General features: G+C 44.4%; 12 protein-coding genes and 2 long non-coding RNA genes across 33 annotated transcripts in view; 7 read left to right on the forward strand and 7 right to left on the reverse strand.

Annotated features, from left to right (window-relative positions):
- LOC105286243 overlaps positions 1-4,902 on the reverse strand; it is a 7,105-nt gene extending 2,203 nt beyond the window's left edge. For 2 of the 4 annotated variants that reach the window (XM_026969673.1, XM_026969674.1), the window contains exons 1-2: positions 4,341-4,902; positions 1-4,194 (exon numbers count right to left, since the gene is read on the reverse strand). The exon at positions 1-4,194 is cut by the window's left edge and continues 2,203 nt beyond it. In XM_026969673.1, the coding sequence (XP_026825474.1) occupies positions 2,628-3,485 (858 nt within the window). In that variant the 5' untranslated portion in view covers positions 3,486-4,194; positions 4,341-4,902 and the 3' untranslated portion in view covers positions 1-2,627. Of the gene's footprint in view, positions 4,282-4,323 lie in introns of those variants that run through there. The other 2 variants (XM_026969672.1, XM_026969675.1) reach the window with 2 other exon arrangements.
- A 12,222-nt stretch (positions 4,903-17,124) lies between these two features.
- Positions 17,125-17,690, forward strand: LOC105286921. Its single transcript, XR_895342.3, has 2 exons — positions 17,125-17,252; positions 17,340-17,690. It is a non-coding gene; the product is annotated as an uncharacterized LOC105286921 (long non-coding RNA).
- A 7,613-nt stretch (positions 17,691-25,303) lies between these two features.
- LOC105287460 lies at positions 25,304-28,393 on the forward strand. 3 transcript variants are annotated; one of them, XM_011353007.2, is made up of 6 exons: positions 25,304-26,103; positions 26,173-26,285; positions 26,384-26,938; positions 27,066-27,131; positions 27,201-27,293; positions 27,506-28,393. In XM_011353007.2, exons 1-6 carry the CDS (start codon positions 25,917-25,919, stop codon positions 27,545-27,547), a joined length of 1,056 nt encoding a protein of 351 aa, XP_011351309.1. In that variant the 5' UTR covers positions 25,304-25,916; the 3' UTR covers positions 27,548-28,393. The 3 variants fall into 3 exon arrangements, with proteins under 3 accessions (XP_011351309.1, XP_011351310.1, XP_011351308.1); XM_011353008.2 differs by having other exon boundaries at positions 26,176-26,285; XM_011353006.2 differs by having other exon boundaries at positions 25,304-26,285.
- A 133-nt stretch (positions 28,394-28,526) lies between these two features.
- LOC105283082 lies at positions 28,527-30,259 on the forward strand. Of its 2 annotated transcripts, XR_003406564.1 has the most exons (6): positions 28,527-28,870; positions 28,944-29,507; positions 29,578-29,643; positions 29,718-29,810; positions 29,876-30,067; positions 30,178-30,259. XR_003406564.1 is itself a non-coding variant. In XM_011345544.2 (5 exons), exons 1-5 carry the CDS (start codon positions 28,550-28,552, stop codon positions 29,915-29,917), a joined length of 1,086 nt encoding a protein of 361 aa, XP_011343846.1. In that variant the 5' UTR covers positions 28,527-28,549; the 3' UTR covers positions 29,918-30,129. The 2 variants fall into 2 exon arrangements, 1 of the variants encoding a protein (XP_011343846.1); XM_011345544.2 differs by lacking the exon at positions 30,178-30,259 and having other exon boundaries at positions 29,876-30,129.
- Positions 30,208-35,776, reverse strand: LOC105283074. Its single transcript, XM_026969910.1, has 6 exons — positions 34,771-35,776; positions 34,314-34,532; positions 33,475-33,657; positions 32,790-33,002; positions 32,011-32,231; positions 30,208-31,851 (listed from the first exon to the last, which is right to left on the reverse strand). The coding sequence occupies exons 1-6, from the start codon at positions 34,831-34,833 to the stop codon at positions 30,297-30,299; spliced, it is 2,454 nt and encodes an 817-aa protein (XP_026825711.1). The 5' UTR covers positions 34,834-35,776; the 3' UTR covers positions 30,208-30,296.
- Positions 35,777-35,868: 92 nt separating this feature from the next.
- On the reverse strand, positions 35,869-37,677 carry LOC105283075 (elongator complex protein 4). The gene is made up of 5 exons (XM_011345535.3): positions 37,300-37,677; positions 37,140-37,175; positions 36,426-37,054; positions 36,151-36,363; positions 35,869-36,063 (listed from the first exon to the last, which is right to left on the reverse strand). Exons 1-5 carry the CDS (start codon positions 37,412-37,414, stop codon positions 35,950-35,952), a joined length of 1,107 nt encoding a protein of 368 aa, XP_011343837.1. The 5' UTR covers positions 37,415-37,677; the 3' UTR covers positions 35,869-35,949.
- Positions 37,678-37,848: 171 nt separating this feature from the next.
- Positions 37,849-176,531, forward strand: LOC105283081 (neurogenic protein mastermind). Of its 3 annotated transcripts, none has more exons than XM_026969909.1 (7): positions 37,849-40,931; positions 134,828-136,609; positions 164,697-165,047; positions 167,104-167,284; positions 168,134-168,436; positions 168,812-169,066; positions 169,465-176,531. In XM_026969909.1, exons 1-7 carry the CDS (start codon positions 40,431-40,433, stop codon positions 169,707-169,709), a joined length of 3,618 nt encoding a protein of 1,205 aa, XP_026825710.1. In that variant the 5' UTR covers positions 37,849-40,430; the 3' UTR covers positions 169,710-176,531. The 3 variants fall into 3 exon arrangements, with proteins under 3 accessions (XP_026825710.1, XP_011343843.2, XP_011343844.2); XM_011345541.2 differs by lacking the exon at positions 37,849-40,931 and adding an exon at positions 108,316-117,039 and having other exon boundaries at positions 169,465-174,557; XM_011345542.2 differs by lacking the exon at positions 37,849-40,931 and adding an exon at positions 108,316-117,039 and having other exon boundaries at positions 134,831-136,609; positions 169,465-174,557.
- Positions 51,172-79,489, reverse strand: LOC105283077. 8 transcript variants are annotated; one of them, XM_020032892.2, is made up of 5 exons: positions 78,574-79,485; positions 78,176-78,327; positions 58,914-58,990; positions 56,159-56,255; positions 51,172-55,537 (listed from the first exon to the last, which is right to left on the reverse strand). In XM_020032892.2, exons 2-5 carry the CDS (start codon positions 78,195-78,197, stop codon positions 55,320-55,322), a joined length of 414 nt encoding a protein of 137 aa, XP_019888451.2. In that variant the 5' UTR covers positions 78,198-78,327; positions 78,574-79,485; the 3' UTR covers positions 51,172-55,319. The 8 variants fall into 8 exon arrangements, 1 of the variants encoding a protein (XP_019888451.2); XR_894632.3 differs by lacking the exons at positions 78,176-78,327; positions 78,574-79,485 and adding an exon at positions 63,781-78,163 and having other exon boundaries at positions 51,172-56,255; XR_003406568.1 differs by lacking the exons at positions 78,176-78,327; positions 78,574-79,485 and adding an exon at positions 63,781-78,157 and having other exon boundaries at positions 56,072-58,990.
- On the reverse strand, positions 99,789-107,029 carry LOC105283080. The gene is made up of 2 exons (XR_003406570.1): positions 106,037-107,029; positions 99,789-104,152 (listed from the first exon to the last, which is right to left on the reverse strand). It is a non-coding gene; the product is annotated as an uncharacterized LOC105283080 (long non-coding RNA).
- Positions 176,532-176,995: 464 nt separating the features above from the next.
- LOC105283073 lies at positions 176,996-178,420 on the forward strand. The gene is made up of 2 exons (XM_011345531.3): positions 176,996-177,738; positions 177,809-178,420. The coding sequence occupies exons 1-2, from the start codon at positions 177,349-177,351 to the stop codon at positions 178,106-178,108; spliced, it is 690 nt and encodes a 229-aa protein (XP_011343833.2). The 5' UTR covers positions 176,996-177,348; the 3' UTR covers positions 178,109-178,420.
- A 3,164-nt stretch (positions 178,421-181,584) lies between these two features.
- Positions 181,585-184,447, forward strand: LOC105283071 (transposable element P transposase). The gene is given in 5 exon segments (XM_026969578.1): positions 181,585-181,654; positions 181,851-181,989; positions 182,155-182,368; positions 182,534-182,833; positions 182,836-184,447. Coding segments are annotated over 5 exon segments (1,287 nt in total). The 3' UTR covers positions 183,400-184,447.
- On the reverse strand, positions 183,862-190,218 carry LOC113561915. Of its 5 annotated transcripts, none has more exons than XM_026969538.1 (8): positions 190,032-190,218; positions 186,690-186,846; positions 186,530-186,610; positions 186,219-186,389; positions 186,071-186,112; positions 185,687-185,907; positions 184,540-184,714; positions 183,862-184,447 (listed from the first exon to the last, which is right to left on the reverse strand). In XM_026969538.1, the coding sequence occupies exons 5-8, from the start codon at positions 186,093-186,095 to the stop codon at positions 184,371-184,373; spliced, it is 498 nt and encodes a 165-aa protein (XP_026825339.1). In that variant the 5' UTR covers positions 186,096-186,112; positions 186,219-186,389; positions 186,530-186,610; positions 186,690-186,846; positions 190,032-190,218; the 3' UTR covers positions 183,862-184,370. The 5 variants fall into 5 exon arrangements, with proteins under 5 accessions (XP_026825339.1, XP_026825338.1, XP_026825336.1 ...); XM_026969537.1 differs by having other exon boundaries at positions 186,690-186,967; XM_026969535.1 differs by having other exon boundaries at positions 186,690-187,041.
- A 9,784-nt stretch (positions 190,219-200,002) lies between these two features.
- On the forward strand, positions 200,003-203,328 carry LOC105279316 (heat shock protein 75 kDa, mitochondrial). Its single transcript, XM_011338990.3, has 13 exons — positions 200,003-200,144; positions 200,294-200,389; positions 200,476-200,558; positions 200,628-200,855; positions 200,948-201,108; positions 201,182-201,291; positions 201,371-201,444; positions 201,543-201,889; positions 201,963-202,110; positions 202,187-202,314; positions 202,388-202,575; positions 202,686-202,984; positions 203,072-203,328. Exons 1-13 carry the CDS (start codon positions 200,030-200,032, stop codon positions 203,171-203,173), a joined length of 2,079 nt encoding a protein of 692 aa, XP_011337292.1. The 5' UTR covers positions 200,003-200,029; the 3' UTR covers positions 203,174-203,328.
- A 554-nt stretch (positions 203,329-203,882) lies between these two features.
- On the reverse strand, positions 203,883-471,440 carry LOC105279317 (fat-like cadherin-related tumor suppressor homolog). The gene is made up of 25 exons (XM_026969956.1): positions 470,973-471,440; positions 378,905-379,885; positions 375,863-378,570; positions 245,066-245,172; positions 244,633-244,837; positions 238,634-238,695; positions 227,050-227,205; positions 223,784-223,894; positions 221,653-221,805; positions 221,188-221,401; positions 219,350-220,910; positions 218,663-219,233; positions 218,374-218,545; positions 218,054-218,278; positions 217,107-217,130; positions 214,945-215,181; positions 213,749-214,801; positions 213,000-213,643; positions 211,521-212,918; positions 211,294-211,431; positions 208,509-211,214; positions 207,838-208,171; positions 207,373-207,513; positions 206,828-206,974; positions 203,883-206,674 (listed from the first exon to the last, which is right to left on the reverse strand). The coding sequence occupies exons 2-25, from the start codon at positions 379,747-379,749 to the stop codon at positions 206,118-206,120; spliced, it is 14,469 nt and encodes a 4,822-aa protein (XP_026825757.1). The 5' UTR covers positions 379,750-379,885; positions 470,973-471,440; the 3' UTR covers positions 203,883-206,117.
- Positions 471,441-487,587: the final 16,147 nt, after the last annotated feature.

Here is a 487,587-nt window from a genome sequence, read left to right on the forward strand (position 1 = left end):
ATATTTTGTGCATATACGACGATATCGTCCGCAAATTGCACAACCCGAACAAAATTAGCAACTTTAACCGTTAACTTATTAGTATACAGCGCATATAAAATGGCACTTAGCACCGCACCCTAAGGTAACCCTTTATGTACGTATCGTACTTCTGTCTCTGAGTTATTTATCACAAAAGTTGTTGTTCGACTATCTAACCATCTGTCAATGAAATGATAAATGCCTGTTGGACACTCTTCAGCCTTCAGTTTCTCGGCCAAAATATCAAAAACCACATTATCGTATGCAGACGACACATCTCAAAAAGCTGCAAGAGAATATTCACCGACCAGAGTGGCACTTCTTACATTCGATACAACCTTGGCTAGATTTTCCATACATGTCTCCCACGTCGAAAACCATTCTGCATAGGATCAAGTTTATTATAATTCTCCAGCCACCAAATTAATCTCTCATTGACCATTCATTCCATGAGCTTTCCTACACAAGAAGACAAGGCAATAGGACGAACTTTATCTTTCCCTACTTTATCGATGAAGATAACTTGGTATTTCCTCCAATTGTTCGGAAAGAAACCACTGGAGCATACACTATTAAATATCCCAAACAGCACCAAGTCGACTGTTAGTTGACTATCAGTCGGCAAAAGAAGTCTAAAGTCGACTTCAAAAAGTCGAAGTCAGGCTGAATGTCAACTTATAGTCAGCTAATAGTCAACAAATGACTCGACTATAGTCATCTATCAGTCAGCCAAAAGTGGACTTATAAGTTGACTTTATGGCAATTAGAAGTCGACTTTCGAAAATAGTCGACGTTAGGTCGACTTTCAGTCTATAATTAAAGTCGACAATAAACCATCCAACAAATAGTTGACTAAATGTCGACTTAAAAAGTTGACTGAAAAATGTCGACTATCAGCCGGCAAACAGTCATTTGTGCTGTGTGGGATATCTAACATAATGTTTTTTCCTGATGGCAGAAGCTTTTTCAGCATGGTATAATCCACGCCATCCAGACCAGGAGCCGAATCCCTTCGTATCATTTGAAGTGCCCTATCCAATTCTTCCATACCAAACAAGTTATCCATATCTTCGTAATGACGACAACCTTGATAGTAACATCGCTTCTTGTCTTCAGCAACCCACGGCGGAGCTAACGTTTCTATTGTTTTTCTTATTTCCATAATTCTATCCTTGTGCTGCCATTTGTTCCAATTAATTTTTGCTTGAACCCTTTTGAATACCCTCATTGTATTCCAAACGTATGACATATCAGTGTACCTATTGATGCTATTACAAAATCGATCGAAATCTTCCTTCTTCTTACTTTTAATGGTTCTTCGGGCGATTGCTCGGACTCTTTTAAACTCAATGAAATCTTCCATTCTCTGTGAACGTTTCCATATTTTTAATTTTGCTTTTCTGTCTTGTACAACCGCTGCACACTATGCATCCCACCATCGTACTGGCTGCCTCATTTTATGACGAGATATTTTACGACATCCAGATGTTTGTACATCGCTGTTGTTATCCTTGCCAGTTGCAATCCGAGCTGCCTTTCGAATACAATCTATAAAAGCCTATCGTTATACCTATCGTTTAAGGCACTAACATTAAAATCATTCCGCACCTCTCTTAATGATTTAATGTTCTTTTCCACTTCGTTATAGTAACAAGATCAATCCGTATTCCTATTTGTAACTCTATTGGTTAATTTTCTGTAAGGTTCCACCTCTATATCAAATAAAATTTCTATAGGATAATGATCCAATCCCCACGTGTCTGAAAGCTGATTGTAATCCAGTAAACCTGCTAAATCATTGTTGGCAAAAACCAAATCAATGTTTGAAGCGACCTGATTATAATAATTCAGTTGAGATTTAGTATCACTATTTAAGACAATGTAACCCTCATCATACATAGCCGTAAATAATTTCTCTCCATTCTTATCTGTTTTATCGCAATTCCACGTAGTGTGATGATCGTTGAAATCCCCAAGAATAATTGTATCCTCTTCCGCATCACTAAAATCAAGCAATTCATCCCATGTCAATATTTTTTCGCGTCCGTAAGACTTTCTATACACCGCGATCAAGTTAAACACTCTCGTGGTGTTTACTATCCTGATACCGATAACATCAAAATTATCAGAGTGTATCTTTAAGTCCTTAATTATTTCAAATTCAATATCATGTTTTACCAAAATAGCCACAATACCTATATTGTTTAAATTGTTGGACTTGTACGTTTTATACCCGGGGAAATACATAATACTATCACTACCGACCTTAATTTCAGTTATAACTACTATATCATAAGGGGATATAGTATGCAACAATTCCGCTTTCTTACTCCTAATGCCACTAGTATTCCACAACAAAATGTTCGTCATTACTTAAATATGAAATATGATGTTTTATCAATCGCTTTCTTTCCCCCTGAAGTCACTCCTTATACCAGCCGTCAAATTTTTTATCCGAGTTAATTCTTCCTCGCTTTTACGCATTTTCCTTCTTCTTTCTTCCTCCCTGTAATCTTCATCCCTGTCAAACACTGTTTCCTCCTCTCCACGATAGCCTACAGGCACACTATATTTTAACATAAGTTTCGACAGATCATGCTTGAGAATCACTCCCTGCTTGTATCTTTCAAAGACGAGATAATGTTTTCAATATCCATAACCCAATTATATCCTTCATGAGATTCAACATAATTCTCTCTTCTTTCCGTGTTATAATTTTTATCCGAAGTATTACTAATATCATTTTGTTGTAAAAGTAAGCCAAACCTGTCTTTGGAGATCTCCTCTTCCCGACCGTTAAATCTTTTATTGTAACCTAAAAACTCCTGTCTTCTTTTTTCTACGCTGTCTCTTTCTTTCCTATGTCGTACATTTTCTCTTTCATTTATTGTATTCCTCCGGTCGAATCTGTTATTGTAGTTTACTATCCGAGTTTTACGTACCGAATCAGACTTTTCCTCCTGTATACTCCGCTTATTTCTCTTGGATAGACCTAATACCGGCCAGGCATTAAGATTCGTATATCTATCATATCGCATGCTTGACTCGTCGTGTTTACCACCAAACACTAGCTTTTCAGCATCTATAAAAGAAATGTTATTATGAGCCATAATAACCTTCAATTCCTTGTTCTTCTGGAAAACTGGACAACTTCTATCCGTGGATTTATGTTCTCCTCCGCAATCGATACAATTTAATCGATCGTTACAAACTCCATGAGCTTTATTTCCACAAATTATGCATTTAACGGCCCTCTTGCAGTGAGCCTTAATGCGCCCAAACATAAAACAGTTATAGCACTGAACCACCGGTTCCACGTATGGCCTCACACGCAACATAATATGTAAATTCTCAAAAATAGTGATCTTATCCTTTAGAGTAGTACCTCTAATGGTAACAATAAAGTTATCAGTAAATTGTGATGTGTACTTATTTGTTTGCTTGTCCCAGATCCTCCTCTTCATCCTTTCGATTTTAATAATATCGTCCTTGTCCTTGTCCACTATGCTTTTCCATAGTTCCGGAATATCGTAAGGCCAATCGGCGATTACACCCTTGCAGATAACATTCTCTTATCTATAATTCCAACAAGCCATTTATCATCCAATAAATTTACCTTAACTAAACACTCTTTCGCCTCTTTTACTTTGTTAAATGTGAGAAGTGCTAAATTAAACTTTAACATTTCCACATTGCTAGGAACGACATGATTCTTACTACACCATGACAATATTTTATTCGAAGCCGCATGTTCTGACGATATTTTAAGTTTAATTTTTACGTTACCTTCCTTTTGTTTATCTGCTGAATATCTATATATGCTGAATAGCCCATACAACCTATCTAACGTTTGCGCATCAACGTCCAGAACGTTCCTCAAGGTCCCGTCAATAACAACATAACAGTCTGTTGTTGATCTATCTCTGATCCTATCGCTATTTGTCGCCATGTTATCATTAGCTAACAACTCCGCACCATTATGTCCCCTTATCTCGCTAACTAACGCTTGACTCATCTCTAACATAACATTGCCGTCCAGTTCTGTATCCGCCACTTCCATGTCCTCTTCCCGGGACCCATGTGATTTTTTGTGTTCTTCCTGAGCCCTCGAAATCGTCGTCTTCTTCTGGACCATCTCTTCGCTCCTCAAACTTCCTGAATCTCCGGACTTATCTGTACCCAGCAAACACAAAGTAACAATAATATACATGTTAGTTATAATTTCCCACTCAACAATGTAATTGTTACATAACACGTATGTTATGTTGTATTTATATTAATGAGTGGGAAATTATAACTAACATGTATATTACTGTTACTTTGTGTTTGCTGGGTAACTCCCTTCATCCTCGATGTTCTGTACTTCTGAACATTTCTTCCTGTTCCTCACATCTGACATATCGCTTTGTCCTTTACCTCTTCCTCCGTCAACTCTTCCTACTTTTTTCTCGTACGGGTAAATCTGTCCCCCCGTCCGATCGAGGGAACCGCGGACATTTCTAATCAATCTCTCAAAAAGACAATGAGAAATGCTCTAAATATAGTCCTCTTTGCACCAACTCTCACTCTCTTTTTCTAAATACACCGCCTCTGCACAACCTGTACCGAACAACGCTCTCTAGCTCCGATCCGTCTCGCACAACGGTCCGAACCGGACCAGAAAATTGTGTTTATAAAGTTGAGGTTATGTTGTCCCGATAGGGTCAATCAGTGAACGTGATTATGCTCTGTACACGGAAGCACTTCTATATCACCGATGTCGCCTGGTTTCTTAGAGCAGAGAGAGACCAGTTTATATTATATCAAAATAAATGTGATGAAATTGCCGATAGGGTCAAAATAACCTCAACTTTATAAACACAATTTTCTGACTTCCGATTGCGACCTGGGGGTCTATTACGTATCTCTTCACGGAGTGAAAATGTGAAAAATGAGCAAATTTACTAGAATATTTATAATTTGATTGGTCAACATCTAGTGAATTTGCTCACTTTTCGCATTTTCACTCCGTGAAGAGATACGTAATAGACCCCCTGAGCAGTGTGAGCATAGACGTATAATATATAGACCGCGCGGTCCTATGTCTCCCGCAGTTAGAGCGCGTCACAGAATAGAAAGAGAAAGCCTCTGTACGATCACCATTCTGTCTTCTTCTAACGACGCGTAGTGGGAGAGACGCCCTCCCTTCAAGTGGGGAAACAGCATAGAGAACTGTCGAGAAGGGATCCCCACTCTGCATTGTTAGACAAAGACAGAATGGTGATCCAAAGCATGCTAACTCTTTTCAATCTGTGACGCCTTTCCAAGTCGAATGAGCGGTCTATATATTATACGTCTATGGGTGTGAGTGTGGCGGAGTGAGTGAGAACGAGTTTTCTCAGGTTGGATAGCTTCCAGGGGTGCTTTAATCGGCTCTTTTTAGGGACTCAGGTGGTTGGAGACGAGAAAAAGAAGGAGAAAAGAGTGAGTGGTAGGATAGGTACAGATGCGGAAGCAGGTAGGTGGATTGGATCGGTAGATAGGTTAGGGAAGGGGAGGATAAGGAAAAGGAAGGATTTCGGGAGGGGAAAAGGGTTAGGAGGGTTACTCAAGGGAATTTCAGAAGAGGTTGGAGGGAGCGGCGGTCCCGGAGGAGGTGTTTGAGAGGTTTTTCCTCCGGGAATCGGTCGCGATGAGGGGGATCGGGAGAGGATTGGGAGGGGGAAATGACGCGAAAGGTACGGGAAAGAACAAAACGGAATCGGTTAGGAAAGGGGACTCGGGTAAAAACACAAAGAGCGATGGTTTAGATAAGGCGAAAAACGGCATTCCCTCAGATAGAGACAAGAAAAAGAATGGCGCTAGGGCGACAGAGAGCTCAAATGCGATGATAGATATCATTAAGCGGGACAGAGCAGGACAAAAGTCGAGGAGAGCGCTGGAAAGAGAGTTTGTTAAAACAGGGAAAGGTTTGGTGTGAGGAAAGCAAGAGTAGTAGGACTAAAGGAACAGGTAAGATGTACAAAACGTTTTTACCGACAGAGTCAGAAGGAGAGGTTTGTTTAGTGGCAATATTAAAAGTGGGAAGTTTTACTAGTACTAAGAACAGCAATGCGGTTAGAATCGTGGCAGAGTTCAGGAAGGACAGTATTAAGCCGTTAAGAATAGTTAGTAAGGCATTCAAGTTGTGGTATAGCAGCGTCAATAATATTTCATATCCACGCTGTAGTTTCGTATCACGTACATTTATTGTGTATCAATACAGCAACTGTCTTTTTCTCGGTCAGTTGAGATCGTATTCTTCGTGGTAATTATAGAGCTTAGGGGCCTTCGCCCTGTATCACCTGCGGACTGGTGTGCGACAACGCCTGGAGCCTTGACTCTGGATAACGACTTATTCGGACACGTACTCTCAACATGTACTCCTTAAAGGCTCAAGATGAACTGAACTGTTCCTTGGAAATCTGTTTATTGACGATTCCTTGGTGATGCTAACAACCGTTCGAGACTGTCGAATTCGAGTATGTCTTTTGTTCTACAAATAACGAGAGAATACGAGAGAGTGACCGATCGAATGGGCAATGGAGAATGAAATTTATACGTGTGCGTACGTGAGCGTGTATGTGTCCGAATAGACCAGTCCAGCTGTCATGCATGACGAAAATCGCTTTATGTATGCACGCATCTACGCGACACAAGTCGTCGGAAGTTTGGTTTCAAAATGCCAGTCAAGCTAACTTAATACTTAAGTCCCAGATGGAGAGTAAAGGGGAAGGTAGAAACGTGCAATATTTGGTAAGGGATAAAACGGCAAGGCGCAAAGGAGTTATACGTGATTGGAATTTGTCGCTACGTGAACTGGTTGAGGCAATTGACGAGGGTCTCAGGTTGGTCAAAGTGGAAAGAATGGTATCAAGGAAGGGTGTGCCTTTACAATTACGCAATGTGATAGTTACAATAGAGGGGGAGAGTATCCCTGAAAGGGTTAGTATTTACGAGGGATTATCAAGACTGATTTTGCGGCCATACATAGAGGAGGTGTTACAATTGTTATAAGTTTGGTCATTATAAGGGTGAGTGTAGAAATAGGAAGATTTGTACTGTGTGTGGTGAAGGTTATCATGGCGAATGTACAAAGGCTTTTAGATGTGTAAATTGTGGAGGGAACCATAGAGCGACGGCAAGAATATGTCGGGTTTATACGGAGAACTGTGCTATTAAGAAGGTGAAGGCGGAAAAGAATATAACGGGAGAAGAGGCCAGAAGAGAAGTACAAGGATCCAGAAGTGAGGGTGTTTATCGGATAATAGACAAGGTAAATGATAACGAAGGAACTTATGCAGATAGAGTTGGGATTAGAGTTACAGGAATAGTTGTACCCGGTGACGACAGAGAGGAAAGGAGATGCAGGTATTGTAATGGCGGCTGGAAGGAGAACCGTGAAGAAAGGAAAGGAAGTGACAGCAGGGAGAAGGAGATAAGTAGGCAAGTATACCCTTCGGTCATTCGAGAAGAAGGGTCAAGGGTTACATTAAGGGAAGAGGAGACAGAATGGGAAAGATTTTTGACGATGTTTGCAAATAAAAGGATGAAAACTAAAATTTTGACATTTTTGCAAGAGGAAATGGCAAAGGAAGAGGCATTTAGGGAGAATAAAAGGAAACAAGCGTTAAAAGAGAAGCAAGAATGGAAGATTGGACTTCGTGCAGAGAATAGGAAGAGGAAGGAAAGAGGAGACTTAGGGGAATCGACAGAAAAAAGGACAGCTATGGAAACGGAAGACGGTGAAATTGAGGAGCCGATGTTCATGGATGATTCAGACAGTTCTATGGATGCTTGAGACTAAGGTTTTAATATGGAATGCAAGAGGGTGGAAGAGTAAGGATAAAGAGTATGAGACGAAGTACAGACTATTAGATTATGATATATGTATTGTTGGTAATTGTGAGTCATTAATGAAGCAAAACTAGAGACATTCATTATGTTATTGTGTGAACGCGCCTATAATCTAATGTGGTTTCCTTTCTATATGTTGTTCTGCTAATCTATGCGTGATTTTGAATAAAGTCAAGTCACTCTCTCTGCGAGAACCTTCTAATAAGAACCACGTGTGTAATATTGAATCCTGTCTCTAAGAGGACCTATATCCCATCATGTATTATTACGGAAACTAGGGGTTAGGGATAATATTAACCTAGCAGGTTTTAATATAGTTAGGCAGGATCGAGCAGTAGGAGTTAGGGACACAAAAGCAGGGGGGGTGATGATCTTAATAAAACATAACATAGAATTTAAGTCGTTAAGTTTAAATTATAACAAGAGTAAAATGGAATGTGTCGGGATTGATGTGAGTTTAGGAAATAAAACAGTGTCGATTATTGGCGTTTATAAGAGGCCAGAAGGAAATGTTAGCAGGGAAGAATGGAGTAGATTCGTGCAGAGAAGAGGAAAGAATGAAGAGATTATTTTGGCAGGCGATTTTAACTCTCATAACAGGAGTTGGAATTCTGAGGTAACTGACAGAAACGGTGAACAATTGTGGGAAGGAATGGAGGAAAATGATCTTTATTTGGTGAATGGCGATACGCAAACCAGGATAGGCGAGGTGAACCGGAGGTCGAATAATTTAGATTTAATGTTTGAGACGGAGCATATTTGGAGAGAAGTGGATTACGATCAAATTGACGATAGTTGAGGATCGGATCATCACCCGGTGGAATTCGTGATTCATAAGGAAGCTAGAGGAGAGTATCGAAAAAAAACAAATTGGATTAGTTCTAAGAGGACAGACTGGAAAGCGTATGAAGAGTTACTAGGGAAATGGTGCAAAGAAATGGATGATGATGACTGGAGGTCTAGGAATTTGGAGGAGAGGTATGAACTTTTAACGGCAAAAATGAAAGAAGCTGGAAGTAAATATGTAAAGAAAGGGAAAGAGGAAGAGAAGAAAGCGGACAGGAACAGAGGGAGTAGAATAGGAAGGAAAAAAAGAAGACAGGTAGAATGGTGGGACGAAGAATGTGCGCGAGTAGTTAGAGAACGAAAATCGAAATTAAGGATATATAAAAAGGAAAAGAACTTAACGAATTGGGTGGAATATAAGAGATACAAAACTCTTGCAGTGAAAACCATTAATAAAAAGAAAAGGGAGAACTTTATCCGATTTGTAGAATCTATTAATAGATGGACAAATATGTCGTATGTTTGGCAAAAAATGAGAATTTTACGGAATAGAAAGAGTAGAGTTGAGTGGAATAAATGGCAAACGAAGAATAGAAGAGAGGTTATTCTCCAAGAAATAGAAAAGTTGACGGTTCCTTGGTGTCAGAGTGATAGGATCAGCGTGGAATATAATGATATACATATGCGGAGCCGTTACGACAGTCTTAGGCGCCCCTACGCTCACGGAATTCACTTGCGCCCTAGCACAAAACTGCAAACGAAAATAACAAATTCCTGCTTTTAGCGCTACCCAGAACCACGACGAGGACGTAGCAGGATAATAGTTCCGTTTTTTTTACTTTCTCATATTTTTATATTTTTTTATATTTTTAAATTTTTATATATTTTTAAAATTTTTAAATTTTCATTTTATTTTTATATTTATTATCAAGGATTAATAGAAGATATTTCATACATTTTTGTTTTAATATAATAAAAAATATAATTTAAAAGTTATGTTTTCTGGACATAGCTTTTGCAAATGTTTCTATAACATCCTTATAATCGAGGTCATTGGCCACTTCTTTTTCAATTGATATCATTGCTAAATCAGATAACCGTGTCTGCGTCATTGTACTTCTCAGATAATTTTTGATCAATTTTAATTTTGAAAAAGTTGCCTCACTAGTTGCCACAGATATTGGCATGGTCAATAATATCCGAAATGCTATTATTAAATTGGGAAATATTTCCAAAAAGCCATTTTGAGCTAATTTATTTAAAATCTCAATAGGGGATTGCAAAGTGTTTTGCTGCATATCTGAAAATGTTGTTTTATATAGATTTATTTCTTCAAACAGTTCAATAGCATTTATGTCAGAACAATTTGTGTTTTTGTTATAAAGCTTTGATTCTAAAGTTTTACATTGATTTAAAGTAATATCGGAAGTACTGATATCATACAGAAATTTGAAAGCGTGACTATAAGAGTTAAGCTAATCGAATCGTTCTTCTAGAGAATTTAGAGCTACATCAATAATATAATTAAAAAATTCTACTTTAAATTTCTGTCTGGCATCTGTTATCGGCTTAAACCTTGTATCACTGCGTACGTGTGTGCCCCGCGAAAAAACATTTTGCGCTTTCCAAATTTTGCGCCCTTCCAAATCTTGCGCCCTACGCTGGAGCGTACCTGCGTACTGCCTTGTAACGGCCCCGATTATACATGATTTTAATGAAAGTTTCAAAATAGAAGAAATGGAGAGAGTTTTACGGATGAGCAAGGACAAGTCGTCACCAGGTATGGACGGAATCGATTATAAAATGTTGAAAAGGTTGCCAATGGAAATGAAGTGGAATGTATTGGATATATTTGATGAAGTTTGGGGGTCTGGCAAGATAATTGAGTGTTGGAGAGATTATCAAGTTTTTTTTATTGACAAACCAGGAAAAGAAAAGGTACGACCTATCTCTATGGCGTCATGCGTGGAAAAAAATGGAACGAATGATTTGTGAAAGGTTGAATTGATGGGCGGAGAATTCAAATAAGTTGGATAGAAGCCAAAACGGATTCAGAAAGGGAAGATCGTGTATGGAGAACTTGGTGCAAATCGTTTCTGACATAAAAAGTGGTGTTACGTCCAAAGCTCCGTGAGCTCGAAGGAAGGGCGCAACAGGACGCCTCCTCTCGTATCTTGTGGCGGTCAGGCCCCAAAACACGAGTCGGACTGACCACTTGCTCTGGCTTAAAGGTCAACGACCACGGAGGTCGATTTTACCGTAGGCCCTGGAACGGTCTGTCCGTTGGTCCCTTTTTAGGTCAGGGTAACTGAATCCCTTTTACCTGGGATAGGACCCGTACGATCTGGGAAGGTGGAGACGAATAGAGGGAATTAAAATGAATAATATATCGGTGACTAGTTTAATTAATAAACATTTTATTCTAAAGAAAACAAAGTATGTCTAAAACATATTTGGTTGAAAGAAATTTAAAGTGTATGTGTTGTTTTGTGTCTATAAAATGTGTAAATTGAAAATGTAGTTTACTCGGAAATTATAATTAATTACAAATTGAAAACTAAACATAAGCGGAAATTAAACGCTTTACTTCCTAGATCAATTTTCCAAACTGAGTCTATTTCAAACAACATAAAAACTAAAGGAGAACAACTTAACCAATAAAATGATATATAAATGAAAATTACGGTGACTGATCTATTTCTAAAATCTATTTCTATATTAACATTAATCATTACTTAAAAAATACCGGCGAAGGAGAGAGGCGGGGAACAGGATGGGATATAGGTGTCCTCTGACAATCATAGGGATCCCGACGTTTGGGTTGGTGTGCCGAAGAGCGGCATTGAGAGAGGGAATAGGAAAGAAGTCTGGGTCTATCACAATGGCATTAGGTGGTAGAGGGTGAGTGACTGGAGGGAAAATGTGGAGGAATCGCTCTCCTAGAGTCACCAGTGAACGCTGGATGAACTCTTCGACTATGTCGTTATCTCTGACGGGCGACGGAGAACGAGGAGGAGAAGAAGGAGAATTTGCAAAATTCTCCAAATCGCCAGGTTGCACAGGCGAATAGCGTAGGGAGGAGGGAGCTGGAGAAATAGACGGAGAGTAACGGGGAGAGCTAGGAGGTGACACTTGAATGGATGCTCGCGAAGGGGATTCGGACATAGAGAAATAACACGAAGGGGGTGTAAGAGAAGAAGGAGGCGGAGATAAGGAGAGAGAGACGCTTGAAGGAGTTGAAGGACGCAAAGAGGAGCGCGAAGAAGAAACGGAGGGTGCGGAAGAAGAGACGCTTGAAAAGACAGAGAACGGGGAAGGTGTTCGGAGTAGGGGTTCCAGTATCTGAACGGAAGAATCAGGGGATGCCCGATGCGAGGTGGAAGATACTGTTTGGACGAAAAGGGCAGGGGAAGGAGGCCGAAAAGAATCTAATACTATGACTGATGAACTGGTCGAACACGCTGAGGGGGGCCGCGGATCGATCTCGGTCGCGATCTTTTTACGCGGTGGCTCCGTCGTTGGATGGCCCCCAGGAAACGAAGCTTGGTCGCTGCTAGATGATCCCGCAGAGGGAGACGGATTGCGTGATCGTTTGCCGGAAAACACTTAAAGGGGGATACCGGATGAGTCCAGGAGAAATGTATAGAAAAGGGGTAGAAGAGAGCTGAAGGAGAAATGTGAATGAAAATTGTCCATGAACAAACAAAAGGAAGAGAAGACAAAGAGTAAAGAAAAAAGGAGTGACAGCTAAAGGAAAACGCTCACTTGTTTGCAGGTGCATGCTGAAACTTGAAAAAATCCGTTTGTGCCAATGAACTGCCGTCGGGTGGATGGTGTAGCGCACGTCGAGTTGGTTGGGTGATATGTAACTCGCGCACCAAAGTTAGTGTTCACGGCCCGGCACTTGACTTCACAAAACTATTGAAGAAAAATTGTGTCGTTCGCGAAGGCTGACAAGGTACGTTCGTGGTCACGGACAGAATGAAAAAGCTGCCCTCCGGAATGGTCATCACCTTTTATACGATAGGGATGACGTGGAAAAGAGGTAGCTTTTCCGGGAACTGCGTTTTCAGGAAACCACCTTTCGAGGGCCGTTAGTTAATTTAATTGTAAATATGATTGGTTGGTCTATGAGGCGATAAACCGTCCACGGATGGTTTCTTTTTAAGCCGGAAGTACCGGTACGTGTGTGGCCGGACTCGCGGTTCCTGTGAGGTATCTACCCGGGGAATGATCCGGCACAGCTGTATCATTTTCTCTTCCAGGAAGAGTGATACACCGCGAGCCTACAGTCACGCGCGACCGAATTTGTTGCTTGTTTTTTATAAATTGATCAGTAAGACCAAAGGGTTCGATATCCGGATCTAATATCGCGTCTGCCCGGACACGTGCGTCACAACCCGCGGTTCTTGTGAAGGTATTTCCTCGGATCCGACACAGCTGTATCACCGTTTCTTCTAATCCCTCACTGGGGCCCTATTGATCGCACGCGACCGGCTTGACGCGTCGCCTCATTGACCGACAATTAAAAAATATCGCTAATTTCCTTGGAAACAAGGAACTGTGCAGTCTCTGGACATAACAGTGGTTTTTATAAAGGAAAGACTACGTGGGCTGCATTCTTGGATGTAACAGCAGCATATGACAACGTGCTGTACGACGTGTTAATGAAAAAATTACAAGATGCTGAGTGCCCGAAGAGGAATTATTAATTTTATAGGCGATTGGTTGTATTACAGAAAAGTGACGTTCGTGATCGGTCAAGATGAACAAAGGAATTTAGTAGTTAACAAAGGGTTACCTCAAGGAGCAGTATTGTCACCACTGTTATATGCGCTGTATACAGCGGAGATTATGAAAGATTTACCCGACGAGGTAGATAGAGCTCAATTTGCGGACGATATCGGGATCTATGTGAACAAAAGTAGCTTAGCAGGGAATAAAAGACTGAGTGTAACATATGTTGTAAAGATATTATAAACAGGAAGTCATCCTAAGCCAAAAAGCGAGGATTAAATAAATAATAATAGTAATAATAATAAATAAATAAATAAATAAATAAATAAATTGCTATATCTGCTGTATTTGAACATGACAACTAACAATGTATGCATGCACGAGGAGAGAGAGAGAATGCGTACATACATTCTCTGTTTCTATCGCAGTCACATTAAAGTAAACGTCCTAGTAATTGAACAATGATTGAATAATTAATAATATATTTGTGTTTATTAAGATGCTTATCAATAAATGAGACAAAATTATATATTTAAAAGGATATCTGACATTTCTTTTTATGGAAGTAAATTATACAAAGATATAATCCCACACAGCACACTTTATCCTGAGGATATCCCAAATTGTCGCAGATTTACTAATACAATCCCAGGGATATCCAAGTAAGTAGCATCTAGGATATCCCAAAAGGATATCCTTACGATATCCTACTGAAATCTTCGTATCGCGTGATATCGACAGGATATTTGCAGGACATCCGCATGTCAGGATATCATCACGTACAAAAGTCTAAAGGACGTCGTAGGGATGTCCACAGGATATAAAATGTCCTTTAGACATCCCTTCGATGTCTCTCGGATATCATTTTGCAATGAATTATATATTATATATAAAGGAATTAACTCTAAAAATAAAAAAATTATTCGAAAGTTTTTCGAAAATATTGTATATTAATTATTTAATCCTTCACCTGTGAAAGATGTATTATATACTGTGACCTAAGAAGTAGTCTTTTATTTACTAGAAAGGATACGCACATGGAGAAAATTTGCACTTAGAGAGTACTACAACTCAAAAATTAAAAGAAAGTTGAGAATGTCATAGATATCAAGTAAACGCGTAGCGCGAGACCGCACCGTGAATTTACGCAAGTCGGCGAGCTGCGAGTACCCGAAATTATCAGATCTCAATAACGGGTGAATTGATCAAGTTCTAAGTAGGCTCAATCGATAGCTTGGGTATGATTTGCATAAGAAAGATGGTCTTATTTTTTCGCTATGTGCCCTACGAGCGGAGATATTGCGACGCAAAGTCCAAAGAAACGTCGTCGTCAACGTCGATGTTGTACAGTTGCACTTTCTGCTGCGAGAGAGCGTTAGCGATATATCTAGACTTTTGTAGGTTATAGATCGAGTGAGCGAACGAGGGATTGACAGTCAGCGAGAGAGTGATCGAGTACAGGAGTGAATTATTTAAATGAGTAAGAGTGAATAAGTATGTGATGTGCGTACATACGTGGTGTGTGTGTGTGTGTGTGTGTGTGTGTGTATAATTGAATGATAACAATATTATACAATTCGCAGCAAGGTTAAGTTACAGGTGAGCTTTAATCAATCATTAATTAATCATTTTCATTGTGCAGTAATGGTACGATAACGTATTTATCATTTCCACATGGTATTTTAAAAAATTTCGTTTTACTTTAGACAATAGCCACATTCTAGTTTGCGATAACGCTGATTCCGATTTCTGAAACGACATACGTGTCTAGTAAACTACACTCACTCCCAAAAAAAGCAGTACACTAAAATTTAGGGAAAAATTTACCAACCTTCAAATGATCATAACTTGGTAAATAATGAAGATAAAAATATGTTCAAAAATGCAAAATGAAGCTTCAAGTATCCACTTTAAGAATATTTGAATGGCAATTATGGTCGGTCATTTGATTCAAAATGGCGGATGACAAAATGAGAGGATGCAAAAGTGATAACCGAAAGTCCGAGTTTGTGACGGTGCATGGCGTGAATTAGATATCGCAGCCTAATGGGACCAAATGCAAATGAAAATATAGAGTGTTATCTTTAAAATGCTTTTTACCGAGCTCGATGCGATCATTTTTCGCTGAGTTGTGCAACTTTAAAAAAGAAAACACTCTGTTAAGTAAATTTGGAGTATCTCAACAAAAAATGATCGCATCGAGCTTTGTAAAAAAGCGTTTTAAAGATAAAACTCTATACTTTTATATGCATTTAGTCCCATTGGGCTGCAATACCTATTTTACACCATGTGCCATCGCAAACTCGAATCTTCATTTATCAATTTCGCATGCTCTCCCTTTCCGCCATTTTAAAAAACTCGTCGTGCACAATTTCGATTTAAATTGCGAAAAGTAGGGTTTCAAAGCTTTAAAACCGTTTTTGAAATTTTGTGCTAGGATAGTTAGGTACCGAGATATTCAATTTCGAATTTGCAATATCGTCGATTCAGCAAGGCCTAAGGAATTAGAAAACCCTGCGGTTCGTTTAGTTCTTTTATAATTCCAACTGCTGCGTTCATTATTCTTTATACTCCAAATCCTTCTTATGTGGTATGTGCGTGTGTGGGTGTAGGTGTATGTAGGTGTGTGTAGGTGTGTGTGTGTGTGTGTGTGTGCGCGTGTGTGCGCGTGTGTGTGTGCGTGCGTGTGTGTGTATGTGTATCACAAGGATGAGGACCCCGTGGTTCGTCAGTTCCACAGTAATTTAAGACTCCAAACCCTCCTTGTGGGGTGTGTGCGTGTGTGTGCGCACGCGCACACACTAACACACACACATACACACACCTACATACACCTACACCCACACACGCACATACCACATAAGAAGGATTTGGAGTATAAAGAATAATGAACGCAGCAGTTGGAATTATAAAAGAACTAAACGAACCGCAGGGTTTTCTAATTCCTTAGGCCTTGCTGAATCGACGATATTGCAAATTCGAAATTGAATATCTCGGTACCTAACTATCCTAGCACAAAATTTCAAAAACGGTTTTAAAGCTTTGAAACCCTACTTTTCGCAATTTAAATCGAAATTGTGCACGACGAGTTTTTTAAAATGGCGGAAAGGGAGAGCATGCGAAATTGATAAATGAAGATTCGAGTTTGCGATGGCACATGGTGTAAAATAGGTATTGCAGCCCAATGGAACTAAATGCATATAAAAGTATAGAGTTTTATCTTTAAAACGCTTTTTTACAAAGCTCGATGCGATCATTTTTTGTTGAGATACTCCAAATTTACTTAACAGAGTGTTTTCTTTTTTAAAGTTGCACAACTCAGCGAAAAATGATCGCATCGAGCTCGGTAAAAAGCATTTTAAAGATAACACTCTATATTTTCATTTGCATTTGGTCCCATTAGGCTGCGATATCTAATTCACGCCATGCACCGTCACAAACTCGGACTTTCGGTTATCACTTTTGCATCCTCTCATTTTGTCATCCGCCATTTTGAATCAAATGACCGACCATAATTGCCATTCAAATATTCTTAAAGTGGATACTTGAAGCTTCATTTTGCATTTTTGAACATATTTTTATCTTCATTATTTACCAAGTTATGATCATTTGAAGGTTGGTAAATTTTTCCCTAAATTTTAGTGTACTGCTTTTTTTGGGAGTGAGTGTAGATGTGCAAGGAATATTGTAAAAATATGTTTTTCGTACAAATTTCTTTCTTATTATCACAAAATCATTCAACTGCACATGTCGTACTATTTGTTGAACAATTATAACACTACCATCTTCTAAACTGCAACAATTATTATCACCATTTCGCAAAATTGTAGAGTGTAAGTTTAACATATAATTGAAAAAGATATACATCATCCAGTTTTTTTCAGTAAAGTATAAAACAATGATATTATTTTATTTTTCAGCAATTATAATATAGTTGCATAATGATGCAACACTACTGGGAATAAAAAAGTGTATTATAGACTGACTAAGACATGTCAAAGAAAGATACATAAGACATTCGAACAATGACAATGAGGAAGCAGCAAAACTATAAACAATATTACTTTTCGTATTATTTCGTATTTTATTACTTTTCGTATTATGTTTATGTTTCGTGTCATATCGAAGGTATGTGTTTAAAGCTTTTTCTTTGTGCTGCAAGAACTTACAAGAAGTTTTTATTTACTTTTAACACTTAGAAATTTGTGAGAATTTTAAGAGGTACTGTTAAGAGTTATGTTTATAAAGTTTATAAAGTTTCCTTTTATAAATGAAAATTTATGTTATTGTAAACTTTGTTTTTTTAAAGAGATTTGTTACTATTATATAAGATTAATATATACTTCTACAGCCAATTTTTACATTGAAAGACTGATTATATAAATAAACGTTTATTCTGCAATGTAAACTTCTTTCATATATCATCATCCCCTTCTTTATTTTATGAAATGTCAGAAATGTATTATTATGTAGCATTCCATATCGTAGATATATGTAGATATCCCAGATAGCACAGAGAGTTAAAAAAATTCACTTGTATGTCACAAATTGTGAGTTCATTTTCAGATGCAAAAAGAATTCTTTTACGCTCCATAACATTTTTTCTATTCTTTTTGCTTCTGAAAATGAACTTAGCATTTATGACATACAAATGAATTCTTTTTGAACTCTGTGCTATGTGGAATATCTATACATACGATATTGAATGCTACATCTCATACAGCAAAACAAAAGTCCGAAGGACGTCGAAGGGATATCCACAGGATATAAAATGTCCTTTAGACATCCCTTCGATGTCTCTCGGACTTTTGTGCTGTATGGGATATCTCATAATATCACTCGGACATCCTCTGGATGTCGTCTGCGATATCTGTAGGATATCCCCTAGGCAGATTTTAGGCGGACACTTGTGCATATTTTGTACATCCCACGGATAACTGACATCATCTTGGGATATCTTATGGCTATTGCGATATCCCAAAATGATATCTATGGGATATCTCTCAGATAAAGTGTGCTGTGTGGGATTTGACTGTAAATCGCCGAAAAAAATTATTCATTTTGAATATTACACGGACAGTCACATTTTTATTTAATTTCTTACCATCTTGAGTAAAATATAGTAGATGATGTAGATGTAGATATACATGCAATTTTTAATATTATTATGTATTCATTTATTGGGTCTGTCTTATTCGGTAATTAGGGCATAACTTGTTTCTCAGTTTAATTATTGGTACAAATGACATTATTTAATATTTCATTAAAATTATAATCTACATTTATTAATTACAGATACAGATTGAATATTATTGGCTGTCCCAATCTTTTACCATGGCAGATGGATTACCGACTGCAACTCTGGTTAACTTAACATAATGTAGATGGCAGTTGCTTGGATGGTATGTACAAGCAACGGCATAAATGCCTTCCTTCGGTTATGAGTAACGGTCGGTAACGGCAGATGACACGACTGTGATGTGGACGGAGGCGGCGCGGCGCACACAGGCGAATTCTTACAAATTCAAAACCTAAAATATAAAATTAAAGTGTTTTCGAAATCTAGTTTAATAAATAATGTATTGACTATCAAAGAATCATTTGCAGTTATGAACAAAAATTAACCATTGTTTATAAAAAATGCCATTTTTAATCTGACGAGTTCATATTTTTGCAAAAATTAAAAACTAAGTTATTGTTTGTATTTTAATAACATTAAGAACTTATCGATCAAAATGATAAGAACGTGCTAATAACATAAGCATCGCCAGCGTAAACATAGTATGTATACATACTAATATATTTTTATGTATATATACTATATATTGTTAAAGCTAAATAATAAATAATAATAATATAAAATTTATTAAGAATATTTTTCAATATATCTATTTAATATATATAAGATATATATATATATATATATATATATATATATTTAATATATGATATATGGAAAGTTATTCAAGAAATATGTTTGAGACTGTTTCGACGTTATTAAATCTTTGGTGGCCCTGAAAAGGACCGATTTTTTCTGGTGAAGAGGTCGATAGTGAATAGTCCGTCAGTCAGTAATCAGTCCAGTATCCGTCACGATCGATAACTTGATTGAGTCGATTAGGAATTGAATCAATCAAATTTGCGAGGAAGTCGGGTTGAAACTGAAGTTCTTCCCAGACTTCTTTCGCATGGGCGGCTAACGCTGCTGTCGTCCTCTCCCTTCTTGGTTCCCATCGTTGAACCATTTGTGCCCAAACATTTTCGATCAAATTTAGATCTGGCAAACGAGCAGGCCATTGGATCAAATGAATCTCCGGATGATTCCGAAACCATGCTTGTGTTTCCCGTGATGAATGGACACTAGAATTATCCTTCACTAATCAAATAACTGGCATGTCTTCTGCGGGGTAGATTTCACGTACTGACGGAAGAAATACTTCTTCCAGTATGCGAATGTACTGCGCAGAGTTCATGCGTGTGGGAATGTCCACCAGCTCTCCGATTGTAGTGCCAGAAATCCAGCCCCACATTGCACAGGAAATCCTTCCACTTCTGTGGATAGGCACAACATGATTAGGATTCGACCGTTGATCACGTAATCGCCATACGTGAGGTTGACAGTCGGTACACGATACAAAGACCTTTTCATCGGTCCAGATCGTGGCCTCCCATTTTTCACGGCTTGTCCCCAAGCTGTCCAAAGCAAACGCGACACGTTGCTCCCGATGTTCAGGAGTCAACGAAATTTTGTGAGCTGGACGATAGCAGTGAAGTCCGGCTTCGTTTAGTCGTCGTCTTGCAGTCCTGTCCGATATGTCGACGTCCGCAGTCTGGATGTTTTCTGCAACTGTGCCAAAAGGCCGTTGTTGCATTGAAGCGACGAGATTTTCGTCTTCATCCCGTGTCGTCCGTCGTGATCGGCGATTATGCTTGCGATGATCATGCAATGCATGATCACCGCCTTCAGCATACCGCTGTATCCACGTGCGCACTGTCTTTGTGGAGCATGGAATATCAGCAGTAATATCTGCTACTGATCTTCCAGCTTGCCACTGTCCCACTATGCGACCTCTCACCTCGGGGTACAAATTTTTAAACACGACTTAACGCGCATCTGCAATAAGTCACAAGATAAAACGCATCGCCTCCCGCGAGTTGTATTTATATGATTTGCGGGAAGCGCTGCGGCTCATTTTCAGATTGTGCATTGTTTTTCCGTGAAATCGTAACATTGGACTCGCTAATTAATCGCCAATAGGAATTGAAGAATTTGTTATATGCATTTCATTGGTTCGCATCGACACACCCCGTTGGGTATATAAACGATGCGCGAGTCCAGTGATGTTATAAACAAAACGTCGTCGTCGAGAGAAGACGGAACTCTCCCTGCTTATTTCTTCTTTTCGAGGCTGCGTAAAGGTTGTTCTACATTAGTCGCAAGCGATTGACCACATGCACATTAATCGCAAGTCGCACGAGTCTTATCCCAGCAAACACAAAGTAACAGGTAATATACATGTTAGTTATAATTTCCCACTCATTAATATAAATACAACATAACATACGTGTTATGTAACAATTACATTGTTGAGTGGGAAATTATAACTAACATGTATATTACCTGTTACTTTGTGTTTGCTGGGATTATATCATATAGTTGCCATGATAACAAAGTTCGACGCTCAGGTTATTGCAAATCGCAAAGACGCAAATGTCAAATTTGACCAAACTTTGCGACTGCTGCTTGCGAGCAGTTTACGATCGGAAGTAGTGCAGCTTACGTTCATGCGATTGCTTGCTTGCGTCTAATGTAGAACGACCTTTACTCGCAAACAATGAGGCTGTCATCACTGTATGCGACTAACTCGCATTATCTGCAGTAATATATATTATTTTTCAAGGCCAAAAATCGGTCCTTTTCAGGGCCACCAAAGATTTAATAACGTCGAAACAGTCTCAAACATATTTCTTGAATAACTTTCCATATATCATATATTAAATATATATATATATATATATATATATATATATCTTATATATATTAAATAGATATATTGAAAAATATTCTTAATAAATTTTATATTATTATTATTTATTATTTAGCTTTAACAATATATAGTATATATACATAAAAATATATTAGTATGTATACATACTATGTTTACGCTGGCGATGCTTATGTTATTAGCACGTTCTTATCATTTTGATCGATAAGTTCTTAATGTTATTAAAATACAAACAATAACTTAGTTTTTAATTTTTGCAAAAATATGAACTCGTCAGATTAAAAATGGCATTTTTTATAAACAATGGTTAATTTTTGTTCATAACTGCAAATGATTCTTTGATAGTCAATACATTATTTATTAAACTAGATTTCGAAAACACTTTAATTTTATATTTTAGGTTTTGAATTTGTAAGAATTCGCCTGTGTGCGCCGCGCCGCCTCCGTCCACATCACAGTCGTGTCATCTGCCGTTACCGACCGTTACTCATAACCGAAGGAAGGCATTTATGCCGTTGCTTGTACATACCATCCAAGCAACTGCCATCTACATTATGTTAAGTTAACCAGAGTTGCAGTCGGTAATCCATCTGCCATGGAAAAGGTTGGAACAGCTATTATAAATATTCGTCACCCTGTATGTCTATGAAGATAACGCAGCGATTTATCGGCTGTGTATGTATCAACGGCTTAACGTTTTTTCCGAAAGACGGAGCCCAGCTTTCCATGGCTACTAGAGACCCTATAATAAGAGTCTTGCCATAAGGCGATCTGGGCAAAATCCTGCGAGAGAGAGGGATACATTGGGTGCTTTCCAATTGCTTACACATCTTAACACAAAAGCATTTTCTTGGCTATATATTATCTTGTAAGATTTTTTGGATAATATATAGCCAATAAAATGCTTTTGTGTTAAGATGTGTAAGCAATTGGAAAGCACCCAATGTATCCCTCTCTCTCGCAGGATTTTGCCCAGATCGCCTTATGGCAAGACTCTTATTATAGGATCTCTACATGACTACCATCTCACCGTAGTGACGTCCACCAATCCGCGATCAAAGCCAATATGCTAGCCAATAGGCATGCGTCTCGAGCCACCAATTAGCACTGAGAAGAACTTGAAAATTCGCACAGTTATTCAGTTACGAAAAAAAAGAAACGGGTACGTGGCAATAAACGCTCGCGATTTCAAATCAACAGTATTATTTAGTAGCTAGTAGTGATATTACATTGTTAATTAATAAAGTAGGATATTCCGAATCGAGTGTGATTTTTTTAAGCCGCTACAATACTTGAATCTGCTCCCCCAGATAGCACAATGGATTCCTAACGTATTCCAGAAGTTTTCTTTTTTTTTGAATTGTAATTCCTTAAGAATACATAGGAGTATACTTTAAGAATGTATCAGGAAGTTACATGCACCATAATTGGACTTCCTGACAACTTCTTAGAGTATTCATTTCGAAGTACTCCTCATCAACAGATGTATACTTTATGAATTCAAAAGGAACAATGTTTGAGAACAGAGAAAGAACTTAAAAATATGTACTAAAAACAATGATTACGTTTACACATCACCTTTAATCAGGTCTAATAACATCCGTACTTCTACAGCCACTTTGAAGAATGAAATGGCTGTATTTGGCCAGCTTTAGAACTACGAATGTATTAAACCTGATTAAAAGAGACGTGTAAACGTGTACAACAACATATAATTTCACTAATGTTGTATATAATAATTACGTCTATTTTTTGCCATCTCGATAATTCATTGAATGGTTTTACTCGACGTTTCATTTTTGCAAACTAAAGTTTCAATGCAAATAATGTAAAACGTTAGATTAAATAGGTTAGAAGTAGCAGAAATTTGTATAAATATATTTAATTACGTCCAATCATATATACTTATAATTTATAACTGTGGATTTAGTTTCTTGTTGCGAATATCTCGTCAATATATGACAAATAATGCACACACGTAAATATAACGTAACACTTCACTACGACTCCGCGGATGCCGTATCATTATAATCAGAATTACTTCTACGATTTTCAACTACACGTTTTCAAAATCATGTAATTCTCCTAACAGCACATGTAGATACTGAGAATGTTCGGAGAATATCACAAAAGTATGTTGCGAATATTCTCAGAACATTCGAGATACGTACCACGATATACTGAGTACATGCTGAGAAAGCTCCTATGTCCCACATATTCTGGTTCGTAGTATATACTGCGAATATCTTTCAGTATATTGATAGAACGTTTCCAGTATCCCGAGTGGAAATTTAACCTAGTCGGTAGCCGCAGTCACTAGCTAGCTGATACGTGTTTTATATTATATATTTTATATATTATTTATATTGTAGCCCCCGTCTAGTAAACGTAGCTAGTACTGAGCCATTTAGAAGTCCTAGCCACTAGACAAATATATTTGTCTAGTAATGAGCTAGCCTGGGCTAGATTAAAAATATATATAAAAAAACTAATTTTTACCTATTTATCAATTAATATATTCTTACTATATTTACTCCTGAGCTTTGCTATTTGATAACATATGTATACTATATACATTTTGTTAATTAAAATTTCCACTTACCTCACACGGGATTTGAACCTGCATCGTTGAGCTCCACAGTCCTCGTTCTAGTCCACTACGCTATCGAGTATATTTAATAAGTGCATTTTAAATTCTGCTCTTAATATGTTAAAGAACACTTATGTACGAACTTAAAACTTCAAAAATATACATACAAATAAAATATTCTTAAACTTCATTTTATGTCTAATAAAATATCTATCTATAATCTAATAAAATATTTAGAAAAGAACTAATAAAATATTTAGAAAAGAACTAAAGATTACCTCTAAATTCGTCGATAATTCTTAGAGAACCAACCAAAAACCATGCGATATCAGGCGACAGTCAAGAAAACCGGTACCGGCAATATTGGAAATGACGTAAAATGCGCTACTATCTGCATAAATCGAAGTATATTCTAAGAATATATGGAGAATATACGAAACATAATAATATACTGTAAAAGATATTAAAAGTATATTCTGAGAATATACGAGAATATACGAAAAATAATATACTGTAAAAGATATTATTAGTATATTGTGAGAATATATAAGAAATAATATACTATAAGAGATATTGTAGGGATGTTCTCAGTATATTATGTTCAGTACGTACATTCACAGTATGTGTATAGAATATTCGAATGATATCATGTGCTGTTAGGGTCTCCATTTAGGATATTCCTCACGAATTTTTAGAGTATTCGCGTACTGAATCGTGAAGTATTTATTATCATGAACTTATAATGAATACTTATGTATACTTCTAGATGAATTTGATTGTGAGCAATTCTTAAAGAATTCTCCAGATATTCATCTCTCTATTTCTGTAGGTACTCTTTAAAATGAATTCATTATGAACTTCTATTCACCTTTGTGCTATCTGGGCCGTTATTCGATGTACAGAGAGGGCGCAGCTTATTATTAGAATAAAACATGTTCCAAATTTGTTGCTCTCGAAATATCCAAGTTAGAATTTGTTGCTTGCAATACCAGTTTAATCAATAGCAGAAAACACTCAGCGTGCAAGAATACAGGAGGAATCTATAAGGTTTAAAGGATATGTTCCTAGTTTAAATTTCGTCCTGGAACATTTTCCGAATTTGTTACTCTCGAAAGATCCAAGTTTGGAATTTGCAGTAGATTCTGCCAGCAGATTGCGACAAAAAAAGCGAGCAAATCAATCTGTAGTACGTTCCATTTAAATATCTTCCCAGCAAACACAAAGTAACAGTAATATACATGTTAGTTATAATTTCTCACTCATTAATATAAATACAACATAACATACGTGTTATGTAACAATTACATTGTTGAGTGGGAAATTATAACTAACATGTATATTACTGTTACTTTGTGTTTGCTGGGTTGAAATGATAAGTTTTGCTCGGTTTCTACCGTCAGTCTGTCATTATATATTCTGCTATAAAAATCTGTTGCATTTCTGTTAGCTAGCTCCTGACAGCCTCTATAGCAGATACTACGTAAAAATCTACTCTTTTCAGATTTGGCTATCTAGGAATAAATAAAAAAAATCCATATACACTTTCCAAGCAAATCAACATCGCATACGTACGCGCAGGCGTGTGTGTATATATTAGTGTATGTACAATGCGACTGAGAGTATACGTATTGTACGTACGCCTGGCAAGTGCGCGCGCACGACATCAGGATGCCATAAATATAATCAGCGCGCATGTAGAGTGAAGAAATGGAAGTGGATAGTCCTGAATTAACTGCGATAGAGTGAACAGAGAAAGCGCTCGATCGTAGAAATATTTGAAAAAAAGATTTAACATGTAAAAAGAAAAAAAAAGAAAAAATTCTCATAATTAATGAATATGAGATATTAAGATATCATATTAATATTAGCATATTAATATTTCGTCGAGAACATTGACACAAATGAAAGTTTTATTCTCAGGAAGTGCTCGCGCGTTAAAATTTCGCTGGTCGACATGCTGCTCCGATTCTCGTGATAGACGATGCGTGGAACGCGTCAAGTCGTTTTTATTATTCTTTAAATTGTGCGGGATGTTCGCCAATGAAATTAACAAAGACCGTTTGAAACGTTGCTCCCGACTTTTCTATGGTATTTGCATCTTCTGGATAAGTGTCTACTTTCTGTACGTGTGCTTCCTGTTTTATAATTATCTGACAGTAGATTCTATCACGACAAGGTTGACGGTGGACTTCTTGAAACACTTGATAGGATATATAAGTCTTAGCGTTAACGTCATAGCCGCTTACACTTCGCAGAATCATTTTGGCAAGGTAAAGAAACTGAAAGGTTGATACATTGAGTGAGTAAATTGAGCATCAACATTTTCGTTTCTCATTCTGAACGTTTTTCTTCGATATCCTTCTCGTAGTTCTTCGACCGGCTGGACAGCTATGATTACGAGGTCGCACGAATGAATGAGCAAAGGAGAGACAATTTATGGATACCTTGGAGCGCTGCGTTCTTCATGACGATTATCGTTCTGCTGCTTCTCAACGTGATGGTGAGCGAAACGTCAGTAGGCATTCTCTTCTACGTCGTACTCTCAGACATTTCTACAATGATCATGCACATATATGGCACCCTGGAAAAGTTTCTTATATTGTATTTGATGCTGGAACGCTTCAAACATATTAATAACAAGATCGCGTCAAACGTGACGTGGGACGAGAAGGAACGCGGATCGCGAACCATTACCGTCCCACGTTTGAAAATGCTGTACTCGATGCTTTACGACGCTCAGCAGGCTTTCAATGATATCTACAAGAATTCTCTATTGATATGGTTCGCATCCCTCATGATACACGTTCTCGCAAACATACGCGTCTTCCGGGAGGAAAGGCCGTTGATAGGTTGCGCATTCGTTGGTCCCTCGATTATGCAATTGCTAATTCTGTGCGCGATTTGTCACTACACAGCGGGAGAGGTACGGAATATATGTGAATATATATTCTTTTGTCCGTGAATAACATTTACAATTTTCTTTTTAACCTTAATTTTATTTTATTCGTAACATTCACTCTTTTTCATTAATCTACAACTTTATATCGCAGGCAAACAGAATTCCATGTGTCTTGAGCGAGTACATGAGTTCCCTCGCTAATTCAGGAGAGACGATGGTAATTGTGACCGTCTCGTTCCTCGCAAGAGTCATTCCTCGCTAACTTTAATCTATTTTCTTCTTTCAGACTAAAATTGATATCTTAACTTATTTCCTGCATAATCGTGTGTCTTTCGAAGCGGCTGGATTTTTTACAATTAATTTACCTTTGTTTCATTCGGTAAGTAAGTTAATAATATTCCATTTTATTTAGATTAATGTATGTATGACAGCGCGGAAAATAATTATAAAAATCAGACGAACGAAATGTAACGACTCGTAAACGCTAGAAGGTTAAAATAATAATCGAGACAATATGCATTTTATATTAATAGTTTTAAATTAAAAAAACAATTCATTGCAGTTCTATCATTTCTTATATTTTACTTTCAGATTATTGCGGCAATAACCACTTATTTTATGATATTAATATAATATTATTTCATTAAAATACTTGTTTTGCACACAAGTTTTCTTACACGTGTAAGATTGTTTTGATAAGTAAAATTGGTAAATATACCGATTAGGGGAGCCAACCCCGATGACCTTGACCTTGACATATGTTGTCAAGGTCACCCTCCTGAGTGACCTTCAAGAGGTTTTAGCCGTCACTCGTTGTTCGTTAAAAAGTTATTAACAAAAGAAGTTCAGTAGTTTTGTATGGATTTCCGACTTTTCACACGAAGTAAGGACTTGAATTTGATATATATTACAAAGGTCACTCCCGAGAATAGTTAAAGTTATAGAATAGTTAAAGAAACTATTCTATATATTAACGATTCACTGCTTTAAATGATTTTTCCTCTTGAAGGTCACTCAGAAGGGTGACCTTGACAACATATGTCAAGGTCAAGGTCATCGGGGCTGGCTCCCCTAATCGGTATATTTACCGAAAAATTATTTGACAAATCTGTAACTCAGTTACCGATTAATTGTTCACGCACATTCCATATAAGCGTACGTTCGTGCGACGAATTACAGCTCTCTATCGACTTTTCGACGTTGATGTGACGATTGCGTGAACTGATATGGAACAGAATCGTGATACGTAGCTACGTAACTTTAGCTACGTAAATGTTGCTGGCTTTTTTATTAATTGACATGTCGTAAATGGATTTATAATGTCACGATTCGACGATCATCATTAGCGTGATTATATCAATGCTCTCTGACAATACTGATCTCCATCTACTGTCGCGTTGATTGCATCGAGAGAGTCCGTTGTACGTTAGTCATACGTTGTATCTGCGTTACAGAAATACAATCTAACGTAACATAAAAGAAAAAGAGACTATAAAAACGCCAAGTCAATTATTTGTATCCACGTAAAACTCAATCGTGTAGTATGTCGGCAATTGTTAGAGCGAAGCACACGAATCAGTTGACTTCAAAATATCAGGAAAGATTGGTCTGTTCAAAATATTGGCGTTTGTAATCATGAAAAAGACGACAACGAGGACGCCTTTCCAGAATCTAAGATTCTTGATATTTCTCAACAAAGTGTTGGCTCTGATTTCGTGTAGACTGATGAACGGCCGCTTTAAACGAAGCAACGCCTGGAGTCATTATTATTGTGCATTATGGTTTTTGCTTCATTGTGCATACTCGAGCGTATACTACTACACGTCGTGCACCGCTCTGCCTACTAAAAAAGCTGAGAAGGGTTTCGTACTTTCCATCGTGCGGTTTAGTGCGTACTTTGTCTCGCTGCTGCCTTATCATGCTGTGGCAATCTTGTACGAGCAAGATTTCATTAAGGTAAACAGTACGAATAAATAATAATGCGGATCGAAATAATCAATCGCTGTGTCGTGTTCCGTGATCGTTGTAGTTGTCTGATAAACTCGAGACGTACGACGATAAGGCGACGGAATTGGGACATCCAAGAAAGGACCATCACGTATTTATATGGCTGTATTTCTTGTACACGTTCACCACGATAAGCATAAAAGCGTATTATGCCATAAGCGGCAGCCTCGAGGGTGGAACGAGCGCAATAGTCGTCACGTTGTTCGAGTTCGTCGTTCCCATTGTCATTGGCACTTACAGCGTTTTCTTAACCGGCATATTTCTCGACCTGATACGTCAACGTTTCCGTCATCTGAATGAAGCCATAGTCCCTCGTGTCTCGCAGTTACCAATCACGGGACTACGGGGCGTGATCACGCTCTATGATGTGCGTTATTTGCATAGCGTGCTCCTCGATAGCGCGAAATTGATAGACATGCTCTATGGGATAGGCACTTTGATCGTGTTTGGATCCATACTGTTGGAATTCGTCTCCGTCATATACATGTTCATAACAGGAGTACAGGACAACGCGATGGTAACGATGATGGATTTGCTCTTTCAAGTCATCTACCTATTTGCAATGTATCACTTCACAACCTATGAGGTAAAGACAGCAATGTGTGTTTGCAAAAGTTTGGATTAATATCGAGATAATATATACGTTATTATTCTAGGCGAATCGCGTTGAAGAAGGTGTAGCAAGGTATGGTTTGTCTTTCCAGAACGCGAAATCTCGCTTGGTAAGTTTTCGATTTAATATGCAAGATTGTACGTTAAAATGAGCAGATTATTTAACAAAAGCTATTAATATCAGGACAAAATTGAGATGATGCTGTACTTTTATCATAAGAGATTCTCTTTCACGGCCGCGGAATTCTTCATACTGGATTTAACGATACTTGTTTCGGTAAGCTGAATTTTCTCTTCTCCATCACTACTAACATACAGTTCTATAAATCCTCATTGTTTCAGATTGCTTCCACAGTAGCGACATACATGACTTTAATAATATAAAATTTGCAAGGAGCTGAAAAACTTGTAGAGAAAAAAATAAGTTTGTAAAGAAAACTCTTTATGATCGGAGTATGAATCAAAATTTCATCAAAGATCATGCAAAATGGTACTTTAATGAGGACAGCAAGGATTTTATTCATTATAAACCTTGTAATATAAAGATTCAAATATGAATAACGTACATTATATATATATATATATATATATATATATATATATTTACACAATAGCTCACACGCTTAATTAATTCATTCTTACAGAGATGTACGAGAGAAGTAAAATTATATATATATATTTAACGAATAAGATAATAAAATATCAAAACGTATTAACACCGAGAGCAGTGAATACATCGATACTTCTTTACAATTTGTCCGTTTTACCACATCATATCTGTTTCTGGATTGGTGCGCGCCAGAGGGTTCAAACATAAGCTCTTCAAGACTCGCACAGCTTCATCCCCATCGTCCTTCGCGTACAGAGTCGTCCGTTTCGCGCTTTCTCCTTTAAGCGATCTCCTGCTGAGGGTATCCATCAGTGATCTCGTTCTAATCCCGGAATACCTCTTGGATCTGGCTGTCTTCTTAAAGGAGTTTTTCGAAGACAGTGATCCCACTTTCGTTGCGGTAAACGATGAGCGACGGAAGTGCTTTCTTCTGGACCTCCCGTTAATAGTATCCAGATGCGTCACAGATTTCACGGTCGATCTTCTGTCATTCCGGTCCTTCGAATTAATCGTCGCGTGATCCATTGGACGTGGTGGTTTTCTTTTCGGCTGAGTCCGACGTCGCACGTTCGGGACTACACGAGGACTCCTGTATACAGGTCCTACGGTCTCCACGACTCCGTGGCTGATCCGCAGAGGTTCGAGAAGCTCGTGGTCGTGCCAAGATGCCACAACGGGTAAGCCACAGGCGTTGTGCATACCTACCAACGGTACTCCGATGCTGCGGTGTCCCTTCAAGCCCTCAAAAGCTGATCGATATCTAATGACTGGGCTGGAATCGCGCAAGCTACGTCGGACGTTCTGCTCGTACGCTGAGATTTTTTGACCGACGTGTCCTTCTGTTAATTGCAGCGCATCCGTTTCCTTCGCTTTTGCTTCTTCGCCCCTTGTATCAGCCATCGTCGTTATCGTCCCTGCGGAACCTCCTCGTGAGGATTTCCGCATGCCTCTCGATCCCCTTCCAAAATCGCTCGTGTTGCACCTCTTGCGTGAACTCTTGCGAAAATATTCATCTATGACAGAACCGTCTTGCGACTTCTGATCCTCCATCTGATTAAAATATCGATCGTCCTCGGCGGTTTTGTTTGAATCGATATTGGCACAACAACGGTCGTGCTGACCGTTGCAGAAACGGCAAAGCGATCTTTTGTCAGTGGTTTCCAGTTGCATCGTAGTCTGCGACGCGGTATGGTAGTGCGAGCTATTGATTATAGGTGTTCTCTTCTTTGACGGCACGTAAATGCTCTTTTCAGGCTCGGAAACCAGAGACTCGAATTGCGACTGCGGTGCGGCCGATCGTCTCAATGTGCCAATATTGTGGGCGATCGATGCCTGATAGTCCTTAATGGGGATGCTTCTGACAGTCCCGCCGCCTTGGGGTCTTCTAATTTTGACTAGCTTCGCGTCGTTGCTATTTTTACTGCTGTTACCATTCGCGATTCTCGACGGCGGCGCATTTTGCGTGGTTCTTTTGGAAAGGTCCTGCGGATGACCGTCCATCGCAACGTCAACCGCACGTTCCTCGTACCCTCGTCGAAGGTCGTTTTGTGATAAATTCTCGGGATATTTCGGAGGATTTCGCCATTCCTCGATTATGCTCTTTCCGCTCGGTATTAACACGCCATATTTAGTATCATTACATACGATTTCCTGCATATTCGCGTTCTTTATATCGATTGCTGTCTGTCCTTCACTGCCCTCCAGCCATCTTCATGATTTGGCGCCGAATGTCGTTCCGGTCGTGTGCATTCTGTTCTCGATATCGATACCTGTAATTCAAGCAAATTAATTCAAGCTGACATCTAATAATTTTTAAACTCGGTATACGTAGTAAGGCTGACGAGAAAAAGCAGCTTGGTCTTGAAACAAAGATAATTCCTTACTGAAATCGTGATCGCTTTCGAATGGGCTCAAAGTTTGCGTAGAGGTAAACGTTGACGTTTGTGATTTGTTTTTCCTCTTTCCTCGGGAACAGGCGAGAAATATGCTGAGAAGCGCGACAACTTCGACAAACATGACAGCCAATACAATGATGAGCAAGATTAGCGCTTGATCCTGCGTCCATTTCTCGATATGCTCGAGACAGCCCTGAATACGAAAAAGATAATAGATTACAGAGCACACGTAATAGTTGGTATTACTAAAAAAAAAACAACGAAGCACCATTTGACTAAAATTCGCAATGTGTAATAGTAAAACGTCGCTATCATTACTACCCGCATTTGAATAAATTCATGTAGAGTATGCTGGCTTTATCGTGGACTTTCCGACAAAGCGCGAAAAATCAACAGAATACCGTAGCAGCGAATCGATACTTTTCTAAATTGAAATAACACGATGCATTTCTCGGTAATGTTTGACGCAAAGTTGCATTATGATTGTGCAAAAAGTGAACGCTCTTGATTACAATGAAATTTACGATGCAGTTTTAAATGGACTGTCACATTTGCAGCGGGAACAGTATCCTCGTGCGAATCGTGTATTGACGGTATGTCAATATTTCTATACATAGGCGCGTTTGTGCTGGCTTTTACATTTGTCTCTGTAGATTTCGACATTTGTTTTCGTGCAAGCGAATCTGAAAAAAGTTTCGCGCGTCTGCACGCTGCGACAAAGAGAGTAATAACTTCCTCCCGTGACGCCTACCTCTGTGTGTCGGGCATACTGATGTTCAGCAGGGTTGAGAGCTTGGCAAAGAGTAAGATTGGCCGGTATAGGGTTGAGAAAGGAGTCTGTCTCATTGGTGTTATTCAGGGTGCAACAACTGAAAGGCACTACCAATTCTCTTCGGCCGACTTCCTGCAGCCGCCACCACGACGTGCCATAATTGCTGCTTCCGTTGATGCCGCAACAGGCAAACTGAAATGGAAAACAACGTTTTACTACAGATGTATGTAAATTGTTGTGAATGTTTCGGATTCGGCGCGCCGCGTTTTTTCGGAATAGCGAGTCGCGCGACGTCCTGCGAGACTTGGATTAATCTAAATCAAATTATTAAATCACGATTGAGCGAATTCCGAAGCCTCGTCTAGGATTGCTCCAGACGCCTGATTGCCCAGATCGACCGATCACGCGATTTGGACGTAATATCCATGTATATAAATATATATAAATATATTTAGTATAATAAATCGTAAAAAGGAGAGCGTTTTTACCACTTGCATAAAAGAAGAAGATTTAATAATAATATCACATTATTACACCAGATCTTCTCTCTCTTTCCAACGTTTCAGATTCTTTTAATATGATAAAAAAAAACAAATTCAATTTCAGCTAGAGTATATTTCTCAGAAAATATCTTTCTATTCATCGAATAAAAGATCAATTTTACCGTTGTCTGGGCAAGGTCCAAAGCTGCTGTAAATTGTTCGCGTCCTGGAACGGCGTAGCTGCGTTGTAAAGCTCGTATTAGACGTGCTGGTCTCACATCGATCCCCAATACATGAGGCCAGAAAACGGCGATAATGCACACGGTGCATTCACCAAGTAGCAATAGGATTATCGTCACGAGATACTGTAAAGTGTGAAATTAAAAGATTCTGGTAGGTCTATAATGCGACATTTGGCAATCAATTGCGCAAGTGACGTCAACAATTACGAAAGAATTATTTATGCTGCGTTAAGTATTAATTTAATTTCCTCTAGAGAAAGATAACATTGCGCGCTATTTATTCCCTCAAGTCAACGCACGCGTTCGCTCGAGCGACCACAAGCGGATAATTAGTGTTTTTACGTGGCGCTCGAACGCGCTCTCATTTTATTTACGCGCACGTCTGCATATGAGCAGATCCGTTTCCGGGCAACGACGCGTGACCGAGCGCAAAGTAGGAAATCTCTAATTTTGAATAGGCTCGACGAGCAACTACGTTGTAATGGAAATAAGTGGAACAGGTTCCGATTGATCGATCCATCCGAAATTCGTATGTCGGTATGCCACTGGTACAACAAACAAAAGCTTGAATTTTAACGAACAATTGCTTTTACACGAAAGCAAACATTATGACATACTTTACCGAATTACATTATTAGAATCGTTGGTAAAAACAAATGGCAAACCATTATGTAGAATGTGAAAAACGCACGATGCGTTTCTCGTAAAGAGATTATGGAAAGTGATTCAATACAAAACAAGCTGTTATTTGAATTTAAATTATTGCACGTGACACTTACCGAGATCGTAATGCTGCGATTAAAGAGGCAAGCTGCCCAACAACCGAGGAGTCCGGTGATGGCAATGAGGAATCCTAGTGCAACTATGGCAAAGGCCAGATAATAAAATAATGGCTGATCGGGATGAATGTCGCCGGATCCTAACAGACGTGACAACAAAATTCGTTCATTGTCAGCTAATAATAATCCTCCCAATGACATCAACACAAAGCCTGACATCTGAAAGAGAAACGCGACGATTTGTCTCATGGATTTTTATTGATTTGCAAAAAAGTGCAAAAGAAAAGATGGAAATAATGATCCGTTATGTGTTGTAGTGTATGTATTTAGCATAATGTTCTATACATATATCTATATTCTTAAATGCCGTTGTTAATATTTAATCGAGAAGAATTTGAAATAAATTTTAATCATTTTATCAAAATGTTTGGAATAAACTGAACAATTAATAACTCACCAGAAAAATTATATTCGAGCAACAAACAAAAGCGCGCGATACAGCCAGTCGTCTAGTTTCCATCGTTACGTTCGGCGTGGCCGTTTTAACTAACGATTGCAGTTGAAAAATGATCTTTAGTCATGTAAAATTTCGACAATTACACTGAACGCACCACATAATAATTTACCGTAATAATTTAATTTAACGATTATGTCATCTGACAATTCGTCATGCGTTGGCACTTGATTTTCGAGGCGGTCCCGATCGCGTATGTTCGCTGACTGAAAATCCCCTGTGCGTGGTGGATGAACTCCACGGTGCCGTATGGGGTCCATAGGCGCGCTTGCGTGCCCTCATGCGCGACCGGCTGAACGGAACCGGAAGGAAGTAGAAAGGTGTGGATAAAAAAAAGCAGAAGGGGGAATGAAAAGTTTAAACGCGAGTATTTGCATCGCCGTTCGGTTCGCGTACAATTTCACTCGGTGAAGGTTCACTTGACGCAGACAGAGAGAGAGAGAGAGACGGAGAAATTTTCAATGCCACGTAATCATCCATTTTCGATGCAACTCATTTATTTCATTTATATCGCATTATGTTACGTTATTTCTTATGATTGAAAATATTAACAGTATTGAAATTCACTTATGCATGTTATGTTATTAATTAAAAGTAGTAAGTTTGCGAACCCACGCTAGCCTTTTTACAAAAGGATATATTTTTTCGGGGGGTTTTAGGTTTAATTTATATCGCCGATATTAATTACATAATAATTAGTCGTCACTTTAAAGATTATATAGTCGCGTATGAATCTTTAATAAAAGATTGTGCATTTCTATCACGAATAAAGGTGGAGCCCATGTATCGTGTAACAAGGCAAAAAAAGATATTTTATGCGCATTATTGTAAGTGTGCACGAAGCCTATCTCCTCTTGTCTACATTAATTCAGCCGCCACACCATGCACTTCCCGTTAAATGGGATAGGCACGACCTACGTATACGTACAAAAAATCTGGATACTACTTGTCTATACAACACACAATGTATGTCCTGCAAAAGAAGGGGAATATTCAAAATAATGATAATAAGAGGCATATAAATAAAAATTAGCATGAAATATCTGTCGGGGTGAATCTTTTAATGAAGAAATATATTTTTATTAAATCCAACCTTATATACAAAATGTATTACATATAAATTTAGAAGTCCAATAGATTATTGTGAGATCCACTCGTGCATCCACTGATGGATTCAGTTGTTTCATCTTGCTCTCGTTGAGCCGTATCATTAAACTCGGGTTGCAAATGCAGAATCTAACAACAAATAATCAATATAAAAAAATTTACGTCAACTTTACCGTGAAACTTGACGGAACAAAACGGTAATCTTGATCTTCTCACCTCTATAACGAACTTTTTACGACGCAATTTAAAAACTAGATCTCTGTGCACCGGACAATGGGGCGCCAAACTACTTAGTGCAGGCAATTTCTTCATTTGCAAAACACCATGATAATCTTTAAACAGTGGATCGGTCTCCTCCGGAAAATCCGCAAAGGATTTTAATCGAATTGCTATGTCCGACATGTGTTCGAGTCTCTCGATAACGGTGCTCTGGAATATACGTATCATAAAGCTGATAAAGATGACAGAAATAAATTCTTGAAACTACTTACATGCTCAAAATTGTAGAATGGAACCGTTGTCACGCCAACTGCGTACGAATTTCTCAAGAGTGTTCTGAAACAATAAAAGAATTTGACCAAGTCGTCATTCGACGAGCGATCCCGATCGGAGAGCCACAATCTCGATCCCAGGGAGTGGAGAGCAATCCGCAAAATATTTCTTTCCCTCGGTGTTTCAGAGAGGAAATACTGTCCCTCGTGCAAGGTACGTTGAATGGTACGCAGTAAATCGTAGTAAGCCTTATTTGTGAACATGTGATTCTGGTCTGGCCAATAACATGCGTGCCAATGTTTTATATTCGCAGTTTTTATCAGATCTTCCTGCATCGTGCTAGAGAGATCGTAATAATGGCCAAACCCCCTGGTTTGACCTCCCTCGGGAGATGAGTCCACCATTTTCATGTTCTGATATCGCCAAGCAATTTTCATCTCTTTATCCGTTTTATCCTCTGGCCTTTTATCAGACTCGGCATCATCATTCGTGACTGCTGGCAGTTCCGATACAAGTTGTGCAGTTTCAACGTCGTTCGATGCAACCAGTAGTGGCTGAGATGTAACGATTCCTTCTGCCATAAAGTATTTTAATATGATTTTGGCATGGACATCAAATCTGTCCTCCTCTGTAAATATGTCAGTAAATGTTTTATTATTCATGCGTGTAATCTTTCTATGAAATTTTAATTAAACATGCTTACTAATACATACCAATCAATAATATGGAACCGATAGGTAAACCACCCCCTGTAAAACGAACAAGACACATGAAAAACCTAATTATCACTTCTCCCTTTTCTTCCTCTTATGCCTCTTATTGTGGCTTGTTTTCCTTCTGATACACTTCTAAAAATTCTAGATGCATACGTACCTATTACATTGTCTAGAGATGGTAGTCCTGACGAGATAAGCAATTGTGCATTTCTTAAGGAAGGCTTCGCACCTCGTATTGTCGGTAATTTAGTTTTAACTCTTGCTGTAGCCATTTTTCATGCGAAAACTCAAATCAAATCTTTATTGTCAAGCTAAATGATTTCTTATTTTCTTTTTTTTCCACAGAGTTCAGAATAGTATTCAATTCAATTTCCAAAATACTCCACACAACATTTCTAGTCTCTTTGATTGATCATGTATGATTCTAGGTTAGAACTAGAGAGAGAGAGAGAGAGAGGGCTCTCTCTTTTCTATAATATCATATTTCTATTATAATAATCGTTCTATGAGAAAACCTTAGAAAACATCGCCGTGTCTCCATGCTCGTCAACCATTGTGAAAAAAAGGAAAAAAAATAGTTTGAACCTTCACAGATGGCAGCACGATGAAAGAAATCGATTAGCGTACTACGCGTGACTTCTCAGCTCTCCGCGAGAGTACGCTCGCGTGGCGGCGGCAGCAATTATGGTTCACCATTTGAACGATACATGCACCCGCCTCTACCTACGTACGAGCGGTTCTGTTAATGGTATCGCGAGTTCGCCGAGAGCTGTTCGGAACGGCGATTGTACGCGCTCTCGTTTATCATCCAGCTTATCGCGTGTGAACATTCACGTGACGGACATCGAGCGAGAGCGAGAAAAGAGAATTCGGTTGTGACGACGACGCGTCCGCGTCGCAGCAACGACGAAGCGGACAGTGCGCGCGCGCGTGCGTATGTACGGAGCATGCAGAAAGTGGGGTTATGTAATTGTCCGGTACGATCGGTCGCGTCACGCGTTCGATGACACGTGATTTATCGTGGCGGTCGCGCGGTTTCGGACGAATGTGCAGCGTCAAAACGATCACGCATGACGGACGATGAATGCGCGAGCGTGTGCAGTGAACGCATCGTGCAAAGAACGGGTTTCGCGCGAATTGACCGACGGATCTCGCTCGATCATTTCCGCGCGCGAATAGCGTCGCGAGAACGACCGTAACGGACAGAGATACATTCCGCGCGACTAAAGGCCATTCCAAGTGGTCTCGACATCGAGACGTTCTAGTGGAATAACTATTTGGAAACGCTCGATTTTGAAGCGGCGAATGCGCGCCGTCCGTTTATCGTCCGTCTGACAGGACAGACACGCGTGTTACATGAAAAAAAGAGGAAGACAAGAAAGAGGAAGAGACACATCGGTGAATAATATCAGAATAATAACGAAGAAAAAGAGAGAAGGAGAATCGTGTAGAATGTGCGAGCGCAGAGATCGGACTCGTTTCTGGCGCGCGCTTTAGACTCCAAGTCCGCCGCTTGTAGCGAGTGCGTGCGGGAGGAACTCGCCCGAGCGCTGGAACTACGTTTCTTCATCCCTCTCCCTTTCTGCTACCGTCCCGCCTCCCTCCTTGCCCCCTGTGTTTCGTTACATTCTCTCTTGGTGTTGTTCCCGTTCTCTCTCCCTCGCTCCTCCAAGCGCGCACGCCTGCATCTTCTCTCCCTTCTCTCTCTCTATGTATATTCTCTTTCTCTACAATGTGTTTCCCTCTTATTCTGCCTACCGGCACGGAGATCCTCCCTCTTCCGCACACCGGTGCCGTTTGACGACCTCTCGCTCTCTTTTCTTCTTCTCTTTCTCCGGACAAGCGGCAGCACGCTGCCCTCGCTCAACTACCTGTTGTGACGTCCAATGCGCTCGACGCATCGAGCAAATCCGCCGTAAATATCTAGCGTCGTGCCGGCATTTAGTGCTCAGTGCGTCTTCTTCGGCCGACGACGGTTATCGGACACGGACGGAGAACGTTCGATACGTGTCGCGTGCGTGTGTCGAAAACGTTTTCACGGAACGGCACACTACCTGCATTCAGTAACGGTGAAGGAGGTTTCAATCGTGAAGCCGCGAAAGGCTCGTGTCGCAGACACCGTGGCCCCCACCACGTCGAGAGCAACGCGTGGAAGCGGAGTGGCAGAGAAAGAGGGAGCGCGAGAGTGAAGAGGAAGACGGTGCACGCGTCTACGAGACCGAGAGAGAAGGAACGAACGAGAGAAAGGACTCGAGCGGCGGGCTGTTATCGTCAAGTTAGTCGCGCGCGGCGAACCTTCCGTCCCACCGTCGTCGAATCTTCGTCGCGCGCGCGTTGTCGAGAGTGACAGTCGCGAACTCGTGACCCGAAACGCGGCCGATATCTCGAGCAGCGAGCTCTGGCACGGCGTTGTTACCGGGACTCGAGGTGATACCAGCACAACGTCTTGTGCGAAAGACACGCGGATAAAAATCCGAGCGAGGTAATCTCGCTAATTCGAACTTTGAATCGTCGCGGCTTGATGCTCGAGTGTGAACCTAACTGATCAAGATGTACGCGCGCGAGAATAACAATCGTCGCATCCTCTCGTGATATGTGAGGAAGAAGTAGAGTTCGGTTGAGCAAGCGGCCCGGCAAGTCGTCGACGACGCGCGCATTATCGGATCGCGCGTCACGTGGATCACAGACAAAAGGCGGAACGCGCCGCCACCGCGTTCATTGACGAACCGCGTCGACGCCGCGCACCGGTGGTATCGCGCGCGCTCCGTTCGCATCGAGTAACTTTACGTTACGTGTGTGTAAATCCCGCTGTCCATCTCTGTTGGCCGTTAACGGTCAACGTGCGACCAGCATGCGATCGCGTAATCGCGTCATCTGAAATTCTCCGGACAAGTGTTCAAGCGATCGAGTGAGAAGAAGGACAATCGAGTGACATTCTTAAGATAAGTGCGTAGGAGTTGAAAGAAACAGTGACGTTCATCTTGACCGCGGTCAAAAACACCGATTTCTCCCCGAGCCACCACCACTACTCCCCCCCTCCCCCTTGGTGGGGGTCCCGCGAGCACGTTAGACGCAGCCAGATGCTAACCTGCCGGAAGTCAGGCGCTATCATCGTCACGCCAACGGGGTGGACGCGGAGGATGTACGGCACGCAGACGGCGGCAAGGTCGGTGGTGGACGACGTTGTGGCCGTGTGGCGTGCATCATCGCGCGCTATCATCATCAACCGTGTGAGTGTCGCCCATTGAGTGAGAACTGGCTTATCCTGCGGTGGATTTAGGGGGCTGTATGGAGGCCGGGGGGCTCCTGCCCCGTCAGCCCCCGCAAGGCCCCCCCGGCGTCGGCCCCGGCACGATCTCCGTGTGCACGGGCCCGGGCCCGAACGGGCACGCCGGTAACGTCCTCGGCCAATCCGCGGCCGCGATACACGAACTGAACGCGACTCAGCTAGGCATAGCCGGCCAGCAGCAGCAGCTGCACCTGCAGCATCAACATCAACAACAACAACAACAACAGCAGCAAATGGGCCAGGCACCCGGTATGGGTGAGGTGCTCGCCCCGAAGAGGCAGGCGGTCGTCGACCGTTTGCGTCGTAGAATCGAGAACTATCGACGCAGGCAGACCGACTGCATCCCCAGGTTCGACCAGAGCTTCAATGGACTGTGCGAACAAAATATACAGGACACTCTAGTGCTGAAGCAGCGCTTTCTCGAGAGCAAGGCGAAGCGACAGGCCAAGAAGACGGACAAGAAGCAGAGCGATCCGGTGGGCCTTCCCAACGTTCACATGGTGAGTCCTTGACTGTTTTGTTTTTTAGGCACGTTTGGCGTGCTTGGTGCACGATATAGGTGTGCCTATACCGCTGTGGGAATTCAAACTTGTTACAATGTCGACAGGGATTCTCCTTCCTTCCCTCCTTCCTTCCTTCCTTCCCTCCTTCTCTCTTTCCCTCCTTCCTTCCCGCTGGGTTTCACTTGGTAAAATAAAAGTGCGCACAAATGACTCTTCTCGTGTTTTATGGTGAACGAAAGGTTGACCAACATGTGCCATTTTTCCAAATTTATAAGTTTGGTCTTAAAAATAAAATTTAATTTTTATAGGAAAATACTCGTATTCATTTATTCATTCAGGTGGCGGTATAACTAAAGTGAAAAGAAAGAAACTTGCTAATGCTTGGTTGAAAATCCGATAAAAGAAGCTCGAGAATTTTGTTATCTTTCCATTAATTAACTGCAGCTCGTCGTTGGAGCGAATCGATGAATTTAACGTGCCGCTGCAATCGAGGCGGAACAGGTGGACGCGGGATTTGTTAAGGTCGTAGGTCGTGCCCGCGCATAGTTGCCCGTAGGCGTTCGATTCGAGACGTCCCTGCGTTAACCTTGGCTTTACGTCAATGCAGGGGCGTTCTTACGATCCTCTCCGCGCGTCATTGTCGTCAACGCTCCGCGCAAAATGTTCGCGTAGGACTCTTTGCATGTCGTGCGCGAGTATTGTTGCCAGGAAACGAGTCGAATAATTTCATTGCGATCAACTAGCACATTTCGAATTAAAATTGCACGCGAAGGATCAAAATATGTAGATTGATATAAAGATATGAGTATAGCACATTTCTTTTTATTATATTTTCTACAAAACATACTATAATATATGGCAAAGATTATTACATATTTTCGAGTAACATTACATATCTATACATATAAAATCCCTATTCTGTCTGTCGTTGAATTGATCGGGTACTTCCTGACATGCTAGAAACACCAAATTTCGCATGGTGATAGGGGTTCACCCCCAGGTAATGAGAAAATTCTTGAAATCTTTAATTTCAACAATGATAACGCCTGGCGTTGACAGGCGTTTCCCTAGTCAAAAATATTGGTCAAAAGTTTTGTCAAAAAGTTCGATTCCGAAAAATTTTTCCAATCAATTTACGTGTAATACAGGCAATAATGTTGATAACATCCATTGACATTGTGTCATAGATAATAATGTCGAATCGTAGACAACGGTGATGATTGCTTGGTCAGTGAGTAATTTGTTTCTAGTGAATGCGATAAAGTAAAATTTGACGGAAAAATCCAACTTTTTGGCTGACCCAATAGATGGAAAACTCGCACGTGGTTCGCGTGATACTTGCTGATTTCTCACGACACGTTGCAGTTCATTGAATTAATCGGAAATCGTCTTAAGGCCTAACTTGCGATAATTTGTTGTAAGCGATCGACAAGCCGAGTGTGACGGAACGTCACGTTTTGTTTGCCGTAACGATTACGTTGTCGACACACGAGAGAGAGAGAGCGTGCGATATTAAGTAATACGTAGACGTGAATATCACCGGGGTGCACTTTATAAATGTCGCGTGCGGCGTAAAGATGAACGATAACAACTTCCACGCAGAACGGATGACGTTGGGTCATCGGTGTGTCGTATGTGTAACGTGACGTGTACACGGTCGTCCTACGAATCCCCGTCAGCCGTAAAGGTGATAGGTAACGCACTCGCGTCACACGAAACTGTTACCAAGTTGATATAATTAACTCGTACGAAACGTCCCGCGGTGTGAGGTATATAATATGAAAGAGGGATCTCGGCAACGTCTTATCAATGAACCTGATGCGGAAGTTCAAAACGTAGTAGTAGCCTGCGGAGTACCGTACGTTGCATGCTCGTTTCTTACGGTTATATTAATGAAGGGATTAATAAAAACTTGACGTAACGGAGATATATCGGCTTTTTGGGGTTGCGTGTGAGAGGCGATATCTTCTTTCTTTCTTTTTTTTTTCTTTTGCTGAGTAAGAAATCCAAAGATATTGCACTTTTATCTCTCACCGTACTCTTACCTGGCATCCCAGGCTTTTACGTCTCACCCCTCAACGTTACCAGGCATAACTTTCGTTTTTTCAATTACAAATGCGTTTTCCTCCTCCTTATTGATTTCGTACTGTAATTCTTTTTAATTGAATTAGAGTAAGAATATTTAAGAGAACTTGATCGACCACCAAGTCATTTCGTCGTTCGAACTCGAAACGAAACGAAACGAAGTTGGTTTGGTGGTTGTGCCGCGCCATTCTGATGCTTCGGTCTCGCGATATCGCTCCGATTGATAGTGCGTTATCACACGGCGAACGCGACGTGTATACGAGACGAAGAACGCGAACGGGAGACCGTACGAAACGGGAGAGAATCAATGGGGAAACAGTATCGGATGTGATGTAACAGGATCACCTGATAATCGCAAATGATCTCACCTCCTCGCGGACCAAGGTGCTGCTTTTCTTTCTCCTCTCGTTCCGCCGAGTTAGTTCGCGCACGTGTCCAGGTCGCGATGCGTGCCTCTGCGTTCTGTTCATTCATAATCGCAGCGTAACACCGTCAATGCGTGAACAATGGAACGGCGGATTGCCCGCGATTGCGGGGGAAAGCTATGAGAATCGCGATTTCCGCCGAAAAGACTAAACCGCGATGAACCAGATCCTGAACGCGAGCCGCTCCTTTCGACACTCCCGCTCGACTCGTGTGCCCCCGATTTATCTGTCGAGTTGGAGAACAATCATTCTGTAGAAACGTAGGGTCGATATCTGTTAGCTTCGTACATCGTGAAAGTCTGTGCATTTTTTCTGTGGTACTCACTATAAATTGATTGATGTAAGGAAATGCTTTTTATTAAAAAGTCCTAATCTTTTTTCTTTAATTAACATAATAGAAAAGAGATAGCGCAGTTTCTACAAGCAAGGACATTGCGGATGTGTCATTGTAAGTAAACCATCAAAACAACGTGCATTCTCGATGAAGAAATTTATCAGTTCCGCCTAGATCATTGTTCAATGTACGATATTTCAGAAAAAGTTGTCCTTTTCCAGAACTCGTTTTCTATTTGGGCTCTGTTATTTTCATGAGGTTACAAGAATTTCACCTATCTTATAAATAATACATTGTACTTATCAAAACTCAGAAAACAACCGAGCTTTTACCTGACTTAATAGATGACAAATTTATTCAAGTTGTAAAGTTTGTCTTACTATTTCATGTCGTTTTGTAATATGAAAATGATTACGCTGTTATTTCATGCTCGAGTAATGAGATCGGTTCTTGATTGCGCGTTCACGAGTAGTCGTTTAGCTGCGAATCGTTCTTATTCAAAAGTCAGCCTGCACCTCGTATGACACGTGTCAGACGGGATTGTGGCTGGCGACGCGAAGGATGCTTCCACTCAGGCTAGGATCATGCCAGCGGTTCTCAAATTGGCGATCGCAACGGGAACAGTCGGTCGGTGCGATGCACAGGCACAAGAGAAACTCGAGGTTATTTGTTCGCGTTCATTCTTATCCGACGCTACCTCGGGAGTGACTCACTTGCGAGCGGCGAACGAGACCGGCAAGATCAGTCGCAGTGATGCTCAACTCGAATAGCGAGGCAGTTGTTGTTTTGATCGAGCAACTCGTGTCTAGAAGGTGCTCAACTGACAGCTGATAGTTCCTTGATGCATTTCATTGTAAGGCGTCACTCTATACAATTAACGTTAAAATATTGTTATATGATACGATCAGTTTTCATACTTTTGATCACTTCAGCTGGTATCATTGTATCGTTCTGTAAAATCAATTTTATTCTGATACTTAAAACTTTAAATGCCGAGCTAAGTTTTTATATATATCTTCAATAGTATATGTCATGATTATGTTAAATATTTGATAACTACCGATAATGAAGAAAACAATTTCCCAATGGTTTTTGGATTTAATTTTTGGATATCAAACAAAAATCGAGGTTTTAAAGAATGTTTCGTAATTTTAGTGAAGGATTTTTTTTTAACAAAGCAATTATGATACAAAACGTTGTATTATATTACGCGAGAGTACCGATGTGAACCTGGCACCCGACTTTAACGAAATGAAAATTCTCGATATATTTTGTTTGTACCTGTTTGTACCATCCTTCGTTTCGTTTGTACCTCAACAGTTTAAAAAATATAAGGGATCAAAAAATAGCCGACTAAAAGATATTCGAATTTTAATGCCATTCGAAAGAGAGATTCGTTTGTACCTTCAGGTATCACCTTTTAAATCGTTTGTATCTCAAAGGAACCGGAAGTACAGCAGTTTCAAAATTCCCCAAAGTGTTATTATATACGTAACTTTGTTATTTGTAGAGATATCTGAAAACGGCCAATGGCATTCGAAAGAGCATCGTTTGTACTCGTTTGTACCTCTTTTCAAATCGTAATTGTACCTTAAAGGAACCGGAAGTACAAACTTTTAAAAATTTGAAAAAATACGTCCACGAGGTATCTTCGTCAATTTTTGAGATATCTCTTCTGGTTGCTTTGAGGTATAAACGATGCTCTTTCGAATGCCGTTGGCCGTTTTCAAATATCTCTACAAATAACAAAGTTACGTAATAATACTTTAGGGAATTTTGAAACTGCTGTACTTCCGGTTCCTTTGAGGTACAACCAATTTAAAAGGTGATACCTGAAGGTACAAACGAATCTCTCTTTCGAATGGCATTATTGAAATTCGAATATCTTTTAGTTGGGTGCTGGCTATTTTTTGACCTCTTATATTTTTTAAACTGTTGAGGCAAACGAAACGAAGGATAGTACAAACCATAGAGATATAAGAATAGAGTGCGTGAGCGAGTTGAAAAAGCGATATAACAATAGAAAGAGAAAGCTGCAAAAAGGCCCCTTCTGTCTTTGTCTTTGCGCATGTGCAGATATGGGAAGACTGTGTGCGCGACTGAGAAGGACAGAGGGGCCTACATGCAGCGTTCCTTTTCTATTCCTATATCGTAACCGCTTACGCGTTAGCATATGACTCGCGCACTCTATTCTTATATCTCTATGGTACAAACAGGTACAAACGAGGTACAAACAAAATATGATCGAGAATTTTCATTTCGTTAAAGTCGGGTGCCAGGTTCACACCGGTCGCGAGAGTTGGTTGCAAGTTTTACCGACCAAACGGATAAGTAATTCGTCAGAAAGAGAATTTTTATTTTGGCTAGTCGATGCACGCGCGCGCTTATCCCTTTCCTATCAAGAATGTTTCCCTTCAAGCCGATTGGCAGAACTCAACATTCGTTTCAACATGGTCATTATGCTGGTCCGACAACTCTCATTACGATCCATTAGTCGGACGCCCACCGACAATTTAGGACACCGTACAGGCCTGAGGTACTAGGCATCCCAGTTATACTCATCTCCGTGGTGTCGGTTCAGAATCCGATTTGCCGGATGATATTTCTCCGTTTTGCTCGGATCTGGTGTGACCGCTAAAAGCTAGGCGGACCTAGCCTTTTACACGTAGGTTGGTCTCAAGGATATTTCGCGTCCGGCTCTTAATTTTCCGCGCCGAAGGACACGGGTCCTCTAACCATAATTTCAAGCCACGGCTTTCTTTATTAGCAGATCGATTTATTCCATCCGTAAAATTAATTTTTACGGATCCTCAGGAAAATATGCCGAATTGATTCAGTTGGTCTATAATAGAAAATCCAGATACATCAGGGATATCCATATCCCTTCGCACGCGACTAGATGAATAAGAACCAGAGTACACAGTTACAAGAAGACGAGAAAACTAGGACGTGGGTACAGTTTAATTCAAAAGTACAAAAGTACTGGTCGTTAGAAAGCAAAACTGAATAACTGGATGCCGATACATGCGCGACAGCTCTATGATTTTTTTTTAGTTAACGAAACGCTGTCAGATTCTCGCTGCGGCCGATGAACGCGGCCATGAAACGAAAGGGAAAGATGACGCCGCGAGGGCAAGGGAAAAAAGAAGGAGGTCAGTCAGACTTTTGTCCCACCTACACGAGCGCGTGCGGCCGCGATCGCGAACGCGCCTCCGCCAAATCGGTGTGTGCCGCTCAACCTTGGACGACAAGTTGACGGGACACAATCGACGACAAAAGAAAGAGCCACAAGAGACGCTACGTTTCTCTACATGTGCGATTTGCGTCGTGCATCCGCAAAGCGCGGGAGCACTGCCGATTGACCGGATCGTGCGCACATCAGCGGTTCTCATCTCTCGTCACTTGTGATGACGATGACGAACGAAATTTTGATGGAATGCCATTCATAACCGTGAATTGATAACGATCGAGTGCTTTCACAACAATCACTTGTTCGTCGTTGTAGCTCAACGTTAGGTTCATTAGGTGTAGCATGCAAGTTCAACACGAGAGTTTCAAAGCAAAACTTACGATTCAAAATAATATCTTAGCAGCACGCTGTGTAGATTTGCAATTTAAATTAAAAAAAGGTGTATTATCAATCAGGCAGAAAGATACGAGTGATCGAGCCGCTTGTGATTAGTATACACAAGAATACGCCGAGTACACTTGACCCACATGAGATTAATCTGGTACGTAACGAATATCACGCATCTGACAAATTAAAAGGAATATTTCGAATGATTGGGAGGATTGTTTGCTGGTGTCGCAACAGCTTTATATAGATTTATAAGTCAGTACGTTAAGTTACGAATAATTTCTGCATAATTTACGAATAACTGTCTTGGATTGTCACCCATTACGTAATGGCTCTCGAATACCGCAGAAAAATCGCATGGACTAGTTTTCATGCAACGAGTAAGTTTTGTTGATAGGGGTGATAACAGCTTCGCCTCGATAAAACTACATCGCCATCAGCGATTCGCTGAAGCGTTATCTTTGTGAAATGCAGATTGCCTTGTGTTCGATTCGCAGAATTTCAAGGCTACATCGGCCAACGCGATGTTTGCGCGATAATCGGATATTGTATATGCGTGCGAGCTCGCGAATAGCGTTCAAGGAAGCGCTTCCAGAAGATACAAATTACCATTACCAGAAGACACAAAAGTTCGCCTTGTCGACGAGACGTTGAGAAAACACAAATTATCGCACATCGGTAGATAAAATCCTGCAAGTGGCCGTTTTTGGAATGCTGTCTGTGTTATCAGTGTTATTATGTCTATTATCGCGCCTTTGAAAATTCTCGGCACGAGAGAACGTGCACGGCGAAATCGTACGAACCTCTTGAGAAGCATGTAATTACACTCTACGAGTTGTAGTTCGGCAGCAGCTGCTTTAAGCGCGATAATGACGCTACCATTACCAGAATATCGCGACATTTTATTATCGCTACTTTGAATTCAATTAAATCGCTGGGCTACCAATCCTTCATTCGTTTCGCAGTTTCCAAGTTTGCGTTAAAACGTCGCGAGATAATACGGCATCGAATGCCACATCATCGTTAATTCCCGAGTAGTCGCACGTTATCGCGCGTCCAGGCGAGAGAGACAACGTTCTCGTCGTGATAATTAATGTGAAATATCACTTTGTAACTTAACGTAGTCAGTCGTTCTGTATGCTGCATCGGAGAATATACAAAATATTTTACACGTAATTTTATCTGAATTATCTAATACTTTCACACCGAATTAAGCGCCGATGAAAGCAACTGTCACGTCGAGCGAGACACTTTCGTGGTTTTCTCTTTTTCTCTTGATCGCTTTAACGAAGATAGAAACGCCCCGGTGCATCCCGCGGGATTCGGGAAATGCCGATAGGATGTTACGCGATGAGATATGTAACGGACCCTTCTCGGAACGCCGAGGGCTGGAATTTCGTGGCCGTGTTCCGACCACCCAAGCAGTTCCGCCGAACATGCCGAGCGCGGAACGAGTCGAACGCGATCTTGCCCTGGCTTGATTATGTTTACGAGCAAATCGCGAGCACGGTTGTAATCACATTTACCGCGCAGCCGGTGAATCGCGAGAGCTTTCGTGAGGCGTGCACGTCGGCTATCTGCATCGTTGGCGGAGGCAGTAAAACGAGGGATGATCATCCTTCTCACGTTAAGTCACTCCGTGGATTTACCCAAACACGTCCAGAGACGTTGCACGTAGATCTGCAATCGACATGAGAATTAGAACTCAATCATCTTACGCAAAATTCGCGGTACAATTTCGTCGTTTCGAGATCGAGAAAGAATCGTAACGATGACTTCCATAAGACGAGATTCGAACGAGATCATGAAGTGTCCGGACACGAAGTCTTCCACCGAGATCTTCCTCCAGAACTCTGACCGGAGCGCAAAGACGATGCACAAAAGCCTCGAAATGCATCCGCCGTTCCGAGAATCGTTCGTCTCGTGGGTCATTGGCGAGATCTCGAAAACGAGCGCTTGTACAGTGCGTGCGTTCGTGCATGCGTGGGTTCGGGCCTCTCATTTGTACGTGTGCGAGAGCGTTCGTCTCGGCGATCGTCGCGAGCGAACGGGTTCCTCTCTCTCTCTTTCTCTCTGCTGCTGCGGCTCTGGGTGGCCCTCTCCGGCACATAATAAACATGGGAGCAAACCTCCGCCTGGCGTGGACCTGGTCCCTAAAAATCTTTGCGTCTCTCTCTCTTTACGGGCGCGATGCGCGAAACACGGGCCAGACACGCGTCGATCTGGCGGCACGTTCGAGGCGTCGCGTCGACCGGTCGAACCCATAATAGCCGCCGAGACGTTTGCCTCCTTACGGCTGCACTCCGACAAGACGGAGGGTGTTACATTCCGTACGTATGACGCATACTGCCGAATGGCTTCGGGCGATCCCTTTCCTGCGGCCTTGAATCTTTCCAGAGATCCCGAGATGCTTCCGAGCGTATGTTCGTCGTGTGATCGGCTCTCCCTCGATTTTTGGCCGCTCGGCCTTTAACGATAATATTCTATAATAAGCTTTTTAACTATTCAGCACGAGTAAGGTAATATGCGCGTAGTTCACGATACGTCATAGAAAGATGCGGACACGGGTCGTTTATGATGCATCATTTTGTTGCGACGTTGCTCGTAGTATCGTTGCAGTGCTGGCTCAAGATCGATTCGCCTCATCTACTACCAGGAAAGCATCCGGTACTATAAAGCGCGTCACATTATAAAAATTATATATAGACTGCTGTTTTTATACGAGTCAATCTCGCGTACGAGATACGAACGCAAGTTTTACGAGCTTTAAACGCGGTGTCCATCCGACCCTGTGTGCATTCCAGCGGGTATCTCGTCTCAGCTCTCTGTTCTCTCGCGGACACATGGCTCGCTCTCGAGAGCGGGCGTAATGAGCGACAGGTTTAATCTGGCCAGTCACGTACAAGTTAGATGGCCCGCGTGCGCCCGTGAATACGGTATCTGTGCAGCGCGAAAAGGGACACCGGCTTGCCTCAAAACGCGAATGGGAGATAGCAGACGATCGGTTTGCTCGATCGCCTCTTCCACTTTGATTTAACGTAACGTAAACTCATTGATTTAACCGTATCCGCTGTGGCGATCAAGGAAACACAGGTGTTTGTGTCGTTTATGCACGGTAGTCGAAGCTCTGGACAGGAAAAAAAACGTGCTCGCTTGAGATGCATCCGAAGGCGGCGTGAACGCGCGAGTCTACTCTCCCGAGATCGTACACACGGAAAATAAATGTCCCGCAATAAAAGGACCGCTACGCTGCCGCCGACGTGTAGCGATTTACCGCGCCAGGTGCGGCCGTCGTGGTGTTCTATTGCGCGACTTTCATTACCCGCGTGTCTAGCGCGACGATGCGCGTTTTAATAGCGAAAAAGTGCGAAATCCATCGCGCATCGAGATGACGAAACGTTATGCGCGCGGGATGAAGTTACGGATACGCCAGCGATAATGCAGTCGCCGACCGCGCACTGCCGCACGCACATACGCGTATTAACTCTAATTAGAAATCCTCGACTCGATAATCGTACACTGAAAAAAAAATTTTGTTTAACGATCTAAACACATTTAGTTGTTTGAAGATTTAGTTAATGCAACAACTTTCTAATCAACCGAACTTAACTGTAGTCTATTTAACAAACTGTTCAATGTTAGTTGAAAAAAATGGTTCAACCATTTCATTTAGTTGACGGGACTATCATCATTTGGTTACCTTTAAGAAAAATCAGTTACCAACATCGTTATATTTATTTCGACAGTCTCACGAAGTTAACTAAATGCGTTTATATCAGACATACAAATATTTCATTGTTTTAAATGGGAGAATTTGTTTGAATGGACTGTGTCTTTATTATATGAGATAATGACGTTTTCATAAATTACATATATTCAAGACAACCAAATGTTTTGTTAAGTAAGTATACATTCTGCATTGTATAGAAAAATTCTTAGGTAAGACTGACCCAATCAATTATTACTTGAAGTTTATGATAAGCTTAAATATTTACTTACTTTAACTGAATGTACATTTTGAAAGGTAATATATTTCAGACAATACAACTTAATTGTTTGTTGGAAAATAAGGTTGTTAATATTTTGAGTTAACAAAATTTGGGACTGGTAATGTTAAACGTATTAACAACGTTAAATCAACATTTATTTAGTTAAAGTGAACTACTCAACTTTCCAAAAGTACTAAGTAATTCTGACCATATATAGTGTTTATTTAATTCTAACTCATCTTTAAAATAAAACCAAATTTGTTTGGTTTAACATTGTAATATTCAGTTCTTTGAGAATATATATAGTTAAAGGCTTGAGATCTAATTTACATAGACATAGTTAACTGCCCAGTCAGCATCGACCGATAGATGGCCAGGCCAGGCGTGACGTTCTCGCAAGAAACATTGCGTTATCACCTTACAAATAACCATCCGGAAAACCGTGCACGCGAAAATAATATAAAGTCAATAATAATATAAAGTCGTGGTCGAAACGTTGTGCTTCACTATACATGTGTGTAACCAACTTGGTCGTAATAAATTAAAGACTATATAAAATATAAAGTCATTCGAATCAAATATTTGGTTACCGTATTTTAATAGCTAATTATTCCAAAAAAATGTTAATTCCAATTAACTAAATATTTTTTCTTGTTACCTTTCATTTGATCATAGGAAGTAAACTTTGATATCATGAAATGCCTAAATGGTTAATCGAATAAATTCGTTAGCTTTCGACAATACTTTTTATGTTACATGAATAAATGACTTTTCTGAAGAAACAAATATTTTGTCGAACTAAGACGTCTTCACACTTAATATAACTCGTGAATGGTTTGGACTAGCAAGAACGATAGTTCATTCAATTTAATTTATTACAAAATAAACAAAATATTTCACTTCATTAAAAGGATATTGTGTTGTGTTAAATAAACATAAAGTTCGTCCTACTCTACGTTTTGTCACTCTGACTATATCCTTGGTTAAATGAAAAAATATAACGTTCGCGGTAATATTGATTTATATAGGTTTCAACTATAATGAAGTCGAACGAAAAAACTACATCCTTATTTTAAACATAGATTTTGTTGTTCTTTCATTATTTTTTGTTTGACACACACATCTTTTTGTTATCTCAATTAATGCTATTTTATGAGTCATCAAAACATCAAAACAACAATTTCTCTTCAATTAAATATACTGTAGAATTAAATAAATATTTTGTCTGCAATAACTAAATTTGGTTGGACCAAATTTAAAAATATCGTAACCATTAAACAAAATATTTAGTTCTTATTACATTGACATTTATTTGAACGTATCCGACCGCAGCATTTTGTTAAGTCAAATAATTTTTTTTTTCGTTGAACAATTTTTTTTTTTTTTTTTTTTCCCAGTGTAAAACCGGCGGCAAGCAAAAATTGCATTTGAGCTAACATGCCGCCTGCTGCAGATATTTCTTTAGATATTTAGGTTCGATGACGAACCTGAAACAAAGCTTCGATGCTGAAACGGTTCTAGGAGCTCGAGACTCGATTAGAATTTTATCGAGCTGAAGAGTATCTCGGATTTCGAGGACTAGTCGTGGTAGTCGACGCATACATACATCAAAGAAAAATCGCCTTCAATGAATATTAAATGAGGAAACGCACAAGATGTATATAGGGCACTTTTACACGTGTTCTAATGCGATCTAGTTTGGGGGAAAATGGCCGTTGACCGTACGGTTTCAACCCGCAGTTTAGAAGCCATTGGTTGGGATTTCTCGACATAACAACGCGCGAAGGGAAAAAATAGAATTCACGTGTGTAGATAATGCAGCCTAAAATTCGAATGGCCCAGCGTGAGTCCTTTGTTACTTCGGGCTCGAGTTGGATTCTCCTGATGGAATCGAAAAGTGGTAGAAAGAGTATCGCTATTATATTGTACGGGATACCATCGGAATAATAATGCAATTGTCTAGATCTTGAATCTCTCTCTCTCTCTCTCTCTCTCTCTCTCTCTCTCTCTCATCTTCTCTCTTCCATCGCAGTCACGGATCTTATGTGCAACACTTGTGGAAAAAGATGGGATAGAAAAAAGAATCTCCTCACATACACATGTAATCTCTTTTGAGACTGAATTTATGCACGACTTCGATGCAGTTTGTGCGAAATGTTTCGTAAGTTGATTAGGCAATTATAATAATTGCTATTTCGTAACGTTATTCTGAAAACACAAGGAAACCTAAAGGAAGGAAAGGAGATTTCAAATTTAATTATCAATTAACAAAGTTTTTTCCTTAAATGAAATTGGACACAAATTAAAGCAATTTACTTACCGAATCATTACAGACAGTAGGATCATCGCATTCATCAATTTGTTGTTTCCAAATTCACATACATAATTACAAAGTGCGATGAAACGATTCGGTAATATTAACATATGTGTGTCTGCGTAAAGTTTATTAACCGTCATGAAATTTTAAACGTATCGCTGGTCGAGTTAGACGATCGTACATACGAGGTGAAAATGATCGTCGATCCATGCGCGAATCATGCTCACGTTTACGCTGAGCATTTATCGACAATATTAATAATTTCGCATGCAGATCGAGAAACAGTCATGCACCACGGATTACAAAACTATCGTTTGAATGATAAATAAGAGACTCCCTGTTTCGCTCTACTCTTACATGACTAACACTTTAGAAAATAATTCAGGTATTAATATCGGTTCGTGACACTTCCGTTATAGAACAATCAATTTGTACATATACTAATCTTGTCCGAAAGAAAAACTGATAACTCACTCCCCAACGACTCATTACAGTTTTAAGATAACATGACATGCATATTTCATGTATATCTGGATTTTAAGAATCTGGCACCTGTCTCCTGTTTCTAAATAATCAGGTCACGATCATTCATCAGTGACAACTGTTTTTCCATTTTTGCCACAAGAAGAGAAAAAATCGGGATCGGGCAATGCGTAAAAGTACATATGATAATTCGTTGCGATCTTTAGTTATATTTATTCGCATATATGCATACACACCCTCCTTTTGTCAAGTGGAATCAAACCAGGTTACTCGGCGTAAAATTACAACTCTTATTACTTTGGCACGAAAATGGTTGATAGTTTAATGAATAACCCTTCGGTTTCGTCGTAATATAATCACGGTGCCCGCAGTTTCCTTCCTTTTTTTAAATAATCGACGACTTTGGTAAAAACGGATGTTGTGCAACGTGCGTTGCACATCCGTCGTCTTCAGCGATTCCCCCGCGCTTTTGCGTGACTCGCACGAGAAACTTTCTCCGCTCTTTGTGGACGAGCGGTATAACAAAGATCCGTGCAAAAGGTGCGCCTACGTGCACTGGCTTTATTCAAATATTAATATTTAAGCGTATAATTGTAAAGATACATCTTTAAATAACTATGCAATAACCAAATAATATCGTGAAAGATATATACATTTCGAAAAATGTCCCTCGTGCGTGCATCGTCATTCTACTCGGCTTCCTGGCGCCGAATTCTCTCGCGACGACTAGACGCGTATAGAAGTCGCGTAAACGCATCCGAGCCAGATGCGACTCGTACGTGTCGTCGGATGGTTTACCAATTGCTACAAAATCGCGCGTGGAGATGTGGAACGTGCGAAGGAGGGGAGGTTGCAGAAGAGAGATTCACTGAGGATACGCGTGCGCGTGTGTGGGTGCGTGCGGATGCGTACGTGCGCGGTACATTTCACGCAATGCACTCTCCTGTGCATTTCTCCGTTTCTCTCTGTTGCGTGAGAACATATGGGCTCTCTCTCTCTCTCTCTCTCTCTCTCTCTCTCTCTCTCTCTCTCTCTCTCTCTCTCTCTCTTTTCCTCCCTCCCCTTCTCCCTCGTCTCGAATACACGAATACACGAATATACGCACGTTGCGTACATGTGCCTCTCTCTCTCTCACTCAACGCATTTCCTTCTCTCTTGCTCCTTTTCTTTCTCTTTTATCCTTGTTTTTCCTCGCTCGCGTGCGCGCGCGTGGAAGCGGTGCCACCCGTCCGTCGAGCGCCGCGCTGTTGCCGTCTCGTCGTCTCTTTTCTTCTCGGCGAAGTACCTCGTGTCAGAGCTCCAGCTGAGTGTTCTGCAGCGGTTTTCAACTGCATCTTACGGTAATGCAGGCGGAAGATGAGTTGAATCATGTTCCTGGTGATTTTCGAACAAGCTGTAGATAAAATAATGAATACATTTACTTTTCTTGATTAATCCTCGAAATTGTAAGTGTAATGGTATTTGGATCTGTTTGTTCCGCGCTCTGTTGTGTAGGATAACAGAGGAGCTAGTACACACACCAAAAAAATCAATTAATATAATAATGAGGATAATACCACGATAAAGTAAACGTCTGTTGGCATTTGATTAGGAAATTGTAATTCTTCGGTTTGACTTTGGTGTCAAAGTTCAACTTGTCAAAAACTCTCATTAACTAAGCATTAACTTGACTGCAACATATAATGCTACCCATTATCACATGTCTGATTCATCGATGTGACGTTATATATGGCAATTCGTCGTTTTTTAAGTCAATGGCCGTTTCAGGAATGGCGGATGTTATTAGACGTAAGATTTACTCGATTTACATGTTACGTTGTTTTGCGTTAATGAGACTATCAGAGAATTTCCATATGATCTCCTTCTCTGAACTAATTTCGTGTGTCCGAGTAGTTGTCCATACTTGATTATAAACTCGCAATTCTACCTTCGGTTCACTCGCGAATCATCTGTCCAGCGTGCGTAGAATCGAGATCGATGAAATTATTTCATTAAGTGCCGTCACTTTTCTTACATTGCTGTTTCTCTGCTATATGAACGATTTCGTCAACTTCGTTACTCGACATCTTGCATGATCCATTCACTGATTGCCCAAGTCTGCTCGATTGTCTCTGGAAATCCGTGAGAAAAATGCAGAATAAGACATAAGTCATTGACTAAGAACCGTCTCTCTCGCGATCTTATCTGCGCTTTTTGGCGTTTCTCTTATGCAGTACTCCTAAAGGATACTTTGGCCGTTTGCGATACATTTTAAGACGTATTTCCAAGAATTATTTGTTGGATATGCGTTATATTATATAATATGATGTGATTATGCAACATAACGATAATTTTTCAATTATGATACGCGCCGAATTGAGTCTACTGTTCGATAAATCGCGTATGTCACAGCAACAACGAAAATGATCATTGACCCAGTCCTCGATTTTTACGTGCCTGCTCGCGACGTCGTTTCCTGCGATAGGCGGTCTTAAAGTTGGCAAAACGAGGTTAAACCACCATACAAAAGCCACGCTCATAACCATATGGTGTCTGTGGCAGTGTTTTATGCCCAGGTAGGGTTGGACAGCTTCGTACACGATTCACATGGTAGCAAATGCCGCAGCTTGATTTCGTAGTATCCTGCCGCTGGATAAGGCAGCGTACGAGGGGATGATAGAAGAAAGAAAGCGAGGGTTCACCGTACTGAGGGTGCTGGTTTGGCAGTGATCCTCAAATCGTTGTTTGCTCACTAGCAAATATTGGAAGCAGATATATATCCACATTTCGTCATCAAGAAAGATATCTTATACATTATTAAATAAAATGTCCAATTAATAAAGATCAGTGTAAATTATTCGCGTGAATATACGGCTTTACGATATAGATTTTAATGTTCACGGCAATTGAATATGTAATTGCAACAAACAAAAGGAAAAAGAGAATGAAAAAGAAGTAAGTTGAATAAACACCGGGATATACGTCGCGACGCATTACGAGACGATAAAAATCTGATTCGTTATGTAAAACGTTCCTTGCGCAATTACGAAACCCGTCTATCGATTACGCGAACGCGCCTAATGCATCTGGCACATATTGCTGGGTGACATAAAAGCTTGGCAGTTTCAATTTATGCGCGACCACTCGACATCATATCACAGTGTGGTAATACGCCGAATGCTCAAGATAATTTGTCCGCAAGGTAACTCGAACTCCTGTTACGCTAGACAATTGCGAAAAAATACATTTTGAGAAAAATAAAAATTGATTTCTTCTTTTTTTATCGGCTTCTGCTTTTAAAGTCCGATATTGACGTGTCGTATTAACCATTTTGCAGTTTGTCAAACGACGCTGGCTCTCAAGCGTCATTTAATCAACAACTCGTAAAAGGCCTCAGAGCGCGCATCGCTAGACACTTTTCCGATGCAATGGCGGTTAAAGGGTTAAGCGGTTATCGTATCGTTAGGCACTCTCGAGAGCCCGGAGAGCCGAGCTTGACCCGCCAAGTGTCCCCAACACAACCAGGCAGGTATTTATTGATTCAATGATAGCAGCGCGCCTATAGTTACAGTGTGATGTAACTTTAGGATAGAGTAGAGGGTCGGGGCTGTGTTGCCACTGTGCTAGGAAGAGGGTTGGTTAGGAAGGTTGTGTTGACACTCACACACACACACGCTCTCTCTCTCTCTCTCTCTCTCTCTCTCTCTCTCTCTCTCTCTCTCTCTCTCTCTCTGCTGTAGCAACAAACTGAAGAGAAAGCACCAATGATACATATACGTACATCAAACATTTGTATATTTTTGTTGTGGCAGTGCGTGAGATCGCAAAGTGGCCATTTAGAATTGGGACAACTGAGATTATCACTCTCAATCGTAAACTGTCAATTCTTTCATTGATGAAATGTTTAATCTACATATAAATTGCCAGATATTTTTCATAAAACAGTCGAATTCACCAAGATCCTGCAATATACATGTTAGTGCACGCCTTGTTGATTTCGCTTTGATGTGAAATGGCGAATCGTATTATCCGTTTTATCCATTTGGATAAAGACTACAGAAATTTTGTTTAAAAGCCTGTGTCAAGCGCGAGCTACAGAAATATTGAAACGAGTAACGCGATAGCACATCCTCCCGTGTATCTTTGTGATTTTATCGTGTTACGTAATTCGCACTGTATCGTGTACATGTTATAAATCGTTAAACAAACCGCTCGCGGGCATCCTACTTTAGCAGTCGTTGTACGAACGCTGCTAAATCGTACTCATCGCACGTTCATTCGTGTCATATTGAGACGGAAGCAGCACGAGAACGAAATAATCTTAGCCATTAGAAACGTTTGATAGACGAGGCACATATATTTCATACGAGTGACACATATATTTCATGCCGCCTGTCATATGCGTTTGTTGCTTGCTCATTCGTTTAACTCACGGGAGAATAGCTTGTTAATAAAAAAAAGTCATTATGTAACCGTCGTCTTACGGCTTTGAAATCTATTAGAAAATCGGCTTAATATTATTACATGTAATTATCTTCCATGAATATGTTGTAATTATGCTAAAGTAAGAAGCATCATTCACCATTAAATGAGCGTTATATGTATAATATTATATAATTAAACGTGTCTCTGCAAAACTGCTGAAAGCTCGTCTATCTTGGATATTAAACAAGGTTGGAACACACGATGAAATTCATGGTAGCGTAACCGCGTGTGCTATTGATCCTAAGCATGTTGCAGCTAAACAATATATCAGATTATGGATTAATCATCGATAACGAGTATAGTACCGAAATACTTATCAAGTGTAGTTTGTCGCCTGTTATATAATCCATCGCGCATGATGTTATACATCGGGAATAGGAATCTGGAAACAAGAAACGAAATATTTAAATATTTCATCATGTTTCGAAACGCAAAAAACAAAACCGACGCTTTTCTTTCCGAATGTTAACTTTTAAGCTTTATCTGTTTTTTTTTCTAATGTATTGTTGATTGAAGGAGAAGCAGGAACCGCTCGCGAAATAGAGAAGGCTTGCGGTCTTGCGACGCGTCCGTATCGCCGAGGGAAAATTAGATTTGCCTGTTTAATTTCGTTCTCCAAGCGTGCGTAACTCCGGCACCAAATTGACTTCAGTGCGGTTTATCCGCCGGGATAGATCTCCGAATTCGTGGTTTCTTTGGACAGTAGTGTCACTGAATCAACGCGAGCTTCTCTACGCGATATTCTGATGTGCCAATGCACTAGTAGCTACTGAAACCGACATAATTTAGGCAGATTTAGATTTAAATTTCGAATTTTGATGCCGCAGTTTCCAACGTAGAAAACTGAACGCGCTGAGTTTACGTGGAACATCTCGATTAAGTGTTTATAATTTTGCCTGTTCGCGTAAATCGCGAATATATTGCGACCGGAGTTAAAAAAACATCAAATCACGTGGATCGACTACGTGCGTTGTTTGCTTCAACAAAGAACGGTTGGAAAGTGAAAATATTGAACGGGTTGAGTGTCTGAATACCTCGCGTGCCCTCTTATCCCCTTTAGTGTTTCCACTCTTCCAATTAATTGAAATCAGTCTATAGTGTTAGGGAGATAATATTCAGGTAAATCGAGCTTAATCGACCATCGACGTGCAGCTATGACTATATTTCACGGAAATGGAGCTTCAAATCGCGAATATCTATCGCATAAGCATCGAGACGTATAATATAAATGCATGTTACGTGCATGTGTCAGCTGTATATACACTTCATTGATATCATTTATGCACTTTATTCAGATGAATTTAGTTGAATTACACAGATGAATTTAGGTGAATATATTACACAAAATAGAGAAAGGAAGAGAGGCAGAAAGTTATTACATATGTTATATCTAAATAATTATTGAATTAGCAAGTAATTATTGATTTCATAGCGATACGTACGAGATACTGTGTGACTTGTACTGTAAACGTGTAGCTATCAAAACAAATTCACGCTACTTACGTCACGTAAGTGGGAGATTGTAGTGAAGGATATTGGTGATCGTGGGTTGTCGCGTGGTGGAAAGGGAACGAAGTGAGGACCAGAGAGGGGAAGAAGAAGACCCATGACACGAGGAGTGCGAAGGGATGCTATAGCGGGGTAGGTCGCTCGATACTGACCGCCCCATACATCTACGGATTTTACACACACACACACACACCTTTTTTCTCCTATTGCTTTTACGATTCATTTTCTACCTTCTGAATATTATGATGTCAGTTTCAATATTTTCTTGTCTAGTCTATTTCTATATCGCGTAAAGACGCAAACGTGCGTTGCCGTCAAATTTCAAGTAGTACTAATTATACTATTAAGTCACGCTTACGTCTCTAATGAGGGGAAGGAGGCAACAAACATGTTATTTATATCTCTGTTTTATTTTTCTGTTTCAGGTGAGTTATACTAAGAGATCTCAATATACTTTTGAATTCTGATCGCCAACGTAATATAAGTAACGAACGAGACTGTCACTGCTGATGCATTTAGGTAATTATTTATATACATGTGTAATAATATTTGTCTTGGAATTACACTAAAAAAGTGCTACAATGCTTTTGTTACAATCCAATGATTTGATAATTTGGCAAAGTATTTTTCAATTAATTAAATTTCTTAGTTTTAATTAATTGTTTATTTATTAATATTCTTGATGAACGAGTTTCTTGGCGTTCCACACAGTAAACGACAAAATTTATTATGACAGCATAAAATATGTTGTGTCAGCAAATTTTTGTTTCCGCGTTCGCGAGATGTTAATTATTTTAATATTTTATGAATATTGATTTTAAGTATGATTCGTATAAAACTATGCATAGCTAATAGCAACATGAATGTAGAAAATTAGATTTACCGACTCGTGTTTCTCGCTTTAGCGAGCAAATAGAAAACATTTATACAACATTGCAATTACGAGAAAGAGAGGCAGGATATAAAAACTGATTACACTGCGCGATTAAATAACACGTAAACATACAAAAACATATAAAAACGGAGATTACTAGTTAGATAATATATAGGAAATAATGCATACATTAAATAAGAGTATCAGAGATTTTCCTCGTACATGGAACTATGTAGTTCTACACAAAAAAGAAGCGACAGTCGTAAAAGAATGCGTGGTTCGATAACCAACTTTCAAAAACTTGAAAATTTTAACGTGATCCGTTTGTAGTCCATTATATCGGGATAACAAGTATAACTAGTAGAAGCAGTAAGAAGGGATAAGTGGACTTTTACACAATATGGAACTAAATGGACCTTTACGAGAGATGATCCGCGACAAGTTCGGTTGACAACCACTGGCAAGCAAGAGGCAGCTGAGCGGACAAAGAGCGAACGGTTATTGCAGGACGACAGTGCAGACTCGAAGCCGGCAAGCCGGGCCTCTTCCCCTTCTCCCTATGCTGCTTCACGTTCCGCAAGCTTTCTCTCTTTGTTCCGCCCCTGCCATGTATCCCTTGCATTTAAAACCTATGAACTACCTGCATCTACACTTCCTGACACTCGTCGTATTGGTAAAACTTTCTGGAATTTCGAGATTGAGCTCTGATTCTTTTGGTCATTGTCTTCTAACGTAAATAGAAGACTTGTAAGAATAGCGTGTCTCCCTAATCCGTAGCGAATTTATGGCATCACTTGTATTAAAGAATTGATATATTTTACTTTATTATGAACATATTATAATATTAATTATTAGGTGTATGCAAAAACTTTAGCCATTTTTTGTACTTTTTCGCTTTTTAGCTGCATATACATTATATACAATACAATGCAGTTATCAACAAATTTGGCCTCGTTTTTTTTACGATTTTCTGCCATCTCTCAGATAAATTTCTTTGTGAAAAAAGGTGTTTCGCCACATCTCGAAAGTACTATCTAGTTAATAGTACTGCTTCGATTGGGATAATTGGTAATCCGAAGGCGCCAAGTTGGGTGACACGCCGCGTGCGGAAAAACTTTCCAGCCCAGGGGATCGATTATGTAATTGCGAGTGAAACTGTTTACTTTTTATTTTCCACTTTATCTATTTCGTGTGAACTTTTTCAGTATTCACGATTACGTATCTCGGTTCGTGGGAAGTATAATCACTAAGGGGAGTGTCTTCCTCATCGTTTTCTTAAAAAACTATGCAATATTGTATATATTGAATACTTGCGAAAATACGTGAAACTTTTCATTTTCCTAGAGAAAAAGTTACGTGATCGCTGCCCAGGTCCAAAATGGTTTGCTAAATACGTAAAGTATGTGTAGCTTTTCATTGTTCATCGCGTTCACTATTATTGTCGAACGTTATATTTATCATTCAATCATGACATATGACGTTTTAGAAATTTCGATGCCAAAAACTCTCTCTTTAAAAACGTAAAAAATCGAGAATTTCAAGTTTGGATAATAATACCAGAGCGCTGAAAAAAAAGATTAAACCTTTTGCATACGCCTAATAATTCTTAATACAAAGTTTTGCGTCTCAATGTTGCTAAAAACGTCGCACGGATTTTTCAGTCAATCCAATAGTTCTTAAATCGATCAATTATTTGCATGTTATCACATTATGTTTAAAGTTTCAAGGCCTTTTAGGTTAGGTATAGACTTGGAACTTTAAATTTCGAAACTATAACTTTAGGATGTCTATATGTTGTACCGAAACTTGTTCAAGCCTGTTATTTCCACTTTTGTATTGTTCATTCAGCAGATGAACTTTGGGCATCCGTTGATTTGTAATGGGAAACACTCGTTACAGGAAACGACTCAATAGACATAAAAAATCCAGAATGTTGCTAGGGATGTCTAGAAATTTGGCAGAGACAGTGCCACACCAAATACATAAGTCACTATAATCGGTCGTCGAATCCGTGTCGACGATAGTTTTGCTGAGAGGTGTACCTAAAGTGTAAAACAAACAAAGTTCGGATGTGTTGTTTCTGATGGTGAAGCATGTATCATTCTCATCGTGACCGTGTGACCCATCGTGACTGTCTAGCGAACTATTTTTCTAAATAAGGTGAAAGTGTCGGTTATCCAAATGTGGTGGGATACGAGCGTCAATTTCTCCGAGAAATCGTGAGCGACGTTACGAAGAGATTACTTTAGCCCCTGGTCGTTATCAGCGGGGATCGAACTGTGTGCCTGGCTTTCTCGCACAATGCGACACTTGGTCAGAAAGGTGAAGTTAATTCCTATCTTCTCTAATCGCGAAATTCATTAAAGTCAACTACAGACTGGTTTAAAATAACATTATTGAAAAGCGAAATTTTATGTCGGAATAGTGTCAATGATAGAGTAATGAAAAAATCTGTCAGATGATCTGTATTTTGCGAACGTTTACCGCAAAGTGAGAAAAGCAAGTAATGAGGGTAACTGAGCACAATTTCAAATTTCATGTCGCTATCATCCATCGCCTCATTAAAGATTCATATTGTTTTCTCTCTCTCTCTCTCTCTATTTCTTTTTCATCCGATCCTTCCTGTTCCTTTCTTCTTACAACAAAGTACAGTCCTTTCGTTTAATTCAGGGTCGATTGATGAAAACGCAATCCAAGACGAGCTCAAATTAGGTATCCATCGATATTTCTCCTCCTCCGTTTAGCATTTCTGTAGTTTTTGTCTTCATCGTAAACGCCCTTAAACGTACCTTCTCCCGTTCACTCTCGTTTCCATCTTTTCGCCTTTTTGTCCATGGACCACAAAATCATCCCAGTGTACGCAGGGACGTTGAAATTTAGCGAAGGATCGATCTTGGCACATGTCTCCGCAAATTTTACTCGTTCTTCGACTTGATTTTTCTGTAAAGCATCGCTTTTCCGTGGAACGGCGTTTCGTAAAATGGTCGGATGGTTCATAAAATGAAGCGTACTTACAGATATTCATGCAGCACACACAACATACGTATACATTTATACACGTTCCAGCGAGCTGGTCGACGTCAACCGCATTCCGCTGTTCGCGACGAGCGATACCCGAGCGAGCGCGTCGGAGTAGGTGCGCTAACCTGAGAGAGAAACACTTTGCTTTACTTGGACTCGTGCACAGAACCCGCCTCGGGGTGATTCCAGTCGCTGGGTACACGAGAGATAGTACGCACCCGACGGTGAACGCAGATAAGCGAGGCGCATTAAACTCACAGTGGTCCGTAATAATAGATTGCGCCCGGCCCCGGCGATGGCGAGCCGAGCTGCTCCTAGAGCCTCCGCATGTGCTCGTGCCGCATAGAATGCACTTTTGACTATCGTAACTAGCGCGCGAAACCTCGCGATGCGAATTTGAGTCTCGAACAGAAACCGAAATGCGAGAGTCGATCAGACTCTATTGGCCGGGAACGAGTATTCCAACGTCGAATTGTACGTTACAATTTGTAACTTGGAAGGTAACTCGTTTGCCTCTTTATTTCGCCTCTTTATCCGGTGAAATGGTGAAAAACAATCGTGAATCTGATATTTATTTGATATTTATTTTACAAAGTTTAGTAAATCTGCTGTTGTTTAGAACATCATCATATTTCGAAGAATTTTGCGGGGAGATTACTGTTGAACCCGCGGGAACGCGGAACAAACTGTACCGTCCTACGTCGAGCATTGCACAGTTAAGTCCGTCAGTTCTCTCGAGAACAGACAGGTATCAGGAACTGTCGGACAACAGGTTCTCGCGGCCGCGTGCACGAGCGGCACATAATGAATGCAGATACTCTCGGCCCGGTGATAACGAGAGGCATTGAATTAAATAAAGGTCCGACGGTTTTTTGCGACCGGCGCAAGGAGGGGTGACGGAGGGAGCGCGCACGCGCGCGTATGCGCCGGTACGACCTCTCGTAGCGAAGAAACTCGACTTTTTCGCCAATTACCGTGACAGTGACACAGTTCGGGCAAACGAGTTTTCCAGGTTGCTTTAATCGAGAGGGAACGCTTGCCGTGCGGCTGCGTTCAATCAGTTCCCCACTTGTTACCCCTCGCGATCGCGCGGCAAGCGCGCGTGCGGTGCATCGTGATTCCGCGTTCTTACGCGGGCTCTGGACGTATCGCTGCATCGCGATGGTGTCAATCATTCTAGTAAAATCATTCTAGTATTCGAGTAAAAGGTGCCACAAACGTTTATTTGTACGATTAAGATTTGAGGAAGCGCGAAAGAAAATTGTTATTACCTTCCTCGTTGTTTCAGGACCGCGACAGATGGGACGCGAGATGACACGTGATTTCATCCCTTTAATTGTTCACGATTCTATTGATGAAAGGACGACTTGATTTGATTCGTCCTTTCGCACGAGCCATTGATTTAGAATTTCTATCCAACTATTATCTATTAATGATCTTGTTCTGGCTTTTCTCGCTTAACTGTTATCGTTATTAATGCAATTAGATTGGACATACTGGGCGTTGCGCGCGAGCAACAATTAACCCAAATTATTTTAAATTATATTGATTGAATTACACGGGACCGATCGCGGGCAAAACTCTTTAGTTTAATTGTGCGTGTTATGTCTCGAAGTCAAAGGTTTGCTTTGGTGCGTCCAAAGCGAGGAGCATCCTCGAGCTCGCTCCGTCTTGGTAATGCCGACTGATTTGACGACACGATGAACGTGTCGAACGTGTCGATGCAACGGCGACATCACGATCACGGGCTTATCATTTTTCCTGCTGAATTGCTTTGTCGCCACCATCATCGTCATCGTCGTCTTCATCGTCTTCATCGTGACGCGTACGTACCGCGCGTGCGGCGTTGCGACATTAATTAGCCGAGCGGAGCGAAGACAACTGGTCGGCAAGGTCGCACCGCTTGCTCGCCCGTTGGTGCTCTGGACCCTCTTCGACGACAGCTGACAGCCGACGTGCGCGATCCGGGTAGTATACGCCTCTTGGTATTAATCGCACTACGAACGTTTCCTGCGTACAGCGGTGCTCAAATCGTCACGGCGGTGATGATGACGACGACGACGACGGATTGCACGTCTGGTCAATGCGACGTTCAAACACCCGGTGTAACCTCATGTAGGATAAGGAACGTTACGGACGCATCCGCGAAGACGGTTTTCATCGGTCACTCGCTCGCGATTGGTATATCAACTTTTCTACTTGCGTTTCCGTTTCACAGTATAGGATTACGTAATTAATCGGGATTAGCATAAAGTTGTTAATTATTTTCATAAAGGAATTGTGAAAGAAATTGAATTCTGCGTTAAATTTTACACGTTGAATTACAAATCTTGTTGTACTTGTGTCAAAATGAAGAACGCGGCTTTGCCGTGTAACGGCATGCTCTTGGGAAAAATCGCCAAGGTATCGAGCTCAATATACGTAGACGTAGGAGATTAGAAACTGACATTTTCTACTCTGCGGAGTGTGTAACAGGTAATTAACTCTCGCACCAAGTGTTCGCGAGGAGGGAAATCCACGATGCGATCGGAGAGAGGGAAAGAGAGCGACGCGGAGGGAGATAGAGGAAAAGAGAGACAGAAAGACAGAGAGAGAACGGAACATTATTAAGTGAATTACACGTTGAGCAGGTAACACTGTATCCTATCGCAAGCGAGTTCGCGCATCCCGATGTACGGCTACGCGTACCGCGCGTAACGCGAAACTACTATTATCCCAAAAAAGGGATTCTTCTGTTTCAAGAGCCTGCAAAAGAGCTACGGCTGCGTTCGCACTTGCCGACCAAGGACTCGGAGCTTATCGAGAGTACTGGTGCCGGCAGAACGAATTCGTGCTTTCGACATGTTTCTCAAAATTGTTTCTCGCATATTTGTCTACGAAGACAAATGACGTACTGTCGAAAGCGAAGCAAGAGGAAAAGCGAATTTCTTTGAACGTGTGTTCCACGTGTTCCAAGACAATGCACAAGAATCTCAAGAATTTCCTTAAGACTTGTTACGCTTTCTCTTAAAATGACAAATAGAGCTATTAGGAAGACATTGATAAAGAAAAATGAAAGATGGGATGTGTATAATGAACGTAAGCTCTCGATGGAGAAGATTTCAAGTGCGATCAATGAAAAAACTGGGTCAGGAGGAGGTGCCGAAAGTTCCTGCCAAACCTGTTATGCAATTCACGCATTAAAATATCAAATATGTTTTATTCATGTCGCTCACCAGGTTGCGATCAAAGTTATATAAAGCCCGAAGTTGAAGGCTACGGAAGGAGGAATATCACATTATACAATATTTTTAAGATGTATGCATATGTATGTGTGTGAGCATATAGATCGTATCTCTTTTACTTGGACTAATTTTTGTATAAGATGCAGATATAAAAATCAAAGAAAAAACGAAATCATGCAATGTTAATCGCCGTTGATAGATACAAAAATGCGGAGGCTCGCCACGAATGCTTTTAGCGTCCGATACGGTACCAAGCTACGGGTTCGAATCGTATCCCTGACGTTCTTCCTGCTTGAAAGGGGCACGCAGGATTTGCTATGCGCGGGAAGGGTCGATGGCGCGCGCGTTGCGCCCAAGATGGAACGGAAGGGGAGAGACCGACGCGACGCAAGGGATGAGAGTCGGCGGGCCGACCGACCAGGAGAAAGATACGAAACAGCTGTGCCAGTTCTATAGAGACAAGTCTTAGTATACCGACCCATACGGACACGCCATGTAATACCGTGCCAGAGTTATGCACCCTTCATGAGCAGGGGCGCTCATCCCGCCGTGTACACATCGAATGAGTTGTCACCGTTGTTGTTTCGGTGCATTAATCGGCATTCAGTGGCGATATACACGGTGAAGACCTCGATCACGTTCCGCAAAATCGCGAAACTCGTGAAAACAGGAATACATAAAGAGATTAATGTTACGTGAGAAGTAACGTGTAACACCATGCTATTAATACGCTGAAGTAGTTTAGTAATCATCTTTATGTCTAAGATAGAACTCAATATCCGTGAATATTCGGAGAAAGTATGTAGAGTCTTTGGCCGCGCCTTTCTATCCGTCATTTCTGAAATATAATTGGTATTTTCTTGAAATATATAATTGGCTTTCCGCGAGATACACAACAACGCACGCGATAGCGATCGAACGATAGTCACGAACGGCGCATTCCCGTCTCTCCTTTGCATCAAACTGTTACTCCCAAACTGTTAATGCTCCCAACACGAGCGCTTTTTTCCGTGGGTGCGTTTGGATCGAGAGTTACATCGTCGCGATTTCTTTAAAGTTCTTTGGACTAACTTTCGCGGTGACTATCGCCGTTCTAATATTAACTCGACTGAATAATACCGTAGTTTAACCGCCCGTGCAAGAACGGTTACTATGAAGGAGTGCGAAAGAGGAACGAGGAATAACGAGTGCTGTTGCGCCATATAGTGCGTCGCTCTCTATTTCGGGAACGATAGCATCGGTGGGAAAGCATCGAACTTTGAACCTTGCTCTCGATGATAAATACGTTGCACGTGGCAACGTTCCGTGGCGATTGTACTTCGTCGCGGAAATCGGTGTTTCCAAGTTTTCGTACCTTTCACATAAAAAACAAATAGCTAAAGAATTGGAACGTGTGTTAATAATTATTTACCGTTAGTTAGACGAACGGCCGCGGAAATGGAGCGAAACCTACTCATCCATTTATTCGAGATTTCTCTGCGTGTATTCGCGTGCAATCGATCTTCAGTTCCATTCCTTACTTTCGCATTCTTGTGTCTTGTATTTCCTTTCCATGTGTAGCATAGAAGACGACTACTTGGTCGTGTTACGAGGACAAAGAGTTCCGTGAACGATCGGAGCGATAGAGTCCCGATAAATACCATCTTCTGCCTTGGTATTCCCGCGTCTTATCGGGTGTGGCCGATAACTAGGATTCGAGCACTCCTTTCTATCCTCTCGGTGGCATTAACCTTGCCGATCCTCTCGTGCGTCCCGTCGCTCTGCGGATATCTGCGTGGCCGCGAGTTAACACTGGCAGGTACTCGGCAATCGCCGCGATAATGGCTGAAGTTCTACGCGACCGTTAGGTATGGCGAGTTGGGTTCCTACCCAAGGATATGCGCGTACGGTGCAAGTACTCCGTACTACGCTCTCGCAGAGAAATGGTGTAGCAGTTCTTCCGCGGCGTGATTTTCACAAACAAAATATTGTAGATGACGTAGAAACTTAACGATAAGGTTGGATTCTGAGTACGGAATGATATTCTCCGGTGCAAATACCGTTACCAGTATTCGAAACAAAATTTGTCTAGCAGGTACCTTTCTGTGAATCTCTTCAAAAGAAGAGTCGTAAACTGTGGAAATTTTGGCACGTATACCTACGACCGACCCTTCGTGTTTTGGCAGATTTGAAGTTCTGCAACCAATTTCATTTTCTCACATGTGCCCAATAGCTCTCGAAACGTAAAATTTGTCCAATGTATTTTTAAATGTCCCATAATCAGGACTCGAATATATTCGTGTATTCGTCCTTTGAATTATTTCACCAATTCTTGCCTTTGCAATATAATGGGTATATAAACCTACATAGAGCGGGTCATAAGCTCTGACATTAATATTTTTGTATATAGCCATAGTATTGTTGCTACGTAGTCATTTCTGTTTGAATTATGTTCCTATGACTTTTGTCCAAGTATACGAATAATTTAAATTGTCAATGGTGATCTGATCCCAAATACGTTACTGCTTTGCGACACGTGTTTTTCAACAGCAATTGTACAGCAGTTTTTGAAATAAAAACAAGTAAAATTAAATTACATCACACTTTCTCTCCTTCTCTCTCCCTCTCGTAACCATCTGCCGGTTTCTAACTATTCTATGCTACGCATTCGAGGGTCATGGAGGTACAGGGGGGAAAAAATTGTTGAACATTTCCTAGTCAATTGTCAGTGGCGACGAGGATGCGGATAGATTCGCTGTTGTCAATGTGGCTCATTGGTCTTAGCTGGTAGAGATGCTGCAGAGTATGGCGCGTCACAGGTTGTTGATCCTTTCTTCTCGCTTCTCCTTCTCTCCTTCATCTCGTCCTCTCTTCCACGTTAGGACGCGTCCTCCTCTCTGGTTCCATAACCCGTCCGCAGGGTGTGCGCGGCTTTACAAGATTATTACTCACGGATGACAGGTAAAAGGCACGATCTGGCCCGAGCACTGAGACCGAGTGGGTGTGGTGGCTTCTCTCGATCATGCACGTACGTGCACGGAGACGATTTTATTTCGCAACCGCTGTCGCTGATCGCGAAAGAAATGGTCCATCCTGCTGCTATGCGCGCATCGTCACGATCTCTCGCTGTCGAGACTGACACAGCGATCACGTTCAAAGATCACGGTGTTGCTTACGGTGTTGTTAAGATAGTGTACATGTTGTCTTGAAGAACCTTGATTAATTTTAAGGTGTGTTGCAGTCGAAAAAGATATTAGCTTTTGTTATATTGACATATATTAGTTGTGCAAATTAGTTCGGTGCTTTCTTTTTAACAAATTTGTTTTTTCTTCTTTTTTCGAGAGGAGATTTTCCAGCTGCCCGACAGATGGAGAAAGTATTAGAAACTGATGCCAGATATTGCGAAGATTGACATGTTTATTATTTCTTTGTAATAAAGGCTCAATTCCTTAAAAAACAAGAAAGCACCAAATTAATTTGTGCACCTAATAGATAATGGTATTCCTCTACCATATCAGCCATAAGCATATGAGAATATGTTGTAGACCTAGTGCAATCGTCTCTTTTTCGGAAACGTGGTAATCTCACAAGGCGATACGTTTCGTGTAGAGATGCGATTACTCGCACTCGTCGTGATCGGTTCACGAGTATCATCCTCGGAATCAACGGCAAAATCACAGCGACCGGTCGAAGCGCCAAGGTCGTGGACTTTGAAGGTTGAAGAGAAACTGGAAGGTGAGGAACTCACGGGGAATGGCGTGAGAGGAAAGGAATAACCCGACGAAAGAAAGAGATAGTAGCTGAGAGTGCCTCTCTTGCTTGGAATGGATGATAATTGCGCCTTGCACTTCGTCCATTCTATATGACCGATCCCGAATATTTAACAAACATGGCCTTCTCATCTCTGACTTGAAGGGGTGCGAAACTACGTTCTTTCGCTTCCTAACCGCGCGAGCGTCAAGTTTCTCGAATGCATACTCGTCCACCGTGTAATAGCACGGACCCGATCATTGAGGACCAGTCGATAAATACGTTCCTTACCGCGTTTTGTCCTCACGATGCCGCCACGAATCCCATCGCGACGACGTTGCCGAGCGCGAAAATCGCGTGTAACTTTAACAACCTTTTATTTAACCGTGAGGCACATATCGACTAAATACGACTCTTGACGCACTCAACGTCCTTGCATTTATATAGTCAGGCTCTAAACAATTCACGAAGAATTATACATTATTCCGGAATTAAACATTGTGGATAAAAATTCGATCTCGGATTCTCTAAAGTAGACTTTCTAAAGTGGACTCTATAGCGTATGATTAAATAGTAAAGATCGCAGCTTTGCAAGGCATTGTTCTCCTTTATTGATATATCGATTCAAATATTGAATGAGACTAGGTTAGAGATTATAGGACATTCTCTCTCTCTCTCTCTCTCTCTCTCTCTCTCTCTCTCTCTCTCTCTCTCTCCCCCCCCCCTCTGTTATCTCTATGAGTAATATACTACAAGTATCTGTCGGTGAAGGCGATGGAGTTTCAACGGATTACCCACGCAAGCAGTTACTATGGCAAAACTATACGCGATAATGTTTGAAAAACAAATAACACGACGGCAAAGGAAAACTACCACGGATAATCGCATGCAAGAGAAAGAGTTTTCCTATTTTGATATCTAAGTTTAACAAGATAATAATGCACGTTGGGTAGGTGTGTGTGTGTGTGTGTGCGTGCGTGCGTGCGTGCGTGCGCGTGTGTGTGTGTGCGCGCGCGCGCGTGTGTGTGTGTGTGTGTTGGGTTGACCGGGAAACTCGCGCCGATGCTTCTAACAAAACTTGTATTAATTTTTAATACAAAGTTGTGAATTTGACTTTCGCTAAAGGAATCTCGGCACGAACTTTCCGTGTATTATATGTACTTATATGTGCTTTCCTCCACTCCTCTCTTTTCGTCTTCCCCTGTTAACTATGCTGTCATTCTTTTGTTACTGTTGCCATTACTGTTTGCAAGTATACGTGTATCTTTCAAATCTTATCTTAGCATACATATCTTATTAATATTATTTTTTTTCGCATCGCGCATCGCGCCAGCTCGAAAAAAAACGGAATAATACGTTAAATGAAAAATTAAAGAAACATTCCAATTAACCGAGAAACGCGCGCATAACGTGCCGAACATAAGGATGGCTCTGACATAAAGCTGTCAGTGGCGCCCGCGACCAAGAGTAGGAATAATGATAATGGTAATCCGTGGCAAGGCGAGAGAGTAAGTGCGGCAACCTCTGGTCCCCATCCCTCGCGCGCCGATCGCTCCCGCCACTCGTACGACTCTCCCACCCTCGCAAGCGTTGTTCCCTCGCGTCGTGATTTTCTCCTGACCCCCCTTGAGCTGAATCACTATTGCCTCCCCCACCATGGATTCGGTCAGCATGATGCCGCGCGCACGATTCAACCTGTTTTCCTCCCCACCGCGCGTGCCCCACGACAGAACACTTCCGCCCCTCTTGTTGCTTCTCGGTATCCCCACTCGAACCCAGTTTCCGGACCCCTCCGTTCCGGAATATGGCTCGCGCATGCGTCTGCCGCGTGCGTGCGTGCATGCGTGCCCGCGAGCGAGCGCACCCGTGTGCGCGCGTGTTCGTGTAACAATAATAAGAAGAGAGCAACTCTATGAGGAACCAACGGCCTCCGACCCGTTCACCCTATGCTAGGTGGAGCCGGCCTGATACTGTACCCTCGACGACTCTCAACCTGCAGCGTACTGCAGCTGCCTCGAAATGATGCAAGCGCGAGGCGTTATATTATGTTAGTTGCGCTGGATTAATACACGTTTCTCTTTCGATAATAATATCGCAATTGTTTCGGCAAAAGTATTATATTTTTCCAACATGTCACATTGTTGTGACGTGTCTGGCGCATCATTCTTTTTTCTACTATTTAAAATGCACTTTTCAATAAGCAGTAATATAGGAGCAGTAATACAGCATGTAGTACGTCAGTAATATTTAAAATTACTTTATTGATAAGTACATGCGAAAACATGACAATTGCTTAAAAGTCATGCAAGTCTTGACGAACGAAATATTTGTACTACGTATTAGAGTGCTGCATTAACGAAGAATGGCAAAGATTTTGAAACACTTTTCAAAACAGAGATTTATAAGTATTTCTTCAACATTTTTGTTAACATTTCTAAACAAATTAAGTGGACTTGTTAGGCCATTTGAAGATCATATCCATATAACTGGTTTATACAGATCTTATCGTACGTTGGTGTGAACGATTGTACGACGTTTCTGTTATCGAGGTCAATCACGCTTCCTCTTCCCAGGGCAAATCTTGGCGAGAAATTCCGACCCCAAGTAATCTCAAGCTGAAAACACTTCTTCTTGAGGTTGAGCTCCACTGCGGGTGTGACCGTGAACGAAGAGGCAGGAAAGCAAGACAGCGTTGTGGAGCAGTATCTCTGTCCTCGCCCTCCACCTCCTCTCACGTGGAACGATGTGTCTCCCTTCTCTCAGTTAATCCCCACCCCCGATGAGGCAAAGTGGACACTCGTCGAAGCGGCGGTCGTGGTGGTGGGAGCTCGGATCGGGTGAGGGAAGTTGGGGGCCACGATAGCGTTGTCGCGCGCGCACGACGGAGGAGAAGGCGAGGGTATAGTGAGGTAGGATGAGGTAGGGTTAGGCTGGTTTAGGTTTAGGTTAGAGACGTGTCCTCCCAAGAGGGGGAGCACGGAACTCGTTCGTGGCCAATGCAAGGGGGAAGGGCAACAGGGTTGGTGGAGTAACCGGAGGGGGACGGGGGAGGGCAGGTCACTCCGGAGATCGCCGAGAGATGACACCACCGCGCCCACACGATGCAATATAGCGGCGGTTGCGCTCTCCTGCAGGTGTAACGTACCGCGCGCTGCATGCCGCTACCGCACCCGTCTGTTTTCCTCCCTCGCTGGTTGGTCTTCTCGCGACTTGTCTCCCTCCGGCCCCTTCCTTTCCGTTGCTCCTTCTCTTTCGCTCTTCGTGTGCTCGCCAATGTTCCTCCTGCATTCCGCTACGAGTACGCTACCTCGGTTACCGAGCTGCGCTCACTAGAGATCTTGCGCGCGGCCTTCTGCTCGTGCACTAGGAGCGTACGGAATACGGTCCTAACGATTATGCGGTATCGTCCTGCTGCCGCTACGGTTGCTTCTCTCGCCAACAGCGCAAAGCCGTCCTCCATTCCTCCAACGTTGTCGTTTCTCCACCTTTCCTCGCTCGACCGATCGTCTCTCCTCGTCCTCTCTCTCTTGCGCGTATTAGCTTACAGCTAGCCGATTGCCGCCACCGACTGCACGCGAATCTGTCGCGTCGTGGCAAGTAGACGCCGCATTCATAATCGCGGATTGCAATTTGCAATGAGGTTTTCGATGGCTACGTAATATTAATAAGATCAGTTTTCTATATTGATGTATGAACGTACCGTGTACCCTAGAGAGGTCATCTCTACGCATTTGTACAATCTTTTATCCGAGGCTTATCAAACTCTTTTATCTTGACCAGTCGACCTGCTTCTTAAGTTAACTTGTTTCGTTCGCAATTTGCATGAGATGATGCGCATCCGCATTTTCGGTATCATCGAAACTGCATTTGTGCTTTTATCCGCAATTACCTCACTCCTCGTTTCTACAAACAATGTACGCGTCTCCGTTCTATGGTTAATTCCACGGGTATTACTATGCGGACAAAATGGAGAACACATACACACTCGGTCCGTCGAAGCCAAAGGCCAAGGCGCTGAGAATTTTTTAACATTTAAATCGCGCCGCGCGCGACACACGGAGTACTACATGTATAAATATTACGATTTTTTATCTACATCTCTGCTCTACCTCTCCACGCTATTACCATATTCACGTGACCTCTCTCCGCAAGCCCCCCCCCCTCTCCTTTTGAGTGTAGGAAGATGTAAGTTTCGTGGATAAACAGTACTTATCGCAGAAAAATCTTATTTTCTTGCCGTGAATATGAATCTCCTTAAGGACGTTCATCGGCTAATCGATTTTCTATATATTTGCTTGAAACTTGGACCATATACTATTAATAGTGTTATTTATATACCTGCTCAGTTGTAAGAACCGTGCCCGTACCAAAGTCGAGATATTCAATGTCAAAGTTACGAATTTTAACACGTAAGGTATAGGCGAAGCGTGTTCTAGAGAGATATTTTAATTTCTTACGGCAGAAATTGTTTATGTATTTTGTTAAAAAGTTAATATATGATTCATGACGATGTTAGGAATGACATATTACAAGATGGAGATATGTAGCGGTATCCTTTATGCGTAATTATAATTCAACGTTCTTGATCTGACGGTATTTCGAAGCGTGTCGTTATGTGGAAGGAGAGCCGCCATGGAAAAGTGGCATCACTGTAGCGCAACGACACAAGAGTTGAAGAGAGAGAGTCTCAGTGTGTGTTGACATACACGTTGATGTTGAGCACGTGGTTTTCTCTGTTGTGTATGTATTTGCGTCAACAAAAAAGCAGCGTTGCCGGATCTCCGCTTCTCCCAAAGCATGGTAGTATACGTGTATACGTATAAAACGCAGAGCTGCATTAATTGTATTAGTGTGTAGAGTCTACGCTAAAAGTCATGAAGTAGGCAGAGGGTCACGCTGTACGCGAAAAGAGAGCCGAACGTGAGCAAAACTTTTGGCTACGATTACAACCGATGAACGTCCTTAAAGATCTTCATTCCGTGCGGCGAATTTACGTTTACGCTCGAAACAGAATTCATCATGAATAATTCTCATGACGTTATCCTTTTCCAAAAGTTACTTGATTCACTGATATCATCTATTAGGATATTACTGATATCATCGAAATAAGCGGGAAATAGTGCGAAATAGTATCGCGCGCTCGGAGATACGCTTGTCACGCAAAAACGCAACTTTTTCGGAACTCGGGTCCTCGTATGCATGATTGACGCGTCGACGTCGACCGTTTCCGGAGGGAACCCTCGCGCCGGTGGATTTCCAATATCGGACAAGGCCCTATCGCACGCGCGGCGTACAGTATCGGCCATTGGTTACCGGCTTCGCAGTCGCCCACCTCTCGCGGCTTGATATTACGGCGTGTAGCACGTTAGCATATACAAACACGCACGGGGTCGAGAAACTGACGGCGGCAGCGGTATAAACTGGCGCAGAGTGAACGCGCGCGGGAATGAGCGGAGAGAAACGAGCCGCAGTGTCGCGAAATTAGGAGGGAACGCACTGCAGCCGCGCTGCTTGAATTTCTCGCCCTCCCGGCGGTTGCGAAATCATATCCAGATTGATACGAACGATACGAACGATCTCCCGTCACTCCCAAGTCTTAGCAATAGATTGTCCGCCGGTGAATACGAACAAGTCGAGACGGCGTGCGTACAACGAGCAACGTTAAGTTGTAATGAGAAGAAAAAGCTGAATGCATAGTAGGAAGATAAGATCGTGCCGTGAAGGGATAGATGGAGCATTTTCGCGACGACCCCGCGTATCGATCCTCGTTCCGTAACCTCGGCAAAGTTTCATTTCACTCTCCGCGCCCAGTTCCGCGCTCCGCGCTGGGGGGAGAGCGAAACATTTTCCGGCGGAAGATGACGTCGAAAGATTTCGATTCACCGCGTGGGCGGTGAATCGGGAATTCGACGGCGGCAGACTCCCGGGGATATTGTGCGCCGGGCGAAATTAAACCGGATTTCACGGGGGATTAAATGGTATTTGACGGGCCGCGAGGACGCGCGCGCGATCCCTCTGTATTTTGAGTTTGGGCGTGAATGTGACAGTCGGTTTATACGATTTTCGGATTGATGGGCTCGTCGCGCGGAATGCCAGGAAATTACGAAAATAATTATTATCCGCGCGGGGGGGGGGGGGCTCAACGCTGCCGCGTCCCGGCGTCGTGCGACGCACACGCGTACGCACGCGTTCGGTTAACGACGGGGTGGAGGATGAAGTGGGAACGGGCACGTCGATCGCGGATATTAACCGAGTGTGGAATCATCGTCCCTTGTACCACGGCCACGCGTCGCTTGCGCGATTCGGTAAAATCAAAATCTTGTCGGTCTGCCTCGATGAAAATGCTCATAATTGAGATTCACCGCTTGTCCACGCATCGATGATGGTATTTTTGAGCGAAACCATGCGGATTTTTGACATTTGAAAAATTGTAAAAGCGGGAAGGCATCTTGTGAAAAAAGACAGTACTTTGAATAAATCTTCCAATTTCGATGACGTTCCGCCGTGAAATCCGCGAGCTCTTCGATCGGTGAACGCTACTCACGGAATCCTTTCGTCGCTGGAGATGTGATCGCGTCCAGCCACGCACCGATAAATACTACGACGAGCGAAATCCCGATTGGTAGCTTGGCCATAGAGGCAGGTACGCGTACACAGTGCACCAATGGAGACGCATACGGGTATCCGGGGTACGCGTACAACGATACGGCGGAGAGAGCAACAATATCGCGGCGCCGCTGCCGTGCTCCGCCGTGGGCAATGCATCAGCCTCGGCTGACCAATCCCGATAATTTACGATTATCGATCCGGCCGTGGTGCTCAAATTTGCTAATTACGCAATAATTATACAGGGGCCGGCGTTAGATTCCCGACTGCCGCTCTGGCGCTCCGGGAAAACTATCGACCGCTGCGGAGTGGTATCGCGCCGTTTCGGACGGGCCAATAATAAGCCCCCGCTATGCGTGTCAATAGTTCATAGCTCCGTTGGACCGCGTATATATTGACCTGGTCCGCGACCGTTCTAGCGAGACGATCGGCCGCATCCGGCGTGCCTATAATATTGCGACACGAGTCCTGTGTGTGTGCCGCGCGCGCAGAGAGTGCGCGTTCTCGGTGCAATGGAATACCCGAGTAGAGAGGGAGAAAGAGAGAGAGAGAGAGGAAGAGAGAGACAGAGGAAGAAAGAGAGAGAAAGAGAGACTATACCAACCGAATCTTGGCGTAAGGTACATTATATACGCTCTCGGGAGTCTAGGCGGGTAATAACCTTGTTATGACAGCGTGGCTCTTCTCGACCTGTACGGATACGTTCTCGTCGACGGCGATGTGCTCATACGAGATTCTTCTGACGGGAAATGAGGTCTATATTGTTCAAGAGGCAAAATGTCGATGTAGAAAGTTTGATCGATATGAAAAATAATGCGTGTATTATACGGTTACATTTCAGTATAAAACCGGTAGTTTTATCTTTCTTAATGTTTTATTAAATCCATCGTATAATTAAGCATTTTTACCAGTTACGGCAAATGAGCAAGAATGAACGCCAATTTGTAAGCTCCGTCGCACGAGTGCTTTTGTTTTTTTTGTTTTTTTTTAATCACAAGTTACCTAAAGTCTCTTTGCAATGGCAACACGTGTCTCTGCTTGCTCGAGTTTGTCACGCTGCGAGGACTGCGTCGCACGTAGCTGTATGGTGTATGCAACGGGCACACCCCATGGAACAAACGTGTGCCCTCCGTCGGTCGTCTAGCGCCGCCACTCTTGTTGCGGACACGACGCGACGCGACGTGGTGTCTCGACGCACAGAGAAACCGACCTGCACGATGAACGGAGCAAAGACGAGGAGGAGGTGGCTGGCGAAGAGGTGAACTAACAGGATCGCAACAAGTGACCGCCTCGCCCTCTTTCTATTATTTGCTCTCCCTCTCGCGTTCTCTAGCGGATGCCCTCTGTCGTTCCCTCTGCCGCCGTCCACCTCGACTATCTGACTCACTCTCCCTCCTTCTTTCTTTCGCTGCTTCGTATTCTCCGTCTGGTGTCTCTCTTTTTCTCTTTTCCTCTCCGACCCTCGGTCCGATTCTCGCGCATATATTTCCGTCTCGCTTCGATCGTGCTGTAAGTCGGACGGCTTGTTTGTCCGACGAGCAGCTAAAAGGTCGGTTCGACCGTCAACAGTACCGATGCATCTCGAGTAGCTCGAGTAGAATTATACGCTTTCGACATTCCGCAGGAACGCGTCGGGCCATCCCAAGATCCTGCTTAAAACGACTCGAGTTAAATAACTCTTGTCTCTCGCGAATCTACAGATTGTCTATAATTAGAATATGAATAATAATCCGTTTCAGAGCTGCGTCTTCTAGCATCATCATGCGATTCAGTTATCGATCAGTGTCTGTGATTGTCGTGTGATGGTCCTTAAATGGATCTCCGTGATGATGATATGGCGATTTAAGGCAGGAGCACAGACTTTTGCATAAGCGCATAAACAGATGCATAAGGAATTTGATTGGTTCATTTCCTTATGCACATGCTTATAGACCAATCAAATTCCTTATGCATCTTTTTATGCGCTTATGCAAAAGTCTGTGCTCCTGCCTTTATTTTGGACACGCGTGTGAGTCGCGGAACGTAGCGTAGTAGTGTCGCAAACACAGGTAGAGCGGCCTCCTCCGTAGTCGCGGATCTCACAAATATTGGGCAATTTCGGTGAAACAAACTCACGTATGTGTACATACAATATACATATCTATATACGTGCACGTATGCATGCATGAAGACACACGATCAAACGACGACGGCAACGGTGGCGGCGACGAGCCGTTGCGTAACGGTGTCACGTAATAACGACGAATCGACCTTCTCTCGTAGTCGGTAATCACCCGCCTTCTCTTGCTTTCCTATCTCGCGAAGAGAGCTCCCAGTGAGCAATTACGTTGTAGAAAGCACGATCGCGTCTGAGACACAATGATGCAGCAGTAGAAGCTGCTGCCACGAAGTAGATACGTTTTAATTCAAAGCAGATGCAGGGACGATCCTGGGCAAATGATCCATCCGCTAATCTACCTTGATACAAGACTTGAGCGAGTGATAATTAACACCAATTCTTTAAAGCTTTCTTAACGTATGTAAGATGTACTCCATGTACGCATTAAGAGGGTTGCGCTAATTGCGTGACCTATAAATAGGACGATGATAGAATCTGCAAGGATAATCTTTGTTAAGGGCAGTATCGAGCAATCTCTACATGGAAAGCGCGGATATTAATAGCGAATGTGCCACCAGTGGTTATTAATAACAAACGTATCACAGCCAGATATTAATAACGGGCGCGTCGTACAAAGCGGATTAAAACGCAGCAAGGCCGCGTTTGCGTAACGTGGAATGTTTCAATGTTACAATTGTACAGAATATAGGGAGCACTGTATAGATCCTTGAACTACGTGTTTCGAGAACGTTACGTAATGTACACTGATCGATGGAAGGAAATGTAACGTCTTCTTATGTTAGAAACGAAAAATCTTGCAGGATATCTAGGTACTTGCTAACAGCATTCAAAAATCTCGACACATCTCTCGTCATTTCCATAGTAACTAAGAGTAATAACTACTGTATTATTCTCAGCAATTGCGCAAATTTCCTCAAAAATAGTACACTATAAGATAGGGTATATTTCACAAATATCTCAAGATAGAAGAAAATTCTCGTGAGTTCTCACAGGACTGTAATTTCGTGCTAGAATGCAACGCGCAAAAGCATTCTACAGTTTCCCAAGCGATCGTATAGTCCAACGTGCATTGGATCGTTGCGTGCAAAGTGTCACGTTTGGAGAGTGTGAATTTCTCTCTGTCAAGTGGCGAACGGGATGTCATTGGGACTTCCTCTCTTATCGCGCGGTTTACTTGAAACGATACCGACAATCGAAGCTGGAAAACCCGTGGTAAGTAGATACACGTTCGCGATACGGTTCTTGTCTAGGACAGTACCGGCATTTCCTCTTTCCAAGTGCCGCCCCGCGACAACGCGCAGCACTCTCGGGCGAGGACGGGCTCGTAGTAGGAAAAGGCTGTCAGGTAAATCGGCGCGGGGACTGTACTCTATCCGCGGCGAAAGGATACGCGGAAAGATAGCGGTGTTCTCCGATATAGTCGATCGGCACGTACGCGATCTTTTTCTCCTCTCTCTCTCTCTCTCTCCCCTCTCTCTCTCGTCAAGTTTCTTTTTCTACCTTGCGCTCCTCGCCCCTCTCTTTCTCCGCCTGCCGCGAGAATGAACCTACGAGTTTATAGGTGACGAACCGATGTTGTTCACTGCAGGTGAGAGAGCCGAAAGAGAGACGATACGACAGGTAGCGAGAGGGATGGTGGAAAAGTGGACGGCGGGGTGGCGAGTTGGTGGGGTTCGCGGCGCCGGAGAGGGGCCCACGCGAGTTTCAGGGTGGAGGGGAGGGAGGGGGGCGCTAGGAGAAGGTTGCGCGTCTCTCCGTTGGGATGGTAGGGACATTGCGCACGAGCTAGGAGGGGCAGTCGGGAACGTATAAATGCGTGCGTAATACCGTCAAAACGTATGTACTCCGCGTGTGCGTGTAGCTACGCGCACGCACACAGCTGATGAGTGAACGAGCGAAGGAACGTGCGAGTGAGCGAGTCAGCTTCCTGTATCACGAGTCGCGCGGTGTTTCGTGCATATTGATATTTTCGGTATGACGCGCGCACTCCATCGGCGCGCTCGAGCACAAATATACGATTATTGTATTTAATGTAAAGCGTGTATGCCGTTGGGTTTTCAGACAGCGTCTTCCCGCGATCTTTTAACATCAGTATCTTTAACCGCTAAATTCTCGTTTTTCGATATGTTTAACTATCGAAAAGGAATACCAAATTATTTTCTCCAACAAAATATTTTAATAGTTTGAATAAAAGTGTCTGCCACCAAAGCAACTAAATCACTGACGATCAACGTTTTGCCGGTAGTACATTTCGGTAGAGTAAATCTCCCAATATTACGAAAATGTTTGTACGCGCCCCAACGGGGAAATGTTACGTTGACTTCTGCACGTACTACAGACTGAGAATTATCATTCTGTTTATTTCGTGATCGCACGTTCGAAAAAAAAATAGCCAATGTATGAATTTAACGCAAATATCAAGCGACGGAATATCTGGTGCGTGAAATGTAGCACGAAAATCGAGCGGCGCGCGACACGCTTTAAATTGCGCATCACTTAACAGGCTGCACATTTCGCGTTTTACCCGGCAAAAATAGCATCGAGATTAAAAACGAAAAACAAAAAAGAGAAAGAGAGAGAAGTCCACATCGACGCATACGCTGCTGGAAAAGCAAATTAGGATCGCGCTTTACGGTATCCGGTCGTTCAGTCGACGTTCGCTCGGCGAGCACGCGGATTTCCGCGTGACTTCGTCGCGCCGTTCCAGCGTTGAATTAATTTTCGTACAAAGAATAGAGCTTAATTATAGTTCGGTAGGCGGATATTGGGAGCGTGCCCGATAACGCTGTTTCGCTGGCATCGGATGGGACTAGTAGTGGGAGAATGTACGCTTTGCCAATTTTGCAAACTGTCACTTTCATATCGTCTATTATAACACCGTGCCGTGATAACGCGCATTGTCCCCTTGCCCCCGGAATATAATAATGAATGATCGTACTATTAATTGCGCCATTTATCCGCCGTTTTTTCTCTTTGCGAGACAGAGACACAGTGGAAAGGACCAAAGGAAAAAGCAGCCAAAAAATGGCTCTTTGATTTTAGTTACCATTGTTATTTTTATTTGACACAGTGGTAAATACATTGACGCTTATAATTCTGCAGTGGGTACGGCATGAGTAGGACAAGCTTCATCCAGACAGAAATGAAGGCCGCGAAAAGCAAGTTTTACCGATTATTTTCTGGCCTATCTTCATCACCACTCGTGGCAATTTTTTTTGTTTCTCCCTCTCTCTCCCTCTCTCTCTCTCTCTCTCTCTCTCTCTCTCTCTCTCTCTCGGACCCCAGAGGAATCGAGATCGAGTTACCCGGGTTTCGCTTCTCGTTCTGCATAGTGCGCACTGCAACGGTGGCTCTATAATGTCGTATAGCACCGACGACCAGACCTGTCCAGACGCGTTAAAGCTGGAATTAAAAATGTCCACATAAAGTGTGCCAATTGAGACGTGGGACGTACACCCGAAGACACAGTGCACCACGTCACACTGTGTCTTTAGGTGCGATTACCACCGATGAAAAATCTTTGTGTCCTCGTGGATTGCGATCATCTCATGTCTGACGTTGGATGAGAGGCCGATGAATCGCACGAGATCAAAGCGAATGTGAATACACGCACAAGTCTCGAGGACGAATTGACGATCTCGCGATGGCGGCCTTGATCGCACGATTAACAGTAGGCACATGATGGTTCGCACATACGTCGATCTTTTCACTTAACGTTAAAATGTTGTCGCAAGTCCCGACAGTTGTTTTCTGTGTGATCGATAAATCCTCGAGCTTGTCGAGCTCGTGTACATCGTGCCTGAGAGAATCAATGTTGATGTAACTCTCAATGGGCGAAACGCGTGGACCTACGTCACTTTTAACGATGATGAATTGTCACATTGTTACTGATTTTTTTAATATCTAGAATAGCGCTGCAAAAAGATTTACAGTTGCACATATGTTCATTATTTAACGTAATGTAACTGTGTAACGTTGTATTTGCTTCGGATTGATAAGACGCAAAAGAGAAACAGCTCTGAGTAAAAGATTTTTTATAAACTGTTGCGAAATTGAGATTATTCGGGATTACTGATCACAGTATTGTATCAGACAATGCGACTTCTTTTTCGTGGGTACAGGTGATGCGGCGACAAGACCGCGAAGGGATGTTGCGTCATCCCATTCCCGCCTTCTCTTCTTCCACAAGCTATCTGGGTCACGAATTTCTTGTCTATTCGCGTACGCGCGCGCCATCATCATCCTGCTGCATCCTACAGATATTTCATGAGGGTACGGTGAGTAGACGGTAGTAGATGGCCTGTTATTTTTCCCAGCCAACACAGCTTGTTATCTTCGTTCGCCGAAAATGCTACGAAACTCTCCGATTACCGGACAATTTATAACCGTGTCAGTTAAAGATTGTAACGAAATGTTAGCGACGATCAACCGTCCATTAGCTTCTGACCAATATCGATCGCGATAAACGTATTTCACATAACTTGCGAGTAAAATTTTCCCCGAGTTTCAGCGATGTAGTTGACGCAACTTCCACGCGGTGCTTCCAGCTCAAGTCGAGCTTGTCTGTGCACGTCCTAGCGAAGCTACCCGCGAATATTCCCGAGTGCCTGCGCAATGGTGCACGTTTTATGGCAGGTCGTAAGCCACTACATCACCTACGAAATATTAGACTTGACGGATGCATTTTCATAATGTGATCTTCACGGCAGTGCCATCGCTGAAGATGCACCATCGAGTGGATATTTTATGGAGTCACTTATGGTTTTTCAGCGCCGTGTGTGTATATTGCAAACACTCTCCTGATCATCCCCATATACAAAAAGGTAAAGCGTTTTGCCAAAGTAGTTCTGCCATTTTTAATTTTCGTGAAATCGATCGACTCTATGTCTGTGGGGAGACCTTCTTGGACTTGCAGCTTAATGTCCTCGGCGACTCAGCAGAGAAGATCGACAATTTCAACAATAGTAAATATGATTTATCCGAAACGCATACCACGAAGGTGAGCTGCGTATAAACTGCTCATAAACTACGGCGCGATCCCCGGCCAGCTGCACTCTGTAATCTGATAATGCAGGTGCTACGAGTCGAGACGACGCACAGTGGAGTATTTGTATGAAAAAGTTGATCAAAAGTCAATTTCTTCAAAATTATTCTTGGTCTATATGAATGACTGTCGGAGACAGTTAAATACCTACGAAACTGAAAGCCGATATTCTTATATAGGTTTATAATTTTGAAAGTAGTATTCAGTAATGTAATTCTTTGCACTCTCAATGTCAAACTCAAAAGATTTAGTTGTACTTCAGGGTCCGTCCCTGTAATGTTTTTTGAATGAAATGAAAGAGTAATCTAACCGGATATAATATCAAAAAAAATTAGCCGCAGAAAACCGCAGATTGTGTTACCCCTTTGAGGCATAGTGGTACGTATACGTACCACCTATTTATTCTCACATTTTCATGAAATATTTCATATAAATAAACCCCCGTATATAAATTACTGTTAACGTCGCGCGTCACCGTTGATTTTTTCGCAATGAAGAAATCCGTGCCTTTTTTTTTCCTGCGCATAGTGCCGCCATAAAATTTTAACGTGGCCAAGGCGGGCTGAAAATGTCCAAAAACCGATTCGCACCGATTCTATTCGTTACTACCACCTTTATCATTCCATCCCCGTGAGTTCTCCGGAAGTTGTTTGCAGCCAAGGGCACCATTGAAACTCCGAGGTCAGGGTTCAAGCCAACAGAACGTTGCATGGGCCCACCTGCCGGGTGCACCTTAATTGCATCATTAGAACTTCTCGTTAGTACCGGCAAGCCGTCCGCGCGATTTAACGTTTTAACGAGCGACGCAGTTTACGATGACGATTTCACGAGACGATCATCCGTTCCTTCTCCGATCGTCCGACTGATGCCCGCGGAGCGTGCGGTATCATCCAGGCCTTTAACGATTCAGTCGCACGATACTTTGATACTCGGCCTCGAGCGTAATCGCAAGGATCGGTGGTTCGTATAGTGCGATATGTAGCGAGCTTGTTTCCCGTTTTGATACGCTGTACGTTTTTCCGAAAATAATCGATATTAACCCTTAGCTGGCACATGGGGTCCTGAGAGACCCCAGCCTAGTTCGACTGTAAATTTCAATATTTGAACGTACGTAAACTTGAAATACTTCTTAAATAAACAGCTTAAATTGAAAAAAAAAACATAATCACTTTTATTCAAATATCACCAATGCAACCTTCAGAATAAATACCTTTTTTTAAACCGAAAAAATCAAACTATTTTTTTTATAATAGTGTTATGACTCCAGAGTATGTCATTAAAATTTTAGCTCTTAATATGAAAAATTGAAAAAATAACAAAGTTTTGAATGAAAACTGACATTTTTCACGTTTTTTCGACAAAATCCATTTTTTTGTATACTTAACCTTCAATTTTTTTAAAATTTACTTAGGATCTTCTATAAGAATACTTTAGGAGTATCTCCTAATTTTTGAAAGTAATTATATATTTATTTACAATAGTTACAAATGAATGTACTGCTGGAGTTCTACAGGACCCCAATGTGCCATCTATGTGATTTGGCTGCAGTGTGCCAGCTAAGGGTTAATATTTATCTATATTTATATACGTGTACATCTCTCAAGGAGTTTACGTTATTTCAACGGAAGTTGTTTGTATTATGTTATTTTTTTATTATATATTCATATAAAGATGATTTGCACCATGTTTCGAAGCCATTTTCAGACAAGAGTAGAATAAAGCATTCTCTGCAAATCTGCAATTTTGATACGCACGGAAAAGTGGCGCGGCAAGGACATTGAAAATAAAAATATTAAAGCTCGCCCAATTCCGATGCCGAATCGTTACGGAGCTCTGCTGTTTGCCTCACCGGGGCTCACTGTAGTCCCTCTTTCAATTTTCATTATCAAAGTTTGTTTTCGGATTTGATCTGTTGTCTAGTCAGAAGCACGTACCTACATTCGCAGGTTTTATTGTCCGTCCCAGAATTATTCCCTTTTCGTTGCCGAACATTCCGCATTCAATCGAAATTGGAATGCGAGCTTTTTCGCAAGGTTTGCGTTAAATATCGCAAGTTGTTGAAAAATGTAAAACTTACCTTCCGCTTTTGACAAATATGGTTCTGTATATTTAAGAAGAAATGTTTAAAACTAATTTCAAGGGGATTACTTGTGCATTTTATCTCTTATTGTGACTTTTCACGTTCATCATGTCCAAAATTGTTGTGTCAACCTTCTTGAGATTCCAGACCAAGATTTAATTATTACTTGAAAAAAAGACGGATGTAGAGCGGTATAAACGATCTCTCCTGTTACATCACGTCGCGCTATTTTCCGCAGGACCTTCAATTTTCAATGTAGGACACCGAAAGAGCCGCCGCCGCGGTATGTGCCCCGGCTTATATAGATCTCACCTATATGTATCTGCCATGGCTGCAGGCGCGACGCCAAGTTGAGAAGAGTGGAAGCTACGCTTATGTACATCCATTGCGTAGCGAGGTAAATGGATAGTTCCCTCATGTACGTAGGCTCCTACATAGTTGCAGATCGATATATACGTGGTATATGCATCTCTGCCTTCTAACCTACCTACCTTTCGCGAGGTCGTCGATATATAGAGCGAAAATCGTCTCGTCGAGCAAGAAAAGCTGGGAGCCAAAGTCGCTCGGAGGTTCCGCGAGCGTTGCTCGAACGGATTTCGTGAAGAGCGTATAACATCGTCTATTAACGTAGCAAATTTACGAGAATTGCCTATTTGGGCACTCGTCACCGAAATCCGAAATCTGTTCCTAACTGAAGTCTTTGCGCGGATTATTAATCGCGTTTGCTGCGCGTAATGTCCTCGCGCGCGCGTGCGGGTATCCGTCGCTCCTAATTGTGATAAATCCCGATTCGAATTCAAATCGAACGCCCTTGGCTAAATTATCGACTTTCAAGCAGATTTTGTGTACCGGGAGAGGATGCGTGCGTGCGTGCGTGCGTTCGTTCGTTCGTCCGTCCGTTCGTGCCTGCACCTCGGCCCAAAGTGCGAATTCTGTGCACATATCACCTGCAATTAGGCGAGTCGTCGCCGCATCACGCGCACCATCATACCGCAGCATCCAACTCTGTGTTTCAGCGGCGTGCGCTGCTTAGCCCGCTCGGCCGATGGCAATTTCGGGCTTTGTCATGGTAATTTCTCGCTTGACGCAAAATAACACGACGACGATGACGAGGAGAACGACAGTTAGTGGGGGCACGGCCGATTCAATTTCTTCGGAGAGAGACCTCCTGGATTTCTGAAAAGGTCGATAAAAGAATCATGTTGCTCCGCGCGAGGCGATCTCCGCTCACGTGTTACTCCAGTTTGGTCTTCTTATCCGAAACGCCGCAATTTTAGATCGCAATTTACGACCGCTACAAGACTCTCGTCGCGGAATTGACGCAATTAAACGCGCGCATCTGGCACAACGGAAATTTCCGCCGGGTAACCAAATTTGATCAACAGAATGGGACGCGTTCCTCCATGTCGAAACCTTCTACTGACCGAGGAATCAGCGGTGCGCCGGAACAATTTTTCAGCTCGAATTCGGCCTTAAATTGCATTTGCGTCATCGCGCGTCGAAATCCGCGCGGCGGCTCATGGTTCGGCCAACGTTCGATCGACGCTCTCCCGGACGGTATCGAGCGAAATGCAAAATAGTACCATCGCCGGTAGCACCTCGCCCGCGTACCACGTGAGAGAGTGATAGCGAGACCGGGTGCCACCTTTTTCTGCCGCGCGCGCGATGCTTGGTACGTGTACATACGTATCGTACCGCATACTACGTGTACGCATACGTGTATGTACATACGTATCGTACTACACACGCGGACTTGCTTCGCCTCGCGATAACACCTGGCGCGAAAATGTATTCGACGCGTTGGCTGTCGACGTCGTCGAAGCCTCGGCTCGATCGGATCGATAGACGCTACTAGGGAACGGCGCCGGAGAGAGAGCCGGAGTGGCTGCTGGCCTCTCCTGCATCCGCACCGGGGTCGCCTAGAAACTGCCTCTGCGATTCCACCTCTACAAGAGCGTCTCGTACACATGTGTACGTACACGCGCTTACACGTGTACGCTCATGCACACGTGCCGCTGGCGCGCATGGCAAAAGGGCAAAACAAAATTTATCCTCCGCACTCACGGTGGAACGCTCGAATTCGCTAGATTTTCTTCCGTGCATGCGCGAGTCCCATCTAATGCGCCTTTACGTGCCCTTCAGAATGCGAAATTTTTAAGCCCTCTACAATGTTTTCTTCGAACGTGTTTATTCCTCGAATAAACGTATGACAGTTGGAAACGAAGTCGATACGTCGAACGATTGCCGTGTCGTAATACTAGATTTCGGTAACCAGTCTAGTAATTAGTCGAGAACTATTCGTCAATCGATGATCTACCGCGAGAGCATAATCGTCGTTGGCGGTTCCACGTCTACTTACCGTGTTTCACAAAGGCGCGCAACCACGATTTGGAAACCCGAGAGGAGGTGCTGGTTCACTGTCCGTGCCGGTTCGGTAATGTAACCATTTAATCGATGCTAAGTAAGTGGGTAGAGCCTTCGAAGAAGGAAGCTGACGAAACTCATGGAAATGAGAGGCTTACCTACTTTTGGAGCAAACAATACGGTCGTCTCGCTGCCGCGTACCGGTCGCAACCAGATCCCGAAAAAATAAGGCCACCACCCTTGCTGTTCACTCTTTTGTATACTCGGCCTTTCGAACATGTACATTACGGTGAAAGTGATTAATTGGCGTTTTTGTGAAATCATCGCTGGTTCTACAGAACGGCTGAAGCAGAATAGAATGTAGCGAACTGTAATGTAATGAAAATTTGAAATTAAGTACATTCGTCGGTGATTTTGTAGAAACGTTTGCGATGAGAGTGGACGATTATGTAAAATTATTGATACGTCATTTTTGGTTGTCACAAGTTTAGTTCAGTAGTAAGACAAAAGACGCGGAAAGCTCGTACTTTTCTCAAAACTCACGCAAAAGATGCGCTGAATCGCTTTCGTAAATCGCTCAAGGATTCGACAATAAGGAGCTTCCTTTTTTTCGCAACAGCGCACTTTCAACGATCGCGCGTACCGCGCCATTTACGCCAGATCTACGTCTCGCGCTTCTAAAGAGTGGTGTAACCCGGCGAGTCGGATTGCACGAAACGCCCGGTTCGCCTTTTACGTTACGTTAACGGTGAACGGTAGACGAGCCCGCGCGGATCGCGTTGCAATGGTGCTACGGGATCTCGAAGAGCAGCCGCGGTTGCAACGGTGACACGTAGCGAGACCCGCGCGGTACCACCACGCCACGCCGGGATCAAAAGGTGCGTACAACGGCACACGCCTCTCACTATTGCGAAAGCTGCAGCGTCACGTGTTGAAGCTGTTACTCTGCGAGCGCGACGCACAGGCGGTGGCGCGAGTAAAAAAGAGTCGTTCCTCAACAAGCCACCGTGCTGTCCGTATCTGCTTGAAGGAAAGTCGCGATTAATAGAACAATTGCCGGTTTCGTTGCTTCGTTGCATGTTTACTGCACTTTCATCCTCTCACCTCTCGATGCGGGTTAATGATACACATCCATCCCGAGCTCTTTCGGAACAGCGGCAACTTTTTCGCGTTAAGTCATCAAAATGTAACATACATACATTTTAGTGATAAAAATATCGCGGTGAAAATGGGTCTCTTCCAATGCGCGTCGTATCGCTTTTCTGACGTCGACGTTACGATCGGTATAATCTTTCTAGAGGTGAACATGGCTTTCGCTAATAACTGACTCGTTACTGAGAATGGCACACGAGTAGCTCCAAGTAGAGAGAAGAGAGCGACTTTCCATGGTCTCGTCCTCGGTCGTGCATCGTCAACGATCTTTCACTTCCGCTGCTGCTGGGAAGAAAGCGACTATAGGTATCTGTTAACACGTCCGTTTCCGAAGTGTGTAGAGAGCAAATGACAGAGTTCATTAACGACATCATGTCATCATCGGATAGGAGACCCATAATCTGCTGCTGTACTCTTCAACAAAGCTGCTTTCTGATGAATAACTTGTGCAGATTTTGCGAAAAAAATACAACTATCATTTTCAAATAATAATGATTACACAGAAAGTTTTAAAAGATCTCGAGTTATAAACAGTCTCATACAACTGGCCATTGTGTCTTTTTGAGGATTGCGCATCTAAGGATCATTAATGAACAATCGATATATAATAGGATCATGGAGCCAGGAGCAACGATATGCCAGCCGACGTGACCCAAAAGTGAAACGTCGAGTTCGACGATCTCGCGAAGGAGGAGATTTCGATTGTCGAACGGCGCGGCATGGTGTCCCTTTCTCCGCCGCGCGATTTCCGTTCGTCGCTCGATGCAACCGCGGCCTTTCATTTCGTCTTCCTCCTTCGTCGGCGGTCCCCCTCGAAGGCTTTCCGTCCGCGTCGATCAGCCTGGAGAACGGTCGCGTGTCTGCCTTCACAACGACGCCGCAATCGCAGGGACCAACGTACTGATAAACGCAGCTTTCCAGCTCTCAAAGCGCGCGCGAAAGTCGTGCCGATATTGGAACATGTATGTACGGCACGTTTATAGTACTAACGGATAAAAGAGATCGGTGGCACACGCGGGCGCTTTCGTTCGAAGCTACGCCGAGACGGATGTGACGGATTACTTACGGAGGCGTCGCTGACTAGTCGTCGAGGAATTTCAGATTGAGGCCTTTGCTCGCGATGAAAGCACGTGTCGGCTTCCAACTAGCCAAGAGCGATTTGTACTTAAGAGTTTAGACAATGATACGATAACGAGTATCTCTTCGATCATGACACGATGAGATAGAATCCAAAGACTAGAATATTAATTTTATTAATGAAGTTTTTAAGGAACTCGAAGTCAATACCTGCTTTGGGAAGATTTTAGAAACGTTTATTACAGTCTTTTAAGATCTTGCATCGAATTAGATGATTCCTTTGCGGTTATAACAAAGTGACATTAAACTGCGACACGAGATTCTTCAGCGAGAAGGAGAAAGACTGGTCTAAATTATTTCGAGTTCACGAACTCGGCTTTTCAACGGCGGGCGGTCGGTCCACACCCCTCGTGCCCGGAATTCCGCCTGGAATTCGTCGTTCGTTCGCCCCGGAGAAAGTGAGACGCCCGTTCGCCATGAGACGAAATAAGTGAAAGATGCCGACGACAATGACAATGGGTAGTCGGTACCACTTCGTACCAGACGTGCTTCTTAAAGAGGAAGAACACCGGGATAAATACGGACATTGATACGGAGTGCGGAGAACGTTACAGACGCAACATCATTGTCGGACGTCACGCGTAGGTCCACGTGAAAGTCTTCGGCTCGTAGCTTTCGGCTTGATGCTCATCGCTGGAAATTCGATATATCGAGTGTGGTATAACAGCGGGCATATTTTTAACTCGGGACCGATAAGTCGCTCGATAAAGCGAGGAGTATCGCAGTGCACGCGTTTCACTTACACACACACGCACGCACGCACACACATATATATATATATATATATATATTGCAATGTATAATTTCGCGAGCGAGTTTATGCGATTTTTCGGGGAAGCCAATTTAAGATTGGCATTAAGCGCTCGAAATTCGCATCTGAACAGATCGCAGATGGAGCAATTACTTAAATTCTATGCAGATGTAAACGCGCGATGTCCGCTAATGGAGGAACGAGCGCATTCGCGTAATTTATAAAAAAATCGGGTTTACGTAAACGTTGGTGAGGAAAGGTTATAATCCTCAGTGCACTCCTCTATGCACTCCTTGCGTATCATGACTCGCATAAGACTAGGTTGAGACAGATCGATCGATTGCCGGCATCTAAAATATTCACAGGGGCATCAAAGTGTACACCGCCGCGCGTGTCATGGCAATCTTATCGTTACACTACAAACTCGCGCGAAGCAACCTTACACGATTTTCGAGCCTGCACACTTTAGGACTTTCAAACTCAACGATGAGTGATGATTCCGACTGCTTATTGGTACAGCTTGCATAAATAAAGCGTGTTGCTCATCGAATAGATGCTCGTTTCATAATGGACATTGCGGAACCGGATTTGAGAAAGCTTTGTATCACTTTGCACATTCTCGAATCAATGAGGCTTCTCTTGCGCAGCTTACTTGTTTGCCGATCTTATGTCGTGACTTTTGCACAATGTACAAGCCCGCATCGGGCGCACGTTGTACGCGATGTACGCACGGGGAAATTATGCATGGCGTGTCACGATTGATTTGATAAATGCAACCGGCGTTATCGACTATTACGCTGACCGTTAAGTCGCGTTTACGCTTGGGCGCGCACACGACGAGCACGCGACGTCAACGCGAAGAGGAACGCGAGCTGCGACGTGTACCGAGCTCTTTAGCTGTCAATCGCGTAACTTGAACGTGCTTGCATTTCAGAGTAGAAGACAGAGTAGATGAATCGCCGTACCGTAGTAAATAACTAGGCCGACTCTCAAATAATAAAACAACAGGTTTATTGAGAAATACAATAATATCACACGCGATCGGATTCGTAACAAGGTATTGGCCGCTCTCAGAAAAATATCCCGATCAATAATAATCCATCTGAAATGCGTCCCAAACGGATCGTCATGTTCCCTCATGTTGCCATGACGTTCGCCCTTTCTGTTGTTCTACTACAATTCTTAAATTCCTCAATGAATCTCATATGTCGATCTTTCTTCGGAGAAAATTTAAAGAAGAGAAGCATTCCTTTGTCACGACTTTTAATACTTTACATCTTTCAAATTATAAAAAAAATCACAAAAAACATTCAAACACTTTGGCAAACCGGTATCTCCGTTTTCCTATGCAAAAAAGGTAGTTGCAGCATATGCCAACAAGATTCACTTCGTGCGTGCTTAAACGTGAAGACGCGACTTTAGTTTAGTTGACGAGCTGCTGAGATTACACCGCGGCTTATGCAATAATGACCGGAGAGCCAGGACGCTGATCGAGTTGCCGAGCATAATCGCAACTATCGAGCACAGCAACGGTCGCCGGCATAAATCACTGAATCTGATCACCATTCATGAGAAAAGTGCTAGGTGCGTCTGACGTTTGGTGTCAACATAGGGCGATACGGGTCGCGACTCGCTTTACTCGTCCATTACATCGAGATCGTCGTTGCAACCGCGATAAAAGACTGGCTTGTATAACGTGTGCTTACGAGCGCGTGTTCTATGCATTAGCGAATTCGTATCGATACTCGGCATACGGTTGTCAGCTGTATTGCGTTCGCAATCGCATGACCAATTGTCACCTGCGAAACAACAGCTTGTTTCTCGATAACAAAATAACCATGTATACGAATCTTGCGTTCGTTAGTGCCGTATCGCTTTGGCAGAAATTTATGTAAAATTGTAGAGTATAGTTGAGAATTATTCTTATGAAAGCAGATTGATATAGAGACAGGTAAGCAATGACGGTAAGCGATGGCACATGTCGACAAATTAAAAGTATTTTGAATTTCGGAGCAGTCGGCATTAGCGTTCCGAAGTGAGAAGTTGATATATAACGTTAAATATCTCCATGTGGTTTTTCTTGAACCTGATTTGGACACACGTAATTGTTGTACCCTCTGGCAGGATATTTTGTTAGCGAAATATCTTACAGCTTATTGACGGCGCATCTCGATAAGCCACGCAACAACGACTATTAAAGTTAAGTCAATTTTTGCGGCAATAATCACCGGCTCCATCCGTATAAGGATTGATAATTATCGAATTATTAAATCGTGAACAACTAGCGCCCACGTGTGTCCGAGCGTAATGAGACGTTCGTCCCACGCAGACACCCGTAATATTCCGTGAACGATCGCCATAAATTTATTTTGCGCAGTGCAAATGATATCTTGCAATGTCGAGATTACACGTAACGGCGGCGCTGCTGTTGCTTGTAGAAAGGAGCAGATATTTGTCAATGTGTTGCTTATTGTCGCGCTCGATGGCAAACGAATATGATCTCGAATACGAGATCGGATTCTGATATATCCGACATATATTGTTAATTTAACCGGATAACGATCATCGCCATGAATCATTGCTCTCTTTGTTATATTTTGTGTGCGCATGACTAAAGTCCGCATGACGGAATTGTATCTAATCTGACTTTACGCGCCACGCGCAATTATTAGTTGGGGAAACGAATATCTCGCGCGTAATTGTACGAAAAGTACAAGAGAGAGAGCCAACTGCACGTAGTGCAATGTCAAGACTACTCGGGAGAGTAAACACTCCAAGTTTTGCGAAATCCTTCCTGCCTGCATCTCCGGGAAACGATTATTGGCTGATGTGCTGTGATACTCTGTATGCTCGTCACGCGCTGAAAGGGAAAGTAGCGCTTATTTTCGGATAATTATTTCCGGTCTGTTCCTCAAAAAGTTTGCAAAAGTCGGCGGATGATCCTAATAAGAGGTGCCTAACGCTCTGTAACGCCCTGTATTTTCTCCGTCCTTACGTTTCGCGAGGAGTCAGATTGGGAAGAACAGAGTAGTACTAAGAAACAGATTTAAACGTCGACGTAGAGAGATGGCTGTCGATATTTTCAAATAGTCCCACTATCTTGAACGTACGTGCCTCAATCGTTATAACGATAATTATTGTCGGTGATGATATGTCTGTTGTCGCCTTAGCACATGCTGATAAATTCACAAAGGCTGTAAGAACATTTGTATAGAACTCTATAGTCCTTCCAATACAACTCGTCGGGATATTCCCATGTTTAACGTTTAAACCAAATCTTTCAACGTAATCCCGGTAACAGCGCATACAATGGAGCATTGCATTTGAATATTCACGACACGGGCGTCGTTTACCGTTTCCAAGACGTCGTAACAAAAGCCGAAGTCGATGACAGTTATTGTACGCGCGGATCCGGATGGTGAATCATATTTTCGGGCCTTTCTTTCGACCCATTTGTCTCTTGCGGTACGATGACGCGTGCCCAGTATAAGGTTGACCGCGATTTCTCTTTGATTAACATCGAAAATACGTCGAAAAAAATACAATGCGCTCGTCTGTGCTTGTACGTACACGTGCTTGCGATATTGGGGTGTATTGTCGTGATGACTTCTAGCCGGATTCAATTACAGTCACCGAGACTAATGATCTCGTAACGCGTGCACTGGCTATTAAGGGCTGATGTCTTCGCAATTTTGCAAATGATAGTCTTACAGATTTCGCAAAATGGCAACTGGCGGTTTAATGCTAAGAAAATTCTTGTTCATCCGTTCATACGTTTCTTGTTTCATATTTTTCACGTATTTTTTCGGCACTGTGTGAAATGAAAATAATTAAGACACGCTTTTGCGGTCAGATTAAATCAACGATCACCGTTGTTTTATTATTTTGATCGGAGTAGGTGATGATGACCTCTCCGAAACGCCAGAGATTCTGTTAAGTGTGGAACTCGAAATCTTAGATGAAATGATCTCAGAGTCAGATAATGCTTATAAACTCCAGTATTTTTTATTCGTCTGCTTGCGATAGTACATTGGGCAGAGAAAGCATGAGAGGAAGAGAGCCATCATGGGATATGCAGTAGTACGTTAGCTTGTTACGCATAATTGGGCAACTGTACGGAGACACGTGGAGTAGTGCCCCGCGAACGCGTACTCTCGGTTACGACGAAGCTCGTTCACGCAAAAATACGACGGGCGTTCGGGAGGCTACGGTAATAACCGCGGTAATATACAGCTCCGGTTACAAGGCAGGAGTACCGGTGATTTGTGTGTGGAAGCCTTTTCGCGGCGCGTTGTCGCGGATGATCCATGGTATCGACAGTGTGTACAGTGTACGGCACGGGTTGATACACGCTCTCGCGTGATTTATGAGAGGGCCGCTCGCGCTGCAATTCGCGCATCGCGTGGTGTTTTCATCGTTGACGTTTTTTCATGATCGGTGGTTCGTCAGGGTCCATCTTCCGATGGATGGATATATCCCGCGATGGATAAGTGAACCTCGTAATTACCCCCACGTAACGATATCGCCTAGCTGGACTTACGTATCTGAAGAGGAAGGATTCATTTGCAGGGTGCACCTCACGTCACTCTCACCGTTCCTTTCACTTGCTTGATGAATTTTGATTCGATCTTTTCTCGACGAAGACGTCGGGGAATTCATCGATTACCGTCGCCGCTTACTTTCCCCAATAGATGCGAGATATGGATTAGTGCCTTGCTATTATATATACCTTTTTTCCACACGTCAATTCCGTTATATCATTTTCCGAAGAACTGAAATCAATGTTATAGCCTGTATAATATTCTGATTTTCCTCATTTCGCGTGTAGCTAGTCGACCACCGATTTTGCGACTATCAACGCCGCATTTTAGCGCAATGTCTTCGCATCCCGAAGCAATCGCAGAATCGTGAAGTGTGCGATAGGTGGCGAAAGCTAGGTCTGATGATACGATCTCTCATCAGCAACGCAAAGCTAACAAAGCTGGCTTCAAACCCCCAGTAGTCGATAGCGCGCCGCGTCGAGAGCGCGCCGGCCCTCACCGCTCCTTTGCCAACCCGGCGATTCCGCTTTTACTTCTATCAAAGCGAGAGCAGTTCGGGGCGCGTCGCGCTTTGAACCATCTCGGTTTCAGTCTGATATACCCGGCAAGATCGCTTTGCATTGATGGAACTTGTGCGTAATGGACGTTTCGCGTGCATGCCAACGCGCAGCGCGAATATTTGCTGATAGGCGGCGCGATTGTTTCCTTAACGCTCTAGCCGCACGTCGAGACGAATCTTACTTCTGTTTCTACGTTTCTCCGTAAAGGATGGTTTTGCCTTATTCACAATCGTATATCGATAGCTCCTCTTCCCTGGTGCGACTAGCGTCGTTTTTTGTTAATTATGTAACATTTTCGCACGTCGTGTAAATTATTCGAGTAGCGAGTGGCACGCAAATTCAATTCGATCATCTCTCTGTCTCGTCGGGATAGGCGTTCTGGTGCTCTTCTTTGGTCTCCATTTCGCTCTCGGTTTATCGCCGATTCCGCGATTCTTTAATAACGGCAGCCGTGATTTATCGACAGGGCCATATCAAGCACGAGGGAAAAAGAGAGCGGAGGAGACAGATAGTGTCCGGTGTGGCTTCAGACTCTCCACAGGCAGGTGGACCTGTCCGAAATAGGTATATGTACGTATATGTATACAGGGTGCACCGAACTATCGATTCGTCGCATTTTTTGGGCCCCTCTTTGCACATTCGCCAGTTCCGCGTGTGTCCTTTTTTTCATTTATATCGCCGGCCATCCGACGAAATCTGCCGCGTCCTGGACGTCCATTTCGTTGCCGAGAGGGAATTCAAAATGCCGAGAGGATACATCCAAAATTGTAGAATTGCGTAAAAATGTAGAAATAAATTCCTCAACTGCAAATTCCTTTATAGCGAATCTGAATCTCCTCGCAGATTTTTAATGTCGCAATTGAGACTCGGGCACAAAATAGCTTCACTTCTATATATTGTGTATTCGTTAGACGACGGTGATTGGAAGTGGATCGAGGGAGAAAAGGGAAAAGGATATGCGGGGAAAACTCCGTGTGCCGTGCGCGAGGTACTTTAAGGAATACGAAGGAATTCCTTTCCTCCTTCACCCGGAAACCGGTCGAGACCGGCGCGGGCTTCTTGTATCGGCGATCTTCGTGAGGAATTCTCGTTTGTCAGCCGTCAGCCAGGTACTCGGTTGACCGTGACGATCGCATGATGCACCCACGAAGGTAACGACCCATTGGAAATCCAAGCTAGCCTACGTAGCTCGCCACGGACGAGCTTATCTGTCCCTATTAATCCACCTTGCTCTTACGCGGTGATAGTAATCGCGCTGTGCGTTACCGTTATTCGCGATTTATACCGCCGATCGCGTCTAAATTTATCATCGAAGATCTCTGTCATCCTCCTTCGCCACGTCTTGTTCTCAGGCCATTTGCGTGCGCGCGTTACATCCTCGCTTTCGCGAGACGATTTCCTTATTACGTTGCACGATTAATACTGCGGCGTCAGAAAGCACTTGCGAAATGAATAGCGGTCAATCTATTATTTAGAAGATTCAGTAGTACCAGAACGATAGCACGGTGCAGCATCGTGGGGAGTCGTTCATTTTAATACAGCGTATTAGTAGGTAGTCGTGGGAGGAGACCGTTCGTGCAGAAAAGAATTGTTGCTTTATCATGATAATCAAATATACATCTGACGAATACAAATTATCTTTAGCAAGCCGCTATTAATCGACAGACTCGAGATACATGAGCAATTGTTGTTCTGAAAATCGCCATATACGCGTATTCACGTACGTAAGATCAAGCGTAGATGGAATAGTTTACTGTCGTTCTTTGAAATCGATACGACAAAGATCGACTGCGACAGAATTAAAATGATACATTAATTTTAAGCTGTCTCGAAAATCATATAGCCTACATTGGAGAAAATGAGGAATTGCGAGGAAAAAGGGCGAACAACGCCAGACACCAGGTGATGCGAACGGTGCACACTCGGCTGTAACCACTTGCGCGCTGGATGCAACGCACGGTGCAAATAAGCACGCTAATATCCGTGGCGTAAAGCACGCATCCGCAGTGCTTCAAGCGGGAACAGGTTGCACTCGGTCCGAGGTGACGCGCGGTATATACATACATGCAGTGTCGTGCCACGAAGGTGCATATTTTCGCGCGGATTCCACCAGTAGTTGTCGACGATGGTGGTAGGGTAATAAGAGACGGCTTAGCCGACAGATTACATCCTCGTACCGCGCTCTACGCGTAATAGCGCGGCTCCTTTTCCCAGCCAGGCCCTGAGACGTCGGTGGCGCTCCCTTCGCTCGTTGTCCGTGGCTCTGGAGGAACATCGGCTTTCTTGTCGCGGATTACCTCGTACAATCGCTCGTTGACCCAGAGCCTTTTTCGTGATTGTTGCAGTTCGCAATGCAATTTGTTGTGTTAGAATGATCAGAAAACTAGCTAGCTCTTTCTCACGACTTTTAGTCTATTGGTTTAATTTGCTAACAAGTGTAACGAAGAGAAACATGGTTCATTCATCAATAGGCATCATGAATGTAATTTATTTACTGTTTTTAAGATACAGAATTGCATAATATAAAAAATATTTTGGAACATCTGGAGAGAAATCTCTCTGGTTACCGCGTCATCATGAGAGTAGACCACTGTCACGACCAGAAAATGTGCAGAAAATGAGATAAGTGGGAAACGTGGCCGCGTAACCCCTGACTGCGCCGCGTTTAATACGCGCGAACGATTTTGCAATTGTAAAATAGCTCCGGTGCTGAGAGAAAAAATTACGGGTTACAATCCGTGTGTGTGTTGTCTTATTACAAATTCCAATTACAGTGTTACGAGTGCGAGATGAACTATCCTTATTAACAGTCGGAATTCATGAAATCGTGATTCATACCAGGATCGATCATAAAGCAATCGCATCGTTTGTATCGCGGATGCGTCAGGCGGATCGCACTCGCTCGTTCGCTAGCATGTACAACTGGGGGAAAGGCGTGTTTGTATTCCCGGCGAATAACCATGCCAGGATTGCCCAAGGCAGTCCTCTCGTAACAGTTGCAAAAATTTCAAAACGCACTCGTTCCCTCATTTCGTTTCTTCCTGTTGTTTCCACGTTGTCTCCTCTTTGTCACTTCAATTCTCTCTCGTACTCTCTCGTTATTCTCTTGCGTATCTCCGTTGTATGCGATAACCGATTAAACGGTAATTCTTTTAAACTTACTGGACGACAGCAACTAAATTGCTCATCGTCCTACGCTAATGACATTAATATTAAAACAATATTTTGCATCGGACCCGTCATCACGATTAATTTTCATTTCGAAGACCTTGTTTACGTTGGGACCAACATATCCACTATTCAAACAGATTTTGCTAAATGTTTAACAGTATTATTAATTAATATTTACCAAAGTTTTCGAAAGACAAGTATCAATTGTTCGAAGGTCTCCAAACACTTCTGTTCATACGGACAGAGACCATGCACGCGCGCTTTCTTATTATGAAACGCGACTGCGTCGTTGGGGAGAGAAGTCGGCAGAAAGCGAGTATGTGTACGTGTATGTGTGCAGTATGTAGCTTTAATGTGTATCACCGTGATATATGCGGGTGTACATGCATAATAAATGCGCTCGCGCATTGCGCGGTCGCTGTGCAGTCACTGCAACATCACGTGATCGTTACACGCGGCTCTCTCGCGCGTGCATCGAACAGCGAGCGTCTGTCCTCTCCTGTCTTCTTCTCCTACCTCCTCGCTTCACGGATGACACCGGACGACGGACAATGGTTGAGTAGCAGTCCAATACGCGATTGGTATACGCGATAGTACTCAGTGCCGCGTTTCTTCTCAACTCAACGAATTCTGAGTCGATTTCTCTTAAGCAGAAATTTTATTCGCCTTCCCTCTCGGACGAAGATTCCGATAAAGATCTAATAAATAGCAATTTTCAAGCTAAACCTGCAAGAGATTTTATAGTTTTGAAAAGAACGTTCATTTACACGTTTGCGGATTGACGAATAATAGCTCGATGTGATCGATTGTAGATCGATATCGTTGCTCTCGCATAAGGTAACCGACTTGAGGATACCAGATAAGTAGCGGCACACCGATCGGTACGAATCAAGGGTCGAAAAGATTGGATCGGCGATAGCGCGTGTTCAACATGCCGCGAGACACGTGCATCGCGCTGCATGCATCGTCATACACGCGCTGCCGTCAGGCGTACTGCACGTGCAGAGTGCGTTTCATGAATTTTTGCTGGCCGATACTTTTTACGCGCGATGGATCTTCCAAAAATTTGCATTCTAGCAGTAAAAGATTCATCATTAATTGCTTGGAAATTAACGAATACTTTATCGGTCCGACAATTTTATAGCAATTGTTGGCACATTTTTCTCTACATACTTCTCGGATAAGATAAGCATATGGTGAATTATTTAACAGACATGTTAAATGAAAGGAATCGCCGGAGGTTGTTTATCGGCAACATGAGAATTATATTTTAATGACATCATTGATATTGCGCGATTTACGCGACCGGAGATTACTACGAGCGAGAGAGTCGTACCAAGTTGATGACTCGATAAATTCTCTACCATCGAATGGAATCGAAAGTGGGACGGCATAATCCTACCCGAAATCCATTCGTGGCAAGATTCATTCTTCAACCCTCTTGGCACAACAATGGCCGCTGCCGGTTCCGTTCCAAATATGATCCACTCCACTCTGCCGATCATCTCGGTTATCTGACCGTGAAGAAGTCTTCTTTCTCATCCTAAACGAGAGCGATTAATGATCATGCTATGATGCACGAGGATGCATTCAGTAATTTCTTCATGAAGAACCATCAGTGTCGGATAGACGCACATCCAAGGGAAGCTGCTTGTGTTATCACGTACCTTCTCGAATTGTCGCACGATTTTACCGTGTCGCTTCATCCATACCGCGCCGAAGCGTATCTTCAATTAAAGACGGCCGCTACTCAGTCGAAGTCAATTTACCTGAGTGCCGAGTCCGAGGGTAAGGAGGCGGTGTCGAAATCGTGCTGTATCAACACTAGAGCCGGTTGCCAACAGCCCGCGGCCGAAATCCACCGCGTGCCGATCTCTCTCTATCTCTCTCTTTCTCTATCTCTCTCTCTCCCCCCTCTCTCTCTTTCGTTCGCGCTCTCTCGCTCTCTCGCTCTGGTCGGGTAGCCCTGGGTTGCGGGTTCTTACGCCACTGGGATCGATATCCCGGGAGGCCAAACAGTAAACAGCCGGTTGGTCAGGACGGAGTCGGTGGTGGGGCTGCATAACATGGTGGTACTCTCTCTTCCACCCGCTTGTGCCACTCGGCACACCACCCACGCCACCGCCAACGAGCAGGAGCGCGCGAGGGTATGAAAGAAGGACACTACCACCGGCGGCACGGAATGACGACAACGACGATGACGACGGAAGGAGGGTAACCTTTCTGCAAAGTAGTCGCGACACTCTGAGATTAACGGACAAACGGACGAATGCGCGCCGATGGCGCCGCGAAAGGGGGGTAAGCGTCGTGCGTGATGTCCCAGTTTAACTTGAACAACGCATCATCACTTTAAGAATACCGCTTTGTTTGCGTCTTGTTGTTGATTCGTTTAGAAGAAAAATAGGCTGAATGTGTTGTTTGAAAAGAAATTAAATGATAAAATAGCGTGTGTAAATACGCTTATCGATGGACGTATATTGCAAGATAAATAAATTTTCGATGAGCTTTCTCTCGATAACTTGTTACCAGTTATAGTCTGCATCCTCAATTATATTGAGCCCTGGAACATTAAAGCTAGGTATTTCTTACGATAATTTTAGCAGTATCTTCCTATGTGTGGTACAGTACCAAGTCGGGATAACGGAAACGCAAGTTCGTAAAACGCCTGGCGAAACTCTCGGGCAGCAATGTATGTATCGCTAGACGCTCGCGGCAAGGAAAGTAGGAAAGAAAGTATTAATCGTCGCTGTACGATCGCACCATGAAATTTGCGCGCGAATGAAAGGCGACTAATTTACAGTGCAGTCGTCTCGGCATGTTAGTCTAATTTAATGTAGAAATTTGCGGCCTTTTTCACATTTGGCACCGGAGTAGAAATAGAGAAGGAAAGCCTTGATATCAACGATACTTCCATATATTATACAATATTTCCAAAAGAGTTTTAGTCATGATGATAAAGTGAAAAGTTCTTACTGAAAAACCCAAATTAGAGCAGTCAGGGCTATGAAATGAGTTAGGAAAACGCGTTTTCCGTTAGGAAAAACATCCGGCACTGGCTTAAGAATTTTCTTGCGAAGAAGATAGACGCGGCAACGCGTGAAAGTTCCCCTGTGTAAAATGTACGATTTCTTTTCCCTCCGCTTGGCAAGAAACGAATCTCGCGCGAGAGGTTGACGAAGGGTTGTAGAGACTTGGAATATCCAGAGTACATCAGCGCAGGTCGTCGAGGGACGGTCAACGCTTGCAGAAAAATCGGCCCTGCAGCTTGACGATGACACGCGGTATCTAAGCGTCTGAAGAATTGACTCGCATATTTATTATATATTACGTTGTACAAGCATCCTGTGCAAACGACTTTTACATTTAGGGCTGATTATGCGGCCACCTAAGCATTTACGACGGAGGATACCCGACGAAACAATGTCGTTTTACGTCGTAATGGCACGACCACGAGATGGTGTAAATCTGCAGAACGACGTGTAGACGCTTTTCCATGCTTTTCATGGCGCACTAAAAGCGACGAGATTTACGTTCTTAATAGCCGTTGTCGATTCTGCCGCTACGTTGATACCGCAAGCGGTTACGCCATTGGCTGCATAAAGGGGAAACGCAGCACCTCGCAGCGGCCAGTGGTGCTCAGCACGCCTCGTCTGTTTGGCATCCTGAAAAGTTAAATGAATCTCGCAGTCATCGCATTCGTTGGACTTTCGAGGGGTCTGTCAGCGGTTAGAGAGGACTGAGTAAAAAGGCGTGAAATAGGGAATGTTGCCGCTTGCGAATCGGCCAGTTACACGCCGTTTCCGCGGGTATAGCTATGTAGAACGAATTTCTAATTTGCCTCGTTTTGCCGCGTCGATTTTGCGTGTAAACCATGCAGAAAAGTGCATTGCTAAGTAGACCGTACGCTGCGATCGACGTCAGTACCGTCAGTCCGATCGTCGATGTCGTTACCTTCCGGCCCGGTTGCATCAATGCAACTAACGTCCACAGCGAAATGCTGGCGAAATGCTCGGGCCAGTCCGAAAGTCAAATACGAAGATCGAAATTTCTAACATTCAAATGCATCGAGGACAGTCGCGGAAAAATATTTCTTCTCTCCACCCTTCATCTTTGGAAAATATCTTATTCTCGTTTGCATTTAATTGCAATGTACCGCGTATCGCGCGTTCAAGTATAGAACGTTTGACAAGCGGGTCAAACTACTTCTTCTCTCTCGGCTGTGTCAGATTTTAATCTACGAAATTTACAAATTACACCGAAGACTACGTCGAGTTCATCTTACGAGATGAACTCCGTGAGCCACTGATGTCAGTAGATTATACGATTATCATTTCAGTAATATTCTTTCCCGCGCTTTTTCTCATTCTCTCTTTCTGTCATAAGTTTTTATTACGTCTGTTCCACATTTTTCGTCGTTCTCCTTTACATCGTTTCGGAACGTCACTCCCTTGCTCCTCTCTGCGTCCTTTTTTTCAGTCACCAGCCTTTCTCTTCCTCTGTTTCCCTTTCCCTCCTCTCCCTCGCTCGCTCTCTGTTACATTCGTCTCTTTCCCTCTCCTCCCTCTCTCTCTCCGGCTCCGCACCTCTTCGCTTAATAATACACACCAGCGAGAGAGCCACCCGCTACTACAACGACACACCGGCGGCACCGACAGTATGGCACACCACTTTATTGATCTTCTTTCCCCGCTTTCACAGGTTTCAACCCGAATTTTCCACCGCTTTATGCAAGCGTTGCCCGCCCCGCTCGTTTGCGCACCCCTGCACCCGGATTCATCCCCTTCGCCGATAAATCGAACCGGCCTCCGGGCTATCCGAGAAGATCTCGTCGTCAATGGGAGTGAGATACCCCGTCGATCTCTCGATACCTTGCGGCGTTTCGATTCCGCTTTGCGGGCTAATTCGATTTCGTTACTGCTACTGCGCTACAAACCGCTCCTCTCCGCTGGTAGTACCGGTTTAAAACGTTTCGGGATCTCTGCCCACGATGCAAAAGTCTCTGCCCTCGCCTCGTTGCGAGTGCCGAGTGATCGACGCGCAAATACAGAGTAATACGTAGTACGCGATTACGTAGTAATACGAATTATGTGTAATTCGTATTATGTGATTAACGTTCTCTTAAATTTTCAACAAGGCGATCGATTTCAGTCCGTTTTATTGAGTTTGATTTTACCGGCGCGAGAGAACATACGTGCATGCCTCATCGTCGAGAGCCGCTCTTGTGACTCTCCGTGGGAGCGATCCGTGTTTTGCCCCGCAAAGCGGGCAGTTTTTACGGCGCAAAGGACCGCGTAACGCCCGCGCCGCGCGTTCCTGCTTAGAAAAGAGAAGTGAGCGTGAGTTGTAAAAGCGACTTATCGTACTCTCCCGAGAAAGAGAAAAGAGAAAGAACGAGGCACAAAGGGGTTCGCGCGGAGAAAGGAACGAACGCGCGCCAACGCGGGACAGAGAGACCGGGAGAGCGAGATATAATCGCGGTCTGGTTTCAGGGATCACGGATGGCGTTCGCCAACCGTCAAGGGTAAACACTGTTGCTCGTCTCGAACCTCTCGGCCTCCTCTTCCGTCTCCACTGTAACCACCGTCCGCTTGGCCTTCTTGCTTTCTTCGTCTTCGTCTTGGTCTTGGTCTTCGTCTTCTTTCGCCTCCTTAACAGCTCCCTACTTTTAACCACTCGAGGCAATGATTCACAATCGTGCTCTCCTCCGACGCGCGTCTCAGACCCGAGTTGCAACAACCAGAGAGAGGAGGAGTAGGAGGAGAACATATCGATCGTAATACATTCCTCTATTTGGCAGCCGCACGCGGCTTGTTCATTCTGTTCCCGCTGGAAACGAGTGAACCCTGAAACAGTAGGATGACGATAATCGGGATAACGAATTAGGTATATTCAAATAATTGACACGTACTTTGCTACTTGCTCGGACGAGAAATTACATTTTCTATCAAACGTAACGACGAATTTTTTTTAATTGCGTCACGGAACAACGCATCTAGAAATATTTATACAGCAAGTAAGCGCGTTCGTTGCGACGCCCAAGGCATCACTTGCATCGTTGTAAATTATGTCGTCAGCACAAGACTAGCAATGCAATGAGACATAATGAATATATCTTATGAGATTTTCATCGATAATGTGGCCGTTTTCCTTAATACGGTCGTAAAAAACAAGTTATTACCAGACGTCAATCGTACGAACATTATCACGAATGATAATGCGCTGCGAGATAATGAGTGAACGGGAGACAATGACGAGCGAAATCGTTTCATACGGATTATAGCCGTGACATACTGGGAAAACAGTGGTTAGCTTCTTGTGACACGTGTACATCCGACTTGCGTATATCGCATATCGATAACGCAATCTATGACGTTGCATTACGCGCAAAAGAGCACAGGACATTTGACGCGTGGGGCATTTCAATGAACATGCGCCCGCCACTCGAAATTGAACGTTTACCTTTTTAATCTTCTCGCTTATTCGATTAAGCAAGGAAAGTTGTTTTTTTATCGTGTTACAATTTTTCATGAAATTCATGAGATATATACTAACCATACTAGTTATATAAAACTATATGCATACTTTACTTGGATTTGATTAATAATTTATTATTAAGCGTTACGTTCTTTTTCTATTTCAGGTATGCCACAAGTCACAGGATATGCGTCCGCTAGATGAACGTCTACCAGTTTGTTTACTTATATTACTTATACACCTATGTCAATATTAATTTAAGCAGAAATTCACATAAATGTGGATCAAATTCACAATACTTATCTAGATATAGGCGTTTTTACAAACCAGGAAATTGAATTGTAATATTGATAATAATCAGTGTTTTAAATCATTTATATTATAATCCATTATAATCTCAGATGATAACACCAGCCAAGTGCTAGTTAATTAGAAATTAATAAGGGAGTTAATAGGGAGAGATCAGTATAAAAATTAGTAACTCCTCAGCAGCAAATACTGATAAAGTTCTCAAATTTAAAGATGTACTTCTTATTTTAAACGTCGTTTCCTCACGGCCTTCGTTTGCGCGCTCCGTCCTCTGGTCACCAACGCGACTCTTTGTTTGCCAGAGGAATTTGCTGACGACAGGTTTTGCTGGAATCGCGCGATTACGGCGCGCATGCCTCGAGATAAATCAGAGATCAACATTACAAGACGAGAGGTATCCAGATGAGATGGAAATGACGAACGTCATGTTCGTGCAACTTGATGTTGTCCTAGCTATCTCGTCCTCGCAATTCTCTTATCATCTATTTTCATTCAATTGAACATTCAAAGTCAGTGATGAAAATTCACCATTTCTGATTGTCCATTGTTGCTCGAAAGTAGATCGACAAAAGAAATCAATTTGTTAATATCACGAATTTTAATTCTATATTTTTTCGCACGATACGAATGGAAGAATTTCTGATTACATATATTTATATATACACATTAGATGTGTAAATTAATTGCTTTTTGTTTTTTAAATTGAGTCTTTATTTACTTTCTTTTTTTTTGAGAGGAAATTCGTCAACTGCCCAATAGATACAGAAAAGTATTAGAAAATGATGAAATGAATATTTTGAAGATTTACATGTTTATTATATACTAGCTGGCGCTTGTTCCTCGCGCGCTTCGCGCGCTCGGTATATTTGGAAAATATAAAGCATAAAGAACGTATTTTTTTGCGACGCGCACATTTTTAGAAGTTGCAAGACGATTGCACATAGTCTATGTTACTCAGGAAGATCTAAGCTATCCACCAGTGAAAGAATTTTTCAAATCGGTTTAGTAGTTTCTGAGATTACCCCGAACAATGGAACAAACTTTACCTCTTTATTATATTAGTATGATTTATTTTTTTTATAATAAAAGGTGATTTTTCTTTAAAAAAGCACTGAAATAATTTGCACACCTTAGAACGATCTTTTTACAACAATTTGGAATGATGCAGCACGAGTATCTCGAGTCGCTCAAAGCAAGCGAGATAATTAACTCCTGAAAACGAATAATAGATCATTTGCATGGACCGATATTTGACAGTCTTGGAAGATTATTCCACGACAAGAAGGCACATAACATGCGCGTATCTTGGTAACATTCTTGGATGTGTGCGTTATGATCTGTCGTGCGCACTACGCGACGTTATGCATGCAAAATTGGAATTGTTTCCTGCGATTAAATTACATGAGGCGCCGTAACAGTTTAACCCGTGATTTCTTAAACGTCACGTACGGTGATCACGTCGCGGCGACTTGACGCGATTATCTTCGCGTTGTAAACGATATTTCTTCGAGGCAATCGAACGGTTCACATTTCGATTAAATGAAATGTGAGATAAACGTATAGCCTTGTAACACTAAAGATCATCTAATTTGGAGTTTTATCTGTTTGACAGAAAATTCCCCCCTTCCTCTTTCTCGACGTTCTCGCGACTGCGAAGATTTCTGTACGCGACTAAAGCACGGTTGCGGGTGCGACCGAGTCGTTGAAGTGACGAGTATATGCCGTCGGTCCGTGCGACAGTATCAGTCGGCAGATTGAGACACTGACAGAGCGCAAGCGCGACTGCACTTTCGCCCCATTTTCACCCCGTGGGGGATGAACATCGCGCCGACGAGATCGAGCCGCGAGACCGCGGAAGAAAGGAAACGCGAGACAACGGCGTCACTTTCTTCTATCCTCTTGTCGGTGTTTCTTCCCTGTTTCCCACGAAACTGCGAAATCTCCGACGCACCTGTTTAGTTATCATTTTATGTTTCCGTTGTTTCATCTATCTCTCCTTTTTCGTGGACGACATGACGACGCGTCGACGAATTTTCTCTTGAGTTTCTTTTCTTTTTTCAAAGGCTCTATTCATCACCGAAGCATTATGAACGCAATTCCATCTGTTTATATAATTAGGAACTGACGATCGATCGTTTTATTACTCTGACGAAATTTTGTATGGAATGAGACGTTGGTGTCGTCGGTCGAATCTGTTTCATCGAATCGCTGATTATGTATGGAACAAATCCAGGAATCTGGCAATGCGACAAACAGAGCGGAAAGACGAGCGAAAGAAATCATGAGAAGAAGGCAGAACGAAAAGGAAAAAGGCGAATGGAATGATCTCACAAATCAGCGAGAAACGGCATCGACATCTCGATCACCCGCCTTCGTCCCTTCTCTCGTTTGCGACTTGTTCCTTCTTTTTGTCTTCTCTCGGGTATTCTTTCCGTTACATGCACGTACAAGCTAACCGGAAACAGGACGGAAAATATCGCGCGTAAAAAATGAGAGAACTGCGAGTAACAGTGCCTCTCGCTATCTTCGCCGCCTCGCTCGTCGCTACCGACAGTTTCGTTGGTTTCGTTGGTTCCAACAGAAGAGGAGGCACTCCGATCCGAAAAATATGCTCGATGGAGCATACACCAGCCGGAAGTAACGCACGAAGCTTGGTCCGCTATGAAAATTGCATTTGTGTCCCGCGGACGTTTTATCCCTCGGTCTGCGACCGAGGCAAAAATCCGCGCCGAACTTTCGATAACGGGCTGACAGATCCAACAGGGAGAGAGAGAGTGTGTGTACTCGTCGCGTTGGACAGGAAGGAACGTGATCCAATCAGGTTTTTGACGTTTCCATTGACTTTACGTACACAGACTCGGGAGCGAAGCTACCGCTAGCTGTTCCATTGCGCAGCGGCGATGTTATTCTACCCCCCACGTTGTACCACATGTAACAGATTAAATTATATTAAAAATGGAGCGAAAGTTTCTGTATTTTGTTTTATTCGCATTGAATAATTTATTCCGTCCGCGTTTAATCTTACAACGCTGTTTTTCACAATTTTGATGTCATATCGCACGTAAACATCCGTCAATTGTCTTTCGCGCATTTTTGTTAACGGCGAGGAACATACTTCCTCGCATGCCATATTTTTCTCGGGCTTTACCGGGAGCACAGCGCGGCGCACATTTTTACTTATCTTTATTACGGCTACGAATCGGCTTCGTATTTTTACAGTTGGCCTTCAAGTCGTTCGCGGCTCGTATATCTGTAACGTAAACGTCGATAGCCGGAGCCAGCGGCGTCATCGTAAACGTTTACAATCGACCTTCGATCGTATACCCTGGCTCGTTTACTTCGCGGCCGCTGTTCGGCACGTACGCGCGGGATGCCTCGAGGAGGAAAACAGTCGACGGAGTAGCAACGAAGATAATCGGTTGCCGCTTTGTATCTCGCGATGCAACGAAGAGGCTGCACGAGGACTCCGCTTCCTTTCTCTCCCTCTTCTCCAAGCGCATTCGCCTCCATCGCCTGAGGATTCAACGAAAGCCGATGTGATGTCATTTCTTATCTCGAGAGATCATCTTACGTTAACAGAGTTACATTACGTGGTCGTTACGTTTGTTCACGTATACGTTGACACGATTTTCGGTGCTACGTCGTTCTCCCGCTGGACAAACGACGCTCCTGTTACGTGGATCCGCATCAGCTCATTTCGAAAGTAACCGCAACCTCGGTTTCGAAATGTCACGAATCTTTTAATCGGTCGCAGTTGTAAACTGCGCTGCCGCACTTTAATGATAATAAGATTTCGTTTGCAAATACACTTAGAAAAGTAAACGTATAAAAGGAACTCAAATAGGATTCTCGAATTCTCAATACCAGCTGAATGAAAAGGAGAGAACGTTCAACGGCGTAGGTAGCGTCATTTATTGTGAGAGATCGCCTTTATGGCGCCACGTTAGACTTTTAATTAAAAGCCTCGGCGTCCTGCGCTGTCCCGGTATTATCGTCACGTTCCTGTGGGTCGTTTGCGTGCCATCCACCAATTTTACTTCTCATTTACAGAATGTACCGGGCGTCCGCGATCGCGAGTAACATCTGCATCGCAATTAGCCGCCCGTCATTCAGTGGACTTTTCCATTCTGCGTGGTGTGCGTCTCGCCATCTAATTATCTATCGACAAATAATCGCCTTCCTATCGATTACATTAGCATCAAAGATTCGCGGTTAATTGCGCGTATTGCACGATCAAAAGTTCCGCATGTATATGTATATACGTGTGGATTAAGCACGAAGAAACGCCTGACCAAAATTTTATCGGTCGATTTTTCGCCTTGAAGTCTGATTGCTCCTTGGATCATTGCAATCGTATTCTCATGCAATGAAACGTTATAGTGCGCACTCGACGCACTCGACATACGTGCGCCGATCATATCGAATTGGATGAGAACCACTGGGATGGATTTGTAGTAACTGCAAGCGGAGCGATACAGATGCGTCGTCGTCGTCGCGTTCGCTCGGCCGCTCGCTTGCGCCCCAGCGCGCCCGCTTCCGCGCCTGATCCTCATTGAATCTCGACGCAACTGCGAAGCACCGTGATGACGCAACGACGGCCAAGTGGAGGAGGAGAAGGAGATCGTGCAAGTATACGAGCGACGTGTCGCGCGATTGCGCCTGTGTGAAAAGCTCCGTACGGGAGACCTTTAAGTCGCTCTTGCGACTGTGCCGCTTTCCGCGAATTGTTTCGTTTTCTTCAACTCGATTGCTTTAAGAATGCATTTGAAGATAATTTCGCGTTAGGAACTGATCGGGCGTATTTCTTCGAAATAATTACATCATAATATCATTGTGATAATATTGAATTAGCGTAGTTGTTTGATATTATCCTAATGAAAAATCCAAATGCGATAGAAAGGAATAGATGTAACAACGATCTCTGCGCTCGCACACTTATCTCTAAACACCTACCGAAAAAAAGCCGTTATCTCGTGGTACCGCAAGAAAATTATTGCAATTAGAAGCACGCCTGAGCGATGCGAGGAATTACGCTGTAACGATAATTCGCGCGATTAAAACGGCGTTCTGCTGTGTACGGCATCATACACCGACTATGTTTCGCAGCGTGTACTATCGGAGCGATATACACCGGTCGTACGCAGTTACGGTACACCCACAGTAGTTAGAGCGAGGAGCGGGTTGGAGGGACAGGGAGAAGGAACTAAGGTTCGTTCTAGAAGCCGCAGAGTCGGGTGGCATCGGGCGGCGTACGCGGCGTCGGTGGCGACGGCGAAACGACGGTGGAGGAGCGGCCTCTCGGGCACCGAGTCGAAGCGAGTCAGGCACGGTGCAGAGTCGCGATCGCATCACCAAAGAATAGTGCTTTGCCGGGTCGGAGAGGACGAGAAAGAAAGAGAGAGAGAGAGAGAGAGGGCGGAATAAAGCGAAGCCGACCGAACGTGGCCGACGCGCCGCCGCCGCGCGTGCCTCTCGACGAGAGGGACCAAGCCTCCCGGCGGTCGCGACGCACGTAGTCAGTGGCTGACGACTACTCGGAGCGTCAGGTTCTCCATATTGGGGGGACGTCGTCGCTTCGCGTCTCCTGGCGAGCCACGTGCGCAGCGTGACAGCTCGTCGTCGTTGTGTTGTCGTCGTCGTCGACGTCATTGTTGTTGTTATTGTTGTTGTTGTTGGTATCGTCGTCAGTGCGGCGACAACACGAGCGGGAAAACATTCTCGGCGCGGCGAGAGACGCGATTCGTCCCGCTGTAACAACTGTAGCTCGACGGGTTCGCGCGTGCTTCTTACAAGATCGATCTCCCGTGTCTCAATCGATGATCACCCGCGTCAAGCGGAAGAGGTAGTTGTGAGATGCAGCGTGATAAGCGATACATCGATTAGCGACTGTCGATTTTAACGGCTCACAATGGATGCTCGAGAACGCGTTGAGACACACACACATCCAGTAAAGCGATGAATAGAATGGTCATAATGAACTGAATTGGAGCACTACATGAAATTAGACTCCCGAAACTCTAATGATACACAAATGGTTATGGTCAAAAAAATGAAACAACGCATCAGCTTTTTAAATGTTATTAAGTACAAATAAAAGCGAGACATTTTTTGTGCGATTAGATCCACAGACGTATTAAAATATATAATATTATCAATTTATCGCAGTAACTTTGGTTACATATTCTGACCGCTTATCATGAAACGAGTCTTTCGTTAGCAACTCTTATCGGACTAGGAGAGAACAAGCTGATTGTACAGCGTAAATATTACGAATACAGAAATCTCCCGATCATAGAAATCGATTTATCATGCAAACGAATTATGATGCACTATAGCCGAGATAGCACCGCTGTGACTCGCGTGATGTGCTCGGTTGGCATACCGCTATAAGCTTCGAAGATGATGTTCGCACGACCATACAGTCTCAAGTAACGAAAGTGAAACTTTAAAGTAGCAAGAATGCAACGCAGACGCAAGTTACACACGTGAAAAAAGAAAGAAGAGAAAAAGAAAGAAAACAAGACAAAAGGGGTAGAAAAGGGAGGAAAAAGGCACTTTTGGATATACGGAAGGACGGAAAAACGCAGCGATCGAACAACGAAACGAAGACGAAAGACAAGCAAAACAAAAGATAAAGAGGAAAGAAGAAAGAGAAGCCGAGAGACGAGAAAGGAAAGAGTAACGGCGGATCGAGGGAAGAGAGCGGAAACGCGCAGAGGGAGAGATAGAGATTTCTGGGCACGCGCACTCCACCTGCTAGCGTGTAGTGGCACGCGCCATACTCACCTCACCTCCTCCCTGCCACCCTCGTCGTCACTCACGCTGCTGCTACCGCCGCCACCGCTTCCACCTCAGTACTCTCCCATCCACCCTCCCAATCCGTCCTCTCTGTCTCGCGCGCGCCCTCCCGGCCCTACCGTAGCGGCCGTCGCTTCTCTTGCCCTCCCCTCCCGCGAAAATCCCCTCCCGTGTTCCTCTCTCACGCGTGCCGCGGCCACGAAGAGACCGGGACGCGCGGGAGTCAATCGCTCGCGGTCTTCGACAGGACGAGCACCCAAGGTTCTTGCGAGCCTTTCGTCCTTTCGGTGTAATTTCTCATTGAATCAAATTTGAATCAAGTTTTATCTTCTCCCTCTTTCCCTCGAAGTTTCCCTCGGGCGTACGTGCTTATCGCGCCGGCGATTTCAGCGAATGGACATTCACCTTTTTTTTCCTCGCGTTAAACTTTCACATCCTTGCCGGGTAGTTGGACAAAATGTGACACCTCGCACGTACACGTCATTGACCGAGAATCAGAAAAAGAGGACAGAAAAACTATTACGAGATCAATCACGTGAACAACGACGTTAACAATCTCGATCCCTTGCGCCGGCTTTCATGCCGTGATCAGACGCGGGATGAACGAGTGCGTGAGTGTCTTGGCGGATCCGTTGATTCTGTCGTTCGTAGTGCCGGCGTTTCGTTTTGTTTAAAGCGACGCAGCGAATATCCGCTCGCGCTCGTTGGCGTCCGAAGGGTGGTAGGACCGCACAGCGACGCCGAACGACGAGAGTCGTCAGCCAATGTTCGCGTATGAAAGAATCCGGTTGCCTGCCCCCGTCTCATCCTCCTGCTGTGCGTCTGCTGCGAGGGGGGTGGCGCGCGCGATTCCGGTACTGTAAGCCGAGTGAGCAAAGGGGCAACGGAGAAGACGACGACGACGAGGACGAGGACGACGACGTTACGACGTTATAACGAGGAGACGCCGTACAGCTGGGACGTGCGACGAGGACAGGCACGAGGAAGCAAGGAACGAGAGAACGATCGACGAGGAAGACGACGTTTTAGAGGACGAGCGGCAGGAAGGAAGAGGCGTGCAAGAAGAAGGCAGGAAATGGAAAAGAGCGGAGCGCGATAGAAGGGGAAGCGACGCGTGCTTAACGCGTCGTTGTGCCTTCCATCGCGAGACGAGAATAGTCCTCGCGAGAGCAGGAAGGCGCGAATACGCACAGCCGGCGGAATATCGACGAGCAAAAACGTCGACGGTGGGAATACAATTCGGCGAGAGCGACGATATAACAGTTTCCGTTTTCGTGCGGCACGCGTAAGCGGACGGTGGCTGAAATCGCGCAAATCCTCCCGGCTTGAACGTGCCGCGCAGCTCGTTGGCGAGTGCATTCCTTCGCTCGTTCGATACCAGCAGTGACAGCGGTGTGGCTTTCCCCACCCCAGCGAGCAGCCCGAGCGAGTCGAGATCGCGCGAGTGATCAGCTGTTCGCTCGTCGGAGCGTGCGAGTCGCGTCGCGCCGACTACCACGGCGACGACGGTCGTCGCGTGAGAAGTCCACGCGGGACGACGTATTTCGGTGACGTCGCGGCGCGTATTCCGCGTCGGCGTTCGGAAAACCACCTGTTGACGATTTACGGGGGGAAAATCGAAGCGCGCGTGGTCGCCGTCCGCGATTTCGTAGTGCGTGCTTGTCTGTTCTCGCGCACGTCGGTCATCGAGGGATCGACTGCGGACGGAAGTGTCTCGTGCATCGTTCGCGTCATGTGCGATACGACGCAATAGCGCATGAGTACTGATAAGAGAAACGCGTCTCGTTGATTTCTCCAATTAAGCAAACAGAGATTATAACTTTAGACTATGTTCGCAAAGTGTGAATCTGTCGCGGAAAACCCTTTGTGACTGTCTTTCCTTCTCTCTCTCTCTCTCTCTCTCTCTCTCTCTCTGTCTCTGTCTCCCCTCTCCCCCTCCTCTCTCTCGCGAAAAGGCCGCGAAACTACGTCGCACGCTGTCGAGACGCCGTAAACAGCCGCATTGCTTCGACTGCGTTTTTCGCGGTCGATGCGCGTTATCAGCGATACGTATCTGTCGCTGTCTGGTTCGCCGCCGACTGTGAGAATCCGGTGAGTTCAGAGGTCAGGTAATAGCGGCCGATACCGCGACAGCGTGTGAAACCACGTCTAAACAAGTGTCACGCTCTCTCGTAAGGGAAAGAGGATCGGTAACTCGAACGACTCGAGCCGGGTGCAACGAGAAGGAATCTCTCAAACTGTGCGAAAGACAGACGCGCGACGACATCGATACGCTGGTGCGTCGACGGTGATGATAGCTAGTCAAATTGTTAGAAGGGCATTATATTTCACGAACGATCGATACCACGGAGATCGGCACGTACCGAGAACGTGAACAAAGTATACAAAGGGATTGAGTGACGTTTAGGACAACGGCGGAAGCACGAACGAATTAAGCGAAGACTCTTGAATGCAGTTTGTCGCGCTTTTTCCGGTTCGAGTGGCGTTTAACTGTCATTCGATGCCATCGAGGTAACGGTATAATCGAATCAAACGCGCGATCGCGTTCGAAGCGGACAAGTGTGTCGGGCACGTTCGTTGAACGTACGTTGTCATTCGCTAATGATCGAACGACATTGAGTCTTTAATAACTATTCACGGTTCGTGATTACTCGGGAGCGTTAACGACATCGGCGGATTAGAGGACAATCCGGCAAAGGAGCAAGCAACCAGGAAGGAACAGTATTACGGGACAAAGTGATATAAAAAATGACACTTAAGTTTTATTAATATTTACGTGGTGAGAAAGTTACTTGGACGAGCGTTTCGAAGACAGTTTATTGCATTTATATAACGCATAGAAGAAAAAACCTGGAAGGGCATGGTGGGCCCCCCTCAGCCGGGGCCTCAGGCCCGGGTGGCCTCTCTATGAAATGATATCTTCCTTCTGTCACGTCGTTTGTGCCACATTAGACTACCTGGAATGATGGTACGTATATGTTTTCGTTTCTTCTGAAAATATTGAGACTGCTTGATCGGTGCGAGGTTTCATTTCCTTGATACGATGATCGCGCCAGGTCACGCTCGTACCAATAGGAGAATCAAAGGAGTCATATTTAAGTTGTCTTGTGATAGAGGAAGCGTTTACAACAGAAGGTGCGCGATATACTTGGCGTTCTTCGTTTCCCGCGCCCCTTCCATTCTCCTCTCGGCCACCTGAGGTAACCGGAAACTGCTGACCGTCGTAACTGTGTTACACACCGTGGCAGACCTGCGCGTCTGTTTGTATTAAAATCGCACCTCTTGTCTCTCGGAGCATAACACACAGGTGCATCCGTACCGTAAGTTTGCGTTGCGATATACCACTGCTCCCTCGAGCTGAATGGCTGAGCAGAGAGGAGAGGAGACGAGACGAGCGTTTTGCCCGTCGCCGGGACTTTGAAACCGCATCGTGGCATTCTTGGCTTCTCGAATGGCGTTCTGTTTTCGTGTACGCGTTGCACTCGATTGCTCTCGTCGCGTCTCTCGCTTCTTTAATCGATCTGTAATAGCGATTGGGAATGAAGGATACAATTTTCGTACAGCCTGACAATGATTTCGAGCTAAGAATAAATGAAATGAAAATGAAAAGAAATATGGTAACTAACAATTATCGGAGCTTACGTGCCTGTAAAACGGAACCGCGAACGGGCCGCGCGAAGGCCGGATGTTTGAGAACGCGGTATCGTAAATTCGATAATATCGCTGCGGACGAGCAGCCGCGAGGTTCTCCTCGCGCAGCGCGCTCGAGCGACGAGCTAATTTTGTCGTCCGGTTAAAGTCTCGCGCACGATCGTCCGCCCGAGCGCATCTTTCGCTCGCGGGAACTCGCCCGCAGGAGGGAGGGGATGACTGCATGCGCGCACGTAGGACAATAGATTGACCGTCGTGTGTCTAACGGCATCCTGACGGTCGAGCGACCGATAATAGGGGCACGTCCATCGCGCCGCGCGGCCCGCGGACATTCCGCGCGCGTTCTACCTGTCCCTGATGCACCGGTTCCGTTGCACTAATGACCGGTTCGCGATCCGGGGCGTCAGTCGGCGAAATCGGCCAGTCATACACGGCGGCCGTGCTGTACCGTTCCGGTACTCTCCGGTATTTTCCAGAGTCTACGACCGCGACCGTTGTCGCTTCCTCGACGCTTCGCTCGTCGATCGGGCAATCTTTCGATCAACAAGCGCCGCGACTGCCGTTAGAAAATTTAAATTATAATAAAATCTTTTGAGTATAAGGTAACGCGAAAACTCGCGATGCATTCCGCTATCCTCCGCGTTTCATCGACGAATCAAAATTAGTCTAGCGATATTAACGTAACTGTGCTATGCTTTCAGCACGGTTTACAATGCGAGTTCTAGTTCATAACTGTTATCTGTACAAAGTTAGCTTTCTTAGTAGTACCCAATGTATACTGCAGTGTTCGCCGAGAGAACTTTGATTCCTGTTATACCTCAAGTACTATACGTAATTCAGTGAAATTAAGCTCGCGCGTTAAAGCAGCATTAATTTTCGGGAACGGTCGTGCACAATAGCATCATCATGATTATTCACGTGTTTACATATTATGCAAATTGATGAAAATTATTATATTTTGAGGATCTTAGAAATTTATCGGTTTTAAGATTTAGATAAATGCGTGTCTCTCTCTCACGTATTTACGATATGTCTTGCAAATAAATGATTTTCCGCGATGGAATTTCGAATCGAAATTTGCTAAGCATGCGTCAAATCCCGATTTCTGGCGTGTCATAACAGAGGATTAAACCTCGCATGGACGGACGAACGAGCAGACGGGCGGGCGGGCGGGGGCAGACGGGCTCATGGCTATGCGTCGGAATTATTTATATCACTTGATTACGCGCCGGGCGCGCACTGCGAAGCCGAGACGCGCCGAAGCGACCTGCGGAAACGAACGAGCCGGCGGCAATGCAACGGAGCGAGCCGCGATGCGGAGGAGGCCTTCTCTTCCTCTGTCAGGGCGTTTCATGCCACGCGGATCGCGCACTATTGACGATCGATGCTGCAGAACCCAGCATGCATATGTACGTACGTACGTGTACGTGCTTGGCCGTTATCGGCGACGTCAGAAGCGCGATAACGAGGACGACAATCGCATCCAACGTACTGGTATTGAGGAAAGTCGGTACATATTGCGTCCTCCGTCCCCCCCCCCCTCCCTCTCTTTCGCTCTCTGTCTGTCTGTGTCTCTGTCGCTCTTTCAGTAACAATCGAGTATTTGACGCGAAATTTCGGGTTGTCCTTGTGCTCATTTTTTTAACATAGCCGAAAACAAGAGGCATCGAGGCATCGATATCTCGCTACCGTACCGATCAGCGAAAGTGATGCACGCATTCGTGCGTACAAGGAAGATTATTTTGTAAGTTCAAGTTATTGTATTATATTTCGTAGCAAGATTAAGTTTTGGCATTAAATTTTGTAAGATATTAATGATATCTTGATTAAAAAATGGCGAATCGATAGTCGTTTGCAGCAGATTCGTTGCCTTACAGCGAAAATAGAGCGTGTGTTGCTAAACAAGCGATAGATTCGCCAATTCGTTGTGATAAATTTACTTCGGTCACGCGTGGGCGCTCGTCGAAATCGCATCCCTAGATCGCTATGCTATCTGTATTATTACGTTGAGACAGTTTCTTAGTGCAGAATCTCGCAGAGGGGAATAGGGAAAGCGATTCACCAAGGAAGATGATACATCTACTAATTTACTAATTGTCATCTTTTTCCTGATTATAGCAGTCAATTGTGCAATTGATTTTAGGTGGTACAAGGTCGGCCGATTTACGTCAACTTCCATGATACCGCGATGCATGCTTTTCAAAAAAGTGCGCACGTCTCGAAACTCTCGATTTGGACCACGAGAATACTCGCTCGATGACCTTGGATGGGTTATTAGGGTACGCTTTAAACGGGAATCCGACGTCTCTCGCTCTCTGCGGTTCTGTCGATAGTCTCTCTTGTGTGTGCGTGTGTTTGTGTGTGTCCGTAAAAGATATATTTAGCGTGTGCATCGTGGCAACGAAGACGGTCGATGCAGCGACGAGAAAAACAGAAAGAGAGGAAGAGAGAGAAAACGAGCGCGGAGATGGCGGTGGAGTGCCGGAGGGAGAGAACCGTCCGAAATAATCGTGATTCGTGACTCGCGCGCATTAAACACCGTTTCGTACTGCGCGGATGCGCAACGGTGGACGCGCGTCGCGACGCGCACGCGGCTGCAGATATGTTCGCGCCACTGTCATTCAGAGCTCTCTTTTTCCCTCTTTCGTGTACTCTCTCACGCGCACTCTCTCTCTCTCTCTCTCTCTCTGTTTCATCCTCTTCTCTCCTCTTGTTTGCCTACGTTAGCTCTTATTCGCATTCCTTCTCATCTTGATTCCTCTACACTTTTATGTCAATTTCTTTTACTTTCTGTTTTTGGTACTTTTGTTATTGCATTATTTTTACGAATCTTGTGTTAGTTCTTACAGAATATCATGAAAGATGATATAGACATTCAGTCTATCAGATTATCTGTGCTGTCAACGTTGCTAATATTTGCTATATCTAGCAGAGCTGCATAATGATCAGCAGACTATTGATCTGGAACTTGTATATTAATCTTAACTTTTTTAGATATTATAAAATTTATAAATTATTTCTTGGTTTAATAGAATCGACGTACAGAGATTGGATGTTTCATGATTCTCATCAAGAAAAATAATAGAAAAGAAGCCAGTATAGGCCGGTGCGAGCAATTCCGCTACGCGACGCGCCCGAGCATGGTTTACGACGTGATAAACCGCTGCGTTTCTCAACTAATTTCCAGCGTGACGAAAAGTCGTTCCGGCCATGAATTCTCGCGCGCCCATGTCCAGAAATACCGAACGCCCGCAAGCGTGCGCACGCGCGCGCACGCAAGAGAGAGAGAATTTCTGGTTTCAGTTTTCTGGACTTTGGCCATAGCGCTTGCCACTCGCTCTCGTCCGGTAACGGAGAGAAAGGAAGAGAACGGAGAGAAAAATTTCAAAGGAAGAAGCGAGAAAGGAGAAGGTGGCGCGTCTCCTTGACGGATTTTGCGATAGCTTCCACTTTCACGAGAGATCAGCCGAATTCATTATTGGTGTGGTGTTCTTCTCTCGTGCATCATCGCCACCGCTTATTTATGGTGAGCGCCTCGGAATTATCGCTCCTCAGAAACGGTACGCGTGTCGTCATGGAGATTATTTGATTTTAATTTAATTACAATTATGTAAAAGAATTTTAATCGTTTGCATTTTGACTTTCGATAATTAAAATTGTTAAATATGCAGTGATTGCGATTATCTTACGCAAACGGTTCCCACAGATTGAGACATGGATACTTTTACGCGGTGGTCGATCTGAGCAGATGACCGGAACACCGCCGGGTTCGATATCTCGGTATGCGCGCAAGGCAGCTAAAACAGCAGCTCGTCTTTAAATCAAATCGAGAACAGCCGCGACGTGGTGCGCATAGCCGCGGCGCGGCTGTGTTGTGAAAGCGCGAAGTCGTAAAGACACATTATTGGCTCTCTTTCTCTTCTCATGCCATTCCGTCTCCTTTTCTTCTCTCCCTCTGGTAAACCCCATAGGTGACGAGGGATGCGATAGAAACGGGTTGCGAGGGTGCGGGCTTGCGAGTGCCGAGGTGGAAGAGGAGGCAGAGAAGCCAGTGGTGGTGGTGGTGGTGATGGAGGAAGAGGAGGAGAAGGTGGTGGACGAGAAACTCGTTCTCATGGCGAGGGGCTCGGCAGGCAGGTTTGCCTTTCCTTCTCGCCAGGACTTGGGCACTGTGAGAAGGAGAAAGGGAGGGAGCGAAAGAGGGTTATACGGCTGAGAGCAAGGGGTAGTGCGAAAGAGAGAGAGGGAGAGAGAGAGAGAGAGACTCAGACCAAGTCAGACAGAGAGAGAGCGGGAAGAGGGTCGTCGAGCTTACGGAGGGTAGAGGACGCGTAAAACCTCCAGCCGCAGATCGATAGGAAGGTCGGAGGTGTGTCGTGTCTGTTAGACTTTGGCCTGAACTCCCGCGCGTTCGACTACGTACGTACACCGAGAACTTGCCGCGCGAGTCTCTGCACGTATCGCCCCCGTTGCCGGTTGTCGCCGGTCTACCTCGCGCGATGCCACTCGACACGGCAAGAGAGAAGCTGATCGAGTTTGCGAATTCGCGGCTCGTTTATCGGCCTCTCGGACGCGCCGCGTATCTGGCGAGTCTCCAAGCGCGCTGACGGTCGCGATTGGCCACCTCCTCTCGTTCAATGATCTTCCAGTGTTGAGACTTTTTCAGACGAGAATCTCTCAATCTGACTCCGAAAAACGAAAGACTACGACAAAACCTGGAAAATTTCACGGTTTTACGTTTGATCCTAAGCTGAACAGCTCTTGGAAAGATACCGCGGTATATGCTTCAGCAGGATTGCTGGAAATCACGTCATCACCACCGAAGCATCTGAGATTTTTGATGATTCAACTATCAAATAAAATCGTTTACGTCAACGTAAGGCAATAGTAATTACGGCTACACGTGTAGCGCTGTCTGGTCGAGTTATATCTTTAGTACGGCTTCCGTAATACTTAATCGATAATACCGTATCGCGCCAGTTATACTCCAGGAATAGTTACTTTGTGTTTCTTTCCCAACTGTCCCGACCGCGACTTGAGTGACGTTACCTGCATTCCGCAATAACAAATCGAGCGAGGAAAGACTAAAGTTATTCGCTCGGGAAATAGCCATTTTCGATTCGTGATTTATTAGGTTCTGCGTTTAACGACTTGCATCGACTTTCCTCAAAATAACGTTCGTGCAACTGACGGTTCAACGCGTGTTCTTGGAATGTTCCGCGTTTACGTATTGATTATTTTCTGTGCTCGACGTTGCAAGCTCCGATTCAATCGTTATCTCCGATCAAGGATCGCGCTCTCGTGTGATCTCGCGAGCTCGCAGCTCCACGCATTACAAATGGCGATACGGCGGATTCGTAACGAGCCGTATCGGGAATGATGCCGTAACGGAGCGGCTGTAAATCATCCGTCGCCGTCTCGTACTCTTTCGCAATTAAATCGCGACTCGCGCGCGCTCATTTCGAACGAAGGGAAACGTATCACCGGCGAGGGCGGCTGTAAATCACGAGGAGTTAATAAAGCTCGGTGTGGTGTCCCGGGAGAGGGAGGACAGGCACCTTCCTCGGTGAAGAAATTCGACGTTGAAACTGGGGCGGAATCATGAATTATCGTACGCGTGATGGATTAAACCAGCGTTGTTTTCGCGTGTTATTTCGAATTGCGCGCAACGGCACGTTCCGGAAACAACTCGCGCGATTTGAATGAAGCTCCGGGCGTATTCGTGTATCGCGCTCCACGCTGCAAATTGTACAAGACTCGTACATAGTAACTTAATTGGAATTACGTTGCACGAATACGTATGAATTTTGTATAAATCAGGGAAATCTCAGTTATACGTTGAAATCTCATTTCGTACCAGTGTGCTGGCACCCATTATCTCGTGCCACGATGTTACATATCGCGTACCCCAGTATACTCCAGCGTTATGTCGTTGACATTATCGCATCGATACGTGATGGGGATGAACGCGGCGAGACGCGGCGGTCAAAGCAGGTCCGCGCGCATCGATCGGAGAGAATCGAGAGCTTTTCACGGTGTGACGGAGACTTAACGGCAACTCTCACACCGGAAGTTGCTCCTCCTCGCGGATAAAGTTCACCGAGATCTAATCGACGGCGATTCCGTCTTCGTTCGAACCGTTGCATCTCCCTTTCTTTCTTTATTCTACGCATTCGCGAGTCAATTTTCATGCAAACCGACTCTCGAGAAGTTGACGCGTCAATGTAAACGTTTTCTCGATGCGAGGAGAGAAGAGTGAGAGGAGAACCGCGGAGGACGAAGGAGGTCGAAAGGATCGATATCTCGCGGCAACGCGTCCCAAAAGTCGATGCCCTATACTTGCTGTAACCCTTCGCTCGTGTTTGAGCGTCGGTGACGGATTGTACGGGGTGTCGCGGGCAAATATAACTAAAATAAGATTTACTTGGCATTATATTTCGGAAATTAGTAAGCAAAAATGTTACGCGTCTGCTTCTTCCAGACAATTTGCCTAAACGATCTCTTTTACGAATCATATTATTTAGTTGTTACAGTTATTTTATAAAGCGCAATTGCTTTCGGTTCCCTTGCGCGTACGAACAATTTCGTGGGAGATGCTCATCGCCGACACTGTTTTTAATCAAGCGTTTCTACTGCGCCGCGAGATAGGAAGTATGAATAAAGGATCACTCCGCGAATAATTAAAGCGCCCTTCTTCCCTCGCGCAGGTGTATGCCCGTAAAACGAATCAAACGCCTCGACGTAAAGTTTTAACGCCGAAAGGAAACGTATGTTAGCGTATTGTCGATAAAACGAACGTCACAAATGGCAGAGATCGCGGACGGCGATCGAACGTTGCTTATGCAATAATACATCTAATAACATATATATATATATATATATATATATATATATATATATATAATACATATAATAATAATACACATAATAACATACATGTGCAGTAACATACTTGAAATAGTTCGCTCTTATTTTACAAAATATTATAATTATTTTCTACAAAAGCTCGATAGATATTGTTAATCCGTCAATTGATATCTCGATTTTAATATGAAATTCGTATTTACGTGTGATCCCTTGGTTGTGCACTGGCAAAGATCTCGTATTACGATATTAAAATGTACTGTATGAATAATAAAATATACAGATATGCCAGTATATAAATGTTTTAAAAAATTTTTCTGCGACGCGAAGAAATACGTCACCCGTTGCCTGCTGAGAAGAAAGAACATGATACATATATATACTCTTCCATTAATAATTAAAATCTCTACATCAATCTACTTGCATCAAACAGACGGGAATCATCTACTTGATTTTGTATAAAACTTGGCGTGCCGTCGATCGAGTAATTTGAAATCTTGATCGCAGCTTCTAATTGCAAGCATCGTGCGTATTACAGACTTTCTGGGGAATCGTCGCGGAAACCTAAGTCGACGGGTATCACACTGTTTGTTCAATAATCAATCCGACGCGCTCGACGAAGGGCCAGGCGAGTTGCACCACCGGGATACTGAAATATTTTGCACGAGAGCTTTCGTGAGGTACGGGGTGGCGGCGGCGACGGTCGCGGTGGTAGTAGTGGGTAGTGGCGATGGTAGTAGTAGCGGCTACGGCAGCCCTGCATGTCGGTGTTCCGAGCTTGCAAGTTCCAGAATTTATCGCCACGGTGAAAAGCGCCGCGCACCACAGCCTCGAGTAGCGGTTGCAGCTCCCGATCGATCTGCTTCGTTCTTCCTCTCGCGTACCCTGCTCTCCTTCTTGGCGATCCATCGAAAAATCGCAACGTGCGCTGCTGCAGTCGAGAAAACTAATCTAATTAACTGGGGAACGAGTCCTGTCAACTTTATCGTCGTATTAATTAATCGAGGAAGGAAGGAGAGCAACCATAGTTTTGCTTAGAAATTATTTTTTTATATACAATTAATGTTGATATTTCAATGAAACGAAGTGGTCTCAAGCGAGCTATTTCTCGAGCGAGAAGTTATTTAACGAATCGGCCGTGCGGACACGTTGCGAGTACGTACGAGCTTTGTTTCTTCATCGGCGAAATCGTCGTTGTGTCGGGTGCGACGTATCGAGCAATTTTGCGAGGGAGCCGACGGGTTATTATTGCCGTGAATAGACTGCAGTACGATGTCTGAGACGCTCGGATAAGCGAACGGCGGCAGGATATATCCGCGGAGCGCTTGATGCCGTAATGTGCACGCAATTGGCAACGCACCACGCGATTTACACGTAAAAACTTGTCGCGTGCGTGTGGCCGCACATTGCAAGTGGACGCCTCCCACGCGCGTGCTGAATAATTTCGCGAAATTTCACCGACGTTACTGTATGCATCATTACATGTTGCCGCATGTGGAGGGAATCTATTGGGAATAAATGATTTTTTCATATAGTGGAAACGATAAAATTTGTATTTTATATCTTATTCGTTTCTTTTTTTTCTTTGAATAAGAGTCGTTTTGTTGTCTTGATATCAAGATTTTTCTTCTGCGTTCGGCTAAGATCAACGTTTATCGACGCGATCGACGCGGAAACTATATCGTAGATCAGACGAAGCGCATGTACATATAATATTTTGACGATATTACTTATATACTACGCCTGTGTCTTTGCAAGTAAATCTGAAAGAAAAACTCTCGTAAGCGAAGTCTGTTGATTGACTTTCATTCGGATGACTGCACTATATCCGCACGCTATCCGAAGCTGTCGTTTTCATTATCGACTTTACATCTAAATTGTGATAAAGTTTGCTTGTCACTTACGCCAAGCTCGGAATTAACCGTTTCGCACAAACGCAGTATAGGAAAAACGGGATAACATATCAAAAAGGATAGCATAGACAACGTAGATACGCGTGACGAAGAGAGACAAGCGCGTGACAGCGCAATAAATAAGCAATTACAGACAAGTACGACGACAAGATTGCGTAACGTTTTCTTCTCTCTCTCTCTCTCTCCCTCCCCCCCCGCTTTTCAACTTCCTAGTCGATGTGCGTCCTTCTCTTGCGTTCTTGGCAAAGGTGATACGCGCATTGATAATGTAATCAGCTAATGTAGAAAATGCGAATTGTAGAAAATGTCATGCGAAAGAAGTTCAACCTCTCTGTCGCGTTGTATTATGCGCCAGATAATATGATATGTCCAAGTGCAAAAAGCCATATTTTATCTTTTTTTTTTATACAGTATTGTCAATGAATCGATCTTTCAAATTAATTATAAACGTTGTCGCGATCGATGAATGAGACGATTAAATTTTTTAAATATAAAATTCGCCAGAGGCGCACACGCGCGTCTTGCTCACTCGTGGAGAGAAACCTCGAATGTGACATGTGTCATCGAGACACCAATCGCGATAAGATCGAGCTGACCTGAACAACGGTTTCGCGTATCGTGTTTATAGCACTTACGCGCGTTACGATCACGTGATTCCGGTGTGCGTCTGGCTCGGAGATTTGTAATTATAATTACGCGAATTTACATGTCAAGGGACGTCAATGGGTTCGTGCGCACCGTGTATTACTGCGAGTGTCGCGTATCACGTTCGCTCGCTTTGCACCTTAACAAATCTGTTCGTAATATTGGTGTGTCGTGAATCGAAACATCAGATTTTCGTTATAGTTTATTCTTTATGCAGGAAAATGGATGAATTTCTATATTTTTTCTATATTTTCTTCATTTAACAATTTTTAATATCTCTGCCTTTTTTCCGTGTTCTCAGTTTATACAAAATGTCCCAGGAGGAAAGGTTCTAGTTATATTTCTGGCGACGGTCGTTTCAAGCAAAAGTATTCATGAAAAAAAGTGAGAAATAAAATAAAAATATATTATTTTCTGCAGGTCGTAAATATCCTAAAGTGCACAAGGCCAAGCCGCAGATAATAAATTCGATATGATCGGAAACGAAATTTATATCTATAGAATGTAAATACGCAGCTTGTCTACGACGAGACTTACTCAAGATGTGAATATTCGCGAGTAAAACAAGATTTACGACGAGTTCACAGACTGGTGTTTAAATGGGAGTTTACTGTATGTAGGGCACTGTTTAAAGCATCGAAATGATCTTCGTATCGCGGCGATCATAGAGATGGGAAATTTTGGTGTGCCTGTTCGCTTCGTCTGAATGTGCACAGGACGTAAATTATCTTGGAAATCGTTCGGAATATGACACACGTTCATAGAACATTTTTGCTTAAAATGCCCGATAGCAGCTTTCAAAATATTAATCTTTTCTCCTAGGACACCCTATATACTCGTAGATGTAATGTTTCTATATCCAAAATGGTCGTGGTATTATTAGACAAAGAGTAGAGACGATGATCGATAACAGCGACGTCAATGCTTCGATTAATTGGCGTGTTTCCATAACAAGTTCTCTTTTTCTCTCTTTTGCGCCTACGTGATGTTCGATCGGTTGGAGAACAATGACACTGCTCGACTCTGATGAATTTATCCCCGAGAAAGCGAAGTTTTCGATGAGCGCTCGGACTTTATCGTCCACGTTTGCGAGCGTCATCCAACTCGTCTGAAAGTAAGTAGCATGCGCACTCGCGTCAAGTCTAAATATGGCTTTGCGTGAATCAGTGACGCCCTTACGCGATTCTTAACCGAGCTTATTTCGATATCGCGAGGAAAATCGCGGATTTACGAACACCTTACGTGATTTTCTCAGCCCGGAAAATTCCGTGCTTTGTAGGGCACGGTGAGCGAACTTCTCGCTTCTCAAGGAAAGAAGCTAACCAAAAAAAAAAAAGGAATTAGGTCAAGAAGTTTCCTTCGACGATTCTCTCTTGTTCCGTCCGCGCGACGGCCTGCGGTTCCCGGATAAAGAAGACGGACCGCTCTCTCACCCTCGACGTCGCTTCTTGGCATTTTGTCGGGTTCTTTTCGGGTCTTGTCGGGTCCAATTCGTTGAATCTGCCTTGCGCGTATTCATCCCATTGTTCCCGAATTTATTTCGACATGTACTTATTTCTGTGTGGCTCGAGATTGCTTTGCCTCGCTGCGGCGTAATTATCAGCGTAAGAATGAATAATGAAAGCACTTAAAAAACACTGTCGCCAAGATGAATGCAAGCTTAGGGTCAGGTGCGGGCGCGGCGTTCCAAGCGATCGCAAAGCTCCAACGACTGCAAAAATAACGGTGGCCGCGAAAGGCACGGCGTCACGCTACCGGTACTCTCCGAGGACTTTCGTAATGGAGTCGTATCAATAATACAGAACCGTAATAACTTCGGCGGATCGAGGAAAGAGGGGCTGCCACACCCTATTAACCGCACTGTTTCCACCGCAATTACATAGCACGCCTGTTCCTACGGTACGTCCCTGGATTAACGCGATACTCACGGAAGCCGGGCGAGTACGCGATACTCGCCGTCGGGCTTCGATCGTAACCGCTCTCCGTAATAACCGTCACGGATCTCTTTTTCTCTTTTTTTTCCGTAATGCGATATGTACGATACTTGGACTCGACCATCCTGATCTAAAAATGCGCACAGATATGGAATCTCGCTGCGCGAGCTCGTAGGCCGAGCGATCTCCCATAATTTCAACGCTAATTACGAACGGAGGCGGATTGCGATGCGGTATAACGCGGTGCGTGTATAACACGGATGATAATTGCGTTGAGCTGTACGGAACCTCCCAGAGACTTAGCAGCGAGGCACGGATTCCTTGACCATTCTTTGGTCTCGATCTTGACGGTGCCTAGGTGAGCGGATGTAAAGCGGTATTTCGTTACGGAGTTATTAACATAGGCGTGGTCCTATCCTAACTATACGACGAGCAACGTATGAAAATCAGAATCATACACTTCGTAACGTTACATGTCGTCGTTTGTATAAATGTGTGGTGATTGTCGTCGCCATCGTCATCACTGGTAGCGCGATAAATCGATCGCTCGCAAAGCAGAGCAAGGCGGATAGTTTGATTCGTAGAAACTGGGAAGAATACTATTACTACCGACTAGTATTCCCGTCGTGTAACGTTGAAGCGTTGCTCGCGTTGTGTAATTCCTCGTTGCACGTAATTGTAACACGGCGCGCACCTCTTTACTGCGTTCTACGCGCCCTGTCTATAGATACTTGTTGGAGTAGGTCGTGTCGTTTCGATAATCTTGCTCACAGCCCGAGGGATCGACGTCTCAGCACCAGGTTAAAGAATGTAGCAAATTCTTCGCGAGAGGGATTGCACGTTCGATCCCCTCGTCCAAGTTTTACGTAGCGTCGTTTCTGTAGAATTGAACGAAATGTCCGAGAAAAAGCAATATTCCTTCTCGTTTAATTTATCCCTCGCTTGTAACTTGTATCCGCGTCAACGCAAATACTTTTTAAGCGGTTTAAACGTGCGACTCCGCAATCTGCATTAGTACGTCTGATTATTGAAATGCAAACGACTGTGGTGGCACGAGCGAGCACTCGTGTTGGTAAAGTGGCGCCTGGCGCCATGGTCATCGGTTTGAAAACGTTGATTCTTCAAAAAACAGCCGTGACAGAGTCGCGACGTGTGTGCAACGGTCTACGGCAACAACGATTATTCAAGAGGTTGAAGCGTGCAACGGAGACCAATTCTTCTTTTGAAAGCCGATGCGTCGTATCGCGCGTAGCAAACCGGTAGCGGCGCATTTACATTTGCACGGATGAATATCGTAATTGCATCTGTAATCGTGCGTGCTTCTCCATTCTGTTCTGCCCCCTCCCTCTTTCTCTCTTCTGCCGCGTTGGTCGTGCATTCATGGCGAAAAAAATCGTCTCGCATCGACGCTAAAATACCGTGCACCATTATACCGCGAGTCATTTTTTCCGTTCCGCGCCGCGGCGCAGCGCCGGTTTTCGGCCCGAAATTAAATCATTTCGCGTTGTCGCGACGCAGGCGGCTTCCCCACGCGCCGCTGATTAACGATGGGCACGAACGGGTGCGCGCGAGAGCCATCGGCCGCCGCCGAAATTTGTCATAAACATGCGTTACGGTGCGCGGCCGTAACGCAAATTCGGGAAACCAATCGCGGAATTACGATCGCCACGTGTCGCGCCTCTGCCGCCGCCTCTACTGGAGCGGAAATTCAACTGTGCATTTTTTATGACGGAAGAGAGTATATTCTCATCGATTGTGCGGAAGCGAGGATGCGATCACGAGGAAAAGAGAGAATGTGTGAAAGATGGTGGAGCGAGAAAGTCACTGTAAATTCCTGATCGAAATGCTCGCAGGCAACGAGCGGGTGGAAGCGATACGCGATCGTAATTTCGTGCGAGAGGTGTGCGGAGGGGCAATCTGAATAAATTCCGTGCGATAGCTTATCCTGGAAACGGCGATTACGTAAACGTGTCGTTGCACAAGAAGCGGTAAGTGCCTATCAGTAGATTACGATTCCCGGCCAGTAGAGCTGCGTGTCGCATGATCGGTGGAACCTTTTCGAACGGAGTGCGAATGAAACGAGGCAGCGACAATGATTTCGAATTTCTGTTCGTACTCGTAAGTGCTACCAAATATTTCCGTCATGATCTCCCTCTTTGCCATCGTTTCGAAATAATCTCACGGATCAGGAAGGTGCGTTTCGAGCGTAAAAAGCGTGCGGCCGTGTGTGTTTATCATGAAACGCCGTCATCCTCGTCGGCTGATATTTAGGTCGTGTTAGCATTCGCGCGACGCGGCTGGCGGGAGCGTTGTTAACGAAATGTAACGCTCAATAGACCGGTGTATCCGTCCACGTATGTACACGCACGCGAACTGCGCTCGACACCACGTCAAGGTTAGTGACACTCTTCTTATCTCGAGGCACTGCTATCGTATCGAGGTGCCAAGAATCTTACAAGCCGCCCGATTTGTCACCTCCGACGACGACGTCTCCGTCGCGAAAAACAGGAAATTGAAACAGGAAATGATGGCCGTCTGAGATAGGTGTTTAGCTACGAATACTATACATATTGGATATCCAGCTGGAATTGAAAACAACATTGTAAAAGAAATTAAAATTTCTTAAAACAAACAAACAATTGTTCAAGATTTCTCGCCGTGTAGTAATTGATATAATATCCTAATCAGATATGTCAACTATCAGCTATTGTACCTCAACTTGTACGTGTCTCCTCGTCGAATCGCACAATCGTGCAGCCAATAGTGTAAAGTGATTTACTTGTCTAGCTATTAAAAAGGGAGACGAAAACGCATTCGTAGAGATATCGCGGAATACAATGACACGATAATGCGTGACACGAATTCAGGATGTCAATTCCAGACGCCTGACTCATTCGCGACTTAATTGTGGCGCAACGTACCACCTATTACGTACGGATCAAGTGGCGGACGTTACAAGGGGCCCTGGCGTCTTCCGCTTTAGAGCGTTAAATGTCGGTTTCACGAATTGAGAGCTGGCTCTTGCGCGCAATCCAACCACGTTCGTTTTCGCTGTAAACAATTGTGCGACTGGTAACGAGACGTTCATCTATCTCCAAAGAAAGTATTCGAGAAATACGAGCATACGTACTAGTATTTGAGAGGCATTCGCAAACCAACTTTCATTGGGAATTGACGGGGAAACGGTGCACGGGCAAGAGTTAATGAGGTACCCGAAGCTGCCCTTTCGGAGTCGTTCGCAGCCGCATTCCCACGATATTACGCGAGTACGGTGCGAGATATCCCGCATGTGTGATGGCGCACGAGTACAGTAGCACTTTAATAGAGCTGCGGAGATTCGTACGTACTTGTACGAATTTGGAGCTGTACGATCGAATCGGTGGCCGAGCACCTATATCAATGTCGAAAAGAAAATCGTAATATTTGTAATCGAAACATTATTGTTATTTGCGATAAATTCCGTTGACCGATTGAAGCAAGTCCAGGCTTCGCATCGCGCGCGTACACGGATAATACTGGCCCTGTAATTTATCTTGACTCAAATAAGATACATTTAAGTTCTCGAGATAAGACGTGTGATTGCACTCCACACTCGATAAGAGGACAGTACAATCGATTGCAATTTCGTGTTTTCAAAAACATTGGTTTTATCATTAGTGTTAGCGTGGCACTTGGACGTTGGATGCCGTTTTATTCTGTTAAATGTAAATTTTGACTGGCGTTCAGCATCAGGAGAGTGGTCCCACATTTTCGCGCGACTGAAAATAGCGCAACGCGGCGAAAGTAATTAGTTCGACGAAATGGGAACGCAGTTTGAGGTATCCTTTTTTTTATACGAGGCCAAAGCTGCGGCGGAGTGTTGCATGAAAGAAGGAGGAGGGGGAGGAGGAGGAATGGGAGGCTTGAGGGGATGGGTGAAGTGCAATATTGACGCGAACGAGGGGGCTCGGGCATGCCGTTATCTGCCAACCCCCGACACATACTTTTCGTCCTGTGAAATTGCTTCACGAAAGCGCTGCGAGAGCTTTTCCCGAGCTTTTTCCGGACGTTTCGCGTCCGTTTCGACTTGCGAGCGTGCAATTTACATCGCGTCCCCTTGTTCTCAATATAACGTTATTGTACTGATCGGACAATTGTAATCTGAGTAAAGAATCCATGTTCTGTTTCGTATGTCCGTGCGATATTAGCATCGAAATTGAGCTCAAAGGAAAACAAATGTTAAAAGTTGTTTCCTCTAGATCGAGAAACGTTGTAAGGTCTGGAAATATTTTTTCTAACTATATGACTCGAGAATCACAATAAATACGCGATTGATATAATACCGTATCGATGTATATCTGCTTAATGTTACAACGGATTAGTTGATCATCACGCCTCATCATGATCATTAGAAACGGTTTGCGGTGCAGGAACAGGGAGTTGACTTCCTTTTATGTCTACTGTAATGCGTCTGAATTCGTGGAACGTGAAAGGGGAGGACAGATTGTGCCGGTTGCCGGATACCGAAGAAACGTCATCCACCTTTACGACAACGATGAGCATGCTGGTCCTGCGATTGGCGGGAGGATGTTGCGGGTAGAGATAGCTGACGGAATATCGTATTACATCTGCGGAAGACGCGAGATTATTCGAGCACGAGAGGCCGGGAGGGTATGGGATGGCGAGCAGCAGAGAGAAAGGCGTCGAGCGCCCGATTCTCTATTAGAGGGTAATGTGTATTATCGATTTTGGGATGAAACGGGAGGTTATCCCAGTTCAAATCATGACAAATGTATAGATATACATCGACGCGTGCAATCGCACGTTCGTGTGCGCGTGGGCTGAAGTGCTTCTCGCCTCCGACCACACCCCAGTAGAGAAAACTTTTTCCAATTTCTTCCCGTTTCTTTCTTGCCTTTTCGTTTCTCTCGTGAGCATCCCCGGTACAGTGAATTTGTTTGACCGATCGAAAACAAAGCCGCCGACTTCGAGATTCTGTAGAAATCCCCGGTACCGAGGAGGATAGAGTTCAGACGCGCAACGCTTAAGCGGATTCGCAGAGTTCATGACGCGCAACACTTGAGCGGATTCGCATCTGGAATTTAATGATAATTACTTCGAGTCTTCTGTGTACACAGAATATATATATAAAATTTCGACAAAAGGAAAGGAGAAGAAATATATATGATAACATAGAAAAGACTGTATACGATCGCGATGAAAAATTTTGTATTTATCGCATCACATAGATTCAGGTGAATTTAAGTAGATCTTTTGAGATGGTACACTATTCACTCGTTTCTGAGATTTACGAGCCGCAACGTTCCGGGTCGGATACTCGACGAAACAAAACGGCCCTCCGCGGACGACCGATGGCAATCCGTACAAAGACAGCGGCTGAAAAAGCATCGCGAGTATTGACAGGCATGGTGAGAAACTGCCCAGGTTAATCGCGGAAAAAGCCGTGGAATCGAGCTCGGCGACACCGGCAACGAGTTAAATACCTCGCGTCGAGTCGATTGTCGAGCAGTAGCTTTTTAAACACTCCGATTCATCAATTATGATTGCCATTCGATCAACGTTATGATCAATCGTTAAGCTGAAGGCGCGCGATGAAAATCAAACTAGTGATAATTTAGGAATGTAAAACTAAAATGAGAATATATATCATTTTTGCTGGCACATTAATGAAGTAAGTTGCACATTTCCTGCGAGGTCTCGGACAAAACCACTGATAATTCACAGTCTCCTCTTCTTTTTGTCGTTTCAGCAGCAGAAATTTCTCAAGAGGACGGCCGAGGAGTTGGAGCCAGCCGGTAGTGCTAGTAACGATGGTGGATTCGGTGAACCGCCAGTCAAGCTGCAATGTACGCAGCCGCAGCATCAGCACCAGCAAGGTCCGGGTGGCGGTGCTGGTGGCGGACCCCATCACGGTCACGGTCAGCATCAACCAGGGAATGGCGCAAATTCAACGGGTCCCACGACGGGCGGTGGTGCTGGTGGTGCCGCCGGCGCTGGAAACGAAGGTCTGACCAAGTTCCAAGTGGAGATTGTCCAGCAATTGGAATTCACGACCTCGGCGGCAAATAACTCGCAAGCACAAGCGATCTCCACAAATGTGACAGTGAAAGCACTGACAAATGCGTCGGTGAAAAGCGATCTTCTAAACGCATCCGCGTCGCCAAAGCCTGGTGCGGACACACCAGCGTCCGCTGCGTCTAGAATGCAACCGGGGAACGGCAGCGGTCCAGGTGGACCTGGTGGTCCCGGTGCTGGTGGCGGTACCGGGCCAGGCGGTGGCAATGCCGCTGGTGGTGGCGGCGGAATTGGTTGTGTCGATATTGGTAACCTAGTAGAGTGCAAGCAAGAACCTGATACCGAGTTTGTGGACTTGGAACAGTGCGCCGCTGCGTTGGAAAAGGACGCTGCGGCGAACGGCGCTGCCAGCTTCCAAACTGGCTTTACCGATTCGTTTATAAACGATGACACCGGCGACGAGATCATCGCGTCCGATGCATTCAAGGATCTTATTTCCGAAATCTCGGACTTCCATCCGGAGTTTATGAAGGAATTCGACTTTGAGGACAAGAGCGTTGACACGCTGGCGAACAATGCGGTAGCTGTGGCGGCGGCTGCCGCTGCAGTTGCTGCTGCTAATGGTAACAACAACAGCAGTAATAATAACGGCCTGCCGACAACGAACAATGGCCAGATCAAGATCGAGGATGATAAGGATGCGATCCATCAGCAACAACAGCAGCAGCAGCAACAACAGCAGCATGCCAATGGCGCAAACAATGGCGTTAACGGCGGCAGCAATAATGGCAATGCGATGCCAGCAAACTCGAGTCCAGGTGCTCTTGGTTCCGCACAGTACTCGCCCGCGCGACTTCCCTATTCCGGACTGGACTTCAAATCCGAGATCACGGCCGCGAATCCTGCGGCACAGACGCTCAAACACATGGCCGAGCAGCATCAACACAAGAGCCAATTGGGCCTGGCCGGATTCAATCCCTCGCCGGCGGCAACAGCGCGAGGCCCTACCGCGAGGTCTCCATTTGCCGAGTTCTCTCAATTTGGTGGCGCATCTGATTACCTCGGCAGCCCCGGTAGCGCCGGTCCTACCGGTGGGCAGGCCCAAGCCACAGCCGCGGGAACCGGCACGTATCACAAGAACAATGGTACGCCGACCTTCCAGAGCCAGCAGACCAACGATATGTTTGTGAGTTCGCAAACTCAATTCGCTGCGGCGGGCCTGGCGGACATGAAAAGGCCGCAACCGGCTACTACCGGTGGCAAACCCGGTATGTTGGGACCTAGTGGTTACAAGCAGCAGTACTCGCCGTACGGCAGTCCGGGCTCGATGCCGAACCATGGCAGCCCGGGATTCCCATTGCCGCCTAGAGGAACTCAAGGAGGCGGACCAAATCAGACTGGCGCGCAAGGACCATTCAACACGACCTCTACGCCGCCGAGACCACCATCAGGACCCGGTACCTCTACGCTGCAGATTAATCAGGCGCAGCAACTGCACATCGGCAACCAGATACAGGTAAGAGCGCTGTTTGTTCGTAAGTTCGATTCTAATTTCAAGTCTCGCGATTCTCTTCGGTCAAGCCGTTTGCTGTGGCTCGTCATTATCACCGCGATCAAATCGACAGATTAGCACGATTGGCACGAGAGTAATCAGGAGCTACTCAGACGGCCGAGCCGAGTGATATCTGTTGCGCCGCGACGACGCGTCTATTTTTGTCGGGGGAAATTGCGAGGCGTCGTTGGCGACAGCGGTGGCGACGGCGTCGAAGGGGGTGGCGGTGGCAGTAGCCAGAACGTCGATGAGACGCGGGGTTACGGAGGGAATGCCGGCGTCACGGGGGCGCCGCGACGCGCAACAAGTAGTCATGTTCCTCCCGCCACTGTCGACGCCGACGCCGACGCCGATGCCGACGCCGATGCCGATGCCGGCAACAGCGGCGGCGACGGCGGCGGCTCCTCTTTATAAATTTTCCCTCTTGCCGGAGAGTTCACCCCTGCTATCCCTCGTCCTTCTCCCGTCGCGCCGACGCTTCTGCACGTCGGTAGAGCTGGAGAGGGGAGAGAGGGAGAACGAGGAGATTGCGCGGCCGCGCACAACCGGCGTCGCGACGCCACCGCCGTCTGCTCGATTTAACCTGCGCCTGCAATCTGCGTCAATACACTGCAGAATGGTAGTCGCGGGGCTGCGCTCGTGACAATACGCACGCGACGCCGCCGCCGCCGCACGGTTTTGCTATGAGAGCGTCGACAATAGGGTAGCCAGTCATCCTCTTTCGATGTTCATTCCGAAGAACTGCATTCCGGAATTATCATTTAGTACAGTCAGACTTTCCATCGACTTGCGGACATTCGCAGGATTCCTTGTATGCCAATGCTATGTATGCTTGAGGCGACTTGCTGACCAGCAGCGAAAATCGGTAGTACTCCCGCGTTGCTACATACCTGTTGTTACAAAATCCACGGTTTATGTAGCGGCTATTTGGACAGATCTTATCTATTCGTACCAAGAACAAATTTAGGCTCTGAACGTTTCTAGTTTCGCTTGCTCGTACAGAAAAATCGTATGGAAATGTACATCGATAATCGCAATGACGTCGGGTTGATACGGGATTCTCGTCATGTTGGCAGAGATTCGGTTCACGATAATAGGATCGGCGCGCGCGATAGCATGCAGTCATAATTAATCATTCTCGAAGGGGTTTGAATGATTGAACTCTATGGTTGTCAAGGCGGATCGATAGGTCTCGTTGACAGCGGGGTATTATCAGCTCTCATTCAAAAAACAAGATAAATGAATATTAATATCGAGATATCTTCATGTTCAGTAGCGTTTGAACGTCCACCAGCGATCAAAAACGTGTAATGTGAGCGGGATTGAATTGGTGACTCGCATTCTCGACTGGAACGCTCCGTGCATGACCGCTGTATACTTTTCGCTTTATATTGGTTTGTCGTTTACACGATGTGATCCGGAAACCGAGTTTTGCTTCGAGTCCACGTACGATCGATTAGCGTACCGTTACACAGTAACTTTCCCACGTTTTCTTTTCGTAACGCCGGACCCTCCAAATCGGCATTGTTATCGGAACGGAAGTCCATCGAAGCAAATCGCTCGCTTATCGAAGTCTCGGAATTGCTGTCCAGGTGATAGCGGATGTACCTCCTGCATAATCGCGGCAACAAATTTTTCTGGAATTTTGAAAGGCAAATAAATTTAGGTCACAAGAAATTGGGGTAAATTTTTGAATATATCATACAATACGATCCATCGGAGCACAGGAAGTACAATGGTAAGCGAAGTGAGGTGAGTTTGGCGAGAATGGGGAAGATCGACGTATCGAAATGCCATGTAAACCAAACGTGCCGCAACGTAATTCGTAAAACTCATTCGGTAAATACGACGCGATCGATACGATTTGCGAAGCTCTCCTCGCTCTCCCGCTAGCCTCCTCTCATGAAAGGGCACACATGTTTATGGGCGTGTTAAGCGCGTTTTCGAAACATTCAACCGCGTCCGCACGCTCGCGGCGAATATTAATTCGCCGCTAATTATGGTAATCCAGTACGGTAACATTGCAACGAACGCGCAAATGCTCAATAAGAATTTCAGGGCTTGTTATTCGTATTGTGATCGCTGATGCTTTTCGGCAACCTGAAGAATCATCGATCGTTGCGAAGCGCGTCTCACCTCACACGAGACAGAGGAATACACCGTGCTATGAATTTTCTTCGCACCGTGAGTTACGTCGCGAATTTCACGCAGATAAAAACGTTTCCAATGACACGACTGATGGTCGACTGAATCTCAAGTAACGATAGATCAAAACTTTGATTATTTATTTGTTGTGAGATTAATTGTTAAACTCTACTTGCTGTTGTAACCTATCCTCGTTGACTGTTTGAATCGACATTTAGTTGAGATCGTATCGCGACAATTCGAGATTGACATCGCTTGGCGTCGAAATAAAACGAGTGACTGCGTGCGGCTGGTAACCCCGCGTTCACCTTATGCAAAACAACGTCCGCGGCTTAATTGACGAAATATTCAAATCTCCGATTCCGAGGCATGTATCGGGGCGACAGGGAGCGACTCCGCGCATTCAAATGATAATCGTCACGCGGACGCGAGCGCGAGCTTCCTCCTTCATCCTTTTCTTCTGCTTCCTGGGATTGTCACCTTTCTCGCTGGCGCCGTTTGTTCGCCATCGAGATTGGTCAGATATGCAGCGACCGACGGTTTGCCGACGCTCGATGGGGTTATCGATGCCAACCATGTCCATCTAAATACCATGGTAATGAACGCGGGAAGGAGACGTCGCGTCGTTCTCGCGTGACACGATTCATCTTGACCCCGTACGAATTCCACTTTCTTACTACCTCGCTACCTACTACGAAAATCGAGTGTCTCCTATGGTTCACGTTATTATCGCTTAGCTTCGATAGCTTCCCTTTCCTTTAAATGAGCCACTTGAATCGTTAGCTTCGTGGACCGTTAACCATTTTCATCAGGTCGACAGTAAAAAATACTTGGACGATTCTTCGTCGCTCGCCGATAGGGGGGGGGGGTGAAAAATACTGCGTTGTGCATCCCTCGTGTCAACATGTGTAGATATCCGTCGTATTTTCCCTGGCTGGCGGATACACCGGCGGAGATAGCTTGTATGTTTGCACACGGACATACGCGATGGCACGGGCGATGGAACGCGCGGCGCGACTGCTCGACGCGTGTGCAACGTTGTTCTCAATTTGTTTCTACACCGCGCAGCGTACCACCACTTGAAACGTGATTCGATAATGAAGCCGCACTTGTCCGTCGTCGAGCCGATTTTCGCATGAGCGAAAGCGGGGGGTACCCGAATATTATTCGACGCATGAATCCAAATATCACCCTCGCATTGTTAATTTGACGAAACGTATGATTGACTTCTCTCACGAGAATTTCCATTCAACGTGCCATTTCGTCATTTTTGACTTGGCCTAATTCCTGTACACTGACGTACCGCCGGCATTTCGATGTCCTTTGTAAGCGAACGATAAATATAATTTCCCGTTCGTTTACTTTAATAGCGCCGATTCCGGGAATGAATCGACGACGTTCGTGGGCTTACGATTCGGGTACTTGGGATCAAACGTGAATGGCACGGCGTGAATTAATGCCGCGCTCTTATCGAAGGAGGACGCGGCATTGCACGCACGAGTGCATCATTCGCGTAATCGCCGCGTGCTTGCAAATTGTGACGAACCACAATGTGTAATCTCGTGCAAGCTGCGCAATTTCTATTACGTCTTATGCTTAAACGATCGACTTTCCAAGGACTATATGTAAATTCGTAATTTTTATAACGAGATAATCTTACGTGTATCTTTTAGATACTATGATGGACCATGCGCAATGTGCCTGAAACGATTAGAGAGAGAGTAGGAAGGTGCGTCGTGTCATCGTCAACGATCGGCGATCAGTTGGCGATTTTGCAAACGCACGCTCGTCGACTTTGCATGGCATTGGGCGACCGTAGCGGCCGTTCGCACACCGGCACAATCCGGCATAACGTGTAAGGCGCATTCCACAATGCTCGTGCATACCGCGCTGAAATCGATAGCCATGTCCCTCTGCTCGCAACCTACATCGCCTTGGCTCCGTACAGTCCGTTCTCGCACAAGTTCTTACCGATTGACTGGAGCACGTCGGTCCGAGCGAGCGGCCGACACTCGCGCGGAACCTTTTGCGGATTTCTTCTCTCCGCATTTCCAAATAGAGCAAGCGAAAATGAGTTTTGCGTGTTCGCTTGGCGAGATCGCCGCGCGGAAATATATCCGTTGAATGCCATATCGGAAATAACGTAGAAGATTCATTATTTTTATCGGGTAAAAACACATTAATCTCTGCTCGCCGAATTCGGTTCAATTTTACGCGAGAAATGAAATTCGTCGGCGCTCCCTACGGGCCATCCCTATATTAACGAGATACAAATAACGTCATGCTCGATGCATTTTGTGCCTCGCTTGCGTAATAATAATTTACGCAAGCGCGCGATTTTATATCCGCGTACGATGTATCTACGTATGTATTATATGTAGCTACGTGGCAAAAACATTGGCAAACGAATGGCAATCGCGAAGAATTTCAAAATCGGAACTGTCAATTCGTACGATGATGCGAGTGGTCGCTATTTAAAGAGGAATGCGCGTCGATTGGCATTGTCAAATTGACGCGTTCGTCACGCCAAGCGGAAAGTCTGCCCGCGGCAAGGACGAACCCGCTCCGCTCGTCGAGGAAGCGCCGCGACGCGTGGTGAACACGCGTGCAGCACACAGAACGTGAGCGTGAAGCTCGTCGTCATTGTCTCGCCGCGCCGTGCGTTGAGTCGGATTCGCCAGCGAGGCGCCTCCGCACCTCTCGTCGCCCTCTCGGCGCGAATCCGGTTGACTTGCTAATTTTAACTCGACCGTGACACCGCGCAAGTGCAACTATACTTCGCGCGTGATTGTCTCGTATAAGAACGAGCGAGCGAGCGAACGGGTTCGCGAGGAATCTACGATTTCCTACGAGCAAGCAGCAGCGAGCGTACGCGACACGCGCGACTTATGCTTGCTTCATCCTCACGCTTCAGGCGTGGATAAAGTCCTCATTGTCGCATTCACGAAATTGCTCTGCCTCGATATCGCTCGAGAACAGAGCGAGATTGCTGAGAGTCGAATGAATTCTTTTCAAACGCAGCGTGATTTGCAACATATGTTAATCCGCGTGGCGTGGCGAACCGTGACTCGTAGGAATACCTACTGGGGAATAACGCGACTTTGTTTCAGAGAGAAAACGCGGTGCGCCTCGGTATTGCCTCGCCAAACGCGTATGATGCACCGTATAGTTTTACGAACAGTATCGTGTATACACGTATATACGACCTATACACGACTATAATTCGTATCAATTACTGATCACTTGAATGGATTTGCAGAAGCCATCTTCAGGAGCTTGATTGTTCCTGGAGATGCGCATTCGTCGTGTCACGGCTTACCACCAGCAGGCCTGTTCTGGGCAAGCGATTTCCTCGACTTACCACTCACCTTCTTAGAAACGTTGACTAACCCTCCCTGCCGCGCGAGGATATCGGCGCCATCGCTATCCCCAGCTCGGCTCTACTCTGGCACGTCGCCGAGGATGCTGCTGCACCCGAACGAACGCGTCGACAAGTAGCTCGACCGCAAGCACGCGTATTTTTGGCTACGGCTTTCCGCGGAACGACGACGGCGGCTGCGGCGGCCAATAGTGACCTCTTCGAGGAACTATCGAGCGCCTTCTGGAACTTATAACTATATATTTGATCCAGGCCAGATAAACATCTCTCAAAAATAGTAGCCGGTCGGCGTGTAGCGTGTACAAGACGGCGGCGATGGTGCTCTTAAAATGCGATTCCTCTTCGTCGTCCTCCCACTCGGTCGCAACCGCGCATCGAGGAGTCGCGTATTTTTTTCTCTCCTCGCGCGCCATGGAGAACGTGGCGAGGCCGCGTGTGCGGTCTCGGCGTGTGCCCTCTCTGCGCGTGCGGATGCGTTCATGCGCGCGCGGTACTCACTTCGATCGCGCCGTTCGTTTCTTTCCTCACGGACTCGCCGAGATTAGCCTGCCTCTAAAGATAGGTCGCGTGTTGTACGCGCGCTCCTCGTCGTATTAATGTCGCCATTGCCGGCAAACGCGAGCGAACGCGCGAGAGGTTTCCTCGGAACTTTAATGGTTTCCCCGAGTTTTTTGCGAGAGACAACGTTGTCCATGCGTTTTGTCAAAATTTTCTGACCCTTGTTACCTTCCGTCGCTAGCAAACAGAATAGATAACTGTGAGGCATCTTATACTTGCGTATAAAGAACGTATTGGTGCTTCAATCTAAATAACAGCTATCGGCAAGTGTAAAGATAAAACGGTACGGTTCATGTTTCGAAACGAAGGATGACTACGACGAAGGGCTCATCCTCGAAACGCCGGTCATCGTCTTGTTCGCTGAGATTTCTGATTCCCCTCGGTCTTTGGTACAAAAAGAGGTCACGATCCGGGCGCAAATAGCTCTTGGATTCTGACCGACATGGGGCAATATAAACGCGATATTGCAATGGAAATACCCTTCCGCAACAGTGTATTTTTCGATGCATGAATACATGAAAAATATATAACGAAAATAGATAACGTAACAAAGTTTTTCGGAGAAAATTAGAAATTGATTCAGTAATGAGTGATTTCTCTACAATTTATTGTACCGTGATCCATAATGTCCTTGCTCAGACACTTTGCAGAAGACGTATTCCTCTATTTCCAATCTTATTGTTAGTAACGGTATTTCATTTGCGTTTCAATTTCTCGATTTATGCAAGAATAAGTTAGGACTTTACGCGCGCTATCAGATTTATCGCGCGTCGAGTTAACATCTGACAAGATACTACGTGGCTTGGCTATCAGCAACCGTACGAGAAGGGACTCCCATAGAGGCCACTCTATTTTCCACTCGCGGCAGGCTCCCCGCCCGACTGTACTTGTTTGCGCAACCGTAGCGACGATAAAATTCGTTTACGAGTGCATTAGGCGCGCGCGTTACGGGCTTTGTGCGATAGCCACTTCCGCTCCATTTGTAAATCAAGAATTTAGCTCGGCGTTGCGATCGCGGTTCTCCGTGCATGCTACGTTTTCCCCTCGCGGAATTACTTGCCGCCACCGCGCTATTTTTAACGTGGTGGCTAATTTCCCCGATCGCACAGCAAACTCTCGCTCACGCGTATGTAGGGCCGCGCGCGCGACTCATCTCCTTCCGAGATGCTCGTGACTCGTGATGGTAATAATGACGAGATTCCCAATTTAGAAGAGTTACCAAGATCTCGCAAGATTCCGAATTTCGCAAGCGCCTGGCGGCAAGCGTCTTGCCCAACGAGAATCTGGAAAAGAGATTTCGAATGTTGCGCTATTCGCGCGTCTGCACAATGACGCGTACGCGGACCTGACGACAATCTGCGCGTAGAAGATGGGAAGCGAAAATTGTGATTTTTTTCTTATACTTTTTAACGATATTGCGTCGTGACGCCGATACAATTGCGCGCTTGGATGAATAAAAACGTGTCGATCGATTTGACGAGCGGGTAGCGCTCTTTCGTCTTGCGTGCGTTCCAATGTGTCTACCTACGCACACTTCTCGTACGCGACGCATAAAGATATGGTAATTAGGCGTGGCGAACGGCGACGAGATGCTCCCGATGATACCGGAGACCGTCTTCCCGTATGGTGCGTGACGTAAGCGCGATTCAATGCTGATCTCTTTGGTGGCCATCCTCGCACACGCAACAGTTAACGCTTTGCAATCGCAAAGCGACTTTGTAATATATTGTTATTGCAATATCTCACTGACATCGTGATCGGCATTGATCGTTACTTGCCGCGAAGTTTTCGAGAAAAATGTGATGATTCACGTGTATGTCCATGATTATTTGTCGGAATTGAGTCAAGGTAACTTGCGTGCAAAGTGGAACAAATCTTTCTTCGTAAATCCATAAGAACACAAAAGGAGGGAGAGAGGGGGGAAGGAAAGAAATGATAATTTAAATTCGCACGCGTGTGGTCCAATGCAATACTTTTTATTGCAACCGTTAAGACAGTATTGGTCGTAATTCACAGCGCGGCTTTGCTCGCTTCGAGTTCCGTCCTTGATGTGGTCGACTTTGCAGCTCGCGGTTCGTTACAACAATTTATTAACACATTTTTGCGTGTTTTTGCGGAAATTGGCACGCAGAGAGTGAGACAGTAAAAATCAGTACGTTGACTGATCGTACCAGCGCATTCGGACGCGATCGACGTTACGCGTATCCTTCCTATTTTGTTTTTAAACCGATGTTTTTATACCGTTGATAAACTTGATATGTTATACACACACGAGCGCGCACGTACATTGTGAAGCGCAAATGGCGCAGTGTGTGCACGCACGGGGAATAAGATATACCACGTGTCACACGGGAGTTTACGGTCGATTCAATGAAGCATAAAAGCACACACGTCGCGGCTCTTATTCAATGTTAATTTCATTCGTGGCAGACACGTGTGGTTCGTCTGTCGTTTATTCGCGATGACGACGGAAGTTACACCCAGTCCTCTCCCTCCGTTTCCTCCGAAGCCCGTTGTAACTGGTACATGCAACGTACAAACGTACGGGTTCGATATGTCGGAAACAGATCGAAAATGTTGCGCGCCGAATGGAGGTGCGTCAAATGCGCTCTTTTGCTCGAGTAAATATGTTTGCGAGACGTAAATGCATCGATAGATGACGACAAGGATGATGTTGAGCTGTGCGCTGCTTGCAGGAAACTCGATAATGTATTCATAATTTCCTACGCGCACATCATTTTCTCGATTGTCTGACCACACGCTGACTGCGTCTACTACTTGCGCTTGAGAGGGCATGTCGTGTTGTTACGTACATGCAATCTACGGCAAAGGGTAGGCATTGCTGAAAACGTCGGAATTGTATGTGAGAGCCAACGAATGTTAACGAGTATCGCTTAAAAATCCATGAGGCAACAGAAATGTTGCCATCAACGATAGTTCTCGACTCATGCGGCAGTAAGAGATTCATATTATTCATATGTAATAGAGTCTAACTTGATGTTGCTGCGGTGATGGAGCCAATTCTGATCGCAATCCGGAAAGAGCAGACGTCGCGGTCGGTAAGGCACACCGAGCATTTGCCGGATGATATTAGAAAGAAGGTTGATAAACCTTCGAGAGCAGGCCAGTAAAATAGCAGTTACCCTGCTCCGCCCTCCGTCGCAGACTTTCCAGTGGATGGGCGAGGACGAGGGCAACGCGAATTCACCGGAGGGGGTTGCCGACGGAGCGGCAGGGCTCGAGATCGATGCGTCGCTCGGCTCATCACTTATTTACGCCTTCATTACGGTAAACAATGCATCTCCCTTTACGTCCGGTCTCTCTCCCGGCCGCTATGCGTTCTCTTCTGCTTGCCTGCCTGCCTGCCTGCCTGCCTCCGTCCGTCTATCTCGTTGCCCGTCGTTCATCTCGCAGTCATATACCGCGAGAGCCATTCCATCGCGTGCGCGCTCTTCTCTCGTTCCTCTGAAAGCGGCGCCGCGCGTCTCCCAGATGTATTTTAAAACGAGTCCGGCGCCCGTATGTTTCCTCCTCTACCGCTCCTCCTGTGTCTCTGTACGTACCCATCTCGCCTTATCCTAAATACTCGCCTTTCCTCCGTGTTTCTAATAAATATTGAAGCAGCATGAAATTCCGGAGCAACTATCGCGTTGGATCATTCTGGACGGTATGATTAGCGCGTGATACGTACACGAAACATAAATTTATTAACTAAAGGAAGAGAGAGAGAGCATTTAATGAGAAATATCTCATATATTTAAATCGCCTCAACTTTGGAAATTCATTAAAGAATTGTACTTTTAGAATTTGACTCACGAATTGACTCTTACAAATGCGGATTCAAGCAACACCATGTTAGGCAATTAAAAGCCGGCAGCGATTAGCGGCTCGCTCGCGACATCAACGCGTTAATAAAGCAGGAATGAGCAAGCGAAGCGCAAAATGTTAGCCACCGAGACTGGACTCGTATCGCGCGGATAACGTTTTCAATTAAAATGCCAGCATCACCTCATTGCAGCAGCGGTCGTCGAGTTATACACGAGTTCGAGCGTGCGGACGAAAAGCGCGTTTGTCCTTTTCATCCTTACTCTCGTGATTTCCCACTGAGCTCGATTTCCCTTGTATGCATCTCGTGTACGAATAACGTTATGGAATGAAAAACTTGCGCAGTATCGTCAGTTTACGCGATTAATCGAGGTATATCGTCTCTTAGCTGTATGAAACAAGTCAAGAGGCAACGTGTAATGGCCACACGATAATTAAAGTCGTAAGTTAGGCTTAGTCGGTACAGCTTTCATTTTCCTAATGGCGATAATGTCGCGCCGTTAAAGATATCGTTCGATAAGTCAGCGATCGTCCCGAGAGATCGCGTGACATGGTTTCGTATGCTGACGAAACTTTTATTTTAAGTCTTTGTAAAATGTAGCACGTACATCTTTTACGTTTCCTTCATCATGGGAGGTACGCGATCATCAAACAATGCTTTGCAATACCACGTATTTAAAGGCATATTGTTTAACAAATTGTCGAATATGGTTCTCGATACCGCAGCTCCGTTTTGCTCGTCGATTACGATCTCTCTCGAATATCGAAAAAAATTAGTATATACATATTGATCCAGCTTGATCGTCTCTTATGGAATATGCATGCCACATCTCCGTGCCGTTCTATGCTGTACTTATTTAGTTTTACCGCGATATAATCGATCCCTCGATACATCGAGGAAATCCCAAACTTCGGATCTTCATTAGTGAACGCAATTACGAAATCGCAATGTGCAATATCGAACGAGCAATATGCAATGAGCCACATGGGAAATCATACGCGATGTATAATGTCCAGCTTTTAAAGATAATTAATTTTCTAAGCGACGATATCTTTGAATCATGCACGTTATACTTATGGATAGTCTATCGATTCAGGTACAATTGTGTGGATTTTTCTTCATCAATTCGTCCCATTTCCCCACCTCATATTTTAGTTCGATTATAGTGTGCCTTTATCATGACTTTAAATATACATACAAATTTATCATGGAGTATTATCCCTAGAATTCATTTGTGGTGTGGAATCTGAACACAGAATTTAAAAAAAACAGAAATATTCGTTACATCGAAAAAAGAGAATTCGCAGTTTACTTAATGGGTAGAAGAAATGTATGAAGTTCCAGAGAAAGTTCCATTGACATTATGCAAACAGGTATGATCGAAACTTCTTGAGAATTTGCGCGGGCTGCAGATTGCGTTCTTAGAAAAGTTACAGCAACTCTCGAGAGGACGAAACGAACCTTCGATTTCGTTTCCGAGTTATTTTTTTACAATCTTTTGGTACAAGCGTCACGTTGCATTATTCTTATTGCTACTCGTTGTGGCGAACCTTTCCTTGTTTCCTTGTCAGATTCCTTAGATACATAATTACGTCGGTTACATAACTGAACTCAAAAATATTATCAATACGTGCCACGTGACATAACATATATATATCGCGTTTGACTGTAGGCGTCATATTGTATGAACGAGCTTTTCTTGGCGACATGTCAAATATGCCGTCAGATTTCATTTACGCTATTTCTCGAACACACGTGATACATATTCGGATAGAATCCGGACGGATCGACCGAGATGTCGGCTCGATGAAATCACGTTGTTCACTAACTCAGTGTTATAAGTGAAATCCACGCGCGAAATTTTCGCGAGTCGCATGTCTTTGCTTATTATATTTATTCGATGAAGTTTGGTATCAACCAGACAAAATGAGAATCATAATTTCGCGAGATTGTATTAATTTACGTTCAATACGCTGCGAAAATACGAAACACTCTTGCGTTCGGCTGACGATGTTTCCTTTAGAGATACTTACCGACGTGCAATGAACTCAGCATCCTTTCGTCGCACACATCGCTCCGTCCCGAAATACGCACATGGGACGTATTTTCGGGCGTTTAATCAAGACTTCTTACGACCTACTTGCTCGAAATATTTTGTCGTGACGGCGATCGTAGCGTGCCGCTGCCGCTTGCGACGATGACGCTCGGTATATTCCGATTTTATTGCTCCACGATTTCAGCAGGCGACGATGACTCTTCCTGTAGTTAGCATATTTCATTGTACGCGCTAATGATATAACGCTGCTCAATTTGTTGGAAAAAAAATATGAAAAGTTCTCCCGTAGATATATCAGTTGCAGATAATGATATTAATATTCCTTTTCCTAAATTACATGTCATAATGTATTGTTATAACATGAGTACAACGCGTATTGGAATGTCGCACGAAGAAAACACTCAAATTAATTAGGAAGATGTGATTTTACGATCCGACAGGACGGTCCGCAAATATAATTACATTTCGGCCAATTGTAGTTGCGTTTGGTCAAGTCCGAGAACCATGGCATATCCCGAAGATGCCGGTCGTTAATGGCTTTCTCGAAGATTACCCTAACGCGTGCGCACAGTTCGTGTGATTGTTCCATATAAACCACTCAAGAAGTTGATACCCGGGGCACGTAGCATAATTCTTCATTCTCTCTCACACACACACGTGCACGCACATTATTCTGTTCCTCCCTCTTCTCTTGCGAATGTCGTTTCTTCGTTATCTTCTCCGAGGATTTCCTAGATCCCAATAGACCCCATCGTAAGCAATATTGTTCATTCGCAGCTTCGATGTTGGAGCAGTTGGCTTGACTTTAGCCTAACATTGCCATCCTCCCGAACAGTAATATCCATATGGACGAGTATTTATTAGTATTTATTCGCGATTTAAAGTAAAGATTTCCGCTCAACGCGAGCGATCATCTCACCGCGTCGTCTCTCGACGAGCGCCGAGACTGTCAGAAAGCGAGAGTTCCGAAGTTATTAATGTCCATCGAAGTTGGGTTTAGAACACTTGCGTATTTTCGCTCCCATCCTCTTTTGCAACGATTATTGGAGTAAGAAATCCGCGTTAACTAACGCGAAGAAAAGTACTTGTTTGAAAAAAGTGCTTCGGAATCATCCTGTAATCATGAATCCATCGAGATATTCCAATGCCTTTCGAATGAACGAACGAAAAGTACGCTCGCGGAACATCAAGCAGATGAAGTATGAAAGTCCGTAAAAAGGAACTTGGTAGAATAGAACAGGGAAGGAGGATAATGTTGGAGCCATACCCCGACATCTTCACTAATGCAACGTGACACGATACGCCGATGAACGAAGCGTAGTTGTACTTTGGTACGGATGGGAAGTGAAAAAAGACAAGCGTAGTCAGCCACCATCGACGAGTCCCGTATGTTCGCCAATCAGAAGTCGAGAGAGGCATCGGCGGTTGATGAGCGTGGCTGCGCATAATTCCGAATATCCCGTCGGTTTTAATATATCCCATGGTTCCTCTTTTCTCTCCGGCACTGCCACTGGCTCGTCGGCGAAGTGGTGTGTCTCCGATCTAGGTCAAAGGTGACTTGCCGCGCGACGCGACGCAACGCGGCGCGGCCCTTCTTTGTGGTGATGATGGCACGTCGGTTAACGTATATTTCGGAAGAAGTTCGAGCGATCGAAGGAAAATCGATCTAGAATTCAGTAAAAATGTTTTGCATTTCTTAACATTACTATTAGTCATGTATACATTACTGACAGTAAAGATATATAATTTCAATTGTTCAAATTAGAGATAACGTTGTTATGATTAACTAATGTTTACGTTTCGACTTAGAAAAATACTGAATTTTTGAGAAATAAAATTCTTCGCAATTTGAATTTTGTTCACGGAGACGAAATTCAGGGAAAGAGGAAGAAAGTGGACTGATCGAAGGCAAGACGGAAAAGGAGGCACTCGGAAAGGTGCGATCTTGGCCGAAGGTATTGACTTTCCCGAGGGTTCGTCCCTGTTCTCTCTTGGTGGTAGCACGATGATGAGATCTCTCGGGGCGGCGAGGACTCTGCTTGCGCCGTCACCTGCCCCCGCACGTCTGTAATCCATCCCCGCGTTGCCCCGCCGCTGCCGCCGCGGGGGCGGCGCGTAGGTGCGAACGGAGTGGTTGAGCGGCATTTTTCAGGATGTGTGCGCAAAGGGAGAGAGAGAGAGAGAGATATTTCCTCGTGTGTAGATGGACGCGCTGTGTAGACGTAGGCATTGAAACGGGGGTGGTGGTTCCACGTCGAGCCCCAGATACCGCCATGTGGAACCCCGCCACTGGCTGACACAAATCTCCGCAGGAAAAAAAAACGCTCGTCCGCGGGCGGTACTTACTCTCTCTCTCTCTCTCTCTTTCTCTTCATTTCTCTCTCAGATCTTCTCGCATCTCGGAGGACTGACGTTTCATTCTTGTTCGCCCTCCGTGTAAAATTGAGATTTTTGCCTTTCTCGTGAACGATCTGATACCGCGTAATGACATAAGTTTTGATCTACTCAACAAGCTAAACATTCAGTTCAAAATTCAAGTCTTTAACCACTTATCAAAGTTATTCTTGTACATCATATGTTTCCGAGATATTATACACATATATCCTCATGATATATAAAAATTTTTTGAAACATCTTGTTTTTCAATTCAATACAGCGACTAATCCCTTGTACATGAAAGCCATGGAATTGGCGTCTGCTCGTTCATCAAGTTTCTTCTTCGACGTGTCGGACGCTATCGAATGCATCACTTTGCGTATGATAATTCTCACACGTGTCGCATACGCACGTGATATGCAGTTTTCTTCGCTGATATGAACGAGCAGCCTGATGCAGTCGGTAGAAGAGTCCTTCAAGACAAGTGGTTTTGCGACGACAATGACGACGTCGACAGAGTACCAATACAGCGTACTATGCCATTAGCGATGGCTGCACCGACAGTTAATGGAGGCGACATAGAAAACGCCGTCGAGAAGGAGAACGAGAGAGAAAGAGAGAGTGAACTCTCGCAGGCGATGATGGCGTGTCGGTGTGTAGGGTGCAGCGCGGCGCAAAGTAACGGCGTGATCAATGCCGCAACGCTAATTAATTAACATTCCCTCGCGGAGCTCTCCGGCAGACACACCTATACACACGAGAAGCTTTCCCTCATCCTTCCCTCTCCTGTTGTCTCTCTCTCTTCAACCCCTCGCCGAGTTTCGCTACATCTCTCTTCTTGTTTCCTTTCTCTCATCCATCTCACTTGCGTGCCTTGGTTCTCTCGTCCCTATTCTCTCTCTCTTTCTCTCTCTCTCTCTCTCTCTCTCTCTCTCTCTCTCTCTCTCTCTCTCTCTGCCCCCCCGCTGCTTCCTCTCATGACTTTAGCGTCGACGATCGTTACCGTACCGCGATAACGACGGCGGCGATGGCGACGACTAGCACCCGACAGGAATATTCCTGAGAGGATTATTCCTCGCTGGCTAGCGAGTAGTCGAAAGTTTCCGTCGGAGTGGCGGAACGCAAGGCTGCAGTGGCGAGAGGCAACGACTCGATCGAAAAGTCGACGATCTCGGGATATTCGGTCTCTCCGACGCGGTAGGTAGCGAGGTGTAACATCGTTATGATCTTCTCTTACGACGAATAAACGATAGTCTGACAATGTGATGAGGTACTCTAAAATTTCCTTCTATTTTGAGCAAGATGATATTGTCTACATTTCATAGAGCTCACAAATTTATAGAATATCGATTTTCATTTAATCAGATTTCCAGCTTTTACAATTCGGACAATATTGGTGACCGTATCGATTGATAGTTGAGTTAAGTTAAAATAGAGTTAATCAGTTGATCGGATATCATCTGGTTTCTTCATTTTACGATCGGTCTAATCAATATTTTTCTTCCCTGGTCGCAGAGTTCGATCCTCGAAAGTCTTTGGTACGAAGAATTTGCAGCTTGTCTGCTGTACCTAACTATTTTACGAGGCATTCCTTCTCGCGCGAGATGATGAGAGAGAGAGAGGACTCTTGACGATCCTCTTCTATCGCTTGACTCCGTCTTTATCTCACTCTTTCTCTGTTCTTTTCTCTTTCGCTCTTGGATTTGCCCTTTTTACCCTCAGAGGATTAAATCACGCCTCATCCTCCGACTGGTCGATACCCAGCTAGCGGGCGTAGGAACATTGACCAGGAGAAGAAGACGAAACTTTGCAAGGACATACTACCTCCTCCAACATGTTGTGTCGCGCGCGCACAAAGTAGGACACTTCGAGGATGATATCTCATGGAACATGGATGCAGCCCTGTCTTATCTCATGCGGAAAGATGATTCTCAGTCAGCGAACGCTAACGTCAGCGCAAGCGTGAAAGCCATAAGATTAATATTCCTATAAAAAAAGATCATTCATCGTTTTAATCATTCGGATTGTTACGGGTTTTCCTGCGATACCGTTGTAGTTCACGTGCTACACAACTTCTGTAAAATGATGTGAAATTGTAGTGTGCGTAAAAGCTACACTATTATGAGAAAGCTATGTACTGCGTTGTATTCTCTTTTTTTCTCCTCTTCTCCCTTTCTCTCGCTGGAGAACTTGCAAAGAATCGATCGATACGCGTTCCATCCTGCATTGTTCCGCGAAACAGCTCAAAGCAGTCCAGTAACGCGGGGCGGTTTTACTAATTGGTGCCGAGCATCGATTACCGCTTCCGCCCTGCTGTCTCCCCTCGAATCTCACCGGGTCTCGCCAGTACCATGCCGGCATTCGGTACACTTCTCGCACATATAATGTGCGAATTATATACAATTATTACACGAGTATTGCTTATCTGGTTGTTATGTACGGAATGTAATGTAAGCGTACACGCGTAATAGTCGGCATTATCAGACATCCCTTGATCTCGCAGAATCTTATCGATATTTAAGGATAGAATAATAATCGTGCATTCACAATCGATTGCGATTATTTCACCGTTAAGGTACGCGCACAGAGTTGAAAACTGGGGCAAGTTTACTCAGCCATCATAAGATACCCGGGTATATGGTCGTGGAGAGTGGAGAGACCAGCTTGGAGGGTGGAAGCGAGAGGCGACGAACGGGTCGATGCTTCCGTATTTACGATCGCTGGCTTTGCCATGGCGCGTGGGAATGTGATGTGACATCTTCCCTTCGTGAAAGCGTGACGGAGATGCGTCGATTGGCGATTAGACGAATGTATCGATCGACGATTACGACATAATGCGCGCCGTCACGGAGATTTTCGCTTGTAAAACGAAAGAGAGAAAGAAGAGAATTGCAGATGAGAGTAGGCAGCAGGTACATCGATGAGATAAGCAAAAGCCAACTACAAGTAATAATTAATACGTGCTTTCCTCTCTTTTAAGTACTACGCGATGCCGAGGTGGCAAGGTCTCCGCTTAAGAACGGAGCTTTTGATTAATGAGGAGTTTACTGGCACCTTCGCTATTGTATGGACTAATTACAACTCCGGCTGCACAAGCAGACCGTTCGCCGTAGTAAGAGCATCTTTCGATCTGCAAGAAGGCGAAACCCGTTACTAATCAAACCACCGCACCCTGCGATACTGCGATACCCTCGTAACGCATTTGTTTCTGCTGATTAGAAGACCGAGATTGGCTGTGAGACTGGGAAACACCAGAGAAGACGTCAGAGAAATTTGCGGATAGATATTGCTCTATCGGATTGGATTTGTCTGCTGTAAAAAGAATTAAACAACCAGAACTACAATTGGATAGTGACATGCATGATGGGAGAACACCTTCGTTCGTTTTTTTATTTGGATTCTTTGTCGGGAAAATAATTGTCACGTTGAAACTTTACGATCGATTTCAAGCGATATCGAAACTGGTATATCTCACTGGAATGTTCGCGTCCATCACGTGCGGAAACGTCGAACGTTACCGCAGTTTATTTATAGAGACCGATATGGTGCATCATTAGCGCACAGGAATACTAACGCAGCTCGCTTCATAAGGGCACGAGAACGAGAGAACTCTCCATTACGCTGCTTAATTGCCAACGATCTTTACTGCCTTGCATCATCGTCTTTTTCTGCTGATAAATCCCACAAACATTATATCAGACAACGATATCTCAGAAATAATGTGGCAATTGCCGTTCGACGAATTCGAACAGCTTATACGAGATGATTCGTACTCAACTGATGAATTAAACAATGGATTACGTAAACTTTTAAAGAGCTCCTCTCGTTCTTATTAAAAATCTCATATACGTAATTAGAAAAGATAATCGCAGCTAAAATTCCTCGAAAATCTTGTGAGAACTTATTTTCTGTATACCTTCATCATATTCTATCAGCCTTGGAGTTCTCTCTCTCTTTCTCTCTCTCTCTCTCTCTCTCTCTCTTTAATTGCTGCATGAAAGGGTCATTCGCCTCCGAGGTTCATCGGGAACGCATCGGCCGTTCCCTTTGCGTCACCTTGTATGCCGCTTGACTGCAATTTGCAGCGCCCGCGGCCTCCCGCTTCCCTTCCCTCTTTCCTATCCCCCTTGCCTATGGTTCTCCAGTGCCTGCCGCGTATCACGGTGTCGTGCCCATCACGGATACGTATATGTCCTCGTATCAGACACGTATGGGGACCAGACAGAATATACAGAGCACTAAATGCCGCCTATCGGAAATCGATATCGGGGAGCCACAGCCAGCAGCAGCTACTCTTCACTTCTCTTTCTCTCGCTCGCTCTCTTCAGCGTCTCTCCTTTCTCTCCCGTGCTGAGAATTTCCTCTTTCCCTCATTCTATCGCATTGCCTTAGAAGCCCGCCTTTCCTTCTTCTGCCTCTCACTTCTTTCGCCTTATTTTTATTAGTCGTACTTCTCTATCGCGTCTCTTTAGCTAGCCTCCGTATCTCAGTTTGTCAGTTTTTCCTTCTGATCCAGCGCGGCGAAGAATTTTTCAAAGGGTAAACTCCTCCTCCGCAAAACCACCGCTAAATTCTTTTCGAGCCGTTTAGTCCTCCTCCGTCATCCCCCCTTCGCGTTCTCCGCTATCAAAACCAGCACGGCTCGGGACTCTCCTCTCGCAATGGCCATATCGATTGGACCTTCGATAACGATGAACGTTATCGCCCGGATAGTCTGAGAATGCGGACTGAGAGTTGTCGCACCTCCAAAGTATGATAATCGACGATATCGTGACGCGTAAAACTGATTTCTGCCACGAAATGACTTTTACGGATCCGCGTCGCGGTACGAATGGTGTTGCCCGCAGAGATTTTGCACGAGCAGTCTAAAAATTGTGATGCTGTATCTGCATAAAGCGGAGCGATCGAAAAATAATTGTATTGTACGCAAAAGATACGTATTTGTACGATGAGATTACTGAAGATTATTTATATAAAGGATAATAGTTAATCTGTTATTAGAAAATATCACGAGATTATCAAATTCAATCTCTTCTTTTCCCGTCGACAAATCAATCGCGCGTAGATTCAATTCCCTCTGTAATCACCAGCTCTTATGTTCTCCGGTTTTTCCACTAATATCCAACCGTTTTCTCTCTCTCTTTCTCCTCTTCTCTTTCTCTTTCTCATCTGAAACAGGTGTCGGCACCTTCCGTCGCGTATCCATTCCGGTTAGGTACACACGGGACTCAATTTGATCGGCTAATATCATTTTGAAGCTTACCGATTAAACTACGCGTGACGACGAGAAACCTGTGATCCGTCTGGGATGAGTGGCTGATGCGTCATTGCCGCTTCAATTATCGACCTCAAAGTTTGCATTTCTATCTATTAGAGCTACTTTGTATCTCATCCGCGATTACTGCGGAGAGGAAAAGATCGCCGCGTCAATCCGAGTCCTGATAGAACTTAATGCAACATTCAATTTGTTACCGGCAATATCTCAAATATCGCGAACATGTCAATACCGTACCTCAAAAATGCGGAATATTGTTGCAATCTATGACAAATTTGAGGGATGCATTTCATTTGAGGAAAGTTATATGAATTATAATATTTTAACAAGGAGGCAAATCAGACGGCTGTGCCGCTTTCAGGGATGCCACGAGTGGCGCAACGTTAAGTATCTTGAGATCTTCGATTTGGCTTTAGGCTGTACGCCGATCGTTGGGTAACATAAATGTACGGGCGAGCTGATGAAAATTAATCCTTTCCGTCGTCATCCGTGCAACAAGCGCGATCGATCGCAATTCAAGCAATTCCGCTCTTCGGTCTCGCGACGCCGACGGTATGCCAGTGCGCACAGACCTGAGTGCCACGAGGTTCGACTTGGTCTGTTCGAGACGGCACGACGCGGATCGATCTCTGGGCCTATGCACGGAAGTCTATGGACCACGACAGGACTTTGGGATTTAGGGGAAATCCGCAGCGTCACATTATAATTTATGCAGATCCCGTTTCTTTGAAAACTACCTGAAAATCTATGCAAACCCAGTGTTTTGTATACAAACTTGATATAAATCAATGAGAATGAATTCATTGATGTTGCCTTTCGGATTTCCAAATTAGGAGGGAAAATAGCAGACTTTTTCTATCTTTGAATCCTACAAAAAACTACCGAGAGATTGCACAATTCAATAATTTCGAACGACAAGACCGTACGTGTATATATGTACGTACACGACAAGCATGTGCACGCGGGGGGGGCACGGGCGTGCACCACGGTAATATCGATCAGGAGAAGTCTTGTATGCGCCATACATATTCTACACATATACATACGCTGCTATATACATGCTCGGGTTCCTCTATACAAGAATATCAACGCCTGTCGACCCCCGCCTGGCGTGTTGTTGGTTGCACGCCCCGCTTAAACCGTATTCAAGCGTTTCCCTCTCACAGCATAACTCGACCTCGCCGCTTCGCTACTTTCTTGTCCACCCTTCCTACGAGTCATTAGGCGAGTGCGTTAACTTGCACGTGGCGGCGGCGACGGCAGCTTCTCGTTGCCACGTCCGAAAGTCCTTGCGTCATTCAAGGCTAATCCTGCTGAAGTAATCCGTCTCTTCTAGATCTTCAATAGGTGTATATAGGTCTTTGTTACTTTATGCGATAGATATTTCAGTATAATTGTTGTAACCCTTTTGCACTAGACTCCAAATCATCTTGTAACTTGTCACTTTTTCCCTTTTTCCTTCTATGCCAGCATCCAAGTATCATTGGTTCATTTCTTTTCGATGTGCATGCTCTTCTTTTGCAGAATCCACCGCATATTGGTGAGTCGCGTCTATATCATATTAATCGCTAATTAATGCCAATTAGCAATTCTCTGATTCCTTGCTTTATCTCCGTAGGTGTCAAGGCAGGGCTATTGCCCCAGAGCGCGCCTTAATAAGCGCGATTCCTCTTTTTCGCCTTCCTTCTCACATTTTCTCTCTCGTCTGATCGCACGTGTGCGTGACAATTAGCCACTTACGGGGCTGCCCGTCGCTCTCGTCGTATGTGCATTCCTTCTTGGCGCCTACGTGCACTCCGTGAATCCGCGCGATTCTTGTGCGGCGCGTAAGCACGTAACGCATTCTTCCTTCCTCGATACGTGGAACTCGCAGAATCACGGGTGATAGCACTTTGAAAAGCAGAATCGCCCTCGGGTTCTGGAATTCGAATTTTCGTGTTTATCTGGGACCACATGGAAAAACGCAACGTTACGCCAAGGGTGATGCTGGGGATGTCGACGATGAATATCGATGTTTTATAAATATTATTCGACCTAAATCTAGGGCTTTTTTGTTCGCTGACCGTGAATAACGGCAATCAAAGTTATCATAACAATAAATACAATGTCATACGTAAGTGTCTGCATCGTGGTTCTGTAAATATCCAATTTTTGTGCGAAAAATAAATACAATGAAAAATTCTGACATAAAGTTTGATGTTACATTGATTCCGTTCTCGTTTAATGAACGCCGTAATTGACTATACTCATGCAGCTGGAATCTTTGATGAATTTTCTCACAAAATTTTCTCAAGTCTTTTATTAAATTGAAAATTATGTAATTTTCACGAAAAGACCGGAAGTAGAATTTATCGATTACGAACGGAATGAAAAAGTAGGTAATCGTGACCGCGTGAAGTCTGCGTCTATGGTTTTTTTTCGCTGGCGGTATCTTGAATCGAGCAATCCGACGATTCGAACGCCGGTGAGAAGGAGGTAGAAAGATCGTTACTGAGGCAAAAATGCCGATGGAACGACAGAAGAAGGGAGATCAGGGAAATCAGCGAACAGAAGCTTCAGAAGAACAGCTTCGGAAGTGCGAGGAATGCGAGTGTCTAAGGGATGGCGAAGAGAGGAAACGGTAAAGTTGCGGCGCAAGCCACATGGATGTACATGATGTGGTCACGTGCAGCTTTCGAATCCTTCACGGACTTTGTCTTCCAGTTTTCCCTTCCCTGTGCAACAACCCTCCACATGCTTTATACGGGTCTGTCATCGTCACAGTCACGTGATCATTGCACCCTCGTGTACGCCGATAGCCGGGGAGTATCCAGTTTTTAGAGTCCAGGTGGACGGAATAGCCACGATACGCTCATTATCGATCCGGGCTCCGTTTCAGAATTAACTTTGTCGATATCACGCTGGGGCAGTCACCTTCGTATATTCCGTTTCATGCTACTGGGTTTATATCCTCAAATAAAAACTGACATAAGCTAGACATCTGATTTTAAAGAAAGTGAAAATTGGAATTTCTAAGACGCATGACATGATTCAAACTCAACGATTGCAGATTTAGCGAATTTCCACTGATGTTCGACGGACAATAACACTCCCGTGTCGTGGTATTATTCGCAGAGGATCAATAATTTTGCGATCCGAATATTCTAGCAGCGCGATGGTGGCGTATATACCGGCTGCAATCGTATCCTTGATCCCTCATTGGTCGGTTATCTGTGGTAAACTGAAACTTTCACGAGATCAGAATGTAATGCGAATTTCATACTAGAAATAAAACCATAATTTGGTCAGATCATTTTTACGTCTTCTAGTGTCTCATTTCGATCTCAGGAAATACCAACATGGTTCACTTGCTACTTACGATGCGATCGGGCGAAACATTTATAAGTTATCGATGGTTTCCCAGCTGTTGACAAATAGCATTCTTTTATCCCGCCTTTCTTAGACCCCTAAAGGTCCCAGTTTGAACGTGCGCGTACTTGCCTAATTCTCGACATGGATGCATCACACAAGACGAGGCGGTTAATTCCTGTGTTCTCAGCAAGCCAAGTGTAAAGCGGGCGAAGCGCGCAACCCCCTCGCTCGCAAACCCCTTCACACGTATCAGGCCGACTGCGCCACGAGCAGTTGGTGGCAGCGCCGATTGATGCGAAGGGTGACGATATCCGCGCGCGAAGGGTGGATGATGAGGCCGACGCCCGGAGGTGGTAGTGGAGATGGGTCGTCGGCTATGGTGGCTCGCTCATTCGCTCGCTCGCTCGCTTGCTTGCTTGCTCGTACTGAGAGAGAGGTGATGGAAACGTCGGCGCTGTCACCGGTAGTGGCGATGGTGGCGGAGGTGCGGGTGGCGTTTAGCACATACTGCATGTGTACGGGAAACACGAGATGGTGGTGGAACGGGGAAGAAGGGGCAGAGGTCACCGGCCGCGGAGACTCGTGCGACTCGCTCATGGAGCTATCCTCCTCTTCCTCCTCCTCCTCCTCCTCCTCCTCCTCCTCCTCCTCCTCTTCTCTTTCTCCCTTCTTGTCTCCCCGCTTGTCTCTCGTCTTTCTTGCCGCCTTTCCTCTTCGTCAGCTCACTTCATTTGCCGTCTTCCTTCTCCTTTATCCAATGTATAGGACTGCGCGTTCTTCTCGCCTGCGGTAATTGCGCACCGTTCTACGAACGGCGACCACCGGCCTAATCCGCCATGGGATAAGCCATAGGTGTAAGGTTGGTTGTATATTGGTTGTATATACACCTTGGTCCTCCCCTTTCATTACGAGTGGCGGCGGCTGCATCGTTCACCACCGTGAGGTGATCCATCTCAAGGCCGTTCATCAGGATGCTGGTCCGCGTACCCAGTGCGTTGCACTAGGCGAAAGTTGTGATTCTTCAAGCTACGAGATGTTCCTTTAAGATATCTCTATATTTATCTTTGCTTTCCTTCAAATAAATTATTGCGTCACATAATTCGCTATTCTAAAATATTTCTAATTTAGTTTTAAATTTGACAGGATATAATAATTCAGTGGCGACAATTTCCGACAATATCGCACTTGGAATACAGATAAGAATAAAAAACAGTTTACAAAGTGGTCTCGGTGACAATTCCTCCGCATATGCAATCCGAAGTTTACGTCGTGAACGAGCACCTCTCTTGGACTTGCAAGTGTTATGATTAGCGATTACCACATCGCGATATTACAATGCAGCTCCTCGGCTGTGCGTACGTATGCGCCGCGCATACGTGCATCATGACGTGGTAGCATGTATAATGTTGTCGCTATCGCCGACGATTCTATACGAATTATTTAATTACAATATTGTATTGTTGAATGTCAGATTCGGAATTATCGACAAAATGTGCAAACACTTTTGGTTTCCTATTCTTATCTTGTAAATTGTAAATTTGTAATGATAGGAATAAATAATTCGTATGAAACAAGCAAATTGCATAACGATTTTTTAGCATCGCGTGGCAATGATTGAGGCAGGAGATTCCATAGATAAGAAGAATAATCGCAGGCATAAACATACGCTTCGCCGGAAGTCCGAGAGAATTAATGGATATTAATCAAACTGGCATGAATACCTCAGAAAGGAATTGCACGATGCCGCAAAATTATCCAATTATTCGTTTAATATCACATTTATGTTGTCATAAATATGTATATGCCGTTTTAAGTTCATGTGTGTTTTACCGACGCGGATGACTCACCTGCACTGGAAATAAGTTAAGTCAGTGCGCTGACCGCAACAACTGATTGATTGTCTAACAACACAATTGAAGGTTTCATATAAGAAAGATGGCAAGTAACAGAAATAAAAATTTCTATCGAATCGAAAAATTTATATCACATAGTATACCTAAAATGCACATGCCACAATAGTAACAAATCGATTGAGTCTAAGAAGCAACCTAATTTATGGGGTCCTTTGATCTTATTGACTTCCGCGAATCGCTTGTTAATAGCGGTCGCGTCATTAATCGAGCTTAATTGCAAGGGCTCGCGTATAGCATTTCGAGCTCGGCAATTATCGATTAATTATCGATTTTGCTTGGAATTCTGTTCTCGTATTTTCGTTTCCATTACCACGAAGTTTGGAGAAGCACATGATGGAAATCTCGGACGGAAATACACCCTTCGATACAAATCCGGAGGGAAATTGTTCCTTATTTCGCGCGCTGCGCTCTGTCGAATCAATTCGAACCTGCGAGCTCCAATCGTGCTGAAGATTTTGGGTCAATAAAACGTACATGGACCACGATCTTGATCCGAAGTACAAGTCTCCAATGACGCTTGGTCCCGCGTTTTGCTAGTATCGAAGCGTTGTCGAAGTACCCCCTGTCAGCGCACCCCCATTAGTATGCTCCCTGAAGCGTGCCCTTACTTCATGATATTCACAGATGTGAGAGGAGATCTGAACCTATCTATCCCTCTCTTCCACCTTCTATTGTAAGTTTCCTTCAGTACTCTACGCTGATATCTCGTTGCTCTAGTTTATTCGCGCTTCATTAGTTTTGCTACCATACGCCTCATTGTAAATGTTATTCAGTCCTGTTTAAGAGGTTTATTTTAGGACAGAAATAAGCGTTCTCTCTCTCTGTCTCTTTTCCTTTCTCTCCTTCCAAGTCCTTATAAGCATCGCAGTGTAACAAGACACATGCTATGCAGATGTCGCGTCCAGGAATTCTCTCTCTCTTCCTTTCTCTCTTTATCTATCTATCTATCTATCTTTATCTCTATCTCGGTGGGATACCATCGTGATTTAGGCTAATTATGCGCGACCGACGGCCGAGTAGGTTCTCCGGGATGGTCGTATCTCTGTGCGCCCTATCGCGATACGCTATCTCTTTGCCACTACCATGAAATTCGCACACGCACTCGCGTACCAGTAGGTGTGTGCATTTCTTTTTCGGATAAATCCACGTGTATGTCTAATAGCTGAGGTTTGTGTGAATTTTCGTTCGCGTCTCACCTCGATTCACGCGATTCTCTGCTCGTACGCGAATGTGTTCTCTCGCATGCCTCGCATTTCTGTGCGCATCTCCCCTCTTTTATTACGGTAGTATTTTAACAGCACGGTATGTTGCGTCTGATCCATGGATCCCTTAACTATCTTGAGACGGAGCAACTTATATTTGTATGAAGAAAAATTCGATGTAATTGTGCCAGAGAACTTTTAATTCTCAATAATACTCAGCATCTTGACGATCAAGTCTCGAGTTGAAGCTTCACCGAGAGTAATGCTAATTCTGGAACCACCACGTGTGTATACACACGTATATCGTTGCTTATCGTGCGAAATACATGTGTACGGATATGCATCGGGCGGATGCGGATAGACGTAATAATTGTAATTCCCTTACACATGCAAATGCGATGGTACATAGTGCTCTACGAGCGCACGGGTATCTATGCATACGTTCGTATGTATGTACATACGTACGGTATGTATGTACGGGGAAATCGCGCAGCGGTTGCACTAAATGCCGATCCTTGACTGCGCGTATAATTATCCCGGCGTATCGGTAGACGGTCTTGTAGCCGGCTGTTCGTAATACGCAACGCGTAATGTGCAACGCATTGTTGTTTACGCGGATGTACATGCAGTCTACTCGCGCGCGATTTTCTCTGTGTAGGATCTTTCGTCCTGACATTTTAGGAGACTGCGCAGCTATCAACGGAGGCGGTGAGTCCGCATCTGTGCATTTGCATAAGTGTCTGTCATCGTCCGTGTTCCACATGCGAATCCAGGTATCCCAGCGGTTATCCGCGAGTACGAACGAACGAGCGAGTAAGCCATCTCGTATGCACTTTACTCCTATTGGGGTGAATCTCGTATCCTCTTTCCTCTCGAATCGCGCGGATCGCACGCCGTTCTGGCGCGTGGACTACGTAGGCTACTAATGGTCGACCAACGACTGAGACTTGTGCAATCCCGGTGAAAATGTAGGAGGCGACCGTACGATACGCAATTCAGTTGGTGCTTAGAGTCCCGTGGGATTCTAGAGATAGAGTGTATAGAGATACGAATTCGCAATTAGATTACGAGGGTTCGATCGCTGACGGTAGGGTCGAGGGGTCATCATGTACATGCATGACTGAACATTCGTAGTTCTCCCTTTATTTGTCTCTCGGTGCGCCATACGAAATACATAGACAAGCGGGAGCTATTTTGTATCATTATCGGTGCCAACGTTATCAACGATGATGGTAATAGTGGACCGCTAGGTTTGAAAATTATGCCACGCGTACGCCACGAGAAAGAGCGAGTGGGCAAATAATCAAAAGAATTGATAGCGAAATGATTACTGGGCGGACGTGTATGCAATTTTGTGAGGTTTTATAGCCTCCGTAACATATCTGCCGTATCTCGCGCGCGTACGCGCAATTAGCGAGTTAGCTACCGTGTAATCACGCGTATCGTAAAGGTGTACGAAGAAACGATCGGTGAGCTTGGCATTCAGTTCCACGTTCCGTTCGGTGGATGAATCCTGTGTTTAAAACCGATTTAAACACAGGGCAGCAGCTATTATTAGCCAAAGCTCCAAAACGCGTAGTGTCATGTTGTAAAGATCACTCGCGAAAGAGTCACCACATTCAACCAGTCAGCCAGTCGTGACATTTAGCTGTTACATCTACGTTGACGTAAGACACGTATATTAGCCGCGATAAAGTGTGTCTAGGGTGTTGCGGTTTATTTTACAGCGAGTCTGCATTTACGAGAAACATCTCAATTCTTCGCGACTTCTTTCTCTACAGTCTGCAAATGGTTAAATTCTTGCATAATTTTTCGTGGAATTTTCCATTCGATTCCCATTTACTACGTTTACTACACCTGAAGGATACGTTCCTCTCTTCGAACGTGTTATCTTTATCGCAGCGACTAGTTTTAGAGTTGTCAAACCAACAAGTTGGATTAACGGAATTCCTTGATTTTGCTTGTTTCAGGTGTCCACCGGCCAACACATGCAGCTGACAGGCGATCTAAAGCCGGTGGTGTCAGTCGCGGCGCAACAGGGCATGTACTTCAACCAGCAGCAGACGCAGAATCAGGCTGGACCCGCCGCCAACCAAACTGACACCTACTGCTCGGTCTCCCAGTCCCAAACCATCAACTTCACTCAGCAAAGCCTGAGGCAAAGGGCGGCGGCCGCGGCCGCGGCCGCCGGTGGGGTACCGCAATCTGCTGCCCCGGGCCCGGGAGCACGTGGTCATCCGCAGCAGGTACCACCAGTCCAGGTCGATCAGCATCAGCACGCGAAGCTTCTTCAGCAACAACAACTGATGCGCGCGCAACAGGTAAATGATCTGATCGTTCGGACTTTGGCGTCAAATCTGCGTAGGGCGTTCCGCGCCCTAATCTCGTCAGGAATCTCGAGATTCACGACCGCAACAGCGATGTAATGCAGCGATTTCGTTCCACGGCGGCTACCTTTGCTCGCGCGGATTTGCATAAAGCGACAACACGCAACGGCTGAATGGACGTGTGCAAAATTGTTTTCCAGATATGCTGATTACGATATTAAATTTTTGTTCATAAAACTTCTCATTGCCGGTAATGTGACGGTTTGGTTCTGCGGTTTGCGTGCAATTATGAATATATGAATAAAGTATGATACATTTTCGTACGCGTTGCTTTTTTATCGCATTTTCGCATTTTCGCACTTATTACGTTTTCGTAGTGATCGTTCACGCTTTACTCATATATGGGAATCCTTCGCCATACGCGACTCGCACAGGATTCCACGAGTCGTTGCGCCGATAAACAGTATCGTTCCCCGCGACTCCCACCGTGACGATCGCGAGATCGCGACGCGATACCTTCGGGTGGCGCATTATCCGAGACATTAAGCTTGTATCCGGCAAGAGAAAAAGAGAGGAGTGAAAAGAGAGAGAGAGCACGCGACATTCGTGTGCAACAGGTACTGCTGCCAGATCTTTTGCAACTTTTGTCCCACCGCGTTGAAAGAAGCGACGCAAATAGGACAAATGGCACGCGCGCGCGGGGGCCTTCCTTAGAGAACGCGGTCGCAGGAACAATGAACGAAAAGTTTTTGCACCGCTACGGATGGAGTTTCCTGCGGGAGTTCGCCATATCATCGAGAAGCGGCGGGATATTGTCGAATATTAGCATTTTTCGCGATTACTCGCGCTTCACACGAGATTAAATGTCCTCGGTATCTGTGCCCTTTATTCCTGACAATTTCTCGTATCAATCAGCCTTTTGGATCGCCCCTGGGATCGCCGTAGCTGCAAAAATAAAACTAACTCTCTTCTCTCGCGTATCTGTGCATCGGGGTTTGATCCGTTGATCCCAGCAGTTATCACATGGTGCAATGATTGCGCGATCATTCACGAGTCGTCACTGGGAAACGATTGAGGATTGATTTAACAACGCGAAATCATTGCGCGCAACCGAACGAGTCGCCTAGATCTCGCAGCGTTCATCCGTTGCTGGATGACTCAGTCACAGAGCGACGTGATCATTATCTTGATAATGCTAAGGTACCGAAGACGACGTCGCTCGTGCTCCAATTACTAATTGTATGTTTCACGCGGCTGGTTAGTCATCCGCTCTTCCAGGCACAGCTTCGAGCTACGAGCGAGAAAGCAACGTTGTCATCCAGAAGGGCGCAAACTAGCTTGATGATTTTATTATTGACTTGACGTAAAGCTAACGTAAATTCCACCGTCTAAAGTTGGTGTACGTTATGCAATCCGGACTTCCGGATTTGCGAAGACATTATGAGATGTTGGAATGATACGTTGATTAAATTAACAATCGGTAGTTTATTCTCCTTCGGGTTTCCGTACACGGCATTATATGCGTTTTGTACATTGTGGATCGCATTTTTTGCTTTCTGACGACACGCGGTTGCGAGGAAAGTCCGAGATGAAGAGACGCAGGATAATGCAACAGCAGCAATCGCCGCAAACAGAGCCAAGCATGAGTTTGCCGTTGCTCTCCTCTCGTCTCATCGTCGCGTCAGACACGTTCACCCTTTCACGCTCTCTTTCTCTCTCTTTCTCTCCCTTCTTCTCGCTTCTCTCGTCCCTTTCGCCATCCGCCCGCTCACCATCTCTCGTTCGTCGCGCCAACCGGCGTCTCTTTCCACTCTCGACCGAGCAACAACCTGCGATTAGGCGAGCAACGCCCTTCTGCTCTCTCGAGACTTCGCGAAAGAGCTGCGGAGACCGTGACGAACCGATCTTAAAATATCGGCACGTAGCGATCAATTCGCATTGATCGATCCTCCGCATGCGGAAGGATCACAACGCGACATTGGTATTTATGATTATATCATGAGTTGTCACATTACGCACGTATCCAATTGTTGCCTTGTCATTTTTGCAGGTGATGCAACAGCAACAACATATGGCAAGTGGAATGGGGGGTGGAAGGCCACCGCCACCCGAATACAAGGCCGCAGCCCAAGCGCAAATGATGCACGCCAGTATAGGGATGAGCCAGCAAGCGAGATTCGCGAACGCTGGACCTATGCGCAGAGTTGCGCAACAGCCTATGCCGCCATCGGGTAAGCTTGGAAAAATATTTCGTTTTTTTTTCTGTTTCTTTTACCCTCGCAACGCAATCGCTGCTTCCCCTGCTTGGTAGTTTAGTGCCCAAATGAAGACACTTTACGATAATTAGTTTTAACGATTAAAAGGTACAAATTTAGTGAAAATTAAATTTGACATTAGATGGTGAGCTAAATATTACGCGTGCGTGTGAATGTTTCCATTTTTGGACTTTGGATTTCTTGCGCGTGAAATATTAGCGCGGAAAGAATTTGACCGAGCGTGAATGCGACGCTGACGTTCTCCTGGATTCACTCCAACCTAGATAGGAGAAAGGGAGAACCGGCAGGGTAAAGGGGCAAGGAGACGCAGAGAGGGAGTCGAAACTATCCTCATATACTCTGGCCTCTACAGGACTCCTATCGATCGGGTCGACGTCGGTTTTCCCGAGATTCCGTCAGAGTACGAAAATCTGCAGATCTTACTGCATGCTGTCCCCTTAGTGCGATCCCTGTTCAAAAGTATTCGAAATCTCGGATTGTCATTTGACGTAAATAATTCCGGCTATTAGAAATATATCGTTTCTTGGGCATTCTTGGGATATTATTACAATTCCTCTTGTTTATAGATTTTCGTTTGTAGATTTAATTTTCATTAAATTTCCCAACAGGATGTAAGAACAATTTCGTATCTTAGAGGTATCGCTTTTTATGGTTTGCTTTAATATCGCCACAATCTATCATGATGACGATGAAGATAATAATTTAATTACTTTTCGTCTTGTGCAGCTCGTGAGACGCGAGTTCGCGCGAATTTTAACAGCGGCGCGGCGCCTACATTATATGGTGCGTGGATGATGTCCACAGGTCCGATGATGAGGCCACAAATGGCGCAACAGCAGCAGCAGCAGGCGTTACACGCGGCCGGTGGTAATATGTACATGGGCGGCGGCGGAATGGCCGCCATCGGCAGTATGCATCAGATGCACCAGCGGCTAGGCTACCCGAGAACCAACAATCAACGGCCGCCTAACGTCAGCGTCGGCCCTCCGGATGGCCTTGGGAACAGCATCGCGGGTCGCGGCCCTCAGCAGGAGTGGCGACACGGACTGATGTTGCAACAGCAGGGCTTTCAGATGCGATCACAATTCAACCAACAAGGTCACCAAGGTGAGTACCGAGCCAGAAAGACGAAGATAGAAAGAAGAAGAGAGAGGAACATCTTTTGTCGTCGGTATCGTCGCGATATCGCCGGAAGGAAATAATCGTGACATTGGTCACCGATCGGTAGTCAGCCTTGCTCAGATCAACCTTTCCTTAGGTAGTCGTAGCGTCAGAGAACACATTAATAGAAATATTTCATTCGATATCGTGTAAGGATGTCACACGAAGATGTATGCAGATTATATTCATAAAATCCATCAACTTACGGTTTAACTCGCAGTATGAGCGACAGATAATTTTACAGTTCACTGTCGCTCGTAAAAATGACTTTCGTAGAAGTGACACGCGGGATTACATCGAGTCGCATATGATTCTTCGCAGGTGGCTTCGGCATGGGTGGCGCGAGCGGCACGATGCAAATGACCGCAGCGCAGATGCAGCATCAGCAGTTAATCCGCACACAGAACGGCGGCATCGCTGGATCGGGGATGGCCAATAGCACGCAAATGCAGCAACTGTTGACACAGCAACACCAACAACAGACACTGGCCATGCAGCAGAACAACAATCAGATGTCGTTGCAGATGCAGATGTCACAGACAACCTCCGTGAATTCAGTCAACGTCGCCGGAACCGGTAAGCGAAACACATGAAATATTCGGTCGGTCAAAAGTTTCGTTCGACTTTTACATCAAATTTCACTTTATTGCATCGAAATAATCGAGCCAAATTTTTTGACTGACCTAATATTTCGAGAGTACGTTAAAAATGATACGAGAAAAGTGCTATAGTTTGAATGGAAAAAATTCACATTGCTCACGTAAATCACGGAAATAGAACGTTTCAAATCATCGAATTATTCAGATTAATTATATTATTTATACTCGATTTATATATCAACATATAGCAACATTTAATTATTTATTCTAGAGACGAGTAATACTAGAGATAACGTCCAAAGATCTGTCTATCAAAAATTCTCGAAGCGGTTTAACAGTTTTCAAGATAAGTAACTGACGAATCGTGTGCCCCAGGTTCCCCATTGCATCCTCATCAGCAGTACGGCACCGGTAGCCCGGGAGTGCGCAGTCTACCACCGCCGCAGCAACACGCTCAGCCACCACCGGCCACCGCTACAGACCCGTCCGTGGCAGCCGCCGATTTCAGCCTCGAATTCCTAGAGAACCTACCTACGGGAGACACGTCGAATTTCAGCGCTCAGGAGTTACTTAATTCTCTCGACTCTACGGCCGGTTTCAATCTCGACAATATTCTATAATGGGGCCACGCCTGCCGCATTGGTCGGTCCGGATGTTGGTGCACGATATGCGAGTGAACTCGATCGTTTCGAAACTGCGTACTTGGCGTGACGGTATCGGCGAGTCGCATCTCGTCGTTTATTCGTGCGTCAATCTGCACTCTTACGCTTTATCACGCAATGGAAATATCTCTCCTACTCGATTTCACAATTATACAATAAATTAATTTACGAAAATGTTTTTTTCTTTTAAATATAAATTATTAACTGTGTTAATTTAACATCTAATCTTTTTGGCATTTCAAGATACAAAGACATTTAAGTGATTTCAGTGGATTCAGATGTTTTTCGAGTCTAAAACGGTATGATATGATGTACATAAATAGTCAACAATCCAGTAAGAGAAAACTAAAATTGAAACGAAAGAGTTAGTGCGGATTGGCCACGTATGCGATGCCGTTCATCGCGCGAGTACTCCGTTACGCTTAGATGGCTGACTGACCAAATTACCCACCGGCGCGACGGCGTTTCAGAGAATCGGCCGCAGCGCATCCTCGGTCGCTGCGCTCTTTCGCGACCGCCAACTGTTCTTCTAGGCAATCACATTCTAGTAAAATTTAATTTTATAATAATAACTGCGTCGATGCGAGGGAAAGCTAGCCCACTAGCTAGGGAGACGTGGGATATCAAGAGGTACGTGGAAATCGTTCCATCATTCGTTTTCCTATTCGGCGACAATCGCGCACTTGGAGAAAAGAGAAAGAAAAGATACGCGAGGGAACCGCGATTCCTATTTTTTCAAGTTCGCCCGCGACTGGCTGCTATCGAGAACGATCGATGAGTCTCCTCCGAGTGCTCGAGTCGACGACACCTACGGTGACCTCGACGGGCACTCCACGGGACGATTCTCCTCTCTCCTGATCTCTCACGTCGAGTTCTGCGCGATTAGATAGAGAAACTGACACGAGGCAAGGACGAATTAGGATTCACCTAGACTATGAAAACCTATTCGGCTGTAAAGGATTCGTTACCTTGCGCCGGCTCGTACAAACGGTTCAGATTTCTGGACACGCGAGCTCGGCCGGGCGTTAATTATTTCACCTTATAAGGATAATAATGTAATAGTTAACGGTTAGAGAGTAGCGTATTTAATTATACCGTTAATGCCGTGTATATATATATACAATTAACAGCAAGTCAATTATGGAACATTCAACTTTGAATTCGCGCGGCGCGACGCGAGGTCGCGCCGCCTCTCCGAATTCGATCGATCCTGGGAGATTCTTACGTACGAGAGGAGGAAGGCTGCTTCTTGAGAAAAGTGAAAGAAGCTTCCTAAGCTGCATCGCTAGCGTTACACGCGAGATAAGAGAAAATCTTTTCATTGTATATAGTTATTGAAAATTAGAAAAATTTTAGGCATTAAGATCGCACAGTTTAGCGGAGTACAGATATAAGGAAACTTATGATATAGATAAAAATTACGATAATGATAATAGTGATTAATGACGACGACCGTAATACGGCGATGCAAGTGGAGAAACGCGTGCAAGGGAAAATCATGCGAGATTGCGAGAGGGAGAGTGAGCGTGGTGAAAGGTGTGAAACGGATCAGCGATAGAGCACATTTGTCCGATCGATGAGTATATTTATTAAGTTTTAATCCCGAATGTGCTGTGTCGCGCCACGTCGAAGTTGTACACGAATTTAATCACGGTGGGGTAGATTCCGTTTTCGATGCGGCGAATTACTCGTATTTTCGGAAAAGCAATCTTTCTCAGAGAATTGCGCGGAGTGTATCGTCCAAGAGTACTTCAACTGTTTTTTTTTTTGTTTTTTTAGATCTGTCAAAAGATAATTGTGCTTTCTTTCGGATTTTTGAGGAAGTCGTGAACGAAATCGATCGTTTGTATGCAGAATCGTTTAAATTATACGTAGTTCGATGCTACAAGAAAAGGAATCTGCGACTATTCTTCCAAATAGCGATACATTCCATAGATAACAAAAGGGGTAGCGATCTGTGGTTCGTCTAATCAAAAGTACCGTGTTTTTAAAAGGAAAAAAATTCAGAAAAGAGAGAGAATATGTTAATGTTCATGTAATATAAGAGGAGTAGTTAACGAATGCCGTGCTTACGCAGCAAGCACATCCTCGACCGTTCGCCGAAAGTGTGCACGAGGACTTCCGATCGGATTTGATCGCTTATCGTGATTCTCCGCTGGAAGTCAGCGGGTCCCGCGCCAAGTGGATTAGCAAATAATAATATTAATAATAATCATTTTTTAAATTCTCATTCGGGCGGAGTGACGCTATCGTCTTATAAAATATTGGGGCCACAAAACACATAATCTAAAACAAGAGAGGTAACGGAGGGAACAGCTCTGATTCTCTCGCGTCAATGTCTTTGTAAAACGAGAAGATCGACGAAAATCGCCATTTCATGTTTCTTTGTCGTTTTGTACGTTTCGCAAGAGAGAGTGAGAGAGAGAGAGAGAGAGAGAGGGGAGGGTGAAGAGAGAAAAAAACACGGATAGGCGGAACTGCGCGTGTCGTAGAAAGAGCATCAGGGACCAACCAAGAGAGCAAAGAGTGCGTGATGTCAATTGTCATTGTGGATCGTTGCCTCTCTTCTCGAACCGATGTCGGGGATGTCGATAGCAGTGCCTAAAACGAAAAGAAGAAAAAGAAAGAACCTTGCCCGAGTTTGTTAACCGAGTTAGAAAATTGGCTGCGACGCCAACGTGTGTACTCAAGGAAATCTTGACGGGAAATCTTGCACGTACGCACAAGCCACATCGCGACGGCGCATCGTTCATGAGACCTCGATTTTTACACTGTCGACAGTCGATCGTGAAGAGAACACGACAACTGAGGCGAGGGTTGCGACGTATTAGTTTCTCGTGGGCGAAACGAGGGTTGGTTTGGGGGAGGGGAGGGGAGGGGGGCGGGGCGCATATACATTTATCTCGTATATATAATTATTTATAAAAACGTAAACCTACAGATACTTATAAAAACATTATGACACGGGCATTTCGTATATATGGACTGAATTCCATGTTGAATTTCGAATTGTTATTAATAAAAGCGTTGAGTTCCTATAAAGGTATCTCTTCACTTGGACTTGACTCTTCCAAGATCTCCGCTTCGTTAGCGATATCGTTATCGTGCTATCGTGCGTTGTCGTTCAACGGAACATCGAATAATGGCCGAACGAAATGAACAATTCGATTCGTTCGCGTTACGCTGGAAAATCCAGAGACGATAAACCATCCGCGGCTTATCGCACCGTATCGATCCGTCCGAAAATTAATGCGCGTCGCTTCGGTTGCCCCCCCCCCCCCCCGCGGGAGTTGTTTGCGATCGGCGTTTCAACAACACGAGATTTTCCGCGTCTCCAGTTTTCTCATGTTTCGTTACTGTTTCATCTAGATTTCCGAGTTATCTCGATTCGAATTTTGCATTTTAGTTTTTATTCTGATTTCGCGAGCGCGAAATGAAGCCGAAGTAATCGCGCGTCTCCGCTTTTGCGAACTTTCACGAGAGCAATCTCGAATCTTGCTTCATTTTATTTTCCCTCTTTCATCCTTGACTTGACAAATTTGCCGTCCTCGAACGAAGAGCCTGGCTGGCCCCTTGCGCGTTTCCATCTGTGTTACCGTCCTACACTAGGTCGAATGGCAGCCTAACGTTACCGCTCGTGGGTGGGCCTCGTGGCAGGGAGGATCAATATCACCCCGTGAGGGAGAGAAAACGAGCAGACCGAGAATGGGAGCAAAGGGGGTAGAAGCTGGCCGCGATGAGGGATAAGGATTACGAGGGCGGCGACGGTAGCGACGGCGGCGGCGGCAGTGGCGGGGGTGGCGGTGGCGGCGAAGGTAAAGGCGGCAGGGGCGAGTGGGGTGGAGAGTGACGGAAGGGGGCTGAATCGCGCGTACCCCGAAAATGTCAATTCGCTGTTCCGGTTTCTCATGAAATTACTATCGTGATAAGGGTTGACCCCGTTTGATTTACAACCCCCATCTCGACAGCAGCTTCTCACTTCGCAGGCGGCGAAGCTCTAAGTCAAAGAGTGCGTTAAGATGTTTCGTCGTCATCATCGTTATCATCAAGCCGGCCGAGTGTCCTCCACTTGTTCATCCTCTTTTAATTATATTACCCGCACGACGACGCGCGTTAGCAAATCACGCCGAATTGAGGGACGTTGAAAAATCCAGTCTCCGAGAAATATCCTTGAAATACACCGTGAGTTGATTCTCGTGCGACGAGCTGCCGAGGACGACGGCGGTGACGACGACGGTGGCGGCAGGCATTTCGCGCGAGCTGCGCTCTCATCGATCCAATGCGCGCAAGCGGAACAACGATCCACTGGCCGACATCACACTCTCGTATGTCTCGTAACAATGCTCTAGAGTAACACACAACGACGGCCGAGTCGCTCACGAGTATTTATCGCGCGAAACACGATACCGATTACTATCGATCTCTGCGATAATAACGATGCGACGTATGCGCGGAATCCCCGAATGATATCGCGAACTTGTTTAAACAAGAGCGTTTAAAAGAAAATACGATGCCAAAATCACATCGCACTCAAGCTCCGAGAAACGAGGATGAATCGCACGATGAAGAGCTTCGTCGGGTGAATGCTCATCTCCTCGATGATACCCTTCCCTCTTCCTACGCGATTTTCTTTGCTCGACGAAAGCAGGACTCGAAGAGAGGATCCTGTCAAGCGACTGTCGTAGACACACCGAGACACAGTCGGCCGAAAGAAATTTAGATATCAATTAATCAGCATGGAAAATATTTAGCGGGATCAGTATTTCATACGCGAAACGGTTTTGATATGTATAAAGAGAAAAAAAATGTGAAATAAATTCGACGATTATGGGGGTGCGGCCTTTAGTACTACAAGTGCTTCAAAACACAAAAAGGAGGGTAGAAAGTATTTTGAAACATCTGAAATACTAAGACCGCATTCTATCTGTATCGACGAAGAGACTACACGATGACGTGCACGACATGCGTCCCCGAGTTTCTTTCCTCGTCGCCTGTAAATACCGTAGTAGAGATGGAAGAGAGAAAAGGTAGTGTCCTCTCACGAAACGAACGCGGTGCGAAAACGCGGGGGGGGGGGGTTTCTTCTTTTTAACGTCATCGCGACAATCGACAGATTGTGCGGAGTCTCGTTCAAGCCGTGCGTTCAGCACGGCCGAGAGGATCCGAAGAAGGATCAATGAGAGGGTGATTAACGCGTTCGTGATCGGGGGGTGCATTGTCGATTATCGGTTCGCCAAATCCGCATGCGATGCGCGCGATCGTGCGAGACAGCAATAAAAGAAAGAGAGAGAGTATGTATTGTGTATATGCGCATGTGAAAGAAACGGACGGAGAGTGAATAAAGTGCGAGAGAGAATGCAAGAAAGAGAAAAAGCGAGTCTGTAAATAATAGTGTTGCATTATTATTTATGTTGCTACCAGGGCAAATAATAGTAAATTATCGTAACGATACGTAATTTAATGAAAAGAAGAAGATGGCAGAGAGAAAGTGAGGATCACACACACACACACGCGCGCGCGCGCGCGCGCGCTCGCGGACAATGTGTATATGAGTTACAGGTATATCTCTCTCCTGGTAAAGGATACTTTACGGATAATTATTTTTATTACTATTACTATTAAGTGTAATTTATATATATATATATTGATTATTATATTATTATATTATATATATAATATGATGATTATATATTATTATCATTATATATATATATATATATATAATTAGTTATCGCTATTGTCATTATATAATTATGATTATCATTGTTATTCCTCGGCCAATGATCTCAAAAGAAAATAGCGATTGCGTTCGAATGAGAGAATGCGCAACTAAAATCATTACCAGTTTTGTGAAATTCATTCGAAGACATTCATACGCGCGAAATGGATTCCCTTCATTCAATGACACGACAAACATTTGCGTTTTAAAAGTGAATTTTATTTCTGGCCTACGTACTCTCTAAACATGTTTATGGTGTAATCAGAACCCTCAGTATGTCAGCATTTCTTCCGCCGATCATTGTATTGACCCTTTTTTTTGTGCAACAACGCATTCTGTTTCGCTAGAACAGTTCCCGATCTTACGTTGCACGAGAAACGTGTGGAAATTTAATTTGGTTTTAATTGCTGTGACATATAATAAGATATTTCGATTAATGAATGCCAAATCGGGAAAAATAAATTTATATATAGCCTTGGCCACAAATACAAATCAATATGTTACAGATTTAATGAAATATAAAAAGCTTTTATATTAAATTATGTGTATATAATATACAAATATCGCTGGATATATCTTATTAAAATATCTACCAAATTCCTTAATCAGAATTAAGTAAAATTGCTCGATATTTATGGCCAAAGCTCTGCGATTAATATGTGATCTGATACGAGATTGCGTTGCTTACGTACAATCCATTTTTTATCCATATTTGTTATAAATATTAAGTCGAATTCGTACAATTTATTTACATACGATCTATTTAATGTATTTATTGATTATTACACCGTTACGAACCGTTTTATAAACTGGAAGAAAAATACTGGACCAGTATTCTTGTTCGCAATTGGAGTAAACTGCAAATTATAACTGACATATCGAATCATCTTGGTTTCATTCATGTAACGGCGATGCAACGCTAAGCAATTTATTCATGAACATGTTTTATCGGATGAGAGTCAAGACATTTTTTCATGTCTTTGTATATTTTTATGCAATGTTGTAGAATGATATTGTTTCAGATATATTATACAGATAACAATAAACAAATTTATATGCAATATCCAGCCTATCAATACTAATTCTTTTTTTTTGTTATAAACATCATGAAAATATAATAGGGTCTGCGCCAATACGACTACATTCTTTTAAAATTCTATCGTCAAGGACAGAGGCTTATAGTGGGAGTTTTTTACAGAAAAGGACGGGACTAATTTTTATTCCCATGCCACTTCTCAGCAACTTCTAGTTATCCTGTTACGAAATTAGTTTTCCGGGCGAAAAAAGTAGGCCGACAAAATAGTGAAAAATTTCCAAAGAATAATTTTTGGAATCACATGGTGAAATTCGTTAAATCGGAGCAATTCCTGGAATTGCAATTCTTGGAATTTGTCTTTATGTTTTACCTCTTACCAATTCACGTTCTCTTATTACGAAATTAATTTTAGCGTCAGAAAGGTAAACCTGAAGAAAAGGGGAGCCATCTCCGATGACCTTGACATATGTTATAACGGTGACCCTCCTGAGTGATCTTCAAAAGATTTTAGCCGGCGCTCGTTGTTCATTAAAAAGTTATTAACAAAAGAAGTTTAATAGTTTTGCATGTGTTTTCAGCAAGCGAGGCAGCATGTACGCATGCTGCGGAGGGCTCCACTTCCAAAAAATCTAACCTAACCCAACCTCTGTTTTTTATTTTGCAAAGTACATGCGTAAATACAGTGGGTTCCGCCCCCCCCCCTGCGAGGTGGCTCCACTTTCAAAAAATGTAACCTAACTCTTCTTGTATTCGTAGTCAGTCACTTTTGTTATGCAGTCTGCTCCAGATCTTTGAGATATACATTCTGTAGTAATACTCTATTACGTGAAAATATAATAATAATGTATTTACACGAATTCTTAAATTTAACATACAGTTACGATAATCTAATACAATATCTTAGTGACAAACAAGTTATTCGCAGCAGTGTGCAGTGTCCGAAATGTGGCAATATTATAACTTACAGCAAGACGGATAATAGTTATACTATGCACTGCACTAATGCACATTATAAAACTGTACCTAAACGAAAGAAACGAAGAATAATATGCAATTTTAAAATTAGCATATTCAACAATACTTGGTTCTCTAATACTCATTTAGATATTGTAAAAGTGAGCCGATTTATTGCATATTTCTTGACAATACAACCACCACGTCATTCGTTTCTATGTAATGAATTGGAGTTACCTGAACATACTGTTGTAGACTGGACAAATTTTTGTAGAGAGGTACATTTATTTTACTATATATTCATATTTATTCATACTGAACATATCTCATCTATATTTTATTTTATAGTTATTAGCACAGTATTTCGTAAAGGAACAGCAACAACTTGGCGGACCAGGAATTATCGTAGAAATAGATAAGGCGAAAATTAGTAAAAGAAAATATAATAAAGGCCGTATTTTACAAACAAAGTGGGTATTTGGCGGAATAGAACGCAACAGTGGCAAAGTGTTTATTGTTCCTGTAATAGACCGAAGTTCCAAAGCTTTATTACCATTAATTCGCAAATACATTGCTCCTGGTACCACTATTTATAGTGATTGTTCATCCGCATATTATGAACTCAAAAATGAGAACTATGTACACTAAACAGTGAATCATTCACAAAATTTCGTTGATCCTACTACTGGAGTACATACTCAGAACATAGAGAGATTATGGAGAGAAATGCGTGCAAACATTCCACGTTTTGGTACCCAGAAAGATAATTATGACCACTATATCGCAGAATATTTGTTCAAAAGACTTTCTCCTTTTGATAAACGTATTGATGATTTCTTTCATATTATGGCAAAAATGTACCCGTTAGATAGTAACTAAGTCATTAAAACTATCTCATGAAACACTTTAGGTTAAAGTGAAGAATACTTTGTACTTATATTGGGTCATTAAGTATGAAACTTTACAAATAGAACATAAACTTTTGCATTTTTTGGCACATGGACATGATTTATTTTCAATCGAAGTATGCGCCCATGTTATCGACACACTTCTGCCATTTTAGTGGTAGTTGGTCTATGCTTCTACTATAGAAGCCACGAGTACGGGAATCGATGAAGTCGCGGAAAGCTGTTTCGACTGCCTGTTGAGAATTGAAGAATTTCCCCACCAAGAAGCTGTCCAAATTTCGGAAGAAGTGATAGTCGGTAGGTGATAGATCTGGTGAATATGGTGGATGACGGAGAGTTTCCAATTCCAACTCCTGTAGCTTTGCCACGGTCAGTCGTGCAGTGTGCGATCGAGCATTATCATGCAACAGGATTGGCATTGACCGATTGACCGATTTCGGTTGTTTAATAGCAAGTTGTTGCATCATTTCGTCCAGTTGCTTGCAATATACTTCAGCCGTTATCGATGTACCCGGTTTCATAAAGTTGTAGTAGATAACACCTGACCTGGACCACCAAACAGTCACCATAAGCTTCTTCTGTGTAATGTTGGGTTTCGCGTGATGTCTCGGTGGTTCATCAGCGTTCGACCACTGATGTGAGCGTTTACGATTGTCGTAGAGTATCCACTTTTCATCGCAGGTCACAATTCGATTAAAAAAAGATTCATTTTTGTGACGGGAAAGCAAAGAAAGTGAAGCCTCTAGACGTTGCGCCTGCTGCGCATCGGTCAATTCGTGCGGGACCCATTTGTCCAACTTCTTTATCTTACCAATTGCAGCTAAATGAACCAATATGGTGGGTATGGAAACATTGAATATCGATGCCAATTCACGTGTACTTTGAGATGGATCGGACTCTACTACGGCTCTCAAGTGATCATTATCCACCTTCGTCTTTGGTCTTCCACGTGGCTCATTAGCGAGACTGAAATCTCCATCTCTGAAGTTTTTGAACCAATCGCCCACCGTTGCTTTAGTAGTTGAACCTTCACCAAATACAGCGTTGATATTACGAGCTGTCTCCGACACCGTGGTTCCACGGCGGAACACATATTCATAAATCCCACGAATTTTGGACTTTTCCATAGTTCTATAAAAAAGAATCGACCAATAAAACTAATGAAGATATTTGAAGAAACAAATATGACATTTGAAGAGCGAACATACATCTATCACACTAACCTAACCTGATACTGACGTCTGGCGCCAAATTTGAGATAACAAATGTTAAAGATGGCGCTTTTACATTTGTAAAGTTTCATACTTAATGACCCAATATTAAAAGAAACTATTCTAAATATTAACGATTCACTGCTTTAAATGACTTTCCTTCCTTCGTTCATATACATATTCGTCGTTTATGTCTTTGAATAATCAAAATAACTACTACATTTTCGAAACTTCTTTTGTTAATAACTTTTTAACAAACAACGAGCGACGGGTGAAACCTAGTGCGGGTTATTCGGGAAGGTAGCCTTTGTAATATATGTCAAACTCACGTCCTTGCTTCGCGTGGACAGTGAAAAATTCGTGCAAAATCATTAAACTTTTTATGTTAATAACTTTTTAATATATAACGAGCGCCGGCTAAAACCTTTTGAAGGTTACTCAGGAATGTGTTCTCTATTATTATATGTCAAGTATTATCATGTATTATCTATGATAATATATGTCAAGGTCAAGGTCATCGGAGATGGCTCCCCTTTTCTTCAGGTTTACCACAAAAAGATCAAAGAGCTGACGGAAAGTGAAGATACTAGTTATGAGGTCTGTTCTTTATTGCTGAACTCCCTGCACTGGGCTGCACTAGTTCAGAATTTATCTTTTTTACTCCATATTAGGAGGAAAAGGATAAACTCTGAACTAGTTCAGCCCAGTGCAGGGAGTTCAGCAATAAAGAATAGATCTATGGTACCTCCACCTTGTTACCAATACCGTCATCTTGCATCAGCTGAACAGTGAGAACAGTGGTGCTTCAGCCAGCGTAAACGTAAGCAAAGAGCACGAGAGAGCAAAAGCACCTTTTCATCTCTCATCACGCCCTCCGCCAATCACGAAGCCTCTTGAGGGATGTCTCTAGTAAGCATAAGCAATAAGCTGATCGACCCATGGGCCGGTATTCATAGTCGAATCTTATATTTAAGACCGTCTTAAGTTTATCCGAAGATGCTATATGGATCATTTCATTGGCTATGGAGTATCTGAAGATACACTAAGACGGTCTTAAATATAAGATTCGACTATGAACAACGGCCAAGAATACAAGGTGATCCATTCCCGAGGATGCGCAGTGGTTCATGCTTTTTGACCAATCAGAGTTTGCCCACAAATGCTAAAGCAATATGGCTTCTTCTATGCGTGTCTGAAAGAATATTAGGTTAGTTTAAGGGGAAGCTGGAGTTGCTAGTGAACTATTTTTTCATTATAGCGATGGTAATTGCAGTTTCGAAAATTCTCTTTATTGCTTGTGCAGAATAAAAAATCCTTTTCCACAAATGAAGTATAGATAGAAAGAAAGCCCGCTCTACAGGACTATATTCAAAATGGAAAAAAGTTAGAAAAGACAAATGCAAGTTTTTAACTTTTTTCCATTTTGAATATAGTCCTGTAGAGCGGGCTTTCTTTCTATCTATACTTCATTTGTGGAAAAGGATTTTTTATTCTGCACAAGCAATAAAGAGAATTTTCGAAACTGCAATTACCATCGCTATAATGAAAAAATAGTTCACTAGCAACTCCAGGATCACCTTAAGCCTATTACACAATGCAAAGGAACAGGCAACAGGAACAGGGAATAGCCAATCATGTTGCTCGATTTGGTCATCCGTACTCAAATCGTGTAACGCGATTGGTTATTCCCTGTTCCTGTTGCCTGTTCCTTTGCATTGTGTAATAGGCTTTAGCCACGTGAACTGCGTGTTGCATGTTTGTGACGTTCGTGACAACAGTGAAGATATTTATTTTATTATTATTTATTTAATTGAGTATTATACAGGTAAGTTATACAAAGATATAAATCAACCGCGAAACAAAAGTAAGGGAGCTGTGACAATTGTTAATTATTATACATGTTCTATTTAGTTTGCAACGATGCCATCCTGTTGCGTGAAATACTGTACGAGTCGCACATCGTACAAGAAGACACAAAATGTTAAATATTTGAGATTTCCAAAAGATGGTGTCATTCGTCAGCAATGGCTTGATGCCTGCCAAAACAACGGGTATAAATATCAAAGTTGATACGGGTAAGTAAATATAATTAACTTTACCATACATGTCTTTCGAGTCCGAACAATTTTATTGATAGAAGTTTATCGAAACTGAATATATATATATTGTAATATGTATGGTTTATATACAGTATATATACAGTTTATATACAGTTTATATACAGTTTATATACAGGTTTATATACATAAATATATTATGATATAATTGTAGCAATGATATGCAGTAATCATTTTGACGATGATTGCTTCGTAATAGAACAGACAAAACCAAGAGTGAAAAATGGACCTGTGAAAGAAATAAAATGATTAAAAAAGGATTCAATTCCAACAAAAATGTTAATATTAGAAAAAAAAACAAGAAAGGAATGCCAGAAAATAAAAATAATATGAAAAGGAATGAAGAAAGTGAAGTAATGTAAGTATTTTCTATATTTGTAAATGTGTTTAAATATGTTAAATATGTTCCGATTTTCACATGAGTATGTAAAATAAAATATCTCTTTACATTCTTTAAGAATAAGGACTGGAGTACCAACGTACACAGAACTTGTGGAATATGTACAGGAGAAGCAACGTTTGCGCCACAAAGAAAGTATGCAAAATATGGAAGTAGAAGCTGTAGAAGATATAAACGATACTAATTGCATTGAAGAAGTGGACTGTATTACAACAGAAACTATGCAACATATGGAATTGGAAAATGACACAACAAACATAGAGACGTATGTAGTACATATTTCTCCAAAACTACTTATAAGCTTTATATACTATTATATGCTATGTCTTTATATATACAGTTTATATCACAACGGTCTATTTTACAGAAACAAAAGGGTTGACAATCATACAAATGTTTCAATACAAAATGCATCAATGAAAACATTAGTAATGTAGCTACAAAAATCAGAGGAGATAAATTGCAAAACATTGAAAGAAAAAGAACTATTGGAACAACAAAATGTACAGTTACGTATGGAAGTAACAAAGTTACAAACAGAAATACTCAAAATGTCAACGGATAAGCAGAAGCAAGAAATCGACATTTTAAAGAAAGTATTTACACCAGGCCAAATTGCGAGGTTAACGTCATCAACAAATAGTCGTATACAGTGGTCGCCGGAAGATATAGTATCTGCAATAAGTTTACGATCATCAAGTCCTAAAGCCTACAAATATTTACGAAATGTCAAGAAAATGTACCATTACCGTGTCCAAACACTTTGCACAATTGGATTGCTAAATTTAATGTTTCATGTGATATTTTAACTGATGTTTTAAAAATAATGTTTAGTAAAGGATATGACCTCTCAGTAACAGAAAAATTAACTATTCTGACATTTGACGAATTATATGTCTCCAATAAAGGAGATATAGATCGAAAACAGCAAAAAGTATATGGACCTCATAAAACCTGCCAATTCATAATGGCTCGAGGTTTATTTATAAACTGGAGGCAACCTGTATTTTATAATTTTGATACAGCAATGTCTCAGGAAATTTTATTGAGTGTCATTCAACATCTATATAACATTGATTATATTGTCCTTGCTGTAACATGTGATATGAGTCCAACCAACATGAAAGTATGGAAAGAATTACAAATCGGAGTGGATAATAATGAACAAAACAGTACAAACACCGAGAAGAAATGTTTTATTATACATCCTTCAAATATTATAAAAATATTCTTTTATGCAGATGTACCTCACTTAATAAAACTTGCAAGAAACAATTTTTTGGACTCTGGATTTAACATATAAGGAGTTTCTGTCGATAAAACGTGTCTGAAAGAATTATTAACATTAAATGAAAGAGATCTAAAAATAGCGCATAAATTGAACAGAATGCATATTGATGCCAAAGGAACACAACGGCAAAACTGGCTGCACAAATCTTTTCCAATCAAAATGCGTTAGCATTAAGATGGTGTGGAGAAAACGGTTTTATATCTTGTACACATTGGAAACACACTTCTAACGTACTAAAATTATTTAACGACTGGTTTGACATTTTTAATAGTAATTTGAAATACAGTAAATGTACTGAATCCCCAGGTAGAACATAAAACTCATAATGACATCATGATGACATCACTTAAAAGTCATTTCAGAAAAATCATAATGATCTCATTCGATACATTTTTAGCAATGTTTCAGTGACTTATGTTTGATCTCATATTGACTTTAATATGACTTCCAAAGAGAAGAATATTACACAAAATTGAACGGTAGTAGCTTTTATTTGCATAAACAATTATATAACTGTAAAAAAAACATAAAGTTATAAAATCTAACCGCCTATTTAAATCTACTACGTAAAAAAACTTAGTCTTATAAACATTAAAGAAATGATAGTTAACTGTTCTGAGGAATGTGCGCGTTAAAATAATTATAAAATTATTGTTATAAGAGAAAATAAAGGTCATTGCACTAAATATGACAGCCGATTTAAGAAGTCCTATACTACTACATAACAAACTTAAAACATTAAAATAAACGATAGTTAATTGTTTTGAGGAATTTGCGCGCCGCGATTAAAATAATTATAAAATTATTATAAGACAAAATAAACTTCATTGCACAAAACATTAATAGCCTATTTAAGCCCTATACTACTACACTATGGTGTCTCTCTCCCTCTACTGAAGTTAATAGTTCTACATAAAAAAATTGGTCTCATAAACATTACAACAAACGATAAATGAAACGAATGAGCTGAGGAGTTTGCACGACTAGATTTTCCGCTGATTACTTGTGTAGAACCAACGTGACATCTTCTCCGCTTGTACCAAATTGCTATCAGGGAATGCTTTTAAAACAGCACATATGTATAAAAAGAGATTAATGATGTTGCTCACTTAAAAATAAGAAATATCGTTTATGTACTAAATTTGAACTTACAAATAATTGCTTCATGAAGCTTCGTATTTTCGAATTTCAACTTTACTGAACCTGATCCTGCATAATTTATCATACGAGCCAAAGAATTTGTAATTACTTTTGGTAGAATACGGCCGACAGCTGTATATTCGTCAGTGTGTTCATCAACTTTAATTAGTTTAGCAAAATAATCTACCTGAAAAAGAAAAGAAATTTAATTATATATAACACAAACTGTACACATATTTAATTATGAATTAACTGATTACTATTATTTCTCTTTATATCGACAAATTGAACTTTTCGTCATTGAAGTCAAAAAGAAATGTAAAGAACTTTATAATATTTTCACGTTTCGCAACTTTATTATAGACTATTATTAGAGCCAAAGATTTCATTGAGATACAGGCAAATTTTTATAAAACTTATTTGTAAACATGTAAAATGCAATAAAATAATGTTAATAGAAATCAAATATACAGGGTGGCCCATTTTAATTTATACAGTCGATTTTTTAAAAAACTAAAAGAGATACGAAAAAATGTTTCAGACAGACATGTCACGATTTCGAGGGGGACATAAGATGATACCATTGGTTTGACCTTGAATAGTCGTTTGAAGGTCACGCGAAGATCACCTTCAATTTCTTAAATTGAAACCCCAACTTTTTATTGCAGATTCTTATTCTCCATCGAAAAGTAAGTAACTTTTGTCTGAAACATTTTTCCGAAAAATGTCATCTTATGTCCTTAAAACGATCTTCAAGATGAGTTTTGAGGACATTTTAAGGACATAAGATGACATTTTTCGGAAAAATGTTTCAGACAAAAGTTACTTACTTTTCGATGGAGAATAAGAATCTGCAATAAAAAGTTGGGGTTTCAATTTAAGAAATTGAAGGTGATCTTCGCGTGACCTTCAAACGACTATTCAAGGTCAAACCAATGGTATCATCTTATGTCCCCCTCGAAATCGTGACATGTCTGTCTGAAACATTTTTTCGTATCTCTTTTAGTTTTTTAAAAAATCGACTGTATAAATTAAAATGGGCCACCCTGTATAAAATATAGTGCTAATGTAAAAATAACCTACAAAAATGAAATAGAATATAGCTATCAAGTACAACTTGCAAATTTTGTCACTATTACAACATTAATTACTAACTTACAGGATAAAAGTTAGTATCATGTGTAAGAAACTTTTGAAAATCTGAGAAGGAATCTTCATCAGTTAAGGGGAGTGTAGGGAGTTCTTTCGGTTTAATAATTTTTTCTTCTTCTGGAGCCAACTTGCGATGAATCTTATGAAGCATCAGAATGACATGCTCTACTTTCCCATTCAATTCCTCTTGCCTATCTACCAAAATCTGAAGAATAGCAACACGAGAATCTGAAATGAAGTAACAATATGATGATGTCAAAGTCGAATAAAAATCAGTAAAGAAAGAGAGAGGTTGGAGATTGAATAATGTTTTTATGAATGAATTCGTAAAATTATTTGTCAATGACCAGTAAAAAAATAGAATTTAATAAAAAAAGAATTAACAATTTACCTAATTGCATATGCACATTTTTCATCAACGATGGCAAAGAAGCTGAAACATACATACAGTTAAATCAAATATCAGAACAATTAATCAAGGACTTAATACACAGTCAGCAGAAAATTTGTTATAGCCCAAAAATAACATATAATCTTACACTTCTGATTTGACTGGAGAGTCACAAGAGATTTACAAGATGTTGAAGTATCTCTTTTTGTAGAGGTTTCATTAAGAGATATAGTTTTTTCGAAAGATAAGGGAGACGTTCCACTTATTGGTAATTTATTTTCTAGAGGTGGAGTATTAAAACATGATGGATTGTTGTACGCTACAACAAATATTCAATTGAGAGCCAATATTTCATTGTAAGAAGAATAGTAAATACATGACTACGCTATTTAAATATTAATTGATATATCATGCATGTAAGCTGAAAAATCAACCAAACAATAAAACATAGATACATACAGTTTGAACGGGATTGGGAAGTTGCAGCTTTTGTGGATTCAACTACAGGAGAAGTCTTGTCCAAAACTTCAGATAAAGTACCTTGAATTTCAGAAAGAAAACTTTATTTCTTTATAAAACAGTGCTAATAAATAATCATAGAAGTTATTTTCATTCTTACCTTTCACGACAGATGAATTACTTCAACAGCAAATTTTTCCAGATAAATATTAACATCACTAGGTCTTCCAGAGCCCAGATAAACAGCAATCAAAAAGGGATATTTGCAATCCCAAAATTTGCCAAGAATGGGCCAGAAATGCATCTCGGAACTTTTGCTTAAAGGAATGCTATCTATATTGACATCTATCAGTATTTCACCATGTTGACGAATATATTCATCAGAAAGTAGTTGTCTAATATTCAGTTTTATTCCTTTGTACCAAAACAGCCCATTATCTATATCAGAGACAATAACTTTTCTCGAAGTATACAACAGTCTTGTGACTCTTAGGCAGAGAAGGAAAAATTAGCTGTAACAGAGTCAACAATTCATCAATTTTTTTTCTTTGATATTCCACGCAAAGCCCATTCCCTTATCCGCTGTTTAATAAATAATTGTTCTGGTCCTCCTCTTTATCATTACAGTTCAATGTTATATTCACATCATTCTGTTTATCTTGCTCATCTCTATTGTCATGCATATAATCACTAATAATACTCTTGTTTTCACTGCTACTGATGGAATTATCAAAAGAATCAAAATTAGGATCTAAATTAGGGGTACTATTCTCCTGCAAATCTATAATGTTCCTTTCAAAAGAATCTTCACTCTCAAGATCATAATCAGTAATATTCTCCAAATTAGGAATCCTATTATCATCACTGTCATTGTCAGAATCGAATAAAATAGATCTTCCCATACAGCACGAAAACATTTCAGAAATATTTCAGAAGTATTTCATCTGACAGATGAAAGCATCTCATAAACATTGCAAAATGTTTCTGCAACAGTTATGAGACAACTCCGGAATAGCAAAATGTCCGCGATACTTGCATTCAAAACCTTATAGAAAGGTTGCTGAAAGGTATAGATCAATCTGCAACCTTTCTGAAATATTGCCGAAAGATTATTAAAATAGCTGAAATCTTTTTGATATATTACTAAAGGTTAATTGAAATAATTTTGAAACTTTCCTATGATGTTGCACATAAATTACAAAGCTCTTATTAAAATAAATTGAAAATACTTCAGAAATTATATTTAAATTTATTATACGAGTATTCAGAAGATTGCAAATACTAAAAAGTTATAATAAAAATTATATTGGGTCGTCCGGAAAGTTCGTGCCGATTTTGAAGGAAAATTCAAAGGCAACATTTTTTTATGTCGATAAATATTTATTGACTTATGTATGCACCGTTTTGTTTCACAACCTTTGTCCATCTTTCACGCAACTGGAAGATTTCATTCTCCCAGAACTTCTTAGGTTTCTCGGCGAAAAACTCCTCAAGGTGGTTTTTTATGTCGATCAAAGAGTCGAAGTTCTTGCCGCTAAGAGAATTTTGCACAGACCTAAATAAGTGAAAGTCTGAAGGTGCAATGTCTGGTGAATACGGTGGGTGAGGTGGCACATCCCAGCCAAACTCCAACAATTTTTGTCGGGTAGTCAAAGAAACATGAGGTCTGGCATTGTCCTGATGGAACACGACGCCCTTCCTATTAGCTAATTCTGGACGTTTTTCCTGAATCGCTGTCTTTAATTCGTCCAGTTGCGAGCAGTACTTATCTGCATTTATCGTTTGGTTGTGTGGTAGGAGCTCATAATATAGGATTCCTTTCCAATCCCACCAGACACAGAGCATGACTTTTTTTGGATGAAGGCCAGCTTTCGGAGTGGTTAATGCTGGTTCATTTCGCTTACCCCAGGATCTTTTTCGTTCTACATTGTTGTAAATGATCCATTTTTCGTCACCCGTCACTAATTGCTTCAAAAATGGTACGTTTTCGTTGCGTTTGTACAGCGAGTCGCAGATGGAAATGCGATCCATTAAATTTTTTTCGGCTAAATTATGCGGAACCCATACATCATAGCGACTTACGTAACCAAGCTTCACTACATGATCGTGGACAGTGGTTTTCGATATTTTCAGTATCTCTGCTAATTCACGTGTCGTGTAGCACGGGTTATTCTCGATCAGTGTCTTGATTTGGTCATCATCAGTAGTAGAGGGTCTGCCCGAGCGTTCTTGGTCTTTAAGGTTAAAATCACCAGCTCTAAACTTAGCGAACCACCTACGTACGGTTCTTTCAGCTAAAGCGCCTTCTCCGTAAACAGAACATATCGAATTTGTTGCTTGTGAGGCAGTTTTGCCTTTCCGGTAATAGAAAAGCATCAAGTGTCTAAAATGTTCTTTGTTTTCTTGCATCTTCAAAAGAGTACAAAACTGACACGAATCAATTTATCTGAAACAACTTTTTTCCTAAAGATGCGTTGAAATGTCACCTTTAAGCATATGTATATAAATCGTATGTTTTCAATAACATTGATATATTCAGACATGTTCCAACGCCATCTATTAAAAATCGGCACGAACTTTCCGGACGACCCAATATATAAAATGTATTTATTATTTTTATTGTACGTTTTTATTTAATATTTGCAATCTAATTAATATAATAAATGATTTCTGAAATATGCTTAATGAAAAAAATACATAATATATATAAGATGTATATAGATATACATATACATAGCTAAACCAAGTATTCACCAAGTTTTCCTTTAAAAAGCGTGAATTGTTGGCACATTGACAAAGAGCCATTCTTATATTATATATTTTCCTTTTTCTTCCTCCAAATAGTTGATTAAAAGGAAAGAATTATATAGATATATAATTCTCTGTTCAACCAACACTTATATTTGAAAGAAAAAAAGGATATGTGAAGATAATGCATTTTTTTGTCAACTGGTTAGCTTCACTAAAGATCGAATACTTGGTCTAGGTATATATATATAAAATTTTACTTTTTACAATATTCACATTTTTTTAAATTTATTGCATGTGGTAGGTCTTACAAACATTTCTGTTGCAACATTTCATATGACATTGCGGAATCCTTTCAGAAATGTTGCATATGAAATGTGAAATCTTGAAATGATTTTAAAACCTTCCTGAAAGCTTTCTGTATTAATCAGTGCTGTATGGGTTGTAGCTCTTGCTTGAAGCTTGGCTAATTTGATACGTTTCATAGCACTAATTCTATATTTCAATGCTATCTTTCGTTTAATTGGTGGACTCTATGAATATAAAATAGGGAATAAATTAATTATATAACACGGCACGATTAGAGTAGATTAAAACAGAAATTGAAAGAACAAGTAAAAATTGAAAAAGTTAAATGAGGCTGGAAGACTTCAATCGTAGCTTTCAAATGAGTCATGCGGTGCAGAAATAGGTTAAGAAATAGGTTAAGAAATTAAAGAAAGGATTTTGTGATGAAATAAGTTTTAAAGTTTACCTTATTCTTATTTCCAGACATGATGAACTTAATTTTTTCAGCAATCTGTCTAAGAAAAGTTTTATGTACTGTTACTCGTGACAGTACCCGAATATCTACCATTCAACGATTTCCCAGATCGCAAAGATGATGAACAAACAAAACAATCGCATATTGGCTGTGGCGGAAAACGATCCTAGCGAATTCTATTGATTAAAATAACATTCTCTAAGGCCGGTATTCATAGTCGAATCTTATATTTAAGACCGTCTTAAGTTTATCTGAAGATGCTGTATGAATCATTTCATTGGCTATGGAGTATCTGAAGATACACTTAAGACGGTCTTAAATATAAGATTCGACTATGAATACCGGCCTAACAATAATATATTCAAGTGGCATAAATCGTAAAAGTATACAATTATCTTAGAGGACTTGAGATTAATGATTCTTTTTGTCATCTCGAAGTCACTTTTGTGTCATTTTTGTCCAGATAACTTTTAAGTGATGAATAAAGTCATAATGATGTCATCATGATGTCATTATGAGCTTTCTGTTCTACCTGGGTCACATGCATATGGCATTAATTTCGAAATACAAAATAAAATTATCAGTAACATGGATGAATTTATAAAGAAATGCGGGTTGGCGAAAAAACAAGTTTGATGCAATTCCAGAAAGGAATTTTATTGTGCAATAAATCATTGCAAGAAATATTTCTTTATATACAACATAAATACGCTTCTGAAACATTCATTTAGTTAATCAATTAAAATATATAAATAATTATTAATAAATGAAAATTTATAGAATAAGGAACGTTTATAACGATACTAATAATTATTTTAATACAATTGTACAACTGAATGCATTAAATTATTATTATAAATAATTTACGCATGAGGTTATAAGAATTAAAATTAAATTAATAATTTTAGAACTTGTATTAGCATTGGAATTTTGGTAAAGCAATGGATAAACCATAAGTTAAATAAAAGATCATTGTAAGAAGAATAATTAATAATGAAGAATGAATATTTAATTTGAGAGATTTAATATTGAAGGCAATCAGTAGCGGCAACTTTGACGTTAAAATTCGGAGAATAATCAGTGTCCATTGACTTGACCAAAAGTCACAATAGATACTTCGATAATTTCATTCGGAGAATTTTAAGTTGACTGAAAATCATACCAGATACCTTGATTAACGGAGAAATTTCTATTGACCATAAGTCCTAACAGCTCATGCGATAAAATTGTACTGAGAATTTTATGTTGAACTTTAAGGCGATCTTGGAGTTGCTAGTGAACTATTTTTTCACTAGCTCTCGTTACAGTGACCGTCCGCTAGCGACACCACCGACAGACTTGACAACTACCGACAGAATTGCTGGCGAAATGCGGCAACGTACAATACAAGCAAGCAACCGTGTACGTGAGCGCGCCGCGCTTCGGCCAACTTCGGGGCAGTAGCAAGCACAATATAGCTATAGCGGGCTGACAGCAGACTTCGCCGTCGCTCGTAAAATCAGTCTAGGCTTCTTTAGCATATCTTGTCGCTCATGTCTCTCTCTCTCTTTCTCACTCTCTCTCTCATCGTATTTATTTTATTAATAATCGTTCAAATAAAATGTATAATAAATATGTTCTGTACAACAATATATATAATAAGTAAAGAGTGAAGAGAACAGAAAGATTAATGATAATTAATGAATAATAGAATAATAGAATAAATAAGTAATAGAAATCCAATATTGGCTCTTGGTCAATATGTACGCCTTTTGCACAAAAAAGTTGCGTCATTAATTTAAAAGTATAAAACTATTAATTATAAGTATACTTATTATTGTTAAAAGAAAAATAGATTTATAAAGTAATTTACAAATTACTTTTAAATTAACTAAAATGTTATTTGTTTCGTAAAAAGTATTTTGTTAGTATATACTTTTTACGTTGTTAATACCAAATACATATGTATTAAAATTAAAGGAAGAAATTGTTACTCAACGGAAACCGCGAGAAGGTGATCATGGTCTCTTCCATCAGGAGGAAATACAAAACATTTCTTTTTCTAATATTGCAATAATAAAAATTGATGTAATATTAAAGAAAAGAATGTTTTGCATTTCCAAATAATGTGGACAGAATAGGATAGGTAGAGAGGATAGATAGAAAAAAGGATAAATAGAAAAGATAGATAGAAAGAAAGGATAGATAGAAAGAAAAGATAGATAGAAAGAAAGAATGGAAGAAAAGATAGATAGAAAGAAAGGATGGAAGAAAAGATAAATAGAAAAAATAGAAAAAAGATAGAAAGCATAGGTAGATAGATAGATTAAAGAATAGAACAAATAGAAAAAGGCAATGCATAGAGAACATTATAATTATTATAAAGCCATTTTACACGCAATGTATATCAGATGTAATTCAGAACAGAATTCGGAACAGAAAGCTTATTAAAAAGAGAACGTTTAAAATATATTAGAAGTACATCTATAAATCAATAAATAACTCATCTAATATACCGTACAAAAAATATAAATAGCATTAATGAAATTATATCCTTCATTCGTCGAGTGAATTATAGATTGGGTAAAGTGACCTTTACACAGCAAGTACTAAATCATTTTGACCGAGTTTCGAGTTTTTAAACTATAATATCGAATTCGTTATGTTGAAAACGATTACGGAGTTCTCATAACAATCTTGAAGAGAATATAATTACTGAAAAGTCTAAGAATTCCACAATTCTATTTTTAACATGAACGAAATATTAATTTAAAGATAACTCAGAACGGTCGAAAATAATTTAGTACTTCTCGTATTTAAAGGAAAAAAGTGCATATGCCTTTTATTTAATATAATACTTAAAATGATATGTATAATACATTCGAAATTACGCCTAAGCTATAATTACTGCGGCTGCTATGATTTATTATTAAAGTTAGCAAGACATGTACGTTAGATAAATAAGTTAATGTAATGGAAACAACAGCAATAAAACTTGATTTATTTACCACAGAGAGGTCATCATTATGTGCAAAATAACATATCTATTTTGCATATAACAATCTGTGAGAAATAAAATGTTTCTTATTATTTGTTGTTTTCAATCAATCAATTATATATTTGTCTTGCTATAATTTTTTGAACTGTTGAAAACACATTACAGATAGACATGCAAAAGTCTCAGCAAATTTATTTAATATTAATCAATATATCTCCCATGAAATGTCTCTTGTGAGAGTAATAAAGCTTTCGTACGTTTTAAATGTCTGTGTGAATCGGTTATCTCATATCAATATATTTTTGCAGTACGTACCTTAACAAATAAACAATTGTTTTACTTCTTAACAATTATCACTTTTAACGCAATTAACTTTCTAATAATAAAGTACAGTTTGTTGCAAAACTGTATTGATATGAGATAACCGATTCACACAGACATTTAAAACGTACGAAAGCTTTATTACTCTCACAAGAGACATTTCATGGGAGATATATTGATTAATATTAAATAAATTTGCTGAGACTTTTGCATGTCTATCTGTAATGTGTTTTCAACAGTTCAAAAAATTATAGCAAGACAAATATATAATTGATTGATTGAAAACAACAAATAATAAGAAACATTTTATTTCTCACAGATTGTTATATGCAAAATAGATATGTTATTTTGCACATAATGATGACCTCTCTGTGGTAAATAAATCAAGTTTTATTGCTGTTGTTTCCATTACATTAACTTATTTATCTAACGTACATGTCTTGCTAACTTTAATAATAAATCATAGCAGCCGCAGTAATTATAGCTTAGGCGTAATTTCGAATGTATTATACATATCATTTTAAGTATTATATTAGGTAAAAGGCATGTACACTTTTTTCCTTTAAATACGAAAAGTATTAAATTCTTTTCGACCGTTGTGAGTCTTTAAACTACTATTTCGTTCATGTTAAAAATAGAATTGTGGAATTCTTAGACTTTTCAGTAATTATTCTCTTCAGATTGTTATAGGAACTCTGTAATCGTTTTTAACATAACAAATTCGGTATTAGTTTAAAAACTCGAAACTCAGTCAAAAACGATTTAATACTTTACCCAATGTATAATTCGCGACAGATGAAAGATATAATTCCATTAATGCTTTTATGTATCTTGTATAGTATATTAAATGATTTATTTATTTATTTATTTAGTTATTTATGTATAGATGTACTTCTAATATATTTCAAACATTCTCTTCTTAATACGCTTTCTAAGCTTTTCGAATTATGTCCTAAATTGTACATCGAGTGTAAAATGGCTTTATAATAATTATAATGTTATCTATGCATTGCCTTTTTCTATGCTCTATTCTTTATATCTACCTATCTATCTATGCTTTCTATCTTTTTTCTATTTTTTCTATCTATTTTTTCTATCTTTTCTTCCATCCTTTCTTTCTATGTATCTTTTCTTTCTATATCTGGCTTTGTTGTACATGCCAGATCACAAGTTGATCGCATCTGGCTTTGTTGTACAGTTTTTATGTTGGGAAAAGCGTCAGTTCCTTACTTTGTAAAATAGTAAGAAAATGACGTCTCATTCGTTTCATGTCATTGGAATATTTTTTCTCGCATGGATCTTTTCCCAACGCTACAGCTGTAGCAAAGGCGGCATCATAAATACCACAACTCGTACTATTATGGTTGTGTTTGCACCTTTTCAAAAATTATATTGCTCACGTTTATTAGTGGGAAACGTTTGCGAATATAATCTTTATCCTTTACTGCTAATTTGTTATATGTACAGCCGGGTATGCATGCAGTTTGGAATCGTCAAAGAAAATGCACCGCCAATGATCGGTACAATTCCCTCTAATTATTTGAATGCTCATGTCGCTATTACTAGCGTCAATGAGCTGAGGAGATTCCAGGTACTGCACGCTTTGTGTCTCGAAAGGAGACGTCTCTCTGACGATGCGTAAAAATGTATCTAAAAAGATTCATCAGTCACTTTGCTGTGCAGAGGTAAAATATTCTGCTCCAGCAAAGAGAGAGGAACATTTGTCTCGTTGAGAGTTTTTTTAATAATTCTTGCATCTTCTTGAGAATTGTATTGAGTAATAGTGAACGATATAAGTTAAAATAAAGGTGATACTTGTAGTTGTGACGCATAGCGTGGCATATTAGGTGTAGCGTCTCGCGCAATCATGAGTTTCAGTTTGTCACGGGTTCGATTCCTGGTATATGTGTTTTTTTATTAAACAATGTACGTATTATACTAATATACAAGAGATATTTGTCATATTATATGAATTTTTTAAATCATGTACTACATATATATACATGCAAGTGTAAAGAATGACTGACGAATGCATACATCTATATTTTTAATTTTGATTTCCTCTTTATGCATCTCGTATGTATCTCGTTACATTTATGTGAGAAAGTATTGCTTCATATATAAAGGAAAAGTTATGGTATGTAATACATATGATTAATAAAATTCATATAATATAATAAATACTTCTAGCATATTAGCATAATATACATTATATAATAAAAAAAGGATATAGATCAGATACGTATTAAAAAATACATTTATACAAAAAAACATATATAATAGTAATCGTGTATTACATACTACATACTTTCATTGAATATACAAAGCAACACTCTCTCACTTTCAAGGGGAGGTCGCGAGCTGGGGCACACGGAATTAAATAATTTTTTTATGTTGAATAAAATGTATGTCTGTACGTAAATATGTACGTACAGCATATGTACAGACATACATTTTACTCTTGGCCCTGATTTCACGCAAATCGTATGCATCAAAAGTTTTGCAGAAACGTATCTTTTTTACTACGCGCGAAAACTTTCTTTTAAAAGCGCCCTAATAATCCTTCATTCTATCCCGAGTCGGGGTCATTCATATTTTGTACGTACAAAGTGCATAAAGTATTGTATTGTAGAAAATATAAAGCATATGCTGGTGCGGGGGCCAGAGGCGTGTATCGCGGCACTGATACCGGCACGGTCCCGTATTCCACGTCTATCATTGCCGTAGCGTATCGTCCGTCGCGTTGTTGCCACAATTTGCTTTTTTCCTTCTGGATATGTGGCAACGCCGGTCCCAGCGCCCGAATACGCGCCCGTCGAGGGGACATATCGAGTAGCGCCATCTCTCGCAATATCGAGCAACTAATCTTGTAGTCTGCATGACTCTTGGCCACGATTTCACGCAAATCGTATGGCCAAAATTTTTGCAGAAACGTGTCTTTTTTACTACGCTTCAAAACTTACTTTTAAAAGCACCCTAATAATACTTCATTCTATCCCGAGTGGTGGTCACTCATATTTTGTACGTACAAAGTGCATAACTTTTACATTAAGCAAATTATTGTACGGGTGAGACTATAGTCTATATATAGAAGCCGATAACAAAACTGTAATTTTTAACTTTTTTCCGTTTTTGGCATTAAGTCGAGTGGCCACCACTCCGTTATTGTTTCTACTTTAATCGTGGAAAAGGATTTTTCATTCTATGCAATCAATAGAAAGATAAGTTTATGTGAAAATTTGGATGTATGTTTAGTTCCCTAGCCACTCCAGGATCGCCTTAAGAGAAAAATAATTTTATCTAACCGAAGCATTAAGCTCATCGTCCCCACTAGACCTACCAAGGTTATGGCCCCACCATGAACAATTTTAAGAGTAGGGATCCAATCATTAAGCGAGGCGTAGCCTCCCTACTATTGTAGCTTTCGGTTTAATTATAAGGTCCCCACTTTTTGTAACCCCTTCTTGAGCAATAGGGACTCAGTCCCCACTTTTTCTAAATTTTAGTATAAGACTGGTGCAGCAGCAAGAGAGAGACACTTAATCATTAACTTTCTTACTTCTCAATTCATTCAGTCGCTTTGTAGCGTAAAATCGCTAACGAAGCGTCATCATAACATAGAACCAGTATAGTCGCTTGGTAGCGTTTAAGTCGCCAACATAAGCGTTGTTATAAATTAGAGTCAGTGAAGTTTATTACTTTTACTTTATTCTTTTGCTGCTACTTTATGAAGTGCTTCCTGGCCTGAGGGTCCAGATTCCTACGAACACTTGTGAGTAGATTAATATCAAGTTTGCAATCATTATATACCCACTACTCTTAATTATTGTCATACGATTCATACGATTATTCTATATTCATACGACATTTGTATTTAACACTGTGTAACACAATTACATTATACCTATATTCAGTCACAGATTTACTTATTAATTTCATTGTTTGTTTTACAATTTTGCATTTAAATATATTTGTATTCAATTATTGTGTATCTAAGAATAAATAGAATATCATTAATCATTTAATTATATACTTAATCAATTGTTACTTTTACCTACGTTAGTTAACTTGAAATTTAGTCGCCTGGTCAAGCGTTAAACCGTTTACTAAGCGTTTGTTAAAAATTTAATTGATGTAATTGATTGTATGTCTTTTAAATTACCTACAATTTATTTCTTTAACCCTTTCACTTTTCGACTTTAATTCAGTCGCTTGTATATAGCGTTATCAATCCTTTAAGTACTTTAATTATTCATAAAGCGTTTAAGTTGCTTATACATTATTTAATTAAAATCTTTATTTGATTTAAGTATCTGTAAGGCCGGATCTACAATAGGTGTAGTAAGCTTTAAGCCGTTAAGGCCGTGGCACACGAAAAAACTTAAGCAGTAAGACTTAAAACTTAAGAGATGCGACCAATCACTTCGAGAATGTAAGCAGCCATTTTGAAACTTAAAACTTGTGATTGGTCGCATCTCTTAAGTTTTAAGTCTTACTGCTTAAGTTTTTTCGTGTGCCACGGCCATAAGAAATTGACCAATCTCAGTGGAATATGAGGAGAAAGATCGACTGTGATTGATCAATTTCTTACGACTTGAGGCTTACTACACCTATTGTAGACCCGGGCTAAGGCGTATAATTCGCCTGTGGTACGATTATTTTATTAATATACGTTAATTAATATATGCTACTTTACTTAAACTACTTACTACTTATACTACTTATAGTTAAACTACTAGGCGTTTAATCCGCCTATGGTACAACTCTGTTATTGACTCATACTACTACTACTTATAATCATACTACTAGCGTTTAATCCGCTTGTGGTATGACTCCTTTATGCTTATATTACTTATGGTTATACTACTAGGCGTTTAATCCGCTTGTGGTACTTCTTTTTTAACTTATACTACTTATAGTTATACTACTAGGCGTTTAACCCCCTAGTGGTACAACTCCTTTATTGACTCATACTACTTATACCTATACTACTTACCTTTGGCTATACTACTAGGCGTCTAACCTGGCTGTACATTTGTATTGAATAATACTTACGATCAATTAGTTTGGTTATAACCTATAATTTGTTCATTTTTACATTTTATTAATTACATATTGAGAGCGTCAATTCGCTCTTTAATCCAAGATACTGTAAGCAGCGACATTCGCTGTAGTTCATCCTATTAATCCATTTCGGAGCGGAAGATCGCTCTAGGCCTATTCTTAAATTACTATTCCAGATTTTTCACATTATTTCCAAGCATAACAATTTATTATATATATAATTTGAAGAATATACAAAGACATACACCACTGAGGAAATAAAATTGATTTATTACTTAATAAAATTTTAAGCAAATTATTACTATTAACAATCTTTTCTTTACACCTTATAGATATAAAAAAAGAGGAAGAATATTAAAGAAATTACAAAAAATATGGAAAATAAATCTGAGATAAAGGTAAGTACTTAAGCGATCACCCGCTTTAAGGAGCAAAAAGCCGCTCTAAGTACATTAAGAACCTTGTTTTTATTTATATAGATGGTAAGGAAAAGGCGCCATAGGGCAGGGCGTCGTAAGAAGGAGAGGATTGAATATCTTCAAAAAATACGTCGAGAACAATATTCGGAATTTCTGGAGAATCTTAATAGATCAGACCATCGTCTCGAGCAAAACACCAACCAGCTTTCTTCAACATCAACCGAGGGCAAGGAGCTGCCCTTAACTCCATCACCCACCAGCAGCAATTTTCCTCATCAACCTCCCTCAGAACATCCGCCGAGTCTGAGGACCCAGCCGCCGGATTCCCATCACTCGCTGCTTTCTGGCAGTATTTGTATCTATTGTTACGTATCTTATATTAACATTGTATTTGATTTACACACAGATGTCTATACTATACTAGATCGCTAACCTGGTCAAAAGAACTGAGGCCGGCCGGATCTCCGTTCCGTCTTTACAGAATCAAAAAGATTAAAACGTTCTCTTTTATTACGCTTCTAAAGTCACTTCGAAAAGCTTCATTATATTTCTTTATTTTATTCCGAGAGGGCATGGATGCAATTTTGTGCGTACAACTTGCCAAATTTTTGTAAAAAGCATTTTATTGTGCAAATGGCAGCACCATCGCGAAGAAGTTCACTAGCAGCTCCAGCATCCCCTTAAGCATGGTGTAAATATACAAGGTGAAGCAATCTCGTGGATACACAGTGGGTCAACCAATCAGAAGTGGTCCAAACTGGCCGAAGCCCATTGTCCCGAACGTTTTGGACCATTTCTGATTGGTTCTCTGTTCCGCCATTATGCGCAATGCTTCACCTTGTATATCTACACCATGCTCTTAAGGTGCTTTTTCATGCTGACGCTCGACGCTCATTTTTAGCGTCAAAACAGGTCACGTGATCAAAATTGACCATTATCCAGCGTTAATTTTGATCACGTGACCTGTTTTGACGTTAAAAATGAGCGTCGAGCGTCAGCATGAAATAGCACCTTTAGAATATGAATGAGTAGGCCACGTGATAAGAGGTCTGTTCTTTTTAGCTGCACTGCTGAACTAATGCAATACGTTAAAGTGAGACAAGTATATTTTTTCTCACTCTAACTTATTGCACCAGTTCAGCAGTGCAGCTAAAAAGAACAGACCTAAGATCAGCTGTATCGTACCTCCCTCCACCTTTCGCGTAAAAATGGCTACCGCGTTAAGATTGAAGCACGTTGTTAATTTAGGAAGATTTCTTTTGAGATCGCTGAGCAGAAATTTGCAGCAGGAATTAATCCAAGTGCAATGTCAACGATTATCTGGTTTGTTAAACCTGCTCCTGGCATGACTAGATATTCAGCAAAAACATTGTATAAAATATTTCGTTATATACTTTAAAGTTACACCGTGCCGCTATTATTGCATTATTAGACATTTTTCATGAACAAAATTAAATTGTCCTAATTTACAGTCGTTACCAACAATCATGTAAGACATTGGTCCTCTCAACCAGAGACTCAAAGTACAGAATATCATAGTATCATAAAAGACACAGAGAAAAGTATAGGTAATATTAAATACGAATTAAAAATAGTTAAGAAAATATTATTTGTTGAATAAATATAAGAGATGAAATATTCCGTTATGTCTCAGGTGAAAGTGCTAAACATGAGTTTCAATCGGAGACACAAATGTTGTTGCAGATCGTTGCCAAGTCTTTGTATTCAGACAAGGAGGTAATGCAACGACGATTCCTCAAAGGTTGTCGCTTCTTCTTGTATAACAATAATTAATTTACTTGCCAGGTATTTGTACGGGAGCTTGTTTCAAATGCCAGTGATGCATTAGAGAAGTTGAGGTATTTATGCCTAAGCGACAATGACGCTACACGGGCAGCTGGCGATAGAAGTTTGGAAATACATATCGGCACTGACAAGCAAAGTCGTACTCTCACGATTCAAGATACCGGCGTAGGAATGACCAAGGAGGAATTAATATCCAATTTGGGCACTATTGCTCGATCTGGTTCCAAGGCAAGCTGATTTTATTTCCCTTCAATTTTGTAAAATATTAAATCTTTTTAAAAAATTACTCAAGATTGAAATACAAAGTATTCATTTTGTAGGCATTTCTTGAACAATTAAAAGAAAACTCCAGTAATACTTCCAAAATCATTGGACAATTCGGTGTCGGATTTTATAGTGCTTTTATGGTTGCGGATAAGGTGGAAGTATTTACAAAGTCTTTTGCGAGCGATGCTGAAGGTCTTTATTGGACCTCAGATGGGTAAGTTTCAGAATAAAGTATTATGCCTAATTAAAATTATTTCGATATAATAATATAATGATGTAACACATAGCTCAGGTACTTTTGACATTTCAAATGCGGACGGCGTGCAGCCTGGTACAAAAATCGTTATACACCTGAAACCAGATAGTCGAGAATTCAGTGACGAGAATACCATCAATCGTGAGTCTATTAGTAACAGAAGTTATATTAATAATAAAAAATATATTTTCCTCATATCTATTAAATGCATTTCGCTCAGGCATTATCAATAAGTACAGCAATTTCGTCGGCAGTCCCATTTTCGTGAACGGGAAGAGGGCTAACACGATCCAGGTATTATTTCGTACTTACAGGCGTCTCGTTTTATCTAATTAAATAAATATAATTATATTTATGTTTCCTTTCACATGACAGTTTCACTCGATTTTCAGCCGTTGTGGATGTTCGATCCGAAGGACGTTACGCCGCTGCAGCACGCGGAGTTTTATCGATTCGTAGGAAATTGCATCGACGCCCCGAGATTCATCCTGCACTACTCAACGGACGTGCCGTTGAGTATTAAGGCTCTGTTGTACTTTCCGGAGGAGAAGCCCGGACTGTTCGATATGGCGAGAGACACTACCAGCGGAGTCTCGCTCTACAGCCGGAAGATCCTGATTAAGAGCAGGGCGGAAAACATCTTGCCGAAATGGCTGCGTTTCGTTAAAGGCGTGGTCGACTCGGAAGACATACCATTGAATTTGAGCCGCGAGCTGCTACAAAATAGTATATTAATCGGGTAAGAGTGGATAATGACTCGTAGTTCTTATTATTTCTTATAAATATAATTTAAATCCATTGAATTTTTGCAGGAAATTGCGAAATGTGCTGACCGCGCGTATCCTAAAATTTCTGCACGAGCGATCTACGAAACAGCCGGACGACTACACCGAGTTCTACAGGGCCTATGGATTGTTCTTGAAGGAGGGCATCATTACGAGTGCCGATCAATCTGAAAGGGTAACGACCGCTACATCGCGCATTCGTAGTGTCGAAAATATATCTGGATTTTTAATTTGTCAATCTTTTATCGTAGGAAGACATAGGCAGACTCTTACGGTTTGAATCCTCTGCCGCTACGCCAGGAGAGTTAGTTAGTCTGCCACAGTACTGCGGTCGTTTAGCAAAAGACCAGAAGGATATATACTACTTATCAGCGCCGAGGTACAGTAAAAAACACAAAGAACCAAATTAACTGGTAACTCAATCTAAGTCACCTACAAAATTCACATTACAGTCGAGCTCTGGCTGAGCAGTCACCGTATTACGAATCCCTGAAGAAACGAAACATCGAGGTTCTCTTCTGCTACGAACCGTACGATGAGTTGGTGCTGATGCATCTAAAACAATACAAATCCAATTTCCTGACGTCCGTGGAGAAGGAGATGCGAGACGACACGGAGGCAAACAAGCCGGAGAATTTAGGTCGGAAAGAGATAAAACGGAATTATTAATTTCCCGAATTTACGTGATAATCGTATGTGTATCTGTGTACACGTCACGTGTGAAATTATGTGAAATGATCCTTTCGGCAGGTGTCATAAACAAAGTCGAATTAGACAATCTCGTCGACTACATGAAGAAGATCCTGCAGAAGAAGGCGTACGACGTCAAGATGACGAATCGCTTGGAGTCGCATCCCTGCGTCGTGACCGTGCAGGACATGGCGAGCGCGAGGCATTTCATCCGCACGCAAAGCCACCAGATGAACGAGGAGATGCGCTACTCCATTCTTCAACCGCGCTTCGAGATCAATCCAAATCATCCTCTCGTCAAGAAGCTGTGCAAGCTGACAACCACTGACACGGAACTAGCTGATCGTTTGATACAACAGGTACATACATTGCATCCACGAAATATCAGAGTACCTGAAAAGTAATTTTAAATGCACTGTCATGTAATAGATTATTCATTGTTGCAGCTGTTCACTGGTGCCATGGTCGGAGCTGGTCTGATCGAAGATCCGCGCATATTGTTAACACCAATGAACGAATTACTCACGTTGGTACTACAGAAACATTGATCATTAAATCCGATACAGAGGAAAACTTGAAATCGCGATGGAGAAGCAGAGAATAATAGTGATTCCGTGATTGGTAAATGAATATTTCCTTTTCTGGATTTCTTTTGATCTGAAAATTTGATCACGCAAATCGGTTGATCAGTGATAACTCGAAAGTAACAAAGCGGGAAGTCGGGAAGGAATAACTTATTGTAGGCAAGATTGGTTTCTTTATTACAATAGGTTGATCTTGTACAAATTAATTATAGCCTTACAATAATAACAAGTCAAGTTCCTCATTTCTCTTGAAAGATTTCGTGATATCGATATGTATTCTATTAGCAGAGCTAGTTGTGGCGAATTTAGAAATTGTACCCATGTTTCCCACATTCTTTCCACAATTCATGTGTTTTGGGAAGTTGTACGGTTACCGCTGCGCGAAACTGCGTTTACAGTTTTCGTATGCAGGCAATAAATAATTTTATAAAATTATTTTATAAAACAAATGAGTCGGATAAAATTATTTATTCCTCACTAGTGATTTAGTAAACGAGTTTAAATTAATTAATGCACTCGATTGCATAGAAAATCATTTATGTATACTTGCAATCAATTCCAATTTTTCGTCTGCAGTAATTACGAAAATTCCAGTGTAATTTTAATGTTGTTAATTTATATATTAAAAAATTCTAAAAGACGGATTTCTGCAATTTTCGGATTTGTTCTTCATAAAAAAAAGTCTGCTGTCACACACATCTTACTTAAACAGTCTTTGACCAATATGCTTCATCTTTCTTGTTTTAAATAAAACTAATCTAAACACACATTAGAGATTTACCTGTGCTTTACCGCCGACCGAAACTTTTTACTTACATCGAGAATGTTAAATAGCAAAATGTACAAAAACTTTTCTATAACATGATAATCATTAATAGAAAATAAAAACCGTTAAGAGTTTACGAAGAATTTCAGCACAGCAGAAGCACAGGCGATTTCAACTTATTTAGGGACGAGAGAGACGATGCCTTTGTTCTTGGTCAACGTAAAAATCACCCTGTTTAGCGTTATTATTAACACGATCTACTAATGCACGTCCGTATCCCATTAAATACGAGCAGGATATCGCTGCATCCTTTGCGGAACAGGAACATAAGATCCGAATTTCTCAAATAAAATTCTACGTGTGTATATATAAAAGAGAACGTTTACACCTTACCCAAATAAGCTGCCGCTACACAAGATCCGTTAGTGAAAAAAATACGCTAAAAATGGAAGAGAGTAAAAAAAGGACCACAGATACAATAATAATATATAGATTGTTCCTTAATTGCCCCGTCTCGCTTTATATTAAATCAATCAAAGGAAATGCATCGTTAATATGGCATTTAGAATTAATTGGCAGTTTAAAAAGTATTCCATTATGTGTATATATAATATATGTATATATATATATATATATCGTATGGACAAGTTTTCTATGATAAAAAATGACACGCACACGAGATGGGCGAATGAATGGCAGGTGATAATGAGCGCGGTGAGTAGCGAGCGATACGTCCGCGCCACTGAGCAGTCTTATTAAAGAGATAGATAAGATGATAAAGCTTGACGCGAGAGAAGTAGCACCATGTATGCATGAATTTATCGATCGTACCGATGATTACTGACGAACGAAGAGAGATAGAAGAGAAATAAAGAAAAGAGTGAAAAGTGTCAAATTAACGGAACGTTGACTTAGCTTAGGAGAACGTCGCTCCTTCCTTCCCTCTTTGTTTTTTCTCATTCCTGTTATAAAACGTTGGATAATTAACGTCGCGACCGTTACGTTATGATACAAGTCGTAGTATTTGATCATCGTATAAACATTATTATCATCACAGTAAAAATATTTCATTATATCTTTTTACTATTAATCCGCGATTAAGACGCGCGCAGCTGCGACGCATACGCACCGCATGTATAACGCGGAGGAAGCGGCTGCTCCTTCCTTTCACTAGAGTCCATTTACTTACACGCTAATCCGTTACGTTTTTACTTAATATATACGTTATTAAGTAGTCCGTCGGTTCATTTTTATACGTAATCAAAATAAAGTCGGTTAGCAAATAGTAAAAATACATAAATGTACCTATGTATTTCTTTCGCACTGGAAATGTGTGTGTATGTGTGTGTAGTTGTTGCTGGATTAACACGAGTTATGAGTTTAAAAACGATAGCTCATTAAATAATAGTCATTGGTCTGACGACACTGTCGTGATTAACTTTACTTTTCTCAAGTAACGAATTTCCCTTCGTAATAAAGACGATCCTCTACGAGAGTGTCCGTAGTTGCCGCGATCTATCTTGTCCCTAATCAAATCTCGTCCCTCTGGTAGAGTCGAAAGAATCGTGTTACCGAAAATAATGTAACGTTAATTAATATTCGTTGATAGCTTTGTAAACGATTGCATGCGATTATCTCACAATTAAACAAACCGTGATTATTTGTGATATCTCCAAACAGAAATGATCGCTTGCAGAAAACATTGTACGAATATGTAATAATGATACGGTCAAAATGAAGTAAATGGAAACGGAAATGGAATTGCCATTTCGATATGTAATATCGAAATGTATAATACGATTACGTACGCTTGTAATTGTGACAGCCATTAATATAATATAACAAATATAACAACCATTCGCTTAAGTACGCTGACGCTCGAACTCTACCAGTGCGGGAGGAGATTTGAGGCGTGATGCGTTGTCGTTACGTCTTACACGCGGCGCGGTATCACGCCGGATAACTCACGCGTCAGTCCGCCACGCACCTCATAGCTGCCTGTACACTGTATACCTATGACGATACAATACCTATGTACAAAATCGCGTATTCACAGACATCCGCACGTCTCAATCGTAGAAGCACAGAGAAGCGTACTGCCGCACGCATCGGTCCGTCCACGTACCGCGGCACCATCGTTCGTCACACTGAGGTTTGCGTGATGCCGTTGCCCGACAGCCACAGGCGTCCGTTGGTTTTTTGATCCGTGACCACCTCGTACTCGGAATCGTCGATCTCACAGAGATTCGTGGAGAGATCGCTGTTACTGGTCGCGCCGCCCAACAGCGAGTTCCTCTCCTCCAATGTAGTGATGACTGAGCCGATTTCGTCCTCTTCGACCACCTTGTGGCATCGGTTACGGCGGGTGCTCGGGAAACCATAAGGCACTACGTCATCTTCTTCCTCCTCGTCGGACTCGAGAGTGCTGAGACGACCGTTGAGCGGATTCATCTCGTTCTCGGTATCGGTGTGGATATTGTAATGCGGTAGGTATGTGTTGGGGTGACGCAGGTAGCTCTCGGAGCTCTTGTACTTGTACTCCCCTTCGCCGCCGCTGTCGAGAGGATTGAGACGTTGCGTCTCCGCGCAATGATACTGTTCCGAGAATTCAGTCCCGCACTCGGAATCGCCGACATACTCCGACTCCTGATCTTCGTTTAGAGTCTCGATGTCCCGCGTCGAGTCTACTGGTCCATGTACTGCAATAGAATCGCAAATATTAGAAATTTATATAGAAAAATTGCGTTGTTATAAAACAATTATATTGCCAATTACAGAGAGCATTTGCAACTTGTATAAATTGTTTGCTGTTATAAAAGGAGAGTTGACGCCCATGCAATCTTCGTACTTACTCGTTGGTAACTGATGAGTGTTGGATTCGTTACTCTCGTTGCTGTGGAAGCTGGATGAATCTGGAACCTCGCTGCCGGGTACCTCCGTGATGTTTGGTAAGGGGTTCTGACTCGGTCTGACCCAATCTGAGCAGTCCCAATGATACCCTAAAAGCATTGCAGACAACGACTGTACTCCGACACGACATGCGATACGGCATAGCGATATGTATTAAAAAAGAAGAGAGAGAGGGAGGGAGGGAGGGAGAGTGTGATAGAGAGAAAATGAAGGAAAAATAACAGCGCTATAACTGGAGATAGGGTAAGCGATAAAGCAAAGATACCCAAAGAGTATATGCAGAGTATCCGAGGAATCGCGCTTGTTTTCTGAAAGGCTTTTAACAAATTTTCAGCGAGAAAAGCTTCTTTTAATACATTTAATTTTATCGTCGAATTGTTTTTATACGTTTTGAAATTCGATAAATTCGAAATACGAATCTCTCTGATTCCTCGGAAACAAGGTGCAATTCGTAAGACACTCTTACGAGCGGGCTGCTTCGACTTACCGCCGACGATGCGAGGATCATCCTCGATGGACGTGACAGAGGTGATGGAAGACCCAACCGCATGAGGTGCCCGTCGAGAGGAGTTTAATAGAAGTCCTCCAGTGGTCAGCTCTGGTACCACTGGGCTCGTTCGTTTCAGGTCTGTTAGTGCACACAATACGCATACGCTGTATTCACTGTTAATAGAATGATTTGCTACACGCCCGACCAGGTCAGAGCACGCAGGATACGACGGGAGAGATAGATTGAGACAATGAGAAAAACAGAACCGAATAAAACAGATAGAAAAAGAAAGAACCTAAGAAGAGATTCGTGAGGATGATGATGAGAGAGAACAGGGAAGGCGCCTAGTGCTCCGCCCCGTTGCATGCTACAAGCGAAATCAAAATAAGAAGCTACGGAGCCGATTAGCGTAGGGGGTAGTAGGGGAGCCTCTTTCCTTCGCTCGACTGAATGTCCACTCACCGTTCTTGATCTTGGTGGTGTCGGTTATGAAGGAGGCCAGCTGCATCTGCTCCTGCCAGCTGGGCTTGTGAAGGCTGTCCGTGTCGCTGCCAGTTGCATTCCCGCCCACCGGGTTAGCAAGGGTCAAGGATGGGGGTGGTACGGGAGTGCTGCGGTTCAGGTTTCGCAGGTAATCCGGCGGGAAGTTCTCTAGCTCGTCGCCCGCGCTGCCGTAGCTGCGCAGGGTGTCCAAGTTATTCAGAGCCACCGCCGCCGAGTTACCGTACGCGGCCGGCTCATTGTTCGAGCTCGGGGTGTAGGAGGCAGGTCTGGGAGGGCATTGGGGAGGTTCTCTCTGTAAAAAGAATCAATCACACAGAGACCTTATAAAACCGTGAGGATCGCCGATGAGGGCACGTGGGGGAGGGGAGCATATCGCATCGCGGTAAAAACGCGATGATCGCAAACCAAAATTAAAACAGCATAGAAACGCACGAAGGCATTACATCTTTCAATCAAAATTGTGAATCAAAGTAAAGAAAGTCAATTCTGCTTTTTTTAAATATTTTCCTACATAAAAATCGATATCGAGGTAATGCCTTCGGATAAATGCACGTTAATCCTCGAAAATTCATGCTTTCATGTTGCGCACGATGATTAGGATATATCAATCTGAATGTAATTGTAGATACCTGTATCACTTCCAGATTGCTCAGCTTCGAACTGCGTTTGAACTCGTGCTCATGCGGTCTCGCGGAATTCAACACGATTTGCTTGCGCGTCTCGTTGTTAATGTGGTTGGCGCGTGCCCTCGAACGTTTCATCCTGATACGTCGGACGGTGAAAATCATAATGATGAGCAACACATTGAACAGCACCACACCGCCGATCCACATAAGTTGCTCCCACGTAATGTTGAAGTGACTGGAAATGATAGGCGTGGAAAAGGCCGGATTGCCGCAGTTCAGGCCAGTCATATTGGGTGGACAGATGCATCTGTATGTGCCGATCTCGTTGACGCAGGTGCCGCCATTCGTGCAAGGATTCGTCTCGCACTCGTTCACGTCGGTCTCGCAACGCTCGCCGGTGAAGCCTTGGCATTTGCAAATCGGCCCGTTATTGCCTTCCTCGCACACACCACCGTGGATGCACGGATTCGGGCTGCAATATCGGCCAAATTCGCAACGTTTGCCGCTGAGGCTCGGTCCGATGCACTCGCAAATGTAGTCACCGCCTTCCGGCACGATTTTGCAGCGGCCACCGTACAGACAAGGCGCCGAGGCACACGGATCCGTATCGATCTCGCAGGCGAGACCGGCAAACCGGGTATGACACTGACACTCGTAGCTGTCGCCGCCTGAATCCTTGCAGGTGCCACCGTTTTGACAAGGTTGCGACCCACAAATCCCTGCCGGCACCAGAATCGTTGTTGTGTTGCAACTAAATTTGATGTTGGCGAAACGTTTGAGGATCGCCACGCTGCTGGCACCGCTCATGTGCAGTGGCACGGATACCCGTGCAATCCTCACGTCGTCCATGCAGCCGATGAAGCCGCGTTGCACGTCCTCAAAGCCGATGATCGACGGGTGTTGCTTGACTTCCGCGCCCAGATATAGATCGTCCGATTGCAGGTTCAGGATATCGTTGATACCGGGCGCGGAACCGTGCGCGATGTGTTTGCCGTCTACGGTCAATCGGGCGCTGTTGCTCTCCCGCTCCAGTTGAATCTCGTGCCACTGACCGTCACTCACGTACACACTGCTTACTCGGACGAGTCCTTCGCCGCTACCCAGATCAAATTTGTACTGCATCACGCCGTTTACTATCTCCAAGATGTTGTAATCCACCTTGCCAGCTGCGTACATCAGACTGCCGGTAGGCTGCACCGTTCTGATTCTCAGTGACAAACTGAGACGGTCCTCGATCGTCTGCCGAATCAACGCTTTATCGATCTTGTAGCGCACGTAACTCTTGCCGCTGAAAGATATGGGATTCCGCGGTATGTAGCACGACTCATCGTGACACTTGGAGATATCGATGTCACAACTCTGACCGGCAAATCCCTCGAGGCACTGGCAAGAGTATCCCTGAACCGACGAGTCGGGCACGCAAATCTTGAACGGGGGACAGGGATCCCTGGCGCACTCGTTCACCACTACCTCGCAATGATTGCCGGCATAGCCCTCCTTGCAGTTGCACTCCATCTTGTGCTTGTGCCGCGGCGATACAAAGCTCAACACGTCGGTGGATACGGGAGTGATGTGAGTGGGATCAAGGACGATCTTATCCTGGCAGTCACCGTAGAAGCAGTAGCCCTTGATGCACTTGAACCGCACAATTTCTTCGACGACCAACTTCGTCGATTCCTCCAGCTCCTCGACGTGTTGGTTCAATGCCTCACGTATACTTTCCGACGCGTAGAATCCCGAGGAACTCGCCGGGCTCGCCGCTTTCTTCACGGCAAACAGAAGATCGAGATCGTTGTGTACGGCTTGTCGCGTCGCCCGCGATTTGATCAGGTTCGCCTCGTCGGTGGACGCCTGCACGCTGATGATGACGATATCCTTGAGACGACAGTTCATCGCGTTGCGAACGGTCCTGACAAAGCCCTTGCGATGACTCAGCATGAAATCTTCCGGGCTGACCTCCCGAAATCGCACGATAACCGCGCTCTCGAGCATCTTGTCCGTCACCAGATCGACGTTCACTTTCACGATGGAGTATGAGTGAAATTTGCCATCCGTCACGCTGATATTTATTCTATACTCGCCTACGTCGAGTCTGGGTTGAGCCAGCAATGTGCCATCAGTCTTGTCGATTTGGAAGAGGTCGCTATTCAATATCGGCGAGGATGGTACCAGGCTGAAGAGAAGTGTGTCGTATTGATCCTGATCAGTCGCATGAACCTTTCCAATGATGCCGCCTGGATACTCGTCCATGTATGAATTGATTATCACCTCGAGAGGTGTTATCACCGGCGGATACTGTGACTCCTCAATCACCTTGATCACCACCCATGCGTCCGAGTACAACGTCGGGCTGCCGTTGTCGAACACTCGCACGTGCAATGTGTATTTATCCTTCACCCTGCTGTTAAATTTCGTCGCCGTTCGCAAGGTACCGTCCTGTTCGAGTCGAAAGGCGTCACCCTCGTTGCCGGAACGAAAATCAAAGGTGTAAGGTTCCGCGTTTGGCTCAATGTCGGCATCGGTCACTTCGAATTGCAGAACCGCGTAACCGAGCGGCTTGTCTTCTTGCACAACGGCTGTATAATTCGGCAACGAGAACAACGGCGGATTATCGTTAGCGTCCATAATCTCGATGTTCATCATCACGAAGCTCGAGAGCACCGGTATACCGTTATCACGTGCGTGAACCTCCAACACGAAATTCGCAATCTAAAAAAAGGAAAGATAAAATACGTATTAAAGCAACGTTCGTATTTTGTATACTGAAGACTTTTGAAGACCGAATTACCTCTTCTCGGTCCAACGGCGCGGCGACGGTTATCTGTCCCGTTTTCCGGTCAATGAAGAACTGTTTCTGCCTATCGCCCCGTTCGACGTAATACGACACATTGCCGTTCTCCTCGCTGTCCAGGTCATTCGCGTACACCTGAAACATCGATAAAGTAATAGCGGATAAATGGCAATTACGCGATTATATCGCGATAGTCCACGTGATGGGTCAGTGAAGAAACTTACCTGTGTAACTCTCTCCCCGATCTTCGCATCTTCCCTCACGAAAGCTCTGTACGAAACCTCGCTAAAGATCGGTGCGTTGTCATTGCTATCGGTAACGGTGATGTTGACCGTAGCGTGATTGCTGAGCGGTGGGATGCCGCCGTCGACGGCTTGGATAGTGAGAAAATAATCCCGCGCCCGCTCGTAATCCAGTTGCTCCGCGATCGTCACCACGCCCGTCTTGGCGTCTATCTGGAATTTCTTATGCTCGTTGCCACCGACGATCGAGTAATATATGTCAGCGTTTACCCCCGTGTCCTTGGAAGTCGCGAGCACTCGAGCCACTTCGGTACCGACCGCGTATATTTCAGGCACTTTCGCAAAATAGAGTTTCGAAGCGAATTCCGGCGGATTGTCGTTGATATCTTGCACGTTGACGATCAGCGATGCGACTCCTATCAGCTGCGGTGTGCCCTGATCGAGCGCTTGAACAGTTACGTTGTACATCGCTCGCGTTTCTCGGTCCAGCGGCTTGGCCAGTGTGACTATTCCGCTGTCTGCCGCAATGAGAAAGTGACCATCCGCTGAATCAATAAATTCGTATCTGATCTTCCGATTGATGCCGATGTCGTCGTCGGTGGCGTGCACCTTTGTCACCAAAGTGCCGACTTCCACATCCTCGGGCAAAGTGCTACTGTACGTTTGCATCGTAAATTTCGGCGCGTTGTCGTTCAGATCGGATATGAGTATCTCCAATTGTGATGAACACTCCCATATCGGCTTGTCGCGGTCCTGCACGTGCGCCGTCAGGGAATATCTAGCTTGGGTCTCCCGATCAAGCTGCCCAACGGTCTTCAACACTCCTGTCTCTTTGTCCAACGAGAACTTATCGTTATTGTCACCGGTCAGGTAGAATCGTAACTTTGCGTTCGGTTCGTCGTCGTAATCGGTGGCCAGGACGGTGAGGACATAGGCACCAGGATGCGAACCCTCGGACAGCACTTCCCTGTAACGGTATCGCAGACAATATGGCGGATTGTCGTTAACGTCCAGGACTTGCACGGTCACCCTCGTTTCGAACACGTATTTCCCATCGGTGCCAACGATCGCGAGCTCGTAGCGATCGATGGTTTCCCTGTCCAAGGATTTCGCGACGTACACTTCACCGGTGGACCTGATTTGGAACTGTGATCTGGGATCGCCAGACGTTATGTAGAACTCTATAGGCGTGTTCAGGTCCGAGTCTTTGTCGACGGTGACAAGTCTCACCACCACCGTTCCCGGTAGAGCATCCTCGTTCACCGTCGCCTCGTAACGATCGTCGACGAATGCAGGTGCGTTGTCGTTGTAATCTCTCAGTTTGACGTGCACCGATGTCCTGGCGAAGTGCTTCGGATTCCCGTTATCAGTGGCAACCACCTGATGAAAGAAGATCGTTATGTGTGATAACTTGACGCATTATTTAAGAGATGGATATATCTTTTGTAAATTGAAAATTACCTGAAATTTATATTCCGGCTGCTTCTCCTTGTCGAGCTGCACCAACGTTGATATCCAACCGGTATAAGCGTCCACCGTGAAGACGTTCGCCAATTCTCCTATGTCGGATCCGAAGGAGTAACGCACCTCGCCGTTGCTGCCGAGATCCTTGTCGTGTGCGATGACTTTCAATATAAACGTCCCCTCCTCGATGTTCTCCGCCAGATTGATCGCGTACGGATTGCTCTCGAATTTCGGTGCGTGATCGTTCTCGTCCAGCACCTGAAGAGAGATCTCAGCGAGTGCCGTGAGTGGCGGACTGGAATCTGTCTCGGCGAGAACGCCGATCAGGTGACTGTCCTTCAGATCTCGATCCAGTGGTCTCGCTAGAGTGACCTGACCGTGAGAATCGATCGTAAAGAGCGGATTGTCCTCGTCGCCCGATATTATACGGTACGTTACGGTGCTGTTGGTGACAGTTTTGAGTTTCGTTATCGGTGTGCCAACCGAGGAGTCCTCCCTGATGAAAAACTTGTCCTCTTTCCGCTCAAACAGAGGAGGAACATCGTGAGGACCCATTATGTAGATGCTGAGCGGGACGTCAGCGTGATGCGTGGTTGTGCCTTTATCTTCCGCGCGGATAAAGAGTTCGAACAATTGATTTTCTGAAATAATCAATATTTTTCATAATATTAGTGAAATTGTCGAGATATCATTTTATGCATTTTGCCTACAACGAAAAATCAAAGAAATATTTTTTCATCTCTTACCCCACGGTACGGCACTCTTCTGCAGATAGAGAGACCCCGTGTCGGGATTTATGCCAAACAGTGACCTGGCCGGCGAGGTCTGCAGCTCGTAAATGGAGTAGATGATCTTGGCCGCCTCGTCTTCGTCCACGTCTTGCGCCTTTACTTTTAAGAACGGCGTGTTCAGCGACAGATTACCTTGAATAGTAGCCTTGTACTCTCCCAGAAGGAACTCAGGCGCATTATCATTCTCGTCGCCCACTCTGACGCGCACCATCACGAATCCAGATCTGCCGCCACCATCGGTCGCCATCACTGGTATTTCGTAGCGCTTCTGCGCTTCCCGGTCAAGCTTCTTGCGCGTCGTGATCTCGCCGGTAAGCTTATTTATGTCGAACATCTCCTTCATCATCTCCGACATAATCGTGTACGTTACCGTACCGTACTCGCCAAAGTCCTCGTCCACGGCCAGTACGCTAGTGACTAGTCGGCCGGGCAGTTGATTCTCTAGGACGGTCACCTCTACCACCGGGTTCGGGAATTTCGGATTGTGTCTATTCGCCGGCAGAATCTCGATTTTAACACGGGCGAAGCTGGTGTAAACGCCATCGGTCACCGAGACGTTCAGCATACTGAGCTTTTGCTCGCCGAAGTTCTGCATGTTGATCAGCGAGATGATACCAGTTGACTGATCGATATTGTACGTTTGTTGCTCATTCCCACCCACGATGGTGTACGTCAACTTCTCATCAACGTAATCGGGATCGCTCGCTGACACCACCGTCACAAATTGGCCGCGCTCTGCGTGCTCCGACAGCGAGCACGTGTACGAAGGCTGCTCGAATTTCGGCGGATTGTCGTTCATGTCGATTACGCTCACCCAAACATGCGCCGTGCTCGATAAGCTGGGCACGCCGCGATCCATGGCGATTACCGTGAAGTGATGGGACTCGTGCGTCTCGTGGTCCAAGGACCGCTTCAGGAATATCACGCCCTCGTCGGGATCGATGTGAAAGAGTTCCGTGCTGTTCTCCGTGTCATTCTGAATGGAGTAACGGACCTGTTGATTTATGCCTGCAGAAAGACAAAATACAGAATGTAGATTAGGAGATACGAGTTACGTAAAGCTTCATCTATCATTCATATGTTTGATCCAGAGGAGATCGGATCATTCAATGAACATTCAATGTTTTAATTTGAGATTAAGTATACTCCACCTGTGTCGTTGTCCCTCGAGCTTACTCGCAAGACGGAGGTACCGAACGGCGCTGCTTCCGACACAGAGATGTTGTAGGAATCTTGCGTAAATTCGGGCGGACAGTCGTTCACATCCAACACGAGGATGCTGACGAGCACCTCCGCGTAGACGCCCGACACACTGTCGGTGGCGCGTACGGTGAGCTCGTACTGCTTCTTCTGTTCGTAATCCAGCTCATCCACCACATAGATCACACCTGATTTATACGAAGAAAAGATTGTAGACCCAAAGCGATATGCGCAGCGAAGTGTCTACGTATCCGTTGGAAGAGTGCCTTTGTATTTTCCTCTAAGAGTGACGTGGCAAAAGCGTGAGTGAGTCAGAAATTAATAATCTGCAATGATCTGTGATCGGCATTTGAATTTTCGTCTCATCATGACAGTCTTGCAATCGATTGAGATTCGCGGAATGATTGCGGTGTTGCGTTAGCTCATCGCGTGATAAGACATCCGTGCGCGCAACTGATTCAACGGATTCGTAGATGTTAGGAGACATTATAATGAATGCATTCGGCAATCAAGTCTATATAAAATGTTGTGATCCAATAAATGATTTGCGAATGTTATTATCACATGTCCGCACCTTCCGAAAAATCAATGCTAAACGGTTCGACGTTGCCGTGAGTGGCTACCATTAAATTAATTCTCAAATTGCAACAATCTGAGGGAGAAGAAACGGATATTGGTGGTCTGCATGCCTCACTCACGTAAGATGCGGACACGTAGTGTGGCGGCAGATTGAAGCTATTAAAGTCTCGTGAAGAAAATGCAAAAGGGACTGGACTGTTTATATTCAGGCGAAAATGCTTACGATGTGCCTAGTACAGTCTCGGATCGTGAGGACGATAGTGCGTGTAAGCGGCTATTGTGCTCCAAGCTCCGATTCTCGCGTGGCTTCATCGTGATTACGATTTAACGAGGTTCGTCCAGATCGCGGTCGCAACGAAAAAACCGGGAGCGAAATTAATTTTGTTGAAATGGTGTACACACGAGCGACCGACCGGGCCGGTCGGGGGCGGATTACAGAAGATGGGAGGAGATTCTCCAAAGCAGATATTACGGTCTTTTTAAATTAGAAAAACTCATCTTTGTGTGCGTTAGTACATCCTGCAAGAGCATGCAATAAGCTCGTGCTGTAAGCTACCGATCACAGCTCGAAGCGTGCGTTATTACTTTTATCGTAACGTGTTTTATCACGACTAATAATCCAAGTGTTACGGATAATTAAATTAATGAAGAATCGATTAGACAGATTAGATCAATGAAGAATAAAATTCTTTTTCAATTTTGGAAGCATTAGAGAAATGCGGTTGTAAAAATGTCAATGTAAGTTGAAGGATGATTCAGTGCACCTTATGCGAATTTGATCAAGATGACCGATGCATTGGTACCGATCGTTTAATGATCATGTTAATGCCGATGATATTACTCGTATCTAATTTGATATAAATGAGAGATCAATGAGAGTCCAACTTAGTAACGACGGATAGATATATGTTGCGTATATATTAAGAGGAAATAGAGGCAGTGTGCTGTACGTTTCAGCTTGTTGTTATGGTAATTGCACAAGATAATTGAATAATTTGCATCGCTCAAAATGTTAATTGGAAATGCAATCAAGCGTTGCAGGGATTGCGATAAGCATATACATATTTCAAACTATTAATTACATTCTCACGTAAAAAAGAATGGAAGTTTTTGACGTGGCGCGTATAGGGTCATAGTAAGCGATCGCAAATGATTTTAAATGCAAATCCAATAATAACTGATTTTTTTTCCCCGAGAGTATCGGCAAGGTATCTCCGCATTCTGGTATTTCGTAAATTATGCAGGATGCTTACGAATTAAGAGCAAGCAAGGAATTCAAATCTGGAAGTTCCGGAACGCCGCGTTCGACGTTAACAAGTCGGAACACAAGCCGCACGCCGTTCAGTTATTGAATTACCGATTTGTCCAAATTCAATTTCGTTGCTCGCGCGCATTGTTTCAATCTGTTCAAACCCAATTGCAGCGATTCGCTTAGGATATTACGTCGTGCATGAACACAGAGCGATGTGCAACATACAGCACAGCACAGACACAGCACAGACCGATAGAACTAGAATTTTATTTTTATACTCACAAGGACCATTGTTACTGTCGGGGGCTGCGAAACAGGGAGATACAACAAAACTTTAATCTCTAGTTTCCAGACAAGCAATTATAAGAAATACATATGGAACGATATCATGATCCACGATTCAACGGTCTACCACGAAAAAGAAAAATAAACGTGGACAGCCACTAAAGAGTATACATTTAACAAGAAAATGTACTTGCTAGAAAGCCAAGAGTAATAAAACCCAAAACAATATATGTATAATGAGATAAAATCTAAAATCAGCGTTAAATTACTTCAATTATTCGGTAGGTAAATGTTTACCTTTTAGCGTTTCATAATTGAAATTGTAAACGGTTTAATATATATCGTATGTCTTTCTCGACTTCCTCATTTTCCCAAACTTCACCAATACCGTTATGCGATTAAAACTTAGTAACCAGCTACCATAATGCAGCAAAACTGATAAGTTTACTAAGTATGTATACCCAAACTTGTGATATGTCACAAGAGACCCTTGCAATAATTTGAATAGAGAGTATACGAATTCCATAGCCAAGTTGCGAAATAAAAATCGAGAATACGTTTCACCCGCGTCCGAATATCTCCGACGTAATATTCATTTTAACGTTATTAATTCTACGTATTTTTAATTAAACAAAATTCAGATATCGTAATCAGAACGTAGTTGCCATTCCGCGCGCGCGCGCGCGTACGTATGATTTTCCTGACCAACAAAATTGTGAAATAAATCTGGTTCACGATATTTTTTCACCGTGATGATAAAAAACCAACAGAAATAACACATTGTCAATTCTTGTATACGTTTCTACTATTTTTCACTGTACCATACTCTCTCTATGCTGACGACGAATTTTCACATGTAACGATTCTCTTACACAAGGTTCACGTTCACGTCGTTTGGTCAACGCATGCCAAGGGGATTTATATTTGCGGCGTATTTCACTCACCGGTGTTGAAGTCCAGGGCAAACTCCTCAAAATCATTGCCCTTAGTAATGCTGTATATGAGTTTGCGATTCAGCGGTGACTCAGCTTGAATGGACAACGCCAGAGGTGAATGCACTTCTATATTCTCCAGCACGCTATCCGTGTAGAATTGCTTGTCAAATACTGGCATCGAGCGATCTATCACCTTCACGTTGACTGGCACCTCAATGGAGCACGGCGTTATTCCTGCAATCATATTTAGAGGCTCATTTAAAACGGGATCGGCGCGGCGCGGCGCGGCGGATCGGGCGAATTATTGACTTTGCATTCAACAAACTCACCGCCGTCGTACGCAGCAATCGTAAGCTGATACTCGCGATTGTGTCCCTCGAGATTTTGCTTCAACGATATCTCGCCCGTTTTCCGGCACACCTTGAACAGCTCGCCGTGACCCTTCTTTAGCTCGTACCTCACCTCGCCATTGTCACCGCTGTCCATGTCTACCGCGTGAACCTGAACGACAAGAGTGAGACATTTGATGATCCATATACGGCAAGGTAGAGGCCGACTCGGAAGATGTACGAGATGTACATATGTAAGAAGAGACGTATTCCCAATTGATCATCGTACCTTCGTAATGACATCACCCTTGTGCGCATCGACCGACACGACCGCGTAGTAAGGCAGATTAACGAACATCGGACAATTGTCGTTGATGTCGAGTATGGTGACGTTCACTATGACATGAGCTACTCGAGGTTTCAGCCGTTCCGGCGGGTGACTCTTGGCCTCGACGATCAACTCGTAGTGATCGCAGGCCTCGCGGTCGAATCGTATGCCGGTGGTCCTGATTGCGCCGGAAGTTGGTCCGATCACGAACATGTCGGTCGGATTGAGGATGCTGAAGGCGATGTGTTCGTTCAGTGAACTACCCAGTACGTTCACCACCACTACGGTCGTGATTTTTGTCGAGTTCTCCAAGATGGCACCCTCGTACACGCTCTTCTGGAAGATCAGCCCAGAATTCTCCGACTTCTCTACCGTCACGCTCACCTGCGCCACGCTCGAGTACTTGCCATCCGACACCCGCACGTGAAGGAGATAGTTCTTCTTCATGCGCTCCGGATTGCGTACTGTGACGACACCGTTCTGGGCATCTATGTCGAACGTGTGAGCCTTATTCCCGTCAATGATGTCGTATCTAGAATGAAAAATATAATCTGTAAAATAAATCGCGCGTGGCGAGAAAGAGATCAAGCGCTTTAATATCAAATTAATATTTAATGGACTAAAAATAAATAATGCTTCAACGCGCACCTCAACGCCGCTCCCTCGGAGCTGTCAGGATCTACGGCAGTCATGCGGATGACAGCCACGTTCTTGTACGTCGGCAGCAGGAGCGTGACATTGTAATCGGTCTTGGAGAACTTGGGCGGGCAATCGTTGACATCCGTCACGACGATCATCACGCGGGCAGTGGTCTCGGACGAGAGTTTTGGCTTGCCGAGATCCGAGACCTTCACGTGAAACGAGAACATCGGCACGGTCTCGTGATCGAGCACCATTACCGTGCGGATCGCGCCAGTGCTGGAATCTATGTGGAAGTATTTGCGTGGCAGATCCTCGACGATGTCGTAGTTGAGCAGCGCGTTCAGTTCCGAGTCCGCGTCTTCGGCTTTGATCACGAGCGGCGCGCTCGTGTTGGTCAGAACGAGGGAACCTATGCTGGCGCCTTCGCTGATTTCGCCGCTATAGACCGCCTGGAGGAAGCGTGGAGCGTTGTCGTTCCTATCAAGCACGTGGACGATAACGTTGCAGGTGGCGGACGCACCTGCCATGTTCATCGCCGACACCGTCAGATTGTAGAACTTGGTCTTCTCGTAGTCGAGCTGATTCTTGACAACGATCACGCCGGTGCTCGGGTTCACGAGGAACGTGTCGTCACGATTGCCGTGCACGATGTCAAACTGCAACGACGAAGTGCTTCTCGCCTCCACGTGTTTCACGTATGTTCCCAGCTGTTGGTTCTCGTAGATCTCCGCGGACAGTTCCTTCTGAATAAAACGCGGCGGTGCGTTGTCGGCCATCGTCACCATCACGTGTACCGGCACTGTGTTCGCTAGCGCGGGCGAGCCGTGATCAGTCGCTTTCACTAGTAGGATGTACTCCGACGAGACACCGAGGTCGAGTTCGCGTGCCACGCGGATATATCCCAGATCAGGGTCCACCGTGAACACGTTGCCGACATTGCCGGACGTGATCGAGTAGGTGATCCGTGCGTTCTCTCCGCGATCGCGATCGATCGCGCACACCTGCACTACCGCCGTGTCGACCGGCGAGGTCTCGTACACCTTGCCCTGGATGATCTCGCTGATGAACTCGGGCGCGTGGTCATTGTGGTCGTGCACGGTGACGATCACTCGGGCGTAGTTTCGCTTGGCCGGCGTACCTTGGTCCTTTACCATCACCGTCAGTACATGTTCCTCAATGGTCTCACGGTCGAGCGGCTCGTTCAGCGTGATCGTGCCCAGCACCGAATCCACGTGGAAGATTTCGAGGGAGGCCTGGGTTTGCGCCGCGTGCAGACTGTAGAAGACCTTTTTGTCCTCGTCCTCGTCGGTCGCGTGCAGTTGCAGTATTTTTTCACCCTTTTCGACATTCTCTGAGATGTCAACGTGGTACGTGGCTTCAGTGAATTCTGGCCGGTGATCGTTGATGTCGATCACGGTAACGAACAGCTGCGTTAGTATCGTGTGCACGCCGTCAGTAACGCCAATTGTGAGATTGTAGAAGTTCTGGGTTTCCCAGTCGAGCTTTTTCGCGAGTAAGACGTTGCCATTGTCGCGACCAATGAAGAATTCATCGCGCTTGTCGCCGTCTAAAACGTGCCAACGGGATATTTAATTTCGTATTTTTATACGTCTGACTGTAGTTACGCTCAATTTCTTCATATCGTTAATACGCGCGATTAAAAGAAAAAATAGAATCTTTTAGTAATTGACAAATACATTTTTTATTCAAATGTGAAGAAACATCTGTGCGCGTAATTTTCCATATGAACAAAGAGTCAAGCCACGGTATATTTATCCTTTTACGAGAATGATAAAGAACCTTACATGTAGAACCTTGCGTTAAAAGCATGTGTCTGTTCTCACCTAAAATATCATACCACAGAGAATCGCCGTCTTTGTCGCTGGCCTGCACGAGGGCAACCAAAAAGCCCGCCTCGTCGCTCTCCGTGACTTCCACACTTTGATTATTTGTCTTGAACACCGGCGGGTTCTCCGATTCCTTCGGTGCTTCCACAACTTGAACGGAAACTCGAGTTTGATGACTACGTGGGGGTTCTCCATGATCGGTCGCTCGTATCTGCAGGATATATCGTGGAAGCAAAGACTCAAATCGAGTTTAAGAATTCGAATCGTAAGAATAAGTGGCAGGAATAAATGCCGCATCCATATCGTAAAGTCCAAGTTTAACCGAATGTCGTTTAATTTAATTTAATTCTTCTAATTGATTTAATTTAATTCAATGCAACGAGATTCTTCGATTTACGTAAATGTACAAAGTGATGTTTCTTTAAAGAAGGGAAACGAGATATCGATTTGCATGTTACTTACCATCATTTCATATTCTTGACCCGCCTCGAATCCACGCTGCGAATACACCATCCCCGTAGAAGGATGAATTTTAAACTTGCCCTTTCCGCGGCCACCCTTGATGCTATACTGGATTTTTCCATTGTCACCGATATCTTGGTCGTACGCGAGAACCTAACGCAAATTTCGCCAATTATTTCTCATTAAGATCATGTTATATAATAAACCCATCGTCAATGGCGCAAATTCACATGACATAAAAGAATTGACATCATGGACGATGAGATGTCAGCTATCGCTTAATATAATAATTTCTACCCAAAGATCACAAAGATGATTCTTGCTGATGAAAGTAACTTTTTCGACAACTCTTCAAAGTGCCCCTCCTTAAAAATAAAATTTCGCTGCAATTGTCTAAACGAAAAATGCATACTTGTGCTCGCAGCCTGTGCAATCACGTTGCCCTTGCAGCATCGCGAGACAATGAGCCCTCGAAGCACATTTGCATTCGCACAGCCCGCATGCGTTACATCGAGAGAAAAAGGAGACGAGATCATCGCGATATAAACAAAATGCAGCAGCTCTTCCGGCCTATCGACCATCAGCTACAAGCGTGTTAACGATCGCGATCGCTACGATAGATATGTACCGAGAGGGTGGCAGTCGAGCGAAACAGGAACGGTTGCAATTGCATAAAGAAGCTCTGTCCCCGTAGGTGTAGCTTTTGCGATCTTGCGATTCGCTCAAACGAGGCGACAAGAACAAAGATCGGGCGATAAAAATATGCTGGTCCTACAGTGCAATCAGCTTTCAGCTGCTTTGCAGCTGTCTCTCTCGGTCATTTTTTTCCGTAAGAGAGAATTTTCGAAATCGCCTCATCCGTTAGCCGCACCAATGTCGACGGACTTCCTTATGCTTGCGTGTGCAGTTTCCGGAAAAGAGTCGCGTAGAGGAACAAGGCAACGCGACAAGTTTAATTAATTGCTTGTCCGATTGTGTCTGATGAGAAGCGGGTATTTTCACTTAATTTCACATGCACTCTTGCATGCACGCAATCGAGATTACGTTGCCCGTGATTTCGGATTAGCGTACGTTCGGTATTTTTTCTATACATTCTTCCGACGAGCAGGATCGTGAAAACAAGCACTTGATGATCGCGATATCGGTGAATGTCGAATACGCGGGAAATGAGCGCGCGCGTGGGCTTCTCTCGCGACTGCCAAGTAATAATGAACGCAAACGAGGTCCGAGGTCCCGGGATCCCGCACAAGATTTCGAAGAGAATCCGATATCCTTGATACTCGCATCAAGATCCTGGTGCAATCATTAGCGGCGATAAGATAACGGAACATTCTCAGGCGACAGCCTCGCGCGCGATAAGGCGGCATTCAGGAGCACAATACACATAGCGAGCACAAGAGAGACACGGGTTATCAGATAAAGAGAGAAAAAAAGAAAGAGGAAGATAAAAAGGGCTGACAGAGAAGTACAAGGGTGGAAGCGGAAAAGGGCGCAGCCAAGAACCTTAAAGATGATATATGTACACGTGATACGTACATGACGAAGGTTGTGCGCAAGATAGACTAAAACATTCAATTAATTCTTGAATGGTCGCGTGAAGAACCCGAAATCTTTTCGCGATGCACAGGATAAAATTGCTATTCGCTTGCTGTGATTAGTCAAGCTTGTTAAATACGTTACATAATCGAATACTTCAGTTGTGCACACGACCAATCAAGTTGCGGATTAACACTAGAATACTCTGTGAATCACGATATCTTTAGGTTTCTTTCCTTTTTCTTTCCTTTAGAGATCGGTAATATTCTAAACTCGAGATATCTTACGGATTTTATTGATCGGTTCTCCAAGCATTCTAGTGCCAAGCATTGTGCACGTAGCTCTTCTATTGACGGGAGATGTATCGCGAGAATAAAGAAAGAGCATGTATGAACAATATGTTAGGAACGTACAAAAGCGTATATTCATAAGTCAACGCAAACAACCAGCGCAAATCATATTACATAATCCGGCCACGCGCATAATTAAATACATGTGTGTGTATGTGTGTACCATATCATAGATAGAACATAAGAGCTACGCTCGCGCTAAAAGCGCGTGCCACGGCTTTTACGTGCCAAGGTATGTGCCTTACCCTGAAGATACGATCTCCTGATAGGGTGTCGGGGCTAAATGTCTCCCAAGTCCCGTTCTCTAGTAACGTATCGATCGAAAGGTCGAACTCCCGCGAGCGGTTCCTCAATTTCTGTCGAGAACCAGAGAGGACAGCTTTTAGCCTCAGGACTGTTTCCATCGGCGTGCGTTTAATTTTCTATTTTTTTTTATTTTCTTTTTCACCCGCCTACTCGCTCGCCGACTCTCTGCTGCAACGTGTTCGTGTGCCGTCGATCGTTTATCCTCGTTTGTCTCCTTCTGGACGCGACGGCGACGTCGCCTCCGGAAAGAACTTAAAGCCGATTCCAAGTTTCACGGTGATAAAGTCGCGTGGAACTTCGGGGTGCCTTACCCTCCTCCCCGTATTCGAACAGGCAGGCCTGACACTTTTGCATAATTACTGCCGCACGTTGCCTCGCATTACGTATTACACCCGGTGCCATAGATAATGATTACAAAGCCGTGGAGACGCACGTAGAGATTAGATTAATATTTTTTTAGGTCTCTTTTTTTTGTTTAAACAAGGTTGGCGGATATCGTTTCGCGATGCAAAGTTAATACCCTTGTTCCGAAAAATTCGTTTCTCAGTCCTGCATTTTTCAGAAGCGGCGCTGTAACGCGGAGCGTTTTATTCGCGTTTTTTTCTTTTTACCTCGTAACATGACGTGGATTAAGCACATTCTGGACGCACGTGGTACGATTCAGTCGAGAACAAACAACGTGAACACTCGTGTGTTATGTACATGTGTAACATTGCACAGGATTCAACTGATGTAACTGTATAATAAAAATTAGCGAAGTTCATGCATTAAGTATCTATTAGGTTGGCAAATAAGTTCGTTCGGTTTTTGCTTCGGTGCAACTTCTTTCCAATTCACTCTTGTTTTTCTCGACACTATTGCACAACTTCAGAGTGCATTTGAAAGTACATGTTTCACATAACCTTTCTGTAAATTTTGGTTTGACTAACATCAATATTGTGTGTGCTGCGTAGCTGTAAAAATGGAAGTAAATAACGTGCATTATCGTCATATTTTGCTCTATTATTTCAAGAAGAGCAAACGAGCTGCAAAGGCTCATAAAAAGATATGCCGTGTTTATGGAGATGATGCCTTAACAGAACGCGTATGTCAAAAGTGGTTCGCCAAATTCCGTTCTGGAGATTTTGACGTCAATGATGCGCCTCGCTCCGGTCGCCCGATCGAGATTGATTCAAGTAATGTCAAAGCTATCATCGATAAAAATCCATCCCAATCGGTGCGAGAGATTGCTACAGCACTTAATATATCTCATATAAGCGTAGAAAACAATTTGCGCCAACTGGAATACGTTTCTCGGCTCAATGTGTGGGTGCCGCATGAATTAACCGAGGCCAACTTGGCCACTCGCATATCCATCTGCGATTTGCTGCGGAAACGTCAAGAAAACGATCCATTTTTGAAGCGGTTAATGACAGGAGATGAAAAATGGGTCGTCTATGAGAATGTAACGCGGAAAAGACCATGGGGACACAGCAGCGAGCCACCACAAACAACCTCGAAGGCAGGATTGCATCCGAAGAAGATCATGCTCTCCGTATGGTGGGATTTCAAAGGTGTCATTTACTACGAGCTGTTACCGTCAAGCAAAACGATTGATTCAACCACATACTGCTCGCAGTTAACAAAATTGGACCAAGCACTCCGCAAAAAACGTCCAGAATTGATAAATCGAAAAGGTGTTGTCTTCCACCACAATAACGCCAGACCTCACACATCATTGACAACTCGGAACAAATTACTCAGTCTTGGCTGGGATGTTTTGCCTCATCCTGCGTATTCACCGGACCTGGCCCCTTCCGATTATCATTTATTCCGGTCGTTGCAGAACTCTTTGAACGGAAAAATCTTCAAGGATGAAGAGAACGTCAAAAGACACCTGGATTGGTTTTTCGCCGATAAGCCTCAGATGTTTTACGAACGCGGCATAATGAAGTTGGTGAAAAGATGGCAAGAAGTCATCAATAAAAATGGTCAATATATAATTGATTAAAATTTATTTTGTGTATAAAAAAAATTGTATTTTATTCCACCTTAAAAAACCGAACCAACTTATTTGCCAACCCAATACATCAGCTGGAACATAAATAAATTTTACATTTTCGATTGTTCTTTTGTAATAATTATCAAACCGCAGAATCCTCACTGCTATGCTGCTACACCGTGCGGCGCAACTTCACGGTTGCACCTGATTGTAGATATATCGTATTTGAGTATTGATCTCCCGCGAATCAAAGTCGTAAATTCTCTCGTCTTCAATTAAGTCCGCAACATTTTAACGACACCTCGCCAATTTAATTTGCGTCGGTCGACCTCCGAATCGATGCTCGTGTGCTATTTGTGAAGGTTCACTTCTGTATTCACAAAAAGTTTACGAGAGAGGAAAACAAAGAAAGAGACCAAGAAAGACTTAGAGAGAGATTATATATATATATATATATATATATATTATATATATATATATATATATTATATATATATATATATATTATATATATATATATATTATATATATATATATCTATTATATATATATATATATTATATATATATATATCTATTATATATATATATATATAATAGAGAGAGAGAGAGAGAGAGAGAGATGAGATGATGACTGGAGCTGGGAATCATCAACTAAATCTCTATCCTTTCTATGAGTCGATATCCGGTGACTTTGATCATATCGAGAAGAAAAGGCTCTGATGGAAGTACGACACGAAAAGCTATGGAGGAGAAAGAGGAGGAGTTGCAAGCAGTGTATCGGTGTAATGTATCGAGTTGTTTTTTACAGATTTTCCGACAGCATGGCGCGAGATAACGCGAAGTCGTCGTCGTCGTCGTCGTCGTCATCTCGACAGATGAGACGTGAATAGAATTTCGCGTTTATGCTCACGCACAGACCATTCATCATTGCGGATCCGACGATTCCGTATCTGCGGATAATGCGGTATATACAACGACAGCGTTACAGCGGGACACACGAGATGGGCTGACGCTTTTTATGCGGGGACTACACAACAACGGGGAGAAAGCGTGCGGGGGTCGCACACGGGGAATAAATTCGGGTTGTGCCGCTCGCGACCCGCTTTGTTCTCACCCGGGTCCATTCATCTCGGCGTGAAAAAAGTATTTACAAGAAACTGGATAAATGGTAAAAGATCATAAGATCGCGTAGAGAACTCGAGAGACACAGAGATTCATGTACCTGGAAGAGAGTCTTGTCGGTCGCCGGCGATGCCGGAATCTGGACCGTGTAGAACTTTTGCTCAAACACAGGCCCATGATCGTTAACGTCTGCTACCTCGATGACGACCCTCGTTGTCGACGATAAAGGAGGCCTGCCGTCGTCCCTCACTGTCACCTGAAAGCATAAAATTACCAATTATGAAACCAAGCGTGAAACAACGTAACACATGCCAAGTATAACCGTTAAGTGATATCGTAAAGCGATTACTCAACAAGGATACACAACATGATACAAAATCATCTTAACGATCTTAAGGTTTGCTTAATAAATATTTAAAAAATAAGCCCTGAAGATATATGAATAAAACAAATATTAATATTATTATAAATTTAAAATAATATATAAATACGGATAAATTTCAAAAATGTCAAACAATAAAATTTCCTGACAAATTACGTAAAACTACTGGTGTCGTTATATTTAATTTATCATGTTATTCTTGCACGACATAAAATCATAATTTCAATAGTATGAGAAAAAATATAAATATAAATATGAAAATTTGATTATAAAGTATTAATAAATACTGCTGTAAGAGCGCTGTGTATTATTGAAACGAATTCGATAATATTCCGAATGTTGCAAGCCGGTGCAACAGTAATTTCAGCAAATAAACGAGTTAATGCGGATTCTGATTAATTCATGGTTAAATTAACACAGATGCCGAGCCATCAACAAATCAAATCATCGTATGCATCAACGTATCACTGACTCGATTTATTAGTATCTCTGTAATGAAGGTAGAGCGATCAGCTTTATCACCGCGAATTTCAATCTCTCATCGAGGCATTCATTAATATACAAAATTCGCTCTCGTTTTCTCTCATTCCGCGTGTCACGGTAGGTACTCGTGAATTCAAATTCCACAGCCATGACGAAGATACACGTTGCACGATATGCGAATTAATATTACTATTCGTTCGATCGTTCAGAGACATGCAAAATGTTGGCACGGAAATGCAAAACCGTTTCCCGTTTGATTGCGACAACGCGAGCAAAGAATGGTTTGCATTTTCCTGCCAATATTTTGCATCTCCCTGAACCATCAATCAAACAAATAGTGATATTAATTTTCAATTCCATCGCGTGATTTCAATTCGTATCGCGTACCGCCTTGCTTCCTAATTTTGCCTTTCATGCGTTCCAAATTCTGAACTACCAGCTTTTTGTTCCCGTTTTGTAAGGGGCTGACTACATAGGGGTAAGCACATTAGCCAGAAGTCCGGGAGTAGCGATATTCTCGCGTAATGTGATATCTTTCTAGATTTTCCACCGGTACGAGTGGAGTTTTCGTGTGGCCGCCGCACCCCTTTTTCCCGCTTACTACGGTCGTTGTCTTATCTTGCACGTTTCTACCTTCGTTCTCGTTGTCCGACGAAATCCGGGACTTTCATGCGCGAATATCGCACGTACGATCTGTGCAGCCGACGTTGCTGACCAGAAGAGGAGATGGAGGAGGAGGCGCAAGAGGAAAAGGAGCTTAGGGTCGTAAAGTCGAGTGTCCCCGCATCCGAGATGACGTCGCAAATCCGAGATCCCTGGGTCTCATACCTGCATCGTCGCTGGGAGACCACGCGGACGGAGGGATTGAAATCCATACAATCTCAGTTACAGCGAATTGCGACGTCACGGAGACACTACGATCCGAAAATGATCCGCACAAGCGCATTTTCGTGTGTGCGACGAACGCCGAAACGTGTGCGTTGCCGGGTCGCGGGTTTCCAGGCCAGGCAAACAGATTTATAATTAACCATCGTGAATAAGCCAGGCGAGAATACCAGGAACATTTGCACGTAATTTTGGTCCCGTGTGTTAATCGGTCTCTTCGTCGAATCGAGTCGCATCTGGCGACATCGTCTCGACCGCATTCTTCGTGTCCGATTTATTTTTATTTATTTCTATTTTGCCAGGCATCTATAAATCTCGAATACGTTTGCTCCCGTTCTGCTTCGTTTCGTAAGGACATTGTCTCTCGCGTTACCACGTGTATCACGCGGCTCCATGCGGCTCTACGCGGCTCCACGTTCTATAGATAGATCGGTTTTCCCTTCGGTGCGGTCCTTCGAACACCCACAGCACGGAGTGGTAACGAGACACGTGACTCATCTCGCACCGGCGACGAGTGCTCTATTACCGAGGCCAGGCAGACGATCCGTCCATCCGCTCGGCGGAAGAGCCGAGAGCGAACGGGCTGATGGAGGTGCGGGACCAGTTACGAAATTCTCCGTCCGTCCCCTTCTCTGTCGCGTTCTTCGGCGCAATAATCGCGCCTCTCACGAAGCAATTTCCGTCCGGCAGCCCGCTCAGCTCATGGCAGCAGAGCAAGGGAATTGCGGAGACCGCGACGTAAATCCAATGTCCCTCGGGATATCTCGCGGGAGAAGACGCGTCAGATACTCCGGTGTAACACTTGCACTAAATTAGCAGTACGAAACTACGTTTTATACACCGGACGTCTCAAGTACGACAAGGTGGTGACTGGGAGTAGCCTAGCACCCTCATCCACGGTACCGATGACGGATCTTCTTGGCGCGGAATTATGAATTTCTCTTACATGTACGCACTTTTGCGGTGCACAATTGTCTGTCTGTCTATCTGTTATATTTAGTTCAGACTCGTCGAAGATTCGCAGATAATGACGAGATGTCCTCAGGTTGAAAAAACGAAACTCTTACGAAACGTTATTGGGTAATGATGTTTTTCTGTCGCGCTGCAACGCTAATTATGACGAAACCATGTGCGTTCTATTTTATGAGCTCATGAGGGAAAGTAACCAGCGCTAGAGGGGATTCTACGTCGTCGTGTTCGTCCCGTTCGAGACTATATAAATTTCATCGCGGCCGTCCTCTCCCCGTATCTTCAAGGCGGGTGGAATATATTAAGCGCCCCGTTTCTGGAGCAACCTGTACAAGATGAACACGGCTCCTTACGCCGCGGTAGATTTAAACGCTTGGCCGATCGCGCTAAATCCGTCCGAGCATCGTCGTATCTCGCCCGGAGGTGCCTGGCGGCTTTCCTCGTCTCGCACCATCTCGGAGAGCACTCGCAATTTTATCACTTCGCTCGACGAGCGGGCGCGTTCGCGCTTTAGGCTTCACTGAAAGACGGTTTAATATCAGTTCGCGATCTACGGAAACCGCACGGAAGGGCTGGCGAGATTCCGAGAAGGCAAGTCAACACTGCAACATGCGACTTCTAGGTAAAGATCATTATCCCACGGTATACACGGTGTTTCCAGGATCTGGTACGACTGATTTTAAAAAATTTTTCCCGCACTGCTATTTCTTGATAAGTGGTTGCGTTATGAAGTTTGACATTTCAGCTATGACCACTCAAAATTTCCACGGCGCTGGCATGTCTGCGGCATTAGTTTTGACGCTCGTCGAAAAAACACCATGGAACAAAGAGCCAATATTAAATTGTGTTTGTGCTGGGCAAAACAACTGGCGAAATATGAAAAGTACGAAATGAAAAGTGTACATGGTAAAAAGTGTATATGGTAGTGATTGTTTGAATCGTTTTAAAGATTTTAGATGGTATGGTAATGGCTCGATTTCGTAACAGCAGACATCGCAGACATTCCACCGCTATAAAAAATAAGTCATATTTCCGAAAATATGAAAAAAGTGCTTGAAATCTTTTCATGAAATGATCAGACCGCTGTACATCTGCAAGATTCATCGAGAACTCACTGATATATTTAAAAACACTGATATATAATATCAAATTCTGACCATTGGCGAAAGATGAAAAAGGAAGAAAGAATGGAGTCCTACAAATACATGCTAAAAGCGACTAATATTGATTTCGATTTCATGAGAAGATCATAATTAGTGATAAAACATGGTGTTTCCAATATGAGTCACATATGAAACAGCAGAGTACAAAATGGCATTCGAAAATATGAAACGGGTCCTTCGTGGTAATGAAGAGTTTCCATTTCTCGAACATATTATAATACTTACCGCAATATGGTTTTAACAATTTGGAATGTTTGAAAATTTTTCTTTTAACAGAGGTATCGAAAGAAGTAGTAGCGTTATACTCGTCGCAACATTAAACTGATTAGATGAAAGAGAACAGGTCATTATAGATAAAGCTCGCAATGATCGAGCTGCGCTGCTTGCTCCGATTCGGACATCGGTCAGACGAGTAACGAGCAATAAAACCGCTGGGCTTTTCGGAACAACCTGACGACGTGTCTCGGCGGGAGTGTACAACACACCACACCACACTCGGTACCGCCGTATGCAAGGTTCCGCTCCGTAGAAGAGCCGTGTTTTCCTCGTGATTAGGGGTAATAGCTGTGCTTTGCCCGAGCAGTTCTTCAGAAGCTGCCCTGCCTAGCATCGCGCTGGCATCTCTTGCCTTTGCCGGCGCTGTTCCTTTCGCTCGGCTCTCCGTAATTACCTCGACAGCCTCTGGTGATTTCTCTGGGCTTAACCCCACGTTTGCGGCTGAATCCGAGGAGCTCGCCACTGGCCACGAAGTATGGGTACACCCGTGACAGCCAGACACATAATGAACCTGAGACTACCTCCCTTCTGCGATGTGATCGTCGGGATCGGTCAACTGCCGAAGATCTTGAAAGAAATCCTTTATGACTACGACGTCTACCACACTTTGTGCTTCTCTTGATTAAAGTTTCTTTATAGTAAAGGTTGATGATGCCGAACCTCCAACAATTGAGGCTCGGTAAGCGTTATTCACGCTTCTCGAAATTGTCTTCCGAGAATACACTGTGACTTTTATGACTGTCTTTGCGGAGAACAAGAACGAGCACGTGCTAACTGCCCAGCTGTATTGTAATCTTAGTGCGCTGGTGAGCATTATCGTGTAGTATCCGTGCGAAAATCGGACATCAATGCAATTATGCGCGCAATTATGAGGTCCCTACCCCGTCGCCAATAGAAAAGCGAACGGACAAAGTACGATTTAATAATCCATTTCGTTCCACTCGCATAGAACAAACCGTCGAGAGTTCCGCGTAAGCCGATCCTCTGTAATAGCCGCGCCGAGAAAGGGAATTCGAGTTAATTTCGGTGATATCGAAATATTCTCAAATCCACCTAAAGCCTCACTAATAATGATCAGTCCGGGACTCGTGAATCCTCTGCTTTGGACTTTCTTCCGCGCCAGCTAGCTAATTTCGTGTCGTAATAAATTTGCGTTTCCAGCGGTGTATCGTACGAGCATCTATCATAGATGAGGAAATTAATTAATACGAATTGAAGAGGTATCGAATTAATATTTCGAATCGATATTTCTCAGTTTGATTAAAAATTATAATTTTTAATCAAATCAAGACAATTAAAAGTATGAAAATTAAGAGCAAACTATTGAAATGGAAAATGATTTTACTGTACTGGTGGAATATACGCGGGAATAACCCTCACACAAATTCGCGGAATTGGTTTTGTCATACATTATCTGCAACTGCAGCGCTTTCAGAAATGATTATATTCAACTGCATACACATACACGCTCCTATCGTGTGCACAATTGAAATCCCGCGCTAATAAGCATATTTTATCAAATGTCACGTATATGTGAACGATGTTGCGAAAAATATGGATTTAAGCAGTAGCCTAAAGCAGTAAGCGGATAGAAGTCTCGTTTAGTTACCAGCTAGGCATTGGAAAACGCTTATGGCAACTCCGCGGGATGGTTAAGTGGCTAGATAAACGTTATTCTCCAAAAGGTCGAAGATTCGAGGTTGGAGTAAAGCCAGCTTCGTCCCAGATATTGAAAAATATTCGCGATTCCTGATATCTTACTTACATGAAAGTGTTTTAACTGATCGAAGAAAGTTAGCAAGCAATTTTGTAAATTTATTAACGCCTTGACGCAAAATCGAAAGTAAAGATAAATTGTCAAGCTGAAACTCTGAAACTTTCTCACGAACGACAAGGTTTCCATTTCTCAGCGGTCAAGAACAGGCCGATAATCGCACAGGCGAAACTAAGAAGATGTTATCAAAGAAAGCATAACGCGTAATTACGTTCGTTAATAATTGAAATTCCTGTCTGGAAGGCTGAGAGCGACGCAGTCTTGCACACACCATATGGAACATTGCGATGGTATTTTTCTTTTTTCTATTTCTTCGTTCAATCGTAGCTATAAAGTTTACCTTCGTTTAAAGCACGCTTCTTCCAAGGCGCGATTAATAATTCCAATTAGTGCTGCGGTGAGTATACGCTTTATCTATGATAACCATCGAGTTTACTGCGAAAACATTCAGTTACAGTAAACTTTGGAGTCCTTCGAAATTGTTTTCGTAAATATGCAATTTTCTAATCGGAGATCGATTTCAAGGATAATCGTATGTCGATCGATACATTTTCACAATGAAACAGAATGGGGTGCACTCACATCGAGATTCTTTTGTATGTGTATGGATATTTTTTTTAACCGCGCCCTTATATCTCGTTTTTCGTCCATAATGCACCGCGAAATATTCACGCCGTGGAGATTCCTTGGATATTCATCATGATTATTTTCTCTCTGCTCGTAGCGCGCGCAAAAGGCCGCGCCGAGCTCTTTCGCAATACGACGTGAGAGGCAAACAGAAAGCGGAACCATGCGAATGAGAGTAGCGCCGGGCATTAATTATATACGGGGATTGCTGTGTGAACCCCGCGAGGTGCACGAGAGAGAGCGGCCCTTTTCTCACCCTCCGCGTTTTACACTTGGAAAAAGTGAACAAAAGAGGAATCAATTCATCAAACGTTTCGACGTTTCGATTGTTACGTGCGTTGTTACGCTTCGAACGTCAATTACATCTCGACGCCAATATCAGTGGAATTCTGTAAATTTTTATACGAAGTTGAAGCTTCCTCGAATGTACTCGCAGCGCTACGCCATCCACTCAACCTACCGTATAATCATACGATTTGCCGTATAAATATTTCTCTTTTCCTCGACCTGTAAAATAATCTCGTAAAAATGGAAAAGAAAATTTATTATTTGAGAAACGCGATTCGTGTACATGTTTGCTCGTTTCATCCATCGTGCCGAGGAACATACAAGTTTCTCACATGGCGACAAAGTGAGACATTTTTACATTCGCTTCCTTGAGATGTGAAACTCCCCTTATCCTGAGCGGGAGCACGTAGCTCCGCTACCTCTTTTGTTTCTCGGTTCCTTTGACAATATTGTGACGCGCGACTCTCCCTCATTGTCACGGTAACGTCATGTGCACCGAACCGGAAGTTTTCGTTGCATCGTAAGGAGAATCAGACATCAGGAGTTGGCGGCGACGATAATCCTCACGGCGTTGCGTCAGAGACGCTGTTAGGAAGAATGTCAATTAAGCAACTTCAGTAGGATGAGCTGCTGAGTGTTCGACTGACATTCCGAAGACAGGGCGAAGGGTTTCACGACGAGGAAGAAGGGTGAAAAATACAGAATGTAAAAAGGGAAGATGAGCGCTCAGGAAAGGGGAAGAGAGAGTCGCACTTGGCGTGCCCTTTTTCTTTAAACTCCAGTCGCATATTGATTCTCTCTATCTTGAAACGTCATGTATTTTTAACAAACATTTTTACCGACAAACGTTTTTGAGAAGATTTCGAATAAATTAAAGAGGCAAGTGCAAGTAGAGATGTATCAAGCGTTACGGTATTAATTGTCCTTTGAGAAATTTCTGAAATCAAAAACTAGAAGCGATTTTTCATTATTTTAATTGTAGTAGCATGCCGCGATTGCATTTGGGAAACGGCTTTAGTGGTTACTTGCACGGATGATTGTTCAAGAAAGAAGATTAAGAATTAAAAACAATTCTCTCCCTTCCGATACTCCTATTACCCACAAAGAAAACTTTCGTTTCAAGATTAATTAATAGCAGAGAGTGGAGTAGTTACACGACCAACCAGCGAGTCCGAGCAATCAATCTAAATTAGATCTTTTTTAAATTACTTTTAACTTCCTGAATTTCCCATCGGGATTACTCGCCACCTTTCCGCTGTTGTAGAAGGCAGGGGGGGCCGGGATGGGAAATTAATTCAAAAATTTGTTGCAGCGTCTGCGAGGATAGCACGTGAGCTGAAAATTGATTCTTACGTGCTTCCTGGATTATCTACCGGCGACTTCGATTTGCATTCAAGTACACCCGGTCGATCATAAATTTCGATGAAATATTCTCAAGCGAATACTTGAAGCAGTACTAGTAGAGAGTCTGTCCCACGGTAGTAAGCAACTTTTCGCCTTACTTTGAATATCCGAAAGAGTGTCTAAAGCGCACCTGAAAACAGAGGGCCGTCGTAAAACTCGATTGGAAAAAAGGAGAAAAAAAAGAAAACCCTTGGTAGTTACCTTAACGGTAATTCGCAGTGGTCACTAATGCAGCTTTTCAGCGGATACTTGCCGCATTTGCGAATTCTGCAGCTTCTTCATGTCTTTCATCGTAACACGATTCTAGTTCCATTTCCTCGAGCTCATCAAATGGCGCGGGAGGACATCGAGAACGAAATGTCATTGTCAGCATTTCAGATTTGTCGAAAGCGCTCCGCGAACCGTGCAAAAAGTACCTGGTGATGCGTAGGTTGCGGAAAAAGCAACCCTTCGTAGCGGTGCCGCGGGCACTGCACCGAGCCCGAGACTCGTAAATTACGCGCGGAATTATGAAAAAGGAGGGACACGGTTGAGGTCACCGGGTCGTGCTACCTCTTGCCAACCTAGTTTGACCTCTTTCGTGAGGAAACGCTGGCGACCAGCCGAGTAGCCCCGCTTTTTGACACCGGCTGTACATCGGTAATCGGTATATCGATGACAGATAAACGAGTTTTGGTGAACGCCACAAAAAGAAAGTCTAACGATCCAAACGGAATCGACAGGATATGCGCGCGCGCCCGCGCACGCTGCCAATATCGCTATTTTTTCGGCCGATATCAATTTCGCGAATGCTCGGGCCAGCGCGGTTACAGTTACGACGCGACAGATTCACCTCCCTGCTCGGAAATAAAAACGGGATTTTAACCAGCGTACTGCAGGGTAAAGAACGCCAGGTATATCGGTTCCCTTTCGCAGAAACTGGACAGGATACTAATAGTGAAACGAAATTTCTCGCCTTGGGCTCGCCACAGCGCTCGTAATTTCTGTCTCTTTCAGATGAAGTTCGTGCATAAGAACGTATGTTCAGCTATTTTTTGCTGTTTGTCGATCTCGTAGGTCCCTTACTCGAGAAGTGCTAAAGAGCAATTTGTCCACGTCATTAGATAGTAATGATAGGATAAGCGACGACTAAAAGAAAATGTTTCGTACGCCCATCAATTATTCGCGGCTGGTAAGACTTTGCGAAATTGCCGAAATTCTGCTCCTTTTAAGGAGGTGGCCGAGGGTAGCCACGGACAGCGATCGTTTTCACGAGCTCTCCCGCCTGATGCCAAGACTCATTTAACTCGGTTACGAGCACAAACACGCTGTTAACAACCCGCATCGGAGAGGATCAAAGCCTCCTAAAGTGATTTCTCGGTCGCGCCGCGTGGGCCAGTTCTCCGTTCTCTGAGAATTCCCGTAATGATATCTAATGAAATCAGAGCCACGCGGGGCAAGAGCTTAGGATGTCAGAGAGTCTTTCAGTGCGCCCGTCATGCACTTTGCGGAAAATGTTATTTGCCTCGACATAAATCCCAAATGCTGTTTGCCCTCAGACAAACGTCGCGCCAAGCTTCGCCAAACGATTCCGTTACACGTTACGCAATATTCAACAAACGTTGACGCATGGTTTTTAAAATGCACAGCGACGAGATAGAGTTCACCGCTTTGATTTTCGATATCACGATACGGCGATGGAGTGCACTTTATTCGTTCGGTCGATAGATGCGTTGAAAATTTAAGTTGCGCGCGACGTGCGCGAATAGACCGGGAACGCGAGAACACGATCGTTAAAACCGATAACGCGCAATTTAATTTGGGACGGACGTACGCTCGTGTTAATTACGAGGCACTTTACCACCGTAATGGATCGCGCGGTGTAATGTGTTCTTCCCTTGCCACGTTGCCCGATTTTGCAGCGTCAGAATGTCGTTTTATAGTCGTCATGAATAATTCAGCTATTTTTGAACGCAAGTTTAAAGATGCGCATAAAATAAACGAATTGCTCCAAACTTGTTCAGGATTCGTGATTTTATCATGCCGTAATCATAAGTTCGCAAACGTTACAACAATCTTCGCGATTCCGGCGGATTTTCAGCATAAGCACTTGACCATCACAAACTATTCTCTCTATTTTTTTATTACTTTGAAGAACGATCAAAGTTCAAGTTAAACGTGGTGAAACATCTTTTTTCTTTCAGAAACGGAACGGAGCTAAAAGCCATTCGCGATTTCATTTGCAAAACTTGTCTGAATACGACAACGCCAAAGTGGTACCAGACAAGAGACATTGGCGTAAGTTTGTTGGGAACTGCAATAGAGCCGGTATAATAGGCGGAGACACGTATTGCAACTTCAACGATCAAGGTGAAACTGCGCGAAGCTCATCGGTGAATCTTCGAAACTTATGAGACAGCATTATCGCACACATACGATGCGTCTCGTTCTGCTTGGAGACATTGTCTATTAATGAGTTAGCTTTACGAGCGATTAATCTCGTTATATTTTTTATTTAATATATCAGAAAATCAGAAATTTTTCAAAATAACAAATTTTCGAGATTCTATCAATTATACCGCAAAATTCGAAGAGGAGAACAGTACCTTTTCCGGGAAACAGAAAAGGAAGGAGTATAAAAGAGCATAAGATTTACTTTATCAATCGTATTCAGTTAGAGCTTTATACCCGCGAAAGAAAGCTCTCCATGAAATTGGTATCGGTCTCTTCCTGCTTTTATCGTTCGGACGAAATTCCGACAGTGTCTACAGTTCCCATACACGACGTGAGAGACTATCGCGAGCTTTTTCTTTAATCCCAACGCAGGTAGAAATTCCTCGGAGAAGGTACCGACGACCCACCCCGACAAAACGTCTCACCCTGTGTCTCATCCTGCGTGACCCTTCCTTCCATCTTAGCGTGGACGACTGTACCTTTTCAATGCTATTCCATCCCGAAGCCACCCCTTTTTCCTCTCGCACTGCCGCTCCTTTTAACCCTCTTTCTCTCTGTCCCAAGCCGTCTCCTCGTTTCTTGGCCTCCGTCTCGCCGCTCGTTCATACTACCTACTCTTCGTCTCGCCGTGCCACCCTCAAGTTGGCCTTCTCGCTTTTATCGTCGGAGGCGGCAGATTTTCCTCATTTTACTTTTCAATCTCACGGAGGATGCGATTTTCTTCCTCATTTCCACTCCGACAATATCGAGGGAGCGCCGACGAGAGAGACGGCAGTTCTGGAACTCCGTCGAGAGTATCGTGAAAGAGCGAAGAACGAATGGACAGGGTGGAAAGAGAAAGGGTGCGACGTACTAATCTATCTATCTATCACCTGTTAGAGTTAGCACGTCGTCAGAAAGTACGGGATTCTTTCCTAACGACTAAACGTCGTCGACTACGATGACACGAAATTTACCTCGTTTGCTTAGTTACCTCGTTTTAAAAGAAAAATCGACTTACCTCCAATACATGTTCAGCTTGATTCTCGCGATCGAGCTTTCTACCGCTGGTGCTGATAAGACCTGTAACAACAAATGTGCCACAATTAGCACACAGTAATTAGCATTTGGCAAGTGATAATAATATTAATGTATACGATGACTATCTCTCGATAAAATCCACCGCACAAGGAATGAACAAGGACGGTACGAATCTCAAATCATGGCTGAGTGGCAGACCTTCCATTATCGGGACAAAGATCGAGCCGATGGAACGAACTCGCTAAAATTACAGCGTTCAAATTTTGCGGCGCGTCAAGCGTGGAGCATCCCCTACTGTCGCGATACCGGGCTTTATTTTACGTTCCGCGGAATCCCTTTCATCATGGTCGAGCGCGGACTTTGCCCGGAAACTCGATTGAGCAAAAATTCGTGAAGCCACCGATGTCAACGGAGTATCCTTTTGTGGTTTACCTGGAGTATTACTACTCTGCTAAGGGCTTTTTTCAAGGGAGAGACTATGGGGGCATGCTCGAACGCGCTCCTGATCAAAACGTCGCTACCATGAGATACTTAAGGTGGGATACATGGGAGAAATATTTTTATGTAAGAAATGTGAGTATGGGATATCGAGAGCGCGAAAAGTTTTTCTAATAGACGTGAACTGCGCTCGTAAAGACCCAACGAGATGCAGAGGCGCGATGCTTCAACAAAGCGACACCGACAAACAAAAAGGAAGCCCTTTAGCACGCGGTAGCGTACGCTGTGTAAAAGCCAGAAGCGGCTTTTTTTCTTATTAAGTCTTACGGCTTCCGGTGGCAGCCGCGACGGCAGCCAGCCCCCCTCCGCTCTTTCTCTGCCGGTGACGGCCCAGATTTTATATTACGCCGCGAGCTGCTAATCGAGTTACGAGGAAGCCGTTGTTGTTCCGCTCCGAGTCGCTTCGATCCGCCGACAAGGCATGGCGCAGCCGATCCTCTCGTAACTTTCACTTTGCAACCCCCGTTATGATCAGCGCGGCGTAAGCTCGCGCGACTGATGCAGCAAGCGTTGTTAAAACGAACTAGCTCCACGTATTCGTCGATGAAACACGACGCGACGCATTGAAGCGTACGGCATCGTTATTGATATCGCGGAGACAGAAATGACACGAAAACGTTTCGCAAATCTAATTGTCATTATCATCCAATCGCACTCGCGATTTTAAACTCCGACTTGTGTACTTATCCATTTTTTGTTACATTTCGACGAACGAATGCAGTAGCTTTTCGATGCGTTCGCGTTCCTTTTATCCTTTAAACGGGAAGTACAAGAGAAATGGGCGGAGGTGAGTGGAAGCGTCGCGATGGACAGGAAAAGAGGAAAATTGCGGCGGGGGTGGAAGCGGCGCTCGATCGAATCGCGAAACGCGAATGTATCAAGCCCCGGGCGTTGCGGAATGCATTTAAATAATTGCTTTTCGTTTTCGTTCTTCGAGTCTCCACCCCCTCCAGATATTCCTACCGAACGACCCCGTGGATTCGCGCGGCTCGAGATAGGGGTGCGCGAAATACTCGCGTGCATACTCCCGTGCGTTGCTGCAGCAACGAGAAGTGTGGACAAACTCGCAGGAGCGAAAGCTTCGTTATCGGAAATCAGAGCGCGAAGGAGTCGGATGAAATCATTTACGATATTATTTGCGCGACTCATCCAACAGCACGTGATCGCCAAATCGCGACACAGAGGGACACGGGACGCGCGAGATTTTCGCCTAGAATAACGACGGATTTATTTTTTTTCTGCGCGTACATCCCAATGGACTTCGCGAGGACCGACTTTTTCTCGAAGCGTTGAGCTCATAACGCTCGATGAAATAACATTTTATTTATTTGTTTGACGATAGCGAAAAATGCTAGCTAACAGTGCCGAGACAACTGAAAGACCGCTTAAAGGCCGCTCATCTCCTCTCTCATCGGGAGAAAAAGTTTTATCGGAATTATTCCCTTATGACGAGGCAAGATTATCTGTCTTTCACAAACGATGCCGCATCGCCGAACGTTTTATGAAATTCGTCCGCTAAAGTCTCGCGCCCGCGAGATAAAGAGGTTGCGAGAATTTCACGATACGAGTTTAACGGCGCGAATACAAAAGCAAAGGATTGATTGACCGAGTCACAAGCCGGAATCCCTTTTCCGGCTTTTCGAGTCGTCGTTCTCGCAAAAGCGTATTTCATTACGGATAAAAACAACATACATAAAATTTTTATACGGAGTCCTCGGTCTGACAGAAAATACGGCGATATTTTTGCGCGATCCTTCTCGCGCTCGTCGGCATTATTAAAAACCCGAGTCGCATTAAGCAGATTAATATGGATTGTGATCGTTTATAGTAATAATACGATGAATTAGCAAGCAATTAGCGCGTTCACGGAATAAAATTTTATATTTATCCACTTTTCGCGTAATTAGTGAAATTATAGTCGGGTGTATTCTGCAACGCCTCGGGCTGATTAATAAAAAGTGAGGAATCTCTGAAAATGGTATCGTGGTCAAGTAATGCCATCAGAGTCATTGAAGTTCAGAGTCTAATTAATGTCTCGTTTTATACTCTATTTATTCCTCTATATCTTTGTGCGAATAGGAGAACGATCAGCTTACGAGCTAGGGGCATGCTATAACGTTATCCATTAATTAATACATAAATCTCGATCGTATAAATGTTGTCAAAATAAAAAAGAAGATGGGATTCGTCTCACGACTATTCATGATGTACAAAAGTCTCTCTCTTCGTTTTAAAACTTATGTTTTTCTTTGAATGTTCGTTCGTTCGTTCGCACGTGCAACGTTTGTTCCTTGGGTCGCATTACTCCAACAAGATCTATCTATTATAATCGAATTTTGCACCGCATAACAGCACCATTGTTCTCCATCGTGTTCGTCATATTTTCCTTGACTACGTGCCGTCGTAACCGCGCATAGAGAGATTAGTGCGCGCGAATGCAATCGTTAACGCTTAAATTATTAACAGCCAAGATATGTGCGTGTCCGAAGAGAGAATCCATCGTTGCCCTGTTTTACTTTTCGTCCCGGGACCGAGATTCCGTTGCGATGAAATCCCATTACTTGCCAGACTTTATCACGTAAGCATCAACAAGATAGAGTCGGGTGTTCCTTCTTGTCGCTCGTTGAAAAATTCTGGATCAATTTTATTAGCCTTTCAACGGAACCCCGTACGCGCAAATGTGACTCCCACGTCTGTCGAGCGTACGGTAACGTTTATGGAAGTTGTATTTGCATGCACCGCAGGTTATACAGTCTTAGGATCATAAAACAACGCACCTCCCCTCGCGCGCCACATAATAATGTTAATGAGGAACGGGAGGGAACGACGATGTAATCGTAAAGCATGTGCATGCGATATACCGTGACGCGTTATTTCAGCGTACATTCTGGAGCGCAATGATGGAGTAGCTTTTTGCCAGGCTGACCTTTTCCGTCGTCGGCGTCGCCCGTTACCCAGCGACGTTCTGGCAGATTAAAAACCTGCGAGCTCCCTCCTTCTGCTCTCTCGTTATCGGGCGCTCGCGAAAATTGATCGAGAGGCCGCGGCCGCGCAGATGACTGATGACGCGCGCGAAAAAGGTGGCGGCGCGTAGCGAAAGAGAAGCGATGCATTAATCGAGTGATCCGGTGATTTAATTGCGGAAACGAACTCCCCCATGCTCCGACCTTCGGTCGCCTTCTCCTCCTTCATCTACACCCGCGAGTCTTCCTGAAAAAGCGGGACGCTTTTACGATGAGGTCGCCTATAGAGAGTTAGAGACAGATTTCGTTCCTAGACAGAGACAGTTTTTAAATAGAGTTCCTAGATGGAGATGGTTCTTAAAGTTCATAGAGACCGCCGTCATGATAAAGGTAAATGTTTGTTTATCCGGTTTTAGTAGAGCCGATTGTATTACCAGCAACATTGAGTGCCGGATAATTCGATACGGCCGCAAGCTCGTGGCTATCGCAAAAGTAGAACGACGTCGGCGATAAATGATAATCCCAAAGCACAGGTACGCTCTGATCGGTCCGGCAATAAAATCAACGATGTCCCTTCTTTGCGGTGGCGGAAACCAATTTAGCTGGTATTACACGGAATACGGTGGCCGGCTATCCGTTGCATTACGCGCGGTAATCGCTGTCGGTGGTGCGGCATTGCCGTCGAGCCGAAATTGGGACGGCATCGCGGCTAATAGTGCCTGATGCAACATAGGACGCGCTTTATCCGTTCTTTTCTCGATTCGGTTTCGATTCGCAACAACAAACACTGGATGTTCGGTTCCCCTTACGCGCCAGACCTGTTTATTTGAATAGTGCGCGTAAAACAACGGCAGCAGGAATGCTCCGGCGATTTTTCGGATATTTTTCATACATCTCTGAAGTAAATAAATATCTACCGACAGATAAATAATAAAAGATAAAACCCAGGGTAGATGATAAACGGATAAATGACAAATTCGAAACATGATTGTCCTAGCTGAAGTGAACGCGTTGCGAAATCCTCCGCGAAAAAGAGATGAGACCTCGAGTGACACTCCCGTCACGAGGCAGTTGGAACTCGCGTGCAGGAGTTACTCAGCCAACGATAACTCGATGACATTTATGGTCGATGCGATTGATCGTTCATAGCGAAGCATTTCCGTTTGGCGAACGGCGATCGCGGTGCCGTGTGCCGAGTCGCGTCTCACGTCCATTTCGGGGTTGATGCTGGCCGGATGTCTGCCTGATTCTCTTCCTGCATGCGAAGGGTCGATAGCACGGCATGGCGAGTTTCGGGCCAAGTTTCGCACAATCCTGAACATTAAAACTGTTCAACAGACGAGTAGCACGCGAGGAGGTTTGGCTAGCCGGTCGGTGAGGAGGCAGTTTTCTGGGATTGGCCGACGGCCATGAATACAAATCAAACGTCGGTCAACTCTTTCTATTGTGAGCCATCTCCATCCATCGACATAACCGACCCTCATTTTACCTAACATCGATCGCAAAACGGCTTCCACAAGAACGCAAAGCGCCCATTCTTTGCAATGGGAAAGGTCTGCGGTCATCCTCGTGCCAGGAATTAAAAAGCGGTTATTTTGACGACCTCGAGCTTCGATGGCTATCGAAAGAAAATCACGACGGTTTTGGCACACCGACGGATCTCATCATCCAAAAGTTCTTCTTTTTTCTTGAGAATTTTAAGCGGTACTTGCATGGTTCGTAAAAATTCCGACATTAAAAAATGTGGGTATCATCTCGAGCTGCGCGCTTATACACGACGGATTACCGTCCCGTAGCCGTTATCGCCGTATCGCATACATTATTTCGTCGCGCTCAACAACGTAACGCTGCCCCTTACGTTATTCATGGAAGCTCTAAAGTCAAAGGGGAGGGCTCTGTCCTAGATGTAACGAGCTCGCGAGATAGGCACTCTCATCGTTTTATAATCCCTGAGCGTCTCACGCGAGGAGGAAGGCTAAGCGAGACGATAAAGGGCTGATGAATATGGATCGGCGTTCGATCACATGGATTTGCATGCATGGCCAGGTGAGGCAAGAACAACGTATCTTTGCGATGCGCCTATATATCGTGGGATGGGAAGAAAGCTGGTCGCGTTATTACGTCTCGTCCGAGAGGAACGTCATCGGAATAAAGGCGGAGTAAAGACGGGTCGTGGTACCTTCATCGGTCGAAACATCATTTTCTATACACGTTCGTAAACGAAGGCCCGTCTTGCTCGTTCATACCGAGAGCCAATATATCCCGATTTACCCTCGATTCGGCGGCGGCCGGCAAGGAACGGCCGCGCGAATTCGTCTGGAACTCCTTTCACGGAGGGCGGCCGCCAATCTCGTCCGGTTCCACGCGTAACGGATCTATTAAAACTCTCTCCGTCCGGCAAAATTGACCTCATTACCGGTTGCTACCGGGTGCGGCTAAAGACCCGTCATTCCCGCCGATCTCGCCGCGAGGCCGCTGTGTTATTTCGATGCGCCGCTGACGCGAAATACGAACTTACCGGTGGTGGAGTTGATGAGAAAATAACCCTCCGGATTGCCGCTGCTGATGGTGAAGACGAATTGCTGGAGCGAGACGTCGCGATCAAAGGCGCGGATCTGCAGGACGCTCACGCCGGCGGGCGAGTTCTCCGCCACGGAGGGATAGTAAACTGGGAGCTCGGTCAGAGGCGTGTTATCGTTCTCGTCCAGCACCTCCACGTAAACCTGAACACGAAAGGGAGTGCCGTCTACAGATCCATTCGCTCAACCACCAAGTAGATTTATTCGCAACCATAAAAACATTGCATAGCAACCATTAATGGAAAATTAATCGCGGCATTTACTTGCAGCTAACGACAGTGCTGGTTATTGCGTATTTCTCGAGGAGAGAAATTCAGTTTTTTGTATGTCTCGAGGAGTACAATTCACGCCAAATTCAATTGTCGAACTTACTTGTAGACTCGAGCTCAGCGGTACCACTCCGTGATCCTGGGCGTGAACCGTCACCCAGTAACCCCTCTTTGTCTCGACGTCGAGCACTGCTCTGGTCCTGATGTTTCCTGCAACGTACAAAGAACGGGCGTGATTAATTCAGGAACGCAGAATGGGCGAACGGCGAGCGAACAAACGCCGATAATATCTCGATCTCCCACCGTATCTCTTAATATTTCGAAATAATTCAATTCATTCCGATCGATTCCGGTCTCGTCGTGGCCGGGCGGGTATTCGCGAGATATATCACAGGTGCGAGCCAGTCGGGCGGCTTTCTCGGGCCGGAATTGCCATTAAAAGCACGAGATAATCATCGTATCGCGGCGACCTTTTGCACCCCAGCGTACGATATCCCCGGTACCGGAGCGAGAAACGAACGGAAGGCGGCCGGTTCGCCACGGGAAAAAAAGGAGGCAGTATTTTCACCTTACGCGAGGTGCTCGGCAACAAGGGAGCCGACAGCACGGCATGTCAGCGCACTGCTGGGTGCACACGTGTATGCGTGTACGAGCGGCCACGAGCAAAAATCGAATCGCATTCCTGCCGTTAACACATCGGCCAGACCGATGCCGGTGTAAGCGACGTTGGTACCGCCGCCGTTCCGCGTGTCTTCGCTAGCTTTTTGTGCTTTTGCGGGATTGCGCCGGATGCGCCGGCAGTTTCTTGCCCCCGTCCCGATATTCCGTGTTCCGCGCCCCTCGCGATTCGTTTAATCGTCGCCGTGATTAATGTGAAGAACGGTGATCCCGTAATTCCGTAAACGCTGCTGCGGAGTATCGGAATCGCGAGGACATCCGATTACTTTAGCAAACGTCGAGAACTGGTTTCGTCTTCCTTTGTCTGGCCGAGAAGAGGATCGTGACACGGACAAACCGCGGGTCCACGCGTAAACGCGCCTCGCTTACGATCTACAGCATGGTCGATAATCAACGTTTTCTTCTGGCCGCATCTCATCCGCGCTGCGTTTCGGTCGCTACGCAATTAACGAGACATCGAACCCGCTTTGGCGTCCCCGACCTGAGCAGGATAACGGACTCGCTCGTCGGCTCTACCGGAGCGTGTAATGAGCGCTAATTAGAAATCTCGGGATTCGCGAAGATCGCCGCTGCGAATCATAAATTGCCGCGTTCCCGTGCGAGCCTGACCGGCAGTATCGTCCACTTGAGAGCGCATCTTCGAAAATTGCACGCGTCGAATCATGCTTCGAGCACTGCGCGGAGAGCGGTTTCGTCATCGCTTTTTCCTTACAGCATCCGTACATGCGCGCTTGATAATGTTTGCTGCAGCTTGATACACATGATGACAGAAAGAGAGAATTTTTCTTTATAATTAATGTTCTTCTCGTACATTGCGTTTCCAATCATGAGATACGTCATACGTACATTGATTAATAATAATGATAGTGAACGCGATGAGCAATGAAAAACTACATATGCTTTTCGTATTCAGCAAATCATTTTGAACTTGCTTTGGAAAGTTTTTTCGCAAGCGTATTCATCCGATGTCTGCGGATTACCATTTATTCCAATCGATGCAATACTTATGAATGAACTGAATAGTACTTTCGAGATGTGGCTCAGATACGAAAAACCTTTTCTATGTATCTAACAACTGAAAACGTGCAAAAAATAACTAAAACTTTTGTATACCCCTAATTCATTGCAAGGAGAACCTCCTGATAGACAGTTACGAATTAGTGTCAATGTTGACTTATTATCGGCTAACATTAAGGATGCCCCAGTGTTGCTCGAGATACATTTCCGCGCGTAATGAATGCGGTTATAAAAAAGAAAAGAAAACGACCTCTTCAAGTAACTGCATTTACCGTGAAAATGGTGAGATCTTAATTAACCGCAAACGAACATTCTGCCACATAGTGCGCCTTCATCCCCTTGGCACCGCGCGTCGTTACCCCCGCATTATATACGCGCGCCTCTTCATTCAACTGTGGAAGAAGCAGATGAAGACACGTGCAGCGCTTAATAGCGAGCCGGCAAATGCATTAAATTTAGTACCATAAACGCAACTTATACAGCATCCTCCGCCATCATATAACGGGAGAACTTCGTTAGTGGAGAAACGAGCAGCGCGAACTACGCTAGCTACGACTGTGGGATTACAAAAATGGTTTCTCTTGCAGTCGATGTTGTAACTCTTAGAAGGGAAGGAGCATCCGGCGAGCGTTTGCTTTGTTCGTCCTGCAACGCGAACAATCCGCAACGATGGAGATGCAGATTTTTTCGAGGCAGTCAAACGCTCGTCTCTCTCGCCGTGCCAATAAAGAGTTTGTGCGAGTAAATATTCATTAAACGTTCAAGTTCTTTCATGAATAACGCAGATACTATAAGTCGATGAGAACAGATAACGGTCTGAAGGCATTTCCGTCTCGCCGAATATTTCAGTACAGTTACACTCTATCCGCGTTGCATTAGACGACCCCGTGACGACGAATGTGATGAAGGAAATTATTTCTTCAGGATGCATCTCGTCGCGTACATGCCACTATGCACGTCCGTTCGCATCGCGAGCTGCAGAACGCAATTGCGTCGCATCGCAATCGGGCTTCATCACGTGCGGGAGCACGTGGGTACATCTCTCCTCAGCAACTCTCCTCTCGGGTTCCTGCGTGCTCATCCATCCATTCAGACAGCTGATGAAGGCGCGTGCAGCATTTAATAGCGCGCCCGAGATCGCGTTTAATGTGTGCCCGCGCATTGCGCATTGCGACGAATTGCCAACACATGCCGACGCGTGATGTGCATCACGCAATAAATGACGAATGTTCTTGCCGTGTAAATAAATGTCACGAATACTTCATTCCTAACGAACGTTTCTTTGGCCGATTTGGAACTGGTGACACTTATAGTGAGCTTTATTTTTGCTAAATCATGCTAAAGAGCAACTGGACGCAATGATCCAGCTTGCCAGATCCTCAACGTCGTTTGCCGTTCGAGATCAGTAAGGATCGCCTCATCGGCCGACTGCAGAATTCGCTTCTGGCGTGACTTTCGCGTCCTTTGTTCAAGTAACGATGGGTGCTGCTTGGCGGAAACAACGCGGGGATGAAATGGTTCGATGGCTTCCCGAACGAAGAACGTTGCAGCTGCAATCGAACTCACGGTCGTTTAATTTTTGGCCTCGGGAGTCACTTCTCTTTTTCTTTCTTTCTCTCTCCCGCTCTTTTATCCAGTCTTACCCGTTCTTCTTCGATGCTCTAATCCACCCTGAGCAACTTCTCGAGTTTGCGAAACGCAGCCTCGTCTGTCTCTTCGTCCGTCTGATCGTTAACCCAGATTTCTCATTGATACTTTCGGTATTATTCCGTTGGCAATGTGCCTCGCGGACGTTTCACGAAGCGTTAACAACGACTATCGTTCCCCGGCTGATCATCGTCGAGAAGTGAATGATGCTCGATCGAGTATCGAGGATTAATGAAGGCTCGAAAAGCTGCAGCGAGAATTGATTATACCAATTGGTCTTTACCGTTATCTATTCCATTGTTTGTGATGGAGATTTACGCTGCAATTTATCATGAGTGCTTCAATTTCGCGTGCACTGACGTCGCAATTGTACCCTCGTTTCAGGAAATAATACGCAGTACACAGGATTAGAAATGACTATCGAACCGAGAACATCGTCTTCAGATTGATTGCGAATCGATCCCAATACGATTGTTCGTGCTGTTTTCGAAACGTATCCCCGCTGATGAAATTCTAAAAACACAGATTAGATTCTAATTTCTGCATCAATATAATTTACGTTGAAATTATCAGTTAGATAAACACGAAGTAAATAACCCTGAGTCACGCAATATCTTGCACAAATAAAGAAGGTAGAAGTTATAGATTACAATGATGTTTAATGAGACAGTTGAATGTCTTGCATTTTTATTATATTTCGGAGCAAAAGGTTTGTAAACAGTTTTTTGAAACTGTCACGACATTTACGCGCGCTCATACATTTTGAAGCTCATCATATATTTCCATATGTAAAATTTTCGTAGATTACACAAAAGATTAAATCAATTCATTTACAAAATACGCATATCGTAACATGGTGGTCTACGAAAAGAGTTAACAAGAAAACATTACACTGTATCACTCAAGTTACGACTATCAGAAATTGTCTCACAAATATTGTCATTGATTCCGTGTGAAAAGTTGATGCTGCTAATCTCAAGTGTATATCGTGCAATAATACATGTAGTAATAATATAATAATAATGTCGACGAATGAGGAAAAGTACGAACCGCAAATCGCCAACGATAAAAGCGACACCATATTAGACGCGAAACAAAGAGATATACGTGCCCGCTCGAGACCGGATTTCTCAGTGTGCTCGAGATTCAAACCCGCCGGGGGCATATCGTCAACAGTTCGATTGAAACTCGTTTCCGTGGAAAGCTTTCAACGATTAGATTCGCGAGACTAACGGTACCGCACGCATACAAAGAGGCAATATACTTTATTTTAAATTACGACTGGCGGCACGACGGAAAGGCGAGAAGTAAGATCGGCGTTTCGGATAAACGGAATTCGCTATCGGACCGAAGGCACGCTCGCTGCTTTGATTGAAGCAGCCTTATTGCCAATTAAACATCCATTTCTTGAGGAACATTGTGCGATCGACCATCGCGCGTAGTCGGACGATGAGAAAAATGTTTGAATTAAATACAGACGCGACGAAAGACCAGGGATTACACGTTAATGAATAACGTCGAAAATCAATCTTCCACGGAAGTCGACACGAACCAATTATATCCTCGGGCGAACATTCCGCGCGAGCACGTTTCTCTTTTATGATTCTCGAAACTTTTCCATAGCACCGTGGGACTCGTGGTACTCTAACAAATTATTATATCTCTAACTCTACCGAGATGTCCAATTTTCTTGCATCGTGCCACCCGCTGTACCCTATCGCCGCGCCAGTGGAGATAAACGATTCCGCGTTTTTCCATTTGCACGAGTTTCCAACTTTTGCAGAAGCACTACTTACTGGACGCGTTTGTCTTTATCTTTATGACTTCTTTGATAGTCAACGAGCTTCCGCGCCAATTTCATCAGTACTTTTGTTGAAAATTTACGTAAACTAATAAACAGCTTACAATTTATATATTGTAACGTATAATACTGTTTCATATAATTTTATGATAATCTCTTTTTCGTAATATATTGAGGACACTTTTAAAATATCTACATCTTCAAAAAGACCGATATGGTTGTTTTTTTATTTGTGATAAAGATTCGGCTCCAATACGCCGCGAATCGAAGCGGAAATCGAAGGAGTATGCAGAATGCAAAATAAGGAAGATAATAACGCGATTTAAGAAACGTGATAACCATTCAAAAGAAGAAAGCTTGAATGGATAAAGCAAAAATTTCATGCGGAACTAGTTTACCCGGGATTTCGCAGGTACACGAACGCGTACTTGAAAGTTCTTCAAAAGTTTTGCGTCGATATGCAAGTCGGTGCTGACGATTCCTTCTCCGGCTCGGTGATACGCGTATCACATAGAAAAGTTCTCAAGTGCGCACACAGTTTGGAAGCAATCGAATCTAAGCAGTTCGTGAAGCTGCGAAAACCGCTCCGGAACAGACGTTGACACGCTGCTGCGAACGGCAAAGAGGACGCTTGCAACTTCTTTCATTTTCTACTTCCTGCGAAAAATGCCATTGAAAGAATACGGGTATTTGCCGCGTGTCTTGCCTCTTACGATTGCATTTATCCCGTCTACGAATGGCTTTTGATTCCCTCGACGAACGTTCCGAGAATTCATTTTTGTCGCTCGAAGGAAATTAAGAATACAATAATAATCGCGAGAGAAAAAAAGTAATACAGTGTTTCTCTCTATCTTGACCAAGTAAAAATATTTATAGCTCCTCGTGATAATCGTTGGCGAAATTGAGGCTTTCTCACGCCGCACCATTCATGAGAAATCACTCAACCGCTGCGACCGCAATGATACAACATTTACGACAGTGAAGTTCTTGATGGATATAAATAAACGAGGGGTTTCGCGAATACTCGCGAAAAGGTATTGTGAAAGTAATGATCGCTCGCTGCGTAGCCATCGTCAGATGGATTAAGAACAGGGAGAAACCCTTCTATCCTCAACGCCAGTCCCTGAGAATTATGTCGTCGGTCAGGGTGCCGTAAGATCCGCCTTCGTCGTGTACCCGCCGTCTTCTTCTTTCGATCTCCTGTTACCTTCCCACTTTCCGAACTTTCCACATCTTCCCTCCGCCACTTCTTTTTATCGCTCTTACTACCCTCCAGCAACGAGCGCTATCGTTCTCGACCGAAGAGCGAAAAGGATCGCAAGCTAGACAGAAGCGAATATCTCCGTTCCTTTTCTTTCTTTCGTACCTGGATTGGAGGCTATACGAAATGTCTGCGTGGAAACTTAATTCGTGCGACTTGAGATCAAGAAGCATAACGTGCGATGAATTCAGACAGTCACTTGTTTTGAAAAAAAAGTTTAATGTGGCGAATTCAATAAAGTCGAAAATAAAATCCATATTTGCAAGGGAATAGCCAAGTCTATGCGAGCAATTTCTATCATTGTGCGAAGTATTAATCTGCATATTAAATTCCTTTCCAGATATTGTATGAATAAAAGAGCAGAGTTGTATTTTACGTCAAAGTGCACGCGGCGGTCTTTTGCCCTATATATATATATATATATATATATATAGTGTACACACACACACACGTTCCGTTTTTCAGCTGCACAGAGAGGAGAGTGAGAGAGAGTTGTACCTAACTGCCTTACAATTCATTCTCCAGTGCGACGCGATCGTTCACCCCGCGGAACATTCATTATTGCGCCTCCAGCTACGGGCGGCAGATAGAAAGTTAATTACGTAGTTACCGGCATTCCATATTTTATGAAACGCGGAATTGGATTTTTGATCGACATATTTCGTGCGCTCAAGCGGCCGAGTCGGTTATTGGTCGGAAGATGCTTCTTATTGACGCTTTGATATTTATTTCAAGAAAGCATACGTTTATTTCAAGATAAAAACTACTTTGGATGCGAAACCCTCGCAATGATGAAGCAGGCCAGATACAACGTTGAAATTCATGTGATATTTGGCGTTCGGTAAGAATTTTCCCGCTTCCTTGCGATCGCCATGGTAGAAGCCACGTCCAACTCCGGAATATGCAAAGGAAGATGTTACTGCGAGACGTGTTTCAGAGCCGTGTGCTCATCGTGAATCCCGATGACGGCATACAAAACTGGTACCAGCTCGCAACAAGACACGACAGGATTTTATTTCGAGCACGGCTGAAATTGGTGGCTTGCATGATAGCTTCTCGACGCTGCTCGTTTCCCGTGGTCGATCTGCGAGACGTCGATCTACCTGTTTCGAGCTAGCAAACAATGGATCTTCGAATCTACCGTAACGTTTCACCGTTCCAGTGCTTCGTGGATCTTTCGTGAAAAACGTTGACGTGCGAACGACCTTCTTCATCTTTAACGCGGTAACGTGCTCACGTAAGCGGTTTCCTCGATGGTTGACTTGAGCGCGTTTCCTACATCGAAGAAGCGTTTCATTACCGCGTCACAGGGAGATCTGCAAGCTCCGGACGTCCCGGTTCACCACGATGGAAGGCCCTCAGGATAAATAATCTCGGCGGATTTAGAAAAGGGAAACAACGGCTGATTCGCGATGCAAATTTATTTTCAGCCATAATTAACTGTCCGGTGTATTTATCTTGTCGCACTTTACGGAATCCGCCTACGTCACGTTGATTCTTCTTATGCACGGCAGCGTATCGCGAGGAGCTTGGAGGAATTGCTCGGAGGGCACGTAAAGTTCGCGCGAAACTGAATAAAAATGCTAATTACCAAACTTTTAATGAAGTGGACGCCGACGGCCCGGCGCGCGCATGTTTCACGGACGTAACAGCGTTGGACATCGTATAGACACGACACCTAGGTACTTTAGGATTCAGACGCGCCTAGGGTACGAAATCTGCAATAATCCGACATCCGACGTTGCCCATCCACGCGATGCAATTCTCTGCACACGTTACACGTGCGATTTTGATGGCATTGAGGGATGTGCCACATGTCTCTTGTGAATGTAGGTGTGAAAGTACGGAATACGTGGTCTCCGAGAAACGCCTCTTGCCTGTGACTGATGCTCCGTGTCCGATATGACACGTGCTGCTTTTCGCTGCAAGTATTCGGGGCGCAGCACATTGATCTGAATAGACGGACGGACGAGAGCCCGATGTAATTTCGTTGGGACACCAGAGAATTGCTCGAGTGAGATCCGTGTCCATTTTCTCTGCGAAAATCAAAGGAAGTACAAGCGCTGTATCATCTTGACAGCTGACTACTCGGAATTAATACCGTAACACGCTTGCGAGAATAGCCGCTTGTCTTCCGAGGAAAATGAAAAGGCGTGAGAGCTTGATCTTGCTGTAATCTCACTTGTGCGGCAACTCAGAAAAATCCGATTGTAGAAACACTACGCTCGCTTTTCGATACGATCATCAAATGCACCTCTTTATTTTAAATCTATTTAGAAGCTTCCACTGTTCAGATTTCCATTTCTATAGCGCTTACTTTATCGATGTTCGCCGATAATTAGCGGAACAGCAATATTTCTCGATCGTAATTAAGTTAAATCAAAGCCTTATCTCGGTCATCGTCGACGGATAGAAAATATTTCTCCTTTGGTTTGCGCGATTCATTGTACGGAGTGAGTTTATTCCCTGGGTAGCGTCGAGTACATTGAATGGCCTCGTCCACCCATCTCGTGTTCCAGTCTCGTGCCAATTAGGATCTCTCTGATCCCACCGCGGGCGAACTGTTCGTTAATTAAAAGTATCGTGGACAAATGCGTTTTCGCTGCAGTTAAATTGATTTCGCTTTGGTCCACCAACGGAAGCGTAAGTTGAAGGCAAGATCGGCAAAAGAAAGATAGATCGAGCGAGAAAGTACGACCAGACCAACAGGACAAAAGCGGGAACGACATAGATTCGCGAGCAAATTGAAAAGTGCAGATCGATCGTGTCGCATCGTGTTTTCGTGAAAAGTCTCAATGAGGAGGCAGGATGTGTGATGTATTATCCGACAGCGTTGTATATTGATTACGCCCATTAAAGCAATCAACAACGCGAGTGGCTGAGAGATAAAAGAGAAATTAAATTAGACTAAATCTCGTAATCTGCGACTGAATTTTGTTTTTCATCTCTCTCAAATCCTGTACTCGAGAAAAGTCCTCTAACAGAAACGCGATAAGATCCGCGAAATCTTGTGGATCTGCGGACGAAGGAGACTAGATTTACCACGTGGATTTTCCCCAGTTGGATTTTCAGGGGAGTTGCCGGGAGAGATTTATTCCTGCGAATCGGGCAGTCCGTCGCACAACGAGACATACGACAGATTCTCGTCGAAACGACGAGAGAGGCATTTTTCCTCGTCTTTTTTATCAATGCTCATTAACCGGTGCCTGCATGGTGTAACGAAGTTATTTAACTTGAATAATTTTGCAAAATACAAAAAAAAGATACGGTACTTTGATTCTTTCATGCGTCCCTCATCATAGCGCACATTTTAGTTAGAGTTATTTTAATCTACTAACTTTTAAATCAACTCTTTAAATATTTAATGTTGAAAATTGAAAAGTCAGCGCAGACTATGGCATATAGATATTCGTGTCGAGACGTGGCAAAATAGTAAAATGAAATTTCGCTGCGTGTTTGCTATTTTTACAGGACGTCCCGTATATCTTGTGGCTCGATAGTGTCCGCGTTGGGGATTTATTCAACATGGGGTGCCATCCAAATTCATACGAATCAGTTGCACGACCAACTCAGAACGATAGGGTGCCCCATCCGGATGTTGGATCGCAGAATCGTGGATTTTCGCGAAAACGAAATGACTATAAGGGTCACCGTCACCGGATTCGTTGACACACGTACAAGGCGTGCAACTACTCCACGTGCACGTGCTCATAATACGCGCGACGAATAAATTTCACTCGGCTTTTCTCTACCAGTCTCGTTTCGGGCATCCCGGTGGAATAAGGCGCGGAAACACCGCAACGGGACGCCTTCCGGAATTTATCATCTTTAATAAAACAGCGAAAATAGTAGGCAGCAAAGTGTTCTTTGTGTTGGATAAATAGATCCTGTCCTGCGAAAAATAATTCCCCCGATTTAAGAAACGAGGGCACAAGAGTGAACCTTTAAGGGATTTTAACAAAATGCTGCGAAATAGAAATTCATCTTGTTATTTTGGACTGTTATTTCCTTGCACATTTTCCATATTAAAGTAATATATAGATTCGCATGTTGCAACATCTTTCCCTCTCGCGTCACGTATTTCGGCACTGCTATTCTGAGTGCGTCAAAGATAAAATCGGATTCGTGGAGTTTTATTTGTAAAACGCGAAATTGAGGTGGTAATCGCATAGCGGCCGAGGTCACGCGCGTAATAAAATCCAAATTACTTTCAGGGGAGAAAGGCGAATAGCGAAGTTACTGGTGGTTATCGTCGTGCAAGCGTGGACTCGACCTTAAAAACTCATTTCCGATTTAACGATCGAACAGATCCAGTAGTGCAGCGTGTTTTACAAGCGGGTATTGCCGAAATTCAGTACCCAGTCGAGACCGAAATAAGTTACTTCAGATGTTTATTAAAACAAGTTATTGTTGTGTCATTTAGAGAAAAAGAAATGTTTTAATAAGAATAAAAGTCGGAAGAGATTAATGAGTAAATTACGCATCACGTGCATACGCGTTGCAATAAGTGAATTTTCAATTTATAATACTGTAAGAGTCTTAGGGGCTGGGTATATGAGTTGCTGGCCTATAATCGATTCCTAGATTGAAGATCGCAGTTCGAGGTGTCGCGATTCGCATGCGCGACACGTCAAACACCGGTATATTAACGCCTGCGGAATCGGAGCTTAGCGAGGCTACCGAACTTGTACGCGAAGATAAGTTGAAAAGTTACTGCTTATTTGGGAGCGATAAAGTTGGTTTTGTTAATGTGTAAAGGTTTAAATAAAGTGTTGTGTTTGTTAAGAAAAAGCACGGTCTACACTAAAGAATACCTTTACATCCTCCAATCAATGTATTAACGTTTCAATTATCTTGTGATCGTCTACAATACGTTGATATATATGTACGTTTGCCTAACGTTTCGGCAAATTTGCGAAACCATACAAACGTTTACAAAATATCGCCCGATTTTAACGTTATCCGACGCCTGTCAGGCGACACGGTGTTAACAACGCGTACCTGGCGAAAAGAGAGCCACGGAGCTTCACGCTCACGTTCTGAATTTGGCAGAGCAGAGCCGACCTGTGGGCAGAGACCGATAAAAACAATTTCAAGCGTCATCAGGATTTATCGGCGGTTCTCCTTTCGTTCGACAATGTCTGAAGCGCAAAAAATCGCCAGGCCTTATGTATTTTCTCTCTCGAACCAACATTTTTTCTCCGAAAATGCATAACGTCGCACCGAGCGCAATTTATCGCGACAAATTGCTCAAATTACGCAGTGCCAGATTACAACCCATACAAATGGCGATATTTGACTATCATAGGCCATAGGAAGTTCCGGTTACATAAGCTGGCCACCAAGGTGGTTTCCTCTTGGAGCTGTTCTACTGTTATGTAACTCCTTCTATGAATCGATAATACGGGTGCCTTAACTAAGCATGGTTCGAGTGGGGTTCAATTGCACCCTCGCGGCTATACGTGGACGAAATTTGATCAACGAAATTTAATCGCCACGTGGATAGAAACCATCACATCACGATTGACAGCTCATTCTATTGCCACTTGCCTGTTCTTTAGGATGAATGGAGACTATTTCTGATATCTCAATGAAAGACGTAATTGAAAGCATACTACGCGAAATGCTGCCGGGGTCCTCCGTGACGCTACAAGATCAGCGTAACGAAAGCTCTTCCCTTATTACCTCGCGAGATTAACCGTTCTGCAGGAAAGATGGAATTACGGCAGATGAATTGACGTTACGGCTAGAGAACGTTTCACAGAGAATTCGCGCGAGATTACGCGACGCGCATTTAAATAATAACTGTCGTGGGGAAGATGGAATCGCTGGCGCGCGCGATCGCTAATTGAATTGCAAGCGGGCTTATAAGCGGGACGGGGATCTCGTCCATCCAACTTCGCACTTTGAGAAGTTCATTCATCGACGTAAAATTGTCACAGTTCCGACCAGATGAAAGGGACATCAGTCGAACGTAGCAACGTGCTCGACTTGTCGGAAGAGCGAGGGAGTTTCTCCGCGCAGCGGACTAAGACCGGGACCAGAGAATCTCGACCGCTTTAGCAGTCCCATCGCAGCTAACGTCGTTAGACGCAACTAATTGGCCCGACTGACAAAAAACGATATTGATAACAGAAACGTGATATCTTCTCGCATCCCCCTCGCGTTTCTCTCGCACCCTCGGTGTTTGCCAATCCGTCTGCTGTCCTGCTTTCATTCGTTAATTTCTTTCAGCCCGGGAATTACTTTTCCACCAACATCGGTCGATCGCATGCACGACCAGCAGAATTTGCGACTAAAGAGTCAAAAGGTTCGTCCATTTAAAGAAAAATTTATTCGGATCGAACAAACAAACTTGCGCAATTCAAATCAAATCAAAGTGAAAGCGCGATCGCTTTTGTGCTTTCTCTAATATGTATTTGGATCGGAGTTGTGCTTCACAGAGCGCTTGTACGAAATTACCGGTGGGATCAAATATTTTGCGCGTTCGAATAGATTTACGAGATTCAAAATCAGTCAAATGCAGTTGCAACTGGTCTTTTTCCTCTTTTTGATACGAATTAAATATGTTCATTTTTTCTTTTTGACGTACAAAAAATATTTTCTCTGTAACTGTTAACATACAGCAGAGGAATTCCATTTTTCAGTTTTTCAATATTCGGAAATGTTTACTTTTTTTGACGTACAGGAAAAGTTCATTCATTCACTGAGTCCGTTCGGGTATGTGGAGGCTCGTTAGGATCTCGTGCGCGTGCTGCACGATTTACATAGGTGTATCGTCGTGTTCGTACTGAACGTTGCGAGAACAGAGGAATCATCCGGTATCACAAACGTATTCATTCGCAGAGCCATAAGCTCCAGACTCCGTTGCAAAACGAACGAAGGGAATCAAATAATCTAAAGCTGATTTAAGAAGAAATAGACTGTAATGAAATCCTCGTTACACTCTTAGCGAAGTGGCGCGACTGATGCTTCGGCAAGATAGAAATAATACATACGTAGCTCGTCGACGTTCTCCCGAAGAAGAAACGAATCTCGATTACCTGAAGCGAACCGGCAGAGTGCGGTTGCACATTTTTCGTAGTTTCACGGCGCTCGAAACGCCAGCAATCTCGCGCGGCCGCGCAATCAAGGCAACGGAGCGCAAAGGCAAATAACGTGAACGCGGCGTCGTCGCCGAATAAAAAGTGCGTAACCAACGTTCCGCGTAACGACCCTTTAAAGCCGTTATTACCGGACGATTAAGTACTAAAAGACAGATACCCCGCAAGGAATGCAAGGGCCACGTGGCATTTATATGGTAAGCTATAAAAAATGGAAGGATGCCCACCGGGGAGAATGTACGTATATATCCACGCATTTTTGCCCACGCGCGGACCGCACACCACCCGTCTGCGTGATATATCGCGACGTACGGTAGATACGGTAGGCAGAGGACCGTCGAAGCGTTTCACAAGGGATTCGTCACGGACCGTTTCCTCGGATTTCCTCGAGAAACAAATGTCACTTCCGATACGTATTTTTATCTGACAGAGAAACGGTTTTCCCCGTGAGGGCAAAAGTCGCAATGGATAAGAAGTCTCTATTCTACGTAACCTACCTGCTCCGAAACTGCAATATTATTGCGGCGACTCAGGTGCGGTATTCGAGCGGACGGGTGATAATGCGGAATCGCGCTCATTCGAATCGGAACATGAATCATCCGCGATTTGGATGCCACTGCAAACTAGATGATGGCCGGATGCCAGCTCTCGCGATGCCGTCTCGTTTGTGGGGTTCACGCGCGTGACCTTCTCGTATGCGAATAGACCACGCTCTCTCGATGGCGCTCTCGATTATGCGAGTTGGTAACCATCTGGCGTGCATGCCGTCCTGTGCGATGCCACACCGATTATGCGATCGGACCCAAGCGCGACAGGTGGCCGCGACACTCGTAATATTTTTACAACTGTACCGCGCAATGCGGAAAATCAGCTGATCGCTATCACGTTGCTAACTACCAAGATCTTCCCTAAGTGCATCCCGTTACTCGTGAGATGCGCTACTACATGGAATTTGTCAGATCAATCGGAAGAATTGCATTTGAAGAATCGCATATTTTCCAAAGATTCAAGGATATCCATACTGTTTTACATTAATTCGTTAACATTGCTAAATGTATTCCGGATGAGAATAGATTTTTTTATCTATTTAATTACTTAAGTAGAATTTTGGCAGAGCTGGGTGCCGAAGATGCACCATCGTGAAAATTTTGTCAGACAGATTATGCAACCTGAACCACTCGAGTTGATCGTATCGAAACATTACTGTGGCGATTAAGGGAATCGCGTGTTAATGTTGCGACGCAATATTTTTCTCGCACTCTTGCGAAAGGTTACGTAAATCGTTCTTTCAAGGCTCATCGCCGCTCATTAGACGTTGGTATTGCAGACGAAGAAAATGCGGACCGTATTTCCGTCGTCCTGTTCGTAAAAGCGGGCGCTCCGATTACTTGGGGAGACTTTTACGGCGGCTTGTAACGCGACGATGCCGAGTGGAGCGATTCAGTGTGGTTCAGCGGCTCGATAAGGCAATTAGCCGGGAAACAATTGCGGAACTCGCGGGAATTATACGGCTGTAGTTTCGCTCGCCGCTAATGAACCAAGCGTGCATAAGCGTTTCCACCATGGCGGCCGTACACGCCCAGACGAATATGGGACCAGGTGTTTTCGATTCGCGTATAAATGCAGGCCACGTGAGTCGGCGGAATTGACGCGTGTGCCGGTGTATGCAAATCTATCTTTGCAAAATCACCCAAAACCAAACCAGATGTCTTCTTAGCAAATTACGATAAATTGGAGTTACATAACCATCGAGTCATCATCTCGTCATGGTGTACAATGACAGCGAACCAAAAACCAGTCGAGTTGCGACGTGGAGTCGTTTTGCCTCCACGATCTTGTTGCTTTATCTTATTTTATATATTCGTAAGGACCATATATTGAGCGCAAATATAACACCTATTGCATCAAATCGCGAGTGTTGCTATTACACAAGCCTACTTCCCGTATTATTTCTTTAGACATATACGCAATTTTATTTTTGTATTTATTGCTCACTGATGACAAATACGCGATAGAAATGTATTTCACGACTAGCACATTTCGATTTCAATAATGAAGAACCATTTTCCATGTAGTTTCCATTAGCAGTGCAACAAAGCTTTGCTCTCTCTCGATCCGCAACCAGGTGAAACTTCGTTTCCATCGCCGTTCAAAGCGCCACGAACGACGATGTATGTCCTCTCTGTTAATCCCGTTTTTTCCGCATCAGACATATTTTAGATAAGTGCCCTTCCAATCGCCAGAATTCGTTGAACGGTATCGTGTCGCTCCCGATCGATCGCCGGCCGCGTTCCCAATCACCCACTCCCCTACTATACGTAATTAACAAACGATCTACGTCGGATCAATAAGTTCATCCCACGGGATAGTTAAGCTCGTTAGCCGTGGAAAGCCCGCATCCATCGGGAGAAAGCCGGAGTGAGCGAAATGGCAAAATAACGTAGCCGCAGCAATGTCGTGTGCACCATCGTTGACTGCACGCGATGCATCGCGCAGTATCAACGCTCATCGCCATGGGCTAAAGGTCGGTTGGCGATGAACGGCTCACCTGGTCAAACCGAGCGCATTTCGTAGTTATTGATCTTTAAATGAATCGGTTCGTCTGGATGCTGCTCTCTAACATACCTCGTCAAATGATGGATTTTCTAATTCTAATTCACAGAGACGCAAAATTACACGAAATGATATCACGATGTCGAATCTTGATGTCCTATCAAACTGTTTCGTTACTTTATCATAAGAATCTGGAAGCTCGTCTTCTTCTCACAACAGGATAAGAAATGAAGCATCACAGCGCGAAGTTTATCAAAGCTGGCCGTCGAAAGAGAACCGCCCAGAGAACTTCTTGGCATGAACGGTAAGCACTTGGCGTACACACGTCCCGTTCGAGAGAAGACACGCAGGGAAGTCTCGAAGAACGGGGGAGAAGTAACTGCGAGTCAGACTGCGCCTCCCGCTCATGGCACGCGAATCGGCGTGCTGGATAACGCGAGTTATCGTGACCGGTGGCGAAGTAGAAAGAGGAACAGAGAGAAGGAGAACGAAGAAGGCGAGGCCAAGACGTGTGTTAGGCGAAAGGTTACTGCTCAGCGATACGGTCGACGAACGCTCACGCGCTCACGCGTGTATCCGTGTGCACGCGATCTCCCCCATAGACGCGCAAAACGCCACGCGTCGAGGGAGAAATGAGGAAAGGGTGGAGAAAAGCGGGTTGCACCCCCGGCGACCGACCAGCCGACCGAGCTCCGGTTACTGCAGTAAACATCAAAGGGTGTAATGGAATTAGTCAACCTCCTCCTTGGTGGTTGACCGTGTTCGCGGAGGCGTGATACGAACGGTCTTCAACCCGCTGTTGTCTATCCAGGATCACGTCGTAGACCCGGTGGTGTGTCGAGGTGGTTGGATCGGTCCTTTGTACGCGGCGTGTGTTACACGCTCGCTGCGGCTCCTGCGTACGCCACTCGAACTAGGCTCGTTAAAATGTTATTATCATACGTGCATTTCAATGGTGTATATCCGCTGTTCTCGATCGATCGTCTCTTTCTCTTTTTACTGTTCTATATAAATATTAATTCTTTACTTCTCACTCCGAATCTGAGCAACGATTTCTGATCACGAATTATCACGATGACCTGGAAGCATCCTTCTATACTGCTATTATATATACATTATTATGTGCATTACTGCAAATAGTTATGCTTCTCATATTAACTTTTTTAATACCGTTCCGAAAGTGTTAAGAGATATTTTTTGCGTATTACCTTGTAACTTTTATTGTAAATATTTTTTTCTGCAATGTATTTTTTTTATTTTTTTTAAATATTTTATTTGTGCTATGTTAGCTTTTAAGTATTGCAATCTTTCTATTTAAATCTTGTGCACTAGAGGGTAGTTTCCCGTTAACAATATAAATAAATAAATAAATATACTACTGTACATTTTTTAATCGCGTGAAAATCTGGAAGCCCTGTGAACCACTGTGGAAGATTCATCTTCGACTAAAAGTAATTTTCTCCGTATAATCACAAGCGATGAGGCATCGCTACTGCAATGCGCTCATCTTTCGAAGGATTTCCGCGTAATAATACGCGACGTTACGAACCTGTCTCTTCCGGCTGGATTTACTCTCGACAATTTGATCGCGACGGATTACTACACCCGCGTACACGAGATAAATCATACGAACGTATACACCAACATTATCGCGCAAAATGCTGAGATATTTTCGTCACGCGGCAGCAACGGCGACGGCGAGTTGTGATTTACATCGCATAGACGGCACATAATAAATCGACTCGCGCGCGTCGACGAACATTATCAATCGCATAACGGGACGCGCAGAGATTTCGCCTCCACTGGCGGGGTTAACGGTAATCAATGGAGCCAGCCATCGTCGTCCTTAATTCCGGAGGTCAAGTGTTGCGGCGCGCTGCCAAGTCGCGGCCCTTTATCAGAATTTCAAGAAGAATCAATAGAGAACTGTGATGCGAAGACGCGTTCAATTTCCCTTGAAGCGTGATTAGAGCAAGATGCAATGTCTTTAACCGATTCGATTAAACGAGTGATTGAATAGTTCTGATGATACTAGGAAGATCGTTACACTATACGCGCCTACAGGAAATGACGATGTTGATGGTGCACGCGGATCTCAATTAAACGGATCACCTGGTCTTCGTCGCACATTCGAGATTTATGTCCAACAATCCGCACGCGCACATGAACATCCGACGTAATTAAATGCCCACAATTATTCATCACCATTTCGCGAATTGGCAAGCCGATTGGGATCGATTTGATTACGCGCGATTTTCTAGATGACGGCCAAAACATTTATCGATTCAACTTAAACAATACAAACGAACTGAAATAACACTTCTGGTAGCTGCTAAATATGAGCTATTGCAAATCTCTTTAGGTTTTATTATTTGGTGCATTTACCCATTGCATCGTTGGAGTGCACTGCCAGCAATTAAAAATACCGCATGACATTTCCCAGATTAATCATTAATTTGAGATATTCAAGCGTGACATTGTAATAATTTTGCAAATCCGCCACTCAATTCGTTTAACGTTTCATACCGAGTAACATGTAACAAATTGCGATAAGTTACAGACATGAATTTATCGTCGTTCAGTTGTGCCATTACTATTCGACCGTATTTATTAAGCGTAATATCATTTATTTGCAAGAGTGCAGACACTATGTGGCCATTACGCGGACATATAACGTAATTGAATCACAGGAACGATCGGAGATCAGTCTCGTAATGCTCAAAACATACGTGGCGAAGCATGTTACTTGATTCTTCTTAACAATGAGATTCGCGAGGTTGTAGACACCGTAAGAAGAGGCGGAGAACGCGGGATGGTCTCTCGCTCATGCAATCTCCATCGATTAAACGCGCCAGACGATAAACGCACGTGCGTATGTACATATGGCTGTGCAGGGTCAACGCTGTTCGACCTAATTTTTCTCAAGATACATCCATACGAGGATCGGATCACTCTCAATTGGGCTGAGAGGAATTTTATTATTCGCGGTTAAACCACTTAATTACCAGTTCGCGGTTCCACTTAATTACCTCTTTTCAAAATTATAACGTAGACGTATGATAGAAATAAGGGTATCTTGGAGGAAATGGGCACACATCTGTACTTGCAATATTCATACATTTCCTGAAAAATAGATGGAGAATTTTTGGCAGCCAATTTTTATAGAATGGAGAAATAAATGTGTATACGAAAGTTATAATTAGTTAACCATATCTATTCCGCACTGTTATACATGTTCGAAGCAATGAGGAAAAAGATACCCTTGTGAGGTAACAGCCGACGTTTATGAGCCCTTAATTAAATGGTTTAATTAAATAGGCGTTTAATTAAAAACACATCATGGGCCATTCCAGGGCTCATAGTGCTCTCCGGACGAAATTGTGCCAACATGCCGCAACAAAAGCATGCTAAATAAGGCAGGAACAGCATCCGTTGGGCGCAGAAAAGCAGTTTCATTCATACATAAATTACGCTTTCGCGTAAAAAGGCTAATTATGCGGAAATTTCAAAACATTTACCGCATGAAATTACTGGGATGAAATTAATCGCAGCGATAACGATCGATCTACTCTCATCGTGTCGATTTAATGCCAACCAAAGCGTTAAAATCACACTTAATTATCGTTGTTCAATTATCACTCATCTATTACAGGATGCTCAGTCACGCATTATTCTTGTTCCTTATCATAGATTCTGTTCTGATGCTCATCAAGCCTCTTTAAGCTCTAACTTGTTCCACATGAATAAAGTTCATATTAATTGCCAATATGCAACAGTAATATGACCTATCGCGTTCCATGAGATGTTAAAGTACGAAATTCTGAGAATTATTACGTCGCTCATTGCCTGAAGGTATATTCCACGCGTAAAACGGCAATTTCGATGTCATAATTTTTCCCTTTACGATTTCCTCCATTTTATTTCCGCGCTCTCGTGCGTAAAACAACCATTCTTTAATCTCATGGTGTTAATCTGGAAGGAAAGACTTAAACAGTTGCAAAATGTTCTCTCTCTCTATCTATCTATCTCTCGTCCCGCCATCATATCTCGTGTGTTCCTACAAGATCGTCTGCTAACGCCTCTCGTTTGGGAACGCTTCCAAGCGCGTAAAAGGCGACGCGGACGATCGCTCATAAGTAGCTATCGCTTGAATGGCGAAATTATAAGTCTGGCAGGCAAGCTCGCTCGTGCATTTCCAAATCTCGAGGGGGGATTTTATTGGCTCCAACTGCGAGGGGAGATCATTACGGGGACACATCACAAAATCGAACTTATCTCTCGCTATTATATAATGCATACAGTGCATTGGTATGTAGTAGCTCTGTCCATCTCATTCTCTTCCTCTTCGTCTTTCTCCACCCACTGGTTGATCCAGTGCACTTTCCTCGGCTTGGCGGAGAACGGCAGAGCAAAGTATCGGATTTACTTATGCATTTAGTTTACGCCGCGTGTCCGGATTACCAACTTTATGCCGCAACCGTGGAGACGACGACGACGGCGGGCGCCAGAGCGCACTTCACTGGATAATCCGAAGCCTTTCGCGTACATCGTAGTCGTCGTCGTCGTTCCGCTGCGCAGCCGGTACGACGAATTAACGGGACTCCTGAATATAAACTAGTCTGGCGATTCGAAATAAGTCCGCGTTTCCGCCTGATCGCGAACATTTTCACGACGGAGAGAGGTTTACCGGTGAGGCTTATGCTTGTCGTTACTTCGTATGCAGCGGAGTTCTATGGAAAGAGAATACGTCGCGATCTTTCCTCGTAATATCTTTACGCAATCTTTACGTTGGCTGATAAGCAGTGCTGTCGGCAAGTGATACGGCGGATGAGAGGACATTCAATGAAAAAGTAAACGTATATAACGTTTATCGTACAAAGATGTTTTACACAACGACGGGCGATAAATTCTCGATACGCGAATGGCCGTGATTGGTCATATCGAAATAGCCATGCTTCATTAAATACGAGATTGTTAGAGGTATTTAATAATCTGCATTCAATCTCCTCATTTGCGCGTACTTTCATACGTGTGGCCACGTAAAATCCAATTACAGTATTTATTGAATTACAACGTAACGTAATTGTATCATGCGGATATTAACACAATGTATGTGGTTACATAAAAGGCATAAATAATTCGATAGAAAATTAATTAAAATAATAAACCTTGGTGAGACTTGGTGTACCACCTATTATTATTATTATTATCCGTGGGATCCTATCAATCTGCGCGATCGTTACACGCTCGGTTCCTCACCGATTCTCTTCGTAGTCGTTACTATAAAAAGCAAACACATTTTATACAGCGATCCGCAGTTAATATTATACAGTTGAATAAGTGAACTAATAAATATTGCAATAATAGAATTGGCCGCAAAGAGAAAAAGACGTTGACAACGTCACATACAACACCACAATATCCATTTTAGTCCTCCAAACCGGATAACATACACAATAACATCAACACTTACGTCATGCAAAATTAACGTACTTCCCCTAATTAATTAAATAAAACGGGACAAGTGATCCACTATAATTAATTAAAGCGATGATTAACCGATAGAGCTTAAAGCTCACTTGACAACGTATGCTTTAACAAAGTTTTGAGCGGCAATGTTCGCGGTTGGCTTGACATCAAAGTTTCTTTTCTTTGTCATTCCAAGTACATATGCTTGAAATCTACTCTAATAAAGGGAAGGTACGTCCGATCTCCTATAAAAATAACTGATATGGGAAGACCTCAATTCTCATTCGAGATGGAGCTCGTTATATAACCAAGCTCGCTGGAAATGGAAGGTACATATAAACGGGAGGTATATCGAGAAAGTTTCGAGAGAGAGGTTTTTGGAAACGTGACTCTGGCACACCGCCGGTCGTGAAATTTTACATTTGACATTAGCGTACTATGGGGAGGATCTTTATTCGTAGGTTATGAATATAGGCAAGAAAAAGGAAGAAAAGATACACGTATTCGATATCTCAAAACTAGTTCTTCCAAAAGTACCAAGTCCTGCGGCGAGATTTAACGAGATTTAATGTGGAAAAATGAGTGTACTATCCAAAAATAATCTTAACAGAAGAAAAAGACTTCTTTGAAATATTAAAATTTATGTTACATGTTATGAATTAATTTCACGTTAAACTTTTTCTCTTTTCCCCATCATCACGTAACAAGAGTGAGATTTAAAAACAAAATTGTGAGTTTGAATCCCGTGAATTTCCTGTCTCTTTTTTTAAAAGACTAATTAAACTGGCAGCACAGACGGCTTTACGTTTAAACAGGGATCCGTATATTTCCATAAGAGACACTCATTCTGCGATTCGCATATTTCACGAGACAGACGTATTAGAACTTCCACCGAATTCTCCTATGCGCATTCCCAGCCGCACGCATTCATGCGGTTTCCATTTTACTTGGAGCGTTCATTGCGGTTAAAACGCAGAAGCCTAGATATATTCGTTGATACATGTGCACGTTACCTTTGACACTCCAAATTTGTCTGAGGATCAGATATAAAGCGTAACGTGTCGAATTAATTCGCAGGAAGCCTTTCGTTTTCGAGTGTTCGCTGCAAAACTAACAACATATCGACAAACTCACAGTTTGATTCGATCAGGCAAAACAATTGTGAATTTTACAATATTTCAGGGACATCCTGTGGAAATAAAACTTTACTATCGACCATCGCTCTTGAGAGGTATCGTCCTTTACTTCGCGAAAACGCTATTCGCGCGCGACTGCGGTGAAAGAGACGAAATGGCGGAAGAAGACACAGATCAAACTGGCCGAAGCGAGCGATGCGCGGCACGCCACGGTTTCACGCTCCATTTGATCGACGCCGGCCGGTGTGCCAACGTCCGCGAAAAAAGGATCACGGGAGTGAGGAATTAAAGGGCGATCCATCGAAGATTCTCCTCGTCCATCACTGTACGTCCTCGGATTTTCGTTGTGACAGCAATTCCGACATCGATCGATTTCCAGTGTCCGAAAGAATATGAAGATATACATGTACTCGTCTCAGAAACATTGAAAATCTTTTCATCAAACAATCGCTTATTGTTCGAGAGCTTCAACGTCCACGATGAACACGGCTGGAGCCCTTTTCACATTTCTTCCTCCCTTTCTTCCCGTTTATTATTCAACATCGCGCAGAATATCGCGGGGAACACGGCAAAACGGATAAGTAGCCGTGAGGATTGAAGGAGTCAGTGTTTCAATATAGTTACTAATTGCCTCGAGAAGGCAATTAGCAACTATCGAGTCGCAAAGAACAAATGAGGTAACTGTCGTTTTAATCTCTAAAAATAATCATTAAATTGAAAACACGGTGACGATGAAAGACCAGCCAACAAGGAAATGTAATTCTCATAGGAATTTTGCAGATTAAAAAATCCGCGAGGATTCCGATCGGTAATTTCATTTTTTCCTTTTTCTCTGCAGCGGCTCCAAGGATTTGAAGAGACGCGAGATTGATCGTACGATCTCCTGGCGATAGGCGAGCACGATCGGGCAACGAGTTATCGCGCGTTTGCAATGTCGGATTAGAAAGTGCGATGATCCGCCTCCCTAATGCACAGAGGCATCGCCGCGGAAAATGGTCGTGAGCTGCGGGCGAATAGAGGGAGAGTTGCTGCACGGACATCGTTAGACCAACAATATATAATTTGCACGTTCGACGGTTCGGTCGGCTTGATAATATTATCATCGTTGGCGGAGAAATACCGTTGCGCCGCAGGAGTACGTTGTAATAAGGCTCCACACGCGCGGCGGATCGAGGCGATTGTGGAGGAGTCAGGCCAAAGGGACATTGCAGGAGATATAGTCTGGTCGACGTAACGCACGACTGGTCTCGATGCTATAATTGGTTCCGCGCGCGGTACTGTTCAAGAAATTATTAATAATAAATTATGAATGTCCGCTAGAATTGCCTTGAGTTTTTTAAGTGTTTCACACGATTGCCAGTTACGTTCTCTAAATTCCTAATGTTTATTGTTGCAGATCTAATTGTTGTACAATTATTTACACGACTTTTTCAAAATTCGTCCATCCGAGACAAAGTAACTTTACTTGCGCGAAAACTACAATAGGATATCCGTTCAGCCTCAAATGCGCCTCGCACTTTGATCGTACCAACAGGGATACGCTGACTCGTGATGAACGCGCGATTATTTCCAGGGCGATAAAGAGCATCGGCGAACTCGTCATCTCAGATATCTCAACGAATCGATTCGACCGCAGCGAAATCATTTAACGGATCAGCTGGCCGGTTAATTGATTCGTCGTTTCTTGATCGAAATTTACGACGCGAGCCAGCTCATGCACCGTAACGTAGGCGCGCGCGTGAACGAGAAGGAGAAGAACAGAGACCCAAGATATCCTGTAGGGTAAGATCACAAATCCTTTTCGGATCTTTTTCGTGGAAGAACAGTTTCGCGGTCTGAATACGTCGTTCCAGAGAGATCGAAGCTCCCTGTGAGCTACGTGTGCGGGCTCGCTGCGTGTTTCGCTGACGGCGCGTGACGCGGATTGCGCGGGAGCGAATTACTCCACGGGATTAAGGCGAATGCGGCCGCTGAGAGGAAGTGCGACACGCGAGGTGCGGCGGCGGCGTAATTGGATATACTCGGATCGCTCGGCAGCTAATCAGCATTAGTTACCTTGCGTCGTGCACCGGAAAGCGTTGTATGACAAATCGTGCCTGCGCGCACCCACGTGGGTTTCTTTAACGCGGCTGCCGCCGTATAACGAGATTTCTCTGTACAGGATCGCGGACCGTTGTAGCCGCCGTGGGAAGATAATTAAATCGCCACGTATGCAAATCGCACGGCGCGCGCCGCCGTAACGGGATACGAGGCGCCGGGATTTTTCACTCGAAAAACGTTTGGCGTGCGAAAGTGCGGACTGTTACTGGTCTATTCCGTTTCACGGCGCGATCTCTCTTCGCCAGAAACGCGCCGTGTGCCGATAATCGCTCGGGGAAATTGCCGATCGCGTTCCGACGTCATCGACGAGGTGCTTTAATCCGGCTCTCGATTCGCAATGGGAGACGCACGCGCGCGGCTCTCTCGCTTTTTTACGACCATGCTCATCCGTTCTCCACTGACACGGTTCGCGTATCTTAATTCTCGAGATCCAGGACCCTTTATCGTGCACGATCATCGGCTCCATTATCGATGGGCCCTCAAATTATATCCCCCGATGTTTTCATCCCGTCAAGAGCGCGCCGAGAGCGGGGTTTGTCGAGACGAAATCGAGTTGCAGACGTGAATGCAACAGAGATGAAAGCGCACCGATCGTGATTCAATAGCGTCCGATCTGTTCCTCGTTAATCGAATTTACTTTCGGGCGCATCTAATGGCGGAACGGAACGTCGTCATTTAGTCTCGCGCTTCTCCACTCTTTTTCTTCGCGCCCGCGCCGTCGAGAAGGAACGAGAACGAGAACGCCGACCGGAGGACTATTTAAGCTTAGCCCTTTTCAAAGATACAAGATAACGCTCGTCTCTGCAGCAACCGTTTTTCCGAAGGCTGGCAGCGTCAGAATCCCGTTTCAACATTCAGCAGCAACCGGTCCACATTGATAAAAATCGATTAGCATTAAAAAATTGATAGCAATTGTAAAAGGAGCAAGACAATTTTGCTCTGGAACCTCGAGAATCATTACAATCAGAATACGAAGCGTAATTGGATTTGCATAGCATTCTCCCTTTGCAATGAACATCCTTTTTTCGTTAGTGTATCAGTATGCACAATGTAGCTATCGTAAATCTATAAATAAATTATCAGTGATCGATATCACGGTCCCATGCACCTCTCGTGCACTGTGTCGATCGCGATTGTCCGCTATTAGCGGTATTACGCGCGTAGCGTCATCATTAAATTGCGAAGAGGTATTACCGGTAACGGCCGCAGAGTGTAATTTCAAGCGCGTGTCATTGCCTCGTTAGTGCATTTACGTACTCTTCGCGGCTACTCGCAACGAGATTAGCCTCATCCATGGACGACCGACATTACATCGTGCATTATGCCTGTACGCATTACGGTCATGGAAATGTGACGCAAACTCTGCGTATCAATTGTATTAAACGTCAATCATTTTACGTGGCGGAATTATGTCTAATCGGCGAACGTTTTAGTATTCTTGGGATGAAAACGTTTGAGAGAACTCTCATCACGGAATGTTCCTGTGCACCTAATGAAAACACAAGTTCCCTGATGATGACATAACATCACGATCAATAATGATCCGATCGCAGCTGCATGGAGACGTCATGGGAGAAAGCGGCGAAGTCAAAGATCAGGAGACACGAATTGTATCTCGTATATGTTGTTTCTTCCATGATATTTCCGCAGGACGAACGCATCTTACGAGTGAGATTCGCCGCGTTCATCGATCACACGAGTCTTCGCGCGACGTCGACCGACGTCGTCCTGCGCTTCGCTCGGCCACACCCGGGCTCATTTTTCACGGCACCTTCCACCTTGCTGTATCCTTGCTGTTAGGTAATCGCGTGACGTGTTCGTTACGACGGAATGATTGTGTCCGACTAACCGTTGCCGTCAGCAATTCACTGTGCGAGCGCGTTTCGTCGCGTCATGAAAGCGGAGTGATGTGACAAAAAAACAGCACATTCTCTCCGATAAGCAAAGATTTCTCGTGAAATCATCGCGGTTCCATGTTCTTTGTGTGTTAAAAAAAATCTAATGATGTCACGAAATCCCACAATCGAAGATTGTTTCGCAATTATATCGCGAGAACGGATGACAGTGTGGGGTTGCGCGGTATTAACCAATCAAAGTATACCGTAAATAACAATGCACTCTCTCTCTCTCTCTCTCTCTCTCTCTCACGCGCGTCGCGCGTGTATCTGGGTCAATTATAAATAATCGACGGTGGCGAAATTGATAATAATTTATAGCCGATTCACCTGTCAACGCCCCGTGCGCGCGGCCGATCTAAACGGAAATGAAGAATGATGATGCGCGCGGCATTTGCTTGACTGCGCGTTCTAGAGAGAACTTTCGTCGGAAACTAATGACGAAAATGCGATCGTGATGCCCACCGTCGCCCGGGCGATGCGGCTGTCGAGATAATTCATCAGCGGTAGCTTCAATCGCTTTACCGTTTCGGTTCACCGTTGGCGCGGGCACGCTCACCGCCTCCTTTCCTCTGCTCGCCCTGAAATACTCCCATGCACACTATAAATCCGGATTATACGGGCGCCCATTGCTAGAACGCGCGACTGACACGCGATACAAATGGAACGCTATTAATAATGTTACGTAACAACGTACCGCTGGGTTCCCATTTCAGAAATAGAATTTTCTATAATATCCATAAAACGTCTACTACATCTCCGTTCCTCTGCGAGGAGGGTCGCAGTTATCACGTGCGCCTAGTTGAGTGCGCGCATAGCTCGCAATGATACTACACTCGCGATAGGATCAACCGCTTTAGCACGTTCTCGTTGAAAGTGGAAAGACGCAGGAAAAAGAGAGACGGAGAGACAAAGGGAAAGAGAACCGCGCATCATGTACACCGCGAACACTCCGGAATTTCGTGCCGGGGGCCCGGTATCGTGGAGGCGCATCGTCGGTTGGGTGGTTACGATGTAGAAGTTCCTGTGGATCTCCCTCGCTCCCTACTTCGCCGTTAGGCTATCTCAGATCATAATTAGCAATGGCGGACGGCGTTACGTTTCGGAGAAACTTTTAATTAACAACGAAATCCTCCCCCGCGTTCCCGCTTGCTGTCGCGGCCGTCATCGTCATCGTCGTCGTCGTCGTCGTCATTCCTGGGCGCAAGCTCGTTTTACTTCGTCCATCTCCTTTTTCACACCATGTCGCCATCCTGACAGCGACTTTCCGCCCGTCTACGGTGATACTTTCGGCGGTTGCCTCGAAATTCGCCGGGATTCTCTCACCGGCCTCCCGTCCATGATTCTGTGCGGACGAACAAATTAGCGACATCCCTCCGAGTTAAGACTGATTATGTAGCCCCTCCCGTTCCATCTTTCCTCGCCATTCCGTACCTAGCTTCTTCCAAAACCAGCGCTGTACGCAAAAAGATGAGCAAACTTTTCATCAGCCGCTTTCGTCCTCCATCCGCTCACTTCGCCCATCCATCGTCGACACCGACACTTTCCCGGCCGTCTCACGAGATGCCATTCGTAGGAACTTCCAAGCAGGTCCCCCCTTTAAAATGGACCAATTAGTTACTCAGTACTCTCTCATTCGTGGTATTCGAGACCTTGACGAAATTCTGCACCGGATCGTTTATTATCCGACGAAGAAGAAGTTGCGATTCGGACGATTCATTCCACTCGCGTTTTGAAAAGGCGACGACGATGCTACTATCAAAGTGAATCCCATGTGAAAGTATGTCTAGATGGAATATCTTCCCTTCGGGATTGTAGTACCCATTGACTCGTCTGCCGTGATATTGCCTTTATTGTATGCATCCGCGCCACGTATGTCGAAATCCAGGTCGGTGAAAACGACGATTGCTCTCGTGCACGGTTGCACGGTAGAGTGCTAGCGATCGGCATTTTAGCATTTGATTGTTCACGAGAGGTTAAATAATGTATATTCAATAGCGCCGCGATGGAATCGGCCAGCATCCGCGAATAAAATTTACATAAGTTCCCGTGTCTATCTTCTCGGATAGTGAGAGCAGCGAAATTCTATACATCGACCGCGGCGAGATTTCTCCATTTTGCTCGCCGCGAATGGTGCATCGTCGTATTCGATAAATACAACACCCGATGTTGATCGTGCGCGAGAAGAAAAAGGAAGATGGGGAAACGGACGCTCAAAGAGATTTCGAGCGAGTCGTTGTGGTTTAGCAAGAGCTCTCCCAGCATTCTTTATCTCTACCATTTTATTGGCGGAAATACAGAATATGAAAAGTGATAAAAGCTACATAGGAAACTATGATATCTCTGCGTTATTACATTACATTTTTATATCTTTTTTTTAACGTTCTATTGTCTGTTACATGTCCAATGGAAATGTCACGTGCGTCTTGCGATATCGAAAAGTTATCACTTCGCGCGGTAAAAAATGATTCCGCTGCGGGTGATTGAAACGGTTTCGCCGGAAGTCTGCTGGATAGGGAGACATGGGGTGGAAGACCGACAGGATCGAACAGCGGCAGTAAAAACAGCGGAAGGACGCAAAGGAAGGAGGGGCAGTTCAAAGGGAAATACAGCGGGCGACTTGCGGTTTACCCCTGGGACCGGGGGGGTTGTCTTCCCAAGTGGAACTCGAACTCGCAAACACCCGAAGTGACCTGCTGGTGCACCTCGCGACGGCGCTCGCTCGACCGATCGACCAGCGCTCGGAGAGAAACTCGTTTACTTAGGCAAGCACGCGCCCGCGCGCGCGTTTGTATTCGGATCAGGGAACCGATGTACCCGCGTCTCACCGTTCCCGTCGTCGCCCCGGTCGCCCACCCCTCAATCGGGATTTGATTAACCGCGGATACCCGGCAGCTCCGGGCGCTGGCACTAAACGACCCGGCTCGTAATTAAGCCGACGTTACGTCATGGCCAGAGGAGTCTTTTCGCGAAAAGCGTCGCGAGAACATGAGAGGCCAGCGGATTACTTCGAAGTAATTGCATAGGGAACGGACTATACTTGAATGCGATCTCTCGCGTCGGTGTGTCGAGGAAGGTACTTTTTCTCTCTGCGGTAGACGTGAACATCGTGCCGTGCAATCGAGATTAATTAGCAGGACCCGGCGGAGGCCGCAAAACGGTCTTATGAAGATTTATGGAAAATGCGTTAATTGTAAATTGTTGGTGGGACGATTAGGACGTGATGTTTTAAGAGTTTCGCAGAAAAAAGAGAGTCTACGTACTCTCCGGCTAGGCGAAATTGCGCCAGTTGCGATAACAGTGGTGGAGACTTCAAAAGACATAATTTTCACGTGACGTATGACGATTATAAGAATTTGGCCCAACGTTTGTGCGACTGCACATGAAACGTGAATGCAGAATTACGAATATATCTTATCGAGGCGAACAATTCGTGCATTAGCGACTTAGTTGCGTCCGACGTTAATACAAGGAGATTGTTATTATAAATCACTATTATTCAACCGTCAACCACAAGCGAGGCTACAGTTAAAGCATAAATTATTCTCGTGGAATCAAGAGTGTCACGCAAATGAAGTCGAGCACGGAGACGACGGCCGAGAGTGGTGCTTTTAACTACCGCAATAACGTTCCTGATGATTAAGGCAGCGATAAAGCCCGCCATGATTCACTCCAATAATTATCGGGTATAAATCAGTAAGTGCATTTTTTAACACAATTGACATTATCGTTAATCAACCCAGCATATAAAGAGATATGTTAATTAAATTGCCCTTCCACTCTCTTTCTCTTTCTCTTGCGATAAAATTGTTATCGTACTGTTATAATTACAAACTCATTATTATATTTTTAGATCGATTAAAAGGATGCGTTTTGTATCTTAGGAAGACTTTGCCAAACATTGAGAGGCCGTCATTATAGTTTGTATTTTTAAGCGAGCTCTTCCATTTCTCGCGATGTTTTTTCGTCGCGGAAATACACTGACATCCTGTGTCAGTACAAAAACCGTATTGCCAGGTACAATAGGTAATATAATAAAGTGACCGGTCAGCACTTTCGTTTCCAATGCGGCAATCTCAATCGAGATAATACGACTACTGGTCGTCCAGCAATAAAATGCCAGCGGGATTAATTTAACGAAGACTTCTTCGACTGAACAAACAGTTCACTATATGTTTATATTCCTGCAAGTTCAAATGGGTGATAACATTCAGGCTGCGCTCAAAAACGGAAAAGGAGTCTGTACGCGAATAGCATCCAATATTCAAATTCAAGTGCCATCTTGATTATATCTCCAAAAAAGAGAATTACCAGTAATTCGAGGAGGATTTCCGTGACGGAAATGTGACTTGAACGTATGACTATAATGTGACTGTAATGCGAAAGGTGAAAGCTCGCGCGCCAGGCTCCGCGTTGCATACGTACTACAACGTGACCGTGACAATCTGTTGCACAGCTCGTGCCGCATGCGAGCGTACGAATGACATATCGTAAGCGTGACGGTCGATCAGGCTCTAATTAACCGCTAAGCCTCTTCGGGTAAGCGTCCGGCTCGCGTCGGCAACGGACAATTCCCTTATGCTGTTACATACGTGCGCCCATGGCATCTAATGCCCGGATTATCGCGTTAGTGCATCGCTCCAAAATGGACAATACAGCGATCGATGTGTGGCCGTAATTACTCCGAAGATCGATCAATCGATCGACCGATGGATCGGCCAGCCAGCCAGCCGAATGACCCACCGATTTGCAAATTGCATCCATTTCGGCATTCCGGCAGCTGAACGAGCATTGAGCGAAGTACGCGAATAACTTCAATTGCCAGAATGGAAAATAAATGTTCGCGTTGCGAATCCTTCACTATCATGGAACTAGAGAGGAGATCCGAATGCTCGTGTATTGGTCTGACTGGCGATAGCGAATGTCGTAAATAAATTGCGATTTTCATCAGGATAAACAAAACAGGCGCGGTGTTGCAGAATGAAAGGCGGAAATCACAGTGCAAATGTTGACCGGAAATCGATCACCAAAACGCTAAGCGCAGAGATTATCGTTTATTTTTATAAAGAAAATATCGTTTTTCGTGTACTTTAGGAATCATCGGTATTCCAATACTTCTGATAGATTTTTCATTTTTTGAGAAACCCTATATTTCTCTATTGTAAATTGTTTGCGTTGCGCTTTAAAAATTCACAATGTTCTTAAATATAAAGCAAAGTGGATTACTTGATGTCAGGTAAAGTGATAAAATGAGCTTGCAGCGGCCGTCTATTAATAATCCGAGCTTTAGATGAAAAGCTCAGCGAAAGGATTATCCATTTCTTAATCTTCAGTCAGAATTAAACTATAACTTGACTATTATTATCCGGTATCTTTTTGGAACGTAACAAACGTAACGGTACAAACGTAATAATCGCGGGTGAGGAAAGATTCGAGACCAACTAACCTTCCTTCAGGCAAATTCATCTACAGAGTTGTATTCCTTTAAGACGCTGCGTACCATCGCTGTGTACATGAAGAAACGAAACAAGTTTTCGTGAAATAGCTTCTGTAACTTGACGATAATGGCGGCAAGTATGGGCGTGCAGCCTCATAATTTATGAGTCGATCCCGATCGGCTGTGCGTATGCACGCACGCTTCAAAAATTGATAATCGCGCGGATGCTTACGCGGCCGCGCGCGTTTTGTACGAAACGGTAGTAAAATTAAGCGTGGCGTAAAGCGGATATCGTGGCGAGTGAATGAGCGCATCTTTTTTATGGTCAGTTGAGTCGTAAAAAAACCGCTTATTTTCGACGTTCGAAATGAGCGCTCTTTCACCTGCACCTGCCTGTCAAACATAATTATTTTAGTTCGACGGACGGCGTGTCCTGTCTCTTAGTGATTGTGCTCACGTCCGTATTCCGCGTGTATACGCAAGGCCAACGGTAAAATAAAAAAAAGTTAAAAAAATCAGGAGAAGAGAGAGTCTGGAATTATGCCGCAATTTTCCGTATCGCACCGCTAAAACCTCCATAACAATTCGTCGTTCGGCGCGCGATTGCGTTCGGCTTACTGCTTACTTTCGGAACAAAAAACGAGGCAGCGTTGCGCGCATATCGCTGATACGCGCCGCGCGTAACTTGGCGCATTAAAACGAGTCGTTTAACTAACTCTCTTCTCATTCTAAATCGATAGGCGTAAATCGATAGCGAATTCCGTTTTGAGATTCTCTCCCCTTATCGTTCGGTTCCAAAGTCGATTGACCGCAATACTTGTATATTTTATCGGAACGACAAAGACGTTGTCGCGCAAAGAGGTCAATTAAAACGCACGGAAACAAAGAACCCGCGGCGCTTTTCCCCGTAAAACCAATAATCGCTTTAGATCGGAGGCTAGCGTTCGCGTTCGAGTCAGCAGGAAGAAATAAACGAGAGACACACGCGCGTATGTGTAACGCGAAAATCGCTATGAAAAAATAAACTTCGCTTCCGCAGTGTGCCGTTATCGAAATGACTGGCGGGGGTTTATAGACCAAAGGTATTGCAATGTACCAAAAAATATCCGGGATTCAACCAGTTTCACCTCTTCGTTTCGTCGTATGTACGTGTACGTGTATCGCTCGGTAGAGAACGACGCTTTCTCTCTCTGCCGACACCGGTTGCATCGCGGCCGGATTCTACCTTCCTCCCTCGGCCGCGTGTTTCTTTCCGCGTCTGAATGCGACTGGCGAACGTGGTGTTAAGTTTCGTGGTCGCCGAGGTTTGCGGCTTTGTTTCGACTAACCCGAGTGCATCGGGTTCCCACGAAATCCGGCGACACGCTGCCTTGGATGTCCACACCTTCGTCTCATTCGCGCTTTTACCGGTATCTTCCGTTTCCTTTTAGCGTCCGTACGAGCTCTCTGTAGCTGCACTACACACAGAATGATCCTGTTGAATTACGACAGTGGTAACTTCTGCGTCTCGTATGTGCCACAGGCAGCGAATGAAATTGAGCTGGCATCGCAAACCATTCGCAATTGTTCGAAGCTCGAGTTCGCCTCGCGATGTGCATCGGATCGAGTTCGATTCGGATCAATTTTCATGTCGGCTTGTTGTTAATTACGAATGCATTCCAAGCGGAGTCAGAGAACTATCGATCTTTCTGTTGGGCTGTATGCAAACCTTTCCTTGTTTCAAACAAAATAAAGAGATTATATGATTTGTTTTTACCATATTGAAATGATATAGAGATAAACATGTTGAATTTCATCTTAATTATCCTTGATAATATTAGAATAAAAAAAGCAGAATACAGCATATCAGCAATCAGCGTGTAGTCTCACAATCAGTCAGAGTTATATGTACGTAAAGGAGTTATTAACGTAGGGAGTTATCGGAATTCACACGATGAAACAAAACACGGATGCATCGCACAAGAATTACAAAAATCCCCGCAATCAACGTTGAAAGCCATTACGTATTTATTTTACCAGCAGAATGCGATCAATTATCTTGCATCGTCCGTTGGATCAGATAATACGAAATAAAGCGGAAAAAAATACACGCACATGCTAAGTCGAGACAGAAGACCCATTTACATTTTGTAGCAAACAACCTTTATTTCATCGCGATTTATTCGCAGATCTCTGTACACGTTTCCGCCGAACTTAGTTTGTTTGATTAAAAGCTACGATCCTTAGCGGCTCGTGCGTCAGCAACCGAATGTTCGGAAAGACCTGACGCGGGAAAAATATTTTGCATGCGGTTCGCGGGTGGAGATGCGGCACAAACGCGTTTGAACACGTCAAACGATGCCCCGCACTGCGAATGTATTTTCAGCATGGCGCGGCCGCTCTTCGGTGATTCCCCAAATACATCATATGTTAAATCCAGCGAAAACCAACAACGTTTCATGAAAGTCCATGAAAGTCGATGAGCAAACTGTCAAATCATCCACAACTGGTCGGAAACGATTGGGGGAACCTAGCAATGAAATGTATTACTTTCGTAACATAAATCGTCGATTAAAAGTGCATGCAAAACTGCGCAAAAATTGCGTCAGAAAGACAGCTCGTGGAAAGAGTCTTTCGTTTCGTATGGAGAATCTCGCGCGTGCGATCGATCACATCGCTCCGAAGTGAATTAAGCGAGCAGAGATTAGAGGAGGATCGCGACGGCGCGCGTAATGACCACGAGAAATGAATATGAGCCGGACAAAACGAAAAAGGGCGACGATACAGAGACGATGCGGAGAGCGTTGTAAATTGTTCGCTTAAATCATCGGGAGAAGCGAGCGACGGTGGACGTTGAAGTATTTGGGCATACATCGTATATACGGACCCTTGACGGTGCAGACTGGCGAGAACGTAGAACGCGGGGGATACCAGTGAATAAATCAAGTTGCAGCCGTCGTTTGCGCGGGGGAGGTAGAGCTCGGCAGCCTTGGCAAAGGGAACGATCGCTCGCAATTAATATCACGGTGGATATGTGGTCGGCGGAATAATCGGGTCGCAATCAACGGGACACGCGTCGCCGAGTGGATCTGAAATTCAGATCAGATTGTACGCGCGCGCGTGCACGCACAGCGACTGCAGCACTGCGGAGCTGTTATTACGATATACCGCGCGACGTGACATGTCGAAGATGCGCACCAATATCAAGGGGAGTTGTTTCAGCAAATCCTTCCGAAATCCTTCGAATACTGGACAATCTCCATGATAATCAGCGACACTAAAGCTACAGCTAAAACTAGCTCAATTGCTCGCTGGACCACACTGAAGATAAGATCGAAAAAGAAAAAAAACAGACCAGAGATCTAATACGTACGTGTCAATTTGTCGTAGCCGTTATTAGTCTTCGTTGGCATGTCCGTAGGCAGAACAGACGTGTACGATAAATATTGTGCTGAAGAGAGAGCAATCGAGAGTAGAATCGCGCCGTGGTTGACGCAATCAATCGATGCCAGTCTATTCACGAAACAAATCAGAGATTCAATCCGGCATAATATCCGACTCCGATACAGTGGTACCGCTATGCGTACATTAAATTGTTCCTCGGTTTCTCCTCATTCGAAAGTCCTTTCATTGTGAAAGGCAATTATATGTGTATCAAGTTCCCAAAGTATTCTGACAAACTGTCGACATCGCTGGCAGTCGTGATTTATGACATCGGGAATTTCTTCCCACAGCACATTACGCAATGTGTAACTCGCTTTCGCACGGCTGCATCTCGGCAGTCGTAAGCGCACGAAAAACTCGTGCAGCAGCAGTTGAGAGCGTCTGCAGATCTTTTGCTCGAGTCGTTTGCGCAGCGTCGTAAAAATTTACGGCGGTCAGATACCGGTAGAAAAATCCGGTAGTAAAATCCGGTAGAATTTTGTCAACCAAGGGGGAAAACATCAAAATGCGTCTCATCAACCGCAATGCATCGATGAAAATCATCGCTTCCGCTCGTTTTGCAATTTACCGCAAAAATCCAGACAGAAGCTCGTGAACACGTATGCTGCCAATACTTAACATCACGATGAATTAGACTGAATGCAACAAATTCTGATCGACTGAACTAAACTGAACTGGACCATCAGTTCTGTCCGTCCTAACAGAAGAAGCGAGAGTGTCGAAACGACGCGTGCCGCGCGAAAAAATCACAATTTCGGTGAACGCGAGGCCAGTTGGTCCGATTTATGCGACCGCGGGCTGAAAAGTTGACTGTCCCACTGCACGTGCGAAATACCGTCGCACGAATTTAAATACCGCGAACGAGTCGGTCACACGTTACTCGCTCTTCGAAAAAACCTCCCCGGCAGGCTAGTCCCGTCTAGCATGCGCGCCCCGCCATCGTGATGTACGATCTGTCCGTTCGGCTGTATATAAAAATACAATCCAGGGGGAAATTGCGGAAACAGGCGAGCTAACAAAACCACGAGAATGTCTCTTCAAAGGCAGGTTTGAAAAATCTGAACCTCGATAAAATATCGCTCTTCGAAGGGAGAGATTTATTTTCGTTTTACTGCCAAAAAAAAAGAGAGGAAAAGAAACTCGTTCAGTTTTCGATACCTGCGGAGACAGAGTAAATCGCCTAGCGACCAGAAACTTCGCTAAGGATATCTCCTCGCGGCGCTTTTGCATAATACCGAAGAGCGTTTTCTCGAAATCGTTTCTTGCTGCGAATACCGATGGAGATACATCAAAAATTCATGAAAGTCGAAAAGAGGCACAGTCCCGATCGCATATCCTCCGTTCGGCACGGAAGAGGGCACGAAACACTTTCGTGGATAAACGTGAAAACATGAAAGATACGACGAACAGCGTGTGCTCGCACGTTTCCACGTAAGAATAGGCGTGCTAACCGACAATCTGTTATACGAGCGTAACTCGGACAAACATCGCGATCCGCGATCTCCACGTCGAAAGTTATGGCTAGCTGCGTTTTCGTGATAGAATGACCGCGGGCACGATCGCTCGCCGCTGCGCTGTTTCTCACGCCCGTGTGTTATCGGGTCTTTACCGACACTTTAGTTAAAGAAAAATTTGAAGTAGATCAAAGAGGGAGTCCAAAAAATAGAGCCAAAAACAAATCGAGGCTAAAATTTAAATCTCGCCTCGTGTATTTTCCATCAACGTGAAACTTTCGTACGCATACACATCACATGTGTTTTCTAAAACAACAATACCGGTATTGCCTAAAACTGAATTTAATTTTCTGACAGAAAATTCTACGCGCAGGATATGTATTAACACAAACATCCGGAAACGCGGTTCTGAACGCGCAACGAATAGATTTTAGTGTACGTTCGCGTACACTATGTGCCTGTTTGACACAAATGCGAATTATTTTTTGCGGTCGACGTTTTTCGCATGGTCACACGCGTATGTTTTTACATTAATTATGTTTTACATATATGCGCCATTATTCGAATTAATTGAGCTTTCTCACGCGAACGGTCCAGATGCCACGTGATACTTCCACCAAAGCTGCAAACAGGGCGTCAACAAATACCAGCCACTGCGTCCAGGAAATTCTTATCTCACGAAGAAGCAATTTTTAATGAGTAAGCCGGTACAAGTTTTCTATTGAGTTGGCCATAAAACCGGAGAGGCTGAAAGACCCTCCGCGAGGTCTTGTGCTCGCTTCTTTTAATGCGGGCTTAGTGGAGTACGTGCTTTAACATGAAACAAAGGGAGAGAAAAAAGGCGATCAAAAGAAGCACTTAACGTCGACGTTAGAGTAGTCATGATCGCGGACAATAGTACCGCATCCCAGTATGCATTCCAATGAATTTCCGCGCGGAATTGTGTCGATGTGTCCCATGATTCATCAACACACGACAGTGTTTGTTCGACTTACATGTAGGGCTTACGAAAAGCATTTTCTCGCATCGGTACATTCACGCATTATCGCTCCACGAATGCAATAGGATACGTATAATAAGCGCAGATATAATTCAACCCTTGCTAGAATAGGATGCAACCTCTTTCATCTACTTGCGTCTCTCTGCTTTGTAACTCCTGAGCGCAAACGGGAGCTTCGCGACGGTTTTCCAGTAGGCGGTCCAAGATGAATGGATATTTTTGCGGTAACTCCGGACATACATAATAATTGCCTGTCATGCGGTCACCAGAAAGAACGTCTGACTCTCCGCATGGTAGGAGGTTAAAAAGAAAAAAATTAATTTTTACGGGCCATCTCCGGAACCACAGACGAATGCTCACGCACGTGTCAGCAGCTGACACTACGGGCTAACTTCGTGATAGACCGCAATCGTAATAAGCGTGGGCGAAAAAAGCAGCGGGACTTAACTACATAGTAAACTTTTAACGTTCACTTTTATTTTACTTTCCTTTTTCAGGAACCTTTACGTTGCGGAGCGCCTGCGATTAGCCGCAGACTGCGCGCGTACCTTTTTGTGCGGGCGTGTGTGAGCGGAATCTTTGCAACGGACCTAAATAAAGACTCGAGTTAACAAACCGCACTATTGCCGAACCTGGGGAGTAGCCAGCGAGGGAGGAATGGCGTTAAGAGATAAAATTTGTAAAAACGCGCTATATGAATTCTATTAAAACCGCGAGCGAACGTCAGCATCGGAGTTATACCCGTCTTTTATGGGTCAGAAGTTTAATCGCACGCCATTCACTTGTTATCTGTTAAAACCACGGTTGATCGCCAAGATCGATGATCGGTCCGCCAGTTTTCTCGACGTAGCTCTCAAGTCTGTAGACTCTCATGCGGATCCGATACCAACGGAGTTATAAAGCCCTCATTTCTCCGCGGGCGAAACTTTCGAAGTTCATCGGGCAAAGTGAAAGGACGATCCATGTTCACCTCTCGCGAACAATCTCTGAAACGACTGCCTTCGTCCTGTCGTTACGCTCTGCGCTCGATCTCGATAGCCGACAACAAAGTTGGAAAATTTCTCGACAACGAGGAGGGAGAGAGCGACATTGATAAGAGCGCGCTGTTAATAACTGTGCTATTAGCCTCTCCTGACGCGAGATGATGCAGCTGGTTCTATCAAAGGGTGAGATCAGTGGCGCGAAAGAAAGTACGTTAAGCGCGAAAATCAATTTTCGTCGACGGAGCGCCGTCGTCGAGAATCTGCGCGGGCGTCTCGAAAAAGCGCCGTAATCGTCCCTTAACGATCATTGGATCATGCGAGAGCGGGTAAAGGGAAGAACCCTTCCGATACCGTCGGGATGCTTCTTCGGCCGCGCAAAAACATTACGGAATGCGGACTCACGATGGCGCAAAAAGGATCAATCGACCGATCGAGGCCCGTTCGACACACGTCGTTGCTCGACGAGAGAGAAGAGAGAGACGATGCGAATTCAAAATAACCTCACCGATAATGGGGTAATTCTATGGCGCAGTTGAAGGAAGCGAATTAAACGATCCGTTCGCGCGGCTGGGTCCGACGTGGAAACCGCGTTGGAACCGGGGGCGGAAATTGGGTTGGAGTCCCCCGGGAATTTCGCTTCCCGTCCGCATCCTCCCTCGTGCTCCCGCGTCCTCCTTTGCCCCTCCGCAGCGATCTTATTGCGGGATCGGAGTAGTCCTTAACCGGAGATATCAGTGGCAGTTTCCGAGATTTCCCTACCAAATAAAAGGTACTCTCTCGGGGGTTCTCAGAATAATGCGCCGGTTTTCTCAAGCTTGATCGCGACTGTTTCATCCGCATGTGACGTGCTCCATACACTATCACGAAGATGAAAGAAGATACGGCGGGAATGTATACTCATCGACGAATACCCGTTATAGGGTAATTCACGTCACGTCTCATCGATAAATTCGCATTTCATATGATACGTAAGGAAATTTTATTTATTAATACCGCGAGGGTTTTCCGAATATTTTTCAATTATAGAAAAGAATGGGCGGTTTGCACTAAGAGGCAGCAAATGTTGCTCGTAAGCTCGAAAAACGCAACGTACCCTGTGTTATTTTCGGAAGTTGCACGTGCGATCAATGTACGTAAGTTCATGCAGCAACCGCTCTGAAACTGTCGCATGCTTTTGTGCATGAAGAACTCACATCGCGGAAGTTTATTCTAACATGGCAAATTTTTTAAATAAATTACATCACATAGTATTTCATAAAACACGAGGCAGCTGTAAGAGGCAAACTCGAAATGCTCGAAATGATAATTCCAAATTATTAAATATTTCTCCAGGTTGTGCAACAAGAAAGCGATCAAAGTTGTCATTGTTGGGAAGGTATGCTGGGTTTTTGCAGACTCGGGCGAAACTTTTTACATCTCGGGTGTTGCTCCGAAAAATCCCTGCCTCGCGATACCACGGTAACCGAGTATCGCATGGGGCACCGGTACGTGTTACGCGTTACAAGGGATAAGAGTAGGGCTCATGCGATGATCGTCATGCGCTGTAGCGTGCTGCACAGGAACAGCTACAAGGCGCTTTTATTAAATCCTGCCGAATCGCCAAAATGGCAAAAGTTCGTGACGGTCGCCTATTTAGTTCGGGGTGCTTTAGCGGTATGACGCCGAGGCTCACCACAGGTGGCGATGCATCCCATTATGTCCCATTGAGAATGTTAATACCAATTCACGTCGAGACAACTCGGATAAATCGAACAGCTAACTCGATGCAGCAATTTTAGACCTCTGTAATCCGCGTTAAAATGTCCTGCGGCTGTTTCTCCGACGCGGAAAGCGGAAAAAGATCTTTTAACATGTCTTCTAATTTCCGCGTCGAGAGATTAATTCTGATCATGGTTAGCGACTTTAATATCTCCGTTGCCGCAATACTCTTTACCTGGATGTCCCGAATCGGAATAAACGATAGGATTCCGTGACAGCGAGCGGGTAAAGTAGCCACGTGCAAGTGGCTACGTTCGGTACCGAGCAGACAGGTTGGTGGTGGCCCGGCACTTTGCGCTGGCCGCAGCGCAGAAAGATTAATGACACTTGCTCCCGACCGAGTGAGCGGGGTACTCTTGCATCCTATTAATACATTAGCCACGTACACTCGTGCGAACCACCCTCTCTGCGACTCTCTCGTCATGCCGTCGTGCGCGACGGTGCCGTTCATCGGTAAGAAATGTGCGTCGCGAACGAGCGCTTCCTGGAAAAATGGAGACATCGATGACGATCGAGAACACATCAACCGTATTCACGAGAGTGCAACTCCCTAGTAAATTTTATTTCTTGCGCGCGATCAAACACAAGAGAGGGAAAGGGAGATGTCTCGTGAAAGATAGAGAAGTTTCGTCCGTTTCCTTTTCTGTACTCTCTTCATGCAGCTTGCACGTTATTCTAGCACCGTGGCGCACGTTAGAGCTTGCCGGATCTTCCTTAATTACGTTTCTGACTTACGCACGACGAGGTTCCCTATCTGCCGACATTAGTGACTCTTGAAGATCGAGTTACAGTTACGCGATGCTAATTTAATGTTGACGCTCCGGAGAAAGCTTCACTTTGTGCATAGAGACGCGCGCGCGTATGACTATATTACGGTACACTATAAAAGCTCGAGGTACTTTCGAAGTTAGCGGCTTAGACGGGAATAAAAATAAACGGGCTACCGATACGGTAACTAGTAGGTAATTGAATTTAAGTAATCGCTCGAGAGCCGCGTGCTCGATCAACTTCCGCAAGAAGATCGGAAAAAGCCTTCGCAGTCTCGCTCTCGGTGCACCCAGCGATAATCATCTGGTACCACCTGTCGTTGCGGCGCTTTTTACGAGTGGAAATATTATTTTAGAATCATCGTTTCTTTGTACTCGCAGATGTTAACTCAAGTGTATCGTGTCGCGGATTTGCCATCCGTTACGCACGGTTTGATGTATGATGTGATCAGCGGACGTTAAGCAAACTGCGGCATTCTTAGCGTGAGCTTTGGAAATCGGATCGGATAAAACGCGGAGTGTACAAATATAAATTCGTTATATTCGATAGGCATCAAAATGGTATCTTGAATGCATCGTCAATTATCCCGGGGTACTGATAATATTATATTTTCCACGTTATAACTTTGTATCAAAGAATTTTCTCATTAAATAAATAAATAAATATAAAATCGCTACGAAAACATTGCATATTTATCAGATTTTGCCATGCATTTGTCGCAACTGCAGGCAGTTTTTATTTACAAACGTTTCTCTTTTTCCGTTAAAATAATACAAATTTGTCTTTTTGCATATCGTATTTCCATGCGACTATAATCGTTGTTAAATTGCCGCTAAATGACTGATACGTTCGCGCGATATTCCTCATTCGATCCGAAACGATGTATCACGAAGGATACATCTGGAATATATCGCAGATATAGATTTACACCAAACGCGTGAAACGGGCGGAACTCGCCACGCTGTCCATTCGAAAAGAGATTTTCTGACCATAACGCATCCACATTGATATGGAAAAAGAACGTGATTTTTACGTGAATTCACTAAATTCTTGAGAAATTCCCTCGGCTCAATTCGCACGCACTCCGCGTGTTAAAAATGCACGGGGTTACGTTGTATGTAAAAATCTGACTTGCGAAAATATCGACAAGTTGCGACTCATACGGAACGAAATTCGCTGACACCGCTGTGCAGGACGCACGTTCTATTCGTTAGAGATAAATATGCTCGAAACGCGACTAACGAGCACCCGACCCGAGTTTCGCTTTACTCACGCAGAACCATGCACGTGCACTCACTGGACTCGCGTTTGCTGATCCTTACGCAAGTCGATCGACCATCGATCGTAACATCGTGCCCAAGCTCTTACCTGAAAACAAAAAATAAAAATTCTATAGATTAAACATATTATATTTATATAATAATTTTAATTTTTAATTTAATTTAATCAAATTTATTCAAATAATCATATTATAATTTTTTAATTGCAATGTTTATTATAATGATTCAGAAAATACAAAGAAAGCAAGAAGAGACCTAAAAAGCATCGCGGGAACCAGGCGTATCCCAAGGGAACAAGACATCTCGCGAACCGAGCGCCTCATTCTTGTGTCTCGTTCGTTCTCGCGAGGGCCGTTAATAATAATCGCGCGTCGCGGCCGTGAGAACGACACGGGGGTGTGCCCGTCATCCCTCTGTATGTAATATTCAGGCGACGGCGTACCCCAGGGCGCGCTCTTGGCTCACGGTCGCTTTTGTGTTGCGAATAACATTGCGTCGCTGCCCAATTTAGGAAGATAATGCCGACGATCAGGCACACACTCTTTCTTCCCCCAAAACGTGAACAACCCACCGTAGTAGTACTCCTTTTCGGGCTTCGAGAAGAATAGAAAAGAACGTTATTGATGATATGAAGCTGGAGGACTGGACGCAGAGAAGCAAAGCAACCTTGTTCCCATCTTGAAGACACGAGAGAGAGAGAGAGAGAAATGGCAAATTATGAAGCTGATGTTAATATATGAGATAGCGTATCGTACAGAATATATATATATATATATATATATATATATAAAAGTATGTGCACGCGCGCGTGTGTAAGCATAATCGGGTTCAAGGCGTGGAACTTTGGAAATTCGACAAACGCGTGGAACATGCTTTATCGGAGATGAATTCGAATAAAGTCGAGTTAAGATGTTACGCAAATGGAAACGTCAATAAGGCAGACGAAGTACCAGTCGGGGGCCCATCGCATTCTCCATATTCCTTTATTGAATAGACTCGAGAAATGAAAAAAAAGACATTACTAACCCTCAGGAGTTACTCCATTTACAGAATGGATGTGAAGATTATTCAATGTCGGTGCCGAAGAGGAGAGCGAGGCCACGTATGGCACCCTTTTATGGAAAAGCTGTTCAATTCGTAGGAAGTCAGAATGCGTTTCCTATAGAGATCGACATCAGGTTTCCATTGGTGGCGGTGCGAAGTCTACAGCTGCTAAACACGCACCCAATGAACAATCCTGCTAGATACGACGTGCCATTCAGAATGGTATGTTTATTCAAAATGCATTGTAATAAAATTGCAATTTTATAATATACAGGGTGTCCCAGACCTACCGTACCACCGGTTAATGGTAGATTTCTGAGGCGATTCTGAGACGAATGTTCCTCTTGCAAAATGTCGAGGGTGGCGTAGTTTCGGCGCTACGAAGGGTTGTAGTTATGCGATGCGCGGGACCCCTCCGACCCACCGTCACTGAACGCGGGAAAATTCTACACAAGGATAGGATAACTACAACCCTTCGTAGCGCCGAAACTACGCCACCCTCGACATTTTGCAAGAGGAACATTCGTCTCAGAATCACCTCAGGAATCTACCATTAACCGGTGGTAAGGTAGGTCTGGGACACCCTGTATAATAGAACATATCATTCTCGATTCTTTATTTCCCGTTGGGGCGCTGACATTTGGCGCAGTGAAAAAATTGAAGGTGCATCGAGCCATCAAGATCTTTGTGGCGAAGTGCAGTACGAAAGTGCGCCGGCAAGTGCGGCGAATGAACTACGAGGGAATCGCGTCGCCGACTTTATGAATTGTGAGTCGTATATCCAGCAGGCGAAGAACGATCCGGTCCGTCGTGAAAGTGGCGAGGAATTGATTTCTCATGGAGAACGCACTCTACCGTGTTCGAGAACGGAAATAAGACGGACGAGTCCCATCGATCTGCGAGATGATTATTGAGGCAAAACCGCCATGGTGAGATCCGACGACGAAATCACGCTGACGCGAAGACGATTGGCTGCGACGAATGAACGAAGCACAATAAATTTGCGACCGAGTTAACATGCGGGAACCGCATAACTGCCACCGCAAAATGGCAGTTGTACGTATATGTGTACGCGCGTATACATATGTATGTGCATAAGTTCTGTAATAAAGAATGAGGGAGTATTGTTACGATTAGTTCTCGCGTTACTGACTGTCGTAAACGAATTTTTCTCTTCGCAGGAATCTCAATTCAACTTCGCTTCACTAATGCGACAGGTCACAGCTGCGCCCGCGAGCGCAAACGTACGAGGGGCGCATAAACGCTGATTTACCGTGTCGGCACGAAGCATGCCTATTCCGTCGCGGATATGCAATCTACAAGCGCGCAAACAATACGCCGCATGCACACTGGCGAACAAATAAAAGTGTGGGGCGCGACAGGACGTTTCTCCTCGCTATTTATCATACGTGTACGAGCAAGGAACTCGCTCGTGCACGCTCGTCGCGCGGCTACTTTCGTTAGCGCGAAGTACATTCTCGTTCCGGTTTAGTTTGAAATATCGCCGCGCGACACGCCCATCGTTCGATCTCGATCTCCGCTCGTAAGGCTCCTCCTCTAAGCGGAAACGTGCCGTTTCCGTTTTCGAGATCGACGAGGAATGAAGGGGCACCAATTAACACGGCCGACGCGATGGCGATCGTGCAAATATAACCGCCCAGAGAATAAGCGCGAATTATTATTCTCGGCGCAGAATTTTTTATCTTCGCAATCGAATGCCACGACGGACAATAAACGAGCGATTCTCTCAAATTTGCCGCGAGGGTTAATTCTGAAATATCCAGCGTGTCTATGTACAATCGCGAGCGCATATAACGTATACACGTGCATACACGAAGGTCTCTCCTCGCAAAAGGAGTACTTCCGCCGCGATCTCCGTGCTCGTTCAAGAAAAGCAGAGAAGAGTCGGCAGAGGCCCCGAGGCTGTTCGGTAGATACTGCCATCTCGGGCACGTATCTACGACCGGTCGAACTATGGCCTCATTATTTCTATTACGCCGCGCACGCCGACAGACCCTACAATCAAAACCGACTAGTGCGTATACATCTTCTCTCTCTCTTGTAAGTTTATCGCATGGAAATACTTAGAGAACTATTCAGAAACGCACTTACACTGTACTCGCCAAACAACGACACCTATTTGACACCTATTTAATATTGCGCGAAAAACCAATTTTTCAAAGAGTTGCAAGAGAGTCCATCAATCTGATGGAACGGATTAAGTACTCAATTTTTTTATTACTTTTATATATTCGAATCCTGTTTTGTCATCAGATTAATATCGATGATAGAAGTGATTAGCACAAGTTGAACGCAGAATCCACGTAGCTGAACTGGCATGGCCAGATGAAATGGACTTGTATGGCATGCGTTTTTTGACATTCGATATTCGTTCGCGCAAGTAGATACCCGTCTCGTGTGACCATATTTTCAATTTAATCGCAATAGTCATACGATGAACCATACCATCACGAAAGTAATGCATTTAGGTCGAGTAGATCCAATAATTCCCAGGTAAGCCGGGAAGAAGCCGGAAAGTATCATCCGTCGCTTTTCCCTCGGGTTCACCGACCGGTTAACATTTCCGCGGACGCCTGTAATACTTTTAACGCGCGGGAGAGGCTCTTTAATCTAATGCCACGCCACTCCCGATACCATCACCCGTATTTTTATCCCATCGCGAGGGTAAGAGGAAGCGGAGTGCGCGTCCGCGCACTTCTCGAATCGGCGCGCTTGCCGTATCTTGCGGAACTTACGAGCGAAGGTCTCGCGACAGCTCTGAACCTCGGCGCGCCGGTTTATGAATTTTAGATTATCATTATTACCCCGATTTTATTGCCGGCATTAATGCGTAAACATGCCCGTCCGACAGTAGGCGTGCCACGAGTCGCTTCACGATCAACTCGGAACCCCTCGCTTCGTTAGCCCGCTAAATGTTAAGTATTCGCCTCGGATCGCCTGCGAGGAGCGTAATGTTTCTAAATTAGACTCTCGCGCGCGTCACCGTCGCTTCATATCAGCATAAATATTCGGATATACGATCCTTTTGGCTTGATCTGAATCACCGCGAGAGTGATACCGATAAACGCGACGACGTGATAACGCGGATAATGGACCATTCGAGACGCGACGATCTGCCTCGCGCATTTGCTTCCTTGATCGATCGTAAAGACAGTATTCCTCACGATGGTATTCCAGTTTCTCGAACTTCCGGTCATTTGTATTCAACTCGTGAGTGCCCTCTTAAATTAAATTAAAATATCCTATTCCTAAATAAAAATTTTATTACACTGTAGTCAATGTGAAATTAAAGTTATCACATGGGGCAATAAAGTTTTGTTGTTCATTTGCCTTTCCCCTCCGAGCTTCAGCGTGAAGCTGGAGGAAACGTGTGCGGCGATAACGACGATAACGACGGTCGGGGATACGCGCGAAGAAGATTGGATCGTCTCCGCCACCGGAAGCGGGAGTGTGAGAATCAATTCGCGAAAAATTCCGCACTTCCATTTGCGCGACGTACAGAGTAAAAGCTGACCGTTTCCGCTCGCGCGCGTACGCGTCGACGAAACGCGAACGCGAATGTCAGACGAATGTAACATATGGTGAGAGAATCGGTCTTCCGTGACTCTTTATGCAAATGTGCAACCGCTCAGTAAGCAGAATCGCTCGTTTGATGCGACGACCGCACGCTCGTCAACCAGGCATGTTCAAATGGAGCTCCTCGTTTTAAGACGTCTTAACATTTAGTGGAATTATACGAAACATCATATTCAATAGTCCCGTTCGATCACATGATCTGAATACGCGCGAAATTTCCCGTTAATCGAATATTTACGAAACAATATTCGCGGTAAAAGTATTTTTACTTGTTACGCGACGCTCGTAATTTGTTCAGATGTAGTTTAGGCTGGACCCGCTCACACGTCGTAAAGAGTTTACGCAAAATTTCGCAGCAAAACCGGCTCGTCGTGTTATGGCTCTTAACATCTCGAACACTCGCATAAATCGTCTCGCAGTGAGCGAAGCACGGTGCAATGTAATTGCGCTTCGAATAAATCGTCCCTGAAAGCGCGTCTCCTCGGACGACATTTTTCTCCCTCCGTACGTCGGGTCTTTTCAGACATCCCCTTTTTCACGCGACGCATATGACCCGCGGGTATCGCCCGTGCTCTCATAAAGTTCAGCTCAAGTAACCTTCTTCCATGTTGCAGCTCTTACGCTTCTTCACACTTTCGGGACTAGTCGTTAGCGGTAGTCGTTACTTTGAATAGCCGTTAAAGTGACACTTTTATAAAAAGATCAGCATCATATATTACATCAATGAATGTAATATACGCTATCGAATACTAAAAGAACTTACAGGGTTTCATAAGGGTATAATAAGTTGAAATTCAGAAATTAACTTTTCAATGTAAGTGAATGTGCGTTTCACAAGCGATATCACTGCAATAAAATCCTTTCAAAAAAGCTTTCATTTCCGTAATGTTCTTGCAAACGTTAATCCGCGACACGTCCGTTCGGTATTCCAAAGTTATGGTCGGCAGCGATCCAAGATTCAAGTATTCTTAGGAAAGAAGACAGGACAAGAAGACACTATGAATCACCGAGTCGCTAAGGCTTCTTCGATGTGACAGCACATACCAATCAGCTGATCGATCGGATCGAAGTTTCGGCGCGTTCCCGCAGTTCTCGGTGGATGGACGAAGGTCGTTCACGAGCATCGAGGAAGCGGACGAGGAGGAATGCCAAGGCGGAGGAATGTGCGCGCGAAAAGGAAGGGAGCGTGTGGGCGCACGAATGAACCGAGCGTCGCGTCGTTGCGGACGTGTCACGCTGAGTAGAATCGAGCCAAGTCGAGGCGAGGCGAGGCGAGTCAAGTTAAGTCGAGTCGAGTCGAGTTGAGTCAAGTCGAGTCAAGTCTCGAGCCTGCGCTGGTGAGACGGCTACAGCAGACAGAGACATTGCAGGGAGGTTAAACGGCTGAACTCGCCGGCGACCCCTCGGGTCAAACGCCTAAATTGCCGCGTCACAGCGCCGTAAGACAGCGCGCGCCGTCATTTTAACCGAGAGGCCTGGCATTAAAGGCAGAACAAGACGCCTCGCCGAGAAAAAGGGCGGCGAAGGTACGAGGAGAGGCAGAGGGATATGGGCAGACAGGCAAGAGGGTACAGACTGCGCGTCGAGACGAGAGCACAAAGGGCTGCACGGGAAATCTACCGTGGTGTGGATTCGCGCGATCGTGCCGTTTAATGACTCGTTTAGGGATCGTTCTGGGATCTCGTATAACTCGACTTTTCGATTGCCTTCACGGGCAATTGAAGACGTGGCTTCCTCTGTCTCCCTTTGCCTTATGCCCTCGTAGTCCAAGTACGTAGTGTGCGGGTTATCGTCTTTTATCGGTCGCGCGATGCGATTTCAACGATGACTGCAACGACGCGCGATCACCGCTTTGTGGCATGTTATTTCGACGAGACGAGCAAATCTAACGCAAACTGTCTTGATCCTTGTGTCGGACTTATCGTAGATTTTACCGGCTTCTCGAGACGTGCATGCTGTTGGATCCGGAGAGCAGAAAGGAGAGCGCCAGATGAGAGCGATAACAGCCTGGTTAAGAAATTAATACCACCGTCTCGAGAGAGGATTGCTTTCGTCTCGAATAGGAAACAGGTGATGTAACATCAGCTAATACGTTGATAACTATACCGGAGTAGCGGATAATATATTCAGATGATATATTGTAGTGCAACACAACAGCGGACGAGGCAATCAATCGAGAAAGAATGGGTATCGCGTGATCCAGAAGCCGAGTTAAAATATGTATTCGGAATTTTGAAGCGGCCTCATATAACGCGCTGCGCAAATAGATAATGACACACCTGAGCAGCTATTTATGCGCTGTAATGGATTCCGTAGAATTATCTTCCTAACTCAGACGGTGATCGGGCAGCAAGATAGAACGGAAAGTATTTCGTGCATTATCCGACTCCAAGGCACGCGATCGCGCTTTACATCGCCGTCGTCGTGGTCGACGCGCCGCGTCCTCCTCGCGCGCTCGTAGGGTTTATTGAGGACAGACGTCGTCGGCCTGGAATTGGATAATATTAAGAGTGGCGGTCGTTGACACGAACGCGTAACGGCCGACGCACAAGATGTACGCGATCGATGATCTGTGAGAAGGATCAGAGAGGCGACGCCAGTCGGTTGACTCAACTTTGTCGAACGCTCGCTAATTCAAAGGTAAAAATCTTGGAATATCACGACAAATAATAAAATCTCATGTCCCTCGTTTAATTTACAAAGTTGTTCCGATGTGATCGTAAAAGCTACGAAGACGGTAATAAATTCTGGGAAAAAGAGGCCCCATAAAATTGTCGTTAAGAAAAAATCGAAATGGCCAATCCGTGAACGAAAGAGGAGCTTTCGAAACACTCCATATGCAAATTCAAGATCGATCACAAGTGGAATTTTCTCTCTCTTTCTCTCGAGATTTGCGAGAGGAGCATTCAATTTCGGAGCGATGCAACATGTGCGATCACGAGAATGAGGCATCGCGTGATCATTGGCCGTGTCAACCAATTTCGGCGATGAGCAGCTCGTGCGTACGAGTAGGGAAAGCCCAATCCCCGATCGGTGTTGACGCCAAGTCGGGAACAATCTCAAGGACTCATTAACCGTGTACCGAAGTAAATCTGTGACGATTCAGCCGTGAAATTGAGATAATGGTGCCACAATGGCACAGCATGACGACCCCGTCGATGCAGAAAACGTTACGCGTGCCGTGAGAGACATCACAGATGATGTCGCAGAGGGAAATGCCTTTGTTCGCTTTGGACAAGAGCCGATGGTACGATGTTATTTGCTTTTACGATCGGCCTGCACTATAAAAGAAAATTTCGATTAAGACGCGGCGAAAAATTGCCATTTGTACGTGGAAAGTGGGCGATGGTAAGCGACGATAATTTACATGAAATGATGCCGAAGTTTTAGCTTTACATGTAACCTGAGCGAGAAAGTAAACGTGAGAGAGCGGGAGGGAGTGACACCGCTGATTTATCTGGTTTGCGTTGCGTGATAGTTCAGATAGTTTCGATCGAGGATAGTTCAGTGCGAAGTCTTGAGCTTTAAAATAGTTTGCTAACCAGATGCAGCAAGATTTTACTAAACAAATATGGATATAGATATTGATATGCTCACCTATATATTAAAAGTTTACTTGCAATTTTGTCATCACTTTTACCATTATGTAATTTGTGTACGAAGCGAAATACGGAGCGTCATCTTTTCATATATTGAAAAATACAGAGCTTTACGGATGTCCAAATAGAGATAGAACGGTGAGAAGATAATAGAAACTATCCTTTCTCGATATTTGAAAAGAGTATTTTTGCTGCTGAAGAGAGGACATCTTGCCCAACACGTCTCGAGTCCAGAGGAATTCACTCCCGCGCGAAGCATCCGGAACTATCCCGGGGCGTTTCCCACCTCAAGACATGATCAAACACGGACATCGGCGAAATATTCTGCTAGATAGATTCCGCGGTACTCCGATACGGTGGATATTCGCTTTAATACTCGCCACCGAGAGAGGGTTGTTTTCTTTCAGATCAAAGATCTCAAGATCCCTGCGGGTATTGCGCCGGCCCCGGGAGCGAAATCTATTTATTTGGTGACGGTATTCTCGCGAGCGATAAAACGAACGTATAATCTTTGCTCGGGATTCTGCGGAAGAGAATATCGCCGAGATTTCGCCATTCGCAGACTCCAATGATATAACGCTCGGTTGTTCGCCGTACAAATTCGCAAGGTGCACATAAAAACGAACCATCGCGTATAAATCTCAAATGTCAACGTCAGATTATATAATGTGTTCGCGCAATACATAATCCTGTGTAATCTCATAATTTTAACTCACTTAGCGATGCGATCATTAATTATATCATTAATGCCATATGATTTAACGTCGCTTGTATTTCGTAATATATTACACGACCGTAGCGTTATAACGCGACGTAACGATTGCCGCACGATAGATGTTGCCGTACTATACAATCCAACTAATTATCTCCGAGGATTTAAATCGCGATTCAGCTATTAAAGCTCTAGGTAACGCGCGGAACAGTGTAACAACGCTCTTTCGCCATGCTAGACGGAATCAGCTGACATTTTCCCTCTCGTTGCAACCGCACTTTTGGGCGCGAGCATCCATTTCGCGTTCTGAGTGCCGCATTTCGGGGTTGGAAGGGCTGGCACCCTTTTGTTTCTAAGTTCGTGAAACTCGGTGCGATTACCGAGATGTCACATAACTCCGCTCCGCTCTCGAAGCCGCGTCTCTAAACTCCGGCAAACTCAGAGCGATGGACCACCTTCGTCTCCCATTCGTCTTCTCTTCCCCGTAACTTACCGAGTAGGCAATGAGCCCGAAAGTGCCTCGGAAATACCTCTCCTCTCTGCACCCCCTTTGCGCGTAACGACCCAGCTGGAATAATTGCCGCCGCGCAATTAAAATTTTAATACGTCGTGAAAAATTTCGCTGTTCTCCTTGTTTCCTCGCCTCACGCGCGAAAGCACGGAGAAGAAAGGTTTCAATCGTAAAAATATTATGGACCCCAGGTATATGTGCACATTCATAAGTGATGACGACAAGATGATAGATCCGCATGATGAAAACTCCACCCGTGCGCGTACTGAAAATAAGAGAATGAGATAATAGAGAAAGAAACTCTTATTTTTCTCTCTCGCGTGTGAGCTGATAGAAGCAAGAAAGCAGACAGATTAAGTGTGAGACGGAACGAAACATCGCCGTCGCTTTCGCTGTCCATGACGTTAAGAGGTATTACCTGTCGCCTGACGTTTATAGGAAGATATTTGTCTGAGCGGTGGACAGGTGTTCCTATCGTAAAATTCGTATCCGAGACTGTTTTAAAAAATGGCAGAAGGACATACGCGCGCGTTCGTTGCAGCTGGCATTTGCTGTTACCGGTCGGTGAAGGAGACGCTGCACATTCGGCGTCACGTCAGCGGAAATCGTGGAAGCATCAGGGTATCAAGGGACATTTATGGTTGTCCCGTTTAAGAGAAACCTGTTACGATCGCCATAAAAAGTTATAAACCGCGAAGAGGACATTATATTGAGAGACGCCCGTTGTTCGCGTTGTTGCGTCTTTCAGACGGGGTGATGAAGTTATTTCGCCGGCTATAACTGTATTTCGTATCTTGGCCTTAGGTCCAAGATATCAATCAATAATTCGTTAATTCCTTCCTCGCGAAATGACTCCTTCGAAACGGCCATAAATATCAGAACTGGTTGATTTTTATCCTCGAGATCTTCTTTCGGGGACCATGTCTCTTTGATGATTCCGCTCGAATTTCTTGCTACGGAGTTTTCTACCGGTCAGAGGCCCGTGGTCACAGAATATTACATTTCTTTCTCGCGGATTGGCTTTTAACGAAATTTAACAGGAAGCAACCCATTACCTTCGTCGTGTTGGCGCGGTGACAAAACTCTGCTCAAAGGTGAATGGATTGGATCCCAGATAAGAGGGAAGACTTTGGGTGAAAACTAGACCATGAGTGGTCTAAAGAAGGCACGCGGAAATAGTGGAAGGCGTAACAAAAACAAGACGAGAGAAAAAGAGGAACTTGCTCTGCCGCGGAAATTAAAAACGTTGCGTGCTTGACAGAGTACAATAACGTTATGATTCGTTATGATTCATCGTTATCCGAATCGTTATTGCGATTGCAACGCGTTGCGATCACCGCGTTGGAGAAATCGACATCCACATTTCATCGCAAAATTTCGTACCGATCATGGTTGCACGAAGAGAATCTTGGGGAAATATCCAAGTTTGCTTCGTTCAATCGTCACCACGCGCGCCTCAACTCGGAACAGTACTTGGACGAGAAGAAAGTTATCCGGCTCTTACCGGTGGACATATCCAAAGGTAGATTGACTTGTGCCCGCTGTCGGAAAGTAATCCAACTTGTGGTCGATCAGTGGAAAGGGAACGAAAGGGAATTACTGACGGGGAGATGAGAGTAGAGGCACGGGAGACTGTAATACGCAGGATTGCACCAGGCGTGTCCTTCCTTCGGGAGTGATTCTCTCTCTCTCTCTCTCTCTCACTCACTTATATGGATGCCTCGTTGCAAAACATAGATCGATCGACTCGTTGACAGCTTTGCTATATTTGCTATTATATATGCTCGCATTACATATCGTAATTTTTTCGATAGACTTATTAGCTTTTCATTTCTTTTTTCCCATTGTTCGCAAACACAATTTAGCTAATTACATTAAAGAGGAAAAGAAATGAAAAGAAAAGAAAAGAAAATTATTCTACACATTTTTTCTCTTTCTTTTTTATATTTGCAATTCTGTTATACTCCATGGGCTCCACCAATGGTCGTTTTTGCTCACGAATCTCACTCGCATCGATCCTTTCGTCTCTCTTCGTTGTTCTCCCTCCATTCAATCGGGTTGCGGGTGTTCTGTTGGGGTCGAACGATCGACAGACCCTCGGGACTAGTCGATTTCATCGTAACCGTTCTTGCTCGGCAGAACGACACCGTCGAGCCTTATTCAAAAATCGGATGACCAAATCCGGAGGCAGAAGCCGGACTAGGAGTCTCTCGAGGCGAGAATAAACCGCTGTTGTGCTGCGAAAAAATTACAAAATCTAATCGATACCTTTTACACGTAGCAGCATGAAAAGACCATTAATCCCTTTTCACGAACCTTCGTTTTATCGTGACGATAATGTAAATTCTATGCTGCTTTTTCTTATAATTTGATATTATTTGGAAGGACGCGTGAATTAATAATATTAATGAGAAAATGAAATATATAATATATTTATCATCTGTACGTTATTTCTTCTTATTATATCTATCTGCATCTCTGAAGTTCAACTCTTTGTCCAAAGATGTAATCCCCTGCCTACATTGGATTCGCTTTAATTCGTGAATCGAAAGCGCGATGTGTACGCCCAGCGTCGTCGCTATCGGACGTCCGGAATCGACGTCCTGCGCGTTGCGGAATCACCGCCGTGTCGCGTCGCGTTGCTCTGGCCCCGGCTGTTCACGCGTGCGGTCCCGTGGAATTGGAAATCCGAAGCTCATCGTCGCCGTTGTCGCTCTTCGTGCGCAAACAGCTTTGCATGCAAATAACGCTCACCCGCTCGTACGCCCGCCCGCCATAAGCCAGCCGCGCGCCCCCCATCAATGCGGCCGCGTCTCCGGCATGTGGATGCAGAGATCAAATCCACGACCGTCGTATCTGGGAATACCGCGAGTTTATCGCGGTGCCAGGGTGTTTTCGCTCGTTCGAGTTGCATCTCGCGCACGACGAGTAGCGCGATGTCATGGTGTTCCGACCATTCCGAGCGTCACCGACCCGATGTCATGTTCCCGGCGAGAGAATTTCTATCGTTCGCCGGATTCGCCGCGGTTTTCCGCCGGAAGCAACGCCGTCGATCCTTACGGCGAGCAAGGAGGTTTCTGGCCGACCGCGGATTCCATCTCCGGGATCCTTTTACCGACGTCGATACGCGCGTCGGTGGTCCCGAGTAAGATGTAACGACAGTCTCGTCTCGGACGGAGAAAACCGCGAATCGCGGTGGCGCAGACATGGTGGAAAACGTCGATATCGATTTCGTGTCAAGCGGTAACCCGCTGAGAGCAAAAGAGAGAGAGAGAGAGAGAGAGAGAAATGTCCATGAAGAAACGTGATATCGCGTCATGTGCTCGCGCGACTTGCATTATTTCCAGTTGACTTTAATGTTAAATGGCTGTCAGCGAAATGCGTGCAATCGTAAGAACGCAGCATTTTCACCAATAGATATACAACAGATATGCTCGAAAGGCATTTATAACTTTGTGATGATTTTTCGAAAATTATATTCGCTTGTCTTCGGTTGCGCGCGGTAAGAGAGTGGCAGCAACGAATGTCTCGTCGGCGCGTCCTCGTCTATTCATTCGTAGCAATCCGTAGGCAATCGAAAGGACAAAAGCGTGACCAGCAGGTGAACAGAATCGTGACATATTTTTCATTCGCCGAGACGCCTGTCGAGACGCGAGAGTGCCCTCTCGTGTCGATCGTGAGCCATTATTCTCGACATGGAACATAATTTGCCGTGGTTTCGTGATTAATTATCCATATTCATTATAATGTTACTATTAATCGAAATATTAATCGTTTCCTCTAATGAAAAGGCGTGACTTTAATGCAGTGAGATTTCGTACGCGTATTTCATCAGTGATGATGATAATTCCCTCAATTTACATTATTGCACTTAAGACACTTAAGACACTTCGAGAGCTTAGTAACTATGTAATTCTTATGTTTTGCTATCAAATGCGATGCAAATTATCCAAATTTATTCGCCTGGTGAGCACAATACTCCGTAGTAGTTGCAATTTGGCAAACGTTTCGGTTGTGACGTTAAGTACTATTTCAGCGGGAGCATACGTTATGCTAACTTCTCAAACACGTACGAAAGCATCAACGAAACATGGTGCAGATCAAAGCAGAAGTGCATTAGATGCGCACTTTGACGAGATGGTTAACATGCGTTTTCCCCATCAACGTCATTCATGAATACGCGCGAATACTCGCTGGCTATTGTTCGTTCGTTCTGTGGACCGCATGCATACTGCAGTATTCGTAAAATCGATGATAGAAATCTAATAATTACGGCGATATCAGTTATTAGTACTCCACGTGCGCGCTTTTCACGCATGTTTATCGACAAACAATTATCGTTTAATCATGGTATTATTTGGCCTTTGATTATTAGTCCTTTAAATATGACATATATTAGTAATAGTTGATATCGATGTCAAAGAGATTAAATCACTGTTATATACACAATAATTTATTCTGTAAGCACGATCGCACGCTGTTTCAAGGTTGATTTCAGCCGTAAAAGATATTTTCTTGTCACTTTTCTATATAGAGTATCATGTCGTAAAGTTTTAATTGATGACGCTTTCTGCCTGTCAGTCTCTCGAGAAAGGGGATATGTCGGGCAACAGATAACTTGGGAGATCGTGTTGCGTGTACATCAGTAGCGACACATTCCACGCGTGTCAAACAAGTTTCTCGCATTCCTTCTCTTTGAAAGTGGAGAATCACGAGGACAGGTGGAAGACGTAGAACGAAGCGGAATCTTTTCAAAGGATCTCACGGAGAGACAACCGAGAACTTGCCAGCGGTGCTCTTTTAGCGTGCGCGTCACATCTGCGTAAATCTACCTAAGTTTCGCTGCAATATCCGCGACTTTGTTCTATCAGGCGCAATGAACCGACGTAAGAAAGACGGCTGGTGCTTCTCACCGTACAATTGTCAAAATTCGCGCGTGCGGACATTCGCGTAATCGCGACACATAACGCGTTTATTATATTTGTGCATCATCGATGGACAATTATCACGAATTCCTATTATCGGGAAACGCGCTTTCCGCGCGAGTTGATATTACATGAAAATTACAATTACAGTTGTACGATTTCGCATCATCGTTTGATCAGGGGACAGGGAAGTTGATTTTGGGATATTTAAATAAACGCAGAATATTCGCGTTCAACGGAACAGCGGCTTTTGTTCGGAAGTTTGCTGAGAAAATAGAATGCACAGCTCGCGCCACGCTCGGGTCGGTTTTTAAATTTATCCATGCAGAACCAGCTTGAAATTTATAAACATGCATAACCGCGTGCGATTTCTCGGGCGTGTTTCTTCGTTGCATTATCGAGGTATTTTTCAGGGCGACACACGTAGATACCTGCGTCTCGAAAGCAGCGGCGAACGCTCCAGCGCTGCAGAAACGAAATGACACCCCGCGGGGAATATTACATCGCGCGCGAGAGACTCGTGAAGCGTAATATCATGACGACGATTTAACCGCTTTGCCGCCGCACCGTGCCCCTTTGATAACGATAATTATTACAGGAGCATCATCATCCTAATGGAATTTAATAACAGCATTTGTCGGATGTCGCTTGCATATAACGCGGCATGGTGGTTTCAGGTATCGGCCTTTTCCGCGGCACGGAAGTACGATCTCTCGACATTTTCGCGTGGAAATTAATCGATCCACATAAACGGTATTTTCCTTTATCGTAAGAAACCCACCGTCAAGTAGAATAAATTATCCGTTTTATTTCCTGAAATAACTTTAGATACGTACGTATGAATAGCCAGTTTATACAGGGTGTCCCGGGTTTTAACCGACAAACTGCGGGAGCATATTCTACTAGTGGAAATAAGAAAAAATTCTTATATCGAGTTTGCTTAGAAACGCTTTATTACAAAGTTATAAACCAATATTGAAAAGAAATATGAGATAAGTAACAACGGAACACAGTGTAGAATTTGGAAGGTCGAAGATGTTTATGTTATGTGTATTCACATGTATTCATGTTCACTATGTTGAAACGATTCAGTATGATTGTTACTTTCACAACAGTAGCTGTTAGATTTCAATCGTCGTGTGAACTAGCAATTACTATCAGAATGCCAAAAGTGTTTTCAAATGAGGAATACACTGATATTCATTTCGTGTACGGATTCTGTGACGGAAATGCACGAGCTGCCGTACGAGAGTATCAACGTAGATTTCCTAACAGGAGAGTACCAGATAGATTTAAAGCAACGAATTACTAATTCAGTTACTGAGATGCAACAAAATTTTCAGGAATGTCGTACTGTAACAAATTCTGTACTACGTCGATGTCTAGCTTGTATCGATATGCAAGGACAACATTTTGAAATGCGTCACTAAATCATTGCGTAGATAATTTTTATTTTTGTGAAAAAATCCGTTGTTACTTATCTCATATTTCTTTTCAATATTGGTTTATAACTTTGTAATAAAGCGTTTCTAAGCAAACCCGATATAAGAATTTTTTCTTATTTCCACTAGTAGAATATGCTCCCGCAGTTTGTCGGTTAAAACCCGGGACACCCTGTATAGATGAAAACAGATAATATCAGTCTGGTCGACTTCTCTCTCGATTTAATCGCGTTCGTTCTGTTCTTTAATTTCCGTTAATATCCAAAATCTGAGAGAGCATTTCAAACGTAGATGATTTCAAAAGCCAACTGCGATATAATTCATAATGACTTACTAATAATTTACATACTAATTCTTCGGAGACGAGATCCCACGTGATGCTCTCTGCGGCGCGGGACGAATTTTATTCAATATTACAAGTGAAGTGGATTTACAAGTGCACAATCTGTCAACTGCGAATAACGAACCGAGTCTTCAGTCGTACACGAACGAAGTTCGGTCGTTTTAGAGGCGATAGAGAGAACGAGAATGGGGAGTTGCAAATGTAGAACAAACCGGCATAGGGTAGACGGGAAATCGGGGACGGAAATACTCGCGCCGTTTTCTATACGTTTGAATGTCACATTCGTCTCTCGGCAGGCGCTCGTCGAGTACACTCCGAGAGTATACCTGTGTCGCGCAGAATTGGATCTTGAAATTGGGAAAGATTGAAAAACGTGCAGTCAGAGAGAGAAAGATTTCAGGGTGATAAAAGGATTGAAATTGAAAAAAACAGAGGGGAAAATAAATGCGGCAACAAGAGCGTCGTGACAATGATGACGCGTTTCAGCGAGAATCTCGCGCCGGGAAATTTGAAGACGCAGCGGCGTTTTGTTATAACCGATAACGAGACGTGACCCGAGATAATTAAAATAATGATGAGGAAATAGCGCGGCGCTGTCAACACGACGAAAAAGATAACGAGCTTTGCAGTTTCCATCAACAACGGCATCGAGAGCGGCTAAGGCCGAGCGACTAACTCCGACGTTACGGCATTATTTAGCTAAGGCTGCAATTTAAAAAAAGCTAGCGCAGCTCTGGGAGTTCTCCCGATAACGCCAAATTCCGATGATAAGATTCCGAATTACACAAAACTTGGAAAGTCTGTCTTAATGAGGAATCCGACGATGAACTCTTTAAAAGTTGACTGACCATATTTTGCGAACGAATTTAAAGCGTAACCCCGATGCTTCGTTTAACTTTAGCTCTTAAATACCGTGCGCCGCCGCGCCGCTTTCGTGATAAACGCAAGATAATATTCCGGCTTATACCGGTCAAATTTATGGCGGAGCATAGCCGTATCACGTAATTTTTGTTTCAAATAACCGCACGCTCTGCTCTTTCGCGGGTATTGGGCGCATATAAGCTCACGGACTTTATTAAAGCCGCATAAACATAAAACAACGCGATATACGTCCACGTTTATTGCGGCGGCAATTATCGTTTCTTAATCAGGATTTCGATTCATATGCCATATGTGCGACACGAGAAATAAATTGTACGTTTAACTAGATAGAACAATGTGTTATTGCATAAATTACTTTTATACGAGCGATCGACAATCAAGTCAATACCAGAAAAGCCATTGTAAATTTTCTTTAATCATTTAAATTTCTGTTGATAATTGGTAAAAACTCAAAACTGGCTACGTAAAAATAAGAATCCCGTAGTCTCGAGCACTTATTCTCGCAAATTGTTTTTGAATTCACGACATCGCTGTACGACTTCTGAGGATTCCTGAAGACTTTTCCGATAATAATGATTTTGTCTGTCGAGAAAAAGAATATTCTTTCTGCAAAAGCGTGCTGGTTCACCAGCTGATAAGTACATTGGAAAATACATTGGAAAAATGGAAAATCCATATATTGAAGTAGATTAAAAATAATAAATAAATACTCTAGGCGTAAAACAATTCTTTCAGAATATGACCATAACTTGCACGTCTGTCAGTATGTCCAGCATGTTTTAGCAGATGAGAAGAAATTATCTCCCTTTTGGCAGAAAAAGAAAATACACGGCTGCGGTTGCGGTTGTTTCTGTTACTGTCTGTCCCTAAATTGTAAGCTGATCTGCGAGCAACGTCGTAAAGGCTCGTAGCCGTAGCTGGTTCAAAGGTTCGTTTCAGTTTCCGCGTCCGTTAGTTTACTTCTCATCTTAGGTAAACGGAGAACGTTGGATGAAGCGGCTTAAAACGATGTCGCGAAACGGGATACGGTTTTAGATCCGTACTTGGCGTGATGACGTACGCGCGTTGAGTGTTTTTTTCATTCGAAAAATTACTCGGCAATCGCGATTCTCGCGCTTATCAAAGAAGATTAGTCGAAGTCGCGTTGTAAAAGCGAAGAAAAGGAAACAGGACGTCGAGTACGATGGATACTATTTGGAGGAACTATGTGCGAAGATAGATGTGCATGTCGCTGCAGATTGTCCTTTAGGGATCATGCAAGGCTTTCATCCACGACTCACTGGCTCATTGTCGCATAGCGATCCAATTCCCTTAGTAAGATCATCCAGGTCGCATAGATTGAAACTTTGGACGTCGCACGACAAGCAAGACCTCCAGGACGACAAACGAAATAAAGAAATAATCTCGGGAAAACGATAACATATCGCACGAAGCGTTATCGACTTTCCGACAAATCAAGTTGAAAAGACATCCTTGTTCTTGATGATGGACTGTTTTTCGTAAATAAATATATCCTATGCTACAACACGTGGCATACACATGTAGAGATCAATTTAAATCCTGAAGAGAGAATCCTGTTATTTTGGATCGTCCGATCGGTGCTGAATCGTGCTCTTGCTTCAACACCGGTGTCGGAAGTGCAAAAGCCCGTTCCGTGTCTAATCCCTCGCGATCACCGGCGAAATGCATTCAACTACGAGCTGTATCTGCTCTGGACAACGGCCAAATTTCTTGCGCTGGTTGGAATGACCGGAAATAATCGTAGACAGCGTGGGATTAGTGAATGCATCGTTTAGACAACCACGCGAGCGTTATCGCCAAATAAGTTTTGCAGCTCTCGGCGATGTTGAGCGGATGAATGAATCGCGAATTTGCGCTTCGATGAATAATGCCGTCAGACATAATTATAATAGCGAACGTGAACGAAAGAATGATTCCCTGTTCTTTTTCTCGTGTAGCCGTTCAATCGGGCACCATTCAGGGAACTGATGTTTGCAGTTACCGTCACCATCAGTCCATTAGAAAATGCGAATGACAGCGGCAGAGATCAACGGCTTTAAAAGGATACCAATTTTCGTGTCGCGTTCTCTTCATATATGATTTTTTGTATTTTCATCGTGAACTATACAACGTGAGTTTACATTTGTATATTTCGATTCGCGTATCTTTCAAGTTTGCATAGTGAGTGGCGATGCCGATTCTTGCCTGACGAATTTGAGCACGACGCGAAATATCACTGCGTTCTTCGAAATTAAATTTAAGGGAGTAAATCCTTGTGTGCACGTCGTAAAGCTCGATCGTTCTACGCGGGAAAGATACGTAAGAAGCAGACGTGGCATGTAGGATGGGCAGAACGAGATGGAAGAAACCAATTAGACGCGAGCGGTATCGAAGGACAGCACGGACCCAATCGGACACGGTCCTAACTAGATTTCGGCGGAGAGGAATTGCCGAAAGGGAGCGCGCAACGGAAGCAAGGTGAAAGGATGAGGCGAACGAGACTTCGTACGAGGTATATTGCGAACGCCCCATTAAGTGCTAATAGTCTGCGCGGAAAGAAGTGAGAGAATCGAGTGTCTCCCGAAGTGTGAGGGATAATTCTATCCGATCGAAGAGATCGGAATGGACAGAAACCGCTGTTATACTTGTCGCAGATACATCATTACGATAAGCGATGCATGTCTTGTTCGTCTATCTGGACCGTCTCTCCCCACTTATAAATAGCGGAATACTTGGAGAGCGGCTATAATAAACGAGACAATTACGCGGCATTATGATCACTGTGGGCGTTCGCGCAATGACAATACGTAAAGAGGGACTTACGTCAGCATTGTGCGCGGCACTGGAAAAATTAAAAGGGATGACCCGCGTAATTGCAGTCGTCGTCGTTGTCGTCGATCCTGGCTAACGTAAGCGGAACGACCGGGCGCCTGTTTTGCATTTTTATCTCGTCGCAGCATCGGAAAGAGCGAATTGTGTGACGACTGGTTCGCGATCGAGCGAGGCAAGAGACGGCACGTTTCGTCATCATGACGAAGCGAGAAGCTCTTCGAACGAGCGATCGCCTTGGCGTTCGCTTCAAAGAGCTCCAAAGCGACGTCGTCGCGCTAAACATATGATTTATTTTCGCGTGATACCTCGTCAGATACGGTTTTATTCGCGACGAATAACGCGAGATTCGAGAAGCAACTGCGAATGCGCGTTCATTTACTTTCGACTCGAATGGTTTGCACCCGAACACGCTCTTCGAGCTCATAAAGAACACGATTTATGCGACCGAAGATAACAGCAATCGTGTAAGTTATCAAGTGAACGACTCGTAACTTCGTTCTAGGCGATAAATTAATTAGCGAGATCACGCGACAGCCGTTTTTTTTGTGAAATTGTTCGAATTGCGGAAATCCGCGTGAGATTACGTGTATCGTCGGTAATATGGGCGCGGCAAGGTGCATTTGCATCGATAACGCCACCCCCCCTCGCCTCTTGCATGCGTGTCTTCGTGGCGAAACGTTATTTATCGCCGAGTCTACTCTGCCGTTCCGTCGTCGTCGCCGTGAGGAGAATTTCATAAATCTTCCCGCACGCAGGCACCGCCGTGCCTCCGTGGCCCTTTTCATCGTGCTGTACATCGTGCTTCTCCCTGTTGTGTCACGAAACGAAATATAGACAAGGCGATGGAACACCACCATGTGGCACCATAATGCAAGAATTTCAATCCCACCGTACTTTCGGCGCACGAAATTTAAAAATAATTCTTCTCACGTGTGCGATTGATAATAAGAGAAAGATGCATGTACATGTGATTATTCGGCAGTTTTCGTCGGTGACGCAGCGAAAGCTACACACTAAAATCGTACGGCTATCAATAATGTTACGTAAGCCGAACGAGGAACATCGAAGAACCGTGCCGCATAAAGAGGCGTTCGTTAAAGTTTGCTTCATGTATTCCTTATACGAGCAGTCACACTAATACAGGATCCGCTACATTCTGTGCTCAAAAACAAATAATTCTCTCATGAAATCGGGTTCGCGCGCTGTCTCGGATATTTCGCGTGCACCGTGCGGTTATAAATATAAAATCTGCCCCGCTTTGTTCTCGAGACTGGATAAATCTCGCGCGAGCGATGAATATCAGGCCTCGCGGAACTTCTCGCGCTCTCTCAAAAATTCACGATACTCACGGCAGGTGGTGAACAAGCATGGTGTGCGATGGAGAGAGGGAGGAAGGCGTCCCAACGTCGCGCCGGGATGGACAAGCTCGTCGGTTACGGTTGCGGTACGCGTACACCACAGTGTCGATGCTTGACGCCAAGCAGCACGATAAAGTAACGGGACATTAGATTAATCGCCATCGCCATCGCCGTCGTTTGATATTTGTATCGTCCTTCGCACACCACGAACGTGTGGGCTCTCCCTCCGCCGCGGCTTAATGCCCTTTCAGGGCCATTGTATCGATATCCTTTCTCGCGGCGGCGATTTGCAATTTGACTCGCGCCCGATGGAGATTTATGGTGCTGTAAATCTAATTGACTTTGCGCTAACGCGTCCCTGCCTGGTAGCTTTGTGCGCGTCGACGAGCGCGAGCGCACGTGAATGTCGGATATTAAAAATTTAGCGGGCGCGCACATGTACAATAGGCAGCGGCGAGCAAGCCGCGGTTCCTCGTGGATGGCATGGCAATGACGTGGCGCGAACGTGCGGCGAACACGCGGGCTGGAGCATAATTTATTTATCTTGCTCACGGTGTATATTATGCCGCGCGTGTTGCGTTACTGAAGAAAGGTCTCATTCTTCTCATGCATCTCGTAGCGGCGGATCAACTGTAATTGCGACGGCGATCGTGATGCGACAACAACGGATTGTTTTCGCCGATTTAAGTTCCAAAGCTCTGGCTAATAAAACGTTCAAGTGCAGGAAAGAGTCTACCAAAACGCGAAAGACAGGACGGCGCGGCGTTATTAATACTCAATATAACACGCGATGCACGTGCAGCGATTCCGCGGAAGTTTAGCAATCTGCATATCGTAGTTTACTGTTACGTTACACGGGGTGTGTACGATAACAGTTAACAGTCTGATCTATGACATACCATGCATAATATCACGCGATTTCATGTGCCGTGAGTTCTAACTCAGCGGCCGGAAAATTAGTCCCTTTGCAAATGAAACGCGATAAGTTCGGTCACGGCGTTACACTCGGTGCGTGCGGAAGAAGGCATTAAACGTACAGTATGCACCATGAGAAATACACAACGCCGTCATGTCGGACGAATATTCTCAATAAACAGTTTGCGTTTGTGAGTTCCGAACTACTTCGAGTGCTAGATACAAAAGGTACCCTGTTAACATTAACATTAACATTGCCGTTGATGTTTCTGACGCGTTTCCGCCGGAGCAAGTTGTAGGAATGTAAGGGTGATGAGTAGAGAAACACCGTTTTCGTTTTCGATAACAGAACGATATAGTCAGGATATATTTCCGAAAAAAGATATGACCCGTAGGGTAACTTAGGGTATGATGGCCATACGGAAAAGATGGCCATAGGCTGTAATTTTTATAATAATTGTTAAATAGTGCATTTTGATACTTAATCTCAAAGATAATTAATATTTACAGTAGTTAACATACGTATACTAATCGAAATAACAATATTATGAATAATATCTAACAGGGAAAAGATCATACATGTGGATGCAACCGTCTCCTCCCGATGCGAAATCGCCAGTGACGCTCTCGGAAGACGCTGCGGCCTGTAATCCGTTCTTCTCCGGTCGTCGAGAGCTCTTCCGGACGGGTAAGTTCCGTCTTTATGGCCGACTTATTTCGTAGCTTTCACGTAGTACGGAGGACTTCCTGTCTTCGCGTCGCAAAGTCGTAAACTTTTGTCCGAAACCCTTGTACTTGCACAGATGCCGTCGCCTGTCGCCTGCCGCCTCTGCGAGACGACGTCGGCGTCGTCGGCAAATAACGGCGGTATAAGCTTTCGCTACTACGAAAGGAGGGGCTTTTATGGCGGTCTCGATACCGCCACGAGAAATGGGGAAGCACATGTGTAAACTATTGTCGCAGTTACGTGCCGCTACAACCATGGTCGCGCAACAAGAGGAAGAACAAGGGGAGAAAACTCGGTGACGACTACGACGGACAGAGAAACAGATTGACCCTTTGATCCTCTAACTTCCACGTGACGACTATGAGATAAACGTGACTCCCTGGGGGGAGCCAACATGTACGCTTACCGAGGTATGATGCATTCGCGCAGATACTATTGCAGAACGCGCGCGCATGTTGGTGTGGACCTCCCCCCCTCTCTTCTTCCTCGATGTCTTTTCCGTTGGCTCGTCTTTGAACTTGCTCGCTGTATTCTCGTTCTGTTTGCGGATACTCCTCTTTCTGTCATTCGTCTCGGGCGGCGTATCGATTCATTTCAGCGCCGGAGGTTGCGCGCATTTGCGCGTTACGCGCCAGCGACTCGATCAGTCGCAAAAATCGCGCTATTTGGTTCGATAAATTGCGTAGGTATTCTTACTACGCGATGTAACACGTATAATGCAATGCGTTCCGCGTTACTCGCATGTTCATTACAATTCGCGAAACGTTTCCCCGAATTGTGTAAAACCGCATTTGCGCTCCGCGTTTGCGTGCCGCTCGCATAAATTAGACGAAAATATTATCGTTCCCCTCAACAGCGTGCCGTTGAAGCAACACTGGCTGCGAATGGTTCCTTTCGCGATTCATTTGTTTCGCTCCGAGTCACAAAGAGTATCACATCGCGTTCAGATACGCTTGTATCTCGAAGAAACACGCAGCGGTGGTCCTATTATGATCCCGAGACGGAGTCGCAGGTTACAGCCACGGAAATGCGGCCTCACCAGGCAAGGTGGCTGTTCCGCGCGCGGAATTGAGCCCCGCCGACGAGCGTTTCTCTCGTGGGCGTCGACGTCGTGGGACGACGACGATTCTCAAGTTCGATACGCTTTTCTCTTCTCCTGTATAGCAATAGTACCGAATATCTTCTCTTCTCTTCCTTTCGTGACGAGAATGACGACGACAGCGACTCCTTACGCTGTCTCGATGTCTTCTCGCACACCGTCGATAAATATTTGCAGACAGAATTGATATCCTCGCGAGGTATTCCGGCACCCCCAGACGATATCAGTCAGAAAAGATCTTTATTGTCATGACATCTGTTAGTAGCGTGACAGGGAGGGAATCGAAGAGACAAGTCTGATGGAACGGAACTCTGATGAGGGGAAAGTTCATTTTCGCCTTGATACTTGCGTATTCGTGGCAATAACAATGCGACCTCGCAGATAATAGCTATGTAAAGATACCATCGATATTTGACCTCGTTTCCTCCAAAGTATCGCTCCCAATAGCCTAGAAACTTGGAAGGTCGAACAACAACTAGGGTCCCTCGCCTGAAAAGAAGTGGAGAAGAAAAATATCTCACGAGGCTCACATAAATATCGCCTTAAATAATGCATCGCGTTACATAAGAGGGAGTTAAACGTGTGAGAAGGCAATTTGCATAATCTTCACATGAACGTGGATTATTCTTGTTTACGTCGTCATAGGATATCTTATCTCTCTATATTCATCCGCACGATATTCTATCCCCTTGACTCTTCATCGCGTTGTCATCAGTACGAGTAGTGATCTTTCTTCTCGACTCGATCTCTTAAACGATCCTTAAAATGAATGACTTTCTAAAGAGCACCCACCACTGTTCCCTGGGTCAATCGCCGGGTGTGAAAATTTATTATTTATGTCAACAAAGGTAGCCAGGTACAGTCTTCCTGACGATAAACAAGTTAAATAATGTGCTTGGCTGACTTGCGTTGCAGTTTCAGGCATACCTGAATTATTTATCAGCGTACGCGAGAATAGAATTCGACGAAAGATTTAGTCGGCTAAAATTTATTAAACTCTCTTGAAGTAGTCGTGAAGAGTCGTTTCGTATCTCTGTGTGTGCTATGTTAAATGTCAAGAGATTATGACACACAAAATCAGGCGTATTATCGAATAATGTAGAAAATATTTCCAACGACGCGACGTCGGGGAGCCGCTTTTTCTGAGATATCAAGACTTTACATGAGATACTAACATAAATGTGCAGTGCGCATGTAAGACGAATTAACATAGTGGTAAATCGCGATATTTCGGGAATCATGTTTGTGCCTCGCCCTCGGAATAAAATATTTAAATATTATTCCCGAAAGTATCCTCCCAAAATAAATACAAATTACTTTTCAGGACCCCCGATTGCCCGCAAAATTGCAAACTTTATTGAATGGAATTGTTCCGTTCGATTCCGCCGCGAAACTGGGTCAAACAGGAATATCTTTACTCGTAGAATGTTAAGATAGCACACTAACTCGTGCACATCAACTAAGCGGATTTATTTTTTATCAGGATGAGTTTCTAAGTAATCAAACAATTATATTAATCATGAATCAACGGGTCCGATTTAATGTTGCGGTGATTACCATCACCAACTCGATATTCGCGGCTCCGCGAGTCTGAGCAATCGCGTTGCTCCTCGAGGGACGCGACCCTCGTTAATTATTTTACAGCCGTTGTTAGAATTGCGGGGTAGTTTTAGGAGTAAACCGCGCGCGGGCGATTCGTATAATGGCGCTGATATCCGCGTGACGATTTATCGCCGAAATTGCCGTGGGACCGCTCATCGGACTCGCCAGGTTTATCTGGGTTACAGGGTAAGGAGGGAAACGCGGTTGGAAAGGGAAACGTGAAAACCAGTTCTACGCGAAATTCCAAATACAGCAGGGTTGTGCCAGGGCAGGAGGAGCGGATCGGGGAGGAACGATTGAGGGCGACGGTGCGTAGAGCTGGTACCGGTGCTCGGCAAGTTCTCGCGATCCTGGCCCACGCACATCTCGCTTTATCGATTCATTCACTATTCCCTTTCGACCATCCGTTTGTCTGCTCCGCTCCGCTCTGCGCGAACGACGAGGCTACGAGTGTCCGCGCGTTAGTGGTAATTTATTCGATATGTGCGAGAGGAAAACCGCGGCTCATTGCTCATCGGGTTATTAATCGAGGCAAGCGTCACCGTTCTGGCTCAGCCGAATGTGTCGTCTCGCCGCATCCGATATTTCGTGTATCCAGAATATTAAAGCAACTCGATCGAGCGAAATTATCCAGCAGCTAAGCAACTAATTGGCAAACGGCGACTCTGCGGTTGAATGTCATAATTGCGGTTTACGAACGCGGCGAGAATAGTAAAGCAGCTAGGAAATTGCTAGCAATAGCAGCTGACGTAAACTATTCACTCTGCTAGACTTTTATTAGATATTGTTTATTAGATACTTGTTTTCGGTAAGAAATACCAGAGCAGATAATCACTGACATAAATCACTGAAAATTCAGAACGACACGCGCACACTCGCAAATCGTTACTGCTTCAGTATATACATCTCGGTCATCGTATGAAGACATTACTTATTAGCATAAAAGGTGGCCGCGCCGAGTTTCCGAGCTAAGAAGTAACTTAACAATCACGACGTCGCTGGCACACCATTAACCATCATTGAGAAAAGAGCGATTTATGCGCTGCTATGCGGTTGTAATTAATTTTAACACCTTCGTGGTGCAATGAAGTTCTATGTCCAGATAAATACGGTTACGTCGAAACATTACAGGGAACTAAAAGCGGCCATCAAAGCGCGTCTTTATTTTTTCCGTAAATAGTCGAGAGAAAGAGAGAGAGAGCAAGTCGAACGTCGTTTTCTTCCATAACTGTTACACGCTTTTAAAAGTTTCCCTCCTCTTTCAGCTGCTTCGTTCCCTTTCTCGAGGCAATGTAAAATGCACCGTAAGGAGTCTTTTACGCATAAACGAGGCGCGCAGAAACGGTCATTATGCGAACGTAATTGATTATCCGCGATGTACAATGCGTACGAAATCAATCTCGGAGCGTGGATCATTCGTGCCGCCATAAATTGTGTCGATAAGCGCAGCATTGTACGTCGCGAGTACTGAAAGAAACTGGTCGTTCTTTTTTGGGAAACGCAAATGCGATTTACTGGACGTCGTAAATGGTACTTTCATCCTCTTCACCATGAACACGATTTCTCGGCGAAATCTCCGAATGATCGATTCTTACATCTCATCGTGTCAATCTAAAGAATTCCTTTGATGGTACGTGGTTCCATTTATCTGATCAGTTTACGATTTTGTCACGAGGTAGCATAGATTATCGGATAATCACATAATGTTTTACCGCATAATTAGCGTCTCCTAACAATCAACGGTAAGTTTCGATCTTCTTTTACTAATGCTATTAATATACGTGATTACTACACGAGGATAGTTATTGACAAAATAACTATCCTCGGGTTTGCTGCCCCAATGCCGTTTCTGAATTATGAACATGATATGCGCGTTACATTTCCGATAATGATATCGGTTGGAATGTTACGCGATATAGGGATTGTTTATCAATTTACGAATTTATGCGAGAACTTACATTAGAATTGATGTATGCATCAATAGTTTATAATAAAATTTACAATAACATATATGGTATGTGTGATAAAATCAGCCATCGAGAAGCACATATCGATTAATCGGAAACAAAGGCACGATATTTTTTAAGGGGAGATCTCTCTATTCGCGTTACACAATTACTGAAGCTAGAATTGCGTTTCAATAAAATTGATCTCATGAGCAAGTTCGTAAGCAAGTTCGCGTTTTTATCATGTGTTGTTTCAATTCTAGCTCCGCATTTTGCCTCCGCATTTTGCGAGATGAATGTATCGGGGAAAAATGAAATACTAAGGAAAAAAGCAGTGTTTTAATATTTCGACATCGTTGCATGCACAATTTGCCGTAGATCGTCCGCAAGGATTTCGATAATCGTTCCTGTGGTGCTCATACACGTTGCAAGCGGATTTAGGTCGACTTATATACACGTATATTCGGAACTTTGAGAAATTCCGCAAATTTAGTTACAGGATAAGCACTTCGCTTACGAGTCGGGTTGCTGCTCGATCGCCTATCGTGTTACAGCAAACAACGGCCGAGTAAAGCTCTTCCCAACATAATGGAAGTTGTACGTTTCGCGCTATCTGCGTGCGTTAATCTGTGTGCATATAACGTAATCTCGAAGAAAAACAAACGTTGATTGTATCGGGTCCAGCGATAGCGAGAAGAGGATGCATTTCGTAAAATCATTTTTCTCATAGAAAACACAATGAGAATCTTGACAATTTCTTTAAGAAAAATAAATAATATATTTTCCTCGATAAATTATTAGAGTGCATCTAGAAGTTCTAAAGTGAACGAGAGTCGTACCGAAATGTATGTGAGGACTTCCTCCCCTTCGAAGCTACCAATTTAATTTAAGGGACGAACGTGTGGGTAAAGAGCGGAAATGCGGGTTCGTTGCTGCTGATTCGGAGCAACGGATATACAAGCGTGACGATAAGTGCTTTCAGCAATCTGTATCTCGGCGGTTGGATTTCCATACAATATGGTTAGCTCTCTTCGTACTGGCAAGGTTGCTGGTAAATAACAACAACGGCGACGACGGACGCTCGCTCTAATTCGCCGCACGCGTGACGTTACGCGGTGCATAATAAACTGTGCGGCACGCATCGGACTTTATCGGCTCCCGTATATGGGTTACGTCAGCATCCAATTGCCGACATGATTCCCTGATACGACCCTCGGTCCGACCACTGTAACGACCGCCGTTAAATCGTACCTTCCGTATTCGGCGAAATCAAAAGCGCCACTGAGATAAACGCACTCGAGACGTTGAAACGAAGCTCACAAAGGACCCGTTCTTCCGACTGGTTCATGATATTGATGGCGAGAATTATCGGGATAGATTATTTTTAATCTCTAGTAACTTGACTTTTTTTTGGGGGGGGGGGGATTTGTCTGAGAAATACAATTTTGTGAAATCATATTTTAATTTGATTTACGATACTATATTTGATTTTTATTATGTTTCTCTTTGCACCACGATTTTAATTATTATTAATATAAAGGAGCACCCTGTTAAGCTTATTTAAATGAACGCATCGTAAAATCAACATTTTCATAAATATTCATTTACAACTTGGATGTATTTGCAACGTTCAAATATCAAACTCGCATTTCTCTCTTTTTGTCTTTTTCAATAATAAATTATGCAACACTGATCTGCGTGCATTGATATAATAAAAATCACGCTGCTGAGAATGACGACCAAGCAAATCCATGTTACCGCTGTATCTTTTTACCGACTTCATCCATAATTGATTGACGCGCGAATTTCGTGCATAAACCGTGGCGCAAGGTGTTTTTGCACAAAAACAAGAAACGTTTACGCCGAGACTACAGTATTTGTCATTCCGCATTTTATGCACTGCCATTTAAATTGTTGATTGAAATGCTAAGTTATGCGAGAATTACTCATGCGCATTGGGGTTTCATCGCTCGAGTGGTTGGAGGATCACGAGCTTTGTGTTTCTCACGTAGAGATGAAGTCGATTATATAAATACTATATATCTCGCCTTTCACAGTTGACATATCATTCTTTAGGGGCTCATTTTTCATAAGTTTACTAATGGTCACTTGTCCAAGATAGATCCGTTGTGTCTCACGTTACGATCGATAGCTTACTGGAATGAAATGAAAGATTCGATCATCAGTTGGTCCCCTCGCTCCTACTCTTTCCTATTATTATTCTTTGATCGCTTTGCGCCATTCCTAACGACTCTCGACTAAATGGGTAATAAAATAAAGATTGATGGACGTGAAGTCTAATGAAAGAAGATTGACTTGTCACGTTTCCCTTTCTCTCTTTCTTTCCCTGTCAGTCCGAATGTGTCCCTTTGACTCCGAATCGCAAGATTGGTATCGCGAGGCTGGACTTCCCGTCTGGGTCGTCGTCTCTTCCTGTCGAGACGGATTGATGGTGCGAGATGAAGAAGAGTGTCGTCACTTCGCGGGAAATGTATTTGAACGCTCGTCGTCTCGCTTGCTCCCTTGCCGTTCCTTCGCATTTCGTCCAGGAGAGAGAGAGAAAGAAACGAGAGAGAACGAACGAGAGAGAGAGCAAGTAAAACGCGCCAAATAAATACCACGCGAGAGATCGCGGACCGGTTCGACCGGACGCGACAGTGCATTGAATGGACCATTCACTAACTTTGACGTTTCCGCCCACGCGAGTTTCCAGACATTTTACGAGGTCGTGGACCGCGGCGCGGCCATGCCATACGCGGTATACTGCGACTAACGACCCTTGCCATTTGTTTCACGCTATGATGGCCGCCCGTCGCAAATTTAGCCTGCGAGTCGAAGTCGGGAGGAGCTAAAGGGTCTTCGGAAAGTCACTCCGCGCTATTTGTAATACATTCGAACGGTACGTAACTGTACTCCATGCGGGAGAAATTCTGCAGAAACTCGCGCAAAGTGCCTCTCGCACGATGCGTTAAGGATGGCTGTTTATCGTCACAAAGTCCCGAGCAAAATCAATCGTGCCTCTTGGAGAACATCCAAGTCGACTTAGCTCTGTTGAAATGCTCTGTGGATTGATACCTTTCGTCTAATTACTTGTCGATCACTTGAGATTAATAAGAATTCTTAACACAGGATTCAATATTTGATCCGCTCCCAGGCAACTCGGTAATCGGATTAACAGACATGTATTTCACGGTCGGACGATGTCAAACTATCTCTCGTCGTCCATCTGGTTACGAGTGACTCGTTTCTTGCTGAAGTCAAAAATGTTTAGTCACGCTTTTCGAGTTTCAGTCACCGTATCATGGAACGCTGGCAGGCAGACGGCATACTTCGACGCAACAACGAAAAGAGGAGTACGAAGTCGAGAAGGTAGTAGCATAGGTATCGCGGCGTTGCGCAGCGACTTTAAAAGTTGTAATAAATTTTGGCGAGCGGTGCGCTTGACATGAATTGTCGTACGGTACAGTCGACCAAATGAAGAGGGCGAGAGCAGGTTGGGTAGAAGGTAAGCCCGTGGAAAGCGCGTGTCGAGTCAGACGCAACAGAAATGAAAGTGGAGGCAAGGATAGGGTGGATTCTCCGGAACAGGTTGCCGGAGATTTAGAGAGGCAGGACGAAGAGTGGCCCGAGGGGAATGCTTGAGGAGGAGGTGCCCCGACCTGACGGTTGATTCTCGCGTTGGCGCGCGCGAGCGGGCTCTGGGAGTACGAGGTGGTGCAGCCAGACTTCTGGTTGCATGCGTCAAGTGCATACTTCAAGTCACCCCACGGCTGTACAGCGTCTATCCACTATTTGGACTCCCGGCTGTCTCGCTCGTTCACTCTCCTTTCTTTCTCCTCCTTCCTTGGCTCATTCGCTTTCTCTCCCTTCCACAGCTGGAGGAGTTAGGGTAGCTTAATTCTCAGATACGCGACGAGGTATAGGCGCGTACAGCCTGCCCCGCAGCACCCCTCTTCACTGGGAAGGGAAGACCGTAGTAATTTCGCCGGCGAAATTAAGGAAATTTTCTGTAACGAGCCCTCCAAAACGGCAGAACATCCTTCACGAGCGCCTGGTTGGCTGGTTGGCTGTCCGCGATTACGGCGACGGCGAGCGCCGCCGGGTGCGGCGCATATTTCCTCGCGCACGCGAGAAAACTCGCCCCCGGCGACGTTGAGCGACTCCTGCACCCGGTGGGTTCTATCTCGTCGCGCCGTTATAACGCATAAATTGGAATAGTTAGCGGCCGGGGGATGTTGACTGACGCACGCTTCACGGAATATTCCGACGAAACGCGAGGAATAACAATTACACGAAGATCCATTAACGTCAATGCGGACGAGAACTTTGATCCCAAACGGCTCCTCGTGAAGATCGCAAGCGAGTTCCAGACAGAGTTAAGCAAAGCGCCGCGTGTTTTTAAGGCAAGCACCGGGTTTGAATTTCAAATGTTATTTATCGAATTGTACATCTTGCATGATAGTTCCCGCGGGTCGTAAAGTCGCCCGAGCGGTGATATTAGTTACGACCGGATATCCGATATGCCCTAATAACATTATGTCGCGACCCTCGTGATACGCGCGCGCGAAGTGCCGGTTTTCCATCAAGGAATATCGGATTTCACCTCCCTGTTTCTACGGGGTGCACGTCTCGCACTCAGCACCGCGGTTGGTTGCGACGGACGCGTACGGATCGCGATCGCCGGAAGTGAGCGTGTACTTATCGCCACAGTCGTAATTATGCTAGATGCACCGGTGCAAACTATCTCTAAATTGCATCCGGAGACCCAACATCCGCAAGGGAGAGAGCAAAGGAGAAACAGAGAAAGACAGAGAGATGTACGTATTAATTATTCTCCCAAATACTTGCGACCATGCTACAGGAATGATGTCCTTTCTTACGATGGAGACTGTGGGAGTCTGCTGACAAATAGAGGACGACTTCATCGTCCACTGTTAAGGATGAGTGGACGCTAATGAGTGTAGGCCGGCAATGGGTCCCTCAGAATAGTATCGGACCGTCGGACGAGGCTGCTTGGTCGCAGCCGGTGATTAGTCGTTAACGCTTATCATTAACCTCGAGGGTTAATTTCTGCATTAATTACTCCGTGTCGCCCGTGTTGGAAACTATCTCGGGCGTTGCTGCCGCGCGTGTACGACATTACAGGTGTTTGGAGTTTAACGCAGTCGAATGGACGAATGATCATTGTTGGCCAACCATAAACAGTAATCGATATGAAATGATGAAAATGATGCGGATAACGTCATTGATTGTCTAAATAAACTGTTTTCAAATTGGCATCAAGAACAATGTGAGGGAATCATTCAATAATCAATACGATATTAATCAATCAACCAAAAGCAAGAGCAAACTTTATATCCAACGTGAGGTTCAATATAAAATGAGGCAAATAGGTAGATCTATGATGATAAATTATATCCAAGTCCAATAATGAGCTGTCGGTGAATATATCATTATATGATCATTCATAATGGGTAAATCCGATGAAATGCGCGTGGCATATTGAATCTCTGAAATCGCGGAATTAGTTTTTAACAAGCGCGAGCTTACTCATTACTATATTCTCGATAAAATCGTGTATCATGGATTTTCTAATAATTCAACTCCCTTCCCCTTGCATACTTTCGCAATTCCTTCGATATCGACACGCAAATGTATGATTTGAAGCTGCTCGTACGTAAATTCACACGATGCGTTACATCATTCGTATTAAACATGGCCTTTAGATAGTTAATAACAACAGTGGGATAATTACTCTCTTCAGGCTCTTCAGGCGCTGATCAACGTAGTCATTAACGCAGGAGAGCAATACTTGTACTCGTGTTGATTAGCGCAAAAGGCTAAGGACTCCGTCGTGCATGAGATAGGATTATTAATGAGGCTATCGATAAACGACGCTTAATTGCTATTGGTTTTGTGTCCGCGCGAACGCATGCAACGTAAAATCATCGTCCGATCGTATATCAGGTGTTCGCCACGTCTCGGGTGACGGTGATAAACGTGCCGGAGGTAAAGCCTCGTGACAAATTTTACGACGCGCCTCGTAGCCTTTGAGATAATGTATGCTCATTAGATTAATTTAACGTAACGCTCATTAGCTCATTTTGCATCGATGTTCGCCCGTTAATCATTGGCAGGGTACTTCGCTGAGAAAGAAGTTTTTTGCGGCGTAGACTACGACATATCTAATATCAAACCCCTTTGCGAACGACCGCGTCGCGAAACGCCTCTTCCGCACAGAAGAATAGATTCGATGACGAACAATCAGCAGCTTAATAGTGGTTTATCGTCCGACTCCTCTTAATGGCGGACCTTTATCGCTATTACTTCGCATCTTACTGACACTGAAAAGCCAGACACCGCAGAAAGAATCCAACAGTAGGATGAAAAAGAAAGAAAAAGAGGAGAAAAGGTGTAAGAAGAAGGCGACCGATTAGATGGCAAAAGAGCGATGCGCCACCCCGTTTCCTTCAACCCCTCAGCAGTTCTCCTATGTGTCCCGTATAAATCTTGCTAGTTGGAGAATTTACGGCGCGCCCTTCCGACTGCCTAAGTAATACATTTTCTCCGTGTCCGCAGATACGACGCCCGATTAACAAATCCTGTGCACCGGACCCGCCCACGGACGACTGGTCCCGGCCGGTCGCGATATTAACGGCAGCGAAATACGATTCATTTACACCCACCGGCGCACACCACGCCGTGAATGAATGAATGAAACGGTCGAGAAATCGAACGAGTGGGACGGTCGCCCGATGAGCACACAATACGCGGTAGTCGGCCACGCTGACATTATCACGAGCGCCGCTGAAATATTGCGCGACCGCGCGGGGTGAGGGGATAAATCCTACGATACGGCATCTGATTTACATCGGATCGACTTGACCCGCGTGATCAGCCGTGATCGACGATCAACATTGTTCGCTGTTAATTCCCACGTGGGCGTTACGCGCGCGTTTAGCACAATCAATCTGGTCCTCTCTGGTCGATCGTCGGTCTCGGAATTCCGAGCTTAGGATAACTTGGTACTCGCGTAAGCGCGTGTGCAAGGGGACGCGATAATAAAAGACGCGTTTGAAAAACATGTTAAGGACCACCGAAAAGATGCACACGGGGTTTCGTCAACGCGACGCCGATAGATTTGACCTGAGCCCGAAAAAAGGAACCCCCTCGACAGCGCCGGTATCTGAGTTTCCGCGTCGTTTGATATTTCCTCGGCGGACATAAAGAGGCGAGAAAGGGAGGGAAAAAGGATATCAAAGGTGGTAGCTCGAAGGACAAAAGTCCCTCTCGGCGCTCGGAGGAGAGGTCTGGACGGGTCCGAGACGATCGAGATATCGCGACGAGGAGAAAGAAAAGAGGAACCATTGCTCCGCGAAAGATGTCTCGGTATAAATTAAAAGTTTTTACCGCCGCGAAGATCGTTAATCCGTCGCGTCACTATCCGTCGCGCAACTCCCGCGGTTTATTTCCACGATCTCTCTCTCTCTGTCTCTCTTTCTTTCTCACGCGGGGCTCTAAGTCACCGGAACTTGAACTTTACATTTCCGTCGAGACGTCTCCATCGCTCCGTTTCCTCTTCTTCCATCGCGCGCGATCTCCTTTTTCGCTATCGGTCGTCATAAGTCCCGTAGTTTCACCTCGCGCCCGCGGGGCTTCTTAATGCACTTCGCGCAGGGAGGGGTATATATCAGACGAATGTAAAACTCTGCCGGTGACGTTTACGACGAACTTCTGGATAGTCGGAAGAAACCGGCTGGTCCATTGCACCGACGCGACCTGGCGCGAACAATGGTTTTTTAGGCGTGTAAGAAAAGCATCACGTACAAGCAACGGCAAATTTCAAGTCAGCAAGTTGCTTTTTACTTGGAATAGCTGTGTCGACTCTGTTAGCTTCTCGGCCAATATCGTATTACGTAACTGCCCTCTCTTGCTCACATACACTCGAAGTTTACTGAATCAGTAAAAGCAAGACAAGCATCAAAGTGCGCTAATATATTAAGATTTGACAAACGAAGCAGAAAAGGAGCAACATCTTGCAAAGTACAGAAAGTGGATGGGATGGCGGTTAGATAATTAGCAATTCTTTGAACTTGTAGTTGAGTGAACTTTACGAGAGCGGATCGTCTATTCAAGTGGACGTCGTATTTGCTTACGATACACAAGTAGGTATAATTAATCACTCTTTCATACTCGCGTGCTTCTATCCGAGGCGAACAAGGAAGGGGGTCTTTAAATCTACATAGCTAGTATGCTGTTAGATGAATAGCAGCGAGATATAGTCCTCCTTTCTCCGCACTTGTCTCTACTCAGTTCTATTCGTTCCTACTCGTACTTAACTTGCATGTAACATTTATGTAACATACACTTACATTCATGAAATTTCTGGACAATACGAGAATCGCTAATAAAGTATTTGCGCATTTTGGTTTGCGGCTGTAATGAAATATTTCATACGAAAATATTTTGCACGGAATGTGGTCAACGCTAGCCGATCACGGAATGTAATTCGAGACAGCATGAACCATGTGAATCCCGTCGGAGAGAAGAGAGACCGATATATACCACGAGATGTGTAAAAATATCGAAAGTCAGGATATCACGTTGAAGTGTGTTCGAAGAAAGCAGTTCGCCGGATAGCATTGACAGATATCGATAGCGCCGATAAGTCCACGTAGGATCAGCCAGGATTGATCCCTGGCCGACACACGCTGCTCCATCCCAAGTCCTTCTTTCCCCGTCTTGCACGAGGTCATGCCCGCAGCGACGTATGAGATGCGGCTTACATTATATGATGTTGAGCTCGAACATGCATCATGCAAAGCCTTCTGAGGTAAACTTCTAGGGAAGTTAGTTGATATTGTCGCGATGAACATAAAGGATCACGCTACCCCGTTATAATAGTAACGATTTTTCAATAACTCGGCAGAAGGAAATGTATCGATGCTGAGTTATCGCGTGAAAGAAGATGTTTCCTCAAATTTTTCTCGAGATATCATATGCATCCATTGCGACACAATTTAAAAAATTGTAGCTTTCTGATTCAAGTAATTCTAAACAAGTAATTTCTATACTTGTACTTTCGCATTAGAAATTAGTTCCCAATATATCACGCATCCTACAAATTACTCTCCGTTAGAATAACATGCTTTGAATCCGTTATTCATCATCGTGAACAAGTAATAAACTTCAATAGACGCGTTATTATTTCGTTCGGCAGCAATCCGTAATTATTTGATGAGAGTAATTACATCCCGCACAGAAATTTCCCAAGTACGTTACAAATATTGTATAGATTTTAATCAGAATACTCCAATTGGTTCCAAAGTTAGTATGTCGCGCCAGATAATCAGAATTCCATTTTTGTTTCAAATGACTATTCAATCAGACAAATTCTAATAGATTTTGTTTAAAATTTTCAGAGATCCAAAATGGATATATGGATATAGGTTTCCTGCCTAACAAAAAATCGAAACAGTAATAATTTAGGAATTCGTGTCTTTCCCTTCTTGTAAAATATATGTATATATTTTAAATTATTATATATTACAATATTTAAACACTTAAAAAACGTAAATATACAATTTTAAGTTTTAATAAATGTTGTTTTATAATAAATTACAACGTAGGTATATAAACAAATTATTTATTAATAAATATATGTTATAATAAAGGTAAATTTTAATATGTATTAAAATTGAATCTAATATCTATTATAATTCATGTCTAATACATATTAATATACATATATATTGGAATATATATTTAAAAAACATTGGAAAACAAATTTGGGATATAGTTCGATTTCCCATTTAGAACATGTGCATATTCCCTACTTATTAGCATCATGTTTTTGAAACATTACAGTTCTGCTTGGGATCTTTATAGATTTTCTCACCAAAATCCATAATTTCTTGGCGAAATCGGACTAGATCTCAATTAGATTCCAAAATATTTTTTGTGTGGGGTGTGCGAGATTGCACAATATATTTAAAGTGATTAAATATAGGGAGATCTAACACAAGAGTTACTTTTGGGTTAAGCAAAACGCGACGTATCACGATGCGATTGACATCGTCGCGATAATGTCACCCGCACAAAATTATTCGTGGTAAAATTTCCATCTATAAATATTCACGAAGATCGGCGTGCCTCGGCTCGAAGCGCGTAGCGTTCTCATCCAGGAGGCTTATTATTTCACGGGAAGCCACGGGAGACTCTACTCGAAACTCGATCGTTAATCCGCTGTGTGGAGGTAGCTCTGCGTGGATGAATTTATAAATATAGGCGTTTACACTTTCATTCCGCACACGACACGCGAGATATCACGGCCTTTGATCGTAACTCGCTACGCTTAATCGGATGATCTCTCTCGAGTCCGCGCGCTTGCATTACAAGTTGCACGCGAGCGAGCTACTACCAGAGGTCTTTGCCTTTGAAACGTGATGAGATTAAGCTGCCGGTCTATTCATCGGCTGCCGCAAAAATGTCATCTTCTTCGGGACGGGAGATTAGCGTGCGCACGGACGCACTAATTATAATCCTATAAAAATATAACGACCGTTATATATACTTGGTATATACTTTCCTTTCCCTTTCCTCTGCTCATCGAATATTTTTAGAAGACTGACGTGCTTTCGCATGGCATGGAACGTAAGCCAGTAGAGACAGGAAATCGACTTTAAAACGCCAGTCGCGCCCCCGGGTCACGTTATGTATGATTTATCTTTCCGCGTGAGAGACCGCACCTACAATGTCGCGACCGCGATTCCAGCAATAAAAATCAATAATTTCCTCTCTCTGCGCTCTACTACGTATTACGGGGATTCCGTCCCAGCTACGTCAAGGATTTATCGAATAAGCTTTATGTGGAAATGAAACTCAAGATATCCGGCCTTCGATACCCACGATGAAAATCACTCGTATCGGTCGCTATTGAAAGAACTCGATAACGATTGAATAAAGCCCGATCGTATCAATTTTGCGAGAGCTCTGTTAGCGTTGATCATAAAATCCGAATGGCCCGCGTCAACGTCCCGCAAATAGTGTGGCACGGCGTTCTCTTGCGCAATCGGCTCCCTAGGTTTATACCCGTAAGTAAAACGGTAATCAGACGGTAAGGTAAAAATAATTTCATTTTCTCCGCGGAAAAGCCGCTTGAACCACGTGAATCTCAGATAATCTTGAAACACGACGAGAATTCAAGCTAAGCGGAATAACAGATTTATTGTTACAGAGAAACACGGTTAAGCTATTAACTGGATGTGTGTAAGCGAGTTGAGGCTGCTAATAAACTAATATTATCAAATAAGTTCAGAGATAATATATAGAAGTAATGTTAATTAAATCCGAGTCGAAATCTCCGGGGCATACAACTCCGAGATGCCACGCGCGCGTTTTAGCTTTTGTTAATATCCAGCCATTAAACTTTCAGATCATCCCAGCTTAACATCTTTTCCATACGAAATCCTCGCTGTTCAACTAGAATCGCTAGAGGTGACCGACGTAAACATACATTGGTGAGCATATTTAAATGTTTAATGAAACCGAATGAGAGAGTCTGATGGTTTAATGAAAATTGACAAAATGATACCTCGCCTTTGTATCTTAAGGGACATGAATAATTCACAAGAGCGGGCACGGCATCCTTTGCATTTTAACCGAGTCGTCTTTTGTGCACTGAAAAGAGAGGCTCACGATTACTGCTTTTCGTCGCAGTATTGTACTTTGCGAAGTATCGGCGTTTTACATTCCGATCTATTCTACGAACTTTCGAGCGAATAAACGGCGACGTTACGCGACGACGATAGCGGATATCGATTCGAGATATTTACTTCTTTATCCGAAGACTACAGAACGTTATACTTTAGGTTGAAGCACACAAGAGACAAGTCTCAGAGGAACGCATTGACGTCTTGGAAAATTTTGAACCTCATTGCGTTAAAAAAGATATTCTAGTTACAAGAAACAATGAGATAAGAGGGGAGGAAAGGGAGAAACGGAGGCGAAAAGTGCAGCGTCCGGAATGGGATGTAGGGGGTCAGAGGTTCTGAACTGAATTACGCGGCACTTAAATACCACTAGCCGAGGTACACGAGATCTGCATTCCATGATGATGCTGCATCGTGCGCAAGCATTACTCTGAAAGAGTTTCGATAAGCCTATCGGATACTTCCACGCGGCTGTATAAACGATCGCAGATGTTTGTTGGTGAACTCGCCAGTGCAGCTATAAGCTGTTGCAGAATGTTGTTTCGAGAATTGAGTCATTCTTTTCCCTCTGTGAAATAAAAAGTATTTTTTCCGCGTCGCGTACGCACGTTTCAAGCGTTGAGACAGGCTCGAACTTTCGACTGCCACGCCGGTTATTGCGTAACGTTGTACTTTAAATTAATTTTACGCCGTATACTCGGACGGCCCGGAGTTATTTTCACGCCTGGAGGCAACTACGTATGGATTTCAAAGAATTCCCATGAAACTCGTAGAGGAAAACGTGATAATTTGAAAATGCGGGACGTGATAAAATAATAATTCACATTATGTAAGCGTATGACGAAATTCCAGTTTTCCTGTGGGTACATAACGCTAAAAATTGAACGACAGCAGCGTTAAATTTAGCGTGTATTTAAAATTAATGTATAATAGTTGCAATGAGCATCTTTTTACATTAATTTAATTGCGTGTCGCAAATCGATGTAAGCAGAATTTGTAGATGAAGCTTTATTGGAAATTGAGTTGCAAAAGCGTAATTGCGATCAAAAGTGCGACCATCCAGTCACCAGATAGCGGCCGCGACCCCCTCATAGCGACCATTTATTCAGTGGAATTTACATAAACTGACGGTGGTTGGAAACTGGAAGGTTTTAATTAACATGATGACGCCTTTAATTTCTCTGTGCTCATGTTGCGCTTCTGCTCCGGATCGAGTGGTTGCGCAATTCGCCTACATTATTCACGAGTGCATAGGACAACATTACTGATAAGCTTCCCCCAAAACGTTGCAATTTTCCGTGTAAACACGGTGAAGAATACTCAATTAATTTTATGAAAATGGTTCAACATCCACATCGGCATTGTTATTGCAATCCATTAAAACTTGCAACAAAATATTTAGCGCGAAGAATGTGTTGCTGCTTGCAAAAGACACAGCAATCCCGGCACGATAGGATTGACGGTTACTACGCGAAGCGAGAAATTGCAGCGGTTTATGTGTGGTATTGACAGAATAGTTACGAATATACCGGATAACAAATGGAGAACAGATGGAGAATCGATTGTTCCACGAAGGGGTAGCACAAAAGTTCTTCGCGTTGTTCGTAACATCGCACGCGGCTAACATCGACTTGCTTCGATCGAATCCGGCACAATAGAGCGCCTCCGACCTTTGGGAAAAATGTTCGGAGGATATGTAGGACATTTATCTGCGCGTGTCGCTTTAAACGCGCGCTCAGAGAGGATACACACACACACAATGTATATACACGTATATACGTGTATGCGCCGTTTTATCCGTAGCCGACAAATGACAAAGGTTCTCTCGCCTTAATACTTACACGACGGTCACCATCTGTTTTTAACAGGAGGCGACATCCGTTTCGCGGCGCCGAGGAGCTGTATCATGCTGTAAGGAAAAACGGTCCATTCCGTTGCATTTTCTCACGGAACAGAACGGAAGAAGCTCGCCGTCACCGCAGATTCTCTCCGCGGTCAACCGAACGGTGACCAGCTATTTCGGTACCGTCACCACTTCCTCGCAGATAGCTTCTCGGTGTTTAACTGTTCACTCCGCACTCGCTATTCTTCTCCCCTGCATTTTCTCTACCGGAAACTGCGCAACGGGATTACGCCCAACATCCACGCGCGAGCACATCTTCGAATCAAGTTACTTTATATCCCGTGCTTGCCACATGGGATTTACCCCGTTTCTTTTTACACAGCTCGGAAGTTCTGTTCTGTTAATGTCGGGATCTCCGCGCGAGATATTCACGAAGATTGCTTTTCGTGCTTTGGGGGAGGCTTCGGCGAACGGACAAGCGGACGTGCGGTAAATTCTACGCAGTGACACGGAAACGCGAGCGGAAAGTTATTAAAGTCTGAGCAAACAGAAAACAGAGTTAATACAATATGCATTGTGAAATTGCGTGTAGCCCTTGCGTATAAATTGCCTGGTTGATAATGCATCGCGCGCTTCGCGTCATTGAAATATTGAACAATGTTGTAATGGACATTGGAAGTTATTGCCATTTATGTCAACTTCCATTGTCGTTTTATCGCAAAAAATCAATTAATCAGTTGGTAATTTGTTTCATTTTCCCTTTAAGATAAATCGAGAAGGCGGAATAATATTGCCGGTGCCGATCTTGGAGTGAAGACATGAATTAACGAAGGGAATTGAAACAAATTGCAACGTAATCACCGAGCGTTTCTCGAGTCTGTCTCTCCTGCAGATATACACATCATGTAAGGAATTCGCTTCGACTTTAGGCATTTTTGGACGCGTCTTGTCTTGCAATTAAAACGTGTCAAACGTGGACTCGTTACACACTCGGCTTCCTGCAAGGACTGCGCGCTTAGGCACTCTTTCGCCTGGCAAAGCAATCTCGATCTCATCCGCCGTTGCCCTTTCACTAATTACCGAACTCTCCTGGCGAACCGCCGAGCTAAACTGCAAATTGCAAATTTCGCTTTGACATTCGTGCCGTGACAGCGTGACGGTGCTTACCATCTCTGATCCGAACGGTATACGTACGGCCGGGGAGTATCCCGCGAGGATTCATTACATGGCTGGCTTGCCAGGACAAACAAGGCATTACACGATGATGACGGCAGTACGACCTCTTTAACCCGGGAATAGCTGACCCCTCCGTCTGCACCCTCATAACCACCCTTTCCGGCCGGCCAGTAAGCCCTCGGCTTCCACTTCGGACGGATGGACGGACATTGTCCCACGAGGCGAGACTATTATATTCCAGCTAGAGTGAAGTAAAGGAAGTGCCTAGAAGCGATCCTTGAGCGACTGAATGCCCCTATTGCCTGATTGATCTATCACCGCCTCGGCGGTCATGTCAGGCGACAAGGTTGGTACTACATCGCAACGATATCCGTTCGAAGGTGCGTGACAGGATACCTGGATATTCATGCCGGTGAACAATCATGCGTAAAGCAGGATTAATCTTCTGCGAGATTGGCTTGACGCGCATGATCTTAATATTGATATTCGATACTCGATCTGTGGTCTCGCAGAGGTTCCAGAAGGATTATAAATGTAAATCGGATTCGGTTATGCATACAGAGCGTAGATCCACCATGCCAACATTCGCCTACAGATCCACTTTTGACGAAACTAGAATGGATCTCTTCGTCTAGAAGAATGGATTCAAGGATGAAAGGAGAAAAGGCAGAAAAACGGGGAGAGAAGCAGTTAAAGCAGAAGAAGTCAAACATTCGATTCTTTTTTTTAATCGGTTAAACTGCCATCGAATGCTTTGAAAACAATGAGAACAGCGATGCGTGCAAGAAAGGTAGAAAAGTAGATGAGGTTTTCCGAAAGCACGATATTTGCAAGACGATATTTCTCTCGTTGTTAACTCCGTCACGTGCGCAGAGCGGGCGAGTGAGCGTGCGGTACGGAAAACTGACGGGCCGGGATTGCGGATGAAATAAGAAAATAAGGCCTGCAAGCGCGCGCGCGTACGCACGCGAGGTCAGGTAGTCGGACTTTACCGTTTTGCTTATAAAGCATGTATTTCATATATTTCACTGTGAACTTTCACGTGTGTGTTCTCTTTTAGGCCGCAAAATTATAAAACCGCCGTATTCGCGGTACCTGTTCCGTTACGAAACATCTACTTCGTCATTCTTAACTTTCAACCGGTACGGTTCTGTTTGACCAGTGCACGAGTGCCACGCGCGTGGGATTAATTCGCGTAACGGTATTATTATATATTTAACGAACGCAGCTGCGAACGCGCGGCTGCAATTGAATTTTTGCGTTATTCAGTTTCGCAATGCGCAACTCGCAACCGGTGAAACACGGAAATTACGCGTAACATTAACTAATTTGTTTCGTTATTTTCTAAACTTTTCCGTGGAGATTACAGATGATTCCATCGTAGTTTTCGGGAATTAAAGCGCGTGCATCATCGAGTTTCCATCTCATAGCGTTTATCGGATGCGGTTCAAGTTTTACGCATCGCGTATGCTGGCATCGGCTGCACTTCGCCCGGTAACGAAATTGAATCGAACTTCTGCGATACTTCCATCGCAACTTTCACGATGGATACTCAGAGCGCAGATTGCTTGCATACACATGGTGATACATCTTTACTTTCTTCAGTGTAGCAGCATCTTTATTTCCCTCGTCCGAAAGAAGGCAACCAACTTTATTCGACAAATAACGATATTTTTCTCTCAAACAAAGCTGGTAAACTACACGTTCAAATCTGCCTGTAATGCATTCTTCTTTTTTCAGAGTAACGTACCAGCGAGAACCCTCCGTTTCGGAGATTCAACTATCTCGTGCGGATCGTTTGGCATGGAAATATCCGCGTTAATGCCAGCAGGGAGGGAAGTGGCGGGTGGAAGAACCTCCCAAACTAGAGAATAGTCGAATAAAAGTAACGTGCGATGAGGGACCAGGAGAGAAGCACCGAGATATGCGGGAGGAAACGCGCGACGTGTGAATTCATTCATGGCAAGGAACCCACCACGACGAGAGTGGTGCGGCGTCTCGGAGGCTGCCAGGCACCGACGTAGGTCTGCACGACGTCCGCCCACGGCTTCCCTCTCGGGCCATTCACGGCGCACATGAATGAAAACGCGTCTGCGTACGCGCACGCGAGTGCTTTACGCGCTTACATACACCCGATGCCAAGAAACATGTGGCTGCTGTTGCTGTCGTCGTTTCCGCCTTTCGCGGAGTTTCTCCCGCGTTCGCCGCTGTTCGCAGGCCATCTTTTCGCGTGATGGACGGCGCGGGTTTTCCAGCTGACTAGAGAATTATCTGCAGCTAATTCAGAAAATCGCGCGAATGTATTTGGATAAGGCAATAGTCGTGAAAGTTGAGAACGCGGTTGTTGAGACATAATCGAGAGATTGATGTTTAATGATAAGAGAATTGATTACTATTTTTTGTTAATCGTGGTGATATCAAGAGATTTATTATTTTTCAATTTCCGTGCCATTTTTATGCCAATTTTCGTAAACTGTACAGACATCACGTTAATCTTCAGCCGTGCGCATGTCACGTACAATAAACGGTTACGCCAAAGAACAGGTTTTCATTGAGTGGAGGAGGAAAGGGCACGCTGCAGAGTAAAAGAGAGAAAAGGGAAGGAGAGACGGCTTCGTTGGGCCATGAGCGAGATTTGCATATCCGCTGTCAACTCGTTCGACCAGCGTGCAATAAGCTGCAAGGTCATTCACACCAGTGCGCCGATCGCTGAATGAGTTCTACCCCTACCGTGGTCTTTCGCCTTTTTCTACTCTTTTCGTGAGACGAACGTGGCACTCTGTCGAGCATGCTCGTAAAGATTTCTCGTTTAACAGCCAGGTAATAGACGCGAATCGTGATCTCGAAAGGGAGGTGCGGTATATATGTGTATCTCGCGAATCTGTACTATCGTAAATGGGATCTCGTCATGTAGACAGAAATCTCGTAGATTTAAGAGTGCGCTGGTTTCGCTAAGCAAGCTCGAGAGAGGCGTTAACGCCTCGTAAGACAGCTGAGAATCAGGATATCAGAGAAAATACGAGACATGTATTGAAAAGCGAATGCGCCAGAGAGAACCATGCTTTCAGAGTTTTCAGGTGTTTTTAATCCCAGCTGATCGCGCTTACGTATGACCGAAATTTATGTGCGTCCTACCGTCAGGGTGAATTTACGAGAGTTCGAGGAACACCTCGCGGCTGATTTATAAGCCGCGCGCTTTTGTAACCGTGAATTAAAGGATAGCATTGCTCGAGAACACGGTGCAGCATCGGCTAATAAACGACTAATGAAGTAAATTGAGAAACGTCCCTCCAGGATTCGCAACCGTAACGGGAGCGTGAATCGTCGGGATCGGTTTAGCGGGGTGCTGCGTAAATCGTGCAAATTAGACGAAGGATCGAGATGCCCGGTGGAAATTAGTCGATCGCTCTTTTCGAGCCGGGAGGAAGAGAACGAAACCGGGGGTGCGGCAGACGTGGCGTAGACGCGCCGCGGCAGGGGTGATAGATGGCGGAGGGCGGAGAGACGGAAACGAGTAGAGTCCCGGGGTGTAAGAAGAAGCGTCCCAGTAGATAGAGTTCTCGACGCCGTTAAACGAACTTGGAATCCATCGTATTTTTTCACTGGCCGTTTATTTCTTTTTTGTTCGTCGCCCACTCTCTGCACCGGCAGGATTCATTGTCGGACCATTGGCGAAGGCGGGAACATGGTCGAAATGGAAGAACGAGGAAGAGAGACAGGAGTAGGATACGGTGCACGCGCGAAAAGCGTCGCGCGAAACCGAGGCGCGTTGCACGCTTCATTTACTACTACGAGCGTTGTAACTCAACCGGCATCCAGCCTACGAATCGAGTCTTGCCTGTGTGTCCTGGAGTTTATTACGCATCCGTGTCACGGCGCAAGTGAGAATTTTCCGCGGCGCGTTTTCACGTGACGCGCCGCTTGATTTGTCTCGCACGCCGAGACAAAAGAGGAAAAAAATGCATCATGACAAAACAACCGTTTTCATTCACGAGTCTTGCTATGACAAACGAGCAATTTGAGGGAAAACAATTCGCACTTCGGTAGAAGAAATGATAATTTTTATTAAAAGCTCAAAGCGCTTTTCAATTCTCATCGGAAAATGAAACTCGATAAAATATATTATAATAATACAATGATAATAAAATAATGACACATGCAATAAGAACAACAGAGACTCATCCCACCTATATTTGTAGCGCGTGTCATGAATAGTTAAAATAAATCGGCATGATCGTTATGCACATATAAATTGGTCTCTACAACGTGGACAATTATTGGTATCATGCTATTTAATATGATTTATTTATTCTTTACACTTTTGTGTAGTGAATATCGATGGAATACGCGTGCATTCTGCAATTCTCTGCATTTGAAGAGATAATATTGAATATTTCATGAATCTCGTTTAATCATCACTTGAAGAATCAGGTAACGATTATTCATATTATCCGCAATGTATCGTAGTCGACGATTCAGTCGCAGTCGATATTACAGCTTCTTCAGTAGTCACGAAGCATATATTAACATTAGAATAGCATTTTATACCATTCGAATACTATCAATATATCATAATGTTTCCAGAAAACCAACAGAGAGAAACGAGAAACAGGCGTCGAAAGGAGAACGTATTTCTCAGGCAGTTTGGCGGGACGTGAGTCGTTATGCGTAAATAATTGTTTCGAGAGGAGGATGTTAACTACTACTGGGAGGCACGTAACAGTATCGCACGTCTAGGGCCGCGACGCAATCTCAGATCGATCTACAAATAGAAAGAAATAATTTACGGACGTGCGGGGGTAAACGAGCGCGGGCATCTCGCGCGGCACGGCTCGGCCTATCTCTCGCCGACTTAATGGTCTACATTCTACGCGTTTCGCGATAGGAGGACGATAAACTCTGACCCCTTAGCTTCTCGGGTTTAATATTTTAGCGACGAAACGTGCGCAACAAAAACACGAGCTGGCGCGAGCACGGCAGCGCCGGCAGAAACAGCTGCGAGAGACGCGACTTCTCCTCCTCGGGCTACGCCATCTTTATGCCCCATCTGCACAATTAAATTACGCAAACCGTAAATGTCGACGCATAATTCAGAACCCAGAGAATACTAGCAGAGACTTGGAATATCTTTCAAGATGATTACGTCGATATACGATTGAAATGAACGACCAGAAGTTGATATCAAGATCGTGACATAAATGAATCACATTATTCACGTCTGTGAGAATGAAAATCCTAGCAATGTTACGTGATTTAATTGTGCGTTATATTATTTGATGATTTTTTAAAACGACACAGACAGCTGTACAAGGAAGGAATTCAGTAAATCCGGTTAGCGAACGCTTTTAACAGGAAAACACGTGTTGCGGGCCCGACTCCGCTTTAGCGCTTCACTTCTCACCCAAGTCTTGACAAAAGAAAACGGAAGGCCAGCTAGGAAATAGAGTGGTTCGATCGGAACAAACGATCGAGCGAAACGCCTTGGCCGATTACCGCGACGGGAGGAAGAACGTCGTCGGAGGTCCGCCATCCGAGGACGAAGAGGAGGAGGAGGAAGAGGAGCGGACTTATTTGTCGAAGTGCAGGAAAGCATCGTTACCCGTGCTAGGCGGTAGCTGGACTGTGAACGAGTACATCCGTCACAGTGTATAAAGTTTATTTCCTCTTCGCGACGCTGCAGATTTTTCATGGTGTAACGCGCGACCGCCATTCACCACGAAGAGAACGGTGTCACGTTGCGCGCGTTTCGTAGATGCACTTTTCTCCGATGACCATTCAATCATTCAGTCACGAAGAAACAAAGCTGTCGCCGTGTACCGCTCCGCGCGCGATCGTTTCCAGACGCGACCGCACCTACTGGTTACGGTATTCGAGATTACAGACTCCCGGAATATACTACGTGGCCGATATTTGCGAAGACGTGGCGTAACTTCTCTTGGGAACTTCCACGAGAGCTTCCTATCTTTCTTCCTTGGCTAGGAATAATAGGATTCGGTATCGCGAGCACGAGTCCGATTCACGAGGTAGTTGGTGACGTGCGTGTAGAAAATTACACAAGAGGGACCAAAAATAAAGAACAACGGATGCGCGGAAATGTGGGACGTGCCCGACGAGAAAATTGTATAATTATTCGCTCGTTCCCGCTGAAATTACGATGACGGGCGTAAAAAGGTGGCTGAAACGGCGACGCTTCGTATTCGCGGGCGCTTTTCGTTCGCTCTTCGTGCGCGACGACTACTCTGCTCGTCGCGCACGAAGATATCTGCGAACGTCGGACGTGCTACCGTCAAACTTGGTGGTGGAGAAGAGACACAGTATTGACATCGGCGTCGCGACGTTATTGGCGTAATGAGAAAGCAGAGGAAGGTGGTCGGCCAGACAGCCGCGAATTACGCAAGTGTCGAAGTTTGCATGCGTGTAGATGTGGCTGCCAATCGTTCAGCCGATATCGAGCGACCGGTTAGCGCGATGCACGTGCTTAAGCTGCACAACTTGGCGTGGGCACGCGGTATTTCACGCCGGCATCGGACTTTCCCTATCCTGCGTGCGAAACTTTTCTAATTACGGTTATTATACTGGTTCGCGTACCGTTAATGGGAAAGCTGTCGCTGACAGACTCCGACGCGTTATAAACGATGACGCGCTTTCACGGCTCTGCGAGCACGGCGACCGCTCCGCCTGCGAAGCGCGCGATGCGCGATTGAATCTTGTTAAATCGACGTGTAGCAACGTAACGATAAATTCATAATTCGAGAAGAAACTTGTTCATATTTCAGGAAGTCGTGGTAAACGACATTCATGTTTCGTACATGCACATCGTGTGATCCATTTTATGAACTTTAAGGAGATAACACTTGGTAGGTGACACGGACACGAAAGATTCTTTCTGAATCTTTGAAGAAAATTTACCAACAATTATAGAGCTATTGAAATTGTAATTAATAAAATCAGTTAAGATAATTGTATTACTGAAATTTCTAGGGAAAGGGATGAAGAAAATATCTACGCGAGAACAGATCGAGCGAGGCTTAAATTGACAAAATTTACTATGGCAGAGAATATATCTTGATTTATCCATCGAGCTTATAATATAATAATACACTAATGATATCTGCTATCGCGACGTTTATAACGCGACAGCGCGTAACGCAATTATCCGACTGGCTTAATTTGATCCTGCTGATGAACAACACAGCGTCCAGTATCCGGTGCGCACTCGATTTAGATTTTCCGACAAGTAAGGGATCAAATTACTGATTTCATCCAAGAGCTGCGGCACGTGGAGGCCAACCTGACTACGGAACCTCGTTAATACATTACGACCAGTTTCATAACTGACCGTGAGAGGAAGAAACGCAATGTTGCGCAACGTCGTTTTCAATTATCCATGTAATTGTCCATCACGCTCTGCATTAATCGGATAAATTATCGGTACGCACATTGCTAGTATGGAGAAGCGCTTGCATTCGTAAAATTATATTTCTCAAGGCAGGATAAAAGAGCAACTATTGTCATATATTTTAAAAGATATACATGAGAATATTCAAGAAGCTGAAGAGGCCAAAAAGTGAGATGGCATTTCTTCGTTGCCTGATCTCTGCACGATTATTGGACATGATTGGACGAAGCGTAGCGAAGATTCGCAAATGAGTATACCTGGCGAGGACGGAAATGTGGTGGCGACGACGAGGAAGGGCTATCGTTCGACGAGCTCGTTCCAAGGATTAATTAAAAAGCCTCGACGCGCTGAACACGCGCGGCGCCGCTCGGCCGAGAGTCAATCGATATCTGTCGCGCCAAGCAGTGTTGTCTAGCATGAGGGGGGATCGGCCGTTTCCGATTAATCCTCCTTCCGCCTTCTGCCCTTAACGCTCATCGTCCGGCAAATTACGTTGTTCGCACCCCCGCGACAGCTGTGCGCGTACTACGTGGACACGAGCGGAGACGCGGCAAAAGCGGTATGTCGCTTGTTTGCGCGTCACAATCCTCCTCCGCAAGATCCGCGCAAGAACCGGGAACGAGATAAGCGCGTGTCGCGTCAGGTGATGCGATCTCGCCTAATTATCAGCACATCTGCGTTGATGCGTGTTAGCGTCCGGCGGCGGTGATATAATTTTCTACGGGAACGGTCATTAACGATTGTCGTCACATTGGCGGCGATAATTACTCTTGTATCGAGTGATTCCACATTCGCGTTCGATCGTTCTCATTTTAGTTTGCGAGATCATAAGATGCATCTTACCGCACATAGTCTCGTCATACAGATAATATGTCAGTTTATTAAAAAATGATGTAAAAAGAGAATTGTATATGTGTGTGTGGATAATATGAAGTATTTTTCATGGTACAAATGATGATAATCGAATAAGAAGATTTAGCAATAAATTCATAATTAAAAAGGAAATACATGCAGCGCGATGATTTTACGGATACTTCCGCAAGGGGAAGGGGAAGGGAGAAACAATAAAGCGTAAGAGCATTATCGTAGTTTATCGGAATTCCGGCGATAACGACCGGCACTCTTCCGGTCGTATATTAAGTGCCTAAAGGATCGTTTATGTATACGGGAAACGCTTCGAAGGCGCCATACTCTATTCACATTGCGTTTTTATGTCTTTAAATACCGCGGAAGAGCACAACGACAACAACGACGACGATAAGTCTCACAGGGTACGGCAATACGATCGCGGACGAGCAAGAGCACGTAAAATGAGCCCTTCGCACCATCACGGGAGAAACGGCGCATAGTTTCGAGAAGAAATGCAGCCTGCAAGTACCTTTACAGCCGCAATAGTTACGAGATGATACATAAAGCGGCCAACAAACTCAGTCCTACAAGCGACGTTCGTAGCCCTGCATTATTCCGTCCCGATGGCTTTGAGAAACGTCATCCGAATAGAACGATAACTCGTGGATGTTACTGTGTGTAACTCCCGTGTGAGATATAAATGCTTCTTTCATGTTTCAGCCGATCGATCACACATATATCGTTTGCAGGGAACAGGGAAACCGTGAGTGTATAGGATCATCGCTTTTTCGCATAATAATGACGAATAGATAGAGATTTTAAAAAATAAATTGCACGCATGAATGGTACGTTTTCACAGGATTTCATTCGTTTGATTGACGTTCACAGTCGAGGGGAACGTTAAATAAAATAATATGCGTTATAATACGTATAACAAACCGATCGTGATGCTCATATTCACGCACGTATTCTTCGATAGCTGCTAGCTGAAATCAATGTTAATTCAGTTAGCCACTGTAAAGGAATTTGGTTTAATATATAAGCTCAAAACAAATTAACATTTGATCATCAAACGAATGCTCGTTATTATACTTCGCTAATTGGATATAATGAGCACTATTTTCCGCGGGGTTGCTAAGCCAAACAGAAATAAACCACTAAGCTTTGCGTCGAAAATTAATTAGAACAACTGAGAATTATCAAACGATTTTAATTAAAAGAGAAATGATCGTGAAAAGTGGAACATGATAATATGATAATACAAAGCACATTGATACAGTACTTGTTACATTTACGTCATTTTCTGTAATTCAGCATGTTTCAAAGCGGAAAGACAAAAGTAATTGACAACATAGAAGTTTAAATTGACATTAATACTCATGATCATAACGTAAAAACTTTTATTTTATTTCGCAATATTATAAAATGTTAGATAAATTTAGTAAAACATACACATCCAAAATTTGAGGTATCAAAATACAATGAAACATAAATGTTTGTTTAATTAAAAGTTAATTTCACAGATAATGTGAATTTCACATCTGCTATGCAGATATATATCAAACATGTAGCAGTTATCCGTTTCTCCGTTAAAAACATGCTTCATCATATAATTGTAATTGTACAATTGCAGTTACGCGAATATAAAATTATCAAGTATTTGAATCAAGTATTTTGAATTTGATATGAAATTACGACACGACCGCGCGATTTTGCCGCGATAAGCGCCGCCGATCAATGATCGAACATAAGCAAATAGATGCAATTACATATTGGGAAGTGCATACCCGAAATTAACGTTTACGTTTCGATGCACATGTCAATATGCGACAGCGACCGGTAATTAGATCAAGTTCGGTCGTTTATTAGTGGGCCCCACGCGCTACGGTCACGTCAATTACTCCGGCTATGCGCATGCTAATCGCCTTTATGTAAATACGACGAATGCGTAATCCCGTTTCGGAAATACCGCCAGTCGATGATTACTCGTCGCCCGTCCGCCATGTCGCCGTCAATGACATAATCGACGCTGGTATAGTGCGTACAAATGCATTGCCTGATTCCCTTAATTCGACGCGAGTTCAATCAGACATCTCGCAACTGTAACGATATATCTCTGCGGAATGCACGCTCTCGAAAGTTTGGTGCTCGAGGTAAAACGACTCCGACGAGACCCTCGGATCTGACGCTGGACTGGTACGACTTGAGATTTCGACCGGTCCTGCTCGCTAGCATCCACGGATTTTTCTCTCGAAACTTTCAGCGAGGTAATCAGATAGAATTGGCCGAGTCACATGGCGAGTTTGTCGAGTTCCTGGCAACTTTTCGCGGAAGCTAGCAAACTCACGCTGACTCATTTCGGTGGGCACTTAATAACACGCGAATCGTACGTCAGTCGAGTTTCATCCATCAAATTCCGCAGCGAGGGCATTTTTCTCTTTGATGCTTTAAATACATATTTCACTTAAATGTTTCATCTCAAAATATCGTTCTGTATTACATAAGATAAAAAGATATATGATGATCAATAAACTTGTTTCTCACTCAAATGCAACTCCTAAATTACATTTTCATCAATCACAATTTTTATGTTTCCCGTTTTCAAGATTACTTTCAAGATTGATATATCGTTCTTATGAACATTTTCTGTATCCCGTCCCCGCGAAGATGAGGATGATCACCATTTTCTGGCTAGACAGTGACGAGGAAGGGATACGGATCGCGTGGACCGATGGATGTGTCTCTCCCGGTTTCCGGAAACGTGCAACACACACGCGAACGTATCGCCTTCACTGGAGATATGCTTGGCTTCCGCACGAAGGCAATTTGGCGGCGGGACAAAAGAATCGCACACGTAGCGGCGATAAAGCTGAGTAATCCCGATTCCCGCGCTTGCTCACGCGCTCCGGACACATCGTCGGTAACGGAGCGATATCTTCGCTTGATGTTCCGTAGACGGAGGGTTATCCCCGTCGGGTTATCCGATTAGTCAACTCGCCGAGGCAGACCACCATAAACCGTCTTCCCATCCATCCCTCTCACGACTGTAACCAATCTCCGTGGCCGGAGAATATATTTAACGGGATGTAATGCTATAATCTTGATTGGTGAATATTTTCGAGATTCACAGTGTCAATATATATGTTACTGCGATGAGGATAACGGTGATTATCATAATGATACCGATGATAGTACTATTTTCGTAAAAAATGCGAGAACGCGTGCATTGCGTCACTACGTCACACAATTAAAAGAGAAAGAATTAGCGCAAAAGTATCATATGCAAAGAAAGTTTTGAGGCCGCCTCTCTTGAAAGTCATGGGAGTTTCTGGTTCGCACGATGACTTGCGGGAAAACGAAGTTATTTCTTGCCGCGACGTTATTTCTTGCGCGCCGGCAAGAAAGGATCTGATAATAAATAGCAGTACATTAAGCGAGATTACGAGCCTGTAGAAGATGGACATGAAAATATCCATCTTTTTTACGCTATCCCAATAATACGCGGTCACTTAAGCAGGCTAATAATTATGGAGTGCGGTTACAGCGACCAGAGGACTGTTATAATCTCGAGTCGAGTGTGAGCGCACAAAAGCGCCACTTGCCACAATGCGATCGACTCTTGATTATGGACGCAGCTTGCCGTCATTGAGACGCGACAAAAAAACGTCGTACGAGAGAGTGGCTCTTGTAAAACTGGCATCCCAACGTGCAAAAAGATTTCAACTTCTCCCGAGGCACCACGCATGCGACAAAGTCATAATAACCGAGGAAACCTATCGCGAAACGCGCACGCTTTTGTTCGCCATTGATTTTCACGTAATACGTGATTGCTGTCTATGCGATTGCGATTCCAGGTGAAATAAAGCCGCACGAGGATTAAGTCTTGAGGAAGATACGTGAGATCCAAGCAGGCTAATCGATCTCGGATCAGCTTGGAGGGCCGGTCGAAAGCGATGGGGATATCCATCACTTGTGCGCCAGCCGGGTCAGAGGTGTCAATTAAACAGAAATGGCACGCTAATGAACAAAAGCCTGTCCGTAATCCGGTACGCGAGCGTCCATTATTAGCGTGTCACGTAAGTGGTTTTCTTTTGCCTGGCAGCTGCCCAGGAGATAATAATTGGCCGCGCGCGAGACGGGCGAACCGCCGAAGTAGGATATTATCCCACGGACGCGCCACGGAAGTACCTAGGCGGACGGCCAACTTCGGGGGCTGTTCCCCGGAATTATTCGGAGCTTCTCCACGATGTGGTATACGTGCGCGGCAAAACGCTCGTTTCGGAGTCACTCACCCGGGACGGCGAGCAAGCAAGAGAAGCGTGAGGATAAGTACTGGAGCATAACGCGTCCTAAAACGCCACGCAATGGCAAACGACCGGTTCTTTCTTTCGTGTGCCATTATGTGCTCTCGCGCGCGAATCAGGATTGCACTATGATTCTAGACGGAAAAAAGCGCGTGCACGTGAACGAGCAAACGTGAATGCCACGTACGTACGTCGCGCAAATCGTTTCCCAGCGCGTTATTCTCTCGCCGCGTGCATTAATCAGTGGAGAATTCATTTTTGCGATACGCCCGTCACGTCCGTGACGACACAAAAGCTGTGCGCGCTGCATATCGGGTCGCGATATTTTCTGAGGCGCTGTCGAGCTCGTCGAATCGAACGGTCGCGCTTCGAACCATCGAAATTAACTGTCAATTATGTGTCACACGGTATATTACAAATATAATGCGTCAAAGAATACGTGTAACGCGCGTGCGACGGATTGCATAATTCATCGTATTTACTTTTGTCGATTCGTTTTGTTACGTTACATGAAAAGCGTACTGGGAACACGGACCGATCAATACGCAATGTTAATTCTACGTTTCGTTAAGTGAGAGAGGAGATCCAATCGCAAAATTTAAGATTAATATTACCTAATAATGCTAATAACATACCCGACGTTATTAATACGTCATGCATCGAACGTAATCGATATACATTACTCCAAATTGTTCATCGACATTGTTCGTCGTATTAAAAGTACAAAAAAGAATCGCACTCGATTCGTCATTGTGTCAAAAAATAAACAAACGTAATTACATGCTTTATTTCCTCGAATTTTGTAACATCGCGATACTAATTGCACAACTTTATACCGTCCATGTATCGACGCACGGATGACCATTTAAATACACAAGGCTGTTGATCAATAACGGCGATGTACAGAATTATGCACATATTATTTCGGGATCGGAAGCGAATAATAAGGAGAGAAAGGATGTCATCTATTAAGAGTCCACACCCTAAAAAAAGACGCCGATATTAATTACGTAACTGTCGATTATAACGAGGGGCTGTTCCCTCCACGTTATGACGTCCGCATATTATTTATTAAGGGAACACTGTCAAGTCGTTATAAATACGGGTATTCTGTCCGACGTGATGCATAACGCAGAAGCTGACTCGAAGAGATGACGCCCTGTCTTAATTGCATTCCTCGACTTTCATCGCGCGGCCACCTCCTCCAAAATAATTAATTACTTCCGGTGATCAGTAGTTTACTCCTCGTTACCTCGCCGTGGTTGTTTATTGGTCAGGAATATCGGAACTTGCAGACTAAATCCGGCGCTTAATTTAACACGCTAACGTCATACATCCGATGAAATGCAAAATGCAGAAAATGATAAATTTATCACGAGTTGCATTGCAAAAATTATTTTTAGCAATACGTATATGCAAACACACGTTTTTGATATTTCGGTCGTAACGTTTCCAATTTGCAAAATGAAAACTGTTGATCGCCCGTATCGCTTTTATCGTTGAATCCAATTTGGAAAGGAATAACTAATTGTCATTTTTCGGATATGCTCCATTAACGCAGTTTTTGTGTATTTCTCCCGTATTTTCCCCGAGCGCATCCAGTCACTTAGCGGACTTGCATTTTGTAACAACATCGCGTCAACAACTACGTCAATTGTATTAAATAAAAATGCACCTATCCAAAATATGCAGGCAATATTGGAGAAAAAGTGGATATTTTTCGCTGGCTGTAGCGTCGGCTTTCTGCATTTTCGACGAACGCAAATACGCAAACCGATTCCATATTTTCAATTTGTTCAGGATATCGAATCGGATTTCTCAGCTATTCGCGGAATCTCCTTCGTAAGCGTAAGACGAAACTTAAGGACCGATGTGTATGTTACGACGCATTTAAAAACATATTATTAAGTCGCTCTGTAGAGTCGAGTGGTCCAGGATGAAGCTGTTATTCTATTCATGGGGTTAAATTAAAGGTCGGGTTTGTAATCGCGTGTAATGACGGGGCGAATTGAAGTCTGCATAATCGACGTTACAGCTCGACAGCCTCGCCTCCAGAGTTGGCGGAGCGAAGTCAGAAAGATATTGGTATGACGCGAGCGTTTCTCGTTCGCATGCAAATCCACGGTCCCGGACTGTGCGTTTGTCTGCCAAATGTACAGCGAATGCAAATGCACCGTATTTCCGTAAGAAATTTTGCCGTATAATTGTCATATAATATTAGGTGCAACACTCGTTTGTATCGTACAAGCACAACTGAGCGGAATAAACCATAAACTTATTCGCGGATTGAAACGAAACAGAAACGAGAAATAAGTGAAATTTCCCAGCAACAATCAAACCGAATTATTCATCCCCGATTATGTTAAACGCCTTTGTCACCTCATTGTCGTTCGCAGCGGCGATAAGTTCTTGTTATTCACGAGCTTATGCACTCGCGAGAAGTCGCGCAGTCATAAGAGCAGGAGGTTGAGGAAGAAACGCGCTTCTCACAAGCGGGGAATTCAGGTCGGTGCATCAGGAACAGATTCCGCGGAGGCGGGCGCCGGTCCATGAATTTTTGAATGAAATCCACCAGCTCCTCCTCTGGCCGCCGCGAGAAACTTTCCGTCGAGGATGCTGAGCAACTGTGAATTATTCATGTAACTGTATCATCGTTATGCTTCCACTGTTTTCACGCGGCAACTTTATTTTCCGCGCCGGCGTCGGCGGCCACGTCGGCTTCCACCAAATTCAATGCAGATCCCACGTTCCCTGATGACACGCAGACGAGAAGGTTTCAGGTTTCGGAGTTAGTCCCGCCTTGCATTTCCTCGCTTTCCGGGTGCCTGTCGAAACGGAATACGCGCCGAGAAAGCGACGTTGGCAGGTGTCTATTGTGTCGGTGCACATCCGGGAATGCACGAGATACCCTTTCGCGTTATCGCGCAACCACGTTCGATCCATGACACAAATGTCAAAAAATTTTTTATTGCCCGAAAAAGCAACGTAACACAAAAGGCGCGTAGCACGTAGCATGCGCGCGATACAATTGCATTAATTCAGTTTCCATTTATATTCTGGTATTTTACAAGTTGTCACTAATTGAACCGAATTCCAGGTTAATAGTATATCATATCAATAAATAATATTCGATAATATTTCGGAGACCGTAATGACCGTATTGAGACGACTATTACATCAGATTATAGCAGGATTATTTAACTAGAGCACATCGATAAACAATATCACCGCAATCTATTAACCCTCTCAGTACATTTATCATATTTTACCCCTTTTTCCTAACGGATAAATATGGTTTCAGTACAAATATAAATTGTGTGCGTATAAAAACCAGTATATTTTTTATTGATTCAAGTATTGCAGTATAAACACACGTACGCACGTAGTTTTTGTTTTAAAAATAGAGATATTCTCCATTTTATATGTTGGATGGTGTCTATTTTTTTTTTATATTTCTGGCTACGGATTTTTGCTGGACAGAGTAAGTAATTGTATAATTAACTATCACTCTCGCGGTACTGGCGAGCCGCGGGCGGTAACGCGTGAACGTAAACGTTTGCAGAAACCGACAGTTATCGCGCCGATGCGATGGTAGCGAAACAATAAAACGCCGTGCGACATGGGAAAGCTATTTTAACCGTTTTTAGCTCCAAACCGCTGTCGACTATTCGCACGGTACCTATGTACGGAAGAGTAATGCGTGGCGATACTCGAACTGCCCATACACCTACAACGTTCACCGTATCGTCGTCTCGAAAACGTGGAGCCGCGTCTATGGACACAGCAATCGTCGGGAACACTGAACTCGAGAACTTTTTACCGGTTACCGCACTTCGACAATGAAGATTATTTTTGTCACAGACAGCATATTTTAGAGTTTCCGGATACATTAATATGCTTTGCTCGAGGTAAATATTAGAATTAAAAATTTGTTATGCCCATTTATTTGCATATTAAATTCTTTCATTCCATAATGTTCAATGATTACTGAGATTACTCGTACCGGCATCAAAGGGGCTTCCCTTCAAAACGCGCAATCGACACTCGGTTTTCACAGCTGTATGGTAACATGGTACGTCTAGGATTAACTATTATTGATTCAAAGCTATTCAAGGACCACGAGCGAGCGACTCGGACGTTTCTGAGAGGGCTGCCCATAAATCTGTAATCTTGATCCTCGTTTTCCCCTCTCTCTGCCCGGCCGTCTTTCGCACCGCCAAGCCGAGAGCCCTCGCAGAGAAAGGATCCGCTCAACTCCATACATTTCCAAGACTCGACGCGTGTATCGGGGAGCAGAGTCTCTCCTCACATTCTCCCTCTCTCTATCTCGCGGTGAGAGTCGACGGAACTTCCCTCGGGAATTTCGAGTTGGCGATTTATGCTGGAGGGTTGCGGCTTTTGTGCCTCGCCGCCTCGAGCATTGCGCGCATAATTTCAATATCACCACCGTTCAAGAAACGTCGTTGCCGGTTGTCGTTGCTCGCGCACAGGATGTATCCGTCGCGACCGAGAATTCCATTTTAATTTCCCCGATCGTGTTAGGTATTCCTGGGTACCTCGGTGCTGTACGCGCCAGAGTACAGAGATAACATCCAGTGTCGGTGACATAGTGCGACTCGTTTCCGAATACTCTTTCCTCGCCGCACTCAGCGGCAACTGAGTTAACGCGCATGGTGATATTAATTCCCGTTCAAGGGAAAGAGAGTATAAAAAACATCGTTTGTATAATAGAATTGAAATTTGAGCGGATATTAAGCTGATAGCTACATATATTGGTTCTACATCAAACTGTCCCTCTCACCACAGCGAGAAATAGACCAGAATTCGTTCACCTATGAAACGTAACGGAAACGTATTAGTCGACCTTCGATTTAATTAACGACCGTGCCCACGCGTATTTATACTCGGCTATCCGAGACGAGATGGCGCGGAAGATAAACGAGCGCATTCGGGGCTTCGCATACCGGCCGCGACCACGAACACTCCACATGCAGGCTTAAGTGCAAACTATGAGAATTAACTGCCACATTTATGCATCATCATCGTCGTCGTCGTCGTCGTCCGCGAGTTTTGCGCGTCGCGAATGAAAGTCGGAGGATTTCAACGATTTATGATCATCCCGCTTGTCTTGATTAATCCGTCGGAGATCGGGGATTCCAGGTGCCTGCGAAGGGATGATAAACAGGTCGGCGTCGCCAAGCCGCCGATTCGCAAACACGTTTCTTCGATCGTGAAGCGTTCCAGCGATACGAAAGCAAGTAAAGGACCGGGTTAGTCTTCTCAGACCAAAGTATCTATTTATCAAAGGCGACATATCGGTTTATCAAAGGAGACATGGCGATTTCTTTGCAAATTGCTCGCCCACAATCATAATTAATTCAGAAACTTCTTATGAATTTTTAAGTAAGCTGCTTTTAATATCACGAGTAAGATAATAATAATGAAAAGATCATAAATGTTCATTATATAGATCACGATATATATAGGATCATAAATTATTCATGAATTAACGGCACCGAAACGATATTCGCACGTGTTGCGTGAAAATAGAACAAATGCACACTCAGTAATAGACAACGCGGTAATAATAACGCTGCGTAAATTCGCGCAGAATAGACTGTGTCGAATATGCTTTCTTTGTATGGAAATGTAATTTGACATTCCCGAGATAAATTTCGTAACGGCGCATAAATGTTGTCGCGAGGAAACGTATGAAAATTTGCTCCGATGTTGGAAGTACTTTCGGAAATGAATCTTTTAAACTCCACGTTCTCCGGAATCTCTTAATGATGCACGACGGAGATTCGCTTAATTTCCTTAATTTCCAAGTCTTCGCCATCAATAATACAATAATTACGTACACAAACGTGTGATATTTAAAAAATTATTTTCTTCAATATTCTTGCAATTTCATGAAGACATTAAATTAATTCTAAATTCATTTACGTTTTCCGATAAAAATGTTAATTAAATTTTGATCGTAAAAGCTGTGCAGTAAAGCTTGTCTAAGCTTGTCAGGAACGACTGACGGGTGACGAGCAAGACGAAAAAGCTATGGCACCACGGTGCGTTCATCAAGAAGCGGTGATCGAAAAGGAAAGAGCCTCGTATCGGTCAAGGGTAGTTTCAGCTCCGCGTGCGCGCGCGGTCTAGAAAACCACCTTACAAATTACCGACCACCGTTGGCGGTTACGGTGAAAGGTCAGGCGTGCCTGCAAAGCAAGGCGGTGGTGCCTTTTCGGGCATTAATACGCGACGCAAACTCGGAGGAATGGGAGAGAACCGCGAAAGAACCACGAGAAGGCGGAGCGCGCGACGCAATTACCAGCTGCAGAGTGCTATGGATCCCAACGACGCGATTTATTTTGCTTGTTTAATGTCTCTCGGCGGCAATCAGGGAATTGCGAGATCGTTTTATACCGAGAACGTGTGGCGCACTGAAAGACGAAAAACGCCAGGGAGAAAGCTGGAGTATGCCGTATCTCGTCGTTCGTCGGGCTCGCCATTAAAGTCTGACTCTCGTTAAACGCGTGAGCCATAGAATTATAAGCGTTCTATACGCGTTCTCCATCGAAGATCAAGCCTGCGCTCAACTGCCGAAAATGAGGGGGATGGAAATCACGTTCTGCGCCAACTTTGCGTTTTATTAAAAGGAGATTCCTGCACGGATAATTTACGCCGGTCTTCCCTGAACCTGACGCCCTGCACTGCTCGGCACCGCGAGTGCGTTTAATTCTGATTTATGCCCCCAATATGCGAAGGTAAAACGTTCGACGACCACGTCCACGTCGGACGAGGGTATCAGGGTCGCGCAAAAAGCATCAGCAATCGCGAATGTGTCCACACGTTACGCACGATCGAACGTAGCCGTGCACGCGCTTTCCGATATTAACTGTATCGTTATTGTGTGATTTATCGGCGCGCGGCGAAACTCTCCCTGCTCATACGAGCACTGCCATTTTACGGTGCATTCGCGTTACGCTGTAAACATGCTTTGTTGCGCTCAAAGGTATCGAATCGCAACGCTGCAGCCGATAAAGCACACCGATAACGATGGCGCCCGCTATCGGTTTATAACGGTGTACAAGGCGATTTTATTATACGTTTTACGTATGAAGTCTTTCGACTCAGCGTCGTTATTAGCTTATCGACAGAGGCGCAGATCAAAGGGAACTAGAAAAACTCGCGCAGGAAATGATATTGGCCGACCTCGTTAAAGATAAGTTAACGAGCCTCTGCCGGTGCGACCTCCTAATCCGGCTTTAATTAGAGGGATTTATTTTCAACCACACATGAAACTCGATCATAATTGCGTTGCAAGTGCCTCGTGCCGACAAAGCGTATCGAAAGGTAATTAATTTTCATCCTGCCTGCGATAGGCTCAACCTACTTTTGCGATTTCTTTACTCCGTTTGGTGCGCATACGTGCTCGCAAAATTCCATGTACACATGAGGTACCGTATATTTTAACGTATATAAATTAATGTAACGCTTCGTTACTATCCTTCGGTAATGAGACAAAAATATATCACTTTTTTTAATGCGCGTGGCCGTATAAAAGTATAAAAGTATATTTATCATGTTCTTCATATTTGAATATCACGCGAAAAAGAACTTGTAGAATAATATTATAAAATCTATTATACTCTATGGCCTTTAAGTTCATAGAGTTATATAAAGCAAGGGAAGTGCGTAATCTTGCAAGTTTGCAACTTGAGGTACGGACGGTACGGAAAAATCTAGAGAGGATTACAAACGGGTTAATTGCACCGACCGTCACGCTCGTTTCTTCCGCAACGCTTAACGACGATAAAAACGACGAAAAGCGCCAAACGTGAATTTCCAGCGTCCAATTCAAATTTCTTTTTACACGAGTCCTGTCGAAGTAACCTGAAAGAGGAGCGACTTTTTCGACCGAATGCCACTAATTTCACGGTACCCGGATTTCTCTTTCGTTTTGCTTTCAACGGACCTTTTTCAGAGGCCCTTGCGCGAATAAAACGCGTGGTACACGAGAGAAAAGGAAAGAGAGAAAGCAGGGCGGTTGCTGTATTATTCTCTGTAGTTACACACGGAAACATAAAAGTTTGAGATCTTCGGGAGCACCGAAACACGAATGTTACCTTTTTAATGAGCTCGACGAAACACGGAATTATGAAAAGCCGGATTAAAGTGGAAAAATAATTGAATTATTCCTCCGTGTCGCGAGACCGAGGGAAAACGCGGCGAAATCACGGGTTGTCGCAGCTAGTTCCCGAAGTAATAAAGTTCCTTCGACATAATTCAATTTAACGTCGTGGTCGGCTTCGGGTGGACCCCTTATTTGTCTTCGAATTTCTCTCACTGATCAACGAGGTAAGAAGGCAGCCCGCTCACCAAAGTTTTGACAGCTACCGCCCCTATAAGCCGCACCACTGAAATGTGACTGCGTAAATCGACTTTTGATCGAGATTTTTTTTACGGCGGACTTTATCCCCTAGATAAGACATCGAATTCCTTGTCGACACGACAGATCTGATGAAAACGGGTAGAACCTAGGAAAGCTTAAGTAGATGCCAAGTTTCATGCACAAATCGTGGCGATATCACGACGTTGATCTCCAGCCCGATCGACTTGATCTTATTTCTTTCAACGCTTCTCCGCGGCTAACTCTTCCCAAGCAAATATCAAGAAAAAGTTTTTTCCTTCCTGCTGCAGGAACGTTTCTCATTCCGACGTTTCTTATTCATGCTGGCTCACGGACGGCGCGAGACGGTTATATCACCATTCTCGTAAGAATATTATTTCGTACAAAAGAGCGTACAAAGGAGCAATAAGTCGGAACGTGGAAATAGCAACGAAAATCGGAAATGGGCGCGGAGTGCCGGCGAGCCGCCTTTCAATGTACATCACCGGCAAATGGCAGCGACACACGAGCACAACACATATCGTGCATACCGGTGCGAACCGCATTCTCGAATTCGTAAAAAGCTCGTCGACGCGCCTCGCCTTTCCACCGGCTTATTATTCCGCAGTTGTCGCCCGCAGATACCTTAAATCCGGCATGTCAAACACCGATGTGTGGCTCGCGAGACGGTACTGGATGTGTAAGCGAGTCTAACCGCTGGGTTTTATTGTTATTCGAGTCGACGAAGAACCGCCGTCGTCACCACTTTGCTTCTTCTAGAGAACCGCATCGCCGTCGTATTTGCGATTTGTCTCATTCGACGTTTGCTTTCTGCTTTACTCCACGAATATCGATCTACATTCAACGAGAATTTCCGGTCCCCTTCCCCGCACTTCGACTGTAATCGTTTTTCGGGGTTTCATGGGGCGGTAAGTGAATTCCATATTTGATCATAATCTGCATGGCGCACGCACGATTAATTTACGCCATTCTTTCTTATTCACTAGGTCTCAGTGATCCCTTTATCTCAGCTGGCAGCAACGGTCTGCATCAATTTTACGTCGCATATTATTTCAAGATAATATCTCGTAAATGTATGCACGCGCGTGTCAATGAAACACGTCAAAGATGGATATGTAAAATCACCGATACCCTCAGAATCAAAATAATGTAATGTTCGTACGCTCGGAAATTTCTACCGCGTTTTCCGCGTGCACTTATCAGACGTTCCGATTAAATGGGATTATTTCGAAAAACCATGAGGCTCATTTATTTGAGTTACTCTTCGGCCAACGCGCGTGCTAAGCGACATGTTAACGTTGATGGATACTTATCTGGGACAAAACGAAACAAAATCTCGATGTTTCCCGTTAAACAGCTCTATATATATGCGCTTTTACGGGCGATACATTGGGGATGAGCGACGCGCGCAATCGTATCGCCGTGTAATCAACAAAGAGAGAGAAAGAGAGATAGAATCGAACGGATTTGCGTCGGTATTTACGGGCGACACGAGAATCCGCATTTAAATCCATATGGTTGCGAATCAATCCCATGAAAAAACGCGGTGCGCCCCCGCTTTGTGATATTTAACTGCATGATTGCACCCGTTAAAACGACGATCACTGTTACCACGTCCTCGGCTACCAGCAATCGCGATATCAATCACAATCGATAGTGTCAAATCGACCATTTATGACACGTCATTGTTCGCCGATAGCAACAATTTGTACGCGATGTTGGAAGGTAATTGGATTAACACCGTCCAATATTATATACGACGTTTATGTAGCAGTAACGATGGTGGCGGCAGCACAACGCGATAAAGACGTCGATAGAAGAAAGCGTCAATTAATCCTCTCGATCGATTGCATCAATTAACGTGCGTTAATAGCACGATTGATAGTGTTCGGGAGAAATTACAAAACAGCGCCGAGGAAGGACTCGCGCGATTAATCGGTCGTTTATCTCAGCCGCCGTTATACAGCTGGAAGATTAAGCGCGCTTTCTAATAATAATAAAGTCGTATCTCGCTCGCGAGGAAAGACAAGTCGAAACTCAACACGCAGCGTTCTATCGAAAATAGAGAGAGAGAGACCACCGATTATCAGACTTGCTTTTGGGGCGCGGCACGGTTTCGCGGCAGTATCGACGCGGTGGACGGAGAGCAGACGAAGGGACGTAGCGTAATCGGGGCAAGGCGATAAATCACAGTTGCTGATTACACATTTCAAAACGCGGCTGAGAGCGGTTGATCTACGGCTCCATAACTCTGGAAGTCGTCTCTCGACGTCCACCCTCCCCGTGGAATCGCGCGCGTGGGTAATGCTACAGCGACCGACGCGACGCGACGCGACGTGTGTATCGTCTCGCCCCGCAATATCCCCGTAGTTTTCGGAGTTCCGCCGATTTTGATTCCGGTGACCCAATAATCCCGCGATATCGGATGGACAAGCGCGGTTGCATGTACGTATGCATCTCCCGTCCATTCCTGTGCGCGGCGATACGCACCCGTACTCGAATCTCCGCATACACGAATTTCGCAAACGAGATCCACTCGCAGTTGGCTTTCTCTCGTCAATCGAACGAGAACGGTTGATTTTTGACACACCTGGGAAATACATAGGTTGATAACGAATGGATTAAGTGCGTTAAAAATTGCACATGGTGCGCATCTCGCGTATTCGGATACGCGAGACCGCGCATCGTGCGGTCCATCGATCGTACGTGCACGAGTCGTGTTTACGCCAGCAATGTTCGAAAGAAACAAATCGCATTTCGATTCGCTGGCCAGCTCAAGTGCAGTCTTGGCTGTCGTTCAAAGGCAAGGAGAACACATTCTTCAAAAACAGCCGAATCGCGGAAAGGACGAATTAAGTAAATGGAGAATACGGGACTTGGTGTCCAAGCAAAATTGTTCACCGAGAAATTACGTGTATCGGTCAAGTATGTGTTTTTCGCTCACGCGGCCGATCTTCATAGAATTTTGACGATAGCGAAATATTACGACGTGCAGTGCGCACGACCGAACAATGTGATACGCAGAGTAATTCTAGGCGACGCGGCACCAGGACGCTGCAAGTAATGGCTGTAATAATGCTACATATTTCACTTGTAACCGCTCGTAAAGACTGTTTTATTAACAGCTCTTAGAGTTATAAGATCTCGCGGGGGCGCTTTATGAACGAGATATTCTGAAAGTAATATTTGGACATCGGTTCCGCAAAGTGCAACAATATCATTGCGCGAGATATTATGTCCCTCCCCAATTTTTCGCGGGAGCCTATTTTCGTTTATGAAATTTTGCATATTGTTCCGATCTGTCGGACAGCAATTTAAAAGATACGAGTATCTATCGAGTAAAGGGATAGCTTGCGCACTTTCTCCCCTTGTGATTTCTTAGGGTATTAAAATTTTCAATCAGAATGACGCTGCACGTTGAACAGATGATGAGAAAAAGAAAATGAAAGAAATATTCGAAGGTGGAAAAACATGCCAAAGTTTCCCATTCTCGTGCGAGACGCAACGAGCACTCTGTCATTTCGACACCCATCGAGTGGCGCTCCGCCTGCATATCAATGCACTTCGCAGCTTTCTCATTAACATACTCAACTTCTCCGGCGCGCGGTTAGGTAATATTTCTTCGCGGATGCGGGTTCTACCAGGTACAGCTACATCGACTATTACGCTATCGACATGTACTGCCTGCTAACGACCGAGAACGCTGTTGTCGCGACAAAGAGTTAATTCAATCCTAAGCTATTCAATCTATGTAACATACATGGCCCATGTAACAAATGTAAAACGTGGTAAACATACGGTAACCCATTTTCGCGAAACGCAGAAACCATATAGATTACTGAGTAAAATTAGATCGGAACTCGTACGTATTTACAACATTATCGATAAGAAATAATCGGAAATCTTGGCGGATCTAGGAGCGAGGCCGAAACCGGTTTGGCGAAATGTACGAGATTACATGTGTCTATAACGTTCGGGATCGAATATGCTGAGAAAGCACGCGTAAATTCCGCTCGCGTTCAACGATGCCTTGCCCGCTCGGCGATCTGCCCGGCCTTTTACGCCCTTTCGACGGCTATACCTAGTCGCTCCCTTGCTCTTTTGATTTGACGATCTTCGGGAAAACATTCGGTGGAGGAATGCCACGCCCGTTCGTCGTCCGCCCGAGATTGCCAGGGATGACTGAGGAAATTAATTAGACGGAATTTTACGGAGGGAAGTGAGTAAGTGAGAGGGAGGGAGGGAGTGAGAAAGAGAGAAAGCCTGTCCTCCCGGAAGCTCGGGATCGAGCAGACGAGTACGTATGAAAAGCTTAAGCGGCTTCACCCCCGTAACTTTGTTGCGCGTGGCGGCGATTCCGTAAGATCTTGGAGAATCTCGAGCGCACGTTTGCCAGAACTAACGTGGATTCATTCCGTGGAGATAGCACGGACCTGGACTTGGCTAAGAGCCTTCGAGGAAGTTGCCGGACGTTTGCCTCACGAGTCCGATGGTTAATTCCGGCAAATCTTTTTACTTAGGTCGAGCGAATGGAAAATGTGGAGGTGTTTTGTCGTGCAACGATACGCGCGCGGGCGCACGCTCATGCCGGTGGCTGTCTTACGGTCGAGCACACTTTGCCAGGAAGGCCGAGGGTTTCCATGCGGAAAAACGTTGAGGATAACGTCGAAGAGAGTCTCGACGCGGCTCGAGGGTCCTTGAATTTTTAGCGCAACTCGCCCTGCCGGCCGAGGTTTCATCTCGCATTCGGCAATCCGACCTCAATTTCCGCAGGATCGCGCGTGTTCGCCATTCTGAATGGCTACATAAATTCACCTGTTATCTGCATAATTTTGCATATTGATACGAGGCGATCTCGTGTGAGCTAATCGAACTTGTCGCAAACTGTGGAAAACTATTAATACTATAACATAATCAACTCAAAGTAAACCACGCGTGTACATCACGCATGGGGTGTGGCGGAATATCGCAAAGTTTTTGTGAGAAGGTTTTGTTAGAAATATTTGATAAATCACAAATTAATCAGAGCGGGACTCCCACACGCGTGGAACGTACTCCTCATCGTGAACAAAGTCTAAAATGTGATTATAATCCTTTTTCCACGAGTGCTTGCGCGAACTGGATTCGGAAAGGGATGGATCCACGGTTTACGGGTCGAGGCAAATATTTGTGCGCCCCTTCACGTGAGAACGTACTGTTCGAACCCAGCGCAACGCGCTATTTTGCAACAAAGTTTCGCGAATGTACATGCCTTCGAAGCCGGCTGATTTTCAGAAGTTCGAACGTATATTACGTTCATAAATCCAAATAAGAATTATTTATAGAAGTCGTCGGATTCCGCAAGCGAGATGCTCTTGAGACCGAACTTTCTTCGACAACCTGGCAAAGTTGATGCGCGGAGAAATATCCATGGGTTCGTCGGGGTATTATTTTCCTCGAATTGGGGAAAGGTCAGCGTATATGTGGGGGAAGTTAAAATTGAATTCGGAAGAGAGAGCACGCACTTAGAATAAGAAACACTGAGCATTTTTATTCTTTATGTTCTTGTGTTGTCCCGGTGACTTTCACGCGAGTACAAACGACTCAAAATGTCCTCAATTAAAGTATTTGCACACTTCGCGACAGAGACAAAGCGACGTTCTGAATAGTTCTCTTCCCTAAGTCATCCATATCGTTTTTAAGTAGCTCCTACTAACTTATGAGTTTAATCAAATTTAATTAAAAACAAGTTTTTCAGGTCAGGAGCGACCTCAGCCAGAAGCAACGTCGTAGAACGTTCCATTGACTAGACTAATGCGAGCCTCGGGATATCGTGCAGGGATGGTAGTTGCCAGGAAGGGGATTAATAAATGATGTCTGTCAGGAGGGAGAAAACTCCGGGCTGGTCGTTTCTTTTCATAGAAGGCACGATTTCCGGCGAAGGGGCGGACTGGGTGGCGCGTTTGAGAGGATTGAAGTTGGTTGAGATCCAATTCATGGTTCAAAGGCCTCTTCGGCATTGGCCTTTCAATCTTGGCAAAATGACGAAAACAAATTATATATCCATGAAAATATTTCGCCGTCGACGGCGCGACCTCCGCTTCTTTTTATTTCTACATCGTGAATCAGGGATCTCGCGACAGAGGGGCGACGCGACGGGGTGGAGTACGGATAAGGAAATGCGAGGGCGCGAGGGAGCGGAGTGTCTTTACAGTAATTCCTTGTCGAGGGGAGGGATGATTGCCCTGTTTACACAACTCGCGAGTGTGCATTTCCGTAGCACCGGCGTAATTACGCGAATGACTCAATCTTCGCCAACAAACTTGAGAATTTTCTCGAGAATCCTCGAGATGAAGGAGTAATCATAAAGGAAAGCAGCTTCCGGGAAAGATCCTCGTTATGCATTTGGAAGCTGAGCGTTGCAAATTAGACTTCCACGCTGGCTTTTTACATCACGATTGAATTGAATTGCAACTACACTTTTTCTTCACGCGGACATGAAGTATCTTTCAATGTCCAACAGTTGGACGAAAACATTCACATGAACTGTTTTCAAAATTAATTGCAAGAAGATAAGTGAAACTAGTCAGACATCATAGATCAACATGATGATTTTTTCACAATAAACCATCATCGATTAGTCTTCAAAATGTGAAACGTTTCCAAGAGAAGCGTGGTTATTCTGGATCAATGATGTTCAGCAGAACATCGTCGCGCGCCGAGAAGTGGCACACGATACTCCAGGAATCCCATCGAATTCTACGGATTTTCGAGGCGCGCGTTTCGCGAGGCAACAGCACGAGAATATGTTACATGTGCACGAGGAGTGCCTTAGTTCCCTCTGCGGCTTGCTGCGTTGGCCCAACGCCTTAGCCCTTAAGCCAGACGAGGATCGGATCGCCTCCGTAGGAATGTGCCGAGCAAATAGTCAAAATAGCTGTCGGGTTTGGCGAGCCTCCGATGTCTTCGCCTTCGTGCCGCGTGTATCGGTGCACGCTGGTCCCCAAAGCGTTTCTGTTTCGACGGCTGACGCTTCGCCGTCAGCCGGAGACGACACGGGCGTCTAAACTTCGATGTTATGCGGTACGGCGAAAAGTAACAATGGCGCGCGGCGCTGAGGAATATCGAACGGAGCCGCTGCCATTCACACACGTTTGCTGAGCGGGCCAAAGTAGTGAGCGAGCGAGCGAGCAATCTTTACTGCAAGAACTCAATTCAACTTCGGAAATTCCGCGCACCACTCCACGCGTTATAAGATATCTGAAAATGAACCCACGACTCTCACACTGGCCCGACGAAATTGGCTGCGAAACGCGACGTGTTCGAGGATTCGCGTTGCTCTGGATTGCTCGCGAAACGATTGCACGATAGCGAGAGGCTTATCCTGGAAATGTGGCTACTAAGCGGCAAAACAGGACACAGCTGATCGATACCGTTGGTTCGAGTGGGCGCCAGAAATTGGAAATCGGGTTCACCTCAACTGGCATGGTCACGGTAGGAATCGTTGTCACGGAAGTTGAAGCGATTAGTTCCCGTTGCTACTCGAACCGGAGAAACTAATTATCCGCGTTAATAACTATTTACGATTACGAGCGGACGCACGTTATTACGTTCGTAAAATTGTTCGCCGCGCGGTTGATGAGTGTCCGTAGACACGCACGCATTTAATGAGCGCTCGTCCTCGTCTTGCAAAATTCGCGGACTCCATAAAAATTTCCGACAGTGCGGAATGAATATTCGATTTTATGACGTGACGCACTTTTTTCTTCCATTGTGGAACATTCACATAAAATCGGTGTTAATCATTCGCTCCGCGCGAATAACCATTTTGAATGGATAACGGTGATATTTTTCGGCAAAAGCTTGTCGTTAATCAAACGATGACACAAATCCACGTCACTGCTCTTTGACTTTGGTTCATGGTCCCGTCAATCTTTTTAATGAAATGCGCGCGCATGCACGAGCGAATAGTAGAATTCTCTCGGCAATATGAGAATTATCATGTTACAAGAGTGTAACAATAATCGGACCGTACGCTACGTCAAAATGTCGGTGATCCTAGCATTATATCGGATTGTATTTGAATGAACTGTTTTTGTATTTGTCTTTTTAACGCAAATAATTCGACAGCAATTTGCAACAATATGTGCACAATAATAGACGTGTAAAAATGGGTAAAATAAAAATTCGGAATAAATCGAGCTTATTCAGGTATCAACGGGCTTTCATCGTTCGTACATCGCAAATGGGCACATCAGGGAAATATATGCTTCGCCGCTGAAAATTCTGGTAATTCCGCAGAATGATTATGGTCACCGCGACCATGCCGAGAGGCGTCTTTCATCTCGGAAAGTGGGTTCAGTGGGATTGTACTTATGTAACGACGTCATTTGTGAGTCGGCGATCATGAATCTCCTGCCACCTGACGCAAGGGTCAGCGTCTCGTTCCTCGTCGTTTCACTCGCTGCAATTTCTCTCCCTGTTTTTATTTAAACGACGATTCGTCTCAGCCACAATGAAACTCGCGAAAACGAATGACGTATGGTGATCCATCTATTTTCTCAACGATCCGATGTCAACTAGCTAGCTCTCTCTCGGTTTCTCCGAATGCAACGGAGGCACAAACTAGCAAGAACGGAAACAAACTCCGTTGAACGTGAACTTTCCAGAATTCGATACGACGCTGGGGCATTTCAACTGAACCTTAACCGTTTCAACATAAATTTCTCATGCGCGCAATTTTACGAGAGAAAGAAGTAATTAACGGCGATTACGTCCAGTAATGTACTCCCGTCGTTCCCAATCGTTTTTGTGAAGAAAGAACAAGTGCGGACAGGCGAGTTTACATACGGCACGGAGGCAAGAGGACTTGGAGTGCGCCTACTCTTTTTCCTTTTTCCCACGGCGTGGATGTAATTAACAAAATTGTGTAAACTGTTCTCTGCGCACGTAGCCAGCAGGGCGTTAAAACCCACGTCGAATAAAAACGCGGGCGCAATTTTATTTCGTTCGCGAGATAGAACGCCACAATGGCGCGAGTTAACGCACCTTTTTCATTGGCGTACGCAAACATTAGTCCCAAGCGAGTACATCGTCGGCGCGCCAATGGAGAAAACGTACGCATAAGAACATGCTTCTTCTGTCTTATACGTAAATTGATTCAGTACGTACTGACAAGACGTTTCTGATTCGAATTTAAAGCAAGCCTCGAGATATCTTGAAAAATTTCGCAAAAATACGTTTTCTAATCTCTCAGTATGTGATTCTGACTTTAATCTGAATTTCAGGGCATTACCATCACCTAAATCATGTAACTTTACGTGGAATAAAATTTGAATCTTAAGATGAAATCAAACGTAGACTTCAGAATAAAAATCAATTGGACTTAGTATAAAAATAATCAGAAATAAAGATCCATATTTTTACTTTTTTAATTCCTCTCTAATTTTATTCCATTTTTGTTTCCAGTTTCAAATCTGGTTCCAACTCAAATATTAAAACTTTGCATTTTCTTTCTATTTTTTTTTTAATAAATGGAATATTTTATGTTACAAAATTTCACTAGAATTTAAGTCTCTCTGTTCCACTTTTAATCGATGAATAAATAAAAAAGGCATGGAAGATTCAAGCAATTATATAAATTATTTAAATTTAAAACGACAGACCGTGTTTATCTATTATTGCAAAAGAATCTTCGCAGTAATTGAAAAATAAATAAATTATATAAAATGATAGTTATATGCTACACATATTGATATCGATCTGCCCGATAACGAAGTATTGGGTTCGCTAAAAAAAAGTGCAATTCGATTGACTCGTTTCGAGAGCGAAATGGCGGTCGCTTTGATTGTGCAGCCCGGTAAAGGCGGCCAGAAATAGCATGACGCGCTTTCAGACGTATTGTCCGTCGGCACAATTGTATCGTTATACGCGCGGTCGATCGCTGCACAACCTGCACCGATAAAACGCGAAAAAAACCCGCGACTGGTGCCGATATCCAACGCAAGCGTTCCTTTTTGCGCCACTTGTCGAGAAGGTCAGCGATGCGACTACTCACCGATCCGCATTCGCCACCCTTTCACCATCCGTGAACCCTACCGTCGAATCGGGCGATTCACGGAGGCGAAGCGCGAGTCGAATTTAACACGTGCAACTGAGAGACCAATTTTCTCGTGCTCTTACCTGCAACAGTACAAGAGAAAGCAACTTGTTATTTTTGCGAAGAAAGATTCGATTACGACATGAAATCGGCATAACGTGATAGCATACGAATCCACCTCAATAGAAGTTAGAGATATAAACGTGTGTATCGAACGCGTGCATGCATGTATATTCGTGCATTTTCAAACGTATACACAAAATATCATGGGGTTGTGCGAAACTGAATTTTCTCGCGATATTATTTCGTCGTCGTCGTTTGCCTCTTGCATTTCGTAGATACAAGGTGGCATTTTACAAACGAATCCATCGCGAAAGTCCCATTATGCACGCAGGAAGATACCTGTTCAGTGTCTTTCTGCGCGGGTATCTTCCCGCGTGCATAAAGCTTTGCTTTGGCTTCGCATATTACATGATCCTCATATTGCATCCTCCAACACCGCAGCTCGAAGGGCAGTGGTTTTGCGCAGCCGTTTAATTAAATGTATTCGCAAGGATGCGGAGCAGCAAAAGCTGCACTAATAACAGGATATATATTTAAGATGCACGCTAAATCTCTCGTTATTAGAGCGTAATATCATGTCATCATAATTGTTACTGCGATACTCGCGGTGAACAAACGACCACGATCGTTGAATCGAGAGCGGAAAACGCAGCTGGCAGTATTCGCGTTTCCCGTTCGTGACCGAATCGAACAGACTATTCTCGATCGACGTGATACGTTTGTACATTTGTTTATCGGCGTTGTTATTGCGGACAAGTCACCGCAGCTACAATTTTATTTCCATTAGTCGCGATAATACCGCGTTTATTCGCAGATATACATGCACATTTCATGGATATGGGACGAGCGGTATTAGTGCGGGGTGAGTGTGAGAATGCGCGATCACGGATCCAATCATCGAGAGACCTGACAACTGCTTCCTAATTAATTATTGTCGAGGTTGTACCATTTCCCAAATTAGACTCACTGCGCGTGATTATCGTTCCCGAAAGAACACGTGTTTGTATCGCCGCGAAACAGATTTATATTAAACATGATAGATTAATACGTAATATTATAATATGCGATATAAAATTCACTCGGTGAGTTTTTCAGAAGCTACTACACAAAAGTAAAAAGTAAAGAGTAAAGAGATTTGAATAAAAAGGCTTATTTGCAAAAAACCAGCAATATCGAACAATATTAGACCTGACATCGTCAATCAAGCTATTGGAACGGAACAGCACAAATTAATGACCGTAGTATTACCGGCGCTTGTTATAGGGAAAAGGCAAGGACCGAAGGCGCTCTGGGAACGATCGCAGTTGCTGAACTTTAAGCTAATCACGTTGCATAGTTTGCGGTCCAATGGAGAGTCCGACACGAGGCTACGTCTGAACTGTCGGACGTCCGACAAACTTCCTGACCGAACAGAAAAGTCTCGTGCCGGGTGTTGGGTGGCTGGCCGGGCGGTGATTCCGCCGATTGCCCGTTCGTTCGTTCGTTCGATCGATCGATGCCCGAAGACAATCCCGGACTTTCGGTGTTAAGCCCGAAATGTTAAGTACCCTGTAAGCCGCGCTCGCAAACATCGTTCATGCCAGACACGAGTTTCCAGACGAGTCGCCGGTAAATTCTCAGCTCTGGACGTGCTTCTCGTTGCCATCCGAACATCGCGCTTCTTCCATTCGCCACGCGTGCTATTTTCTCAGCAACAATGCGACACAATGCTAAACTGACAAAAATGCGCACTATTTTCCGCGGTTTGAATTTCCCATGGCAGATATTTCTCTCTTCTTCTTTTGTACAACATTTTACGGCATCATTATTCCACATATAAGCTGTGTTGTACATAGGTTGTAATGAAAAATTCTGGCGACTTTTATATTTCACGAATGTTTCATGGGAATGGCTTTCATCGATTCATACGATATTTACTGATATAATTGCGTGCTTAAATAATTTCTTGTTTACTCTTGTTAATTAACATAGCCGTTTCTCTAAGAGATTGCTCTGATTACTGATTACTCGCGCTGAATCATATTCGTGATCTGCTCGACGATGCAATGATTCGCTAAGACGAGTACTCACGAGAACGTCAATGTTCAGGCATTATCGCGAACTGGAAGCTTTATTATACAGTCATCACTGATCACGAGAGTGCGCGCACGAGGTAATTCCATTGATAGATCTACAATTTGCCGCGCAGCATATCGAATGATCTTATCTAATGCTTCAACGAACGAGCGCAAGAATGCGAATTAAATACAATCGCGTTCGTACATCAGATTTTGTGAGAGACTATTGATCCCTCGCGATAAAAGAGGAAAACAGTATAATCCTCGAATACACAGATATTGTTTTATGTACTTTTACGCAAAGTTTTAAAGAAATGTAATTAAAAAATAATCATTCCTGTGATCCACGTATAACAATATAGAAAAATAGAGATCGTTGAACGATTCTCGAATTTCGCGCAATCGTGATTATCAAGCTTAATAAAGCATCAAAGGGATTACGTATTATACTGAAAAATTTTCAATATCCCGCAATATATTTTCATCCGATTATTAATCGTGAATACACAAGATATTAAGAGAGAAAATGATAACAAAATACCGCATCTGTTGTATTTTAATGCGATCGCATTTTACTTTACTAACTCTGGCTTTCGTGGTCTATTTGCTTTGGATTTTACGGCAACATTTGATTCTCAGCGGCTATTTCAGGAGTTTGGGAGGCTGCGATTAATTCATTTATATTCTCGACGCACACGCGCGCGTGCATCTGTTTCACACGAATATTAATCAATCTTTGCAAGTATGATACTACTTCTTTCTTAACTTGCATCGTGTCATAAGACGATTACGTTCCATTTATCTTCATTTACGTGATCTATCAGATTTTTTCGCCAAATTTATTTGATCATTTAGCAAAGTCACGATCGCGATCTTGCAGTGACCGAATAGGCGGGTGATTGCGCTTTAAAGCATGGTGGAATTTTTCAATTTACGTGAGAAACGTAGGGTGAATCCGATCGTCCACAAGTGCACCTCGCGCTCGCGGAGTGCGTCGCACGTAGAGACGCGTGCAATCGAATCCACATAGCGAATACCGGAAACTTCGTTACGCGGAGTATCGCATCGAAAGTACGAAACGACAATCCGATGCACAGTCGGGAACGATTCTCGTAGTGATGTTGATGACCACGGAACGCATCGACATGTGCATACAGGTGCACCGCGTGGGACGTACCACGTGCATGCACATCAGAAAGAGAAAAAGAAAGAAAGAGAAAAAACAGACGGACAAAATACGCAAAGCTTTTAGTCGCGGCATGAATGCACGTATTGAAACGAATGGCTTTCATGGCGCACGACGCTATCATCTGCAGATGATGTATAACCCACCGGGACTTCTGAACACTGCGGACTTTTCTCACGCGGCAACGAACGCGAAGGGCACGTGTATGGGGAAAAGAATAGTTATCATTTCAGTGATTTGCGTATATGGAATTCGTTGCACAATTTATAGAATCTTAGTGTGCGTTGAGGTAACTGCTACTACCCAGCAACTTGTTATACACTTTTAATCAATGATCGCACGATTTTGCGATGTCAGCATCGCGGAAGTGCAAGACCTGCAATATTTCCCCTTGCACGTGCGGTTTCGCGCGAGTTTCGTCGCGAGTAATGGGACACCCATGCAATTTGCGAGTAAGGGAGTCCATCGAACCATGGTTATCCGCATACTCGCCGGTCAGTCATGGCGGAAGACGACGGGTGAGTCATCGGAAGACGACGACTCGACCTGACGAGGGATCGAATTCTCCCTGCGTCTGCGGATTATTACGAGTCTCCTCCGCCGATCGCAAAAAAAAGAGAAAGACAAGAGATAGGAAAGAGAGAGAGAGAGAGAAAAGAAACGAGGAGCATCGCCAAGTTCTTCCGTCCATTATCGACGATCCAGCTTGCATGTGCGGCGAAACACGTTCTGAAACCGGTTTCCCGATCGGTTCCGAGAACCGCATGGGCTCGAGATCGGATCCGGGTACCCACACGACTCCATCCCTGCTTTTCTCTTCCTCCTCATCCTCAGCCTCCTCCTCTTTCACGTCTAGGCTCTTTCACGCCGCCGTTTGCGACTGGACGCAGCGACTTCCGCGACGTGCGGATGTGGGCCGGACCGGATTCGCATTTACCTACGCCATATTTTAGGCGTTAGGCACGTCGCCGTACATAGGTAGGAAGGTAGAGATAGGTATGACCACGGACCCGGCACACGCATGCATCATCGCATTATCGCCTCCGCCGGAGTCACCGTTTACCGCGAGCCGATCTACCTCGTCTCGGCGCCACGGAAATGCCACTACGCCCGAGCTTTCCGATCAATATCCGGTAATCATTGTAATTCTGACTAATGACGAGCAAGTTAACACCGTTAAAATGATCACTTAACGCGTATTAAGTGCTGTAATATTGACACAAAGCTCAATCATCATTAATTTCAATTATTAGTCTAAAGATATCAATGGAGAACAGCATCGCGTCCGCACTTTCCGGCATTTCCGAATTCTAGCGAAAATCGTTTACTCTTGACGACCTTGTTCGCGACACGTAACATCAAGAGGATGTCGCCAACGTAGCTTGGTAAAACGGAAGTTTCACTAAAGGGGACTTCTTGCGCGTGGCCTCGTCGTAAACCGCCATCCATCACCACGCTGATCGCCAGCATACATCATGCATTTTTCCATCCATTGTGAGCTAGCACGCCTCCATTCGCTACGTGATTTTATCGTGGATATCGTCTAGATACGCTGGCGCTTGCATTTAGATCTTAGGTGATTTAAATATTCTTAAGTCATATTAATTAAAATTAGAGTATCAATTACACCGGTACCACGTTTGCATCAACAACATCGCGTAATACATCAGGAATAACAAATGATTTAATTGCACCTCCGATCTAAACGAGCAATTTGTCGAATGAAAAATTACTAGAGAAGATCTGGAGATACGAGTACTTTTTCGAAAGCTGCACACTATACGGGACATATGTCCATCAGAGTCTCACTAAGATAATATACACGCAGACAGATAAGTCGTGGAAAGACGGCAAGAAATATGACAAGATTAGCACGGTGATGCCATCCAATAGAACTTTAGTGTAACCACTGCTAAGAGTTATATGTACCACGTTTGTTCAGGAGTTTGCTTAAAAAATGGGACGAAGCAAAAATATTATGTTTCATAACATCACGATCAGAACAATATTACTACCCTTAAGGAACCTCAACTCTTAACATGGCCAACCGAGTTATGTTGGTGAAAATTTACGTTGAAATGATGTTTAGACGGCGCAAATCCGAAAGTTGACAACGATTAAGAATAATTACCGTCGACCAATTAACTTCGCCCATGAACCACGCTTTCACGTGTGGAAGAAAGCGGCTGAATCCTCCGGACTATTCATCATCATCTCCAACTGGCAACGAAATTCAGAAGAGAAGCATCCGAGACGCCACGTACACGACCCGGTACATCATTAACCGCACGGGGAGGAGGAAACCCGCTTAACCACGTGGCATCGTGTGCAGGTGCGCCTACGGTGAATTTGGGTTAATCGTTCGCGCTAATCGCCAGAAGTATATCCTTTGAGCAAGCGGCGGAGAGCTCGTGAAGCTTACATGGGGCGCGTGATCCGCGGTGCAACGAGCCGCGATGGATGATCTCGTCCGAGGTGAAGCATCACGCTGTCTACATACATTGCGGGACACGAATGTACGTACATCATGTTATGTAACAAAAGGCACTTCCATCTTCGAGTGGCTTCGCGAGTTCTCGTCGTGCAACATCGCATTGTTTCTCGTTCAACGTGAAACAGTAGAGATTTCAACTTTTTCTACGTTATTTCGCGCCCGGCAGCTTTCTCGACCACCTTGAGACAGCTCTTGGAGGGTTTTCAGGAGAGTCCACGGCGCGAACGATTTTACGGATGTCGCGTTTTAGCTGCCAGCAGCGGTTAAATTGAGAGCTGGCTTGTCGGATATCGAGGAGGGACGAGCGCGACGGAACCGTCCGTAAATTGACTCCGCTGTAAACTAGAGTACAAAAGAGTCACACCAGTATTGGCGATAGAATTCCTCGGTAATGCGAATTGTTTTGAAGGTAATTGCCTACGCGACAGGGAATTCGATGTAACATCTTTCTAAAGTAGTGCATCTGTCCAAGTGTCGGCTTCCAGAGAAGATGTCTTTTCTGTTACGATGAATTTGCGGCCTCATTCCGGTCGATAGCGATTATGTCGCGGATACATCAAAGCTACGATTACAATTATTACTGCATTTGTCCTGCTCTCAATATCCTTTCGCAAACCTGTCTATTATATACGCGACAGATGATTGTCAGATACAATTAAGCGATGTTCGATTAAGAAACCGCTTTGTCGATCAACACGACAGACATCGTGGATGCGATGCTCAAAATACAGCCGCTCGATGAGGGCATTCGGTATAATAACAAGTAAAGGATTTTCTACCGCAAGCGCGTCGAGCATAAATCGCGAAACTTTGTTTCGTATAAATCCGTTCGAGCTGTCAGTATCAGAAACGTACGGCGGGCGCGTACATGCGAAGTGAAAATTGATGGTACCGGATCGGACGGGAAGATTTTTCCACGGTTCAGCGAATATCGAGCCGAGGTGATAAGCAATGAAGGGCGCCGGGATAGAGCCAGCGGGCCGTATCCGGTGCAGCGTATACCGCACTCAATCGAACAGTGCGCGTTTCCCAGGATCGCGTGTACGTAACACGAGGAAACGGCGGAGATCTTCTGCGGTCCACGTGCACCTACGAAATTCGAACGGGGGTCGAAATCCCTTCCCTCCGTGCGCGCGCTCGATATTCCCATATTTAATTCACGCTCGACGGATTCAAGAACATTAGAAACGTCTCGGGAACCGAGAGAATTTCTTCAGAATCTCGGCTCGCCGGAAGGAGTTTCCGTACGGACTCCCTGGAAAAGTTGGCCGCGGTAGGATCCGGCGAAAAAAATGATAGCTACCGCGGACGGGCGAATAAGATGAGCAGAAAGACAGAGAAGGAGAAGGGATTGCGATACGAAGAAAAAAGGGATTGCGATACGACGGAGCAAGCGACTCTTCTCTCGAGTTCGCCAAAAGGGAAACTCGTTGAAACATTTCCGCGACAGTCGTGTACTGGCTCAATGTGATTTCCACCGAATCGCGGTTACCACAGTACCAGGTCGTCTCGGAAATATTCCTGGCTTCCATACCTATTATGAGAGAAAGAGAGAGATATATTCAAAGTTTCATTTTTTTCGCCTGCTTATCAACTTATTCATAGTTCAAAATAGATTTGTGCTGCAAGACTGATATGATTTCGATGCTTTCTCGGAATAAACGAGACTTTCCTAGAGAGAAAAACGGATAACGCAGGTAATCCGCGATTTCTGCTAAATTATATTGTAATAATGCTATCTAACGGATCCAATTCTTCAAACATCATTCTCATGCGCGAATCGTACATCCAAGATCGAGAAACGGTATCGCGATAAAAGACAATATGTATCTTCACCGAAAGAGACGTTGCGGAGAATAGTGCAGCGGTTTTAAAAGGGATATAGAACGTAGATGTCGGAAGTAACGTCACATACCACGACGTATACGTATTGCACCGTACGCAGTCTCCAGAGACGACGATCCATCCCGAACTTCCTTTCTTTTCTTGCGCCCTTATATTCTCTATTCTCCTGCACTCTCCGAGCCTTCGTGCGATACCTCTTTCTCCTCTCGTAGCTTAGGTATATCTCGTTTTACTTTCCGTTTACAAGCGGTTCATCTTACGACGGTATTTAATCGGTCATAAAATCCGTGTCGGTGATCCCCGCGCTTCCTCGAGAAATGGGCGAAACTTCATTTTCTCCCGAACTTATTAAAAAACTTTGGCGCGGAGGAACTTTCAGACTTTCGCGTGAGATTCTGCTACGTGGAGTAGATGGAGAGATATACACGCAACAAGGTAAGATACACTGCGAACGCGAATATGTATAACGATTCCTGCGTTGTACGTCATCGTAACGGGAAAATATCAAACGTCACGGTTGACGTTAATCCATTCGCCAGCTCTCGTGTCAAGATGTTCTCGTGTCAGAGTCGCTTTCGTTATTTAATGCGTTATGTATATTTTTATTTCGTGATTTATGCACGTCTGATTGTACAAGTCTCATGAGTTATCTATGTACGGTAACGTGGTCGGATAGCAACCGCGATGAATGCGTATCGTAACAAGCCACGTATTCACGGCCACGCCAAGTATGACTTTTTCCACTTGTGTTTCTCGCGGCGATTGTCTCGAACCTTGCGCTAGGTGCACGAGCGCATAATTACCAGTGCATTGTGCTATTCCCGTAGCTTTTATTCCCCGAGACGAGCGTTTCTCTTTCTCCCTTTCCTGTTTATTTTTTTTCATGCTGCTGACGTGCTTCCAACGAGATTATTAGTGACGTCTCCAACAGAACGCACTCGGTTACCATTACGCCCTAGTTAGATAAAAGCGAATTCAAGAGCTAATTTCAGTTATGTCGCCCGATACAATTTGTCGCGCGGATATCTTTAAAATAATTTGTAAGGGCGAAAAGATGTTCGCGTTTGCTCAAACTTGATCGAAGCACCTTCACACGCGATTTTCGTAACGTTTGTATTTTAATTAGAATCTCCAAATTTGGTCGAGATTACGGCTCAGAGAACGCAAAGATCCTTCACATCCTGCACAGGCGAGAGATCTGGTGAAATAACAGCTGCGTGAACAATGCGTTAACCGCTCGACACAGCACGAATTAGGTATTCATCTCGCGGATTCGTACGTGCAACTCGCGCGTATGGTGCGCCGCGACATGTCGAAAACGTGTGCTTTACGACATTACATTACAATACCGTGCTGGAATCTTGTTGTTCGCAGTGCGTGATTTGTAATCGGGCGCATCTCGTTACCAGGTACCGTCAATTACAATCAGAATTTCACGATCCCGCGCAATTCGGAGATGCAAATCGCACGAAGTTAGCGAAAAAGGTCCCGTGGCTTTAAGGATGCCAGACTGTCAGACGTTACTCTTTAATCCGGACATATATGCTCTTTTTCTGCAATCTAGACGAAGTGCAGTCGGCAGTAAATAACAAACTCGCGCGTATCGTTACGAGGCATTATCGTGATACTCGTCTGCTCGCCGACCACGTTCGCCACAAGGCAGAATCGAGAGCGTCGATGGTCGAAGTATTTTCTTCTCGATTTCTCTCGGCCATACGGCAGCAGCGCGGGATGTTTTTTCGCTCTCTATAAATAATTGAGTTTATGGACTCGAGTAAAAGCGCACTTTTAAGTCTCGAACACGTTGCCTCTCGCCCCGCCATGGCACTCGCACGCTTGGCGATGCTGTTCGCGTTTAGCTCCACGACGATATTGCCGATCGTCGAAACGATTGACCCGATTCCTGTATACCTCGTTTACCTTGCGCATATGTATTTATTATAGACATACATAAGAGATCCGGCGTTTGCGTTTCTGTGTTTAAAAACGTGAAAATCTAAGCAACGATTGTGATGACAGAGCGAATAAATGTTGGCGCGCGATAAAGGGGACTGTATTTCACTAACGGACGCAGCTCGTACAATACGCGAGAATACCATTGTCGTAATATTTTCCTCACACCGTTATTTTAAACGTAACGTCGCCACAAAAATAGCGGCCTCATGTATTTCGAAAAATATCACCGCGCCACAGTTTGTTAGCCAGTATATAGGAGTATTTCTGTACAAACGCCTGCGTAATTGCTACGGACCCACACAGGCGCTTTATTGCTGTAGGCGTACATATTATTAGGTGTATGGAATACCGTTTGCGTCCTGGTCGCGCTCGCTTGCTTTTCGCCGGTTCGTTAGAGCGTGACATACCCTTGTTAATTCCACTATATAATATTTAAGCGGTGCTCCTCGTGACCGTATTATCCCGCCCGCATCAGCCCAAGCGGATCGCGTAAAGTCCAACAAACAACAATGCAGGTGCGGATGAATGGGATTAATTTAGCGTCGACAATTTTTCAATCGACCGTCGCACAACATCACGAGAACTACTAGGTGCACGCGCGGGTGCAGACATGGAGTTTTACACGTTCCCGCGTGTAAAATTCCTCGCGATCACAGCAACGCTCGAATGTCGAATACCCTGAGCTAAACCAGTGCCCGGACTTGTTCCGATGGCTCTAATGGCCGCGCCACGTCGACTGGAGCTGTTTTTCATCGAAAGTACAGTGGCGAGAAGCAAAGTTGACGGTGGAGTTGACTTTAGCGCGACGTCGCGACGTGATTATTTGTGCACCGGCATTACATAAAAGAGAAAAAGTACGAGAAAAATATGGGGGAAGCAAAGGAACGAAGCCGGAGCACAATCGCTCGAGCCGCGGGATAATATAGGGCACTCCGGATGAATGAATATCACGGAACGGTTTATGCGATGATAGAGGCGCGATGGAATACGTCGGCAGAGGCAATTTGGAATGGCTTTACGAGCGCGGCGCATTATAATTTACGATACTATTTGTTGACGTAGCAATTCGACCGAAATAAATGTCGTGTGTCAGAAAGCACATCCAGGAAGTAGCCGGTTTTGTTCAAGCGGTTCCTCAAAAGCAAAGACTTCTCGAGGAAGCGTTTCAAGCAATAATTTCGGTATCCTCTTGCAACAAAGCCGATTGCTGATGTTTCTCGTATTGTGACAGGCAAGACAGGCGCTCGATGTTGAGAAAAGAGTTGGTCAATTCAACAAGCTAGCTACCACGAGCGACTCGCAAAGAGGATTCAACGATGGGCGCAGATTAGCATCTCTTTAGAATCTTAGATTAAAATGTAAGATTGTCTGTATAATTTGTGCGTCGAGGATGGTATTGATTTTAAGAGATGGAATAAGCGGAAAATAATCAAACACGTTCGTTTAATTTGAACAAAACACAACTATACTAGACTGTATTGGATAACGAAAATGCAAACGAATTGACTCTCGAAAATAAGTGTCCGACTTATTCCCTGTCTCGACGGAGAGTGCTGCACAAAGCGCGATCTCCGGTACGGCTGATTGGTTGTTTCGATCGATCAATGTGTCAACATGTTTGTCTCATCGAGGATATTATATGTAAGAATTTTGAATAATAACCAACTAAATTTATTCTTTGACAATACATACACATCGTATGCAGCGATAGGATTAATACGAGGCAATTCTATAATGAAGCGATGCTCGCGAGAGAGGCATGATCTCTATTTCCATCTTTCTCGAACGCAGCATGTGAGCAGCGTTGTATACATTTCGTTCCATCCGCTCGCAAATTCCTCGGATTCTCGAAATTAAGGACATTCCGGTTTTACCTGCTGGCGAAAGAGGATGTGAAACGTCGAGCGCTTAAGTTGGCTCACCGCTCCGGATGATGTAAAGAGAGACCGACAGAAGGAGAAAGCGGGAGAGTGAGCAGGAAAGATCAGCCACTTCCGGACACCGATCTATCCGCTTTAACGTACACCGATCGGGTCGTCGCGAGCCTTCCTTCACTTCGCGCACGATCAAACTCGGGCGAGCTTTCGGAACGCTCGTTGATATATAAAGCTTTATTAATGGACTAACGCCCGCGGCCAGCAGCCTAGTGGACAGAGTCCGGCCCGAATAACGCGTTAGCTCGCTTACCGGAAAACGCGTCGCCCGGTTCCGCTCGTCGGGTTTGCTCCGTAAACTAGGTGTGGCACTTTTCTACAACGATCAGCGCTTAATCGAGTTTAGTCAAAGCGTGCGTCAAGCTGCGCGTTGTTTCGAGCGCAAATTGCGTCGACGGGTATATATATCGTTCCGACGATAGAGTGGAGAAGATAGAAAGCTAGATGATGGTCTTCGCGAAACACCGTTGTCACGGAAATTAAAGAGCGTAAGCGCAACAACGTAATGCGGAACGCACGTGCGCGAATCGATATCCCTTAACTGGGACACGCGCGCGGAAGACAAGCTGATCGACATCCGACGAGCGATAAGGCCGAAGATCCGATACTTGGGGCGCGATAACCGCGTCGAGCCTCTCGATCCCGTGAGACGATAGCTTTCACGCGGGATCGACGCGACAAAGGAAGAACGCCGCCTCGTGCTGTAAACCAATACCACGGTGCCCTCGCCTCGAAGTAGACCCTGAATTTTCGTTGGAAGAATTGTTCGCGACTTAAACGGCCACCGTAGCTATCACCGACATTACCGTCACCGACAATGCCGCCGCTGCCATTATCACCGCAACTCGCATTGGCACCCCGGCACGACGTTACCGTTCGTGCTTCTGACACCGAGGCAATACACCCGGCGACTTATGAATATTTACGTCGGTTGAATATGCATACTACTGACAATGTATTATTTTTGCTCGACGGGGGATCAATATACTACCGAGCAACATACACATAGGCACATGGAGATAGTACAGGGTGTTCGAATTCTATCGCGTCAACTCGGCTAATAACGGACTTTCTTAACGAACAGATGTAATGAAATCAGACTTTAATCTGAGTAAAATATAACAAACAATAAATCTGCTTGTGCAATTTTAAAAAGGATTTCAGTTTGAGATGAGAGATAGATGATATTCGTTATGTTGAAAGAAAAATTCAAAGAACGCAATCAACAGTGAACTTTTCATGAGAAGTCTCATTTTGCTGACACAGACGACAAATATGGCGAAGGATTTGTTATTGGCGATTGAAGCACGAAGACGATTGATAGCTGAAACGGCACCCTATATGTCCATACGTTAAGTGTATAGATACGCGTGCACATATGCAAAACGCATGCATACGCATATATGAAACTATTTACGACAACGTGCAGCGCATACGATCGCGTTCTGTTTCAACGAATGATGGAAACTCGTCGAACGTGACTGAAACAGCGGCCGATGAGTACTATATCTTTTTAAACCTGCGCTGGGGATATGATTCAGCCGTGCGAAATGCGCTGCTGCAAAAACCGAAACGGTGATCATTGCAATTGACAATTGGTATCGGGATCGGTACTCAATGTTCTGGCAAAACTATTACGAAAAAAATATTTTTTCGATCTAACACACTTTAATGGCTAAATATTTCATCTTAAACTTTCATACAGACTTTGCATCAAATATTCGCTTTCAGCACCTATTTTCCTTATTCCCGTTATATGATCATAAAATTCCATGCTTCTTTCTCTTACTTCGCTAGCAAATATTAGTTCTTGCCATTCTTCATTCACGTCTCTTTTTTTTCTTTCAAATCTTCTATCATCACCTACACCTAATTGTTCATTATAATTGAGGAGGACCAGCGTCTAACGCAAATATAGGGATGTTGCGTGTGGAAGTATTTTTGCGAGTCTCGCGAATTAGCGACCCATTTGCTCGCAAGAGTTTTCGTCTCGCCCGGTGCATTCATCAGGAAACGATCATCGGAACATTATGACCGCGCGCCGTGACCGAACGTGGTCGCCCTACGTGAACGTACGCAGAAATTAGCCATTAAGCGGAATGACGCGCGATTTCTCGAGAGACGTTTCCGCGGTGAAAGGGGACTTGCCAGGCGGAGATTTAACGCGTCTCGCGCACTCGAAAAAAAGGAGGGTCCCCGCGTGGCACCGTAATTCAATTAGGCTCGCCACATCGGAATTTAATGGACTGCGACGCTGCAGCTTCGCGTTGGACCGGTGCCACGGCGCGGGCCGTGTCCGATGCAGAAAAGGGCACGGCGTGGTACGTTGCGCGCGCCCCCCTTTTGTGCTCGAAGGACCGGAAAGGACAAAGGTTCCATCAGAGAAAGAGAACGTTCCTCTCGTGCAGATACGTCATAAATGTTCCCGCATAAAGGGAGCGAAATAAATGTCCCCGAAAAGACGTGCCTTTATAACGGAGTTGTTCACGATTATCGATTAATCTTTTGTATCAATCTATAAATCGTGTGAGAAGTCTAAATTGAATACGTGAGATAAAAGATTTGAAATTGCACTTTCTATTAAGTTACGTGATGCAGAATAACCCCCTTGTATCCGCTTGTTTGACCCCGTGTTTGAGTTATGACACGTGTTAAATGTTACCTCTCGGTTACGCGGTAACTCTCGGCGTTTCCTATTTATCTAATAGGAATGCCGTGATTTATACGAATACGTAGACGCGATGTGTTTTTTCCCGAGAGCCACCCATTTATTAACGCAAAGATATTTACGAATGCGCGCAACCGTTGTGGCGAGTAAATTGAAATCGCCGCTACGCGATCGGATACGTTTAACTTGCCACGCGGGACTCTATACTCGCCGTTTATTGAACGGGATATTGGGAAATCTTGGTGAGACCCCCGTGATACTCGTTTCGTTCGCTTTCTCAAAGGAGGCGCACATCTTGCGATATTTGATTGGAAATTCCTGAATTCAATATGGTCGCGGCGATTTACGTGAAACGTACAGACCCGGAACTTATTGCTAAGAAGTGCACACAGTCGACGTCGATTAAAGTTCAGCGGTGTTCTAAAAAAAGAGCCGAACCGTTCGCTCTCTCAATTTCCATTTCGTTTCCATAAATTCTGCCTTCTCCGTTTCTCGAAAAAAAAGATGCGAGAAGAAATTTGCCCGATTGTAGCACGATAGTTAATGGAGTTTTGTCCTGCTGAGCTGTTGGATTACGATAAATCTTGGTGGCTCCCGTTCAGCCTTTCAATGATAAAGCAATTAATCACTCACCTTCGTCGTCGATGGAGAAGATGCCAACACCGTCGCCGTCCCGGATGCTGTATCCGACTCTGGAATCCCCACCCGGCGGATCCGCGTCCTTCGCCCGCACCGTGGTGACGAGGGTGCCAATCGGTTGGTTCTCAAACACGCTCGCGGATACAACGAAATCATCGAACACTGGCGCGTGCAAGTTCTCATTCACATCAACCACTTCAATTATCAACATCGTCTCGGATGACAGAGACGGCTCACCACGGTCGCTCGCGACTATCGTTAGCGTGTGCACCTGCCGCTCTTCAAAGTCGAGGCTCTGGGTTGTTCTCACTGTACCCGACACCTTGTCAACCTTGAAGAAACCCTCGCTCTCCATGGCGTCCGACAGATAATATTCCACGTCGCCGCCTGCGCCTTCGTCGGGATCCGTAGCATCTACGACCGCCACGACTGTCCACACTGGCACATCTTCGCGTATCTTGACGTTGTAACTCGACAGCGCGAACGTGGGCGCATTGTCGTTCACGTCGTCCACTGTAACTCGCACCAACGCGTCCGAGTACATGGGCGGGGTGTCAGTCCCCTTACCGCCGTTGTCGCGTGCACGAATTCTCAGCTCGTAGATCTCCTGTCGTTCCCGATCGAGCTTGCCAAAGACACTTAGCACACCGGTCACGGGATCCACGCGGAAATCGTTGGTCTCCGTCACGAGGGAGTAGGTGATGCGCGCGTTGTCGCCGAGATCGGCATCGGTAGCATTAGCTCGCCACACGTTTGTGCCGTTCAGGGCGGTCTCGGAGATCCGAAAGCTCGCTAAAGATTTTTCGAACTTCGGGGCGTTGTCGTTCACGTCGAGAACGGTAACCGGCAGCATTTTCGAGGCGGACTTCTGCGGCTTTCCCAAATCAAACACGCTTATGTTCAGATAATACTCGCTCTCACGCTCGCGGTCAAGGTAACCGATTGTCTTGAGATCACCGGTATCCGGATCGATGCCAAAGACGGAGTCACGGTCGCCGCTGGAGATGACGAACACGAGCTTACCATTGTAGTCGAGGTCGCGATCGCGGGCGCGTATCCGTTCGAGCGTTGTGCCGAGCTTAACTGACTCGTTCACCCGTATCTCATTCGGAAATTCGATGAACTCGGGTGCGTGCACGTTCTCGCCATAACGACTCGGAGTCAGGGTAAACTCATCATCCCGTGACGGCATGTTGTTCCGTTCCGCGGAGGCGATCGCGTCCGTCAATCTGCGCGCCACGCCGGTGTCGTGGCATTCAAACGCACCAGTCTCATCCGTCAGCAGCTTCGTGCCCAGATTCCGCTTGGCGTTCACCAGATGTATGTGCACGGGATTGACGTCCGCAAAATGCGTGCCGTCGGTGGCGGTAACGTTAACGGTCCTTTCGGTAACCTTGACGTCCGACAAGTCGCAGGCGACCGAGAGGACACCGCTGGCCGAATCGAGAGCGAAGCAGCCGTCCGAATTGCCGGATACAATGCGGTAACTGATGATGTTGCCGGCGTCAAAATCGATCGCGGACACCGTGATGATCTCGGAACCGATGGACACGTAACGCGGCACGTGGCCGGTGCAGTCGATGCGCTCAAACTGTGGTCGGTTATCGTTGACGTCGCGCAGCTTCACTCGCAGTCGCATCTCCGCCTGTCGCCGGTATGGCAAACCCCAATCACTAGCGCGTACATGAAGCAAATATTCCCGCTTCATGGTCTCGTAATCGAGCACCTGCCTGGTCTTGACTATGCCAGAGAAGTGATCGATCTCGAACGGCACCTTCTTCAGGTTGTCGATGCTGTAGGATATGTAGGCGTTCTCGCCGGAGTCACGGTCTTTCGCGTTTACCCGCACGACCGATGTGCCCGCCGGTTCATTCTCGTCTATCCATACCTCCATCTCCGACTGTTCGAATGTGGGATCGTTGTCGTTCGTGTCGACTACGTTGATCTTCACCTTGGCCGAGGACTGCTTCCTGGTACCAGCGTTACCCTGATCGATCGCCGATACCGTGAGTGTATAAAACGCCTTCTTCTCGGCGTCGAGTTCGACGGCCGTATACAGCATCCCGGTCTCGGCATTCACGTAAAATTCACCACCCTCGTTGCCGCCCACTATCTCGAGGTACACGAGCGCATTCCTGCCTTCGTCCGCGTCCGTTACCTTGAGTCGGATCACCGGCGTATTGACGGGTGCGGTTTCCGGCACCTTCACCTCATAAATTTCATGGCTGAACACGGGAGCATTGTCGTTCACGTCGACTAGCTGCACCGGTACGAATTTGTAGTTGTAACGCTGCGGCACCCCGCGGTCCGTCGCACGTAGGGTGAGATTGTAACCCTGCAGCGCTGTTTCGCGATCCAGCAGGTGCAACACCTCGATGTTGTACTCGCCGGAGCGCGGCCCACCAACTGGGCGCACCCTGAAGTGGCCAGCCGGATCGCCGCCCACGATGTCGAGACTCGCGATTTGGCCGTGTACGCCCTTGTCGCGATCGGTCACCCGCACGATCGCGTAAATGTCGGCGTTCGAGTTCTCTACGATGTTGGGCAGCTTAAGCACGTAGATCTCGGGTGCGTACAGGTTCACCTGCTGCACCCTGATCGTGACCCTCGCGGTACTCGCACGGCTGGTACCCACACTGCGAAGCAGGGCGCCGCGATCCTTCGCTAAGACTATCAGCTCGTGTATAGCGCGTTCCGCGTACCTAATGAGAAAAGCGAATTGTTTGCTACATTGTTTGTCGCACAAGATATTTTATAAATATTTTAGAGATGATTTGCAAAGAAAAATAGAATTTTTTATTTTAGAGTTAATGATTATTTTAGGCACATAACAGAATTTTGCAAGAATAGTTGACAGGAAAAATAAAATATATTAATTAATTGTTGAAGTTTCTCAGATTCAAAATTTATATATTTGTACATATACATATATATAAAAGAAGAGAGAGAGAGAGAAAGAAAGAGTGTTGTATGAGATCAGACAAAATTGCAAAGTTAAACAATGAAATTTAAAGTGAAACAGACTCAGGCACTTACCTGAGTGGTCTTGTGAGCGTTATCACGCCACTGACCGGATGAACGGCAAACTGATCGTTCTCCTCGGAGAAGCTATAGTAAATCTCGCCGTTTCTGCCGAGATCGGCGTCTTCGGCGATTACCCTGAGTATGCTGCGGTGCAAAGGCGTGTCCTCCGTCACGATAGTCTCGTACTCGGTCGGATAGAACAGCGGATTGAGATCGTTCGTATCGAGAATCGTCACCACCACTGTGGCGTCCACGTCACGCGTCATCACGCGGTTCTTGCTGTCCCGCCTGTTCAACGTAGCACGCACCTCGAGCACATATCGGTCCTTACGTTCGCGATTCAACACGTCGACGTTACTGGTCCGCGTCCGTATCAGAAGGAAGCAAAAATCGCCGACCGTACGCTCCTCCGCCTTGAAGAACTTATCGCGGTCACCGCTCACTATACGGAACTTGATATCGACGTCGCTATCGGCAGACGCGAGTTTGATGCCCATCCGCTCCGCGGGCACAACGTACGTTTTGCCGATCGAATTCTCAGGAATGGAAACGTTGTACAGTGGCTGAGTGAAGCGGAACTCGGTCTCGGGCAAGGGTACGTTCGCGTCACCCTCCAATGAGATTGACGGGGTTGGCGCGATCGACAAAATCGACGACTTCATTGATCCGCCGTTGCCGACATCGCCGTCGTCGACGCCGCCGCTGTCTCCACCTGCACTTCCATCGACGCCGCGTGGCGGTAGGAAAGAGGTCGTCGACGCGAAAGTGTCGGAAGACGGAGAGCCGGCCGTGGCCGCGAACAGCCACAGCCATAACCATGGCCAGGCGTGCAGTACGCGCTGCTTCATCCTACGCATGGTGGTGTCGCTAGCTCATCGTCGATGTTTGTCGACAAACGCTTCCGCCCGGGTTGTTCTTCGTCCAGTGGAACGAGGCCACTGCAAGGCGTTGCGAGGGACTTCCAGCCTTGTTTCGCGTATCGGCTGCGGTCACCTGAAACAGATCGAAACCAGAGACGTCAAAGTTAGACGGGATGACGAATTTACTCGAGAACGCGGAAAGCTTGTGGCGGTCCAATAATCTAGCACGTGAATAGCGAGTGCACCGCGAAGATCCGTGCTTATCCTCAGGCGACAGCTACCGGCTTCCAGCCGATCGAGCGCGAAGACTAGACGATTCAAGAGAGGAAGTTAGGACGAGCGGAGGGGAGGGCATGGGCGCGGACGGGACATCTTTCCGGTCGCGCATCGTTGATCGATTGAGTACATTACGGAGTGGTGGATTACTGGAGTGTGAGACGCCGCAGAGTGTACAGGAAACGAATGCCGCAAGTTTCAAAACGATTATTTTAATGACTAGACTCTTAACTTCCTTCAATTGTCCATTTCGTGGAATTTCATTCTGCATAGAGGAGACAATCAAACTCAATTACGTGTTCGTTACGTCGCTTTGCTAAGGCACAGTTACGGGTCACGGGTGAGCGCTCGCTGTGCTATATTCGTCGATACCATCAATACTAGAATTAAAATTGCACCGACATATTACAGTGCAATTGATCGAATTTACCATACGTATAAAATTCAGCTTGAAGTATTCTCGATAAGATTACTAAGTTATTCATGAAGAATCTATTTCGTACGTGTGGCCTGGATTTAATCTTTCGAGTGTGTGGAATGAAAGTGATTAAAAGCATTAGCACTTAAAGACCAATCATCGATTTGCGATTTTCCGATAATAATGTATGGAGAAAAGATAGATTAGTACTAATTATGTCCATTATAAAATTCTACGTATTATATTTGCGAAGTTGAAATAAAGCGGTATAAGAGTGGTATAAAAAATAAAAAAATAATTTCGGGCACACCGAAAGTCCCATTTTCCCAAAACTACGCTAAGTCAAATGCATCAGTAGTTTCTCGTGAATCCAACCACTGCGACAATCACTTTTCCACCCGACAGTTTCACGACCAAAGTTCCCGATATCAGCGGCTCGCGTCAGAACACCAAGCGGGATATACGATAGGGGCACCAGGATTTTGCCTATCTTCCCAGAGAGAAAGAGAGAGAGCATCCTATACGCTTGTGTGCACTCCAATCTTGACCAGCGGTGTCCCCGATGCTCACGAGTCGGTGTATCTCGTCCCGCGTTTGACAGCTCGATATCGATGCGTTTACCATCGGAATAAAAACGGTATGTCATTTGGACGAGAATGCCAGACAATCCGACAAAAAGAGCACATTCTTCGCTGATCCGTTGAAAGTTTCGAGAAACGTTTGCGATCAAGAAAACCCAATTAATTTAATGTCAAATTACTCACCGTTGAGCTTACGTGATGGAGAGAATAAGAGCGACTGCTCGAGTGTACCGCTTGACGACTTTCTATGATCGCGTAATTATCTCACGGAGATGAGACGACGAGTGATTGCTTCGTCGCAAACAAGTCGCGAAATCGCAAGGAAGGAAGGAACTGTTTTCCCAAAGTTATCCCGCTCGCAAATTTGTGGCGCAACTTGTCACTGAAGGAAGCATCGGTTTTAACGATAGCAGCAGAGGCAAGATGAATCCTTCAATGTCTGTAAAGCGAAACGCAAGAACACCAGTGTGAGTTTCTCGGCAGATCGCGCGCTTTCGTTAAACGAGGAACGTTCACGCGAGCTCGGTGCCAATTACGCAGTCGTCGATTCGTAACCGACGTAATAAAAAGTGCTTAAACGTCGGTGCATTTTCCTCGTCTCCGCAATTCCTGCGTGCTACCTTGCTGCGATAATGTACCTGAAGAACGCGCGAGCGCGCTCAGGTAAGCATAAGTAAAACGAGGCAATCGGCCGAGTCCGCGCCAGGTTGGCGCCGCTGAACATTCGCATTACGCTGCTACCGCGTCTGAAGTCTTGCTACCTAGCCTTGAACGCTTCGTCGACCGGTTGACATTCCCTCGTATTCTCAATCTCGGATCGTTAACTGTTAATGAGATGTTGCGTTCCCCTTTCACGTGCGGACCGAAAATTGCGAAGAAGCTCGTTCATTTGCGACGTTCATTTGCACCGTGAGTCGTATTTAATATCGATGCTCCGAGAAAGACCAACTGAAAAACCGCAATCCATGATAAATGAAGAATTCCTCTCAGCAAACAATTTCTGTTTCGCGGACAAAAAATTTAATCACGTTTTCGAGTTGGGAATTAAATCAATCTCAGAATCACCGACAGATTTAATGGATACGCATACGTGACACTTGCGAATCACATGTAACAGCGGTAGAACGAGAGGTATTAATCGATATACTCAAGGATATTCCGACTTCCACGTGAACGTGACAACATTCGCCGCCACCATATCAAATATGCTCTTCAGCAACCGCATCGACCGCGGAATACATTTTCCTCGGATTTACACCCGGTTGCGTTACACGGTCAAGTCCAGAAGAAATCTCGCAATCTTCCCAAATATATTTGCATACGACGTCGGAAGCGCAGGAAGATCCGACTGTGCGTGATTCCGTCGAATGCATACGCAAATAAAATCGCGTTTTCTTTCGTGTTCGTTTAAATTTACAAGACACCCACGTAGACCGATGAGTAGACGAATGATAAATAGACCAGGACGTCAGCCAAATTCCTTTCGCAATTTTTCTCTTCGAGTTCACCGACATGTAACAGGGTAGCAATGATTGCGACAAAGAGAGATTATGTGGATATCGAGAACGATGGACGGCCGAGATTGCGCTCGGTGGTCTCCCGGAAGCGGTGGACTTTTTTCTGTTTCAAAGGAGTCGTGACACTGACGTAAAATTGTAGAAACAGCGAATCGTAGCGTGAAGGCTTCACCCTTTGACAGCCACGCAAAAACATTCGAGCGAAATCACGTACCGCTCTTTTCCCTCCGGTCCTTTTCTTTCTCTCATTTTCTTGTCTCGATGAGGTCTGAGCAGCTTCGAGTTCGCCGTGAGGAAAGCTGAGAAAACGACGGATTTCAAAACCTTCGGAGGCGGCCTCTCACGACGTTCGGAGGTCGCGACAATGCTCGCGCAGAAACTCGTTTTGCGAGTTAAATCGAGCATGAATTGCGATGCCGCGCGCAGAAAACGTGGAGTTTCAGCCACGAAGAGAGGGAGAGAAAATCGAAGGCCGGGGATTTAAAACGATCGAGGGACGGATAGCAACGGAACAGAAGGAAAATCGCGCGTCGATCCGCCCGAGATATATAATATATTCTCGCGATATCTTCTCATTTTTTCTTTTTTGTGTGGATGAATGTATGTACGTTTGTTCACTCCAGTGCTATCAGCGGGAAAATGCGCGGCTGTATGAACCACCAGCAAGAACAACGCAACGCCGTCGTTATTTCAATGCGAACTACGTGGACGACCGCACAAGTGTCTGCTTGGCGAACAAACGTGCGCGAGCAACAGAATTAATTTCTGTGGACGGACTACCGATTGTGCGTGCATACGAATCCTCAGCGTGACGAATTTTGCCAGTTTACGGAATAAACATACCTCACCGCTTCGTCTCGATCAAGCCGAAAAGGCAGCCCACGGCTGAACACAACCACACGGAATATTCGACGCGCCATTATTCTGGAAACGTATTCGCGACGATCCGCTCTCGCGGTTCCTCCGCAAAAACAGAAACAACGAGACAAATCCGATTAATACCGGCGGTACCGTATCCCCGCGCGCGCAGTATAATCGCCCTGAATTCGCGCCTCTGGCTTTTATCTCACCAATGCAAAGCAAAAAGAACGTGTTTACTATTTGCCGTAATGCTGCTCGAAAGCTCGCAAATGTCTCGTTTCAGATGCGCATTAAATTTTAATTCAATAAGACTGTTGACTTTATGCAAAAGAGATGGTATATTCCGTCAGTTCTCTCGTCAGAAGGATAATTTTTATAGCACCGAAATGGTTAAGTTAAACATGAGTTATTCCACTATCAAGAAGAAAGATTGAAATTTTTCATTTAAAATCAAGTTTTAACTGCGTATATTCGTTATTATTGCGTCTCGTGTAAATTTATAGAATCACTAATCCGTTATCAGCACCTGGATTTTTGTCTCGACTTGATTTCTCGCAGATGCTTCATCTTTTAAGAACACATAGTTTTTTATTGGACGATATATCTTTCCTTATCTTCGCTGCAACGTATTAATAAGAAGCGAACGCTGCTCTTCTCAATCGCTTCATTCCAGATATCCACTCAAGAATGTCTTAAAATACATGTCAGAGTTTCTCAATAGGCTAACGCGGAAGTGCCTTCCTTTATACACTCCACTAATGTCAAACCGAATTTCGAGTAATGCTCCGACTAAGAATCGATACGTCGAAGATAAAGTTGGAAAGCAGGAAGGCCGTTGAACGCAGAACACCGCATCATCGTTCTGACAGGTCGATAAGTATTCTTAACTGAGGACATAATTGGCACAATGATAGGACAAGAATACCTGATGAACTATCATGGTGCTTCCCTCGGTTAAGTACTTCACCACGATTATATACACGAGTTCACGAAGCGAACGTTCGCGTTTATGGAAGCCGTCATTCGCATCGCGTTAGAGATATTCCAAGAGTCCGAGTGCGAACTCTCGCACAGCACCACGGGAGCTATTACTACATCGTAAAACCGACGTCTCGCTCTTTAGTGGAATTATCCGGGCAAGTCCCGGTAACGCTTACCTTCTCGCGCGATTTATAGGTCGCGTTTTCCCCGGTTCGGTTGTGCCTCACGCACGTTTATAGTGAGCGCTCGCGTATGAGCGCGCTTCCTCGACGAGCGATCAAGTTTTGCGACGGAATGTTGCTAAAAAAAAATCAAACTCCTCTGAGCCATTTATTACATGTCGCGCTGCTACGTTAAATAGAATTTCTTGCACCCAGTCGCGAAGTTAGTGGATTGCGCTCTATCGTATGGCGTCTAATACATGAAAGTTTGACAAGTACACTATACGGATACACTATACGGATCAGGCGAACAGGGAACGGACATGCTCTCGAGCATTATTCGTTCTTCTCTCTCGCTCTCTCTCTCTCACTTCGCATTTTACGTATCTCCACGTACCAACGCGAATTGTCCTGAGGTCTAAGGCGCGAGGAATACTTCCGACGCTAATAATAACGGCGGTACTCTTACCTCGAGTCGTGCTCCACCGCACGTAATTGCATAGAACGCTAAGAGAGAAAACGCGCATCCTCTATCAGAAAATACGCGTCGGCCACCGCGTCGGCGCCAACAGAACAGCGTACGGCGTTGCACGCGAGCGATCGCGCTCAAAAAAAATGTGGATTCATCGAGATTAAACCGGTGTGTCGATATGGTGAGCGTGCCGACATGAGTGTGATCGTCGTTTTGTAGTTTTTCCCGTCAGTGGCAGTGGTCGACGGGCTTACGTTAATTAAACCCACTTGGCAATCCTCTTTGGCATCATCGCGGTCGTTGTAACGCGCAAGAAGAATAAAAGCCGTTCAGGTAGCCGCAGTTTGCGTTAACCGACATGGGGATCGGTCGGTCGCGAGCAACGGATATTGCAACGGTGAAAATTGTGCAAAATGCACACCAAGATGTCCGTTTGATGCAGGTTTTTTCCTCTAGTAAAGAGGATTTCCGTGTTTCTTCACGTGGTAATCTAGTCGCGTGCACACGTCACATGTTGACAACGAAGCAAGATACGTCATCACAGCCTCCGCTTTTACATCTTTGCGAATGCACTTTGTGAACCGCGAGTAACGCGACCGGTTTCACAAATGAAGGACTAGCGAAGCTACTTTGGCGAAATGCGGCTGCCGTTGAGGAACGACGACTCATCCAACAAGACACTCATGTGAACGTAACATAACGTTGCAACGGAGTTTTAAGATCTAGACAGAAGGCGGACAACAGTGAGGATCGTGCGAGATTTTTACTATACCATTCCTGCAAGGAGAGCGAGCACGGAAAAGGAAAAAACATATCGAGTGTAGGAGAAAAAAAAACGACAAAAGCAGCGTTCTAATTGCCGACACCTTTGAACGCCGTAATCCAGTAATGCAAATACGACTCCCAGCCGTGATTTTCTTCCTTCTCCCTCGCATATCAGCAGGTAAATTTTTTCGAGCTCGCACTGAAACTCGTCTGTTTTTATACCGGTGCAGCTTAAACGACGGACTGGAACGTCGTATCAGGAACGAGTATCATTTAAAATACCTACATTCGTTAGATGGATTTAAGCCGTAACAGCGTAAGATACAATTTTATATAAATAAAAAAATTAAATAAAGATTCTATAAAACGTATCCAACGTATGACAATTTAACGTTTTTGATGTTCACGTTTACATTTACATCTTGGCCATTCGTTGTTCGTAATAGGTACTTAATATTGTTAAGAATAAATGTTAAGAATTTGATGATACAAAACGTTTGATAACAGTAAAATCTCGTAATCCTGAAAAATGTGCACTATACTACTTTATTTCACAAATGACGAGGGGCTATTCGAGCGGTTAGAAATTTCATGGGGTTCACCATCTGCGCGCAGGATGAATCCGATATCTCTAAAATCATCCCTTCGAATTTTTCCGCTTCATTTCAACCCGGCTGGCGAGCAGGGTCGCACGATACGGTCTCGTCTTTCGAAGCGGGATGCGTCTGCAACGGCAAACAATCACGCTGACGATCGGACTAGCGCTGACCGACCCTCCCTATGCTCTTTCCCCATGGTTGAAATGGAGAACGTGCTCCGACTCGTCGTTGCATTCGCTGTCCTGTGCGGGACCGACACAGCAACAAACGGGGCCCACCCGCATTTGGACGTCGTCCTTGACAAATGGTCGCTGGCGATTAAATCAATCCGGGGAGATATGGCTCTCTCGCGCTAGCGCGACACGTCATGGTCGACACGTTGCGTGGTCCCGCTATTTATGTGCTTCCACGCGATCGCGATTCGAATTCGAGCGAGCGAGCGAGCGATCGAAGCGGGAGAGGCCGACTGTTTCGCTCGCTCGCTCGCTTCATCGGATCCTGTTATCCCGGCTTGCCTCCCATCGGCTTTTCGGTTTGCCGGCGGTCGCAGAATGGATTTGTTGACTCACGCCGACTTTTCCCAACGCACCAATAAAGTTAATCCGCGCCGCCGATCCCTCAAAACAATCGATATATTCGTTCTGCGCGCGTTAGTTATCGTCATGATTGTTCGCCGTGTTTGGTTTCAGAATGGGTGAATCCAAGCGTTCAGCCTCCTTTCGCAGAGGGAATGAGAATGCTGATCTTTCTTCTCCGTTATTCCTCCCTCTTGACCGCCGCCGGATATAATTCCTCGAGATGCGGCTCGCTGCAACGATTATTCCGGACGAATCGGAATTACGGCCCTTAGATCGTGCGACCATATTTAGCGGCGCGGCGGAAACCAGTTCACCAACAAAGGCGCACGAGCACACACTGGCGTTAATAGGGTGTACGAGTGATCTTAATGAGGTAGACCATCGTGCGCGCAAGGGAGCATCGAGCGTGGGTACCCGCGTACCATCAAAAGTCCGATACACGACCGGAAAGGACAGAACCAGCCGCCTTTGTCCGGCGGTCCCATTCGAGAGACCGTAGGATTCCACGATGTGTAATGGATTTATTTTCAGGTGTTGTTCTTCTTTCATCTGTACGAGATTACGAAACATGGAGGCGCCGAACAACCGTAGAGAGAACCCAAGAACTGTAGGAAAATTGTGTCTACGTATATCTGTATATATTTATCTCTCTTTCTCTTTTTCTCTCTAGTGAAACACTCGTCTCCAGATAATCATCGCGAAAGCAAATCGTTGCCGCGGAAAAATGAGCGGACCGTGTGTCAAAGGGGACTCGGACTATAATTTACGTGTATTCTTGCTAAGGTCTTGATCGTATCAAAGCGCGCCAGGACGATTACGAAAGTACGCGCGGTATTCGCAAGTACTCCTACCTTCAACCGGGCATTAATGACCATAATGAAACACGATATTGCAGTGTGATGAGAATGACGCGCGACATCACGATAATGTAACACGGTACTTAGCGTTGACACATGTGTCCCCGTGTACGTATATCTGGTCAAAAATTTCTTTCTCGTTTACTTGGCAGGATACTCTGAAACTCCCACATCGCTAATGAACAAAACTCAAGGTAAATTCGAGAGGAACATTCGTTCAATGTTTGCCTGGACTGGGTAAATCGAGTGAATCTCGATTTTCAGAAATGTTCAGGCTGCGCTTGGATTTGTCTGCTATTAAAATCAAGATGAAATTCAAATGAAGATAAAATGAAACAAAAACGTGCATCGTTTAGTATTACTGTCGAGAAATCGTTAAAAAATTATGCTTAATGTAACTAATTCACGCGGCCGATATTACTTTTGTAAGAAATTAAGGAATTTTGTTAGATACGGTCCTGTGCGTCGCGATGCCAGTGACTCGAAATTCGACTATTGCGCAAGATATTGTCACGTGAGTTAAAGGTGTCGATCTATGATTGGCGGATTGAGATACGAGGATCTCGCGTATCGGCTCGAAGGTTCGCGGATCGCGAGAATAGCAAGTCACTCGTTGGCACTCATACGCGGAAGTCATGCGTACGGAAGAGTCGCCTGTTAGCACTCATACGTAGCAGTCGCACGTTAGACGATAAGCCTAGCAACGTGAGGTTAGATCGGCCGGTCTGAGTCCTTTGTCGTGCAGTCGCTTATGTCGTATCGCGCAGTTGTTGTACATCGTGCGTATGTCGTAATAAACATATCACGTTGAAGTGCGATTGTTTAATCGAGTTACCAAACCCGATTCCCCACGTGCCTGGACAGCGGAACACTGTTGTACTAGTAGGAGAAGAAGACTACGAGCCATCCTACCTATCTCTCTCTCTACTTGAGATTTGAAAAAGAATCTTACACTTTCGTTTGCCATTTTCTCAACTGATAAGTGCAGCAACAAAAACGCGATATGGAAGTTTCCGCGAAAATTCCTGCGATTCTGCTCTACGAAGCAGGTACCAGGAGTAAAATTTGTCGACGCACTGTTCCTGTTCCATCCGGTGGGCTTCCATCTGGAAACGAAATACGTGAAAGGCCCCTTCCTCTCGTACGTGTCCCTTGTACTTTTACGAGCTGACCGATTCGTGATCTAATTTGACGTGCACGAGTGAATGAATAGTGCGCTCGGAGTTACGCTTTAACACACCGTGCTTTTTCCCGTGTGTTTTCCCAGTGATGCACTCGAGATTGCGCGATTGGGTTGACTAGTTGTAAATGGAAGATACGAATTCGACAATGAGAAACCCACGCGGTGAAAAACATAGACACACGTGGGTGATCTTTTTAGAGTGACATGCACGAAATAGAAAGATGACATCGTCAACACTTGTCCTTTACAGAGAGTTTTGCATTATGCTACTCTCTGACAAGGCATTCGTTAGTCACACTTGAGTAACTAACATGCGGATAATGAGGATTGTGGACACGTGGAATAAGAGCAAACGGCTTAATTCAACAAAGAGCTTTCCTCGCGGTGCACGCAGAAAGCCAGGATTTAGGATGGAACTGGAAATTTAAGAAGAATGTGGGAATGCAATTAGGCCGTATTTGCGCTAGATTACGCGAGATTATACGATTAAGAGCGATGCACTTTATTTCAAACAACATTTTTTAATGATTTCCTTCTTTGAAAATTTCCGTAATATCTCAAAGAAATAAGATCGTTAATAAAATCTATTGTGTCTCGCGGAATGAGAACGCTAGGTATTTAAAGTACTTAAATCAGTGATATTTCAACTCGGCTGAGACAATGACACGAAGAAAGAAAATAACAATGCGCAAACAAGATTACTAATTATCACCGTTGTCAAAAGCATCGAGGAGAAGTTTGAAATAGAGCGAAAGATCAGTTTCAAAGAATACTCCTTTTTTTCTATCTATCGATGAAATGGGTCGAAAGGTCGCTCGATCGTGCATTTCGTCCGCGCCGCAGCAATTTGTAATCCGGCACAGCCAATATTCTCGTTCGCAATTATTCTTCGATAAAGCGAATTTAATCGACGATCACGAAGTGGCCCCGTCGAAGAGCGCACGTTGCATTCGATTCGTATTTTTGACCCGCACTCTCGTACCCGTCCTTTTGCTACGGTGATATAAAAACGAATGTGGAACTATGTGTGTGCGGATATGGGAAAACTCGCACTTGCATCCGGCTCACTTTAACGATCAACCGATCTCGCATGATTTTTCCGTGTCTTTTATACACGTGTCGTGACTGTTCAATGCAACTCGCATAGAAATTCATGTTTTTAGCTCATACTTGTCAGACGTATGATTAAAACGCAGAAATTTATTCTTCAAAAAACAAATTCCAAGTATTTTAATATATTCTTATCGACGCGGTCATATAGAGAGAGAAAGAGAGAGAGAGAGAGAGAAGAAGAGAGCGATACACATCACGCTAAAACGTTAAGATCCGGTCGACTTACCTAATTACCCTAAGGTCGCCGACCGTGATCCTTTGCCCAGGTTCACATTCATCGCACTGCCATGAGTAAGGTGTCGAAGGTGATCGCACTGATGTGCACAGCTCCGCGTGCTGCTGCTCGAAGCCAAGTTATAATTGCGAGATAAAGTTTCGCAACGACGGAGTTACGCTAGGTCTTTACTAGTCACGGAATCCTGGCGCGAATACGCGGCGCGCGAATCCCGATTTCCCGCGAGTCTACAGAGAGTCTGGAACGCATGATATCAAGCCTGGTCGTTAGTCACGCCATTTCGGATTTAGCCGGTCGTTACGCTAACTGTATACCGCGTCTGCTGCTGCTGCTCTCTCTCTCTCCCTCTCTCTATTTCGCGGGGGTGCCTTAAGAGAAGATTAGGGTCTACGTTCGCGCGGCCGCCTTCTCTCGCGGCGTTTACGTTGGGCGCGAGTTCGCGCGCGTACGGGAAACCGATACTTAATGCTACCGCAGACCAGAAGGGGCGGGTGAGCCCTCCCGTTATCACGATGACCCCGATAGTTCCGTATTCCGTTAGGAAGTGCATAATCGGCGGCTTGTTATGTTAATCGCTTCTCTATCGATCGGCCTCGTACGAGTTCCGCTCGTCTGAATTATCTGCCTAACAAACATTCTCTTTAATTATTACGGAATCAGAAGAGAGAAAAAATGAAGGGAAAGAAACATCGAGAATTGCACGATGATCGTGTACTCTTAATTTCCACATCTCGTCGACGTCCAGACCGACACTTGGAAATCCTATCGGTCTTGACGTCACAAAAGCGTTTTCATCCAGCTTTTGTGTCCGGGCAACGTGTCGAATGCAAAGGAGAGCTCCGTGCTTTTGCGGCGAACCGCTTGTTTCATCCCACCTTCCTACGCCGTATCGGCGCCGGAACGAAATAAAGCGCCGAATGGCAATCAAATTTTTCACTCGTCGCGCACAGTGGAAATAACGTTCTGGGGAGATATTGGATTGCTGTCGTTCGGCGAACAATTGAACAATGTCGCTGCTACCACAAGTTCGTGTAACGCTCGTTATAAGATTCTCTGACTAGAATCTATTCCAAATTCAATCTCAATCTTTATGATAGGAATAGCTTTACGCACACGAATAAAGCTTCTTCGATAGATACGTAATTGATCAAAATGGGTAACAAACGGGACTCCAAGGACTTTCGCAAGCTTGACGGGTAAACTAGGGGAAAGACCACCCGTGCCAAGATACAGCATGTGATCCCCTAAGAAATCTACAACCTGCCGCTTATGGGAACGTAAATTGCGTAAATCCGGGGTTGTATCGTCGGAACATTGCCGTTCGGGCACGTTCGACATCCTGGCGGTCGCCAAATGATTCCTTTTCCCTCTTGAGAGTTCTCGCGCGGAGTTACGCCGGTTTCGGCATACATTTCTGCCCGACGAGCTGCGGACGTGACCGCAAAGGCGAAATTCGCGAGAGGGGGCGAGTGTGCGTTGCTACCATCAGACGTCGAGCATCGAACGAGTTGGTTTCTTTTTTTTCGAGGGGTGAGGAAGAGGAGGACACGATAAGACGAACAGCATACATCGTGCAGCACACGAATGGCAGCAGCTGCGCGTGCGTTGAATATTTAACTGACTTGAACCCTATGTACGGTACACGCCGAATCGCGCTGAATGGAGAGGCTGCTGTCACGGGCGCCAGTTGCTCCCCGCCAGAACGAATCAAGGCGAACTGAGGGTCCATATTTAATCAACACATTCGTCTCCCCTTATAGTCTCTTGCAACCTATCTTCGCGACCATTCTTTTGATGGTGCTTCTTGAATTCAACCCGCAGGGGGGACCCTACCTATCGTTCACTAATTTTCCACCCTATGTTTGTTTTATGACATTCACCTATATTATTGATCATTTCATATTTCAAAGTAGCGTCTACATAGTCGCCTACATACTCGTAGTTGACGTAGTCGCAGCGACCTGTAGTCCTTGCTTTAATTTTAACATAGTGCAGATAAAACTTGAAGACTTCTTCGTTTTTGTCACGGAATTAATAGATATTGGAAATCTTCAATTATTTCGGTCTATTACATGACGTTATAATCAAAAGCATCGAGTGTCGAATTTAGAAAACCAGATTTTGGTACAAATGAAGGAATAGAAACTAACCGCCATGTATGCAAACTCGCACATAACTCGTATGGAATTTCAACGTTCAATTCGGCAAATGTGACCAACCGGAGTATCTTTTCGCGTAATTACGAGCAACAGTTACCGACAGTGACGACGGCAGTTTCCTAAAGAGAAAGGTAAAGAATTACGTAAGATGAAATTGCGGAATTATACCGGCCAGAGTCGAATAAATGCAGGGTGCACTCAGAGCGCATAATTCGGGATCAGGCATTCGCGTTGGGTGCTCGCTGCATTAAAGCAGGACGACCGACGAAATCGGTAAAAGTTCCATTAGCGCAAAACAGGTAACATCGGATCGGATCGCGAGGGTAATTTCGCTGGTGTGTAGAGCGCTGTCCAATTAGAGGTCAACGTAAGACCCGTAGATTGCCCGATGGCCGATCTCGTTAGGTTGACGGTCAGTTCTCGTTAAGGGGACAAAATTCCGGAGTGAGAAGGCGTGAAGGAGGCAACGGGGATATTTATCGGAATTGCTAAATACCTACGCGCAGCGACAGCGACGACGGCGAATCTCCATTAATAACCTCGCAAGAGTAATTTGCTCCCGGAAGGCACCGCGGAATCGATCGAGCGGAAAAAGGAGAAAAAGAAGATCCCACCGTGGAAAGTCGAGACCCCGAAGGTGTTCAAGTAACTCAGGAGGCCAGGCTTGCCGGGCCACCCAGCTTAAAGACTTTCGACGTAGTTGAAAAATACTTCCTGAATTAATTACAATACATTGCAGTCGTCGTAATTAGCTGCGTCGAGCATTCGTATCGATCCGCTTGCAGCAACGTAATACCATCGACAACGAGAGACCTTCGACAAGCAGCTGAAGGTAAAATATGCTATTACGAATAAATTTGATGACGCTGCAGTGAATGCTTAATCATAGATGGTCGATGCTAATAATAATTGTCCAATTAATGGACTTCAATAATTGCATACGCATTAGAGGTTTATGCATTGGATATTATAGCGTATAAAATCACGTACGAAAATATGCACAACGCGCGATTATTATTGAATGTTTTATTTGTTCGTTGTGCTATACCGTGCCGTTCTTTCGTTACTTTTCCAACGATCACGCGCACGTAGCGCGCAATATGCGAGGCTTTCACATTGCTTTCGCTGTTTTTCAAGCTCTTAACTACGTGCAATTACGAGCGAGTTACACGAGAAAGCGTGCCGAATTTTCTCGCAGCCGAACACTTGTTCAATGGAAGTATAACCGGGCTAAAAGCAAAGTTTGAGAACCATGCTGGCGAAGGAGTTAGACTAATGCGTTTCGCTCGGTGGACAAACGAACGACAAGAACCTCTCAAACGTTGCGCTGTGATATAGATAGTATCGCCGGTTCATTAGAAGCATTTAGCAGCTGAGACTTTTTAATTGCAGCCTGACTCCATGAGTCACAACAACTAATCAATCTAATCAATCTAATCAATCCAGCTGAAGGCAGTTGTATATTAAATCGTTATAGACATGTACACGAAGCAGATTATTTCGCAGTTATCGGATTTAGCAAGTGCATATTTCTTTCACGAAAAATTCCGGAAAAAATTATACCAACCGATATGCCTTCGCGTCTCGACCATCGGTTTTCGATATTAGGGAAACTCCGCAGAAACAGGCCGTGCAAGCATAACATAATGCAATAAAAAAAGATGTTACACAGGGATTAATATTCATGTTTCATGCGTCGATGGATTTGCGCATGACATTTTACATGTTATACGTAAAATTGATGCTGAAATATTGCTTGCTCGCGCGTAGAAATGTCCTACACGAGCGGTAATAAAATATATTGTGCGTACTAAAATATCATTCTACACTTCTACCGATAATGTGTAACGTCTTCTTCTCTCAAATATTGCGTGAACAGAGCATTCTGCTAAATAACGCCGCGGAGGCTCCGGCCGACACGCATGCACGAGAATACATAAATTTCGCGCGATAAAGATTAAATATTAGCTCGCCGTTGTTTTCTCTCGTAATTAAACTCGTACACCCGCTCCTCTTATCACATTGCACTTATATTACAAATATGACCTCGTTATATCGTTACAAAAGCCTGGACAGCGTAAATGGCGTAAACTACTCGGGCTAGTTATCCGCCAGCACGTGCCGCGCCTATCGCATGCGAATCAAGCTGCAATCGAATAAACATATCCATTATGTCGTCGTTAGTGGACATTTGCGTAAGCACGATTGAAATCCCGTGGCGGAAACCAAGATATTGCTCCAGGGAGGATCGACGCTTGGCGAGGAAACGCATTAATCGTGACAAAGAATAATATCTGTTCGCCGAGTAATCGATGTTCAATCGTAGCGATATATCTCGCGCAATTGATAAACGTAGAAACTTTGATACGTTCGAACGGCCCGAATTTAATCAAGCGAGTCTTACATGGAGTGGGAGTATTCGAAAACCTTGTATGGTTTTTTTAACCTTCGCAAAACTGTACGATCAGCTTAGAGGGTTGTGGAAAAAACGAAAACGTACTTTTATCAACAGTGACTTCGAAAGCTCACGTGCTTTGCTGTGGATACATATGTTACACGTATATATCGTGACGTATGCTGAGGTCTGGCCTCGGGAGAAGCTACCCTGACACGGAAAATGTATGCGTTACACAGCGAAACACGCAGAGTAGTTTATTAGACACCGCTATTGTTCGCGACGGCGAACGCCCGCTGCGTACCGTAAGTAAATGCTCGCCGTTGATCATCCGAGCGTTTGCCATTTCGCGTTGCAGGCGTCGCGACTCGCCCGCACTCGTAAATGCCGACACGACGCATTTTCCGATGACGAACTTTTCAATTGATTATCGGACAGTCCCTGAGCGAGTCTCGAACGCATCGCGTATGCCGCAACTTCGACATCTTCAATGATGTCACGAACGTCAGATTTTTGCCACTTCGACTTGGGAACGACGTGTCGTGAACTCGATAGTTTCTAAGGTACGTAACCGACACTGCGTGCATTTTGCGGTCGGTAGCGTGACACATTTTGTGACGCATAAACGTGCCTTACACGCATCCACGTAATCGCGTTCTCCCTGACGTCGCATGGTAATGCCTCGATGTCAAGAAAACCGATAGTTCTCTGAACGCGCGATATCTACAGCAGGCGCGTTTCGCATCGTATCGACTTGAACATATGTAAGTGGGATTAGAAACAGAGAAAAATCGATACGATACTTGAGCTTGAAGGAAACATGGTTTTCTGTCCAGGCGGAGAAGTTGGATTGATTGGCATTAGCAATCTAAATCGCCCTAATACATGTTCCTGTCAGGCGCAATTAAATACGTTGTACCCACGGACATTTTTCTCAGCGCGGAAATGATCGCGCGACGTGACAGCTGCAGCGGCAACAGGAGCTGCAACCAGCCGTTATCATTGTAATTACGCATATCATGATGCATGCGTGGCGTAGTATCTATCGAACGAGAATCGACGTAAAATCGGCGCAGCTGTGCTTTTTGCATGGACGATTGCGCCTTCGCCTTGAGCGTTATGTTAATTAATCGGCGCAACAGCCACTCTCGCGTGTGCACGTGCGTTTTCCGCGAAGGAACGAACCACGAGAAGCAACCCGGCGACAACGCGACACAAAACGACTGCGAAACGAAGCGTGTGTCGATCGATCGGCCGTTTCTCACCGGTCCGAGACGTACGGAACCGTGCCGGCTCACGCGATTTGCATTTCGCAGTACGTGATACGCAGCTGCGGAATTGCATTTACGCAATCACAAATATTAATTTCCAGTCGCCGAAGAAACGAATGTGGACGAGCGTGGACGGATAATCGCTTCTGTTCTCCGGAGCCGCAAAACAAGCTCATGTGCTTGCAGTAAACCGCGATTTTAATTTCCATCAGATAAACATGCAAACACTGGATATCGGAAGGAGAATGGTTACTCTGAGATTGTATCAACATTGCATATGGAAAACGAAAATCACACTGGCTTTCCGTTTACCGTAACCGATCTGCATTCACAGCAGCCATTTACACAAGATAGCCGCGAAAACGGAGAATCGCGAAATGCACCAGTGGATAAATACAGCAGCCATATTTCTCATCGCCGGGAGGAATACCGCGGCGATTAATCACGCTTATAACGGCTGAATCGGAATCTAATTACGGAAAAGTGATCACACCCGTATTTCGATAACGTACAGCGCCAATTCGTCGGCCGAACTCCAAACAGTCTTCTGCATCCCCCGTTCTTACAATTACGTAAAAACCGTGGCGCGTTGTTCATTAAGAATCCGTCGACGGATAAGAGATCTATGGACCTACGAAAATTCTGAGATCCCAAGATCGATCTGAAAATCCGCGACGGATAATCATCGAGAGGCGAATTCGCGGCGCGCATTCGCGGATAGTTTCCGTCGTCGTCATGGACGCGAATCGATCGCGTTGCTGAATGAAAAACTCGACGAGAAATTGGACAATAAAATCGGGTAGGCTTGTGGGAAATATATTTCAATTTTCGCCACGGGGAAAAAATGACAGGGGCGATTCGGCAGGCGGTAGGCGCGATAAATCGACCCGGTCTGTAAATATCCCGACATGCCACAACCGGTATGCACCTCGATACGCACCCTGCTGGTAGTGATGGTACAACCAGCAATATTTATTGGCGGGTATACATGTCGAATATAACGTGAAATGTCCCGATCGCACGAGACTTTTCAGTCATCGAGTTGACATCTCAAATTAAGTTAGTCCTGGCCCGCTCAACGCGCTCGGTTGAACCGATGGGGGTAGCTGAAACACTCCTCGCGCTACTGCAACTTCTGGAGCCGTTCCGAGCATGCCGAAGATACGTCTGCAAACGCCGCGAAGCTGAGATAATTTATGTTGCACGCCGTTGCGATTAATTAATCGAGAAACTTCTCGCGCCCGCGGCGCGCGCCCCGGTTTGCGCGATGCTGAACCTTAACTCCCTCGAGAAGGCTCGCCTGGGGTGTGCCACACCCACCTCGTGTTTTTAACACGTTTGCAGCGCGTACCTGCAAGCGTAGAAATTACTAGTATGTCCAGGAAAATGATATAAACGAGAACAAAAACAGATCATCTTTTTTAAACGCTGCGCGTGATTTTTTAAAATATACAGAACTTTCCTAATTCACATGCGGTTTAGCGGATCGTAAATATTTATACCATATCCCGTATCCTGTCAGTACAGATTGTAAAATTGTATCTTGCTATCATTTAGTACTAAAAGCCGCAGATACAATCCTTTCCTTTACATATATATACATACACATATATATATAACAACGGAGTTTAATTAATTTTATAGTCAAATTGCTCGGTATCTGAAATTGGAGCGAGTTAATCCAAATATTCCGCAATGTTATCTCGCACGAGGACATGGTACGCCCATTTTTGATATTTGCACAAAAAAAGTCTGTAATAAATCGAGCCATGGAAAAAGTGTGGACGATAGTGTGAAACGTACGCAGTAGCGTGCGCGCGCGTGGCACGTTTCCAATTATCTGAAATTTTTTTACACCGCGAATTCATCGCTGTATCGAAAAGTTTAACGGTAGTCAGGGAAAGTTCCGTCGCTCGGAAACGAATTTGCAGAATACCGCTCTTTTCAGATGCGTGCTTTTCTCGTCTCGATGTTTCTCGTTCTCCGTGATATTCCTCCAAAATTATTCAACATACATATTTAAGACTAAACATGAAAAAACGTAAAAAAAGGAAGGCATCATAATATTTAATTAAAATCAATGAAAGAACTAAAAGGAGCAACTTTACTTAACGAAGAAATATAACTCGACTTAAACATAAAGGAATTCAATTGAACAAACTGAATACGAAAACGTAACAATTATTGACTTGGAGATTTATAAGAAAAATATTCTTTAGATGTAATAAAATCCAAAGATAAAATATTAGATATAATATTTTATCTTTGGAGTAACAGTCATCTTTTATAGGAAAGCGACAGCCATTTATAAAAGCCATTTCAAAGTTTAATTAATAAATATTTTGTATTATCGCCTCGCGATGTTAGTTTTTTGTCTAATTTATCGATTCTTTTTCGGTGGCGCAAGACGCCTTTCCAAAATTTTCCAAAATTTAATAACATGGAGTTGCTTCAAATTCTAAAAAATTTTAACTTTACCTAAGATTTGTAATAAAATAAGTACAATTTAATCATCAAAATACTCTTATTAGTTTCGATGATTTTGTTCTATTTATCAGCAACAGAGAAGCTGAAACTTCGCGAAATACCGAGCGTCCTTGCACATGTAAATCTTTTTGTCCACCAAGCGGTCGACAAAGTCTGTGAAAGCGTGGACGTCCAGGTGAAATTTCGTAACTGGCTTAACGGGGTTGCACGGGAAGAGATAGCGACAATCGCTAGGAAAGGAGCAGCAGCGCGACCATGATTGCGGGAAGACCAGATGGAAAGAAAAAGGAAAAAGAATACAAGAGTCAGATCGCTCTGAAGATAGTGCCTCGTTAGTATTCCTCCGCCTCTATCAGGATGTCAACCGACGACGATTTGGCATTCAAGCTGGTGCACCTCCGCTGCCGTAATCTCATCGAACGCGAAATAGATTCCGTTTCATCTTGCGCAATCAATCTTGATTGGGACACTTTAGCGCTAGCGGGAAAGAGGAGGCCGTTTGCGTTCGAGAGTGACGCGAAATTTCACTCCGCGATGGCGAGCAAACAGAAGAACAGCACACGATATAACGCGGCGACAGATGGGCGAAATAGGCATTGCCCTTGGTTCTTTTATATCGGATTTAATCGTCTTTACGGATTTTAATATCGCATCGCACGATGATGCTCAGCGTCGCCGCCGGTGGAACGCGAAGCGTCGAGGAATCGTAGTTTATGGAAATATTTTTCCGATGAGATTGAACGTTTAAATGCCCGAGATAACGGATATCGGCTCGTCGGCGCCTCGCTTATTCCCGGCGATCTATTCCGTAGCGCGAATAGGGAGATTTACGTGCGCGCCGTAGAGACGGGCGGAAGATATCATCCTCTATATTTTACCTCCACGGTGATTCGGGGCGCGGAAGATTAAATTTTAGATACGTCGTGTAGGCTTTGTCGGATTTGGAAGCTGCACGAAACCGGCGCTTTTCGACTTTTCGCGACCGTGGCGTTACATTCACGATCTATATGACTCTACCCAGCCTTTGATCAACTTTGATCAGGCACCAAGCAGTATATATATCCGCGCAAAGTCGACGGCAAATTAGACCGTCTTGTAATGTTCCCACAGTAATCTTGGTCGTGTGATTAAAGGATCCTCCAAGCCGGATTGAGATCAACGCGAACTGTTACATCATCCAGCCGCGAGTAATCCGTGTCAGCATCACGCGGAGCGATTCGTAATGAAACCACGTAACGTAACGTTATAGCCCATCACAACCTACGACTGTAGGGGATCCGGTCGCGTCTGCAAGCGAGAAACGCTCGAGTATCGAGTGCCGGGAGAGATTGCATCTCGATCAAATCGGACGTTGTACATCGCGACGGCGCACAGTGGGCATAAAGTCGCTTTTTGTGGCCAAAAGTCGCTAGACGGCTGAATTCTCAACCGATTGCATTGAACTTGTTTTTAAAATACTCGTCATTTATTGTACTATAACGGAGACTTGCACATTTTTTGACATTACAATTTGTTAATTAACAAAAAATCGAAATTATTGTAAACTTCTTGGCAAGCATTTTTTTATGTGTTCATAATTCCTTTAATCTTGATATACAAGGGTTTTCTGGGTCGCTGATTACGAAACCGTCACTAAAATTTCAAAATTAAAATGGCGGATTCAATATGGCGGCCGTGAATTGGAAATGTAAGAACAAATTTTGTACAATTTGGTATATAGGGATTGTAATTATTAAAGGAAATAATTATCATATAAAAGAAATAAGAAAGTACACTTCATAGTTTTAATAAGAATATTTGCAAAATACTCGCGTTTAGCGTTATCTGGAATGAAGGACGTAGCGAGCTTATAGTTTCATTTTTGTTTCTTTTTGATTTTTTGTTTTTTTTATGTTTTACGTTTTTAAATATTTTTTACTTTTTTATATTTACTTTTTTCTTTGTATATACATAGAATGTATTAATATTATTTTATGCAAATAATATTATAGTAATTATAAGTGAAGTTTTATTAACATTCTATGTATATACAAAGAAAAAAGTAAAAAATATTTAAAAACGTAAAACATAAAAAAAACAAAAACTCAAAAAGAAACAAAAATGAAACTATAAGCTCGCTACGTCCTTCATTCCAGATAACGCTAAACGCGAGTATTTTGCAAATATTCTTATTAAAACTATGAAGTGTACTTTCTTATTTCTTTTATATGATAATTATTTCCTTTAATAATTACAATCCCTATATACCAAATTGTACAAAATTTGTTCTTACATTTCCAATTCACGGCCGCCATATTGAATCCGCCATTTTAAATTTTGAAATTTTAGTGACGGTTTCATAATCAGCGACCCAGAAAACCCTTGTATATCAAGATTAAAGGAATTATGAACACATAAAAAAATGCTTGCCAAGAAGTTTACAATAATTTCGATTTTTTGTTAATTAACAAATTGTAATGTCAAAAAATGTGCAAGTCTCCGTTATAGTACAATAAATGACGAGTATTTTAAAAACAAGTTCATTGCAATCGGTTGAGAATTCAGCCGTCTAGCGACTTTTGGCCACAAAAAGCGACTTTATGCCCACTGTGCGGTGCCGCGAATTATTTTTACGTCCCTTCACGACGAGCACTTGCGCAATCGATGAAATCGATATCCCTCTCCGGCGTCTCGCGCGTAACGAAATGTCAATTGATCGCTTCTCTCACTAGCAAGAAGCGCTCTACAAAAGTATAAATACCAATCCGCGGCTCTTTCTGACGAGTGCCTGCGAGCCTTTCATTCTCTTAGCAAGCTACAGCCCATACTGCACCATACGTCCGATGAGTTATTGCGCCCTATCGGCTGCGGACAATGGAGCCCGGGACTCGGAGTTGTATACGTCTTGGGTGATGGAAATGATCGAGCGATAGCGAAGATGGACGGACAGATAATTAGGTGGAAACTCCACGTGAGTTGGATCGTCGAGAAAGGGAATACTATTGTTGGAAAAAACTACGGAATGCCACGTTGCTTGATGGAACATGGGTAATGTCGGCGCACCGATGGAATCACGCCGCGATAACAACGCGCCATTTCTTCGCGTCGTTATCGTGTGCGTTTTCGCATCTCGCCTATTGTCGCTGCAAACTGAAACGCATCACGATCTGGATCCCTCGAAATTGCGCGCGCGCGCGCGCGTAATGGTTCTGGCAATTATCTTCTGTAGGAATCGAAATCCCGTTGATCTTTCGCAGAAGATACAAAAGAAGGTACGACGACGACGACAGCAGAGACCGTAGGACGCTGGTATGAACCGCCTGCGTTATCCAGAGTAATCGCAACCACGTTTTTGGCCGCTATAAATCTCATTATCGCGACGGTACCGTGTCAAGCGCGCGCCGCCACGTTATAGTTCCTTTCTTTTGCCGCTCTTTCTGCCAGTTTCGTTCCGAGTGCGCCCGGAATCTCGACCGGACGTAGATGCACGTATACGCGTGCATACCGGTCTCTTTCTTTCTCCGTCGCACACGCCACGCGGAAAGAAATTGCGCCCGGTGGAGATTCGTCTTCCTTGTCCGACACGCAGTCCTCGCGATCACATTATCTCCGTCGTTTCTCGAAACAGGAACTTCTTCCTCGGCGACAACGCTACTTCACAAAGGCGCGTCTCGCGTTTCGCGTCCGGTAATTACCAACCAAGACCGAGACGAGATTTTTGTGCGCGCCACGAGGACTCGCCGACAGAAGCGATGTATGTGGCGACCAACAGAGCGGTACCTCCTCCGCGCACTAGTAAAACGCACGCGGAAAAAGCTCTTTGAGCAGCAACCGCTTAATCGCGTGTTATTATCCCTGCAGAATGAGAAAGGAAAACTGCAGTCAAATGGATATCGCTTTCAATATAAAATATTTCCGTCATCTTTAAAAATATCATGATTTTGAAGGACACATCACAATTTGACGTTGCAATTCTAACGGATTTCTTCCTAAGAATCTCAATTGCTCTGCAAAAGCCACGATGCATCGAAGTGCAAGATGAGAGGAAGGTGCGAGTAGCGCCACATCCCATCGTGAAATCCTCAGAAATCTCGTGGAGAACAGACTTTTTGTTCTGGTGCTTTATGCGCTCCTGTTCCGGCTCTAGATGGAAAGGAACATGCGTCAGAAGCTCGCGGAAGAATTTCTCACCGTTATTCAAGGGAATACAGTTTTATTGGGCGGCGGAGCACAAACGGATCGCGCTTTTATCGGCAGAAAAGACCTGAAGCTGACATGCGAAATGTATTTGTTCCTATTGACACAAATCGTAGCGGCTTATCAGCAGTCTGTATACGCGCGGATCTATTGTAACTCCACATGTGCGAAAATCAGTGAATATTCAGATTTTGCCAACTAATCGATTAAGCAGTGAGCATTAAGATGAGATTGAGACTTACCATCAAAATGTAGCGCATATTACTAGCCAAACAGAGGTTTATTTAAACGAATAATAAAAAGAAATCTTTTTTCACACCTCATCGCTAGACGGCGACTCACACCTTTGTGCTTTCCCAGGTTTCACGTTTGACGATGCTCTTAGTCTCACATTGGCGGCTTCGTAGCGACAGCTCGAGGCCGATACTTCCGTGTAATCGCATACATGCATACTTCTATGCATTGTACTCATTGGCACCGGCTTGCGAATCCGGACGCCTTTTCAACGAGCCTGCTCGTCCGGTCGTTCACGTAGTCCGACGAGGTTAATCACTATTTGACCCAATTTTATTCTCGCGCCTTAATGCGCCTCGGAGAATAATGGAGACTTTAACGTCATATCAAGGGAGGGAGGAGGGGGTTGGTTCCTTCGGTAAATCCCCCTGCGGGGAAAGAGAGAGAGAGAGTGTCATAATGTCAGCCGCTCGATTCAGAGATTTCGAGATAACGAGCGCACGAATGACGATTAGGGATTGTCTTCGGTCTCCACCTTCCAGTTGTTCTCCCTCTTCCGTTTCAAGAAGAGCTTTAATTGCAATTAGTCAGCCATGAGTCGTTCCGGTTCAGCCCGACTCGAATTGCAAAGCTTTGACCCCTCACGGAAACTCCTCTCCGCTCTCCGGGCCCGTCCTCGTTTGAATACGAACACTGATCCGCTTTCCCTCGCACACGAGAGATTATCCGTGTACATTTGCGGGACAATCTCTTGCAAAATAGCACGGGCCAGTACAATAGCCCGATGATATCAACGAGTGATTTGCCTGTAAGATAATGTGGCTGGTACCGCGACAGCTGATTTGCACGTACCTCACCATTGCATTCCCTTTGTTTCACCACGCTAGACATTTTCCAATGCTCTTGTGATTAAATAATTCCTGATTCTACGCCGCTGCGGAAGTTTGTTTCAATAACGCATCTCCAGAAAATTCGCTGATTCGTTCTGCATGCGCATCTCTTCGAAGAGAATGCTCGCGCACGTTCGCTTTTGTGAACCGCCAATTAATTTCTCAGCGCAGCTTATCGAGATGCTTCGACGATGGCCGCCGGCAAAAGGGTACGCGTCGAGGTTGGTTTATTCCTGGCGGCGTAAGAAGAGGAAGAAATAGAAGTAGAGGAACAAGATGAAGAAGACAGGGAGCGCAGGACGAGGAAGGGTTTGGTGGGGAGTAAAGGCTCTCTTGGCTGGAGAACGCGAGTGGAGTCGTAGAGACGAGGTCAATGTTCTTTGGAGGTGCATTGCCACGAGGACAAGGGGAAAGGGAGTAAAGGGTCCGAGCGGCAGGCAGTGACCAAGGACGAGCACGGAGAGCGGCAATGGTAAGGGAAGATAGTTAAAGCGAGGTAGACTCGCTCGAGAGAGAACGAAAGAAAAGAGAAAGAAAGAGAGAGGGAGAAAACGAGAGGAGCAGGAGGCGAGTCAAATAAAGAAGAGCCAGAAGAAGAGGAAGAGAAGGACGAGGAAGAAGAATGGCGATGCGGCTGTGGAAGAGAACCAGCAAGGCTAGAACGGCAGGTGCAGCGCGCGAAGATGCAACGTTACGAGGATGCGAATTCTCGTAATTACGACTGGATCACCGAGCTACGAGCAAATGTCGATACGTTTTGCGAGAGAAAACACATTTGCCATAACGACAAGGATTCCTCCCACCACGGCATATGGACAGAAGTTTCTGTGAATTAACATGTATTAAAAAATGCATTTACCGTGCGTCGAGTCGGTATCCAAAACTGCAACGAGATCGAAGGGATGAGAGACCGCGACTTTTCCGCCATGGCGATTCGCTCCTAATTGCAAAGGGTCTCCTTAATCAAATATCATTTCGCAACTAGCGCAGAGACATGATTCCTGATAAACTTCGCGTCGCGACAGTCGTCGTCGTCGCGTCTCCGCGAAGGGAATTACCGAGTACACCGGTGCACCGATGCAATCGTTGAATTTGCATACCACTACAATTTAATTCGAGACCATGTTACCCAAAGGGACATAATCTTGCTGCTTGCGAGAAAATCCACCTTAACCCGGGTCCGCGAACCTGGCCCTTTCGAGAATCGCGTCCTTCGCCTAGCTCCAGTGTCCATCGTTGCAGCGCTATTCAATTAATGTGAGCTCCGTTTTCGCGGTGCGCGCGTACAGACGAGGCGAAGATGCAGATGTTTCCGCATATGAGAATTTTATCGTAACAGCGATCTCGATTCTCGTTCACGGATGTTGGTACGTTGCTTTCACGATCTGACGTACGATTTCCAGGATGGCGATGATTGAGCGCAGCACACACGTGCGCGCAATTCATCGGCCGATGGAAAAGGGACCATCGCGGATATGGATATAAATCAGCGTTACATAAATTAACAGCGCACCACTTTCTCTCCGCATAGCGGCGACACCCACACATGCGTGTGCGCGACGATGCTGAACGGTATCGAGGATTGGTATCGTTGATCTTGTCGCGAAAATGGCCCCGCCGTATAGTGCTCGTCGGCCGTTTGCGATCGACGTATATTGTTTTATGTATACATGTTGTTTTTACGTTCGATTCTCCATTTTCGCTTTTAACCAAACAAGAGAGATACAAATTTTGCGACTACATCATTTGTTCACTTTATTAAACGCTCTTAATAATGAAAACTGTGTTATAAATTCATGATTATATATACGTATCATTAAACATTATCAATAAGCACTGACATAATTAACTAATTGCTAATTAATTGCAAATACTGTAGGAGTCCATTATTTAATAATACAATGTATATTATAATAGACATGTGTTTTATATGAATACCAATATTTTGACAGATTAAATGAGCAGATAAATTACAATAAAAATTAATGAATATCTTTTCTGATCGAATTTATTCCGTTGATAATTTGTCAATGTTTTTTCATGTTTTGAATTGTATGATAAACGGGAAATAAACTGCATAAATCGCAAAAATAAATATAACGTTACACGTTACATACATAGTATGCGCGAGCGTAACGACGTGTCTCTGACACCTGCCTCCAACTAACTAGATTTTAATTAAAAGATCGATCTGAATAAAATAGCAATCTCTCGGATTGGAATTTGCCACCGCTCGCAATTATTCTCGAACGCGATTTAGAACTCGCGGTGGGTGTACAATGTACGTAACTCTTGCAGCAAACATCAGTGCAGGGTATATCTGCACCCTCTCTCTTATTTCACGTAACAGCTGTCACACGATACCTGCATACCTTCTGCTTTCAGTTTCGCATTCCGCAAAGGCGTTCGACGTCTCCGCTTGCGCACGGTAGCAGGAATCCCGAAATAGCGACGTACCGAGTTCCATTTGTCATTGTTTCGAGTGGTACCCGCGCGTTCATACACTGTTATATCGGTTTTCCGTCGAGAGTGGTGCGAATCTTCGCGCGAGAGCCCGATGCAACCGCCTCACGTGCGCAATCAGGGATACACAAGTCGAACGCAAGTTTGATGCAACTTGGCGCACATCAAAATTGGACTACAAATATATTGTTTATTAACGCGAATAACGGCAGTCGCGCACAAACGGCTGTGCACAGAAGCGGAACGGCACAGAACCTCTCAACATAATCGCTGCGCAGGATCGAAGTAAGATTCCCCTCGAGACGCCGACGTTCCATAAACCTACTTCCTGCTAAAATAATACCGTCCTCTGCCGCGACAGGAGATGCGCGACGACACCAAAAGGAGGAACTGGAGCGGCTCTAGTGACAGTAATTTGAAGCGACAGGGTTCCAATTAAAGCTCTTTAGAGATAGAGGTTGGGAGCGGCGGGAAGTAGCTTCTACCCACCACCATCGGCGAACAATGTCAAATTCAGCTTGCTGCAGCTACGCCCGGGTTGAATTTACATGCCGCCTTATTATAGACACGCCGCGATTGAACACAACGTCGTCGCTATCGTCGCTGTCGTCATGTCGTCAAGCGTCCATTACAACTTTGTTCGTCGAATATTATTCAATCTTGATGGAGAAGCAACACGCCACGATAATCGCCTGATAATCCCAACTTCTCTCTCCCTCTCTTTTGCGAAGAATAGATCGGTACAATTGTTTACACAGATTAGACATTTCTTGTAAAATTTAATTCGTCCAATTTAAGTCATTTTGTAGTAATAGGTAGAAAAAGATATCGTGCAGTTGTGAATTACGAAAAGCTGCGAACAGTGCAATAATTACGTTCTGCAAATACGTATTTATATGATGATTCGCTCTCATGCGCGGATGGTTTCATTTCCATTACGTATGCATTGATAAATAATCGACCGAGCGCGACAGAAGATTGTTTCTCTTTCTCTCTTCATAAAATTACGATAGCTATTTCACGGGTATTGACGACGATGCCATGTAGGCGCAATAAGTCTCTACTAGAGCGACTGACGTCACTCTTCTGAGACAAAGAGCAGTCGCAAATACGGAGCCCTTGTGGACTCGACCCGGGCAAATATTGAATCTTACATAACCCGCTTAGATTCACGATGACTTTCTTCCACATAAAAAAGTACTCAGCCCTCTCGGAACAAACGTCGCTCGATCGTTAACGACGCGGTGGACTCACACGTGTATCGTTACGTAAAACACTCCAACTCGGTGGAAGTAAATTTGCGCAGCGAAGAAAATTAATTTTATCCTAACAGGGATTTTTCTTGCTAAGCCGTGCGTGCTGCGATGCACAATAAAGAGGAGTCGACTGACGAAACGAAAGAAGCGTGATATATACGACGCACCGATTAGTGCCTTTAATGTCCACTGACATATTACATGTTCCGCAACCGGTCGCTTTCCCAACGCTCGCCCGAGAGCCAATTCTAATTATTCCCGACCGATGCAGGCTGCTAAGTCGCAGATATACGAGCGCCAGTTAACGCAGGAGCACCTACACGCATCTTTCATCGTCGCGATTGGTCAATGAACTGAGAAACTCGTGAATGAACAGCGGGATTTATCGCGGCCAGAATCTGCGGGCGCGCTGACAAATTCCCCCGTCAAGCCAAGGCGAGAGATAAACGTGGTATATGAGTCGCACGAATGCTTGACGGAATAGCAACAAAGGGCTTATTAGCGGGAATGCTTACGAAACGCCAGCGGAGCTTAGCCAGCCTCGTTAAGACGAATTAGCGGCAAAATGTCGACCGTACCTCGAGCTAATAGGCAGCGACCGCTGATGTCAAAACGTCAACCGCAAGAACTCGAGATCGTCGGTGATTTGTCCCCCGTGAGATGAATCCAGTCTATTCTCGGTCTGTCTGATCTGTGACGGTAATATGGCAGCTGTCTCTCACGTAAAAGTGTATCGTTGCACTGTTATCTACATACACGTGGGACAGTTTTCCAGAAATAGAATCGACACCTTCATTTTCACCTTGCTCCTAGTTCAAGTAATTCTATTCCGAGAACAATGAGAGGATAATTGATACGAAGAGAGAGGTATCATTACGACGATACAAAGAATACTGTCGGAATTAAAAATTATCAAAGTATTCCAGCCACAAAGTGCCGGCAGTAAGATAGAAAAAGCAAATGAAAGGGAGAAAAATAGCAATAATGGACAAGCGAGCGACTGCAAGCACTTTGTTTCGCTGCATTTCTTCGGCCATTTTAAGGCTGTCGAGGCGAACCGCGGCGGAATACTATGGAATCCACTGGCTGCTCTCGCACTGCCAGCAATCTGCTGTGAAAACACGGAAAATGGATGAAACACTTCCGGATGAACAAATAAGAACGCGAAGGACTGTAACGAGCTCGAGTTTCCCGTTAATAAGATTCGTCCGACCCTGCAATACCATACTCTCAAAAAATAAATAACCTGCTAGAAACAGCGCGAAGCACCTACACGATTATTTTCCTCATAAAAACCGAGAGTTTTTTTAAAAAACGCGCCACAAAAAATATCTATTTGCGATAAGAAGAAGAAAGAACTGTTTTCCCGATGCACCAACTGCGATATACATGAGATGCAACTATACTATATAGTATTCATCGCCGACTCTCCGTATCTTTCAATAACGATTCTCGACGATGCTGATCGTCAAGAAAGATTGACGAAGCGGAAGGTGAAACGTTTGAACTGACAGTTTCGCCCCTCCGAAGTAACTGGCCTTTCCTTCTCTCTCACCACGCCCCGTACCAAGTTACGCACAACAGGCGGTGCAGGCGTTATAAAGCTTCTGTATGCGTGTAGAGCGAAGTTTCCACGAGAAGTTCAGGTTTTAATTAGAAAGTTACGCGATTTTGAGGGTCAAATAGAGGAACTTTCGCAAACTTGCACTAGCCGACATCCTGGGGTTCCTGCTGTTTACAAGCTCCCTGCCCCCCTTGAGGCTAGATTTATCGCTCAACAATCTGGTAACGCTATACTCTCCTTCCGCCAGACGTACTTTAAACAGTGGCTGCATTTTACGAGGGCGAGGTGACGCCCAGCCGGCTTTTTTCGACTTTATCGTGATAACGATTTAACGACACCGGCGAAATCCCGTTTTTATTACGTTCACCAGCCGGATGAGAAAACCTGTCGCGCGAAAGGAGAAAAAGACAGAGACAGATGGCAGGTTAATTCTATTATATCCGTTACATCCTCGAAGCATAAAGCAACTGAGATAAAAGAGAAATGAGAAGGATCGCTAATAAAAAAATGCACGTATCGAAAAGTTATATTAAGCAGCTTAACTACCATAACACGAAACACGCGTCGCCGCAGTCAGGTCAAGTAAAGCGGTGTAGAACTTTATGTTTCTCATCAAAACTTTCATTTCTTCGGAGTTGCTTTTTTACTTTTACTTCGGGGGTGTATCCGTTTCTGGTAGAAGTACGATCGCAGAGCTGCATCGTGATCTTTAAATCCTGACCCGCGGGAGCAGAAAGAGTTTACCAAGTATGTTGTTCCGCACGCGGTCAACGTGTGTGCTCCGGAGAATCTTATCGAGGCACCCACGTTTTTTGGCCTTGATTGTTATTCTGGAGTAGCCATCGTTTACGAAGTCGCGAAACCGGTTCGGATCGTTTCGGTCATTGACAATGAGTCATCCGACGACGAGAGCAAAACGAGAGAAAAAGCAAGAGACGGAGACAAAGGTAGGTACTGGAGCAAGAGGAGGGCATATAAGGAAGTTATTCTCATTCCTGATACCTGATCACGATGCGCACTGGCGTAGATGAGACGAATTGACGGCTGGAAGCACCAAGATCGCATTTCGATCATCTTCCGTCAAGCGTATATCATTGTTGTTCTCGGTTACGTTCTCCACTATGCAACGCGCTACGTCGATGCTACGTCATATCTGCACGATCGAGCGTAAACCTATATCCCCCTACGCTCTCCGAATTTACTCCGTATACATCGTTGCTGTGTGATTGTACGCGTGTATATTTAAACATATACACGCGCACGTATATGCACTGTGATACGCACTGTATGATAATTGATAACCCTTCGTCTCTCACGTTTCAGCAAACCGGTGAGCCGGTCGTTGCGTACTCGAGTTTACCTTCCGGTGTGCTTTATTGAGTTACTGCAATTTCGGTTCTGTGCTCGTGGATCATTAATTACGGCTGCTGCGCGGTTACCGGCATTACGCGGGAACGACCGGCCGATATTGTGAAAAGGAACGACGCGACGGTCGCTCCTACCGCTGTTCGTTGATCGGCGATAAACGCGGTACCAGTCGAATAAAATTTGCATCTGCGTACGGGCCCCCAATAGAAGCGGAAGTGTACGAAACATTAGTCAATAGCATGAAGCTTCTTTATGAGAGCATTTGATCAAACTAAACAGTGAGCTGACAGGCTCATTTTATATCAAATTGTAATAACCGCAGAGAAATAAATGCTAATGTAATATTGGTCCCTTTAATCTAGCAATATCCAATGATCGTAAATCTATAGTGACGCTCAGTATAATCTGTCGCATTGTGTGACATTTATTGTTCGATTAAAATTGAGGAAGCTGAATCAACTACCCCCTCCTCACTATATACACATCGCGTGACGAACGGAGAGATTAACCTCTTTGTATGGCGCACAAAAAGGATAATCGTTATACCGCGTTCGGTCACTTTTGTGAATTCTCCGTGCTCGAGCTTGAACGCCGCGCCGGCAGGATGATCTTGCCGTTTCACCGATCAAACGGAGCAAGCGGGCGAGCGAGCGGCCGCGACGGTCGTGCAGACGAAGAATAATGCGTCTGTATTGCGTCCGTGTTGCGTACACGCGAAATTGCCTTCGGGGAGGATCAGCGGCCACAATGGCAAGGCGGTTTTTCGTGGAAGGTTCGAATAAAGGGCGAGAGCCTCGTAAAAGGAGCGCGCCCGGCGCGACAAGCGGCGCCTTCTCCGACGAGAAACGGTGGCCCGGATTGGTCCTTGAGCGAATGAACGAAGTACGTAATTTTTCGAAAATACGGCGGAGAATTCAACGTTATGGACCATGCACATTGTGGAAGCCTGAAACGCGACGTGCACAAGGTAGGCGCCACGCTCAAGAAGCACGCTTCATGCCTCCGTCTCAGCTGTCTGTCCCTCTCCTTTTCTACTTGCGCCCTTCTGGAGGAAGTGGCAGCCGATAAAACTGGTTTGACGGGTATCGAGACCGCGTCCAGTTGCACCAGGACGGTCTCGTGTTCGGCCAAGTCTCGCATCCACTGACCGTGCACCACCGGCATCAACGATGCTCGTCCACAGCCAGCATATCGCCGCCACCACCACCATTACCACCATCATTACCCGTGGCTTTAACACGAACACTCGCCATCTGCATCGACGCGGGTCATCATTGTTACAAATGTTGCCCCTTTTTCCATCCCGCTCTTCCTCCTCTTCCTACCATCGCCATTCAGCCTTCTTGGATCGAGGCATCGTTGTTGCCGAGAAACGCTTCGTCTCTCTTGCAAACAGGTTTTTTTTAAAGGCCCATTCCCGATGGAATTGATCTCTGCACGATACAGTCACGAACGGAGGAATGGAAGGAGGGCTGAGGGGACTTTATCTGCCGACACAATGATAAAACGGCCATAATTCGGCGCGAAAGCTCATACGATTAAATTGAAATTGCGGGCCCGACACGTATCCGGCCATCTGTTCGAGCGCAGATTAGAGATGCGGTTGTCGCGCCGGGATTTAAATTCATTCGGATTCGTCCTCCCACTCGATCAATTTAATAATTAACCACCGAGGCGGCGGGCGGCGGGGAACGCTTCGCTTTGGCCGGAAAAATTGCAACGTAATGGAGAAATTCGAAGAACTCAATTACAAGTTGTAATCACGTCACGGACACCAGGACGATCTGCGACGTTCCTCAATTTCCCGCGCTTTGTGCGAATTCGACGGAGCGGCGCTATCGATATGATTTCCGTAGACTATCCGTGAACGGCAAAGAGAACGGTGTAGCCCGATAATTAGACGTCAGAATATCTACTGGATCAAACAGCTTTGTCTGCAGCGACGTCGCCGTTGACGAGGTTTCTCGGTTTCCAGGACACTGATTCGCGGCTATTCGCCGCGAGCGGACAGGTGGATGACGATAAACCCTGCTGAGCGGGAGCGACGATGAAATCGCGCCATGGCGAAAGTTAATGACGCCTATTAGTCGCGCATTAATCGGCTGTAGAATCACGCATCAACAACGGTTTCACATATGCAACGTGTCCTTCGAAGAAACGACCAACATCGGTGGCCAATATCGATCCAACCGGCGACGCGATTGATTTAAGACGCTTGCAATCGATACTTATCGACGCGTATATCTAATAACGAGCGAAATAATTTCGAAGGCACAATTTGTCGGCCATTCCCGCAGCACTCTCGACATGACCTATTGCGAGAGGAGAGATTCGTGAATAATTGTGAGAGCCGCGCATATCACGTTCTCTCGTTCGCCGCTCGTCATTAGAGCTTCTTTGCGGTCGAACTTAATCGCCTCATTTGTCACCCCATTTGCACACCCACGATTGCGATGCACGAACACTAATTTCTGATCGTGTAGTATCGCGCAATGATTTATGCCGCCCGATACCATCGATCTGCACTGTTGTCTGCAAGCGGACTTTCCGTCAGGTCGTTTCAGCACGTGAGACTGTAATTACGCGATCTTGTTGCATGGTTGCATCGGAATGCGCGGAATGATTTAAGAAGTCAGTGTGCGATGGAGGCTTTAATGAATCGTGTTCCTAAATTCCGCCCTAATAAATCTAAATTTCACTTGGGATCAAAGAAGAGAGGAACGAGTTGTTGGCTGTCGCTACGGTATCCGTTTATAAAAGAGAAATGTATGGTTCGCCGGTGTATTCGTAGACCGGACAAACGAACGAGCGGACGTTTCGAGCTGCCAAGAGGGAATGTCAGAAGCATCTCACAGTATATAATTCGTTTACGAAGGAGAAAGTATAGCGGCGACCACCAACGCGATGCAGCGGCTCGGCAATGCACGGGCAAGCCGAAAGGTCAGAAGATAGTCTGCCACGTCGGAGATTTCCGTCAGTTTTGCAACTACAAAGCCATCATTGTCTGGGAACGCGAATTTCAACCCCGTAAACCGTGATTTCCCTGCAGTCCCTCCTCCTGCTCCTCTTCGAGTATTCCTATATCGTTTTATTGTCTGTCACGGACATGGACGTTTAATTATAACTTACTAAATCATGAACGTCATGCCAAAATATATCAACCGCGCAATCGATCAATTGCGCGACAATACACGGCAACAATTTCGTCCAAACATGCTGATTAATATCTGATGCCGCGGTACATTTGATGGACTGATTTAATTAACATCAAATGATATTTATTATAGATGTCCGGTTATTATAGCTAAGCGCAACTAGCCAATAGAGAAATGAACTGAACATCCGCGGTATCTACGATTATAAGCGTGCATTTCGGAGAGAGACCGCGTGATTCTTTTTTTTCCTGCCTTCCCGGTGAGTATTACATCGCCGTCGAAGCCGCTATATTCTATTAAGCCTAAGCACGTATTTCGGCGGGTTCTTCCGATCGTGACGAGTAATGCAATCCCGTTTTTCTCTCTCGCACTCATAAATAAACGTCGCCGGGACGCGTGGGAGATAGATACCGCACAGTACAGTCGTACAATCTATCGGCGACAAAGGGCATTGGTCAGGAGACTACGCTGGTCAAGAGAAGAGGCAAAGACAAGACTTACGACGATTGCGACTTACGGTACACACATATTCACATGCGTGCACTTTGTCTAATCACCGTGAAGGAAAAGGAAAAAATCTCGAGACGATTCCCACACAGCGAGTTTTCCTCGCGAGGAAGAGGCTGCCACACACATGTGTCTCGTATATTACAAGTCTACGTTAATCTTCCGCGCATTCCGCTACTGTGTGTTAGTCGATGCATTCTCACTAAAGTGCACTTCACCAGGAAACGCACTTGTACAGCATCGTCCTCATGCTTCTCTCTCTCTCTCCCCCCCCCCTCCGAAATCCCGGATACACATTAGCCGCGACCACACCGTGGTCGACGCTGCGCGTTCAAGACGGCGCAAATTTGCAACGTGTCGGCGTATCGCGCGATGTCGTTGCTTAACTTAGCTTAGCTACCGTGGTATATCGAGGAAGAGGATACGTTTAAGAAAGACAAAGAGGGAAAAAAGGACGAGCGTGGTTGGTTGGTCGATGGGTCGACGGTCGTTTAACGGCGGTGTCTTCGGTTATCATGCCGTCCGCATCTAATCAGCGACAAAGATGCATTGTTGCGGTCCGACTGACGAATTACGCAACGAACTTCCCTAGCTATCTATCTATCCCGTTTTCTCCTGTTGCCGAGGCTTTTCTTGCCACCCGCAATGTTAGTCTCCAGTGAGACCGACATACATCTTATCTTCCGAGTCGCGTGATCCGTCGACGAGCGATCGATTTCAGTGAGGACACTCAGTTTGGGCGGGTTAGTGTCCGATAGGATATCGTGCACAGTAGGTGGACATTTAAGATGGCCGGCTACTTGTACCACATCGCTAACGATCGGCGTTATCGTCAGGAAGAAGTGAAAATTGTTGGAGCGCTTTGGCTTCGTGTCGAGTAACGTCACGAGACCGGAATACGAAGGTGCATAAAGTCGGTAAAACCGAGCGACGTCTGCCTCGGAACAAGAGGGTACTTCGGATTGGGGGGATAAAAGAGCTCGAGGGTGGAATACCTAAGCGGAAGAACTGAGGCTCGACAAGAACGAAGGAACCTGCTGAGTAAGCACTGCAGCTGCTGATTCATGATTTTGTCAAATTGCTCCTCGAGAATTAATCATTACCGAACGTAGTCTTTAATAAAACCGGGTTACATGGGCGAAGCGCGTTCATAATAGATCCTTGAAAGGCACTCGAACGTGAGTGCGTGTGTTGCGTACGCTGTCGAGATGCAATCGTCGATAAGCCAATATGATCCCGTTCCCGGGCGATCGTTTGGGAGAATATCACGAGGTGACTATAAAAGGATGCGAGCTAGATGGGTGAATTCACGTGAAAGTTTGCGCGTGCGAGTACTTTCCATTTCAATCTGGTTGTATGCAGTAAAGTTCTACTTTGCCGAGAGTTTTATATCGGCGAACGTTAAAAGTAAGCGCCATAGCGAGCGGGACGCAGAAGAACTCTTTATAAAAAGTAACATGAAGTGAAAACTAGCCGCGAGCATACGAGACAAATAAACAATTACGAAATTTTCAACTCGTGAGGATATGTCATTTTCGCCTCCGCACCTTTAATTTTGCACGAGCACAAGTTCATCTTGTTCGAGAAATTACGTCCGAGCCGAAGCTTTTTTACATTTTCACGATTCGTGGAGGAACGATCTACCTCCCTGCATAAGCGAGATTAATGGCGATGGTGCAATTTCTGCCGTTTTCAACTCGATTACAAGAACCTTATTAATCATAGCTTCGTTATCCGAATGTATTAGTGAGATAATTAGTTTTTGCGCAAAGTGCGATGTACGAATGAAAAAGAGAAAAATGTACATTTCGTGCGATATTAATTTTCCGATTGATGAAGCGTCTATATTATTAAACTTTGATGCAATAGTCGAGCATTAATGGATCTAGATGCCACATTAAGAAAGAATCTAACGATCTCGTCAACGATGATGCTCAGCGAGATATTCAATTCTATTTAATTAATAATGTTTAAATAAATGTAATGGTTAAATAGAAATAATTTTTCACACGGAAACAAGAGGATACCATTGTGTACAAATTAATTTCGTATTACGATAAAAATAAATGTTTAATTTACCGACATTACGATTCGCGGGAAGAACTCTGGGGAAAAGCGGTATAAATTGTTGCAAACGTGACTGGAAATACAGAATGATCGTACGTTCGTGATGCCATATTAAAAGAGGGTCACGCGGAAATATTTACTCCGACTGGTAACGACGAAGCATTTTGGCGCAACAGGGAAGACAGAGCAAAGGATGATAACCCGATAAATTTTTGGCGCGCCCTTTCTGGCTTCTTGGTCCACCATAAGAAATTTGCACATCAAAGCGTGCGCGTGTTTCCGAAGCCGCAAACTCCAAGACCGCACGTCGTCTGGAAGACGTACGGCGAGGATATCGCCGTGTTTGCGCGATATTATCCGGCTATTAATCAGGATTGCGCGAGGATCACGCGGAGCGGAGGGAAAACACGTGCCGTCTTCTTCGTTTTAATTCGTATTACCTGATTCACTGACGCGGACGGGCCGTAACGGGGAAGTCGTACCATTTATCACGGGGAAATCGCGAGTCCGTGATTTAGCTCCTAAGTCGACGTCTCTGTGGACGTCACGTGGAACGCCGGAAATCGTTATCCGCAATTCAGTTTACGGACGGAAAATCTTCGGAAACAAATGAAACGATGAGCACAAGCACGATAACATCGCGTGAAAATTGCGTATTCTTGTCAAAACAACCGCAATCTTTGTAATGTCTCACCACATTTAATTCCCGAATTAATTAGAAAAGTCAAGTGTAGAATACGTAGCGCTCCATTTTAAGTTCCTCACTATATCCAGACAACACAAGAGAGACCGTTCTTTCAAGAAATAGCAAGGTAAGCGTATTATCTTGCTTTTATCCCGACGCACGACATCGCGGCAATTAAATGCGGTGAGAAATCGTGTTATGCATGATAAAAAATACAAGGGATATAAGTAAAAGGTATATAAGAAAAACGCGTCTCTACAAATGCAGTTAATTCGCGCCTGTGTGCGCGCGCACGCGGGTGCGGTTGTTTCACTATGAAAAGTTGCATCGCATCTGAACCCGGATAAATTTTTCAGCGTTTATAAATGAACTACAACGAATATACATAGCCTCTGCATTACATACCCCCGCCGGGCTTTATAACTCTCATCTTACAAAAGCGGCGCCGTCCTCTGTGCTACACGAGGAGCGTACCTCTCTTTTTGCAAGAATGACTCACCTAAAACATAAACAAGGAAGACAAGTTCGTTAGCTGACAGCTTTTCTTTTTTTTATACAGAATACATGTATGTGTATACGTGTGTGAGAGAGAAAAAGAGAGAGATTGATTTAATGTCATACACCATCTACCGATGAATTGTTTCCAACTGCACCATCACATTCGTGTATCACGTGTCGAGAAGTCATACGATGAAATATATCACGTGTGCCGAGCAAATCAGTCACTCTGACCAGATTTGATCGGCTTGTTAGTCCATATAAAAATTTATTATCTGCAGCATTATCAAGATCAGTGTTATCCGAATCGATAGATGTTATGGAGATGAAGAACAGGTCTTTCCTCATACGTTAAAACATACATCGAAACGCTCACGATTTGCCAAAATAATATATACTATAAAATTCTTTTTGCCGATTGTATCAGCGAGGTGACGTCTTTCCGAAGCTACTAATGCACAACTTGCATCGTCAAACGGATCCCGATAAGAATCACGAATTAATAGCTGCGTTTAAAAATCGTCGCCACTATCGAGCGATTACTTGACGGCGGTTTCTAGCGATTTCTCGGCCGCGATTTATGGAGCGGAATGCACGAGAAACACCCGCGACGTTCGCTCGGTATCGTGCACTACATCCATTACGATCCTCCTCCTTCGTGGTACATGTGAGCGCACGTGTACGCACACGCGAGCTCGGCCGTGTGTTCACCGTCTTGAAAGTATGTCGACGGTCGTATATATTTGAATAATATCGCGCGCGTCCACAAGCGGGCCGAACATCTCCCCACGCAAGTGATATTTACGACCGAACATTACCCGGCAACGTTATTCGGCGTGCAGTGCAGCTTGCTTTCTAATTGCAGAAGACGAGCGTTGCCCGCGCCGCGAGAATCGCTCGGACCGCGCGCGAAATGTTAATTAAATGTACAACTCGCGAAACGACTGTGATAAATTACACGGTCTGCGTGAAACTTATCACGGCGATAAAACAGAAAACCGTAACATCTTTATGCCACGTATGTGGCGAAATGACCCCTCCGCATTTTCCCTTCGCTCATGGTCCCGTTGACCCCCTCGGCGCGATGAAGCTTCATTATACCGCAACGCAGCGAGCTTATTCGCCTCGCGCGAGTTACCATTCCCGGGGGTTCCAGGAAGATAAGAGGATCACAGTATCAAGCTTTAATCGAATTTCTGGCAGAATTAGTGGCATAATCCGTCGAGTTATATAACTTATCCATATTTTTGTCATGTCCGCGAACTGTGTTCCGGGGGTCACGGCTTAAGGCTTTAGCAAATAAGCTCAAGCCACTCGAAGCTGTCCATTCAACTCATACGAATATACGTGTATATCACACATTTCCCGTGTTATGGAAATCGAATGTGTCCCATTCAATCGACACGTAGCAATGCCGATCTGTGAATTTAAGCACAATTATTTGCACCGTGCATGGACATGCATTCCTACGTGTTATCGCAGATTCGCGTGGGTCATATAATTAATTGTCGGACATCGGGACATGATCGGCTCTCGCCAAAACTACTCTGTTCCAAGATAATTGCATTGTGCATGATCTATCGCATTTACGCATATAATCCGTTAACGATAATGCGTTGATGAGTCCCGAGACATATCATCCAAAGAGGAATTAAACACGCGACATAATCCGATCGTGCTTCGACCAAATCTTCGAGTTTGTTCAGGTTAGTTATTTCATCAAATTTCAGCAGAATAGTAGCTGCAAGGAAACATAATTATTCGAGATTTAATCACGCATTGGTGAATGTTGAATTTTATCGCTTGTAGAATAATAATAATGCGTGCAGTAATTCATAGATTGCATTGATTGGTATAATATCGATATAATATTGGTATAATTTTAAACTTTGATTAAAATTATATATTTTACAGATTTATTTCAAAAAGAAAATATTGTTATATTTTTTTTATAATTTTATTATAAAAGAAAATTATTATTAATTAAGTATTATTAATTATTTGAAATATTGTTATAATTTCTCGTCATAATTACCCTGAAATAGTCGGAATTGTTACACTCACGTACTTTTTAAAGAATATTTTTCAAACAAAGTTTTAACGGATTATAAAGAGAGGAGAAATGTGCACAAAAAGTGCACAAATATAAAAAGATTCCTTGCGCATTTGTGAGGCGCGCGTATAATGATATGTACTGGTTTATGAAAACATTTTATTATTAATTAAAAACTCTCATACATTCTATTACCCGAAAGTCGCGAGTATCAGAAATTGCTCCATACATGCACTTGCCGAGCTAATGCATCAAACGATTAAACGTGTTAAGCTCCTGGCGCGCACGCTGGATTGGGAAAATCTGCATTTTAGGTTTTCTGTCCGGCGTGTGTCACGGAGATAATTTATCGCTCGTGATTTATGCCGACGTGTTGCCCGAGGTCACGCGCGCTATAGTCGTTTATCCTGCAATTTTCTTGCCGACGAGCGACGCGTTGCGACGCAAACTTTTAACGTCAAATTAGCGCTCCGTATCGCACGTTAATTACAAAGTCGCTGGCGCATCGTCGCCGCTTCCGGCGAACAATAGACGTCGCGGAGTTCACCGTATAACTTGAAATAACCGCAACTGCCCGGAAGAGGAATACGTACGCGAATGCGAGGAGGATCGTTATAAATCGTTCCTTTTTACTTAACGGTTGATTTGATTCATGAATCTCCGTCTTTCCGGCGAGTCGTTTCGTGCGATGAGGGTAAGGAACGCCGATCGACTCGCGAAATCGTTATCGTCGGTGCGTTTCCCTATCCCGCGTCCATTCAGGAAACGTCATAAACTTTTAACGATCATATAAATGAAACCGCACGCTACCTAGCCTTGCCTCAGCCGATCGTTAAAGCCACGCCAGTGTGTACATACATCCTGTTACCTCGCGATTTATTAACCAAAACTCGCAAGAACAAATGCGGCATCGAGGTTTATAATTTTGTCCATAAAGGGGAGGAGGCGGGATATCTGCTATGGTTTTGTGTATGTATCCTAATATACATGTACGAGCCCGACGTAAAATCGATTATTCTCTGACCTCGGTTAATTTTAAACTTTCATTAAAATCCGATTGTTTTATTGTAACGATCCTTTACTCTGTTTCGAAAGAAAAAGAAATATCTAGAAAAACTATACGAAAACTTTTTTTTATTTACCAAAGTAAAATAATTACACGCGGAACTCTCGGTATTACCGGAGAACTCACAGAGAAAATGCGACGTACGCGCTAAAGGATTTTATGATTATTTCCGGCGCAAAAAGACGCGAACTGCTTCTTCGTGTCCGTTTCGCCTCCGATAATAGCGCGGTGCAACCTCGTACAAGACAAGGATTTAACTTTTTGGTGTTTACGGTGACACCCGATTTACGCTGCCGTAAACTGGGACATCCCGGGCCATACAACTTGGACAGATACGCGATAAAGTCTCGAGACCGGCTTCGCTCACCCCGGGGTTATCAACACCCTTGCCCGAAGCCGGCTAACGGCCGGACGTTCAATTATTTATTTAGTCTATCTTATCGTAAGAGGAGGGACGATGCGCTCACGAACTCGTCGTCATCGTGAACCTCATTCCTTCTAGCAGAAACGGAACAATGCGAAGCAGACAGCGCGAATCGAAACATATTTCTCAAACGAGCGTGTCTGCTCTGGATGGCCAAGAGGAGGGTGTGCTGAGTTAGTACCACGAAATAAAAATTCTATATTTCTGATTAGAGTTTCAATTTTCTTTTGACGATTTCTAAAGTTAAAAAATTGAATTTTTATATCGAGCTTTTATACATTCCCAAGAGGATGTAATTTGTAATCCTATAAGATAAAAAACATGCGTTCTGATCCTCCACACTCTGTTCATACTGTTAACTTCATGGAATCGTATTTTGTTCGCCAGCGTAATTTTGGATACATACATATAACAGTCATAATATGGTAAATGTATGCTCGATATGTATGTACATGTATATGTGACATGTAAGCTACATTCAATAAAGCATATTGTAATATTATAAACATTTTTCTTTCTTATTTTTTAATTCAGTCTGCGGCAGAAATGAAACATTCACGATTCAACAGGAACAAGTTTGCACCAAAAATGCAAACACTATGGTAAGTTTCTCTTGATGGAGAACAGGTTGATCCGATCGGGTACTGGCTCATCCACGAACCCCGGATACCACGATGTAGCGTGTCTCGCGATGTGCACGAAGAGGAGCATCGCTAACGATGTGGCTCGACCTGCACGTCCGGTAGTACGCTCGTTCTCCAAACTCGTTTCGTTTCGCGGCCAGCCGATCGCTCACCGGGGGGTCGACCTTAACGATCCGCAGAGTGTGGTGGCGCACGTCATGCCCGTTTACACCCGTAACTGTCGTTAGGCGCGAAAGCGTGGGTGATCCGCCTGAACGGGATCTTCTTCGCGGTCGGTTCCTCGCCGAAGACGAAGACGATCTCGCGCTCCGCGGAGCGTACTTGCGAGTTCACGAGAGCGATCACGTGCGAGCGGAGAAAGATGAGAAATCGATCTCGCGTGAGACACCGAGTTCAGTGAAGACTTGAATCGGGGCCGGGTGCGAAAAGCTCGGGGATTACTCGCGGCTCTCGTTTAACGCTCACAAGATGAAATTTCAATAAAGCGCACCAGGTCGTTTCACCTTGAAATTCTGTTCATAAAAGAAGCGAGGCGATGAAAAAACGAAGTGAGATTGCACCCGTGTTAGGTCATAAGTCAGCTATGAGTCGAATAGAGAGCTGACACTAAATTTTGCTCGACTGTCGTCGAAGATACTCCGAGAATGACATGCTAACTCGGTACTTAAGTTTCCAATCGTGACATGCGTCACCGCAGATGTATAACATTCGGTTAAGAAACGGCGAAAGAACAGATGGTGTTTATTGAAGAGCGTGTTCGCAATATTCGAGGGATTTCCTTCATGAGTACGTGAGAACAAGGAAATGGCAAAACGATGTGGAACTCAGACCGACTGTAAACTGTTTTAGAGTCAAATATTTTCAGAGCAACGAGGTCGAGGCCGGAGACGAGAGTCGGGGGTAAAAGAAAGAAGCGTGGATAATGGACTTTTATAGCGTTTCAAGCGGAAAACTTTCTCGATATGAAGCGAGCTCAATTCAAAACCTACAAACAAGGGGCGCGTTGACGTGCGCCTGAAACGCCTATTATGCGGTTGGAAATGAATGTCATAAATTTATAAGCAACAAGAACAGTAATACGGTCTGATATAAAAGAGCACGTCAAACTGAGGAAGGAGGAAAGTTATATTAAAGGTGGATAAAAAAAAAGCTATACTATGTGAAACGTTGAGAAAAATAGGGAAAAGTAGAGAACAGACTGGATCGCGATCGAAGTTTTGCGATTCGGTGAATCCTAAACACCGCTTTAAATCCCGCACAAGTTAGACCCAATCTTCTTTACGCGAGGGAAGGAGGCTAAATGTCAGAAGAACCGTAAAAAAATATTCCTGCCATACGTAAACTCCGGTCTCACAGATCTTACTAGGCAAAGTGCCGGTAAACGGACTTTGCTGAGCAGGCCGCATCGATCGTTCATAAATTTTATGATGCATATACGTGGGGTTCGCGGCACTAAATAAAGCCAACTTTTCCGCGTCGTCGTTGAACTTGCATCGTACGCGCTGCAATTTTGCAACTTTATGGACAACGATGGGAATCGCCTTTCGGAGTTTACGGGTGGCATCGAGCAGTCCGCGAAGGCAAATATCTCCACACCTGGCGGAACGTTATAAAGAGAATGCGACAGTTACGCGTATCGGCCATGATCCGAACAGGCAGCGTGCTTAGAAGCATAGCTTAAGATCTCGTCTGATCTCATTTTAGACACTGTTTCTCCTTAATTACGATCGATGTCTTTTGAGCCTTCGCGATGAATTTAAGAGCATAATGTCGCTCGTGATATTCTCGTTGCTTGCGTTTAACGTTCGCTCAAGAGTTCGCGTCCATGTCCTGAATAAAATACGCGAAAGGGATGCTGCGCGCCTAGATGGAAGCTTAGCAGTCTTGAGATATATTATTCAATGCGCCACGCTCGCTCGAGTCCGCTTCGCTGTTTGTCCCATCTCGTTTCATTTATGTAAGTCTCGTGCACGGTAATCGCTTATCCGTCACTACTCTCTTTCGTCCGTGTATTCCAAAGTTTACATAAAGAGTCGTCATTACTATCTCGCAAATATGTGCTCACATAGCGACAATGGACATGAAAGTTCTCTCAAATGATTTAACTGCACGTGCAGATATAACATTCAGACGAAAGTGACTTGCGACGAGGCTGTAAAAGCGAAGTTGCAGGACTTTGCTGAAGAAGAAGGAACCGGGAAATTTATATATCTTGTTTATGCCTGCGACGAGGGATGAGGACCGACCCGAAACTCCCTTATGCGTCGTCACTCCGTGTCGTTAAGGCTAGAATGCCGCGCCATTTCACTCGAGTTTCCGTGGGTTTATTGTCCCAAGTCCTTTCGATGTTCCGCAGTGCCAAGGGGATCCTTTCGACTTTAAAGCCCGATTCTGAAACATCGTCCGACCGATGTGGAGTACGCAGAGTCGCGGAAATGTCGAAAGCACGAATTTCATTAACGTCTCTTTGACAGTCCCGAGATACGCGCGCCTTATGAATTACGGACGCCTAGCTACGTAGCTCTTGCTTTGTAAAACGTAGGAAACGGCATATCTTTTGTTCCGCTTTTCCGGCACCTCCTTACAGCGATTAAATATAAAACAGCTTCCCCGGCCGAGCTGAATCATGACTCTGGGCTATTGTGCGCTAAGCGGCAAGCGCATAAAAGCGACATTGTTACTATGTCAATTCTAATGCACTCGCAAAAGCACATTACGTGTATTCCGAAAATCCTGCAAGTTTCACGCAAAATGCACATCGCTGCACGTATCTCACAGAGCGGTGCACGTGTTCCGCGATTACGTAATTTACAGGCAAGCCTCGCAAGTCCCGTCGTAAGTCCCGAGTCTTCTGGTCCGCCACCGGATTGCACTTGGCGACGTACCCTCGTTATCGTTTGCGGCGTTTCGTGCAGCTGTCACGGAAGTATACGAGTAGCGCAGCTTTCCCCGGGCGCTTTTACGGCTCGTCGTAAGAATTTACAGGCTGCGCGAGGTGCGCCGGGACATTGCTGGATCTTACGAGGGTGGATCTGTTCTCTTTATTGCACTTTCATCGAATAATGAACAATCTGGTCGAATCCGCTGTTACACATCACTTGTCAATTCTGTCCGTTTAATCCGTGCATCTCTAAGTACCGACAAATACGCCAATATAGGCTATTCTAAGCGTAATATGCGGAACATGTTTCGGTAGTTGTCAATTCTCAATCAAGTATTATTGTTTATTGGTTATAAGAAAAATATTTTTATGAGTGTAACAGCAACAATAAGATTTAACGTCGCGATGATCTTGACATAAGCGCATGATTATTGGAATTCTCTCGGCACGCAATTCAGCACAACGGCGTGAATGCCAGACGTTTGTCGTATGGGCAGCGTTTCGAGAAGCAAGTTTATGCTGATACTCGGGGTCAGGAGCTTGTTAGGACAAGCCGAGTCATGATATTACCCGTTAAGCCTCCCGTTTGCATATTACACGGACGAACGCATTTATAGTCGTACATCAAACGCGAGACGAGCGCCGTCATGAGAGACTGCGAGCGGAAGTCCCCGGACTTGCCGTCCCGGCAGGATGGATGGCCCTGAACATTCCCGGAGAGCACGAGAAAGCGAGACAGAGACATCCCGTATATAGCGTTTAAGCGATTGTATTTATGGCGCCACTTCTCGCCGAAGGAACACCGGCGGCCGGCATGCGCTCGTCAAGATAAACGGGTATATATCGTCGAAATAGACACGTTTGCGCGTGCAGCCACTATGTGAGGCGATATTATCCGCCACCGCAGCGACAAGTACGCGTAACGTTCGAGCGAATGCGTCCGTAATAGCGCTTTTGATGTGCAACAACAATATACTACTCATCGTTGTCGTCGTCGTCATCGTCGTCGTGAGATCGCGGGAACACAAGCATTTCGTCGTTGTCGTTGTCGTCTAGACAGGCTGGTTACGAACGAGATACGTACAGCGCCAGCGTGTTTAGGTTGGCGATACACCAACTTTGTAACAGTAAAACCTAGAGTGTGAGCCCTCGCCATGCAGATACATACATCGCACGTCGTGGACCGTGGCGACTGAATGTGCAGCATTAACCACATGACGCTTTACGACGATGTGCCGGCAAAGTTCGTGCACAGCGGCGATGAATGTTCCACCGTAACGCCGCAAAATGAAACAGCCGAACGATAATTTGGCGGAAGTTACAAGTTTATAAGCACCGCGACAAAGAACGAGGAGAACTGTCATCGTTACTCACGTGTGTATTCCGTGTTCACGTGTGCGTTCAGTACACACATGCACACACATGCACGTAGATGTCTGGTTTCCGTGCATCCGATGATTGCTAGGCACGTTAATTCCTAGCTGCGATCGCCAACGCACGCATCGCGCATGAGTGGACTAATTATTTCGAACAAATACTTGGCGCGAATGCCTCCACGAATCGCGCGATTTCATCCACACCAACGGATTAGTGATGCACGATGCATCAGCAAAAGCGTCTCATGCGAGAGACAATCTCATGATTGACGAATGGATGTATCGCAACGCTTATTATACAGGGATGACGCGCGACGGATAGTTCGAATATGTAGTTAGTTGTAGCTTGTCACAATACTGGCGATGGTGAATGACATGATCCGCGAACAGCGTGATACAGCCAGTAGTGGCAGATCTGGCCGCGCCACCCCTATATGAAAACCCTCGGGGGTTTCATAACTTCCGCCCATCATGTTCCCTTAGCGCCACAGCGATCCAATGGTGACCCGTCATAGTACAGGAGGTTCATTACGGCGATACAGTCGACGCTCGATGAACGTATCGTACGTCAAATATCATTTGTCGTTAAACAACCGTCCTCATTAACAGATATTTAATCTGACATACCTGTATTATACGTGATATCAATCCAAAGTCCTGTTACGTACTCCATTATTCTTTCATGACGTATGTCGTGAGAGACGATACTAGCGTAATCCCCGTTAAACAGCTCGACAATGAACGCCGACTTTAATTCGGCCAAGGAGACTGTCAAGGAAAACGTGAGAGCGTAATCCAGCTCTACTTTCACGTATTCACCGAGATTTAATCGCGAGTCATGGGAGAACGTTATCTTTCTCGTGGTCGTCGTGCCGTCTGACATTAATGTTCAGATTGATAATTATCGTGACTGATATTCGTGGCCGCGAAGAGGGTGGTCGGTCGGCTCCTAGCGAACCGTCCGTCAGTCAATGCACTTCTTCCGCGTCAGTTGTTTATAATCATATTACCGCGACATGGCCGGCAATTTCACCTGTCAGTGCCCTGCGCAGACATGTATAATGGCAATCGTTGGGATCACCCTTATTATTCGCAGCGGATTGATTACTAATTAACATAGTATCTGACGGTAACGCACGAATCCGCATCCGGAATCGCGCAAATGCGCCTCCAGAGAGCATCGAAATCGTATCATTTCGCAGCATATCGCGCCTATTCGGAACTTGATAATAGCGCGGGATCAATGTAACACGGCTGAGTACGTCGAGTGTTGCGGTAATATTTCGATGCACGAACGCACAGCGAATCATGATATATTCGGGTGTGAAAAGGCGAAAGCAACGATGAAATCAAATTTACCGTAGGACACGCGATTATGAGATTAACGCGGCAACGGTGGCAACTCGCGAATTCGTGGGATCCATATAAAATACCTACGAGTGACGGATTAAAGGAAGAACAGGTTAAAACAACAGCTGCACGTGTTCGCACTTCCGGCAGCACAGTGGTTGCCCTAAGCTGATTGCGGTCTAACCATCTACCCAGGCTGCGTTGGCAATGAAGCCGACGTCAGTCGGAACCATGCGATGCGGTTTTACCGGGACGGTAAATTTAGGCGCTTTTTGTTTATTTGTTCATTGATTCTCCCTGTTTATCGATCTTGGAGAAAAGCCAACGTTTAAATGCAAAGGAACGCTTTACATTTAAGTTCTGAGAACTTTCGGCTTTCTTTTCGGCGCCAAGAAGCGCTCTCATGACAGTAAAATATGCAACGTTGCTTGTGTACATTTTCTAAATTTGGAAATTTTGAACTTGTAGGTGAAGCAATTTAATTGATCTTTCATATAAAGACGAAATCGATTTAACAGTTACATGATGATAAATAGCGACAGAAAGAAACACGAAAAGGAAGAATATTATGAAATTCAAATACGCATGGCAATCTGCGCGAAGTATGCAATCGCTGTACGTTGAATTTTAAATTAAATTACAATCCATGTACATATACCGCATATAAAGCCATCATGAATAATGTAAGTAACAATCATAATTTAACTAAGTGAATCCGATTCCGTCATTCCATAGAGGAATAGTCAGTAAGCCTATTTTTCACATATGCAAACGATTGCCTGTCAGGATGACCGTATTGTAAATCTTACTGCAAGATAGCAAGGAACGATCGACGCTAAAAGTTCAAATGATCCGTTACTGAGTTTTGCACGACAATATGAGCGTATAGCCAACGCACGTAAACTATTTTACTAGTCACGCAACGTGCGAAAACGTGTGACTATAGAAAAACGGATGTGCAATATGACAAATACGCACGGTATTTGAAAACGCAATGAATTTCGTTTACTGCACTGACATTTGTTCAGCTAATAGATTGAGTAACAAAACAGAAGGCGTTACTCTCTCTTTCTCTTTCCTTCTCTTCATGAACGGGACGTCAATATTTTAACGAATGTATATACAGCGCATATAATCAATAATTACAATACAGTTCGATAAATTAGTTAATGGCTGAACCTCTTTGTATGTTTACATCGCAAAAAAAAAAAGCGAAAACGCGAAGGCAGAGAGTAATATGTAGCGTAGAAAACTATCGCGTAAAGTACCGAAAAGCTAATAAAAATTAAATGATACACATCTCCGCGTGTCGCGAATATAGTTTGTCCCAAAATACATTGCAACAAAACAGGATGTAGGTAGTACCTAATTCCTGGTATCGCATCATGAATTATTCATCTCACGAGAACGAAGTACAGTCTGGTACTGCATATCTCGGATATAACGTACTTATTTTATTGTCGCTACTTCGCGATTTCCCGCGGATCATTGTTATGCAACGCCGAGAGGCGCAACGGGCCATCTCTCCTCGTAATCATCGTCGAATTACCACCCATAAAACAATACGAATCTCCATTCCCCCTGCTGCGCCCGTAGATCGGCTCGTCTAACTGCCGATACCTCCAGGTACCTTCGGCGAACCAGGAAATGCCGAGAGGCGCGGTTGCAAACCTGCAAAAGTCGAACGCCGCCACGGCGGCTATTCAGGAGGCGCAGATGCACGAATGGATTTTCAACGAGCACCGCGCGTTTCATGCTTTCTGAACCCAGTCAAGCTCCCGGGCTGGGGCTCTCTTTACAATCTCTGATAACTCGGTGAATTCGCAATATGCCGGCTGCCTATATGCCAACGCCATACATTGTGAAAGAGAAAGAGAGAGAGAGAGAGAGAGAGAGAGAGAGAGAGAGAGAGAGTTAAACTGACCATTGCTCCATACGCGTTGCAGCGTAATACCAATGCATGCTTTTTCAAAAAACCGGAGAAAAACAAAAAGAGAGATATACAAAGAAAATTGCACGTTCAAAGTGTCAACTTGAAAATTACAATTAATGTCCGTGCATTTTGTGCAATGTATGTTTCTAACTGTATAATTAGTATTTATGCAGTATATCGAACACAAAGCGTGTGTGCTCTGTGCTCTAATGATGTGGAACGAACAATGGAAACGTCGAATGATAATGACATGCCGAATAATTTTGCTTGTGTAAACTGTTGCATAAAGCATGCATTTTTAATTTAATATTTATATCAACCCTTTGAGAATATTCAAGTTGCATAATTCGCCGCAATAAAAGAATCGAGATTCTCTCAACGATACCAATAAATACGTTAGGATATCAAAGGATGTTTATGATCTCAAAGGTTTTTTTTCACGTTCAAATTCGTTTTCGTAAAATAACTGATAATTCCGTTTTATCGCTACGTTACGATTCCCGTAACCCGTTCTCCAGATGCAAATGCATAGAAGACTTTCTCTGTGCCTATCTCTTGCTACTCTCTTTTCCTTCCCGTTTTATTCGATGACCCGGAGGCGCCCGATATCCCGCCTCGCGTTCATTTTACGTTTCAACACAGCGATAGGGCGTAATAACGGTCCAATCGTTCCTCGTCGAATGAGTGGACCTCCTGTTCGCTCTTCGTTCTCACGATCTTACGTCCGCGTTGGTAGAATTCTTTTTATATCAAAAGAATTGTGGAAAAAGAAGGACCTTCTATTATCAGAAGAATTTTCCTATATGAAGACACAAAGAAGCGGAATGCGAATTTTATTTGACGCTCATCTCGAACATTACTCCAATAAACTTTTAAAAATCGCTGCCTTCATTGTTCAATAACATTGTTTGATGCATCTCATAGAAAGAAATCTCGGTGAAATCATTGGCATGAATATAACGGTAGATGTATTAAGATGTATTATCAAGATCCTGTCAGGATTAGGCGTGTCTCAATGGCTTGACTGACGGCCGTTGTTGCGAATGACGTATGGGACTAAGTTTTTACGTTGCACTTTATTCTTGTACATTTTACGATCGTGCCCGCGGGCTCATATAATTTGCACAAAAATGCCAAAGCCGAAACATACGATACGCGTCTCAAAAAGTTTCATTCGCATGCAAATGCGTATAGTAAGGGATACAAAGACGCACCTATGATACTCTTGACGATATAAGGCGTATCATTATCTGGAGACGAATTATTATCGAGCAAGTTGCATACGCGCAAGCGAGCGAGAGAGAAAGAGAGAGAGAGGAAACGAGCTAAAATCCTTCGTTAAGCGTACATTGGCACTGTACCATCGGGACCACCGCATTTCCTAACTCTGAGCAAACGCACTCTCAAGTTCCGCGTATGTAGCGGTGCTATGACATCATCGAGCGTGTTATTTCAGCTTCCCAGCAACGGATACATTTCTCTCGAATGCATCTCGCTAACTGGATAGATCATTTGTATACAGGTACGTCAAGCACCCACACACAGATAAGCGTTGGCGGCCCAAGTGCCGCAACTCTCGAATCGTAGCCCCATTCTGAGTCGAGAGACAAAAACGTGCTGCATTACGTGTCCACGGAGGCATAGCCTCTAGTCGACTCTGATTTTTCTTTAGAGCTGACACGTCTACGTGAAAAAAGGACTTGATTACATGGATCATTTAATCTGCATTGATATCGGTCAGTAAATCTAAAGTAGCCATTTACTCTCCACTTTGCAGTGGTTCTCCAACCTTCTGCGAAAATCCATTCGCTCTCCTCAAAGTGGAGTTATAGCTTACCTTACAGCGACATAAAACTTCCCGAGTCTTACAATAAATTACGTTTCTACATAAAATATCTTCGGATCACTCTCTTAAACACGCAATTTTTGTACTCAGAAAGTGAAGTATGGCGCCGATTTCTCCGCCGAACTGGGCTGCGTTACATAAAGTTTATGGACCAGCGGCTCTTAGGGCCAGGGCGCTCAGCGAGCGGTAGTTTGAGAAGTGCTGTCATAGCGTATTGCGTCCATGGGAAAACCGCAGCGTGAATAAACGCATTATCGTTAATAAACTTCGTTACGAACGATTCCGTCGGGAATTCCAATCTATAACGCGCTGCAGCGACCCGGTAATTGTCAGCATCGCCACCGCGAAAAACGACTCGGGGAAAATCAATCGCGCCGCCGCTTTGACGGCATGGTTATAAACGGCCAGTAATCCGCGCCCAAGCGAGTTTCACGGGAACGTGACGTTTTCGGGCGATTTCTCGTGAGCACATGCGATAATGACACCGCCGGTCGCACCGACGAGCCGCCGTAATTGCCGTGCAATTACATGCCGCGAGATGAACGCGCCACCGGGTGTGCCATGCGCGCTTTCGCTCATTCGGGAACGAGCCGATCTCTCCGAAAAAGCTCGCTCGGAGAATGTTGCATGTCGCGACGAGCCTGATTGATCAATTGATTGCGCCATGCAAGTGACTGAGGGAAACTATCTAGTCTAGAAAGAACGTTTATTTTCATTTTTCTTAATGCACTCATTCTTTATCAATTTACCCAAAATTCTTATCACGATACATCATAATTGAGTCATCTATCAATTTACTTGCCATAAGAATTATAAACAAAGACAAAGAATTATAAACAAGATAAAAACAAAAAGTTTCTCACGATCGTAAGTGTAATACTTCTGCTACACCTTGTACGTGAGCAAAGAATAGGCGGAAATATTACCGTGATACTACCGTGCCGCGCCTCTGTACTATGCGACGGTGCATACGTGCCCGGCACTACATATACAGCAATTCCACAATTCTGCACCAACATGCTCGTCGGACAGTCGACCGTCTAATCGACTGTCTGCATACACTGCACGCATCTGTTCCATGGTTCGGGTGTCCGAGAGCATATCCCCGTACGTGCTGGATTCGTTGATGTGAAAGACGAGACCGATCATTTGCCGGCAAAACATCTCGAAATACTGAAGGATCAAATTCTGCGGAAACCACGCGTAATCAAAACGGGGGACTAGTGGGAGGGACTAGTAAGGGTAGACGAAGCAACGATGAAACCGCATTCGGTCGAGGAGAGAGATGATCGATATTACGTGTGTCTTTGTGAGTGGACAAGCTTGGACATGGTCCATAGCCAGTTTCCCAGCAATCGTTGATAAATAACGATCGAGCGTCTATAGGCTACATTCTCTAGGTCACGATCGATACCTCGAACAATCAGAATGCATTATACTCCGTTCTTAAACGACTATGCATTACTGTTAGTGAGAGACACGTGCCACGGCTTTAGTCAACCTCGACACGATGATGTACGCTCGATTGCAATATAAATTAGTGAAAAAAATGCGTGCATACAAATCAATGTGGCGCATCAGGCAGATCGTACGTTCGCACGAGTCGAATGCTAGAATCGCTTGTAAAATATACCAAGCGCAGCTCCTTTGTCTCGATCAAGTCGTATGTTAATTAAAAGTACGTGAGTATCGAGGCAGCGATTTTAGTTTGCGTCGCCGTCGCCGCCACTGCTACCGATTCGAAATGTCTGTGTCTGACTCTCTTTTCTCCTTCCACGTGCAAGGCATAATTTACGGTCCGTGCCGGAGCAACGTGTCTCCTTCGTGGAGAGAAACGGCCGGCTAACTCGGCTAATCCGATGCTAATTCAATGCAACGGCCAACTGCTCCCGTCCACAATGGACTTTATGCGCGTGTAACGTCTGCGCGCCGAGAGCATATACACGCGCGCTGGCGAGACTCTAATCGCACGGGAGAGCGCGTTCTCGGGTGTCGGCGAGGAGGTGAACGCGGAACGCGAGGAAACGGTACACAGCGAGAAAGAGAAAATGAGAGAAAAAGAGAGAGAGAGAGAGAGAAAGAGTTCGCCAATATGCTGGCTACCGTTTTGCAATGCTAGTTAATCTTTAATCCGACCAACCAGCCGCGCCCGGCGGCGCATGTAGCAGCGTTTTCGCACCGTTGAATAATCGCTTTATTCGTTGCCAGGCCGATCCATTACACCGACGAAAATCCCGACGAGCAACGTTTCACTCTCGTTTCATTCATGCTACCCTTATACATATGTATACGTACATATGTATGTCGCGCTGTATATCTCCGAACAGCATAAAAACTGCGGATTTAGTTATTCAGAAACCTACCGTGGCGCACGAGCGAGAAACGCCTGAAACGCTTGAAACGCTCGGCATGATTTCTCGTGAAGGGTGAAGACTCGTTTATCATGCATTTAATTATAACAACTATGCACGAGTAATGAGGATCGGGAACGCGCATTGGGTTAAAACGTGACTAGCCGTCTTTGCGACCCCCCGTGCACTTGAACGCTATTAGAAGGAATTGAATTGACCTCGGGCGTACCGGGTATTAAGGGGTTAGCACCTAGCACTGCACAGACATGCGAGTGCACGCTTTCTCCTCACGGCAGTGCACCTGTCCCCAAAGCGACATCAATGAAACTCCACGAGAATTCTATAGGTCTCTGCGCGAGCTCGAGGGATCCCAGCCTAATAATTATCAGCATGAGGCTCTGCAAGAATTTACGTTTATGCGCTCATAATTGGCTAATAAAGTTCTCACTGAACCCTCGCGCGCTCGTGAGTTGCGTAATTGAGGCATAAAAGCAGAGTTACGCCGAATTTCGACCGGTGCACATTACGCGGGCGCCTTCGAGAAGACAAACTCGTAAAAATGCCTGTGGTCAGTATTTTATCCGAGCAAACAAATTACATCCACGTACTGGTAGCAGGCTATTATTACATTATCGCAAGATATTTCGCACTCGTGAGCTAAGTATGTCAATAGTTTGCGTTTGTTTGCCCATCGCTTCTCTTATGCTGCGGTTTCGGCGCGAATGAGACCTACTCTCGCAAGAAAGGAACGTGTCCGTCTCTTACGGCATCTTTGAAGGGCAAGAAAAGGCCAATAACAATTCTCGTACATCCAATCCTCTTAATGCACCGAACTTACCGAGACGAGAAAATCGTGGTGTAAAGGGAAGATGGAATTCTGCAGAATCGAAAATAGAATCTTCGCTTCTATTCAATAAAAGAAACATTGCTGCGTTTACAGTGTTTGTTAATTTTGTATCATTACTTATGCACCTGTGCAAACGCAACAATTAAATATTTGTTATCTATGTTGCAACACGAGCAATTGCTTGAGTCACATCTTCCAGGGAAAAATCGATATTTTCAGTATCCGCCCCATAGATCTTATTCCGAAAATAACATCATGTTCATATCGTTATAATAACTAAGAAAAGCACAATGTGTACACGAAGTAACCACGACGACATCTTTAACGTTAATCTCGGAACAAACCGGATTAATTAGACCGCGTAATAGAAACTTAATAGATCGGAGCGGAAGCGTTCCCTTGAAAAGACCACTGATGGTTTATAATCATCTATTATCACCTGAACGGCCACATGATAGGAGCGTAATTTTCTATATAATGATTTTATATCGGTATTTTACAGATATTACCGTATGTTTTAAAATCTTGGATGTCCTAGAATTAGAACATATTAATTTTTCCACATTTCAAAATTGTAACCTGGAAATTGCGCATGGTCAGCCCTTCGTAATACGATCAATATCTGTAATCTATATATATTCCGTGCAGTGCAGAATATTTCAATGCACGGATTTTTATTTATTTATGATCTATTTCGCTGATTCGCGCATTGGATATTTGTAAAAAGGATATGGCTCATAATGCATACGTACGTTTCTCCGATCGCGCGACGAATATGCGCGAATGTATCTCCCTATTCCATAGTCGTGCGCAAAAAATTGCGTTAGTAATTAAGCAGTTGTGTATATACGGCTGATGAAAACAACGTGCAGCATGCAGCACGACAGGTGTCTCACGAAATTTCATAGTCGATAGGAATATTGATTATGCGCGCAAATTGCGCAGAAAAATCGAGTTATCAGCGACGGTGCACAATTGAAAACACGACAACGCGGACGTGTTTGTACAGGTTCGGATGCACACGTCGGACATCATACGGGCTCCATAAAAGTGTAGCGCGGTGTTACGTGCGTTCACGCCGCATCATACCGTACGTGACGAGAGCGTGGCACGCACGACTCGACTCGACTGGTCGCACAGGCTTCAACCTTTGGCCAATTAACCGAGAAAGCGAGCACGCGCGCCACGATCAATGGTTATTGGCTTTTTCTTGCGTTAGATTAATTACGAGCCGGAGCGTGCACGGAGCGCACAATGCTCAGTAGTGTGCGACGAGATGCGGCTCGCTCGGAGTGAGCTCGCGAGAGATTATTGCTCGCTGGCTATTTCTCCGAGGACAAAGAGAGAAAGAGAGAGATAGAGGGAAAGAGAGGCAGAAAAACAGAATATTAGATATCCCGCTCGTACGACTCAAGTGACTGGTCTGAAATGGCAATGACGCTAATGGAACGCGACCTTTAACATCCACTTGCAAAAATGCCACTCGGAGTTGTCGATACGATACGAAACGAGATCACTTGACATTCTACGATGTTTCTAGAGGTACAAGAGGGAGAATCAAGATCGCGCCCCGATCTTCAGATATGAAATATAGATGCAGGTGTGTGTGTAAATACATGTTGTCCACGCGATATGCAGTTTACCCGTGCTGTGTGTATCCACACAATGTGGTTCACTCATAAATATGGATGCTGTGCGACAACAGGATGCTCGAGCGCAAACTGATTAAGGCGATACCGGAAATACGTTCCCATATTTTCGTTGCTATTGAAATAACTTTCGGCTGTGAACAATGGAGCACAATATTAATTAATTGATTCAGGTGTATATTGGGATTATTTGGAAAAAATAAAGTTCCGGCTAATGCGCGTCGCTTGTGAAAACTGTGGCGGTTTCGAATTGGCGCACGAATTATCTGAGCGGATTTTGACATCGAAACTGAATTTTCTAGTGAATTTTTCATTAAAAGTTTCATGACAGGCCCGTTGCTTTAGCCTCGTGCCCTAAGATAGGAAGAGGGAGGAGGAGAGGAGAAGGCAGCTGAAAACTTTTTCGCACGCGATATCGCACGCTGCCGCATACTCTGTTGCAGGAAAAATATTTGCAGAAACATGCAGTAAATTAAAACTGCTTTTCAATTTGAGCCTCGGTACCTCCAATATCGAAAGAATTCTAGCCGTATCGAGGCATGAATTGTCAGTAATATAGGTAGAGATATCCGAATTGCATACGAAATGAAATTCAAATCTTCGGCTATGCAATATTGCGCAAATGTATACGTGTAACTATGCAATGCGATAGATAGTACGTGCTCGTGACAGTGTGTGTGTGTGTGTGTGTGTGTGTGTATATATATATATATATGTGTATATTATTGCTGGTCGATAGGTTTCCGATGCTATTGTGCCGCGCGATACCCAAGTCAGTCGAGGCACGCACGAATCTACATAACTAATAAAAAGGTAATACAGAACAGGCACGGATCCGCATGTAAGATTGATATTAATATTAACGAAAGCAATGAAAAAAACGTAGCAGTTAATTGCATCTTTCGCCTCGTGGCCTCATTTTGGGCGGACGTTCCACATACGTATTTTCTAAATTACAGACTGCAAAATCGACCACAGAACGTTCGTCTTTTTTCTTGTACTTACTCGCCGCGCGAGTTAACGACAAGCACAGTTCATCGACTAGATCGAGGTAATAATTATGTCGTTAATGTGACGTACTCGCCTCCACCTCTCTTTTCCTTCCTTCCTTTCATTTCTTTCGCATAAGTTTTAATTGCTTCCATGAATAAATGCATTAAAAGTACTTTGCCCACGCACACATTGACTGTTAAGCGATGGAGAACAGCATATAATCGCGACATCTACAACGAACCAACGTGTCGGTGACAAATACACCGAAGGAATATCGTCGAGACAAATGGTCTAATTATGAATTGTATCATATCGCAGCATAAGTCTCCGTCTATGTCCGTCGAACGTAAAGACCCGAGAGTTCGATTTTTGAAAAGATCTGAATTCAATGTCGCACTATATTTATGAGTCCGTGTTATTTACCGAGAGTTTTGCGCGTCTTTTTAGAAGTTCATAACACTTTCCTCATCCCTTTCATGTACATCCTCCTTGGACTTTCAATACTTGGCCATCAACAGCAAGGAATTTTGCAAGACGACAGGTGCCTTTAAATCGTACAATAGAGAAGAAAAACGAAACGATATTTATGTTTACTGACGTCGCTGAAGAAAACTACAAGCGAACGATCGAGGGAAAGTTCGGTTCTCTCTCTCTCTTGAAAAAGTGCTATCTAACATGTATCTCGAAGAATAAAATGCATTTAGCATTTCTTGCGTTAGATAATTAGCAATCTACCACTCTCGCGAGGCTCAAGTTCCCATTACACATTTCACTTAGCACTTCTCTCGTTTCGATCTCTTATTCGTATTTCGTTCACGTATTGTAAATAGCAGTGGAACGCATCATACAATGAGAATGAGACATTGCTCCCATTTGTAAAGCAAATCGCGAGACAAAACTGATGATAGTAAAAGGATTCTATTGTTATTGTTATTTGCACGAACTTGCAAATATATATAATTGTACAATACATGAACATATTACATTACATATGGATGAAAATTACATTATGCGCTAATCTACTGTAGTTATAAGCTACAGGATTACAGCATAATAATGCAATTGCATAATATGATTATATATGAACGCGCACAGTATGCATGACTGGTCTCCGTTGAACAAAGTGCGTGGTCAATGGCATTAGAGAGGGAAAAAAAGAAAGCCTGATCTGCCGTACGCCGTAAGCGCGCGCGGTGCATGATGTTATTCAAGCGTCATTATGTTTAGGCTGCAAGTGAAGCTTTATAATGCGGTTCTCCACTAAAGCATTCACACGTACGCGACATTCCTCGTATAGTAGTTAGCTCGATATCACCGCTTACACTCCGTAAATCCATAGATAAAAAAAACCAATCCGACGTAATTGGCGAAAGCGATAGGCTGACTCATTAACTCGCGAATAACTCGATGAGGAACGCGTATGCTTCATCACCGTTCACCGGGAATCATCGATTATATCGCTTTCAACCGCGTCGGACATTCGATGCATACCTGCCAATGCTACCAAGAGAAACGAAAATCCAGCGAAAATCGAGGGAAGTCAAAATTAATGAAGCTGCTCTGAGAGCAGCAATGAAGCGATAGTCTCTCGTCGACCGCTCGTCGCCAGATTTGGAGTTAATCAGCGCGCTTAAATATGCACTCCGCGAGAAATGGTGCGACTAATAACCCGAATCACGGGCAAGTTACGGGATCAGGACGGAAACGTTACGTTGCCGTCACTGGTTCGAGAAAATCGCGGTGCTCCATTCCGTTCACGTACGCGTCAATCTCACGACGTGTAAGAAGCAGTCGCGCCAGTCGTTGCCAACGCGCAGCCTTAATCCATTCCGGAACATCGGATACCCGGCGGATTCGACGTTTTCCGCGAATACTTAGTCACCGGCGAATACGACGAGCGAAGGAGTCGCTGCACGTGGAATCGCAAATGAGGCTGCAGCCGGCTGCAAGAAGCGTAACTGATTTTCGTGGTCTATCGAATCGCGAGACTTTGTCGGCGCCACCGTTTTTCGCCGTTTTTCGTTAAACAGCAGCTTGAAAAGTGCTACGTGCCAGGCTGAAGACCTTCAAGCAGCAGAGACGCGCAGCACCACATGCATGTGAAAAAATGCAGACACTAATCTCGCGAAATTGAATCACAGTTTCGAACACGTAAATGAATGAAAAATACGAAACCGAGTTTATCTGAAATTTCAAAATCATTGGCGATTTTCAAACGTTAAAGCTTCATTTTCCACGTGAAAAGAACAACACTATGGACGAGCTGGAAACAAGGTACAAACGACAGGTTTAAGTATCAAAGGCTGTGTACCCCATGAATTACAATCACAAATCACGCGCACTCGCATAAAATGTAGATTAGAGCATTAACATATTTCGCCGTTAACAAGAGTATGTCGCGATCGTGCGACACGCTTTGAGATTACAAGAGTCCGCTTTGTCATGACGAAGCACGTCAAAGTCGCGCAATACCGTCACATTCCTTTTTTTTTAAACACTTTGTAAAACTGGTGGAACGAGAATTCACGGAGGGCAAAATCTGCGCAGGTCCGTATCACGACTTTTACAATGTTAGTGTCACTCCTGTAATACGGCTTACGTAAGATACTGTTACATAATTACCTGCACAATTGCTCGCCAAGCACCGGCAGCACGGTGCGTTACGACTGGACACTGGCTTAATTTCAATGAAGCTTTTGTTAGTCTCACTTGCAACAGAAATGACGCATCGATTATCACATGCTTAATGGCGCCAGGCAAACGCGTAATCGGCCAATGTACGTAACACATGCATTACATTTTCCGGTCTGTCGACTGTGTAACATCGAAATAGAATTTTATTCATTCTTCGTTTCCGGTAAGTCGTGCAATGTAAAACGTATGAGAGGATGCGATATAAAGTGCTGTATTCTCATTGTCACGCTAGTAAAAGAGAAGATTGATGAAACGAGTTAATCCTATATAATCCAAGAGAAGAAGAGAGGAATAAAAAGCAGAAAATGATATTAAAAGTATTAAAAGGAAAATATGCCAGGCCAATATTAATATTATTTCCTTTATAAAATCCTATCTCTCCGTCGAGCGTACATCATAAAAAAGCTTAAGCTGCTTTAAAATTTTATGTTGCACCAGAAATTTTTAACGCCACATATTTTTCCCGCAGTAATACTGTTTATTATATTTACATAACAAATATATCTTTAAATATTGTTCTACCAGTAAAACGAGATAAGCATGTATTAAGCGATGATATAGCAACAAATATTTTCATATAACAAAGTTACTGAGTTTAATATTCCGTTCCGAAAGGATGGGCTTAAGTGAACGTGCGACGTAAGTATCATTATCCATGAAATTACCCATAAACCATCATATCGTGATAATCCGCCGGATATAGATGATACTGTGTGACAGCAAAACAGTTTCAGCGATAACTCAAAGCGCGAGTTAAACGAGTATGCTCAGCGCGGTGTAAACCCCCGGATTTGTGGTATGCTTCCCGTACATATCAGAACACGGGGGTTTCGCCGATCTTTCACCCATGGGAAGTCACGGGGCATCGGGAAAGATTAAGCAAAGCGGTTTATCTCGTGGTACACACACGTGGTACACGTTCGTTCGACGAAACAGAGAAGCGAGACGCGGCGCACAGCAAGACCAGGAACAGGAAACGAGAGAGGGCGAGATAATGTTGGAGGAGGACCAGAGTGATGGGTTAACGTAACAAAGTGCATTAATCTCTCGAGAAGAAATGCGAGGTAGCATTCAACTGCGGAATCATTTAATGCCGAGCGCGACCGATCTGCGTTCCTCGCGTGAGATATTTATACGCGCCGAGGCACAAGCGTACGATGATCTTGCGGGGAGAAGGATCGTCAAGACGAGGATCCATGTCCTCCATTGCTCTCGCAATAATTGTCGAAAGCATCTTCCAGCCGGCCGAAACACACCGTCCATTCTTCCGTGTACGACGACGGCTATTCCGTTGTGGAACAGGAGGCCGTGTTCCCCTGTCCACCGCATTAAATCGATCCCATCTCGAACCCCGTGGAGTCTTCTGCTCGATATTACGATACGTCCGCTGATTTCTTTTCCTCGCCCCTCGCTCGTCGAAACGATTGTAGCGTCCCCGTCCCCTCGGCCAGTCGGGGGACCAACAATTGCGCAAATCGCGGTTGGAAAATTGGTCGGCGTGAGGCGGAGGAGTTGCGATCGATGTTGGGAATTCTGATACGCAGCCTACGCGGAGCAGTGCCTGCCAGATTAATGACCGAGTCGCGATTACGAGCCAGCCCGCCACTCCACGGCTCATATTAGAGTCTACCTCCTTCCTGACGAGGAGATCGAGATTAAAGCTTATTACGCCGTGCGCGCGGAATTGATTCCGCGTGATTCCTTGTTCTGCAGCGTGAGCGGATCGAACCCGCTCTGCGGTTTGCGGTTAAACGCTCGGCTCGCATTTGCATATTCCTCGCGTATCGCATTACGCAAGGAAATATTTCATTAAAGCTCCTGCGATCGATCGATCGATCGAACGAACGATCGTCATGCGACAGCAACCGTCACGTGAGTTACGTAAAAATATGTCGTGTGGAAGAAGACAATCACCGCGTACGATGAGAGAGAACGATACGTGGGACGTATAAGTGGTGCACCGTGTACGTTTCACTTGCGATTACGTTACATCACTTTGAACGAGCGTCACGTATTGGAAATTATGCGGTGACGTCAATTTTCATCTGAAGGGAGCGCCGATGTGTATCCTGTTAAAAGTCAGTAGGTCGATTGGTGGCAATAATTGACGATGATTCGCTCGCGCGTAATCTACCAAAAACTCACGTACGAACAATCAAGCTTCGATAGAACGCACATACAAATTCGCGATTCGCTCATTTAAATCAATATCCAACGCCGACTCATCACTTTTCGCTATCATCTCGCATTTGAATATATATGAATCAAAATTTTCTTCCACGGGATAAAATCACGTAATCCGATATTATAATATAATATAGCGAAAAATCATCATCTGCATGACACGCATTTTTGACCCCATCTCCTTTAATTGATTTGCTTACTGGCGGAAAAGCAATCGCGGAAAAAATTTCCGCCGTACATACATCACTCTGTATCTTATGAAATTATATCACCCTCAGCCCATCCCGTCTGGAAATGGAAAACTCATCTTCGGGACGAGAGATGGTCGTTTCTCCGCGAACTAACACTGATGTAGCATTACTATCTGTTCCTCGATGTAACAGACAAACCTGTATCGACGATCTGTGCCTGACGGCTAACACCGGGCTGCTTCTGACAGTCCTCGTGACGGCAGGTTCCGCGTTTCAGTTCTCTTCTGTCTATTTATACTATAAATGTCGATTGCCTATGGCGTATATAGGCGTAGCAGGCTGTACGGAGAGACTTGGTCCGTTGAAAATAAAGATACATATCGGATAGGAACGTGTCTGTATCGGCTGCCTCTGTCAGTGACACATATTATGCTCCTTCACGCTCCTTCGGATAACGATTGAACGGTAAATCGATCGGCGTAACGTTAATATCGGCAATATAGCGTTGCGGAGTTTTCCTTCGCGACTTCCAATTCGCTCGTAAACTCGATCCCTGCTTGCGATCGACGCGAAAACAAGTGGTTCCCAGGAAAAATCCAAATCTCTCGATTGAGTGGGAGGCGAATGTCGAGATATTCACGCTAAATCACTTGGCGAATGGACGGTCACGTCCCGCTGTGATCGGAAGACGCGATTATCCGTGTTCTTTTGTTCCTCGCGATTACATGCTCTTTTCCGCAGTGGAGAACTTTACGGTCGGCTTCGATTCTCGGTAAACTTTTATGTAGGAGAAATAGGAATATAGCCTGGCTGGCTAATGTAGGAGCATCATTTTATGCGAGGTAAATGATACTACCTGCAACGACGATGCGCAATTATTCCCTTCTGTGTGGGTATGTTTTCCAACGGCCGCGATTGAAGAAGAGATGATCTCCCCGCAAATCGCCTCTCACGGAACTCTCACGTTCCTCTATCCTAAATTCTCATTGAAACCTGCGGAATTAGTATGGAGAAAACGTACTTCATGTATACACGTATTCAATAATAAAAGCGTTTTTATGGTATCTTTGGTGATATCCCTATTATGTATTGATAATGAACCCACTGATCTCTTCCTTTTTCTAAAAGTTCTCAATCATTAATTTGAAAAATGCATCAAAGAAACACAAGCAATGGCCCATTTACACGAGCCTTGACTTGATGTTAATTTTAGCGGCTCGCAACACAAGACCAACTGTCTTGGCGAAACAGAAAACGGTTTCTCGCTAGAGAAGCGCTAAACACTACATGAATGGCGTACCAACAGACCTCGAATATAAATAGGACGGCCAACCTCGCATCACCATGACGAATCGGCCGACGAACTGAATTACTTCAGATCGCCAGCGTGTAGTAGGTACAGTGCGCGTGAATGAAACAAGCAAGCACGCGCACGGCCGGGCTATAGTTGGACGCGCGCAATGTCAAGGGAAATCGACGTGCAAGCGTACGGCATGGTGTTACTCGTACGCGTCGTTTCATCCTGCTAGCCAGCCGGTTGGTCAGTCGGTCGGTCGACTGGCCGATGCACTTCGCTGTAAATGGCGTGTAAAGTGCTCGAACGTGCATGACAATAATGTCACACTCGGGTGGACGAGTATGATTAGATTCTGCTGGTAAACGTGCGAAATCGGTTGTGATATTCGGCCTCATCTCTCACGCCGGAGCGTACATGCCAGTCCGAGCTACCGAGATTGCATTCTAAAGTTATACTTCGTGTAATGCAACTTTGGGCGGATTTATTTGTAACGGAAGACGCGTGCTATGCATATGTACGCGTATGTACGCTATCGATAATGAACTTTTTATCTTCATCTGTTGATAATCGTGACACAATTTGTGTCGAATCTCGCGGTAAAAGATACGTATCATGTACTTCAACCAATACCGTTCTCCAAATAGGGGACCATCTTTCATCCCTCCGTGTGTCGCGGAATATGTCTGCTGTGCAAATTCGAATCACCGTGTTGCCGCTTTCGTAATTGTTCAAGTCTACAAGTGACAAAGGAGGTGGCGCATACACGTACATACAGTCGAGCAGTTATTCGATTAGCGTAGCTTGCGCATATCTGAACACTTCAAGTACCGTTTGTTGAAACATAAAGTTACTAGCGCGTTGGGGAGAGTTCGTTTCAAAAGCAGGTTCGCAACTCTTGCGGCCCGACCAGGCCAAAGTTCATTGCCATCTCCTCCTCTCCTTTTCTCAAGCCGCGGTGTCTTCCTCTCGCCGCCGGTCGATCGACGGTGATCGATCGGTTGCACGATTAAGGCCAAGTGATTACCCCGATCCTTGTGGCTCTAGGTGGCTAAGTGATGGCAGCAGGCGGTTGCATAATTAATGAGCGACTAGAGAAATATTCGAATGACACCGATTATACTAGCGCCGTCAAGGCGCCGCACGTTGCGATCACAGATCAAGATCGCGGAAGTCGCGGGAATGTTTGTGTATCACGATTTAATCGGATCAATCAACATTTAATTTAATTTAATCGGTTATCAAATGCCAATGAGCCTTCTCTAAACAGCCAGTGAGGAGAAACGGAATTGCCGAGCAAACAGAATAATTCTGATAATGAAAGAAAATAATCAACCGGTCTTATTGAGGCAATTAATTAACTGTGAATTCCCGTTGCTTGCCGTTCTGTCTTCTGCGAACGTTTGAAAGAATGAAAGCGATGAAAGAATCATTACACGGTGTGATTTAACCTTTAGCTGTTTCTGTCATAACTCCGCGCGCTTTAATTGCCATTTCTATAATGCGGGACGATCGTGTATATCTGAATTATCGCGTCAGGCATTTGCCTCTCCGCGCTCTCGCGTAAAACAAATCCGATTGCCACGTCAACACTATTCATTTCGATTGCAGTCTCATAGCCTGACGCGATCGATTATCACGTGCGGGACTCGCAATATTAATTATCGTGACCATTATAATTCTGTGATTAATCATGCCCAATTGCGCGACATCATTAATTTCGCACATACCACGTGCAATCGTCGCGCCGCATTGTATCGCCAAAATCTCGCCCCCTGTCTCCCACACTCACTCTTTCTCTTGCTTCCTCTCTGTTTTTCTTTCTCCCGTGGAAAAAAATGTATGCCCAGGCGAAACTCGGTCTTCCCGAAACGTCCACTGAGTCACATTAACCCTCATAGAGCTCGTTAACCCACGTGGCACGCTCGTGCGACAAAGGGACGCGGCACAGGAAGCCGCGCACAGAATCCGTCGTGTAATAAGGTTTTATGATTTCACAGCGGCGAGAGAACGGTGGAGCCCCGTTGCTGCTGCACTCGTGGGAAGAGCCCGGAAGACGAATGCAGCAACGATGATGGCGAACAAGCGAGCGAATGAGCGAGCAAGCCTAATATCATCATGTACGTTAACGTTTTGTCTCTCCGCGTGGGTCTGCGTATCTGTACATACGACAAGCGCGCGATTTTACAGCAGTTTCATCTAGGCAATTAAAATTCTCCCCAAATGAGCTGTTCGCGCGCGAGCACGTCAGTGTCGCGCGCTTGATAATAGATAAATCAATGGAGCGAGTGCATTTTTTCGCTCCGCCGAGCGTGACGGCCTGATCCCGGACGGTTGAAGAGCGAAGCGAGTAACGCAGAATCACAAAGAGATCGCGTAGTAATTTTACAAATTTTCAACTCTCGCACATGATCATATAATGAGATAGGAAAGCGGTAACTTTTTCGGAGCTTTATGAAGTGACAGTAATTATTACATTTTATGTACCAATCTTTAAAATATTTAATTTTATGACACGAATCTATAAGGAAAATGTGCTGTTGGATTCTCTCTCTCTCTCTCTTTCTCCGTTTTTCTTCTATAAATTGCTGCCTCGAATAAGGTATTATCGTTATTTATGATTACGTCGGTATGATTTCCGCGTTCGTGAACTCGCGAGGATCGTAAAAGGAGCCGCGAAAATAAAAACATATACGCGGTCATCGATATTCTAATGCATTTTGCACATAGCCCCGTGAAGCATCCCGGCATCGATGCGCGATTGCGGAGTTCCGGGATTTCTATTTCAATTCCTACCCTTTCGTACGGAGATATCGCTGGAATGCCGTATTAAGTCTAGCCCTCGTAACGCTGCGCGGCGAACGCGAAGGTACGATATCGTCAGAATTACGGGCAACAGCCGTGGCGGTGTGTACACCGCCATAGGTACGGTATATGTACTGTCCATACGAGCATTCACATACCTACATCCGGCGTAAGCCACATTACAAGGAACTGAAGAGCAAGCCGACCCCGTGCCATTCCACGCAAGCGTGCAAAGAGCCTTTGTTCGCGGCGCATTTGCTCGAACGCGATATTAAAGGACGCTTTAGAAAACGTAACAATCGTAAACGCATCATTCACCTATTCGAGATAACAAGCGTGACGCGTCTAATCTCGCGGACAATCATCAATGAGAAGAGTGAGAGGGCGAAATCGCTTAATGACGATCATCTTTCGTTCCGCGAATGAGACTTTCACGCTCCACGGTGACGTTCGAATCGATAATCGCGGCGACACGGAACATTTTACGACCACTGTCCGCCACTTTTGACCTTCCGACACGTACTGATCGGGGCGACGTTCCTCTCGCGGGATTATCGCACCGTGGCTCGCATTGTTAAACTCTCGCATGTTAGGCGGAGGGCAGCGAGATGAGAGGAGGAGGTAGAAGGAGCCTCGTCGGCACAATGGTGACACGAGAGGGCTAAGGTGACATATGGGGCAACTGATCCGTGACGAGATAGAATTACAATCTCAAGGGTAAGCCCAAGGTTCATGCCTAGTTAAAGCGGCACCGCTCGTGTTCGCCCAAGAGCTCGCGCATTACATGCGACTTGATTAAGCGCGGAGTCTCCCCGTCGAAGGGCCTGTGTAGCGAAGGCCGTGCCATATCACACGTCAGGCTGGCATAATCACGCGGTTTGATTTAGACGCGCGAGCCGAGAGACGTCGGTCGTAAATATCGACGGAACAATGGTCGTTTTCTGGTTGCATTCTGATCGCGCGTCTAGTGCGAAAAGTTGCGATCCGAGAAAGGGAGAGAGAAGAGAAAAAGAAAATGCCTCTGATCTCGCAGGTAAAAAATAAAATTAGAAATATGATCATACACACATTAATTAAATGCGCATTAGGATTACTTTACATTTGGAAAAGATCAAGTGACGACACAAGCATTATTTTATTAGAAATGATTTTGTTGGTGTACGAATATATACAATCATTGCAGTTACACATTACCCAACTAAATGCGTTGGTAATAAATTCTTCGCGTGTGTATTGACGCGGAGGTGGCGGGGAGGTGCGTGCATTTGCATATTATCTGCCAGAATGCCGCTTCCTGATTTAACATGTAATTTTGAATTCTACCCGTGAGTCGCTTCCTGCTACAACGACAATGAATAATTTGTGTTTGAACAAAGTTGTCGGCGCGATAGCGGGTCGCAATGTAAATGTGTGGACTACTGTGTAATTGCGACGCGAAACGCTGGCAACGCGTCGCACGTTACGTTACGTGTCTTTTTGCGAAAACCGCCAACGCCAACCAACAATGAAACAATCAGTTCCATTAGCCAAAATCCCCAGAAGGCCGGATAACATTGTACTTTTCTTAGATAGTCGAGAATACGTGAAGGAGAACAACAGCGACATAGCCAGACAATTTACCAGTCAACTTAGCCAGCAGATCAGCAACGAAACAACCGATTTCGTAGACCGTCAGAAAGCCGTGCTAAATGTACTCTTCTCAAGTAGTTGAGAATATGTGAAGGAAATCAAATGCGACGTAGCTGGCCAGCATAGCCAGCGAACAGTCTAAACCGAGTAAACACGGTTGTCGAGAACATGAACCCACGAAGGGGAAGGTCAGAGAACCCCCGGAGATCCGTTCACATCGGTCTCTATTATATTGGTGGTCCTCCACTTGCCTCCGCCCTACCCCAAGTCTCAAACGTGCATGCACACGTTACATGGGGGTTGAGCACGAAGAAGGATAACAGAATGCCACATCCACTGACACCACATACCTAATACACGACGCGGGTCACGCCGCGTGTCATACCTAGCTATCTGCCTACCTACCCACCTACCTACCTACCTACCAACCTACCTACCTACCTACCTACCTATCTACCTAGCGAGCAGATACCAAGAGGAAAGCCGAATGTATAAAGGTTGCTACGGAGGCTGCGCGGTCCAGAGAGAAAGAAAGAGAGAGAGAGAGAGAGAGAGCGCACACGTTCCACCTGCTCGCATAAACCACAGGGATATCCACTTTGCTTGGGTGCATGGCTAGATACGTTCGCATAATGGGAGCGTATACGTGTGTGCAGCGAGTCCGAACTCTGGGGTACCTGACGCCGTGCTGAACGGATCGCATGCCGGCCACGTAATGGCGATTTACGTTTCCCCTTTAAGTCGGGGTCGCTTCGAAAGCGATCGCACCCGCCGATGCATCTCGAGCGAACTATCTTGCGGCAGCAACAGCAGCAATAGCGGCACCATCGTTACGTCGTTGCATATCGGACGAACCGCCATAACCAAAGCGTAACGAGACAATGCAAGACATTGATGATTCGCCATAGTTTTATCCCGTTTTTGCGAATAGGCTAGATCGTCACGAAGAAAAGAGAAAGATGCAGCTGATCCTCTTGAAAATTTACATCTGCGAGTCGAAGTTGCAAGAACTAACAGCAAAGAGACAACGAAAGCTCACGCTCTTGGAAACTGAATACAAGCGATGTACACGTACAGATAAATAGTTCCGATCATGCCGCGTGTAAATTTTGAATAACACGACGCATTACCGGCAAACAAGCAACTATCAATCTGCCCGTCTATTCGGTCGCTGCGGGGACCCCGTCCATATACGGATACACAGTTTGTAGTAAACCGATGTATGTACGCGGGGGCCACCGAGCATTGTTACTGCCGACCGATCGACGCCACCGGGGGCGGTGGCGGCGTCGTTTCCATGGGAATTCGCTGGAAATTCGACCGTTGTGTGCAAATTTACGCGACCTTCCTCCCCGTTTAATTAACACCGCTATCAAAGCGCGACGATTCTGTATCTTTCACACGGTCAAACATACGCGGAAAGCAGAAACTGTAGGTTACGTAATTGGTGCGATAATTGGTTGTCGTTTTATACGTCCTCAGGATTATCCATGTTTCGCGAGAGTAATGAGAATACCCTAACAAAGACGTCGAGATCCATGGTGTTAATATTATAGAAGCTACGTTTGCTCGCTCACCCGCCAATATGTAATACAATTAATTTCCACATTATAGTCTAAAAACCGAGAAGTTCATTAAACGAAAAACTACACGTCTATTAGGTAGAGCGAAAATATCGCATTATAATTTAAATAATATATTTTTACATAATTTAACATTCCCTTTGTCGTCGCTTATAAAGATGCAAAACATGATTCATAAAACGCTGACTGAAATTATTTTCTATCTCGCAAGAGTCATGAAAACACGTAATACCATTTATTTCACTATTCGACGGATATATTAATGCAATAACAGGAATATGCCATAACTGTACGAATTTCGTGTGTGAGAATTTCACCGAGTTTTTTATTGCCTTTCATATTGTCCGAATAATCTCGTTGCGACTAGCGAGATACGCAAGTAACGAAATTGGCGTCATCGAGTATCAAAGGCAATAGAATTTCCCATCATCGAGCCTGCACCAATACACCATAATTAGATCGGAGATCGCGTGATTAATTACCGTAAGTCGAGATGTTTGCACCTGCGGTGACTCAATAATTCCTTGGATCGATAAACACAGAATTGCTGGTAACCCAATCAACCAACCCTAGCAGCACTTGATGATTACACGCTGAAAGGATCTGGCCAGGCTGTTGTGATCGCAGATTCATTTTTGTTCATGCTTATTCATCACAAGCGAATTACCATGGGAATTGCATCTCGGAATAACCGAAAGATATACGTGTTTATTTCTATTAATTTATTTCTATTTATTCCATTAGGTAAACAGAATACTCGTACTGCAATTCCCATGTAACATTTACGAAAAAATCGGTCGTCACCTTCTTTCGCTTTTGTACGGTTTCAAGATAAATATTTCAAGAGACTGTTACGGTACATTCTTCCTTTGAGCTCTGGCGAAGTAGTGCATGCAGCTTTCGCAATTTGAGATAGCTCGAGCTTTCTTGAATTTCTGTGGAAATGAAACAAGCAGCTCGCAAGAATGAGAGTCTGTCTGTTATGGCGCGAGCTTTGCGTGACAATACATTCTCCCTGGCAAGAGAAGCTTGATAGACAAAGACAGTTGACTGGAAATTACTCCGTTCCTTTTTCATGTTTGCCACAGCTGAACATTCACCGTGCATTTCTTTTCTTCTCGCATGTTTTATGCCATAATTTTCAAGCACTATCAAAAGAGAAGTCTTTCCATGTGGTGAAAGAAAGATTTTTTATTAAAAGTTTTAACTTTTATATAAAAAAAATTCATTTCAAGTATTTCACATCAAGTTATACGCTGATCAGCGCTAAGGAGACTTACAACGAGAATAAAGCAAGTAATCAGTTTGTTTATGGAAATTAATTTGAGCCGCAGAGAATCACGCATTAATAACGGGACTAAAAGCCATATAAAGACGAAATTGGAGTACACGGGAGAGACGTGGAGAGGAAGGAAAGAAAGCGACGAGGCAGCTGTTATACGCGGTTCCATTGTGAGCCCGTCCGGTGCTCTGCAATTATTTACCGGCACGTAGGGACGACGGGTGAGAAACATCACGCGAGAACAGAAACGCCCGACGACTTATGGCGCTTCGGGACACGAGACAGTCACTGATCGTGCCTCGCGCAGAATACGCGCCGCTTTTGCAATGCAAATTCTACGTCTAGCGCGTAATACGCCTCATTCGTCACAAGTAGCAAACGCGGCGCCGTTCGCCGCAGCGTTACTAAATCTCCGCCACGTAAGCGAGGTAGCGTCCCTCTCTCACAGATAAGGAATTAGCAACGGCGAAGCGTCAGCATGAAAATTTTCCGGCCGCAGTATACGAATATACAGCGATTTCACACGCACGCCGAGTGTATCGATAAGAGGACAATAATAATTTGAATTGGTGAAAATACTGTTATAATACGCGAAATTGGTACGATCTCCCGGTATCGCGCGTGAAATTGGCATTACGCAGGAAAATACGTGCTAAAATCCAGGCTTGTCTCATGTATAATGTATGTGTTTAAATGTGGGTCACAACTCCGCGATTGCCGGTAATATTCTGCTCGTTTAGCAGGGAATTATTAATAGCATATTATATATCACCGAATATAGAATAGAGAATCGGGCGAGCGAGCGCGTGGCTGATTAAGTAAATGAGGGCCGCGGACAAAAACTTTCGGTTGAGAGAACGAGTAATGGAGAATGCTGTTGAATTAACGATTTGCTGTTACACGCAAATCTCTTATTGCATAAACATAATTCGTAATATTATACGCGTGGATTACTCTTCTTGCTCATGAGAAAATTGAGGACGCATTAGCGTAGCGCGATAAAATCTGATATAAATTGACGTAATCGCATAACCGATCTACGCGGGCCAAAGTGAATCTTTACGCTTAGTGTTTTCCGTCGTTAAGGGAGAGTACCACGGGAAACGACGCTGGCGATTACTATCTGCGTTTCCTGCTCTCAGGAAACGAGCGAGAGTGCGCGACGGCGCTTTTACAAGAAGCGATCCCGTTGTCTCCCTCTTCCGTTTTCTTATCCGAGAGACGGAGAGCACGTATACGTAAGCCTTAATGAAGCCGTAGTACTTGAAGCAGACATTAAATCGGCGTCTGGCCAGCCAACAATTCTTCCCTGACGTGCTGCGAGGGCTTTTTCTGAACGTACGCCAGACCGACTCGCAACGCGAGTGCACCATACCAAGCCTCTTGGCTCGAGACGCGGAGTCTTTCTTTTAATGCCATGCGACGCTATCTTTTGCGATTTCACGTTAATCATAACTTGGTTTCTCCGGCTCGTACCGATATTTCGCCTAAAAGCTTAAAGATGCATTTTGCACAAAGATATATCAGCGAGTATACACATTCGAATAGATATGCAGCAATAATTTCAAGCAGCACGTGTGCCCCGCCACGAACATTCCCGCAAATAATCGCCTTGCGATAAACCGTTGCCGCGGATTCGCGATCGCGATTTGTCGTTCCATATCTCTCGGTTTGGCGCGCCCAGAGAAACTGCCGGAGAAACTACCCACGCGTAATTTCTTGATGAAGTGGTCGTTTGCGGGGCGACTTTAGACCATGAAATCATATTTGCGGAGACTTCGACGAAGTGCCTACAAGAGCCTCTCGACTGTGTACCTAGAGGGCTATAGAGAGCAAATGGCCACGCTCGGACTTGGTCATTACGTGTGAAAGCAAGTCCGTCCGTGCGGCAAGTGAGACTCGACGAGTTACGAGCCGAGAGTTAAAGCAAAGTGACAACTTCGCCCGACGACGATCTCTGACGATCGAGAGATGTGCCGAATCGCAATCTCGGCTCAAGACCGTTTCACTCGCGTTTGACTTAGGCAATATCAAACTGCGAGAAAGGTATTTCGCGTTTGGAAGTTCGCAGATGCGGAAATCGAGCGTAACGATTAGATCATCGGTGATAAAACAAAGACGCGAATCATCCGACATGTAAATAAGGATACTCGCGTAGTTTGTGCAATCGTTATATCATCCAAAGTTGCGCCGCTAACTACTGTTTGCGAGCGTGATGAAAGTTGCAGTAACGGAACGTGAAATGAAGCTAATTCGATGCAGTTCTGCGAATGTTAGGCCAGACAAATGTTCAAATAACCAGTCACGAGGGGGAAAGATTGTACACGTTCACGGGACAGAGGAACCGGTGAGCTATGCGGGCTACGTAGAGAGAGATATTCTGTTACAATAGGGTTGCTTCCTGGGTTGGTTCGCCAAATTGGCACACCATGTTGCGGTCGCACGTTAATATTAATTACCATTCAACCAGCACGCATTTCCCCTTGTAAATACGCCAGTAAATGTACCACAAATATCTGAATTTCCCATGACAAGTGTATAGATTAAAGTGACAGCAATGTACCGCAATATCTGTCCAATATGACGTTTGATTTACAAACTTCAAAACGATTGCGCTCAATGATTTCATGGAACGTAGCCGCTCTTTCAATTGCATTTAATTGGTTTCCGTGATACATTTCATTTTAAGTAAAAATACTGTTGGGCGATGAACTCATTTTTGTTGAAAATTGGAAATTATCGAAAATAATAACGTGAAATTTCACGTGAATAATATATAATGAAGTGAATAAAAATATACGTGAATAATGTTACTATTTCACTCGTCATGCTTGCAGGGCAAGACATGTCTCATGAACAAATTATTCCACCAAAATTTTAGACGCACGAGGATTGTGTATCGCGTCAAAAGTGGAATATCGGTAAAAAAATTGCCGGAACGGGGCAGCCGCGCGGAGAGAGAAAGAGATTACACTCATCTTGGCGGATTCGCGTGTAATCACGGGAGAAAATTTCGGCCATACGTTACGTCGTCCAGAAATTACGGAGGTCCCACTCCAGGCGACGTGTCCAAAAGTTGGTAATAAGCAGACTAAAAGTACACTGGGTGTAGTGCGCGGTACATGTATAAGCCTGAAGGCTCCGAAAATTGGGGGACCCGCATAATCTCCCCTTAACACGGAATTGAGATTAGTGTATTCACGGTAACTCGACGGTGTATCCGCCTGCAGCATCGAGCGCTCTGGCCAGGACGAATTCGCAGCACATCGCCGTCCAGGCAATTTGCCGCGAAACGAGATAACTTTGTTCCTTCGAGACGGCAGTTATGTCGCTTCTTTCGTCGCGTCGACTAGACGCGGGTAGCCGGCTGTAAGAGCGGCTTAACACCGGATATTCGGATCAGATTCGCGAGATTCGGTCGAGGGACCGAACCACCCTACCTCATAATCGCGGATAATCCAAATCCACCCCGAATCGACCGCCGGAGTTTCGCGTTGCGTCCACGTGACATCTTCGCTAACGTGACGAGGTGACGATCGCTCGTTCGCGCAATACAAGTACGTGCCGCGAAAACGTGCGCCGATGCAATGTGACCGTGCGATGTAGGTCAACGAGCGTGCCGATAATAATGTAGCAGTTATTGGCTACGCTATTTCCATTTTAATATCGGCCGGATTATAATATTAGTTAGCCGCCGAGCTAATTATGGCTAATTATGGGATAATCACCGGAATTACGACTCTCGCATCGACGTGTACCGTTACGCGAAACTATACCGAGTACACGCGCAGGAAGGGGACCGTGCTTCCTGCCGAAATAATTAGCGTCGTTTCTTCGAATTTCTTACGCGCGAACCGCGTGGCTCTGTTTCCTCGCAGGAAGTTGTAATATCAGCGGCACGAGTAACGTCTCGGCTGTAAAGCCGCGCAAACTGGCGAACCCGATAATCCGGGATTCGAAGCACCGTGTCAATTCGATTCGTGACATCGATGAATAAATTGAGGATACCCTCGAGGCGCACTCGCGCATTTCCGCGGAACTGTTTGCGAAGCCTGGCTGAGAGAGTTACAGCGGGATTGCCCACGGCGTGTAAGAAACACGAGAGCGCGCATAAAGTTTATTACAAGTTTATCATGGGATCTTGAACCCGCAGTTTTCCCTCCTCCGCCCACGAAGGTGGAGGCGCGAGGCACGTTCGACCTGAAAATAAAACTCACGAGTCAGCGAATCGAGGTCGCACCACGAACGCTGACCTTGTCGGCATGAAACAAAGCGAGATTAAAATCTCAAAAATTCGAACTGCGGCCCACGCATGGCGTCGGCATGCAAAATATTCGTATGCACGCGGTGGTCCCGGAGGAGGCAACGAGATCTTGATATAAATAGACCTATCGCAGAAATCCTGAAACCACAATTGCGAATTCCATCATCACTTCCCTTTCTTATTGTGACATTAAATTTGAAATCCTTAAGTTTTCTCGAATTTAGAGTAGATCGGCAACTGCGAGTAGCGGTGGCATATTACGCATTTTTATTTTTAACGCGTGTGGCCGATAAAACTCTTGTATAAAGACCAAAACTGTAAACCAGCGGCTTGAAGAATGCCGACGGTGTAATCGTGATCCTCGCTATCGATACGGCGCCTACGGCCTTATCAGTCGCCGTCATAAATATAGAGAACATCTCCAGTAACGGGCCCCAAGACCAAGCCAATAGATACGGACGACTCGATACTGGCGGCCACGATAAGATAACCCTTCGTAGAAATGCTCGTCGCGTCTGGCAAATGAACCACGCGCGTGGTAATGTAATACCTAGGGCGAAGATGGCGACGAGCCGTGGGACGGGTAGCAAGACCCCTAAACGATGATGAATGTCTTGTTAGTTGCACGAGCAAGCGGCGTTCCTCGGCTTTGCGCGCATGAGCATTTATCAATTACGCGCCATTCTTATCGATGTACTTGGCCCGCGTTCGAGAGATATATAAATTATGATACGCGAACGAGAGTTCGAAACGATCGAGGCACGGGCGAGCTATTAGCGTCAAAATGATCCAACTGCGTTTCCCGATTTAGTTGCTGAATTTTATGGCACACGACATAATTAAGTCGGTGGTACTCCGTCGGAAGCTCAGCAAACAGCTCAGCACAGTCGGATGTAAGAGTACGTGGAAATCGATTGGAGCTCTCTCGTCGGGGAATCGTGAACAGGCGGCGTCTAATCGTGAAATTCTGGCATGTCGAAGGTAATTAATTAACCACGTTTCCGGCGTTTCCTTCGCTGGCATGCGGCCAAAACTGTCGGAGATCGTGCGGATTGTGTCGGATATCCGTGAGAAATTGGCCAAGACCGTCCTTCTTCGAGGAAATGAGCTAAATCTCGTGTCGTAAAGTACGTGCTTTAAAGATTATCCTCATCCTTTGGATCGTATTTATAGCAATCGACTTCGAAAAAGAAATTACAATGAACTGAACAATTAATCAACTTGATGTTAACTTGATGTCATTAGTAGAGAGGGGTTTGTCGCACTTTGGGGTGGTACCAGCGCTGTCATGCATCAGAGAGAGCCCTGCACAATGAAACGTCGATTTCGTTCTAGCACGAAAACACCGACATTAACTTTCCAGACACAGATACTCTGGTATGGAGGCTGTGGGATCCGTATCTTCGTTGTTCGCTGGGTGAGCAGGAAACGCATCTGTCGCCTTCCGTAAATGGCGGCTAGTCGCAGCGAGGGCGTCAGACGGTGGCATGCGCGGAACATTATAATAAACTTGACGAGAGAAAGAGAGAGAAAGAGAATGGTGCACCGGGAGGACGGGGGCTCATTGAACAAAACGCTTTTGTCATTTCGCGCAACAAAGCCGGACGCACGATGTGGCGAAATAGGCTCGCTCACGGGACAGGGAACGAGGGTTTGTGGGCACGAGCGGCTTGGTATAACCGCGAAGTGTATAAAGCGGAAACCGTACACCATCTACCGTACATCGGAATCATGTTGCCGGGGTTGGTCACCATTAACCGTCCGCTGCAGTCTACCGTTTTTCCTAACGCATCCAATAGCGAATTTCGTTTTCTTTGGAATGTGATTTTGCGAGTGACACGAGTACAGTGGACACATATAAAAACGAAGCTGATGCGTTGGGAAGGGAGAAAGAAAAAATAGCTCGACGACGACGCATCGTAATTCCGTTTTGGTGTGCGTATCGAGATCCGAGAAGTAAGAGCGCGGCGCCCTATCGTTAGGGAGCGCCTTTACTGCTCTGCTCCCCGGCTTGGAACCGCGCGAGATGACTCATTCGATGAGGGGGTTCACGCACCCCTACGGGACAGCCGCAGTCGCTCCGACGAGGGTGGTTTGGTAATAAACGAGAGCTCCGCGAGGCCCGACGCACCGATGCACGGAACGGCGATAAAAGAGTACCCTGGAAAAGTCCCCCGCTCACAAAGTCGGATCGTAATTCCGCACCGTTCTTCTCCTGCATCTCGAGGGACGCGGGCGTAATCCTCGTAACAGCTCGCGACAATGACGAACGACGCGAGAAAAACGTGCTCCACTGCCGTAAGCTGTTTTACTGCGCTCGCTCGCATCCAATGATCGTTGCACGCACTTGCAAGTGCGCGCGAGAGATACGAATCTCGCGTCTATAAAACGGTAAGCGTGAATCGATCGGGAACAGCCGAGTTGTTTCAAGGAACAGCGACATTTTCGCGCTGCGGCGTGTTATCTGGCCGAGCAAATCATGTCGTGGAATATGATGTATTTGAACGCAATCACAAGGATCTGGCACACACGCGTGCACTACCAGGAAACGTTTAAGGCGCGGAATTCTTCAACGGGGTTTTGCAATTTCTGCCAAAAGCGCACCGAGATAACGGGCACCACTCGCGAGAATCTGCCGTTTTCGCGACAGAGATAAAATTTTTGCGAGTCCGCCGATCCCATTATCTCGACCGAAACGTTTCGTTCGTCTGGTAATCGACTTACCGGCGCGCCTAACCAATCGCAATCGCGTCCAGACCTCGGGGAAAATTCGAAGGGTGGCATACAAAGAGGGGCGATACAGACAACGGGGAATGCGGAATAATCGAACTTCCGCACGCGTGAGCCCTCCGCCCAACGCTTACGATCGCGCGTCCCAGCGCGTACCGCGTCAGTAACAGTAATACGCGCCCTTATCCGAGGGGTGGCGACCGGTCCCGTCGTTCAGAGTCATTTACGTATAGATTATCGAATAATACGTTCACCTGACGTATGACTAACGACGGTATCGATAACTCTAATAATAAAAACGCCGTTTTTCCGGTTGTTCGTAAGGAATGAATTAAACGGGGAAGAAAAAAAGAAAAATGTTAAAAATTTGATCTCGATAAGACTCACGAATACATGCTCGAAAGTCATACTCGGTTCTTTCTTTGAAGGAAGTTGATTTAGGAATTTATGCCGCAACGAAACTCCGCTTTCGTGTTTTCGCACGCGAAAGTGCACTTGTGCAAGTGCATGCGCACGCGACCGATCCGGAACGTAAGAAGCCACACGGTAAACTACAAATAAACTTTATGCGCGGCCTGAGATTAACTCTGGAATAAAAAGTGCCGACGACCCTCTCACCCTCTCACGGGAGGACGGAACTTCTCCCATCAGTCTCGTGATCACGTAATAACTTAAACGCGGCCCGGCGGGAAAGTTTACTTTCCCGCAACGGCCCGAAGTCGCCGGGCGGCGTCGAAAAGTGTAGTAGCTCGCAACGATCGTTTCCCCGCCGCAGGACCGTAGGACCTATATCCCAAATGTTTCCCTATGTTCTTACGAAACTGAATGTGAAACTGACCGCAAGTAACATCCGCTCTCTCTTACGCGGAAGTTACGTGAATACGTAAATAGGATCGCAGGACATAAGGGACTCCCGCCTATCTCTTCCGTCTTTTTATCCATTTTCAATGCTGTGATCAAGTTGCATTAATAATGCACGACTTGTATCTCGTCTCAGCTCCCGCGACGCGACGTGCTGGGAAACCACGTGAAATTGAAGACGCAGCGAACGTGGTTTCGCGCGCAAATTAGCATAATACGCCACGAATGACACTTGCAACGTATGTATCAGGCGTGGTGCACGCGAAGGCTCGTTCTATGCATACCACCTACCGTCTCATCCCGACTTCCTGGATGGCGCAATTAATAAATTCGCTACGTTACTTAACGCGTACCATCATACCCAGCCGGATTAAAAATACGCCCTGCCTACCTGCCTACCTACCTACGTTCCGAGTGTGTCGTTACAGGCGGCGGTGGTACCGCGGGTATGCAGCGCGTTTACGTAAGACAACGGCAGCAGCGTAAAAACGACCGAAGGGACCGCAGGATTAGCGGACGACTCTTTCTTTCTTTCTTTCTTTCTCTTTCTCTCTCTCTTCTTCTGACGATCTCTCTCCAGGCGTTGTACCGCGTCGAGAACCAAATTAGCGAGGGGGCTTATTACCGCGACTGCAGCTGTGCAACCGCCGTAATCCGCCGCCGGTGCTCTTCTACCGGGTGTGCGTAGCCGTGTAACCGAGGCTCTTCGCGGTACGTTATTGTCTCTAATTTAAACCGGTGATTTCCTGTCACTCCGGGTCGTGGCTAAGGCTCTGCGATACTACGTACATGTACCCGCTCTCTTTTCTCTCTCTCTATCTCTCTTTCTCTGTACGAGCGAGTACCCATTCGCTCGCTCGCTCTCGTTCATTCATTCGCCACGGGCTGGCTGCAGAACAGGATTACGTGGGCTAGATCAGTACGACGCAAAGTAGTGGTTCGCGAACCGGTAAAGTTTCTCAATTAATTTAAGAAATTAAGTATCAGAATAGCCAAGTACATGCAAAATGCCCATTAATTTGCGATTTCTAATTTATGAATTTGATAAAACCTGGTACTTATAATTTTGTGACACGTTCAGTTTAAGATCTTTAGAAAAAGGTATGTCTTTTCGTCAGTTTTATATTAAAATACATTAAACGTGATTAGATGCAACTGTATCAAAAGTATCATCAGTCAGATTTTATACCTCACTTTTGTTGCGACATGAAAAATTCCATAAGTTTCTTCTATAGGTTCTCTAATTTTCCAAAACTATGGAAAATCAACTGTCGATTAGACATATAGAATAGTTTGAGGAACACTGCCCATTGCTTCGGTATGCATGCGGAATAAGCGTGGGTTTCTTTGGCGTTGGCCACCGGCGACGTCACTGACGTTATGGGGCGCATAAGCGGAGGAAGCGATCGCGCCAAGTCCGAGAAGAGTAAAGACGAGAAGCTTTGTGTGCGTCCGGTAATCCTGTCTCGGAACATACATGCTTTTTATAAAAATACACTCTCCCAAGCGGAACCTGTAATGTTAAGAGTATCCAAGCGAGAAGACGCGTACGAGATGCCAACAGTCGAGTGTGGTAGTCACAGATAAGAATATTTCTCCCGACGTGAAGACATTTATATCTTAACGGAATGTGGAGAGATTTTGATTACATCATATTTTTGCATTAACGACATCGTGCCTTCATTTCTTTTTCTCTCAATGCAATATTCGCAATATTGTTAAACATGTTACTCAACATCCTGAAAGTCTTATCTCATTGGCACACACGATGAACACGGGCCGAAATGTTATTGTGAAACGTAGCCGGTATTCCGGCGGTATTCCGTGCGAGGAACGATCGGTCGGTGCCACGCGAGAAAAGCAACGTTCCTCTTTATGACGTACAAGCGATCTCTCGCGAGAGCCAGTAGTGTAACGCGTACACCAACGCGAAACCGGTCGAGCTATTATTTTTTTATGACGTAATTATCGAAGCTTGCTCTGCGCGGAATTGGCCCGGGCATAGACCACTCTCTCTTTCTCCTCCGCTCCTTCGCGCTGGCCCTACCGCCCATCTCGCTCGTTCTGTCCGTAGTCGAGCATGAAGGTCCAATCTTTGATGTTCTGATTTTGTTATAGACTACACGAGAGAGAAAGAGAGAGAAAGCTTTAGTTCCATATAATTTCCACGTTATTAATCCGCTCAGGGTCGTGCCGCATTCCCGTTTGCACCCGAGCCGCCGCACATCCCGGTCGAGGACTTCTACTCGGCCCGGATCAGCGAGATCACTTTGCCTGGCTCGGGTTACTCTCCGGGCGATGTATATACATACAAGGTGCATCTCGCCGGAGATATCTCCCGAGAAAATACTCTTTACAATGCGCGCGATAAAATCACCGATGTATACATATAATAATAAGACGATCAAAATCCGATCGGTCTCGTTATGGAAACTGCGCGGCACCGAGCACGAAAAACATCATTACTCCTAAACACAAGGTACGGCCGCATAAATTGTGAGCTTAACGATACGCGGCATCGAGAAAAAGCATCGTCTCTAACGGATCTCGAGCGCTGTTAAAATGCGTCCCGTTAACGTCGTGCCATTTATTCGCATTTCATCATGACATTTCCGAGAAATAAAATCCTCTCGAAAATGGGATCTACAGATCGTTTTACGCTCCTTCAATGATTTCTCCAAAACGCATCTTGTTCGGCATTTAGCGTTATCTTACCGTGACACGGAATTACACGGTGAAACTGCTTTGAAGAACGGGGCTTTTAACGCGGGAGCGTACGTATAAACGACGATATGACGCCGGCGCCGTTTCGAGGAGCGTGTTAAAAATACATATCCTCCTCTGCAGCCGGCAGAGTATCGCGACTCCTTAGGTTTTTCGTTGATTTATTCACTTCTCTATATTTAGACAAGTCCCTGCCGCTTCTACGCGCGGAATAATCTATGTCTTACGAATTATTCATACTCAGACCAGATTTGTTACTCTTCCTTTCAATTTCGCAGTGTAACACGTTTAAAAATCTAATGGAATAAGAGAGGAATATAAATTCATCCTTATTGTGTGATGGCGAACGAAGGAAAAACGCGCGAGAAATAAGTTTGCTAAAATGTTTCTCGCTGGTTGTTATTATTTTTCCACCCGACGCAACACGATTAGTTTATGCTATGCAGTTGGCAAAACAGCGTCAATTGCAGTGCGACATCTTATAAAAATCCACTTTTTCACCTGACGACAGTGCTTTCGCGCGCTTCGAGGTGCATCGACCGACCGACCGAGATCGGTGACACCACCGAATGTCGGAAGGCAAATATAATTTTAATGGAATCGCACGTCGAATCATCCGCGGTGCCCCGCACCCGTCATACAAATTTCGTCTCTCAGGCTGTTCACGTTCCGAGTCCCCACATATTGTTCCATCGTAATCTCCTCAGCGCGCTGTCACAAAAGGCTGCTAAATCCGCTTAACACGCGAACGCGATCAGGATCAGGCGACAATTTGTCGCGTTGCTGACCGAGCCGTGGCAGTTTTGCGACGCGAAAAACTCATTAACCGTACCGCTAATAATATCACGAGGCATTACGCGTTTATTCGCGCGATACCTATCATTATCCCGTTGTTGGATCTTTATTTACACTATCGAATGATTAGCAATTATCCCGTTACTTCATCTTTATTATGCAATATATTTTTAAGCTCATTTCCGCAATAGCAGCGCTTTGTGTATAAGTCTCGACTATAAAATTATTTTTTATAAAATTATATTTCCATTAATTTTTATCTTCCCTCTCTCTCTCTCTCTCTCTCTCTCTCACACTCTCACTCTATCTCAATGCATCCGTTACATGTTGCAATCCGCTGGGACTGTCGCCATAAATATTATACCCGCTATAAATAAGCATTACGGGAAACATACACACACTTTTTCCTAATTGAAATGCGCATAGGTTCCGGCGTACGTGAAATCGATATACAGTCGCGCGTATGTGCATTCGATTATTCGTTGTACACATGCAGCTGCCACTCAGGAAATTAACTGTCAAGATAGCTTCAAAGCTGCGCATTCTTCGGCTCGGCGGTTGTCGATCCGCGCGAATGCATTGAATAAGAAGAAATACAGCGAGTCATTATGTACCGAATTGTGCAACAAGGACGGTAAGAATGCATTGCAAATCTAGGTGTATAGATTTTTACGCACTTACATGTATAAAATCGTGTAATTACTTTTTACGCATTATTTAAGTGTTATTCTACTACATATTTTATGTTACACACAGTTTATGCGTGAGCGAGTATACATAGCTATTAGGGTTGCACGAGATACCAAGACTAGTCTTGGTATTGTCTTGGTCTTGTCACACATTCCGAGACAAGATCAAGACGAGACTTTGTAATTAATTATCAAGACAATACCAAGACGAAGGTGTCGAGATTATTGATCTTGTCAAGATTCTTGGTTTTAAAAAAAGAAAATTAAATTAAAAGTTAGCAATATCTTTCCCAGTATGCTTTCCATTTGATGGTGTAATGTAATGAAAATCTAATGTTAATGACTGAAACTTCCAATTGTTATCTATAAAATGTATAGTAACTCCGTAATATGATTCAAAATTTGGCGCAGTCCAGCCATCAATTGTAAAAGAAAATTTACTTTCTCTTTCATAGCATTTCTTTTAGGCATATTTATATTAGAATTTATTCTTCGAAAAAACTGTTGCGTCAATTCGTCATTGAAAAATGTAAACGGAAGTCTTTTGTAACTTCACACATATAATATAACAAGCGAAAATCGCGTACATGTGAGCTCGGCTCTTGGGCTAGTTTGGAATAGCAGAAGAGGATAGATATATTATTTTTCTGTCTCCTACCAAGCGGGTAACGTTACATATAAATACATATATATGTATTGTTTTGAGAAGAGTAGACAAATGACATAAATATATATAATTATTTTCAATTATATTATAAAGATTATATTAAATATTATTGTAAATAATTGTTGAGTATACAATTGTTAACATTTATTAACAATTGTTAAATAAAAATGGTTAATTTCGATTAATTGTTAAAATCGAGACAAGACAAGACAAGACAAGATTTTGGTCCAAAAATTCACTCAAGATCAAGACAAGATTAAAATTTTCAAGACCAATACAATATTTTCACGAATATTGTCTTGTCTTGGGTCTCGTGCAACCCTAATAGCTATTATTAATTACCTTTAGATACTAAACTACGCTTACATACTAAATTACACATTTAAGAATTACTAGATATATGCAAAATTTTTAGTCTTTTTTCAATGCTCTGGTATTCTTATTTATACTTTAAATAAATTAACGCTTTTTTATATTTGTGAAGAGTTGGCATCGAAATTTGTAAAATGTCACACTTCATGATTTAACGATAAACAATAATGAACACGATAAGCAATGAAAAGCTACATATGCTATTCAGCAAACCATTTTGGACTTCGGTTAGAAAGTTTTTCTACACGCGGTGTATTCACCCAACTTAGCGCCTTCGAATACCATTACCATTTATTTCAATCGATACAGTACTTTTTAACTGAATAGTACTTACGAGATGAAATACAAAAAATCTTTTTTCGCAAAGGAATTCGAAATTTACTCAAGAAATGCAAGCAAACCGTAAAAAACGAGGGCAAATATTTTGATGACTAAATTGTATGCATATATGTACTTAAAAAAACGTTCAAAAAATGACTAAAACATTTGCATATACCTATACTTTTCTTCATTTTTATGTACTTTGTACTGTATACCGTATTATACACAGCGAAACGTTCTAAATTAAACGTTTAAATGTGTAAATTTAGTTTTTATGCGGTGAAATATGTAATTTCTTCGCAATTTAAAATTTTAAAATTTTACAAAAACTCAAATCGAATCACACGCCCATACGTGTGCAGCTTTACACATGGAAATGTGCAGTTACTACATCCTTGGATTTGCAACGTACGCGGCGGTAAATTTGAGTTTAAATAACTCTTTGAAGATACCGTTGTTCCGCGCATTCACCTTGTGCTGTGTGCGTAACCGACGAGATTAAGGCTGAGATGCAAAATAAACGTGCATCCGATCGCATCCCATCTGAGCATGGAGGAAAGTATTTCTGGAGATAATAATTTTCCGTCAAGCCATGTTAGCGTAATTAATTTTTCCCTCCACTGCCCTCGAAACTTTCGGCGGTAAATAATTTTTCAAGAGCAGGACAAACAGCATCATTTATCACGAGTGTATTGTTACAAAGAAGCGCGCAGTTTGCCTCGTTTCCCAGGGTTTACAGGATAGGCACTGCCTGCTGTGGAATCCTTCGCAGTGCCAGGTGTTTCTGAGACTACCTGCCTGCACTCGGAAGAGATTTCCTTCCAAAGGTCGTATCTTGAATATCGACAGTAACTATCGTTCACATTGTGTATGGTCAAGCAATTATCGATGAATTTTGTCGGTTTTACTCCATCATTTCGAATCTCGCGTAAAAATTTCTCATCCGATAAAATACCACGCACGTTTTGCATCAACAAAAAAAAATTGGAAATTTCCGACAAAATGAAATTTTTAGTTAGCTTTCCATTCTGCTGCAGGAAAAATCACGCAATCGTCTTCGAACAATGATGCAGTCGACATTTCGTTAGATTGTCATTCCGCGGATTTCCAAGTTGTGCGTCATAGTATTCAATTAAAAATATATTTTTATTAAGGTTAATACTTTCCTCGATATTCAGCTATTGAATCTACGCTCTCATGGTGAAATTCCGCAATCCGATAAAACTAAACCGTATTCCACTTTCATTCGCATTGTTTCCGCGCGCAGTGCAATTGTTGAACCTTGAATTAAGCCGCCACAGCACCTGTTCCCTGATCTCATTTGTGTTTCACCGATTAGGAAATCACGGCGTTTCTCGAGGAGGAATCTCCAAGTTATCGAGAAGCAGCGTTGCACGTTACACGCGCAGGGTCAACGACTGAGAACTATTCGAAGCCTGTTAAAGCCACGCGGTGTGCACACGCGTGCAACATCATGAGAATACAGGAGAGCTCGCAATCGGGCGATCGACAGTGTCTCTGAAGCGGAAAACCGACAACAACGACGACAACGACGATGCCGGTCGCGTAATCGATAAGATGGCGTAAAATCGACGGGCTATCGATCGCTCGCGCGCGTTCACACGTTCCCGCCGATCGAGCCGGGGTGCAAGGTTCTCGGCATCCGCGCGTGGAATGTCGTATGCCGTATGTCGATCCGAAAAACCTCGGGACCGGGTCGGGTCAGGTATATATCGCGGCAGATCGCGTTTCTCAACATGTCGCGCAGCGCACACGTATACCGCTCGCGCCCCGCTTGGCCCCCTTTCTTTCTCCCTTGCAGTAGGTGCACGTGTGCACGTTTCTCGCCTTTTTCATGCTCTGCTTCTCGCGACGCGAGTGGTGGCGAGTTGGGTTCTGCAGCGGGCACTCTTGCAGACACTTATGAGAACACGTGAGTGACATTTTGGGGTGTGTTTATGTACGATTCCGTGTTCAGCCGAGATAACGCGATCGTTCTCGTCGCCTTTCTTTTTCGGGACCTGACGAGAACCTCGGCTAGATCTGTCTCGTGATCGCATAAGCGACGTCCGTTTCTCTCCCGTTGGAATTAACCGGGGCGAGGTGACGAGAATGCGCACCGCGCGACACTCGAGAGCTCGAGTTGCGGAAGACGAAGGGGGGATAGAAAGAAAGAACAGGCGGAGCGAAGCAGCGCGTTCTTGCACGCTTATATACACATACGGTGACGTTGATCGTAACCGCCGAGCGAAAAACGATGTTTAGTCTGAACCGAAGATGCGCTCAACAGCCGGCGAATTCCACGCGGGGTAATATAAATGCTATATTGAATGAATTTATCGATAACATCGGGAATTATTCACGTATATATAATAATGAATAATGAGGACGTTAATTGCATTCTATTGCGCGGTATCAAGCATCGATAGCCTGGGGCGAAATGATGGTTTTTCGGACCAATAATTCGCATTGCGAGAACACGACGAGGTATAGGACCACGTTCTGCCAGCGACGTCGAGCTGGCTCTTGAATTTCGCGACGAGCAGAGTTCGTTATCGCAGAGCAGTCGGTTATCATACATTTACTCGTAGACGCTCCTCTGCACACGTTAATGCATACACACGCGGTACAGCGTGTTTTGCGCATACATCGCGCCGTTTTACGAGCACGCTGCCGAGATTGAGTGGTCTCGTAAATACAGCGCCGAAATCATGTCCGACTTGAAGCCCCGCCGCGCCGTCCCCGAGCTCAAGCGTAAAAATTAATGTTGCAACGTAGCCTCGCACGGAGAATTTCGGTTTGCCCTGCTGCTCCCCGTAAAATTAGCCTCGTGTTCTCGAGGATCACAGCTTCCAAACCGCAGGACGGACTAGAGAACTCGCAGCAGCTGTCTCTGCACGTCAAACGAATAGTTGCTGCCTTTACACGTTAGTACAGTTAGCCGATTTCTCACCGACGCGTATTTATCGCCGTTCTCGAGTTTATGATCCGTTATAAGGCGCGAATGTGTCTGCGAGTTTCTAATACATCTTTTCTCTTGCTTCTCTCTTTTCAAAACCGAATACATTAGCAACAAAAAACTTGAAAATTGTTCGCGCTGCATCGGCGTTACTCGCTTTCTTCAAAATAAATGTTTGTAATTTACAAGCGTTTAAAGCGTGACATGTATTTCTCCCGAAATCGGTTGTCTGATGACGTGAAGATACGTGAAAGGTTTTAACGTACGTTACGACGATATTAGATCGAAAAACCGGAATGTTCGGATCGAGCGGCCTCCCAAATGGACGATACCGTTCTCCGGTTTTGATCGCGAGAGAACCGTTCCAAAAATTTCTCTGACGAGATAGGTCAATTTTTCATCCAGCCAAAAAGCGCCTCGATCGCCGGGCATCGACAGTGCTTTCGCTCGGAGTACATTAATCAGCGTTTATCGGCGATGCTTAGGCGCATCCATTCGACCGGCATTTCCACGACAGACAATGGCTAATCGTCGGGGCCACCTGTCCCCGTCGTAATCTCGCGGGGTGTAATTAACGAAGCGGCGTTAACACGCGGACTCGAATGGAGCCAGTCAAAGCACTCACGGAAACTATGCCTTGTCGGCGTGTCTAATGGCGTGTCGCACGTTGACGATGATGCAACGGAGGGAGATATCCCGTAGCGTCTCGTACGCGGACGTTGTCGTTATAATTAAAGGGCAATAACACGCCATGCGAGGTACGTTTGATAAGCGAGTAATTACGAAAAAAATTACCGCCTATTATTCAACATCGCTCTCGTCGAGGTAATTTCAAATTTATTTGACGTAAGACACCACATACGAGAAAACCGCCGCTTTTCTTACGCATTTTCTCATTGCATCGATCTGGGGCGCAGGTTTCTTAACTTTTAACGAAACGCCAGATGTTCCATACCGAGTTACCGAGCTATATAACGTAAAACCAACCACTGCTGGCAGGTTAGAAAAAGCAAGAACGTTAATTCAATAATGCATAAATCGCAACGTAAAACGCCAGCGATTCATTCCGTTCGCGAGAACACGAAAGCGGATAAAACATAACTGCCGGCGAGCCAGTCAAGTTTGTACACCCTTCGTGGCACCATAAACTTTATCATTTTTTCATGACCGACTTACACATATCCGTCGAGATTTCTAAAGTGGGAGACCGGGCATGCAGTCGTTTCTCGCTCAGTGGTGCATTCTTATTCCGTGCGAGACTACAAAAGAACCTGGGAAACTTCGACGACCGATGGCGACCCACGAAAAGCGAATGCTGGAAAAGCGACACGCAAACTTTTACCTCGAACCATTTTGCCTCGTCGCACGTTCTCGCGCGGTTCCGTAAGTTTCGTAATCGTGCATCAATTTACGCGCGAGAAGCCAAGTATCCGTCTGTATCCTCCTAATCGTTCTCCACTTCATTTTCATTCTGAAACGAGGCACGCATGGCGAACGCGTCTACACCTGGAACGGAGAATACACGGCGATATAACACGAAGACCTGCATATTTATCCAAAGCGAGATCTTGCCGAGAGTTCCCGACAAATTCCACCCAATGTTTTGCCCGCCAAGGCCGAAATGAAGAAAGAACTGGTTTCTCGCCGAGCATCAAACTCGTTTCAGCGCGCAACGAAATTACGCCAAGGGATTTCGCTCCGGTCTCCCGATGTAAAATCGCGACGCTACGCAATTCAGCGGCACGTCACCGCAGGTACCACGTGTAATTAACGTTGACGAAAATTCCCGCACGCGACAACGCGAGTCGCGTCTGAATTAATTGCTTCCCGAAATTTGACTTTCTCTCTCTCTCTCGCAGCGCCACGTGCATTCTTCGGCTCCGTTATTCGCGAGAAACACGGAGTGCAGACTAGGAAATCATGACGGAATAAGAAACACTCGGGGAGTCGCCAATTATAGACGCTTTCCCGGACACGTGAAAGACGTCTCGCGCTGACACAGCCGCGACGGAAAAACACTCATTATGCGTCCGTAGGAAGACCGGTACGCGATCGTTCGGTAAAAAGAGCGACGTGGGGGAGCGACTTCCCGCGTCTTTTATTCTCGCCCCGGTGCACAATTGAAGAATTCCTTTGAGCTCCCTCCTTCCACGAATCACCGTGCCTCGGATGTACACGGACGTCGAGACACAACGAGCGAGCGAGTCGAGCTTCGCCTTCGTCGTCTTCGTGTCGTCGTGCGCTCCGTCGTCGGTTTGTTGACACTACGCGTGGACTCGCTCTGAACGTGTTCCCGATATCCGCACGCACATGTACACATGCACACAACCATTGGCGCCGACAAAATAAACGCCCGAGGTGTCTCTGCGAGTGGTTTGAAACGCCGGGAATATCGAAATATCGCGCGCGGCGCGACGCGCGTTTTCGTAGAAAAAGTTAAAGCGCCTTCATTCGAAGTCAGACAATGGCCGTCCCGACGTCGCCCGAAAGCCTGACGTTAAAGCTGAATTAAAGCCGGATAGCATTGTATTTAACGGCGTTGGTGGCGGCGGCTACTTGAATTATCTACTACGGCATTGGGCGTTACGCGGAAACTCCGCACAATTGCAGTGCTATAAATAGATAACGCGTAAACAATGCGTAATTTATGTGCAAAAGAGTTACCGAGTTGGTTTCCCACGCGAAAATCTTGGCAAGAGGAAAACCGTTCAATCTCGCGATTATCCTTCATCAAATTTGTTTCGCTGGAGGTGGGAATTTCGGTAGTATCGAGACAGATTCGATTATATCGTAATGAACGCAGCATGTTGGATTACGCGCCGAACACATGTAATATAATATATAAACTCGATTTTGCCATTTCAATAAAACCGCGAGGTATGTAACATTTTTCGTCCGCGCAATAGTACATGACGGCGAAAATTTATCAGCACGTGTATGGTGTGTTGTAGTAACTTTCGCGAATAATAATTTAAACGTACTACATCGTGTTTTTTTATTACGCGCACCGCCGGTTCGACGTAAAAAGAGGCAGTTGAATAAATTGCACCGAACGATGTAAATGAATTTGCGTACGGGGTGCTCTGTATTAAAATGGACTGCGAGATGAAAAATATGCGGCCGGATTTTTGTCAACGCGCACGCTAACTGAATTTCGGATCGAAACGAACGGCATTTTTCTCCCCATTCCGCTCGGAAAAGACTCGAGCGACGAGAACCGAGTAAATCGCTATCCGAGATGCCTCCCAAAAAAGGCTCTCGTCCTTATGTCACTATGTAAAAACGTAAAAGCGATACTATCCAAACGATATTAGTGCTGTTTTGCAATTTTCGTCGACGCGAACGTCGTTAAATGTCAAAATTTCCACGTTTTCCGCATACTTTTTGTCGCGCCGCCATCGTGGTCGCCGCGATGTTTTTACACTCCGAAGTTGCCGCCGATCGTGCGTCGGACGCGTCGCTCAACCACCTAACCCCACTAAAAGCCGCGATCGCACTTGGATCGCCGCGCCGGTACGAGGCCCTCGGCCGCGTGAATAATCGTGCCTTTTCAGCCGAAATCTGCGATCGATCATCGTGAATTGCCACGCGTCGTCGGTTTTCCCTTGCGGCGTAAAAAGTCAGCGAGGCAGATCGGCGAAACTCTCGGCTCGTTACTCACGGGAGGCCATTTTGTTTTGGGAAAGCAATCAAACGCCGCATTAACGCAACGTCAAAAAAGTCGCCGGAACAGAAGAACTACCGTGCATGTCACCGTAATGGCGATACACGCCAACGGTGGTCCACCGCTTTCGCGAGTCATAGCCAATTCACGCATCATCACGCTTCGATATATTCCGCACGCTGCCTTGGAATGTCGCAAATTTCGTGTCGCCGGCCGGTGCCGGGACGCTCGCGAGTACGCGTTTTTGTCTCGAGGAAGAAAGGAGCAGAGAGACGCTCGAGGAAGCGTTTCTCGACGCGAAGAAGAGAAAGGAAGAAGCCAGCCTACCTTGTTCTGCTACGATCGAGGCCTGCTCACTCGACGACGCAGCGACGCAACGTAACCTTCCTTCCTGCCTTTCTCTACTTGCACTCCGGTACTTTTGTGCTTCAGGTAATCCAAATTCCAGGTAATATCCCACTTTATTCGCGTCTAACCGTCCACCGGTGTCCCGCGAACGCGCGTGACTCGAGGAACCGGTGTTCACTGCACACTGCGAAGTTGGCCGCGCAACGAAACTTTTTCGAACGACGACGGATTTCACCGACGCGGATCCGCGGCTTCACTGTCACGCGACTGGCGCGAGTAACGCGACGAGCGCTGCGCGCTCATGCCGCGACATTTGCTGCACGACTCTACGAGACGCGTCGCGTCGCGATTCATCCGCGCGCACAGCAGCAGCTCCGAACGAGCTCGAGCTTCCACGTGGAAGCGTGCGAGCACCGTGAATACACGTCCGTCGCGCCAGAGCGGCAGAGCGAAACTAGCGCGCCGCCGCGGACGCCGCGAGCGGCGAGCCTAGAGAGGCCTCTGTTATCCCCCTCTCCGTCGCACTCATTCCGTTGCACTAGCCTGTCGTCGGTGGATCTCTCTCTTTCTCTCACGCGATCTCCTGTCACGTTTCGAATCTCTCTCTTCTTCTCTTTCTCTCTCTCTCTCTCTCCCTCCTCGTAATCGGCATAGCCGTTCCCCAGATCTCTCTCTCTCTCTCGCTCACTCCATCTTTCACTCTCTTTCTCGTTCTCCTCTCTCTGTCAGTCCTCCGCACCGTTCTCCGCTGCAGTCCGTTACCCTCTGGCCCCGTACCCCACCTGCCGACCGCCTGACGCGCTCTTCCACGGCCGACGACGACGACGACGATCCCTTCTCTCCATGGACGACCTCTCTTATGCTGGTTCGGCCAACCCGATCCCCTTTTCCTACCGTCCGGTCCGGTGCGAACACGCTACATGCGTGCCCCGTTCCCCCTACGAGTGTTATGCACCGTTGCGCTCGATGCACGCAGAAGCAGCAGCAACAGCAACAGTTCGGGCCACCGCACGCTTCTTTTTCCCCCTTTTTTCCATCTCTCTCTCTCTCTCTCTCTCTTTTCACCAGGACGGTACAGCGATGCCTCTTGCCTGCATCCGCGTTCGTTCGGTAGTCGCCGAAAAAAAGAAGAGAAAAAAGAGAGGAAAAATGAAAGGAGGCAACAACTCGCGGGTGGGATTTAAATCGTGGCGCTCGGCCCGTTTAATTCGGTCTCGGGGGCTGGAAATCACGCGTTGCATCGTGCGCGGTCCCGAGGTTGCAACGAGCGGACGACGCGCGATAATAGGGGAGCGCCGATAAACTCGCCGAGTGGATACGCGGCCGTTAATCCACGTCGAAGCGACGATGAGGAGAGCGTTTTTGTCAGCCGATATTCAGCGCGACGTGGATGGAAGTGGTTTTAATGGAGAGAGCCCGCGTATAAATCGTTGCGTACTCTTTATAAATTTATCGGGTTTGCGACGGTCAGTAAGCTTTTCGTTACCGTGTCAGAAAAAGCCGTGTCGATATTTCACGACATAAATCTGGACCGCCGGACAGAGAGAAAGAGTGACAAACAGCGAGAAGAAAAGAGAACAACTTTTGTACAAAAGTTTCATTTTAAGCTTATTACGTTCGTGCTCATTATATTTACTAGCTAAGCGCTTCAGCGTGCACGATTTGCACGCTGACACGGAATAACGGGGACGCGTGGTTCTGTATTTTCGAACGTAGCGGAGGGATGAAAGGCCAAATACCATCCCTTATTCCGCCGTCATCCTTAAACAGCTTATTATCCACGCGGAGATTATGCGAGGGCCAAAATCACCGCGATAATATTGCCGACGCGATTTAGCACGTTAATGCTTCATAAAGCGATAAATAATTGCTCGCTCATAGAGAGAGAGAAAGGGAGGAGTATTGCACTGTTTTTCGGTAATCAAGCGTGAATAATGATGCTTAATCGTGCGTGCAACGCATGTAAAAGTTTATGCTTTGTCCTGTTTTTAATGCACTCACGGCTCGCGCATCGATCCAGACATAATGCATTACAAAAAGAGCCGCAAAAATCTTCCTAAGATAGTCTCGCAAACTAGCACGAGTTTTCGCTGATAATCTAACCGCATCCAATTTTATTTTCTCCCTGTCTAATATACTTATAATGTTTATCGCTAACAAGCCATACATAAGACAATTCCGTATCGTTGAAATATTAATATAAAAATTCGAGTCTCGAGATATCGATTATAATTGCACGTCAAATGAGATACCCGGACAAAACGAGCCACGTCGCCGATCACTCACGGCATATAAATTTTCCGGATGCACGCTAATTGACTCGTATATCTCACTCGTAAGGTAAATCATATCTGTATGTCGCATACCTGTGCCTTGCGAGGAAATTTGCGTTAGCATAACGGTCTTTTTGGCGCGGGGACGTGCGTCACGCTCGGACTATCGCGTTACCGGAAGAGAATTTCGCGACGGAGAGGCGACGGTTACGTCGCCGATAGTTTAGCGCACGGGTCCACGCGCTGCATCCACGTGTTGAAGATGCAGGTGCCGCTGTAGAGCGACTCTAAATCGCGTCCAGACCGTTCGAACAAACGCACGACCGCCGCCGGTTCTATTTGCCCCGGTAGTTGCTGGTGACTGAGCTAACGGAGCCGGCCATGTACCAGGAACTCACAGAAAGGGACATGAACAGAAGGCTCCTCGTAATCCTTCGTTCCCTGCACCGCCACCAACCCCCGCGGCCGTTCCCATTCTGTATCAGGTCTCTCCCGTTCGCCGTCTTCGGCGTCCCTCGCAATCAGTTACGTTTGTGCCCGGACACCATTACCTTAATTAAGAGCGAAGTTTTCTCAAGCTGTCCCGCGAGCGCGCGCTTTCCAAACTAAGTTCCCTATTGATTTTATCTTAATATCCTTAAGTTCTTTTCGCAGGGAGTCCGGCAGCTTTTATTTTGCCCGCCACCTGGAGGAGACACGCTACGTGCCGCGACTAAACAGTTTTACATGCATAAGGCGTCATCACCGTTAATGTCGCGAAACTTATCGCCGTCTTAATGAGAATTCTGTCGTAACGCCATTTTTCTAAATATGACGCGGGACGCAAGAGAACTGTTTAAAAATTTTCTCTAATGTAGTTGCGCGTCAAGTTCGGGATTCGCTCCTAAATGATTTACGATGCCGCACTTTACGGCGCGAAGACGGGCGTCTTCATCACTGGGAAATGATAAAATTCTTATCTTCGCTCATACACACAGCAGAAAATGCGTACAACTTTGAACAATCTTTATTAGATCCATTATATTTTACATTTTATGATTCGTACATCGTAACATTTTTCCATGTGGTTGGCTATTTTATTCCATTTGTTAATTTTTTATTCATATCTTTTGATTTATCGACTTTCTCGTATATCTTCTTGTAAGTCTATTGTAAGTCTATCTTCCTGTACGTCGTTTCTTAGTCCTTCTGAGAATGGTATCTATAGTGGAGAAGGCGATTTAAATGCGCTTATTCCTGTAGAAATCTCTGTTCACAACCGTAGGGATCGGTTCAAAGTCCATAGCGCGTCCGCTTACGTCAGTTCTTTCCGCATTGGTGCATTCTCTTCACTCGAGTGTCTCTAATGCCATGGTATGCATCTTGGAAAATTCGATGAATGGGTGAGGTCACCATTTTTAAGAAGAATTCTCAAGGTAGAAACGCAAGAGAAACGTAGAAAAATTATTTTATCAAAGTAATTCGAAAAAAGAAAGACATAGAGATATATTGTATACCTTTTATTTTTAAAATCATGTATGATTCACGAACGCATCACTTATGCGTCTCTAATTTATTAAACCATTCCTTCGCGAGAACGCGTTCGCGACTTAAGACGCTCAAGGTGTATTAACGTTAGCCAAATTCGTGCGAGTAAATCCCGTATTAAACCGTAAAGTTTCACGCTGCTTGCTCTCGACTGCTGATAGAGGAGGTGGAGAGTTTCTCTATCGCGAATTGGAGAGGACGACGGGGTGATGCCGAAGGAAGAAGACAGGAACGCGCGAACGGGATTAACAGAAAGAGCTGAAGCGAGTTTCCAAAGAGCAACGAGAGTGACCGGCAAAGGGGGAGGAGACCCGAGAATCAGTTGGTCGTGGTAGAGAGCTAGACCGTGGTCCATACTCGACTCTCAAGGCTATCAACCTCTAAGCGTCCATTAACTACCAACTACCACCGGGCGCCTGTACGTACGCATGCATATATGTGCACACACGTGCAATCGCGTGCATATATATGCGCAAAGATTACACGGAGCTACTTCCACTATGGTGTTTCACATTTGCCGTCCGCAATTTCGCGGTTCTAAACAGCCGGTGCTGATTAGACCACGGAAGCCGCTGCCGTTGCTGCAGTCGAGCGCACCTACCGCGGGATGATGCGGAGGGGATGATGATGATGAGAGAATGAAACGCGCACGACCAAATTGCCAAAAATTTCACTGACCACGTCGCTCGCGCGGAATGTTACGTCGAAAATTCGCAGTTTACGATTAACCCAACATTGGATGAACGCTCGTACGATCCTCGAAAGAGAAGCGCCGCTCAAAAGCAACAAGTGAAAGTCAGTTCGCCGCGGAGCAACGCGCTCGGAAATCGTGCGCGGCGCGCATTATCTCGTTTCCCAGTCCGCTGCCTTCGCCCGGTATAATCAGCTTGATCATCGTATCCGGCCGTACGATCTTGCCTCGCTTTAACTCGCTATTAATCGTTATCGGGCCTGATCGAGTTTATCATCGGTCTGCGCGGCCTCATCGATGCGCGTCCGTCGTTTTTTCGACGGACAGCCTCGATGCTCGGCCGAGAATTTGGTCTCGTCGGGCTAGCACAACGGAAACGTTAGCTGCATCTTCGTTCACTACCTCGCACATAGCTCGCGCTCGCAGAACGATCCTGGCGAATAAAAACTGGCCAGACGGGTGAGCAGTTGCGAAATACCTGACGCCTAAAGGGCTAAACGCGATGAAGTAGAGACCATGTCCTAGACGCTTGTCGTCGGGACACGTGGCAATTGTATGCAGGAGCAAGTCAACGTGAGGCGAGGATGGTTATTTCGATCTTGTTGTATAATTTGTAGTGACGTTGAAGACATGCGGTTGAATCCTTGTAAGAGCGCTCGGGATAGTACAAACATACGATGGACAGGTATATTCAGTGGGATTGTTGAGCGTAGTCGCAAGTCGCAAATCAAGGCACTCAGACGAGTCAAAGAGATCCTCCGCTTGCCTCGCTTTCAGCTAATTCGCGAATAAATTTAACGGCGTCTAGCCATGGCGTTCTGGTTCTCCTTTAATCCGAAGGTATACGACTTCGATCGATTCCAGAAGATCGCATCGGGATCGTGACCTTCGTTCAGTCATTACGGCCACCATAAATCATGCGGGAAAATTACATCGCGGACTCCTCGCGATGAGAGTATTACTTCGCCGACGAATAAGGGAATATTCGCGCTGATGAAATCAGACAAACTGACGCGCCGCATGCATCAAGGCACCATTTGAATGACAGTTTTTCAAGCACCATCACGATGCGGTGTTCAAGCGTTAACGAGGAAATTCTCGCGCTCGAAATGACAAGGAAACATAATTATATAATGGAGGACGGGAAATAATTCAGCTCAGACGAATTAATAATCTGCACGACGCCGACGCGAAAAATATTCCAAAAACGATTAAAAATTCGGCACACCTCGTGTGCCCGATGTAGTGTAGTAATAAATCGATAATTGGAACATCAGTCGTTTTACGCCTGGAATTTCCAATCTGCGCAAAACACGACAGCGTATTCGACAGGTCGTACCTTTTTTTTCCCCCGTTCGATCCTACACTGATTACATTATCGTTCATTTTACAGCGCCGGGCATTTCGCCCGTTTAACGATCAGGCGTGCTTTTTTGCTCGCGTGCAATTTGCGGGGCTTCCGATTTCGAATCGAATTAATTTCTGCCATCCGGGAGCTCGGTTCCGTAAACAATCGATGCGATTATCGTAACCGGAGTCCGCGCTATTCGCTTGTTCACACCGGTATGGCACGCACTCGTTCCGCTGATGGACACCGGATGACGCATTCATTAAAACTGCAATCATCAGGCGGGACCGCAGAGTTCGATAAAAATCAGGGAAGGTCCAGGCTCGTCTGCGACCGAGCACCGGCGAATAAATTGACGATGATTATTGTTAGCCGGCGTATTGACTCGCGTATAGAAACGGATCAGAGTTTAACAGCAATTTCTTACAGGAAATGCAACGATTCTGCAAGTTTTATAATTGCATGAAACATACTTTTATTATCAGTCCGCGACGACGGTTTAAAGCTAAATGTACAGCGAAAGTATGGGTTGATGCATTTGCGGGACGCAATCTCGTTTGCACTCTACAATGCATTTCCGGACGTTCTGCGTAATATCCAGTAGCGTCTTGAGAAATGTAAGAACTCTGAACGAATCTCTCGCATATTCCTGGGCTCGCTCAAAACTTCGTTCGGGACAACTACTTCCGCGTAACAAGTCACCGAACTTCATCTCTGGGAACTCGATTACATGTTGAATAAATTAACGAGCATCTTTTCCGAGCGTGCTACTCCCGAGCAGATTAAAGGCAACTAGTCCCACGCATAAACTGGCGAACAATACAAAGAAACAGATAACGAAAAGATATATTTCTCACAATTATTAAGTAAAACTCTCTTCGACATTGACGATCTTGTCGAAGGTGGCGCGGAAATTGGGACGCGACCTTCTTCAGGCGGGTCTAAAGGAAAAAGAATGACGTCCGAAGGACGTCAGTTTGGAGAAGTTGCAACTTCGCGAAGCCGTCAGCGTAACTTTGCGCCTCGAGCTCTCAGTCTCTCTCTCTCTCTCTCTCTCTATCTCTCTCTCTCTCTCTCTCTCTATCTCTCTCTCTCTCTTCCTCTTCCTCTCCCTTGTCATGGTGCTGACAAATTGCTTCGTGCAAACCGTCGCCGCTAACGTAAACACCGGACGTCGTGCTGCAGATTGGCGCACGGACGCCGATACACGGACGGACGAGCGAGAAAGGTCGAGCTCTCGGCGAGGTCGGGTCTGCATCGACCAATCGATAAGCGTTTCGACAGCGGCGGACAATGGCACGAGTATGCCGCGCGGCCTTTATTTCAGGTGAGAATGGTGGTCGGCAGGTGGAAAATGACAGTAAAACGTTTCCCGAAAGAATTATGAATCCCGGACGGTCACCGGGTGGGGCGGGATGTGGTGAACCGTTCATTCATTCGTATCCCAACTGCGCTTTATGGGAATTCCATCGGAAATATTTCAATACTCGACGGGATAGCGCAGCGTACGGGATATGGTTTCGCTATTCTCATTGAGTCATGCTTTTCCTCCTGTATTGCCCACACTCCTGCACACCCGCACCGGTTTTTCGTAGTCTTCTCATCGTTACCACGTTTGCCGCATGTTAAACCATAGTAGACCATTGTACATTTTTCACTTATTCAACTGCAAAATCAGGAACTCGAGAAAATGTATGAACTGGGCGCGAGTCTAAGATTCAAAGACCAGCAGAATCAGTGTCGGTTTATTTTCCGGATCGATAAATAAAGGTACATTTTCATATACACGTTACGTATTGGCGCAATTTTTAAAAAGCATTTATGCTTCGGAAATACGAGAATGTTAACTGTTTTTTTCTATTGAATATAGATAGTGATTGAAAATTCCCTTAATTGACTTGCTTCGTGCCACGTTCGATGGTTCAGTGAATATCGTAACAATTTTCGAATGTAGCACCAGGTTTCCGTAATGTTATGCCGGAGTAAAATTTCAATTTTCCGGACCATAAAGTATACGCTGCGCGTAGGAGAGCCGAACGATCTTCTAAATGGATATCGATGAAATGCTACACCATCTGTATTAAAATTACAGTAATTTTCCAACGCAAGAGAGATTCCACTGTTCTTAACGCGCGAGCTCCGTCTATTATTTTCCGTGCTCTTTGTGTGCATGCAGAAGATTGTTTTCATGACTGCATTATATTTCGGAATACGTCGCGCGACATTTCAGAAGAATGCAGCCAATTTTTCAACGAAATCGCACTTTCGCGCTGAAGCATAATGTAGTCTCGAAGCCTGACAAGTCGAGACCGAATTACCGGCTGCTGAAGGGAAACGGGAAAGAGGAGAAAGCAGAAAAAGAGAGAGAGAGAGAACCAAATCAAGCGTGCACAATTGACGCTCGCTGCGAGTATCCCTCATAATCCAGTCTCGATTCAGCAGCCTCGAATCTCGAGTCTCGCGGTATTAATCAAGGCGTTACACTTTCCGTAATCTCCAGACCGAATTCCAAACAAATTATCTCGAGATCGCGGTGGACAAGCAGCTCGTGGCGTTTCATAAATGATCCCCGCGGAATAAGAAATTGCGAGCATTAGTAAAGGGTTGTCAGCGTTTCCTGCGAGCGGCGTATCTGCTGCGGCAGCTGCTGTTGCTTCCCCTCCCGGCTCGAGTGAGCAAAATTAAGCAGTCTTAAACGCACTTTGATACCAACGTCGACAAGATATATTTCTCCGCACCGTATTGCTCCCCGGTACGCTTGACGCCTTCATTTTTCACGCCGGCTCAACCGCCGCCGTAATAAAAGTGTCGAAGACCGTTCTGCTTCCATCTCCCCCTTCCGCGGGACTTGCTACAATCCCGATGTCAGCTGTATGGAATAGCGTATTATTTTATACGGACAAGTCGGCGGGATATTGTTTTCCGCGGCCGTAATGATCATGTCGCGCGATCAATGCTTGTTTGCCCGGGATGTTTCACGTTCCCCGGTGACTACCGGCTGCGTACGTACGGGGAACACACTTGTGCTCTTCATACCGTGGATGCACCAACAATGCTCCAGATGCACGCACAATCAAAACACGCACGAACGGGTTGACAGGTAGGCCGGGCGGGATATGAATTTATGTATGATTGATACCGTATTATATAGAGTCGATGACTGTATATCAAGGCACGGAGGCGTTCCTTAAATATTCATTCCCACAATGATGCATCGCTCGCGCGCTCGACAAATAGTGTGCCCGAGCTGCTCCACGATAATTATTCAATTCTACTAATCCGCGTCCTCTGTTCTCGCAAAAGTCTTTGCGAATTGGATTCCTTCATAAACGACGCAGACTACATCCTTGGGATTCCTGCAAGTTCTTGAGGTGCCGATTGCACACGGGGCGAGCCCCGTAACGGATAATTAGACGTCGCTACGTGGGAATCACGAAGAATCAGTGCACACAGGCCCTGCGTAGACGCACGCCCGTGGGGTACCATTATTTCACCGGCGGGATGCTCGAATAATTGAACGTTGCCCGATAAGATACGTGGCAGCGAGTCGTGCCGCATAACGGTTACTGCATGCTGCGGATCGTATCCTGCGGAAACGCCGGAGCGCTTATATCAACCTGTGAGGCAGCACGAGATGTCTATTTCGAACCGCCAATCTCTTTCCCTTCGGTCCAGCCTTCCTCCGCCTGCCCTCCACCTTTTCGTCCTCGCGATTCCTTTTTCTCTTCCTACCGACATATGTACAATGTAGCAACCCAGAAGGGCTGTCGCTCGAAAATTTCATGACAGATCTCGCGTCAACTTTCCCCTCGTGAGGATTTCGTGCGCGGCGCTCCTTTATCATACGTTCCTTACTATCAACGCAACCTCAAATGCAATTCTGCTTCCAATTAAGTCTAATTAACACTATCCAGACAGAGAATTGATATCCATTTTTTATGCTCGGCATCGAATCCGCTCATATGTTTTTTCAGTTTTATATAACTCTCTATCAAAATGTGTCACGTGCAATTTAAAACAATTTATTAAAATGACTGCCACTTTTCTGCATTGTCCTTATGATATCCATGATTCAAAGATCAATCGACGATGTGAGACGCCTTGCGCGCATGCATGATTTCGTTATCCATTTCCTCTCATCATCTGTTCTCTCATCGTCGTTGGCAACTCACTATCGATAATAAAGGTGTATCCGCAAAGTAAATAGCCGTTCTCTCGAGTGCCAATATCGGGCCGTTATTTTCGAAAGTGGGTATTCTTCGCGGCGTGGAGTGCCGCAGGGCGTTTTATGAAAACGATCCGGCGCGATATAACAAATGTACGAGAGCACTCGCGCGTGTACGCGAGTGCAATCTATACGAGAACCGTACTGATGAAAGATCAGGTGGCCGCTCGATCGACGTGTTAATTACGCAGCGAAACTGCCACGGTCTTAATCGAACGAGGTCGATCGTCTCGTCCACCTCGTAAACATTATCATGTTGCAGCGGACATGGTGCATCTGATGATCCTCGTTCAGGCGGGCACAAAACGCGTTCTCTGTGAGCGTGCACGAACACACGTTAGTTCCCGGGGGTCGAACGTGCGCGCGCGAACCGAGAAAGCAATAGTATTCAGAAGCAAAGTATTCTGGGGGTCCGAAGCGGATGGGTCTACGTGATCAGGGTATCGATAGCGTCCGCAGACTTATGGGCAGTGCCGCGTGCGAGCGCGAATTGCCTCCATCGCGATAAACGCGCCGTATAACGCGCGCCCGAGACCGAAACGTGCGGTGCACCGATACCAGGGGGACCGGTCTTTATTTAATTAATGTAATCGATACGACCGTGTAAACGCGCGGGAGCTTGTCCCCCTCGGCGGGACCAGATCGCACTCGTACTCTCAGGAGTTCTGGTGACGGTGTTTGCGCGATTTCGAATGGCCAGTGCGCTGCCTCTCGCTCAATATCTCAAACGGTATCGCGTTTGACACGTATCACGATTTTCGAGAAGAGGAAAGAGAGAGAGAGAGAATTTTATGTATATTTAGTTGCGCCATTCGTGCGTACGTATATTTCTCGCGCGCGTTAAGGCGACTTAATTCGACGACCACGATGTAATTTGCGGGGGGTGGAATTCCTATAACGGAGTAGGACACATCATGAACCCCCTGCACTTGGAATTCGCGTCGTTTATCCCACGACGTTATTCGACACAGAAACGACACCATCCATCCGCCTCGGATTATTTATTATAAGTGTTCCGGTGTCGGCACGTCGGCGTCGTCGCCGCACTGTCGCTGAACATGTAGCAGTTCTCACAGTGGGGTGTTTAATAGTCGGAGAAGTTTCGGCACTTGAATTATTTGCTATACGTGACGCAGGCGCAATTACGGCCGCGTTCATTAATCACGCGGGCGCAATCACGAGCGATACGCTCGCGCGCGCGTACGCTTACGGCGCGTATTTTATGATTTACTTTCGCATACGTGTCGCATGCAGTCATTTATTCCATCGGCGCACCATCATGACGGACCGGCGTGGCGTTCCGCGTGCATCATTGCGCAAGCCACTCTCTTCGCGAGGAATTAATTTACGCCCTCGCGCGCGGCGCGGGCTACCGAGCGGATTCGAAATCGTCCTGGATTTCGCCGGACTGATATCTCGATGCGTTCGTGCGTGCATATGTGCGTACATGCCTGCGTGTACGCGCGAATGCGTATTTCGTGTAGTACGTAACGCGTCCCAGACTCCCGTCGGCGCTTATCTCACGCAAAGCTCGTGTAGCCGCCGCGCCGCTGCCCAACCGATTGCGAGAAACGCTGGCAGGTGACAGGCCGACGATTACGACGATCTTTGCATACGGTATTTATACCGGCGACGCGACTTCTTTCCAACGACGTAAGGTAATGACGGTGCGTTCGAATCGCTCGAATTAATCTATACGTTATCCGATGTCACACACGATATACGCATGAAAGGCGACGAGCGGACGACCGAAAGCGACGAGTATGTGCGATCGAATTTGTAATACGCACGGAGATGCAAGGACCACAGTAAGAACCATTCGCCAAAGTGTGTTCGCGAAAAATAACAGCGGCGATAAGATAAAACAACAACAGTAATGTGCATTTATGAGAAATCAAAGTGAAATGCAATTTATTCTAATGTAAAAATTGATTTATTAGAATATTGATGTGTATTGATATAAATAATAATTAACAAAATGATATAACAATGTTGTTCGAGCTGACTCAATGTACATGTTGTTTGCCTTCGTCGACAGTTACAATCACACTTTTTGTCTTCGAAAATCGTTCGGACATTATCTCCAATTTCGAAAATGTCCTTCGTTTTTGAGATTCAGCAGCATAGTAGGGGTCGATTTCTAAAAATCTCATAAAAAAAATTTTAAAATTATCGACCAAATATGAAATACAAGATATTTGTTTTGCCGAATATCAGGTCAATATACATTTTAACTATCGTTAAAGTTAATTTTGTTAAAGTTTGTCTTTATTATAATTCTATATTTCTATAATTTTAAATATAATATTATAATTTTATATAAATATAAATCTATTCTTTCCGATACATTTTATTTCCCATTCATGTAACTATATTTACTTCGCGTGGACTCTCTCATCGCGATTCTAACGACTTGCGTATCACACGCGTTCGCCCTCGATCGTTAATCTCGTTCCACCGCCTAAAAGGCATGGTTCGCGCTGGTAATCGAACACCTCGCACTGCATGTAACAGGTTTCTCTTTGTGCGGACAGGTCGTCTCTGCGGTCTGTCGCACGACCGGTTGAGTCATCTACACTGTAAAAAATGTTCATGTAAAATTAAAACTATCATAGTAGATAGAATATTTTCTTTCCAAATCTCTAATATGTTTGTCATGCACAATTTGTCTCTTTATATCGACTAATTCCAAGTAATTGTTACACCTATTATTTGTGTAACTTTACATACTTCTTTTTACTGTACAAGACATGCGTTCATGAACCTGGGACCAAAGAATGTGTTCGCCACCGCATCCGAAACCGCGAAGTCCCGTGAAGACCGTCGCCATTACCTACGACCGATTCCTCTCTGGTTGCATGCAACCGTGGGATAAGAATTTCTACGATCAGCGTCGCTCACAGGAATCTCGGATGGAGCGACCGCCCGCTTGAAGGGCCGGTCGGCTTTTTTTGAAGGAATTTTTATGGTCCTCGAAAGGAGCCAACTATTCGGCTAATAACTTTCTCGACGAAACGTCCATCGGGATGAAGCCAATCATGTGCCAAAGTTAGAGAACTGTTGCGATCAGCAAGCATTGAACAGACATTTCTGTCAGGTTGGTCTCTTTAGTGTCAACAAACGGAAGACACATGTTTTTGGATCGATCCGGAAAATTCTAAAATCATTGCTATGAATGAAATAAATGCGAGCCATGAGGAGTTTACGGATGCTTGCACTTTGTGCATCACGCCCACGATTTCCGTGCACATGTGTGCGAGAGGGCACGCGCGCGTGAGCATTGCGTAATAAATATCATCGGCAGCGTTACAACTGTCCTCCATCTAGCTCCGCAATGCGATGCGTGCTGTGCATATGATGCATCGTGATTCTTAGTCTTTTCTTTCCCTCTGCACTTATTCTCTTTCTTCTGCCTTCTGCTTTCTCTCCTTCATTTTTTGCTGGTCGGCGTGTAACGAGTACGTACGAAGACGGATGCGTCGGAGCTGACGTTGACGATGCCTCGGCAGAATTTAAGGAGCGCGTAATATTTTATGCCTGCTAACGGAACGTCGCTTCGATTAAACCGGTCGTCGGTGCGACACGCCACGCTTCGTACGATCATGACGAAAGATTTCTTCCGCGGTGGGTCTTATCGCGACGCGAGCAATTCGGTTAGCTGCAACGAGCATTAAGCTAACTCACACGCGAGACCCCAAGTCGTGTGCCTTAAAGTTTGCGGCACCACCCGTGGAGAAACTCGGCTCGAGTTTGAGACCACAAACTGCACGATAAACTGCATTAACGAACTTTTCGCTTGGAACGACACGCTCTTTCTTTGCGGTAAGCGATGACCAAGGTAAGCGGTTACAGTACGCATAGCCGGTATTATCATATTTATCGCGACATCGAGAGTACGTATCTGTATCGCGCAATTGTCTCATATTTTTTCTGCGAACGCAGTGCGCTGTGCGGAATCAGAGTTGTTGTTTCGCAAAGTTTACTTTATGATCGCGATGCGATTAATTAACCGAACCGATCACACACATATACATGTACCGAATGATCAATAATACTTGATAACGCGGCACTCTTCGAGGTTCCCTGTAGATGAAGCAATCGCAGAATAAAAGATCAAGGTGCGCCGGATAAAGGGAACAGAGCGATACAAGAAGGAGGAGGAGGACACTGCACGCTGCGGTAGGATAACCGCATGGCGCATTGCCAGTCCCCATACATCACGCCGTGACATAATCATCCTATATTCGCGCCCCACTCATTCGCAGCCACCCACCCACCCACCGAACCTACCCGAATCCGCACTCTGCTGCATTACGCTCTGCGGATAGTCTCATCGCGCGACGCTACCACCGCAGTTGCTGTTGCTCCTGTGAAGCTGGATCCTGCAGTATAAACGACACCCTGCTACCACCCACCAACGGTAACCAGACATCGCATCGTGTCAGCTTTGAACGTAAACTGCGAGGCATCGGCAGGGCGGAGACCTCCACGCGATTCACGAATTATCAGGGTTATAAATCTCATATACGCATCACGCAGGACTCGATTTTCGAGCAAGCAATCTATCTATCAAAGGTACTCATCGCGGAGACGACGGGTTTTGCTCCTGGAGGGAGCTAAATGGAACATGACGCGCGACTAACAGTCTCCATTAACATTCCTGTTATTATATTACCCCGATATTATCTGCCTCCGTGGCAGCGCTATTCAGAGAACGACTGTAGGAAATGGAAAAGTCTCGTATCGCTTCCACTCCTGCCTTATTCATCATCTCTATTTGCGGTATAAACCGCAATTTCACGACGCGCTCCGCGTGCCCGATCCGGCCGACCTGAACAATCCCCTTAATCGCGCGGGCTTGTATTGTTTAAGTAACGTGAGTGCGGCCCGTTTGTTTAAACTCTGCTCTTTTGCAACGCGAAAAGACTGTAGCTTTCAGCATCAGAAATTCTTAAGAAATTTATCTGTCCGAAGATATGCCTTAAAAATGCTTTCGAAATGGAATTCTTCTTGCATATAATCGCATCATTATTCGCTGCACGAGAATAAAGATGAAAGCGGAGTAATTTATACAAATAACAGTTAAAACCAGATGTCACGTTCGAGAATCTTCGACCTCGATAGCGTCGCGTGTATTCTTTCTTGTAGTCGAGAACAGGATAGAACAGCTAAATGCATCTCATTCCTACCAGTTAATATCAGTGTATTGTAAAACACGCGGATATATAATCTAGAAACATTTCTATTTCATCATGTACAAAAGGCAATTGAAACTTATTTAATGATATGTTATCGATACACAGAACGATATTTCACTGAGATAAATAAGACTACGTTAGAACCGTTTCTCCACGGTTCTCCACGCGACATAAAGCGATAAATGGAACTATGCGCGCGAATGCTCGCGCCGCGTGTAATTATTGACGAGCGCGAGAACTTGCATCTATGGTAATTGAATAACGTCAGATTTTTTATCGAGTATAAATAGTCGCGATAATATTTTATCGGCTTGTGTGCGCTGCACCGTGACGGAGCAGCGAATGTCCAAGGTCTAAGCGAGTGCGCGTGTACACGATATAAATTCGAATGATCATAAGATTTTTACACTCAACCCGTCCGCCACGATGAGTGTTTCAATAAAACATGCTCTACTAGGTGCGCAGGTTTTGCGGATCAAGTGGGTCCCGTATTTACTATTGCGCGAAAGTAAAAGCCGTGAATAATAAAACTATAAAGCTATCAATATCGGTGCACGAAAGCCATCGCCGCAGTACGATACTTTTAGAAATATAATGTAATGGAAAACAAATTTATCGACTGCTGTCGCTATTAACGTGGTCTTACTGATTGCAAGTTTGCAACCCACGGTTATTTATGATTAACGAAGCAACGCGTGCAACGTGGTGAGAGATGTGGTAATATATACAGGGTACACGGTCAATTTATCAGTCTTCGTCATCAAAGTGAATTCTTTACCGTTATAATTTATTAAACAGAATTGTTTATCATACGTACACTAGAACATGAAAATTGTTTGTAATAGAGAAAACTCCAGAATATTCTTGTAACACATTTTGTAAGAGAATATTATTACGTGTAATATAACACTTTTTCCTGATACAGTTGTTAAGAATCTGAATATTCATTAATTGTAAGATTATTCACAAAGTATTAAAATTACGTGTAATACACGTTCTAATTAATTCTATATTCTCACGAGACAACTTTATATTTATCGTATACATTCACAAATGTTATAAACATTTAATATAAGAGATTGCATTAAATGTTAAAAGATTTAATCAATTCTATTCGATTCTGCATATGTAAGCCACAGAAACAGCAGCCTTTTTCGTTTATTGTTTACACTAGCGTCAGATGTGAAATCAGATCAATCACGCGTATCAGATCGATATTTTATGAAATTAATATATAAGATAAACGTCTCTATGTACACTTCTTCCACTAATTAAAATAAAATTTCAAAGCTTCACGTAAAACGCAATGTATTGTGGCAAATGTGACACCAG

The sequence above is a fragment of the Ooceraea biroi genome, chromosome 5 (genome assembly GCF_003672135.1).
Source record: "Ooceraea biroi isolate clonal line C1 chromosome 5, Obir_v5.4, whole genome shotgun sequence".
Classification (NCBI taxonomy): Eukaryota; Metazoa; Arthropoda; class Insecta; order Hymenoptera; family Formicidae; genus Ooceraea; species Ooceraea biroi.

What these genes read in the sequence shown, in the direction of transcription:
- LOC105287460 (XM_011353006.2), top strand. Translation starts at nt 25,917, where the DNA reads ATGAAAGTTTTATTCTCAGGAAGTGCTCGCGCGTTAAAATTTCGCTGG. An exon ending in GTCACTACACAGCGGGAGAG is followed by an intron (nt 26,939 to 27,065) that starts GTACGGAATATA and finishes TTTATATCGCAG; the next exon opens with GCAAACAGAATTCCATGTGT. An exon ending in ATTTACCTTTGTTTCATTCG is followed by an intron (nt 27,294 to 27,505) that starts GTAAGTAAGTTA and finishes TTTTACTTTCAG; the next exon opens with ATTATTGCGGCAATAACCAC.
- LOC105283075 (XM_011345535.3), bottom strand. Translation starts at nt 37,414, where the DNA reads ATGGCTACAGCAAGAGTTAAAACTAAATTACCGACAATACGAGGTGCG. An exon ending in CGGTTCCATATTATTGATTG is followed by an intron (nt 37,055 to 37,139) that starts GTATGTATTAGT and finishes ACATATTTACAG; the next exon opens with AGGAGGACAGATTTGATGTC. An exon ending in GTAAAAAGTTCGTTATAGAG is followed by an intron (nt 36,064 to 36,150) that starts GTGAGAAGATCA and finishes ATTTGTTGTTAG; the next exon opens with ATTCTGCATTTGCAACCCGA.
- LOC105283077 (XM_020032892.2), bottom strand. Translation starts at nt 78,197, where the DNA reads ATGTACCTTACGCCAAGATTCG. An exon ending in GTACCTTACGCCAAGATTCG is followed by an intron (nt 58,991 to 78,175) that starts GTTGGTATAGTC and finishes TCTTGTTTCCAG; the next exon opens with ATTCCTATTCCCGATGTATA. An exon ending in TATAGCAGAGAAACAGCAAT is followed by an intron (nt 55,538 to 56,158) that starts GTAAGAAAAGTG and finishes TTTTATCTACAG; the next exon opens with CTTGTTCGAAAATCACCAGG.
- LOC105283082 (XM_011345544.2), top strand. Translation starts at nt 28,550, where the DNA reads ATGAAAAAGACGACAACGAGGACGCCTTTCCAGAATCTAAGATTCTTG. An exon ending in ACGAGCAAGATTTCATTAAG is followed by an intron (nt 28,871 to 28,943) that starts GTAAACAGTACG and finishes TGATCGTTGTAG; the next exon opens with TTGTCTGATAAACTCGAGAC. An exon ending in AGAACGCGAAATCTCGCTTG is followed by an intron (nt 29,644 to 29,717) that starts GTAAGTTTTCGA and finishes TATTAATATCAG; the next exon opens with GACAAAATTGAGATGATGCT.
- LOC105283074 (XM_026969910.1), bottom strand. Translation starts at nt 34,833, where the DNA reads ATGGAAACTAGACGACTGGCTGTATCGCGCGCTTTTGTTTGTTGCTCG. An exon ending in GCTCGAATATAATTTTTCTG is followed by an intron (nt 34,533 to 34,770) that starts GTGAGTTATTAA and finishes TTTCTCTTTCAG; the next exon opens with ATGTCAGGCTTTGTGTTGAT. An exon ending in TTCAGTAAGGAATTATCTTT is followed by an intron (nt 31,852 to 32,010) that starts GTTTCAAGACCA and finishes CAAATCATGAAG; the next exon opens with ATGGCTGGAGGGCAGTGAAG.
- LOC105279317 (XM_026969956.1), bottom strand. Translation starts at nt 379,749, where the DNA reads ATGCGTAGGATGAAGCAGCGCGTACTGCACGCCTGGCCATGGTTATGG. An exon ending in CAGGAGATCGTATCTTCAGG is followed by an intron (nt 221,806 to 223,783) that starts GTAAGGCACATA and finishes AATTTGCGTTAG; the next exon opens with GTTCTCGCGTACGACCAAGA. An exon ending in GATTGCTGCGTACGACGGCG is followed by an intron (nt 218,279 to 218,373) that starts GTGAGTTTGTTG and finishes ATATGATTGCAG; the next exon opens with GAATAACGCCGTGCTCCATT.
- LOC105283081 (XM_026969909.1), top strand. Translation starts at nt 40,431, where the DNA reads ATGGAGGCCGGGGGGCTCCTGCCCCGTCAGCCCCCGCAAGGCCCCCCC. An exon ending in AACTGATGCGCGCGCAACAG is followed by an intron (nt 165,048 to 167,103) that starts GTAAATGATCTG and finishes TCATTTTTGCAG; the next exon opens with GTGATGCAACAGCAACAACA. An exon ending in CAACCAACAAGGTCACCAAG is followed by an intron (nt 168,437 to 168,811) that starts GTGAGTACCGAG and finishes GATTCTTCGCAG; the next exon opens with GTGGCTTCGGCATGGGTGGC.
- LOC105279316 (XM_011338990.3), top strand. Translation starts at nt 200,030, where the DNA reads ATGGCTACCGCGTTAAGATTGAAGCACGTTGTTAATTTAGGAAGATTT. An exon ending in CAAAATAGTATATTAATCGG is followed by an intron (nt 201,890 to 201,962) that starts GTAAGAGTGGAT and finishes GAATTTTTGCAG; the next exon opens with GAAATTGCGAAATGTGCTGA. An exon ending in AAACAAGCCGGAGAATTTAG is followed by an intron (nt 202,576 to 202,685) that starts GTCGGAAAGAGA and finishes TCCTTTCGGCAG; the next exon opens with GTGTCATAAACAAAGTCGAA.
- LOC113561915 (XM_026969540.1), bottom strand. Translation starts at nt 186,095, where the DNA reads ATGAAAAATGTGCATATGCAATTAG. An exon ending in ATGATACTAACTTTTATCCT is followed by an intron (nt 184,715 to 185,686) that starts GTAAGTTAGTAA and finishes TTTCTTTTTCAG; the next exon opens with GTAGATTATTTTGCTAAACT. An exon ending in GCTTCATGAAGCAATTATTT is followed by an intron (nt 184,448 to 184,539) that starts GTAAGTTCAAAT and finishes CTGTTTTAAAAG; the next exon opens with CATTCCCTGATAGCAATTTG.
- LOC105283073 (XM_011345531.3), top strand. Translation starts at nt 177,349, where the DNA reads ATGTATTTACACGAATTCTTAAATTTAACATACAGTTACGATAATCTA. An exon ending in GGACAAATTTTTGTAGAGAG is followed by an intron (nt 177,739 to 177,808) that starts GTACATTTATTT and finishes TTTATTTTATAG; the next exon opens with TTATTAGCACAGTATTTCGT.